Source organism: Lissotriton vulgaris, chromosome 4_1 (genome assembly GCF_964263255.1).
Source record: "Lissotriton vulgaris chromosome 4_1, aLisVul1.2, whole genome shotgun sequence".
Taxonomy (NCBI): domain Eukaryota; kingdom Metazoa; phylum Chordata; class Amphibia; order Caudata; family Salamandridae; genus Lissotriton; species Lissotriton vulgaris.
In genome coordinates this window covers 2,033,661,854-2,034,238,569 of record NC_141691.1, presented here as the reverse complement: position 1 = coordinate 2,034,238,569, position 576,716 = coordinate 2,033,661,854, and the positions used below count along the sequence as shown (strand labels likewise).

The window sequence follows — 576,716 nt, the reverse complement described above, 5'->3', positions numbered from 1 at the left end:
TAAGAGGATTACTTTCCGACTGCTTACCCACGCACACAAATCACTCTACGACATCGGACCAGATTGCCTCAACTCTCGACTGTCCTTCTACACCCCCTCCCGCCAACTTCGCTCCTCCAGCCAAGCATTCGCCACTGTCCCTCGCATCAACAAAACCACCATGGGAGGCAGATCCTTCTCATACCTGGCTGCCAAAACATGGAACTCACTCCCCGCTTACCTTCGCCTCACCCAGAATCACCTAGCGTTCAGAAAGCAACTTAAAACGTGGATATTTGACAAATAATCCTCCTCCCCTCCCTAAGCGCCTTGAAACCCTCTGGGTATGTAGTGCGCTATATAAATTTTATGACTTGACTTGACTTGACTAGGAAATGACCGGTTGGTACTTGAAGAATCACAGCCGGCTCCTCCAGAGGGAACGCCGAATAGGGACATGTATGTGAAGTTTGGATCCTGAGTTGCGATGGCCTATGTATGGATCGTTTGATTTGAGGAAGATTGAGTATGTGGAACAGTGTCTATGTAAGCGGAGAGGGCGACCAGATATGTTCGAGTGTATATGTATGTGGGTGAAAGAAGTGCGAGAGCGTGAGAAGCGTGAGCAAGCATTGATCGAGAAAGAGCAACGAAAGAGTGAGCGTGAGAAGGCGCATGAAACGAAACAGCGTAAAGCTAAGGAGTTAGAGGAGAAGCAGGAGAAAGATCGGAGACTGCAAATATCTGGCCAATATCCTGTTCGTCAGCCACTCTATCCTGTCCTTAATAAATCGGTTGATGATTTTTCGTCATTAGATCGTTCACCCCCGCCGTACGCTGGCCCGTCCGCCCCGCATGGAGGAGACTCAGATTCCAGACCGCCCGATCAGAAGAGGGATACGCGGTCTATGTTATCGACCGATCGTATGACTGAACTTCGTAAGATTGCTTAACGGGTCATCAAGGATACTGTGTCTCTGACTGATGTGTTAACTGATCTTGAAAAATTGGAGGATAGAGAAAGATTGTATTTTGTTCGTTTTCTTTCCGATGAAGTGGGCTCCGCATTTCGGAAATGCACCAATGTTTTTGAACCAGAGGATGTAGTAGCTGATGCTAAAGAATTACGTAAAGGTCTTTTTCCTTCTTCCCAGGTGCCTGATGCTGTTCAACGACTTTTTGCGTTACGGGACGAAACTTTACGACTCCGGGAAGAGGCACGGAAACGGAAGGCCGGCGACGAGTCTTCGGGCCTGCCCAGCGACGGGAAGCAGTCACCCATCTTTTATTCAGATAAGATCGACACTGTGCATGCTAAGCCAATGCGGGAGGCAGCGCCGTTGTACGTTCCCCCTAAGGGAGCGGGAACTAGTTCAGACAAGGGGTCGCCTGATGCGCAAGGGTACTTTATTTATAACTGGGTATATACTCCTTGGAATAGAGCGGATGTCATGGCATTAAAGGCAGCGTTACCCGATCCCCGAAAGAATCCTGCAGCTTTTTATGAGGAAGTTGCAGGGGCTTTGAATTCTTGTACTATGACTTTAGCTGATATTGATTTGTTTTTTTGGGCTTATTTTGCCACCTTACGATTTTTAAAGCTAGATGGGGCCACCTTGAGGATGAAGATAGGGAGAGAAAACATGCGCAGAAACCGCCCCAGGCGATTCTAGATCTTTCCGCTACTATAGTAACTAAACTGAAAACGCTTATTCTCCCTAAAAAGACTGATTGGACTATGTTGGCGTCCTGTAAACAGAAAACAGATGAGTCCGTGTCGGATTTCTTTACGCGGTTTGAAGAAACGTTTCATGACTTTAGCGGTCAGTCGCTTACAGACGACACGGGCCGCCATCTCTTTGTCGATAAATATGTTTCAAACTTATTACCAAGTATCGCAGCTCGATTAAAAGCGAGTGAACGTTCTTGGACCACCTCGACGCCAGCACCCCTCCTGACGATAGCCCAGTATTGCGAGCGTCAGGAATTAGAAGCGAAAGGGAGTGAGGATAAGAAAACTAAAGATTTAAAAACGAAAGTTATGTTAGCGCAAGTCTATGGGCAGCAGCGTAGAGGAAGTGACCGGGGTGGTAGGAATTTTTCTACTCCTTCACAGGGTCGTACTGATGTAGCCCGGGATCAATGTGCGTATTGTAAAATGAAGGGACATTGGGCATGTGATTGCCCGGTGCTGCGCACTCATCGGGGGCAAGGGTTTGCAAGGGGTAGAGGAAACTTTCCAGGACCTCGGTCCAACACGAATGACAGGGCTAGATTTGATTCGAATGTGCGGTCCCGGGAGGGATCCAATGTTTTTGATCGACGAAATCAGTATCAAATGTCTGACTATACACCTCCTGAACAACATGATTCCCAGTTTGCATAGGATTGCGTAGGATGGGCTAAGGAACCAGTTGAAGTGCCAGTAGATCAGAGGGGTCCTTATGTTACAGCACACGTTTTGGGCTCTACTGATAAGTTCCTGGTTGATACCGGAGCTACTCGTAGCGCTTTGTCTAGAAAATTGGTTCCGAGGGCTCCCCTGTCTGGCTCATCAATTATGTCAATAGGGTTCGATGGAACTCCTTCTGTTAGCCCACTATCACAACCTCTTGCACTTTATGTTGATCAGTTTGCTGCACCATGTCCATTTCTGCTTTCTCCAAAAACCCCTGACAATATCGTTGGCTTGGATATGCTCAAATATTTGCGAGCCACGATACGGTGCTCCCCTGAAGGAGTGCGTGTTATTTTGAATGACAATTATCCATCCACGGAGAGGGTGTATTTGATTTCGGTAGAAGCTGCATTGGCCTCTCTGCCTGAATCCTTGTGGGCCACGTCTGATACTGATGTAGGACAAATGATCATCCCTCCGGTACACATCAGTGTGAAGGAGGGAACTGTATTGCCACGCCTGCCTCAGTATCGGATTTTGCAGGAGGGGGAGGAGGCGCTCATTCAAATAGTTCAGGATTTGATTAAAGTTGGAGTGGTGAAAGAAGTTCCTTACAATGTGTGTAACAGCCCTATCCTACCGATTTTGAAAAAGGACACTGATTTATTATCGATTTAGGGAGGTTAATAAGATTGTGATACCTCAATACCCTGTGGTCTCAGATATTACGACACTTCTCACTTTGGTTCCACTAACTGCAACGACGTTCTCTGTTATAGACTTGAAGAATACTTTCTTTTTGATCCCTATTCATCCTGACAGCCGATACCTTTTTGGCTTCACTTTGAATAATAGGTCGTATAGATTGTGTAGAGTTCCCCAGGGCTATACTGAAAGTCCAAGTATCTGTAGTCAGGCATTGAAACGACAACTAGATTCCTTTGTTTTATCTGATGGCGTGGCACTCATACAATATGTCGATGACATTTTGCTAGCCGCTGACACCCCAGAGCAATGTGAAACATGCACTTTGTCCTTACTTACATTTTTTGCATCTCACAATCACAAAGTATCGAAGAAAAAATTACAATTTAGTAGACCAAAGGTAACCTACTTAGGTCACCTTTTGTCTAAGGAGGGACGTGCGCTCACACCAGATCGTATTCAAGCCATTTTAGATACACCAGTCCCCTCCACACAGAAAGAAGTTTGAGCCTTTTTGGGTCTTACCTCCTTTTGTAGGCAATGGATATTAGGATTTTCACACATAGTCAAACCACTGTTAGCCCTCTTGACAAAAGATACCCCTGTTCCCCTTCCATGGACAGATGAATGTGAGAATGCTTTTCACCAATTACGTCAAGCCCTTTGTTCGGCACCAGTATTAGGCACCCCTGATTACATGAAGCCCTTCACATTGTATGTGCATGAGAGAGATGGATGCGCGTTGTCAGTGTTAGTGCAGATGCTCGGCGATAAGCAGCACCCTTGTGCATACTTCTCGGCGGTACTTGATCCTGTTGCCCGAGCATTACCTGGATGTTTTCGTTCAGTTGCGGCGACAGGTGTGTCAATACGCCAGAGTGAAGCGATTGTCTTATCACATAAGCTGTTAGTGTTGGTCCCCCATGCTGTGGATGCTCTTTTGAATCAGACAAAGACGCAGCATCTGACTAGTGCTCGTCTCACAGGATATGAGTTAACATTACTCGCCCCCCATATAACTTTGAAACGATGCGCAACATTAAACCCAGCCACATTGTTGCCCTTTCCAACGACCTGGCCTGAAGCAGAAGAGACGCATGACTGTGTCTTTGTGACTGAGGAACAGACAAAGGGTCGCATTTACTTACAAGACACACCCTTCGCAGATGTGGATGGAGAGCTGTGGGTGGATGGGTCTTGTTTAAAGTTACCAGATGGAACCACTTCTGCGGCCTATGCAATTACCACATTACACACGATAGTGGAGAAAGCCCGCATACCACAAAATCAGCACAGGCAGCTGAACTAATAGCATTGATACATGCTTGTGAGCTTAGCACAGGATTATGTGTGAATGTCTACACTGATAGCCGCTATGCCTTCGGAGTGGCGCACGATTTCGGCCTGCTCTGGAGGAAAAGGGGCTTTTGACATCACATGGAACTCAGATCATGTATGGAGAGCTAGTACACCAGCTTCTGACTACACTGACACTCCCTAGAAGAATAGCCATAGTAAAATGCAGTGCGCACAAGAAAGTGACAGACAAGGTGGGACAAGGAAATGCCTTTGTAGATCGAGTGGCACGAGAAACTGCGATGCAGCCTGGTTCCACTTCTATGTATGTTGTCAAGTCACAAGCTGAACGGTGGCATGATGCAAGGGAGAAGGTGTTAGAGATACAAAAGACTGCTACTGATAAGAAACGAGAGCAGTGGTCCAAAGATGGAGAATTGGACGATGAAGGCTGCTGGAGGAATAAGCAGATGGATAGGTGGAAGTTGCCTACAGCCTTCGTGCAACCTATGGTTCAGATGGCACATGGACTAGCACATGTTGGAGCTGCAGCGATTGTGAAATTGCTTGCACAGGTCTGGGTTCATCCAGAGATTGCTAGCACGGCTAGGAGAGTAGTACAGACTTGCATGATTTGCCTAAAGTACAATCCAGGGAAAGGGACGCAAACTCCGGCAGGAGGATTTGCAACACCCACTGCGCCTTTTGAAGTATTGCAAATGGATTACATTCAGCTGGAACGCTGTAATAATCTGAAGTACGTTCTGGTTGTGTTTTGTGCATTCAGTAAATGGATTGAAGCATACCCTACCAAGGACAATACCGCAATGACTACTGCTAAGGTGCTTTTGAAGGAATTCTTTCCTCGATTCGGTGTTTGCAGACTATTGTGGAGTGATAACGGACCCCATTTTGTGGCGGACGTTATTAAGTATGTCCTGAAGGGATTAGGCATTGTGCAAAAGTTCCATGCAGTATTCCACCCGCAATCAGCAGGATTGGTGGAGAAGTACAATGGAACTTTGAAATTAAAAATTGCAAAAATACAGGCATCTACTTCTTTGACTTGGCCAGATGCTCTGCCTTTGGCGTTGTTGTCTATCAGATCGGTACCACACTCTTGGACAGGCTTGACACCTTATGAAATTGTTTTCGGGCGCCCCATGAATATATGGGGGGTGCCCAAACCGAGTTCAGTGTATGATGTACCTTGTGTTTTAACCACATGGCTGCTGGGCGTTTTCCCGCTGTGTGCTGGAAATTGCTGTTTTACTTTATTTATGACGAGCTCAGCTCGTCATCAGCACAGCTCAACTGTGCATCATGACGAGCTGAGCTCATCATCAGCATCGAAAGGGTTAATGAATGACTATTTGGCACAATTAACTGATAGTTTGGTTTCTATTCACCAACAGGTTCGAGAAGCACTCCCTGATCGGGCCACAGGAGAGAGTCATAACCTCCGGCCTGGTGACTTTGTTATTGTGAAATCCTTCGAGAGGTCGAATAGTCTGGAGCCAAGATGGTGTGGTCCTGAACAAGTTCTTCTGGCCACAAGAACAGCAGTGCGAGTGACGAATCGAAAGAATTGGATTCATTCAGTTCATTGTCGGAAGGTACAACCTGACCTGGTGGAGCCTGCTGTGCTGACAGACCATCGAGACATCCTGACTACGGACAAATGGCGTGCTGTGGGACCTGACGATTCTGAGGAGTTCTTCCCGGACCAAACAACGCCTGCATCGAGGAGATACGACCTGCGACCAAGAAAAGAATCTGCGGTTGTGTGAGAAGTTGTCGGAACGGTCCCTAGGTTTGTGAAACGGAGAGCTGATGAGGCAAGGGGGGTGATCAGCCATGCATTAGAGTAGTGACACCCGTCTTGGCCCGATGGTGAAGAAAACAACGGCTACCTAGGGGTAAGAGTTCCGACAACACTTTAGAAACAGGAAGATACTGTGACTTTCGGTTGAAATGGATAAGAGGAAGATTTTTGGTTCTGTAGGGTTCATTCTTGTCATAGCAGTCATTGCTACAGTCATGTGGTTTGTTGAGGAGAAAGCTCCTGCCCGTGAACTGTATGTTGTCTCTACTCCAGTTCCTGATGAGCATTTCTTTTATACACTCCCTTATCAAGAATTGAAGCATCAACAGTCTTATCTGAATAACACTTTTATACAGAAGTTGCATCATACCCACGTTGCTACAAATGCCACAGACTGCTGGATATGTGGGATGATGCCAGCGCACCAAAAGAAGGGGGGGGGGGCACTGTTCATACCACTCCCCTTTTCACACAATGGTTCTTCTAGAGCATGGTACACTTTGCTTTTTGCTACGAGAAAAACTACTGTGGGACGATTGATCTTTAAACTGAACAAAGAATGCCACCAAGATAAAGATGGCTATCCCCAAGCCAATGGAACTATATGGGAATGGGAAGAGTACAAGCCGGACAACGCATCAACTCCATATATCTTCACGAACACCACGGATACTGTTGGACAGGAGAAATTTGTAATTTCTGTGGCCCAAGCACAGGCTGATTTGTGTGTACAAAGTGTAGGCCATATTCCTGTGGGTCTTAGTGATTGTATTGTCGTGTTAAACATTGATGGTTTGAACAACAGTACTTTTCTTGCTTCACATAACACTCATTTTGTGTGTGGAAATAAGGGTTACTATTGATTACCTGCTGGATGGTCTGGAGTATGTTATGTATCATTCCTATTGCAACCTGTATTCTTAGCACCAGCATCTTATCACAAGGATTTGAAATTGTTGAACAATGTAACTGTAAATAGGTTCAAACGAACTTTATCTGTGGATGAAGTAGACCAGACAGACACTAGTCTACAACAGTATATAGATTTTAACTTAGCATTGTTCTTCTTTGTGGGACCAGCCCTGAATAGCAGAAAGATACGACGATTAACGCGAGTAGTGGAGGCTGTTACAAATCAAACTGCAGTAGCTCTAGGGAACCTTACTGAGGAGCTACAGATTACTAGGGTCGTTGCGTTACAGAACAGGATGGTCCTTGATGTTATGTTAGCGGACCGAGGTGGAGCTTGTAGAATTATCGGAAGTCGTTGTTGTGTTTTTATACCTGATCACACTCCTTCTGTATACAAAGCTATCAATAATTTGCACAAAATTGCAGCAGATATATATCAAGAAAATGGGTCTTGGACATTCTCTGGGTGGTTTTGGGCCCTGATCTCCACATGGGGTTGGAAGGTCCTCACTGGACTATGTATAATTGCTGGCATATTATTCACCTGTTGTGTGTGTATCCAATGTAGTCCCATGATATGTTTGTTATGCGTTTCATTTTGTGTGCCTAATAAACAGACTGTTGAATTGATGCTGCCCGTAAGAAAACTATAACTAGAGAGATAGCGGACATGATGAGCATCGATATAAACGATGAGTATCTAGACTATCCAAGGAAACCGAATGTCTTCAGCAAATGCTGAAAGGGTCATCTGTTGTAAATAAAACAGCGATAAATGTTAAGCATCCGCTGAAGACATATTATAATGTCTTCAAGGTAGTTTTCTTATGTTTCACTGTTTTTCGGCCAGACTCCATTTTGTTTTCTGGCCTCCATCTTGCAGGCTACATCGTGCCCTGTGCTCGCCACGAGGCAAGTCCTACCTCACTGACAATCACCCCTGGAGTTTGCCCAGCAACAAGCTATAAATAGTTCCAGCCTATCTAGCGCATGCTCAGTACATGCAACATCTGTTTTCTGTTTAGAAGGGATTGGAATGTGCATTTAGGGGGCTTCACGAGACCATTCGCTCCACCCATGTATTATGTTCAAGAAATGTCCTTATATGGTCGTAAACCATGTTCTTCTGCTGTAACTGCCCACTTATGAACCCCTTCTTTTGTGTATAAAACGGGACCACGTGTCCATGTTCTGTGTGCTACCTTGCACAATACTGAAGGGTGTTGTGTGGGCTGTAGTACCACCTTTAAAGGTTTATTAAACTTTGTCTTTGTATTTCTAGTTTCCGTGCCAAATTCTTACATAGTCTGAGGGCTACTTGTGTACAGAAGAGCGAACATTTCGCATCTGCGGGCCCGGCTGAGGCCTAAACTCATCAACAAGCTGAGCGCGCTCTTACCTGCTTGATGATGTTCGAGTGACGTTTCAGCAATTCCTCAAGCATCATGCTGTATTCACACATTGTCTAACATGAACTCGACTGGAGCCAACTGGCGTGGTGTCACTGTGCGTGCCCCCATTTTGAATTTGTAGTTACACTCCATGAAGATCCTCCATCTGGCACTTTTGCCAACCACTTTGTGTTTTACATAAAGTTCAACGTACGCTGCCAGGATAGTTCTTTTATCCACAAGCAGATATTTACAGGCACTTCTTTCGTCACACAGATTCACGATGGAACTGATGTTTTCTGGAGACATTTCTGATAAAAGATACTTTTCCATTCACACAAATTTAAGATGGAACGGATGTTTTCTGGAGACATACATACACCCCTGTACCACTAATGGATAATTCAGGTGTCTGCATGTGAAGAAAATTCAGTTTTAGAGCACATTTTAGAGAACTTGTTCTAGAAGCGTTCAGTTGTGGTGCATTTAGTTAAAGCTGTAGTGTTAATTCTTTTTGGGGTGTTTTTTGCATATTTGCTCGGGTGAGAGATTGCTCACCAGCGTGGGTCACAGTTTAATAATGCACTACAATTTGAAATGTTTTTGCACACTTACAAATTATGTTTTCGTGTGTCGTGATACCACAGATAACGTTTGTTTACAAATGGGTGGCCCATGTGTTTTGTGGGTGGATGGCTTTGGGTAACAGACCATGTTGTTTTTCACAGTCTGTGACCCCTACATGGCGGAGGGTTTATGGATGAGATACTGTACCCTTACATGAGGGTTATCTTACAGGGTTTTGTTGTTGCAAGGAGAAACTTTCCTTGCATGCGTAAGACACCTTGTGCTGCACAATCAATTTTGATGCATGGTTGGGTTCCATGCATGCATAAGACACCTTGTGCCGCACTTTATTTGTTTGCTGCAGGGGTAGCCCCTGTGTGTCTACTCACATGGAGAGCACAATTGTTTTCACAGGTTTCACAGGTTGTCCCTTGCTAATGGTGAGGGCAGGAGACTGGGTTTAGTCCCTTTAGTCCACATGACTTCTCTCCTTATATGTAGAGCACAATATGTAACATTGTTGTCCCCTATTTTAGTTGGAGGCAGGATATTGAGTTTTAGTCCCTTTGGTCCACATGACTAGTCTCCTTTAATGGAGAATTTACATCTTGACATTTAATTTTGCTTATTACAGGAGGGGGATGGGCATTCTGTATCCATCTTTCCTTCTTGTCTTTAGTTTGTTACCCTTGTGTGATGCTGTTTTTTCGTCATCCCTGGGTCTGGGCTTTAGCATCTGATTTAAATAGTTAATTTCCACTTTATGATGCAGGCGATGTTCCCTTCATCCCTGGGTTGTGGACTATTTACTATTGCTGTATTTTATGTTTATAGGTTAATACATTGATTGTGTTATTCTTCTGTTCGATAGGGAAGAGTCAATGTAGTATTCTGATGTTATGGTTTTTCTTCTATGTTATTCTGTCCCTAGCTGCTCAGCCTTTGTGAGTGTTCTGAGAGGAATGTTGGAGTGTGGGCTGTGTGGATTGCCTGTGTGACTGGATAAGTGATGCCAGTTGGTGAGAGGGGCTGAGCAGCTGACAGGCTGCTCCTGGTGGGGCTGTTGATGAAGACCAACTGGCTGCCTTACAATACCCGATGAGACTTTATGCTACCTGTTTGCTCACCTGAATAAACCTACTTGAATTACAACTTACCAGCGTGTCCTTATTACTACACATTGCACAATACTGATAATTAAAGTTGTATTGATTGTATTAGAATTACCTGTGAGTTATTGCATGCACTATTACACATAAGTTAAAGGTTGTACCACCCCGACATTATTTTAACATTAATTGTATTGTATTTTGATCTTACAGTTCTGTTTTTAATATTACGGTGACTGTGAGGAATGTGTTCATTCCATTCAATCCTCCTGGATTTGTTCAAATGGGGACGTCCTTGTGTGCATACCTTGGGTGTGATTGAGTCTCACTACTAGAGTATCAGACACGTTTAGAATGGATTGGGAGTGCTTATCACCAATCCACTAAGATCCACTTCTGAAGAACTAAGATAAGAGGCTCCAGGCTTGTTGCATGTGTACACACATGTATTGACCTAGGAAGGATGTAAGGCTGAGTGACCACACCAAGATTCAAATATTTGACCATGAGATCTAACACAGATTTCTGGAGTGAGTAAATTAATGAATGAAATAACTGTTATTGTTTATAAATAAAACAGTAACAATAATGGGACAGTAAGAAATGATAGAGCAGATCAAAAGAAGGATTAAAAAATAGCCATGGCTCAGCTGGGGTTAAAACAGCAACATCTTAAAATCTGAACCAGATTAATTTATCTGGTTAAACCTAAAGCCAAACATTTGTTGAACTTGGATACTAAGGCATCAGTGTGTAGGGCAAAACAGGTTCTTATGGCCTCATCAGTTACTCAGACATTAGCAGAAGTATAGATGACATATTTTCCGGCAGAGACAAATTATATGCTCTAGTGTTTTTCCTTATACCTACAGAATCTACAATGCTGATGTTCAATGAGGGAAATGTCGTCTGACTCAAACCAGAACAAAACACAAGGGGCAGATTTACAAACCCTTGCGCCACTTTTGCATCACTTTATCACGGGAAAAGTGACACAAAGTGGCGCAATGGGCTTGTAAATCTGCCCCTAGGGATATTTTGATCTCGAGACATACTGCAATAAAAAAAGCATAGCCAAATTTGTAAAAACAGCTCCACTGTGGCAGGCAACACCTGAAGAACTGCTAAATGGCAGAGCCATGTTGCAAAGGTCCCTAAATCAAATATGACAAGTGGGTCAGTGGCACATTCCCATGGCTCAAGACGCTGGACTGGAGTCCCCCAAGACCACTAAAAACGGTTGCTTTCGGCTTCTGAGGCAAGGCTAGCCACAGCATCCAATAAAGATGTAAGGCACACACTGTGCAGAGCATCCCCTTGGGAATGAGTGACTATATGTTATACGGCCGACAGTCAGAGACTGATTGAAGACATTCAGCTAGCCATTTCATTTATGGTACTCGTGCTACAGATCAATTCCTGGCAATAAACTATAGCTGCAAATATAAATAAAAACTAGCATCGTCTTTATCACATGACCAACGACCAGGGGCACTAGTGAAGCAGGTGTGGATGCACCGGGGCCATGAACCACCAGCAGCACGTTGCACCCTGTAATTGGGCATTTTCTTTTCAAGTCACCAATAAAAGGAGCCATTTTCCTTGACTCAAGGCCTCCTTTTTAAGTTAGTGTCAACAACTTCTCCTCACATTTTTAACAAAACACATTCTTAACGTATCACATTAATCATAATTTAATTTTCACCATCAATTTACTGCATCATCAAAGTAACTATGCAAAAAAGTTACAAAAAACACATCAAAGCACTAGACCTCATCATCTATTACGCATGGAAACAATGGAATATTAGCTACCCTACTTGCCTCCAATTCACAAAGTGTCCGTAATAAAAAAAATATATATACATTTATAAGAAACTGTGTTTATTTAAAGTATGTGTCCATCTAAATCTGCAAATTTTCAGGGAAAGTTGCACGACTTCCCAGCTGGCACGGACCTACTCAGGAGAATGCCATAACTGCAAAAACACGGAAGGGCTGTCAGAACTCTCTTGTGGGAAAGTCGCAGCGTTGCGCGTTTGGCTTTCTGTATCCTCTTTGACTTGCATCTTTACATAAGGCGGTTACTTCACAGCGGCTCTCACTTTGCCGCTTGGGCGCAGCCATATTTTTTTAGGAGTTGAAAAAAAACCAAGCATTTACAATGCAATAGGACTCGCATTTATGTGAGACCTATTGCATTGAAAACGGGATTGCAGGCATTTGAGAAAGCATGAACGGGAGTGCGGTGAGGGGCAGAGAATGGGGCAAGAGATCATGGACTGTGGGGTTGGGCCATGATTAGAAAATAGTGCTCGAAGTAAAGGGGCCATGGAAGGATACTAATCAGGACATGACCTTCATGAGGAGGGAATAACCGGCCTAAAACAAATCAAAAGGCAGCATTTAGGACCTAAACCAATGTGAAGGATGGGCGGAGAGTGGGCAGAGCTTCCATAAAGCTTCCACACCATAGCGAATACTGCATGCCTGGCAAAGCAAGCAGCGCATTTGCGCTGCCTCTATAGGCTCGACCTAAAAAGGGGAGAGGGGAACTTTTTTTTAAAAGCACATGCTCTGAGTACGGATGTTTTAGTGCTTGATCACATAAAAAGGAAAAAGGCAGCAGTTAACATTAAAAAGCTCTGAATAGTATTAGAGGAATGTTCTACATGCAATAATGTTAAGTAGGTATTTCTAACGTGCGCTTGACATTATCTGACCGGGCCCACCAGGGTGTCTGTAACCATACAACAGATGTGATGAAAAGCACAATTGGTTTTAAAATTATTCAGGACAACAAAAGATATTTCATGCTATATGATTATTTTGCATTCTGTAAAATAATGCTTTAAAGTCTTATTTACAGTGTGATGCAATACTTATTTGTTGTCTTCTGGGTTATCACTTTGCTAGTAAAAGGAACAACTAGATCATCCAGAAAATGGAAATTGAAAAGTTAATATTAGATCCGGAGATACCAAGCAATTATATTTTGTTCCACATATTTTGTTATTTTCCCAGCTATTCCCAGCCTACTCTAGGATGGCGTATCGACCCCTACAGAAAAGAACAGATGGCTTTAAACTGCTTAATAAGTAGATCAGAACTGATAATACTGCAATGAACAATCCTAGTGCTACAATTAAATGAATGTGGCATGGTTCATTGAGGTACTGACACTAAGTTTTTTCCAAAAGAAACCCCATGTTCTGGTGTGAACATGGGCTTATATTGGAATTCTCCAAGGCAGATTATCAAGTTCATTATCGCCGCTCTAGCAGCAGTTTTCTGCCGCTAAAACTGCAATAATTTTAACGCCCTGCTTGATAATATGCCCCTCAGTATTCCCCTTACTGCTGGTCCTTTTTTCTGATATACTAAATGTCAAATCTATACCATAAAAAGAATTCTAACATACTGTTAGAAAACACCTCTTTTATAGTGGTAACCCCTATTTTTGCAGACTGGTATTTCAGGATTTTTAACTCTGCGCACTGGGGAAGTGCTGACTGGACCACAGGTTATGGTGCAGGAAATACACTAGTGACATGGAAGTTAAATGTCAAAGGAGAAGTGAAACGCATATGTTGCTATTCACTAGGTAGGCAAGTTAAACTCAGAAATATTAATTCACCATAAGCGTGACTTGTTAATTACATGTTAGGGCACCTAGAGTTCAAAAGATGTAAGAATTTAAGTTTGGATGATACTACTGTGACTAGCCCCTAAATGCCAGTTCCATGATTTAGGATTGCAGTGATTTCTATGAGAAAGAAACTACAATATTAAACAACATTTTTGGTAACTTTGATTTGGAATAAGGTACAGCGTTCATTCAACCACAGTTTTTGATAGTCAGTAAATATCCATTGAATTGATGAAGTTAAATGTTTCAAAAACACACAGGAATTCTACCTTTTCAAAACGTACACTTTGCATGCTTGAAAATCTAGTGAGCTAATTAGCATTATCCTATCCAGTCGCTGCCCTCTCTATTAGTGTTTTCCTATCGCTTAGATGTGCAACTGCTCTCAGAACAGAAATAATGGCTTGTGTTATTTTGGCAACAATCCCAATATGAGATTTGCAAATCATCCTCTCTCTGGAAGGGCAGCTGGAGAGTGCTGAGAAACATATGTAACTTAATTTTACCAGAGTGAAGTCTTCAAATACATAGTTAATTGTAAATTTGGGTATGAGGAAGTATAGTACTTGAAGCCCAGGACTAATTGTAGCCTGCTTCCACTTCAGTCAGAGGAGGAGATGCTCCTGGAACCAGTTTGGATTTAGGCTTAGATGGCTGACCTCTTGTATTTCTAGGAAACATCAAAAGCTGCAAGAGACCTACTCCTCGAGTGACCAGCTGACCACTTTGCACAAAACATCAGAATAATGAAGCAGAAATTTGATAGGTGAAGTGGTCAGATGAAATCGCATGCTCCCCTTGCCAGAAATCTGGACACATTCACCACTGGCCACACTGTCCAAGCAAGGTTGAGACCGACATGCTGTAACCATTTGACCATTATATTATGACTCCAAGGGACAGATTTACAATAACTGATGCATCTCTGCATATTAGCAGAGCTGCAGCACTTATTTTGCGTCACAGAAAAATAGCCTTGCGCCACCATGGAAGTGCCGCATTTACAATGCAGCACAAAATGCCCAAGGATGGATATATGCATGATCCATCTTCTGACATATAGGAAGTGCATCTCAAGCACGACACAACTCCAGGAATCGTTAGGAATGCCTATTCCTAACTGTTAGACCTGGCATCAATGGCGTGAGTCTCCCTTCCATTTTTATGGATTGCCTCCTCTGTCCTTATAATCCTAACTGACTCAGGGAACATAGTAGAAATTCGAATTTAATGTGCCTGAACTCAGAATAATAAAATACCCCTATTAGTAAAGTTGGTTTTAATATTCTGTGTTTGAAAATACCACTTTTGGAAAAGGGGTATTTTTCTGCCTAACTTTCCAGACCTGCCTCTGCTAGGTTGTGTGTTCCTTGTCTGGGTTTGTGAGTGACAGGGCTGGGGGATTCCAGGAGACATGCGGGGGAAGCCTGGTGGTGCATAGAGAGATCTGCTTCTAGATGGAAGGGATGAGTTGCACCTCGGACCGATTAGGGCTGGGCCTTCCATCTACAAAACTGGCTCCACGTCCTGTGGCTTGTCTGATGTATCTGCCCTGCACTGTGAAAGGAGAGGAGAAATCATGTCAACTGAGTGCTCCAGAGCTGTATCTTCCCTCCTCTGTGCTGGCTCCACCTCCTGTTGGGCAGCTGATGTCTCTGCCCTGCACAGTGAAAGGAAGAAGAGAGTTGTGTAAACAAAGTGCTCAGGAACTGGTTTGGACTAGGCAGAGGCCTCTCGGCCTTCAGAGAAGAAAGATTTTGGGCTATAAATATTGGTACCCTGATCCCAAGAAATTAGATCACTTCTGGACAAGAAACCTGTCTGCCAAGGAGAAGAACCAAGGAAGCTGCAGGAGTTGTACTGCCCCTCTGCCAGTGTGCTGTTTGCTGGGTTGGCCTGCAGTGGCTGCTTCATTGCCAAGAGAAAGGAGAAGGAACTTTGTAAGGAATTTCATCTACAGAATATTCTCCAAGGGCTTGAACTGTGCTTGCCTCCTGCTGAAGTCTCAGGGACAAAAGACTTCACCTTCAGCTCTCAACTGAATTTCCTTGCTGGGAATTCTGAATCCAGACACTTGCATTCTGCTGGGAGCTGGAAGCGTGATGCATCGAGAAGAAGCGTGTCGCCGCCACAGCTGAAATTGTTGCATCCCTGGAAGCGTGTGTTCATCGAAGCTGCCTGTTGTCGCATCACTGGAGAAGCATGACGCCATTGTGAGAGTCGCCATCGCATCACCAGAGAAGCGTGGTGCAGGACCTGTCACGGCTCCGAAGTACAGAGTCGTCTCAAAGCTGGCAGGGCATCATCGTCATCACAGCATCAAGGGTGCCATCTTCTCGCATCGCAACCGGATCATCGCATCGCATCAAGGCGTCATCTTGCACATCGCAACGGGCCTGCAGGCCAAGAATCTACGCATCACCTCCGCACTGGTAAGGATCACAACGCATCCCCTACTACGCGCAAGCATTGAGGCACGACGCATCATCTCCCCGGGTTCACAGAACCAACGCATCTCCCCTTTTGCGAGCCTTTTGTTTATTTTGCGTTACGCATCAAGGTACTTTGTTGAGAACTTTTTCCCATTTATCATCAACTGGAACAAAGCAACGTTTTATCATCTTTAAGCAATCTTAAGTGTAGAATTGTGGATTTTTGTCGTTTGTGATCTTGTGTTTAAGTCTATATAAAGAATACTTTTTTTATAAAAACCTTTGTCCATCTGTAGTGTTTTCACTGTATTACTCTGTATATTCACAAATGCTTAACACACTGCCTCTGAGATAAGCCTGTCTGCTCATGCCAAGCTACCAAGGGGGTGAGCAGGAGTTATTAAGGGGTGTAATCCCTTTATCCTGACTTAGAAGTAAGGGTCCCTATTAGGACACATGTGAATACCATTGCCAACTAGAGACCCCTAGATCTAACACTAACAGGCTGCAACACTCCTTACGCCTGCTTTGACTCCGTCAAATCTTGTAGATTTCACTGCGAGGCTTTCCTATGTCCGAATGCCCACCCTGCATACATTATACCTGATGTAGGTATAATGTAGCCCAAGGCTTTACAACGTGACTCATCTCTATAGGTGCCTCACTTTGTAAATATGTTGCATAGTGGCGCATTGTTTACAATGCTGATGCATCACAGAAGTGACACAACAGTGTTGTAAAGTTGTTGTAATGGGATTGTAAATCTGCCCCTAAGGCTGTAACAAACATTCCACACTATATATGGGATGCCGTAAACTTTTCTTACTTACTGTAATACTGCATATAAGATGCACGTAAACCCGATGTAAATGTAAAAATCCTCAAAGGCTCATGCCTGGAACTATTCTTTGGGCTGAACAGTTTAAACAATCAAACCATTCCTGTTTTGACAAAAGTGAATACGCTGTGCTGCACACATGTGCACGGCAAAAACTAGATCTACCCCCAGGGATAAAATAGCAAAAGACAAGACTTTTGTTTATACATTTTGCACCCTGTTAGCAGACTGGACTAAGGAGAGTGGCCCATCTGACAAGTTTTGGCCTAGAGGAGGATTGTCTTAGCCTGCGGTCATGGCAGTAACTGAGGGTTGCATAGGCCATGAAGGCGGAAATCCCAACGGGAGCTTTCACTACTTGGAGCAATGCCTCGCAAGGGGGGGATGCTTTGTTGAGGATAAACCCATAGCATCATCCAGGTTAAGAATGTGCCCACTGCAGCAGAATAATTTAGCTGGGTTATGTATGTGTCATGATCCCAGAAGGACAAAGAAAAACTAAGAACTAAGCTACTGTCTTTGCTGGATGGAGCATAGAAATGGATTACATGCTTTGAGAAGAACACTGCAGGTATTTACCTAGCTATGGGTGACCTTAAGATTATGTTAAACATTGCAGTGCAGTGTCCAATTCACAGGATGCAACCCTTGGAGGTGGGGGTGTACCCTGAGTTGTGCCTCATACCAACTTATGTGGCTCTGCTGAACTTGCACATATTTGTGCCTGACCAGACTGGTGTGGTGCAATCTGTATCAACTTGCACTGGACATTGTGCCTCATATTCAAAGAGGTTCGGATTTGCAATTTTTAGCTGAGTGTGATCAGAATTGCCTGGTGCAACCCGATTTGGCATGCACTCTTTATAGTGACTCCTTACCTGGGAGGTGACAATTTACAACGCAGAAGTGTGGCTCAGGGGTTAGAGGCGGCAGACCCGGAAGCTGAGATCGGCCCTGGACCAAGGTTCAATTCCCCGCCTTGGCGGGTCTTGGGCTAAAAATTCCACGGACTCGATAATTCTCGCTCCGGTGCCTTCTCTACTCACGGGTTCACACTCTGCGACTCTGGGCAATAGCTTGCTTAATCTCCACAACGGCCCCTCGCGGCGGGATGCCTGGCTTTCACCTTGTGGATACCCTGCCGGGGTTATCTCAGAGGGGAGTACCAGGACGGGTTCCCTAAGCAAGCGCCGGGAAACCCACTGCGGGTAGCTGTGCGCTATATAAGCTCAAATACATACATTTACATTCACACAAAAGGCGCACCAGTCGCTGTGCCAGAGTGCCTGGGTATGACCGGGATCATCATATACCGATCGTGGTGCCTACTCCTACCTATGGGGAGTAATGTATTACTTCATATTCATCAGTTGTTCCCTTTTTGACACTCATCGTGATAGACCAACCTGCCTCTTCACACCTGGCCCCTACTGAAGACATCATGGTACTGGTAGAAGAAAGACATATTGACTGGGATGAAGAAATGCTTCTGAGACAGTTAGGAAGTGGGTCAAGAGACTGCATGAATCCTTTGTCTTTGAGACCTGTGGGTGAACTTGTTCTGCTGCTAACTTCTCCTTTGTTTAAGTCTACATCCTAATTAAAGCTGTTAAATATTTCCACCTGCTTCCTGAGAGACCCAGACTAAGTTTAACTTTGGCCACATACAGCCCAGTGTCAGGTAGGCAGGACTAGTTATCTCCCATCCGTAGGTATAGGAAAATAGGGGTGAGGGTGAAGGTGGAGACAGGCTTGGGCCACATGGTCTACATAAGGTGATCCATATACCTGATAGGTACCAGTGGCACCGCATTAGGGTGCTGAGTGAGTATGTGTTTGTAAGAGAGTGTCATACAGACTGGAAGATACCTGTCATACCACATAGTGGTGCGGATTGAGTGTATCTGAGTGGGAGTGAGCGTGGTTGGGTCAAATGTGATTCACGATACTGGCCTGTGGTGCAGTCTTACACCTTGTTAAGTACCAAAAGCACAATACCTTTAGACATTGGGTTTCACCCACTTGACTTCGGCTAACAGTACTGCTAAAAAGTGTTCTTTTATTTGTGAATGTACATAATCTTGATATTGTGCACCGCGTAAGGATGCTCTCTCTCGATTAGAAGGAAGTTAGATTAAGATGTGTCCATAGTGTGCATACTAGTGAAAAAATAACCATATGAGTGGGCTTAGTACCGATAGCAAGATTCACAATTGTGTTTTATTCTTAAACGTTTATGGTGGTCATGTTATAAGCATTGCATATGTGTGTTGAACATAAACATTTTCACTCCTGAAGTCTCCTTTGTGACGCTCAGATCATTTATCGTGAGTGGCTGCTTTTGCCATTGTTTTACACATTGCCTCTGTAGTGAGCCTCACTCCTCACCAAGAAGCTACGAAAGGTTGAGCACAATGGTAGTTCTGCCTATCTGGGAGCATCCATTCAGCTGCCCAGACACTACCGGTTCAAACAGCAGGCCACTTCACACCTTGTTAAGACAGCTGAGGCTGAGCAATCAGAGAAGGGCAGCTGGAAGGCTGATTTTTGGTCCATCAGAAAACAAGTTTAATAACTTCTTTTCTGTGATATTTATAGGAATTCTAACAGTGACACGTTTTTAGATTTAGTCTAACCAGCATTGTGATACTTTGAAGTATATATTGAGCTTATTTCTATCTATAGTTGTACTTTATTTAAGTATTTTGATGTTAGGCCAAAGGCTCTATTGTGCTACCATAGGAATCAGCTTTTTTCCCTTACAGGGGCATATAAAACATATATTATAATGTCCCTGCTTATAGTTACAAGTGCACTGATGCATCTAGGGGAGAACTTAGGTGTGAAGTATATGTAACAATAAGGTAGTTAGAGACTTTGGAAGTACCTTTAATTCAAAATTCGAATTTATTAATAGTTGCATGATTACACAGCATCACACTTGTCAGAGCATAAACCAAACTTTTATTTGAATTGCTCTATGTAACTTGCATTCAACCAACGTCCAAACACACTTAGAAAATAAAATCACAACCTATCCACTGAAGAGCCAAGGAGGTCGGAAAAGTTTTGAATAATGATAAATGATGGCAAGATGCTTCAAACTACAGCAACACCAGGCAAGGGCTGCTGTGCTTTTTAAATCCTGGTTGAATTGATCGATTGATTAACCCCAGGAGTATAACTTCTTATAAAAGCATCCAAATAATCTTTGGCACCAGAGTGCTGTGTGCATGAGAAAAGTGTGTACTTTGGGGGTCATCTACTATAAATACCAATGAGAGAAAGGTAATAATGTGCTGCACTGTGTCCTATGAGAAACCAAACAATGTCACGCAAATAGAGAGTCAGGCATTCATAGCTGATTAAGCTAGGCACCTAGCAGAACTCCCCTGAGTCAATTCAAGAAAGGGCTGTTTGGGGGACCAACATGAAGCTAGACAGGCCAGTTAAAAATATTGAATGTAGTAGAATAAACACCCAACCTGGAATTAAAATGGCTGAGATAATGACCCTTTGTCCCATGGTTTGTTTAAATGAATTGCTACGTGATGTTTCCTTAAATGTCACTCTAGTACAGCCTAATGCTGGATGAGAGTTTGAAAATAGACACTGGAGAGCAAACTGGGTTTTGGAATCGAAAAGATAAGGCAGTCAGTGATTTTAGGGAGTGAGACACAGAAAGAACAAGGGGTCAACAGTCTCAAGAGAGGCACAGAGATAAAGACCATGAAACGTAGAAAGTCCAAGAGATAATACATTGATTGAGGCGGGCAGGGGAATGCAAATACAGAGGAAGCAAATGCTGTTTTGAAACAGGGACAAAGGTTCCAAAAGGCTAAATAAATTCAATCAACAGAGCGGGAGGCAGCACTGGCCCAACTGGTATTAAGACGAGGTGAGAGGTAGAAATGTAATATTTAGATGTAAGCAGCTATGGTGCCACAGCAGAACAGAGGCAAACAGCAGCAGACCAGGAAATCATGACAAAAAAATCCCCTTAAAGTACAGATAAATAACCATAGCGGAATGAGACAGTACTAAGTCTCAGCTGTGTGAGAGAGACGGAAGAGAAAGGGGAGGGACAAAGAGGCAGGACTGACTACTAGCAAGCAATTATTTTGAAAGGACCAGAGTTGTGGCCATTCACGATGTAACACTTTTACACGTACTTACAGATGTATTTCATGATGAATGAAAGTAGTCCACAACACCACCCTAGAGTACAGATGATCTGGTTTGCCTCTTGGAGTCTGTGACTACAACTGTTCTTGCTGAAGTTCCTCTCGTGGGTTCAAAGTGTCCGCAACACCAGTACCAATGTTCTAGAAGTTCTGAGATGGTCCTTGGGATGTTGGGACTACAAAAATTACAATTCACCGAGCCAAATCCTTAAATGTCAACTTAACGCAGACCAAGATGTGGCGTTCTTGGTGGAGAAGATTCAAGTGGGCTCTGTTAACATGTAAATTTCAGGTAGTTCGCTCCTTAATTTGTCCAAATACAGGAACAGTCCTTAATGTTTTAGTATCAGATTGTGCAGCAGGTACAGTCCTTCCTTGTTTGATCCCTTCGGTGCAGGTCAGGTTTCCCACACAGCAGTCCATCTTCTCCTTGTTCTTTACAGGTAGCAGCTCTAAGTTTCTGGGCAACACTCCCATATTTTTTTGTTGATCCTGGGCATCAAGCAGTTGGCAACCCTGACCAATGGGATTCAGAGTTCCAGCGAGGTGTATGAACACTTCCTCCAAAGTGTGGTATATTTGTGACTTTCAAAATGCAAAATGGAGAAACTTTCTCCTGTAGGGTTAGATCTGGCTAAGCCAATACACTAGGGTGGCTAGGTTTACCGTGCACTCCCTTACAGCCCTCTCACTAATCTAATTACTGGGACTCCTGTTTGTCTGGGGGTGCAGGATTTGGGGTGAGACTGTGTCATGTCCAAACTGTCTTTGAAGGCCAGTTTGACTCCTCCATTGCCTTCCTGCTTTGTGTACTGCAGCTTGCAGGTCTCCTCCCACAGGAAGTTCTTTGACTCAAGGCAGGCCACATCACAACTCATTAAGGGGCATATTATCAAGAACGGCGTTAAAATTATTGCTGGTTTAGCGGTGGAAAACTGCAGCTAAAGTAGCGATAATGTGCTTGATAATATGCCCTTAAGAATTCCAAAAGAAGTCCATGTTCTGGTGTGATCAATGGCGTCTATTGGAATTCTCTAGGGCATATCATCAAGCCCATTATCACCTCTTTAGCGGCAGTTTTCTGCTGCTAAACCGGTGATCATTTTACTGCCATTCTAGATAATATGTCCCTAAGACAGTTTTGCTCACCCTGGCAGAGGCTGGAAAATCAGGGGAGAGCAGCTGGAAGGCTAGGCTTTGATTACAGAAAAGATAGTTCTGAACTTAATTTCTATGGCAGTTAGAATACATCTAACAGTGGTGAGTTGTTGTATTTATTCTATTATTTTGATACTTTGAGGTATTTTTTTATCTCCTTACTATTAATAGTTATATTTTAATAAAGCATTCCCATGTTAGCAGACATACCTTTACATCCAAAGTCGAATTTGCATATAATTTCAGTTTAAAAGCAACCTGAAAGGCTGGGCTGGCTTTTAAAATGATAACAAGCACCACAACAGTGTGTACATACGTTCATTACATTGACTGGGACGCTAGAACTACATGTCCTATCAAAGACTAGAGACTTACACTAGGATTTCAGTATCAATTGTAATTATACCTAATTACCATGTATTTTGAATCCGAGCACAGGATCTTGGTCTGGTTATCAGAGCCCAGGGCACAATCAGAGTCCAAAAAACATCATAAAGTAGGCAAAATGGGGGTACAAAGTGGAGGGATACTGCAAACAGGTGCGGGTTTCTCACACAACCAGGCCCAGCCAATAGCCCTAGAGCCTCAACCAACCCTGGGAGTATATCGCTGGTCTGTCAGGGGAGAAAGAAAGTGAAGACACCAGGGTGTATATTTGCCTGCCCTAATCTGCCTTACATCCTCCTGCCAAGGTACTTGCTCTTTAAAACAGACCCACCCATACAGTAAAAGGACCTCTTTAGAGTGAATCCTCATAACCGCTGTTTTATGATCTTTCTCCCTTTTTAGTATGGGTAGTGAGGTGCCCACCTCCTCTATAATTAAAGTGTCTTGGGCAACACCTTACTCACAGAAGTTACCTAGCACTTGAGCAACCCCACCATGACTAACAGGGTTAGGAAGCCAATCTTACTTTTAGTCATGAGGTCTGCCTCCCATGCCACCAACAATGTTTCCATGAACACCAAAACCCTGCAGAGGCTACTGACAGCTTTCGGAATCCAGAACTACACCCTAAGCTCTCTACTGGTGGCTGAGCTGCGCTAGGGGCATCAGATGGCTCCTGGAACCTCTTTTATTGTTTAGAGTAGGTGGCTACCACATGCAGTGGCTGACACTCTTCTTCCACTCTCCCTTGGGTTAGAGCAGGAGTGAGACCCTGCTGCTAGACAGCTGCCTGCCTGCTCAAGACTCTCTTTTGGTTACGTGAAGCTTCACCAGTGCCAGCTGTGAGTTTCTCCCTTACTGGGACAGAAGACCCTTGGCTCCCTGGAACTCTCTTTAAGACTTACATTTTTTCTTCTTTTTTTTCTTCTTTTTTTCTTTCTTTTGGCACCCCAGTTTCCTATCTGTAGGGGCAAGCTCCCCAGTACCTTTGGGTTGGGGGCACCCTTCAAATCAGATCAACCTCTGTTAGGTCATTGCCCAGGAGATAACCTGAAGGGAGGACTGCATTATCACCTTATACCAGCCAAGGTTACATCCCACTGTATAGGCACTATGCCTACAGGTTAGTTTGTGACCTCACCTGGGGTTACCCTTCTGGCCTCTCCTGGCAGATACATGTCTGAGAACACTAACCCATCACTCGCTATATTTTAACAAGCACATGTGTCTCACAGGCAAATGGCAGCGATCCCATTCACCTGAATAGAGTAGAAGTGACTACTTCCACTCTAAGTAAACACCAGCTTACCATATGGACATGTGTCCAAGCAAAATGCTAAGAGGACGTCCTCAACTCAGGAATTCTGCTCTATGGCTACACTCAACAGCTCAGTGCTAACCACATTTTTAGTATAGTCGTCATCATTCCTGAAGTGGACTGACTCATGACAATCAACGAACACCTTTCGGTCTAAGTATTTCTTCTTCCCTGGATATTCTGCCTCTGTTTATCTGAGTTAGGGTGGGATCTCCCTCCTCCTTTTTGTGATGGGATTACAGCAGACCTCCTGTGGCTTTTGTAGACCTAACCCCTACCTATTTGGAGTCTCCTCCCTGATGCTGGTTAGAAACTTGGGTTCTCATCCACTCATCAATAAAATAATCAGGGAATTTTAATCCAGCCCTGTAGAGCTTTCACTGAGATGTGCACAAAGTCCACCTTGGATTGTGTTTACTTTCTGGGTGTCCCTGAACTTCACGCTGTACTGCTCTGGGGTCAGATCAAATTTTGTGACTAGTTATTTCCTCAAAAGTGGGTAGGATTCTGCTTCAACCCTTCCGGGGTCTGGAGCATATCCAACCTAGCTACTAGAATACATTTCCACAGGAGGGCACCTCAATACGTAGAGTGGACCCTTCTCATCTCAAGAGCCATTTCAAATGCAGTCAGTACTTTGTCAATGTCCTCCCCCAATACCTACATCGGGACTATTACCTTGGGGAAGCCTGCAATCAAAACCACAACTCCTGGGCATCTTTGCATCTTGTTCATTGTTGCTGCCACCATTTCTTCTCTCTTCAGCCCTAGCCCACTTCTCAGCTTGGGCCAACTTTCCTCCCTTCTATGGAAGCTAACTAAGTCTTTAGCTCTTTATTCTCAAATTACATCCCTGCTTCTGGTGCGAGAATGCTCCTCTCCCTTCTATGGCTGGAAGTATGAATATAATACTGAGAGTAATGGCAATAATGACATCCTCCCCCTGCAGCTTGTTGGAGGGGCCATCATGCCCATCACCATAATTTCCAAGAGATATCTCTGCCCAGGCCTTAAGGGACTCCATCAGCTCTTCCTTCTAATATGATCAGCAACTGGCAGCACTCTATCCCTACACTGTAACCTAAGCTTAGCAGCTGTGAGTTTGGACAGTTTAGTAAGATAGTGTCATTTAAAGATAGGTACGTACAAGTATCCTCACTGCTGAACTCCAAATGAGGGATAGTGGTTTATTAGTAGGGATAAGTAGGGACAACCATTAATATTAAGGCCATAAATACAATAAAGGGTTTAGTCATGGTCTCAATAAATTATTCCTTAGCACAATCAAACCTTGGTAGCTGGCTGCGAGTTCAGTCCGAATAGGCCACATTCACATGCATTTACAAATCATACCATTTCAACAACCGCCTTGTTACATTGTATACCATTACAATGCAAGTCATTACTGCGACTTGCTGTAGGGGGGACTGCATTTTCAAATAGTATAATTTACTATTCCAACTCCAATCTGTACAACAGTAGGGAAGGTGTTGGATTATAAATCCAGCACCTTTTGCCCACTTCAGCAAGTCTTTGTAATGATTTGCATTGTAATAGCCTGCAGTGTATCGCTTGCTTGGCAATCAATGTTTACAGTTCACAGTTTCACACTTACTTCTATAAGTGTTTCCTGATGAAGAAAAGTGGTCCATAGCACCAGCCAAGGGTTCAGGTACTATGGTTTGCTTCTTCGGGCCTAGGACTACAACTCCAGCGTATCACCTGGTGAATTTAAGGAGCTTTATACTAAAGTTGCTCCAAACTTCTAAAACATCTTCCTGCATTTCCTCCTTTGGGTTCAAAGTGTCAAATGGATGCACTCCATAGTGGAGACCTCTTGGTGGAGACAATGCAGGAGGGCTCTGTTAACCTATTGCTTTCAGAGAGCCCACTCTTTAATCCTTGTGAAGCTAGGCAAGGTATTGATAGCTGTAGTACCAGATTGTGTAGCAGGTACAGCCCTTCAGAGTGCAGTCCTTTTGGTACAGATCAGGGTTCTAGCAGGGCTATCCTTTTTCTCATTGCTGTTTCAGGCAGAAGATTTGAGTGGCTGGACAACCCTCCCGTATGTCCTCATAGCTCTGGGGTATAAAGCAATGTCGCACACCTCCCAATGGTATGCAGGGTACCACTTAGGTGTATGCCCACTTCCTCTAAAGTATGGCATATTCCTGACTGAGAAATCAATATTCTGCCGGTATACACAATGGAGAAACTCTCTCTGGATGGTTAGATCTGGCTAAGCCAACCCAATGGTGTGACTAAAATTCCCTAACACTCCCCTTCCAGCCCCCTCAATAATTGATTTAGTGGGGCTACTATTTGGTTAGTGGTGCAGGATTTAGGGGTGAAGCTGTCATTCCTTTTCTGAAGACTGTTTGGCCCCTTCACCACCTTCCTGCCTTGTGCTCTGCAGCATGCAGTTCTCCTCCCACAGGACATTCTTTGTCTCAAGGCAGGCCACTTCACAGCTCATTAAGACAGTTTTGCTCAGACTGGCAAAGCAGGAGAGAGCCTCTGGAAGGCTGGATTTTGACTTACAGAAAAGAAATGTCTATACGTTCTTTCTGTGATAGTTAGAATACATTTTGATATTTTGAAGCATCATTATAGCTGCTCTTTTTTCAATATTTCCACTTTAATAACATATTGCCATGTTAGCGGACAGAGTTGTTGTGGGTCAATTGTGAATAAACAAAATTGGCAACATTTCCTTTACCAGGGCATATAAATGATATTTTATAATATCACTCCTTATAGTTACAAGGCACTCTACCACTGGGGCACCTAGGGGAGATTTTAAGCATGAATTATATGTAAAACAAAGGTATTTTGAATCTTTTTAGTATCTTTAATTCCATAGTCAAATTTGCATGTAATTTAAGTTTGAAAGCAGCCTCCAAAATTGTGACAGGCACCACTGTAGTGCACACTTAAGTACATTCAATCGACTGGGCCTCTTGTCCCACATTCCCTACCACGTGCTAGGGTCTTACAGAGAGATTGTCAGTAACAATTTTATTCATACTTAATTACCATGCACTTTTAATCAGAGCACAGACTCTGTGTCTGGTTAGCAGAGTCCATGGTACGCTAAGAGTCAAAAAATCGGCATCTAATAGTGAGAAAAGGAGCCAAAAGCTACCAGGTACCTGTTTCTCACAATCCCTAACTTTACACAGGTTGCAGTTTTTCCGAGTCATCATATTAGATTTTTGGCATATGTAGCGTGTCAATGTCTATGAGAGACTTTACATGCTTTTCTCTAAGCATGGGCGAATTTTGCGAATTTACGATCCGTGAATTTGCGGATTTGCGAATTTGCGATCCGCAAAATTCGCGAATTTGCAGATTTTTTTATTTTCACATTTTGGCGGGGCGATTGGCGTGTTCACGGGGAGCTTTGCGTGTTTGGGGGTTATTTTTTGTGCGAGACCGCGATGCGCCCTCTGGTTCATCACTGCCACCCTCTCGTTTTTTGTGCCCTTCTGCCCTCTGCCCCACTCGTTTTTGTGCCATTCTGCCCCCTGCCCCACTCGTTGTTGTGCCCTTCTGCCCTCTGCCCCACTCGTTGTTGTGTCCTTCTGCCCTCTGCCCCACGCGTTGCTTTGCCCTTCTGCCCTCTGCCCCACTCTGTGACCTTCTGCCCTCTGCCCCACTCCTGTTTTATTTTATAATGGTGCCAGCAAGCTGCCAGCGCCATTCTAAAATAGTTACTAAGTTAGCTTCATCAGGAAGCACTAATACATAAAATAAAGCAGGTGCTCGAGCACGTGCATTTTATCTATTAGTGCTTCCTGTTGAAGCTAACTTAGTACCTATTTTAGAATGGTGCTAGCAGCTTGCCGGCGCCGTTCTAAAATAGTTACAAGCTTTAAGCTTGAACTTTTGCCCCCCGGATCCGTTCCGCTCGCGGATTCGTGGATTTTTGGCAAATTCGCAGGAATTTGCGGATCGCGAATTTGCCGAAAATCTGCAAAACCTGCGAGCGGAACGGATTTTGCGCCCATGCTTACTTGTCTCTTAGAAGTGAGTTCTCAAAAAACTATATGCACTTCACAACTGCGCTGCTTGTCAGAGTAAAGTTCTGTCAGCCTGTAATAGTATATGTATCTAGTCCTTCCATTTTTCTTTGTGATAATGAAACATACAAAGGGTAAGGAGGGAACTTTTTTCAAAAAGCACAAGCTCATAGTAGGAATGTTTTGGTGGTTGATCACAAAAAAAAGCACAATGCAGCAGTTGACAATTAAAACTCTGAATAGTATTAGAGGAATGATCTCAATGCAATAATGTTAAGTAGGTATTTTTAATGTGCTCTTAACTTCATATGTCTAGGCCTACCAGGGTATCTGCTACAATACAACAGAGGTAATGAAACGCACAATTGTGAAAGGATTGTTTTTTATAATTCTTCAGGACAATCAGACACATTTTGTGCTATAAGATTCATTTGCATTCTGTAAAATGATGCTTTCAAGACTTATTTACACAGTGATGCAGTACTTACTTGGTTTGTTCAGGGTTAACACTTTGCTAGTAGTAGGAACAACTAGATCACCCGGAAAGAAGAAATCCAAAAGTTAATATTAGATTTGGAGATTCCAACTAATTCAATTTGGATGTAAAAATGTCATTATTTTCCCAGCAATTCTCAGCTTACTCTAGGATGGAGTTTTGGCCCCTATTGAAAAGAACAGAGGGCTCTAAAACTGCTTGATATGTAGATCAAATCCAATGATACTGCAATAAACACTGCTAGGGCTACCATAAAAGGAATGTGGCATGGTTTATTGAGGAAAAGACTATGTAAGATGTTTCCAAATTCTTGGACAATCTTTGGTCTATGTTTGCTTTGATCTTTACAAAGCATATATCATATGCAATTTGATATACTCATAGATGGAGGGTGTAATTACTGAAATATGTATACATATTTAAGGACATACATTTACATATATATTTATAGCACCCAGTATTTATCCCACAGAAAGAAGTATAGCCGCACACATTACAGTGGTATTCAGCGTTTAATTTCAAAAGTACAGCGTTTCCCTTCCTGATGCATTTTGGCCACCTCAGCCTTTCTCAAAAGGAAGGCATCTGACGATTTCAAAACTGGCACTCAGACCAGTGGATTGCTTCATTATCCAATTTTTTTGCCCCCTGTTGGGTGCGCCAATAGGCCAGATTATACCAAGCATGCTATGTGCTATGTGGTTACTTCATTATTTTCCTCTGGTGGACCATGCTTTTTTGATTTTAGAAACTCGCTGAGTTTCACTGTAATCCCTTGCTTGCCAATTTTGAGGTGTGCTAGGGTCCAAACCAAAGTCCAATCCCTGGCAGCTGCCGCTGCCCTTAAAGGTTTTCACCGTCATAACAAAGGGTCCGAGTCGGGAAGTTGTGGAGCTCTTTTCTTGGTAGTGCGTTGCTCACGGCAGGAACACATCGTGTATTATCTCACCCAGTCTTTCTCCCGCAGAAAAAGTTGAGCCACACACATTATAGTGGAATTTAACGTTTAATTTCAAAAGTACAACAATCCCCTTCCAGATGCATTTCGGCCACCTCACCTTTCTTAAAGGGAAGGAACAAAGACATTTGCCAATTTCAAATCCAGCACACAGACCAGCGGATTGCTTCTTCATCCAATTTTTTGCACACTGTTGGGTGCTGCGATAGGCTAGGTTTTACCAAGCAAGCTGGTATTTGTATTGTGAAATGTGGTTACTTCATTATTTTCCTCTGGTGGACGATGCTTACTTGATTTTAGAAACTCGCTGAGTTTCGCTTTAATCCCTTGCACGCAAATCTTGAGGATTGCTATGGTCCAAACCAAGGTCCAATCTGTGGAGGCTGCCGCTGCCCTTAAACGTTTTCACGGTCACAACAAAGGGTCGGAGTTGAGCAGTTGTGGAGCTCTTTTCTTGGTGGTGGGTTGCTCACGGCAGCACCAAGCAGTGTATTATCTCAGCCAGTCTTTCTCCTGCAGAAAGAAGTTGAGACGCACACATTACAGTGGAATTTAACATTTAATTATAAAAGTACAGCGTTCCCCTTCCTGCTGCATTTCGGCCACCTTGGCCTTTGTCAAAGGGAAGGAACAAAGGCCTATAAATATTTATAGGTATATAACTAAATTAGAAATAGAGCCTTTATCTTTCTGCATTAAGGTGACATCAATGCTCCTTAAGAAAACAAATGCTTTAAAATTCATTAACGTAACCTCTGATGACTAATTTTTACAAGAGATCAGCTCAATTGAATACTAAACCGCCACTATGAAACCAAGAAATGGCTAGAAATATTTCCAGGGTGAAAGGAAACGATTCAAGTAGGATGCCCAACATGGTGGCTGGTGAATTTATTATGTGATATTTCATGGATATATTCTGGAAAAAAAGAACGAGGGCAGAGTGAGAATGCATCAGAATTATTATGCATGCAGTTCTGCCTGCTACAAAATGCCTACTCATAATTTTGGATTAGAGATATGTTATGAGTGAACATGATGGATATTGCCTTGAGTGCTGTGGTTTAAAGTTGTGATCTTGCACTTGGTGACATCATTGATTATTGAACAGATTTTGAGGATAGCAAACAGCATAATATGAAAAAACCACAGTAGTGACCTGACCTGACCCTGGTCGGTGACGGTCACTCCACCCGCCGCGCGGCTCTCTCTGAGTGTGCCTGGTCTCCCTGCATGTTTCTACCCGCTCGCCGCTGACCCGAGTCTCCTTGCCTGCCTGCCTCTACCTGCTAGCCGCTGACCCCGTGTCTCAGGCTTCCTCTTCTCCTCGCCGCTGCTTGTTTTCGTTTCTTGCAGTTTTTATGTGCCCCGACCTCCGTGGTCATCGCTCTTCCCCTCAGGACCGCTTTCCCGGCTCAGACCCCTTCCCACTCCTTGCCGCTGCTCCGCTGCAGCCCGCCCCTTTTTGTCTTCTCTACCCCAATTCCCTTCCCCGCGCCACTCCGCTCCCGCCTCCCAGCTGATCCACCCTCCCTCCGGATACTTAGGGTCTGCCAGCGCGACGGGGAGCTGTGACCTGACCTGACCCTGGTCGGTGACGGTCGCTCCACCCGCCGCGCGGCTCTCCCTGAGTGTGCCCGGTCTCCCTGCCTGCCTCTACCCGCTCGCCGCTGATACCGGTCTCCCTGCCTGCCTGCCTCTACCGGCTCGCCGCTGACCCCGTGTCTCAGGCTTCCTCTTTTCCTCGCCACTGCTACCAGTGCTTGTTTTTGTTTCTTGCCATTTTTCTGTGCCCCAACCTCCGTGGTCGTCGCTCTTCCCCTTGAGACCGCTTTTCTGCCTCAGACCCCTCCCTGCTCCCTGCCACTGCTCCCCTGCAGCTCGCCCCCCTTTTGTCTTCTGTATCCCAATCCCCTTCCCCGCGCCACTCCGCTCCCACCTCCCAGCTGCTCCTCCCTCCCTCCGAAAACTTAGGGTATGCCAGCGTGACGGGGAGCTGTGACCTGACCTTACCCTGGTCGGTGACGGTCGCTCCCCCCGCCGCGCGGCTCTCCCTGAGTATGCCCGGTCTCCCTGCCTGCCTCTACCCGCTCGCCGCTGACCCCTGTCTCCCTGCCTGCCTGCCTCTACCTGCTCGCCGCTGACCCTGTGTCTCAGGCTTCATCTCCTCCTCGCCGCTGCTACCAGTGCTTGTTTTCGTTTCTTGCTGTTTTTCTGTGCCCCGACCTCTGTGGTCGTCGCTCTTCCCCTCAGGACCGCTTTCCCGCCTCAGACTCCTCCCCGCTCTGTGCTCCCCTGCGGCCCACCCCCCTTTTGTCTTCTGTACCCCGATCCCCTTCCCCGCGCCACCCCGCTCCAACCCTCCCAGCTGCTCCTCCCTCCCTCTGAAAACTTAGGGTATGCCAGCGTGACAGGGAGCTGTGACCTGACCTGACCCTGGTTGGTGATGGTCACTCCACCCGCCGTGCTTCTCTCGCTGAGTATGCTCAGTCTCCCTGCCTGCCTCTACCCGCTAGCCACTGACCCCAGTCTCCCTGCCTGCCTGCCTATACCTGCTCGCCGCTGACCCCGTGTCTCAGGCTTCCTCTTCTCCTCGCCGCTGGTACCAGTGCTTGTTTTCGTTTCTTGTCGTTTTTCTGTGCCCTGACCTCAGTGGTCGTCGCTCTTCCCCTCGGGACCACTTTCCTGCCTCAGACCCCTCCCCGCTCCCTGCCGCTGCTCCCCTGCAGCCCCGCCTCCCTTTTGTCTTCTGTACCCAAATCCCCTTCCATGCTCCACCCCGCTTCCGGCTCCCAGCTGCTCCTCCCTCCCTCTGCGCCATTTATGGCTGAGTCCGCACGTATGCGCAGCGTGCACGCGCAGCGGGCGCGCCGATTGTGCGCCGAAGGCGCACCAAAGACAAGCCAGTCAGTCAGTCAGTCAGTCAAAGCATTTTATTTCGATTATTAAAAATCATAAAAAGACAATGATGAACATATATACATATATACATATATATACACATAGTTAATTACAAAAACAGACAAAATTTTTAAGTACAATGTGCTTGAAAATGTACAAAATCACAATACATTCAGATGTCTAGTTACATAAAACAGTATTTCATTAAAATTCAGGCTAAAATTATAAATTACACTAGAGATAGTTCATAAGGACATAATACACATTTCATCATTTAATACGTCTGGGAGGCCTGATCTCGTCATATGCATCCTAAGTGCAAAGTACCGCGTAAACAAAGTGCAGGTGCCAGGTAAACAAGGGAAGTCACATCAATAAAAGAATTTTATCCCCTACATAGCATTTATCAGTCTATCTAATGTATTCTTTTTCCGAACAGCAGCCACCAGAAAGCTCGCAACACAGAACATGACCCGAGGACAACTTAACATTTGTAAATATAAGAGAGCTGGTCTAACTTGTATGAAGCCGGCCTCTTTCAACAACGGTAGCAGATATTTACCTCTCATTTCTTGATAAAAGTCACAAAACATGACGAAATGCAACGTGTCCTGGTGTGAAAAATTATCGCATTTACAAGGGTTACAATTTTCCGGCTTGCCCCAGGTTGGGAAATCACCCAAAGTTAAATGTATCATATTGAAGCGAAACCTCGTTAAAAGCTGTCTGTGGAAGGGTCGATTGACAATGATTAGATACGGTTCAGTTAGAGGGGATGTTAATGATAAAAAGTTTGCCCTCACAGAGACTTTCTTAAGCTCCTGCTCCTCTCGCTCCATACTGAGCATGTTCAGAAAATGTACCTTTATCCACCCAACATCCTCTTTAGTAATGCAATTGGGGGTGGTGTAAATCTCAGGGCGTCCCAATTGCGTAAACATGGATTTAAGATACAACAGCCAAGGGATTGCATTCGCCCTGTCTAGTGCAATACAATCCGTCAGGATTTGGTGGTTTAGCGATATTTGCTGGTTAAGCCAGGTCTTAGCCCAGCAAATGAGAGGTGCTAGTTTGAGCTGGTCCGTCACATATCCTACTCCTAGCTCAGTATGCACTGAGAAGGTGGGTGAGGAATGTGGAAGACCCAGCAGTGTTCTTAGGAACTTGTTTTCAGATGATTGAAATTTTTTTTGGGAAGTATATCCCCAGATACAGGAACCATATGACGCTATTGCAAGGCATTTGGATTTATAGATGTTAAGAAGAGCCTTTATTGGTTTAGCTCCTAGTTTTTTTGCAAATGCCAAAACAGCAGAGGATGACCTAATCAGGGCATTACTTTTTTGGAGCTGCTGAGGTCCCCATGTCCCCCTTTGGTCAAATAAAACCCCTAGGTATGTAAACATCGGGACCCTAGAAATAGCTATGTTATTACAAAGAAAAGTTTTTTTTGTTCGGGATCCACAATGTTTACCCACCACCATGACATGTGACTTTTTGATGTTAACTTTTAGATCCAGGGACTCCATGTACTCTCCAAAAGAGTCCAGTAGTCTCTGGAGACCATTTCCAGTCCTTGCAAGAAGGACCGCGTCGTCCTCATAAAGGAGAACCGGTATCAAAGAGTCCCCTATATGCGGCACGTCCTTGGTCACTTGTTTAAGGTACTCCCCCAAGGCATTAATATACAGGGTGAATAATAGGGGGGCCAAGATGCAGCCCTGTCTCACGCCCCTCCTAGAGTTAAAATGACTTGTAACCCTTCCTTCCTGATTTACTCTCACTGTTGCAGATAAGTCGGAATGAAGGACCGCTAAAAAATTTACTAATGCAGGGTCAACACCAATTTCTGCTAAGATGGTCCACAGTTTTGACCGATTGACTAAGTCGAATGCCGAGGAGAGGTCCATAAATCCCAAAAATAAGGACCCCTCCTTGGCAACTGTGTACTTGCCTATCAAGAGCTGGAGATTTAGGCACTGATCCAGAGTACTTCTGTTATTCCTGAAACCATATTGGAAGTCAGACAAGACCCCCCTGCCGTCTAACCACTCCCTAAGTCTCCCTAACACGACCCTCCCCAGAATCTTAACGGATAAGTCTATCAGGGAGATGGGGCGGTAACAGGTGGGGTCCCCTCTATCCCCCTTTTTGAACACCCGCACAATGACTGATGTCAGCCAGGAAACAGGAACCCTGCTAACAGTTATAGCATTAAATACATTGCAAAGGATTCCAGCCCAAAAATGAGGGAAGTGGCCATAAAAGTCAGCTGGCACCCCATCAGGGCCCGGTGCTTTATTTTTAGACATGTCCCGTATGGCCTTTTCAACCTCAGTTTTTTCAAAAATAATAGATGTTCCTGCAAGGTTAGGATTATGTTCTTGTCCCAGCGAGCAAGAGTCCAGCTCGTAGATCCCCCTGAAGTGTGTTAACCATTTTTCATCAGGGATGACACAGTCAAGCACTGAGTTACTGTCCTCCGAGAAAGAAGGATGATTGACGGTAGACCAAAATTTGCTACTGTCGCGCAGCACCTCAACAGAGAGGAGTTTTTCCCAGGCCTCTTCCTTAATTTCTTTTTTCCGAGCCTCAGTTACCCTTTTATACTCTTTCCTCGAGGCCCTGACTGCTTCTTTATTTCTAGGTATGCGCTTTAGCTCCTTAAGTAGAGAGCTATGGGCTTGTGAGCAGTTTTTATCAAACCACCTTACCACCTTAGATGATGGTTTCTCTTTTTTTACCCTCAGGTCTTCTGCAACCTGCTGACAGATGGCAGTGTAGGCCTCAATTATTGCAGTGGTATTGGCGGACGAATCAAGGCAGGTGGCCAGATGATCGTTAGTCCTCCTAAAAAAGTCGTCATAAAATTCTTCAGGAACCACCTTGACCACCTCAGCCTCCTACCCTGATCCTTTACTCTCAAGGGCCCCAGTTCCAGCGTCAATTGGTCTTGTGGGCCCCTTCCTCCACCCAAATCTAGCTGCACTTCCAAAGTAACGGGATTGTGGTCACTAAAAGCAGATGGTATAGCTTTATATGACACAGTCGATCACTGTTCCCAACTCTGAACCCTTAACAGTTATAGTCCTGACACCATCTTCGTTTACCTCCGGCTCACTGAGGTTCATGGAGGCTAAAAGTTCTTCTAAAGCATTACCATGTATACTATGCCAAAAATAGGGCCAAAATCATCTTCTGTCTGACAGTGTAGGTCACATAGATGTGTATTAAAGTCCCCCATTAAAATAATTTCTAAAATTGAATTATGTTTAGCTTTGTAATCTGACAAAAAGTTATCTAAAGTAGAGATGTGCTCATTCAAGAGCGCACCCTATTTAGCGTTATAAAAATTAATTAACAATGTTCTTTTCTGGTTTTGCAGCACCCACTCAATAATCAAGAAATTTTTTGAGTTCGACTCCACAATTGTAAAAGAGCCGTTCAACCTAAGTGAAATGAGAAGAACTATCCCTCCCTTAGCTCTACCCGCTCTCCCCGTGGTAGCAGGGACAACAAAGCTAGAATACCCATTCAAGTGACAATTGACTGAGGGATCCCAGGTTTCTTGCAAGGCGATGATATCAAAACCAATTATATAATCCAGCCAGATAGGATCATTCCATTTAGCCCTCAAACCTGCTATATTCCAAATCACCAGACGGCATATTGTCTTACTGTCAGCATGTGGTAAAGTATCTGAGGGTTCTAGTGGTAGTTGACTGCCCTCCCTTAGTCAATCAACCTCCTCCAGATCCGACAGTGGGGCAAATTGATTGTACAATTGTATGTCTGACATCTCTGTGACTCTAGTGAAATGTTTAAATGGAATTGGGTCAGATGTGTTGTTAAAAGGAGAGGTGGTAACTTCTCCTGTCTTGGGATTAGGATTAATGATTAAACCATTTGGGAGTACAGTCGGTGTCAGTAGATCACTGTGATCTATTAAAGTAGATGCTGATGGGACAGGGGTTTTGCTATGTCTGTTTATGGGGGGATAGAAGAAACCCAGAGGTAGTGGTCTGATACCAGGGGAGCCGAGCTCAGAGGCATCCCAAAAGAATCTGTGGGCTATGTTAGGTCTATCAAAATTCACTCCCACTCAGTCTCCGGTGATGTTTTTAGAGACATGGCCCACCCATCTCACTCTTCTAGCCATGATTACATTTGTTGCTATATCAGGGCCCCCACTACTGTAGCACGCACACAGTTTTTTTGCAAGTAATAATAGTTCCTGTGGTGTTTCAAACCTGCTTCCAGTAAATGCTGGGACTCCTGTAAATACGGCTACTAAGGGAGCAGCATGAGGGGGTAAGTCCAGTTTTTTCCTTGCATATGAACCGTATTTCAGTTTTAAATCCTCAGGTCTTCTCCCTGTAGTTTCCCCACCAATCAGTGATCCCTACCGACATACTAGGCAGGGGGTCATTCACTCCTAAAGTGAGGGGCACAGTATTGTTAGTGGTGGGACCATCATTACATATCATTAGAGAGTCACCTAGGGATTCCTGGCCTTCAGGCATAGGCACATTTGCACCCACTTTCTTGCACCTACCCACTTTTCTGGGCTCAGAGGCGGTCTGCAGGCTCTTATATTCAGTCATAAAATTACCAATTTGGTCACATTTCTTCCGCAAGCCATCTACACAAGTGTTCAATGTGTCTACAATGTCTTTAGCTATGCCCACTAATATTGGCTCCAGCCGTGTTGTAAACATTTTCTCCACCAAAGCTTCAAGATTAAGCAAAAGTTGTGGATCACTCCTTTCGCAGCTAGGTATGGGTTTTAGAGCTTTAGCACCTTTCCTCAAGGTCTTTGTTTTTCTCTTCTTCTGTGAGACAGGAGACCCTAGGAGATCACCTTCTCCCCCCAACGGATCTGACACAGTCTCACTCTCCGTTGGTCCCCGTACCACATCGGGCCCTCTCACTGAATTGTAAATTATGATAGTCGGATCCAGGGGTACAATGGACACCGGAGGGATAATGCTACTACTGCTCATATGTGCGTGGTCATTTGCGGGTGGTGTCAGGCCCAGTTCTATTTCAGCATGAGCAATTTCTTTGGATAGTGCCCCAACAGCAGAAGTTAAGTAAGTTAGTATACTTTCAGAATGTCTGGGCACTTTAGATTTTGTGCCTTCTGACTCGCCATTACTAGGTTGTTTTTGCTTACCCATTTTGTAGACCTGCTTAGGGGGGGGGCCCGACCCGACCCCTATTGTCCCCGGACGGCCACAGACGGCCCCACCCTTGTCCCGGGCTTCTCCCGGGCAGCTCCCGCGCGCGACTCGCGGGGCGAGAGGGGGGTCAGCCTTTTAGTGGCGTCTCTGGGCGCTCTCGGCGCGTCACGGGCACGCTGCCGCCCCAGAGGCTGCTGGGGAGTGTAGTCTGGCTCTCCCGGTCTGCCTCCCGGCGTCGTGACCTGCCGCCGTTCCCCTCACGGCTCGCTGGCAAGAGTGCAGGTAAGCCCCTCACGGCTCTGGTGTTCCCCGCTGGGCTCCCGGGGGGTCAGCTTTTTAGTGGCACCTCTGGGCGCTCTTGGCGCGTCACGGGCGCGCTGCCGCCCCAGAGGCTGCTGGGGAGTGTAGTCTGGCTCTCCCGGTCTGCCTCCCGGCATCGTGACCTGCCGCCGTTCCCCTCACGGCTCGCTGGCAAGAGTGCAGGTAAGCCCCTCACGGCTCTGGTGTTCCCCATCTGTGCCCGTCCGGGCCTGGACCGCGCCCAGCACCAGGAACCCTGGATCTCACCGATGCCAACGTACCCGACGAACACACGATGCCACCAGCCTCCGCGCACTCAACACTGGCCGGAACCCTGCCTGCTACCGGGCAAACCCCGAAACGCACCCTCGGACCCTTCACCTGCCAAGAGTGCAAATTCACCTGCAACCGTCCCGGGCCAGCACCCACCAAGCCTACCAGCAACAAGAATCACCTCAAGTGCATCCTGCTCAACACCCGCTACGTCCACAGGCACGCAGTTGAACTATGGAATCTCCTAGACACAACAGCTCCGGACGTCGCCTTCCTCACGGAAACCTGGATGAAAGCCTCATCAGCCCCCGACATCGCCATAGCCATCCCAGACGGCTACAAGATCACCCGGAACAACCGCACCAACCAGACCGGAGGAGGCATCACCATAGTCCACAGAAACACCATCCGCATCATGACCAACTCGGAAGACACCCTCACAGCCGCGGAACACCTGCACTTCTAGATACACACCGACCCCAGGACCACCTTCAGAGGCACCCTTATCTACAGACCCCTGGGACCACGCACCCAATTCAGTGAAGCCATCGCCTACTTCGTAAGCCCCCACGCCCTCACCTTCCCAGACTACATCCTCCTAGGAGACCTCAACTTCCACCTAGAGAACAACAATGACAGCAACACCACCACCCTACTGGACAACCTCGCCAATCTCGGGCTCAAGCAACTAGTGAACACCCCACCCACTACGCCGGCCACACGCTCGATCCCGTCTTCTCCTCCAGCAAGCACGTTTCCTTGAGCCACTCCACCGGACTCCACTGGACAGACCACAGCTGCGTTCACTTGTCCTTCAAGAAAACCACAACCCACCACCACCCGCAACAGGCCCCCCGCAGAAGCTGGAGCAAGATCACCGCCGACCAGCTCACCACATCCCTCAGCCAGAATCCTCCCACCATCACGACGGACCCCAACAAAGCAGCCCACAACCTCGCACAGTGGCTCACCGACTGCGCCGATGAACTCGCTCCACTGAAGAAACCACCCAGCAGACCACACAGCAAGAATGCCTCGTGGTTCACGGACGACCTCATAAACTCAAAGAAAACCTGCCGCTCCCTGGAGAAATCCTGGGGCCAGGACCAGACAACAGAGAACATGACAGCCCTCAAGAACGCCACCCGCAAGCACCACCAACTGATCCGTACCACCAAGAGAACTACCAACAAACAGCGCCTGGACAACAACACCCACAACAGCAAGGAACTCTTCAGCATCCAACCCCAGCGCTTGCACCAACAACATCACACCCTCGCAAGACCTCTGCGACGCACTCGTTTCACTCCCCCTCTGATTAAATCTTCCCCTCTCACTCTCCTTCTGTGTCTTTCCCGCACTTTTCTTGCACCTTTCACTGCCTCATTTTACTCTTTCCTCTCTTTTGCCTCTCCTGTTTTTCTCTGCTGCTGCTATCCCCCTGTCCCTTACCCCCCAGCTTGAGCAAAGAAACCAGCCCAATCCAGCTCCCCTCCCTGCTCCCGCCTCCCAGCTGTCCATCCCTTCCAGACCCCTACTTAATGGCGGCCGCAGCGGGGACAGGCGAGCCAGACCACTGACTCATTGTCAGTGAAATCGTTATCCCCCTTGCAGTTCCACCATCAAGTGGGGCTTTCCCCAAAGTCCCTGCACTCCTTAGTGCTGTTGTTCGAGGACCTCATTCACCCGCATGCTTTACCTGCGCCAAATCCCTGTCTCCTTTCTCTCGCTCTGGTCTTTCTCTCCGTTTTCACTTGTTTTTTATGGATTTCAATCGTCTCCTTTTACTCTACATCTGTGTCTTTCCTCCATTATTTCTAGTTTTTACTGATTTCAATCTCACCCTTCACTCCCCTCTGTTTCTTTCCTCCGTTTTCACTCATTTTTTACTGATTTCCATTTCCCTCTTTCACTCCCACTCTTTCCTCCATTTTCACTTGTTTTTTACTGATTTAATCTTTCCCTCCCACTCTCCTTCTGTTTTTTCCCCACTTGTCGTGTACCTTTCACTATCACATTTCCACTCCTTCCTCTGATTTGCCTATTCTGTCTGTTTTTCCCAGCCGCTGCTGCCCCGTGGCCCCTCCCACCCAGCATGGCCAACTCAACCAGCCTAATCCAGATCCCTTCCCCTCTACCGCCTCCGCGCTGTCCGACCCCTACTTAATGGCAGCCACTGGCGCGCCGAAGGCATGCCAAAGGCAAGCCCATCTGCGCCCATCTGCGACATGACCCCGACCAGCGTGAGGAACCCTGGACCTCCTCAATGCCAATGCTACGACCCAGTGGCATCCACGCTCTCAACCCAGGACGCAAACAACAACTGCAAGCTAGCATCACCAGTTGACACCCACGGAAGCTTCAGCTGTCACTGCTACCAGCACACCTTCAGCACTGCAGAGACCATGGACCGCGCAACCCGCCTGCAAGACCACAACCCAACTGAAGACCCTGCAATGCATCCTCCTCAATGTCCGATCCCTCCACAAACATGCCACCAAAACTGGGACCTCCTCTACATCACCACCCTGGATGTAGCGTTCTTCACGAAACATGGCCCAGCACCACCTCGGGACTGGACATCGCCATCCCCATTCCCCAAGGATACAAGATCTCCAGGAAGGACCGCCCCATCCCCACCGAGAAGAAGAATCACCATTATCCACAAATACAACCTCCTTCTGAGAACACTCCCTGACGAGCCCACAGACCTGATCGAACACTTTCACTTTAAGATACTGGCCATCCCTACTACAATCCTCTGAGGAACGCTAATCTACTGACCCCCTGGACGCTGCAGACTTTTCGCTAACTCCATCACTGACATCATCTCCCCGCATGCCATCGCGTCCACCAGCTACACTCAACTTCCACCTCGACAACCGTCTGGACCCCAGCACCACATCCCTCCTGGACAACCTCCACAACATTGGACTCCACCAGACTGTGACCGAACCCATGCACTCAGCAGGACACACCTTTGACCCCCATCTTCACAACAGGTAACTCCATCACCTTCAGCCACACAACTGAACTCCCATGAACTGACCATTGATGTGTTCACTTCACCCTCAGAACACGCACCATCCACAGACACCTGCACCTGCTCCCATGAAGAAACTGGACCAGAATCACCAACGACCAGCTAACTTCATCACTCAGCAACTTCACCCCAAACATCACCGAAAATGACAACCCCAACACCGCATCCCGAACCCTGCACAGATTGATCTCTGACAGTGCCAACATCATAGCCCCCCTCAAGAAGAACAACAACACCCACACCAAGAAAGCCGGATGGATTACCACCAAATTTCGAGACTCCAGACGCACTTGCCACTGCCTCGAAAATGCCTGGAGGAACACCAAATCTACAGAAGCCTACAACAACTTCCGAGCCACCACCAATGCCCACCACTAACTAACTCATCAGAAAAACGAGGAAAAAAGCGATTGAAGACAGAATCTCCACTCACTTGACGAAGGCAACCAACACACTGACGCCTCACTAACCGCCCCTGACACCCTGAAGCCAGCGATCGACAACTGGACAGCCCTCACCACCGAAGACACACTGAAGACGATGAAGTCAATCTACTCCGGGGTCCCCACTTACCCCTGCCCCCACCATATTTTCAACAGAGACGCCAACACCATTGCACCCATGCTCTGCCACACCATCAACCGCTCCTTGGCGACTGCCACATTCCCCGATGACTGGAAACACGCTGAGGTTAACCCCCTCTTGAAGAAACCCTTGGCGGACCCCACCAACCTCAGAAACTGCAGACCCATTTCCCTGCTCCCTTTCTCAGCAAAATTAATCGAGAAAGCCATCAACAGCCAGCTCGCCACATTCATCAAAGAGCAGAGCATCCTCCCTATCAGCTTCTCAAAAAAACACAGTACGGAAACCGCCCTCTCGCTGCAACAGCCCACCTACGCACCCTACTGGACAAAGGAGAAATAGCAGCCCTCATCCTCCTCAATCTCTGAGCGGCATTCGACACAGTTTCACAGTACAATAATAGGCAGACTCCACAACGCAGGTATCCAAGACAAGGCCCTCAACTGGATCTGTTCCTTTCTCTCCGGCAGAACGCGGCGAGTCAGGCTCCCCCCTTTCCTCTCCGACTCTACACCTACCACCTGCAAAGCCCCCCAGGAATCCTCCGTCAGTCCTACACTCTTCAAAGTCTACAAGGCTCCACTCGTCCGCATCATCAGAACCTACAGACTCAACATTGTGTCATACACCCAACTCATCCTCTCCCTATCCAACGAACCCAATACCGCCAGACACAATTTTCAAGAAGGCATGGAAGCCGTCACCAAATGGATGAAAAAAAGGTACTTACAACTAAACACCAACAAAACAGAAGTACTCATCATGGGCCCAAACCCCGACACATGGAACAACACCTGGTGGCCCCCCACCCTCGGAAATCTGCTGACACCCACAGACCAAGCACGCTGGCAATCATCCTGCACTCTGAGCTCAAAATGGACTGCCAGATCTACTCTGCCTCGTCCTCCTGCGTCCACACCCTCTGCCTCCTACGTAAGACCTTCAAATGGATCCCCGTCTAACACAGAAAGACAGTCACTCATGTCCTGGTCACCAGCAGACTCGACTACAGCAACGCACTCTATGTTGGAATAAACCAAAACCTCACCTGCAAGCTACAGAACATCCAGAATGCTACCGCAAGACTGGTCCTCAACCTGCCAAGACACTGCCACATCTCCCAGCACCTGCTCACAATCCACTGGCTCGTCATCAAAGCTAGAATCACCTTCCAGATGCTCACCCATGACCACAAGGCCCTCCACAACACCGGACCAGCATACCTGAACAGCCGACTCAAATTCCATGCACCCCAGAGGGTCCCATGATCTGCCCAGCTCTCCTACGCTGTGGTCCCCTGCACCAGAAAGTGCAGATTGGGAGGCCTCTCCTTCTCCTTCCTCACGACCCGAGCCTCTGCCACTCCACCTCAGACAAACAACATCACTCCCCATTGAAGAAACCAAAAAAGCTGGCTCTTCGACAGACCCCACCCTTGATGGACTGGAGCATGCTAAGCCCCCCTCCCCAAGCGCCTTGAGACGCTTACGGGTGAGTAGTCACATTTAACAAATGCCTGATTGCTTGATTGAAGGGTGACGCCTGCAAATATATAGTTATTTTTCAATTTGGGCATGAGGATGATTAGTACTTAAAACCCAGGGAGAATTAAAGACAGCCAACATCCATTTTAGTCATAGGAGGAGCTGCTTACAGAACATGTTTCTTTGTTTGAGTAAAAGGCATCTGTTCAGTTCCTCACTGGGTATCCATCCTCCGACTTACACATTGGTCAGGTAGTGTTTAGAAGATCAGAACTCATTCATTCTGGACCACTGTATGAGTGCTGTAGTACCAGAATGTGCAGTAGGTACAGTCCTAAAGAGTGCAAACATTTGGGTACAGATCAGGATTCCATTTGGGCAGTCCTAGTTTTTTTCTTCGTTGTTTCAGGCATCAGACGTGAGTTGCTAGACAAAGCTCCCATATTTATTCACATTTCTGGGGTAAAAAGCTGGGTGGCACACATACCAATGGGATGCATGGTACAACGAGAGTGAGTATGGCTACTTACTCTAAAGTGTGGCATATACTTGATTCACAAATCTCTATTCTTCTAATATACAATATAAAGAAACTCCTGGGCAGTTAGATCTGGCTTGGCCAACCCACTGGAGTGACTAAGGTTTCCTTACATTCCAATTCCACCACCTTCTGTAATCTATATAGTGGGGCTCCTATTTAGCTGGTGGTGCAGGATTTAGGGGTGAGGCTTACATTCAATTTTTAAGACTATTTTGTCCCCTCCATCGCCTTCCTTGTGCTCTGTAGCTTGAAGTTCTCCTACCACAGAACATTCTTTGTCTAAAGGCAGGCCTCTTCACACCTCGTTAAGACAGCTTGGCACATCCTGGCAAACCAGGAGAGAGCTCCTGGAAGGATGGATTTTGGCTTACTGAAAAGAAAGTTCCATAACTTATTTTCTGTGATAGTTAGAATCAGTGTTGATACTTTGAAGCATCGTTATAGCTTATTTCTTGCAATAGTTACACTTTATTAACATATTCCCATGGTAGCCTATAGAATCATGACTTATACGTGTGACTTATACGTAAGGCTGAGGTATTTTGAAACTTTGTTAATACCTTTAATTCCATAGTCAAATGAGCATATGTAAATTAAATCGACTGTCCTCTAGACCTACATGGCCTATCATATACAAGGGACTTACAGAGAGAATGTCAGTAACAATTGTAGTTGTAAATAATTTCCAATGCTTTTTTAATCAGAGCACAGTCCCTGGATATGGTTAGCAGAACCCAGGGTACACTCAGAGACAGAAAACCAGCATCTGTTAGAGAGTATGGGAGCAAAAAGCGAACATGTCTTTGTTTCGCACAATCCCTAACTCATACAGGTTGGAGTTTTTTCCGATTCATCATATTAAATTCATGGAAAATATAAGGGCAGGTTTACAAGTCCCTTGTGCCACATGTGCATCACTTATAACATGGAAAAAAGTGACGCACTGACGGATCAAGAGGCTTGTAAATAAGTACTATACTGTGTCAAAATCTATTAAGGACAATGCAGGCGTGTCTCTTTGAATGGAGCTATCAAAACGTATCTGCCCCTTTACACCTGCACAGCATGTCCGTTTGAAGTCCTGTCAGTCTGTTTTAGTAGAGGTATCTACTTCTTTCATTCTTTTGATGATAACAAAACGTATAAAAGGCAGAGAGGTCATTTTTTTTAATGCACACACTCTAAGTAGCTATGTTTTGGTGCTTGATCACAAAGAAAGAAACAAAACAGCAGTTGGATCTTGACACCATCCATTAATTACTGTTAAAACCTTAGCTGCGGAGCATATTACCCTCCTGTGCTGAAAATGCTTTTATTCCATTGTTCATGACAAGGTCAGCTCGTCATAAGCACAGCTCAACTTTGCTCATGATGAGCTGAGCTCGTCATGAGCATGGAAAGGGTTAAATTTTCCGCCCGCTAAAACTTTTGAATATCCAGCAAGGTGATTCCCCCAGTATATTGGTTGTGCTAGAGAGTCTGCAAAGCCACTCTGGAGTGGCCCCTGTCCCACAGAAATGTACGTTTTTGTAATTGTTTTAAAAATATTTGCAGGATGTTATGGTATGTGTTTTGGAATATATACAATAATTTGGGGAGCGTGATCATTTTGTACATGGTCGCTCTCCCAAGCAACGTCAGGGGGAGACGTCATGTATCCCATGATTTTCATTTTATGCACAGGTGGGTCTGTCTGATGTCCTCTTTCTCTCTGTTCTTGTCTGTGGACCTTAAATCTCCTGCCACTGGCTGTATTAGAAACGTACTAAATGATTACACTATAAAACTTTTTACACCAAACCCTAACGCCTCCACCCCACTCTCTTCCACTACTTACTCCTATTCCCTGAACTGTCAACATGACAACTTGGCGTAACCACCCCTAACCTCCAACCTACTAAATTCTAACCACAACACAGAAGGAGATAGGCTTCAATAAAGTATTCCGCTCAGAAAGCACTGAGCAAAATTCTGTAGAAGTTCTGCAGTTTGTCTGCCTTTGGCCTGCCCATGTTTCAGCCTTTCTCAACACTCTTTGCCTGCTGTTGGAGCGTGCTCTCCAAGGTTTGTGCCTTTCCATCTTGATTTTCCACGGGAGTGATATTCTTGAGGAGGGGGTGGTCACCGTTCGTGTCCGCCAGGAATTTCTTATCCGATTGTTTGGTGTGGGAGTTTTTCCCCTGATTGCAGTGTCTTCCCCTGGCTTGAGTTTGGGACAAGTCTCCATACAAATCTCCTGTACAGGCCTGTGTCCCGGGCCTGTACAGTGTTCCTTTCAGTAGGATCCAAACAGGATCCAAACAGTGCGTGGTGTCATTATTTAAGTAGGCATCTCCTTCTTATTCTCCGGGGTCTGTGCTCCCATTGTGGGGTTGGGTCTTTGGATTGTGACAAGCTGGTCCTCGTTTTCGGTCATAGAATGGGACGCTTCATCCAGGCCCATGCTTTTTCCAGGGTTTGAAAAAATAGTGAGGTGCCTTGGAAGATAACTTTGAGCTTCGCTGGAAAAAGAAGCATGTATTGGATCTGCATGGCTCTCAGATTGAATTTCACTAAGTCTGTACTTCTCTAGAGTAGTTGGGAAAAATCATGATCTTTGTGTTAGCGGGTTGAGTTCCACTCTGTCACAAAAACCGTTTAATTTGATCAGAAGTAAATTGAACACCACTGTCAGTAACTGAAGTGTTAGTAGATCCTTCCATGGAAAATATATCTTCAATAGGCTCGTACATGCCTTTGGGTGATATCATCTTGTTGCACCTGTGTATGTGGTTATCAATGATGAACAATTCATCCTTTACAAGCCAGAAAGTTCTAAGGTCCTCAGGACCTTCCTTGAGATTCTAAGGCCACCCCTTACTAATGATGGCCTTAAGGGACGATATGGTGTTGTCGTCCTGTTCACATTTCTCTCATTCAGCTTTACTGATTGCTGGAATGTCTATGGAGAGAATTGCATAATCAGAGGACTTAGTGTAGGAATCTTCAACATCAATAGGAAGTCTAGACAGACATTCTGCAACCTGGTTCCTGTCACCTGGTATGTATTTCATGTTATAGATAAAAGCTTGTAGACCCTACACCTACTTAGTGATGTAGAGGGTGGCCTTCCTGATGCATTTAGTGCAGAACATGGGCAGTAGATGTTTATGATCAATTCTTATGGTAAATGGGACTCTCCATAGAATACATTTAAAATGATTTCCTTCTCTATAGTGGAGTAGTTACGCTCAGGATCCTAAAGTGTTCTTGATGCAAAAGCTGTTACTTTTTCTTTCCCTTCATCAGCTTGTGTGAGTGAGAAACCTAATCTCTTCATGCTAGCATCTGTGATTAAGGAGGTCTTAGCATTGAGATTAAACATAATCAAAAGAGCTGTTTCCTAGATGGCTTGCTTGATATGTGAGAACTCATTTTGACATTCTGCTCTCCATTAAAAAGGGATACCCTTCTTTAACAATGTCCTAAGTGAATGTACATGGTCAGCAACATTCTTGGCCTATTAAGACATATATTCCACCAGGCCAAGGAAGGACTTGAACTATTCCTTATTGGAAGGTGCTGGTGCTAATTTGTCTGAATCCACAAGACTAGTTTTAGGACTTATTCCTTCACATGTAATAGTGTGACCAAGACACACAACTGATTCCACCCCAATTTTGCATTTGTCTTTCTGTGTGGTAAAGCTAGCTTTGCTCAGTTGTCTCGGAACATCTTCAAGGACTTTGTTATGCTCCTCTATTGACTCACCATAGATTAGGATGTCGTTCTGAAAGCATAATACCTTGTCACTGCCCTACAATATGTTTTGTATAACATGCTGGAACACTGCTGCAGCAGATGCCAATCCGAATTCTATGAAATTGATAGGCATCAAATGGGGTTATGAAAGAAGTGGGAGCTTTGGAAACGGCAAACGGCTACCTGGTGGTGAGCCAATGAAAGATCCAGGAAACTAAAGTACTTCAATCCCTGTATGACGCTGAGCATTTCATTGATATTAGAGAGGGGGTGCCTCTCCACCCAAATATTAGCGTTTAGATCGACACACAACCCGATACTCCTATCCCCTTCCTTGGTTGTTATAACCATGGGGGCAAGCCATTCCGAGTTCTCAATCTTCTGATGATTCAATTGGCCTCCAACTTGTTCTACTCCTTTTCCAGAGGGTCCCTTAAAAGCAGTGGAACAAACATGGCTTTATCTACTACAGGCATGTGCTGTTCCTGCAGTTTAATCTAATGGCTGTAAACTTTAAATAAGCCTTATTTGTCTGAGAAAAACGTCAGGGAACTTCTCACATAAGTCCCTACCCATCACTGATTTGTCTACAAGATAACAGGTTCAAGGGCATTGGGATCCAGCGTGATCCCTACATTTTTTTGGTGTTTCCACCCTAGCAGATTGGAACCATATTTTTTTAGGTACTCTTTCCTAAAGGTAGATCTACTCTTGAAACTAATCTGCATAACTAGCATTACAACCAATGATATGGGATTATTATTGTAACCCCAGGGATTGATGTCTGGAGGCAGAAGAGTGTAGCTCTTGTTCTTTGAGTTTTCTATAAAGTAGGATTAATTAATCAGAGCATAAGGGAAGCTTGAATCTACAAACACATAAAAGGAAGTTCATGTAAAATTATATTACATGTAGGATAATTGTTGTTGGAGATTCCAACTTAATCTGCAATTTGAAACATGATATCCTCACCCTGAATCCCCTCAGAACTGACCATGTGTATGACATTACTTTTTATGTTTCTGCATACTTTTGCAAAGTGTTCATGCTTGTTGCACTTCTGCATACTATTCCCCTGCTGGACATTTGATATAGTTCGTCAAATGGCATGTGTTACCACACCTGAAACATTTGAATTTGTTTTTATCCTCACTCCCTGATATCTTATACAGAATTTTTTCAATAACTTCTTTGATATCTACAGTATCTCTCATTTTACTCATGCAAAAAGCGTTATGGTCAATGCTATTTGCAATGTCTACAGCTTGTTTAAGATCAGGAGCATCATCCAATAACTTTTCTTGAATCTAATTATCATTGGTACACCTCACCAGCTGATCACTGAATAAGGATTCAGTCAAACTGCCAAGATTGCATGTTGCAGCTAAACTACTCAAAACTGCAATTTGGTTACTCACTTTCTCGTTTTTTCCTGTGATCTAGAAAATAATTCATGGCGTCCCAATACAATACTTAATTTTCCCCAAAATGAATTTCCAATTTCTTAAGGGGGTTGTGATAAAAATCAAGTTGAACAGGTTTTAAGGATGGAAACAGCATAATGTGAGCAACCACAGCAGAGTGTGGTGTCCATAATAACCTTGGATACATACTTGCACAAAACATTAGTGCTGCATGGATGACCTAGTTACAATATCAAAGGCTACTTAGAAGAGGCAATTATGAGTCAACACATTTCAACCTCTTGATGTCTTCCTCACAGCGTTATTCAACTCAGTGTTCCTCTTCCTGCTGGTCCTTATTTCTGACATACTAAATGACAATTCTATTGAATACAAAGAATTGTAACACACTGTTAGAAAATACCTCTTTTTGAGTGGTAACACCTATTTTTGCTGACTGGTATTTCAGGTTTTTTGTCTCTGTGCACTGGGGCATTCATGACTGGATCTCAGTGCTTGGACTTCCTAAAACATAGTTACATCGGCTATTCCCAAATTTTAATATTTTTACCTTACCAGTAAAATCAGTACAGGAAAGACACCAGTGACATGGAAGTTAAGTATCTCAGGAGGAGTGAAACACATATGTTGCTATTCACTAGGGTGAGAAGTAAAACTTGGTGTCAGGCCTGCATGTGCATCCTGACTGCAGCTAGCTTTAAACCTCCATGTGAATCGATCAAAAAACACCTCACTGACAGGTAGAAACTCTACTTTGAAATAGTAATTGACCCTCAGTGTGCCTTTTTAACTACATGTTAGAGCCAATAGAATTATAAAGAGGAAGGTATAAGAATTTAAGGGTGGCATGATCCTACAGTGACTAGCCCCTAAACACATGTTCCATGGTATAGGACTGCAGTGATTTCTATGAGAAAATAAACAACAAAGTTTAATACCATTTTTGGTAACTTTGATTTGCAATGCGGTACGGAGTCCATTCAACCACTATTTTTGATATTCAGTAAATATCCATTGAATTGGTGAATTTGGATTTTACAAAACCACACAAGAAAGGTACCATGTCAAAATGAACACCTTACATGCTTGAATCTCCAGTGAGCTAATTCGCATCAGCCTATCCAGTCTCTGTTATCCCCATCAGGCTTTTGTCCCAATGAGATCTGAAACTGCTCTCAAAAAAGAAATCATGACTTGGGCCTTTTTGGAAGGAGTCCTGCTATAAGGTATGCAAATCATCCTTTCTCAGGAAGGGCATTTGGAGAGGGCTGAGGATCTTCTGTAACTTAATTTTACCAGGGTGAAGCTTCCAAATGTATAGTTATTTTTAAATTTTGGCATGAGGATTTATAGCCCATGAAACTATGGCTACTTGTAGCCAACCTGCCTCCACTTCAGTAACATGAGGAGCTTCTTCCAGAACCAGTATGTTTTAGTTGAGTAAGAGGCATTTGCCCAGGGCCCTAGGCACATTCCCAACTGGGTATCCAACTTCCACCTTTCACATTGGTCAGTGCATATTTAGAAGTCACCCAACCCACTGGCCGTTGGTTACAATAAAGGTATTACCTCACCCACTACTAATCAGAGCTCATCTGGACCTATGGATGAGTTCTGTAGTACCAGAATGTGCAGCATGCGCAGTCCTTCAGAATGCAGTCCTTTCGTTACAGATCAGGATCGAAGCAGAGCGGTCCTTTTTGTTTTGTTTCAGGCAGCAGATTTGAGTTCTTGGAAAATACTACCATATTTATTCACACTTCTGGGGGGTTCGGGAAACAGGGTACACCTACCAATAGCATGCAGGGTACCACAATGTGACGTATGACCACTTCTCTAAAGTTTGGCATATTATTGACCCAGAAATCAGGATTCTACTAATATATAAAATAGTGAATCTCTCTTATGAACAGTTAGATCTGGCTTCGCCAACCCACTGGTGTTACTAATAACACTCCTCTTACAGCCCCCTCATTAATCTATTCAGTGGGGCTCCTATTTGTCTGGGGTTATGGCATCTAAGGGTGAGTCTGTCATTTCATTTTTGAAGACTAATTTGGCCCCTCCACCCCTTCATGCCTTGTGCTCTCCTGCTTGCAGTTCTCCTCCCAAAGGAAATTCTTTGACTCAAAGCAGGCCGCTTCAACCCTCATTAAGACAGCTTGGCTCAGCTTGGCAAACCAGGTGAGAGCCCGTAAAAGGTTGGATGCTGGCCTATTGCAAAATAAAGTCCATAACTTATTTTCTGTGAAAGCTAGAATACATTTCGATACTTTGAAGCATCATTATAGCTCCTTTCTTTCAATAGTTACACTTCAATAACACTTTTCTATGTTAGCCTATGGAGTCATTGTGACTCGTTGGGAACAATTACATTGTCAATTATTCCCTTACCAGGGCACATCCAAATTATTTTATCATATATTTCCTTATAGTTACAAGGCACTCTACCACTGGTGGACCTAGGGGAGATCTTCTGTGTGACTTATATATAAAACCAAGGTATTTTGAACCTTGGTTCGTACCTTTAATTGAATAGTCAAATTTGCATATAATTTAGGATTAAAAGCAGCCTCAAAAATGACATCAGGCACAACAGTGATGCACACCTAAGTACATTAAGTCGACTAGGCCTCTAGAACTACATGCCCTACATGATCCTGGGTACTTACAGGGAGGATGTCAGTAAGAATTGTAGTTATACCTAATTACCATCCACTTTTGATTGGAGCACATTCTTTAGTCCTTGTCAGCAGAGCTATAAGTAACGCACTAGGTGTGTCTTCCTTAGAGTCCCCCTGTTGCACTCCTCTGGTTTGAAACAACCTGTATGCTGGTACAAATGAATTCCACAAATCTTCAATTTCGTTTTATCCAAAGGAATTTTTTCTTTTTTTATTAATTGCTTAAAGATCACTATAATGGTTTTCGTATGTGAAACTACATCATATACTAATAAACTGCTTCATGCTGTGCTGTCAAAGATAATCGTTCATTACATTTCAATATCCCAATGCATTTTGGGCAGGAGGACCCTTTGTCAGGGGAATATTGTCCTGAAAACAAAGAGTCATATATCAAGGACTTGGGGCCTTCCATAGTATTTTAATAAACGTCAATACAAGTGACTAATTAGTGAAAGGTTTCGTTGAACAGCAAATTAGTGGGGGTGATTAGAATTGTGAAGGTTGTGCTAAAAAATGGCACCAGCTCAAGGGAAACTTGTGTACCGCACAATAAACAAGCAAATATTGTGATCACAGAAAACATCAAAAGTGCAATGTCTCATAGGGTTAAAAAAGTGTACGTTATTAATTGGCAGGTTGATAAGGAAAAAGATGTGCAACTCGGATTTTAGCAAGGCATATATTGTGTGGAATAGTGAGGTTGGTGTATTAGCATTGTCGAAAATATTATGGGTAACATGTCATTGAAATTTATATCACGCGCTGGTGTTTAGGGTGCATAAGTGACCAATCATACACCTACCTAAGTGATGACACAACAATATAAAGGAGTTAACTGTCACCGCAGCTTCGAAATGCAAAGGTCTGTGGAAAGATACCAAGCGTTCATTGGCATGTGCTGGTTAGATGTCATAAAGCACCGAAACCGCTGCGGGTCAAGCATATCGCGTACCTGGTTTGTAAATGGTGTGACGCTCGGTACACAAATTCTGTGTTCCATCACTGCTAGGTTTGGATTTGTCAGTACTCGGACTCCACGCTGGGAACTCTTTTATGTACGCGCGTTCAATGACAAGTGAAAATAGAAATGTGACTGTGAATAGAAAAAGATGGTTGCCACTTTCGATGGGGTGAATGGAATATAAATGACAACAGGGGCCATCTTTGAGAAGTAAACATATACAAACTTATAGTTACAAGGCACTCTACTACTCGGGGACCTAGGAGAGACCTTACGTGTGACTTATATACAAAACCAAGGTTTTTTGAAACTTTGTTAGTACCTATGAATAAATAGTCACATTTACCTATAATTTAAGATTAAAAGCAACCTCAAAAATGACAGCAGGCACAACAGTAATGCACACCTAAGTGCATTAAATTGACTAGGCCTCTAGAACTACATGCCCTACCACATCCTGGGGAGTTACAGAGAGGATGTCAGTAAGAATTGTATACCTAATTACCATGTACTTTTAATCTGAGCACAGTTCCTGGGCCTGGTCAGCAGAGGCCAGTGTTCAATGCAGAGTCAGAAAACCAGCATCTAGTAGTCAAAATGGGAGCAAAAATCTAACAGGTCATTTTTTCTCACAATCCCTAAATTCACACAGGTTGCAGTTTTATCCGAGTCATCATATTAGATTTATGGCATACGTAGTGTGTCAAAATCTATGAATGACATTGCATGCAAGTTCTCAAAAAGTAGCTGGACTTTTCACCTGCACAGCATGTCAGTTTAAAGTTCTGTCATGATGGTATGGTAGAGGTACCTGCCCCTTTCATTCTTTTTGTGGCAATGAAATAAACAAAAAGCAGAGAGGGAAGATGTATTTTTTAAAGCACATGCTCTGAGTAAGGATGTTTTGGTGCTGTATCACAAAAAAAGGTACAAAGCAGCAGTTGACGATAAAAACTCTGAAAAGTATTAGAGGAATGCTCTACATGCAATAATTTTATATAGGAATTTCTAATGTACTCTTAACATCATCTGACTGCGGGGCCACCGGGGTATCTGTAACCATACAAGAGAGGTGATGAAAAGCACAATTGTGAAAGGATTGTTTTTAAAATACCTTAGGATAATCAGAGACATTGTGTGCTATAATCTTCTTTTGCATTCTGTATCATAATGCTTTCAAGTCTTATTTACACAGTGATGCAGTACTTACTTGGTTTCTTCAGTGTTATCACTTTGCGAGTAGTAGGAACTAGATGACACAGTAAAGAGGAAATCCAAAAGTTATTATTAGATCTGGAAATTCCAAGCAATTACTTTTTTATGCAAATATTACATTATTTTCCCAGATATTCTGAGCAAAATCTAGAATGAAGTTTTGGCCTCCATAGAAAAGAAGAGATGGCTATAAACTGCTTAATGTGAAGATCAGAACCGATGATACTGCAATGAACAATGCTGCTACTAACATGAAAATAATGTGGCTTTGTGGAATGAGTAAAAGGCACTGTAAGATTGTTCCAAGTTCTCGGACAATCGTTGGTCTGTTGTTCATTTTGCCTGACAAAAACAGAGATCTTTACAAAGCATATATCATATGCAATGTGATATATTCATTCATGGAGGGTGGTAATTGCTTAAATATGTATACATAGTTAAAGACATACATTTACATTTATATTTCTATGTATATATATATATATATATATATATATACATATTTATAGGTTCCAACACACTGGTAGCTCAGTAAGCCGCACTCAAGACAACGTTCAAGGTTACCAGCCTTTTTTAATAAATATAGATGTGCTCCGTAGGCCAGTACAATAAGCAGCTTTCCCCTTTTCGCCTGATGCATTTCAGGTTCCGAATGTGGAGCAGCATTCTTAGAATGAGCACTCTAATGGAAGCTAGGCCTCATGTTGGGCTATATCTATGGCAGTCATAAGTGCGCCATATACTGGCAAGAATGTTGGAGCACTGCATCTTCCATGAAGCAATTTTACTGCAAATAAGGGGTGTGACATTTAAAAGGGAGTGGTTAGACACCACAGCGCGATGTTTGCCCATCAGCTTTTGAGAAAAGGAATTACCTGAAATGCGTCAGGCAAATAGGGGAAAGCTGCTTATTGCACTGGCCAATGGTGAATGTCCATATTTATTATTAAAGGCTGGTAACCTTGAAAGTTGTCTCGAATGCGGCTTACTGAGCTACCACTGTGCTGGGATATAAATGGCGGAGGTTCAAACCGCCGAGCAGGCACCACCCCAGAATGAAAACAGGGTCACGGAATGGATACACTGTTCAGAATGTGGAGCAGCGTTCTAAGAATGAGAATTTGATCGGAGGCTGGGACTCATGTTGGTCTATATCTATGGCAGTCATAAGCTCGCCATATACTGGAGTTAATGTTGGAGCACTATATCTCCCATAAAGCAATTTTACTGCAAATAAGGGGTGTGACATTTAAAAGGGAGTGGTTGGTCACCACAGCCGGATCTTTTCCCATAAGCCTTGGAGAAAGGAAATTACCTCAAATGCGTTAGGCGATGATGGGAAAGCTGCTTTTTGTACTGGCCAATGGAGCGTGTCCATATTTATTATTAAATGTTGTTTCGAGTGCGGCTTACTGAACTACCAGTGTGTTGGAATACATATGAAGATATGTAAATACATTAAAAATAGAGCCTCTATCTCTCTGCAGCACAGGGTGACAGTGCTTAATATCGTATTTTTGCCACAGTGATTATGCAGAGCGGCCAACAAAGATCCATTGAGGCATTATGAGTAGGCATGTCAAACCGGCGGGGAGGGGTACCGATGTGACCCTCGCAGGCAGGGGAGGTGCAGGCTCGGTGGCTAAGTTTGGATCCTAAGCTGTGAAGGAAAACATGGAGCAAAGCAAGATGACTTTGAGCTAACAAGTCTGTCATCTGGCACAAGAAAGTGCTGAAAACATTGTTATTCAGGAATTTGAATAAAGATCAGCATGGCCTCTTTACTAGAAGCAAAGAGGAAGGAGGTTTCAAATTGGCTATTTTTCACCCAGGCAACATATGAATTTGTCAAAGTGGGTCAATCAAGTCAGGAACATATATTCATCAATAATGAAGTATAAATACAGATGCTATATGATGAATTGGAGAAACTGCACAAAAAAGAACTGTCAAAGAGCTGGGAGGCAGAGCAATTACAAAAATATATAGATGTTGCCCAGGTTTCAAGGGGACTCCGCATTTACACCATTTCAACTTATGAAAACCCGGACCCAGAGATGTTAGAGGAATGGTCTGGGATTTCTAAAGAATGCTCAATTGTGATGATGAGGATGCTGAACAAGTATGCCCTGAAAGATCGTATACAGATTTTTGCCAAAATTCAGAAAACAACTGAGTAATTATTAAAACTGATCTCTGATATAACCTTGGAGGAGTTCAATACCATGATACAAGTGAAGCTAGCAAAGCTGGAAGAGGAAATCACCTATAAAAAACAGAGGAAAATAATTTGAGATTTTAAATCTCATCATTCGGGAAGAACACAAACATTCCATAGAAAATACGATCATCTGTTTGATGAAAAAGAAGTACAGAATAGCGCTGATGATAACATCAAAACAAGGGGGGAACCAACAGAGGAAAGTGATATATCATACAGTAATGTATCTGAAGTGACAGCTGAAACTGTAGCACAGAATGTCCCAATGAGTAATGTGTGGAAAAGGAACTTCCTGAAACAATTCCAGATGATGACGAAAGCAGAGCAAAATCAACAACCAAGAGAGCAGGATTTTCGGCATGGCAGAGGATGTGGCTCAAGAGACAAAACAAGAGGGACAGGAGGAACCAGAGGAACAAACAAACACGGTCAAGACGAAAGAGGAGAAAACAGCAAACCAGTTGGAATGTCAACAAGAGCCAAGAGGGGAACAAGATGACAGTGGTCAATTTGTCAGAACTAAGGTTGACTCCTACAGATATTAAATTGTTATCCCCAGGCCTATCTTTCTGTCCTTCCAGACAATGTAAAGACTAGAATTGACATTTTCTGTCTTTTGAGAAAACGTCAATTGAAAAAGTGATTCCTCGTGCATGCTCCGTCCAATAGTAAGTGAAGGCCTAATCAGTTATCAGAAGCATTATGCATTTCCGATATAGAGGTATTACATACAATGGCAGAACTGAATGAGAGCATAGTACTTCATGACGATCCATTAATACAATTGGATACATTACAAATACCTGTGGGTACATTGAGTATCAGTAACTTTAAACCCAAATCTACATTTATACCAAACATACATAGTGCATTAGAAGTGTTTGAAAAAAGTGTGGTTTCGGATCTGAAAACATGAGATATAAAACAAATGGAAGCGCAAGGAAAAATGTAATGGATGAATATTTAAGAGCAATGGAAAGTTTGAAAAATGATCCTTCTATAGTTACTAGATGTTCAGACAAAGGTGGAAATGCTGTGATTTGGGTGAAAGTGCACTACTTGAGTGAAGGACATCGCCAATTAAATGATTGTTCCTCTATGTTATAGGCTAAGTAGTTAATCAGAGGTACAATCATCTTATTCAAGGTACAATGAAATGTTGGTTAACTGGAAAGATCAAGGTTTATTTGTGTGGGAGGAATGTTGTCGTTTATATTGTAAAACACACAAGATTCTCAGCGGTCTGGTCACCCCCTACATTGCACCAAGGGCTCTACGGTCTGAGAACGAGCACCTGGCCAACATCCCTAAATTCAAGAGAGCTCGTACTGGAGGCCGACGTTTCTCTGTCAAAGCGTCCGCTGGTTGGAACTCTCTCCCACGCTCTCTCAGACTGGAGCCCAACCACCTGACATTCAGAAAAAAACTTAAAACCCTTTTGTTCCCTAAATAAACCCTTCACCTCTCTCCCCCTCATTAGGACTCAATGTTAACAGCGCGGGGATGCCCTCGGGTCACCAGGCGCTATACAAATTGCTAAATAAATAAATAAATAAATAAGATGATGGACGGAATGTTGCACCTTGGCAAAACATTCACCCTCAGTCACAGATCTGGGTTTAATCCATCATTATTTTGCTCACCATGCAATTCTATCAGCCCACTGATATTTTTGGATTAGAGATGAATTATGATGCACTTAGTGACATCTATGATTATTGAACAGGTTTTGAGGATAGCAAACAGCATAATGTGAGCAACCACAGCAGAGTGTGGTATGTATCTTAGCAATGGATAAAGACTTGGACAAAAAAATGATGCAGAGTGGATGACCTAATGACAATATCAAGGGCTACTTAGAAGCAGCAATTAGGAGGCAACACATTTTAACTCTTAAGGTCTTCCTCACAGCCTTGTACAAATTCACTGTGCCTCTTCCTACTGTGTGATAACCCCTATTTTTGCTGACTGTTATTTCCTTTACTCTGCGCACTGGGGCACTGCTGAATGGATCCCAGTTCATGCAGTTTGACTCCCTAAGACATAGTCGCATCAGCTATTCCCAAATTTTAATATTGTTAGCTTCTCAGAAAGAGCACAGTATATGGTGCAGGAACCACCAGTGACACTGAAGTTAAATATCACAGGAATAGTGAGACAAGTATATTGCTAATCACTAGGCTGACAAGTAAAACATGGCTTCAGGTCTCCATGTGTAGCCTGATTGCAGCTGGCTTTAAACATCCATGTGAATGTATCAAAATAAATCTCATTTAGAGGTAGGAATTCTGCTTTCAAACATTAATTCACTCTAAGTGTGCCTTGTTAACTACATATTAGGGCGAATAGAATTAAAAGAAGGAAGATATAAGAATTTAGCGGTGGTATGATCGTACAGTGACTATCTCCTAAATGCGAGTTCCATGGTTTAGGACTGCATTGATTTCTATGAGAAGTAAAAACTACAGAATGAAATGCAATTTTTGGTAACTTTCATTTGCAATAAGGTACAGAGAATGTTCAACCACTGTTTTCAATAATCAGGTTCCTTATCTGCCGCTCCTGCTTGCCTTTGCCCTCTGCTAAATCCCGGAGGACCACATCTTTCAGCCCACCTCATGCTCGAGGTTCGGGGCACACAGCTGACAGAAATCCCACCTGTGCCGGGAGGCGCTACAAAAACCTCAGCAGACTCCTGCAGTGCGGGTTCCACTTCTTCCATCCTGCTTACCTTTGCTTTCAGCCTGGTCCCAGAGGACTATGTCATACAGCCTGCCTCACACTCAAGGCTCGGGGTACACAGCTGACCCAAATCCCAACTGTGCCGGGAGGCGCTACAAAAACCTCAGCAGACTCCCGCAGTGCGGGTTCCACTTCTTCCATCCTGCTTGCCTTTGCTTTCAGCCTGGTCCCAGAGGACTACATCTTACAGCCTGCATCACACTCAAGGCTCGGGGTACACAGCTGACCCAAATCCCAACTGAGCCTGGAGGCGCTACAAAAACTACCACAGAATCCTGCAGTGTGGGACGAACGTGTGGAAGGCGCCTGGACAAAGCCCGGAGGTCACGTCTGAGCACGTCCAATACTAATCGAGGCTGGGCTGTGCCATATCATCAACATCCCTGAGACTGGCATTATATAGGTAAAGTGCTATAAATAAATAGTCTGTAGGATCAGGACATTATGAGTAAGCTTTGGTCAGGAAAAGGGCAGGGGGTTGTGGGGATACTAGATTCATTTTTACTAAGGGCCGAGTCGGTACTTATGCACCAAATAGAACTAACTGAGCGGAGACTTTTCCAAGAACCTGTGATAAATATTCATAATAGAACCAACCCTGTGGCCACATCGCCCGTTGCCCCCACCTCATATTCAACCCTGGAAGACCCTGCATCCCAAAACAACAGACTACCCATAACAAATAAATATTCTGAAATTATAGAAGTTCATACAACACAGAATAACACTCATACTCCTAGATCATCGATCAAGCCAAATGTGGTCACTTGGGGTCAAAAGCCAAATCTAAAACCAATCATGTGAACAGTTTTGCACCACCCACAAAGAAAAGAAAGGGCCAAGCTGTGGCAAACAACATCTACCATCACCCAAGCTTTGCAGAAACAGATCGACTGATAAAGAGCTCACCCATGAGACAAATTTATCCAACGTTGAGACTGTTCCAGGGGGGTCAAATACTGTAGAGGTTGACTTTTGGAAAAAGCTTGAAACTACGGTAGCAGATCTTCTAGATCCACTGATTCAAAGGTTGTCAACTGTTGAAATTAGATTGTTGGACTTTGAAAGATTTATGACAACTAGCAATCATAATAGGACTAAATGGAACTTGGGGAGAGTATTGTTATGAATGGGAATATGGATAAAACTTAACCTGCTAATGCAACTGACAACCAGATTAGTCTGTTATATAAAGGGGGGAGGGGCTGTTAACACATAGAGTGGGCGTTCATTTCACATGTAAAGGACCTAGGCCTCACTCATGCCCGGGCAGCAAACATTCCAAGTGTTAACCATTCAGGGAAAGAAAGAAATCACATCCCAAGTTTATTAGGAAGTAAGCGAAAAATTATTGCGTGTGTATACTGAAACCTCCATTTACCTCCTGAACCTACCCCCTATACTGTAATATTAATCAATGTTTTTTATCAGCCACCAAGAGATCTGGGGCCTGATATAGAAAGGGGGAGAACAGGACAAACGAATTACCTTATGTACCCTCCATGGTATCATCCAAACCAATGTGAGCCATTGAGTGGTCTTGAATATATATTCTGACTGGCACCAAACATGAGTACTCTAGAGAAATTGGAAATCACAAATAGTAATCCAAAGATAGTTCCCGATCCCTTTAATGGTAGGGAGGCTTGTTCATACAATTGACCCAGTAGATAGTTTAGACTATCCATCACAATCGACCCTGGAAGTTGGGGAGAGGGCCAATGGGTAATCAAGTATTTTGTTAGAAATACAGACCAATGTGGATGCTGGAGGAGGAGAGGTACATGTACTTACTCAAAATGCCCATGTATTAAGAATGGTCTCTTGGAAAATCGTGGGTATTAGATCAATAATCTTAGATGAAGCCTGGCTATCATGTGTTTGACATTATCTGCCTACAAGAAACTTGGAGCAGAGATGAGGTTGTTATTGATGGTTTCTGTTCCTTTCATGTTCAGGCAATTCCATCTGCTATAGGGAGGGAAAAGGGGGGGCTTAGTGACCTTGATCTCTGTAACATATGGAGCGATAAAGATGGAGAATATTTTGGATTGTCAATTGGTATTATAACATCTTTGATCAAAATGATTGTGGGGTCATTAGTAGTCTAAAAGAGGGGATTAATAAGGCGTGGTTAAATACTTTCCTGTTTGTATATTTAGGCTGGGGGACTTTAATTGTACCTTATGTCAGTATAGTACGCACTTGGTTTGTGAGGATTTTTACACTGAAAATCAATCACTCCTATTTTAATCACACTGTACAGGGTGATGCACTAAACAATATTATCGTAATTACCGACCAATGTGTTGCCGATACTTTGCTTCGCACTCCACTTAAACAGTATCCAACATTCCAGGGAGGGGGTAGGGTAAATAGTATAGATTTCATATTAATTTCAAGGAAATTGTCCCACTTGGTAGATAACTTTATGGTGGAACACAACCCCACCAGTGATCACAACCCTCTAGTTGCCAGCTTGCAAATAAAGGCATTAAAGGGTAGCAGCGATGATTACACCTTTGAATTATAAGTCTAACCAGGGGGTAAGATTAAAATGGAATAAAATAAATCTCATTCAATTCAAAGAGAACAGTGTGCATTCTAATATCGACAAGGTTATGACAAGCTTAACTAACGCTCCTAATCTGGAGGTGGCCATACAGAGCTTTGAAGACATTTGTAAAGACGTGGCTACCAATCGGACTAGTTCTGTGAAGAAAAAAGAATCAACGAATATAAATTGGGGTAATGCTGTGTGTTCCAAGGCCCAACAAGACCTAAAAAAGGATTTGCATATGGACCCCCGTGGCTGGGCTAGACAAACCTATAAACATGTAATCAGGCAGAGAAAGGACAAGTTAAGCAGACTCACATGGGCAGAACTCGATAGAGCCAGTACCCTCAAGAACTCTAGAAGCTTCTGGGAAGTTATACATCAACCCTTTTTTACAAATGAAGCTAGGAACATGGAATCGTTAATAACAGGGGATGCCTGGATAGCTCATTTTTCAAAGATATTCAATACTAAAGGTGTATCATTGCAAGACCAAAAAGAAGACATAGTTGTAAATTTCATACCTGCAACCTAATCCATTTCTATTTGTGAGGTTGAAGATGCACTGTCGAAGGGCATTTCTACAAGAGCCGCAGGGCCAGATGGTGTCCCTTTGGATATGTTTAAATGTAACCCACTATTATGGGTGCCGTTGCTGGCAAATGTTTTTTAATCAATAATAGTGGGCTGTATTACAGTCTTGTGGTGGTCCCGATACACTAGAAGGGTAGCAGAAATGATCCTGTTTGTTACAGGCCTATCTCCTTAATTGATGCAACGTCTTGAGCCGTGGGCTAATTACTCTGGCCTGATATCCCATTCACAATACGGCTTTAGGAAGGGAATGGGTACGAATGAACAATGTCTCAATCTGTCCTTAGTCATGGGTAAGTACATGAAGGCCAAGAGAGGATCAATTCACTTGTCCTTCATGGACTAATCCAGTGCATTTGACACAGTTAAAAGGGGAAAGCTGTGGCTTCCTTTGAATAGATGGGCTTTGAGTAAGCACTTATTAACCTTCAACGTAGGATGCATTTATCTACCTCTGTTTCTATACGTCATGGATCAGGAGGAGAGAAAACTAGGCCTATTGAGTCCACAGAGGGTGTACGACAGGGATGTATTTTGAACCCCTTTTTATTTCTTTTATACGCAAATGGGGTGGAGAAATTCCTCATAGACCGGCACCTGAACTATCCGATTATAGGAGGCAAGTCTGTTCCCTTGTTGTCATATGTTGATGACACTGTACAGATGACTTTAACAGCTAACAGCCTTCAAAAAGCCTTGTTTGCTTATACTGATTTTATGACAGCATTGGATCTTAAAGTGAATTTTATTAAGTCCTTCATCATGGTCTGTGGCCCAAAAAACTAACTGAACTGGGATTGGATTATGTTGAAGATAGAGTTAAAATTGCCCCCTTAATCTTGTGGGGAAATGTGTGGTCTTCGGTGGAATTATCATTCACCAGAGCGATTATATGGGACTGTGTAGGCTTGGAAAATGTATTGTCTATTCCTTTGCTTTACTATGTTAAAAATGCTTTTAATAAGACCGGCCTGAGAAATTATGAAAACCCTGATGGTATACAATCCAATATAAAATTATTAAAAATGCCTATTATAACGAGCTAACAACAACTAATATGGATTATGAAACTTCAACCCCTGGATTGTTAAACCTCTAACAATTCTATCTTTCTTTTAGTACTCATACACAATCACGCTTTCTTCTGACCAGATTTCGTCTCTGCACACTGCACTTTCTTGTGTCTTTTCCCAATTCGGTGAGTTGGTGTGAGAGACTGACTCCCTGCAATAATTTAGCTGAACAAAGCACAATGTACTTGTTTATGTGTTGCACTTTATATAAAGACATAAGGGTGCATTATATTAGGCCTATCTTGAGAGAAATCTCCCGTTGCTCCTACCAGGATGATTTTAATCATTTACGATCTTTGTCCAATTCCATCATTTTTTTGTGCTATGTTTTATTAGATCTGCTTTTTAGGTTTAAAGTATTTTATTAAGGTACAAAAAAACATGGGGAAGGGAATAGGAGGTCAAGCGAACATACAGTACAAGAAGCGGAACGTTGCAGCGGTTCAGAAGGAAAGTAGGGAGGCAGGAAGCCCCAGAGGGTAACAAGGCATAAGTCATAAGGCAATAAGACATTGTGAATGACCCCCCAGTAGACCCCCACTCCCTGAGCAAGGCCGAGCTGGAATAGCGTCCCGCAACACAGTAAAAAAAGAGCACACCATCCCTCCAACCCCCCGTCCCCGGAAAAAGAGAAGAAAGAGAAGCAAAGGAGGAAAAGGAAGAAAACAATACCCCAACATCCCCGTCTGAAGGTCAGCATTAGAAGCATATAACCCCGCCTCCCACCCCCATCCCCAGACCCCCGATCCCGCACATTCACTCCGCTGGAGCCGCCGGCGGCGTCAGTCTAAGGAGTCGCAGGTACCGTGGACATGTGAGCTCGCGAAATTCCGTGGACAGCAGTGCCAAAAAGGGGTGCCAGGGCTCTTCAAACTGGTCAACATTCCCAGCCACTGTTAGCGACATCTTCTCCATGCCCAGTACCTGCCAGAGCCTGTGTAGCCAACCAGTGATAGAGGGGGCAGTGGGGGTATGCCAGAGTACAAGGATGTTTTGAACCGCGGAGCCTAGCGCAATCGCAATCTGCCTACCCCTGCGGGACTTCAGCGGGTACATCAGGTCATTGGGGAGGCCTAGCAAGACATACGCAGGGAAGCGCGGGAGCTCGATCTCAAAATGCCTATCCACCTCGTCCAAGACCTCCTTCCAGTAGGCCGATAGCACCGGGCACTCCCAGAGAATGTGCGTGAGGGTGCCCTCCTGTCCGCAGCCGCGCCAGCAACCCTTATCGCCGATTTTGTGCATCTCGTAAAGCCTCTCCGGGGTGTATTACCAATAGGTGGACACCTTAGTAAAGGTCTCCGTCAGCCCAGTGTGGTACGCAGAGTGCCTCGCCCGATACGCAATCCTGTCCCACTCCTTGTGGCTCAAGGTCCTGCCCAATTCCCTGTGCCAGCGCTCCCTCCCTGGGTTATGGTAATGAAACGGCGGGGGTTGGAGAAACTTGTACGAGTCGGTGATAAGCTTGGCATCCGAGGTCCGGGTTACCAGCCATCGCTCATAGGGCGTAATCGAACGGGCAGCGACGTCGCGCACTGGGGGTTGAAGAGCCCAGTGGCGGACTTGCATATAACGCAGTCTGTCCCCCTCCGTCAGGCCAAACTCCTGTCGGAGCTGCTGGAAGGGGAGCTCACCCTCCGGCCCGTAAATCTGGAAAACCGCCCTGCAACCCGCGCTCACCCAGTGGGAAAAGGCTCCCGGTTCCAGACCCGGAGTGAAGTCTGGATTGCCAGCAATGGGAGTGAACGGCGATGGAAAAGTGGTGAGCTCACGAAGCTCACACACCGTGTCCCACACTCTCAGCGGAACCCGGGTGATAAAAGAGGCGTAGAGATTAGGCGGGCGGTGAGTGCGCCGCAGGAACGGGACTTCCTGGAGGGTACGGCCCGCAACTGCCTGGTCTTGAAAGAGCCAGTGCTTGTCCGATTCCCACCGGCTCCACTCCACCAAATACCGAAGTTGCGCCGCCTGAAAGTACTTCCGGAGGTCCGGGACCCCGAGACCCCCCGCCTCCGGGGCAAGCATGGAGAGGACCCGCTTCATCCGAGGCTTACGGCCCTGCCACACAAAGCGGGAGATGTCTGCCTGCGCCTGCCGAATCCAACCCACAGGGGGCTGGAGAGGTAGAGCGCGAAAAAGATACAGGATCTGAGGCAGTATCGTCATCTTCACCGCTGCGATACGGCCCAGCCACGAGAGCAGGCCTTTGTTCCATCGGCCGAATTCCTCTTTGATCTTTTTGCCCAGAGAGGAATAGTTAGCTGCGACCATTGCAGGCAGGGAGGGTGCAAGCAAAATTCCCAGGTAAGGCACCGTGGAGGAGGACCATTGCAGAGGAAAAAGACGCTGGAGGTCCCGCCTGGTGTCGACAGAGAGTGACACGTCCAGGGCAGCCGACTTAGTCATATTCATTTTAAAGCCCGCCACGCGGGCAAAGGAGTTCAGTTCCTGGACGCAGGCAGGGAGCGACCGCTTGGGGTCATCCAGGGTCAGCAAGACATCGTCTGCATATAAGCTAACAGTATGCGTGTATTGCCCCATCTTCACCCGAATAGCGTCCGGGTTATCGCGAATCCTCTGGGCAAACGGCTCCATATAGAGGGCAAACAGGAGCGGCGAGAGGGGGCAACCCTGTCTTGTGCCGCGCTCAATGGCAAAGCTGCTGGAGCTGTGTCCATTGACACGCACTGATGCTGACGGTCTCCTATAACAATTAAAGACCATAGTGCGGAACTTCTCGCCAATCCCCAGTTTCCCAAGAACCAGCTCGAGGTACGGCCAATGAACCCTATCAAAGGCCTTCTCCGCGTCAACCGATAGCAGCATCCGCTCCCCCGGGACGCGTGAGGCCTTTTCTAGCACGTGCGTCACCCTCTTGGTGTTGTCGACCGTCTGCCTACCGGGTACAAAACCGGCCTGGTCCGCCTCCACCAAACCCGGTAGGTGTAGACCCAGTCTGGCCGCCAAGATCCCCGTGTAAAGCTTGAGGTCCACATTTAGAAGCGAGATGGGCCGATACGAGCCGCACAGAGTCCGGTCCTTTCCCGGTTTCGGGATAACCGACACAGTCGCCGAGAGAAGGTCCGGTGGGATGGCTCCCGGTTCGGAGAAGGAATTGAATAAGCGAGCCAGGAGAGGCACGACAGTGGGACAGAAGGTCTTGTAAAACAAGGCCGTATAGCCATCCGGGCCCGGGGCCTTGCCGTGCTTTAGCCGTGCAATAGCTGAGATGACTTCCTCCACGTGAATATCCCTCTCCAGGTGGTCCGCCTGAGCGGGATCCAAGGCCGGGAGGGTCACGGATTCCAAATAGGCCTCAGCCTCTCCCGGTGTGGAGGGCTCTGCAGCGTACAGCGTCTCGTAAAAGGTACGAAAGGAATCCGCCACCTCCGCGTCACCGGAAACCGGGACCCCATCCACTCCCACTAGCTCCTTTACTACGTTGCGTTGCTGCGCAGCCCTGAGCCGATGGGCCAGGAGCTTACCGCATCTATCTCCGCCGGTGTAAAAGGCATGCTTCAGGCGCAACGCCGCATACTCCGCCCGGTCCAGGTCCAACGCAGAGAGGAGTTTCCGCGCCGCCTTCAGCTGCCTCCAAACACGAGGAGCCCCCGTTCGGCGGTGAACCTGTTCAAGTTCCCTCACCTGCGCCGTTAGTTCCTCCCTCTTGCGTTGACGCTCCTTGTTCTCCGCCGAAGAAATGGAGATAAACTCCCCTCTGACGACCGCTTTCAAAGCCGCCCACTGCGTTGCCAGGGACGTGTCGGAGTTGTTATTGTGGGTCAGGTACTCCTGGATGACCTCCTCCACTCGCTTCACCACCGATTTCTTATGGAGAAGCGTGTCCCGAAGCCGCCACATCCCTCTGGAGGGGGGGGCCGCCGGCCAAGCAAAAACTCCGGAAACCGGCGCATGGTCGGACAGGGACAAGACCCCGATGTCTGCCGCCGTGGCGGCCGAGCGAAGCGGTCCGCTCACCAAGAGGTAATCCAACCGCGAATAAGTGCGGTGTGCGTGGGAGAAATATGAGTAGTCCCTATCGGCGGGGTGCATGGTGCGCCAGAGGTCATGCAGATCCATCTCTGCAATCTGGTCCTGTACCGCCCTAGAAAGCTCCCCCGTCTGCGGAAAGCGCTGGGCAGACCTATCCAGGGTGGAGTCGAAGACCATGTTCAGGTCTCCCCCCAAGATGATATGGCGATCGGGCGAGGCAGTAACGTCTACCAACACAGATTCCAGGAAGCGATCCTGGTGGTCATTTGGGCTGTATACGGAACCAACCGTAAAGGCAACACCTCCCAGACGCATGCGATACACTAGAAGCCTCCCCTTCTGCTCGGCATGTTTATACAACACCTCACCCCTGAAGGAGCTGGCTAGAAGAATGGCTACCCCTGCAGTCTTAGTCGCAGCCGAGGAAAAGAGTTGCGTGGGGAACTTGGCAGAGCGCAACCTATGGCAATCTTTAGAGAGTAAATGGGTTTCCTGCAGGAGGCAGATATCCGCCTGCGACCCCTCTAGCAGGGAAAGGATCGCCCTACGCTTCACAGGGTTATTCAGACCCTTAACGTTAAGGGTCACTACTTTCAGGGGCGGCATCACTCCCAGGGAAGCAAAGCGCTATGCAGCAAGCGAGGGATCAGTGGAAGGGGCGCGCGGGGCAGGGGCGCAGGGAAGGCCGGAGTCGGCTTCGCATGTGTTCGGACAGTATCGGACGGGACCCCCCCAACACCAAACCAGCTCTTAAACCCCCCCAAAACCAACCCATGGCAACCAGCCAAAACCAAAAACAAGAAAAAACACCCCATTGTCTCAGTCTAGCCCAAGTGGGCGAGTCTGCAGAAAACAGTCAAGTGGACGTCAAGCCACACACCTCCAACCTCTCCCCCCCAACCCTCAGCCCCAACCCAGCATCGTAGAAGCTAAGAGTCTCTCCCCCCGGAGTAAAGTTAGGCCGTCTGGGCCACGCCATTAGATTCAGGCAAGTTCCTGGCCGCAGTCCTCAGGGCCTCCGGTATATCCGCCCTGATGGTAGGGGAGTCAGGGCGACTCGCTGTCGCCGACGATTGGCGCCTCCTCGATCTCCGTCGGCCCCGCCGCTCGGGGCGCCTCCATGCGGGTGTAGCCCCTTCTTCCTCTGTAGCTGTGAGTCCCAGCACCCCACAGACATCTTGTAAGGAGCGCAGCTGATGTAGCACCCCATTCCATTGAAAGATAAGACGGAAGGGGTGACCCCAGGAATAGGCCGTCTCATGCTCTCGCAGAAAGTCTGTAGCGATGCGGAAAGACCTGCGCTTCTGCAGCGTGATGGCGGACAGGTCTTGATAGAGCGCCACGGGTCGTTCTCGAAAGGACAGCGGCTGCTTCCTGCGGGCCTCCGTCATAATGCGCTCTTTTAGGGGGAAATCCGGCAGGAATGCCAGGATATCAGGCGGGGGTGCCGATGACTGGCGCTGGCGGCCCACCCTGTGTGCTCTGTCGATGCGGATCGGGAAGTCCGCTCCTTCCCCCAAGATGTCGCGGAAAAGGTCCTGCAGATAGGCCACTAGGTCCGCACCCTCATCCGCGGACGGAACGCCTCGCACCCGGATGTTATTCCGCCTGGACCTGTTCTCGAGGTCCTCCGAGTGGGCCTGGAGCTCGACACACTGCTCCCGTAGGTGGAGGACGTCCTGCTGGAGGTGAACTATCTCTTCGTCGCGACGCTGGGCCGCCGTTTCCACAGTGTCGACCCGCTCGCCCAGGCCTTCGATTTCTCTACGCACTTCACGGACCTCTCCGGCCACCTCGGTCTTGAGAGTCTGGAATTCCTCCTTGAGGGAGCTGAATAAGTCCTCCATGAAGGACCTCGTGACTGGTGGTTCGCCTCCGGTGGCGTCCGTTGAGGCCCGGGAGGACCCCGGGGACGGCTGCGCCCTGTCGCGTAGTTGCTGGGCCCTGCCGAGCATGTCCGGCAAAGTGCGATCTCCCCGTGCCGCGCCTCGTCTCCCAGTCATCTTGGCCTCTGCGGTGGATGAAGCCTAGAGTCAGCCGCTGTAGATGTGCCCAGCTGCTCGTGGGCACCAGATGTGAAGTCCTCACCGAGGACAAGGGTAGTGCGTCACAGGCGACAAAATGGCGGCCCGGGTCAGGGCGAGACGACCATCGGGCCAGTCAGGGCGGTCAGCAATGTTCAAAATGGAGGCTTTCAGCCGTGTGCTCCCAGGGAGGACAGCAGATGTGTAGGCACCAGGATGAACCAAGGCGCCCGTATGACAAAGGCGCGGGCGAGGGTCACCAGTATCAGTTCCACAAAGACAAGATGGCGGGAGGGCGGAACCCAGGAGGGCAGCCTAGGCCAGCAAGTCTATGGGCGACCCTCAAACAGCAATGGGTCGGGAAAGTGCGAAACCAATGTCTCCCATTATCACCGGCCAGAACGCCCGGCTCGGGCACCGCTCAAACTCCGCCGTCCTTCACTTCCAGGCTCGGGGTCCGCAAGGCGTCACACACCGACACCCATGGCAGGGGGATAGATCGCCGTCGCAGGGCTGGGGTCTGTCGTCCAGCGATGGTTCTTGCCACAAGGGCGCCGGCCAGGAAGCCTCCACACTCCGCGGAGTCCGTCTAGTCCGCTCCCTCGGGATCTCCAGCTTTCAGCACTCGGCCCAGCCGAGGCGCGCGGACAGCGCCGCAATATGCTCCGCCTCCAGGCTCTTCTCCTCGGGGCGACCCAGGCTCCACTCCTCGGAGCGATCTTGAGCAAACTTTTCGGGGACTTCCCCCGGGGCAACAGAAGTCAAAGTGGTATCAAAATGTGCCCCAAGAACTCCGGCACAGTTCTCTCGCCCGCAGTACAGCCGCGGGGGGAGAGAAGCGCAGGAATCGGGGCTCGAGCTGAGCTGGGCCGGAGGAGCTACGGGAGGAAGCGTCCGCTCACCCCGCCATCTTGGCCACGCCCCCTAGATCTGCTCTTTAATCAGGAAAAGATATGAATTGTGATAGGGATATCGGGAAAACAGGGTCCAAGTAAATATTGGTTATACATTTATCCTGATATCCTTGGACTGATATAGAAAATGGTGGATTTTGTAGAATAATATGTTTTGAAATTCCATATGCTGTATAGATATATTTTATGTCTAAAATGCTGTATGGAGTGCGGCTTAGTTTTATCATTTAATTTATGTTATTTTATGATTCGCTTGAATCAAATACAGTTTTTCAAACAAAACGATTTCTATGAGAAGAAAAAAATCACAACACTAAATACCATTTTTGGTAACTTTGATTTGCAATCAGGTACAGAGTATATTCAACTACTGTTTTTGATAATCAGTAAATATCTATTTAACTGGTGAAGTTGTATTTTACAAAAAGACACAGGAAAGGGACTGTATCAAAACGTACACTTCACCTGCTTGAAACTCCAGTGAGCTAATTCGCATTAGCCTATCCAGTTGCTGTCATCCCCATCATGCTTTCCTCTCGATGATATGTGAAATGGCTCTCAGAAAATAAATAATGGCTTGGGCCTTTTGGCAAGAAGTCCAGGTATAAGGTATGCAAATCATCCTCTCAAATGAAGGGCAGTTGGAGAGGGCTGAGGAACCTCTGAAAACCAATTTTTTTCCAGAGTGCAGCCTGCAAATCTATAGCTAATTTTTCAATTTGGGCATGAAGCATAGTACTTGAAACCAGGGCTAATCGTAGCCAACCTGCCTCCATTTCAGTCATAGAAGGAGCTGCTTACAGAATGTGATTGCTTTAGTTGAGTAAGAAGCATCCATGGGAATATATCAACATATACCTCATTGACATGTAGGAACTCTGCTTGAAAAATGAATTCATCTAAGTGTGCCTTGTTAACTACATGTTAGGGCAAATATAATTAAAAAGAGGAAGATATAAGAATTTAACGGTGGTATTATCCTACAGTGACTACCCCCAAAACGCTAGTTCCATGATTTAGGACTGCAGTGATTTCTATGAGAAGAAAAAACACAAAATGAAATACCATTTTTGGTAATGTTGATCTGCAATAAGGTACAGAGTATATTTAACCTCAGTTTTTGATATTCAGTAAATATCCATTGAATTGGTGGAATTGGATTTTACATAAAAACACAGGAAAGGTACTGGGTCAAAACTTCACCTGCTTGAAACTCCAGTGAGCTACTCAGCATTAGCCTATCCAGTTGCTGCCCACCCCATCAGACTTTCCTCTAGATGAGATTTGAAACAACTCCCAGAAAAGAAATAATGGCTTGGACATTTCAGCAAAAAGTCCAGGTGTAAGGTGTGCAACCATCCTCTCATATGAAAGACATGTAGAGAGGGCTGAGGAACTTCTGAAACTCAATTTTACAAGGGTGAAGCCTGCAAATCTATAGTTGAGTTTTCTGTGTAGGGTTGTCAGTATGCATGAAAATTGGCACACATAACAGGTAGCAGTAAAAGTAGGAATATGTACTAAATGAGGACGGTGCTACTAGGTCAGTGGGACACCAAAACCCCTGCAAAAGAGTGGGCCAAGACCCACCCTGTTACATGCAAACACAAAGTCCTGTGCACACATCAAGATAATTACTTCAAAACCACATATATCACAGTTATTTCGTTTTTAGAAGTAAACAATATGGAGAAAGGGTCAACAAACAGTAGTTGATTTTTTCAGTTTTATGTATCAGTGGTCCTCCTTCAAGAGGAAACACCAAGAAGAAACCAGCCGACATGCGTTTAGTCAATCGGGTAGTTATCCTTGACTCTTCAGGGCTGTTTGAATTCCAAAATCAACAGGATCGGGGAACCGGTGATAATTCCAACCCATTCTACAATCAGGTGAAATATGCAGGAAACGGCCAGTAGTGACATTACATGTAGTAAGCAAGACTCCCATAAACTGGGAGCAGTGACGGACGGACGGGCACAGCCGCCTGAACAGGAAAAACTACAAGTGCAGTACAGCGGAAAAACCCAACGTGCTCTATCCAGATGTGGAACATTTCTTCTTGGTGTTTCCTCTTGCAGGAGGATCAATCCGAGGCATTTTGTGCAATATTATTCTTTCAAGTATTATTAACACAGTGATGCAGTACTTACTTGGTTTATTCAGGGTTATCACTTTGCTAGTAGTAGGAACTAGATCACAAAGTAATGAAGAATTCCAAAAGTTATTAGTAGTTTGGGAGATTCCACGCAATTACATTTTGATGCAAATATTTCATTATTTTCCCAGATATTCTGAGCACAATCTAGGATGAAGTTTTTGCCTCTATTAAAAAGAACAGATGGCTATAAACTTCTTAATGTTAAGATCAGCAGTGTTGCTACTACAATGAACAATGCTTCTGCTACCGTGAAAATAATGTGGCATTGTTCATTGAGTAACAGGCACTATAAAATGTGTCCAAGTTCTTGGACAATCTTTGGTCTGTGTTGGCTTTTTGCCAGACAAAAAAGAGATCTTTACAAAGCATGTATCATATGCAATTTGATATTCTCTGAAATGGAGGGTGGAAATTGCTGAAATAGGTATACATTGTTAAAGACTAGGATTAACAAACATGTATAGACAGATAGATAGATAGATAGATAGATAGATAGATAGATAGATAGATAGATAGATAGATAGATAGATAGATAGATAGATAGATAGATAGATAGATAGACAGATAGATAGATCGATAGATAGGTGTTAAACTAAATTAGAAATAGAGCATTTATCTCTCTGAATTAAGGTGAAATCAATGCTCCTTAAGAAAACATATGCTTCCAAATTAATTAGCTTTAACCTCTTATGACTAATTTGCACAACAAATCAGTGCAATTGTATACTAAACTGCAAAATTCAGAAAATCTCTAGAAATGTTTTGCGGGTTTAAGGGGAAAATTCAATTAGGATGCGAGGCATGGTGGCTGGAATGTTTCTTTTGTGATATTTTACGGATATATTCTGGCAAAAAACAATGAGTGCTGAGTGAAAATTCATCACATTTAATGTGCATGCAATTCTATCAGCTACAAAATGCCTACTGATATTTTTGGATTAGAGATCAGTTATGAGTGAACATGATGGATATTGCCTGCAGTGCTGTGGTTTGAAGTTGCGATCTTCCACTTGGTGATGGTGTGCATCTTAAAATGTATACAGACTTGGACAAAACAATAGTGCTGCTTGGAAGACCTAATGACAATATCAAGGGCCACTTAGAAGCAGCAATTAGGAGGCAACACATTTCAACCTCTCAAGGTCTTCCACACCGCCTTGTATAAACTCAATGTGCATCTTCCAACTGGTCCTTTTTTCTAACCTACTAAATGTTAATTCTAAGCAATACAAAGAATTGTTAGAAAATAACCCCTATTTTTGCAAAAAATTTTCTACTCTGCACACTGGGGCACTGCTGATTGGATCTCAGTTCATGCAGTTTGACTCCATAAAACATAGTTACATCTTCTATTCTCAAATGTGAATATTGTTAACTTCCAGGTAAAATCACATGGTGCAGGAAACACACCAGTGACATGGAAGTTATATATCACAGGAGGAGTGAAAAACATATGTTGCTAATCACTAGGCTAACAAGTAAAACATGGCTTCAGGCCTACATGTGTAGCCTGACTGCAGCTCGCTTTAACCATCCATGGGAATACATCCAAAATATACCTCATTGATAGGTAGGAACTCAGCTTTGAAACATTATTTAACTCTAAGTGTGCCATGTTGACCACATGTTAGGGTGGATATAATGAAAAACAGGAAAATATAAGAATTTAACTGTGGTATTGTCCAGTAACTATTCCTAAAACAATAGTTCCATGGTTTAGGACTGCAGTGATTTCTATGAGAAGAAATAAACACAAAATGAAATACCAATTTTTGGTTTTGTTGATTTGCAATAAGGTACAGAGTATATTCAACCACTGTTTTTGATAGTTAGTAAATATCCATTGAATTTGTGAATTTGGATTTTACAAAAAAACACAGGAAAGATACTGGCTCAAAACTTCCACTTTACATGCTTGAAACTCCAGTGAACTAATTAGCATTAGCATATCCAGTCGCTGCCATCCCCATCAGGCTTTCCTCTCAGTGATATGTGAAAAGACTCTCAGAAAAATAATAAAGGCTTGGGCCTTTTGCCAATAAGTCCAGGTATAAGGTATGCAAATCATCCTTCCATATGAAGGGCAGGTAGAGAGGGCTGAGGAACTTCTGTAACTCAATTTTACAAGGGGAAAGCCTGCAAATCTATAGTTATTTTCAATTTGATCATGATGAGATATAGTACTTGAAACCAGGGCGATTAGTAGCCAAACTGCATCCATTTCAGTCATAGAAGGAGATGCTTACAAAACGTACTTGTTTTAGTTGAGTAATAGGTATCTGTTCAGTTTAATAGGCACATTCCCAACTGGTTATCCAGCATCGGCCTAACACATTGGTCAGCGCGTATTCTGAAGTCACTCAACCCTATGGCTGGTGGTTACATAAAGGTGTCACCTCACCTACTATTATTAAAAACTCATCTGGATCTATGGATGAATGAGTGCTGCAGTACCAGACTGTGCAGCAGGTGCAGGTCTTCAGAATGCAATCGGTTGGGTACAGATCAGGTTCCAAGCAAGCAAGTCATTTTTCTCTTTTTTGTTTTAGGCAGCAGATTTGAGTTGCTGGACAACACTCCTATATTTAATCACAGTTCTGGGTTTAAAAGCAGCGGGGCACACCTACAAATGTGATGCAGGGTACCACGATGTGGAATAGGATCACTTCCTCTAAAGTGTGGCATATTCTTGACCCAGAAATCACCATACTTCTAAGAAACAAAATAGAGAAACTTTCTCCAGAACAGTTGGATCTGGCTAAGCCAACCCACTGTTGAGACTATGACTTCCTAATTCTCCCCTTCCAGCCCCCTCACTAATCAATTTTGTGGGGCGCCTATTTGACTGGGGTGAATGATTTAGGGGTGAGGCTGCCATTTTTGTTCTTGAAGATTAGTTTTTTTTTTCTAAACCCTTCCTGCCTACTGCTCTGCAGCTTGAAGTTCGACTCTCACAGGAAATTCTTTGTCTCAATGCAGGCCACTACATAACTCATTAAGACAGCTTTGCTCAACCTGGCAAACCAGGAGAGAGACCCTGGAAGGCTGGATTTTGGCTTACTGAAAAGGAAAATCCCATAACGTATTTTCTGTGAAAGTTACAATACATTTCAATACTTTGAAGCATCATTATAGCTCCTTTCTTTCAATAGTTACACGTTTTCCCATGTTAGCCTATGAAGTCATTGCAACTCATTGGCAAAAATGAAATTGGCATTTTTTTCCCTTCCCAGGGCACAAACAACTTCTTTTATCATATCTTTCCTCATAGTTACAAGGCACTTTAACACTGGGGGACCTAGGGAGGACCTTGCGTGTGACTTATTTATACAACCAAGGTATTTTGAAGCTGGTTTAGTACCTTTATTTAAATAGTCATGTTTGCATATAATTTAAGATTAAAAGTAGCCTTGAAAATTACAGCATGCACAACAGTACTGCATACCTAAGTACATTAAATCAACTAGGCCTCTAGACCTACAAGCCCCACCACTTCTTGGGGACTTACAGAGAGGATGTCAGTAAGATTTATAGTTATACCTAATTACCATGCTCTTTTAATCGGAGCTCACTCCCTAGGCCTGGTCAGCAGAGCCCAGTGTACAATCAGAGTCAGAAAACCAGCATCTAGTAGTCAAAATGGGAGTAAAAATCGAATAGGTCCTTGTGTCTCAAAATCCCTAACTTTGCACACGTTGCAGTTTTATCCGCGTCATCCTATTAGATTTGTGGCATATCTAGTGTGTCAAAATCTATGAAAGACATTGCATGCTTAGAAGGAGGATCTCAAAAGTATATCCACCTCACACCTGCACAGCATGTCAGTTTAATATTTTGTGGGAATGTTATGGTAGAGGTATCTGTCCCTTTCTTTATTTTTCTGGTAAAGAAAAAAAGGAGGGCAGAGAAGGAAGACATACTGTTTTTTACAGCACATGCTCTGAGTAAGGATGTTTTGGTGCTTTATCAAAAAAAAAGGTACAAAGCAGCAGTTGACGATAAAAACTTTGAAAACTATTGGAGTAATGCTCTACATGCAATAATTTTAAGTAGGAATTTCTAATGTACTCTTAACCTCATCTGAATGGGTCCACCTAGGTTATGAAAAGCACAATTGTGAAAGGATTGTTTTAAAAATACTTCAGAACAATCAGAGACATGTTGTTCTATATTATTCTTTTGCATTCTGTATCATAATGCTTTGAAGTCTTATTAACATGGTGATGCAGTACTTACTTGGTTTTTTCAGGGTTATCACTTTGCTTGTAGTAGGAACTAGATCACACAGTAACGAAGAAATCCAAAAGTTATTATTAGATCGGGAGATTCCAACCAATTACATTTCAATATACTCTTTTGTAATGTTCCGGTTTTCTGCTAGAGAGTGTATTTCTTTGGAACCTCCAATGGGGTAAAGACTCAACTTCCACCAGTTGATATTATTTCCTACAGTGTTGCTATATCATTTGACCAGGTGTAGTATCAGGGGGAGCATCGTATTTGGGTTAGTCATGTAGAGCAGAATGTAATCCGCAAATAGAGAAATTAGTCCATCAACAAGTTAGCCTCCGATATCCCAGAAACCCGTTAATTCTGGTTGGGTCCTGACCCGGAATGCCAGAGGCTTCAAGACCAATGAAAAGAGCATGGGTGACAAGGGGCAGCCCTGTCAGGTTTGCCTCAGAATGGGGAAGCCAGCTGAGCTTACTACATTGACCTTTATTCTTGCCCTGGGGTTAGTATGCAATAGTTAAACCCAAACCATGAATCCTTGACCAAATCCACATTTTACTAGGACTTATCTCATAAGTTGCCAATGAATAGTGTCAAAGGCCTTTTTCGTGTCTAAAGACAGAAGGGTATGCAGGATAGGTCTGTCCTTCACTGTGTCTAGCCAGTTGGCAAGTCGGCGGAGATTGAGGCACGTAGCATGTGCACGTATACAGCCCGATTGGTCGCGGTATACCAATGATGTGATAATGGTCAAGATTTGTGTCACTAAAATGGAGGTCAAAATCTTGGTTTCAGTGTTTGATAATGATATGGGGAGGTAGGAGCCTCAGCGCTCTGGGTGTTTACCTGGGTTTCGTATAACCAACACTGAGGCTTGACGTAGAACCATTGGCAACTTCCCCTCTTCCTATGCCGCCTGAACATATTAAGTAAGTGAGTGGCTACCAGGCTAGCATTTTGCTTACAAAATTCCAATCGAACCTGGAGTTTTCCCCGATTTTTGTTTGTTTATAGCATCTTGCACTTTAGGGTAATATCTGCCTCTAAAGCTTCCTTATCTTCCAGCCGCAGGGGAGGCATATCTATATTGCTAAGATAATCTATTATTTGCATGTCGCCTGTCAGTTGTCACGCCTCTAACAGCTCCTTGTAGTAGTGTGCAAAAGCACCCACTATGGAGTGTGTGGACGTGCGTCGTTCATCTGTTTCGTGTATCTGGGTCACCCAGCTCATCTCTCTTTTCGTTCTGCACAACCAGGCTAGGAGTTTCCCTGCTCTATCTCCTGTCTTGTGGAGTCTATGTTGTGCATTATGAATTTGGGTCCACACCTCTCGTTTGGTTAGGGCACGGATCTCCCTAAGTGTGACTACTGGCTGGTTTAAAAGGGCGGCCTCCTTATCTGGGGTAATGTTTCTCTCTAATATCAAGAGTTTATTTTCTAGGGTTTCTATTTGGTGGGTTTCTTCCCTGCACTCATGCGCTATGACATCATGCACTCCACACCTAAGCACCGTCTTGAAGGCCTCCCAGAGGGTGACATGTGATGCCACTGAGCCCTTATTCTCTTGTAAGAATAGCTCAATTTCTGTTCTAATGCCTCCCATTACTGTTTTGTCGTGAAGCTCCCAGGCATTCATTCTCCAGTCTGATCGCTGCCTGTTCCCTCCACCCCCTACAGTCAGCCACAATGGCGAGTGGGCTGAAATGCCCCTTGCTAGGTATTTCATCTTGCCCACCATTTGTATTTCTCCTAGAAAAGACTATGTTCGCTCAGGAAAAATAGGAATAAGTGCTGTCTAGTAGGTGTTGTTGTCTCCTGAGGTCAGTCAGTCTTAGCAGCCTCACAAACTCCACCAGCAGGGTGGGGACACGAGTTCCTGCGGCAATGTGTGTGCATTCAAGGCTAGGGTCAACTACATCTGAAATCACCTACAGTGTTGTGTGTGGATGAGCCTGAGTCTAGTAGTATTTTAGCAATTGTATCAAGGGATTGGGATTGCAGTTGTAGCGGGGTGTAAACACAAATTAATGTGAGTTCATGTCGTCCGAAGTACTCCTGAACAGCAACAAAGGTCCCAGTGGTGTCTGTCCAGATTTTAGTTGTGTTTTAGGGGGAGATTTCTTAATTAGTATGGTGACAACTTGCACTCCTGGGTAAAACACTGGGTGGGCTTTCGCTGCCATCCCCGTCAGGCTTTCCTCTCAATGAGATGTGAAACAGCTCTCAGAAAAGAAATATTGGTTTGGCCTCTTGGCAAGAAGTCCAGGTGTAAGGTATATAAATCATCCTCTCTCATGAAAGTTAGTTGGAGAGGGCTGAGGAACTTCTGTAGCTCAATTTTACTAGGATGAAGCCCGCAAATCTATAGTTATTTCTCAATTTGGGCATGAGGAAGTAAAGTACTTGAAAGCAGGGGTAATGTTAGCCAAACTGCCACCATTTCAGTCATAGGAGGAGCTGCTTATAGAACATGTTTGTTTTAGTTGAGTAAGAGGCATCAATGGGAATATATCAAAATATACCTCGTTGACAGGTAGGAACACTGCTTGAAACTAGGCCTGGGTGGTAAACTCCGTTTCGTTCAAGGAATTTGCGGAATTTGGGTAATTTCGCATTCCGCTGAGAACGCAAAATTGCCCAAAATTCTGCGTTACGCAACTCCGTGAAATGTTTTGCTTGTTCGGGTTCTCAAATGAGTTTTCGTGGGATATTTCCCCCCCGAGCACGCAAGCAGCGATTGCGAACAGTAAAAAATTATCGCGAACAAGCAATCCCGCGTGTTCACAGAATTTCTGTATTTCGTGGAGATTTTTTACAGTTTCGCGGAGATTTGCGTAACAGGATTACCCAAATTCCGCCCACCCCTACTTGAAACATTAATTCATTCTAAGTGTGCCTTGTTAACTACATGTTAGGGTTATTATATTCGAAAAGAGGAAGATATAAGAATTTAACGGTGGTATTATCCTACAGTGAGTATACCCAAAACGATAATTCCATTGTTTTGGACTGCTGTGATTTCTATGAGAAGAAAAAAACACAAAATGAAATACCATTTTTGGTAACGTTGATTTGCAATAAGGTACAGAGTATATTTCACCACCGTTTTTGATATTCAGAAAATATCCATTGAATTGGTGAAATTGGATTTTACAAAAAAACACAGGAAAGGTACAGGGTCAAAACTTACACTTTACCTGCTTGAAACTCCAGTGAACTAATCAGCATTAGCCTATCCAGTAGCTGCCAACCCCATCAGGCTTTCCTCTCGGTGAGATGATAATAAATAATGACTTGGGCCTTTTGGCAAAAAGTTAAGATAGGTGAGCAAATCATCCTCTCATAGGAAGGGCAGGTAGAGAGGGCTGAGGGAACTTCTGAAACTCAATTGTACTAGGGTGAAGTCTGCAAATCTATAGTTATTTTAATTTTGGGCATGAGGAAGTATAGTACTTTAAACCAGGGCTAATAGTAGCCAAACTGCCTCCATTTCAGTCATAGGAGTAGCTGCTTACCGAAAGTGTTTCTAGTAGTTGAGTAAGAGGTATCTATTCCGTTTCCTAGGCACATTCCGCACTGAGTATCCAGCCTCCGCCTTCCACATTAGTCAGCCCATATTCAGAAGTCACCGAAACCCCTGGATGGTGGTTACAACAAAGGTGTCACCTCACCTACTAATATTAAAAACTCATCTGGTTGAATAAGTGCTGCAGTACCAGAATGTGCAGCAGGTGAAGTTCTTCAGAATGCAATCCTTTGGGTACAGATGAGGATCCAAGCAGGCCAGTCCTTTTTTCTCTTTTTTGTTTACGGCAGCAGATTAGAGTAGATGTACAACACTCCCATATTTATTCTCAGTTCTGGGTTGAAAAGCAGCAGGGCACACCTACCAATGTGATGCAGGGTACCACAAAGTGGAATATGATCACTTCCTCTAAAGTGTGGCATATTCTTGGCCCAGAAATCGCTATTCTTCTAAAATACAAAATGGAGAAACTCTCTCCAGAACAGTTGGATCTAGCCAAGCCAACCCACTGGTGAGACTATGGTTTCCTAACACTCCACTTCCAGCCCCTCACTAATCAATTTTGTGGAGTTTCTATTTGACTGGGGGTGTAGGATTTTGGGTGAGGCTGTCATTTTTATTTAGGTTAGTTTTGCCCCAACACCCCCTTCCTGCATTATGCTCTGCAGCTTGCAGTCCTCCTCTCACAGGAAATTCTTTGTCTCAATGCAGGTCACTACACAACTCGTTATGACAGCTTGGCTCAGCCTGGGAAACCAGGAAAAAGCCAGTGGAAGGCTGGATTTTAGATTACTGAAAAGGAAAAACCCTTAACGTATTTTCTGTGAAAGTTAGAATACATTTCAATACTATGAAGCATCATTATAGCTCAATAGTTACACTTTATTAACATTTTACTATGTTAGCCTATGGAGTAATTGTGACTCACTTTATTTCCATTACGAGGGCACATACAACTTTGTTTATCATATCTTTCCTTATATTTACAAGGCACTCTACCACTGGGGGACCTAGGGGGAACCTTACATGTGACTTATATATACAACCAAGGTATTTTGAAACTTTGTTAGTACTTTTATTTAAATAGTCATATTTGCATATAATTTAAGATTAAAAGCAGCCTTGAAAATTACAGCATGTACAACAGTAATGCATACCTAAGTACATTAAATCGACTATGTCTCTGGACCTAAATGCCCTACCACTTCCTGGGGACTTAGAGAGAGGATGTCAGTAAGAATTGTAGTTATACCTAATTACCATGCTCTTTTAATCGGAGCTCACTCCTTGGGCCTTGACAGCAGAGCCCAGTGTACAATCAGAGTCAGAAAAACAGCATCTAATAGTCCAAATGGGAGTAAAAATCTAAATGGTACTTGTTTCTCGCAATCCCTAACTTCACACACGTTGCAGATTTATCCAAGTCGTCATATTAGATTTATGGCAAATGTATTGTATCAAAATCTATGAAAGACATTGCATGCTTTTCTCTTGTAAAGGAAGTCCTCAAAAAGTATCTGCACCACACACCTGCACAGCATGTCAGTTTAAAGTTCTGTCAGGGTGTTATGGTAGAGGTATCTGCCCCTTTCATTATTTTTGTGGTAATGAAACAAACAAAGGGCAGAGAAGGGTGATGTACTTTTTTAATTCACATGCTCTGAGTAAGGAAGTTTTGATGCTTTATAACAAAAAAAGCTACAAAACAGCAGTTGACGATAAAAACTCTGAAAAGAATTGGAGTAATACTTTACATGTAATCATTTTAAGTAGGAATTTCTAATGTACTCTTAACATCATCTGACTGGGCCAACCTGGGTAACTGTAACCATACAAGAGAGGTTATGAAAAGCACAATTGTGAAGGGATTGTTTTTAAAATATTTCGGGACAATCAGAGACATCTTGTGCTATATTATTCTTTTGCATTCTGTATCATAATGCTTTTAAGTCTTATTAACACGGTGATGCAGTACTTACTTGGTTTCTTCAGGGTTATCACTTTTCTAGTAGTAGGCACTAGATCACACAGTAAAGAAGAATTCCAAAAGTTATTAATAGATCGGGAGATTCCATGCAATTACATTTTGATGCAAATATTTCATTATTTTCCAAGATATTCTGAGCACAATCTAGGATGAAATGTTGGCCTCTATAAAAAAGAACAGATGGCTATGAACTGCATAATGTGAAGAACAGCACAGTTGATACTGCAATAAACAATGCTAGAGCTACCTTGAAAAGATCGCTGCATTGTTAATTGATTAGCGGGCACTATAAGATTTTTCTTTGTTGTTGGACAATCTTTGGTCTGTGTTTACAAAGCATACATCATATGCAATTTGATATACTAAGATATGGAGGGTGGTAAATGCTATATATGTATATATATATATATATATATATATATATATATATATATATATATATATATATATATATATATATATATATTCAATGAAAAAACCATTGGTTTTAGGCCATATATAGTTAGGGATTTGCATTTACAAAACCTTATTTTACTCGCATAAAACCATTGAAATTCCATATATAGTTAGATGCGCTAACTATATATCGCGCACCCGCAATCCACTGCTGATGATGTCACATATTACATCATTCATGACATGGTCAGTGACATCACTGATGACATCACTGATGACAACTCAAATGACATCACTGATGACAACATCCAGTGACTGTATGTTTCTGTAAAGTTAAAATATGTCTTACATATTGAAGAATGAGTGGATGTATAAATGTCTGGATGAAGGATTTAGTAGGTGCATGACTGATTGTATGAGGGAGTGATTAAATGTGTCTCACTGAGTGCATGGATTAGTGATTAAACTGTATTAATTTGTGCATCATTATATCTGTTGTTCTGTAAACTGCTGCATGTGTTGATCAGTAGCTATATGAATAACTATATGGGTTATTGATTGGTTGCTCAAGTATTTGTATGGGAGACTGAGTATGTGTGTGGGTGGCTGGGAGGTGTGTGACTCTGTGCATAGATGTGTAAGCAGTTGATTCACTAGGTGTATGAGTTCAAGAGTGCATGTGGAAACAGCTATATGGGCGGTTGACTGTGTGCATGAGTGTATTGGTGAGTGAATGGATATCTCAGTGCTACATGTCAAAGTAAGTACATATGTAAAACACAGTACATGTGAGAGTTAACATATATAAATAACTGTGCATAAGAGCCAGTGAATGTGTGAGTGGCTGTATGGATCATTGTGAACATGTATCAAGGATTGTATAAGAGAGTAAATATGTGTTAGAATATGTTTCAATAAGTAAGGTGTGTATAACTGTATAGTTGAGGAATTGGAGGTGTGTTTGATTCTTTGCATGACTGTCTAGGTGTATGAGTAACTCCATGGATGAGTGACAGTCTGTGAGTGTCTGTTTTCACTGAGTGTATCTAAGGATATATTAGAGTCTGTAGAGGTTCATCGTATTAACACATGAATGATGTCATCTGTGATGTTGTCAGGGATGTCATTTGAGTTGTCATCAGTGATGTCATCAGTGATGTCATTTGAGATGTCATCAGTGATGTCATTTGAGTTGTCATCAGTGATGTCATCAGTGATGTCACTGACCATGTCATGAATGGTGTAATATGTGACATCATCAGCAGTGGATTGCGGGTGCGCGATATATAGTTAGCGCATCTAACTATATATGGAATTTCAATGGTTTTATGCGAGTAAAATAAGGTTTTGTAAATGCAAATCCCTAACTATATATGGCCTAAAACCAATGGTTTTTTCATTGAATTTTCAAGGTTTTGTAAATGCAAATTCCTAACTATATATCCACTATAACCTATGGTTTTTTCAGTGAATTTCAATGGTTTTTTAATAGCAAATATGAAAAGCTTTAAAATGTCAAGTACGTGATAGATAAAAACATTTTCGTATTTATGCACGCTGATGTGCTTTGAACGCTGCACCCCCCCTCCCCTCTTTTCTCTTAGTAGTACTCTCTCTTTGCAGATAGTGAACTGTAGTTAACGCAGACCTTTACCCCCGTTGTAATCCGTCGTGCCTGCTTGTCTCTCCATTTGATTGATTGTTATCCAAGCATTTACTGTTTTAGAATTGGTTCTCTTTGGATCATTCTCTATTTACAAACAAGCACAAAGTCACAGTACTCTGTTTAGTCTTTGCAGATAGTGAAACATCGTGTAAAAAAATAAAAGTAATCGAGCAAAATCAGTAGGCCACTAATTGGATCTCTTTTTGACCTCACTAAAATAGAAATATTAGGAACAACCCTTCATGACAAATACGAAAATAGTGAGATGAACTGAGCTCCACACCATGAGGGCTGCAAGACAGCTCGACTCCGTCACCCACCCCGCCCAAAATAACGACAAACCCTATGCAAATATTAAAAATATAGACAACACACTAGCAAAGAAACAGGGTAAAACATTTTATTAAATAACTATTTACATAACTATTTTATACTTTTTATTGCCCGATCCGGCTAGCTCAATCGATCGAGCATGAAACTCATGCACTCTGATAGCAAGCGTTGCTACTGATGCTATGCAGACCAAAACTGGTTTTCAGTTTGTACATTTTTCTAGATTTTTCCATCCAAGGTTGGTTGACTTTGTAGAACGATGGCTTCAGATTTTCAACATACGGTGTGGTGGCGCGGACTGGGAGGGGGCGCTTCGCTCCTGCCCCCTCCCCAAGTAAGATTTTCATACGTGAAAGTACGTTAATGGTTTTGGTCCCTGAGTTGCTTCAATGTCACTGCCATTCTCAAATGGCATAAGTTCTGGATGTTGGGTGCCATAGTTCAGAGTTCTGAGCAGTGCTTGTAACACTGTCTGAAGCTTATTTCCACCTACTGCAGCTTCACTATTCTCAAAGTAAGTGAGTGTCGTTTGTGGACCTGACTGCATTTGAAAACAATGTGATATGTTACCTTCCTAAACAGCTTGACGGAAGCCCCTGAGGGGCGGTGTGATGGCCATGGACTCGGAGAAGACGCTTGGCTCCGACACCCTCCCCAAGTCTTATAGCACTGGTGTAGCCTGAGATCGCCCCCGACATAGGCGGCCGGCTCCCGGGGTCCGGCGGAACTTTTTGGCTTTTGATGACTCTTCAATTCTGGACCTTGTCCCACAATCCGTTTGACCTGAAGACACGCTGTAGTGGGGCGCCCCTTTACCGTTTCAGTTGCCATTCCGCCCGCTTTTGCTACACTGTGCCTCTTCCGCCATTCAGCTGTTTACCGCCCGCTCTTGCGACTACAGCATCTCGCTCATCATGTAGTTGAGTTGCTCCCGCTCTTGCGGTGCAGCGATAGGCGGCTGCCACAGGACTCTCAAAATGGCGGCCGGCTCTTCGGTTTTGGGCCTGGTCCACTAAAATGGCCCTGGGACACCTTTGAACTCGGACGCTTCCCTGATAGGGCTTGGGTCCCATTCTCGAAAGCGTCCCCTCAGCCGTGAAGATTCTACAAAAGTCTTGGGGGCCTCCGACTCCCGCAGGCTTCTGGTGGGGAGCGGCTGCCATGTCTGCTCGTGGAATGGCCACGACGGAGCTACGAGATGGTAGTGCTCTCATGCTGACGCCAGCTTTAGTCTGAAACATCCAGAAACACTGTAGACTACCAATTCGATCAGTTCCGGTAGCGCCCCAACATGACCCGGAAGAGAAGAACTTGCCCTCCCCTCTTTGACTGATGGTTCTTGTTGCCTGTCCCCTCTGTTGTCATTTAACAGAACTTTTTGGACTGCTGAAAGGGGTTGTGTTCCGAACGCTGGTTGGTGGAGACATTTTGACTATATTCTTGACCTACGTTGTCACGTAATGCGTTATATGACACGCCGCGTTAGCGCACCCGGAAGTGATCCGAGGCGCGGCGCGCAGCGAGTAACGTAAGCATAACAGGTCATGTGACTTGTTAATAAAACTTTTCATTGGTTCATTTTACTTTTGTTATTTTAATGATGAAAAGCTTGGTCATATGACCTAAAAATTACGCTTTTTATTGTTTTCGAACATTATTTTTTTTAAAACATATGTTATAATATTCCAGGCTAATGTACTTTCCCGGAAAATGTACAACTGTCCTGCAAGTAAAATATATTCCTTTTTCGAGAAAAAGGGCGTTTCTTCGTTCCATGACGGAGCCGTTGAGTAAAAGAGACTCGGCCTGCTGTCTTAGTCGCCGATACGCCTGATTATCAGATTCTTATCGATCACTTTATGTTGCAGGAGTGGAAAACACAACTGCCCTTGACCATTTATCTTTACTGCGTTCCTACATATTATACCTTTTATCCGTCATGTAATTGGACTGCTTTATTTCACTTGCCTTTTACTGATTCGAAAACAGTGACTAAAAGTAAAAACTTTACCAATGTAAATACTACTACCGTGTTTTGTTTTAAAAACCTTTATTGTGAAAATGTCAGTATACAAATACGGGCCTATAACCACGTGGGCCGGCCACGGAGCAAACTGAAATCGTATATGATGAGGAGACATTTACACTGTAGAGGAACGTAACGAGCGGGCCATTAGGTTGCAAGAACTAAGGTGTCTAACAGTTGCGGAATCGGTGGACGTACATTTTGTAATTAAAATAAGACAGGGCCACTTACAATAAAATTTTCTAGATATACATTTGCGGGCAAGGAGTTACGAGTCCCATTTATACCAGCGCCATTTTGGGCGACGCCGGGCAGGTCCAAGATATAGTCAAAATGTCTCCACCAACCATCGGCCAGACCAGAACCCCTTTCGGCCCTTTATGCTACAAGATGGTGTCTTCCATTCAGAAAATATTGTTGGCAGCATTTTAAAAGGAAAGATAAACAGCCGTTCTCCTAGTGAGTCTCACATTGTTACATTTAGGAAGAATGTTGAAGAGTAATATGTGGAAAATCTGAAGCCATTTTTCTACAAACTCTCAATCAGCCTTGGATGGAAAAAAAAATCCTGAAGAATGTACAAACTGAAAACCAATTTTTGTCTGTATAGCATCAACAGCAACGCTTGAGTCAGCTTTATGTCAAGCCGCCATTTTCATTCAATCAATAGCGTCCCCCTGCACACATTCAGGAACCTGGTCGTGTCTTCAGGTGAAACGGATTGTGGGACAAGAAGCAGAAATGAAAAGGAAAAAAGTTCCGCCGGACCTCGGGAGCCGGCTGCCTATGTCATGGGCGATCTTTGGCCACACCAGGGCAATAGTGAAGCTGCAGCAGGTGCAAAAGAGCTTCAGACAGTCTTACAAGCACTGCTTTTCTAAACATTTTTTTGTATTGTTGCACAGTTTTATATATTTTTTTTGTTTTTGTTGGAGGGGAAACAACAAAAAACAGGCTTTGAAAAAAGCTCAACAGGGCAGGGCGCCTTGTGCTGGTTCCGACCTATTCACACATCGATCCACTACTGACATCACCTCATAAGCCAACGGGGCACCCCACGCCGACTTTCGGCGCAGCATTGTAGGATGGCCACACCAGTGCGGCAACTTGCTGGACACCACCTCGGTGCCATCCGGATCTCGGAGCGTTCGAGTCACTGTACCGAAAGAGTGACCGGAACTCAGCTGGACACGCCGTCTTTCGGCGCAGCATTGTAGGATGGCCACACCAGTGCGGCAACTTGCTGGACACAACCTCGGTGCCATCCGGATCTCGGCGCGTTCGAGTCACTGTACCGCAAGAGTGACCGCAACTCAGCTGGACACGCCGTCTTTCGGCGCAGCATTGTAGGATGGCCACACCAGTGCGGCAATTTGCTGGACACCACCTCGGTGCCATCCGGATCTCGGCGCGTTGTGCTGCCTTCGGCCTATTCGCACATCGGTCCGCTACTGACGCCGCCTCACGTGCCAACGGATTTTCTACGCTTTTTGTAGCCCTATGCCGCATAACAGGTCATGTGACTTGTTTATAAAACTTTTCATTGGTTCATTTTACTTTTGGTTTCCTAAAGATGGAAGGCTTGGTCATATGACCTAAAAATAACACTTTTCATTGGTTTAGAACATTTATTTTTCCCAAACGATGAAAGCCCCACCTTGTTTCTGGATCATTCAGACTGAAGCTGGCGTCAGCATGAGAGCACCACCATCTCGTGGCTCCGTCGTGGTCATTCCGCGAGCAATCATGGCAGCCGCTCCCCACCGGAAGCCTGCAGGAGTCGAGGGCCCCCAAGACTTTTGTAGAATCTTCACGGCTGAGGGGACGCTTTTCGAGAATGGAGCCCAAGCCCTAGCAGGCAAGCGTCCGAGTACCAAGGTGTCCTAGGGCCATTTTAGTGGACCAGGCCCAAAACCGAAGAGCCGTCCGCCATTTTAAGAGTCATGTGGCAGCGGCCTATCGCTGCACTGCAAGAGTGGGAGCAACTCAACAACATGGTGAGCGAGACGCTGTAGCCGCAAGAGCGGGCGCAACTCAGCTGGATGGCCGCCACCTGGGGAGGCCCGTTCACGCCGCCTCCCCCACGCCCCCCCCCCGGGCCGCCCCACGCCAATTTTCGGAGCAGCATTGTAGGATACCAAAACCAGTGCGGCAGTTTACTGGACATCACCTGGGTGCCATCAACATCTCAGCGCGTTCTGCTGCCTTGGGACTATTCGCACAACAGACCGCTACTGACGAGGCCTCCCCCCGCACCACCCGGGACGCCCCACGCCAATTTTCGGAGCAGCATTGTAGGATCCCATAACCAGTGCGGCACCCAGGCGACATCACCTGGGTGCCGTCCAGAACTCTGCACGTTGTGCTGCCTTGGGACTATTCACACAAAAGACAGCTTCGGACCATTGTTGCTTTTTTGGGTGAAAAATGTTTAAATGTTTTTACAGTTTTTGTTCCGTTCATTATATTTAAAAGTTAATAAAGTTTTATAATCTTACTTTGTTGGAGTGTTATATATTTTTTTTAAAACGGGTGAATGGGGCCTTGAATCGGGTTATTGTCATGTGTGGGCTTTGGAAGTGTGCTGCTGCAGGATCAGACATTTCAAACTCAAATGCACGTTCTTTTTCTTACCTTTCCGAAGCATGGAGCGCAATAGCAGGCAGAGAAAGGGTGATGCACGTGTTGAACACTACCTGACCTGGCAAGTAGCTGGCAGTGCCCCCCCGCCCGCTCCTGAAAGAGGGCACACACACACCGCCGCCCCGAGTACTTCACAAATCTTTAAAAGACCATGCGCTTGTTCATGAGGCTTAAATGGTTTCTCACCTCTTCTAGAACCCCTGCATCGACCCTCTGACGTTTCCTGGAAAAATTACCACGTAACACAATACCAAGCCCTGTCAGCTGAAACCCCCAAGGAATCGTGGGGCATATTATCAAGGGGGTTTATCTCCGCTTTTTTGGCTTTAAAAGCCATGAAAGCGGAGATAAAATTATCTCCCTATTACCAAGCTGTCGCTAACACCAGTTAGTGACAGCTAAAAGGAGATAGCGACCATCTTGGGCCCCGCTTTGCATGTCAGTGATACTTATCACTAATGACATGCAAAGTGGGCGTGCCTAGATGTTAGCGACTGGAAACAGTCCCTAACATCGCTATCTCCTATTACCAACTTTTGGAGATATTCGCGCTAAGCGCGAATATCTCCAAAAGCTAACACCTGCCCTGAGCAGTTCTTAGCCATGTTATCCAATGGGAAGTGGATAACATGGCTAAGAGCATTTGCTCGATAATACATGAATATCGCTGACTTTTCTGCGATAATAGCAAGGTTTATCTGCGATAAAAATCGCCGATGTGCGGCGATAATGTTTGTCTCTAAACAAGTTAGAGACAAAAATTATCGCTAGTTGTTCGTAATATGCCCCCGGGTTTTTACTTGCAGAAATCGGGAGGCGGGAGACTAGCACTGAAATCAGTAGTCTCACGCCTGAATCGGGAGGGTTGGCATGTCTGAATTCTCTACAGCTGGGGCCATAAACTACATCCGCAGGGGTAGGTGATAGCCTGGGACCAGCCTGGCATCTAAAATGGCTGCCGTGCACGACAAAATTGTGGCATTGGAAAAAAGGCAAGATGGCGCAGCCGCTGGAAGAGATGTATCAACATATATGAGCCTCCTCAGCCACCCTCAGGAAACATAGGGGATAAGGATACGTCTCCCGCACCCCCTTATACCTAGTAATTTAATTAACGAAGCACAAAATGGCGAATTCCCGTTTCGCTACCAGTTTGCGGCCCAGTTCGCGGCCCGTGAAGCGCTTCTACCGTGAAAAATCATTTTTTTTTTATTTTCCCCACGGGACCCTTTAATAACCCCAACAACATTCCTAGGGGGTCAAGAGGGGTATACCTTGCCCCCTTTCATTAAATTCCCCCTTCGTTTTTCACCTCTTCTTCTCTCTCGATCCTACCGAGAGATAAGATGGCGGCCGCTCCGGACTGTCACGCAGCAAAAAAAAAAAAGCTCACGCACAGCCGCTGGAAGAGATGTATCAACATATATGAGCCTCCTCAGCCACCCTCAGGAAACATAGGGGATTAGGATACGTCTCCCGCCTCCCCTTATACCTAGTAATTTAATTAACGAAGCACAAAATGGCGAATTCCCGTTTCGCTACCAGTTTGCGGCCCAGTTCGCGGCCCGTGAAGCGCTTCTACCGTGAAAAATCATTTTTTTTTTATTTTCCCCACGGGACCCTTTAACAACCCCAACAACATTCCTAGGGGGTCAAGAGGGGTATACCTTGCCCCCTTTCATTAAATTCCCCCTTAGTTTTTCACCTCTTCTTCTCTCTCGATCCTACCGAGAGACAAGATGGCGGCCGCTCCGGACTGTTTAGAATGTTGACAGACACCGGACAGCCAATCAGCTTTCTGCACGCAAAGTTCCGTTTCGCGAAAAGTAAGCGAACCAGAGCGCAGCCTGGAGCGCTGTTACAGATATATATCTTGTTTTGAACGTTAATTTCTCAAAAACTACTGGAGCACATATATTGAGACCTAGCAAAGGCACATCGGGCTAACAGTCCCTACAATTTTGCCAAGTTTCGTGCAAATCCATTCAGCCGTTCGAGCTAAAAGTGAGGCCAAAGGCCCTATGGAAATTAACATGGGAAAAACGCGTTTTGGGACCCCCCTTTTTTCTCGGCCCCCCCTTGATGAAACCCCTCCAAATTTCAGGGGCTGCTCAGAAACAAAATGTGCCATTTTCCTGAAAATTTCAGCCGATTCCGTCCACAAACGCCAAAGTTATTAGACATAGAATTTTCAAAAGTTCCATAGACAAAAAATCCTAACTATATATACCTACTGGCGACACGCCAGTAGGTAATATATATATATATATATATATATATATATATATATATATATATATATATCGCCACACACTCCCAAACTGTTGTGTCCGGAAAAAACGGCAAGCACTCCGATTTCGAGATCCTTAGATGAATTTATTTCCAAACCCCCAACACCCCCGACAGACGCGCTTCGCTCAAGGCTTCGTCAGTGTCTAAAAAAAAAAAAAATATATATATATATATATATATATATATATATATATATATATATATATATATACATATATACACAGGTGTATAACCAAATTAGAAATAGAGCATTTATCTCTCTGAATTAAGGTGAAATCAATGCTCCTTAAGAAAACATATTTTTCCAAAATCATTAGCTTTACCTCTTATGACTAAATTGCACAATAAATCAGCGAAATTGTATACTAAACTGCAAAAAAACAGGAAATCTCTAGAAATGTTTCCAGGGTGAAGGGGAAGATTCAATTAGGATGCGAGACATGGTGGCTGGTGGGTTTATTTTGTTACATTTTATGGGTATATTCTAGCAAAAAAGAATGAGTTTTTAATATGCATTCAATTCTATCTGCCACAAAATGCCTACTGATATTTTTGGATTAAAGATCAGTTATGAGTGAACATGATGGATATTGCCTGCAGTGCTGTGGATTGAAGTTGCGATCTTTCACTTGGTGATATTAATCAATATTAAATAGGTTTTGAGGATAGCAAACAGCAGAATGTGAGCAACCGCAGCAGAGTGTGGTGTGCATCTTACAATGGATACAGAGTAGGACAAAACAATAGTGCTGCGTGGATGACCTAATAACAATATCAAGGGCTACTTAGAAGCAGCAATTAGGAGGCAACACATTTCAACCTCTTAAGGTCTTCCACACGGCCAGGTACTGTGCCTCTTCATACTGTTCCTTTTATCTCAGCTACTAAATGTCAATTCTAAGGTATACAAAGAATTGTAACGTACTGTTAGAAAATACCTCAATTTTGAGTGGTAACCCCTATTTTTGCTGAAGTTGTTATTTTTATTTTACTCTGCGCACTGGGGCACTGCTGATTGGATCTCAGTTCATGCAGTTTGACTCCCAAAAACATAGTTACATCATTTATTCCCAAATGTGAATATTGTTAACTTCCCAGAAATATCAAATGATGCAGGAAACACACCAGTGACATGGAAGTTATATATCACAGGAGGATTGAAACACATATGTTGCTAATCACTAGGCCAACAAGTAAAGCATGGCTTCAGACCTACATGTATAGGCTGACTGCAGCTGGTTTTAAACATCCATGGGAATACCTCATTGACAGGTAGGAACTCTGCTTTGAAACATTAATTCACTCTAAGTGTGCCTTGTTAACTACATGTTAGGGCAAATATAATTAAAAAGAGGAAGATATAATAATTTAACAGTGGTATTATCCTACAGTGAATATCCCCAAAATGCTAGTTACAAGATTTAGGACTGCAGCGATTTTTATGAGAAGAAAAAAATACAAAAGGAAATTCCATTTTTGGTGACATTGATTTTCTATAAGGTACATAGTATATTCAACCACTGTTGTTGATATTCAGTAAATATCCATTGAATTGGAGAAGTTGGATTTTCAAAAAAAACACAGGAACGGTACTGGGTCAAAACTTCTACTTTACATGCTTGAAACTTCAATGAGCTAATTCTTATCAGCCTATCAAGTTGCTGCCATCCCCATCAGGCTTTCCTCTCGATGAGATGTGAAACGACTCTCAGAAAAATAATAATGGTTTGGGCCTTTTGACAAAAAGTCCTGGTATGAGGTATGCAAATCATCCACTCATATGAAGGGCAGGTAGAGAGGGCTGCGGAACTTCTGCAACTCGATTTTACAAGGGTAAAGCCTGCAAATCTATAGTTATTTTCAATGTGATCATGATAAAGAATAGTACTTTAAACCAGGGCTAATAGTAGGAGCTGCTTACAGAACGTGTTTGTTTTAGTTGAGTATGAGGTATCTGTTCAGTTCCCTAGGCACATTCCCGACTGGGTACTCAGCATCCGCCTTACACATTGGTCTGCGCGTATTCAGAAGTTACCCAACCACCTGGCTGCTGGTTACAACAAATGTGTCACCTCACCTACTATTATTAAGAACTCATCTGGATCTATGAATAAACGAGTGCTGCAGTACCAGAATGTTCAGCAGGTGTAGTTCTTCAGAATGCAATCCTTTGGGTACAGATCAGGGTCCAAGCAAGACAGTCCTTTTTTTCTTTTTGGTTTTAGGCAGCAGACTTAAGTTTTCTGGACAACACTCCCATATTTATTCACAGTTCTGGGATTAAAAGCAGCGGGGCACACTTATCAATGTGATGCAGGGTACCACAACGTGGAATATGATCACTTCCTCTAAAGTGTGGCATAATCCTGACCCAGAAATCACTATTCTTCTAATATACAAAATGGAGAAACTTTCTCCAGAACAGTTGTATCTGGCTAATCCAACCTACCGGTGAGACTATAGTTTCCTAACACTCCCCATCCAGCCCCCTCACTAATCAAATTTGTGGGACTCCTATATGACTGTGGGTGCAGGATTTGGGGATGAGGCTGTCATTTTTATTTTTGAAGATTAGTTTTGCCTGTACAACCCTTCCTGCCTAATGCTCTGCAGCTTGCAGTTGTCGTCTTACAGGAAATTCTTTGTCTCAATGCAAGCCTCTACATAACTCATTAAGACAGTTTGGGTCAGCCTGCCAAACAAGGAAAGAGTCCCTGGAAGGCTAGATTTTGCCTTACTGAAAATAAATATTCCATAACGTATTTTCTGTGAACGTTAGAATACATTTCAATACTTTGAAGCTTCATTATAGCTCCTTTCTTTCAATAGTTACACTTTAATTACATTTTCCTACGTTAACCTATGGGTCATTGCGACTCATTGGCAAAAAATGAAATTGGCATTTTTTTCCCCTCCCATGGCACATACAACTTATTTTATCATATCTTTCCTCATAGTTACATGGCACTATACCACTGGGGGACCTAGAGGGGACCTTACATGTGACTTATATATACAACCAAGGTATTTTGAAAATTAGTTATTTCCTTTAATTGAATAGTCATATTTGCATATAATTTTAGATTAAAAGCAGCCTAAAAAATGTCAACATGCACAACAGTAATGCATACCTAAGTACATTAAATCAACTAGGCCTCTAGACCTACATGCCTTACCACTTCCTTGGGCATTAATGAGAGGATGTCAGTAAGAATTGTACTAATACCTAATTACCATGCAATTTGAATCGGAGCACACTCCCTGGGCCTGGTCAGCAGAGCCCAATGTACAATCAGAGTCAGGAAAACCAGCACCTAGTAGTCAAAATTTGAGTACAAATCGAACAGATCCTTGTTTCTCAAAATCCCTAACTTCACACACGTTGCAGTTTTTTCCGAGTCATCAAATTAGATTTGTGGCATATCTAGTGTGTAAAAATCTATGAAAGACATTGCCTGCTTCTCTTAGAAGGAAGTTCTCAAAAAGTATATCCACCTCACACCTGCACAGCATGTCAGTTTAATATTCTGTCAGGATGTTTTGGGAGAGGTATCTGCCCCTTTGATATTTTTTCTAGTAATGAAAAAACTAAGGGCAGAGAAGGAAGATGTATTGTTTTTTAAAGCACATGCTCTGAGTAAGGATGTTTTGGTGCTTTATCACAAAAAAAGGGTGCAAAGCTGCAGTTCACAATAAAAACTCTGGAGTAATGCTTTACATGCAATCCTTTTAAGTAGGAATTTCTAATGTACTCTAACGTCATCTGACTGGGCCCACTGGGGTATCTGTAACCATACAAGTGAGGTTATGAAAAGCAAAATCCTGAAAGGATTATTTTTAAAATACTTTAGACAATCAGAGACATTTTGTGCTAGATTATTATTTTGCATTCTGTATCATAATGCTTTCAAGTCTTAATAACAGGATGAGGCAGTACTTACTTGGTTTTTTCATGGTTATCACTTTGCTAGTAATAGGAACTAGATCACACAGTAAACAAGAAATCCAAACGTTATTATTAGATTGGGAGATTCCAACCAATTCCATTTTGATGCAAATGAACTATTTCGTAATGTTCAGTTGCTCTGGTAGAGAGTGTATTTCTTTGGAACCTCCCATGGGGTAAAGACTCAACGTCCCCCAGTTGATAGTATATCCTACATGGTTGCTATATTATTTGACCAGGTGTAGTCTCAGGGGGAGCGTCGTATCTGGGTTAGTCATGTAGAGCAGAATCTCATCTGCATATAGAGAAATCCATCCATCAACAAGTTAGTCTCCGATATCCCGGACACCCCTTAATTCTGGGTGGGTCCTGACCCACCATGCCAGCAGCTTCAAGACCATTGAATAGAACAGGGGTGACAAGGGGCAGCCTTGTAACGTTCCCCTCAGAATGCGGAAGCCAGCTGACTTTACTACATTGACCTTTATCCTTGCCCTCGGGTTAGTATACAATAGTTCAACCCAAGCCATGAATCCTTGACCAAATCCAAATTTTATTAGAACTTGTCTCATGAACAGCCAATGAACACTGTCAAAGGCCTTTTTCGCATCTATAGACAGAAGGATATACAGGATAGGTCTGTCCTTCACTGTGTCCAGCCAGTTGGCAAGTCAGCGGAGATTGAGGCACGTGGCATGTGCAGGCATAAAGCCCGATTGGTCACTGTATACCAATGATGTGATAACGGTCAAGAGTCGTGACGCTAAACTGGAGGCCAAAATCTTGGTTTCAGTGTTTGGTAATGATATTGGGAGGTAGGAGCCACAGTGCTGTGGGGGTTTACCTGGCTTTGGTATACACAACGCTGAGGCAACTCCCCCACTTCCAATGCCGCCTGGGACATATTAAGTAAGTGAGAGGCTACCAGGCTAACATTTTGCTTAAAAAATCCCACTGGCACACTGTTTGGCACCGGAGTGTTCCCCGATTTTTGTTCATTTATAGCGTCTTGCACTTTAGGGTAAAATCTTCCTCTAAGGATTCCTTATCTTCCTGGCGCAGGGGAGACATGTGTTCTAGCCTCTAACAGCTCTGTGTAGTAGTGTGCAAAAGCACCCACTATGGAGTGTGCAAACGTGCGTCGTTCATCTGTTTCGTTTATCTGGGTCACCCAGCTCATCTCTCTGGTCCTTCTGCCCAACCAGGCTAGGAGTCTCCCTGCTCTGACTCCTGCCTTGTAGAGCCTATGTTGTGTATTCTGAATTTGGGTCTGCACCTCTCAATCGGTTAGAGCACGGATCTCTCTAAGTGTGACTACTGGCTGTTTTAACAGGTCAGCCTATGTATCTGGGGTAAAGTTTCTCTCTAATTCCAAGAGTTTATAGTCCAGGGTTTCTATCTGATTGCTGCCTATTCCCCCCACCCCCTACTGTCAACCACAATGGCGAGTGGTCTGAAATGCCACTTGCTAGGTATTCCATCTTACCCACCGTTCGTATTTCACCTACCGGGCAAAGGAGTAGTCAAGTCTAGAAAAGACTATGTGGCTCAGGAAAAATAGGAATAAGTGGTGTCTAGTAGGTGTTGTTGTCTCCAGAGGTCAGTCAGTCTTAGCAGCCTCACAAACTCCGCCAGCGGGTGGGGACAGTGATGTGTGTAGCATTTTATCAATTGTATCAAGGGATTAGGAATGCAGTTTATGCAGGATGTAAACACAAATTAATGTGAGTACACATCGTCCCCAGGACTCCTGGACAGCAACAAAGGTCCCATTGGGGTCTGTGCAGATTTTAGTTGTGAAGGGGGGGTTAATTAGTGTGGTGGCACTTTGCACCACTGCAGAAAACTCTCTGTGGGCCAGGGTGGTGTAAGTCCCTCTTCCAATGAAGTCATAGTGTGTACCCAACAAGTGGGTTTCCTGTAAAAAGACAATGTCAGGTTTAAGTCTCTTGATGTACCTGGTAACTAACCCCCTCTTGATCTTTCTACAGAGTTCAATAACATTCTATGACAATGCTGAGTATGTGTTGTCACTCATTGTGTGTATCCCATGATTTTCATTATATGCATGGGATACAAGAGGACATCAGACAGACAACTGTATGATGTCCTCTTTACCTCTGTTCCTGTCTGTGGACCTTAAATCTCCTGCCACTGGCTGTATTAGAAACGTACTAAATGATTAAACTATAAAGCTGTTTACCCCTAAACCTAGCCCCTCCACCCCACTCTCTGCCACTACATACACCTATTCCCTGAACTGTCAACATGACAACTTGGCATAAGTTCAGTTTGAGAGGTCTGTAGTCCTACCCCTGCTCTCCAACCCGTTAATTTCTAACCAAAATAATGAAGGATATAGGCTTCAAAAAAAGTATTCCACTCAGAGCGCACTTAGTAAAATCAAGTCTGGGGGATTCTCTAGCAGTTCTGCAGTTTGTCTGTTTTTGGCCTGCCCATGTTTCAGCCTTTCTTGCCACTCTTAGCCTGCTGTTGGAGCGTACTCTCCACGTTTTGTGTCTACGCATCTTGATCTTCCATGCAAGTGATATTCTTGAAGAGTGGGTGGTCACAGTTCGTGTCCGCCAGGGATTTTTTATCCGATTGTTCGTTGTGGGTGTTTTTCCCCTGATTGCATTGTGTTCCCCTGGCTTGAGTTTGGGACAAGTCTGCATCCAGAGCTATGCGTATCTCGGCCCTGTACCGGGTTTCTTTCAGTAGGATCTCAACAGCATCTTGTGTCCTTGTTTAAGTGGGCATCTCCTTATTCTCTGTGTTCGGGGCTCCCATTGTGGGGTTGCGTCTTTGGATTGTGACAAGCTGGTCCTAGTTTGCCGTCATACCATGGGGCGGTCCTCTTTCCAGGCGCATGCTTCTACCAGGGTTTGAAAAAATTGTGAGGTGCCTTGGAAGATAACCTTGAGCTTAACTGGGAATAGAAACATATATAGGATCTGCATAGATCTCAGCTTGAATTTCAGTAAGTTGAATGTGTACCTCTTCTTCTGTACTTCTCTAGATTAGTCGTAAAAATCCCTCTGTACCATGCCTCTCTAAGTATTGAGTCTTGTTGTTGGTGGGTTAAGAATGTCACAATTAGTGGTCACTGAGGGGCACCAGGCGGCAGTCTTGCATTAGGCATCCTATTTGCCTGTATGATGATAAAATAGGATGAAAACTTCACCGCCGGGAGGGAGGCACATAACCATGACATCACAAACACCTCTGGGTCAGAGCCCTCCTGTCCGTCTTGGAATCCGATGACGAGGAGGTTGTTTCTGCAGGCTCAATTCTCTGCATCCTCCGCTTTCCATGCTATCTCTCTCACAATGGCCTTCAAGTCTTCGACATTGGAATTCAGTTTGTGTGTTTAGTCTTCTACTTCTAAGATGCAGGTTTCCATCTTGGTCAATCCTTTCACTTTATTGCGCATATCTTGACGCAGAAGGGAGACCTCCAGTCTTATTTCTGTAATGTTGTTCTCTATGGTATCTCTAGAGGCATGAATTGCTTTGGGGAGGTTGGTGTGATATTTGGCGCTCCTCGCGCGTTCCATAGGGTTACATTCTTTGCCCTCCCCGATTTTTGCCACGCTACTGTGGAAAGACGGTGGAGGCTAAGACAGCTAATTGCTCCTCTTCAGACCCTCAGACATGAGGCTTACTTATTGTACCCAGCACGGCTCAAGATATTTGTTAAAGGGCACGTTAGAATGTTTTCATTCTGAGATTAAGGCTCAACAGAGGATAAGGAGGATTTATTTCTCTTCTCGGGAGGTATGCCGTACGTAAAGGGATCTCCCCTAGGAATATCTGGAAAAAGGACATAGAGGGTGGAAGCTCGAGGAGGGAAGGAGTTGTGACGCTGCAGTTTAAGCTGTGGGAGGTATTGGGGGTGGTTTTAACTGGGGGGTGGCGGAGCCGCAGGGGGCAGGGTGGTGGTTCACATGGCACAGCACAGCACAACGTCTGAGATGGGTGGGCAGTCACTGAAGGTGTGTTAGTAAAAGAATTAAAACATTTTCAGAAGGTACAAGGAAAACATGAAGTGATGGGTTGGTTAATTGGTGGGGGCAGGTATTTGCTGTATTTAAATGAATGTAAGGGTTGCATCTATCAACGTATGCAGTCTGAATGACCATCTGAAAAAGCAGCATGTCGTGGCTACCCTGAGATCAATGCGGCTTGGTCTTGTTTGTCTCCAAGAGACACATGTAGAAGGGATAAGGGGTTATTTAATGGAATAGCTGGGATTTTTTTTGCTTGCTCATTCAAACAGGGGATTAAGACCTGAGGGGTGGCCGTATGGTCCAAAAGAAAGGATGTCAAAGTTAAAAGATCAATGGGGTAGTTGGGTCCTTAAGGGGTGTATAATTAATGATGATATAGTTCCCATAGGATCAGTATATGGATCAACAGAGGATGACCCGGGTATCTTAGAATTTTTAGATTTTTAGTTGGCTTCTTGACCCACGCCGGTTACACTGTGGGGCGATTTTAACATAAATGGGGTTTGGGGCCTAGGTACAGACCATGGGCAACGCTATCAAGCCTGAAAGAAAAAAACATGTCACGCAATAGTTAGTCTGGCACGCCATAATTCTTTAGTAGATGTGTGGGCACGTTTGAACCCACTTTATAATGGCACCAATTACTATTCTGCTCCGCATAAGGTCTGTGTCAGGCTGGATTATTTTTTCATATCAAACTCTCTACTTGTAAGAAGTCAGATTGAGAAACTTCCTTGGGTTGTCTCTGACCATAACCCGCTGGTTTTAACATTAGAAAATTACAGGTGGGAGCGGGTATGGACTTTTGAAAGAGGGTTAATTAAGGATAGAGGGCTGTCTTAAGCATATGAATGACTGGATAGCAGCTTTCTGTGAGATCAGTCGAGGTAATACTTCTTCAGGAATAAGCTGGGATGCTTTCAAGGCTGGCATTCATGGGGGACACTAAGCTAAAGTATTCATTAACAAAAACAAGAGGGGACTAGAGTAAAACATTTGGTTAAAGCAGTCTTGGATGCAGAGGAAGAATTAAATTTGGCAATCCTCTCCGGGGTCTCTCTGGATAAGATACTCCTAAAAGTTGTATGTGCCACAGCAGAGGTGAATGAAAGTATCACTATCAAGGCAGCTGCGACTTATTTAACAAAAAGGGAACAATGCCACGAATTAAGCGAGCACGTGGAACATATACTTGCAGTCTGTACGAGACAGAGATCAGCCTCTGGAGAACTTAAAGAAATATTGAATAGTAAGGGAGGAATTGCCCTGGACTCTGAGGGGGTCAGGGAAGTTTTTAGACAGTTTTTTGCCAGACTATATAGCGAGGGGCACCCAGGGGACCTCTTAGATATTCAACAGTATCTCAGGGATGTCTCTGGCCCTTTTCTTTCCGAAGGAGACAGGGAGGCACTAGACGTCCCCTTGACTCCTGAGGAAATTTTTGCAGCACCTAATAGTGTTCCTTCGGGTAAAGCTGCTGGACCCGACCAGGTCCCAATCGAATTTTATAAAACATTTCAAGCGGCAATTAGCTGGTCGATACAATCCTGCCGGCCCAACTAGGAAAGCCTGTCCCAAAGTTGTGGGCAGGCGCTGATATCATGATGATACCAAAAAAAGGCAAACCCCCTTTGGAACCTGGGTCTTATAGGCCTATAACCCTTATTAATTTGTACGCCAAGATTTACCTCAAGGCAATGGCTCTCAGGCTATATAAGATTATAGGACAGTTGGTCTATTCTACCCAACATGGTTTCATCCCAGGGAGAGGTACTACAGAGCACTTCCGTAAGGTTATCACTCTCTTTGATGCCATGGAAGTCTCAGGGGATCCCATGGCGGTTATGTTTCTGGATGCAGAAAAAGCATTAGATCGGGTCTCCAGGGACTTTCTTTGGATGGCCCTGACTCAGTGTGGTATTGGGGAGGGGTTTATTAAGGCAATCCAGTAACTATATATATCTCCCATGGCCCGACTCAGAATTAATGGAGGGTATACCTCGGAGGTACAGATTAAATGTGGCACTCGCCAATGGTGCCCCAGTTCGCCCCTGTTATTTGCTGTGTATATCGACCCGCTGATCTGCAAATTGGAAGCAAATGATAAGATCTTACCTATTAGGATTCAGGGCTAAAGCTTTAAAACACTGGCCTATGCGGAGGCCGTGGCGATAGTGACTCCTTCCCTTACTAGCGCTATACTGGAAGTGGAAAGAAAGGCAGCGCTATTTGGCTGGATTTCAGGCTATGCATTAAACGGCCCTAAGAAACAGAATATTATGAATAGTCAGGTAGTATGTGACGATACGGGTAGTCAACTCTGCTGTGTATTTGGGGATTAGCATATCAGCTGACTTAGATAAGATCATAAATAGAAATATTGAACCAGTAATTGATAAAGTTAAGAAGGATCTTGATAGAATGAATAATCTCCAACTTTACTTGGTAGGGCGCGCCAGAATCATGAAAAGGATAATTTTACCCAAGTTCCTTTATCTATTTAGTATAATCCCATTGATTTTTGAGGGCAAATGGTTTGTTGCATTAGAACACTTAATTATTCGGTTTATCTGGGCGCAAGGAAAGACCAGGAGTACCCTTTGTTTCTTGACTCTCTCCAGGGACCGGGGAGGATGGGCGATTCCTGATTTCAGGATGTATTATTGGGCAGCAGCCCTCCAGTACATGCGTTGGCTGCTGGGGGCTGATGCCCCAGATCCACAGGTAAACTAGGTACAACTGATATATATGCAATACTTATAGGTGAGAATGCAGAGAAGTATTTTCTTAAATATACAGATCCCATCTATTTTAAAAGAACTAGATTTAAGACATGAATGGCAGCTTATAAAATATGGGCGTCATTTTGTAAAAAACTGGGAATGGGCAGATTTAATGTTTATACTCGGATTGAAAGGAATATCTCTCTTCCGGGAGAAATATTTCCAGACCCTGTAATGGCTGAATAGGGACGACATGGGATTCGGAAATTTGGTGATCGGATGGGAGTTGATGGAGTACTTCAGTTCTCTAATATCCAGAAGATGTATGGTATCGACAACAATAATTTTTTCAAGTATCTGCAGGTCCGGAGATGTAAATGTAAATGTGGGTGTACTTGTAAAGCGCACTGCGACTCCATGGAGTATCCTGGCGCTGAAGACCGCTGGGGAACCCGTCCTGGTTTTCCCCGTGAGATGGTCCCTTTCTGGGTATCTCCAAGGTGAAACCAGGCATCCCCGGCGTCTGTGGGGGGCCGTTGTAGAGATGAGGCAAGCTTAATGCCCATAGTTGCCGAGTTTGTTCCCTGGTTAGAGTAGGCACCGAGGCGAGAATTATCGAGGCTGTTTTGACCCTGGTCCACGACCCTGCCGCGTCGGGTATTGAACCCTGGTCCCGGGCCGTTCTCTGCTTACGGGTCTGCTGCCTCTAACCAGTGAGCCACACCCCTCCAGTAAACAATCATAGAGGCTCTGCCGGGTTTTGTAAGAAAAGGATTTGGGATGTTATTGAGGTTGGGGCGGAGTGTTCTATTAGAAGATTTTATTCAGAGCTGTCTGCCTTAAAAATAAACAGAAAAATATGGGAAGAAGTGGGGAGACAAGCTCGGGGTGGACCAGGATAGCTTTCAAGATTGTCTCGCACTGGGGCGGACTACACTTTGCTCGGCAGGGTTGCAGGCCCAACATTACAAACAATGTATTCCCTGTATCATACACCTGCTAGGATAGCTCAGTGTGGGGGTACTACAGGTACTATGTGACCCTGGTGTAATAGCTTTGATGCTGATAGAATCCACATCTTTGCATCCTGTCCGCAACTCTAGTCACTACATAGGGCTATTGAATCCTTTTTGGACAAAATTTTAGGAAATAGCGTTACTCTTACACCAGCTAGGATTGTCCTTGGGGTAAGCGGGGACGACGACCAAGATACATTATATTACTTTTTATTTATAGCCAAGTTGGTTCTACGAATGTGAGTGGCAATGACATGGTTGGATATGGCAGCCCCAACTTTTCACCAGTGGTTGTCTCGGTTAATTTCTGTGTATAATTAGGAAGGGGAAGAAAGGTAGAATTCTTAGGAAACGTATTTGGGAACCTATTATTAGGTAGAAGGAGAATGTGTTAAAACCTGAAATTTTGAATTCTGTATTTATGTTAATCCCTTCATACTAAAAACATTCTGCAATTTACTTTGTGCATTTTAGACGAGTGTCTGTGCTATATGTAAAATTGTTTGATTTATTATTGTGCGGAAATAAATATTTTTTTTTAAAAAGGAAAATGTATCGTCAATAGGCTCATACATGCCTTTCGGGTGATATGATCTTGTTGCACCTGTGTATGTAGTTATCAATGATAAAAAAATTCATCCTTTACAATCCAGAAAGTTCTATGGTCCTCAGGAACTTCCTTGAGATTCTAGGGCCACCCTCACTAATGATGACCTTAAGGGACGATAGGGTGTTGTAGTCTTGTGCACATTTCTCCCATTCAGTTTTACTGATAGCTGGAATGTCCATGGAGAGAATTGCGGAATCAGAGGAATTAGTGACAGAATCTTCAACATCATCCTGCAACCTGGTTCCTGTCTCCTGGGACATATATCATGTTATAGATAAAACCTTGTAGACCCAACACCGACTTAGAGATGTAGGGGTAGATTTATTGATGCATTTAGCGCAGAACATGGGCAATAGAGTTTTATGACCAGTTCTTATGGTAAACGGGACTCTCCATAGAATTAATTTAAAATGATTTCCTTCTCTATAGTGGAGTAGTTGTGCTTCTTGATGCAAAAGCTGTTACTTTGTATTACATACAAAGAATTGTATCATACTGTTAGAAAATAGCACTTTTTGAGTGGTAACCCCAATTTTTTCTGACCGGTAACTCCTGTCTTTTTTTTTACTCGGTGCACTGGGTCACTGCTGACTGGATCTCAATGCATGCACTTTGACTCCCTAGAACATAGTTCCATGGTTTAGGACTGCAGTGATTTCTATGAGAAAAAAACTACAAAGTTAAATACCATTTTTGGTAACTTTGATTTGCAATACGGTACAGAGTCCATTCAACCACTGTTTTTGATATTTAGTAAATATCCATTGAATTGGTGAAGTTGGATTTTACAAAAACACACAGGAAAGGTACCATGTAAAAACTAACACTTTACCTTGTTGTATTTCTATCTAGGACCCTAATTTGATATTCCCGATTCATGCCCTTATGTGGATATAACCATTAGTATCCTTATAAAGGCATAAGAATCATGTCTATATTTAGTAATAGCCCATGCAGTCCAAAACACAGCAAGGCCACTCCCATAGACTCCTAGAAAGCACAACGCGTTCTTTAAACAAATCAAGCCTCCAGCAGCCCGGGAATTCCCCCTGCTTTTGTTTTGATTTGCACAAGAACTCCTGGAGTCCAGAAAGAACTGTTAGTTCTTAGTGACGTCTTATGTCCAACCTTATGTCAAACCCGGCACCTTTCAGGTATAAATATACCAACCTTGCCTTAAGCCAACACATGGTGGTGTGGAGCAGAGCGGCTATCTACTTATCCGAAGCCCAGCTGATGCGAGAGCCGAAGGAAGCCGCCCCCCCGCTTTGACACGCTGGAGAAGCTGCCTTTTCTCACGCAGAGAAATACAGCTCCAGTGTTCCCAATTCACCCTCAAGGGTTGCTGGGAGATAGAGTCCTGAGAAGCGAGATACAAGACCTCCTTCATTCTATAAACAAACTAGCAGCCCGTCCCGACGTTGTCCGGGTATGAATTGCTGCCAGCCAGTAGTATTTTGTTTTGTAGGATTTCGTTTTGATAGCATTTCTTATCTGTGACAGGCCTGTGAAACGCTCCGATTCACAGTGCACTGCTGATGCACTTAAGAGTGCGCGTTCAGTAGTGTGTGAACGCGAGTTTCCCTACTTTATTTTTCCTTGCAATAATATATAGCGCGAACTCGACAACATGGCATGAGCACAATTTACATTACAGAAGAACACATTAATTTGTGGTAGGCACGGGAAGACAAAGCGATTTGCCTGGAATCACAGGATGTTGAGCTGATGCCGAGATTCAAACATAGCTCCCCAGCTCTAAAGTTCGCAATTCTAGAACTTGTGGCAGGAGGTGTGTCTAAAAGTGTATGTCGGTGCTGGCCATCACTGAGAGAGACCTGTGCATTTTTCAAATCAGGTGGTGAAAAAATATGTTGCTGGAGATGTGGACCGCTGTGCTACCAATGTACTTACCGGGGGAGGGTAAACACCCATTATTCCGCAACTTTCTTTCCGCATACCATCACTCCGCATACTTTTATTATGAAAGTACCATGACTCTGCAATGCCATTATAACGCATGGCATTACATTGTATATGCTTTTACCACGCATATATTTACAACGAAACTCGTTGTAAATGCATGAATGGTAAAAGCATGTTTTTTTTTAATGTTTGGATAAGGTAAGTATGGGTATAAGGGTATATGTTTTGGGGTACTGAGGTATATGTTTTGGGTGTTTGGGTATTTTAAGTGTTTAGATATAGTTTTGGGTTATGGGGTACAGGGGTAGTTTTAGGGTTTAGGGATAGGTAGGGGTTTTGGGGTACAGGGGTATTTTTAGGGTTCAGGGCTAGGTTTGGGTTTTGGGGTTTAGGGGTGTTTTTAGGGTTCAGGGGTAGGTTTCGGTTTTGGGGTTCAGGGGTATTTTTAGGGTTCAGGGGAAGGTTTGGGTTTTGAGGTACAGGGGTACTTACAGGGTTCAGGGCTAGGTTTAGGTTTCGGGGTACAAGAGTATTTTTAGGGTTTAGGGATAGGTTTGGGTTTTGGGATACAGGGTATATTTATAGGGTTAAGATGGGTTAGTGTTTAAGAGTGTTGGGGTATTTTAAGGAGTAAGGGTGGGTTATGATTATGGGGTGCAGGGGTATTTAAAGGGAGCAGGGTGGACACCCGGAGCTGGAATGTACAGAACATGGGAAGAAAAAACAATGAAATATTGGGCACAACGCTCGCTTTTTTTTAAGTAATCCCGCGCCCCGCACACGCCCACGCCCCCAGCACACGATATGAGACATGGCATGAAGGGCGGAATGTACCACACGCCCCCAGCGTTTGTCACGCCCCCAGCACACGCCCACAGCACAACGCAGACACGCCTTCAAGGGACTACTTTTCTGGCACAGTTCTTTTACCTTTTAAATGTATATGGTGGGTGTCTGCATAGCCTATGTCCTTCTGCTGCAACTGCCCTTTCCAACGCTGTATTGGGTGTTGTGATTGGTGCTGTGGTTCCTGAGATTACCCGCCTCAAAGGTTTGGGCTCTCTCTTTATTATATTAGTATAGATATAGATATAGATATCCAACAAGTCCGGTCGATCTGACCTGATGCCTCTTTCGATGGCGGGCCGCGGCGGGGTTCGCCAACCCCTATTATTCCACAAAGAACAGTGGTCTTCTCGCGAGTATATATATATTTATTTATTTTCTGGTAGAAAAGTATAAAAACAATGCAACCCATGTTTGCCTTCTAGCTACTATAGCAATTTGTCAGGAGCAGGTTTGTTCCACTTCAATCCATATGAACTTCATCTCCATTTATTTATTCCTTAAAAAGGTATTTGTTAAATATTTTTTCTACTTTTGTTTCGAACATCTGAAACACCATATTACATTTCATGACAGGTGCAAAATATTAAGCCTGGCTTTGATCCCGACGTGATTTGAACACGCAACCTTCTGATCTGGAGTCAGACGCGCTACCGTTGCGCCACGAGATCAGCTGTCCAAAGAGTTGAAAAAATATGTACAAGTGAGTAGTGGCGTCTGTGTGGGAATGCTATTGGCACATTAATATGTTGCTGTTCCAACGTGCTTGGAGAAATAAGGGGTTGAGATGAATGACGTTATTCTGTTAGCGTGAACCTCAGTCAAGTGTTTTTACCGTAGAAATGTACAAATTAGTGAATAATCTGGCTGCACAGGACGACTCCTTCCGGCTAGAAGGCTAATTCAAGCTCCTGCGTTGTATGCACCCCGACATTTCCTGTCACCCCTAAACTTACTTTTCTCCTGGCGCTCCTGCTTTATGGTCCAGTCAAGTGTGACCTAGACTGTGAAAAAGAAGCATTTCTTCCATCATCACAAGATCAAACTGTGTCACGCAGAGCAGCCAAGATCGCTTGAACTCAGCGGAAGACCTTTCAGCTCCGCCTCTCCGACCATCATTGGGAGCAGCTGTGTTTTGGGGATCACCCGCTTACCCCAATTAGTTAGAGTGTCGCGCATGAGTTCAAGCGGAGAGATGGTGCTGGAGTGAACTGAGTCAGCTGGCATTACTCAGCCGTCCCACTGAGAGCCCTGAAACTGTGGCCGGCAATGCTGCCCCCCCTCCCCCCCTCAAACCCCTGTGCACAGGGTTACCTCGTGGAATCGGTACTCGCCCTATGCAAATGTCCTGAACTTTTCAATTCCGTACAACTCTTTTCTATTCCAGGATATGGCTCCAGGAGCATCAGAAAGGTATCTATCAACAGTGCAGCAGATACAGTGGCACCGGGATCGTTGGGGTTTAAGGGCCCACCACACCCCAACTACTGTTCCATTTACCAGTTGGCTAGAGGCATAGGTGCATTCCCTTGATTCTGTGAGGGCCCCTGGCACCCTCACTGCACCAGTGGCCAAGATCTCCATTGTGAGGGATTGTGCTAATGTGTAAATCAAGGGAGGAAGAGGTGCAAGGACCTGGATTTTCACAATTCATAAAAAGAACGAATACAAATAATGTAGGTGGATGTGATTGGTGCTTACCAAAAGCGAAGCACGAATTTCACCCATGACAAATAAATCACTGGCAGATTGAACTTGCATTTTATTCAACTATTGTTATATTTTTCTACTTGTTTTGTGGGGTTTGCGCCATGAATCACCAACCATCAACAAAAATTGGAAACATTTAATCAAAATAGAGAAAACAAAACAGAATGGCACACTTTTCTCAAAAAACAAAGACAAATCCCCCAGGCTTGGTAAAAATACAAAGAAATAAAGAAAGCAGACAATGCGAATATAGTAAGGAGCATGCTGTTCGATGTTCGAGGGGCATCCAGCGGCATCGTGCACTCTGGATGTAAGGCGGACAGGCAGCTTTCGATACCCCTAGCATAGCTTTGCTCAGATGCCAGCCTCGAAGAACACGCCAGGGGTCTTCGAATGACCAACAACCAGCTGTGGACACGAGCACCAACAACCAGCGATTTGGCACACACGCTCCCCTCATAAGTCATAACCCTATGAGAGAGGGAGTCATCGGCTGTCATTCATATAGTGGGATGTTGTACCATCAGCATATACATTAAGATGATAAATGAATACTCGAAGAGGTGCTTAGCTCGGTCATCAGAAACGAAAGTAATTGGATTAATTGTATTTAGAGTCATTCGCTAAGAAAGCATTCAATTCGCAAGTGCTGTCCCATTAAATTTACTTCCAGTACCTGTACGAAAACAAATGTTCAGAGTGTTCTGGTTTTAGCCAGTAGATGGCTGTCTAGTTCCACATAACTATCAGAAGCAGACAGGGTTTGCCTGTTAATTCAGCTCTTTTAGTAAACTCAGAGAAAGGGCAGCAATTGTCACTGTTAGTCTACACGTGCAAGAACCTTAGACAAGGCAATAAGATAGGACGAAATCAGGAAAGAGGCCAGAAGATGAGTGACGCTGCATTATGGTACATGTGTTGGTAACAGTGTTCTCGGTGTGTACAATCAAGACTCTAGTCTAACAGAGCTTTGTGTGCTCCTGTGCACACAGAATGAATGCATCGTCCCTGTGCGCCTCAATCCCTGTTCCCTATGTAACACAGGAAAAAAGGCTGAAAGGCCGATTCACTCATCCAGCGCCCGCTCTCTCCCCTCCGCCCGCCCTGGAAAGCAGAGACGAAACCAAAGTCGGGCGAACAGCAGGCCGTGAAGTGCTTGGCTTGCCTGGGACCGGGAACGGAGCGCAAACCTGTCAACAGTCTTTGGACATTTCCCGTTTTAAAACCTGTAACGCAAGATGAACTTACTACGACATGAAGCCCTAATCAATAACCATGTCCGCCCAGTCCGCTGCTCATCACCGGCCGCTCGCCACCGCTCCTCCCCCACGCCATGTCCTGACGTCAGCACGCAGGTCACGGCCGGCGCTTCTTCTCAGGGACTACTTTTTTTTAATGTAATTTTTTTTAAATATACCATATTGTTTTACTTTATATAGCCTATGTCCATCTGCACACCCTGAGGATTACAAAAATGTATCGGGTGTGTGGATTGGCGCTGTGGTTCCTGAGTTTACCTGGCCAAAAGGTGCAAGTTTTCTCTTTATAATAGTAGTATAGATAAACAAGGTACAGAGCTGATTAAAACCTTAGAGAGAATTCTTGATTCCAATACTTGGCAAAAACCTAACTTAACCTACAACTGCAACTTACTTACTCCTTCCCACGTATTAGACTTAGGTCAGGAACACCGGGGTAGGGGTATCTTAGAAGCACCAGTTGAGTTTGTTAGTCAATGTTTTTATGTATGTATATACGGAGTCCCTCTCTTTGGTTTAATACTATTGTATATATTTTAACCATTTTAAAGTATCATATGACTAAGAAACCATATCAATGCTTTTACAGTATTATTTCATAATACTACTTTTACTGTACGCACTTTACTGTATGATAAGTATTGCAATAGTGGCAATTCATTTCTCTTGCATGAGAAAGAAGACTGCTCAATAAAATAACACCTTTTATTGAAAACGCCCGTCTCTCTATTTCTCTGCACTGTGGTGAAATTAAGCATGCACGATTGACTGAGTGAAATAGCTGTCTATTGTTTTCACACTCTAGAGATACACTCTTTATTCTGAGGGAGCAAAGTTGTCATATTTATGCGGTTGTCAGAAACTAATCCTTTCTTGTCTAAATCAGGACGGTTAACCCTTTCCTGAACATTCGAGAAGGTTTCTAGTGACCTCTGAGCTAGCTGGCAAAACTAATTAAGTCTAACATAGTCAGTAGAGACCTAGATTACCTCAGTCCTACGTCTACACTGCTGTTTATGTTATTCCAATGCGCAGAGCCTATTGGGAATATAGGAACTACACTACATGGTGCCAACGCTTGAAACTCCAGTGAGCTAATTTGCATTAGCCTATCCCGTCGCTGTTATACCCATCAGACTTTCGTCTCAATGAGATATGAAACTGCTCTCAGAAAAGAAATAATGGCTTGGGCTTTTTGGCAAGAAGTCCTGGTATAAGGTATGCAAATCATCCTTAATCAGGAAGGGCAGTTGGAGAGGGCTGAGGAACTTCTGTAACTTAATTTTACCAGGCTGAACCCTGCAAATGTATAGGTACTTTCCAATTTGGGCCTGAGAAATTATAGTACTTGAAACCAGGGCTAATTGTAGCCAACCTGCCTCCATTCCAGTCATAGGTGGATCTGCTTCCAGACAAGTTTGTTTTAGTTGAGTAACAGGCATTTGTTCCGTGCCCTGGGCACATTCCCAACTGGGTATCCAGACTCCGCCTTGCACATTGGTGCGCGCATATTTAGAAGTACCCCAACCCACTGTCTGGTGGTTACAATAAAGGTGTTGCCTCACCCACTACTAATCAGAACTCGCCAGGACCTATGGATGAGTGTTGTAGTACCAGAATTTGCAGCAGGTGCAGTCCCTCAGAGTGCAATCCTTTCCTTACAGATCAGAATCTAAGCAGAGGAGTCCCTTTTCTCTTTTTTTGATTCAGGCAGCATATTTGAGTTGTTGGATTATCCTACCATATTTATTCACACTTCGGGGGGGGGGGGGGACAGGGCACACCTACCAATGGCATGCAGGGTACCACGAGGTGGAGTATGACCTCTTCCTCTAAAGTGTGGTATATTATTTACCCAGAAATCAGGATACTACTAATATACAAAATAGCGAAACTCTCTCATGAACAGTTAGATCTGGCTAAGCCAACACACTGGTATGACTAAGGTTTCCTAACTCTCTCCTTCCAGCCCCCTCATTAATCCATTTAGTGGGGCTCATATTTGACTGGCGGTCTGGCATTTAGGGGTGAGGCTATCATTCAATTTTTGAAGACTAGTTTTGCCCCTCCACCCAGTCATGGCTTGTGCTCTTCAGCTTGCAGTTATCCCAAGGAAAATTCTTCATCTCAAGGCAGGCCACTTCACACCTTATTAAGACAGCTTGGCTCAACCTGACAAACCATGAGAGAGCACCTGAAAGGCTGGATTTTGGCTTACTGAAAAGGCAAGTCCATAACTTATTTTCTGTGAAAGTTAGAATACATTTCGTACTTTGAAGCATCATTATAGATCCTTTTTTTCGATAGTTACACTTTATTAACACTTCTCTATGTTAGCCTACGGAGTCATTTTGACTCATTGGGAAAAAATGAAATTGCCATTTTCTTCCCCTTTCAGGGCAACTACAACTTCTTTTATCATATCTTTCCTTACAGTTACAAGGCACTCTATAACTGGGGGACCTAGGGTAGATCCTACATATAAAACCAAGGTACCTTTGATTGAACAGTCACATTTGCATATTATTTAAGATTAAAAGCAGCCTAATAAATGTCAGCAGGCATAAGAATAATCCACACCTAAGTACATTAAATTGACTAGGCCTCTAGAACTACATAACCAACCTCATCCTGGGGCTTTACAGAGAGAATGCCAGTAATAATTGTAGTTATACCTAATTACCATGCACTTCTTTTCGGAGCACAATCCAGGCCCTGGTCACCAGATCCCAGGGTACAATGAGAGTCAGAAAACTGTTTCTCACAACCCCTACACAGGTTGCAGTTTTATCCGAGTCATCATATTTGATGTGTGGCATATGTAGTGTGTCAAAATCCATGAAGGGCATGCTTTTCTTTTAGATGGATGTTCAGAAAAAGTAGCTGCACCTCACACCTGCACAGCATGTCAGTTTAAAGTTCCGTCAGGATGTATTGTTAGAGGTATCTGCACGTTTCAAAGGGCAGAGAGTGAAAATGTTTTCTTTTTTAAAGCAAAGCAAAATCAACAAACAAGAGAGCAGGATTTTCGGCAGGGCAGAGGATGTGGCAAAAGAAGTAAACCAAGAGGGACAGGAGGAACCAGAGAAATAAGCAAACAAGGTCAAGACGAAAGAGGAGACAGCAGCAAACCAGTTGCAATGTCAACAAGAGCCAAGACGGTAACAAGATAACGGTGGTCAATTTGTCAGAACATAAGTTGTCACCTAGAGATATTAAATTGTTATCCCATGGCCTATCTTTTTGTCCTTCTAGACAAATTGACACTGTAAAGACTAGAATTGACATTTTCAGTTTTTTGAGAAAATTTCAATTGAAAAAGTGGTTCCTCCTGCATGCTCCATCCAAGAGTGAGCGAAGGCCTAATTAGTTTTCAGAGGCATTTCCGACATAGAGTTGTTACATACAATGGCAGAACTGGATGAGAGCATAGTACTTCATGAGGATCCATTTATACATTTGGATACATTACAAATACCTGTGGATGCATTAGGTTTGAGTAACTTTAAACCCAAATCTACATTTATACCAAACATACATGGTGATGCATTGGAAGTGTTTTAGAAAAGTGTGGTTTCGGATCTGAAAAAAATGAGATATAAAACAAATGAAAGAGCAGGGAGAAATTTAACAGGCGAACATTTAAGAGCAATGGAAAGTTTGAAAAATGATCCCTTTATAGTTATTAGATGTTCAGACAAAGGTGGAAAGGTTGTGGTTTTGGTTAAAGTGGACTACTTGATTGAAGGACATCGCCAATTAAATGATCGATCCTCTATGTTATATGCTAAGAAGTAAATCAAAGGTACAATCATCTTATTCAATGTACAATGAAAGTTTGGTTAAATGGAAAGATCAAGATTTACTTGAGTGGGAGGAATATTGTACTTTATATTGGAAACATCCATGTCTGCCCATTATGTATCTGCTTCCCAATTTATACAAAGATGCAGAAAGGCCACCGGGCAAGTCCATTGTTTCCTTAATGGGATCACAATAAGAAATGACTTCAAAATGTATTGATTACTTTCTATGTCCTTTTGTTTTTATGTTACCTGCTCATCTAAAAGATACAACACACTTCCAAACACTGATTGAGGGCATCAACTGGGAAAAACATGTATTGCTGGTTACACTGGGTGTAACCAGTCACTATACCTGCATTAAGCATGACCTGAGGATCCAAGCTGTGAGACATTTTTTAGGAGCAAGATCGGTTTCTTCATTATTATATGCTGAAATGTTATTAGAAATGGTGATGTACTGTTTAACTTTTTTCTCTTTGACTAAAATATTTATCGGGGAAAGACACAAAGGACAGTAATGGGCACCTACTTCGCCCCAGCTATGTTAAGGAGGAGGAGCAGGTGTCCGGTAGCTGGGAACTGTTCTGAGAAAATATTGTCATGTGGTTTAATTTGAAGAGGAGATAAACTGTCTGCTGACCAATTTGTGACATTTCTTAATGATAATGCAGGGTGGCGCCTGAGAGCAGAACCAGAGAGACGGACCGCCGGCCAGAGTGGAGCGGAGAGGAGAGTAGCGGAGCAGGAGCGGAGCAGGAGGCTCGTCTTCAATACCACGACCGAAAGAACCCCCGCCTGCCCGCTGGCCCACCGGGCCCCCGCAGCGCAGCAGGCAGCCCAAGCAGTGGTACCAACCCGCAACCTGCAGCGACTACCAAACCGAGACCAAACAATCGGGTCTCTATAGCGCAGAGCGGAGAGGAGAGGAGCGGAGCAGGAGGCTCGAAGGCAACTCCGCGACCGAGAGCAACCCCGCCTGTTCGCCTGCCTGTTGGGCCCCCACAGCGCGATCCGGAGCGCAGCAGGCAGCCAAAGTGGCGGTAACAACCCGCAATCTGCCGACGACAATCAAAAACAGACCAAGCACTCGGGTCTCCATAGCGTGAAACGCAGTGCGGCGGGCAGCCCCAGAGGCGGACACAGCCTGTACAGCTGAAGGCCTGCCATCGACTGGCAGAGCAGAGGAAATTGAGGAACGGATCGAAGCGGACCGGAGTAAGAGGAGAAGACCTGAAACAACACTTCAATGTGCCAGCGAAAAGCCAGCACTAAAGTGGCTTGAAGTACCAGTGTAAAGCCCCAAGAACTGGTGTACTCTGAGGCAGGAGACGGCCAACTTGAACGGAAACCTCCAGCAGTAGGACGGTGAGAGGGGCACCTGGGACTCGGGGAAAGGGGTGGTGGTGATTTGAGCGGTCAGTACTACCACTCCCCGCCCCAGAGACCCCCCCAAAGCGCCCTACGCCTCCAAAGAGAATCCACTTAACCATTTATTTCACGCCTAGAGGGATTTTAACACCTCCATACAGCCCATTATCCTCCTGATAACACGTTGGGTAGCCCGAAATAACCACCCCCCGGGAAGGCGGAATAACTACCGCCTCAGGATAATGAAATGGCTTTCAAGAAATTGAGGTCGCGAATCATTTTCATGAAACAAATGGGAACTGAAGAGGCAATCAGAAAGTCCTCCAATAAAGCGGTGAAAAGTGGACGAATAACAAGGACTCCAGCAATAACCAATTATTTTTCCACACCTATCACCAATGGTCAAATAGAAAGTCAACCGCAAAAAGAAGGAATAAAACCTGAGTTAAAGGAGGGAGGAGAAGACAAATTGGGAGCTTCACAGGACGAATCAGGTGGACAAAACCTAACAAACCCTGAATTCGAACCTGAACAAAATATCAGTCCATCAATTATAGAGGAATCCCCCCTGGAATCAGACTTATCTGGCCTAATTACTCCGAGTCTATTAAATATCCAACGCAGTACTGACTATAACAACCTATGTCCAGAAACAATTGTTAAGGAGGACGATAAGAAGCTCGAACCGCATATAAGGCCAGACGAGATACTCACCAGTACATTACAAAATCCCCGGATCGAGAAGTTGATCTCGATTATTCACCAGACCTCTACATGTTCAAATCTACCAGCTTAAATAATCACAACACTCCCGTGTCTAAGTCACTTTTTACCTTGCAAGAAATTTTAGAGTCTGTCCTCTCACTCCATATTCTAGAGAATTCAGACCAAACTCTTGATGTCAAAATAGGAATACTAAAATTCCTAGTAGAAGAAAAAAAGGAAAAAAGACCACACCGAGTAAACAAAAATACAAGAAACGCCAGTAAACATTCAAGAGGCAATAAGTAACAACAATATCATCAACACGCTGCAAGTCCAGGGAAAAAGCGAAATCGGTACTCAAACGAGAGGAACATCATATAAGGGAACTCGGAATAACCACCAGGAATCAACTATATATTCTCTAAAGAAGCTCTTCAGAGAAGATCCAATTAACGCCCATAACCAATATCCTATTTTCACTAACACCAAAAATAAACCAGCAACGTCCAATTCGGTGACTGATCAAGGAAAGAAGGCTAACATCATCCTCGATGGCGAACAAGCGAGGAATACACAAAAAATCAAGAAGAACCAAGAAGGAGCTGGGAAAAAAAGAGGAAAGCCGCAACAAAGAATCAAAAAGAAGAAAGCGCGTAGGCTCAAATTCCAGAAAGCAATAATCCCTCCTGCATCTCAGCATTAGCAAGAAGAAAGTACAAAAACACCGACTCCCATAAAGGGAATAAATCGAAATGTGGCAGAAAACGCAGACAATAAAACTTCTCATCAAAACACTACTTTAAACCCAAGATCCGAAGAATTTCACCTCATTCCAACAACCACAGGGTTAAGGGAGCGCTTCAAAGGGCCAAAAGACCATGACAAAAAAGCCCCACCTGGGGAAGAAACATCGTCAAAACACTTAGAAATAACAGAGCTTTTTCCCAAAGATAATGTCCCACTAAATCGAGGTAAAATTGTTAACCTCTTCCAACGTATTATTCCGTTACAAACCTTAACAAGAAAAGAAATCGATTGAGTAATATTCCCAGATAATGAAAATACCAAAATAGCGGTGGTAGTATTTTGGTCACCGGTGTTACCAGGGATCATCTTAAGAGAGCAGGACACCTTACATAAATGTGGCTACGATTTGATCCCAACACAGGAAACCACAGTCAACAATCCAAAAAAATGGTTCAAAGGACCCTTATGGAAAAACCCCCATATTCAAAATAAAACTACCTACAGCACAGAAGACTCAGCAACAAATTCAAATCAAAATCTAAAGATCTCAGTAAAGATCGGAGAAAGAGAAGTTTGGAGCCAGGACGCAGAAGCAAAGGAAGCGGCAAAAACGCTCCAGTCATGGTCATGGATATCTGAGTCACTGAACGGAAGGAAAAATGCAAAGTATATGACTCATACCGTTTAGCAACGGCCTTTCGATAACATCTTGGAACATGGCAGGGAAAACTACAGATAAAATGACGGAAGCCACAAAAAATCGACCGGACATATTGGCATTACAGGAAACCTGGTCAACAAAACCTTCTAACCAGGACGGATATTTTGTTTATGATACCCCCGCGCAGAAAGCCAAACGGGGACACGCTAAGGGAGGGATAGCTATCCTATTAAGGGAAGAGTATCTCTGGGCTCAAGAGATTGTTGACACCAAATCTAAGCAATTCCAGTGTATAAAGATCAGGTTGGAGACTCACCCCTCAGACCCACAAAAAGGTCTATTACTCTTCAATGTATATGTTCCTCCGGATCAAAGAATGATGTCCGATTTGAGGAAACCTTTGACGCCATTCAGCAAATAATCGAAGCTCAATCTTATTTGCCATACCTGATTATGGGTGATTTCAACAATAAAATATCAAACACCGAAATCTTCAACTGGGCGAACTGGTACAAAGACGAAGCTCTAGAAATTCCGGTGCCAACATTCCCGATCAGAAGCAGGGTTGACAAAAGGGGGAAAATGTTATTAGCGTCACTTCCAATACTAAAGGGAATCATCTTGAACGGGAACGTGGAAGGTGACATCCCTGCATCCCACACAAGACAGGGAAATAGTACTCTTTCAATCCTAGATTATATGATTTGCAGTTTGGAGTCGTTTGAGTCCGCCTCACATTTTCGCACCTATTTTACTGAAGAGAGTGACCACGCAATCCTGTTATTACACACGCAATGGAAAATAAGAACCTGCTCATCTAGTCATATCATGTTTAATCATAGCACAATAGAGGCAAAAATAAACCAAAGGCGGATCTATTGGAACTCAACCATGTTAGATAAAATAACCACCTTAATTGACACAAACCATCTTTTATCCATAGAATATTCCGCTGATCCAATAACAAACTTTGAATCCACCATCAAGAAACTAAACCAAACTTTTCAAAACAAACTGCAACAAGCCGCACAAGTAAAGAACATAAACAAAAATAAAACCTCAAATTTATCAATTGCAAAAAGACTAACTAAACTTATTAGAGCTCAATACGTAGACCGTTCAATCTCAAGACAGGCAGAAATGTATAAACTGAAAAATCAACTCAAGCAAGAAAAGCGTCGTTTAAAAAGAATAATGCAGGACAAAAACTGGGTCGACCTACAAATTACGGCAAAGCAGCGCAACCAACGATCTTACTGGTCATTAATCGCAAAGGAAACCGGTACAAAAAAGGTCCTGCATGCCATCCCAGTTCCACCTCAAGAATGGGAAATCTACCTGACAGATTTGTATAGAGCAAACACGAGTAATGAAGAGGCTGATAACACCGGGAATGGTAACGAAGGAAACAACGTTCCGATTGGAACCGCCTCCCTGTTTTCAATAGAAATGCATATCCGAAAGGCAAGATCTACAGGAGCCTCCGGCCCAGACCAAATTCCAATCAAGGTCCTACAGGCAGACCCCAAGGGTTGGAGTAAGATGCTCTCTCCCCTTTTTAATTTCATCTTCAAAACAGGATTAGTGCCAAAATCCTGGAAGGGGAGTATCATAATACCGATTTTTAAAAAAGGATCAAGACATCAGGCTGGTAACTATCGCCAAATAGCATTACTAGATGCCACTGGGAAAATCTTCGCCGCTGAAGTATTGGACCAACTCAAAAAATGTTCATTTTCTCAGGACCTTATCCCCCTATATCAGGCCAGCTTCAGACCAAAGCATTCGGTTATTGATAATATTGCGATATTACAAACAATCCTCGACAAATACGTTGTAGAAAAATCCCAGCCGGTATACGCAGCATTCATCGATTTTTCAACTGCATTCGACCGAGTAGACAGACAGTCTCTCTGGAAAAAACTGAGGAAGCTAAGAATACCAGAACAATTATTACAAATCATAATCACACTACATTCACACACGTGGTGTCAAGTGCTAATGGGGTGTGAAAAGGGCCTGACTAACATAATTCCAACAGCAAATGGACTCAAGCAGGGGTGTCTCCTAGCCCCCTTGTTATTCTCACTATATCTTAGTGATTTGCCTCAGCACCTGCAACAAGTGCCAAGTCTGCCGTCAAAGATCGCAGCCCAAAATGTTCACGCCCTTTTATAAGCAGACGACATCGTAGTGCTAGATCTCACGCCCTTTGGTCTGCAAAGACTTCTAGACACTCTGAACAAATATATTCAGGAAAACTTCTTAATCCCGAATCTCACTAAGACAAAAATAGTTTCCTTCTCAGGAAGAAAAAAAAGCACCAAATTTTGTTGGAGACTCGGTGGTGGGAAAATAGAAGAGACTGAGGAATACACCTACTTGGGCAGGATTTTCACTAAGACCTTAAAAAACAATTCACAGGTTAATAACGTGACCAGGAAATCCGAGGTGCACGCCGGAGCCCTTCAAAGACTATATGCGGCTTCAGGTAACCGACATTTTTCATCCCTTCTCAAAGTATATAGCACAAAGATACCTCCAGTTTTATAATTCGCTTTGGAATATATTCCAATAAAACAGTGGTCATTCCTTGACCAAGAAGAAGGGAAGATACTGAGGAAAATGCTGAAGGTATCACAATCCACTCCGGTGCAAGCTCTTCGCCTTGAATTCTCAATCACGAGTTCCTATTCAAGAGCCATCGCAAATGTCATCAGGTGGGCATATAACCTGCTGCACGCAAAGGATGGAACTCTCCGTTCTCTACTTAAAGTCGAGATCTTTGACTGTGATGCTTCGAAACAAGTATTCCTCAGTAACATGTCCACTGCATTTAAACTGGCTGTGATCAATGCTAACTTGTTGCTTACGTGGACCCCATCACAACTGAAACTCTTTTTTAAATCTTTTACTCCCAGACTCAGTTATGATCTTGATTTTTCACACTGCGCCAAACTGACCTTGTATAAAAGCTTCGCTGAAACAATTGCACCTAAGCAAGTGCAACAATACATAGACTTTAATCTCTCGCATGGCGCTAAGAGATCAATCATCCTGTTACGGCTCGGCATTTTACCAGTGTTAACCATAACATCAAGATGCCACCCAAATGGAACTTCATTATGTAACCTCTGCTACGGAGGGGAGCAGGATGTAGAACATCTTTTATTCACATGCCCTAATCCAAAAGTAGTGGCAGCCAGGACAAAACATCTGTATCCTATATACATTAATTGCCTTATCACTACCGTAAAGGACTTGATCACTGTATGTAAATTTCCTCCCAACGAATTAGTTTGTTATAACTTTTATACATTTTTAAAACCTTTTTTTAGCTTTGTATTAATATGAAATACTCTAAAAGTATTCGTAATTGAATATTACCGTATAATATTTGTGGTCCTCAGTAGAGTACCAAAACAAATAAAATAAAACTTGAAACTTAATGATAATGAGATTAACTTACATTTCACTTCAAACAAAATCAAAGAGAAAATTATATTCCTACATGTTGGAATAGAGAATCAGGGAAATGTGTTAGCTATGAAGTTACATAGAAAGCTCACTGCCGGCAATAGTCTATTAAATTAAATTAGTGCATATCCTTCAAGCCTAAACCATAGTATTCCATATGGGGAGCTGATCAGGGCCAAATGGAATTGTACCACACAGTATGAGTACGACAAAGTAAAATTGGTAATGAGTAAAAGATTCGAGGAACGGGGCTACAGCAGTAAAACAATAAAACAAGCTATAGCTAAAGTGGATGCTTTGCAAAGATCAGAGTTATGGCACACAACCCTGCAGTGGTAGAAGCATCAGGTCAGGTGAGATTTATAACAACATTTTCAAATACAGCATTCAAAATCAGAAAAATGTTCAACGAAAATTGGCACATTTTAAGAACAGATGCAATTTTGCAAAAATATGTTCATGTAACACCCCAGATCACCTTTAGGAGGTGCAGATCGCTCAAAGATGAGCTAAGCCACAATGCAGTATCCACTAAAGATCATGATGCCCACAGAGATGTGGGACATGGATTTAGATGTTGTAGAAGGCATGTTCAAACAGCACTGATTGTACTGAATTGGAAATCCCAAACACTAGAAGAGAATATTTGATTAAAGGGAATTTCACCTGTGAAACTGACTGTTGTGTTTAATGCCTAATGTGCCCCAGTGGCAATTTCTTTATAGGCAGAACTATTCCTTGTGCAAACAAATGGGTACTAGACCACCTAGGTGCAATCAGAAAAAAAGATGCTCTGTATCCTGTTGCACATCATTTTTACACTGTGCATAGGCAAAATGAGAAACTGCTATCATATGCAGTTTCATGCTTGATTACATTACAAGAGAGAGGGGCTGATAGAGAATGTCAATTAAGAAGAATGGAGTCAATGTTTATTATTGACTTTGATATACCATCCCCAGTAGGTCTAAACTCAAGAGAAGAGATGTCAGTGCACTTGTCAAAAGTAAATGCCAGGAACCAATGAATAAAGAAGCTTAATCCTTCCAGTATTTGTAATTTTTGTTTTTATTTAAATATAATTAATTGTAATAGAGTAGTTTTAAGATGAGTAATTGAGATTGTGTTGTCTTTTTTGCACACATAAGAAGATCATAGAGAATATTGAGGCAGGAATGTTTAGGAGCATCGTAAAGGGAAACATCATCAAGTCGGCCCTGTTGAATATAAGTATGAGATATCAGACAAACTATGACTACTTGGGCAAGACTGTATTGGATCTGACATAATGATGTAGTGAAGATTACGAATTGAACAGATTGGCCCACTTGAGCAGGACTGCAGTTTCAATATTGTAATTTTAATGATTAATGAGACATCACCCTTATCTTTTTGATATTAGACATGAACTCATGTATAATATATATGTTAATTTAAGATTGGTAGGTGTTTGTCAATAATTGGCTATTTTTGTAGATAATGAATGTACTTATTTTGCTGTTTTGCAATATCAGAGGGCAGTTGATTACAACACCAAGTATATTTCTAAAATAATTTTCTGAATGGATAACACAATATTAGTAGATGACATTTACTGTAAATGCCATTTCTAATTGTTCTGTTATACGAAAAGCAGAGATTTGAGAAATATTGTGGCATATATACTGTGACAAATAATCAACAACAGTACATTCCAATATGGCACTGATATAGACCCGTAATATAGTGTTGTTTCAATGTCCTTTCTTAGTTTCACTGATCTGGTGGGTAAATACAGCAATATGGAGGTCTGTACCACACCGTGATAAAGCTGAAAAGTGAAACGCGTTGGTGAGGCATTATATTGCCAGAATAAACTTTTGAAGCATCCCTGGGTGTCCCAGAAATTCTTTTTTCTTAACCGGAGAGAGTTGTTTTTGATACATGGTTTACCGTAACCCCTCCTGGACCGCTGTGTATGAAGCACTAGGCTTCTGGATTTGTGTATGTTTCTAGGTATATAACTAAGTTGGAAATAGGGCCTGTACCTCTCTGAATTAAGATGAAATCAATGCTACTTAAGAAAACAAATGTTTCCAAGTTCACCAACGTTAACCTCTGATGACTAATTTGCACAAGAAATCAGCAAAATTGTATAATAAACTTCCACTTTGAAACCAGGAAATCTTTAGAAATGTTTCCAGGGTGGAAGGGGAAGGTTTAAATAGGATGCTGGACAAGGTGGCTGGTGGGTTTATTTTGTGATGTTTCATGGATATATTCTCGCAAAAAAGAATTTGTGCTGAGTGAAAATTCATCACATTTAATATTCATTCAATTCTATCTGCCTGCTAATATTTTTGGATTAGAGATCAGTTATGGGTAAAAATTATGGATATTGTCTGGAGGGCTTTGGTTTAAAGTTGCGATCTTGCACTTGGTGATATCAATGATTATTGAACAGGTTTTGAGGATAGCAAACAGCATAATGTGAGCAACCACAGCAGAGTGTGGTGTGCATCTTAACAATGGATAAAGACTTGGAAAAAACAATAATTCTGCCATTATGAAAATAATGATAATATCAAGGGGTACTTAGAAGCGTCAATTAGGAGGCAACACATGTCAACCTCTCAAGGTCTTCCTCACGGCCTTGTACAAACTCACTGTGCCTCTTCCTACTGGTCCTTTTTTTCTCAAATACCCAGAGCCATATGTAGGTAGCTTAATACCAGTCGGTAACAGCAGAAATTTGGTATATTTGTAGGTCATTCCGAAAATACAGAATTTCATGAAATTCGGTATTTAAGAGTCAGTAATTACCATGGATTGAAAGCAGGTGGTAACCAGGTGCAGGCCATAAAACAGGCCCCAAAATGCAACAGTGTGATCAGAATGGCGGCTTTCTATGTGATAGCAAGGCGGCTACGGCTACAGGGAGCAGGAGAGAGGATCTGGAGATGGAAGGAGCATGTCTACAGACAGCAGATCACACTCTTCCAACTTACTGAAGCAGAGATCCATGAAAGGTACAGGCTACACCCTCACACCATCCTGGACTTTATAAGGGACCTGCACCAACTCCTGGAGCACCCAACAGCAAGGGTGCACCCCATACCACCCTATGTACAGGTGCTCTGTAGCCTACATCTGCTTGCATCTGGCAATTACCAGGGGGTGATAGCTGCGTTAGAAGGGGTGTCCCAGAGCTGTCTGTACCGTTTCTTCAGGAAGTTCCTAGAGGCCATAATGCAGAGAATGCATCATTACATCAGCTTCCCTGACGCACATGCGGAACTGCTGAAGACCAAGACTGACTTTTACCAAATAGCACAGTTTCAACATGTCATCGGCTGTATTGATGGCACACACATCCCAATCTCCCCGCCTGCAGCCACTGAGTACATCTACAGGAACTGAAAATCCACCCACTCCATAAATGTGCAGGTAATCTGTGATGTTGTCAACATAATCACAGACATCGTGGCCAAATTCCCAGGAAGCACCCAGGACTCCTACATCTTCCAGAACAGTGGAATCAACACACGCCTGGCAGTGGGGGAATTCAGACAAGGATACCTGCTAGGTAAAACACTGTGACACACCCTGATAGATATTGCAGATGTAGGTGTTGTTGTGCACATGAGTAATGGCTCTCTCTTTTCCACAAAGGCGACAGCGCATATGCCGTCCGCTCATTCATCCTCACTCATCTACCTGAACCCATCAACCCTGAGTGAGAGACATTAAAACGTGGCACTCAAATCTACACGCCATGTCGCGGAGCGCACCTTTGGGCAGGTTCCGCTGCCTCCACAAAAGCGGAGGCGCACGTCAGTACTCACCCCTCATCTGCTGTAAAATCATTGCAACTTGTGCAATGGTGCAAAACCTTGCCACTAGGAAAGGAACAGCAGTAGAATTAACAGATATTGAGGATAATGATGGTGAATTTGCACAGCCTTAGCCCAACACAGCAGGAGTGGCGCCAGCAACAGATGGGAGACAGAGACGGGCAGAGATCACACACAACTATTTTTAAGTAAGTAAGGAGACACAGCCAGGCGTTGCATGTACATGACATAGTTTAATAACTGGCCACTATAGGTGTGGCAGGGTATACTCAGACATGAGTCCCTTTCTCACTGCACCATCAGGATTCAAGCAAGCCGGGCAGACGACGGCTGAAATGCCAGAGACCGGTCCCCGGTAGCTTGTCTCCTTTCTGGTGAAGAATTGGCTTGGTAGTTTAGTCTGCCCTGTTCCCATGTTGCACTGGGCCAGGGACAGAATGATTTGCATATAGCCAGGCTCTGAACTGGGATGGTGCAGTGAGATAAATAACGGTGATGGATCAAGCCCTGATCTTTCGACTGGGTAAGAGTGGTCTGCTTAATTCAGACACTCTGTTCATCACCACCCCCTTTTCTGAATCGTTTTTGGCCACTTTAGGTGTGGCAGGGTATACTCAGACATGAGTCCCTTTCTCACTGCACCATCAGGATTCAAGCAAGCCGGGCCGACGACGGCTGAAATGCAAGAAACCGGTCCCCGGTAGCTTGTCTCCTTTCTGGTGAAGAATTGGCTTGGTAGTTTAGTCGGCCCTGTTCCCATGTTGCACTGGGCCAGGGACAGACTGATTTGCATATAGCCAGGTTCTGAACTGGGATGGTGCAGTGAGATAAATAACGATGATGGATCAAGCCCTGATCTTTGGACTGGTTAAGAGTGGTCTGCTTAATTCAGACACTCTGTTCATCACCACCCCCTTTTCTGAATCGTTTTTGGCCACTATAGATGTGGCAGGGTATACTCAGACATGAGTCCCTTTCTCACTACACCATCAGGATTCAAGCAAGCCGGGCCGACGACGGCTGAAATGCCAGAAACCGGTCCCCGGTAGCTTGTCTCCTTTCTGGTGAAGAATTGGCTTGGTAGTTTAGTCTGCCCTGTTCCCATGTTGCACTGGGCCAGGGACAGACTGATTTGCATATAGCCAGGTTCTGAACTGGGATGGTGCAGTGAGATAAATAACAGTGATGGATCAAGCCCTGATCTTTGGACTGGGTAAGAGTGGTCTGCTTAATTCAGACACTCTGTTCATCACCACCCCCTTTTCTGAATCGTTTTTGGCCACTATAGGTGTGGCAGGGTATACTCAGACATGAGTCCCTTTCTCACTGCACCATCAGGATTCAAGCAAGCCGGGCAGACGACGGCTGAAATGCCAGAGACCGGTCCCCGGTAGCTTGTCTCCTTTCTGGTGAAGAATTGGCTTGGTAGTTTAGTCTGCCCTGTTCCCATGTTGCACTGGGCCAGGGACAGAATGATTTGCATATAGCCAGGCTCTGAACTGGGATGGTGCAGTGAGATAAATAACGGTGATGGATCAAGCCCTGATCTTTCGACTGGGTAAGAGTGGTCTGCTTAATTCAGACACTCTGTTCATCACCACCCCCTTTTCTGAATCGTTTTTGGCCACTTTAGGTGTGGCAGGGTATACTCAGACATGAGTCCCTTTCTCACTGCACCATCAGGATTCAAGCAAGCCGGGCCGACGACGGCTGAAATGCAAGAAACCGGTCCCCGGTAGCTTGTCTCCTTTCTGGTGAAGAATTGGCTTGGTAGTTTAGTCGGCCCTGTTCCCATGTTGCACTGGGCCAGGGACAGACTGATTTGCATATAGCCAGGTTCTGAACTGGGATGGTGCAGTGAGATAAATAAAGATGATGGATCAAGCCCTGATCTTTGGACTGGTTAAGAGTGGTCTGCTTAATTCAGACACTCTGTTCATCACCACCCCCTTTTCTGAATCGTTTTTGGCCACTATAGATGTGGCAGGGTATACTCAGACATGAGTCCCTTTCTCACTACACCATCAGGATTCAAGCAAGCCGGGCCGACGACGGCTGAAATGCCAGAAACCGGTCCCCGGTAGCTTGTCTCCTTTCTGGTGAAGAATTGGCTTGGTAGTTTAGTCTGCCCTGTTCCCATGTTGCACTGGGCCAGGGACAGACTGATTTGCATATAGCCAGGTTCTGAACTGGGATGGTGCAGTGAGATACATAACAGTGATGGATCAAGCCCTGATCTTTGGACTGGGTAAGAGTGGTCTGCTTAATTCAGACACTCTGTTCATCACCACCCCCTTTTCTGAATCGTTTTTGGCCACTATAGGTGTGGCAGGGTATACTCAGACATGAGTCCCTTTCTCACTGCACCATCAGGATTCAAGCAAGCCGGGCCGACGACGGCTGAAATGCAGAAACCGGTCCCCGGTAGCTTGTCTCCTTTCTGGTGAAGAATTGGCTTGGTAGTTTAGTCTTCCCTGTTCCCATGTTGCACTGGGCCAGGGGCAGACTGATTTGCATATAGCCAGGTTCTGAATTGGGATGGTGCAGTGAGATAAATAACGGTGATGGATCAAGCCCTGATCTTTGGACTGGGTAAGAGTGGTCTGCTTAATTCAGACACTCTGTTCATCACCACCCCCTTTTCTGAATCGTTTTTGGCCACTATAGGTTGGGCAGGGTATACTCAGACATGAGTCCCTTTCTCACTGCACCATCAGGATTCAAGCAAGCCGGGCCGATGACGGCTGAAATGCAGAAACCGGTCCCCGGTAGCTTGTTTCCTTTCTGGTGAAGAATTGGCTTGGTAGTTTAGTCTGCCCTGTTCCCATGTTGCACTGGGCCAGGGGCAGACTGATTTGCATATAGCCAGGTTCTGAACTGGGATGGTGCAGTGAGATAAATAACGGTGATGGATCAAGCCCTGATCTTTGGACTGGGTAAGAGTGGTCTGCTTAATTCAGACACTCTGTTCATCACCACCCCCTTTTCTGAATCATAGTTTAATAACTGGGCACTACGCCAATGAACAAATGGCACACCATGCCATTCCAAATGATGACAACCTTTATAGGTAGTCATGGGTTACTTCACCCTAAATATGTTCATAAATGTGTGGGCAGTATTAACACCTGCCCCCACACACAACAGTGCTGGATGCCTGCAGCTGGCTATCCTCACTATCTGCTGAGCCAGGGCCCGCAGCATGCCGCCTGCTACTCTTCCGGGTGTCTGGTATAGGGGGGGTAATGCTCCTCCTGCTGATGATCTCATGACTCTGCCCCACACCTAGTGCACCAGCGTTGGCTGACTGGGTGGACAGCAGCACTTCCACTATCCCCCTGGAGACATCAGTGCAGCAGTGCACAAGCCCCTCCTGCTGTGTCACGGTGCGCCTGCAGAGCAGGGAAGTGGCAGATGCCAGGCGGTTCACTGCCCCGGTGTGCTGCTCCATATACTGACTCTCCTTGCGCCTTGTTGCCCTGTTCTTGTCCAGTTTGTCACACAGCACCAACACAGACTGGGACATGTTCTACATGCCCACAACCATCTACTTGATGCCTTCCACCATAGAGCTGATGCCCCTGTCAATGTTAACCATGAACTGGGTAAGGTGCCGCATTTATCTCTGTACTGAACAAATCTCCTTCCCCTGCACGCGCTGCACCTTCACCATACTGGCCTCCAGCCCGCCGTAGACCCCATCACCCTGCCGAGTTGTGCTGTGCTCCCAGGTCCTGCGGTGTCTCGCACCTGTGTGCGCACCCTCGGAGGTGGTGTGTCACCCCCTTTTGTGTCCTCAGAGGACAACTCCATGACATGGAGAGTGGCAACAGCATGCCTCCTGGGCCTTACTGCTACAGGTGATGTTGCTGCTGCTGAGGCTGAGAGTTGTTGTGAGGCTTGCTGTGGTGGTGAGTCAATCAGCAGTGTCGATGCTGGCTCTGGTGTTGCGGCTGGCTCTGTTGGTGCAGCTGCTTGTGGTGTTGATGCCGGTGGTGGTAGAGTGTTGTGACCTGCACTTGTGCTGGCATCCTCTGTTCTTCCCCTACGGGTTGACCTTCCCTCCTTCTCCTGCGCTGTACTGAGCGATGACTCTTCAGTGGACAGATATGGACATTAGTTCAGTGGTCCTGCAGCCCTGCATTTCAATATTAAAATACATTCCTGTCACACTATCTCAATGTCCTCTGCTGTTTCTGACTGATGTGTGTGGCATGCCTTGTTTAGTGTGATGACTGTCATGATGGGTGTTTCACTGACTACATCTCCCATAATGCATTGCTGGTGTATACTAAAACCTGTACTGGAGTGTGAGTCACACTGAACCTCATTTTCCTTTCCCTGTCTGCTCCTTCCCTCTCAGATTCATTGGATGCCATCCTGCATTTCTCCTCAGCAACGTTTAGCCAGTGGCTCAGTTGCTCTCCTCTGCACTCCCAGCTCTCCAGAAGGGTCTGATTGTTCGCACCTGCATGGGTGTGGCCACTTCATGGTTGTGGGGTGGGGTGGATGCACAGGATTGTTTGATTCCTCATGCTTGTTTTTTGAATCTCTGATTCGGTATTTACCGATTCGGTATATACCGATTCGGTAAATACTGATTCGGTAAATATCGATTCTGTGCACATTTTCCAAATTTTTCCTAATCAGTAACTATTACTGATTTTTTACCAACATCTCATTTACCGTATCCTAAATACCGAATAGGTAAAATTCGGTATTTAGGAATCGGTAAATATAATTTATCTAAATATGGCTCACAATGATAATTCTAAGCTATACAAAGAATTGTAACATACTGATAAAAAATACCTCTTTTTTGAGTGGTAACCCCTATTTTTGCTGACTGTTATATCATATTTTTTACTCTGCGCACTGGGGCACTGCTGATTAGATCTCAGTTCATGCAGTTTGACTCCTTAAAACATAGGTACATCAGCTATTCCCAAATTTTTATATTTTTAGCTTCTCAAAAAGAGCACAGTATATGGTGCAGGAAACACACTATTGACATGGAAGATAAATATCACAGGAGGAGTCAAACACATATGTTGTTAATCACTAGGCTAACAAGTAAAACATGGCTTTAGGCCTACATGTGTAGCCTGACTGGAGCTGGCTTTAAACATCCATGTGAATGTATCAAAATAAATCTCATTTAGAGGTAGGAATTCTGCTTTCAAACATTAATTCACTCTAAGTGTGCCTTGTTAACTACATATTAGGGCAAATAGAATTAAAAGGAGGAAGATATAAGAATTTAGCGATGGTATGATCGTACAGTGACTATCTCCTAAATGCGAGTTCCATGGTTTAGGACTGCAGTGTTTTCTATGAGAAGAAAAAACTATGAAGGTCAAGGTTTGGCTCCTCACTTCCTGGAGAAATGCGCACTGCGGCGCGCTCCCTCAACACTGAATAAACTATACATTTTACTGAGATTTTTAAATTTCAGGCATACTTACATTCCCGATTATGCCCAGCGTATCTAGCCTCTATGTTTTGGTACAAGCGATTTTCTCCAATTCTTGCTTCGCACCCTTACCCTTGCCGCTGTCTCCTCTACCGGTGGATGAGACTGATGAATCCTACTAAGAGCGAGGAGAACGTTGATCAGGAACCTGAAAACGCTCAGGTGACTTAAATGTAGTGCAGTTTTGCAATTCATAAGTGCGCTCAGTAGACACATGTATCAGCGAGGCGGAACAGGACACCTGTTCCTGTTGCTTTTCCCCCTGTTTTTTATTTTTAGTCCAAGCCTGTTTCTGACTTGAGGGGCGATCATCGTTGTTAGGCTTCGCCACCTGTGTTTGCTTTATACGCTGTCTTGGCAAAAAGCTTAACAGCTAAACTATTACAGCAAAGGTCTTATAAGCAGCCGTGATAATTCTCGGTAACCAATGGGGTTTCTCTGCATTGGGGACATCGCGCAAAGCATTAGACACCTGAAAGCTCACTGCATCGCCCTTAACGTTAGCAAGGGCAAGATCGGAAACTACGTCAAACACTACAATGAGTCTCATTCCCAATTCAACAGCTGCCTCCGGCCCGTGCTCATCCTGAACACGCTTAAAGACAGAGGGTAGGACAGACATTGATGGGGTGCCGAAGCATCTCGTATAGACTGCGGCAAAAACCATACCCTATGTGGTACAGTCAGTTACTTTGGGCACTAAGTCTTTCTGCAAACTAATTGTAAGAATCCTTTGTTTCTCCACAGGAGTCGTGTTAGGAAATACGGCCTCCAGTTGGTCAAATTTCTCGGCAAGCCAAAAAGGCATTTCATCCTTATCTGGGGGACGCTTGCCCATAACCGCATTAACCATAACATGACTAACCTTCAACCCTTTCAGCCTAACTGGATGCACCGCAACACTAGAGGTATAAAGGGGCCTCAATTCAAGTAAGGGGTATTCCCCTGCACGTGGGTACATGGTAAAGCCAGCTATAACAGGCCAAGAAGTGCCTTGAATGGACAAAGGACCGAATCTAATTGCAGTGAGAGGGTGGGGAAGGGCACCATCAAACCAAATCTTGCTGGCTGCCAACTCATTCAACCATCTTGCAAACTTTGCAAACTTTGCAGGCTGATCTTCTAGAATCTAGGTTCTTACTGTCTCGTGATAACCACAGCAACCTGGTAATAAGAATTGTAACTGGCACGGTGGGACTTTTAAAGAGGGTGACACATTTCCTATGGCTTACAAGTCACACTTGTATACTCCGGCTGAGTTGCGGTTTTCCACTGTGAAAAAAGATTTGACAGCAGTGCAGATGGAGATTCTTAAGGAACGTGCACTGTCGCAGTAAAAGCACTTTTTGGTTGTTACTCCGTATTCTGGCTTGGAGGCAGTGACAAAAGGCAGTGTACCAAATTCGAAGGCTTTGCACCCACTGTAGATACAATGGGCCATGTCCTTGCTCTTTGCAGGCTCAGGAGTTTTTGCAGTATACATTTGTTTATCCTGCTCCTCTGACTATGCGGCCATTGGAGGATTTCCATTGTATTATTTACACTGATGGTTCTGTGCAACCGGTCTTCGGTTTCTAGACACGCCTATGTTTCTTCCTAAGCAATTGTGGTTGGTACGATGGTGGATGGTAAATTCAAGTCCGACGTTGTGCATAGACAGATATTGGGGGACTGTACCACCCAATTGGCAGAGTTTTGTGCTCTGATGCTTGCATTAGAGTATGCAGATCCTAGTGTGACTACTCTTGTCGTAAGTGACTCTTACTACTGTGTTCATTCATACAAAGACAATTTATACTTTTGGACTCAAAATGACTTTTGTGACTCCAAAGGTCGCACAATAAAATAGAAAACAATCTGACTGATACAACATGACTAAATGCCTGTACGTGCAGCCTGGCATTGGCTGCCTGTAAATCTTCATGTGAATCGGTCAAAATAAATCTCATGATAGATAGCAACTGTACTTTGAAATATATATTCAACCTATGTGTGCCTTGTTAGGGTGCCTAGAATTTATAAGATGAAATGAAGATGAAAATGTAAGAATGTAAAGGTGGCATGTTCCTTCATGGATGAGTCCCTAAAATCCATTAATCAATCAATCAATCAAAGCATTTATATAGCGCACTACTCAACCAGAGGGTCTCATGGCGCTGGGGGAGGGGCCGCTACTGCTCGAACAGCCAGGTCTTGAGTTGCTTCCTGAAGGCGAGGTGGTCCTGGGTCAGGCGGAGGTGAGTCGGGAGGGAGTTCCATGTCTTGGCGGCGAGGTAGGAGAAGGACCGTCCCCCTGTGGTGGGTCTTTGGTTGCGGGGGACGGCGGCGAGTGCGTGGCCGGTCGATCGAAGCTGGCGTTTGGGAGCGTAGAAGTTGAGGCGGCTGTTGAGGTATCCTGGGCCTTGGTTGTGTAGGGCTTTGTGTGCGTGGGTGAGGAGTCGGAAGGTGATTCTCTTGTTGACCGGGAGCCAGGGAAGGTCTCTCAGGTGTCCGGAGATGTGGCTGCGACGGGGGATGTCCAGGATGAATCGTGCTGAGGCGTTCTAGATCCGCTGGAGTCTCTTCTGGAGTTTAGCGGTGGTTTCGGCGTAGAGGGAGTTGCCGTAGTCCAGACGGCTGGTGACGAGGGCCTGGGTGACCGTCTTCCTGGTCTCGATGGGGATCCACCGGAAGATCTTGCGTAGCATGCGCAGGATGTTGAAGCACGATGAGGAGACGGCGTTGATTTGTCTGGTCATGGAGAGGGAGGAGTCCAGGATGAAGCCCAGGTTTGCTTGCGTGGTCTGTTGGTTTGGGTGCGCTGCCTAGGGCGGGGGGCCACAAGGAGTCGTCCCAGGCGGAGGGTGAGGATCCCAGGATGAGGACTTCCGTCTTGTCCGAGTTCAGTTTCAGGTGGCTGTTCTTCATCCATTCGGCTACCTCTTTCATCCCTTCGTGAAGGTTGGCTTTGGCAGTGGCGGGGTCGTTGGTGAGGGAGAGAATCAGCTGGGTGTCGTCGGCGTAGGAGATGATGTTGAAGTTGTGCTGGCGTGCGATTGCTGCGAGGGGGCTCATGTAGACGTTGAAGAGGGTTGGACTGAGCGAGGAGCCTTTAGGAACGCCGCAGATGACTTTGGTGGCTTCAGATCTGAACGGGGGGAGGCGGACTCTCTGTGTCCTTCCTGCGAGGAAGGAGATGATCCACTCCAGTGCCTTCTCCTGGATTCCGACGTTGCTGAGTCGCTGCAATAGTGTACGGTGGCAGACAGTGTCGAAGGCCGCAGAGAGGTCTAGGAGGATGAGGGCTGCTGTTACTCCATTGTCAAGCAGTGCTCGGATGTCATCGGTGGCTGCGATCAGGGCGGTCTCGGTGCTGTGGTTGGCCCGGAAGCCAGACTGCGAGAGATCGAGGGATCCGGTGCTTGTTGACGGTCTTCTCGATGACTTTTGCAGGAAACGGGAGCAGCGAGATGGGGCGGTAGTTCTTGAGGTCGGTGGAGTCGGCTGATGGCTTCTTTAGTAGAGCGCTGAATTCGGCGTGCTTCCAGCTCTCCGGGAAGGTAGCGGTGTCGAAGGAGGTGTTGATGATGTCCCGCAGGTGGGGTGCGATGACAGCGTCGGCCTTGTTGAAGACATGGTGAGGGCAGGGGTCGGTGGGAGGTCCGGAGTGGATGGAGTTCATCGTGCGGACGGTGTCTTTGGTGCTGGTTGGGGTCCAGGCGCGGAGGGTGGTGGTGGTGGGGGGCGGTGGTTCGGTCGTGGCGTGCATCGGTTGAGTGCAGAAGCTGTTGTGTATGTCCGCGATCTTGTTGTGGAAGTAGGAGGCGAGGGAGTTGCAGAGGTCTTGCGAAGGGGTGATGTAGTTGTTTCCGGTGTTGGGGTTGGAGAGCTCTTTAACGATGTTGAAGACTTCCTTGCTGTTGTGTGCGTTGTTGTCCAGTCGTTCCTTGAATGCGGTTTTCTTGGTGGCGTGGATGAGTTGGTGGTGTTTTCGGGTGGCGAGCTTGAGGGCAGTCATGTTGTCCGGTGTTGGGTCTCTGCGCCATGTTCTCTCGAGGGCTCGGCAGTTCTTCTTGGAGCTCTTGAGTTCGTCGGTGAACCATGGGGCTTTCTTGCTACCGGGTCTGCTAGGCGGGGTATTCAGAGGGGCGAGGTCCTTCTGCGCAGTTGCTGATCCACTTCGCGAGGTTGGTGGCCGCCTGGCTTGGGTTCGTTGCGCTGGTGGGAGGGTTCATGCTCAGGGAGGTCGTAAGCTGGTAGGCTGTGATCTTGTTCCAGCTTCTGCGTGCAACCTGTTGCTGGTGGTGGGGGATCATGGTCCTTCTGAAGCTGAAGTGGATGCAGCTGTGGTCCGTCCAGTGGAGTCTGGTGGCGTGGCTGAAGGCAATGTCCTTGCTGGACTGTTTAGGCATGCAAACATGTCAGCTAAAAGCATGTACACAAATTAATACTATTTATGGAAACTTTGATTTGGATTCCATTCAACCACTGTTTTTGACCTTCAGTAAACATCCAATGATTTGGTGTATTTAATTTTTCAAAGTCACACAGGAACTGTGCAATTTCAAAGCAATAATATTATTACATTGCAATCAGTAATGTAATGTATTCAACGCTTTATTCACACTGAAATGCAGTGCTCGCTGTTTTCAGGGTTACAACGTTGTTAGTAGTTGAAACAACTAGATCACACGGAAATAGGAAACCAAAAACCTAATATTAGATAGGAGATTCCAAGGAAATATATTTAGGTTGCAAGAATTTAAGTTTGCCTTAATCCTACACTGAAAATCCCCTAAAAGCTATTTCCACTCTTTAGTCCTGCAAGGATTTCCTTGAGAAAAAAACTGCAAAGTGAAATGCTTTTTTGGTAACTTTGATTTGGAATAAAGTTCAGAGTCCATTGAACAACTGTTTTTGACCTTCAGTAAATACTCAAGGATTTGGTGAAGGCTGAATGTTCATGAACATAAAGGAATTGTACAAATTCATAACTATAATGAGATTATATTGCATTCCATACTGAAAAACTTTAACTGTTTCTTCAAACTGAGATTCTGTACTCACTTGTTGTATTCATTACCACTTTGCTGGTAGTTGTAAGAACTAGATCACCCGGAAAAAGGAAACCAAAATGTTAATATTCGATCTGGAGATCACAAGCAATACATTTTGTTTCAAATATTTCACTGTTTTGCCATTTATTTCTACCCCTTCTAGCAAGGAAATGTGGCCCACCAACGGGTGTATTGCTTAATCAATCAATCAGTCAATCATGGAATTTTAAGCATCTCATGGCACTTGAGGGGAGAGGGGGAAAGCAGCACTGTTCAGTTGAAGAGCCAGGACTTGAGTGTCTTCCTGAAGATATTCCGGGAGGGTGCGCATCTGATGTTGATCTGGAGCTCGTTCTAGGTCTTGCCCATGATGTAGATGCACCTGTTCTGGCTTTGGGATGCGCACGGCAAGATAAGCCAATCTGAGATTTATCTTGGGTTTGTGGAAGGATTTTCTGTTGTTGAGGTATTGGGGTTTGATGTTGTGGAGGCATTTGTAGGCGTGGGTGAGTGTCTTGAATGTAACTCTCTTCTCAAAGGGAGCCAGTAAAGGTGTTAGGTAGTGTGTGTGTGTTTGGGATGCTGAGGATGAGTCTGGCTGCAGTTTTCTGTATGGTCTAGAGTTTGTGGAGCAGAGTCTTCTTGATTCTGGTGTAGAGGGTATTTCCGTAGTCCAGTCTGCTAGTTATGAGAGTGTATGTGAAGGTCTTGCTTGATTTGCGGACATCCATTTGAAGGTCCTTCGGAGTATGAGGAGGGTATTAAAGAACCTGGAGGCTATGTGTCCTGTTGGATCATGGAGAGGGAGGAGAGTACGATGCCAAGGTTTTGGGTGTGGTCTTAGTGATGGGGTGCTGCCGAGAGCAGTGGGTCACCAGGTATTGTCGCATGCAGATTTTGAGGAACTCTTTCTTCTCCAAGTTGAGCTTCATACAGCTGCTGCTCATCCAGGATGCAACGTTCTTCATTCCTTCCCGGAAGTTGAGTCTGGTGGTGATGGGATCTTGGTAAGGGAGACAATGAGCCGGTGTCATTGTTGCAGTATACTATGCTGAGTCTTTGCTATCCTAGGATGGTGGCGAGGGGGGGTGAGCGACAGTCCTTTGGTCACTCTGCAGTTGATTTCTGGGGGTTCAGAGTAGAAATGTGGCAGTCTGATTCTTTGGGGTCTGCGGTGAGTAAGGAGTGGATCCAGTTGAGGGCGGTACACTGTATACCGGCATTGTGAAGTCTGTCAGTGAGTGTACGGTGGGAGACTTTGCTGAACGCTGCAGAGAGGTTGAGTAGGATCAGGGCTACGGTGTGTCCTTGGGCGAGGAGGGTGCGGACGTTATTTGTGACAGTGAGTAAACCGGTGCTGGTGCAGTGGTTGCTGCAAATAGGGAGGGGTCAAGGATGGAGTTTTCTTTTATGAATTTTGTTAGTTGGGCATTGAGGGTCTTCTCTGTGAATTTGACAGCGAAGGGGAGGAGGGAGATGGGTCAGTTGTTCTTGAGGTCCGTGGGATCTGCTGAGGGCTTTTTCAGAAAAGGTCTGACTTCTGTGCATTTCCAGTCATCGGCAAAGATGCCGGTTTTGAAGGTGGTGTTGATTGTGCATCGTAGTTCTGTAGCGATGGTGGAGGCAGCTCTGTTTAAGATGTGTAGTAGGCAGGGGTCTATGGGGGCTCCTGAGTGGTCACATTTCATGGTTGAAGTGGTGTCTTCGGTGGTGACTAGGGTCCAAGAGGAGATGATTCGCTGGCTTGCATTGCTGGAGTAGGACGTGGTCTCGGAGTCAGGCGTCTGGTCATTGAAGTTGTCGTAGAGGCCCTTGATTTACAAATAGAATTAGGATCCAAGCTTGTTGCCGAGGTTCTGGAAGAGGTGATGTCTGTGGTTTTGCTGTGGTAATTTCCTGGATGACACTAAAGATTTCCTTGGAGGTGTTGGAGTTAGCGAGCCTCTTGTTTTGGATGAAGGTCCTTTTGGTGGCTAATATGCGTTGGTGGTATTCCGTTGTGGCATTCTTGTAGGTGTTGTGGTCCTCTGAGGATTTGTTGTTTCTCCAGTTTTTCTCAAGGCATCTGCATGTGAATTTGGATTCTTGGAGGTCAGTCGCGAAGCAGGAGGCCTTCCTGAGGTGCTGTCTATTGGGGTTACGTAGGGGTGCAAGCTGGTCTGCACAGTTGGAGATCAATCTGTGGAGTTCTTTGACTGTGAGGCTAGCATAGGTCAAGGTGGTGGAGCATTGCAGTTGAAGGTGGAGTTGAGCTGTTTCTCAGTGAATTTTCTCCAGTTCCTTTGTGGAGGGTGCAGTACAGGTTCAGGCAGTGTGGGTTTGTAGATGTGGAAGTGTATACAGTGGTAGTCCACTCATACCATAAGCTTATTCATCAAGCCGGGGCCAAGTTTGTGGCGGATAAAATTCTGTCCTGCTCCAATGCGGCTAAAACCATCTTCGCTGTTTTAAAGAAGATGAAACGTGGAGGAGCCTCGGAAACCTCCATGATCTCGTCAAACAAACAGTGCACCGAGCTGGCCGCTTACTGTGTGTATAAAGTTGACAATATCTATCAGGGGCTACCCACCCCCAATCCACCTCAGGGGGGGCCTGAAGTGCGGACTTCGGAATTAAGGGAAATTACCTTGGCCTCTTTCCTGTCTCTGACCGAGCCCGAGTTCGAGGCACTGTGTGCAAAAATCAAATCCGGCTCACCAGCTGACCCCCTGACGCCCATGCACTTTCACCAATTCCACTCGTGCCTTGCTCCGTTGAATTTGAACTTGGTCAATATTTCTTTGACCTCAGCGTCCGTCCCTAGGGCTTGGAAACACGCCTAGGTTATTCCTTTGCTAAAAAAGTCCACGCTGGACCCCACTAAGCCAGCCAATTTCCGCCCAATTTCCCAACTGCCTTTTCTGGCCAAGGTTACGGATTTGCATGTGAATGCCATACTCTCCAGGTTCGTGGAGCAGAATGATATCTTTGACTCATCCAAACATGGCTTCAGGGCCCGGCACAGTACGGAGTCGGCGCTACTGACGGTCACGGAGACCATTCGGGTGACCTTGGATGTAGGAGACTCAGCGGCCTTGGTCCTGTTGGACCTAAGCGCCGCCTTCGATATGGTCTCTCATGCAATTCTCCTGCAACGCCTTTTTGATATTGGCATTAGAGATCTGGCCTTAGAGTGGCTCTGGTCATTTTTGGCAGAAAGGTCTTTCCAAGTACATGTTCCGCCTTTTCATTCACAGGAGTTTGCTTTACGCCAAGGTGTACCACAAGGATCAGTGCTACGTCCTCTATTGTTCAACATCTACGTTTAGCATCTGCCTGCCCAGATACCATTGCTCGCGGAGTCGCAGCGGATCTCCTTCTTGTTGTCTGGGGGTTCGCCCCTTTGATTTGGAGCGGAGACGGCCATTTTCTCGTCTTTGGGAGTGGCGGGGCGCGCTGGCCTGCTCGTGCCCCCACGGTTCGGGTTTCTTTTTGGCCGTACCCTTTGTCCGACCTACATCCTGACTCCTATTTGCTTTGGTCCCCCACTGCATTACTAGCACACCATTATAGGGAAGCCAGACACTAAACAATCCAAGCTATCCTTTGACTCTGGAGGAGCTAGGCGGGGGACGCGTTTGCTCCAGGAAGCTGGGACTTCGCGGTCCCCCCCCCGACTGTCGCTGATAGTGTCCCGCAACCACCACCGCCGGACTTTACCCAGATGATGCAGGAGATGAGGCAGGGGTTTGCCACGATAGTGGACAAGGTGGACAAAATATCGTCGCGCATGGATGCGGTCGTCCAGAAGTTGGACGTGCATGAGGAGCGCTTGACGGCGGCGGAACAGCGCATTTCGGACCACGACGACACGGCGGCCACCCATACCACCCAACTGGCGAGAATGGACAATATCTTGCGTGTCATTGCCGCTAAGAATGAGGAGTTGGAGGCGAGGAGTAGGCGCAACAACGTTCGCATTGTAGGTGTGCCGGAGTCCACGAATGTGGGCAAAATGGAGACTTATGTGGAGAGGCTACTGGTGGGCGCCATTGGGGCGGAAGCGTTCTCATCCCAGTTCATCGTTGAGAGAGCGCATCGGTCACTGGGACCCCGACCGGCCTCTGGGGCCGCACCGCGCCCCATCATCGCGCGCCTTTTAAACTATCGGGACCGGGACGCTGCCCTCCAGGCTGCCCGCACTAATAGGGCCCTCTCCTTCGATGGGGTGTCTTTCACCATGTACCCCGACTTCACGCCGATGGTGCAGGACCAGCGTCGTAAGTTCCTGGGGTGAAAAAGAAACTTCGGGATTTACAAGTGGACTACGCCTTGCTGTACCCTGCCAAACTTAGAGTGACGCATCAGGCTAAACAACATTTTTTCACCAACCCACAGCATGCGGAAGATTTTGCGAAGCGCCTCCAGCGCGAGCGAGCGGCTGCAGATCGGGGAGGCGATCGAGACCCTGAAGATGAACATTCGGAGGCTGAGGAGGAGGTCGCCTGATTGTGGTGACTTTGGTCTTTGTCTCTCTTTTTACTGGTTTTGGAATATACTAGACGTTTGCCTTTTATGCTGACTTCTACTGCCTTCCTTCTCCGCACTTGCGGCCTAACTGTTGTCCGCTTGTACTTTTGTTGGTGCGGGGGTCATGTCTTTATTGAAATGAGTGTGTACGTATTGTTTCTTGGGGTCGGTGTGGAACCGCAGGATGGTGCTGTCTGGTGTCGCGCTCTGGGCACCCACCCCCCCCGCGCTGCGCCTGGGGCCGTTTGACACTCGTTGGCTCGGACACTGGCGTGGTGTGAGGGAGTGGTATCGTGCACCTCTAGAGGGTTCCCCGGAGGGTGTGCCCCATGTGTACCTTTGGTTTTGATTCTAGTCCTTTGTTGGTTGACTGGATGTGTGTTGGGGAACGGGGGGGATGGGGGTGCACATGGCCTGATAGTTGGGGTGGTATCAGGTGGGTGGATGGGGCGGGAATGAAGCTGGCCATGCTTGCTTGCTCAGGACTCATGGATCGATATGTGAGGTGCTGCTGTTGTCTGTGTGCACAGGTGCGGTTTCGTGCCCGCTGCCTCGGCTGGTCCATTTCTCTATTTGGTGGAATTGATCCTGGGGCCTGTGCTCCCGTCCGTCATGGGCCCGGTTGCAACGGCCGCCATCTTAGGCAGCCACGTGGCGGAGAGCGCTTTGCACGAGAAACACGTGTGCGAGTTGTGGGCCGTATAAGCTGGATTGGCAGCGTGTGGCACGCAGTATGTACTGAGTGCTTGTTGCATGGATGGTTTAGCTGGGGGGGGTTGTTGTGGTTTTGGTTGCTTGGTTTGGAGATGACTGGGGAGTGCGTGGAGTGTATGTGGGGGGACGACTGCGCCCTAGGGTGGGGACCTGTCGCTGGCTGTTACTGGTAGTTGGATGCTCTGTATTTGCTTATTGGGTCCTGTGGGGCCCGGAAAGTGGGTAATGTCGAGTGCTGTTATAGATCAGATATCGATTCTGTCCTGGAATGTACAGGGACTTAATGATGCCAGGAAGTGTCGTAGCGTGATCCAGTATCTGGACAGGCATGCTATTCATGTTGCTCTCCTCCAGGAGACGCATCTGCGTCCCGCTCCTTCCCCTAACTTTGGTGGGCGGTGGGCTGCGGCCAGGAGGTTTGCTTCCTATTCTTCTTATGCTCGAGGGGTTGTCATCCTTGTTAAAAGATCGCTCGCATTTCAGGAACTGGGATTTGTGGGGGACCCTGAGGGGCGCTATGTGCTACTGTGGGGGCGGCTTGGGCAGAACACTGTATTGTTTGTTAATTGCTATGCTCCTAATGTCGATTCGCCAATCTTTTTTGTCACTTTGTGGGGTCATGTTCTTGCTGTGGATGCCACTTACATTGTGTGGGGGGGGGGATTTCAATTTTGCATTTCATGCCCAGTCGGACAGATCGGAGGGGAGTCCTCAGTATAATGTGCAGGCTAGAGAAGTGTTGCGTGGGATTGTGGAGGAGGCTGGGTTGGTCGACAGATGGAGGTACGCCCACCCTGCCACCAAGGAGGGTACTCATTACACCACACATGCTCGTTCATGGGTGAGACTGGACTATGTGTTTCTCTCTAGAGGGTTGGTAGCTGGCCTACGGGAGGCTACACATCTGGCTCGGACGTATTCTGATCACTGTCCGGTGAAGGTTGTTCTATCCGTCCCCGGGCTGCATAGGCCGCGCCCACCTTGGCGCCTTTTTCCGTCTGCTTTGCTTGACCCGGTGTTCAAGGAGGAGCTTGGTGTGGAGGTAGAGGCGTTCTTCCCTAGAAACAAGGGCTCTGTGGACAGCGTCGAGGTTATATGGGAGGCGTTCAAGGTTACGATCCGGGGTGTCACTATTTCTAAAAGTTGCGGGGTACTGAGACTGATTGTTCGGACCCTCGAGAGCTTGGAAGCTGACCTGCGAGACTTAGAACGCAGGATGCAGGTTGACTCTGCTCCCGATCTTCTGGCGCAGTTCCGTACTACACTCTCCGAATACGAGGAAGAGGCTGCTAGAGAGGCTAAGCATAGGGGGAAATACTGGACGGCGAGGCGATACTGTGAAGGGGAGCGGCCCGGTAAGGTCCTCGCTGCCCTTACTAGACATCCAAGGCATGGGGCGGACGTGTTGGAATTGGTGTCGCCGGATGGCACTCGCTGTCGGGACACTTCGGAGATTCAGCGTACTTTTATTGACCATTATGCACACCTTTACACGACACAGCAGACTGGTGAGACCCGGTATGGAGGATTTCTTGATGAGCTGGCACTCTGTTGGTTATCGGATGATCATCGAGCGTTCTTAGGCAGGCCCCTAGATGTGGAGGAGGTCAGGAATGCCATCATGTCTTTGTCTAATGGGAAGGCCGCCGGTCTGGATGGCCTTCCTGCTGAGTTTTATAAGTGTTACGTGGACACCATGGCCCCTGTACTCCGTGAGGTTTTTGAGGAGTCCCTGGAGGAGGGGCGTCTGCCGAGCTCCATGCGGGAGGTTGCCATTACGTCACTGCTCAAGCCGGGTAAGGATCCGCTGGATGTGGGCTCCTATAGGCCCCTCTCATTGCTCAACTGCGATGTCAAAATTCTCGCGAAGGTCTTGGCAGTAAGACTAGCCGAGCTCATGCCCGTTATTGTATTACCTGACCAGTCGGGATTTGTGCCCGGCCGTGCTACCTCCCACAATCTTCGCACCTTGTTTTCGCTTGTGTCGACCATTGCTCCTACTATCCCGGTTGCCGCTATCTTCCTTGATGCCACTAAGGCGTTTGACTCCGTTGAGTGGGACTATCTTATTGATGTTCTTTGTCGGATGGGCTTCCCCAGGATCTTCATCTCATGGGTTAAGCTCTTATATACTGATCCAATGGCGAGGGTGGTGGTGAATGGGGTGTTATCCCCCTCGTTCCCTCTTACGAGAGGGACCCGACAGGGATGCCCCCTCTCGCCCCTCTTGTTCGCTATTGCCATTGAGCCGCTGGCCTGCAGGATTCGTCAGTTTCACCAGCAGAGCGCCTTTAATTGTCTTCAGCGGCAGGTCGGTATTTCTTTATACGCCGACGATGTTACACTCTATGTTAAGGACCCTGAGAACAACCTTAATTCGCTCTTACGGGAGCTGGTCGCTTTTGGGGGTGTCTCCGGTGTCCATATCAACTGGCGGAAGTCTCAACTTTTCCCCCTCACTGCTGCTGTAGCTAGGTTTCCCCTTGATTACCCTCTGGAGTGGTGTGATTCGGAGTTGCGGTATCTTGGCATTGTCGTGTCCTTGGATAGAGAAGAATCGGTTCGGCTTAATTATGGGGTAGCTATTACTAAACTTGCAGATGATGTTACTAGGTGGATGTCCTTGCCTCTCTCCATGGCCGGTAGGGCGTCCCTTATCAAGATGGTAGTTTTGCCCCGCTTTCTTTACCTCTTTCAAAACCTTCCGTATTATCCTGGTGCCTATTTTTTTCGCAGACTTCGATCCGAGCTCTTACGATTGTTCTGGGGGGGCAAGCAGCCGCGGTTGCTTGGGCTACCCTTACGTTGCCCTATGCTGATGGCGGATTCGACGTTCCTGACTTTGAGCTTTATTATCTTAGCGCTCAGGCGCATTACGCTTATCACTGGATGCGCCCTACGCCGTTTATGCCCCAAATTGCTGCTGAGCATTGGGTTGCCCACCCGCTCCCACTGGAGGGGATGGTCTTGGGCAAGGTGTCAGATGTGGAAACGCCTCGCACGACGGTGACGTGCACGGTGGATGCTTGGAAACGGGTGGCTCAATTGCTGGGCGTTTCCTTTCTTTACTCGCCGGCCTTGCCTCTGTCTTATCATCCTGATTTGTCTCTGTTGTTGGAAACGGGGTTTCAACGAATGTGTAAGCGGCTCGGTATCCTCATGTGGGGTGACTTGTTTCATGAAGGTGCCTTCCGCACGCAGGCTCATTTCTTCGGAGCGGCTGCTTGCTCCCCTTTGGAGCTGTTTTACTTTATCCGCTTGCGGCAGGGCATGCGTGCTCTGCTACCTGATTTCCCTTCGGAGCCTGGGGTTACCCTCCCCCTCCACGTGTTGTTGGTATCAGATGGGCGACACCTGGTGTCGAAATTATACGGGGCTATTCGCAGACAGCGTTCGGTCCCGGCCAATCGGGTGCGCGAGCAGTGGGTTGCTGAGTTAGGAGCCCCTATTACCGACGAGCAATGGAAGTACTGCTGTGGGCTCACGGCCAATGTTTCCTCTAGTTGTCGTCTTAAAATTATCCACTACAGGTTTGTTCAGAGGTACTATTATACCCCGGCGAGGAAACTTCGGTTTCATTTAGCGGAGGATGACAGGTGTCGTGTGGAAGGCGCTGACTTCCTGCACTTAGCTTGGAGTTGTGCGGGGGTTATGGAATATTGGACTCAGGTTCATGAAGCCCTGCAGATTATGGCGGAGGATGGGGTGGCATTTGACCCCTTAGTGATGTTGCTGGGCTACTCTAAGGACCTGCCTGCCTCTCACCGCAGATTTGTTGACGTGGCCCTGCTGCTGGCTAAGCGTAGGGTTGCTTGTTGCTGGGGTCGTGGCAGGGTACCGCGCTTCCAGGATTGGGTGACTGACCTTATATACTGTCAGGATCAATACAATATCTACTCTGACTTGATGCCTGTCAGATGCAGACCGAAGGACTTTTGGAGTCCGCTCCAGGTGTACCTCCTAACCAGAGCTGTGCAGGACTCTGATTCTGAACTTGGGGACCGGGTAGGGGTTGGTTGACGGCAACATGATGGGCTAGGATTTTATGTTACCCCTGCCGATCCTCCAGTATCGGGGGAGAGGCTGGGCTGTCTCCTCAACACGGAGCTTTCGTGGGCTGTAGTTCCCCTTATGACAAGTGGATGGCTAGGAATTGAGATCTTCTCCCTGTAAGGTCCCTTTATTTTTCTGTGTCCCTTCTGTCTGAGTCTCCTTTGTTTTATTTGCTATGTGCTACCAGAGTGTGCCCATACTGTATTGTCTTATTAGCTTGCTTGACCATGCTGGATCATTGATCTCTTATTTGCATTGAACATTTCGACATGGCTCCATGTATTGACTGATATGCTGCCCTGTACTTGCTTTTATCTCATTTTTTGGTTCTGACGTACCATTGTAATGGCCATATGTGACTGTATGTATTGTGTATGCACTTCCCTTGTCCCTGCTTGTCTCCAAATAAAGGTTTATAAAAAAAAAGGTAATTAGCTGTTTCAGTTTGATGTTGGCCAGGTTGTCCAGGATGGTGGTAGTGTTGGGGTCCCAGGAGTTGTTGAGGTGGAAGTTCAGGTCTCCTATGAGTATGTAGTCCATGGAATCGATGATGTGGGGAGCGATGAGGTCACTGATAGTATTGTGGAACAAAGTTCAAGGTCTGGGGGCTCTGTAGGTGAGGGTGTTGTAAAGTGTGGGTATAGGGCTGGTCTGGACCTGGAAGTGAAGGTGTTTGGTGGTTAAACAAATAGTCACTTGTGGTAGAAGTGGAGAGACTGCTGCGCACAGGTCCACAGCGGCCAACATTAAACATTGGAGGGGGAGGGTGGGAAGCACAGGTGGTGGGCAGGAGCAGGAAGACCAATGGGTAGGGGCCCTGGGGACAGCAGCAGCAAGCAGGAACTGGGCATGAACACACAGTTGGATACAGCTCAAAGCAGCAAGCAGGGAGAGGCACAATCACAAAAATAAAAGGCATAATATCATCAAAAACACAAAATTAAAGGGCACAATACCAGCACACGGGCAAGCCTGGCACGAAAGGGTACACTCCGCGATGCACTCAGAGGTCTCGAACTTCCACAGGCAAAGCTCACGTGGGGCCTCTGATGATACTGCAATGAACAATGAAAGTGTTACCTTTAAAACTTTGTGGTGAGGATCATTGTGAACAGTACAGATTTTACCAAGTTCTTGGACAGTCTTTTATCTTTGTTTACTTTTTAACTGACAAAAACTGTGATATTTTCAATGCATACATTATATGCAATAAAATATACTCATAAAAAGAGGGTGTCAAGTACTGCAATATGTATGCTTTAGTTATGGACCTACATATACTTATGTATCCATAAATACATATCGTAAGAGCGATCACACCATATTAGAAGTAGACCATTAACTTTCTGTACTAAGGGAGAAAGAATTCTCATCAGTAAAATTAATAATTCCGCATTTAGGTACTTTAATTTTTGTTTACTGATTTGAACAAAATATTTAAAAACTCTAACATTCAGTAATGTAAAGAATTCAACTCTACACTGGGATTCTGTACGTACTTGGTATATTTACGGTTATCACTTTGCTGGTAGTTGGAATACCTGAGTCACCCAGAAATAGGAAACCAAAAATTTTATATTAGATCTGGAGATCGCAAGCAAACATTTAGATGGAAAAACTTCATTATTTTTCTGGCTATTCCCAGCACTTTCTTGGAAGAAAAGGTGGTCCTTATAGAAATGCACTGATGGCTATAAATTGCTTGATGTGTAAATGAAAACTGATAATGCTGCAATGTACAATGATAGTGTTACCATGAAAGAAATGTGACAAAGGTCATTGTGAACCGGACACTCTGATATTTTACCAAGTACTTGGGCAGTCTTTGATCTCTGTATACTTTTAAACTGACAAAAAGTTTGATGTCCTCAATGCATATATCTAATGCAATTTAATCTACTCATACAAGGAGGATGTAACATCTTGAAATATGTATATAAGGTAATGGGCATACATTTACTAAATGTATTTCTAAATACATAAAATAAGAGCCATATTAGAAATAGAGGGGAAGATTTTCAAGAAAGTGACGCATCTGCAGAGATGTGTCACTTTTCCTGCGCCAACATGCAAATTCCTTGCATCACCATGGATGCGCTGTATTTACAATACAGCACCATGGCACAATTATTGACAGATGCATCAGAAATTCTGACTCATCTGTTGTCGGAAAAGTCACGCGTTGCTGGAGTTGTGTCGCAAGTGTGACGCTGCTTCAGCAATGCTCAGGGGCTCCCTTTGCCTAACATGCTGCGTCACTCCTTACGCCTGCTTCTAGCAGAGGGATTTGCTGCAGCATGGACATAAAAGTGACTAAGTGAAATCATGCAGAATTCACTGCGTCACTTTTACAAGGCGTTCCTGCGCCGGATCGCCCACATGAAAACTAACGCAGGTTTCATGTGGCGCAGGGCTTTACAATGTGACGCATCTCCTGAGATGCGTCACGTTGTAAATGATCCCTATCTCCATTTTACTATGGGAGCATGCATTAGATGGTTTATGGCTGGAATGCATGCTTGCATAGTAAAATGTAGGAATATGACTGAACAGTGTTCTTTTGCATCCTAAAGAGACAGTCAGGAACTCGGACGGGGTGTAATGACCTTCTCTGACATTTTTTAGTCCCAAAATCTCTTTACGTGGGTTACTATGGGAAAAAGTATTAGTGGTTTCAAAAGATAAGTACAAAATGTATGAGGGTGAGTTGGTCATTAGGACCGAGATTCTCCAAGGTCTAGAGGGGCACGCGAGTTGCACCACCAGCAACACTGGGGTAGCTGGGTGCAGAATGCAGGGGTTCGATGTTAGTCAATGGTGGTAAGGGGTACTTCTGTTAGAGACTGCTGTTCAGCAGGCCACTTAGTTATGGGTGCAAAGCTACTGGGATTAAGGTCAGCACTTCAAGGAGCAACAAAAACCACAGGATGCTGCACCACCAGCAGCGACCAGGCACCTGGGTGCAGGGTTTAAAGTGGACACTGGGACCCTGTACTTTCCAATTGAGACCTTCAGTTTCGAAAAGATGCAGCAGGCTTGGACAGAGAGGCTTCCTGAAGCTGACCACTGGCTGGAGCAGTAAGGTGGGATCCAGGGATCCTGTTGGTTGGGCCACCAAAAGCTCTGGGGCATTAGGTGCATTGGTGACTTCTGGCGTCGGGGTTTCTTACCAGCTCCGGTCACGGTCAGGGGGATGGAGCAAGGTGGAAAACAGAATTGTGTGTACCCCTTGTGAAATTAACACCCCATAACACTGACAAGTACTAAAATGTGTGGTTTTGAAAATTAACCAATGCATACACCAATACACATGGGATATTAATTTGCATGAATTGCATAAGCAAATAAACAACTAATTTGGCAAGTATTGTTTAACAAAATGTACGCATATGTTATGGACTAAAAGAAAACCTGCATGAACGTGCTTTTGTCTCTTTACTTGTGGCATAAAACATGAAGATTGGTAAGTCGAATTATGCATAATTGTTGCTTAGAGCCATATAAATACTAACTGGGTTATCATTAGTAGGGAGGAGGTAAACAAAAAGGGTTTTCTTTCGCAAACGTACATCTATTTGTGTTTGTTTTCGTGATAGTTCCTAAATTGAGGCCTAAATGGGTATACGAAATAAAAGAAAATGGAGTCTATCTGAAAATCCGAGATGGCGACAGAAGTGCACATGCACCTGAGTCGGAGATGCAGACTGCCTGTTATGTTATGTTATGTAATGTTATGTTATGTTATGTTATGTTAATAAAGATTTGTAAAGCGCACTGTAACCATAAGTTTCCTGGCGCTAGGATTGTATGAGGATGAAGCGGTAGAGCTAGTTTGCAGATTTGTGTTAATAGCCAGGTCTTTAAGGCCTTTCTAAAGCTCAGTAGGTTGTTACTGGTCTTACCAACAAGGGGGAGAGAGGGGAGAGAGTTCCAGAACCTGGGTACCAGGTATGAGAACCTACAGCCACCATGCTTTTTCAGTCTGATAGAAGGAATGGCAAGTAAGTGAAGGTGCGCTGAGCGGAGATTCGGAGCCGGGATATGATTTACGATCAGATTGTTCAGAATTCAGGGGTATTACAGTGGAGTGATTTAAAGATTAGGCAACCTGTCTTAAAAACAGCTCTTTGTGCTATGGGCAGCCAGTGTAGATTTTGCAGCGTGGGCCTAGCAGTTTGCCATCTAGGGGTTTTATAGATTAGCCTTGCGCCTGATTTTGGATGATTTGAAGGTGGTTGAGCAGGGACTGGGGTAGCCCTATATAGAGGGAGTTGGAGAAGTCAAGGCGTGATAGCACCAAGGCGATCACTACCTGCACCAGAGCAGCATAAGATAACAGGTGAGAGATCTTCCTAATTTTCCGCAGTTGGAGCAGAATGGCAGATATCACTGCCCCCACGTGTCCCTTCAGTGAGAGGTCAGAGATAATGACCACCCCTAGTCTCTTCACTGAACGGGACGGCCTGTGACTGAACAGCGTGGGTCAAGGATAGCGTGGCCATTTTATGGGGCCTAAGGCAAAGATGACAGCGAGGCGATAATCTTACCCGTGAGAATGAAAAGTCAACTAACAATTTAAAGTACACTTCGGAGGAAGTAATTCTTTACACAAAGTAACCCCAGTTACAGCAAGTGAGGATGACATTGGAGGAAATTTGAATAAGGAATCATGAGGTTATGCTCATCCTACTCCAAATTGACCGATCACAGACATTACAAAATTTAAGAGTTACAAATTTAGATAGATAAGTTAGTGAAAAAGGATATAAAAAAGGACGGTTCGGACATTGAAAAAAGCTTGCTTTCCAATCTGATTTTTGCTGTCGGTCTGCGCACTTTTTGCTTTGAGGCACAGAGACTTAGAACATTTTTCTTTTTGATTTAACTTTTGAATGGGTGCAACATCCTGAGAGAGAGACAGGGAGGATTTACATTTGGGATTATTGCAAACTGTACTGATGTCTTCGTCTCTCCGTTGATGTCTTCGTCTCTCCATTTGGGTAATATTTTCGTTGCATATTTCCTTTTGCTGTCATTTGCTAATAAATGAATGCTATTGAAATTTCAACCTTTTCCTTTCAGGGTTTTATTGCAAATTGAGTTATTCTTTTAGCCTTTTTAAAACATAGAGATTATGCTAGAAAACTTGAATTTTAGAGAAAAATTAAAATTTATTAAATGAAGAATTAAACTGGTTTGATACTTCCCACAGTCAACTTTTACTAGCAGTTCAGAATTTAAATAGTGGGATAATATTGTTTTCTTTATTTTAAATAAAAACCAGGGTACTTAGAAATTAAACTGCAGTTGTAAATAATGTATCAGCTATAGTTTAGGCATTCCACTATAGCACCGCGACTCCCTTTTTGAACCCATACTGAAACCTCGGAACGGATTAAATGTGTGTATGAATGATTAGAGTGATGGGCCCAAATTTATAGGTTGTTGTAAGAGGTTCCGTGGGTTTATTTGTGGTGATTTATGAAGAATTTTTGGAGCCGCGCTGCACCAGTAATACTTGGTAGCAGAGCATTGGTTGCTACAGGTTGACTAGGACATGTGATGTGTAGAGTACAATATATAGGATTATGATGTACAGAATTTTTGGGCTAACATCTTTTGAGTTCGTATTTTCTTTATGTGTAGTCTAAAAGAGGCTTCTGGATAGTGAGGGAAGCTGGTATCTCTGTCTGCAGGCACAGGAATTGTGACAATTGAAGTCATACATCGCATAGTCTGTTTCAAAAAGTAGTGGTATCGTCGTATATCACGGTGGTGTCATCATACATCACAAGTTTAGGGACCCTACGTGTAAAAGTGGTGAATGTATAGCGAGGGCAACCTGTGAAATCTTGGGCCTGAGAATAGGGATCATTGCGTATTCTGGCTAAAACTCCACCCCGGAAAAAGTAATCTATCTTATCGGCGAAAAGTAACATTCTGTGGAATAGAAGAGGTAAGTGCTGTCCACCAGAAAAACTGAATTCCTGTGTGATTGAAAAACTATCCTTTTGGTTTTAGTGAAACAGACAAATGGAGTTGTTTAATGTGGTTACTAACTGATTCAGTATTATAAAAGTGTAAATACGGCTTCTCGATATTTTTTGTAAAGGAGGGGTCAGTCCAAGCTGCAAAAGCCGGAGCAGGGCTGACGTCAAACGTGTCGCGCATGGATTGGTCAGTGTGACCAAGACAGAGTAAGGGCTGATTGGTGCATCAGAAGAAGGAGCAAAGCAATTGGTTGAGCACTATTGAAACGTATCTTGTTCTAATTGGTGCGTTAGTGTGAACCGCGCTGCGATAGGCTGGTGTTACGAAGAAGTTTACGGAAGTGTACACAGACTTTGGAAAACCAGGAGATTAATAACATAAATTGAATTTTATTATGGAATGGAGAAAGAGAAACCTACATGGTTTCAGAAACTTAAAAACACTTTCAAAAAAGACAAAGCAATTGAAACCAGAACGGGAAAAGTAATTCCACCGCCAATAACGCCAGCATCATATATGATGACAAAATATGGCTACCATACATTTATATGTTTAGAGAATTGGGCGAGGTACACTAAAAATGATGGTGCATTAGCTTTTCCTGAAGAAAGATCTTTTAGTCTTGGGGTGTTGAGGAATCTGAGAGACACAAAGATGAAGCTTGAACCAAGACCTAGACCAACACTGTTTGAGGCTTTGGATTAGTGGGAAGATGAAATGCATGAATTAAAATATGACAGGTTTGGAGACTATTTAGGACCAGTGAATAGAGGTCGTAGATTCTGGAAAGGGAAACATGAGACAAGAATGCAATGATGGAGACATGCAAACATGTGTGATGGAATGTAACTGGTGAGATTGGTAGATGAAGATAGAGGGCTAAAATGTACAGAAAAGAAAAATAATATAGAAGGAAGGAAAAGAGCGGAAGCCATCCTGCATTTAGAGACTATCTTGTCCTTTTTGTGGAATCCATTTTGTATTTTTGTCAGCCATTTTGTTTGCCATGTGCTACCATGTGCTCGCCAAGTGCTCGGTCCTACCTTTCTGTTAACTGCTCTTGAAATCTGCCTAGAGACGAACTATATTTAGCATCTTCCACCTTCACACATGCTCAGTTGAGCTTGCAGCTGTCCATGCAGCTGCTATTAGTCTGTAAGTGTCAGGATGTGTCCACCAAAATTAGCAACTGTTAGCTCCTCCCATTTTCTGTATGACCTTATATGTACCTAAAGCCAGCATTGTATTCTTGTACTTCTTTCATTTGAGCCCCTGTGTGGGTATAAAAGGACTCAGCTCCTTCCATTCAGTGTGCTACTTCATACATTACCGAAGGGTGCTGTGGGAATGTAGTTCCACCTCGTGAGGTATATAAAATCTTGTATTTTCTATTCCAGTTTCTGTGCCAACTTCTTCAAATTGGTCTGAGGACTCTGTTCAGAGAAGGGCGAATCCCTTGCACTGGTCGGCCTTGCTGTGGCTCACCACCAGAAATTGGCGCTTCCAACGTGGGCTCATCGCCAACTCGGATGCCCGTAGGAGTGGTCGAGACGAAGGATTGGAATCTCTCTTTGGACATGATCGCTGCCTGAGGAGACCTGAGTCTTGGCAACCAAGGCGTTTTTCCTTTCTTTCTGATCTGACCATCCAGGTGGTGCCGGTCATCGACTTAGATCTCTTCTGTTGATTTGCCATGCAGTGACCATTTGGTCAATTTCAGAACTTGGCAGTTGGAACCTGGACACCATTTGATTGGTAAGAGTCGTTCTGCGGCATTCGCTGTTGGTTTTTGATGCCATGGATTGGTAAGGAAGTTTAGTAACACTTACTGCAGCTTTTGATTTGAAGGATTGGCCAATAGTAGTATTTGTTTGTAAGGTATATATGAATTGCAATTTATATAGGCAGGTAATGAGGAGATTTTTCTCTATTTGAATTTGTTTGAACGGCGCAAAGTACGAAGAGTACCTTAAGCGCTACTTTGATTATAATACTGCATATTCTGGACAATTTTTGGCATGCCTGTTTCCAGCACACTTCATAGGATGTGTTGCTTTTGTAGAGGTACCAGTTTGAGACTCGATGAAGCTCAACCGGCCGCCCCCGGAGGGGACGCCTAATAGGGACATGCATATTAAATATGGTATTTCTTCTATAATGTACAGCACGTTATGGAATAAATATACTTATAAAGATCCTAAGTTGCGTTGACCTATGCATGGGTAATTTGATTTGAGAATGATTCAGTATGTGGAACAATAAATGTTTAAGTGAAAGGCTAGGCAAGATAAGTTTGACTGTGTGTGAATGTGGGAGAAAGAAGTGCGTGAGCGAATGAAGCGTGAGCAAGCCTTGATTGAAAAAGAACAATGAAGAGCATTCATGCAAAAGCATTGGAAATGAAAAATAGGGAAATTAAAGAAATTAAAGAGAGGGAAGATAGATAGCGTCATTTACAGGTAAATGGCCAATACCCTGTTCGATGAGCTCTTTATCCTATTCTTAATAAACCCCAAGATGATTCTCTCTTATTAGATCATTGTCCTCCTCCGTATACTCTTCCTTCTGCTCCTTATGAGTCGGATGAGGACTCTCCTACAGACCAGGACAAAGCTCGAGAAACTCGTTCAATGTTATCTGCTGGGCGTGCGTCTGACATTAGATTTCCTGCGCGCTGCGCGTAAATCCGTTCGTAGTACTGCCTCTGTTTCTGAACTTTTTGATAGTATCAAAAATTGGCAGGAAAGGGAGCAAATATATTTTACCGACACATTTGCTGCAAAAGTTATTGAGCGGTACAGAAAATATTCGGTAGAAATGGAGCCCGATGACGTAGCAAATGATTGTAAACAACTACTAGAAGGTCTTTTTGTCTTCTCTCAGGTGGCGGACACAACCAGACGCTTGGTTAAACTGCGTGTTGAAGCAGACCGTTTGCGACAGGAGAAAAAGGCAGCAGACGCAGCTGCATCAACATCCCAGATCAGCATGGCACGAACCTCTACTCCTGAAACAGATAAGAATGTTGTAATTAATGTGAAAACTATGCGGGAAGCCGCGCCTTTATATGTTCCTTCTAAAGGAACAGGTACAACTGATGATAAGACTTCTACAGATGCAAAGAAATATTTTATTTATTATTAGGTTTATACTCCTTGGAATAGAGCAGATGTCATGGCTCTTAAAACTGCATTACCTGATCTGCGAAATAATCCAGCAGCCTTTTATGAGGAAGTTGAGGGTGCTATTAGCTCTTATACTATGGCTTTGCCTGATATTGATCTGTTTTTTGGACTAATATTACCGCCTGATATGTTGGGAACAGTGCGTAAAGTTGATGATCGTGCAACATTTGGAGCATTATGGAAAGATTTAGAGCAGTTAGATGAAGATAGAGAGCCTGCACAAGAAACCGTGTCAGTTAATTTTACATTTTCCGGCATCTATATTTGTTAAGTTAAAGACGATTATTCCCCCTAAAAAGATAGACTGGACAGTGTTAGCGTCTTGCAAGCAAAATGCAGATGAATCAGTTTCTGACTTCTTCACACGCTTTGAAGAAGCATTCCATGATTTTAGTGGCCAGTCATTGACAGATGACACGGGTAGACATCTGTTCATTGATAAATGTGTTGCAAACCTTTTTGCCAGGAATAGCTAGTCGCCTAAAGGCCAGTGAAAGGTCATGGACTACCTCTTCTCTGGTTTCTCTCCTAACTATGGCTCAGTATTATGAATGCCAGGAAATAGAAGCGAAGAGTAATGAGGATAAAAAGACTAAAGAGTTGATAACAAAGGTTATGTTGGCTCAGGCGGATCGTCCACCTGCTAGAGGTAATGATAGAGGAGGGCATGGCTCCTATGATTCGTCCTTTCGATCCTATACTCGTTCAAATTTGTCTGTTGACCAGTGTGCGTTCTGCTAGAAATTTGGGCATTGGCTTTCTGAAGTCCAGTACTGCGTGCTCAGCAGTGTTTACGTGGTCGGGGACACATGAGAAATCGTCCAGGATAATTATGGCCTAGAGGAAGCACGAATTATTGTGCTAGGTCTGATGCTAATACACTTGAACAGGATGGGGTTAACACTTTTGAAAGAAGGAACCAATATCAAATGTCTGACTATGTGCCGTCTGATTTTCAAGATTCTGATTATGCTTAGGATTGCCTAGGATGGGGTAAGGAATCAGTTAAAGTTCCAGTAGATCAGAGGGGTCCCTATGTTACAGCACATGTTTTGGGTTCTACTGATCTGTTTCTGGTTGATACAGGAGCTACTTGTAGCGCCTTGTCTAAATACTTGATTCCTAGGGCTCCCCTGTCTGCCTTAACTATTACATCGATAGGATTCGAGGGAACACCTTCCCTTAGCCCACTGTCACAACAACTTGCATTCCATTTTGATAATTTGCGAATGGTTCAGTATGTGGAACAACGAATGTTTAAGCGAAAGGCTAGGCAAGATAAGTTTGACTGTGTGCGAATGTGGGAGAAAGAAGTGCGTGAGCAATTAAGCGTGAACAAGCCTTGATTGAAAAAGAACAACGTAAGAGCATTCATGCAAAAGCATTGGAAATGAAAAATAGGGAAATTAAAGAAATAAAAGGGAGAGAAGATAGAGAGCGTCATTTACAGGTAAATGGCCAATACCCTGTTCGATGAGCTCTTTATCTTATTCTTAATGAACCCCAAGATGATTCTCTCTTATTAGATCGTTGTCCACCTCCGTATACTCTTCCTTCTGCTCCTTATGTCCCTTTTTGCTCTCTCCAAACACACCAGATAATATTGTGGTCTTCATATGCTCAAATATTTCAGGGCTAAGATACGATGTTCCCCGGAAGGAGTACAGGTTATTTTGAATGACAACTACCCTGTGATTTAGAGATCCTGTGTTGTTAAAGAGGACATTGCATTAGCTTCACTCCCTAGTACTTTGGTGGGCTACTTCCGGCACGGATGTAGGCCAAATGGTTATTCTGCCAGTGCATATTAGCATCAAGGAGGGTGCTTCATTGCCAAGACTGCCTCGGTATAACATTTCTCGAGAAGGAGAAGAAGCACTCACACGCATTGTACATGATTTGATTAAAGTGGGGGCTATGGAAGAAGTTCCTTACAATGTTTGCAATAGTTTGATTCTTCTTTTGAAAAAAGGTACTGACACTAAGATTTACAGATTCATCATTGATTTGAGAGAAGATACCAAGATTGTAGTACCACAATACCCTGTGGTTTCTGACATAACGATATTGCTTACCCTCATCCCTCGAACAGCAACTACATTTTCTGTAATTGATTTGAAGAATGCTTTCTTCTCGATTCCTATTCGTACTGATAGCCGATATTTGTTCAGTTTCACTTTGAATAATCAATCATACAGATTTTGTAGAGTTCCTCAAGGGTACACTGAGAGTCCGAGTATTTATAGTCAAGCCTTAAAACGACAATTTGATTCCTTTAATTTGTCTGAAGGAGTGGCTCTCACAATATGTCAACGACAACTTGTTGGCAGCCGATACGCCTGAGCAGTGTGAAAAATGTACTTTGTCTTTACTTTCTTTTCTTGCTACACACAATCATAAAGTATCACAAAAGAAATTGCAATATTGTAGACCGAAGGTAACCTACTTAGGCCACCTTCTGCCTAAGGAGGGCCGTGCACTGACACCGGAACGCATTCAATCAATTTTCGACACACCAGTACCTTCCACACAGAAAGATGTCCGTGCATTCATTGGTTTGACTTCGTTTTGTAGACAATGGATATTGGGTTTTTCACACATTGTTAAACCCCTGCTATCGCTTTTAACTAAAAACACTCCAATCACCCTTCCATGTACAGATGAATGCCAAAATGTTTTTCGTCAGTTAAGACAACCGCTATGCTCTGCATCAGTGTTAGGCACGCCTGATAACATGAATTATTTTACACTCTATGTACACTAGAAAGATGGGTGTGCATCGTCAGTTTAAGTACAGACACAGGGTGATAAGCAGCGCCCCTTTGCATATTTTTCTACAGTTCATGATTCTGTTGCTCGTGCATTACCTGGGTGCTTTCGAGGTATGCAACACTCATTCCACTTACTTTGTTGCCATATCCTGTGACTGAATCTAAATCAAAGGGCCTCATTATTGTATAGTCCTTACTGAGGAATAGACAAAGGGTCGCGTCGATTTGCAAGATACGCCCCTTTCAGATGTAGATGGGGAACTGTGGGTTGATGGGTCCTGTTTGAAGTTATCAGATGGCACGACCTCAGCTGCATATGCAATCTTGACACTTAGGACTGGGAAACAGCTTGGATACCACAGAAGTCGGCTCAAGCAGCTGAACTTATAGCTTTGACACGAGCGTGTGCACTTAGCTTTGACTTGTGTGTTAACATCTACACGGATAACCGCTAAGCTTTTGGAGTGGTTCATAATTTTGGCCTACTCTGGAAAGAAAGAGGCTCTCTTACTACCCACGGGATGCAGATAATGCACGGAGAATTAGTGCATAATCACTTGAATGCACTTACATACCCAAAAAGGGTAGCTATTATGAAGTGTAGCGCGCACAAGAAAATCATTGAAAAAATAGGACAGGGCAATGCCCTTGCAGACCGTGGAGCCCATAAGACTGCGATTCAGCGAAGCACAACATCCATCTACGTAGTGAAATCACTTCATTTTGTTTTGTAGGGCCGTGCACTGACATCGGATCGCATTCAATCCATTTTAGACACACCAGTACCTTCCACACAGAAAGATGTTCGTGCATTCATTGGTTTAACTTAGTTTTGTAGACAATGGATATTGGGCTTTTCACACATTGTTAAACCCCTGCTAGCGCTTTTGACTTAAAACACTCCGGTCCCCCTTCCATGGACAGATGAATGCCAAAATGCTTTTCTTCAGTTTAGACAAGCTCTATGCTCTGCACCAGTGTTGGGCACACCTGATTACATGAATGCTTTTACACTCTTTGTACACTAGAAAGATGGTTGTACAGACACATGGTGATAAGCAGCTCCCCTGTGCATATTTTTCTGCAGTTCTTGATCCTGTTGCTCGTGCATTGCCTGGGTGCATTTGAGTTGTATGACACTCATTCCACTTACTTTGTTGCCATATCCTGTGACTAAATCTCAATCAAAGGGCCTCATTGACAAAATAGGACAAGGCAATACCCTTGCAGACCGTGTAGCCCATGAGACTGCGATGCAGCGAAGCACTACATCAATGTATGTAGTGAAATCACAAGCTGAGCGTTGGCAGGATGCTAGAGAGAAAGTATTGGATATACAGAGATCGGCCTCTGTGAAAGAACCTGAGAAATGGTCTAAAGAAGGAATATTGGACGATGAGGGTTGTTGGCGCAACAAAGACATGGATAAATGGAAATTGCCTACAGCCTATTTACAACCCATGGTTCAAATGGCACATGGGCTGGCACATGGTGGAGCTCTAGCAATAACTAAATTACTTATGCAAGTTTGTGAGCATTCTGAAATTGCCAGCACAGCTAAGAGAGTAGTGCATTCCTGTTTGATCTGTTGGCAGTATAATCCTGGTAAAGGGACACGGACTCCTACAGGAGGGTTTGCTACACCATTCACACCTTTTGAATTTTTGCAGATGGATTACATCCAACTTGAAACCTGCAATAATCTGAAATACGTCCTAGTGGTGGTATGTGCCTTCAGTAAATGGATAGAGGCTTAACCTACAAAGGATAATACTGCTTTCACCACAGCGAAGGTGCTTCTAAAGTAGTTTTTCCCTAGATATGGTGTTTGTAAGCTTTTAGTGAGTGACAACGGACCTCATTTTATTGGGAAAGTTGTTGAGCATGTCTTACAAGGATTAGGGATCAAGCAGAAATTCCATGCAGTCTTCCACCCGCAATCAGCAGGATTAGGGGAAAGGTACCACGCTACTTTGAAATTGAAGTTAGAAAAAATACTGGCTTCCACGTCTTTGAAGTGGCCAGATGCATTACCTTTGGCATTGCTATCCATAAGATCAGTGCCAAAATTCACAGTATGGCCTTACCCCATATGAAATTGTATTTGGAAGGCCAATGAACATTTGGGGAGTTCCTAAGCCATGCCCCATACATGATGTTCCTTGTGTTCTGATAAATGATTATTTGGCACAGTTAACCGACAGTTTGATCTCTATTCATCAATAGGTTCGAGAAGCGCTTCCTGACAGATCTACAGGTGAGGCCCATGAACTCCGTCCTGGCGACCATGTGGTGGTCAAGGTCTTCGACAGATTGAACAGCTTGGAGCCGAGGTGGCGAGGACCGGAGCAGGTGCTCCTGGCAACAAGGACAACAGTTCGAGTGACAAACAAGAAGAACTGGGTCCATAGCACACACAGCAAACGTGTGTCGCCTGCCTTGGTGGAACCTGCTGTATTGACCGACCATCGAGAGATTCTGGAGACGGAGAAAGGTCAGGCTATATCACCTGACAAATCTGCGGAAGTCTTTCTGGACCACATGATTCCTGGAGCATTGCGATACCACTTGATACCGAGGAAAGAATCAGCAGTGCTAAAAAAGACTGGTTGAGCTACTGCCTTGGGTTAGTGAAACAGAAAGCCGATGTGGCAAGAGGGGGGATCAGTCCTGCGTGGAGTAGTGACACCCATCTTGGCCCGTGGTGAAGAAATCAAAGGCTCCCTAGGGATAAGAACTCTTAATTGTTTCAATGAATTTTTAGAAAGATCAATTATCACTGTTGCTAAAATGCATAACAAAAGGATCATTTGTGCTGTAGGGTTTGTTGTTGCTCCGGTGGTTATGGCAATAATCACCTGGTTTGTTGAGAAAGTGGCTCCTGTTTGACAGCTTTTTATTGTCACTACTCCTGTACCAGTGGAACATCACTACTTCACGCTTCCCTACCATGAGTATCGACAATCCTACCTAAATAATACATTCATCCAGATAATGCATCATACACATAATGCCACGAATACTAACAACTGTTGGGTGTGTGGGATAATACCTGCTCACCAAAAGAAAGGAGGAACACCTTTTATTCCTCTACCGTTTTCCGCTAATGGTTTGTGTCACGCTTGGTATGCACATTTGTTTGGAACCGGAAAGCTTTCAGAAGGTGGGATTCACTTCGTTCTGGATAAAATATGCTATCAAGATAAAGATGGTTATCCTCAAGCTAAAGGGACTAAATGGGAATGGGAAGAGTATGAACCTGATAATATTTCGACACCATATGTCTTCACGAATATGAGAAACGTTAAAAACATTGGACCTTTTTTAATTTCTGTGACTAGAGCTACAGCAGATATATGTATTAGTAGTGTTGGGAGAATCACAGTAATTCTAACCATTGAAGGTGCTAATAATAGCAGTTTTACGTCTTCACATAATACCTATTTGTGTGTGCGGTAATAAAGGATACTATCAATTACCTGTTGGGTGGTCTGGGGTATGTTACATATCTTTTTTGTTACCACCTGTGTTCTTAGCCCCTCAGATGCAAACTAACAATAAGTACAGTTGAGGTTGATCTGACTGATACCACTTTGCAACAATATGTCGATTTCAATATGGGTTTGTTCTTCTTTGTTGGGTGCTGCATTGAATAGCAGAAAGATCAGGCGATTGACTCGTGTTGTGGAAGCTGTCACCAATCAAACAGCTATGGCACTTGGGAACATTACCGAGGAGCTGCAAGTTGCGAGGATTGTAGCACTCCAGAATCGCATGGTATTAGATGTGATTTTGGCTAATCGAGGTGGTGCATGCCGCATCATTGGCAGCAGCTGTTGTGTCTTTATTCTGAATCACTCGCCTTCAGTATATGATGCAATCTCTAAACTGCATAAGATTGCTGCAGAAATTCACCCAGAGACTGGTACATGGACATTTCCGAACTGGGTATGGACACTCTTTATTACTTGGGGCTGGAAGCTTCTGACTATTCTATGTATACTACTGGTGATACTATTTACATGCTATACTTGTATACAATGTGGTCCTATGCTTTGCTCCATGTGCATCACTGCTTGTACACCTGCCAAAAGAAATATTACAGAAATGAAAACACAATAAATGGTAAATAAAGAGATCACTGAGATTATGAGCATCAATGTACAGGATGCATATCTAGATTACCCCAGATAAACAAATGTCTTCAGCTAATGCTAAAATGGTTATCTGTTTGGCAGCAATTAGGTTAGCATTAGTGGAAGCCATCCTGCATTTAGAGACTATCTTGTCCGTTTTGTGGAATCCATTTTTATTTCGGTCAGCCTTTTTGTTTGCCATCTGCTACCATGTGCTCGCCATGTGCTCTGTCCTACCTTTCTGTTAACTGTTCTTGAATTCTGCCTAGAGACAAACTATATTTATCATCTGTCACCTTCGCACATGCTCAGTTGAGCTTGCAGCTTTCCATGCAGCTGCTGTTAGTCTGTAAGTGTCAGGATGTGTTCACCAGAATTAGCAACTGTTAGCTCCTCCCACTTGTTGACTGTGCATTTTCTGTATGACTTTATATGTACCTAAAACCAGCATTTCGTACCCCTGTGTGGGTATTAAAGGACTCAGCTCCTTCCATTCAGTGTGCTACTTCATACATTACCGAAGGGTGTTGTGTGAATGTAGTTCCACCTCATGAGGATTAATAAATCTTGTATTTTCTTTTCCAGTTTCTGTGCCAACTTCTTCATATTGGTCCGAGGACTCTGTGCAGAGAAGTGCGAATCCCTTGCACTGGTAGGCCTGGCTGAGGCTCACCACCACACAAGTGCACCACAGTTAGAGGATAGATTGTCAGAAACCCCAAAACGATTTTCAAATTTTAGAGACCTTCCAGAAAGAGTATATTCATTTCATTTCCAATCTTTATTTCGACCATTCGGTCATAAAAGATACACAGTACAAATAAAAATCACATGTGACTCTGTCATAAACAGATAAAACATTAAGTACATATGTTAAAAGGGATCTGATACAGACTTAAAACATCTTAAAAAAGAGAAGAATTTCTAGGTACTACCCAGCATTTTTAAAAAGCGATTACGCGTATACCAGACATTAGTAAAGAATTTGGAAAGTGCAAAAACAGTTGGGCCGGAGACATCGGATTTTAAAATCCTGTACATTGGTGCATATTCCCTGCCACCCAAATTCCTTATCAGAGGGAGGAGCCAATATTTTCTAGCTGCCTTGTAGGCTGGGCAAAAGAAGGCCACGTGCAAGTCGTTCTCCTCCTTGTCAGCACAGACAGGACAATACTTTGTGGAGGAAGCCGATGACCAGGAGCTTGTAAAGGACCGAAAAGGCAATGTGCCGTATCTCCATTGGAGAAACAGCTTCCTAGCAAGTATGGGATAGATAGGGTCCAATGCTTTCTCAAATCTATCAAGATCCTTGCTTTGCAGGAACACAGATGATAGGGACCCATCTGGCTGTGTAGCTTGGGCCCTTGCCCATTTGTGTTCGTGGTACAAATTCGCCAGGGACCTCTTGGAGATGTTTGATGCTACAATCGCCGGCTCAGTCCACAAATCAGGAAGCCCCAATTCCACACAGGTAACTTGAATATTTTTGACCCAGGGAATATGAAGCGCCTTGGGATGATTCAGTATTTCGACCAGTTACGCCCTATTGTCGGCGAGATCGTTGCTGCTCCACAGCCTACGCCAGAAGGCTATGGGTCTCAGACTTATCTCGTCAGCTAATGGTCGTAGCCCTAGATTAAGCCTCAAGGGGAGGAGCGGGGTACTAGGGGGGAGTGCGGCTATCTGTCTTATGAACTTATTTTCTGTTAGTGACAGGTTCCGGCAGGGCATATGGCCCCACAATTCAGCCCCGTACATAATCGCCCCCCTAGCCTGGGCCTTATATATCTGGATTAAAGCCCCCAATGGGCGGTATGACGAGCCGGTCATCATCCGTGAGATGCCCCCAGTAGTTTGTATTAATTTAAGGTTTGCCCTACTCTGGTGGGATCCCCAGGTCATGGATTCGTTGAGGGTCACACCAAGATATTCAAAGGTGGCTACTCTCTCAAGCCGCTCAGCTCCTAGTTGTGGATTCGGGCGCTGTTTCTGGCTCGGGTTCAAAACCATGAATTTGGTTTTTGTAGCATTAATTTCTAACCCTCTATCAAGGCAAAAAGCCACAAAGGAATCAAGTATCCTTTGTATACCCATGGGGGTTTTAGATAGCAACAGTGTATCGTCCGCAAACATAATTGCGGGCACCCTGCTGCCATTTAGTATGGGGGCGTCAGTATAGTCGGTGGCATTGAGATGGGCGATTACCCCGTTGACAAAGAGGCAAAACAGGGTCGGCGCCAGCACGCAGCCCTGTCTTACCCCTCGGCCAACGGGGAATCTGTCGGTCAGTTCCCCCGACCTCCCACACCTCACGCGGGCGTAATTATTGTGGTGCAGCCTCTGCAAGATCACTAGGATATCTGGGGGGACACCCATCTCTGCCAGGACGCTCCAAAGTTTCCCCCTGGGCACCAAGTCGAAGGCAGCCCGTAGATCCACAAAGATTGTGTACAAACTGCCGCCCTCGAACTTTGCTGTCCTCCAATAGATTAGATTCAATCTAAAAACCTGGTCCACTGTGGATACCCCCTTCCTAAATCCCGCCTGGTAGGGACTAAGGGCGCCCACCTCCTCCATCCAATCCTGAAGCCTGTTCAACAAAACCCTACCGAACAGCTTCTGTGCTACATCTATCAGACTAATCGGTCTGTAGTTGGCTGGGAGGAGGGGCGAGCCCTTTTTAAAGATGCATCGTTTTTGGCCACTATAGGTGTGGCAGGGTATACTCAGACATGAGTCCCTTTCTCACTGCTCCATCAGGATTCAAGCAAGCCGGGCCGAAGAGGCTGAAATGCCAGAAACCGGTCCCCGGTAGCTTGTCTCCTTTCTGGTGAAGAATTGGCTTGGTAGTTTGGTCTGCCCTGTTCCCATGATGCACTGGGCCAGGGACAGACTAATTTGCATATAGCCAGGTTCTGAGCTGGGATGGGGCAGTGAGATAAATAACGGTGATGGATCAAGCCCTGATCTTTGGACTGGGTAAGAGTGGTCTGCTTAATTCAGACACTCTGTTCATCACCACCCCCTTTCTGTATCATTTTTGGCCACTATAGGTGTGGCAGGGTATACTCAGACATGAGTCCCTTTCTCACTGCTCCATCAGGATTCAAGCAAGCCGGGCCGAAGAGGCTGAAATGCCAGAAACCGGTCCCCGGTAGCTTGTCTCCTTTCTGGTGAAGAATTGGCTTGGTAGTTTGGTCTGCCCTGTTCCCATGATGCACTGGGCCAGGGACAGACTAATTTGCATATAGCCAGGTTCTGAGCTGGGATGGGGCAGTGAGATAAATAACGGTGAAGGATCAAGCCCTGATCTTTGGACTGGGTAAGAGTGGTCTGCTTAATTCAGACACTCTGTTCATCACCACCCCCTTTCTGTATCCTTTTTAAAGATGGGGACCACCTCTGCCCCCAGCCAAGTACTAGGTATTTCCATCCCACCGAGAACACTGTTGAAAAGGGCAACAAGGTAAGGCGCCCAGACAGTGGGCTCCTGTTTAAACAAGTCCCCTGGTAAGCCGTCCAGTCCCGGCGCCTTCCCCGAAGCCAGACCTGAGATAGCAGCAGTAACCTCAACTAGTGTTATTGGATCCCCTTGGCAGCCCGGCCAATCCACCTCAATAGGAGCAGGGAGTTCTCCCGGCTCAGAGCTGTATAGGGACTGGAAATGGGCCTGCCACACCCCAGGTGCTATATTAGGCTCTAGTGCCGAATGTAAACTCCCTGATCCCCCATTCACGGTCCTCCAGAACAAGCGTTGATCTTGGATCGCTAGGGCCTTACTGAGTTCTTCCCACTGGTTTTCCTCCCATTCTGCTTTAGCCTGGGCAAGACGCTTCTTGTAGGCTCGCCTGCTTTGTTTAAGGCGTTCCCCTCCTATACCCTCCTTAATTACTCCAAGAAGTTCTGTTTTGGCCCGTCTACATGCTGTATTATACCACTGTGTTTTGCGTTGGCGCCTCTCCCTTGGCTTTCGTGAACTACAAGTGAAATGAGGTGCCGCAGCATTTATAAATTCCTCATGGGCTTTATACAGTTTGATCTGTAAGTTTCTATTGTTTGCCTCGGTGTCAAGGCTCCCCACGATTTCCAAGATGGGAGTAATCTCCGCATAAAGCAGAGGGAGTTTATCCTTGCTTGTAACCAGGTGCTCCCACCTGATTCTTTTCCTGCTGTTATCCAGGAGAAGCGCGGGGTTGTTCCCTTCCACTTTAGACACAGAAGCTTGGGGGCCTGGATGAACAAGGTCAAGCTCAAGGGCGTTGTGGTCGCTATCGGTTCTTTCCATCACCCTAAAATCCTGGATTGTTGACCACCTCACTAGTTGGGCCAAGACATAGTCCAAATGGGACTCTCTCCCCAGACTATTGTAAGTATTTTTACTGGGTATGTCGGATTTCGTTCGCCCGTTACAGGCTCTGAGTCCAAACCTTAGAGTGAGGGCAGTAATTTGCAGTGCTAGTGGGGTCCACGCTTTCGGGGGTGGAGCTTCCACCAAGGGTACTGCCCACCTAGCCTCTTCTTCCGATGTGAACCCTTCCAGGAGGCCGGGGAGTGGCTCAAAATGAGAATTAAAATCCCCACCCACCACATAGTATGAATCATTCGGGAGTTCAGATAAAAAATTCGAAAGTTCATCAATGGTTGGTGATTCCTTTGCCATTCCCATCGGCCTGGAATAGATGTTAACCAGCACAAGTTTAACTTTGTTTGGCCATAATAGTGAGACCACCAGGATATCATCAGAATTAAACGGCCACCGTGTGGCCACGCAGCCCAAATGAGATGCAACCCACGTCGTAAGCCCCCCTGATGGACGACCTTTGCCTTCCCACCTTGCTGGGATGGAGAATGATGTATAGCCTTGCTGCCCGTACTCCTCTCTGGCCCAGGTTTCATGGAACATACATACGTCGCCAGTCTCGATGTAGTTTGCCCAGTCCGGCTCACCCAGTTTGTTGGCCAATCCCGCGATGTTCCAGCAAATTAGCTTCAGATGTTCAGGGGTGTCGGTTGCCATGCCATAGGGGTTAGGGGAGATAGTTCCGGGCACCACTTCTGTCGCAAGGCCTGGGGCAAGGGCAGCAGTGGGTGCAAATGGCTCAGAGAGTCTAAGCGAACCATTGTCCGCAGGCAAAAGGTCATTGGCTATCCCCTCATCTGTGGCCACATTGGATGGATGGGGAGATCCACTGATTCCATAATCATGAGTCACTGAAACGTTCGATGGGCCAGAGGTTATGCCAGTAGCCAGGGTGGTAGGTTCAGAAAGTCCGGAGCAGCCATTATCCCAGGTCACTGACTTATGTACAGTGAGTCAGTCAACCCCGTCCAAGCCGTTCAAGCAGTTGAAATGATTAAAATGGAAATAGGGTGTATCCGGTGGTTGGAAATGCGGGCATTGTGCATAGTCCTTGTGTCTGCGTCTGCGTTCCACCCTTGTCCATTCATCATGCGATGGAGCCTGGTGCATGCGAATGGGGGGGAAGAAGAAGGATACTGGGAGGGTCTGAATGGTGGAATCCAGTGATCTATTTACTCCTTCACAGATGTGCAGAACAGTGCCCGGATCTTTAAAAGTTACCAGAATACAGTCCCCTATTATAGTTTTTCTGGTCTTCCCTAACCAAGGGACCCTTCTCACCATAATAATCTCGTTGTTAAAATGGGATGGTAGGGGTCGGTTCCAATTAAGCCATTTGATGACCTTTTTATACAAGTAGCCTGAAGAGACTTAAAGATTCCTTCTACACCATGTTGCGAAGAAGCTACTACATGGAAGAGACGATAGGCACATGCAACAGGAACAAGATGCTGCAAAAAGGAGTCACAAGAGGTCACACAATACAATCTCTTTAATGACATTTTGCTATAAAAGGGACAAATAAAACAGGTACAACGACAGCATGCAGAAAAGCCCCACTGGTGTCCATTACATTGGACAGCCCCCACACATGCGTGCTGCACCCCATCTCATGCTGACTCAATGACAAGAATTAAGCTTTCATGTAAGGTATGCCACCACTCTCATTTAATGGACGCTATGCTGAGTGTCATCCTCCATGCCAACTTGCTTTTCCATAAGATGTGTGCTTTGGATGGGACAGGCATGTGCAGTATGTACTTGCTTCATTTTGGTATGTGGTGGTGTTGGTTTGACACGTCTGGCTTCAACCAATGGACCTCCAAGAGATATAACTATCATCATTTGTGACATGTGTATTTGGCATTTCTAACATGAATGCTACGCACTTCAAGATTTTTATGGATATGGTGATTGTCATCTATATGTGTGCACAAGGAAGTATATGCCTATGCTATTTGTATTCATATTCCTTCGAACTTGTTTCTTGATAGATTTGTAAAGAAGCTATTTACTGTACTCAAGCTGTAAATGTTACAAAATATGTTTTCACAGGTTGGCCCATCATCCTTTAGGGAGTGTTTGGCTTTTTATAAAATTCTGCTCAAAAATAGGCACATGGAGTGGGATATTGAGGTGATATTGCTATCGTCTTTTATTATTAGGGTCCCTGAGTCTTCATTCCATTTTTGACAGTTTGACCGCTTTTTGCAAGTTTGAAAAAACAGGGGTGCTTGTCACAAGCTGAGCACGCTCTTACCTGCTTGATGATGTTCGAGTGACGTTTCAGCAATTCCTCAAGCATTATGCTGTATTCACACATTGTCTAACATGAACTCGACTGGAGCCAACTGGCGTGGTGTCACTGTGCGTGCCTCCATTTTGAATTTGTAGTTACACTCCATGAAGATCCTCCATCTGGCACTTTTGCCAACCACTTTGTGTTTTACATAAAGTTCAACGTACGCTGACAGGATAGTTCTTTTATCCACAAGCAGATATTTACAGGTACTTCTTTCGTCACATAGTTTCACGATGGAACTGATGTTTTCTGGAGACATTTCTGATAAAAGATACCTTTCCATTCACACAAATTTAAGATGGAACGGATGTTTTCTGGAGACATACATACACACTGTACCACTAATGGATGTTTCAGGTGTCTACATGTGAAGAAAATTCAGTTTTAGAGCACATTTTAGAGAACTTGTTCTAGCAGCGTTCAGTTGTGGTGCATTTAGTTAAAGCTGTAGTGTTAATTCTTTTTGGGGTGTTTTTTGCATATTTGCTCGGGTGAGAGATTGCTCACCAGCGTGGGTCACAGTTTAATAATGCACTACAATTTGAAATGTTTTTGCATACTTACAAATTATGTTTTCGTGTGTCGTGATACCACCGTTAAGGTTTGTTTACAAATGGGTGGCCCATGTGTTTTGTGGGTGGATGGCTTTGGGTAACAGACCATGTTGTTTTTCACAGTCTGTGACCCCTACATGGCGGAGGGTTTATGGATGAGATACTGTACCCTTTCATGAGGGTTATCTTACAGGGTTTTGTTGTTGCAAGGAGAAACTTTCCTTGCGTGCTTAAGACACCTTGTGCCGCACAATCAATTTTGATGCATGGTTGGGTTCCATGCATGCATAAGACACCTTGTGCCGCACTTTATTTGTTTGCTGCAGGGGTAGCCCCTGGGTGCCTACTCACATGGAGAGCACATACGTTTTCACAGGTTTCACAGGTTGTCCCTTGCTAATGGTGAGGGCAGGACACTGGGTTTAGTCCCTTTAGTCCACATGACTTCTCTCCTTATATGTAGAGCACAATATGTAACATTGTTGTCCCTTATTTTAGTTGGAGGCAGGATATTGAGTTTTAGTCCCTTTGGTCCACATGACTAGTCTCCTTTAATGGAGAATTTACATCTTGACATTTAATTTTGCTTATTACAGGAGGGGGATGAGCATTCTGTATCCATCTTTCCTTCTTGTCTTTAGTTTGTTACCCTTGTGTGATGCTGTTTTTTCGTCATACCTGGGTCTGGGCTTTAGCATCTGATTTAAATAGTTCATTTCCACTTTATGATGCAGGCGATGTCCCCTTCATCCCTGGGTTGTGGACTATTTACTATTGCTGTAATTTTATGTTTATAGTTTAATACATTGATTGTGTTATTCTTCTGTTCGATAGGGAAGAGTCAATGTAGTATTCTGATGTTATGTTTTTTCTCCTATGTTATTCTGTCCCTAGCTGCTCAGCCTTTGTGAGTGTTCTGAGAGGAATGTTGGAGTGTGGGCTGTGTGCATTGCCTGTGTGACTGGATAAGTGATGCCAGTTGGTGAGAGGGGCTGAGCAGCTGACAGGCTGCTCCTGTTGGGGCTGTTGATGAAGACCAACAGGCTGCCTTACAATACCCACGTGAGACTTTATGCTACCTGTTTGCTCACTTGAATAAACCTACTTGAATTACAACTTACCAGCATGTCCTTATTACTACACATTGCACAACACTGATAATTAAAGTTGTATTGATTGTATTAGAATTACCTGTGAGTTATTGCATGCACTATTACACATAAGTTAAAGGTTGTACCACCCCGACATTATTTTAACATTAATTGTATTGTATTTTGATCTTATAGTTCTGTTTTTATTATTTCGGTGACTGTGAGGAATGTGTTCATTCCATTCAATCCTCCTGGATTTGTTCCTATTTGGAGTCCTTGTGTGCATACCTTGGGTGTGATTGAGTCTCACTACTAGAGTATCAGACACTTTTACAATGGATTGGGAGTGCCACTAAGATCCACTTCTGAAGAACTAAGATAAGAGGCTCCAGGCTTGTTGCATGTGTACACACATGTATTGACCTAGGAAGGATGTAAGGGTGAGGGACCACACCAAGATTCAAATATTTGACCATGAGATCTAACCCAGATTTCTGGAGTGACTAAATTAATGAATGAAATAACTGTTATTGTTTATAAATAAAACAGTAACAATAATGGGACAGTAAGAAATGATAGAGCAGATCAAAAGAAGGATTAAAAAATAGCCAAGGCTCAGCTGGGGTTAAAACAGCAACATCTTAAAATCAGAACCAGATAAATTTATCTGGTTAAACCTAAAGCCAAACATTTGATGAACTTGGATACTAAGGCATCAGTGTGTAGGGCAAAACAGGTTCTTATGGCCTCATCAGTCACTCAGACATTAGCAGAAGTAAAAGAGTCACATAAATACTTCTTGTATAGATGAAATATTTTTCGGCAGAGACTAATTATATGCTCTAGTGTTTTTCCTTATACCCACAGAATCTACAATGCTGATGTTCAATGAGGGAAATGTTGTCTGACTCAAACCAGAACAAAACACAAGGGGCAGATTTACAAACCCTTGCGCCACTTTTGCATCACGTTATCATGGGAAAAGTGACACAAAGTGGCGCAATGGGCTTGTAAATCTGCCCCTAGGGATATTTTGATCTCGAGACATACTGCAATAAAAAAAAGCATAGCCAAATGTGTAAAAACAGCTCCACTGTGGCAGGCAACACCTGAAGAACTGCTAAATGGCAGAGCCATGTTGCAAAGGTCCCTAAATCAAATATGACAAGTGGGTCAGTGGTCCTTTCCCATGGCTCAAGACGCTGGACTGGAGTCCCCCATCACCACCAAAAACTGTTGCTTTCGGCTTCTGAGGCAAGGCTAGCCACAGCATCCAATAAAGATGTAAGGCACACACTGTGCACAGCATCCCCTTGGGAATGAGTGACTATATGTTATACGGCCGACAGTCAGAGACTGATTGAAGACATTCGGCTAGCCATTTTATTTATGGTACTTGTGCTACAGCTCAATTCCTGGCAATAAACTCTAGCTGCAAATATAAATAAATACTAGCATTGTCTTTATCACATGACCAACGACCAGGGGCACTAGTGAAGCAGGTGTGGATGCACCAGGGCCATGAACCACCAGCAACACATTGCACCCTGTAATTGGGCATTTTCTTTTCAAGTCACCAATAAACAGAGCCATTTTCCTTGATTCAAGGCCTCCTTTTTAAGTTAGTGCCAACAACTTCTCCTCACATTTTTAACAAAACACATTCTTATCGTATCACATTAATCATAATTTAATTTTCACCTTCAATTTACAGCATCATCAAAGTAACCATGCAAAAAGTTACAAAAAACACATCAAAGCACTAGACCTCATCATCTATTACGCATGAAAACAGTGGAATATTAGCTACCCTACTTGCCTCTAATTCACAAAGTGTACGTAATAAAAAAATATACATACATTTATAAGAAACTGTGTTTATGTAAAGTATGTGTCCATCTAAATCTGCACATTTTCAGGGAAAGTTGCACGACTTCCCAGCTAGCACGGACCTACTCAGGAGAATGCCATAACTGCAAAGGGACGGAAGGGCTGTCAGAACTCTCTTGTGGGAAAGTCGCAGTGCTGCGTGTTTGGCTTTCTGTATCCTCTTTGACTTGCATCTTTACATAAGGCGGTTACTTCACAGCGGCTCTCACTTTGCCGCTTGGGCGCAGCCATATTTTTTTAGCAGTTGAAAAAAAAACAAGCATTTACAATGCAATAGGACTCGCATTTACGTGAGACCTATTGCATTGAAAACGGGATTGCAGGCATTTGAGAAAGCATGAACGGGAGTGCGGTGAGGGGCAGAGAATGGGGCGAGAGATCATGGACTGTGGGGTTGGGCCATGATTAGAAAATCGTGCTCGAAGTAAAGGGGCCAGTTGCCATGGACGGATACTAATGAGGACATGACCTTCATGAGGAGGGAATAACAGGCCTAAAACAAATCAAAAGACAGCATTTAGGACCTAAACCAATGTGAAAAATGGGCGGAGAGTGGGCAGAGCTTCCATAAAGCTTCCACATCATAGCAAACACTGCATGCCTGGCAAAGCAAGCAGCGCATTTGCGCTGCCTCTATAGGCTCGACCTAAAAAGGGGAGAGGGGAACTTTTTTTTAAAAAGCACATGCTCTGAGTACGGATGTTTTAGTGCTTGATCACATAAAATGGAAAAAGGCAGCAGTTGACGATAAAAACTCTGACTAGTATTAGAGGAATGTTCTACATGCAATAATGTTAAGTAGGTATTTCTAACGTGCTCTTGACATTATCTGACCAGGCCCACCAGGGTGTCTGTAACCATACAACAGATGTGATGAAAAGCACAATTGGTTTTAAAATTATTCAGGACAACAAAAGATATTTCATGCTATATGATTATTTTGCATTCTGTAAAATAATGCTTTAAAGTCTTATTTACAGTGTGATGCAGTACTTATTTGTTGTCTTCTGGGTTATCACTTTGCTAGTAGTAGGAACAACTAGATAATCCAGAAAATGGAAATTGAAAAGTTAATATTAGATCCGGAGATACCAAGCAATTATATTTTGTTCCACATATTTTGTTATTTTCCTAGCTATTCCCAGCCTACTCTAGGATGGCGTATCGACCCCTACAGAAAAGAACAGATGGCTTTAAACTGCTTAATAAGTAGATCAGAACTGATAATACTGCAATGAACAATCCTAGTGCTACAATTAAATGAATGTGTCATGGTTCATTGAGGTACTGACACTAAGTTTTTTCCAAAAGAAACCCATGTTCTGGTGTGAACATGGGCTTATATTGGAATTCTCCAAGGCAGATTATCAAGTCCATTATCGCCGCTCTAGCAGCAGTTTTCTGCCGCTAAAACTGCGATCATTTTAACACCCTGCTTGATAATATGCCCCTCCGTATTCCCCTTACGGCTGGTCCTTTTTTCTGATATACTAAATGTCAAATCTATACCATAAAAAGAATTCTAACATACTGTTAGAAAACACCTCTTTTATAGTGGTAACCCCTATTTTTGTAGACTGGTATTTCAGGATTTTTAACTCTGCGCACTGGGGAAGTGCTGACTGGACCACAGGTTATGGTGCAGGAAATACACCAGTGACATGGAAGTTAAATGTCAAAGGAGAAGTGAAACACATATGTTGCTATTCACTAGGTAGGCAAGTAAAACTCAGAAATATTAATTCACCATAAGCGTGACTTGTTAATTACATGTTAGGGCACCTAGAGTTCAAAAGATGTAAGAATTTAAATTTGCATGATACTACTGTGACTAGCCCCTAAATGCCAGTTCCATGATTTAGGATTGCAGTGATTTCTATGAGAAAGAAACTACAATATTAAACAACATTTTTTGGTAACTTTGATTTGGAATAAGGTACAGCGTTCATTCAACCACAGTTTTTGATAGTCAGTAAATATCCATTGAATTGATGAAGTTAAATGTTTCAAAAACACACAGGAATTCTACCTTTTCAAAACGTACACTTTGCCTGTTTGAAAATCTAGTGACCTAATTAGCATTATCCTATCCAGTCGCTGCACTCTCTATTAGTGTTTTCCTATCGCTTAGATGTGCAACTGCTCACAGAACAGAAATAATGGCTTGTGTATTTTGGCAACAATCCCAATATGAGATTTGCAAATCATCCTCTCTCTGGAAGGGCAGCTGGAGAGTGCTGAGAAACATATGTAACTTAATTTTACCAGAGTGAAGCCTTCAAATACATAGTTAATTGTACATTTGGGTATGAGGAAGTATAGTACTTGAAACCCAGGGCTAATTGTAGCCTGCTTCCACTTCAGTCAGCGGAGGAGATGCTCCTGGAACCAGTTTGGATTTAGGCTCAGATGGCTGACCTCTTGTATTTCTAGGGGGCATCAAAAGCTGCAAGAGACCTACTCCTCGAGTGACCAGCTGACCACTTTGCACAAAACATCAGAATAATGAAGCAGAAATTTGAAAGGTGAAGTGGTCAGATGAAATCGCATGCTCCCCTTGCCAGAAATCTGGACACATTCCCCACTGGCCACACTGTCCAAGCAAGGTTGAGACCCACATGCTGTAACCATTTGACCATTATATTATGACTCCAAGGGACAGATTTACAATAACTGATGCATCTCTGCATATTAGCAGAGCTGCAGCAGTTATATTGTGTCACAGAAAAATAGCCTTGCTCCACCATGGAAGTGCCGCATTTACAATGCAGCACAAAATGCCCAAGGATGGATATATGCATGATCCATCTTCTGACATATAGGAAGTGCATCTCAAGCACGACACAATTCCAGGAATCGTTAGGAATGCCTATTCCTAACTGTTAGACCTGGCATCAATGGCGTGAGTCTCCCTTCCATTTTTATGGATTGCCTCCTCTGTCCTTATAATCCTAACTGACTCAGGGAACATGGTAGAAATTCGAATTTAATGTGCCTGAACTCAGAATAATAAAATACCCCTATTAGTAAAGTTGATTTTAATATTCTGTGTTTGAAAATACCCCTTTTGGAAAAGGGGTATTTTCCTGCCTAACTTTCCAGACCAGCCTCTGCTAGGTTGTGTGTTCCTTGTCTGGGTTTGTGAGTGACAGGGATGGGGGATTCCAGGAGACATGCGGGGGCAGTCTGGTGGTGAATGGAGAGATCTGCTTCTAGATGGAAGGGAGGAGTTGCACCTCGGGCCGATTAGGGCTGGGCCTTCCATCTACAATACTGGCTCCATGTCCTGTGGCTTGTCTGATGTATCTGCCCTGCACTGTGAAAGTAGAGGAGAAATCATGTCAACAGAGTGCTCCAGAGCTGTATCTTTCCTCCTCTGTGCTGGCTCCACCTCCTGTTGGGCAGCTGATGTCTCTGCCCTGCACAGTGAAAGGAAGAAGAGAGTCATGTAAACAAAGTGCTCAGGAACTGGTTTGGACTAGGCAGAGGCCTCTCTGCCTTCAGAGAGGCCTCTGCCTTCAAGGATTTTGGGCTATAAATATTGGTACACTGATCCCAAGAAATTAGATCACTTCTGGACAAGAAACCTGTCTGCCAAGGAGAAGAACCAAGGAAGCTGCAGGAGTTGTACTTCCCCTCTGCCAGTGTGCTGTTCGCTGGGTTGGCCTGCAGTGGTTGCTTCATTGCCAAGAGAAAGGAGAAGGAACTTTGTAAGGAATTTCATCTACAGAATATTCTCCAAGGGCTTGAACTGTGCTTGCCTCCTGCTGAAGTCTCAAGGACAAAAGACTTCACCTTCAGCTCCCAACTGAATGTCCTTGCTGGGAATTCTGAATCCAGACACTTGCATTCTGCTGAGAGCTGGAAGCGCGATGCACCGAAAAGAAGCGTGTCGCCGCCGCAGCTGAAATTGTTGCGTTGCCGGAGAAGCCAGCTTTCGCCGCATCTCCCTGGAAGTGTGTGTTCATGGAAGCTGCCTTTTGTCGCATCACTGGAGAAGCATGACGCCATTGTGAGAGTCGCCATCACATCACCAGAGAAGCGTGGTGCAGGACCTGTCACAGCTCCGAAGTACAGAGTCGTCTCAAAGCTGGCAGGGCATCATCGTCATCGCAGCATCAAGGGTGCCATCTTCTCGCATCGCAACCGGATCATCGCATCGCATCAAGGTGTCATCTTGCACACCGCAACGGGCCTGCAGGCCAAGAATTTACGCATCACCTCCGCACTGGTAAGGATCACGACGCATCCCATACTCTGCGCAAGCATTGAGGCACGACGCATCATCTCCCCGGGATCACGGAACCAACGCATCTCCCCTTTTGCGAGCCTTTTGTTTATTTTGCGTTACGCATCCAGGTACTTTGTTGAGAACTTTGTCCCATTTATCATCAACTGGAACAAAGCAACGTTTTATCATCTTTAAGCAATCTTAAGTGTAGAATTGTGGATTTTTGTCGTTTGTGATCTTGTGTTTAAGTCTATATAAAGAATACTTTTTTTAATAAAAACCTTTGTCCATCTGTAGTGTTTTCACTGTATTACTCTGTATATTCACAAATGCTTAACACACTGCCTCTGAGATAAGCCTGTCTGCTCGTGCCAAGCTACCAAGGGGGTGAGCAGGAGTTATTAAGGGGTGTAATCCCCTTATCCTGACTTAGAAGTAAGGGTCCCTATTAGGACACATGTGAATACCATTGCCAACTAGAGACCCCCAGATCTAACACTAACAGGCTGCAAAACTCATCACTCCTGCTTCAAGCAGGTGTAAGGTTTTGATGCAGTGGCGTCATAAAAGTGACTCCGTCAAATCTTGTAGATTTCACTGCGAGGGTTTCCTATCTCCGAATGCCCCCCCTGCATACATTATACCTGATGTAGGTATAATGTAGCCCAAGGCTTTACAACGTGACCCATCTCTATAGGTGCCTCACTTTGTAAATATGTTGCATAGTGCCGCATTGTTTACAATGCTGATGCATCACAGAAGTGACACAACAGTGTTGTAAAGTTGTTGTAATGGGATTGTAAATCTGCCCCTAAGGCTGTAACGAACATTCCACACTATATATGGGATGCCGTAAACTTTTCTTACTTACTGTAATACTGCATATAAGATGCACGTAAACCCGATGTAAATGTAAAAATCCTCAAAGGCTCATGCCTGGAACTATTCTTTGGGCTGAACAGTTTAAACAATCAAACCATTCCTGTTTTGACAAAAGTGGATACGCTGTGCTGCACACATGTGCACGGCAAAAACTAGATCTACCCCCAGGGATAAAATAGCAGAAGACAAGACTTTTGTTTATACATTTTGCACCCTGTTAGCAGACTGGACTAAGGAGAGTGACAGGTTTTGGCCTAGAGGAGGATTGTCTTAGCCTGCGGTCATGGCAGTAACTGAGGGTTGCATAGGCCATGTAGGCGGAAATCCCAACGGGAGCTTTCCCTACTTGGAGCAATGCCTCGCAAGGGGGGGATGCTTTGTTGAGGATAAACCCATAGCGCCATCCAGGTTAAGAATGTGCCCACTGCAGCAGAAAAATGTTGCTGGGTTATGTATGTGTCATGATCCCAGAAGGACAAAGAAAAACTAAGAACAAAGCTACTGTCTTTGCTGGATGGAGCATAGAAATGGATTACATGCTTTGAGAAGAACACTGCAGGTATTTACCTAGCTATGGGTGACCTTAAGAGTATGTTAAACATTGCAGTGCAGTGTCCAATTCACAGGATGCAACCCTTGGAGGTGGGGGTGTACCCAGAGTTGTGCCTCATACCAACTTATGTGGCTCTGCTGAACTTGCACATATTTGTGCCTGACCAGACTGGTGTGGTGCAATCTGTATCATCTGTATCAACTTGCACTGGACATTGTGCCTCATATTCAAAGAGGTTCAGATTTGCAAATATTAGCTGAGTGTGATCAGAATTGCCTGGTGCACCCCAATTTGGCATGCACTCTTTATTGTGACTCCTTACCTGGGAGGTGACAATTTACAACGCATCCCTTCACGCAAAAGGCTCACCAGTCGCTGTGGCCAGAGTGCCTGGGTATGACCGGGATCATCATATACCGATCGGGGTGCCTACTCCTACCTATGGGGAGTAATGTATTACTTCCTATTCATCAGTTGTTCCCTTTTTGACACTCATCGTGATAGACCTACCTGCCTCTCCACACCTGGCCCCTACTGAAGGCATCATGGTACTGGTAGTAGAAAGACATATTGACTGGGATGAAGAAATGCTTCTGAGACAGTTAGGAAGTGGGTCAAGAGACTGCATGAATCCTTTGTGTTTGAGACCTGTGGGTGAACTTGTTCTGCTGCTAACTTCTCCTTTGTTTAAGTCTACATCCTAATTAAAGCTGTTAAATATTTCCACCTGCTTCCTGAGAGACCCAGACTAAGTTTAACTTTAGCCACATACAGCCCAGTGTCAGGTATGCAGGACTAGTCATCTCCCATCCGTAGGTATAGGAAAATAGGGGTGAGGGTGAAGGTGGAGAGAGGCTTGGGCCACATGGTCTACAGAAGGTGATCCATATACCTGCTAGGTACCAGTGGCACCGCATTAGGGTGCTGAGTGAGTATGTGTTTGTAAGAGAGTGTCATACAGACTGAAAGATACCTGTCATACCACATAGTGGTGCGGATTGATTGTGTCTGAGTGGGAGTGAGCGTGGTTGGATCAAATGTGATTCACGATACTGGCCTGTGGTGCAGTCTTACACCTTGTTAAGTACCAAAAGCACAATACCTTTAGACATTGGGTTTCACCCACTTGACTTCGGCTAAGAGTGCTGCTAAAAAGTGTTCTTTTATTTGTGAATGTACATAATCTTGATATTGTGCACCGCGTAAGGATGCTCTCTCTCGATTAGAAGGAAGTTAGATTAAGATGTGTCCATAGTGTGCATACTAGTGAAAAAATAACCATATGAGTGGGCCTAGTACCAATAGCAAGATTCACAATTGTGTTTTATTCTTAAAGGTTTATGGTGGTCAAGTTATAAGCATTGCATATGTGTGTTGAACATACACATTTTAACTCCTGAAGTCTCCTTTGTGACGCTCAGATCATTTATCGTGAGTGGCTGCTTTTGCCATTGTTTTACACATTGCCTCTGTAGTGAGCCTCACTCCTCACCAAGAAGCTACGAAAGGATGAGCACAATGGTAGTTCTGCCTATCTGGGAGCATCCATTCAGCTGCCCAGACACTACCAGTTCAAACAGCAGGCCACATCACACCTTGTTAAGACAGCTGAGGCTGAGCAATCAGAGAAGGGCAGCTGGAAGGCTGATTTTTGGTCCATCAGAAAACAAGTTTAATAACTTCTTTTCTGTGATATTTATAGGAATTCTAACAGTGACAAGTTTTTAGATTTAGTCTAACCAGCATTGTGATACTTTGAAGTATATATTTAGCTTATTTCTATCTATAGTTGTACTTTATTTAAGTATTTTGATGTTAGGCCAAAGGCTCTATTGTGCTACCATAGGAATCAGCTTTTTTCCCTTACAGGGGCATATAAAACATATGTTATAATGTCCCTGCTTATAGTTACAAGTGCACTGATGCATCTAGGGGAGACCTTAGGTGTGAGGTATATGTAACAATAAGGTAGTTAGAGACTTTGGAAGTACCTTTAATTAAGATGAGTCAATCTACTTTGGTTTATTATATTGTTTTTGGCGATTTTAACACACACCTCTGTCAACTCAACTGTTATGTCGGCAGTTCCTATGATGATGACTATTTGACCCATCTGCACTTCGAACACTCTGCAAAAGGGGGCGCCTTAGAAGAACTGTTGATTGATATGGATATGTCTGAACCCGCCTTTGTGAACCCGAAAGACAGAGTGGTAACTTATTGTGCAAGAGGGAGCAATACCATCATTGATTATATTTTTGGGTCACCTAGTGTTCTCACAAATGTCATCTCATACAATGCCATTATAACGGCATTTAGCGACCATAATCCGGTCGTTATGGAACTGACTAATTTAAATCCAACCATAATAAATCATGTCCAACAGTTAACCTACCCCAGTGTCATCCGGGCCCACGACCAAGGTAGACGGGTCAAATGGTCTAGGATTAACGTTGAGGAATTTTTTTACTAATTTGTGAGATAAAGTAAGTGTGGAACTAAATATATGCAGGGACCCTTTGACCACAGGAGGAAATGTCATAAAAGCCTTTGAAACCATATGTAAAAATGTTGCTAAGGCCCTTACAAGCAAACCGGCTGATAAGCCACGAAGGGCTCAGGGATGGTTTGATGCAGATTGCTCAAAGGCACATAAAAAACTCTTAGAAGCCCTAAAATGTAAGCCACGTAACCTAATTGAAGTGTCCCAACTAAGGAAAGAATATAGGAGTACGACCGAGGCTCGTAAAAGAGAAATAAAACACACAGCCTGGGAAGCACTCTATGACAATCTTACTTTAAGGGATAGTGCAACATTTTGGTCTATAGTGAACTCTCCTTTGTTTAGCGGCAAAGAGAATGAGCCATTAGAAGTTAATATCACCGAGAAGCAATGGCTAGATCACTTCGAAAACATCTACGGAAGTAAGACCATTACCACCCCTTTTGCTCCTATAGATCCCTTACCTACAGACACTCCACTAAGGGTAACGGTTAAAGAAGTATTAAACGCAATTGAAAATACTGCTGGCGGGAAAGCCCCAGGCCCGGATGGGGTCCCCGCTGATATGTATAAAGCACATCCCTACATATGGTCTATAGTACTTGCGAATGTTTTTAATTTAGCATGTATGAATCTGTCTGACATTCCGACCACTTGGTCACATTCGGTTATCATTCCAATTTTTAAGAAGGGGCAAAGGGGTGATCCCAGGTGTTATAGACCAATATCGCTACTTGATTCCTCATTTAAAATTCTAGGTAAAGTCATTTTAAACAAAATTAATTTGTGGGAAAAGGAACATGCAATTTTATGCAACACTCAATATTGATTCAGAACAGGGAGGGGGACTGAGGAGCAGTGTCTTAATTTATACATGACTGTTTGTAAATACACTGTCGCATCCAGCGGGTCTATCCACCTAGCTTTTATGGACCTGTCCACAGCGTTCGACCTAGTAAATAGGTCGAAGCTGTGGACGATTCTTGCGGAGCTGGGTCTGGACCTTGCTCTGATTAACTTTTTAGCTTTCTTGCACAGCGACCTGACTGCATCAGTACGGATGACTACAGAAGGCAAGTGTACCACTGGGTTTAGATCAGTAAGAGGGGTTAGACAGGGGTGCATTTTGGCCCCCATGTTATTTTCCTTGTATAGTAACTCTCTGTATTCTGTTCTTAAAACAGCTACCCCAGATATACCCAATATGGGAGGGTCACTGTTGCCGGTACTGATGTACGCCGATGACACGGTCCTCATTGCCAGAACCCCCAATGGTCTACAGTTGCTTCTTGACTCGTTTGGGGCCTTTATGGAAAATCTAGACTTGGTTGTAAATATGGAAAAATCGCACGTTATGTCCATTGGGAAAGGTAAAAACACCACAAAAACCCTACGATGCAATGGAGTGATTTTATCCAAAGTCAAAACATTTACATACCTCGGAGTCATCTTCGATGACATGGGCACCTGGACCCCGCAGGTTGCAAATAAAGCAATGGCTATACGGCGGTCATTTGCAGCGATACTGAGTTTTGCTAAGAGACTGGGGGGTAAACCAACTGAAGCCATCCTCAAATTGTATAGAGCCAAAACCCTGGCTCTGGCTAGATATGGGGCAGGGATTTGGGGATTCAGGGACTTGGCACTGATTCAGAAGGAAGAGAATAGGTCCCTGCGCTCACTATTAGGCTTACCACAGTCTACACCCATCTTCTCTGTCTTAACTGAATTAGGGCAAGGTTACATTGAGGATGCCCTTAACCTGGCCCCACTACTTCTTTGGGTGAAAATGTGGCTGAACCCGAACCTGATGCTAAACCGTCAAATTATTACTGACTGCATGGGGAGAGACAGAGTTAAAGATATAAAATGGCTAAGCTATATTAAGTCTGTTGCTACTCATTTGGGTCGTCCTGATTTGTATAGTAATCCTGAGAGGCTATGTAAAGAGGATGTCACATGGATTAAAACACATTTTATAGAGTCTAGGAACATGCTTCGTGAAGCCCAAGAAATAGAGAAAACAACTGTTAGGGCTCACTACACTGTTGTCTCAACCATGACCATCCAGCCTTATTTGAGGGTAGTGAATAGGCCATACCACCGGTGGCTTCTCACAAAATGTCGTTTCAATCAGATGCACCTCCTTCTGGGTGACTATCCAAAATGGAACAAGCCAAGGGATCATGCCCCATGCAAATGCGATTCTTTCTCTGACCAAGACCAGATCCATTTTGTATTTTTTTGCCCTTTTTTTGCGGAGGGGAGAGAAAAATATTTACTACCGATTTTGAGAAACAGGGGATTTATGCAAGTGAAACCCGCATTGCTGTTTTTACAAATTATGGAGACACCTATTGTAATGTTTGGGGTTGCTAGTTTTTTGGTTGCAGCCATGAGAGCAAAACGACTTAGATCACTGAATACCTCAACAGCTGAATGAACCATGTAAATATTGAGATGTAGCATATTATAAAACATATTTTCTTATGATTTGCATAAATAATTTTGCTCCGTATAGTTTTAATTTGTTCTGAATATGGCAATGAACTACCTTTAGAATATAAAAGTGATGTCTTAATCAAGGGGTCTGATCTACTCACAAAGTTAAAGTAACACCTGAATTCGATTCATCCTGCATATATGTTCTTTTTAATGTCCTTTTTAACATCCTTTTAAATGTATACTACATAATGTACTGTCTTGGTGAAAAATGAATGAAATGTACGCCTACTTTTTTGTTATATGTGTTTCTGTGTTTGTAGTATACTTTTATGATTTTAATTAATCGAATAAAGTACTTTTGACTTGACTTGACTTGACTACCTTTAATTCAAAAGTCAAATTTATTAATAGTTGCATGATTACACAGCATCACACTTGTCAGAGCATAAACCAAACTTTTATTTGAATTGCTCTATGTAACTTGCATCCAACCAACGGCCAAACGTACTTAGAAAATAAAATCACAACCTATCCACTGAAGAGCCAAGGAGGTCAGAAAAGTCTTGAATAATGAGAAATGATGGCAAGATGCTTCAAACTACAGCAACACCAGGCAAGGGCTGTTGTGCTTTTTAAATCATGATTGATTTGATCGATTGATTAACCCCAGGAGTATAACTTCTTATAAAAGCATTCAAATAATCTATGGCACCAGAGTGCTGTGTGCATGAGAAAAGTGTGTATTTTGGGGGTCATCTACTATAAATACCAATGAGAGAAAGGTAATAATGTGCTGCACTGTGTCCTATGAGAAACCAAACAATGTCACGCAAATAGAGAGTCAGGCCTTCATAGCTGATTAAGCTAGGCGCCTAGCAGAACTCCCCTGAGTCAATTCAAGAAAGGGCTGTTTGGGGGACCAACATGAAGCTAGACAGGCCAGTTAAAAATATTGAATGTAGTAGAATAAACACCCAACCTGGAATTAAAATGGCTGAGATAATGACCCTTTGTCCCATGGATTGTTTAAATGAATTGCTATGTGATGTTTCCTAAAATGTCACTCTAGTGCAGCCTAATGCTGGATGAGAGTTTGAAAATAGATCCTGGAGAGCAAACTAGGTTTTGGCATAGAAAAGATAAGGCAGTCAGTGACTTTAGTGAGTAAGACACAGATAGAACAAGGGGTCAACAGTCTCAAGAGAGGCATAGAGATAAAGACCATGAAACGTAGAAAGTCAAAGAGATAATAAATTGATTGAGGCGGACGGGGGAAGCAAATGCAGTTTTGAAACAGGGAGAAAGGTTCCAAAATGCTAAATAAATTCAATCAACAGAGCGGGAGGCAGCACTAGCCCAACTGGTATTAAGAGGAGGTGAGAGGTAGGAATGTAATATTTAGATGTAAGCAGCTATGGTGCCACAGCTGAACAGAGGCAAACAGCAGCAGACCAGGAAATCATGACAATAAAAATCCCCTTAAAGTACAGATAAATAACCATAGCAGAATGAGACATTACTAAGTCCAGCTGTGTCGGAGAGACGGAAGAGAAAGGGGAGGGACAAAGATGCAGGACTGACTACTAGCAAGCAATTATTTTTAAAGGACCAGAGTTGTGGCTATCCATGATGTAACACTTTTACACGTACTTACAGATGTATTTCATGATGTATGAAATTAGTCCACAACACCACCCTAGAGTACAGCTGTTCTGGTTTGCCTCTTGGAGTCTGTGACTACAACTCCCACAATACACCTGGTCACCTTATAGTACTTTAAAATATGTTACTCTAAACTTAACCAAACAACAAGTGTTCTTGCTGAAGTTCCTCTTGTGGGTTCAAAGTGTCCACAACACCAGTACCAATGTTCTAAAAGTACTGAGATGGTCCTTGGGCTGTTGGGACTACAAAAATTACAATTCACTGACCCAAATCCTTAAATGTCCACTTGACGCAGACCAAGATGTGGCGTTCTTGGTCGAGAAGATTCAAGTGGGCTCTCTTAACATGTAAATTTCAGGTAGTTCACTCCTTAATTTGTCCAAATCCAGGAACAGTCCTTAAGGTTTTAGTATCAGATTGTGCAGCAGGTACAGTCCTTCCTTGTTTGATCCCTTGGGTGCAGGTCAGGTTTCCCACACAGCAGTCCATCTTCTCCTTGTTGTTTACAGGTAGCAGCTCTAAGTTTCTGGGCAACACTCCCATATTTATTTGTTGATCCTGGGCATCAAGCAGTTGGCAACCCTGACCAATGGGATTCAGAGTTCCAGCGAGGTCTATGAACACTTCCTCCAAAGTGTGGTATATTTGTTACTTTCAAAATGCAAAATGGAGAAACTTTCTCCGGGAGGGTTAGATCTGGCTAAGCCAATACACTAGTGTGGCTAGGTTTCCCGTGCACTCCCTTACAGCCTTCTCACTAATCTAATTACTGGGACTCCTGTTTGTCTGGGGGTGCAGGATTTGGGGGTGAGACTGTGTCATGTCCAAACTGTCTTTGAAGGCCAGTTTGACTCCTCCACTGCCTTCCTGCTTTGTGCACTGCAGCTTGCAGGTCTCCTCCCACAGGAAGTTCTTTGACTCAAGGCAGGCCACATCACAACTCATTAAGGGGCATATTATCAAGAACGGCGTTAAAATTATTGCTGGTTTAGCTGTGGAAAACTGCAGCTAAAGCAGTGATAATGTGCTTAATAATATGCCCATGAGAATTCCAAAAGAAGTCCATGTTCTGGTGTGAACAATGGCTTCTATTGGAATTCTCTAGGGCATATCATCAAGCCCATTATCACCACTTAAGCGGCAGTTTTCTGCTGCTAAACCGGTGATCATTTTACTGCCATTCTAGATAATATGTCCCTGAGACAGTTTTGCTCACCCTGGCAGAGGCTGGAAAATCAGGAAGAGCAGTTGGAAGGCTAGGCTTTGATTACAGAAAAGATAGTTCTGAACTTAATTTCTATGGCAGTTAGAATACATCTAACAGTGGTAAGTTGTTGTATTTATTCTAATATTTTGATACTTTGAGGTATATTTTTATCTCCTTACTATTAAGAGTTATATTTTAATAAAGCATTCCCATGTTAGCAGACATACCTTTACATCCAAAGTCGAATTTGAATATAATTTCAGTTAAAAAGCATCCTGAAAGGCAGGGCTGGCTTTAAAAATGATAACAAGCACCACAACCGTGTGTACATACGTTCATTACATTGACTGGGACTCTAGAACTACATGTCCTATCAAAGACTTGAGACTTACACTAGGTTTTCAGTATCAATTGTAATTATACCTAATTACCATGTACTTTTAATCTGAGCACAGGATCTTGGTCTGGTTATCAGAGCCCAGGGCACAATCAGAGTCCAAAAACATCATAAAGTAGGCAAAATGGGGGTAAAAAGTGGAGGGATACTGCAAACAGGTGCTGGTTTCTCACACAACCAGCCCCAGCCAATAGCCCTGGAGCCTCAACCAAACCTGAGAGTATATAGCTGGTCTGTCAGGGGAGAAAGAAAGTGAAGACACCAGGCTGTATAATTGCCTGTCCTATTCTGCCTTACATCCTCCTGCCAAGGTACTTGCTCTCTAAAACAGACCCACCCATACAGTAAAAGGACCCCCTTAAAGTGAATCCTCTTAACCACTGTTTTATTATCTTTCTCCCTTTTTAGTTTGGGTAGTGAGGTGACCACCTCCTCTATAATTAAAGTGTCTTGAGCAACACCTTACTCACAGAAGTTACCCAGCAATTGAGCAACCCCACCATCACCAACAGGGTCAGGAAGCCAATCTTACTTTTGGCCATTAGGTCTGCCTCCCATGCCACCAACAATGTTTCCATGAACACCAAAACCCTGCAGAGGCTACTGACAGCTTTCAGAATCCAGAACTACACCCTAAGCTCTCTACTGGTGGCGGAGGTGTGCTAGGGGCATCAGATGGCCCCTGAAACCTCTTTTATTGTTTAGAGTAGGTGGCTACCACATGCAGTGGCTGACACTCTTCTTCCACTCTCCCTTGGGTCAGAGCAGGAGTGAGACCCTGCAGCTAGACAGCTGCCTGCCTGCTCAAGACTCTCTGTTGGTTATGTGAAGCTTCACCAGTGCCAGCTGTGAGTTTCTCCCTTACTGAGACAGAAGACCCTTGGCTCCCTTGAACTCTCTTTAAGACTTATCTTTTTTCTTCTTTTTTTCTTCTTTTCTTCTTTCTTTTGGGACCCCAGTTTCCTATCTCTAGGGGCCAGCTCCCCAGGACCTTTGGGTCGGGGCACCCTTCAAATCAGAACAACCTCTGTTAGGTCATTGCCCAGGAGATAACCTGAAGGGAGGACTGCATTATCACCTTATACCAGCCAAGGTTACATCCCACTGTATAGGCACTATGCCTACAGGTTAGTTTGTGACCTCATCTGGGGTTACCCTTCTGGCCTCTCATGGCAGATACATGTCTGAGAACACTAACCCATCACTCACTATATTTTAACAAGCACATGTGTCTCACAGGCAAATGGCAGCGATCCCATTCACCTGAATAGAGTGGAAGTGACTACTTCCACTCTAAGGGAACACCAGCTTACCACATGGACATATGTCCAAACAAAATGCTAAGAGGATGTCCTCAACTCAGGAATTCAGCTCTATGGCTACACTCAACAGCTCAGTGCTAACCACATTTGTAGTATAGGCGTCATCATTCCTGAAGTGAACTGACTACTGACAATCAACGAACACCTTTCGGTCTAAGTATTTCTTCGTCCCTCGATACTCTGCCTCTGTTTATCTGAGTTAGGGTGGGATCTCCCTCCTCCTTTTTAGGGTTCTTGGGTACTGTGGGAGTCTTTGTGATGGGATTACAGCCGACCTCCTGTGGCTTTTGTAGACCTAACCCCCACCTATTTGGAGTCTCCTCCCTGATGCTGATTAGAAACTTGGGTTCTCATCCACTCATCAATAAAATAATCAGGGAATTTTGAACCGCGCTACTCATCCGTGAGGGTCTCAAGGCAATTCGGGTGGGGGGAGCAGCTCCATTTTAGCTGTCTGTCCTAGTTCCCTGGGACTAGACAGCTTAGAGTCTACTAGGTACTTGCATAACTTTTCTTGTACACAATGAGTCACAAAGTGGTCCTTAAGAATTAAGGTATAAATGCCCTAAATAGGTTACCTTTAATCCAGCCCTGTAGAGCTTTCACTGAGATGTGCACAAAGTCCACCTTGGACTGTGTTTACTTTCTGGGTGTCCCTGAACTTCACTCTGTACTGCTCTGGGGTCAGATCAAATTTTGTGACTACTTATTTCCTCAAGTGTGGGTAGGATTCTGCCTCAACCTGTGCAGGGTCTGGAACATATCCAAACTAGCTACTAGAAAACATTTCCACAGGAGAGCACCTCAATACTGAGAGTGGACCCTTCTCACCTCAAGAGCCATTTCAAATGCAGTCAGCACTTTGTCAATGTCCTCCCCCAATACCTACATCGGGACTATTACCTTGGGGAAGCCTGCAATCAAAACCACAACTCCTGGGCATCTTTGCATCTTGTTCATTGTTGCTGCCAGCATTTCTTCTCTCTTCATCCCTAGCCCACTTCTCAGCTTGGGCCAACTTTCCTCCCTTCTATGGAAGCTAACTAAGCCTTTAGCTCTTTATTCTCAAATTACATCCCTGCTTCTGGTGGGAGAATGCTCCTCTCCCTTCCTTGGCTGGAAGTATGAATATAATAATGAGAGTAATGGCCGTGTTGACATCCTCCACCTGCAACTTGTTGGAGGGGCCATCGTGCCCATCACCATAATTTCCAAGAGATATCTCTGTCCTGGCCTTAAGGGACTCTATCAGCTCCTATATGATTAGCAACTGGCAGCACCCTATCCCTACACTGTAACCTAAGCTTAGCAGCTGTGAGTTTGGACAGGTTGGTAAGATAGTGTAATTTAAAGATAGGTATGTACAAGTATCCTCACTGCTGAACTCCAAATGCGGGATAGTGGTTTATTAGTAGTGATAAGTAGGAAAAACCGTTAACATTAAGGCCAAAAACGCAATAAAGGGTTCAGTCATGGTCTTAATAAAGTATTCCATAGTACAATCAAACCTTGGTAGCTGGCTGCGAGTTCAGACCGAATAGGCCACGTTATCACATGCATTTACAAATCATACCATTTCAACAACCACTTTGTTACATTGTATACCATTACAATGCAAGTCAATGCTGTAGGGGGGACTGGATTTTCGAATAGAATCATTTACTATTCCAACTCCAGTCTGTCCAACAGTAAGGAAGGTGTTGGATTATAAATACAGCACCTTTTGCCCACTTCAGCAAGTCTTTGTAATGACTTGCGTTGTAATGGACTGCAGTGTATCGCTTGCTTGACAATCAATGTTTACAGTTCACACTTTCACACTTACTTCTAAAAGTGTTTCTTGATGAAGGAAAGTGGTCCATAACACCAGCCAAGGGTTCAGGTACTATGGTTTGCTTCTTGGGGTCTGGGACTACAACTCCAGCATATCACCTGGTGAATTTATGGACCTTTATACTAAAGTTGTTCCAAACTTCTAAAACATCTTCCTGCATTTCCTCCTTTGGGTTCAAAGTGTCAAATGGATGCACTCCATAGTGGGGACTTCTTGGTGGAGACAATGCAGGAGGGCTCTGTTAACCTATTGCTTTCAGAGAGTCCACTCTTTAATTCTTGTGAAGCTAGGCAAGGTATTGAGAGGTATTGAGAGCTGTAGTACCAGATTGTGTAGCAGGTACATGTTAATTTTAATGTTAAAAAGATTTTATATAGCGCACGGCTACTCCGGGGAGTGTCCCGGCGCTTTGATAAAAACTAGGAGACAGACAAGGGGGTAGAAAGGGATCAGACCTTCGGGCCTACTGGACAAAAAGCCAAGACTTTAGCTCTCTCCTAAAACCTAAGACACTTGCGTTAAGTCTCATGGACACTGGCAGAGAGTTCCAGAGCTTGGGCGCAGATAGCGGAAAGAGCGTCCACCAATTCTGGCCCATCTGATTGATGGAACTTGAGCCAGAGCCAGGGAAGCTGACCTTAGCGTCCTCGTAGGCAGATAGAATGCCAAATGATTCCTAATGTAGTTAGCTCCTGTGCCATTAAGCGCCTTAAAAGTCAGTGAGAGAGCCTTGAAAATCACTCGTTTTTTAATAAGGAGCCAGTGGAGATTTTTTAATAAAATAGTGACACTGGCTCTGCGATGAAGCCCATAAATGGCTCTGGCGGCAGCATTCTGCACGACCTGTGGGCGAGAAATAAGAAACTCCGGCAGGCCCAAGTAAAGAACATTGGAGTAGTCCAAACGAGAGCCAATGAGCGCCTGGAAAGTAACCTTCCGGTGGCAGAGAGCCAACAGAGGAAGAAATGTTCTCAGCATCTTAATAATGCTGAAGCATTTGCTAACAAGACCCAACACCTGAGGCTTCAAGGTAAGACCGTTGTCTATCTGGACCCCCAGATTCTTGGCCCTGGAGGATACAGCTGCAGGAGGAAACACAGCCGGCAGCCACAAGGTCAGCCATCTGGGGTCGGCGGGACAGCCTAAAAACAGCACCTCCGACTTGTCGGAGTTACATTTCAGGCTGTGCCCTTCGAACCAATCAAAAATGGCTCCCAAACAGCCTCTGATCTGCCCCCCATTGAAATCGGACCCCTTCTTACTGGTAAAAAGAAGCTGGGTGTCATCAGCGTAGGACACGATCTGGGCACCAAAGGACTCCGCCAGAGCTGCCAGGGGTACCATATAGATGTTAAATAGCGTAGGGCTCAAAACAGAGTCCTGCGGCACCCCTACCTCGAGAGGTGGCATCTTGGCGGAGAAAGGAGGTGCCCATACCGTTTGCCGACGGCCGGCAAGGAAGGACTTAAACCAGTTAAACACCGCTCCCCGCAGCCCTATCTCCCTGAGTCTTAAAAGGAGACTACCGTGGGGAACAGTGTCAAAAGCCGCTGACAAGTCCAGCATAATCAGCATGGCCTTACCTCCCGCATCTAGCACCCCTCTGATGGAATCCGTCACCTCGCTTGCGTGAGGGGAAAGATGGCGGTGGTGTGAGAGGCCGCTGAGCTGTGCGTCCCTGACCGGAGTTTTCATAGAGCAAAACGCCGGGGAGAGACTTTTCCAGAGATATGCTAATCACAGCGTTATACTGCTCTGCCCTACCCTCTTCTATCTAATGAAGAAACTCCAATGGATAAGCTATAACAGATGGGAAATATAAGGATGCTTGGTGCATTGGTGACTCTGAAGTTTGTCGTCGTTCAAGAGCAATTAGTAATCCTTACCTCGCTTTTTGGGATTGCCGTCTCACGATTGCTTTGTGGGCTGAGACGGAGAGATTCGGCTTTCCAGTCCGCTGCACGGCGTGGCCCTCTCGGAGACCTAGGCAGCAGCACGGACTCAGCAGAGGGGAGAGCGGAGAGTGTTTGTCTGGCTCCGCTTGAAGAGCGCTTCCGTTATGGCCCCGAAGAATGCAGCGGTTCTGGCAGCTGCTGCCGCCAAGACTAGAGCAGCGAAGCAAGCTCAGCGGGATCATGAGCTTGCCTCGAAGCGAGGAGATGTCAGTGCTGTGGCCGCGAAGAGTACCGAGACCCCGACTCACAGGACACCTAGGGCGCCGAAACCGGGAGGCACCGCCGCAAAAGAGAATGCCGGCCCCTCTGTGGTCGAGTTGCTCCGTAGAGCTCCAAGTGTCCCAAAACTGCTTCCGGGTGATAAGGGGGAGAGTAAGCAGCTTAAGCAACGTGAGCAGGAAAAACAAACCCAGAGTCAAACCCTGCCTGAAGTGGAGTATTGTCTGAGCGTCGATGGTAGCTCTGGTAGTAGCACCAAGACTCCCCAGGGCACAGAGCTAACCCTCCCTCTGGCGTTAGAGGAGAATGATGACCTGGCGCTCAGCAGCTGCACTGTGGCTAAAACTAATGACTGTCTAGCCATAATCTTGGTGGAACAACAAAATGAAGGTATGAAAACACAAAATACAGCTGCACTGAATAATTTAGAATTGCCTGTCTCACTATCTGCAGAATCAGGCAATATAGTGAATACTCCCCAGCTGATAGATGGTGACAACCTCAAAAAGGTGGAATCTGCCTCACTACCTTCAAAACCAGGCAATATAGCAAACACTCTCGAACTGGTAAATAGTGATAGGGTGGAATTAGCCTTACAGGGGCAGAGTAACTTTGTACTCCCCCAAGTAACACATGTTGACAATCCAGAGAGAGCTGAGAAAATTATTGACCCGTCTATCTTAGATGCTATGGGAGCTGAGATGGGGGTTATGGGAGTCATATCTGAGCTGGACAAAGACAAGGACCCAAGTGATTTCTACTCTTTTTCAGATGAGGGAGAATTGTCAGATGAAACTGGGGGTGGGACGTGTGATGGGACTGATCTTTCTACAGAAAGTGTGAGCGACAATGCGGCAAAATACACACCTAGTGATGCTCGGAAAACTGTCTGTAGGAAGAAAAAGAGGCATTATGGGGCAGTAGAATTATCTTGGGATTACTCACCCTCTATGCTCTTAGTAAATCCGTCGAACCCTGCGACCATAGTAAATGCTGGGACTGTTCCATCAGCTGAAAACTCTTTTCAGCCTCCCCACACACCTCATCCCTCTCAAGCTGGCCACTCAGATGTACCTACAACCACACTGGATTCTGTAATGGCTACAGTGCTGCAGGCAATTGCTTTTCACCGAGAAGAGACGTCCCATGATGGTCGCAAGGCACAGGCGGCCATACGTAAGGTACAGGGGGTGGTACGGAAATTGACTAGAACTGTCGGTACCTTCAATGATCGAATAACAGAGATGGAAACTCGTATAGTTTCCAATGAAGCCGAGGCTGCAGTGACCCAAGATCGAGTTGAGTCACATGAAGCAGAGCTGGCCCATGTCAGATGGAAGTTGGAGGATTGCGAAAATCGCCTACGCAGAAATAACTTGCGCATATTAGATGTCCCGGAGGCAGCGGAGGGGGACGATGTACGTTCTTATATGGTCCAGCTTTTCAAGGATACCCTACCTGAACTAGCCTAGTGGAACTGGGACATGGAAATCCAACGGGCACACCGTGTTCCATTGACTTTGAAACCTGCAGCAACATCAGGAGACTACCCCCGTGCCATACTGGTCTACTTTGGTAATTTTCTTTTGAGGCAGGCAATCTTTGAGAAGGCCTGACCAGAAGCACGTCGCACCAGAGACTTGATCTCCTATTTTGTCCGCTCGGACTTCTGTCATGTGACAGTTGAGAGGAGATGGCGCCTCCGCCAAATGATTAAACCATTTCAGGGAAAAAAAGGCACAGGCATATCTTAACAATCCTGCTAAACTTAAGATAATCTATGGTGGCCAAACTAGATTTTTCTACTCTGAGATCAAGGCAAACGAATATCTAGATATTTGAAATAGATATGATGAGGATAGATGAGAAATGATATCATTACTACCTCCTCTCTATTTTCTCTATCTCTTCTTTAGGCTTTTCTTTGCTCTTTTCCGTCTCTGCTAGCTGTCGAGGGAGAGAAGCGGGATCCGGAAGGCAATGGGAAATGGGGTGAGTGGTTAGAGTTGAAATAAAGTGCTGGAGCAGCTGGATATACTTATATTTTTACCTTAGAGTGGGAAAAAAAAGTAGTTCTCTTAGTTAGTCCCTTCGGGGAAAATAATAATAATAATAATAATAATAATATGTGAAGAAAAATGTGTCTTGATTGAAGTGAACTCCGGTCAGGCTGCATGATTCCATCACTATAGACTCTGATGGAGTCTATTAGCCCTTTTTTGGGAGTGAGGGGGGAGGTTCAGGCTGGGAGGGGGGTCGAGGGGAGGGGGGTGGTGGGGGGGAAAAAATAGGGGAAAAAAGAGCAATTTCAGATATATGAGTTGTGTAACAAGAAAAGCAGTAAGCAAGGGAATACGAATTGGTGTGAGGAAATACATTAATGTAAAAATTCAGATGTTAGGGTCAGATGTTGAATGTAAAAAGGATAATAAAAGGAGCTGGCTCAACATTTTTGGTAGTTGGCTTGATAAAAGGAGAAAACATTTACAATGGGGAAGCTAAAATTATGCTCATGGAATATTGCTGGGCTGAATGATAGAGGGAAAAGCACTCGCTTCTTTGAAATAGTTCGTCAGAACTCTTATGATGTCCTCTGTATCCAGGAGACTCAACTTCCCGTAGCTGAGAAAAATCTTTTAAACATTCCTGGATATAACGTGCTTGCAGTAACAACCCAAACATCCAAAATACGTGGAGTGGCAGTTCTACCAAAAACTTTTTTGGGGCAGGCTAAACAAACGTTAGCCGATCAGCTAGGTAGATGGGTTATAGTGGAACTAGAGGCAGGTATCACAATCTGCTCAGTATATGGTTCGATTCAGGACGATCCTCGGATCTTTCAAGACCTGGAATTAGAATTAGCCTCCTAGGGTAGTCTGCTAATTGTTTGTGGAGATTTTAATGTATCTTTGGGTTTGATGGCCGGTAATCAAATTCAGCGGACTTACGTGGGTCGCAAGCCAAAAGTTTTTAGGGCAGTAAAACAACTTTTGGGTAGTCATAATTTGATTGATGTTTGGGACCTTAAATATCGAAATAACCCAGGATACACATACTATTCATATCCCCATAGCAAATATGTTCGCATTGATTATGTAATGGCATCAAAGGAATACTCCAGAGCTATGGAGATAAGTAAGTCTCCGAAAACAATATCAGACCATAATTCGATGGTACTTATATTTAGTCTCCCTTCGTATAACAGGCCCTACTCTCAATGGTCATTTGACAGAAAACTACTGGCCAATAGAGAATATATAGAGCATATAACTCGTTGGGCTCAGGAATTTTTTGACCATAATCAATATAGTGCACCAAGAATGATAGTATGGGACTGTTTTAAAGGGGCACTAAGGGGGGAAACTATTGCGTTTGTGGCCAAGCATAAAAAATCTCAGGAAAGACTCCATAATCAATATACCAATGAGCTAGCTAAGTTAGAAGAACATCATGTCACCCAGATATCCCGAGGGGAGGATGGGAGGAATACCCTGCGTAAGATAATAACTCTTAAAACTGAGCTTAATAACAATCTTACTCAAAGGGCAGCGGAAACTTTTCAAACACACCAATCTAAAATATATGAGAATGGGGAGAGGGTAGGGAAGCAGCTGGCACTTCGTACTAGGCAGAAAGCCTCATATAATCTGATAGATTCCATTGAGCTTGAAGGGTTCCATGATGGAATATCGTTAACATAAATATCGTCTGAAAAAAATATCGTCACTAAAACATCGGTTACATAAATATCGTCATCCTATACTTAAACTAGGATTCACACAAATATCGATATTTTTTTATCGACAACCCTAATATCGTTCACACTAATATCGACAACATAAATATCGACTACTACATTATCGACTTTATTTTAAATAACATTACCTTTGACATATATATCGACTACACTAACATCGACGACCTATCTGCTCTAGAAAAATACAAAAAATATCGTCTTTTTATTAACAACTCGATATGCACTATTCTTTGAATTTACTCACTTTTTTTTACTATTTTATTTACAAAACTATTAACACATATTATTTTTTGGTTTTCCTATTACTTATTTGTAAAATAAAATATTTATATGGGTAAAAATTTTTTACATTTACTGATACTATCATACACTCCGATGGCCTAAATGTGAAAAACATTTCATTATTTTCGAAATATAAACTATTTAAATATAACACAAAAAATAACATATAAAACTTTTTACTATGTACTTTTACAAACAAATAGTGATGCAACATAGTCTTACGAAAATAACGGTTTTCTCATGCCAAATAACGTTCTCAACCAATGATTTTGAATTTTCACTAATTGAACCAATCAAAAGCTACCATTAATTAACTCACTAATATAAATACAATTACACACTTAACGTAATTTACCATTTTTGGCCCAAACTTGGAGAAAAACGGTTACCTTGCTGAAAGAAGAGAATACAAACCTACGACTACAACTACAATACATCACACTACACTTCAAGTAAGTTAAATACCATTTTTCATTCGAAGTTACTAAAAGTAGATAAACTCCCTAATTTAAAAACTGTTGTTCTTTAGAGTGAAAACTAAACATGTTCAACTTATCAACAACGACCAGACAGTTAGATGTAAAAACATTTATAAACTACCTTATCCATGTCTACTTAGATAGCTGATAAAAATTATTTAAACTTGCTAAGTAAATGTACAATGTAATTCATATATTAACAACTACTATCATCCAAATACTACAAGTAACACAATGATAATTTTTTCAACAGACTCTACAAAATTATTTGCCTATCTACAACTACACTACCAACATCTTCTACTACATCAAGTAAGTATAGTCACTGTATGTATAACAATTCAGAAAGTAAAATGAAACACCTATTACACTAAAGGATGTCTTTCTATTATTCTTTAACACTACTACAGAACTTAAAAAGGAGACAATTCTGAAAAAGAAATAAGAATAAAAGGTTTACCAGTGAAGCCACATAGTAAGTATATGTTCACGCTTTTGCCTAGTCTTATACACACCTCTATAAATGGTGTTCAATGTTCTTAAAAATACATATATATATTTCCACAGATCTACCTTAGACATGGCAACTGGAGCTACTTTCATTACTTCGCAAAAAGGGAAACTAATGCTGAGCTACATGGGTTACACCTACACCCAAGAAAGAGTGAAAGCGAATAAGACCCATTGGAAATGTAGTAAATATTACTCAAATGCATGCTATGGTAGAGCAACAACTGTTGATAACAATGTGGTAAATGTACGTGAGCATAACCACCCACCAAATGTAACTGAAGTGGAAGTTAGAGAAGCACTAGAAACATTGAAAGATGCTAGTACAGGATCACAAGAAACAAGCACTAGCATTTTGAAAAATGTTTTAAGCAAAGTGCCTGAACATGTGACAGGACAGCTACCTTCTATTCCCAACTTAAAGAGATTAATTGCAAAAACTAAACGTGCTTCTGATCCAACTCCACCAACACCAGAAAGTTTTCAGGATATAAAAATATATCCAGAATATACCATTACACATAATGAGGATAAATTCTTAATGTATGACAACAACAGTCATGACAAACAAATTTTACTTTTTGCTACTAATAGTAATTTGCAAAAGCTTAAATCATGTGAAACATGGATGATGGACGGGACTTTTAAAGTTTGTCCCAAACCTTTCTATCAACTTTACACCATTCATGGGGAATACCAAGATACAAATATCCCTCTAATTTATACTCTGCTGCCAAACAAAACAAATACTACCTACGTTGAACTTTTAACAACGATCAAAGAATTAACTGATAATTACTATCCTCAAAGAATTATAATTGACTTTGAAATGGCCATGATTCAAGCTATCCTTAAAATATATCCCCATACCTCCATACAAGGTTGTTATTATCACTACAACCAAAGCATATGGAGGCACTTACAAAAATCTACTTTAAGCATTGAATATTCTACAAACAGTAACTTTGCTTATCAAATAAAAAAGTTGATTGCATTAGCATATGTACCAACAACAGAAGTAGCTAACTACTACAATTTATTAATTGACAGCCCTTTCTACCGCACCAATGAAAAAAAACTAACTCCCTTCTTAGACTACTTTGAAGATACCTGGGTTGGAAGATTACATCGTTCAGGCCACCGTAGACAACCTAAATTTCATATTCCATGGTGGAATGTGTATGCTAGTACAATAGCACAGAAAGCTAAAACTAATAACGCAGTTGAAGGATGGCATAATGCCTTCCAAGCCACTTTAGGAAGAAGTCAACCAACACTTCACAAACTGATCCAAAGCATTAAAAAAGAGCAAAGCTACCAAGAACTCAGAATAGAACAATCCCTTTCAAAAATTGGCCCTAAACTAAGTAAACAAACATTAAACATGTACGAATATCTCCAGCAAAAAACTAGAATGTACCCAAGTATAGAAGGTCTAGCATACTTAGACCTAATAGCCAAATCCATCCTTTAAATATAAATACCAAAAAAGTGAGCAAAGCATAATAAAAGATACTATGTAGTTAAATTTAGTAACATTATGTCATGTAAAATTATCAATAATATATTATTACAAGACATAATAACATTACATTTAACTAAATAGTACACTATACCACAATACAACCCAAAAGTAAATATCACTTTTACTTACGGTTCTGCTGCTGTAGAATATGTTCCATGGTGATGATTTCCACAGGAATAATACCAAAAGCTATCCATATACAATTTCGAAAAATCCCAACAAAATGCCAAAAATACAACTGTTTGATAATACTCCCGTTGCAATCCTCTCGAAATTGAAACCATAAAAAAGGTGATAAATCTTCACAAATAAAAAAAGTAGAGAACCCGAAAAAGCAGGAAATTAAAAAAAGTATGTACCTGCTTGAAAAAAAAAACGTCACAGTCCATCTGCTCACCAAAACGAAGACCTGTAAATTATCGAAATAAAAAACAACCTCAAAACATAGGAAATACGCATAGCCTACACATAGCATATAAAACATAAAAACAATCTGAATTCATCCATTAATACAACAGTAAACGTTACTTGTGTTCGAACTACCTCACAAAGTACGTTCTCCATAACGACGCTAAATAACACGTAATTCGCACATAATAAGTAAAGTACTACACATATCGACACGTACACACTACAACTATCACTAAACTTAAATTAAATATCTTTAAAAGTAATGTGAAACAAACTTACCTTCACCAACAAGAAACAGCTCCCAACCGCGAGATTCCCTTTTCTAAAATGACCCAAACAACGATGTTGATAGAGTAAAAAGTGAAGTTCCAAAAACAAAATGGCTGCATAATAAAAACTAAAATAGGACAAAATACCCTTTAAATCAAAAATAAATAGTATTAAATAGCATAATATATTCCATATGTAGTAATAAATTACTTTTTATTGTTAAAAAACATATGAATATTGTAAAATATACATTAATATGTTCAAAAGAATTATGTATTAATTGTTTATTATTTAAAAAAATGTATTTCATTGTTAAATATTTTTCTCAGATGTTACAAAATGTAAATTTATGTTATGTACATATCTTGATAAAAACAATGACATAATAAATATGTAATATATTAAATTTTAATAAAAATTATTAAAATTTAATATAATAATTTATGTATAATAGAAACTGTATTTATGTAAAAAACTGCTATATAATTTGTTACCAAAAATTATGTAAAATGTTTTATAAAAAAGTGGAAAATCTTTGCAGTACCAAAGTAAACTCTCAATAAAAATAAAATTGTAAAAAATATTGTTTCTTAATTTAGAAACTTGTCATATGTATGTAAAAATGTTATAAAAATGTTTTTATTGTATATTTATGAAATGAATATTACTACATAACATATATGATTCTTATTAAAAATAGTAAATAGATACTGCTGGATAATAAACAATAATAATTAAGTATTCTAACTCCAATCCAACATAAGTCAGGGAAAATGCTGGATAGTAAACATAAAAAATTTACTATTCTAACTCCAAACATAACATAAGTCAGGGAAAGTGCTGGATAGTAAACAATAATAATTTACTATTCTAACTCCAAACATAACATAACTCAGGGAAAGTGCTGGATAGTAAACAATAATAAATAACTATTCTAACTCCAAACATAACATAACTCAGGGAAAATGCTGGATAGTAAACAATAATAAATTACTATTCTAACTCCAATCCAACATAAGTCAAGGAAAGTGCTGGATAGTAAACCATAATAAATTACTATTCTAACTCCAAACATAACATAACTCAGGGAAAGTGCTGGATAGTAAACCATAATAAATTACTATTCTAACTCCAATCCAACATAAGTCAGGGAAAGTGCTGGATAGTAAACCATAATAAATTACTATTCTAACTCCAAACATAACTTAACTCAGGGAATGTGCTGGATAGTAAACCATAATAAATTACTATTCTAACTCCAATCCAACATAAGTCAGGGAAAGTGCTGGATAGTAAACCATAATAAATTACTATTCTAACTCCAAACATAACTTAACTCAGGGAATGTGCTGGATAGTAAACCATAATAAATTACTATTCTAACTCCAATCCAACATAAGTCAGGGAAAGTGCTGGATAGTAAACCATAATAAATTACTATTCTAACTCCAAACATAACATAACTCAGGGAAAGTGCTGGATAGTAAACCATAATAAATTACTATTCTAACTCCAATCCAACATCAGTCAGGGAAAGTGCTGGATAGTAAACCATAATAAATTACTATTCTAACTCCAAACATAACATAACTCAGGGAAAGTGCTGGATAGTAAACCATAATAAATTACTATTCTAACTCCAAACATAACTTAACTCAGGGAATGTTCTGGATAGTAAAGTATAATAAATTACAATTCTAAATCCAATCCAACATAATTCAGGGAAAGTGCTGGATAGTAAACCATAATAAATTATTATTCTAACTCCAAGCCAACATAAATCAGGGAAAGTGCTGGATAGTAAACCTTAAAAAATTACTATTCTAACTCCAATCCAACATAAGTCAGGGAATGTGCAGGATAGTAAACCATATACATTTTGCTATCTACATTATTTTTAATACCCTATTCCCCTCTAATACCAAAAAAACGCTTCTTCAATATATTTTTTTTTTATTAATAATAAAAAATATTTGTCATGTAAAATTTTACATTTCGAAGTAAAAACAAATTTTCATGATATTTTTCAATTTTATTATTATTCTTTTTTTTTACTCTACATCTTTAAATTACACCCCACCCTAATCCCCTATAATGCCAAAAACTCGCTACAAAATTTTTTATTTGAAATTTATAATTAGTATTACAAATTAAATTTCGTGAAAATTTCTAAATTTAAATTTAAAATTTCGATTTCTGATTTAATTTCTAGTTTGTTCTTATTTTACAATTTTTTTTATAAATAAATTTTAAATTACTACCCACCCTTATCCCCTATAATACCAATAACCCGCTACTAAAATGTTAATATGAAATTTTAAATTATGATTACAAATTAAATTTCGTGAAAAATTCTAAATTTTAATTTAAAATTTCGATTTCTGAATTATTTTCTAATTTGTTCTTATTTTACAATTTTTTTTATAAATAATTTTTAAATTACTACCCACCCTTATCCCCTATAATACCAATAACCCGCTACTAAAATTTTAATATTAAATTTTAATTTATGATTACAAATTAAATTTCGTGAAAAATTCTAAATTTAAATTTAAAATTTCGATTTCTGAATTAATTTCTAATTTGTTCATATTTTATACATTTTTTAAAAAATAAATTTTAAATTACTACCCACCCTTATCCCCTATAATACCAATAACCCGCTACTAGAATTTTAACAAATCTTTTGTAAAAAATATATTTTTAAACTTATTATTACTAGTAGGAATACATAATACTTATTTTTTTTTATTTTTTGTAACACCTTATATTTTTTTGTCGATATTATATACAACGACATTTTAGTCAACGATATTCTATTCATCGATATTTTTGTTTGACGATATTTATGTCATTCTAACAAAACAATATTTTTTTCAACGATATTTACTAAGGCGATATTTTTTACATTCGATATTCTTACCACGATATTAATGCTAGTCGATATTTTCCCGTCGATATTCTATCTTTATACCAGCTTGAAGGTCAAAAACATACCACACCTCTAGGTATCTCAGAAGTGTTTCGACAATACTATCAAAAATTATATAAAAACGAAGATCAAGTCGATGCAAATGAGATCAAAGAATTCTTAGCTGAATGGCTAAATGAAACTGGTCCAGTTCGGATTCTTGATGAAACAACTAGAGAAGACTTAGAACGAGAAATCTCGATTACCGAAGTGCAAATTGCGCTATCAGAGCTGGCCAACGGGAAGGCTGCTGAGCCAGATAAAATTCCATTGGACTTCTACAAAGTACTTGAAAAACAAAAACCGCCGTATTTGTTAGATTTATTTTTGGGGGTACAATGGAATGGCACTTCGCCAGAATCTTGGCAGCAAACAAACATAGCTATTTTTCCTAAAAAAAGGAAAACCCCCGCAATATCCATCTTCATACCGCCCAATTTCGCTGATAAACTCCGACTCCAAACTCTATTCTAAGATTCTCGCCAACAGGCTCAGCAGGGTCGTCGAGCATCTGGTCTCCCCGTGGCAACACGACTTTATACCTGGAAAAGGCACCACGGATCATACCCGTAGGGCCATCTCTCTTTTTGACATCATGGGAGTAGCGGGGGGCCGGATGTCGATGATCCTGCTTGATGCCGAGAAGGCATTCGATTGAGTGTCTTGGAGTTTTTTATGGGGTATCCTGGAATTAAACAACTTCGGTCCAGAGTTTACCAAAGCCATTAAGGCATTATATGTTACCCCCAGAGCCAGACTTTCTGTACGGGGGTGGAGTCGGAGTTTATCAGCATTCAAAGGGGCACAAGACAGGGCTGTCCATGCTCGCCAATTCTAATTGCCTTATATATCAATCCACTAATTCTAAAACTGCCTGCATCAAATCTAATAGAACCAGTTAGGGTAGATACATATCAAACTAAAATATTCGCATATGCCGATGATGTGGCGGTATTAACACCAAATCCTGCTGAGGCGATTCAGGAGATTGAGCAAGTGACTAATACCTTTGGCCTGTATTCAGGCTACTCACTGAATAGAGATAAAACAATGGTTCTGTGTACAAATAACATCTCGTACGAAAGTCCATATAAGGTTGTCAACGCCATCTACCTTGGAGTTTGTATATCTCCTAAGGTTGAGATAATTAATCAACTTAATTATGAGCCCTTTATCAGAACTATCAAAAAAGATCTCTTAAGGGTAAACAATCTCCACCTCTCTATTATCGGCAGGGGGAACTTTATCAAAATAAACATCTTTCCAAAGATATTATATCTATTTCGTGCAATACCGTTGATGGCAGATGATAATATCATTAAAACTATAGACTCCTCTCTACCTAAATTTCTTTGGAGCTACGGGAAAATTAGGAGGTCTCCTGCATACTTGTCTTTGCCCCTGGATAAGGGAGGACTAGCTGTCCCGAATATTATGTTATATCCGTGGGCAGCCCTTCTTCAGCAAATGACACCTTTATTTATCCCTAAAGCACTAATAGGAACTATATCAGCACAGGATATACCATCAATTTATGAATTGGCAATTGGTAATAAAGCCAGAGGACTATTACTAAGGCAGTTAGAACCATCTTATTTAAAAAAAACTAAATTTAAGATAATACAGTGCATGGAATATTTGGAAAAGAGTTTCTAAACATCTATCAATTTCTAAATATACTAAATATACCCCCCTGTGGCGGAGCTCAATCTTACCACACCAACTTAATGATGGGCTTGCTAGAAAATGGGAGAGCTTGGGGATTAATACAGTTGGGGATTTTCTTTGCCATGATCCTAACATGGGGTTTCAAAATCTACAATTAAAATTTGCTGTTCCTAGAAATGATTTCTTTAGATATATTCAAATATCTACTGCTCTTAGCCAAAAATCCCCAAAAATTACGTTGGATAACGTTTCTCTGTTGGATATCATAGGGAAACGATCTACCAGGATAGGTACTATCTATGAATTGTTGATACAAAACCAAAGAGATGATCTAGAGCATATCGAAAGAGGCTGGTCTAGTAAATTAGGAAATCCCAATGTTGATATTGATTTGTCCCTGGCACTCTCGTCTGGATTATATTTAGCATCTAATCTTAAATCCCAACTTTATAAAACCATATATAACTTATATTTTACACCAGAAAATGATATGCTTGGGGCAAAAGAACAAATAGCAATTGCCCAAGATGTGGGCAGGCTCCTGCTGACCTAGTACACATGTTTGCAGAATGTCCGAAATTAGATTTATGCAAAAAAATGATCTCCGACTATTGGGAAGAGGTCTTTGGACATAAAGTCAAAGATTCATCAACACTCTATCTACTGGGCCATGATAGCACTCTTGGGCATAGTAAAGAGGAAGAATGATCTTTATTTTTGGGGACAGCGGTATTTCGGATTATTTTGGCAGCTAGGTGGAAAGATGTTGATCCTCCAACCTTCCACATGTGGCTAACGCGCTTTCTAGGAATATATAAGCAAGAGATAGCTATTTATGAAGCCAGGGGTAAAAAATCTAGATTACAAGGTGCCCAAATTTGGTCTCCAATTACCACCTGGTATCATGATACAAGAAATGTATAAAATAGGTAATGCTGTATTTCATACCTTATTATTTGGAACTGTGGCTTTTAAAAGATACTTTTGTGTGTTATCACTATGAAATATGTAATTTTGTATATTCTGATTTTTGCTCGAAATAAAAAAGGAATCCGTCACCTCCAGTAGGGCAGTCTCCATACTCATGTGGGCCCGAAAGCCCGACTGAGTATCATGGAGGATGTTATTGCTCTCCAGGAAGTTCGTAAGAGAGGAGTGAACGTGCTTCTCCACGACTTTAGCCAAAGCCGGGAGGAGGGAGATATGCCTATAGTTGGCGTGCAACAGAGGGTCAAGATTGGGCTTCTTCAGAAGCGGCAATATCAGGGCATGTTTCCAGGCCTGAGGAGCAACTCCCCGATTTAGCGAACCGTTGAGCACAGGATTTATAAGCTCATTCAAGGTACAGTCCTTCAGAGTGCAGTCCTTTTGGTACAGACCAGGGTTCCAGCAGGGCTATCCTTTTTCTCATTGCTGTTTCAGGCAGCAGAGTTGAGTGGCTGGACAACACTCCCATATGTATTCATAGCTCTGGGGTACAAAGCAATGCTGCACACCTCCCAATGGAATGCAGGGTACCACTCAAGTGTATGCCCACTTCCTCTAAAGTGTGGCATATTCCTGACTGAGAAATCAATATTCTGCTGGTATACACAATGGAGAAACTCTCTCCGGATGGTTAGATCTGGCTAAGCCAACCCAATGGTGTGACTAAAATTCCCTAACACTCTCCTTCCAGCCCACTCAATAATCGGTTTAGTGGGGCTACTATTTGGTTAGTGGTACAGGATTTAGGGGTGAAGCTGTCATTCCTTTTTTGAAGACTGTTTGGCCCCTTCACCACCTTCCTGCCTTGTGCTCTGCAGCATGCAGTTCTCCTCCCACAGGGCATTCTTTGTCTCAAGGCAGGCCACTTCACAGCTCATTAAGACAGTTTTGCTCAGACTGGCAAAGCAGGAGAGAGCCTCTGGAAGGCTGGATTTTGACTTACAGAAAAGAAATGTCTATACGTTACTTTCTGTGATAGTTAGAATACATTTTGATATTTTAAAGCATCATTATAGCTGCTCCTTTTTTTCAATATTTCCACTTTAATAACATATCACCATGTTAGCGGACAGAGTTGTTGTGAGTCAATTGTGAAAAAATAAAATTGGCAACATTTCCCTTACCAGGCCATATAAATGATAATTTATAATATCACTCCTTATAGTTACAAGGCACTGTACCACTGGGGCACCTAGGGGAGATCTCAAGCATGACTTATATGTAAATCAAAGGTATTTTGAATCTTTTTTAGTATCTTCAATTCCATAGTCAAATTTGCATGTAATTTAAGTTTTAAAACAGCCTCCAAAATTGTGACAGGCACCACAGTAGTGCACACTTAAGTACATTAAATCGACTGAGCCTCTAGTCCCACATGCCCTACCACATGCTAGGGTCTTACAGAGAGATTGTCAGTAACAATTTTAGTTATACTTAATTACCATGCACTTTTAATCAGAGCACAGACTCTGTGTCTGGTTAGCAGAGCCCATGGTACGTTCTGAGTCAGAAAATCAGCATCTAGTAGTGAGAATAGGAGCCAAAAGCTAACAGGTACTTGTTTCTCACAATCCCTAACTTAACACAGGTTGCAGTTTTTCCGAGTCATCATATTAGATTTTTGGCATATGTAGCGTGCCAATGTCTATGAGAGACTTTACATGCTTGTCTCTAAGCATGGGCGAATTTTGCGACTTTGCGATTCGTGAATTTGCGGATTTGCGAATTCGCGATCTGCAAAATTCGCGAATTTGTGTGAATTTCCAGATTTTTTTATTTTCGTGTGTTTGCGGGGCGCTTGGCGTGTTCACGGGGTGCTTTGCGTGTTCGCGAGGCTTTTTTTTTGTGTGAGACCGCGATGCGCCCTCTGGTTCATCACTGCCACCCTCTCGTTTTTTGTGCCCTTCTGCCCTCTGCCCCACTCGTTTTTGTGCCATTCTGCCCCCTGCCCTACTCGTTGTTGTGCCCTTCTGCCTTCTGCCCCACTCGTTGTTGTCTCCTTCTGCCCTCTGCCCCACTCGTTGCTGTGCTCTTCTGCCCTCTGCCCCACTCTGTGACCTTCTGCCCTCTGCCCCACTCCTGTTTTATTTTATAATGGCGCCAGCAAGCTGCCAGCGCCATTCTAAAATAGTTACTAAGTTAGCTTCATCAGGAAGCACTAATAGATAAAATAAAGCAGGTGCTCGAGCACCTGCATTTTATCTATTAGTGCTTCCTGTTGAAGCTAACTTAGTAACTATTTTAGAATGGTGCTGGCAGCTTGCCGGCGCCGTTCTAAAATAGTTACAAACATGAAGCTTGAACTTTTGCCCCCCGGATCCGTTCCACTCGCGGATTCGCAGATTTTTGGCAAATTCGCGGGAATTTGCGGATCGCGAATTTGCTGAAAATCCGCAAAATCCGCGAGCGGAACGAATTTTGCGCCCATGCTTACTTGTCTCTTAGAAGTGAGTTCTCAAAAAACTATATGCACTTCACAACTGAGCTGCATGTCAGAGTAAAGTTCTGTCAGCCTGTAATAGTATATGTATCCAGTCCTTTCATTTTTTTGGTGATAATGAAACATACAAAGGGTAAGGAGTGAACTATTTTCAAAAAGCACTAGCTCATAGTAGGAATGTTTTGGTGGTTGATCACAAAAAAAAGTACAATGCAGCAGTTGACAATTAAAACTCTGAATAGTATTAGAGGAATGATCTCAATGCAATAATGTTAAGAAGGTATTTTTAATGTGCTCTTAACTTCAACTGTCTAGGCCCACCAGGGTATCTGCTACAATATAACACAGGTAATGAAAAGCACAATTGTGAAAGGATTGTTTATATAATTCTTCAGGACAATCAGACACATTTTGTGCTGTAAGATTCATTTCATTCTGTAAAATGATGCTTTCAAGACTTATTTACACGGTGATGCAGTACTTACTTGGTTTGTTCAGGGTTAACACTTTGCTAGTAGTAGGAACAACTAGATCACCCGGAAAGAAGAAATCCAAAAGTTAATATTAGATTTGGAGATTCCAACAAATTCAATTTGGATGTAAATATTTCATTATTTTCCTAGCAATTCTCAGCTTACTCTAGGATGGAGTTTTGGCCCCTATTGAAATGAACAGATGGCTATAAAACTGCTTGATGTGTAAATCAAAACCAATGATACTGCAATGAACACTGCTAGGGCTACCATAAAAGGAATGTGGCATGGTTTATTGAGGAAAAGACTATGTAAGATGTTTCCAAATTCTTGGACAGTCTTTGGTCTATGATTGCTTTTGGAGTGACAAAAACAGTGATCTTTACAAAGCATATATCATATGCAATTTGATATACTCATAGATGGAGGGTGTAATTACTGAAATATGTATACAAAGTTAAGGACATACATTTACATATATATTTATAGAACCCAGTATTTATCCCACAGAAAGAAGTATAGCCGCACACATTACAGTGGTATTCAGTGTTTAATTTCAAAAGTACGGCGTTTCCATTCCTGATGCATTTCGGCCACCTTAGCCTTTCTCAAAAGGAAGGCATCTGACGATTTCAAAACCGGCACACAGACCAGTGGATTGCATCTTCATCCAATTTTTTTGCCCCCTGTTGGGTGCTGCGATAGGCCAGATTATATCAAGCATGCTGGTCTTTGTAGTGTGCTATGTGGTTACTTCATTATTTTCCTCTGGTGGACCATGCTTTTTTGATTTTAGAAACTCGCTGAGTTTCACTGTAATCCCTTGCATGCCAATTTTGAGGTGTGCTAGGGTCCAAACCAAAGTCCAATCCCTGGCATCTGCCGCTGCCCTTAAAGGTTTTCACTGTCACAACAAAGGGTCTGAGTCGGGCAGTTGTGGAGCTCTTTTCTTGTTAGTGCATTGCTCACGGCAGGAACACTCTGTGTATTATCTCACCCAGTCTTTCTCCCGCAGAAAGAAGTTGAGCCACAGACATTATAGTGGAATTTAACGTTTAATTTCAAAAGTACAACGATCCCATTCCAGATGCATTTCGGCCACCTCGCCTTTCTTAAAGGGAAGGAACAAAGGCATTTGACGATTTCAAATCCAGCACACAGACCAGCGGATTGCTTCTTCATCCAATTTTTTGCCCACTGTTGGGCGCTGCGATAGGCCAGATTTTACCAAGCATGCTGGTATTTGTAGTGTGAAATGTGGTTACTTCATTATTTTCCTCTGGTGGACGATGCTTTTTTGATTTTAGAAACTCGCAGTTTTTTCGCAAATCTTGAGGATTGCTATGGTCCAAACCAAGGTCCAATCCCTGGAGGCTGCCGCTGCCCTTAAACGTTTTCACGGTCACAACAAAGGGTCAGAGTTGAGCAGTTGTGGAGCTCTTTCCTTGGTGGTGGGTTGCTCACGGCAGGACCAAGCAGTGTATTAACTCAGCCAGTCTTTCTCCCGCAGAAAGAAGTTGAGCCGCACACATTACAGTGGAATTTAGCATTTAATTTCAAAAGTACAGCGTTCCCCTTCCTGATGCATTTCGGCCACCTTGGCCTTTCTCAAAGGGAAGGAACAAAGGCCTATAAATATTTATAGGTATATAACTAAATTAGAAATAGAGCCTTTATCTTTCTGCATTAAGGTGACATCAATGCTCCTTAAGAAAACTAATGCTTTAAAATTCATTAACGTAACCTCTGAAGACTAATTTGCACAAGAGATCAGCTCAATTCAATACTAAACCGCCACTATGAAACCAAGAAATGGCTACAAACATTTCCAGGGTGAAAGGAAATGGTTCAAGTAGGATGTCAAACATGGTGGCTGGTGAGTTTATTATGTGATATTTCATGGATATATTCTGGAAAAAAAGAACGAGTGCAGAGTGAAAATGCATCAGAATTATTATGCATGCAGTTCTGTCTGCTACAAAATGTCTACTCATAATTTTGGATTAGAGATAAGTTATGAGTGAACATGATGGATATTGCCTGGAGTGCTGTGGTTTAAAGTTTTTATCTTGCACTTGGTGACATCATTGATTATTGAACAGATTTTGAGGATAGCAAACAGCTTAATATGAAAAAACCACAGTAGTGACCTGACCTGACCCTGGTCGGTGACGGTCGCTCCACCCGCCGCGCGGCTCTCCCTGAGTGTGCCCGGTCTCCCTGCCTGCCTCTACCCGCTCGCCGCTGACCCCGGTCTCCGTGCCTGCCTGCCTCTACCTGCTCACCGCTGACCCCGTGTCTCAGGATTCCTCTTCTCCTCGCCGCTGCTACCAGTGCTTGTTTTCGTTTCTTGCAGTTTTTCTGTGCCCCGAACTCCGTAGTCGTCGCCCTTCCCCTCGGGACCGCTTTCCCGGCTCAGACCCCTTCCCACTCCCTGCCGCTGCTCCCCTGCGGCCCGCCCCCTTTTGTCTTCTGTACCCCAATCCCCTTCCCCACGCCACTCTGCTCCCGCCTCCCAGCTGCTCCACCCTCCCGACGAACATACGACGCCACCAGCCTCCGCGCACACAAAATGGGCTTGAACCCTGCCTGCTACTAGGCCCCCCCGAAACGCACCCACGGACCCTTCACCTGCCAAGAGTGCAAATTCACCTGCATCCGTCCCGGGCCAGCCCCCAACAAGCCTACCAGCAACAAGAATCACCTCAAGTGCATCCTGCTCAACACCCGCTCAGTCCACAGGCACGCAGTTGAACTATGGAACCTCCTAGACACAACAGCTCCGGACGTCGCCTTCCTCACGGAAACCTGGATAAACGCCTCATCAGCCCCCGACATCGCCAAAGCCATCCCGGATGGCTACAAGATCACCCGGAATGACCGCACCAACCAGACCGGAGGAGGCATCACCATAGTCCACAGAAACACCATCCGCATCATGACCAACTCGGAAGACATCCTCTCAGCCGCCGAACACCTGCATTTCCAGATACACACCGACCCCGGGACCACCTTCAGAGGCACCCTTATCTACAGACCCCTGGGACCACCCACCCAATTCAGCGAACCCATCGCCTACTTCGTAAGCCCGCACGCCCTCACCTCCCCAGACTACATTCTCCTAGGAGACCTCAACTTCCACCTAGAGAACAACAATGACAGCAACACCACCACCCTACTGGACAACCTCGACAACCTCGGGCTCAAGCAACTAGTGAACACACCCACCCACTACGCCGGCCACACACTCGATCCAGCAAGCATGTTTTCTTCAGCCACTCCACCGTACTCCACTGGACAGAGCACAGCTGCGTTCACTTGTCCTTCAAGAAAACCACGGCCCACCACCACCCGCAACAGGCCCCCGCAGAAGCCGGAGCAAAATCACCGCCGACCAGCTCACCACGTCCCTCAGCCAGAATCCTTCCACCATCACGACAGACCCCAACAAAGCAACCCACAACCTCGCACAGTGGCTCACCGACTGTGCCGATGAACTCGCACCACTGAAGAAACCACCCAGCAGACCGCACAGCAAGAAAGCCTTGTGTTTCACGGACGACCTCATAAACTCAAAGAAAACCTGCCGCTCCCTGGAGAAAACCTGGCGCCAGGACCAGACAACAGAGAACATAACAGCCCTCAAGAACGCCACCCGCAAGCACCACCAACTGATCCGTACCACCAAGAGAACAACCTACAAACAGCGCCTGGACAACAACAGCCACAACAGCAAGGGACTCTTCAGCATCGTTAAACAGCTCTCCAACCCCAGCGCCTGCACCAACAACATCACACCCTCGCAAGACCTCTGCGACGCACTCGCCTCGTTCTTTCACCTCAAGATCGCCGACATACACGACAGCTTCGGCACACAGACCAACCACCCAACCACCGAACCAGCGCACTCAACGGCACCCTCTGCACCTGGAACCCGATCAACACCAAAGACACCGCCCGCACGATGAGCCCCATCCACTCCGACTCCCCCACTGACCCATGGCCACACCACATCTTTAACAAAGCTGACTCCATCTCGGCACCCCAACTCTGCAACGTCATCAACAGCTCCTTCGCTTCTGCCACCTTCCCGGAGAGCTGGAAACATGCCGAACTCAGTGACCTCCTGAAAAAACCCACCGCGGATCCCACGGACCTCAAGAACTTTCGACCCATCTCACTCCTCCAGTTCCCTGCCAAAGTCATCGAGAAGATGGTCAACAAACAACTCTCTGCCTTCCTCAAGACAAACGGATCCATCGACCCGTCACAGTCCGGTTTCCGAGCAAACCACAGCCCCAAGACCACCCTCATTGCAGCTACCGACGACATCAGGCCGATGCTTGACAACGGGTAAACAACCGCACTCATCCTCCTGGATCTCTCAGCAGCCTTCGACACGGTATTCCACCGCACCCTAATACAACGTCTCAGCGACACCGGAATCCAAGACGCAGCCATGGAATGGATCATTTCGTTCCTCACCGGTAGAACCCAGAGAGTCCGCCTCCCCCCGTTCTGGTCCGTGGCCACCGAAGTCAACTGCGGCATCCCACAAGGATCCTCGCTCAGCCCCACCCTCTTCAAAGTCTACATGAGCCCCCTCGCGGCCATCGCACGCAAACACAACCTCAACATCATCTCCTACGCTGACGACACACAGCTGATCCTCTCCCTCACCAATGACCCGGACACCGCCAGAGCCAGCCTACAGGAAGGAATGAAGGACGTCGCGGAATGGATGAAGCTCAGCCGTCGGAAACTGAACTCAGACAAGACGGAAATCCTCATCCTGGGGCCGTCCCCCTCAGCCTGGAACGAATCCTGGTGGCCACCTGCCCTGGGCATCGCCCCCAAACTCACCGACTACGCACGCAACCTGGGCTTCATCCTGGACTCCTCCCTCATGATGACCAAGCAAGTCAACACCGTCTCAGCATCCTGTTGCAACACCTTGCGCATGCTCTGAAAAATCTTCCGATGGATCCCCACCACAACCAGGAAGACGGTCACCCAGGCCCTCGTCACCAGCCACCTGGACTACGGAAAAACCCTCTACTCCAGAGCCACTGTCAAGACTCATCCTGGACATCCCCCGCCACAGCCACATCTCCGCCCATCTGAAGAATCTGCACTGGCTCACCGTTAGCAAGATAATCACATTCCGACTCCTCACCCACGTACACAAGGCCCTTCACAACGCGGGCCGCAAGTACCTCTACAACCACCTCGCATTCTACACACCAACCCGCCAGCTCCGCTTCCCCAGCCTCGCCCTTGCCACCATCCCACGTTTTCGCAAAGCCACCGCCGGAGGAAGATCCTTTTCCTACCTGGCAGCAAGACATGGAACTCCATCCCCACCCACCTCCGGCTGACACAGGACCATCTCGCCTTCAGGAAGCAACTCAAGACCTGGCTGTTCGAGCAGTAGCAACCACCCCCCAGCGTCTTGAGACCCTAACGGGTGAGTAACGCGCGCTACAAATTCCCTGATTGATTGATTGATTGAAAGAGTGTTGTATGTATCTTAAAATTGGATACAGACTTGCACAAAAAATAGTGCTGTGTGGATGACCTAATAACAATATCAAGAGCACTAAGAAGCGGCAATAAGGAGGCAACACATTTCAACCTCAGAAGGTCTTCCTCACGGCCTTGTACAAACTCACTGTGCCTCTTCCTGCTGGTCCGTTTTTCTGACATACTAAATATCAATTCTATACTATAAAAAGAATTGTAACATACTGTCAGAAAATTCCTCATTTTGAGTGGTAACCCCTATTTTTGCTGGATGGTATTTCATGTGTTTTGTCTCTGCTCACTGGGGCACTGCTGACTGGATCTCAGTGCATGTGCTTTGACTCCCTAAAACACAGTGACTTCGGCAATTCCCAAATATGAATATCTTTAGCTTCCCAGTATGATCACGGTATATGGTGCAGGAAATACCCCAGTGACATGAAATTTAAATATCACAGGAGGAGTGAAACACATATGTGGCTATTCACAAAGGCACACAAGTAAAACTTGGTTTCAGGTCTGCATGCATAGCCTGACTGCTGCTGGCTTCAAACCTGCATGTGAATCTATCAAAATAAACTTCATTGACAGCTAGGAACTCTACTTTGAAATATTAATTCACTAAAGGTGTGCCCTGATAACTACATGTTAGTGCGCAAATCATTTTTGAAAAGGAAGGTGTAAGAATATAAAGGTGGCATGATCCTACAGTGACTTGTCCCTAAAAGGTAGTTCCATGATTTAAGACTGCAGTGATTTCTAGATAATTAAAATACAACATTAAATACCATTTTTGGTAGCTTTGATTTGGAATAAGGTACAGAGTCAATTCAACCACTGTTTTTGATATTCAGTAAATATCCATTGAATTGGTGAAGTTGGATTTTACAGAAACACAAAGGAAAGGTACCATTTCAAAACTTACATTTTGACTCCAGTGAGCTAATTATAAGTAGCCCATACAGTTCATGCCATCCCCATCAGGCTTTCCTCTTAATGAGAACTTAAACAGAAATAATGGGCCTTTTGGCATGAAGTTCAGGTATAAGGTATGCAAATCGTGCTTTCTCAGGAAGGGCAGTTAGAGAGGGCTGAGGAACTTCTGTAACTTAATTTTACAAGGAAGCAAGACCACTGATTCATTGTCAGTGAAATTGCTCTCCCACCCTTGCAGCTCCACCAGCAAGCGAGGCCTTCCCCCGAGCCCTTGCACTCTCGAGTGCTGGTGTTTGAGGCCCTCCTCTACCAGCAGGTTTTACCTGCGCCTCATAATAGAAAAGCAGCCCCTCACACTTAAAAGTATCAAATGTGTAAAATACACAATAAAGTAGGTTTAAGACAAAACTGTTTTCCCAAAAAAAGTCTATGTGATTATGTAATATTGCACTTCAGCCTTTATGAATTTTTCTTTTAAAAGCATGTTAGGAACTGGTGGTTGCAAAAAACACTTGTTAACGAAAAATTAATTTTACACATTTGATACTAATAAGTGTGCTGGGCGGTTTTTCTGTTGTATGGTATTGGAGAGACCAGATAGGTTCATTCTAGTTTCTCACTATTGGGACCTAGGGGATTGTGTCTCAAATCCTTTTGCACCTTACTTTCTGTTTAAAATATAGGGATGTCAAGACTGGTGCGGGTATATATGCTTTGATCCCCAATTCTGTGTGATATATTTACCTGCGCCTTATACCTGGTGGTCCAATGGACCTCTGTCTCCTTTCTCTCGCTCTGCTCTTTCTCTCCGTTTCCACTTGTTTTTCACTGATTTTAAACTCCCCCTTTTACTCTCCTTCTGTGTCTTTCCTCTGTTATCTCTTGTTTTTTTACTGATTTGAATCTTTCCTCTCCCCCTCTGTGTCTCTCCTCTGTTTTCATTTGTTTTTCTACTGATTTCATTCTCCCCCTTCACTCTCCCTCTGTTTTTTTCCTCCCTTTTCTCTCGTTTTTTTACTGATTTCAATCTCCCCCTTTCATCCCCCTCTGTCTTTCTTCCATTTTTCACTAATTTTTCACTGATTAAATCTTCCCCTCTCACTCTCCTTCTGTGTCTTTCCCGCACTTTTCTTGCACCTTTCACTGCCTCATTTTCACTCTTTCCTCTCTTTTGCCTCTCCTGTTTTGCTCTGCTGCTGCTATCCCCCTGTCCCTTCCCCCCCAACTTGACCAAAGAAACCAGCCCAATCCAGCTTCCCTCCCTGCTCCCGCCTCCCAGCTGTCAATCCCTTCCCGACCCCTACTTAATGGCGGCCGCAGCGGGAACAGGCGAGCAAGACCACTGACTCATTGTCAGTGACATTTTTATCCCCCTTGCAGTTCCACCATCAAGGGGGGCCTTCCCCCAAGTCGCTGCACTCTTTAGTGCTGTTTTTCGAGGACCTCATCCACCCGCATGCTTTACCTGCGCCTAATACCTGGTTGTCCATTGGACCTCTGTCTCCTTTCTCTCGCTCTGGTCTTTCTCTCCATTTTCACTTGTTTTTCATGGATTTCAATCGCCTCCTTTTACTCTACCTCTGTGTCTTTCCTCCATTATCTCTTCTTTTTACTGATTTCAATCTCCCCCTTCACTCCCCTCTGTTTCTTTCCTCTGTTTTCACTCATTTTTTACTGATTTCCATTTCCCTCTTTCACTCCCACTCTGTCTTTCCTCCATTTTCACTCGTTTTTCACTGATTTAATCTTCCCCCCTACTCTCCTTCTGTTTCTTTCCCCATTTGTCTTGTACCTTTCACTATCTCATTTCCACTCTTTCCTCTATTTTGCCTTTTTTGTCTGTTTTTCCCAGCCGCTGCTGCCCCGTGGCCCCTCCCACCCAGCATGGCCAACTCGACCAGCCTAATACAGCTCCTCTCCTCTCTACCGCCTCCCCGCTGTCCGACGCCTACTTAATGCGAGCCGCTGGCACGCCGAAGGCATGCCCAAGGCAAGCCCATCTGCGCCCATCTGCGACATGACCCCGACCAGCGTGAGGAACCCTGGACCTCCTCAACGCCAATGCTACGACCCAGTGGCATCCACGCTCCCAACCCAGGACACAAACAACAACTACAAGCTAGCATCACCAGTCGACACCCACAGAAGCTTCAGCTGTCACTGCTACCAGCACACCTTTAGCACTGCTGAGACCATGGACCGCGCAACCCGCCTGCAAGACCACAACCCAACTGAAGACCCTGCAATGCATCCTCCTCAACGTCCGATTCCTCCACAAACATGCCACCAAAACTGGGACCTCCTCGACATCACCACCCTGGATGTAGCGTTCTTCACAAAACATGGCCCAGCACCACCTCGGGACTGGACATTACCATCGCCATTCCCCAAGGATACAAGATCTCCAGGAAGGACCGCCCCATCCGCACCGAGAGGAAGAATCACCATTATCCACAAATCCAACCTCCTTCTGAGAACACTCCCTGACGATCCCAGAGACCTGATAGAACACTTTCACTTTAAGATACTGGCCATCCCTACCACCACCCTCTGAGGGACCCTCATCTACTGACCCCCTGGACGCTGCAGACTTTTCGCTAACTCCATCATGGACATCATCTCCCCGCATGCCATCGCGTCCACCAACTACACTCAACTTCTACCTCGACAACCATCTGGACCCCAGCACCACATCCCTCCTGGACAACCTCCACAACATTGGACTCCACCAGATCGTGACTGAACCCATGCACTCAGCAGGACACACCTTTGACCCCCTTCTTCACAACAGGTAACTCCATCACCTTCAGCCACACAACTGAACTCCCATGAACTGACCATTGATGTGTTCACTTCACCCTCAGAACACGCACCATCCACAGACACCTGCACCTGCTCCCACGAAGAAACTGGACCAGAATCACCAACGACCAGCTAACTTCATCACTCAGCAACTCCACTCTAACCATCACTGAAAATGACAACCCCAACACCGCATCCCGAACCCTGCACAGATGGATCTCTGACAGAACAACAACACCCACACCAAGAAACCCGGATGGTTTACGACCAAATTTCGAGACTCCAGATTGCCACTGCATCGAAGATGCCTGGAGGAACATCAAATCTATAGAAGCCTACAACAACTTCCGAGCCGCCACCAACGCCCACCACTAACTCATCAGAAAAAGTAGGAAAAAAGCGATTGAAGACAGAATCTCCACTCACGCACACAACAGCAAAGAACTCTTCAACATCATCAAGGAGTTCACCCAACCCAACAGAGAAATTGAAATTGAAATTGTGTGTGTCTTATAAAGTGCACTTCTACCCGCACCGCAGGCCTCGTAGCGCTATAGACCGCTGGGGAACCCGTCCTGGCTTTCCCTGTGAGATAGTCCCTCCTGGGAGTCTCCAAGGTGAAACCAGGCATCCCCGGCGTTTGTGAGGGGCCGTTGTGGAGATGAGGCAAGCTAATGCCCAGAGTTGCCGAGTGTGATCTCTGGTTGGAGTAGGCACCGATGCGAGAATTATCGAGTCCGCTGATCCTGGTCCGAGACCCTGCCGCGTCGGGAATCGAACCCTGGTCCCGGGCCGTTCTCTGCTCTCGGGTCTGCCGCCTCTAACCAGTGAGCCACACCACACCACCCCTGACATCCCTCCCTCACAAGACCTCTGCGACAAACTCACCACCTTTTTCCACCACAAAATCAAGAGCATCTATGACAACTTTGACGAAGGCAAACAAGACACTGAAGCCTCACCAATCGCCCCTGATACCCTGAAGCCAGCGATCGACAACTGGACAGCCCTCACCACCGAAGACACACTGAAGACGATGAAGTCAATCTACTCCGAGGTCCCCACTGACCCCTGCCCCCACCATATTTTCAACAGAGACGCTAACACCATCGCACCCATGCTCTGCCACACCATCAACCACTCCTTAGCGACTGCCACATTCCCCGATGACTGGAAACACGCTAAGGTTAACCCCCTCTTGAAGAAACCCGTGGCGGACCCCACCAGCCTCAGAAACTGCAGACCCATTTCCCTGCTCCCTTTCTCAGCAAAATTCATCGAGAAAGCCATCAACAGCCAGCTCGCCACATTCATCGAAGAGCACAGTATCCTCCTGATTGGCTTCTCGAAAAAAAACACAGTACGGAAACCGCCCTCTCGCTGCAACAGCCCACCTACGCACCCTACTGGTCAAAGGAGAAATAACAGCTCTCATCCTCCTCAATCTCTGAGCGGCATTCGACACCGTACAATAATAGGCAGACTCCACAACGCAGGTATCCAGGACAAGGCCTCAACTGGATCTGTTCCTTTCTCTCCGGCAGAACGCAGCGAGTCAGGCTCCCCCCTTTCCTCTCCGACTCTACACCTACCACCTGCAGAGCCCCCCAGGGATCCTCCCTCAGTTCTACACTCTTCAAAGTCTACAAGGCTCCAATCGTCCCCATCATCTGAACCTACAGACTCAACATTGTGTCATACTCAGACGACACCCAACTCATCCTCTCCCTATCCAACGAACCCAATACCGCCAGACACAAATTTCAAAAAGGGGTGGAAGCCGTCACCAAATGGATGAAAAACAGCTAATTACAACTAAACACCAACAAAACAGAAGTACTCATCATGGGCCCAAACCCCGACACATGGAACAACACCTGGTGGCCCCCCACCCTCGGAAACATGCCGACACCCACAGACCAAGCACGCTGGGAATCATCCTGGACTCCGAGCTCGAAATGGACTGCCAGATCTACTCTGCCTCGTCCTCCTGCTTCCACACCCTCTGCCTCCTAGTAAGACCTTCAAATGGTTCTCCGTCTAACACAGAAAGACAGTCACTCATGTCCTGGTCACCAACAGACTCGACTACGACAACGAACTCTATGCTGGAATAAACCAAAACCTCACCTGCAAGCTACAGAACATCCAGAATGCTACCGCAAGACTGGTCCTCAACCTGCCAAGACACTGCCACATCTCCCAGCACCTGCTCACAATCCACTGGCTCGTCATCAAAGCTAGAATCACCTTCCAGATGCTCACCCACGACCACAAGGCCCTCCACAACACCGGACCAGCATACCTGAACAGGCGACTCAAATTCCATGCACCCCAGAGGGTCCCACGATCTGCCCAGCTCTCCTACGCTGTGGTCCCCTGCACCAGAAAATGCAGATCGGGAGGCCTCTCCTTCTCCTTCCTCACGACCCGAGCCTCTGCCACTCCACCTCAGACAAACAACATCACTCCCCATCTTTGCAAGAAACCAAAAAAGCTGGCTCTTCGACAGACCCCACCTTTGATGGACTGGAGCATGCTAAGCCCCCCTCCCCAAGCGCCTTGAGATGCTTACGGGTGAGCAGTCACACTTAACAAATGCCCGATTGCTTGATTGAAGGGTGAAGCATGCAAATATATAGTTATTTTTCAATTTGGGCATGAGGATGATTAGTCCAGGGTTTTAAAAAATAGTGAGGTGCCTTGGAAGATGACCTTGAGCTTCGCTGGAAAAAGAAGCATGTATTGGATCTGCATGGCTCTCGGCTTGAATTTCACTAAGTTGAATTTTTACCTCATCTTCTGAACTTCTCTAGAGTAGTTTGGGAAAAATCATGATCTTTGTGTTAGCAGGGTTGAGTTCCACTCTATCTCAAAAACTGTTTAATTTCATCAGAAGTAAATTGAACCCCACTGTCAGTAACTGAAGTGTTAGGAGTTCCTTCCATGGAAAATATATCTTCAATAGGCTCGTACATGCCTTTCGGTGATATCATCTTGTTGCACCTGTGTATGTGGTTATCAATGATGAACAATTAATCCTTTACAATCCAGAAAATTCTAAGGTCCTCAGGACCTTCCTTGAGATTCTAAGGTCACCCCTTACTAATGATGACCTTAAGGGGCGATAGGGTGTTGTCGTCCTGTGCACATTTCTCCCATTCAGCTTTACTGATTGCTGGAATGTCTAAGGAGAGAATTGCATAATCAGAGGACTTAGTGTAGGAATCTTCAAAATCAAACAGGAAGTCTAGACAGACATTCTGCAACCTGGTTCCTGTCACCTGGTATGCATATCATGTTATAGATAAAACCTTGTAGACCCTACACCAACTTAGTGATGTAGGGGGTGGCCTTCCTGATGCATTTAGTGCAGAACATGGGCAGCGGACGTTTATGATCACTTCTTATGGTGAATGGGACTCTCCATAGAATACATTTAAAATGATTTCCTTCCATATAGTGGAGTAGTTACGCTCAGGATCCTAAAGTGTTCTTGATACAAAAGCTGTTACTTTTTCTTTCCCTTCATCAGCTTGTGTGAGTGAGAAACCTAATCTCTTCATGTTAGCATCTGTGATTAAGGAGGTCTGAGCATTGGGATTAAACATAATCAAAAGAGCTGTTTCCTAGATGGCTTGCTTGATATGTGAGAACTCATTTTGACATTCTGCTCTCCATGAAAAATGTATACCCTTCTTTAACAATCTCCCAAGTGAATGTACATGGTCAGCAACATTCTTGGCATATTAAGACATGTATTCCACCAGGCCTAGGAAGGACTTGAACTCTTCCTTATTGGAAGGTGCTGGTGCTAATTTGTCTGAATCCACAAGACTAGTTTTGGGACTTATTCCTTCACCTGTAATAGTGTGACCAAGATACACAACTGATTCCACCCCAATTTTGCATTTGTCTTTCTGTGTGGTAAAGCTAGCTTTGCTCAGTTGTCTCGGAACATCTTCAAGGATTTTGTTATGCTCCTCTATTGACTCGCCATAGATTAGGATGTCATTCTGAAAGCATAATACCTTGTCACTGCCCTACAATATGTGTTGTATAACATGCTGGAACACTGCAGCAGAAGATGCCAATCCGAATTCCATGAAATTGATAGGCACCAAATGGGGTTATGAAAGAAGTGGGAGCTTTGGAAACGGCATTAAGAGCTACCTGGTTGTTAGCCAATGAGAGATCCAGGAAACTAAAGTACTTCAATCCCTGTATGACGCTGAGCATTTCATTGATATTAGAGAGGGGGTGCCTCTCCACCCAAATATTAGCATTTAGATCGACACACAACCCAATAATCCTATCCCCTTCCTTGGTTGTTATAACCATGGGGGCAAGCCATTCAGAGTTCTCAATCTTCTGATGATTCAATTGGTCTCCAACTTGTTTTACTCCTTTTCCAGAGGGTCCCTTAAAAGTAGTGGAACAGACATGGCTTTATCTACTACAGGCACGTACTGTTCTTGCAGTTTATTCCTGTGGAGATAAACTTTAAGTAAGCCTTATTTGTCTAAGAAAAACTTCAGGGAACTTCTCACATAAGTCACTACCCATCACTGATTTGTCTACAAGATAGACATGTTCAAGGGCATTAGGATCCAGCTTGATCCCTAAATTTCTTTGGTGTTTCCACCCTAGCAGATTGGAACCATATTTTTTTTAGGTACTCTTTCCTAAAGGTAGATCTACTCTTGAAACTAATCTGCATAACTAGCATTCCAACCAATGGTATGGGATTATTATTGTAACCCCAGGGATTGATGTCTGGAGGCGGAAGAGTGTAGCTCTTGTTCTTTGAGTTTTCTATAAAGTAGGATTAATTAATCAGAGCATAAGGGGAGCTTGAATCTACAAACACATAAAAGGGAAAATCATGTAAAATTATATTGCATGTAGAATAATTGTTGTTGGAGATTCCAACTTAATCTGCAATTTGAAACATGATATCCTCACCATAAATCCCCTCAGAACTGATCATGTGTGTGACATTATTTTTTATGTTTCTGCATACTTTTGCAAAGTGTTTATGCTTGTTGCACTTCCTGCATACTAGTCCCCTGCAGGACATTTGATATAGTTTGTCAAATGGCATGAGTTACCACACCTGAAACATTTGAATTTGTTTTTATCCTTACTCCTCGATATCTTATACACACTTTTTTCACTAACTTGTTTGATATCTACAGTATCTCTCATTTTACTCATACAAAAAGCGTTATGTCCAATGCTCTTTGCAATGTCTACAGCTTGTTTAAGATCAGGAGCATCATCCAAAAACGTTTCTTGAATCTAATTATCATTGGTACACCTCACCAGCTGATCACTGATTAAGGATTCAAACTGCCAAAATCGCATGTTGCAGCTAAACTTATCAAAACTGCAATTGGTTTACTCACTTTCTCGTTTTTTCCTGTGATCTAGAAAATAATGTATGGTGTTCCAATACAATACTTAAATTTCACCAAAATGAATTTCCAATTTTTTAAGGGGGTTGTGATAAACATCAAGTTGAACAGGTTTTGAGGATGGAAAACAGCATAATGTGAGCAACCACAGCAGAGTGTGGTGTCCATAATAACCTTGGATACATACTTGCACAAAACATTAGTGCTGCATGGATGACCTAATTACAATATCAAAGGCTACTTAGAAGAGGCAATTAGGAGTCAACACATTTCAACCTCTTGATGTCTTCCTCACAGCGTTGTTCAACTCAGTGTTCCTCTTCCTGCTGGTCCTTATTTCTGACATACTAAATGACAATTCTATTGAATATAAAGAATTGTAACACACTGTTAGAAAATACCTCTTTTTGAGTGGTAACACATATTTTTGCTGACTGGTATTTCAGGTTTTTTGTCTCTGTGCACTGGGGCATTCATGACTGAATCTCAGTGCATGAGCTTGGACTTCCTAAAACATAGTCACATCGGCTATTCCCAAATTTGAATATTTTTAACTTACCAGTAAAATCAGTACAGGAAAGACACCAGTGACATGAAAGTTAAGTATCTCAGGAGGAGTGAAACACATATGTTGCTATTCACTAGGGTGAGAAGTAAAACTTGGTGTCAGGCCTGCATATGCATCCTGACTGCAGCTAGCTTTAAACCTCCATGTGTATCGATCAAAAACACCTCATTGACAGGTAGAAACTCTACTTTGAAATAGTAATTCACCCTCAGTGAGCCTTGTTAACTACATGTTAGAGCCAATAGAATTATAAAGAGGAAGGTATAAGAATTTAAGGGTGGCATGATCCTACAGTGACCAGCCCCTAAACATGTGTTCCATGGGATAGGACTGCAGTGATTTCTATGAGAAAATAAACTACCAAGTTTAATACCATTTGTGGTAACTTTGATTTGCAATGCGGTACAGAGTCCATTCAACCACTTTTTTTGATATTCAGTAAATATCCATTGAATTGGTGAATTTGGATTTTACAAAACAACACAAAGAAAGGTACAATGTCAAAATTAACACTTTACATGCTTGAAACTCCAGTGAGCTAATTCGCATTAGTCGCTGTTATCTCCATCAGGGTTTCGTCTCAATGAGATGTGAAACTGCTCTCAAAAAAGAAATCATGACTTGGGCCTTTTTGGAAGGAGTCCTGCTATAAGGTATGCAAATCATCCTTTCTCAGGAAGGGCAGTTGGAGAGGGCTGAGGATCTTCTGTAACTTAATTTTACCAGGGTGAAGCTTCCAAGTGTATAGTTATTTTTAAATTTGGGCATGAGGAATTATAGCCCATGAAACTATGGCTAATTGTAGCCAACCTGCCTCCACTTCAGTAACATGAGGAGCTTCTTCCAGAACCAGTTTGTTTTAGTTGAGTAAGAGGCATTTGCCCAAGGCCCTAGGCACATTTCCAACTGGGTATCCAACTTCCACCTTTCACATTGGTCAGCGCATATTTAGAACTCACCCAACCCACTGGCTGGTGGTTACAATAAAGGAATTACCTCACCCACTACTAATCATAGCTCATCTGGACCTATGGATGAGTTCTGTAGTACCAGAATGTGCAGCATGCGCAGTCCTTCAGAACACAGTCCTTTCGTTACAGATCAGGATCGAAGCAAAGCAGTCCTTTATTTTGTTTCAGGCAGCAGATTTGAGTTGCTGGAAAATACTACCATATTTATTCACACTTCTGGGGGGTTCGGGAAACAGGGTACACCTACCAATAGCATGCAGGGTACCACAATGTGACGTATGACCACTTCCTCTAAAGTGTGGCATATTATTGACCCAGAAATCAGGATTCTACTAATATATAAAATAGTGAAACTCTCTCATGAACAGTTAGATCTGGCTAAGCCAACCCACTGGTGTGACTAATAACACTCGTCTTACAGCCCCCCCATTAATCAATTTAGCGGGGCTCCTATTTGTCTTGGGTATGGCATTTATGGGTGAGTCTGTCATTCCATTTTGAAGACTAATTTGGCCCCTCCACCCCTTCATGCCTTTCTTCGACTCAAAGCAGGCCGCTTTACACCTCATTATGACCGCTTGGCTCAGCCTGGCAAACCAGGTGAGAGCCCGTGAAAGGCTGGATGTTGGCCTATTGCAAAATAAAGTCCATCTGTGAAAGCTAGAATACATTTCGATACTTTGAAGCATCATTATAGCTCCTTTCTTTCAATAGTTACACTTCAATAACACTTTTCTATGTTATCCTATGGAGTCATTGTGAAATTGTCAAATATTCCCTTACCAGGGCACATCCAAATTATTTTATCATATATTTCCTTATAGTTACAAGGCACTCTACCACTGGTGGACCTAGGGGAGATCTTCTGTGTGACTTATATATAAAACCAAGGTATTTTGAACCTTTGTTCTTACCTTTAATTGAATAGTCAAATTTGCAAATAATTTAGGATTAAAAGCAGCCTCAAAAATGACATCAGGCACAACAGTGATGCACACCTAAGTACATTATATCGACTAGGCCTCTAGAACTACATGCCCTTCATCATCCTTGGTACTTACAGGGAGGATGTCAGTAAGAATTGTAGTTATACCTAATTACCATCCACTTTTGATTGGAGCACATTCTTTAGTCCTTGTCAGAGGAGCTATAAGTAACGCACTAGGTGTGTCTTCCTTAGTGTCCCCCTGTTGCACTCCTCTGGTTTGAAACAACCTGTATGCTGGTACAAATGAATTCCACAAATCTTCAATTTCATTTTATCCAAAGGATTTTTTTCTTTTCTTATTAATTGCTTAAAGATCACTATGGTGGTTTTGGTATGTGAAAGTACATCATATACTACTTATAAACTGCCACATGCTGTGCTGTCAAAGATAATCGTTCATCACATTTCAATCATCCCAATGCATTTTGGGTCGAGGACCCTTTGTCAGGGGAATATTGTCCTGAAAACAAAGAGTCGTATATCAAGGACTTGGGGCCTTCCGTGGTATTTCAATAAAGTGACTTATTAGTGAAAGGTTTCAGTGAACAGCAAATCAGTGCGGGTGATTAGAATTGTGAAGGTTGTGCTAAAAAATGGTGCCAGCTCAAGGGAAACTTGTGTACCGCACAATAAACAAGCAAATATTATGATCACAGAAAACATCAAAAGTGCAATGTCTCATAGGGTTAAAAAAGTGTACGTTATTAATTGGCAGGGTGATAAGGAAAAAGATGTGCAACTCGAATTTTAGCAAGGTATATATTGTGTGGAATAGTAAGGTTGGTGTATTAGCGTTGCCGAAATTATTATGGGTAACATGTCATTGATATTTATATCACGCGCTGGTGTTTAGGGTGCATAAGTGACTAATCATACACCTACCTAAGTGATGCCACAACAATATAAAGGAGTTAACTATAACTGCAGCTTCAAAATGCAAAGGTCTGTGGAAAGATAACAAGCGTTCATTGGCATGTGCTGGTTAGATGTCATAAAGCAGCAAAACCGCTGCGGGTCAAGCATATCGCGTACCTGGTTTGTAAATGGTGTGACGCTCGGTATACAAATTCTGTGTTCCATCACTGCTAGGTTTGGATTTCTCAGTACTCGGACTCCACGCTGAGAACTCTAATATGTACGTGCGTTCAATGACAAGTGAAAATAGAAATGTGACTGTGAATAGAAAAAGATGGTCGCCACTTTCGATGGGGTGAATGGAATATAAATGACAACAGGGGCCATCTTTGAGAAGTAAACATATACAAACTTATAGTTAGAAGGCACTCTACTACTGGGGGATCTAGGAGAGACCTAACGTGTGACTTATATACAAAACCAAGGTATTTTGAAACTTTTTTAGTACCTATGAATAAATAGTCACATTTACCTATAATTTAAGATTAAAAGCAACCTCAAAAATGACAGCAGGCACAACAGTAATGCACACCTAAGTGCATTAAATTGACTAGGCCTCTAGAACTACATGCCCTACCACATCCTGGGGAGTTACAGAGAGGATGTCAGTAAGAATTGTATACCTAATTACCATGTACTTTTAATCTGAGCACATTTCCTGGGCCTGGTCAGAAGAGGCCAGTGTTCAATGCAGAGTCAGAAAACCAGCATCTAGCAGTCAAAATGGGAGCAAAAATCTAACAGGTCATTTTTTCTCACAATCCCTAAATTCACACAGGTTGCAGTTTTATCCGAGTCATCATATTAGATTTGTGGCATACGTAGTGTGTCAAAATCTATGAATGACATAGCATGCAAGTTCTCAAAAGGTAGCTGGACTTTTCACCTGCACAGCATGTCAGTTTAAAGTTCTGTCAGGATGTTATGGTAGGGGTATCTGCCCCTTTCATTCTTTTTGTGGCAATGAAACAAACAAAAAGCAGATAGGGAAGATGTATTTTTTAAAGCACATGCTCTGAGTAAGGATGTTTTGGTGCTGTATCACAAAAAAGGTACAAAGCAGCAGTTGACAATAAAAACTCTGAAAAGTATTAGAGGAATGCTCTACATGCAATAATTTTAAATAGGAATTTGTAATGTACTCTTAACATCATCTGACTGCGGGCCCACCGGGGTATCTGTAACCATACAAGAGAGGTGATGAAAAGCACAATTGTGAAAGGATTGTTTTTAAAATACCTTAGGATAATCAGAGACATTGTGTGCTATAATCTTCTTTTGCATTCTGTATCATAATGCTTTCAAGTCTTATTTACAAAGTGATGCAGTACTTACTTGGTTTCTTCAGTGTTATCACTTGGCGAGTAGTAGGAACTAGATGCCACAGTAAAGAGGAAATCCAAAAGTTATTATTAGATCTGGAAATTTCAAGCAATTACTTTTTGATGCAAATATTACATTATTTTCCCAGATATTCTGAGCAAAATCTAGATTGAAGTTTTGGCCTCCATAGAAAAGAACAGATGGCTATAAACTGCTTAATGTGAAGATCAGAACCGATGATACTGCAATGAACAATGCTACTACTAACATGAAAATAATGTGGCATTGTGGATGGAGTAAAAGCCACTGTAAGATTGTTCCACGTTCTTGGACAATCTTTGGTCTGTGTTTCATTTTGCCTGAAAAAAACAGAGATCTTTACAAAGCATATATCATATGCAATTGATATATTCATTAATGGAGGGTGGTAATTGCTAAAATATGTATACATAGTTGAAGACATACATTTACATTCATATTTGTATGTATATATATATATATATTTATAGGTTCCAACACACTGGTAGCTCAGTAAGCCGCACTCAAGACAGCGTTCAAGGTTACCAGCCTTTTTAAATAAATATCGATATGCTCCGTTGGCCAGTAAAATAAGCAGCTTTCCCCTTTTCGCCTGAGGCGTTTCAGGTTCCGAATGTGGAGCAGCATTCTTAGAATGAGCACGTTAATCAAAGCTAGGGCTCATGTTGGGCTATATCTACGGCAGTCATAGGTGCGCCATATACTGGCAAGAATGTTGGAGCACTACATCTTCCATAAAGCAATTTTACTGCAAATAAGGGGTGTGACATTTAAAAAGGAGTGGTTGGTCACCACAGTGCGATCTTTGCCCATCAGCTTTTGAGAAAAGGAATTACCTGAAATGCGTCAGGCAAATAGGGGAAAGCTGCTTGTTGCACTGGCCAATGGTGAATGTCCATATTAATTATTAAAGGCTGGTATCCTTGAACGTTGTCTCGAATGCGGCTTACTGAGCTACCACTGTGCTGGAATGTAAATGGCGGAGGTTCAAACCGCCGAGCAGGCACCACCCCAGAATGAAAAGAGGGCCACGGAATGGATACACTGTTCAGAATGTGGAGCAGCATTCTAAGAATGAGGATTTGATCGGGAGGCTGGGGCTCATGTTGGTCTATATCTACGGCAGTCATAAGCTCGCCATATACTGGAGTGAATGTTGGAGCACTATATCTCCCATAAAGCAATTTTACTGCAAATAAGGGGTGTGACATTGAAAAGGGAGTAGTTGGTCACCACTGCGCAATGTTTTCCCATAAGCCTTGGAGAAAGGGAATTACCTGAAATGCGTTAGGCGATGATGGGAAAGCTACTTTTTGAACTGGCCAATGGAGCATGTCCATATTTAATATTAAATGTTGTCTTGAGTGCGGCTTACTGAGCTACCAGTGTGTTGGAATACATATGAAGGTATGTAACTAAATTAATATCGTATTTTTGCCACAGTGATTATGCAGAGAGGCCAACAAAGATCCATTGAGGCATTATGAGTAGGAATGTCAAACCGGCGGGGGGGGTACCGATGTGACCCTCGCAGGCAGGGGAGGTGCAGGCTCGGCGGCTAAGTTTGGATCCCAAGCTGTGAAGGAAAACATGGAGCAAAGCAAGATGACTTTGAGCTAACAAGTCTGTCATCTTGCACAAGAAAGTGCTGAAAACATTGTTATTCAGGAATTTGAATAAAGATCAGCATGGCCTCTTTACTAGAAGCAAAGAGGAAGGAGGTTTCAAATTGGCTATTTTTCACCCAGGCAACATATGAATTTGTCAAAGTGGGTCAATCGAGTCAGGAACATGTATTCATCAATAATGAAGTACAAATACATATGCTATATGATAAATTGGAGAAACTACACAAAAAAGAACTGTCAAAGAGCTGGGAGGCAGAGTAATCACAAAAATATATAGATGTTGCCCAAGTTCCAAGGGGACTCCGCATTTACACCATTTCAACTTATGAAAACCCGGACCCAGAGATGTTAGAGGAACGGTCTGGGATTTCTAAAGAATGCTCAATTGTGATGATGAAGAAGTTGATCAAGTATGCGCTGAAAGATCGTATACAGATTTTTGCCAAAATTCAGAAAACAACTGAGTAATTATTAAAACTGATCTCTGATATAACCTTGGAGGAGTGCAATACCATGATAAAAGTAAAGCTAGCAAAGTTGGCTGGGCAGATCAACCGGAGTTTCCGTACCAGACACTCCTGGAAGAATGGCAGGGACAGTCGACCGGGGTCGACTGGGTGGCACGGTCGGAGCTCCCAAGCCAGTGCTAGAAGCAGTTGGCTGGGGTCAACTGAGCGAGCCAACCGGAGCTCCCGAGCCGAAAGCAGTAGGTAAAGGGTGCGTTAGGCCCTCTAGGATCTTAGCAGTCTTCTCCTCGAAAGCAATCGCCAGCGAGTCACAAAGTACCTGGGATGCACGGACCGTGTTAGCCGCACAAACAGGGTGGGACAGGTCCCTGACAATTTTGAACAGGGCTTGGGATTTATTGGACGCCTGAGTCAAGGAAGCTTCTAAGAAGGCCGCCTTGGCCCTCTTAATCTGTACCTTGTAACCTTGCAGTGCAAGCCTGTACGAGATTTTTGCCGAGGCGGAGTACTGCTTCCTCCACGCCGTCTCAGCACATTTGCAGCTCAGCTTCAATTGTCGTAACTCTTCCGTGTACCAGGGAGAAGCCCTGTTCACTCTCCCTCTAGATTTACGGAGGGGCACCACCTTGTCAAGCGTATCAGTAATCGACCGACACAAAGAGGAATAACTTTCCTCCACCGAATTACTCAAGCGGAAGTTAGCAGGTATTAGGGAGGGCATAGGAGATGAGCTGAGCAATCGGGACCAAGGTCTGCCCAATTTCGAAAGTCCTACCCCGGCGCCTTCAGAGGAATAATCCCCCAAACATAGAGAAAACGCAACAAGCGCATGATCAGTCCAGCATTGGGCTAGGATGTCGTTAATCACTGCCGATTGACCGTCAGCGAAAATCAAGTCCAAGACATGACCACCCCTATGTGTCACGGAGCGGACCAGTTGCTGCAGTTGGATGTCAGCAAGAGCTTGGCAAAGAGACGTGAACGCTCCGTCTGCTGGACCCCCCTGCCATAGGTTGAAGTCGCCCAGGACTAACAGCTTCAAGTGGGTGTTAGATAAATCATACACTAGGTCGAGGAACTCTGATAGAGAGGAAGCCGAGCCCGGCGGCCGATAACACAGCACACCCGAAATCAGTGCTTTCTCCATATCTTTAATGGAGAACCCCATCAATTCAAAGCCCGATACCTCGCTGATTTTAAGCTGGAAAAGACCCAGCCATTCACGATAAATAATACCAATCCCACCACCATGGTTCTTCGGCCGAGGGATGTGGATGATTTTAAAACCTGGGGGACAAGCCAAACCCAGTTCAACTAAACAGTCCTCCCGATTCCAAGTTTCGGTTAGGAACAACACGTCCAACTCTGAGGAGTCGATCAGAAAGGCAATCTCAGTGTGGTGCTTGCAGAGCGACCGAGCATTGAGCAGCCCACAAGACAAGGATTGAGACGGAGATAGAACGGAGGCCCTCTGTGACACGGGAGCCTGAGACGGTCTTAGTTCCAGCAGATCCGTCCGAGAGTAGACCAAGCAATTAGAGTGCGGATAGCCAGAGGTGTCGGCCCTAGGCGCGCCCGTAGCGCGAACCGGCGCAAATGGGCTTACCTCTGGCGCACCTCCGGCGCGCCTACGTCGCGCCCGCTGCGCGTGACCGCTGCGCGCCTGATCTTCCATCTTTATGAGATATTCTACCGAGAGGAAGTCCGCCTCCAGCGTCCCTTGCCTTCAGCAAGATGGCGCCCGGAGTGCTCCTCGCCTTCCCCCCAACCCAAGATGGCGGTCGGACCCGCTAGACTAACTGTATCCCGCCAAGTGCGGGTGAAAATACCATTTATATGCAAGTAAGCCTGAGCTGATTCCCCGGCCTAAGAATCCGGCCCTAAACGGTAAGAGATAGCAACGCAATTAATTGAGCCCTTTAGTAGCTCTATAGCATAATGTCAGCGGCGCAAGTAAAATTTAAAACCAACACAGTAAAAAAGCCACAGCAGTTTCAAGCGCGCTGGTGCAAGATCTAACCTGTGCAGCAGTCTGGCAGCTCTTATAAGCTGGCACAGTCAACTCGCCGCCTTCCTCGAATCCAACAAATCCCTCAACCCTTCACAATCCGGCTTCCGAGCCAAACACAGCACCGAGACCGCCCTCATCGCAGCAACAGACGACATTCGAACTCTACTGGACAACAGAGAAACTGCTGTCATAACACCCTCATACAACGCCTCAGCAACGGCGGAATACAAGGAAAAGCATTGGACTGGATAATCTCGTTCCTCCCTGGAAGAACCCAGAGAGTCCGCCTCCCCCCTTTTAGATCAGAGGCCACCGAAATCATCTGCGGCGTACCCCAAGGATCTTCACTCAGTCCCACCCTCTTCAACGTATACATGAGCCCCCTCGCATCCATTGCGCGCCTACATAACCTCAACATTATCTTCTACGCAGACGACACTCAGCAGATCCTATCCCTCACCAAAGACCAAAACCCGCCAAAACCAACCTACACGAAGGGATGAAAGAAGTACCCGAGTGGATGAAGAACAGCCGTTTAAAACTAAACTCAGACAAAACGGAAGTGCTCATTTTAGGATCATCCTCCTCCACCTGGGATGACTCATGGTGGCCACCGGCCCTGGGAACCCCACCCATACCAACTGACCACGCACGTAACCTAGGCTTCATCCTGGACTCCTCCCTCTCGATGACCAGACAAGTCAACGCCGTTTCATCATCATGCTTCAACATCCTACGTATGCTCAACAAAATATTCCGTTGGATCCCCACCGAAACAAGAAAAATGGTCACCCATGCACTGGTCACAAGCCGACTAGACTACGAAAACACCCTCTACGCCGGATCTACAGCCAAACTACAGAAAAAACTCCAACGCATCCAAAACGCCTCAGCCAGACTCATCCTAGACATCCCCCGCCAAGCTCACATTTCCGGTCACCTGAAAGACCTCCACTGGCTCCCCGTCAACAAGAGAATAACATTCCGCCTCCTCACCCACGCACACAAAGCCCTCTATGACCTAGGACCCGAATACCTCAACACGCGCCTGTCCTTTTACACCCCCACCCGCCAACTTAGATCGTCCAATCAAGCCCTCGCCGCAATTCCACGCATCCAAAGAGCCACCATGGGAGGAAGATCCTTCTCCTACTTAGCCGCAAAGACCTGGAATTCCCTCCCCACCCACCTCCGCCTTACACAGAACCACTTCTCCTTCAGAAAACAACTAAAAACTTGGATATTTGATAAGTAAAGCTCCCCCCCTCCCTCAAGCGGCTTGAGACTCTCTGGGTGAGTAGTGCGCTATACAAATTTAACTTGACTTGACTTGACTTGACTTGGTGGCCATACAGAGCTTTGAAGACATTTGTAAAGACGTGGCTACCAATCGGACTAGTTCTGTGAAGAAAAAAGAATCAAAGAATATAAATTGGAGTAATGCTGTGTGTTCCAAGGCCCAACAAGACCTAAAAAAGGATTTGCATATGGACCCCCGTGGCTGGGCTAGACAAACCTATAAACATGTAAGCAGGCAGAGAAAGGACAAGTTAAGCAGACTCACATGGGCAGATCTCGATAGAGCCAGTACCCTCAAGAACTCTAGAAGCTTCTGGGAAGTTATACATCAACCCCTTTTTACAAATGAGGCTAGGAACATGGAATCATTAATAACAGGGGATGCCTGGATAGCTCATTTTTCAAAGATATTCAATACTAAAGGTGTATCATTGCAAGACCAAAAAGAAGACATAGTTGTAAATTTTGTAACTGCAGCCTAATCCATTTCTATTTGTGAGGTTGAAGATGCACTGTCGAAGGGCATTTCTACAAGAGCCCCAGGGCCAGATGGCGTCCCTTTGGATATGTTTAAATGTAACCCACTATTATGGGCGCAGTTGCTGGCAAATGTTTTTCAATCAATAATAGTGGGCTGTATTACAGTCTTGTGGTGGTCCCGATACACAAGAAGGGTAGCAGAAATGATCCTGTTTGTTACAGGCCTATCTCCTTAATTGATGCAACGTCTTGAGCCGTGGGCTAATTACTCTGGCCTGATATCCCATTCACAATACGGCTTTAGGAAGGGAATGGATACGAATGAACAATGTCTCAATCTGTCCTTAGTCATGGGTAAGTACCTGAAGGCCAAGAGAGGATCAATTCACTTGGCCTTCATGGACTAATCCAGTGCATTTGACACAGTTAAAATGGGAAAGCTGTGGTTTCCTTTGAATAGATGGGCTTTGAGGAAACACTTATTAATCTTCAACGTAGGATGCATTTATCTTCCTCTGTTTCTATACGTCATGGATCAGGAGGAGAGAAAACTAGGCCTATTGAGTCCACAGAGGGTGTACGACAGGGATGTATTTTGAACCCCTTTTTATTTCTTTTATACGCAAATGGGGTGGAGAAATTCCTTATAGATCGGCACCTGAACTATCCGATTATAGGAGGCAAGTTGGTTCCCTTGTTGTCATATGTTGATGACACTGTACTGATGACTTTAACAGCTAACAGCCTTCAAAAAGCCTTGTTTGCTTATACTGATTTTATGACAGCATTGGATCTTAAAGTGAATTTTAGTAAGTCCTTCATCAAGGCCTGTGGCCCAAAACACTAAAAAATGCAAACATTTGTGGTAAATGAAGAACCTTTGAAAAGGTGCCCTCTTTTACATATATAGGGAATGTTTTTAACAATAAATTGAATTGGGACTACTTGATTGCAAATAGTGCACAACAGACCAGTAGAATAATAGAGGGCTTGTTTCGTTTGCCTCTAAATTGGGACACAATCTGGTGGCAGAAATTCTCATACTATATAAATCAACATGCCGGTCAGTCATAACCTATGAGGCACGACTATAGGGAAGTCCAAAAACCAGCCTGTTACAAATTTTGGAAACTAAATTTATAAAAAGATTGTTGATGGTCCACATCAGTTCTCGCACAAAATGTTGTCACTCTGAACTGGGATTGGATTATGTTGAAGATAGTTAAAATTGCCTCCTTATTCTTGTGGGGAAATGTGTGTTCTTCGGTGGAATTATCAATTACCTGAGCGAATATATGGGACTGTGTAGGCTTGGAAAATGTATTGTCTATTCCCTTGCTTTACTATGTTAAAAATGCTTTTAATAAGACCGGCCTGAGAAATTATGAAAACCCTGATGGTATACAATCCAATATAAAATTATTAAAAATGCCTATTAAAAGGACCTAACAACATCTGATATGGATTATGAAACTTCAACCCCTGGATTGTTAAACCTCCAACAATTCTATCTTTCTTTTAGTACTCATACACAATCACGCTTTCATCTGACCAGATTTCGTCTCTGCACACTGCACTTTCTTGTGGCTTTTCCCAATTAGGTGAGTTGGTGTGAGAGACTGACTCCCTGCCCATGTAATAATTTAGCTGAACAAAGCACTATGTACTTGTTTATGTGTTGCACTTTATGTAAAGCAAATGAAGTGTGATCAATAAGAAATTGATGACATCCCTTAGGGCACTCAATCTGGTGTACTCCTCCTGAGTTATTCACAAATAAACATCAATGTGTTTCATAATTTATTGGCAATTTTATGGATATTGTTCAGTTCATAGGATCAAATCCAACTCCACAGATATAAATTACTATATCCAGTTCCAATGCATTTCGGGCAACCGCCCTTCATCGGGGAGCATCTACAACAAAACGACATGAGTTGTAACCATCGAATAAATAAGTGTTTATGAAATACATTTAAAAAATACCTTAACCCAGTGATGACAAAAAGTCTGAAAAGCGAAGTGAATTAATAAAGTCAATGTGATTTGCCGGGAGAAAAGAATAGTGACTGAGAGTAAACATTTTCTGAGAATGCCAAATCATACTGATACCTCGTGAAATGAACGATTGCTGTGAAAATAGGACACAGTAAGGATAACTTGAAGTTAAACCGACAGAAAAATGTGAAGTTAAACCAGCGTGATAATAGTGATAAGCCAAAAGATACGTTCACAAGTTGATCAGTGCGGTATATGCTGACGCGTTAAACAGTCGACAGTGGCAGCATGTAAGGTTGCAGTGCACAAGTATTATCGGTACTTACGATGTGATACGGGGGTCAGAGAATGTTAAACGCTGTAGACGAAGATCGGTGACTCGCGGTTAAGTGGACGAAAGCTCAACACCGTCACATGACTAACACACCTTCCGGCTTCGTCTAAATGAAGCCGGTGTTCAGCTTTCGTCCACTTAACTGCGAGTCACCGATCTTCGTCTACAGCATTTAACATTCTCTGACCCCCGTATCACATCGTAAGTACCGATAATACTTGTGCACTGCAACCTTACGTGCTGCCGCTGCCGCTGTCGCCCGTTTAACGCGTCAGCATATACCGCACTGAACAACTTGTGAACGTATCTTTTGGCTTATCACTATTATCACGCTGGTTTAACTTCACATTTTTCTGTCGGTTTAACTTCACGTTATCCTTACCGTGTCCTATTTTCACAGCAATTGTTCATTTCACGAGGTATCAGTATGATTTGGCATTCTCAGAAAATGTTTACTCTCAGTCACTATTCTTTTCTCCCGGCAAATCACATTGACTTTATTAATTCAATTCGCTTTTCAGACTTTTTGTCATCACTGGGTTAAGGTATTTTTTAAATGTATTTCATAAACACTTATTTATTCGATGGTTACAACTCATGTCGTTTCGTTGTAGATGCTCCCCGATGAAGGGCGGTTGCCCGAAATGCATTGGAGCTGGATGTAGTAATTTATATCTGTGGAGTTGGATTTGATTCCTTTGAAACAAAAACTTTCTTGATAATGGATTTGAAGTGAACAATATCCATAAAATTGCCAATAAATTACGAAACACATTGATGTTTACTCGTGAATAACTCAGGAGGAGTACACCAGATTGAGTGCCTTAAGGGATGTCATCAATTTCTTATTGATCACACTTCATTTGCTTGTTATACTATTCACCCTTGGGTGATGGGCGATACCTAAAGATCACCTACAAAGTTGAACACTTCGGAAAATACCTCTAAATTGGTCTGTGCACGGGCCCGTCACACATTGAGCACTTTATATAAAGACATAAGGGTGCATTATATTAGGCCTATCTTGAGAGAAATCTCCCCTTGCTCATACCAGGATGATTTTAATCATTTACGATCTTTGTCCAGTTCCTTCATTTTTTTGTGCTATGTTTTATTAGATCTGCTTTTTAATCAGGAAAAGATATGAATTGTGAAAGGGATATGGGGAAAACGGGCTCCAAGTAAATATAGGTTATACATTTTTCCTGATATCCTTGGATTGATATAGAAAATGGTGGATCTTGTAGAATATTATGTTTTGAAATTCCATATGCTGTATAGATATATTTTATGTCTAAAATGCTGTATGGAGTGCGGCTTAGTTTTATCATTTAAACTATGTTATTTTATGATTCGCTTGAATCAAATACAGTTTTTCAAACAATACGATTTCTATGAGAAAAAATAAATCACAACACTAAATACCATTTTTGGTAACTTTGGCTTGCAATCAGGTACAGAGTATATTCAACTACTGTTTTTGATAATCAGTAAATATCTATTTAACTGGTGAAGTTGTATTTTACAAAAAGACACAGAAAAGGTACTGTATCAAAACATACACTTCACCTGCTTGAAACTCCAGTGAGCTAATTCGCATTAGCCTATCCACTCCCTGTCATCCCCATCATGCTTTCCTCTCGATTATATGTGAAATGGCTCTCAGAAAAGAAATAATGGCTTGGGCCTTTTGGCAAGAAGTCCAGGTATAAGGTATGTAAATCATCCTCTCAAATGAAGGGCAGTTGGAGAGGGCTGGGGAACCTCTGAAAACCAATTTTTGTGCAGCCTGCAAATCTATAGCTATTTTTCAATTTGGGCATGAAGTATAGTACTTGAAACCAGGGCTAATCGTAGCCAACCTGCCTCCATTTCAGTCATAGGAGGAGCTGCTTACAGAATGTGATTGTTTTAGTTGAGTAAGAAGCATCCATGGGAATATATCAACATATACCTCATTTACATGTAGGAACTCTGCTTGAAAAATTGAATTCACTCTAAGTGTGCCTTGTTAACTACATGTTAGGGCGAATATATTTAAAAAGAGGAAGATATAGGAATTTAACGGTGGTATTATCCTACAGTGACTATCCCCAAAACGCTAGTTCCATGATTTAGGACTGCAGTGATTTCTATGAGAAGAAAAAACACAAAATGAAATACCATTTTTGGTAACGTTGATTTGCAATAAGGTACAGAGTATATTTTACCTCAGTTTTTGATATTCAGTAAATATCCATTGAATTGGTGGAATTGGATTTTACATGAAAACACAGGAAAAGGTACTGGGTCAAAACTTTACCTGCTTGAAACTCCAGTGAGCTACTCAGCATTAGGCTATCGAGTTGCTGCCAACCCCATCAGGCTTTCCTCTAGATGAGATTTGAAACAACTCCCAGAAAAGAAATAATGGCCTGGACCTTTTAGCAAAAAGTCCAGGTGTAAGGTGTGCATATCATCCTCTCATATGAAGGACATGTAGAGAGGGCTGAGGAACTTCTGAAACTCAATTTTACAAGGGTGAAGCCTGTAAATTTATAGTTGAGTTTTCTGTGTAGGGTTGTCAGTATGCAGGAAAATTGGCACACATAACAGGTAGCAGTAAAAGTAGGAATATGTACTAAATGAGGACGGTGCTACTAGGTCAGTGGGAAACCAAAACCCCTGCAAAAGAGTGGGCCAAGACCCACCCTGTTACATGCAAACACAAAGTCCTGTGCACACATCAAGTTAATTACTTCAAAACCACATACATCACAGTTATTTCGTTTTTAGAAGTAAATAATCGGGAGACAGGGTCAACAAACAGTAGTTGATTTTTTCAGTTTTATGTATCAGTGGTCCTCCTTCAAGAGGAAACACCAAGAAGAAATCAGCCGACATGTGTTTCGTCAATCGGGTAGTTACCCGTGACTCTTAGGGGCTGTTTAAATTCCAAAATCATCATGATCGGGGAACCAGTGATAATTCCAACCCCGTTCTACAATCGGGTGAAATATGCAGGAAACGGCCAGTAGTGACGGTACATGTAGTAAGCAAGACTCCCATAAACTTGGAGCAGTGACGGACGGACGGGCACAGCCGCCTGTACTGGAAAAACTGCAAGTGCAGTACGGGGGAAAAACCCAACATGCTCTATCCAGATGTGGAACGTTTCTTCTTGGTGTTTCCTCTTGCAGGAGGATCAATCTGAGGCATTTTGTGCAATATTATTCTTTTGCATTCTGTATCATAATGCTTTCAAGTCGTATTAACACGGTGATAAAGTACTTACTTGGTTTCTTCAGGGTTATCACTTTGCTAGTAGTAGGAACTAGATCACACAGTAATGAAGAATTCCAAAAGTTATTAGTAGTTTGGGAGATTCCACGCAATGACATTTTGAAGCAAAAATTTCATTATTTTCCCAGATATTCTGAGCACAATCTAGGATGACGTTTTTGCCTATATTAAAAAGAACAGATGGCTATAAACTTCTTAATGTGAAGATCAGAATTGTTGATACTACAATGAACAATGCTTGTGCTACCATGAAAAGAATGTGGCATTGTTCATTGAGTAACAGGCACTATAAAATGTGTCCAAGTTCTTGGACAATCTTTGGTCTGTGTTGGCTTTTTGCCTGACAAAAAAGTTTTTAAAGTCTAGGATTAACAAACATATCTAAAGACAGATAGATAGATAGATCGTTAGATAGATCGATAGATAGATAGGTGTTAAACTAAATTAGAAAGAGAGCATTTATCTCTCTGAATTAAGGTGAAATCAATGCTCCTTAAGAAAACATATGCTTCCAAATGAATTAGCTTTAACCTCTTATGACTAATTTGCACAGCAAATCAGTGCAATTGTATACTAAACTGCAAAAAACAGGAACTCTTTAGAAATGTTTCCTGGGTTTAAGGGGAAAATTCAATTAGGATGCGAGGCATGGTGGCTGGAATGTTTCTTTTGTGATATTTTATGGATATATTCTGGCAAAAAACAATGAGTGCTGAGTGAAAATTCATCACATTTAATGTGCATGCAATTCTATCAGCTACAAAATGCCTACTGATATTTTTGGATTAGAGATCAGTTATGAGTGAACATGATGGATATGTCCTGCAGTGCTGTGGTTTGAAGTTGCAATCTTCCACTTGGTGATGGTGTGCATCTTAAAATGGATACAGACTTGGACAAAACAATAGTGCTGCTTGGAAGACCTAATGACAATATCAAGGGCCACTTAGAAGCAGCAATTAGGAGGCAACACATTTCAACCTCTCAAGGTCTTCCACACCACCTTGTACAAACTCAATGTGCATCTTCCTACTGGTCCTTTTTTCTAACCTACTAAATGTTAATTCTAAGCTATACAAAGAATTGTAACATACTGTTAGAAAATAACCCCTATTTTTGCTTTTTTTTTTCTACTCTGCACACTGGGGCACTGCTGATTGGATCTCAGTTCATGCAGTTTGACTCCATAAAACATAGTTACATCTTCTATTCCCAAATGTGAATATTATTAACTTCCCAGTAAAATCACATGGTGCAGGAAACACACCAGTGACATGGAAGTTATATATCCCAGGAGGAGTGAAACATATATGTTGCTAATCACTAGGCTAACAAGTAAAACATGGCTTCAGGCCTACATGTGTAGCCTGACTGCAGCTCGCTTTAAAAATCCATGGGAATACATCAAAATATACATCATTGATAGGTAGGAACTCAGCTTTGAAACATTAATTAACTCTAAGTGTGCCATATTAACCACCTGTTAGGGCGGATATAATTAAAAACAGGAAGATATAAGAATTTAACAGTGGTTTTATCCAGTAACTATCCCCAAAACTCTAGTTCCATGGTTTAGGACTGCAGTTATTTCTATGAGAAGAAAAAAACACAAAATGAAATACCAATTTTTGGTTTTGTTGATTTGCAATAAGGCACAGAGTATATTCAACCACTGTTTTTGATAGTCAGTAAATATCCATTAAATTTGTGAAGTTGGATTTTACAAAAAAACACAGGAAAGGTACTGCGTCAAAACTTCCACTTTACATGCTTGAAACTCCAGTGAACTAATTAGCATTAGCATATCCAGTCGCTGCCATCCCCATCAGGCTTTCCTCTCGATGAGATGTGAAAAGACTCTCAGAAAAATAATAAAGGCTTGGGCCTTTTGGCAATAAGTCCAGGTATAAGGTATGCACATCCTCCTTCCATATGAAGGGCAGGTAGAGAGGGTTGAGGAACTTCTGAAACTCAATTTTACAAGGGGAAAGCTTGCAAATCTACAGTTTTTTTCAATTTGATCATGATGAGATATAGTACTTGAAGCCAGGGCAATTAGTAGCCAAACTGCATTCATTTCAGCCATAGAAGGAGATGCTTACAAAACGTACTTGTTTTAGTTGAGTAATAGGTATCTGTTCAGTTCAATAGGCACATTCCCAACTGGTTATCCAGCATCCGCCTTACACATTGGTCAGCGTGTATTCAGAAGTCACCCAACCCTATGGCTGGTGGTTACAACAAAGGTGTCACCTCACCTACTATTATTAAAAACTCATCTGGATCTATGAATGAACGAGTGCTGCAGTACCAGACTGTGCAGCAGGTGCCAGTCTTCAGAATGCAATCGTTTGGGTACAGATCAGAGTCCAAGCAAGCCAGTCCGTTTTCTCTTTTTTGTTTTAGGCAGCAGATTTGAGTTGCTGGACAACACTCCTATATTTATTCACAGTTCTGGGTTTAAAAGCAGCGGTGCACACCTACAAATGTGATGCAGGGTACCACGATGTGGAATAGGATCACTTCCTCTAAAGTGTGGCATATTCTTGATCCAGAAATCACTATACTTCTAAGAAACAAAATAGAGAAACTCTCTCCAGAACAGTTGGATCTGGCTAAGCCAACCCACTGTTGAGACTATGACTTCCTAATTCTCCCCTTCCAGCCCCCTCACTAATCAATTTTGTGGGGCGCCTATTTGACTGGGGTGAATGATTGAATGATTTAGGGGTGAGGCTGTCATTTTTGTTTTTGAAGATTAGTTTTTTTCCCCTAAACCCTTCCTGCCTACTGCTCTGCAGCTTGAAGTTCGACTCTCACAGGAAATTCTTTGTCTCAATGCAGGCCACTACATAACTCATTAAGACAGCTTTGCTCAACCTGGCAAAGCAGGAGAAAGCCCATGGAAGGCTGGATTTTGGCTTACTGAAAAGGAAAATCCCATAACGTATTTTCTGTGAAAGTTACAATACATTTCAATACTTTGAAGCGTCATTATAGATCCTTTCTTTCAATAGTTACACGTTTTCCCATGTTAACCTAAGAAGTCATTGCAACTCATTGGCAAAAATGAAATTGCTATTTTTTCCCTTCCCAGGGTACAAACAACTTCTTTTATCATATCTTTCCTCATAGTTACAAGGCACTTTAACACTGGGGGACCTAGGGAGGACCTTGCGTGTGACTTATATATACAACCAAGGTATTTTGAAACTGGTTTAGTACCTTTATTTAAATTGTCATTTTTGCATATCATTTAAGATTAAAAGCAGCCTTGAAAACTACAGCATGCACAACAGTACTGCATACCTAAGTACATTAAATCAACTAGGCCTCTAGACCTACAAGCTCCACTACTTCTTGGGGACTTACAGAGAGGATGTCAGTAAGATTTGTAGTTATACCTAATTAGCATATACTTTTAATCAGAGCACACTCCCTGGGCCAGCACACTCCCTGGGCCTGGTCAGCAGAGCCCAGTGTACAATCATAGTCAGAAAACCAGCATCTAGTAGTCAAAATGGGAGTAAAAATCAAACAGGTCCTTGTTTCTCAAAATCCCTAACTTCGCACACGTTGCAGTTTTATCCGCGTCATCCTATTAGATTTGTGGCATATCTAGTGTGTTAAAATCTATGAAAGACATTGCATGCTTAGAAGGAAGTTCTCAAAAAGTATATCCACCTCACACCTGCACAGCATGTCAGTTTAATATTTTGTCGGAATGTTATGGTAGGTATCTGTCCCTTTCATTATTTTTCTGGTAAAGAAAAAAGGGAAGGGCAGAGAAGGAAGACGAGCTGTTTTTTAAAGCACATGCTCTGAGTAAGGATGTTTTGGTGCTTTATCACAAAAAAGGTACAAAGCAGCAGTTGACGATAAAAACTTTGAAAACTATTGGAGTAATGCTCTACATGCAATAATTTTAAGTAGGAATTTCTAATGTACTCTTAACCTCATCTGAATGGGTCCACCCAGGTTTTGAAAAGCACAATTGTGAAAGGATTGTTTTAAAAATACTTCAGGACAATCAGAGACATGTTGTTCTATATTATTCTTTTGCATTCTGTATCATAATGCTTTGAAGTCTTATTAACATGGTGATGCAGTACTTACTTGGTTTTTTCAGGGTTATCACTTTGCTAGTAGTAGGAACTAGATCACACAGTAAAGAAGAAATCCAAAAGTTATTATTAGATCGGGAGATTCCAACCAATTACATTTCAATATTCTCTTTCGTAATAATCAGATTTTCTGCAACCTCCCATGGGGTAAAGACTCAACTTCCACCAGTTGATATTATTTCCTACAGTGTTGCTATATCATTTTACCAGGTGTAGTATCAGGGGGAGCGTCGTATTTGGGTTAGTCATGTAGAGCAGAATGTCATCCGCAAATAAAGAAATTAGTCCATCAACAAGTTAGCCTCCGATATCCCAGAAACCCGTTAATTCTGGTTGGGTCCTGACCCGGAATGCCAGAGGCTTCAAGACCAACGAAAAGAGCAGGGGTGACAAGGGGCAGCCCTGTCAGGTTCGCCTCAGAATGGGGAAGCCAGCTGAGCTTACTACATTGACCTTTATTCTTGCCCTGGGGTTTGTATGCAATAGTTCAACCCAAGCCATGAATCCTTGACCAAATCCAAATTTTACTAGGACTTATCTCATAAACTGCCAATGAATAGTGTCAAAGGCCTTTTTCCTGTCTATAGACAGAAGGGTATGCAGGATAGGTCTGTCCTTCACTGTGTCTAGCCAGTTGGCAAGTCGGCGGAGATTGAGGCACGTGGCATGTGCACGTATACAGCCCGATTGGTCGCGGTATACCAATGATGTGATAACGGTCAAGATTTGTGTCACTAAAATGGAGGGAAAAATCTTGGTTTTAGTGTTTTATAATGATATGGGGAGGTAAGAGCCGCAGCGCTCTGGGCGTTTACATGTGTTTCGTATAACCAACACTAAGGCTTGACGTAGAACCATTGGCAACTCCCCCTCTTCCTTTGCCGCCTAAACATATTAAGTAAGTGAGTGGCTACCAGTCTAGCATTTTGCTTACAAAATTCCAATCGCACCTGGAGTTTTCCCCGATTTTTTTTTGTTTATAGCATCTTGCACTTTAGGGTAATATCTGCCTCTAAAGCTTCCTTATCTTCTAGCCGCAGCGGAGGCATATCTATATTGCTAAGATAATCTATTATTTGCATGCCGTCTGTCAGTTGTCACGCCTCTAACAGCTCCTTGTAATAGTGTGCAAAAGCACCTACTATGGAGTGTGTGGACGTGCGTCGTTCATCTGTTTCGTGTATCTGGGTCACCCAGCTCATCTCTCTTTTCGTTCTGCACAACCAGGCTAGGAGTTTCCCTGCTCTATCTCCTGTCTTGTAGAGTCTATGTTGTGCATTCTGAATTTGGGTCCGCACCACTCGTTTGGTTAGGGCACGGATCTCCCTAAGTGTGACTACTGGCTGGTTTAACAGGGCGGCCTCTTTATCAGGGGTAATGTTTCTCTCTAATATCAAGAGTTTATTTTCTAGGGTTTCTATTTGGTGGGTTTCTTCCCTGCGCTCATGCGCTATGACATCATGCACTCAACACCTAAGCACCGTCTTGAAGGCCTCCCAGAGGGTGACATGTGATGCCACTGAGCCCTTATTCTCTTGTAAGAATAGCTCAATTTCTGTTCTAATGCCTCCAATTACTGTTTTGTCGTGAAGCTCCCAGGCATTCATTCTCCAGTCTGATCGCTGCTTGTTCCCTCCACCCCCTACTGTCAGCCACAATGGCGAGTGGGCTGAAATGCCCCTTGCTAGGTATTTCATCTTGTCCACCGTTTGTATTTCTCCTAGAAAAGACTATGTTCGCTCAGGAAAAATAGGAATAAGTGTAGTCTAGTAGGTGTTGTTGTCTCCTGAGGTCCATCAGTCTTAGCAGCCTCACAAACTCTGCCAGCGGAGTGGGGACACGAGTTCCTGCGGCAATGTGTGTGCATTCAAGACTAGGGTCAACTACATCTGAAATCACCTCCAGTGATGTGTGTGGATGAGCCTGAGTCTAGTAGTATTTTAGCAATTGTATCAAGGGATTGGGATTGCAGTTGTAGCGGGTTGTAAACACAAGTTAATGTGAGTTCATGTCGTCCGAAGTACTCCTGAACAGCAACAAAGGTCCCAGTGGTGTCTGTCCAGATTTTAGTTGTGTTTTAGGGGGACATTTCTTAATTAGTATGGTGACAACTTGCACCCCTGGGTAAAACACTGGGTGAGCTTTAGCTGCCATCCCTGTCAGGCTTTCCTCTCAATGAGATGTGAAACAGCTCTCAGAAAAGAAATAATGGCTTGGCCTCTTGACAAGAAGTCCAGGTGTAAGGTATATAAATCACCCTCTCTCATGAAAGTCAGTTGGAGAGGGCTGAGGAACTTCTGTAGCTCAATTTTACCAGGATGAAGCCTGCAAATCTATAGTTATTTCTCAATTTGGGCATCAGAAAGTATAGTACTTGAAAGCAGGGGTAATGTTAGCCAAACTGCCACCATTTCAGTCATAGGAGGAGCTGCTTACAGAAGATGTTTGTTTTAGTTGAGTAAGAGGTATCAATGGGAATATATCAAAATATACCTCGTTGACAGGTAGGAACACTGCTTGAAACTAGGCCTGGGTGGTAAATTCCGTTCCGTTCAAGGAATTTGCGGAATTTGGGTAATTTCACATTCCGCGAAGAAAGCCAAATTGCCCAAAATTCTGCGTTACGCAACTTTGCGAAATGTTTTGCTTGTTCGCGTTCTCAAATGAGTTTTCGCGAGATATTTCCCCCCCGAGCACGCAAGCAGCGATTGCGAACAATAAAAAATCATCGCGAACAAGCAATCCCGCGTGTTCACAGAATTTCTGTATTTCGTGGAGATTTTTTACCGTTTCGCGGAGATTTGCGTAACACGATTACCCAAATTCCGCTCACCCCTACTCGAAACATTAATTCACTCTAAGTGTGCCTTGTTAACTACATGTTAGGGTGATTATATTCGAAAAGAGGAAGGTACAAGAATTTAGCGGTGGTATTATCCTACAGTGAGTATCCCCAAAACGCTAATTCCATTGTTTTGGACTGCTGTGATTTCTATGAGAAGAAAAAAACACAAAATGAAATACCATTTTTGGTAACGTTGATTTGCAATAAGGTACAGAGTATATTTCACCACAGTTTTTGATATTCAGAAAATATCCATTGAATTGGTAAAATTGGATTTTACAAAAAAACACAGGAAAGGTACTGGGTCAAAACTTACACTTTACCTGCTTGAAACTCCAGTGAACTAATCAGCATTAGCCTATCCAGTCGCTGCCAACCCCATCAGGCTTACCTCTCGATGAGATGTGAAACATCTCCCAGAAAATAAATAATGACTTGGGCCTTTTGGCAAAAAGTTAAGATAGGTGAGCAAATCATCCTCTCATATGAAGGGCAGGCAGAGAGGGCTGAGGGAACTTCTGAAACTCAATTGTACAAGGGTGAAGTCTGCAAATCTATAGTTATTTTAATTTTGGGCATGCGGAAGTATAGTACTTTAAACCAGGGCTAATAGTAGCCAAACTGCCTCCATTTCAGTCATAGGAGTAGGTGCTTACAGAAAGTGTTTCTTTTAGTTGAGTAAGAGGTATCTATTCCGTTTCCTAGGCACATTCCGGACTGAGTATCCAGCCTCCGCCTTACACATTGGTCAGCCCATATTCAGAAGTCACCCAAACCCCTGGATGGTGGTTACAACAAAGGTGTCACCTCACCTACTAATATTAAGAACTCATCTGGTTGAATAAGTGCTGCAGTACCAGAATGTGCAGCAGGTGAAGTTCTTCAGAATGCAATCCTAGACCTCTCCACGGCATTCGACACTGTCTGCCACTGCACCCTAATGCAGTGCCTCAGCAACGTCGGAATCCAGGAGAAGGCACTGGCATGGATCATCTCCTTCCTCGACGGAAGAACACAGAGAGTCCGTCTACCACCGTACACGTCAGAGGCCACCGAAGTCATCTGCGGCGTCCCTCAAGGATCCTCGCTGAGCCCCACCCTCTTCAACGTCTACATGAGCCCCCTCGCGGCCATCGCACGCCAACACAACCTCAACATCATCTCCTACGCTGACGACACCCAGCTGATTCTCTCCCTCACCAACGACCCCGCCACCGCCAGAGCCAACCTTCACGAAGGGATGAAAGACGTAGCCGAGTGGATGACAACCAGCCGCCTGAAACTGAACTCAGACAAGACGGAAGTCCTCATCCTGGGCTACTCGCCCTCCGCCTGGGACGACTCCTGGTGGCCCCCCGCCCTGGGCACCGCACCCAAACCGACAGACCACGCACGCAACCTGGGATTCATCCTGGACTCCTCCCTCTCCATGACCAGACGAGTCAACGCCGTCTCCGCGTCCTGTTTTAACATCCTGCGCATGCTACGGAAGATCTTCCGGTGGATCCCCACTTAGACCACGAAGACGGTCACCCAGGCCCTCGTCACCAGCCGACTGGACTACGGCAACGCCCTCTACGCCGGAACCACCGCCAAGCTCCAGAAGAGACTCCAGCGAATCCAGAATGCCTCAGCCAGACTCATCCTCGACATCCCTCGACGCAGCCACATCTCCGGACATCTAAGAGACCTGCACTGGCTCCCCGTCAACAAGAGAATCACCTTCCGTCTCCTCACCCAAGCACACAAAGCCCTGCACGACCAAGGCCCGAGCTACCTCAACAACCGCCTCAACTTCTACGCTCCCAAACGCCACCTCTGATCGACCAACCACGCCCTCGCCGCCGTCCCCCGCATCCGAAGAGCGACAACAGTCCTTCTCCTACCTGGCCGCCAAGACCTGGAACTCCCTCCCGTCCGACCTGCGCCTGACCCAAGACCACCTCTCCTTCAGGAAGAAACTCAAGACCTGGCTGTTCGAGCAGTAGCAGCACCCCTCCCCCCCCCCCAAGCGCCTTGAGACCCTCCGGGTAAGTAGTGCGCTCTATAAATGTCTTTGATTGATTGATTGAATCCTTTGGGTACAGATGAGGATCCAAGCAGGCCAGTCCTTTTTTTTCTTTTTTGTTTTAGGCAGCAGATTTGAGTTGATGTACAACACTCCCATATTTATTCTCAGTTCTGGATTGAAAAGCAGCAGGGCACACCTACCAATGTGATGCAGGGTACCACAAAGTGGAATATGATCACTTCCTCTAAAGTGTGGCATATTGTTGGCCCAGAAATCGCTATTCTTCTAAAATACAAACTGGAGAAACTCTCTCCAGAACAGTTGGATCTAGCCAAGCCAACCCACTGGTGAGACTATGGTTTCCTAACACTCCACTTCCAGCCCCTCACTAATCAATTTTGTGGGGTTTCTATTTGACTGGGGGTGTAGGATTTTGGGGTGAGGCTGTCATTTTTATTTTGTTGAGTTTATTGAAGAAATAAAGAAGGGGAAGGGATACAATCAATATGATAATCACGTATAAAGAATAAGCAATGCAATAGAAACTCTCATAAAATGCAAATTATAACAAGCATGTAAGTTGCATGAACATAACCTATGAATATGAGTGAAAGGTACAATATAATCTAGTAAAACAAGAAATCATAACAAATAAAGGCATAAGGGAATAAGAAATTCATGGTGGCTTGCGCACTTCAACTGTACTGGGATCTGGAGAGGCATGTACTGGGGCAAAGGAGGAGAGATATGTTACCAAAGGGAGCCAAATCAAGTCGTGTTTAATTGCTAGTGAAATTGGGGATACATAATTGGTGTCAAGGCGATGATGGAAGCAAACTGCATTCCACCAAGATTGATAGGAGGCATTTGCAGCTTGTTTCCAGCTAGAAGTAATGGTATGAAAAGCCACAGCTACTAAAAGATCAAGTAATAGGAAGTGAGAAGGGGAGTGTGGAAGTGTTGGTGAGAGGGAACCTAGAAAAACTGGTGAAGGGGAGAAAGGAACTCGGAACTGGAATGTCTTTTGTCATTTTTATTTTTAAAGGTTAGTTTTGCCCCAACACCCCCTTCCTGCATTATGCTCTGCAGCTTGCAGTCCTCCTCTCACAGGAAATTCTTTGTCTCAATGCAGGTCACTACACAACTCGTTATGACAGCTTGGCTCAGCCTGGGAAACCAGGAAAAAGCCCGTGGAAGGCTGGATTTTAGCTTACTGAAAAGGAAAAACCCATAACGTATTTTCTGTGAAAGTTAGAATACATTTCAATACTATGAAGCATCATTATAGCTCAATAGTTACACTTTATTAACATTTTACTATGTTAGCCTATGGAGTAATTGTGACTCACTTTTTTTCCCTTACCAGGACACTTACAACTTTGTTTATCATATCTTTCCTTATATTTACAAGGCACTCTACCACTGGGGGACCTAGGGGGAACCTTAAATGTGACTTATATATACAACCAAGGTATTTTGAAACTTTGTTAGTACTTTTAATTAAACGGTCATATTTACATATAATTTAAGATTAAAAGCAGTCTTGAAAATTGCAGCATGTACAACAGTAATGCATACCTAAGTACATTAAATCGACTAGGTCTCTGGACCTAAATTCCCTACCACTTCCTGGGGACTTACAGAGAGGATGTCAGTAAGAATTGTAGTTATACCTAATTACCATGCTCTTTTAATCGGAGCTCACTCCCTGGGCCTCGACAGCAGAGCCCAGTGTACAATCAGAGTCATAAAAACAGCATCTAATAGTCCAAATGGGAGTAACAATCTAACTGGTACTTGTTTCTCGCAATCCCCTAACTTCACACACGTTGCAGTTTTATCCAAGCCATCATATTAGATTTATGGCATATGTATTGTATCAAAATCTATGAAAGACATTGCATGCTTTTCTCTTGTAAAGGAGGTTCTCAAAAAGTATCTGCACCACACACCTGCACAGCATGTCAGTTTAAAGTTCTGTCAGGGTGTTATGGTAGAGGTATCTGCCCCTTTCATTATTTTTGTGGTAATGAAACAAACAAAAGGCAGAGAAGGATGATGTACTTTTTTAATTCACATACTCTGAGTAAGGATGTTTTGGTGCTTTATCACAAAAAAAGCTACAAAACAGCAGTTGACGATAAAAACTCTGAAAAGAATTGGAGTAATACTTTACATGTAATCATTTTAAGTAGGAATTTCTAATGTACCCTTAACATCATCTTACTGGGCCAACCTGGGTAACTGTAACCATACAAGAGAGGTTATGAAAAGCACAATTGTGAAGGGATTGTTTTTAAAGTATTTCGGGACAATCAGAGACATCTTGTGCTATATTATTCTTTTGCATTCTGTATCATAATGCTTTTAAGTCTTATTAACACGGTGATGCAGTACTTACTTGGTTTCTTCAGGGTTATCACTTTTCTAGTAGTATGAACTAGATCACACAGTAAAGAAGAATTCCAAAAGTTATTAATAGATCGGGAGATTCCAAGCAATTACATTTTGATGCAAATATTTCATTATTTTCCAAGATATTCTGAGCACAATCTAGGATGAAATGTTGGCCTCTATAAAAAAGAACAGATGGCTATGAACTGCTTAATGTGAAGAACAGCACAGTTGATACTGCAATAAACAATGCTAGAGCTACCTTGAAAATTGTTAATTGAGTAGCGGGCACTATAAGATTTTTCTCTGTTGTTGGACAATCTTTGGTCTGTGTTTACAAAGCATATATCATATGCAATTTGATATACTCAGATATGGAGGGTGGTAATTGCTATATACATATATATATATATATATATATATATATATATATATATATATATATATTACCTACTGGCGGTCGCCAGTAGGTAGTTATAGTTAGGATTTTTTTCAATGTTAAATCTCAAAATTCTATTTGGAATAACTTTGGCACCGGTTGACGAATCTGCCTGAAAATCTCCTGAAAATGGCCTTGCGGCGCCCCGGTCCTTCCCTGAAAGTTTGGGGGGGATTCGTCAAGCGGGGGCCAAGATAAAAGGGGGGTCCCAAAACGCGTTTTCCCCATGTTAATTTCCATAGGGCGGTCGATTTCACTTTTAGCCCGAACGGCTGAATGGATTTGCACCAAACTTGGCAAAATTGTAGGGACTGGTAGCCCGATGTGCCTTTGCTATGTCTCAAGATATGTGCTGCAGTGGATTTTGAGTAATTTAGGTTCAAAAAAATATATATATCTATAGGCGCTCTCCGGTGCGCGCACCGGAGAGCGCTCCAGGCGCGCCACGCGACTTGCGCGCAGAAAGCTGATTGGCTCTCAGTTGTCTGTAAACATTCTAAACAGTCCGGAGCGGCCACCATCTTGTGTCTCGGTAGGATCGAGACACGAGAGGTGGGCAAAACAAAGAGGGAAATGACCATAAGGGAGCAGGGTAGACCCCCCCTTGACCCCCTAGGTTTGATGTGGGGGCTATAAAAGGGCCCCGCGGGGCATTTAAAATATTTTTTTTTTTTCGTTTTGCGCGGGGGAAGCGCCCGGTGCGCGCACCGGGGAGCGGCCCTGGGAGCGTACTATGAGGAAAAAAGGTGACAGAGTTTTTAAAAAATGAAGTTTTGATTTAGAAATTGGAGGTAGTTCTAAAAAGAACTTTTTTTTTTCTTCTTTTTGTTGTTTTATATTTTTTTGTGTTTTTTGAACTTTTTGAACTTTTTTTGGCTTTTCAAAACAGTTTTATATTTTTTTTGTATTTTTTTAGGGGGAGAAACAAAAAAAGGGAATTGAAACTGGCTCAACTGGAGCAAAAAAACAAAAAACCCAAAAAATTACTTCTTTTTGGGGCACTTGTGATTATCACCTGCAAGGACGATGAGCTTAACGCTTTTTTCGCCATAGGCGATAAGCTTGCCACATGCAGAACAAGTGATTTTAAAATCAGCAAATCTCGGCTGAATGCAAGGCATCACCTCGGATGTTTCTGGTTCTGATGAAGTGGGTTGGTTTCTTTGGGAGGGGGTCCTTGATGACTGGGGGAGGTTACTGGCCAGTTCCCTGAACTCTGCACGAGAGTAGTTGTTTGGGTGCTTTCTGGTCATGTGCCGAATCATGGTATAGTTACCAAAAGAATATTTCTTGTTTGGGTTGCCCCGTGAAAGTTCATCATTGCAGATAAGGCAAGTCACCTTGGGCGCATTCACCTTTTTTTCCCCCTCTGGGATTGAAAAAAACTGCCATACAATGTGTGGTTTGGGTTTGTAAGGTGTATTTTCTTCTGGCAGCCATCTTCTTCTCCCCTCCTCCTCTTCCTCTTCCTCCACCTCCTGTTCTTGACCACCAATATAATTTGGAGCTGGTCCTCTTGGTGGTGGTGGTGGTGGTGGTGGGGCAGATGCACCAGCTGATGCTACTACTGAAGCCATTATTTGGAGCAAAAAAGTAGAGAGAGCAAAAAACAGGTCTTCCTCAGTCAAAGGACAAAGTCAGAATAAGGAAAAAAGGTGGGGTCTTTCATCATTTAGAAAAAAAAACTGTCCTGAACCAATGAGAAGTGTTATTTTCAGGTCACAAGACCAGGGGCTTCATCATTATGAAACTAAAACTGTTATGAACCAATGAAAAGTGTTATTTTCTGCTCACATGACCCGACGCGCTTACGCTACGCGCCCGGGGCGCGCCCGGGGGCGCGCCCCGGGTCGCGCAGCGTAAGCGCGCTGGAAGTTTACGTTGTGCGATCGTATTCGCTCGAGTACTTCCGGGTGCGCTTACGCCGTGTGTATCACGCGGTCGCGGCTACGCGATACGTCACAATCATGTTTTCGTTTGCGATATTGGCGCTCACGGGACGCTCCCCGGAGCGCGCCCCGGGGCGCTTTTCAGAAATACGCTTTTCGGGGCGCTCCCCGGGGCGCGCTCCGGGAGCGCTCCCCAAAAAAATAAAAAAATAAAAAATGGGATAATTGTAGGGACAGGTAGCCCTATTCTGAAGTGGTTTGTAAAAAAATTAACTTTAGAAAAATATGTATTGTGCTACATTGGGCTTAATATATGTTAGAGCCAAAATGTAGCCCAAATGTAGCCCAAAGTAGCCCAATGTAGCCCAAAGATGGCCACCAGAGACCAAAAATTGTAAATGTAGCCCAAAATTCAAATAGATGTAGCACAACTGTAGCCCAATGACAGAATGTACCAGAGTGTTAAAAAGAACAACTAGAGTGCTAACAGTCTTATTTATAAAGTGAAACTTATAGTTAGGAATTAGCATTTAAAAAACCTATGAAATTCACTGAAAAAACCATAGGTTTCACACCAGTTATAGTTAGGAATTAGCATTTAAAAAACCTATGAAATTCACTGAAAAAACCATAGGTTTCACACCGGTTATAGTTAGGAATTAGCATTTAAAAAACCTATTAAATTCACTGAAAAAACCATAGGTTTCACACCAGTTATAGTTAGCTGGAAATTTTACTGACATAAAACCATTGAAATTCCCACGTTATAGTTAGTCGGACTCACTATAACTTGCGCGTGCAATGCACTGCTGATGACATCACATATTACATCACTCATGACATGGTCAGTGACATCACTCATGACATCACTGATGACACCATCCTTGTGACACAGTGACAGACCTCCTCTCAGTGTAAAGTAACCCTTCAGACACATATTCAAAAATAGAAACTGAAATGTTAAAAAAATGGAGATACCTATATCAGTTACAACAAGCAATTCTGTACTTCCACTATCTATATACACATCCACTCATTCACCAACAGTTCTATATAGTCACTCATACATATACTCACTCATCATATGAAGAGATACACCTATACATCCTGTTACACACCGACATTCATCCAAAAGTTACTCACACACATATTCACACGTGCAAATAAACTATTGAACAACCATTTATTTGAATATAGAGTTATACACACACTTCCACCTTACTTCTATTGAAAATTACACATATTTATTCTCTTAAACAATCACTTATAGAAACACATACTTATTTAAACAGGAAATCTTACAATCTCTTACTCTCACATATACTCACTTATATACATCAATATTCATATATACTAGATTAAAACATATGTAGTTACTGATAAAGACACTAGTGAGACAGTCATTCACTCACTAACAAACACATATAGACACTCATCCACCCATACAGTCCTGTACATATGCTGTCTTCAAAACACATACAAACAAAGAGTCAGTCACTCATGCATCTATGTGCTAAGTAATACCCCCACCAAACCATATAGACACTCATACTGATACTAATAAAAATATCAAATAACCCATATACATACGCATGTAGCTACTTATCAACACATGTAGCCACTTATACACAAAGTGAAACACTAATATATGTATTTAAATATTTAAACATAACTCACTAATATTTATTTTTCAGAAAGACACATATTCACTGGATGGTGTCATCAGTGATGTCATGAGTGATGTCACTGACCATGTCATGAGTGATGTAATATGTGATGTCATCAGCAGTGCATTGCACGCGCAAGTTATAGTGAGTCCGACTAACTATAACGTGGGAATTTCAATGGTTTTATGTCAGTAAAATTTCCAGCTAACTATAACTGGTGTGAAACCTATGGTTTTTTCAGTGAATTTAATAGGTTTTTTAAATGCTAATTCCTAACTATAACCGGTGTGAAACCTATGGTTTTTTCAGTGAATTTCATAGGTTTTTTAAATGCTAATTCCTAACTATAACTGGTGTGAAACCTATGGTTTTTTCAGTGAATATATATATATATATATATATATATATATATATATATATATATATACAGGTGTATAACCAAATTAGAAATAGAGCATGTATCTCTCTGAATTAAGGTGAAATCAATGCTCCTTAAGAAAACATATGCTTCCAAAATCATTAGCTTTACCTCTTATGACTAAATTGCACAATAAATCAGCGCAATTGTATACTAAACTGCAAAAAAACAGGAATTCTCTAGAAATGTTTCCAGGGTGAAGGGGAAGATTCAATTAGGATGCGAGACATGGTGGTTGGTGGGTTTATTTTGTGACATTTTCTGGGTATATTCTGGCAAAAAAGAATGAGTGAAAATTCATTACATTTAATATGCATGCAATTCTATCTGCCACAAAATGCCTACTGATATTTTTGGATTAAAGATCAGTTATGAGTGAACATGATGGATATTGCCTGCAGTGCTGTGGTTTGAAGTTGCAATCTTTTACTTGGTGATATCAATCAATATTAAATAGGTTTTGAGGATAGCAAACAGCAGAATGTGAGCAACCACAGCAGAGTGTGGTGTGCATCTTAAAATGGATACAGAGTTGGACAAAACAATAGTGCTGCGTGGATGACCTAATAAAAATATCAAGGGCTACTTAGAAGCAGCAATTAGGAGGCAACACATTTCAACCTCTTAAGGTCTTCCACATGGCCTTGTACAAACTCACTGTGCCTCTTCCTACTGTTCCTTTTATCTCAGCTACTAAATGTCAATTCTAAGGTATACAAAAAATTGTAACGTACTGTTAGAAAATACCTCAATTTTGAGTGGTAACTCCTATTTTTGCTGAAGTTGTTATTTTTATTTTACTCTGCGCACTGGGGGACTGCTGATTGGGCCTCAGTTCATGCAGTTTGACTCCCAAAAACATAGTTACATAATTTATTCCCAAATGTGAATATTGTTAACTTCCCAGAAAGATCAAATGATGCAGGAAACACACCAGTGACATGGAAGTTATATATCACAGGAGGATTGAAACACATATGTTGCTAATCACTAGGCCAACAAGTAAAGCATGGCTTCAGGCCTACATGTATAGGCTGACTGCAGCTGGTTTTAAACATCCATGGGAATACCTCATTGACAGGTAGGAACTCTGCTTTGAAACACTAATTCACTCTAAGTGTGCCTTGTTAACTACATGTTAGGGCAAATATAATTAAAAAGAGGAAGATATAACAATTTAACAGTGGTATTATCCAACAGTGACTATCCCCAAAATGCTAGTTACAAGGTTTAGGACTGCAGTGATTTTTATGAGAAGAAAAAAACACAAAAGGAAATTCCATTTTTGGTGACATTGATTTTCTATAAGGTACATAGTATATTCAACCACTGTTGTTGATATTCAGTAAATATCCATTGAATTGGAGAAGTTGGATTTTCCCAAAAAACACAGGAACGGTACTGAGTCAAAACTTCTACTTTACATGCTTCAAACTTCAATGAGCTAATTCTTATCAGCCTATCAAGTTGCTGCCATCCCTATCAGGTTTTCCTCTCGATGAGATGTGAAACGACTCTCAGAAAAATAATAATGGTTTGGGCCTTTTGACAAAAAGTCCTGGTATAAGGTATGCAAATCATCCACTCATATGAAGGGCAGGTAGAGAGGGCTGCGGAACTTCTGCAACTCGTTTTTACAAGGGTAAAGCCTGCAAATCTATAGTTATTTTCAATGTGATCATGATGAAGAATAGTACTTTAAACCAGGGCTAATAGTAGCTAAATTCCCTTCATTTCAGTCATAGGAGGAGCTGCTTACAGAACGTGTTTGTTTTAGTTGAGTATGAGGTATCTGTTCAGTTCCCTAGGCCCATTCCCGACTGGGTACTCAGCATCCGCCTTACACATTGGTCTGCGCGTATTCAGAAGTTACCCAACCACCTGGCTGCTGGTTACAACAAATGTGTCACCTCACCTACTATTATTAAGGACTCATCTGGATCTATGAATGAACGAGTGCTGCAGTACCAGAATGTTCAGCAGGTGTAGTTCTTCAGAATGCAATCCTTTGGGTACAGATCAGGATCCAAGCAAGCCAGTCCTTTTTTTCTTTTTGGTTTTAGGCAGCAGACTTGAGTTTTCTGGACAACACTCCCATATTTATTCACAGGGATTGAAAGCAGCGGGGCACACTTACCAATGTGATGCAGGTTACTACGAGATGGAATATGATCACTTCCTCTAAAGTGTGGCATAATCCTGACCCAGAAATCACTATTCTTCTAATATACAAAATGGAGAAACTTTCTCCAGAACAGTTGTATTTGGCTAATCCAACCCACTGGTGAGACTATGGTTTCCTAACGCTCCCCTTCCAGCCCCCTCACTAATCAAATTTGTGGGGCTCCTATATGACTGGGGGTGCAGGATTTGGGGGTGAGGCTGTCATTTTTATTTTTGAAGATTTGTTTTGCCTGTACAACCCTTCCTGCCTAATGCTCTGCAGCTTGCAGTTGTCGTCTTACAGGAAATTCTTTGTCTCAATGCAGGCCTCTACGCAACTCATTAAGACAGTTTGGGTCAGCCTGCCAAACAAGGAAAGAGCCCCTGGAAGGCTAGATTTTGCCTTACGGAAAATAAATATTCCATAACGTATTTTCAGTGAAAGTTAGAATACATTTCAATACTTTGAAGCTTCATTATAGCTCCTTTCTTTCAATAGTTACACTTTAATTACATTTTCCTACTTTAACCTATGGGTCATTGCGACTCATTGGCAAAAAATGAAATTGGCATTTTTTTCCCTTCCCAGGGCACATACAACTTATTTTATCATATCTTTCCTCATAGTTACATGGCACTATACCACTGGGGGACCTAGAGGGGACCTTACTTGTGACTTATATATACAACCAAGGTATTTTGAAAATTGGTTATTTCCTTTAATTGAATAGTCATATTTGCATATAATTTTAGATTAAAAGCAGCCTAAAAAATGTCAACATGCACAACAGTAATGCATATCTAAGTACATTAAATCAACTAGGCCTCTAGACCTACATGCCTTACCACTTCCTTGGTCATTAATGAGAGGATGTCAGTAAGAATTGTACTTATACCTAATTACAATGCAATTTGAATCGGAGCACACTCCCTGGGCCTGGTCAGAAGAGCCCAATGTACAATCAGAGTCAGGAAAACCAGCACCTAGCAGTCAAAATGTGAGTACAAATCGAACAGATCCTTGTTTCTCAAAATCCCTAACTTCACACACGTTGCAGTTTTTTCCGAGTCATCAAATTAGATTTGTGGCATATCTAGTGTGTAAAAATCCATGAAAGACATTGCATGCTTTTCTCTTAGAAGGAAGTTCTCAAAAAGTATATCCACCTCACACCTGCATAGCATGTCAGTTTAATATTCTGTCAGGATGTTTTGGTAGAGGTATCTGCCCCTTTGATATTTTTCCTGGTAATGAAAAAAAATAAGGGCAGAGAAGGAAGATGTATTGTTTTTCAAAGCACATGCTCTGAGTAAGGATGTTTTGGTGCTTTATCACAAAAAAAGGGTGCAAAGCTGCAATTGACGATAAAAACTCTGGAGTAATGCTTTACATGCAATCATTTTAAGTAGGAATTTCTAATGTACTCTAACATCATCTGACTGGGCCCACTGGGGTATCTGTAACCATACAAGAGAGGTTATGAAAAGCAAAATCGTGAAAGGATTGTTTTTAAAATACTTTAGACAATCAGAGACATTTTGTGCTAGATTATTATTTTGCATTCTGTATCATAATGCTTTCAAGTCTTAATAACAGGATGAGGCAGTACTTACTTGGTTTCTTCATGGTTATCACTTTGCTAGTAATAGGAACTAGATCACACAGTAAACAAGAAATCCAAACGTTATTATTAGATTGGGAGATTCCAACCAATTCCATTTTGATGCAAATGAACTCTTTCGTAATGTTCAGTTGCTCTGATAGAGAGTGTATTTCTCTGGAACCTCCCATGGGGTAAAGACTCAACGTCCCCCAGTTGATAGTATATCCTACATGGTTGCTATATTATTTGACCAGGTGTAGTCTCAGGGGGAGCTTCGTATCTGGGTTAGTCATGTAGAGCAGAATCTCATCTGCATATAGAGAAATCGATCCATCAACAAGTTAGTCTCCGATATCCCGGACACCCCTTAATTCTGGGTGGGTCCTGACCCGCCATGCCAGCGGCTTCAAGACCATTGAAAAGAACAGGGGTGACAAGGGGCAGCCTTGTCATGTTCCCCTCAGAATGCGGAAGCCAGCTGACTTTACTACATTGACCTTTATCCTTGCCCTCGTGTTAGTATACAATAGTTCAACCCAAGCCATGAATCCTTGACCAAATCCAAATTTTATTAGAACTTGTCTCATGAACAGCCAATGAACACTGTCAAAGGTCTTTTTCGCATCTATAGACAGAAGGATACACAGGATAGGTCTGTACTTCAGTGTGTCTAGCCAGTTGGCTAGTCGGTGGAGATTGAGGCACGTGGCATGTGCAGGCTTGTCTCATGAACAGCCAATGAACACTGTCAAAGGCCATTTTCGCATCTATAGACAGAAGGATATACAGGATAGGTCTGTCCTTCACTGTGTCTAGCCAGTTGGCAAGTCGGCGGAGATTGAGGCACGTGGCATGTCAGGCATAAAGCCCGAATGGTCACTGTATACCAATGATGTGATAACGGTCAAGAGTCGTGACGCTAAAATGGAGGCCAAAATCTTGGTTTCAGTGTTTGGTAATGATATTGGGAGGTAGGAGACACAGCGCTGTGGGGGTTTACCTGGCTTTGGTATACACAACGCTAAGGCAACTCCCCCACTTCCAATGCCGCCTGGGACATATTAAGTAAGTGAGTGGCTGCCAGGCTAACATTTTGCTTAAAAAATCCCACTGGCACACTGTTTGGCCACCGGAGTGTACCCCGATTTTTGTTTATTTATAGCGTCTTGCACTTTAGGGTAATATCTTCCTCTAAGGATTCCTTATCTTCCTGCCGCAGGGGAGGCATGTCTATATTGCTAAGATAATCTATTATTTGCATGTTGTCTGCCAGTGTTCTAGCCTCTAACAGCTCCGTGTAGTAGTGTGCAAAAGCACCCACTATGGAGTGTGCAAACGTGCGTCGTTCATCTGTTTCGTGTATCTGGGTCACCCAGCTCATCTCTCTTGTCCTTCTGCCCAACCAGGCTAGGAGTCTCCCTGCTCTGTCTCCTGCCTTGTAGAGCCTATGTTGTGTATTCTGAATTTGGGTCTGCACCTCTCAATCGGTTAGGGCACGGATCTCTCTAAGTGTGACTACTGGCTGTTTTAACAGGTCAGCCTATGTATCTGGGGTAAAGTTTCTATCTAAAGAGTTTATAGAATGAATGAATGAATAACTTTATTGTGTGGTTACTTAAAACCATTACATTAAGACCAAAGTATAAAATTACAAAAGTTAAAACCGAAAATGTTTCTGCAAGCAAGCGTTTATGATAAGTTCCCAGAGTTCAAAAGGGCACACGCAGTCGGAGACCTGGAAGGGCCACCCAGTGTCCCGCAGCAAAGTCTCTATTCCTGTGCGCCCTTGGATGCCATCAGCTCGGACCGGGTCTGTTGTATAAACTTTCCGAACGAGGCCATCTGTTTTACTGTGCTCAAGGAGTATAATTGATGGATTGCCTCCTTAACTGTTCGTGACCCCGCGTCCCTAAGAATGGGCCTGAGGTAAAGGGTGCGGGGTGCACGTAGGGCAGGGCAGCAGAATAGTAAGTGGGCCAATGACTCACGTTTGTAATTACAGAGTCTGCATTCCCGAACTCCCGTGCCAGCATTTCCCGGATGGTATAGTTCTTTGAGCGGGAGGGGGTGCAGTCTGTAGGCTAGAATCTTACGGAGGGCTGGGAGGCCCACGGCCTGCGTGAGATGGTTTTGAGGGTTATACGCGGTGTGCGGCAAGCATAGAGACTCATGAAAGCCTCTTTTCACAAGAGACTCAAGGTCCAAGTCCCTAGAGCAGGCACGCACTTGCTTTTTGATCGCGTGTTTGATTCTCGCGTAGTTGACAAGGTCTGGATTCCACGACTCAATAGCAAGGTCAAGTTGGGTCATTGCTGATTCAATGGTAGCTGACCAGGGGTTCCCGGGTTCCATGAAGATATGTTTCAAGACGGCCTTCAGTGTGTTGTCGCGTGCCGCTGTTGTAAGATAGTAATATTTACTTAGGGCTGCCATCTCTTCCAGATTTTGTTGGTTTAGTGAGAATTCCAGGCGAAATAGATTGTTTCTTATACATTTTGGTAACTGGTACAGTCTCTTGTATGCCCCACAGTGATTTTTTTCCAACTCCTTGTTCAGTTTGCCTGGGTACGCCTGTTGTGCGTAAATGAGGGCCGGCATTAACTTAGCCTTGAGGACTCTTTGGATGGCAGTTGATGATGGACTATATAAAGAGGCTTGGAGTTTACATAGGGCGAAGGTGATGGTCTTCCCTTTACCCTGAATTTTCTTTAGGTGGGTGCCACACAACCCCGATTCGTGGAAGGAGACCCCCAGGTACGTGTATTTCTGTGTGCTGTCCAAGGTCAAGTGTCCGAGGCTCCATTTTGCTCCTTTTTTTTGGGGTAGTGCCCAAAGATGACTATTTTTGACTTGGTCGGATTTGCTACCAGCCTGTTTTTGTTGTTGTATGTTGCCAGGGCGGTAAGTGCCTTTTGAAGCCCTATTTTTGTGTGATCCAGGATTACGAGGTCATCCACGTATTGCATACAATGAATTTTGGTTTCCCCGATCTTCGGCGTTGCTAAGGCGGCACCCAACAGGGCTATCTCCATGTCTGCTATGTATAAATTAAACAGCAGGGGTGCCAGAACGCACCCTTGTTTTAAGCCACGGTTCGAGTCGATCTTGTCGGATGCAGACTCACTTGAAAGTTTAAGTCTTAACCCAGGTGTTTTGGTACAGAGATTGTATAGCTCTTAGCAAAGAGGGGTAGATGTTCCAATTGACCAGCTTTCTCCATAGGATGGTACGATCTACTCCATCGAACGCAGCTGAGAAATCGATGAAGCAGGCGAATAATGGGAGACTTTTGCGCAGCCGCGCTCGATTGGCTAGGTAAGAAAGTGCAGTGATATTGTCTACAGTCGAGGAACCTGGTCTGAAGCCAGTTTGACAGAATGGCAGGAGGTTTTCTTCGCTTGTCCAGTCTGTGAGGTCCTTCAGGATGGCGCTGGCGTAGGCTTTGCCCTCGATGTCCAAGAGGGCGATCATGCGGTAGTTCGTTGGATCCGATTTGGTCCCTTTCTTGTGGATTGGGTGCAAGAGCGAGCCTCGCCATGAGTCAGGCACATCCCCCGTTAGCCAGCAGTCAGTGTATAGGTAGGTCAAATTTTCGGACCAGAAGTCAAAGTTTGATTTGAACAGGTGGACTGGTAGGCTGTTGGGGCCTGGTGCGCCGTTTGGTCTGATTTTTTAAAATATTTTGGGGACTAGAGATTTTCCGGGAGGTGGCGTGGTATTGATGATTAAAGCCGGATTCTATCTTAATGAGGGCATTTCATGTGACCGAGTGATTGGTCGTTCTTCGTTGTAGAGCGCTTTTACGTGAGAGACCCAGACTGATGCCTCAAGAGAGTTTTCTCTGTGGTTTGTACCTCGACCAAGGTGACTTATGTAACTCCAGAACTCTTGTGATTTCCCGGGGCTCAACAAATCGAAGACTTTTCAGCCACTGAGCCTCACAGTGGTTACGCTTTGCAGCCCATACTTTTTTGGAGTGGCTCTTTGCGGCCTCCTGCAGTTGTATTTTGTTTGTGATTGTGCGGTTTTTACTGAGGGCTTTTCGATTTTTGTTTGAGTCCTTTGCACTTGTTTTAATTTCTGCATTAAATCCAAAGGCCGTTGGAGGATGCCAGTGCGTTGTCCTTTGTTTGTCCCCGCGTCCCCGGAGTATTGCCGCTAAAGTCACGGTGATTCAGTCCCATATAGCTATTGCGTGCTGGCTGTGTTTACTCAGAGGCCAACCTGCCCACGAGTTTGCCCAGTTGTTAAAAGTTGCGGTGGCTACCTGTCCCCATTTAATTCTTCTAGGTAGCTTTATTAATTCTTGGCCGGCCGTTGCCCCGATGTATACGGGCCTATATCGTGATTTCACTGATAAGTTCATAGTGATTGTTAGGGCTGCATGGTCGCTCTCATTGCGTTGGTGAACAATGAAGTTTGTCATTTGGGCTTGCATTTTATCGCTTAGGATGATATAGTCGATCGTCGTTTGATTGTTTTGCGTGGGACCGACCAAGGCTCCCGGGGTGTTCTTTAAGAGCACTGTGTGCGCCGTCGCCAGTTTGTAGGATTTTAAAAGTTCATTCAGTACTTTGGCGGCCCTGCGCTGTTGATTTTGCTCAGTAGAGTCCCCTATGATGTGAGTGTTGAAGTCACCGAGGATAATGCAGTCTAATGATGGATGGCTTAGCAGTAAGGTTTCTAGTTGGTTTGCAAGTGTGAGCGAGTTAGCTGTGTTCTCCTGCAAGTTATGGTAGATGTTGATTAGTAGTATTGGAGCAATGCCGTTGGTGGTATGGGGGAATTTCTGAATGCCCGCCTGTAGAGTGTCTGGTTGGTTATAAAATTCCATGAATTCTATGTTCAACGAGTGTTTTATGTCGACACAAGTCCCCCCTGAGGGTCTTCCAAATATGTTGTTCTTTTTTGCTGCTTTGCCATATTCTGCATATCCTCTTAGCGACAGCGGTTGAGTCAGCCAAGTTTCCTGTATGCATATAATATCTGCTTCCTCCAAGAATTTCACTGCGACTTGGTTTAGTAGCAACTTGAGTTCCACGTTAATATTTTTAAGCTTCGGTGATTCTCTTTTTATTTAAAGTATTTACTTGCTCAATGCGAGTGTGTTTATAAGATCGGGCTAAATTTGCAGGGCAGAGTGTATTAGGAGCTGGAATTTAGTGCTGATGACAGCCAGGACCAGTCTTTGCTTGCGTGACCCCTGGTTGTGCTCAATCGATTTCCTTGGCTGGGGTTAGTTGTGATCTTGATTGGGGTTCCATTGATTGAACTGGTGTTTATACTGCCTTTACACCCCTGGAGGACGGACACAACTTTTGGCCGATTGATGGAAGAAGCATTTATGCGTGTGATTCCAGCCACGCCCTCTTCCTGTTTGTCCAGCTTAGAGTGTGACATCAAGGTTTTTTAAAATTGAGGGATATTTTTGTGCCGGCTTTGCCTTTATCTTTATGCCCCAGCTTTACAATAGAGAATGTTGGCTCCTCAGTGCCTCCGCCAGGTCTGGGCTGATGAAAGTTAATTCTGTTGTTTCATTTTTTTCCTCCGCATCCGGGGGCAGGAAAGAGATGGTTTTGATGTCTGTGGTTTTTATGCCTTCCAGTCCCGGGATGTTTGCGCAGAGTGTTAAAAGATTGCTGCGGTTGAGGATGTCCCATTTTCCTTGCGAGGTATATTCTGGATGTAACAGTATTTTCCGATCCTTCGCGCTTGCTTGATTTGCAGAGCTTGCGCTGGCCTCATTGAGCCAAATTTTTCCCTGAGTCCCGATTGGAGGTAGCGATGCCGGACCGGGCTGGTAAGAGTTTGTCTGCTGTTTTGGCCCTGTTGTGGGTTGAGGCGCCTCAGTGAGCATTAAGCTGGGTGGGCTGTTCTTCCATAGCGTGTTCACGGCGTGCTCCAGTTTGAGGCTTGTTAACCCGAGGGGGGCGCTCTGTAAATCTCCAATGATGTCATTGGGAGTTTTTGAGTTATCAGCGTCTAATGCTCCGCTCGATGTAAACTTAGTATGCGCCGAATGCTCAGAGCTTGTTTGGCGGGACTCCCGCTCATGTGGCGTGCTTTATTTGCTTCATCGTGGCTATGTACCTGCGATTCATGTGCGTGTTTTTGTATTACCAAAGCTGTAGCGGGTTGTGGAGCCGCGAGGAGAGCTGGCAAGCTTGGGTCCAGTGCAGAAGTGACTGTGTGTGGATTTCCAGTAGCTGGTTCGATTACTTCTGCAGTGTGCGTGGTGGCTGCCAGGTTGGGTGTTTCTTCTATTATGGTGTTACCGAAAGGCTGCTTGTTGGGCCGTAGCCAATTATGAATAGCACTGGTGGCATATGCATTGTTTTTCTTCTCCTTGTTGAGTTTTCTTAGTTTTTTCTTGTTTTTCCTTGACAGATTTTGTGACTCTGGGCTGGGCGGTTTAAGGGTTTGTTGAGAAACTTGGTTTTTAGCCTTGATCCGGGTAATTCTTGTTCCACAAACGGTGGGCGTTGTAGACGAGGCCATGGAAGCAGGCTTTTCCGTGATGCTTGGGCAGAGGTTGCTGGGCCATTATCCATAGAGTGTGCCTGGGCGGAACCCTGTGTGATTAAAGGCATGCTTTTCTGACAGTTTTTTTTTATCGCTTCACCCTTGAGGTCCTTTATTAATGTGGTCATGATGTTTGGAAGTTTTTCTAAGCTGTGCAGGATCGGACTGCAACTACATGACTCTGGCTTGAATTGTGGCTTGAATTGCGTGCTGTCCTGTGCTCTGCGTATCAGAGCGTTCAGGTTGTCCAATTTTGAGTCTATCCCAGAGATTAAGTCTGCCACTATTTGCAGTATATTGATCTGGACATCAAGCTTGTCCGCGTGCATTATCGCTGCTTCTGTCATTGTGAAAAGGGCTTCGCTAATCAGTGATAGATGATTTGTGTTTGCAAAGCCGCTATCAGGGAGCGGGGGCAGGGCCGTTTTTTCGTGTTCCGGGGGGCCCGGTCTTGACGAATTCAATAGATGATTTAGGATCCTGATGAGTGGTTGTCGGGTTGCTCCTTCCTTTGTGGTGGGGGTGCCGTTGGCCAGACCTGTGTGCGTCGCTATGATGGGGGAAGTTGTTCCTTTCTTATCAATGCAAGTGCTGTCTGAGGTGTCGAGCGTGTTTGCTTTGATTGAAGGAGGGGTGCTCCGCTGACAGTCCTCTGGTGGGGGAGAGTCGTGGTGTTTGATTGGAAGGGCCCGAGCGCCACCCTATCTGATGTAGTGAGTTTGCAGGGTATTCCGCTCTGGAGGGTAAGTATTGTTGGTGAGAGGGGAATCCTGTTGGCCCGGGGGCTTGTGAGTGTTGGACTTGGCCCTTCCTCCCTTGCTTTAGTAGTAGGTAAACTATCCAAAGTCCTGTCCGAAGTCCTAGGACAGGCGGGGGGGGGGAGGTTGTTTTGTGGCTCAAAAAGCTTCTTATGTCTCTGTTTCCAGCGGAGCAGGTTGAACGTTCTATGGTGCTAGGCCTGGGCTTGTACGCGTTTAACTTCAGAGGGCTATAAGGCTTCCCCGTGGTGTCAACCGGGGGGGTGAGCTATGGGGAAGTGAGCCGGCTGTTCCACGGTAAAATCGATGTGAGGTCCCGGAAAGGTTGGAGTTGCTCCAGTCACTCCCGCTTATCCTGAGTGTTCCCCATCCCAGGGCCCTGGGCCTTGGTAAGTCCCCCCTAGTTCTAATACTGGAGGGTAAAATAGCTTCGCCTTCCGTCTCTTGGCAGAGCTATGGGCCGGGGCCTCTCATGGGATTGGATTAGGGTAGAGTTTCTGGTCCTCATTTTGGGGTTGATTGAGTGACTTGCCGGCTCCTAGGCGGCTGCTACTTGGTTGGTGGAACCCGCGTAGAGTCTGTGGGATCTCCTGGAACCTCCTGCTGGGTTGAAAGGTGCCCTGGCCTCCCTGCTGCTGCAAACCCAGTGCTTGTAGTGGTAAGCTGAGCAGGTTACCCGGGGGAAGGGCCGAGCTGTGTGCCAAAAACTGTGGCACACAGTTAGGTTAGGGCACGGATCTCTCTAAGTGTGACTACTGGCTGTTTTAACAGGTCAGCCTATGTATCTGGGGTAAAGTTTCTCTCTAATTCCAAGAGTTTATAGTCTAGGGTTTCTATCTGATTGCTGCCTATCCACCCCACCCCCCTACTGTCAACCACAATGGCGGGTGGTCTGAAATGCCACTTGCTAGGTATTCCATCTTATCCACCGTTCGTATTTCACCTACCGGGCAAAGGAGTAGTCAAGTCTAGAAAAGACTATGTGGCTCAGGAAAAATAGGAATAAGTGGTTTCTAGGTTGTGTTGTTGTCTCCAGAGGTCAGTTAATCTCACAAACTCCGCCAGCGGGTGGGGACAGTGATGTGTAGGGATGGGCCTGAGTCTATTAGTATTTTATCAATTGTATCAAGGGATTAGGAATGCAGTTTTTGCGGGATGCAAACACAAATTAATGTGAGTACACATCGTCCCCAGGACTCCTGGACAGCAACAAAGGTCCCATTGGGGTCTGTGCAGATTTTAGTTGTGAGGAGGGGGGGGGGGGTTAATTAGTGTGGTGACACTTTGCACCCCTGCAGAAAACTCTCTGTGGGCCAGGGTGGACAACTGTCTGATGTCCTCTTTACCTCTGTTCCTGTCTGTGGACCTTAAATCTCCTGCCACTGGCTGTATTAGAAACGTACTAAATGATTAAACTATAAAGCTGTTTACCCCTAAACCTAACCCCTCCACCCCACTCTCTGCCACTACCTACACCTATTCCCTGAACTGTCAACATGACAACTTGGCATAAGTTCAGTTTGAGAGGTCTGTAGTCCTACCCCTGCTCTCCAACCCACTAATTTCTAATCAAAATAATGAAGGATATAGGCTTCAAAAAAAGAATTCCACTCAGAGCGCACTTAGCAAAATCAAGTCTGGGGGATTCTCTAGCAGTTCTGCAGTTTGTCTGCTTTTGGCCTGCCCATGTTTCAGCCTTTCTTGCCACTCTTATCCTTCTGTTGGCGCGTACTCTCCACGTTTTGTGTCTACGCATCTTGATCTTCCATGCAAGTGATATTCTTGAAGAGTGGGTGGTCACAGTTCGTGTCCGCCAGGGATTTCTTATCAAATTGTTTGTTGTGGGTGTTTTCCCCCTGATTGCATTGTGTTCCACTGGCTTGAGTTTGGGACAAGTCTGCATCCAAAGCCATGCGTATCTCGGCCCTGTACCGAGTTTCTTTCAGTAGGATCTCAACAGCGTCTTGTGTCCTTGTTTAAGTAGGCATCTCCTTATTCTCTGTGGTCGGGGCCCTCATTGTGGGGTTGCGTCTTTGGATTGTGACAAGCTGGTCCTAGTTTACCGTCATACCATGGGGCGGTCCTCTTTCCAGGCGCATGCTTCTTCCAGGGTTTGAAAAAATTGTGAGGTGCCTTGGAAGATAACCTTGAGCTTCACTGGGAAAAGAAACATATATTGGATCTGCATAGATCTCAGCTTGAATTTCAGTAAGTTGAATGTGTACCTCATCTTCTGTGCTTCCCTAGATTAGTCGTAAAAATCCCTCTGTACCATGCCTCTCTAAGTATTGAGTCTTGTTGTTGGTGGGTTAAGAATTTCACAATTAGTGGTCACTGAGGGGCACCAGGCGGCAGTCTTGCATTAGGCATCCTATTTGCCTTTATGATGATAAAATAGGATGCAAACTTCACCCCTGGGAGGGAGGCACATAACCATGATATCACAAACACCACTGGGTCAGAGCCCTCCTGTCCGTCTTGGAATCCGATGACGAGGAGGTTGTTTCTGCAGGCTCAATTTTCTGCATCCTCCGCTTTCCATGCTACCTCTCTCACAATGGCCTTCAAGTCTTTGACATTGGAATTCAGTTTGTGTGTTGAGTCTTCTACTTCTAAGATGCAGGTTTCCGTCTTGGTCAATCCTTTCACTTTATTGCGCATATCTTTGACGCAGAAGGGAGACCTCCAGTCTTATTTCTGTAATGTTGTTCTCTATGGTATCTCTAGAGGCATGAATTGCTTTGGGGAGGTTGGTGTGATATTTGGCGCTCCTCACGCGTTCGATAGGGTTACATTCTTTGCCCTCCCCAATTTTTGCCACGCTACTTTGGAAAGACGGTGGAGGCTGAGACAGCTAATTGCTCCTCTTCAGACCCTCGGACATGAGGCTTACTTATTGTACCCAGCACGGCTCAAGATCATTGTTAAAGGGCACGTTAGAATGTTTATATTCTGAGATTAAGGCTCAACAGAGGATAAGGAGGATTTATTTGTCTTCTCTGGAGGTATGCCGTACGTAAAGGGATCTCCCCTAGCAATATCTGGAATTAAGGACATAGAGGGTGGAAGCTCGAGGAGGGAAGGAGTTGTGACGCTGCAGTTTAAGCTGTGGGGGGTTTTGGGGGGTGGTTTTAACTGGGGGGTAGCGGAGCGGCAGGGTGGTGGTTCACATGGCACAGCACAGCACGACGTCTGAGCTGGGTGGGCAGTCACTGAAGGTGTGTTAGTAAAAGAATTAAAACATTTTCAGAAGCGACAAGGAAAACATGAAGTGATGGGTTGGATTAATTGGTGGGGACAGGTATTTGCAGTATTTTAATGAATGTAAGGGTTGCATCTATCAACGTATGCGGTCTGAATGACCATCTGAAAAAGCAGCGTGTCGTGGCTACCCTGAGATCAATGCGGCTTGGTCTTGTTTGTCTCCAAGAGAAAGGGGGTATTTAATGGAATAGATGGGATTTTTTTGCTTGCTCATTCAAACAGGGGATTAAGACCTGAGGGGTGGCCATATTGTCCAAAAGAAAGGATGTCAAAGTTAAAAGAAAAAGGGAAGATCAATGGGGTAGATGGGTCCTTAAGGAGTGTATAATTAATGATGATATAGTTCCCATAGGATCAGTATATGGATCAACAGAGGATGACCCGGGTATCTTAGAATTTTTAGATTTTGAGTTGGCTTCTTGACCCGCGCCGGTTACACTGTGGGGCGATTTTAACATAAATGGGGTTTGGGGCCTAGGTACAGACCATGGGCAATGTTATCAAGCCTGAAAGAAAAAAACATGTCACGCAATAGTTAGTCTGGCACGCCATAATTCTTTAGTAGATGTGTGGGCATGTTTGAACCCACTTGATAATGGCACCACTTACTATTCTGCTCCGCATAAGGTCTGGCTGGATTATTTTTTCATATCAAACTCTCTACTTGTAAAAAGTCAGATTGAGAAACTTCCTTGGGTTGTCTCTGACCATAATCCGCTGGCTTTAACAATAGAAAATTACAGGTGGGAGCGGGTATGGACTTTTGAAAGAGGGTTAATTGAGGATGAGGGCTGTCTTAAGCATATGAATGTAGCTTTCTGTGAGATTAGTCGAGGTAATACTTCTTCAGGAATAAGCTGGGATGCTTTCAAGGCTGGCATTCATGGGGGTCACTAAGCTAAAGTATTCATTAACAAAAAACAAGAGGGGACTAGAGTAAAAAATGTGGTTAAAGCAGTCTCGGATGCAGAGGAAGAATTAAATTTGGCAATCCTCTCCGGGGTCTCTCTGTATCAGATACTTCTAAAAGTTGTATGTGCCACAGCAGAGGTGAATGAAAGTATCGCTATCTAGGCAGCTGCGACTTATTTAACAAAAAGGGAACAATGTCACAAATTAAGCGAGCACGTGGAACATATACTTGGAGTCTGTACGAGACAGAGATCAGCCTCGGGAGAACCTAAAGAAATATTGAATAGTAAGGGAGGAATTGCCCTGGACTCCTAGGGGGTCAGGGAAGTTTTTAGACAGTTTTTTGCCAGACTATATAGCAAGGGGCACCCAGGGGACCTCTTAGATATTCAACAGTATCTCAGGGATGTCTCTGCCCCTTTTCTTTCCGAAGGAGACAGGGAGGCACTAGACGTCCCCTTGACTCCTGAGGAAATTTTTGCAGCACATAATAGTGTTCCTTCGGGTAAAGCTGCTGGACCCGACCAGGTCCCAATCGAATTTTATAAAACATTTCAAGCGGCAATTCGCTGGTCGATACAATTCTGCCGGCCCAACTAGGAAAGCCTGTCCCAAAGTTGTGGTCAGGCGCTGATATCATGATGATACCAAAAAAAGGCACACCCCCTTTAGAACCTGGGTCTTATAGACCTATAACCCTTATGAATTTGGACGCCAAGATTTATCTCAAGGCAATGGCTCTCAGGCTATATAAGATTATAGGACAGTTGGTCAATTCTACCCAACATGGTTTCATACCAGGGAGAGGTACTACAGAGCACTTCCGTAAGGTTATCACTCTCTTTGATGCCATGGAAGTCTCAGGGGATCCCATGGCGTTTATGTTTCTGGATGCAGAAAAAGCATTAGATCGGGTCTCCTGGGACTTTCTTTGGACGGCCCTGACTCAGTGTGGTATTGGGGAGGGGTTTATTAAGGCAATCCAGGAACTATATATATCTCCCATGGCCCGACTCAGAATTAATATTAATGGAGGGTATACCTCGGAGGTGCAGATTAAATGTGGCACTCGCCAAGGGTGCCCATGTTCGCCCCTGTTATTTTCAGTGTATATCGACCCGCTGATCTGCAAATTAGAAGCAAATGATAAGATCTTACCTATTAGGATTCAGGGCTAAAGCTTTAAAACACTGGCCTATGCGAATGCCGTGGCGATAGTGACTCCTTCCCTTACTAGCGCTATACTGGAAGTGGAAAGAAAGGCAGCACTATTTGGCTGGATTTCAGGCTATGCATTAAACGGCCCTAAAAAACAGAATATTATGAATAGTCAGGTAGTATGTGACGATACGGGTGGTCAACTCTGCTGTGTATTTGGGGATTAGCATATCAGCTGACTTAGATAAGATCGTAAATAGAAATATTGAACCAGTAATTGATAAAGCTAAGAAGGATCTTGATAGAATGAATAATCTCCAACTTTACTTGGTAGGGCGCGCCTGTGTCGTGAAAATTATAATTTTACCCAAGTTCCTTTATCTATTTAGTAGAATCCCATTGATATTTGAGGGCAAATGGTTTGTTGCATTAGAACACTTAATCATTCGGTTTATCTGGGCGCAAAGAAAGACCAGGAGTACCCTTTTTTTCTTGACTCTCTCCTGGGACAGGGGAGGATGGGCGATTCCTGATTTCAGTATGTATTATTGGGCAGCAGCCCTCCAGTACATGCGTGGGCTGCTGGGGGGTGATGCCTCAGATCCACAGGTAAACTAGGTACAACTGATATACATGCAATACTTATAGGTGAGAATGCAGAGAAGTGCTTTCTTAAATATACAGATCCCATCTATTTTAAAAGAACTAGATTTAAGACATTAATGGCAGCTTATAAAATATGGGCGTCATTTTGTAAAAAACTGGGAATGGGCAGATTTAATGTTTATACTTGGATCGAAAGGAATATCTCTCTACCGGGAGAAATATTTCCAGACTCTGTAATGGCTGAGTAGGGACGACGTGGGATTCGGAAATTTGGTGATCGGATGGGAGTTGATGGAGTACTTCAGTTCTCTAATATCCAGAAGATGTATGGTATCTACAACAATAATTTTTTCAAGTATCTGCAGGTCCGGAGATGTAAATGTAAATGTGGGTGTACTTGTAAAGCGCACTGCGACTCCATGGAGTATCCTGGCGCTGAAGACTGCTGGGGAACCCGTCCTGGTTTTCCCCGTGAGATGGTCCCTTTCTGGGTATCTCCAAGGTGAAACCAGGCATCCCCGGCGTCTGTGGGGGGCCATTGTAGAGATGAGTCAAGCTTAATGCCCAGAGTTGCCGAGTGTGTTCCCTGGTTAGAGTAGGCACTGAGGCGAGAATTATTGAGTCCGTTTTGACCCTGGTCCACGACCCTGCCGCGTCGGGTATTGAACCCTGGTCCCGGGCCGTTCTCCGCTTATGGGTCTGCCGCCTCTAACCAGTGAGCCACACCCCTCCAGTAGACAATCATAGAGGCTCTGCTGGGTTTTGTAATAAAAGGATTTGGGATGTTATTGAGGTTGGGGCGGAGTGTTCTATTAGAAGATTTTATTCAGAGCTGTCTGCCTTAAAAATAAACAGAAAAATATGGGAAGAAGTGGGCAGACAAGCTCGGGGTGGACCAGGATAGCTTTCAAGATTGTCTCGCACTGGGCGGACTACACTTTGTTCGGCAGGGTAGCAGGCCCAACATTACAAAACAATGTATTCCCAGTATCATACACCTGCTAGGATAGCTCAGTGTACTACAGGTACTATGTGACCCCGGTGTAACAGCTTTGATGCTGATAGAATCCACATCTTTGCATCCTGTCCGCAACTCTAGTCACTACAAAGGGCTATTGAATCCTTTTTGGACAAAATTTTAGGAAATAGCGTTACTCTTACACCAGCTAGGATTGTCCTGAAGGTAAGCGGGGGCGACGACCAAGGTACATTATATTACTTTTTATTTATGGCCATGTCGGTTCTACGAATGTGAGTGGCAATGACATGGTTGGATGTGGCAGCCCCAACTTTTCACCAGTGGTTGGCTCGGTTAATTTGTGTGTATAATTTGGAAAAAGGGATATATGATAGGAAGGGGAAGAAAGGTAGAATTCTTGGGAAACGTAATTGGGAACCTATTATTAGGTAGAAGGAGAATGTGTTAAAACCTGAAATTTTGAATTCTGTATTTATGTTAATCCCTTCATACTGAAAACATTCTGCAATTTACTTTGTGCATTTTAGACGAGTGTCTATGCTATTTGTAAAATTGTTTGATTTATAGGAGGATCTGCTTCCAAACAAGTTTGTTTTAGTTGAGTAAGCGGCATTTGTTCCGTGCCCTAGGCACATTCCCAACTGGGTATCCAGACTCCGCCTTGCACATTGGTCAGCGCATATTTAGAAGTACCCCAACCCAATGTCTGGTGGTTACAATAAAGGTGTTGCCTCACCCACTACTAATCAGAACTCACCAGGACCTATGGATGAGTATTGTAGTACCAGAATTTTCAGCAGGTGCAGTCCCTCAGAGTGCAATCCTTTCCTTACAGATCAGGATCTAAGCAGAGGAGTCCCTTTTCTCTTTTTTCGTTTCAGGCAGCATATTTGAGTTGTTGGATTATCCTACCATATTTCTTCACACTTCTGGGGGGGAACAGGGCACACCTACCAATGGCATGCAGGGTACCACGACGTGGAGTATGACCTCTTCCTCTAAAGTGTGGTATATTATTTACCCAGAAATCAAGATACTAATAATATACAAAATAGCGAAACTCTCTCATGAACAGTTAGATCTGGCTAAGCCAACACACTGGTATGACTAAGGTTTCCTAACTCTCTCCTTCCAGCCCCCTCATTAATCTATTTAGTGGGGCTCATATTTGACTGGCGGTGTGGTATTTAGGGGTGAGGCTATCATTCAATTTTTGAAGACTAGTTTGGCCCCTCCACCCAGTCATGGCTTGTGCTCTTCAGCTTGCAGTTCTCCCAAGGAAAATTCTTTGTCTCAAGGCAGGCACCTTCACACCTCATTAAGACAGCTTGGCTCAACCTGGCAAACCACGAGAGAGCACCTGAAAGGCTGGATTTTGGCTTACTGAAAAGAAAAGTCCATAACTTATTTTCTGTGAAAGTTGAAATACATTTTGTACTTTGAAGCATAATTATAGATCCTTTCTTTCAATAGTTACACTTTAATAATACTTCTCTATGTTAGCCTACGGAGTCATTGTGACTCATTGGGAAAAAATGAATTTGGCATTTTTTTCCCCTTTCAGGGCAACTACAACTTATTTTATCATATCTTTCTTTACAGTTTTTTTTTATGTGCATTTGTAGAGCACGAATTGCTGCCCGGAGGCGTCCAAGCGCTGGGAATACCATGAATCCGCACAGTGGCCCAGGAGGGGAAAGAATTGGGGTTAATTAGACTGGATGGAATAAAAAGGTTTTCAGCTGTTTTCGGAAGGCCGTGAGGATGGGGTTGGATCTGAGATGCAACGGAAGGGCGTTCCAGGCCTTGGCAGCATTATAAGAAAATGTCCTACCTCCGGATCTGGATCTTTTAATTCTGGGAGCCATTGCAAGGAAGGTCTGACTCGAGCGTAGGCTTCTGTTAGGCGTGTAGTGGGTGATTAGGTCCCGCGTAATCCTGGGGCCAGTGTTCCAGAAGGCCTGGTGTGCTATGCACATAGCTTTAAACATAACTCTCTGGCGCACCAGTAGCCAGTGAAGGGATACCAGTCCCGCCCTTACTGACTGTCTGCGAGGCAGGTCGAGTAAAATACGTGCAGCGCAGTTCTGGACTGTCTGAAGCCTTCTCAGAGTGGATTCAGGAGCACCAAGGTAGAGTGCATTATTAAAATCAAGGCGTGACTGAATTAGACCTTGTACGGCTGCTTGTTTGGCTTCCAGGGGGAGGAGAGGGAGAATATTCTTAAGCATCCTCATGATGCCAAAGCATGTGGCTGAGAGTTTTGTAGTTTGTACATTAAAGGACAGAGATCTGTCCAACCAGACTCCGAGACTCTTGATACTGTTTGTGGGAGTTGGGGGGGGAACACAAACTAGGCGGCCACAGGGAAGCGGGGAGGCTGAGATCCGGGGGGCGTAGGAGCATAAGCTCAGTTTTGTCCCCATTCAATTTTAAGGACTATAGGGACATCCAGGTCTTCACTTCCTCCAGGCACTCTCTAAGCCCGCCCCGAGCAGGTGGATTGGCTTCCTGCATCAGGGAGACCACCAGCTGTGTGTCGTCCGCATAGGAGATGATCTTAATCCCGTATGGACGGACGACATCAGCCAGTGGTCTCATGTACAGGTTAAAAAGTGCAGGGCTCAGAGAGAAGCCCTGGGGGACTCCGCAATTCAAAGGTCTGCTGGTGGACACAGACTCGCCTTCGAACACACGGAAGGATCTGTCCTCTAAGAAGGACTGGAACCAAGACCAGGCTTTATCCTTAATCCCGGCCTGGGACATGCGGTACAGCAGAGTGTCATGGCTGACCGTGTCGAAGGCCGCGCTGAGATCAAGGAGGATCACTGCCACTGATCCTCCTTGATCCAGGATTTTTCTGGCTTCCTCAGTAACCATGAGGAGGGCGGTCTCGGTCCCATGTTTTGGTCTAAAGCCCGTCTGGGTGGGGTCCAGTAGGTGGTGATCTTCCAGGAAGTTTATTAGTTGTTGGTTTATATATTTCTCCAGGATCTTGCTTGTCGATTGGAGCAGGGATATGGGGCGGTAGTTGCTCAGGTTGGTAGAGCCCAAATTAGGCTTTTTCAATAAGGCTCTGACCATAGCCTGTTTCCATACGGTAGGAACCATGCCAGAAGAGATGGAGGCATTTAAAACCTCCCTAATAATAGGCAGGGTGGTCTGCGAGGCTGCCTGTTATGTCTGGTGGAAATTGAAAAAAACACAGTTGATGGACAGAATGTAGAACAATGTCATACATTCACCCCAGTACAATGATCTGGGCCTAAATCCATCGTTTTTTTGCACTCCACACCACCCTGGGTTAGACACTGGCTATATGCAAATCAGCTCTGACCCTGTGCCCCATGGGAACAGTCCAGTCCGAACTACCAAGCCATGTCTTTCCCAGACCGGAATCAAGCATCCAAGGACCGGTTTCAGGCTATCAGCCTTCATTCAGCCTGGATAGCTTGACTCCAGTGATGTGGAGACCCTGGGACTCACGTCTGAGTATACCCAGCACACTCGGGGTGAAAATTGCAAAAAACACAGTTGATGGAGAGAATGTAGAACAATGTCATACATTCACCCCAGTACAATGATCTGGGCCTAAATCCATCTTTTTTTTTTTTTGCACTCCACACCACCCTGGGTTAGACACTGGCTATATGCAAATCAGCTCTGACCCTGTGCCCCATGGGAACAGTCCAGTCCGAACTACCAAGCCATGTCTTTCCCAGACCAGAATCAAGCATCCAAGGACCGGTTTCTGGCTATCAGCCTTTATTCAGCCTGGATAGCTTGACTCCAGTGGTGTGGAGAGCCTGGGACTCACATCTGAGTATACCCAGCACACTCGGGGTGAAAATTGCAAAAAACACAGTTGATGGACAGAATGTAGAACAATGTCATCGTGCAAAAAAACGATGGATTTAGGCCCAGATCCTTGTACTGGGGTGAATGTATGACATTGTTCTACATTCTGTCCATCAACAGTGTTTTTTGCAATTTTCACCCCGAGTGTGCTGGGTATACTCAGACGTGAGTCCCAGGCTCTCCACACCACTGGAGTCAAGCTATCCAGGCTGAAGAAGGCTGATAGCCAGAAACCGGTCCTTGGATGCTTGATTCCAGTCTGGGAAAGACATGGCTTGGTAGTTCGGACTGGACTGTCCCCATGAGGCACAGAGTCAGAGCTGATTTGCATATAGCCAGTGTCTAAACCAGGGTGGTGTGGAGTGCAAAAAAACGATGGATTTAGGGCCAGATCCTTGTACTGGGGTGAATGTATGACATTGCTCTACATTCTGTCCATCAACAGTGTTTTTTGCAATTTTCACCCCGAGTGTGCTGGGTATACTCAGACGTGAGTCCCAGGCTCTCCACACCACTGGAGTCAAGCTTTCCAGGCTGAAGAAGGCTGATAGCCAGAAACCGGTCCTTGGATGCTTGATTCCGGTCTGGGAAAGACATGGCTTGGTAGTTCGGACTGGACTGTTCCCATGAGGCACAGAGTCAGAGCTGATTTGCATATAGCCAGTGTCTAAACCAGGGTCGTGTGGAGTGCAAAAAAACGATGGATTTAGGCCCAGATCCTTGTACTGGGGTGATTGTATGACATTGTTCTACATTCTGTCCATCAACAGTGTTTTTTGCAATTTTCACCCCGAGTGTGCTGGGTATACTCAGACGTGAGTCCCAGGCTCTCCACACCACTGGAGTCAAGCTATCCAGGCTGAAGAAGGCTGATAGCCAGAAACCGGTCCTTGGATGCTTGATTCCGGTCTGGGAAAGACATGGCTTGGTAGTTCGGACTGGACTGTTCCCATGAGGCACAGAGTCAGAGCTGATTTGCATATAGCCAGTGTCTAAACCAGGGTGGTGAGGAGTGCAAAAAAACGATGGATTTAGGCCCAGATCCTTATACTGGGGTGAATGTATGACATTTTTCTACATTCTGTCCATCAACAGTGTTTTTTGCAATTTTCACCCCGAGTGTGCTGGGTATACTCAGACGTGAGTCCCAGGCTCTCCACACCACTGGAGTCAAGCTATCCAGGCTGAAGAAGGCTGATAGCCAGAAACCAGTCCTTGGATGCTTGATTCCGGTCTGGGAAATACATGGCTTGGTAATTCGGACTGGACTGTTCCCATGAGGCACAGAGTCAGAGCTGATTTTCATATAGCCAGTGTCTAACCCAGGGTGGTGTGGAGTGCAAAAAAAGGATGGATTTAGGCCCAGATCCTTGTACTGGGGTGAATGTATGATATTGTTCTACATTCTGTCCATCAACAGTGTTTTTTGCAATTTTCACCCCGAGTGTGCTGGGTATACTCAGACGTGAGTCCCAGGCTCTCCACACCACTGGAGTCAAGCTATCCAGGCTGAAGAAGGCTGATAGCCAGAAACCGGTCCTTGGATGCTTGATTCCGGTCTGGGAAAGACATGGCTTGGTAGTTCTGACTGGACTGTTCCCATGAGGGACAGAGTCAGAGCTGATTTGCATATAGCCATTGTCTAACCCAGGGTGGTGTGGAGTGCAAAAAAAACGATGGATTTAGGCCCAGATTCTTGTACTGGGGTGAATGTATGACATTGTTCTACATTCTGTCCATCAACAGTGTTTTTTGCAATTTTCACCCCGAGTGTGCTGGGTATACTCAGACGTGAGTCCCAGGCTCTCCACACCACTGGAGTCAAGCTATCCAGGCTGAAGAAGGCTGATAGCTAGAAACCGGTCCTTGGATGCTTGATTCCGGTCTGGGAAAGACTTGGCTTGGTAGTTCGGACTGGACTGTTCCCATGAGGCACAGAGTCAGAGCTGATTTGCATATAGCCAGTGTCTAACCCAGGGTGGTGTGGAGTGCAAAAAAACGATGGATTTAGGCCCAGATCCTTGTACTGGGGTGAATGTATGACATTGTTCTACATTCTGTCCATCAACAGTGTTTTTAGCAGTTTTCACCCCGAGTGTGCTGGGTATACTCAGACGTGAGTCCCAGGCTCTCCAAACCACTGGAGTCAAGCTATCCAGGCTGAAGAAGGCTGATAGCCAGAAACCGGTCCTTGGATGCTTGATTCCAGTCTGGGAAAGACATGGCTTGGTAGTTCGGACTGGACTGTTCCCATGAGGCACAGAGTCAGAGCTGATTTGCATATAGCCAGTGTCTAACCCAGGGTGGTGTGGAGTGCAAAAAAACGATGGATTTAGGCCAAGATCCTTGTACTGGGGTGAATGTATGACATTGTTCTACATTCTGTCCATCAACAGTGTTTTTTGCTATTATGTCTGGTGGGGCAGGGTCATCAGGGGATCCGGATTTTACTTTCCGTGCTAAGGGTTCAAGAGTAGCGAGATCCAAAGGGAGGAAGTAGGTCAGCGTGGGTAGATGTTGACTGGAAGGGGGGGCCGCGGGATGGAGAGGAGGGGCTGAGGGAGTTGGGTTTTTTGGGGGAAAGGCAGAGTAGATAGAGCTTATTTTCTGATGAAAAAATTCGGCGACATTATTGCAGTGGGTGGTGGACTTGTCCGCCTGCAGGCTAGGGGGTTGTTTAGTTCGTTTTTTAATAATTTCGAAAATTTCCTTGGGTTTGGATTTAGCAAGCAAAAAAGAGAAGTATGAGGCCTGAGCCGCTTTTATCAGCGTTTTATATTCAGTGATGGCTTCTCGATAAAGGGTTTTATTGTCTGTAGAGTAATCAGATCGCCAACGTCTTTCCGATTTCCTGCAGAGTCGTTTCTTGTCTCTAAGAGTCTCCGTATACCAAGGGGCAGTTTTGTGGGAGCGTTTGAGCTTGATTTTCTTTTTGGGAAGAACAACGTCAAGAGATTGAGTGATCCAGTTGACATATGCCTGGTTAGCTAGGCCAGGATTGTCATTAATCATGGGTGGATTCTCAGCAAGTTTGCTAGTCCAATTATCAACTTCTAGGTGGGACCAGGCTCTCATGAGTCTCGTGGTAGGTGTTGGTTCAGGGGTTTTAAACGCAGTCCAGTTGATGGGGATCAAGAAATGATCTGTCCAGGGCAGGGGAATAGGTGGACTGGTTAGGAGGCCAGGGCAGTTGCTGAAAACCGGGTCCAGCAAATGGCCCTTCACGTGGGTGGGTGAAGTAACCAGTTGGGAAAGTTGCAGAGCTGCTAGATCATCTGCTAAGGTCACGGCTATGTGATCTGAAGATGACTCGAAATGAAAATTAAAGTCACCTAGCAGGATGAAGTTGGATGTGGTATTGAGGCTTTCAGCCACGCTTGAAGGTAGACTGACATGGAACTGCTTCGGGGGGCCGGGGGGGCGATAGATAAGGGTGCCAGAAAGGCATCTGTTAGGTGAGAATTCAATGTTGAAAGTAAGGCTTTCACAGTCCGTGATGGTTTCGGAAACCAATCGGCAGTGAAGTTGTTCTTTATGAATTATCGCCAAGCCTCCTCCTCTCCCTTTCGGCCGGTCTTGGCAGGAGATTTGGAAACCTATTGGGAGGGCTTCTATGACCGCTGGATCGGCGTCAGGGGATAACCAGGTTTCTGTTAGGAACAGTATGTCTGGTGTGTGTTCCTCTATTAAAAGTGCGATTTCAACCGTATGTTTGGGGAGAGAGCGGCAGTTCAGTAAGAACATGCGGAAGTCGTGTAGCGGTTCAATAATTATTTTGGGTTTGAGGGAGCTATTGCATTTGGGAAAGGTAGGCGGCAGAGTGTCAGTGTGATAGGTGTTTTGACTGCATTTGATGGTGGGTGCCCTGAGACTAAGGAGGGTTTCAGCATTGTAGTTACAAGGCACTCTACAACTGGGGGACCTAGGGTAGATCTTACATATAAATCCAAGGTACCTTTGATTGAACAGTCAAATTTTCATATCTTTTAAGATTAAAAGCAGCCTAATAAATTTCAGCAGGCATAAGAATAATGCACACCTAAGTACATTAAATTGACTAGGCCTCTAGAACTACATGACCAACCTCATCCTGGGGCGTTACAGAGAGAATGTCAGTAATAATTGTAGTTATAGCTAATTACCATGCACTTCTTTTCGGAGCACCATCCAGGCCCTGGTCACCAGATCCCAGGGTACAATGAGAGTCAGTAAACCGTTTCTCACAATCTCTAACTTCACACAGATTGCAGTTTTATCAGAGTCATCATATTTGATGTGTGGCATATGTAGTGTGTCAAAATCTATGAAGGGCATGCTTTTCTCTTAGATGGACGTTCTCAAAAAGTAGCTGCACCTCACACCTGCACAGCATGTCAGTTTAAAGTTCCGTCAGTATGTATTGTTAGAGGTATCTGCACGTTTCAAAGGGCAGAGAGTGAAAATGTTTTATTTTTTAAAGCTAAGCAAAATCAACAAACAAGAGAGCAGGATTTTCGGCAGGGCAGAGGATGTGGCTAAAGAGGCAAACCAAGAGGGACAGGAGGAACCAGAGAAATAAACAAACAAGGTCAAGATGAAAGAGGAGACAGCAGCAAACCAGTTTCAATGTCAACAAGAGCCAAGACGGTAACAAGATAACGGTGGTCAATTTGTCAGAACATAAGTTGTCACCTAGAGATATTAAATTGTTATCCCTTGGCCTATCTTTTTGTCCTTCCAGACAAATTGACACTGCAAAGACTAGAATTGACATTTTCAGTTTTTTGAGAAAATTTCAATTGAAAAAGTGGTTCCTCCTGCATGCTCCATCCAAGAGTGAGCGAAGGCCTAATTAGTTTTCAGAGGCATTTCCGACATAGAATTGTTACTAAGTATGGGCGAATTTTGCGAATCTCGCGTTCGCGAATTTTGCGGATTTGCGAACTCGCAATCCGCAAAATCTGCGAATTCTCGCGAATTTGCGGATTTTTTTGTGTGTGTTCGCAAGCATTTCTGCCAGTTCGCGAGGGTTTCGTACCATTTCGCAATTGCGAACTTACATTTGGGCTCGTAACGGTCGCGATTATGTTGTTTCTACGTCTGGTTCATCATCACAGGTTCCCAGCACCCTCTGTTTCACCACTGCAATCCTCTGTTACATCAATGCCACCCTCTAGTTCATCATCACTGTAGATTATGGGGGGGAAAAGCAAGCACACCTGCCCTGCTTCAACTGACATAAATTAATTTGGGGTTAGTTTATTAATGTGTCACTGTTTTAAAATTCCAGTCTGGCATCTGCTTCCTTATCTGTAATTTGCTTTCTGTTGCAGTGCTTTTTTTTTCCAGGACCTTTGTGGCCTACTTGTAGCTATTCTATGAGCCTGCTGTGAGGGTCAGAGCAGGGTCATACAATTGTTGCAACTAGCAACTGAATTCTGGAGGGGCCCCAGTCAGGAAGCACTACAGGGAATTGTTACTAATGATGAGTTTGAACTCTTGCACCTGCCGAGTGCTTTCAGTTTAGCAAAACACGTTTTACTGCAATTTCGCCGGATTTGCGGGGCGCGAACAATCGCGAGATCGGATTCGGAAGCCGCGAATTCGTGCGAATATGCAATTTGTTTTTTTGAGGCGTGTTAGTTCACAAGGTTTTGTGCGTTATTGCGAGCAGCTCGTAGCGCAAGGCGCAAAGTTACCCTCGCGGTCGTTCAAGGGCGCGGCCATCTTGTTTGCCTGACGTATTTCCGTTTCCGGGCGCGAAGTGTAATCTCGCAAAGTGTGTGGCTCGCTAGTACAGTTTCGCGAGTGTTCGCAAGGAAAATCTCGCGCGAACTTACCCGCGCGGTCGTGAACGGCCGCGGCCATCTTGTTTCTCATTCATTGCTATGGTTCTGGGCATGGTCTTTGTATCCTCTGTCAATCTCTGCCATCCTTTGCTTGTTTGAAGTTTTTTTTATCTATTTTACTTATTATCTATCCCTCTATTTTTCTAGCCCTATATTTTTGTGTTTACTGCTAATTTTGGTTAATTTTAAGCTACTTTTTAAACTCTTTTCTTTTCTTCTCTTCCCTATTCTATTTTCTTTATTCCTTTCCGCCCAGACCATGGTGAAGGGAGCCGTGAAGCATCCTGAGAAGGGGAAGGGTCCCGCACCCCGTGTCCGGCTCCCTTGCGGGCGTTTGAGGGGGGAGGAGGTCGTACCCAGGGAGATCTTTACACCGGAGGAGGTGGGCCAACTAATTTTTTATGTTCAGCGCCGCCTCCCCAGGACCATCATGGGAGGCAGCAAGATCAGTGCCGGGTACGGGGTCCGGGAGCGCCGGAAGCGGTGGGAGAAGGTGTGCCAGGCCATTTACCACCACTCTCGGGTCTGGCGCACCTACAACCAGGCCACCCACCGCTGGACGGATGTCTTGACCCGTGAGCGAGATCTGCTCGACCTCCTTGGCCTTGAGATCCCCGGGCTTGGTGAGTAGTAGTAGCTATTTCTTTACTACTATGTTTTCTCCTGCTGTGTTATTATATTGCAAATTTTTGTTTTTTACCAAGAGCAATAATGCTGCTCATTACATTGTAGGTAAATTATATTTCAAAATCTTCTGTGCATTTCAGGTACACTGCTCTCCTTCTTCTCAGTAGTGTTGCTACTATGCTTATTTGTTTTAGATTTTGTGTTCATTTCATTGGCCTGTGAAATTATGTATGTAGTTTAAAGAACTGCGTAATGCTACACACTAAGGTTCAGATTTTTAATTACCGGCGCATCCCTGCAAAGGAGCAGGGATGCGCCAGTAATTGTGTGTCACGCCACCATCACCCATGGTGCGCCGTATTTACAATGCAGCGCACCATGGGCCCAAAACGTCACCAAAGCGTTACGCATCTGTGCCGTAAAGGCGGCGCATTGCTGGAGTTGCGTTGCAACGATGGTGCAGCTCCATCAATGCTCTGGGGTGCCCTATCTCCCCAATGCTGCGTCAAGCCGTACGTCTGCTTCAAGTAGGCGCAGGGTTTGAGTCACGCATCATTGTCCTCAAAGTGACTGATTGAAATCTTGTAGATTTCCCTCAGCCACTTTTAGGATGCGTTCCTGCGCAGGAACGCCCTCCCTTGCGCGGGAACCCCCCCCTATTGGCGCAGGGCTTTACAACGTGATGCATCTCCCATATGCGTCACGTTGTTAATATACGCCGCACCATTGCGCCTCTTTTTTGCTGCCGCTGCGTCACAAAAGTCACGCAACAATGGAGCAAAAGAGCCGCAAGGGGCTTCTAAATCAGCCCCTACAGACTCAAGTCCAGTCCTTCCTTTGTACACATGGCGATAAGAAGAAATAGTGGTGGTGGATTGATAGTTTGAGTATTTTAATGACTGGTTAATGTAGTAGGAAACTTTAGTGTTGTCGCTGATCTTCAATCACGATGGACTTTGGCTGTCACTTCGCGTGCTGTGGACTGCTGCCGGCCAATCCTAGGCAAACCTTTTTAGTACTTTGTTTAGTGAGTTACATAAGGTAATTTCCAATTTGACGGTCCGCAAATCAAGCAATACTAAAGTAATAACGTAGTCGACCACATGAGATTGGTCAATATTATATCCCGTGGAGTAGTTGTCTATTTGCTATTTCGCAAAAATATTTTGTTAGTTCTTTTGAAATATTTGATTTGGTTGACAAATATCATCCATGTTTTCTGTTTTTCTTTCTTTCATGTTGTACATCAGCTTCCCCCAGGGGCAAGAGGAGGACACAGGAGGAGGAGGAGGGTGATGTTGACGATGCAGGCCAGGACCGGGCAGGCGAGGGCTCCTTTGCTGGCCCCAGTAAGTTTTAATTTTAATATAGAGTACTTATTTTTTTCTAGCGTTCCTCATTCGATTTTTTCTAAATCGTCTTTGATCTTCTTGTAGACAGGATCTAAATTCTTATCCTGCCTCGACTATGACTCTGTGTGGTATTACTAGATTATTCTTATTAGTCTGTCTGTGTAGCTAACTAAGATTGCACATTTGGCATTTCCATTGGACTCCCATTCTAGTCAGCAAGTATTCTAAATGTTTATTGCCAACAATAAAAAGGTGAATGACCACCAAGAAAGAATATGATACTACTTTACTTTTGGTTTGGATAGGAGGACAATCCATTCTACTACTGTTGCAGGGACAAATCTGCACAAACAGAACTATGGACACTAAATAATGCATTGCTTAGCTTATCAATTATAATAGGTGCTGTTAGACTTTCCACATACCTCAGTGATAACAGACTTTGTAGTTGAACCCCCAATCTCCTTACTGAATAGATAGTGTGGCAGAGTCATTTAGCTCCCAAAGTCACCGATGGCAGAGGCACGGACTTATGCTTGCAAAAATTCCAAAACCTTTAGCTCATCCACTCTAGTCTGGAGGACCAAAAACCACAGAGTCTATTTTAGTTTAAAATCTTTATTAAAAGTAAACACATTTATTGAAATCAAGTTTGTCATAAAAGTAAACGTTTAACTGGAAATGGAAAAGTGCTTAGTGCTGACGATTAATTAGACACATTTCTTGTGGTCGAGCCGAGCTCTCACCTGGTTTGAACTTGATCCTGCTCGTGTTCTTAGAAGTCAAGCTTCTGTCTGTTAGGAGAAAAAGTGGTGCGTGTTAAAAATAAAAAGCAAGCATTCATCAGTAGTGCCAAAAAGTGCAGCAAGACAACAGCCTTCCCTGGAAAAAGGGACATTTTTACTTTACAGTAGACACTCACAAATTATTAAATTGTATAGTGTTTTTTTTCACATTTCTTTATTCCTCCTAGACCAAATATTATATAGTAGTGAGTGGTGTATTCTAACATTATTAAATGTACTTTGTAGGTGGAACATCTGGAGGCTGGGCCAGCGTCGAGGTGGTGGTGGCATTGGACGAGGACAACTCTGGGGAGGAGGCGGTGGAAGTGCCGGACAAATCTGTGGGGGATGACATGGTGGTGGCGGGCAGAGGTAAGCTATACATTCCTTACTCATTTGAGATTGAAGACTGCAGAGTGTGCTTTCTGCACGGGTGTATTATAAATAAACCAGGTAGTAGCCTCCTCTAAATGTACTTCGACTTAGCTGTGAAGTTTTTGGTGAGAAGAATCCCAATCAGATCTGAGGTGAACTTGATGGAAGGGATGAACGAAAAGCAAAAGAAGGGTGTAAGTAAGTGTGGAAGGACGAGAAATGTAAGGATGACTGGCAAAGAAGAATGATATGTGTTTGCTTGGTCCCCGAGGTGACTGGGAAGGAAAGAATATGGTATGGTGCATGGCTGGGTGAATGATGAAGCAAGGATGGGTGTAAGGAGAACAGCCTGGGTGGGTGAAACAGAAACTGTATGTGTGCATATACTTTGAATGGATGGATGCCTGGATCATTCATGGTACTATCTGACTCTTGGATAGCATATGTGTATCTAGAGAGAGTAGACGGTCACTGGATGAACTAAGTGTTACTTTGAAGAGCATGTAACACCGCACCCGTACGTCCGTCCCAGTGTAGGAAAGGCAAGGAAAAGAAGATATAATTTTGTCCAAATACTACCATGAATAGTAGCAGTAGTTTGTATTGCAACTGCAAGCACAGCATATATCCGGTTATTACGGTGGACACTCCCTACCTCTCTTAATAACTTTAGTTTAGTAGTAGTACGTCATTCATGTGTGGGGGTATCACTGTTCACTCCATAATAAGCAAAGCACCTAAAGTCATCCCATATGTCATCAAATACATCCCATGTGAAGTGATAGATAATCAGATTATTTAGCTTCTTTATTTTCCTTTTCTAATACTCATTTGCACTGTAGGGTGAAAGCTAAATTAATTAAGCAGTAGCCCTTTTAACAGAGTATTCTCAGTGCCACCCGTAATAGAAAAGTAAGAGCTTCACCACCTGCATGTACTGGACCGGTACAGTAACGCAAGTCTGTCTCACTCACCATGGTGTGCGTCTGTTTTTCTCGGGTGCAAGTTCACTGCGCTGGCATTATGCCGGCTTGCATAAGATAACGTATCAATTTTCCTAAACAAGAGAGAAGAAGAAGAATAAGACTGGTGTACTGTCATAGTCGACTGTAATGGAAGTCCATAGTGCTTGTAGAATTTGTTCCTTAAACTCCCACTAATGTTAGAGCAAGGATGAAGAAGTCGGAGGTTACATAGATACTGTCCTCAATAGTTATGTACTGTGCTTTCAATTTGCTACTTGTACTGTGACAACTTTCTGCTCAATCATTTTGTGTTAATCTTAAGGAGCATTGGTTACAGACTATGTCTTTCTTTCTTCATGTAGTTGCTCCTTCCAAATCCAAGACACCATCAAGGAGGAAGGAGCTGGCTCGAATGGCCCGGCAACGGAGGCTGGATGCCACTGTCGCTGAATATCGGCGGCTGGTGGCCCTGGAGGAGGAGGAGTCGCAGTCTGGTACAACAACAACGTCCACGGGGACAGCTGCATCCTCCTCCGTGCGGACTGCCAGCCAGCGCAGTGCTCCAGCGGTACGGAGCCGGGCTACCAAAGCCCAACGCCAACGCCGAGCAGCAAAGACAGCAGCTGCCCCCCACAGGATTTGCAAGGCACACCGGCGCCGCTTATCCCTCAGACTGTCCTACCTGGAGCAGGAGGTCCTGAACTATAAGAACTTGGCGAAGGGCCTCCGCTTCGAACTTGCCACCCTCCGCAAGGAGCATGATGCCCTGGCTGCTAAAGCCAACAGCACCCTGCCATAGTGTCCCTTGCCCCTTTTTTAGAGACTTTTGGGGGGTGGGAATTGGGAGTTGGGTTTTATGGGGACTTTTGAAGGACAATCGTTGGGGTTAGGGAGGGTCTTGCGGGAGATTATTTTGTTAGGGCTATAAAAATATAATTTTTGAAACTTTATCTGACCATACCTGTTTTTTACTGCTTTTGAGTCTGGTGTGTGGGGGTTTAACAGTAAGGTTGTTTTCCTGAATAGTCCTAGGACTTTAGTAGTACTACCGTCAATCTCTCGTCTCTCCTAATACTCCATTATACTACCTCCAACCAAACGCCTATCTTACCTGTAATTTCTGTTTGCAAGTAGGGCTAGGCCCAGGGCTGGCTCCACGGGAAACAGCGAATAAGGTTGGCAATCCTGGGCGGATACAATTTCCTCATAGCGGTGGTACTAGTGGTGTGACACAGTGGCAGTTGCATGCCTATGAAAAAAAAGAAAATGAAATCTGGTTTGTCCTCCTGAGCAATACAACGGTACAATAGAGAATATAGCAGGTAACAGTACACTAGAACAGTGCCACATTGTAGCCTAACAAATGGTAAAGTATAACTACTAATTCGGTTGAAGTTCTTTGACATTAGCCATGGGTCTTTGTCAAGCAGAGTAAGAATATATCCTCGGATTTCTTCACCAGCCTGTTGGTATCACCTTATCCTACCCAGCAAGTGTGTGGATTTATTGCTGTAATTTAGTCACACATCAATCAAAACCACACAGCCCGGGGGAAGAGGGTTAGGGTTTGAAAAATGGATGGGTACGGGGGTTTTTGGGAAAGGTTTTGTGAGACAAGAAAAAATAGCACAGCATGGACAAACAATTGTGAACATAAACAAATCTTTGGGTACAAACCTATCCATCAATCTTTGAAAGTGCATGCACGAGTGCATGCATGTCAGTGAAAAGTAAGTAGTACTTTCGACAACTGTGGAAGAAAGAATGCGACAGTACAGGGCGTGTGTGGAATTATTGATAACTATATTCAACATAAGGTCTCTGTTGCCAGATACCTGAGAGCCTTGCTGGTCACTATAAATCCATTCACAACACTCAATGGGGTTGGTCTGGAAGGTGTAGTAGATAGAAAAGGAGAAATTGCTCTTTTTCTAGGTGTCCCCTCATTCACCAGGGTTGCCCCTTAGTGACATGCTTCCTCATTGGGGCCATCCCAGTCCTCTATGGGCTGGGGCGTGCTGCGACTTGCGAATTACGTAGGAGCACTTACAAATGACTATGTGTGGTGCAGATGTGATAGTGGAGTGGACTAAGTGATGTGTTAAAGGATCAATTTAGAAGCAGAGATCCAAGAAATGCAGTCACAGTCTTAGAAAAACACAATGGATACTGTATCTGTATGTTGTTGTAGTTGTCCTGTTGAATTTGGTAAGTAAGTTGCACGCAGAAAAAAATTCCTCTTATTAGCGGCACTCCTCCATTGCAGCTGACGCTTCGTCCATCGATGTTGGTCACCACCAGAAGACACCCTGTAAAAAAAGCACAGCATGGACTAACAATTGAACATAAACAAATCTTTGGGTACAAACCTATCCATCAATCTTTGAAAGTGCATGCACTAGTGCATGCATGTCAGTGAAAAGTAAGTAGTACTTTCGACAACTGTGGAAGAAAGAATGCGACAGTACAGGGCGTGTGTGGAATTATTGATAACTATATTCAACATAAGGTCTCTGTTGCAGATACCTGAGAGCCTTGCTGGTCACTATAAATCCATTCACAACACTCAATGGGGTTGGTCTGGAAGGTGTAGTAGATAGAAAAGGAGAAATTGCTCTTTTTCTAGGTGTCCCCTCACTCACCAGGGTTGCCCCTTGGTGACATGCTTCATCATTGGGGCCATCCCAGTCCTCTACGGGCTGGGGCGTGCTGCGACTTGCGAATTATTAGGAGCACTTACAAATGACTATGTGTGGTGCAGATGCGATAGTGGAGTGGACTAAGTGATGTGTTAAGGGATCAATTTAGAAGCAGAGAGAGATCCAAGAAATGCAGTCACAGTCATAGAAAAACACAATGGATACTGTATCTGTATGTTGTTGTAGTTGTCCTGTTGAATTTGGTAAGTAAGTTGCATGCAGAAAAAAAATCCTCTTATTAGCGGCACTCCTCCATTCCATCTGACGCTTCGTCCATCAATGTTGGTGACCAGAAGACACCCTGTCCACTGCCTGCCTGGTGGATGCTGAATTGCGGCTCGCTAATGTGAAGCCTAACTCCATCCTTTTTTTCCCCATTGCACAGACTGAAACCCGGCCTGTAATTATTCAACGAAAAACAGGAAGTGATATAATATTACAACACCACTGATAAATAAATATAAGGTATGTAGGCTGTGGAGTGCAAAAACTCACACTTTGATTTTCCTAGTAGACAGTACAATATTTTTGACAGTGCGTACTCTGTCTGAGTCACCTTTTGAAGGATAAATAAGTATGGGCAAATTAATGTAGCGGATCTTTCCCCTCAAGCTAGGTGTACTGTAAACTGTGTTTTAGAACAAAATTAGATCTTCCCAGCAGTGCTCCCACCCAGACCCTTACTAAAGCCAGTCGCAAAAATGTAGAAGATCCCCAATCAAATCGCAAAAAACGAGGCCTAGCAGAAAACTGGTGACAAAACGTACTTTAAAAGTTAAAGTAGGCCCAAATACCCCCTTACCCACCGTGGATTGCATTCAAACCACTTGCAAGCAACCAAGCAAAAGTATCCATAGCCAGCATCGCTCCAAGACTCTAAAACCCCCCCACCCAAACACATGCAATAGAAATACTGCTAACCCTAACGAACCCTAAGTTAAGAATAGTGGCAAAGGCTTTCTTTAACTATGCCAAATCCCCCCTTTCACACTATGGATTTTCTTCAAATGACTTGCAACCAAAATTACACATTCTCATGAGTGCTCTAAGACCCCAGAACTCAGTTGCAAAAATCTAGAACACCCTGAAACACATGCAATCCTGCTGCTAGGGCTAACCCTAACGAACCCTAAGTTACAAAAAGTGCCAAAAGGCTTTTCGGCGTGGATTTTGTCCCAACCACTTCTACCCGGTATTAGACCTTCCCAGGAATGGCCCAAGACCCGCCAACCCACCCGCCAAAATGCATAACACCCCCAAACAGGCCAAAAACAACATCTCCTACTTACAATATTTCTCGGCCTTCGGTCCAAACGCGCTGCGTAGCTAGGCCATAAGTCCAGTTTGCCACCACGGATTTCCTGAAAAGCAAATGCAATCAAGATTAGAGTGTCCCAGCAGTGCTCACAGACCCCGAAACTCACCCACAAACAGACGGAACCCCCCCTAAGAGCACCTCAAAGGCAAGCAAGTCAGCAAAAACACAAAAAAATTTCCGCCTCTGATTTGGTCCAAACCACTTTTATCCGGTATTAGAGCTTCCCAGCAATGGCTCCAGAGCTGTCAACCCAGGAGAAAACGAGTAGAAGACCCCCAAACAGCCAAAGACCAAAAGTACAAAAATGGGGACTTAGTCATTTTTTCCCAAATTTCCCAAATCATCCGCGCGCGCTCTGCAGCTAGGCCCTAACTCCCCTCTGCCACCATGGATTTGCTTCAAACCTCTTGCAAAGTAAAGTATCCATAGCCAGCAGTGGTCCCAGACCCCGAAACCCACCCACAAACACCAGGAAGCCCCCCAAACAGGCCCCCAAAAACGCTACATTGAGCAAAATGTCAGAAATAGCACAAAAAAAATCGGCCTGGATTTTGTCACAACCACTTCTACCCGGTATTAGACCTTCCCAGGAATGGCCCAAGACCCGCCAACCCACCCGCCAAAAAGCATAACACCCCCAAACAGGCCAAAAGCAACATCTCCTACTTACAATATTTCTCGGCCTTCGCTCCAAAGGCGCTGCGTAGCTAGGCCATAAGTCCGGTTTGCCACCACGGATTTCCTGAAAAGCAAATGCAGTCAAGATTAGAGTGTCCCAGCAGTGTTCACAGACCCCAAAACTCACCCACAAACAGACGGAACCCCCCCTAAGAGCACCTCAAATGCAAGCAAGTCAGCAAAAACACAAACAAATTTCCGCCTCGGATTTGGTCCAAACCACTTTTATCCGATATTAGAGCTTCCCAGCAATGGCCCCAGAGCCGTCAACCCAGGAGAAAACGAGTAGAAGACCCCCAAACAGCCAAAGAGCAAAAGTACTATATTGGGGACGTAGTCATTTTTTCCCAAATTTCCCAAATCACTCCGCGTGTGCTCTGCAGCTAGGCCCTAACTCCCCTCTGCCACCATGGATTTGCTTCAAACCTCTTGCAAAGTAAAGTATCCATAGCCAGCAGTGCTCCCAGACCCCGAAACCCACCCACAAACACCAGGAACCCCCCCAAACAGGCCCCCGAAAACGCTACATTGAGCAAAATGTCAGAAATAGCAACAAACAAAAAACGGCCTGGATTTTGTCCCAACCACTTCTACCCGGTATTAGACATTCCCAGGAATGGCCCAAGACCCGCCAACCCACCTGCCAAAAAGCATAACACCCCCAAACAGGCCAAAAGCAACATCTCCTTCTTACAATATTTCTCGGCCTTCGGTCCAAACGCGCTGCTTAGCTAGGCCATAAGTCCGGTTTGCCACCACCGATTTCCTGAAAAGCAAATGCAATCAAGATTAGAGTGTCCCAGCAGTGCTCACAGACCCCGAAACACACCCACAAACAGACAGAACCCCCCCTAAGAGCACCTCAAATGCAAGCAAGTCAGCAAAAACACAAAAAAATTTCCGCCTCGAATTTGGTCCAAACCACTTTTATCCGGTATTAGAGCTTCCAAGCAATGGCCCCAGAGCCGTCAACCCAGGAGAAAACGAGTAGAAGACCCCCAAACAGCCAAAGAGCAAAAGTACAATAATGGAGACTTAGTCATTTTTTCCCAAATTTCCCAAATCACTCCGCGCGCGCTCTGCAGCTAGGCCCTAACTTCCTTCTGCCACCATGGAATTGCTTCAAACCTCTTGCAAAGTAAAGTATCTATAGCCAGCAGTGCTCCCAGACCCCGAAACCCACCCACAAACACTAGGAAGCCCCCCAAACAGGCCCCCGAAAACGCTACATTGAGCAAAATGTCAGAAATAGCAACAAAAAAAAACGGCCTGGATTTTGTCCCAACCACTTCTACCCGGTATTAGACATTCCCAGGAATGGCCCAAGACCCGCCAACCCACCTGCCAAAAAGCATAACACCCCCAAACAGGCCAAAAGCAACATCTCCTACTTACAATATTTCTCGGCCTTCGGTCCAAACGCGCTGCGTAGCTAGGCCATAAGTCCGGTTTGCCACCACGGATTTCCTGAAAAGCAAATGCAATCAAGATTAGAGTGTGCCAGCAGTGCTCACAGACCCCGAAACTCACCCACAAACAGACAGAACCCCCCCTAAGAGCACCTCAAAGGCAAGCAAGTCAGCAAAAACACAAAAAAAATTCCGCCTCGGATTTGGTCCAAACCACTTTTATCCGGTATTAGAGCTTCCCAGCAATGGCCCCAGAGCCGTCAACTCACCTGCAAAGAGGTAGAACAACACCCCCACAAGTGCTGAGTCTTTCTTCATTGGGCGTAAACCAGCCCTCTGCTTTGATGGAAATAGGAGTCTGGAGGAGGAGGATAGAGGAGCATGTTCTTCTGAACTTGTGAACCTGAGGAATGCAGACTGCGGCACCTTCAAATCAATTAGCAAACAAGTGAAGACAGTTCTGCTGATGGGCTTGTTTTTGTGATTATTTGATTAAAGTTTGAATTATATTAACTGTGCACAACAAAGAAAGACAGACACACAGGAATAAAAGTGAATAAGGACGAAAAAGAAAGGTATTGATTCGTTGTCTCATTTTCAGGGCTCGGTATCACGGTCCATGAATGAGAATAATGCTTCGTCATCATACTCTGCGAATTCAGGCAGGGTGAGCTCAGTGTCACCTGACAGAGAAGAAATTCCCTCATCTATGTTGCTGGCCACCTCGTCTTCATCCGGCGCGCTTTCTCGTACTCTGAAATCTGGTGGTATGAGGTGCTGATTCATCTTGATCATTGTTAACCTCTATACATTTTTGGGCGAGAGGCGGCTCCGTTTGGAAGTTACAATGCCACCAGCAGCACTGAAAACACGTTCAGAAGACACGCTTGCGAGTGGGCAAGACAAGTAGTTTAAAGCCAGGTTGGTGAGCTGTGGCCACAATTCTTTTTTCCCATGCCAATACGCCAATGGGTCAGCATTAACATAGACCTCTGTTGAGTCATTCAGATAGTCCTTGACCATCGAATCAAGGTTCTCCTCCAAGGTTCCTCGACTTTGCTTAGCTGTTACTGTGACCTTTTGAGAACCAAACCCAAGCCGAGCTAGCCAATCCTCTTCAGCCTCCAATGTTACTGTTGTGTCTGGTGGTGCAGATGATCCGGTTGCCGGTCTCTTTAACAGCTGAGAGGTCACTTGGGCCGCAGCCACAGGTGCAGAAGTGGATTGTTTTGACTGGGGATGGCCTGCTGATGCTGATATACTGCCTTTTCCTTCAATTTGCTAACGTTCTCTTTCAAACCTCTTGGCTGAGGAGGCTATCCACTGTTTGTACTTTGTAACATCTTCATCAGCAAAAGGAAAGAATGCTTGGCCTGCCAGCGTCTTTTTGTAGCGTGGATCCAGAATAGTAGCACAAATGTAATGCTGGTTTGAGTGGATCATTTTAAGACGTTCATCACCTTGTAGGTGCTCTAATAATTTCTCAGCCAGAACAAAAGGGTCTTGGTTTTTTTCATCTTTTTCAAACACAGAACACACCTCCTTCAGTTGGTGCTCCAGCATGTACAACAATGGGATAGCTTTCCCCAAATTACAGTCCTCCTTGCTGACTGCACGCGTGAAGAACTCAAAAGGATGAAGCATGTGTATCAGGATTTTAACTATGTTCCATTGCGCCGCACCCATTCTCAGGTCCTCCTTCTGAGCTGTACCCTGTGTTAAGAAATAGTGATCGAGTACCGTATACTGCTCATACAGACGCTCAAGCATGTAGAAGGTTGAGTTCCAATGTGTTACCACCTCCTGGATGAGTGCTTTCACTGGCATTTGATGTTCATATAGCAGGCTCCTCAGATGCTTCCGGGCCTTAAAAGAATGGCTGAAATGGTTGCACATTTTTCAGCAGGTCTCCACTCATCTGTACGCTGCACTGTCTTTATCAGCCAAGAATTTTTTTGACAACCAGGTTTATACAGTGCGCCAAACACGGCACTCTGAAATAGTCACCCAGCTGCATGGCCTTAACTATATTGGAGCCATTGTCCGTGGAAACATAACCAACCTGGCGTTTTTTTGGGGACAGCCAGTCAAGGACCTTTGTGTTGAAGACATCCAAAATGTTTTCTGCTGTGTGACGTTTCTCCAAACCAAACATGGCTAGTGTTGCATGTTTCCGAGCAGCTTTAAAAACAATGTCCGAGTCAACACCTGCGTTTAGCTTTGCTTTAGCCCCTGAAAAAGAGACCCAGTGTGCAGTGATGCACATGTAATCAGCGCCTGCGCCACTGGTCCACATGTCTGTTATCAGATGTATAGTGTGAACAGCACTCTTCTGCAAAGCTGCCCCAATCACCTCTAGAACATCTTCATGTAGTGCTGGAACCGCAACTCGGGAAAAATAGAACCGGCTAGGAACCTTCCATTTAGGGCAGAGCGCTGCCACTAATTCTAGAAAACCAACCCCTTCTACAAAAGAAAAAGGGAGAAGGTCCAGAGCTAGCATTTTAGCCAGCTTAGTGTTATACAGACGCGTCAGTGGGTGGTTGCGTTCATATTGCGCTTCTGTAAACAACATCTTTTTAATGTTGCCCTGGACCAAGGATTTACGGGATGATGATGATATATTCGACCCAATTACGCTCGCTGATGAACTTTTTCGCATTGATGTCTCACTCTCTCCCACACTCTTAGTGTGGCTCACATGGGGTGTGCTGCTGACAGGGGTACTGGGTGTAAGTGAAGTGTTTGAATCATCTTCTTCCTCCTCGTCATCATCAGATGAAAAATCAACGTTTTCATTACGTGCAATTTGGGCTTCCTTGACCGCCTCTAGGTGCGCATACCATTGGACAGCGTGCGTTCTCCTAAGATGACCTCTCTGGCCTCCGGTACCATAGTTGGTACCAAACTTACCACGACTAACTCGAAACTTACAAATGCTACAAATGGCTACGTTTTCCTTTTTTGGGCAAACACTAAAGAAGTCCCAAACTGGAGACTTGAAATGTCTTTGGGGGCCGGAGGCGGCAGCGATACTTGTGGTGGTGGTCCTGCTGCTAATGCCAGATGAAGTGGAGGATGTGGATTGCCGAACTTCAGTACGTTTTGCACTTTCACCACCACGAATTGAGGTCGAGGTAGATGGAGGTCCCTTCTTGCGAGAAAGAAATATGGAAGCAGTAGGTGTTGGTGTACTAGTTAACTCCAAATCTAATGATTGTTGTGTTTCCATTTCCATTGCCTCCTCGTCGACATCATCATCACGCTCAGCAGCTTCTCGGGATAGGGTCAAAATGTCTCTTTGCTGCATGCCCGCTGGGGCTGCAGTGACCTTTATGATGGCTGGCTCGTCGTCATCGTGAGAGGCTTCACCAGCAGCAGTATCCGTCACTTCTTGTTGAGCCTCATCACACTCCATAGCTATGAGTTTTTCGACGACCTTCCTTTTACGCTTAGGTACCTTTGTCAGATCATGGTGTGCCTCACTCTCAGACTGCCGTGATGATGGTTCCCAATCTTCATCCAGAATGGGATCATCAGAAGGAGGTGGGCTTGAAGAAGATGTAGACACCAACCTTGATCTTTTCCTTGCTAGGGATGTGGAAGACAATGAATGATCATAAGGAGGAGTGGCTTCCTCAAATGATACCTCGCCTTGATTGTCGATTTCCTGATGTGCCCCTACTTCGGGAGGAACAACTATTGTGGGCACTTGTGACCCTCCATGCACCTCTGCTTGCGCATCTCCTTGCGCTGCCTCTCCTTTCACATGTACTTGGGCTTGTACTTGCACATGGTGTTGTTGTTGCGGCTGTGGTTGTTCAACACTTGTCAGATGAGTTACAACAACTTGTGTTGATTCAGGGACATTGCTGCTACTTTCTTGCGATGAGCCAACATCACTGGTCGATGGTGATTGGAGAAATACACTGACTGCCTCTGAAGCACTCAAGGGCTTTGACTTAAGTTGGCGTGGTGGTGGAGGCACTGAACCCAATGGAGCGGGGGTGCTGCTCCCAGCTTGGTCCCCAGCAGATCCTGCTGCAGGCGTACTTTTTTTTTTGCTCCCAAAAAACGTGGCGGCCGGCACACCAGCCTCCTCGGTAACTTGCTTCTTATGCTCCTTACTAGCAACTTTCTTGCTAGAGGAGCTACGGAGACCTTTTTTGGGGCCATCTTCTTCAGAGCAGGTCAGACAGCAGGCCGCAGTTGCACGAATTGTAGAGTTGTCTGAGGCCAGACGTGACGTCGCGTGACGTTATGCTGCACACACACACCGGTGCAGGACTTCTTCCTGGCACTGGTGGTTCTCTTGAGTCTTTGCACCTAAAAGCAATGGAAGACAGAGGAACATCAGTTCAGTTATACACCCCAAAAAAATCGAAGAAAACAGAAAAATCAGCACAATCCCATGCCCTCCATGAAGCTTAAATTCAAGACACCCCACAGAAATACTAGGCACATGCAACACTCACTAGTCACTACCCCTGGTGAAAAGGCCACAACAACAGGCCCAAAAAACGAAAATCACAGAAAAATCAGCACAATCCCATGCCATGATGTTTAAATTCAAGACAACCCACAGAAAGACTAGGCACATGCACCACTCACTACCCCTGGGCCCTGGGCATAATGGATGAAAGCTAGGCAAAATGGGTGCAGGCCTGAGAACACTCCCTAAATTCAAAATGGCCCCCTCCATCACAGCACATGGCCAGGGCCTGTATCAGCACTCAAAATGGCCCCCAACCACATGGCCTGTCCATCCACAACAGGCCCAAAAAACGAAAACCACAGAAAAATCAACACAATCCCATGCCATGATGTTTACATTCAAGACAACCCACAGAAAGTCTAGGCACATGCACCACTCACTACCCCAGGGCCCTCGGCTTAATGGATGAAAGCTAGGCAAAATGGTTGCAGGCCTGAGAACACACTCTACATTCAAAATGGCCCCCTCCATCATAGCACATGGCCAGGGCCTGTAGCAGCACTCAAAATGGCCCCCAACCACATGGCCTGTCCATCCACAACAGGCCCAAAAAACGAAAATCACAGAAAAATCACCACAATCCCATGCCATGATGTTTAAATTCAAGACAACCCACAGAAAGACTAGGCACATGCACTAATCACTACCCCTGGGCCCTGGGCATAATGGATGAAAGCTAGGCAAAATGGGTGCAGGCCTGAGAACACTCCCACATTCAAAATGGCCCCCTCCATCACAGCACATGGCCAGGGCCTGTAGCAGCACTCAAAATGGCCCCCAACCACATGGCCTATCCATCCACTACAGGCCCAAAAAACGAAAATCATAGAAAAATCACCACAATCCCATGCCATGATGTTTACATTCAAGACAACCCACAGAAGGACTAGGCACATACACCACTCACTACCCCTGGGCCCTGGGCCCTGGGCATAATGGATGAAAGCTAGGCAAAATGGGTGCAGGCCTGAGAACACTCCCTACATTCAAAATGGCCCCCTCCATCACAGCACATGGCCAGGGCCTGTAGCAGCACTCAAAATGGCCCCCAACCACATGGCCTGTCCATCCACAACGGGCCCAAAAAACGAAAATCACAGAAAAATCAGCACAATCCCATGCCATGATCCAGCCCCTCCATGATGTTTAAATTCAAGACAACCCACAGAAAGAATAGGCACATGCACCACTAACTACCCCGGGTGAAAAGGCCACAACAGGCCAAAAAAACGAAAATCACAGAAAAATCAGCACAATCCCAAGACACCCAGCCCCTCCATGATGTTTAAATTCAAAACACCCCACAGAAAGACTCAGTGCACCCACCACTGAGTACCCCTGGGCAAAAGGCCCCAAAACAGCCCAAAAATCGAAAATTCCAAAATTGTACTTGCAGCAACTGTAACTTACTTGTGAAATTTCTAATCCAAAAGTGATCCAAAGAAAGTCAAAAAGGCCTCAAATCCAAATATCCAGCAGCATCCACAAAAAGTAATCCTTCCAGCTCCAGATCCAAATGAAAAGTGACCAGGAGATGGACAAAGCACTGGGAGGAGCCTGCTGGACAGGAACAGGAAGTTGAAGACTGTGGGGCACTTCCTTCCTCCCACCCCCCCTCCCCAAAATGGACTCCTCGCAAAAAAAGTGCAGGCAAATGTCAACCTAATGAGTTATTCAGATAAAAATCATCATTTCAAGAAGGTTTATGCTGCTTGCTGGTGGATTTCTTGTGCAGAATTGCAAATTTTATATTTTCGCGTGTGCGAGATTGTTGCTGTTCGCCGCATCTCAAAGCTCGCAATTGCGAAGTACCGCGATACGTGATCATGGCGTACTCGCGTTGACAAACGCTCGCTGTAAAAGTTGGCAAGCCGCGATTACGTAATCGCGCTTGCCAAATTCCCGCGGGATCCCGCAGCAAGATCCAAAATGGCGCAGCTTTTGCAAAATATCAAGAAAAATAACTCGGCAAACGATGATAAATGCCGCGCGCCGCAAAATTGTATCACCACGGAAAAAAAAATCCGCTGCGTGCGAAATTGCGGATTTTGCGGGAAATTCGCAAATCTCCCGGATTGCGAATTTACCGAAAATCCGCAAAATCCGCGAGCGTAACGGATTTTCCGCCCACACTTAATTGTTACATACAATAGCAGAACCGGATGAGAGCATAGTACTTCATGAGGATCCATTTATACATTTGGATACATTAAAAATACCTGTGGATGATTAGGTTTGAGTAACTTTAAACCCAAATCTATATTTATATCAAACATACATAGTGATGCATTGGAAGTGTTTTAGAAAAGTGTGGTTTCGGATCTGAAAAAAATGAGATATAAAACAAATGGAAGAGCAGGGAGAAATTTAACAGGTGAACATTTAAGAGCAATGGAAAGTTTGAAAAATTATCCCTTTATAGTTATTAGATATTCAGACAAAGGTGGAAAGGTTGTGTTTTCGGTTAAAGTGGACTATTTGATTGAAGGACATCGCCAATTAAATGATCGATCCTCTATGTTATATGCTAAGTAGTAAATCAAAGGTACAATCATCTTATTCAATGTACAATGAAAGGTTGGTTAAATGGAAAGACCAAGATTTACTTGAGTCGGAGGTATATTGTACTTTATATTGGAAACATCCATGTCTGCCCATTATGTATCTGCTTCCCAAATTATACAAAGATGCAGAAAGGCCACCGGGCAGGCCCATTGTTTCCTCAATGGGATCACAATGAGAAATGACTTCAAAATGTATTGATTACTTTCTATGTCCTTTTGTTTTTATGTTACCTGCTCATCTAAAAGATACAACACACTTCCAAACACTGATTGAGGGCATCAACTGGGAAAAACATGTATTTCTGGTTACACTGGGTGTAACCAGTCAGCATACCTGCATTAAGCATGACCTGAGGATCCAAGCTGTGAGACATTTTTAAGAGCAAGATCAGTGTCTTCATTATTATATACTGAAATGTTATTAGAAATGGTGATGTACTGTTTAACTTTTTTCTCTTTGACTAAAATATTTATCGACAGACGCAAAGAACAGTAATGGGCACCTACTTCGCCCCAGCTATGTTAATTTATTTATGGGCTGGTGGGAGGAGCAGGTGTCCGGTAGCTGGGAACTGTTCTGAGAAAATATTGTCATGTGGTTTAATTTGAAGAGGAGATAAACTGTCTGCTGACCAATTTGTGACATTTCTTAATGATAATGAGATTAACTTACATTTCACTTAAAACACAATCAAAGAGAAAATTGTATTCCTACATGTTGGAATAGAGAATCAGGGAAATGTGTTAGCTATGAAGTTACATAGAAATCTTACTGCGGGCAATAGTCTACTAAATGCAAATAGTGCATATCCTTCATGCCTAAACCATAGTATTCCCTATGGGGAGCTGATCAGGGCCAAATGGAATTGTACCACACCTTATGAGTACGACAAAGAAAAATTTGTAATGAGTAAAAGATTCGAGGAACGGGGCTACAGCAGTAAAACAATAAAACAAGCTATAGCTATAGCTAAAGTGGATGCTTTGCAAAGATCCGAGTTATGGCACACAACCCTGCAGTGGTAGAAGCATCAGGTCAGGTGAGATTTATAACAACATTTTCAAATACAGCATTCAAAGTCAGAAAAATGTTCAACGAAAATTGGCACATTTTAAGAACAGATGCAATTTTGCAAAAATATGTTCATGTGACACCCCAGATCACCTTTTGGAGGTGCAGATCGCTCAAAGAAGAGCTAAGCCGCAATGCAGTATCCACTAAAGATCATGATGCCCACAGAGATGTGGGACATGGATTTAGATGTTGTAGAAGGCATGTTCAAACAGCACTGATTGTACTGAATTGGAAATCCCAAACACTAGAAGAGAATATTTGATTAAAGGGAATTTCACCTGTGAAACTGACTGTTGTGTTTATTGCCTGATGTGCCCTAGTGGCAATTTTTTTTATAGGCAGTACTATTCCTTGTGCAAACAAGTGGGTACTAGACCACCTAGGTGCAATCAGAAAAAAAATAGCTCTGTATCCTGTTGCACATCATTTTTACACTGTGCATAGGCAAAATGAGAAACTGCTATCATATGTAGTTTCATGCTTGATTACATTACAAGAGAGAGGGGTTGATAGACAATGTCAATTAAGAAGAATGGAGTCGAGGTTTATTATTGACTTTGATATACTAACCCCAGTAGGTCTAAACTCAAGAGAAGAGATGACAGTACAATTAATTGTAATGGAGTAGTTTTAAGATGAGTAATTGAGATTGTGTTGTCTTTTTTGCTCACGTAAGAAGATCATAGAGAATATCGAGGCAGGAATGTTTAGGAGCATCGTAAAGGGAAACATCATCAAGTCGGCCCTGTGGAATACAAGTATGAGATATATGACAAATTATGACTACTTGGGAAAGACTGTATTGGATCTGACATAATGATGTAATGAAGATTACAAATTGAATAGAATGGCCCACTTGAGCAGGACTGCAGTTTCAATATTGTAATTTTAATGAATAATGAGACATTGCCCTTATCTTTTTGATATTAGACATAAACTCATGTATAATATATATGTTAATTTAAGATTGGTAGGTGTTTGTCAATAATTGGCAATTTTTGTAGATAATGAATGTACTTATTTTGCTGTTTTGCAATATCAGAGGGCAGTTGATTACAACACCAAGTATGTTTCTAAAATAATTTACTGAATGGATAACATAATATTAGTAGATGAAATTTACTGTAAATGCCATTTCTAATTGTTCTGTTATACGAAAAGCAGAGATTTGAGAAATATTGTGGCATATATACTGTGACAAATAATCAACAACAGTACATTCCAATATGGCGCTGATATAGACCCGTAATATAGTGTTGTTACAATGTCCTTTCTTAGTTTCACTGATCTGGTGGGTAAATACAGCAATATGGAGGTCTGTACCACACCGTGATAAAGCTGAAAAGTGAAACGCGTTGGTGAGGCATTATATTGCCAGAATAAATTTTTGAAGCATCCCTGGGTGTCCCAGAAATTCTTGATTTCTTAACCGGAGAGAGTTGTTTTTGATACATGGTTTACCGTAACCCCTCCTGGACCGCTGTGTATGAAGCACTAGGCTTCTGGATTTGTGTATGTTTCTAGGTATATAACTAAGTTGGAAATAGAGCCTGTACCTCTCTTAATTAAGATGAAATCAATGCTACTTAAGAAAACAAATGCTTCCAAGTTCACCAACGTTAACCTCTGATGACTAATTTGCACAAGAAATCAGCACAATTGTATAATAAACTTCCACTTTGAAACCAGGAAATCTTTAGAAATGTTTCCAGGGTGGAAGGGGAAGGTTTAAATAGGATGCTGGACTAGGTGGCTGGTGGGTTTATTTTGTGATGTTTCATGGATATATTCTCGCAAAAAAGAATTTGTGCTGAGTGAAAATTCATCACATTTAATATTCATTCAATTCTATCTGCCTACTAATATTTTTGGATTAGAGATCAGTTATAGGTAAAAATTATGGATATTGCCTGGAGGGCTGTGGTTTAAAGTTGCGATCTTGCACTTGGTGATATCAATGATTATTGAACAGGTTTTGAGGATAGCAAACAGCATAATGTGAGCAACCACAGCAGAGTGTGGTGTGCATCTTAACAATGGATAAAGACTTGGACAAAACAATAATGCTGCCTTTATGAAAATAATGATAATATCAAGGGGTACTTAGAAGCGTCAATTAGGAGGCAACACATGTCAACCTCTCAAGGTCTTCCTCACGGCCTTGTACAAACTCACTGTGCCTCTTTCTACTGGTCCTTTTTTTCTCAAATACCCAGAGCCATATGTAGGTAGCTTAATACCAGTCGGTAACGGCCGAAATTTGGTATATTTGCTGTTACTGACCGGTATTTAGGCATTTGAGATGTAGGAGGCCAAAAGTAAGGATTCTGTAATTACGAATCGGTAAATACCGATTTATAATTACCAAATTCCAAATGACCGAATCTGATTTACCGATTCCTTATTTACCGAATCGGTAAATAAGAAATGGTAAAAATGAGAATGAATATGTAGGTCATTCCGAAAATACTGAATTTCATGAAATTCGGTATTTAAGAGTCGGTAATTACCATGGATTGAAAGCAGGTGGTAACCAGGTGCAGGCCATAAAACAGGCCCCAAAATGCAACAGTGTGATCAGAATGGCGGCTTTCTATGTGATAGCAAGGCGGCTACGGCTACAGGCAGCAGGAGAGAGGATCTGGAGATGGAAGGAGCATGTCTACAGACAGCAGATCACACTCTTCCATCTTAATGGGGCAGACATCCATGAAAGGTACAGGCTACACCCTCACACCATCCTGGACTTGATAAAGGACATGCACCCACTCCTGGAGCACCCAATAGCAAGGGCGCACCCCATACCACCCTATGTACAGGTGCTCTGTAGCCTACACCTGCTTGCATCTGGCAATTACCAGGGGGTGATAGCTGCGTTAGATGGGGTGTCCCAGAGCTGTCTGTACCGTTTCTTCAGGAAGTTCCTGGAGGCCATAATGCAGAGAATGCATCATTACATCAGCTTCCCTGACGCGCATGCGGAACTGCTGAAGACCAAGACTGACTTTTACCAAATAGCACAGTTTCCACATGTCATCAGCTGTATTGATGGCACACACAACACAATCTCCCCGCCTGCAGCCACTGAGTACATCTACAGGAACAGAAAGTCCACCCACTCCATTAATGTGCAGGTAATCTGTGATGCTGTCAACATAATCACAGACATTGTGGCCAAATTCCCAGGAAGCACCCAGGACTCCTACATCTTCCAGAACAGTGGGATCAACACACACCTGGCAGTGGGGGAATTCAGAGAAGTATACCTGCTAGGTAAAACACTGTGACACACCCTGATAGATATTGCAGATGTAGGTGTTGTTGTGCACGTGAGTAATGGCTCTCTCTTTTCCACAAAGGCGACAGCGCATATGCCGTCCGCTCATTCATCCTCACTCATCTACCTGAACCCATCAACCCTGAGGGAGAGACATTACAACGTGATACGCAAATCTACACGCAACGTCGTGGAGCGCACTTTTGGGCAGGTTCCGCTGCCTCCACAAAAGCGGAGGCGCACGTCAGTACTCACCCCTCATCTGCTGTAAAATCATTGCAACTTGTGCAATGTTGCTCAACATTGCCACTAGGAAAAGAACAGCAGTAGAATTAACAGATATTGAGGATAATGATGGTGAATTTGCACATCCTTAGCCCAACACAGCAGGAGTGGCGCCAGCAACAGATGGGAGACAGAGATGGGCAGAGATCACACGCAACTATTTTTAAGTAAGTAAGTAGACACAGCCAGGCGTGGCATGTACATGACATAGTTTAATACCTGGGCACTACGACAATGAATAGATGGCACACCTAAATATGTTCATAAATGTGTGGGCAGTATTAACACCTGCCTCCACACACAACAGTGCTGGATGCCTGCAGCTGGCTATCCTCACTGTCTGCTGAGCCAGGGCCCGCAGCATGCCGCCTGCTACTCTTCCGAGTGTCTGGTATAGGGGGGTAATGCTGCTCCTGCTGATGATCTCATCACTCTGCCCCACACCTAGCGCACCAGCGTTGGCTGACTGGGTGGACAACAGCACTTCCACTGTGATGTCACCTTCCCTATCCCCCTGGAAACATCAGTGCAGCAGTGCACAAGCCCATCCTGCTTTGTCACGGTGAGCCTGCAGAGCAGGGAAGTGGCAGATGCCAGGCGGTTCACTGCCCTGGTGTGCTGCTCCATATACTGACTCTTCCTGCGCCTTGTTGCCCTGTCCTTGTCCAGTTTGTCACACAGCACCAACACAGACTGGGACATGTCCTACATGCCCTCAGTCCTCTACTTGATGCCTTCCACCATAGAGCTGATGCTCCTGTCAATGTTAACCATGTACTGGGTTAGGTGCCGCATTTATCTCTGTACTGAACAAATCTCCTTCCCCTGCACGCGCTGTACCTTCACCATACTGGCCTTCAGCCCACCGTAGACCCCATCACCCTGCCGAGTTGTGCTGTGCTCCCAGGTCCTGCGGCATCTCGCACCTGTGTGCGCACCCTCGGAGGTGGACTGCAGCCGAGCATTTGTTTCCTCCAGTGGACAAGTTGGTGTGTCACCCCCTTTTGTGTCCTCAGAGGACGACTCCATGACATGGAGAGTGGCAACAACATGCCTCCTGGGCCTTACCGCTACAGGTGATGTTGCTGCTGCTGAGGCTGAGAGTTGTTGTGAGGCTTGCTGTGGTGGTGAGTCAATCAGCAATGTCGATGCTGGCTCTGGTGTTGCGGCTGGCTCTGTTGGTGCAGCTGCCTGTGGTGTTGATGCCGGTGGTGGTAGAGTGTTGTGACCTGCACTTGTGCTTGCATCCCCTGTTCTTCCCCTACGGGTTGCTCTTCCCTCCTTCTCCTGCACAGTACTGAGCGATGACTCTCCAGTGGACAGATATGGACATTAGCTCAGTGGTCCTGCAGCCCTGCATTTCAATATTAAAATACATTCCTGTCACACTATCTCAATGTCCTCTGCTGTTTCTGACTGAAGTGTGTGGCATGCCTTGTTGTTTAGTGTGATGACTGTCATGATGGGTGTTTCACTGACTACATATCCCATAATGCATTGCTGGTGTATACTAAAACCTGTACTGGAGTGTGAGTCACACTGAACCTCATTTTCCTTTTCCTGTCTGCTCCTTCCCTCTCAGATTGTTTTTTGAATCTCCGATTCGGTATTTACCGATTCGGTATATACCGATTCGGTAAATATCGATTCTGTACACATTTTCCAAATTTTTCCTAATCGGTACATATTACTGATTTTTTACCTACATCTCATTTACCGTATCCTAAATACCGAATAGGTAACATTCGGTATTTAGGAATCGGTAAATATAATTTACCTAAATATGGCTCACAATGATAATTCTAAGCTATACAAAGAATTGTAACATACTGATAAAAAATACCTCTTTTTTGAGTGGTAACCGCTATTTTTGCTGACTGTTATATCGTATTTTTTACTCTGCGCACTGGGGCACTGCTGATTAGATCCCAGTTCATGCAGTTTGACTCCTTAAAACATAGGCACATCAGCTATTCCCAAATTTTAATATTTTTAGCTTCTCAAAAAGAGCACAGTATATGGTGCAGGAAACACACTAGTGACATGGAAGATAAATATCACAGGAGGAGTCAAATACATATGTTGTTAATCACTAGGCTAACAAGTAAAACATGGTTTCAGGCCTACATGTGTAGCCTGACTGGAGCTGGCTTTAAACATCCATGTGAATATATCAAAATAAATCTCATTTACGGGTAGGATCTCTGCTTTGAAACAATAACTCACTCTAACTGTGCCTTGTTAACTACATGTTAGGGCGAATAGAAGTAAAAAGAGAAAGATATAAGAATTTAACAGTGGTACGATTGTACAGTCACTATCCCCAAAACGCGAGTTCCATGGTTTAGGACTGCAGTGTTTTCTATGAGAAGAAAAAACTATGAAGGTCAATGTTTGGCTCCTCACTTCCTGGAGAAATGCGCACTGTGGCGCGCTCCCTCAACACTGAATAAACTATACATTTTACTGAGATTTTTAAATTTCAGGCATACTTACATTCCCCATTATGCCCACCGTATCTAACCTCTATGTTTTGGTACAAGCTACTTTCTCCAATTCTTGCTTCGCACCCCTCCCCTTGCCGCTGTCTCCTCTACCGGTGGATGAGACTGATGAATCCTACTAAGAGCGAGGAGAACGTTGATCAGGAACCTGAAAAAGATTAGGTGACTTTAATGTAGCGCAGTTTTGCAATTCATAAGTGCGCTCAGTAGACACATGTATCAGCGAGGCGGAACAGGACACCTGTTCATGTTGCTTTTCCCCCTGTTTTTTATTTTTAGTCCAAGCCTATTTCTGACTTGAGGGGCGATCATCGTTGTCAGACTTCGCCACCTGCGTTTGCTTTATACGCTGTCTTGGCAAAAAGCTTAACAGCTAAACTATTACGGCCAAAGGTCTTATAAGCAGCCGTGATAATTCTTGGTAACCAATGGGGTTTCTCTGCATTGGGGACATCGCGCAAAGCATTAGACACCTGAAAGCTCACTGCATCACCCTTAACGTTAGCAAGGGCAAGATCGGAAACTACGTCAAACACTACAATGAGTCTCATTCCCAATTCAACAGCTGCCTCCGGCCCGTGCTCATCCTGAACACGCTTAAAGACAGAGGATAGGATAGACATTGATGGAGTGCCGAAGCATCTCGTATAGACTGCCTCAAAAACCATACCCTATGTGGTACAGTCAGTTACTTTGGGCACTAAGTCTTTCTGCAAACTAATTGTAAGAATTCTTTGTTTCTCCACAGGAGTCGTGTTAGGAAATACGGCCTCCAGTTGGTCAAATTTCTCGGCAAGCCAAAAAGGCATTTCATCCTTATCTGGGGGACGCTTGCCCATAACCGCATTAACCATAACATAACTAACCTTCAACCCTTTCAGCCTAACTGGATGCGCCGCAACACCAGAGGTATAAAGGGGCCTCAATTCAAGTAAGGGATATTCCCCTGCACGTGGGTACGTGGTAAAGCCAGCTATAACAGGCCAAGAAGTGCCTTGAATGGACAAAGGACCGAATATAATTGCAGTGAGAGGGTGGGGAAGGGCACCATCAAACCTAATCTTGCTGGCTGCCAACTCATTCAAACATCTTGCAATCTTTGCAGGCTGATCTTCCAGAATCTAGGATCTTACTGTCTCGTGATAACCACAGCAACCTGGTAATAAGAATTGTAACTGGCACGGTGGGTTTCACGCACCTGACTTTTAAAGAGGGTGACACAGTTCCTATGGATTACAAGTCACACTTGTATACTTCGGCTGAGTTGCGGTTTTCCACTGTGAAAAAAGATTTGACAGCAGTTCAGATGGCGATTCTTAAGGAACGTGCACTGTCGCAGTAAAAGAACTTTTTGGTTGTTACTCCGTATTCTGGCTTGGAGGCAGTGACAAAAGGCAGTGTACCAAATTCAAAGGCTTTGCACCCACTGTAGATACAATGGGCCATGTCCTTGACATCTCCAGATGTGACGTTTGTTTTTGATTCCTCTTTGCAGGCTCAGGAGTTTTTGCAGTATACATTTGTTTATCCTGCTCCACTGACTATGCGGCCATTGGAGGATTTCCATTCTATTATTTACACTGACGGTTCTGTGCAACCGGTCTTCGGTTTCTAGACACGCCTATGTTTCTACCTAAGCAATTGTGGTTGGTACGATGGTGGATGGTAAATGCAAGTCCGACGTTGTGCATAGACAGACATTGGGGGACTGTACCACCCAATTGGCAGAGTTTTGTGCTCTGATGCTTACATTAGAGTACGCAGATCCTAGTGTGACTACTCTTGTCGTAAGTGACTCTTACTACTGTGTTCATTCATACAAGGACAATTTATACTTTTGGACTCAAAATGACTTTTGTGACTCCAAAGGTCGCACAATAAAACATAAAACGATCTAACTGATACAACATGACTAAATGCCTGTACGTGCAGCCTGGCATTGGCTGCCTGTAAATCTTCATGTGAATCGGTCAAAATAAATCTCATGATAGATAGCAACTGTACTTTGAAATATATAGTCAACCTATGTCTGCCTTGTTAGGGTGCCTAGAATTTATAAGATGAAAGGAAGATGAAAATGTAAGAATGTAAAGGTGGCATGTTCCTTCATGGATGAGTCCCTAAAATCCATTACCACTGTTTAGGCATGCAAACATGTCAGTTAAAAGCATGTACACAAATGAATACTATTTATGGAAACTTTGGAATATGGTACAGATTCCATGCAACCGCTGTTTTTGACATTCAGTAAACATCCAATGATTTGGTGTATTTGATTTTTCAAAGTCACACAGGAACTGTGCAATTTCAAAGCAATAATATTATTACATTGCAATCAGTAATGTAATGTATTCAACTATTTATTCACACTGAAATGCAGTGCTCGCTGTTTTCAGGGTTACAACGTTGTTAGTAGTTGAAACAACTAGATCACACGGAAATAGGAAACCAAAAACCTAATATTAGATAGGAGATTCCAAGGAAATATATTTAGGTTGCAAGAATTTAAGGTTGGCTTAATCCTACACTGAAAATCCCCTAAAAGCTATATCCACTCTTTAGTCCTGTAAAGATTTCCTTGAGAAAAAAACTACAAAGTGAAATTCTTTTTTGGTAACTTTTATTTGGAATAAAGTTCAGAGTCCATTGAACAACTGTTTTTGACCTTCAGTAAATACTCAAGGATTTGGTGAAGGTCGAATGTTCATGAACATAAAGGAATTGTACAAATTCATAACTATAATGAGATTATATTGCATTCCGTACTGAAAAACTTTAACTGTTTCTTCAAACTGAGATTCTGTACTCACTTGTTGTATTCATTACCACTTTGCTGGTAGTTGTAAGAACTAGAACACCCGGAAAAAGGAAACCAAAATGTTAATATTCGATCTGGAGATCACAAGCAATACATTTTGTTTCAAATATTTCACTGTATTGCCATTTATTTCTACCCCTTCTAGCAAGGAAATGTGGCCCACCAATGGCTGTGTATCGCTTAATCAATCAATCAGTCAATCATGGAATTTTAAGCATGCTACTCACCCGTGAGGGTCTCATGGCACTTGGGGGGAGAGGGGGAAAGCAGCACTGTTCAGCTGAAGAGCCAGGTCTTGAGTGTCTTCCTGAAGGTGTTCCGGGAGGGTGTGCATCTGATGTTGATCTAGAGCTCGTTCTAGGTCTTGCCCATGATGTAGATGCCCCTGTTCTGGCTTTGGGATGCGCAGGGCAAGATAAGCCAATCTGAGATTTATTTTGGGTGTGTGGAAGGATTTTCTGTTGTTGAGGTATTGGGGTTTGGTGTTGTGGAGGCATTTGTAGGCGTGGGTGAGTGTCTTGAATGTAACTCTCTTCTCAAAGGGAGCCAGTGAAGGTGTTAGGTAGTGTATTCGTGTCGGGGGATGCTGAGGATGAGTCTGGCAGCGACAGTCCTTTGGTCACTCTGCAGTTGATTTCTGAGGGTTCAGAGTAGAAATGTGGCAGTCTGATTCTTTGGGGCCTGCGGTGAGTAAGGAGTGGATCCAGTTGAGGGCGGTTCACTGTATACCGGCATTGTGAAGTCTGGCAGTGAGTGTACGGTGGGAGACTTTGTTGAACGCTGCAGAGAGGTTGAGTAGGATCAGGGCTGCGGTGTGTCCTTGGGCGAGGAGGGTGCGGACGTTATTTGTGGCAGTGAGTAAACCGGTGCTGGTGCAGTGGTTGCTGCAAATAGGGAGGGGACGAGGATGGAGTTTTCTTTTACGAATTTTGTTAGTTGGGCATTGAGGGTCTTCTCTGTGAATTTGACCGCGAAGGGGAGGAGGGAGATGGGTCAGTTGTTCTTGAGGTCCGTGGGATCTGCTGAGGGCTTTTTCAGAAAAGGTCTGACTTCTGTGTATTTCCAGTCATCGGCAAAGATGCCGGTTTTGAAGATGGCGTTGATTGTGCATCGTAGTTCTGTAGCAATGGTGGAGGCAGCTCTGTTTAAGATGTGCAGTAGGCAGGGGTCTGTGGGGGCTCCTGAGTGGTCACATTTCATGGTTGAAGTGGTGTCTTCGGTGGTGACTAGGGTCCAAGAGGAGATGATTCGCTGGCTTGCATTGCTGGAGTAGGACGTGGTCTCGGAGTCAGGTGTCTGGTCATTGAAGTTGTCGTAGAGGCCCTTGATTTTCAAATAGAATTAGGATCCAAGCTTGTTGCCGAGGTTCTGGAAGAGGTGATGTCTGTGGTTTTGCTGTGGTAATTTCCTGGATGACACTAAAGAGTTCCTTGGAGGTGTTGGAGTTAGCGAGCATCTTGTTTTGGATGAAGGTCCTTTTGGTGGCTAATATGCGTTGGTGGTATTCCGTTATGGCATTCTTGTAGGTGTTGTGGTCTTCTGAGGATTTGTTGTTTCTCCAGTTCTTCTCAAGGCATCTGCATGTGAATTTGGATTCTTGGAGGTCAGTGGTGAAGCAGGAGGCCTTCCTGAGGTGCTGTCTATTGGGGTTACATAGGGGTGCAAGCTGATCTGCACAGCTGGAGATCAATCTGTGGAGTTCTTTGACTGTGAGGCTAGCATAGGTGAAGGTGGTGTAGCATTGCAGTTGAAGGTGGAGTTGAGCTGTTTCTCAGTGAATTTTCTCCAGTTCCTTTGTGGAGGGCGCAGAACAGGATCAGGCAGTGTGGGTTTGTATATGTGGAAGTGTATACAGTGGTAGTCCGCTCATACCATAAGCTTATTCATCAAGCCCGGGCCAAGTTCGTGGCGGATAAAATTCTGTCCAGCTCCAATCCGGCTAAAACCATCTTCGCTGTTTTAAAGAAGATGAAACGCGGAGGAGCCTCGGAAGCCTCCATGATCTCGTCAAACAAACAGTGCACCGAGCTGGCCGCTTACTTTGTGTATAAAGTTGACAATATCTATCAGGGGCTACCCACCCCCAATCCACCTCAGGGGGGGCCTGAAGTGCGGACTTCAGAATTAAGGGGAATTACTTTGGCCTCTTTCCCGTCTCTGACCGAGGCCGAGTTCGAGGCACTGTGTGCAAAAATCAAATCCGGCTCACCAGCTGACCCCCTGACGCCTATGCACTTTCACCAATTCCACTCGTGCCTTGCTCCGTTGAATTTTAACTTGGTCAATCTTTCTTTGACCTCAGCGTCCATCCCTAGGGCTTGGAAACACGCCTAGGTTATTCCTTTGCTAAAAAAGTCCACGCTGGACCCCACTGAGCCAGCCAATTTCCGCCCAATTTCCCAACTGACTTTTCTGGCCAGGGTTATGGAATTGCATGTGAATGCCATACTCTCCAGGTTAGTGGAGCAGAATTATATCTTTGACTCATCCCAACATGGCTTCAGGGCCCGGCACAGTACGGAGTCAGCGCTACTGGCGGTCACGGAGACCATTCGGGCGACCTTAGATGTGGGAGACTCAGCGGCCTTGGTCCTGTTGGACCTAAGCGCCGCCTTCGATATGGTCTCTCATGCAATTCTCCTGCGACGCCTTTTTGATATTGGCTTTAGAGATCTGGCCTTAGAGTGGCTCTGGTCATTTTTGGCAGAAAGGTCTTTCCAAGTACATGTTCCGCCTTTTCATTCACAGGAGTCTGCTTTACGCCAAGGTGTACCACAAGGATCAGTGCTAAGTCCTCTATTGTTCAACATCTACGTTTAGCCTCTGGCTGCATTGGCAAGGGATAGGGGCTTGGCACTGGTTTCGTACGCGGACGACACCCAGTTGGTGAATGCTTTCTCCCAAAAAAAGTCACAAAGCTAGTGAAGTTCAAGGATGATCTCACCACTATAGCGGACTGGATGGCAGCAAACTGCCTGCAGTTGAATTCAGGCACGTCCGCAATCTTGCTGTTCGGAAGAGACCGAGGGATGTGGTCCGAGAGGTATTGGCCAACCAGCTGAATCCTGCTGCGGCTCCTAAGGAGGCCGTGAAAAATCTTGGTATTTGGTTCGATAGCGAACTAACTTTCGACGCCCAATCGATAGCTGTTGCCGGATCTTGCTTTGGCGTGTTTAGGAGCTTGAAACCACTACTGGGCTTTTTCCCCCCAAAAGTCTGCCAACTTATCCTACAGGCGACCATTCTGTCGCGATTAGACTACAGGAACTGCCTATATCTAGGTGCAAACAAATCCAGCGTTAAGTGCCTGCAGAGGGCACAGAGCGCTGCTGCTTGCATGTTGTTCGCTCTCCACTATTCCTGCCCAGTTTCCCATGTCTTGCAGAGGCTTCACTGGTTGACTATAGCAAAGCACACTCAATTTAAGACTCTTTGCTTAGCGCAAAAGATCTTATCACCACAGGCTCCGGTCGGCTTGAGGGGACTGCTGCAGTCCTACGCTCCCCACCGCCCTCTCTGATCTGCCACCGCAGCACTAGTATGCACTCTGCGTGTCCAGAGAGCCAGAGTGGGTGGTCGTTCCTTCCGCTGTCTGGCTGCGCAACTTTGGAACTCACTCCCCGAGTCAACTAGAATAATTCAAAACCATCTCGTCTTCCGGAACGCCATTAAGACATGGCTTTTCCCGGCTTAAGGCTGGTTGCTGCGGCTAATGTCCAGGAGTTGTTGGTCTGCGCTGGGACGCCCCGTCGCTGGGGCAGCCATGCGGGCATTCTAAACCGTACAAATAAATGAAATAAATAAATGGGGGTTAGGTAGTATGGCTGAAGTAAATGTTGTTACGTCCTGGGAACATCGGGTCAAGTGTGTGTCCTGCCTTGTAGGTAGGCATGGTAATTAGCTGTTTCAGTTTGATGTTGGCCAGGTTGTCCAGGATGGTGGTAGTGTTGGGGTCCCAGGAGTTTTTGAGGTGGAAGTTCAGGTCTCCTATGAGTATGTAGTCCATGGAATCGATGATGTGGGGAGCGATGAGGTCACTGATATTATTGGGGAACAAAGTTCAAGGTCTGGGGGCTCTGTAGGTGAGGGTGTTGTGAAGTGTGGTTATAGGGCTGATCTGGACCTGGAAGTGAAGGTGTTTGGTGGTAAAACAAATAGTCACTTGTGGTAGAAGTGGAGAGCCTGCTGCGCACAGGTCCACAGCGGCCAACATTAAACATTGGAGGGGGAGGGTGGGAAGCACAGGTGGTGGGCAGGAGCAGGAAGACCAGTGGGTAGGGGCCCTGGGGACAGCAGCAGCAAGCAGGAACTGGGCATGAACACACAGTTGGAAACAGCTCAAAGCAGCAAGCAGGGAGAGGAACAATCACAAAAATAGAAGGCATAATATCATCAACAACACAAAATTAAAGGGCACAATACCAGCACACGGGCAAGCCTGGCACGAAAGGGTACACTCCGCGATGCACTCAGAGGTCTCGAACGTCCACAGGCAAAGCTCACGCGGGGCCTCTGATGATACTGCAATGAACAATGAAAGTGTTACCTTGAAAAAATTGTGGTGAGGATCATTGTGAACAGTACAGATTTTACCAAGTTCTTGGACAGTCTTTTATCTTTGTTTACTTTTTAACTGACAAAAACTGTGGTATTTTCAATGCATACATTATATGCAATAAAATATACTCATAAAAAGAGGGTGTCAAGTACTGCAATATGTATGTTTTAGTTATGGACCTACATATACTTATGTATCCATAAATACATATCGTAAGAGCGATCACACCATATTAGAAGTAGACCATTAACTTTCTGTACTAAGGAAGAAAGAATTCTCATCAGTAAAATTAATAATTCCGCATTTAGGTACTTTAATTTTGGTTTACTGATTTGAACAAAATATTTAAAAACTCTAACATTCAGTAATGTAAAGAATTCAACTCTACACTGGGATTCTGTACGTACTTGGTATATTTACGGTTATCACTTTGCTGGTAGTTGAAATACCTGAGTCACCCAGAAATCGGAAACCAAAAATGTTATATTAGATCTGGAGATCGCAAGCAAACATTTAGATGGAAATACTTCATTATTTTCCTGGCTATTCCCACCACTTTCTTGGAAGAAAAGGTGGTTCTTATAGAAATGCACTGATGGCTATAAATTGGTTGATGTGTAAATGAAACTGATAATACTGCAATGTACAATGATAGTGTTACCATGAAAGAAATGTGACAATGGTCATTGTGAACCGGACACTCTGATATTTTACCAAGTACTTGGACAGTCTTTGATCTCTGTTTACTTTTAAACTGACAAAAAGTTTGACGTCCTCAATGCATATATCTAATGCAATTCAATCTATTCATACAAGGAGGATGTAACATCTTGAAATATGTATATAAAGTAATGGGCATACATTTACTAAATGTATTTCTAAAAACATAAAATAAGAGCCATATTAGAAATAGAGGGGCAAATTTTCAAGAAAGTGATGCATCTGCAGAGATGTGTCACTTTTCCTGCGCCACCATGCAAATCCCTTGCATCACCATGGATGCGCTGTATTTACAATACGGCACCATGGCGCAATTATTGACAGATGCATCAGAAATTCTGACTCATCTGTTGACGGAAAAGTCACGTGTTGCTGGAGTTGTGTCGCAAGTGTGACGCTGCTTCAGCAATGCTCAGGGGCGCCCTTTGCCTAACATGCTGCGTCACTCCTTACGCCTGCTTCTAGCAGTCAGAGGGATTTGCTGCAGCATGGACATAAAAGTGACTAAGTGAAATCATGCAGAATTCACTGCGTCACTTTTACAAGGCGTTCCTGCGCCGGATCGCCCACATGAAAACTAGCGCAGGTTTCATGTGGCTCAGGGCTTTACAATGTGACGCATCTCCCCAGATGCGTCACATTGTAAATGATCCCTATCTCCATTTTACTATGGGAGCATGCATTAGATGGTTTATGGCTGGAATGCATGCTTGTATAGTAAAATGTAGGAATGTGACTGAACAGTGTTCTTTTGCATGCTAAAGAGACAGTCAGGAACGCGGACGGGGTGTAATGACCTTCTCTGACATTTTTTAGTCCCAAAATCTCTTTACGTGGATTACTATGGGAAAAAGTGTTAGTGGTTTCAAAAGGTAAGTACAAAATGTATGAGGGTGAGTTGGTCATTAGGACCGAGATTCTCCAAGGTCTAGAGAGGCACACGAGTTGCACCACCAGCAGCACTGGGGTAGCTGGGTGCAGAATGCAGGGGTTCGATGTTAGTCAATGGTGGTAAGGGGTACTTCTGTTAGAGACTGCTGTTCAGCAGGCCACTCAGTTATGGGTACAAAGCTACTGGGATTAAGGTCAGCACTTCAGGGAGCAACAAAAATCCCAGGATGCTGCACCACCAGCAGCGACAAGGCACCTGGGTGCAGGGTGTAAAATGGACACTGGGACCCTGTGCTTTCCAATTGAGACCTTCAGTTTCGAAAAGAAGCAGCAGGCTTGGACAGAGAGGCTTCCTGAAGCTGACCGCTGGCGGGAGCAGTAAGGTGGGATCCAGGGATCCTGTTGGTTGGGCCACCAAAAGCTCTGGGGCATTAGGTGCATTGAGAATAGGGATCATTGCGTATTCTGGCTAAAACTCTACCCGGAAAAAGTAATAATGTTAAACCCAAGCTTGGAAGAAGGGTAAGGTAGAGGGAAGAGCTATCTTATCGGCGAAAAGTAACATTCTGTGAAATAGAAGAGGTAAGTGCTGTCCACCAGAAAAACTGAATTCCTGTGTGATTGAAAAACTATCATTTTGGTTTTAGTGAAACAGACAAATGGAGTTGTTTTCTGTGGTTACTAACCGATTCAATATTATAAAAAAGTGTAAATAAGGCTTTCCGATATTTTTTGTAAAGGAGGGGTCAGTCCACGCTGTAAAAGCCGGAGCAGGGCTGACGTCAAAAGTGTCGCGCATGGATTGGTCAGTGTGACCTAGACAGAGTAAGGGCTGATTGGTGCATCAGAAGAAGGAGCAAAGCAATTGGTTGAGCACTATTGAAACGTATCTTGTTCTAATTGGTGCGTTAGTGTGAACTGCGCTGCGATATGCTGGTGTTACGAAGAAGTTTACAGAAGTGTACACAGACTTTTGAAAACCAGGAGATTAATAACAAAAATTGAATTTTATTATGGAATGGAGAAAGAGAAACCTACATGGTTTCAGAAACTGAAAAACACTTTCAAAAAAGACAATGCAATTGAAACCAGAGCGGCAAAAGCAATTCCACCGCCGAAAACGCCAGCGTCATATATGATGACAAAATATGGCTACCATACATTTATATGGTTAGAGAATTGGGCGTGGTACACTAAAAATGATGGTGCATTAGCTTTTCCTGAAGAAGGATCTTTTAGTCTTGAGGTGTTGAGGAATCTGAGAGAAACAAAGATGAAGCTTGAACCAAGACCTAGACCAACACTGTTTGAGGCTTTGGCTGAGTGGGAAGATGAAATGCATGAATTAGAATATGACAGGTTTGAAGACTATTTAGGACCAGTGAATAGAGGTCGTAGATTCTGGAAAGGGACACATGAGACAAGAATGCAAAGATGGAGACATGCAAACATGTGTGATGGAATGTATCTGGTGAGATTGGTAGTTGAAGATAGAGGGCTAAAATGTACAGAAAAGAAAAATAATATAGAAGGAAGGAAAAGAGCGGAAGCCATCCTGCATTTAGAGACTATCTTGTCCTTTTGTGGAATCCATTTTGTATTTTTGTCAGCCATTTTGTTTGCCATGTGCTACCATGTGCTCGCCAAGTGCTCGGTCCTACCTTTCTGTTAACTGCTCTTGAAATCTGCCTAGAGACGAACTATATTTAGCATCTTCCACCTTCACACATGCTCAGTTGAGCTTGCAGCTGTCCATGCAGCTGCTATTAGTCTGTAAGTGTCAGGATGTGTCCACCAGAATTAGCAACTGTTAGCTCCTCCCATTTTCTGTATGACCTTATATGTACCTAAAGCCAACATTTTGTTCTTGTACTTCCTTCATTTGAGCCCCTGTGTGGGTATAAAAGGACTCAGCTCCTTCCATTCAGTGTGCTACTTCATACATTACCGAAGGGTGTTGTGGGAATGTAGTTCCACCTCATGAGGTATATTAAATCTTGTATTTTCTATTCCAGTTTCTGTGCCAACTTCTTCAAATTGGTCTGAGGACTCTGTTCATAGAAGGACGAATCCCTTGCACTGGTAGGCCTTGCTGAGGCTCACCACCACAAAGTGGCGCTTCCAACGTGAGCTCATCGTCGACTCGGATGCCCGTAGGAGTGGTCGAGACGAAGGATTGGAATCTCTCTTTGGACATGATCGCTGCCTGAGGAGACCCGAGTCTTGGCAACCAAGGCGTTTTTCCTTTCTTTCTGATCTGACCACCCAGGTGGTGCCGGTCATCGACTGAGATCTCTTCTGTTGATTTGCCATGCAGTGACCATTTGGTCAATTTCAGAACTTGGCACTTGGAACCTGGACACCATTTGATTGGTAAGAGTCGTTCTGCGGCATTTGCTGTTGGTTTTCGATGCTTTGGATTGGTAAGGTAGTTTAGTAACACTTACTGCAGCTTTTGATTTGAAGGATTGGCCAATATTAGTATTTGTTTGTAAGGTATATATGAATTGCAATTTATCTAGGCAGGTAATGAGGAGATTTTTCTCTATTTGAATTTGTTTGAACGGCGCAAAGTACGAAGAGTACCTTAAGCGCTACTTTGATTATAATACTGCATATTATGGACTATTTTTGGCATGCCTGTTTCCAGCACACTTCATAGGATGTGTTGCTTTTGTAGAGGTACCAGTTTGAGACTCGATGAAGCACAACCGGCCGCCCCCGGAGGGGACGCCTAATAGGGACATGCATATTAAATATGGTATTTCTTCTATAATGTACAGCACGTTATGGAATAAATATGCTTGTAAAGATCCTAAGTTGCGTTGGCCTATGCATGGGTCATTTGATTTGAGAATGATTCAGTATGTGGAACAACAAATGTTTAAGCGAAAGGCTAGGCAAGATAAGTTTGACTGTGTGCGAATGTGGGAGAGAGAAGTGCGTGAGCGAATGAAGCGTGAGCAAGCCTTGATTGAAAAAGAACAACGAAGAGCATTCATGCAAAAGCATTGGAAATGAAAAATATGGAAATTAAAGAAATTAAAGAGAGGGAAGATAGAGAGCGTCATTTACAGGTAAATGGCCAATACCCTGTTCGATGAGCTCTTTATCCTATTCTTAATAAACCCCAAGATGATTCTCTCTTATTAGATCGTTGTCCACCTCCGTATACTCTTCCTTCTGCTCCTTATGAGTCGGATGAGGACTCTCCTACAGACCAGGACAAAGCTCGAGAAACTCGTTCAATGTTATCTGCTGGGCGTGTGTCTGACATTAGATTTCCTGGGCGTAAATCCGTTCGTAGTACTGCCTCTGTTTCTGAACTTTTTGATAGTATCAAAATTTGGCAGGAAAGGGAGCAAATATATTTTACCGACACATTTGCTGCAGAAGATATTGAGCGGTTCAGAAAATATTCGGTAGAAATGGAGCCCGATGATGTAGCAAATGATTGTAAACAACTACTAGAAGGTCTTTTTGTCTTCTCCCAGGTGGCTGACACAACAAGATGCTTGGTTAAACTGCGTGTTGAAGCAGACCGTTTGCGAGAGGAGAAAAAGGCAGCAGACGCAGCTGCATTAACACCCCAGATCAGCATGGCACGAACTTCTACTCCTAAAACAGATAAGAATGTTGTAATTAATGTGAAAACCATGCGGGAAGCCGCACCTTTATATGTTCCTTCTGAAGGAACAGGTACAAATGATGATAAGACTTCTACAGATGCAAAGAAATATTTTATTTATAATTAGGTTTATACTCCTTGGAATAGAGCAGATGTCATGGCTCTTAAAACTGCATTACCTGATCTGCGAAATAATCCAGCAGCCTTTTATGAGGAAGGTGAGGGTGCTATTAGCTCTTATACTATGGCTTTGCCTGATATTGATCTGTTTTTTGGACTAATATTACCGCCTGATATGTGGAGTACAGTGCGTAAAGTTGATGATCGTGTGACATTTGGAGCATTATGGAAAGATTTAGAGCAGTTAGATGAAGATAGAGAGCCTGCACAGAAACCGTGTCAGTTACTTTTACATTTTCCGGCAGCTATATTTGTTAAGTTAAAGACGAATATTCCCCCTAAAAAGATAGACTGGACAGTGTTAGCGTCTTGCAAGCAAAATGCAGATGAATCAGTTTCTGACTTCTTCACACGCTTGAAGAAGCATTCCATGATTTTAGTGGCCAGTCATTGACAGATGACACGGGTAGACATCTGTTCATTGATAAATGTGTTGCAAACCTTTTTGCCAGGAATAGCTAGTCGCCTAAAGGACAGTGAAAGTTCATGGACTACCTCTTCTCTGGTTTCTCTCCTAACTATGGCTCAGTATTATGAATGCCAGGAATTAGAAGCGAAGAGTAATGAGGATAAAAAGACTAAAAAGTTGAAAACAAAGGTTATGTTGGCTCAGGCGGATCTTCCACCTTCTTGAGGTAATGATAGAGGTGGACGTGGCTCCTATGGTTCGTCCTTTCCATCCTATACTGGCTCAAATTTGTCTGTTGACCAGTGTGCGTTCTGCTAGAAATTTGGGCATTGGCTTTCTGAAGTCCAGTACTGCGTGCTCAGCAGTGTTTACGTGGTCGGGTACACATGAGAAATCGTCCAGGATAATTATGGCCTAGAGGAAGCATGAATGATTGTGCTAGGTCTGATGCTAATACACTTGAACAGGATGGGGTTAACACTTTTGAAAGAAGGAACCGATATCAAATGTCCGACTATGTGCCGTCTGATTTTCAAGATTCTGCTTATGCTTAGGATTGCCTAGGATGGGGTAAGGAATCAGTTGAAGTTCCAGATGGTCAGAGGGGTCCCTATGTTACAGCACATGTTTTGGGTTCTACTGATCTGTTTTTGGTTGATACAGGAGCTACTCGTAGCGCCTTGTCTAAATACTGATTCCTAGGGCTCCCCCGTCTGGCTTAACTATTACATCGATAGGATTCCAGGGAACACCTTCCCTTAGCCCACTGTCACAACCACTTGCATTCCATGTTGATAATTTGCGAATGATTCAGTATGTGGAACAACGAATGTTTAAGCAAAAAGCCAGGCAAGAGAAGTTTGACTGTGTGCGAATGTGGGAGAAAAAAGAGAGCATTCATGCAAAAGCATTGGAAATTAAAAATAGGGAAATTAAAGAAATAAAAGAGAGAGACGATAGAGAGCGTCATTTACAGGTAAATGGCCAATACCCTGTTCGATTAGCTCTTTATCCTATTCTTAATAAACCCCAAGATGATTATCTCCTATTAGATCGTTGTCCACCTCCGTATACTCTTCCTTCTGCTCCTTATGTCCGTTTTTGCTCTCTCCAAACACACCAGATAATATTGTGGGTATTGATATGCTCAAATATTTCAGGGCTAAGATACGATGATCTCCGGAAGAAGTACAGGTTATTTTGAATGACAACTACCCTGTGATTGAGAGATCCTGTGTTGTTAAAGAGGACATTGCATTAGCTTCACTCCCTAGTCTTTGTGGGCTACTTCAGACACTGATGTAGGCCAAATGGTTATTCCGCCAGTGCATATTAGCATCAAGGAGGGTACTTCATTGCCAAGACTGCCTCAGTATAACATTTCTCGAGAAGGAGAAGAAGCACTCACACGCATTGTACATGATTTGATTAAAGTGGGGGTTATGGAAGAAGTTCCTTACAATGTTTGCAATAGTCTGATTCTTCCCATTTTGAAAAAAGGTACTGACACTAAGATTTAAGGATTCATCATTGATTTGAGAGAAGTTACCAAGATTGTAGTATCACAATACCCTGTGGTTCCTGACATAACGATATTGCTTACCCTCATCCCTCGAACAGCAACTACATTTTCTGTAATTGATTTGAAGAATGCTTTCTTCTCGATTCCTTTTCGTACTGATAGCCGATATTTGTTCAGTTTCACTTTGAATAATCGATCATACAGATTTTGTGGAGTTCCTCAAGGGTACACTGAGAGTCTGAGTATTTATAGTCAAGCCTTAAGACAACAATTTGATTCATTTACTTTGTCTGAAGGAGTGGCTCTCATACAATATGTCAACGACAACTTGTTGGCAGCCGATACGCCTGAGCAGTGTGAAAAATGTACTTTGTCTTTACTTTCTTTTCTTGCTACACACAACCATAAAGTATCACAAAAGAAATTGCAATATTGTAGACCGAAGGTAACCTACTTAGGTCACCTTCTATCTATGGAGGGCCGCTCACTGACACCGGAACGGATTCAGTCAGTTTTAGACACACCAGTACCTTCCACACAGAAAGATGTCCGTGCATTCATTGGTTTGACTTTGTTTTGTAGACAATGAATATTGGGTTTTACACACATTGTTAAACCCCTGCTATCGCTTTTACCTAAAAACACTCCGATCCCCCTTCCATGTACAGATGAATGCCAAAATGCTTTTCGTCAGTTAAGACAACCGCTATGCTCTGCACCAGTGTTAGTCACGCCTGATTACATGAATGCTTTTACACTCTATGTACACTAGAAAGATGGGTGTGCATCGTCAGTTTAAGTACAGACACAGGGTGATAAGCAGCGCCCCTGTGCATAGTTTTCTACAGTTCTGATCCTGTTGCTTGTGCATTACCTGGGTGCTTTCGAGGTATGCAACACTCATTCCACTTTCTTTGTTGCCATATCCTGTGACTGAATCTAAATCAAAGGGCCTCATGATTGTATAGTCCTTACTGAGGAATAGACAAAAGGTTGCGTCGATTTGCAAGATACGCCCCTTTCAGATGTAGATGGGGAACTGTGGGTTGATGGGTCCTGTTTGAAGTTATCAGATGGCACGACCTCAGCTGCATATGCAATCTTGACACTTAGGACTGTAGTGGAAACAGCTCGGATACCACAGAAGTCGGCTCAAACAGCTGAACTAATAGATTTGACACGAGCGTGTGAACTTAGCACTGACTTGTGTGTTAACATCTACACGGATAACCGCTAAGCTATTGGAGTGGTTCATGATTTTGGCCTACTCTGGAAGGAAAGAGGCTCTCTTACGTCCCACGGGATGCAGATAATGCACGGAGAATTAGTGCATAATCACTTGAATGCACTTACATACCCAAAGAGGGTTGCTATTATGAAGTGTAGCGCACACAAGAAAATCATTGAAAAAATAGGACAAGGCAATGCCCTTGCAGACCGCGTAGCCCATAAGACTGCGATGCAGCGAAGCACGACATCCATGTACGTAGTGAAATCACAAGCTGAGCGTTAGCAGGATGCTAGAGAGGAAGTATTGGATATAGAGAGATCTGCCTCTGTGAAAGAACTTGAGCAATGGTCTAAAGAAGGAATATTGGACGATGAGGGTTGTTGGCGCAACAAAAACATGGATAAATGGAAATTGCCTACAGCCTATTTACAACCCATGGTTCAAATGGCACATGGGCTGGCACATTTTGGAGCTCTAGCAATAACTAAATTGCTTATGCAAGTTTAGGAGCATTCTGAAATTGCCAGCACAGCTAAGAGAGAAATGCAATCCTGTTTGATCTGTTGGCAGTATAATCCTGGTAAAGGGACACGGACTCCTACAGGAGGGTTTGCTACACCATTCGCACCTTTTGAATTTTTGCAGATGGATTACATCCAACTTGACTTTACAGATTCATCATTGATTTGAGAGAAGTTTACAAGATCGTAGTACCACAATACCCTGTGGTTTCTGACATAACGACATTGCTTACCCTCATCCCTCGAACAGCAACTACATTTTCTGTAATTGATTTGAAGAATGCTTTCTTCTTCATTCCTATTCATCCTGATAGCCGATATTTGTTCGGTTTCACTTTGAATAATCGATTATGCAGATTTTGTAGAGTTCCTCAAGGGTACACTGAGAGTCCGAGTATTTATAGTCAAGCCTTAAAATAACAATTTGATTCCTTTACTTTGTCTGAAGGAGGGGCTCTCATACAATATGTCGACAAAATCTTGTCGGCAGCCGATACACCTGAGCAGTGTGAAAAATGTACGTTGTCTTTACTTTCTTTTCTTGCTTCACACAACCATAAAGTATCACAAAAGAAATTGCAATATTGTAGACCGAAGGTAACCTACTTAGGTTACCTTCTGTCTAAGGAGGGCCGTGCACTGACACCGGATCGCATTCAATCCATTTTAGACACACCAGTACCTTCCACACAGAAAGATATCAGTGCATTCATTGGTTTGACTTAGTTTTGTAGGCAATGGATATTGGGTTTTTCACACATTGGTAAACCCCTGCTAGCGCTGTTGACTAAAAACACTCCGATCCCCCTTCCATGGACAGATGAATGCCAAAATGCTTTTCGTCAGTTAAGACAAGCTCTATGCTCTGCACCAGTGTTGGGCACACCTGATTACATGAATGCTTTTACACTCTATGTACACTAGAAAGATGGGTGTACAGACACATGGTGATAAGCAGCGCCCCTGTGCATATTTTTCTGCAGTTCTTGATCCTGTTGCTCGTGCATTGCCTGGGTGCTTTTGAGTTGTGCGACACTCATTCCACTTACTTTGTTGCCATATCCTGTGACTGAATCTCAATCAAAGGGCCTCATGATTGTATAGTCCTTACTGAGGAACAGACAAAGGGTCGCGTCTATTTGCAAGATACGCCCCTTTCAGATGTACATGGGGAACTGTGGGTTGATGGGTCCTGTTTGAAGTTATCAGATGGAATGACCTCAGCTGCATATGCAATCACAACACTTAGGACAGTAGTGTAAACAGCTCGGATACCACAGAAGTAGGCTCAAGCAGCTGAACTAATAGCTATGACACGAGCGTGTGAACTTAGCACTGACTTGTGTGTTAACATCTACATGGATAGCCGCTAAGCTTTTGGAGTGGTTTATGATTTTGGCCTACTCTGGAAGGAAAGAGGCTCTCTTACATTCCACGGGATGCAGATAACGCATGGAAAATTAGTGCATAATCCCTTGAATGCACTTACATACCCAAAGAGAGTTGCTATTATGAAGTGTAGCGCGCACAAGAAAATCATTGACAAAATAGGACAAGGCAATACCCTTGCAGACCGCGTAGCCCATGAGACTGCGATTCAGCGAAGCACTACATCAATGCATGTGGTGAAATCACAAGCTGAGCGTTGGCAGGATGCTAGAGAGAAAGTATTGGATATACAGAGATCTGCCTCTGTGAAAGAACTTGAGAAATGGTCTAAAGAAGGATTTTTGGACGATGAGGGTTGTTGGCGCAACAAAGACATGGATAAATGGAAATTGCCTACAGCCTATTTACAACCCATGGTTCAAATGGCACATGGGCTGGCACATGGTGGAGCTCTAGCAATAACTAAATTGCTTATGCAAGTTTGGGAGCATTCTGAAATTGCCGGCACAGCTAAGAGAGTAGTGCATTCCTGTTTGATCTGTTGGCAGTATAATCCTGGTAAAGGGACACAGACTCCTACAGGAGGGTTTGCTACACCATTCACACCTTTTGAATTTTTGCAGATGGATTACATCCAACTTGAAAGCTGCATCTGAAATACATCCTAGTGGTGGTATGTGCCTTCAGTAAAAGGATAGAGGCTTAACCTACAAAGGATAATACTGCTTTCACCACAGCGAAGGTGCTTCTAAAGTAGTTTTTCCCTAGATATGGTGTTTGTAAGCTTTTATTGAGTGACAACGGACCTCATTTTATTGGGAAAGTTTTTGAGCATGTCTTAAAAGGATTAGGGATCAAGCAGAAATTCCATGCAATCTTCCACCCACAATCAGCAGGATTAGGGGAAAGGGACCACGCTACTTTGAAATTGAAGTTGGCAAAAATACTGGCTTCCACGTCTTTGAAGTGGCCAGATGCATTACCCTTGGCATTGCTATCTATAAGATCAGTGCCAAAATTCACGGTATGGCCTTACCCCATATGAAATTGTATTTGGAAGGCCAATGAACATTTGGGGAGCTCCTAAGCCACGCCCCTTACATGATGTTTCTTGTGTTCTGATGAATGATTATTTGGCACAGTTAACCAACAGTTTGATCTCTATTCATCAATAGTTTCGAGAAGTGCTTCCAGACAGATCTACAGGTGAGGCCCATGAACTCCGTCCTGGTGACCACGTGGTGGTCAAGGTCTTCGACAGATTGAACAGCTTGGAGCCGAGGTGGCGAGGACCGGAGCAGGTGCTCCTGGCAACAAGGACAACAGTTCAAGTGACAAACAAGAAGAACTGGGTCCATAGCACACACTGCAAACGTGTGTTGCCTGCCTTGGTGGAACCTGCTGTATTGACTGACCATCAAGAGATTCTGGAGACGGAGAAAGGTCAGGCTATCTCACCTGACGAATCTGCGGAAGTCTTCCTGGACCACATGATTCCTGGAGCATCGCGATACCACTTGAGACCGAGGAAAGAATCAGCAGTGCTGAAAAAGACTGGTTGAGCTACTGCCCTGGATTAGTGAAACAGAAAGAAAATGTGGCAAGAGGGGGGATCAGTCCTGCGTGGAGTAGTGTCACCCATCTTGGCCCGTGGTGAAGAAATCAAAGGCTCCCTAGGGATTAGAACTCCAACGATTGTTTCAAAGAGTTTTTAGAAAGATCAAATATCACTGTTGCTAAAATGCATAACAAAAGAATCATTTGTGCTGTAGGGTTTGTTGTTGCTCCGGTGGCTATGGCTATAATCACCTGGTTTGTTGAGAAAGTGGCTCCTGTTCGACAGCTTTTTATTGTCACTACTCCTGTACCAGTGGAACATCCCTACTTCACGCTTCCCTACCATGAGTATCGACAATCCTACCTAAATAATACATTCATCCAGATAATGCATCATACACATAATGCCACGAATACTAACAACTGTTGGGTGTGTGGGATAATACCTGCTCACCAAAAGAAAGGGGAAACACCTTTTATTCCTCTACCGTTTTCCGATAATGGTTTGTGTCATGCTTGTTATGCACATTTGTTTGATTCCGGAAAGCTTTCAGAAGGTGGGATTCACTTCGGTCTGAATAAAGTATGCTATCAAGATAAAGATGGGTATCCTCAAGCTAAAGGGACTAAATGGGAATGGGAAGAGTATTAACCTGATAATATTTCAACACCATATGTCTTCACGAATATGAGAAACGTTAAAAACATTGGACCTTTTTTAATTTCTGTGACAAGAGCCACAGCAGATCTATGTATTAGTAGTGTTGGGAGAATCACAGTAATTCCAACCATTGAAGGTGCTAATAATAGCAGTTTTACGTCTTCACATAATACCTATTTGTGTGTGCAGTAATAAAGTATACTATCAATTACCTGTTGGGTGGTCTGGGGTATGTTACATGTCTTTTTCGTTACCACCTATGTTCTTAGCCCCTCCATCATTTCACCGGGATTCAAAATTGTACAATGACATTTCCAAGAACAGATACAAACGAACAATAAGTACAGTTGAGGTTGATCTGACTGATACCACTTTGCAACAATATGTCGATTTCAATATGGGTTTGTTCTTCTTTTTTGGGTGCTGCATTGAATAGCAGAAAGATCAGGCTATTGACTCGTGTTGTGGAAGCTGTCACCAATCAAACAGCTATGGCACTTGGGAACATTACCGAGGAGCTGCAAGTTGCGAGGATTGTAGCACTCAAGAATCGCATGGTATTAGATGTGATTTTGGCTAATCGAGGTGGTGCATGCCGCATCATTGGCAGCAGCTGTTGTGCCTTTATTCTGAATCACTCACCTTCAGTATATGATGCAATCTCTAAATTGCATAAGATTGCTGCAGAAATTCACCCAGAGACTGGTACATGGACATTTCCGAACTGGATATGGACACTCTTTATTATTTGGGGCTGGAAGCTACTGACTATTCTATGTATACTACTGGTGATACTATTTACATGCTGTACTTGTATACAATGTGGTCCTATGCTTTGCTCCATGTGCATCACTGCTTGTACACCTGCCAAAAGAAATATTACAGAAATGAAAACACAATAAAGGGTAAATAAAGAGAATACTGAGATTATGAGCATCAATGTACAGGATGCATATCTAGATTACCCCAGATAAACAAATGTCTTCAGTTAATGCTAAAATGGTCATCTGTTTGGCAGCAATTAGGTTAGCATTAGCGGAAGCCATCCTGCATTTAGAGACTATCTTGTCCGTTTTGTGGAATCCATTTTTATTTCTGTCAGCCATTTTGTTTGCCATCTGCTACCATGCGCTCGCCATGTGCTCTGTCCTACCTTTCTGTTAACTGTTCTTGAATTCTGCCGAGAGACGAACTATATTTAGCATCTGTCACCTTCGCACATGCTCAGTTGAGCTTGCAGCTTTCCATGCAGCTGCTGTTAGTCTGTAAGTGTCAGGATGTGTTCACCAGAATTAGCAACTGTTAGCTCCTCCAACTTGTTGACTGTGCATTTTCTGTATGACCTTATATGTACCTAAAACCAGCATTTTGTACCCCTGTGTGGGTATTAAAGGACTCAGCTCCTTCCATTCAGTGTGCTACTTCATACATTACTGAAGGGTGTTGTGTGAATGTAGTTCCACCTCATGAGGATTAATAAATCTTGCATTTTCTTTTCCAGTTTCTGTGCCAACTTCTTCATATTGGTCCGAGGACTCTGTGCAGAGAAGTGCGAATCCCTTGCACTTGTAGGCCTGGCTGAGGCTCACCAACACACAAGTGCACCACAGTTAGAGGATAGATTGTCAAATACCCCAAAACGATTTTCAAATTTTAGTGACCTTCCAGAAAGAGTAGAAATGAGATATGAACAAAATGTTCCAATAACAGGAACAAGATGTACGGGGACACCTAAACAGGTAAATGAAGTGGAGAATAATAAAAATAGAGTAGAACAACAAGTTGAAGCTCAACAGAGTACTGCTGAGTATATACGTTCAAAACATGAATTGGCAGAAAAGATACAGGAGCTTACTAAAAATATAGAGGCTGTAACTTTTCTGGTAACAATAGGTCGAGTGATTCCAGTATTTGAAAATCCAAAAATAAAAAAGCCATCGTTAACTATTCCTTTAAATCAGAGTTTGCACAAAGTAAGAGAAAAGGTTTAATCAAATTTGTCAGGGATTGCATGCACTAACCAAATGACATCACCAGATTTGACATTTAATCAGAGTCTTCTGTATAAATTCCCAACAGGAGCAGAATCAGATTCTGTAACCCCTAAGAAGAGTGTAGAAAGATTGACTTAACCCAAACACCAATAGGGCCAACTGAGCAAGAGTTAAGTGACTGGATAAAAACCTTAAAACTAAAAGAGACTGAGCCAAAACTGTTAGACATTGCAAGATTAAAGGTTGATATGGAAAAATTAATAATTGGAACAATTGGTACAGAGAAACTGAAAAATTACCAGGATGATGAAGTCACTTTTATTTGTAAAAGTATTATGTGGAAAACAAAAAGTATGCACAAAAGATTTGAAAACTTAGCAAGTGAAATGGATGTAGATTTTACTAAATACCAAACCTTGCAGCAACCATATAGAGTGGATTTTACTGACAAAGATATAGACAATATGAATACGACAGGGAGAATTACTCAAATAAAAGAGTTAATTGTCCTACTGAGAAAATGGGGAAGTAGAATGGTATAGACAAGTAGATTGATTTGTAAAAGTCATAAAAAGTTCTATGGGAAGATTTAGATGTGCTATTTGACATAGTAGTACCAGCAGATTCATGGTCAGAATGTAAAATAACAGTTGATTGACCAAAGCAAGAATATCCATGAGATAAGGTGACAGGTGCTCCTGGCTGCTCCTATAGTGATGCGGAAATATGATCAAGTCATTGTGTTTTTGAAAAATAAAACACCACCGAAAGAGACAGACTGGGTAAAAATAGACAGAACAATACAAGAGGCTAATTAGTCAGTTCATGCATTTTATGAAAGGCTACTATTAGTATTTAAACAGTACAGTTGATATGAGGAATTGAATGAAAAGGATATGTGTCATTTTGTATATCGGTTTGTGTTTTGACTGCGACCAGAAATAGGAGATATGATTAAGCATAATTTGATGGGATGGCAGTTGTGTTCAGTGGATGAGGTTCTGAGACATGCAAAGTATTGTAGTGATGAAATTGAAGTTAAACAAAGAAAGCTCAAAGAAAAAAATGATGTGGGCACAAGTGAAAGTTGCTGAACATCAAGCTGCTCAGTTAGAAAATAAAAGCACATGAGGACATCAGTCTAAAGTAAAGGGAAATCCTGTAAAACCAAAGTTGGTAGGAAACATAGAAGAATTGAAAAAGAAATTTCCATGTCATAATTGCAGCAGGTTGGGGCATTAGAAGAAAGAGTGTAAGTATCCACCAAGAGTTAATTCGGATAATACATTATTGAATCCTAAGGTGCAGAGTGAGATAATTCAGCAACAGTTGCCACAACAGCAGGTAGTTAATCCACAGAGTCCGGTGCCACAACCTCCACTTCCTCACAATGTAAACCTACAAAGATACAGTACAGAGACCGGATTCTGCGCAGGAGATCAGGTAACGAGAAATAATAGAGTGCATGTGAGTTCGCAATATTAGCTGAAAGAGGACGGGAGAGAATTGGATGATAGTTTCTGATGGTGCCAGAGAGAGGAAGAAGAGTGAGTGTTTGGCGCTACTCTGGAGGTATATCAGTCTGGTCCATATGTGAATGGGAAAGTGAATGATGTAGATGTAACTTTTCTAGTGGCCAGAGGTGATCACATCCAAGTGGTAGGTGTAGCAAATCAGCAGATAAAAACGTCCTTAACAAAACCAATTGAGATTGAAATTGGCAACTTTAAAGACATGCATAGATTTGTTCTATGTGACAGTAGTCCTGTAAATCTTCTTGGGAGAGACATATTGTGCAAAATGAACGTTGCCATTATTGCTCACCCGATGGTATAGAGCTCCAAACTCCGGAGGAGTATAGTCTGTTTAACCCCTTCGCTCGTCATGAGGCACAGTGGAGCTGTGCTTATGACGAGCTGAGCTTGTCATGAACAATGGGAAATTGGAACATCCAGCACCGGGGGAAAATACCTTTAGCATTGAAGGTGATAAAATGACAATGACACTAATAGAAGCAGGATTTTTCCCAGGATTAGGAGTCTTAAAATTAGGAGTCCTTTGCTACTACTAAATTGAGAAAAATCCTAGTTTTATGACTTTCGGTATTCACAAAAGGCATTTAGGAGTCCTAAAGTTAGTAGTCCTAACTATACTACTACTAAACTGAGAAAAATCCTAATTTTAAGACTTTCGGTATTCACAGAAGTTGGGGAGAACTCCATGCGGTGATGGGCTACTCATAGTCAGGCAGTAGGCCTCGTGGTGCACAATCACAGGGTTGACGGAATTGGGATTCTGGAGTTGAGTCTTTGTTTGAGCAAATCTAGTGCTCATGGGAGACAAAGTATGTAGGTAGGTTGCAGAACAGGTGCTCTGTGCTATTGGGGTTGTCTACTGCTAGACTTGTCGGAATTCCTGCTGTAGGCAGGTCGTGGATGAAACAGTTCAGCAGGGCTGAGCCAAGAAGGATGGTATCCTCTTCTCCTTCATGGGTCAGTATGGATCTTCGATCTTTCTTCTTTCTTCCTCGAATCTGAGAAGGCAATGTTCAGGGTCAACCCTAAATGATAGATTTTAGGGCATTAAAGGGGTATGCTGGTCTGGACAATGGTTAGCAAGGTTGACTCAAAGACTAGAGTTAGATACTAGACTCATAGCTCTAGAAAAATAAAGAGCAGAGATGGGCCTAGGACCCATCAATTGTTGCAGCAATTTAACCAACAATGATACAGAAAGATCTTATGATCCTAAAATCCCCAAAGGATTGTCCCTAAATGTGAGGATGGTGATGATGTCACCAAATGGTTCACAGCTGTTGAGAGGGCTTGTGTAGCTAGGAAAGTGAGAAAGACCCACTGAGAGGCACTTATTTTAGGAACTATTCACTGGAAAGTGCCACGACAAACTCCTGACCCTTACTGGGGCAGATGCTGAGTCTTATAAACTCATGAAGTGCGCCCTGATTGGGAGAATTTGACTCACAACTGAGGAGTCCAGAATTAAATACAGAGGGGTTCAGAAAACTCAGAGTCAGTCCTGGGTGGAATATTAAGTAACTGCTTTAAAGAAAAGTTGCATCAGCATTTGTAGACCTAGGACCAATTTCTCCCCAAAAATGGCTAAGAAGGCGAACTACTGGGTCAAGACAAGGTATGGCTCTGATTCATGTTAGCTACTTTGACTTACTTAATGATTACATGGTTATTGTGCAATGTCCCACAAAGTCTTTTTTCCCATGAGCCCTGACTGTATGGGCGAATTTTGCGGATCTGCGTTCCGCAAATTCACAAAAAAAGTCTGCGAATTCGCAGATTTTCCAGCAAAATCGCAGATTTTTTACCGATTTCCATCCATTGAACTGGAGTACATTCTACTGGCTAATCAGTAAGTGCTACCTCGTTGGGCAAATATATAGTGCTTTTCCTACACTGAAGCTACATAAAGGGCCAGAAGATTTGTCTCCACTGACCATGTGTTCCTGTAACTTGGCACCGCGCTAAAATGCGCAGAGGTCCCTTGAGTGAGCGATCCATCATAGTTGGGATTGGGAAAGGGCGGGAAGGCGTTTGATACCGCTAGTGTGTGGTGCGGGGCTTCTATGCTTGTTCACATGCCTCTTGTATATAAAGGGTCAGGGAGGGAGCAGGGCAGCAGGTGAGGAGAAAGCAGCCTCCTGGTCACAGGAACGGGGATTGCGCTCGAGAAACTCTGGGATGCAAAGACCTCCCTTGGGTCTTACAGCTAATTTTCGACGGCAGATATGGGGTTAAAGCACACTGCCAAGCCTCGACCGTGCTCACTAATGTTTTGGGCTGATTAAAACGTTACTGAATTTAAGCTTCAACTCGGGCACCTGCTTTATTTATATTTGTTAGTGCTTCTTGTTGAGGTTTAATTTTTGTGACAGGACCTTGTGCCAGAATGAATCCTGCCCTGCATAGTTATCTACGAAGATGCCACCGTTTTGTGCAATACTTCTACTCAACTGGAGTACTACTGGCTAATCCAGTAAGTGCTACCTCGTTGGGTAAATGATAGTGCTTTTCCTACACTGCAACTTCGTAGGGCCAGAAGATTTGTCTCCACTGACCATGTGTGCCTGTAACTTTGCAACAGTGCCAAGAGGCGCTGAGGTCCCTTGAGTGAGCTGTCCATCATAGTTGGGAAAGGACGGGAAGACGTTTGATACCGCTGTGTGTGATGTGGGGCTTCTACGTGTTCACATGTCTCTTGTGTATAAAGGGTCAGAGAGCGAGCAGGGCAGCAGGTGAGGAGAAAGCAGCCGCCTGGTCAAAGGAACAGGGATTGTGCTCGAGAAACTCAGAGATGCAAAGACCTCCCTCGGGTATTATAGCTAATTTTCGACGTCAGATATGGGGTTGAAGCACACTTGCCCAGCCTCGACCGTGCTCACTAAGGTTTTGGGCTGATTAAAACGTTACTGAATATGAAGTCCAACTCGGGCAGCTGCTTTATTTATATCTGTAAGTGCTTCCTGTTGAGGTTTAATTTTTGGCCCACAGGAAGCACTTACAGAGTTAAAGCAGGTGCCTGAGTTGAAGCTAACTTTGTAACCATTTTAGAATGGCGCCAGCAAGCACTCTGGCAGCTTGCTGGAGCCATTCTAAAATGGTTACAATGTTAGCTTCAACTCGAGCGCCTTAACTGTGCTTCCTGGGGCCCAAAAAAATATCCGCCCGGTCGCGTATTCGCTAATTTTTTGGCAATTTCGCAAGATTCTTGGTTCGCGAAATTGCCAAAAATCCGCACATTTCACGAGCAGAGCGGATTTTGCGCTCATACTTACTGCATACAATGAGGAGTTAGAAAGTATAAGGTTTTTCTTTTGTATGGTTCCACTGATGACTAAGCAAGTTACACTTTGTGCACCAGTTCCCGGGAGGTGGTTCAAATTCACAATCTTCCTTACAATGTCAACATAAATGATATGAGAAACGTCTATTAGGCAGACAGGACAGATATGTTAATTGAATTGGTTAACAGAGACAAAATGGAGGATAGTGCTGTCTGCCGAAGTGGTCAAGGCCTGTTTTTGGATTGTATAGCTTCAGCTGATCTCACCTCTTACATATCTGAGACAAGTACAGTGTATATAAGTTATCCTTCTATTGGTAGGATATTTTGGGGAGGAAGACATGTGTAATTACTGCCTCCCCATTCACATTCCAAATGCAGATCAGAGTTGTGATGGCATCCCAGTTTCAGTGTCCCTTTTAGCAAAAGGGCTGTCCTATGCAGGCACAATGTAGAAAGGCCACATCTCCCAAATGACTAGGTAGGCATCTGAGTAGTGATCACTCCTATTTGACCACGAACAGTACTATCTCTTATTTAAACACTAGCAAGCCCTTACCATGTCAATTTAGTGAGTATGTTTTGTGTCATGTACCATGCTGTGCCCTACGTACCATGTGCTGCAGTGCAATGGTCCTGGCTGTAAGGGTGTTGTGACTATCAGACACAGTGGGTATTATTTACAAGACCCTTGCACAGCTGGCGCATCACTTTTAATATGGGAAAAAGGGACTTAACGGCGGTGCAAGGGGCTTGTAAATCCGCCCCAGTGAGTATTTCCTAAAGGATGTTTGAACAGTGTACTGTCTGTCATGGTCTATCAATTTACGTACCACCAAGCATGTCCTCGGTCAACCTGATCTAAGTGGGCAGTGGCAGAATGTGTATGTAATGACCAGGTTGTATATTCATCCTCACAGACATTGTCATTGGAATTTCTAAATTCTAGTTGAGCATAGAATTTGACATGGTCGGTATGGCGATGCGGTCCATGGATCCATGTGTGTGAGAGGTGTCAAGTTGCTTCATAACTTGCACACAAGGGTCTACTACATATCTGTGACAATCTGTTTTGACATGGCTTCCATGCCTACATCTCAAAGTCCATCAGTGAATGGTTAGCGCCTAGAAGGTGTGGCGCCTGGGATTCTTAAACCAGTAAAGACCACACTGCCACAAGAGGTGGAAGGACATCTGCCCCCTCAGCATGAATGTTGCTGAGATGCAGGTGGGGTTGGCCCCCTGAAGTGGTGAAAGTTTGGCATGCCCAATCTTGACAACAGCTAATTGGGCATGTGTTTTTTGCTGAGTATGACGTTGTGCAATAATGACTACCTTTATCACATCCATTATCAACCCAGGAAGCTTTGAGATGACTCCTGGGTGATACAATGTGCAGAAAGTTGATTGTGTAGGAATTGCAGGAGGTGCCTTGTTTATACAACTGTCTCCATATTATGTAGCATAAAAATAGGCAGCGGCTCCCAAACAAATCCTTTCTTAGTTGCGGATCCCTTTTGGAAAATAATGTCTGAACTGACCCAGGATACTTGTCTTCCCTGTGTATGCGGTGTGGCTCCCAGACTACTGTGACTCATGTGATGGTGTGGCAGTGGCTTGCGGCATGGCCAATTAAGCACTCAGAGTGCAAGAAGTTGGCTGAGTATTCCCTTGTCCTATGTATTTGTATGGCAAAATGATACAGATAACAGCCCCACAGTTTAATCTTGAGTTGCCTACCTGCACATCGCACTACAATAGATGTTTTCCTGGCACAATCACAGCAGCTGCACACTTGGATTGAGGCTCAATGGTTAGAGCGGCAGCCCCTGATGCAGAGGTCTAGCCCGGGACCAGGGTTCAATTCCCCGCCTCGGCAGGGTCTTGGGCTCAAAATTCCACAGACCTGATAATTCTCGCCTCAGTGCCTATTCAAATTATGGAGTCCCACTCTGCAACTCTATGCAACGGCAACCGCAATGCTAAGGATGCCTGGCCTTCACCCTGGGGGTGCCCAGGAGTGGACGCCTTACAGGGAAATCCAAGACGGGTTCCACTGCGGTATTCGTACAAGCGCCTTGAGACCCTTGCGGGTGAGTATTGTGCACTATACAAGTATCAATTTACATTTATTTTGCATTTAGGGTGTAGATGGTAGAATATCTGTATGCATTAGGTGATGTATTTTTGTAGATTGTGTACATAGCAATACGTCTTTGTGAAGGGCAGACAGTGATGAAATGGAGCAGTGTGTCTGGATTGGGTGAATGTGTACACCCCTAAAGTGTGACAAGGTTGGATGGGATCAAAGCAAGTTAAAATGTGGTATGTTTGAGAATGTGGTACGGTACTTTACCGCCCTTTTACCTATCCCAAAAAACACTTCAGCACACCATCAGGGGTAGCAAGCGCTATATAAATGCAAACCTTTTCTTTCTTCTATCCCTCCTCTGTCCTTCTCAATCCAAACAGCTTACTAACATATCCATCACTCAAATCACATTTTTCACAGACCTAATTCACCTTTAATCTCTTAGAGTTCTGTAGTGTGCTTATCCCAGCAAAAGCAAGTTCACGCCTCACCAGGGGTAGCTATATAAATGCAATTACAATATAATGCATTGCAATAGAGTCAGCCAATGTTAATCTGAGTGCCAGAGCTTACTCTGTATGCTTTGAGGTGGGGTAGACATGTGCATCAGTGCACAGTGAAGCTGTGGCTGCTGACATGCATCAGGGAAAGATATCTTGAACCATTGATGTACCCAGTGTGTCAGCAGTCAGCACCACATGGGGATGCAAAACACCAGACAATGGTTTGGACCGCACATTACAAGACCTTGTGGAGTCCACGTTCATCTTCACGGATGTGCTCATTCCAAGGACTTCTGTCCTTCAAGGGTTGTCCTGACATTGACAAATGTTGTGTGGATGAGGTCTGCTTACATGCAACATCCTTGACTAAGATTGCCATTTACACAATTACAAGGTGATTTGTACATGTTTATTCACACTACCTGTGACACATACTAAGTTCTCTCATTTGTATCTGTCAATTGCATCATCTGGCAGTGGACAGAAGTGAGCCTGCTGAGTGAAGCTGAGTGTGGTGTACACTTCCATTTCAATCATGCCTTCTGAGTGTAATGCCACAGTGTAGTTGCTCTACACTACAAAGTTATATTAGTGTATGCATGTAAGATTACATATTTGCATGTCTATCGGCCTTTCATCGTAATGTGGGAGCAACATTACACCATTGGATATGGGCCTCATTTGAGAGGATGTACGTAGGTCTTGCTAAACATAATAGGATGTGAGATGTGTATGTTGGCACAGGCAAGAGTTGGCATTATCAAAAGCATCATGTAGCTGGATTTTACTCGTCACATGTCAATACAACCTGTTCTCATGGCAAAGGTTGTGGTGATGCAGCCAATCTGTCTACAAGTAATTGACTTTACTGATGTTGAACGAGTTGAATATAGATTTGCTTTCAGATGTGTTGCAAGACAATTGTATTGTACCTATGTCTCCTTCTGTTACAGTATCAACCGAGGGCAGGGAAGGAGAGGGGCCTTCTACTGTTGGGAAAGCAGCTGTCAAGAGGGTTCACCAAGTATTGACTGCCACAGAGGGGATCAGTGCCTCGTACGGGATGGGAGTGCCCTGGTGGAGACAGATCATACATCTACCTCCACAATGTCACACTCCAGCAGCGCCTCCATGGTGGTGAATAGACCAAGGAAGAAAAACATCAACATCTCGGTTTCCCAAACAATGTTCTGTCCCCACCCTCCATGCTGCTCTCCAAACTGTTATCTTGGCCCACTCCCCTAAGATAGCAGAGTCTCCTTCTCCCAAGGCATCGCAGCCCCAGCCCCTTTATTCCCTGCTGCCCTCAGTGTGGAGGCCATAGACATCCTGCATCAGATCTCTGTGGATCAAAATGCAGTCCTGAATGCCCTCCGGGATCATGGCAACAAGTTGTTCTAAGTTGTTGCATTGCTGGAGGGCAGTCATTCAGATATGGCAGGCCTGCAGAGATTTGTCCAGTCTCTGGCCTTGACACTTACAGCAGCCATCCATACCTACCAGCCTCCTATCCCTGCTCCAGTCCCTTCCCCATCTACCCCCCCAATTCCCCCACCTGACCAGATAAATACGGAAAGCTGAGTACACAGGCACCCAGACATCCAAATGCAGCACACATCAACACCACTCCAAGAAAAGCAAACACCCTATACCCACCACACCCTGCAAAACACCCACTTCCAGCACACAAGACACACCACTCACAACACCATGCCAGGACACTCAGAAGCATACCCACAGAACACATGCATCCACATCTCAGACCTCAGTTTCCTCTATCTCCAAAACCCCAACCATCACAAGACCTCTTCCCTCATTTTTGAAAACCCCTACCCGGTGTGACCCGGACCTCCGGCCTACCCTCCTCCAGAGTTTAGAGGGCTGGGTTAACACCAATCCCTTTCACTTCCACTTACAGCCACCCCCCTAAGAAGGTTGGCACCATCAGACCTGCTGAAAACGTCCCTTCCCAACAGGAGAGGAAGGGTGAGAAAGCCACCCATCTCGATCCCATACCAAAATCATCAAAGAGAGCCAAAAAGACATCCCCATCATTCTGAAAAAGGGGGCTAACAAAGCCACCTCTATGTCCATCCCACAGTCACCTTCAGGGTTATAAGTGTAGCCCTCACTATACAAAGACCAGCCCACTGTCTACCCAAGCCAGCCCTCTCCCTCCTAGGTCCAGCCCTCCCACTACCCAAGCCAGCCCCATCCCCTCCCAGGTCTAGCCCTCCCACTACCCAAGCCAACCCTCCCCATCCCAGGTCCAACCATCCCACTACCCAAATCAGCCCTTCTAATCTAAAGCCCAGCCATACCAAGGATTGAACAGCATTCCCCTGCCCACCCATATACCCCCAAGCGGTGGCTAGAGTGTCCATGTGATGCCCCTATCCTTCTTGGGAGTTTTCCCTGGCAGTGAACTGTGTGGCAAGTTTTTTGGCATAACAGAGGTATGTGTATATGATGACATGTTACAGTATAGTAGTACCAGTGTCACTATGGCATATCATCTATTTGCAGTTGCAGGTGTACCCAGACCTTTGGCAGGTAATGGGTTTGTAGAATCAGAGGGTCATTGGGGAGATGATGCCTGTCTCTGATGGGTTACTATTAGGCTATACATTGCCTCGGACTAGCAATCCATCCGGGCTCCATGCCGTCAAGCTTCTTCCAGCTCAGCAAGCATCTCCAGAATTACTGGTGAGTCGAATCAACGTGCTAGTGAACCAATTCATTCGACGTGCCGGAGTTTGTATCCCCTTAGCACCAGACACCAAAACACCATGCACGAGCTGAGTTTGCTGCAGAAAGGGGGGCATAGCCCATACCTTGGCATTAATTAGCGTATTTGTACAGCAGATGAGATGAGTCAATTATGTAATTTAAGGCTTATATCCTTGCAGATCTTCTGTATAGCGCTTACCTCGAATTGTGAAAATATGCCAAATGGCCTAAGGAGAGAAAGCTGAGATCAATCATCACCTCTGAATCACTACCCCACAACTCAGAAGCCAGGATGCTGCTTACTTGTGAGTCCGGGATTGAGGTTTTGTCAGTAGGTGGACCTGCTGAACTGTTTCGCAGACTAAAGTATGAGAAGAGGCAATAAAAAAGATGAGAACCTGTTCCCTCTCAAGCCAGAGCTGAATGTGTTCCAGTTCCTTCTTTGAACAAAGGGGTTAATGTTTTCTCAGCCCCCCCTCCGTAAATACAGGTTGTGAGGTGTAGTTATTTACACATTAGTAGTGCCACATGACAAACCTTTGGCATTATACGGCAGCAGGGTGATTGTAAAATCGTTCTTCAGAGTATGGGGGTGATCACATAGGTTTTTTTAAAAAGGGGGATCATAATGGCTTTCTTAAAATTTTCTGGAATTTCACCTTATAAAAGAGGTATTAAGGATTGAGAGTAGAGGTTCCATTGGACTGGGGATCCAGTGCTTAATTTGTAAAATAATAAGTGCTGGGGCTCTCGTAATAAAGCCACTGCAGCTTGCCCTTGCCATGCTGCTAATGGTAGTAAAAACACAACTACTAACCATCACACTACTACAACCGTCGCAGGCTGGTTTGTGTGTTTATTGTTCTTTCCGTGCATATACACCTGCTTCAATGTGCTGGCAGCTCAGAATGATGTGCTGTCCACCACCATATATAGTTTCTGAAAGCCGTAAAACACCCTAACTTATAATCATCATGGTTATAGGAGCAGCAACGCAAGAATAGGCCAAACGCTTTCTGGAAGGCTCTTTTGTTGAAAAACTGTGAGACAGTCAAGAAGTAGTTACTACTAAATGTATGTGACCTTTAGTCCCTGCTGCTAATTTTTTTGATGAATATTGTTCTCTCTGATAAGACTCGTTGAATCAAAAGTAGTCTACAATTTTTGAGGCACCTTTTGAAGATCAACTGCATCCTTTGTACAAGTGTACTGCGCGGCATTGACCGGCGGTCGCTTCCAGGCCCGGCAGGCAGTGCATTATCATCATCAAATCTTGTGAACCTGGAGCTACCACCACGGTGATGATCGTCATGGCACCACAATCCCAAAAACAGCAGCATTCGTTTGGCAATGGGCATGGCATATTGGCACGTCTGCGCGCCAACTACTACTTAGTACTAGCTTACCATCCATTACTGCCTGCCTTTATTTACTGATGATTAGACCTGGGCCTGGTGCTGCTACTACCTGCCCTCAACCACGTCGTCGGGTTGACATGAATGACTCGAGGGATCGGGGTGTGCTAGGGCGTGGCAATCTTTAGAAAACTGCACACGTTGCCACCCACACCCTACGCCCTCAGAAGTAAAACTCAGCCCAATCAGTGTGCTGGCAACACTGAACAAGGGCCGCCAAAAACATAGCAAATGCTCAGTACTGCATCTGAATCTCCTCTTGGCTCAGGCTCAGACTCATAGCTAGATGAAAAAGAGAATCATATTAAGAGCCCCCTCCACCTATTGCTAACAATGATAAGATCTGGTTGATGAGGGGCCGGCTGGACCATGCCCTGCAGCTGCTCACCTATCCTAACCTCCAAGCCCTGCAGCTGCTCACCTGTCCCCACCTCCGAGCCCTGCAGCTGCTCACCTGTCCCCACCTCCTAGCCCTGCAGCTGCTCACCTGTCCCCACCTCCGAGCCCTGCAGCTGCTCACCTGTCCCCACCTCCAAGCCCTACAGCTGCTCACCTGTCCCCACCTCCGAGCCCTGCAGCTGCTCACCTGTCCCCACCTCCGAGCCCTGCAGCTGCTCCCCAGTCCCCACCTCCGAGCCCTGCAGCTGCTCACCTGTCCCCACCTCCGAGCCCTGCAGCTGCTCACCTGTCCCCACCTCCAAGCCCTGCAGCTGCTCACCTGTCCCCACCTCCGAGCCCTGCAGCTGCTCACCTGTCCCCACCTCCGAGCCCTGCAGCTGCTCACCGGTCCCCACCTCCAAGCCCTGCAGCTGCTCACCTGTCCCCACCTCCAAGCCCTGCAGCTGCTCACCGGTCCCCACCTCCGAGCCCTGCAGCTGCTCACCTGTCCCCCCATCCGAGCCCTGCAGCTGCTCACCTGTCCCCACCTCCGAGCCCTACAGCTGCTCACCTGTCCCCACCTCCGAGCCCTGCAGCTGCTCACCTGTCCCCACCTCCAAGCCCTGCAGCTGCTCACTGGTCCCCACCTCCAAGCCCTGCAGCTGCTCACCTGTCCCCACCTCCAAGCCCTGCAGCTGCTCACCTGTCCCCACCTACGAGCCCTGCAGCTGCTCACCTGTCCCCACCTCCGAGCCCTGCAGCTGCTCACCTGTCCCCACCTCCGAGCCCTGCAGCTGCTCACCTGTCCGCACCTCCGAGCCCTGCAGCTGCTCACCTGTCCCCACCTCCAAGCCCTGCAGCTTCTCACCTGTCCCCACCTCCAAGCCCTGCAGCTGCTCACCAGTCCCCCCCTCCCTACTCTCCTCTTGCAGGTAGATATGGTTGCAGAAGAGCAAAGCCAAACAGGATTTCAAGCTTGCACAACTGTGATACTGTTTTTGAGAGACGTCGCCCTTGGGTGTAACGAAAGGGTGAGGACGAAATGTATATCTGTGAAAAACAGAACTTAGGGGCTAGAGCGTCCGACTTTGAAGCTAAGGAACCTGGTTCGAGTCTCGGTGGCAGGCTCAAACAATCTGTGATTCTGGGTGATGTACCTAATTTCCCTCTGTCTAATAATAAACATTTCGATCTGCGATGCAACTGGTACATATGTTAAGTGCTCTGATACCTTCGGGTCGAGTTCACGCTACATAAACTGCAACAATAAACAAATACTGCAGGAGGGCATTATTTCGCTTAATGTCACAGGTCAGCCTTCAGTTCACTCGACACAGCCTCTCTTAAACAGTTACTGGTGTTGCAGTGTTGGAAACACTGGAGCCAAGTAGTGCATCCCTCGGAGTGAAAACCCACAACACATCTTTTAAGAGAAACATTCAACGGGCAGGCAGTCCAATAAGTACATTGTGGGCCACTCTCCACTCTTAACACAAAGAAGATACTCATTTTGAATACACTGTCTGGCTAGAAAAGCAAGTGGAATTCCGTGCATTACCTCAGTTACGGGAGCATTGTTTCTATGAAAACGCGAGTCTCCTGCCAGCTGAAAAATCCAAGACTGAATGACGTTAGCTACTCGGCTTGCACCTACAATAGCGGGCTTCACCAGTCAGCAGTGTGTTATCTACTCACACAGCAGCTGAAACACTTTACTGGGACTCATTCCGGAGACAAGAAGAACACTCACTGACTCAGCACCGCCTCTGAGTCCAGTAGTGAGGTAAATATGCCAATCTCATCAAGGCAATATGTGACGTGCTCAGATTAGTGTAGACCCGGCCCTGATAATTAAGTGCTGGTGCTAAGCACCGCAAAGCACCGGCACATATTCTTTCCATAACTTCCAGAGGGCAAGGGTCAAGTAGAGACCCCGAATTCACCGTTCTCGTTATCTTTAAAAGAACTCATAACCAGCTGCCCAAAATCCTAACTTGATTCATTCCATTCCTAATGGAGTTGGTTACAGTATTAAGCTCTTTTTCAAGACTTTCATCAATTAAACTTATCTTTTAAATAAAAAATAAATTACATTACACAGTTCCTGCACATGTTTTTTATTTTGAGGGACTCTACCTCCAAAATATAATTTGCGGTTCATTTTTATAAATCACTTTTTGAGTACTGTAGGCTTCATAGACCTTATTGGAATAATATGTGGTTTTCATTTTAAAAGATGATTTTCAAAATCTGACACAACTTGTTTTAACTTAGTTATTTATTTTATGTATTATTTATTAGTCTTATCAAGCGCACTATCACCTTGCAGGCATCCTGGCGCTGGAAGCTCAAAAGAGGGGCAGGACAAAAGTTAGACGGAGCAGGACAGTTGGATTACATCACTCGGGAAAAAGCCAAGTTGTAACCTTTTTCCTAAAGGGGAAGCTCCTCAGTTTGCCTACTCTCACACGGGAGCAGATTCCATAATTTGGCAGCAGCCACCTCAAAAGATCTACCCCCTGATCTAACCTTCTGAAACCTAGGCACTCTCACCAGCCTAGCCGCTGAAGAGCGCAGCCGCCTGGCTGGGGTATACCAGGCAAATTTAGCTTATAGGGGTAGAGGACCTATTCCATGAAGTGCTTTAAAAACTAGGCATAGGGCCTTAAATTGTACCCTCTGTTTCACCGGGAGCCAATGAAGTTTCGCCAGGGCTACCGGCGCATGTGCTCTCCTAGGAAGCCCCAGGACCAGCCTAGCAGCCGCTAGGCTGTTTAGGCTGTTTGTTTAACTACAAACTTTATAATACTGCTGCCATCGGCTCTCAGGGTGTTTAATTTCAGTTTGGCATTAAGAACTTCTTGAGTGAACCATGAGGCCCAAGCAGGATAATCTGCCTCTCTTCTTGGGGGAATGTTGATTACCTGCTTCCTTAATCCAGGACTGTTAACTCTTTCTCAACCTTACTTGAAGACATGGTCAGTCTCAGTTTGGTGTATTCTAATGTTGCTAATTAGCTTTTTGAGTTGACCTTCCACCATTTGAAAGTGATTTAGAATTCAATATGACTGTTTTGAAATGGCTCCAATTTAGCAAGATCAAATGTAATAAAAAATTATCATAACCCACAGATAGCAAAACAACATCACTGATTCTCATATTGTTTCAAAGCCTGCCGTAGCGGGCTCTACTGGCCACTAAAGGCCTGCTTCAGCATTAAATGTCCGGGCCAAAGGCGAGGGCTTTCAACTTGGGAGTGGGCCTTTAATTGAAGGAAGACTCCACTAGGAGGGCTCTAAGGCTATTAGAACATTCTGTCTCTAGAGGGCAGACTGTTCTAATTTTTAAAACTAAAGCCTCAGGGAACCCGAGGGAATTGAAATCCCCTTGGGCTCCATCAGGCCAATTTGTTCATAGCAACAGCTGTGAGGAAACATTGGGCTGTTGGAGCACTGGGCTTCTACCGGCCGTCAGAAGCCCAGGAAATGCAATTGTTTTCACTGGAGCACACAACAGTCCAATGTTCAAATTAGATTTGAATGGTTAATCAAGAATGAGCAGACCACTTCTTAAAATTGTAATGGAAAATCACACATATAATATTGTAAGTGAGCCTTTAACTACGTGAACATTTTAAGAAAGCATAGCTGCATCTGCGATACGGTTAATTAATAAGGTGGCAACATGTAAACCAAACTTGATAATGATAGCTACTGTGTTTGCTAGTCAATTAAGGTTGATTACACAATATTTCTCTGCAACTGCAGTTATTAAATGCAGAGTAGATTTATTGGGTAACTTGTTCTATGTTAACAACTCCAGGTCGAGTTCAGCTGAGCACAATAAATCGAATATTTCAACACTGTGTTTTACCAAGGATCTCATGTTCAACAAGGCCCTTTTAAGTTATATATGCATCTATACCTTGTTTTGACTGAAGTAAGACAATGTTTTAACCCATCCATTGCTTACAGGTATTGTGTTACATAGGAGCATGTTTAATCTCAGTGGCTACAGAGGTACTTAATGGTTTTGGTGCTAGAAGTTCATTGGAGAAACACCATCAGAATTTGGTACATTAATATTACTTAGCCTTGCTGTTAGATGGTGGAGTTCAACATAGATATAGCAAATAGCATAGGAATGTGTGTTGAAATATAGTTCAGTCCTACTTGACCTTTGACTAATTTTTTAGAATTATTGGTGAAGTGTTTGTGATACTTGCAATCGCAGGTTAATGCACATGATTTATAGACGACTACTGTATACAAAATAATCCTATAGTAAAATACCATAACATTATGAGTGTGTATACCTATTTGGGGGTCTGTAGCAGGCCTCTGTGCATATATTACCTGTACATTACATACTCTATGGCAGATTTGCCTGATTCCTAACTCTCCCCTCCCCTAGGATATTAATCATTATAGAATGAGGAAAATGCTCCTGCTAGTTATCCTTTTCTCTGAAAAGTTTGTTTTGACCTTTTTGGACATTTTTGGAGTTAATACATTAAGATACAAAGCACATTTGATAGGTCCCCTTATATTGTGTTTCCATATCCCAATGAGTATGAAATGAAGGAGATTTCTTATAATAAGAAGGCTATTTTCGAAAAATAAATCATTCTAAAAAGCTAACCATATATTGTGAATTCTAGAATCTTAAATTGTTCCTAGTCTCCGACAACAGTACACTACTCATAAGCCATTCTATATCCTTTGTGAATGCTAGCTACACTTGTAAACTTATGCATCTAATTGTTTTTTCTCCAGTTTTCTCCACAAGTCCCAAGCCACCCATACTGGAACCCCATAGATGTAAGTATATAAAACATATGACATCCACAGATTACATTCAATCAATTCAATTTCAATTCCATTTGTTTTTTCTCAAGGTTCTTAGCCACAAATTGACACTTTCAGTAATTGAGAGGTATCCACCAGTGCCTGCATATTAAAATATGTTCTTTCATCTTCTGTTGCACAACTGGGGTAGGAGGCACTAGGTTGATTACTCATGATCATGTCTGCAAGCCTTTGCAGCTGTCTTCAGTTTCAGTGAGTAAGACAGCTATCTAACTCTAAAGACCTGATTACGACCCAAGCGGTCTGGGAACTGCCATTGCTTTTTGGTGGCCACCCGCACTCATACCTAGAGGTCCTACTGCCAGATTTTGATGCGGGTGATGACACCTCCTCGAGACTACAGCTTTCGTCATTATTCCTGCTCTTGGAGTGGGAGAGGCAGAGATGGCTAATGGAGGCATCCCTGTTTCTGCACTGCCATCCTCATATGACCTTCCTTACAGCCAAACTTTTCATGGCGGTGACACCACCATGAAAAGGTCAGCAGAAAGGAAGGTAATGGGCCCATAACACAAGGCTATATGACGAAAACACCCTTATGTGACATGGCTGGTGCTAAGCTGGTGGCCTCTGACGTCATGTTGGTTCCTGCAGTGTTTTCCTTGCACAACATGGCGCAGGGCAACAGTGCGCCCGATTGACTATAGCCACCACAGTATGGCCGGCATGCTGCAGGTTCTTTCCTAGAGCCACAGCTTGGTGCCAAATGGACTGCACCTCCCGCAGGAATGTCATAATGCTGCAGTCTGGATTATGCCAGCTTGGCAGCGTTCTCTATACTACGCTGTGGGCTGGCGGTGTGCCGGCCAAAGTCGAAATCAGCCCTTGAGCCTAGTATCTGCAAATAAGAACCCTGTTAAAGAAGGGGCCTTTAATTAATTGCGTATAGCCTGAGCAGGGTTTATAATTTAATCGGGGAGTTGAAAAGAAATGTCACCATTTATTATTTACTACTGTCAGTCTGTAGTGCTTTACTGTATGTTTGTAGAATTTTACTGTATACAAGCTGTAGGTGAAAACTGACTAATATAAAAATTGCACATATGCTGAATTTACTGAATATTGAATGTCTCTTTCTGAAAGTAAACAGCAGGCTTGAGTGTAAATATATAATTAATTTTGCCATAATTCAAACTCATGCCTGTACTTTTGGTTTTTGTCATATTTCACGGAGTCAGCTCCTAATTAGATAAAAGCCTTTAAGCACCCTGTTGAGTCGAGTAAAATAATCTGCTGGTTAACGGGTAGATCAAAACCAATCCCACCAAAAAGGTCAGTCTGGAGTGGAATAACTCTGTTTTTTGGAGAGGAAGGGAGCAGAAGTAGACCCAGAATAGTTTAATTGCATTCACACTACCTGAGAAAAATGAGCATGCACTACCTCCAAAACCAATAGGGGAGAATTCAGAAGTAAGCTTCTACTTTCTACAGGGATTTCCCTTGGTTAGGAATCCATTTTTATTGCCATTTGGAGCCGACGAGGCAGCAATAGAAGTTACTGTATTGACTCAAGTCCTAAAATGCTTCGTATCAGGGATGAGAGAGTGGTGGTGGATCAGATTTGGATTGGGCAATGGTGCCAATTTTCTGGAAGTTTCCTACTCCACTTGAATGCCCACACTCAAAGAAGACATTTTGAGAGGCGCTAGAATCTCAAGGTGCCAAGGACAGACATACTCATCATAGATGATCCCATGTTGGAGTAGTGGACACTCAACACTGGCTCTATGCATCTATGTTTCGTGGGTCAGTAGCCCTGTTTTATGTGGTTACTTTGCAGGACAGTAAAGGGGTGGACATGCTGTGTATCTTAAAATGGAGAGGATCTCTGAAAAATCTGGGTACTGGTCATTGGGGAAGACCCCTAACTCTGGCTACTGCTGGGCACACAGGTGCCCTACAAGTGGGAGGAAGCATTGCAGCCTGGGGAGAACAGGCTGCTACTGAGGAAGACTTCAGGCTAACGAGAAGTTCTGAGAGCCCTTGCAGAGAAGCAAGAGACCTCACCAGTGGATGAGAGGAGCAATGGGGCAGGAGGGCAGGCCACAAGCTAGCCTTCAATGGAGGAAGACCAGTTAAAAATCAACTACTGTGAAATCTGTAAACAATTGCAGACAGCTGGAGCTTTGCGTGCTGGGGATCCTGCAGAGACCACTGGGGCTGATAGGGATCTCTCGTGATCCTCAGCAATGGTGCTTTGGTTTCTCCAATTGAGCCCGGGATCCATGAATTACAAAGTAAGCATGCTGGAGCACTTTGGAAAAGGCTATGACGATGAAACCGCGGCCTACATCCACATCATAGAGCATTGCTACAGGCCAGGAATCACCTAGAGGTTTGCATCATTAGCCATTACAGTGAGCTACAAATTTGCATATTTTAGACTATGGGGCGCCAGGAACACAGGGACACTTTTGCATTTGCTGCTGCTAGGAAAGCGACTGGCTCTCACAAAAAAGCACTGCAGAATGTTGTTAATTTGGCACTCTAAGTATCCACAGTCAAAAAAAGAGTGGGGGATTTTCGTTTTCTTTAATTGCAAGTGTTCCTTGAGCTAGAAACCCAGGGACCTTTGTTGTTAGGTTTTGAGGCTGCATGCAACAGTTGTAAATGTTGAAGCAAGACACATACATGTTGTAGTATTCTGATGTTATGGTTTTTCTCCTATTTTATCTCCTATGTTATCCGGTCCCTAGCTGCTCATCCTGTATGAGTGTTCTGAGTGGAATGTTGGTGTGTAGCAATGTGTGGAATGCCTGTGTGACTGGGTGAGTGATGACAGTTGGTTAGAGGGCCTGGTGAGGTTGTTGATGATGACCAACAGGCTGCCCTACAACACTTGATGAGACTTTATCCTACCTGTTTGCTTACCTGAAGAAACCTACTTGAATTACTACTTACCAGCGTGTCCTCATTACTACAATAATTTTGGCGACGAGTTGGAGACCAGCCCACGCTCTACTATTTATACAAGTAGCCTGAAGAGACTTAAAGATTCCTTCTACACCATGTTGCGAAGAAGCTACTACATAGAAGAGACGATAGGCACATGCAACAGGAACAAGATGCTGCAAAAAGGAGTCACAAGAGGTCACACAATACAATCTCTTTAACAACATTTTGCTATGAAAGGGACACATAAAACAGGTACAACGACAGCATGCAGAAAAGCCCCACTGGTGTCCATCACATTTGACAGCCCCCACACAAGCGTGCTGCACCCCATCTCATGCTGACTCAATGACAAGAATTAAGCTTTCATGTAAGGTATGCCACCACTCTCATTTAATGGACGCTATGCTGAGTGTCATCCCCCATGCCAACCTCCTTTTCCATAAGATGTGTGCTTTGGATGGGACAGGCATGTGCAGTATGTACTTGCTACATTTTAGTATGTGGTGGTGTTGGTTTGACACGTCTGGCTTCAACCAATGGACCTCCAAGAGATATAACTATCATCATTTGTGACATGTGTATTTGGCATTTCTAACATGAATGCTACGCACTTCAAGATTTTTATGGACATTGTGATTGTCATCCATATGTGTGCACAAGGAAGTATATTCCTATGCTATTTGTATTCATATTCCTTCGAACTTGTTTCATGATAGATTTGTAAAGAAGCTATTTACTGCACTCAAGCTGTAAATGTTACAAAATGTGTTTTCACAGCTTGGCCTATCATCCTGTAGGGAGTGTTTGGCTTTTTATAAAATTCTGCTCAGAAATTGGCACATAGAGTGGGATATTGAGGTGATATTGTTATCGTCTTTTATTATTAGGGTCCCTGAGTCTTCATTCCATTTTTGACAGTTTGACCGCGTTTTGCAAGTTTGAAAAACCACGGGTGCTTGTCACAAGCTGAGCGCGCTCTTACCTGCTTGATGATGTTCGAGTGAAGTTTTGAGCAATTCCTCAAGCATCATGCTGTATTCACACATTGTCTAACATGAACTCGACTGGAGCCAACTGGTGTGGTGTCACTGTGCGTGCCCCCATTTTGAATTTGTAGTTACACTCCATGAAGATCCTCCATCTGGCACTTTTGCCAACCACTTTGTGTTTTACACAAAGTTCAACGTACGCTGCCAGGATAGTTCTTTTATCCACAAGCAGATATTTACAGGTATTTCTTTCTTCACACAGATTCACGATGGAACTGATGTTTTCTGGAGACATTTCTGATAAAAGATACTTTTCCATTCACACAAATTTAAGATGGAACGGTTTTTTTCTGGAGACATACATACACCCCAGTACCACTAATGAATGGTGTCTACATGTGAAGAAAATTCAGTTTTAGAGCACATTTTAGAGAACTTGTTCTAGCAGCGTTCCGTTGTGGTGCATTTAGTTAAAGCTGTAGTGTTAATTCTTTTTGGTGTGTTTTTTGCATATTTGCTCGGGTGAGAGATTGCTCACCAGCCTGGGTCACAGTTTAATAATGCACTACAATTTGAAATGTTTTTGCATACTTACAAATTATGTTTTCGTGTGTCGTGATACAACAGTTAACATTTGTTTACAAATGGGTGGCCCATGTGTTTTGTGGGTGGATGGCTTTGGGTAACAGACCATGTTGTTTTTCACAGTCTGTGACCCCTACATGGTGGAGGGTTTATGGATGAGATGCTGTACCCTTACATGAGGGTTATCTTACAGGGTTTTGTTGTTGCAAGGAGAAACTTTCCTTTCGTGCGTAAGACACTTTTGTGCCGCACAATCAATTTTGATGCATGGTTGGGTTCCATGCATGCATAAGACTGAATAAACCTACTTGAATTACAACTTACCAGCGTGTCCTTATTACTAGACATTGCACAATACTGATAATTAAAGTTGTATTGATTGTATTAGAATTACCTGTGAGTTATTGCATGCACTATTACACATAAGTTAAAGGTTGTACCACCCTGACATTATTTTAACATTAATTGTATTGTATTTTGATCTTATAGTTCTGTTTTTAATATTACGGTGACTGTGAGGAATGTGTTCATTCTATTCAATCCTCCTGGATTTGTTCCTATTTGGACGTCCTTGTGTGCATACCTTGGGTGTGATTGAGTCTCACTACTAGAGTATTAGACACTTTTAGAATGGATTGGGAGTGCTTATCACCAATCCACTAAGATCCACTTCTGAAGAACTAAGATAAGAGGCTCCAGGCTTGTTGCATGTGTACACACATGTATTGACTTAGGAAGGATGTAAGGCTGAATGACCACACCAAGATTCAAATATTTGACCATGAGATCTAACACAGATTTCTGGAGTGAGTAAAGTAATGAATGAAATAACTGTTATTGTTTATAAATAAAACAGTAACAATAATGGGACAATAAGAAATGATAGAGCAGATCAAAAGAAGGATTAAAAAATAGCCAAGGCTCAGCTGGGGTTAAAACAGCAACATCTTAAAATCTGAACCAGATTAATTTATCTGGTTAAACCTAAAGCCAAACATTTGATGAACTTGGATACTAAGGCATCAGTGTGTAGGGCAAAACAGGTTCTTATGGCCTCATCAGTCACTCAGACATTAGCAGAAGTAAAAGAGTCACATAAATACTTCTTGTATAGATGAAATCTTTTTCGGCAGAGACTAATTATATGCTCTAGTGTTATACCCACAGAATCTACAATGCTGATGTTCAATGAGGGAAATGTCGTCTGACTCAATCCAGAACAAAACACAAGGGGCAGATTTACAAACCCATGCGCCACTTTTGCATCACTTTATCATGGGAAAAGTGACACAAAGTGGCGCAATGGGCTTGTAAATCTGCCCCTAGGGATATTTTGATCTCGAGACATACTGCAATAAAAAAAGCATAGCCAAATGTGTAAAAACAGCTCCACTGTGGCAGGCAACACCTGAAGAACTGCTAAATGGCAGAGCCATGTTGCAAAGGTCCCTAAATCAAATATGACAAGTGGGTCAGTGGCCCATTCCCATGGCTCAAGACGCTGGACTGGAGTCCCCCAACAACACTAAAAACTGTTGCTTTTGGCTTCTGAGGCAAGGCTAGCCACAGCATCCAATAAAGATCTAAGGCACACACTGTGCAGAGCATCCCCTTGGGAATGAGTGACTATATGTTATAGGGCCGCCAGTCAGAGACTGATTGAAGACATTCAGCTAGCCATTTTATTTACGGTACTCGTGCTACAGCTCAATTCCTGGCAATAAACTATAGCTGCAAATATAAATAAATACTAGCATCGTCTTTATCACATGACCAACGACCAAGGGCACTAGTGAAGCAGGTGTGGATGCAGCGGGGCCATGAACCACCAGCAACACATTGCACCCTGTAATTGGGCATTTTCTTTTCAAGTCACCAATAAAAGGAGCGATTTTTCTTGATTCAAGGCCTCCTTTTTAAATTAGTGCCAACAACTTCTCCTCACATTTTTAACAAAACACATTCTTAACGTATCACATTAATCATGATTTAATTTTCACCTTCAATTTACAGCTTCATCAAAGTAACCATGCAAAAAGTTACAAAAACATATCAAAGCACTAGACCTCATCATCTATTACGCATGGAAACAATGGAATATTAGCTACCCTACTTGCCTCCAATTCACAAAGTGTCCGTAATAAAAAAAATATATTTACATTTATAGGAAACTGTGGGGCATATTATCAATGGGGTTTATCTCCGCTTTTTTGGCTTTAAAAGCCAAGAAAGCGGAGATAAAATGATCTCCCTATTACCTAGCTGTCAGTAACACCAGTTAGCGACAGCTAGTAGGAGATAGCGACCATCTTGGGCCCCAATTTGCATGTCAGTGATATTTATCACTAATGATATGTAAAGTGGGCGTGCCAAGATGTTAGCAACTGAAAACAGTCGCTAACATCGCTATCTCCTATTACCAACTTTTGGAGATATTCGCGCTAAGTGCGAATATCTTCAAAAGCTAACACCTGCCCTGAGCAGTTCTTAGCCATGTTATCCAATTGGAGGTGGATAACATGGCTAAGAGCATTAGCTCGGTAATGCATGAATATCGCTAACTTTTCAGCGGTATTCATGCATTGCGGCGATTTTTATCGCATTTGCGATAAACCTTGGTAATGCCAAGGTTTATTTGTGGTAAAAATCGCCGCAGCTCAGCGGTAAAGTTTTGTCTCTAACCAAGCAATAGCGATAATTATCACTATTGCTTGGTAATATGCCCCTGTGTTTATTTAAAGTATGTGTCCATCTAAATCTGCAAATTTTCAGGGAAAGTTGCACGACTTCCCAGCTGGCACGGACCTACTCAGGAGAATGCGATAACTGCAAAAACACGGAAGGGCTGTCAGAACTCTCTTGTGGGAAAGTCGCAGCGCTGCGTGTTTGGCTTTCTGTATCCTCTTTGACTTGCATCTTTACATAAGGGGGTTACTTCACAGCGGCTCTCACTTTGCCGCTTGGGCGCAGCCATATTTTTTTAGCAGTTGAAAAAAAAACAAGCATTTACAATGCAATAGGACTCGCATTTACGTGAGACCTATTGCATTGAAAACGGGATTGCAGGCATTTGAGAAAGCATGAACGGGAGTGCGGTGAGGGGCAGAGAATGGGGCGAGAGGTCACGGACTATGGGGTTGGGCCATGATTAGAAAATAATGCTCGAAGTAAAGGGGCCAGTTGCCATGGAAGGATACTAATGAGGACATGACCTTCATGAGGAGGGAATAACAGGCCTAAAACAAATCAAAAGGCAGCATTTAGGACCTAAACCAATGTGAAAGATGGGCGGAGAGTGGGCAGAGCTTCCATAAAGCTTCCACACCATAGCGAATACTGCATGCCTGGCAAAGCAAGCAGCGCATTCGAGCTGCCTCTATAGGCTCGACCTAAAAAAGGGAGAGGGGAACTTTTTTTAAAAAGCACATGCTCTGAGTACGGATGTTTTAGTGCTCGATCACATAAAAAGGAAAAAGGCAGCAGTTGATGATAAAAACTCTGAATAGTATTAGAGGAATGTTCTACATGCAATAATGTTAAGTAGGTATCTTTAACATGATCTTGACATTATCTGACCGGGCCCACCATGGTGTCTGTAACCATACAACAGATGTGATGAAAAGCACAATTGGTTTTAAAATTCTTCAGGACAACAAAAGATATTTCATGCTATATGATTATTTTGCATTCTGTAAAATAATGCTTTAAAGTCTTATTTACAGTGTGATGCAATACTTATTTGTTGTCTTCTGGGTTATCACTTTGCTAGTAGTAGGAACAACTAGATCATCCAGAAAATGGAAATTGAAAAGTTAATATTAGATCCGAAGATACCAAGCAATTATATTTTGTTCCACATATTTTGTTATTTTCCCAGCTATTCCCAGCCTACTCTAGGATTGTGTATCGACCCCTACAGAAAAGAACAGATGGCTTTAAACTGCTTAATAAGTAGATCAGAACTGATAATACTGCAATGAACAATCCTAGTGCTACAATTAAATGAATGTGGCATGGTTCATTGAGGTACTGACACTAAGTTTTTTCCAAAAGAAACCCATGTTCTGGTGTGAACATGGGCTTATATTGGAATTCTCCAAGGCAGATTATAAAGTCCATTATCGCCGCTCTAGCAGCAGTTTTCTGCCGCTGAAACTGCGATAATTTTAACGCCCTGCTTGATAATATGCCCCTCTGTATTCCCCTTACTGCTGGTCCTTTTTTCTGATATACTAAACGTCAAATCTATACCATAAAAAGAATTCTAACATACTGTTAGAAAACACCTCTTTTTAAGTGGTAACCCCTATTTTTGCAGACTGGTATTTCAGGATTTTTAACTCTGCGCACTGGGGAAGTGTTGACTGGACCACAGGTTATGGTGCAGGAAATACACCAGTGACATGGAAGTTAAATATCAAAGGAGAAGTGAAACACATATGTTGCTATTCACTAGGTAGGCAAGTAAAACTCAGAAAAATGAATTCACCATAAGCGTGACTTGTTAATTACATGTTAGTGCACATAGAGTTCAAAGGATGTAAGAATTTAAATTTGCATGTTACTACTGTGACTAGCCCCTAAAAGCCAGTTCCATGATTTAGGATTGCAGTGATTTCTATGAGAAAGAAAGTACAATATTAAATAACATTTTTGGTAACTTTGATGTAGAATAAGGTACAGCGTTCATTCAACCACAGTTTTTGATAGTCAGTAAATATCCATTGAATTGATGAAGTTAAATGTTTCAAAAACACACAGGAAATCTACCTTTTCGAAATGTACACTTTGCCTGTTGGAAAATCTTGTGAGCTAATTAGCATTATCCTATCCAGTCGCTGCCCTCTCTATTAGTGTTTTCCTATTGCTTAGATGTGCAACTGCTCTCAGAACAGAAATAACGTCTTGTGTCTTTTGGCAACAATCCCAATATGAGATTTGCAATCATCCTCTCTCTGGAAGGGCGGCTGGAGAGTGCTGAGAAACATATGTAACTTAATTTTACCAGAGTGAAGCCTTCAAATACATAGTTAATTGAAAATTTGGGTATGAGGAAGTATAGTACTTGAAACCCAGGGCTAATTGTAGCCTGCTTCCACTTCAGTCAGAGGAGGAGATGCTCCTGGAGCCAGTTTGGATTTAGCCTTAGATGGCAGACTTCTTGTATTTCTAGGGGGCATCAAAAGCTGCAAGAGACCTACTCCTCGAGTGACCAGCTGACCACTTTGCACAAAATATCAGAATAATGAAGCAGAAATTTGAAAGGTGAAGTGGTCAGATGAAATCGCATGCTCCCCTTGTCAGAAATCTGGACACATTCACCACTGGCCACACTGTCCAAGCAAGGTTGAGACCCACATGCTTTAACCATTTGACCATTATATTATGACTCCAAGGGACAGATTTACAATAACTGATGTTAGCAGACTGCAGCAGTTATTTTGCGTAACAGAAAAATAGCCTTGCGCCACCATGGAAGTGCCGCATTTACAATGCAGCACAAAATGCCCAAGGATGGATATATGCATGATGCATCTTCGGACATATAGGAAGCGCATTGCAAGCACGACACAACTCCAGGAATGGTTAGGAATGCCTATTCCTAACTGTTAGACCTGGCATCAATGGCGTGAGTCTCCCTTCCATTTTTATGGATTGCCTCCTCTGTTCTTATAATCCTAACTGACTCAGGGAACATGGTAGTAATTCGAATTTAATGTGCCTGAACTCAGAATAATAAAATACCCATTTTAGTAAAGTTGGTTTTAATATTCTGTGTTTGAAAATACCACTTTTGGAAAAGGGGTATTTTCCTGCCTAACTTTTCAGACCTGCCTCTGCTAGGTTGTGTGTTCCTTGTCTGGGTTTGTGAGTGACAGGGCTGGGGGATTCCAGGAGACATGCGGGGGCAGCCTAGTGGTGAATAGAGAGATCTGCTTCTAGATGGGAGGGAGGAGTTGCACCTCGGGCCGACTAGGGCTGGGCCTTCCGTCTACAATACTGGCTCCACGTCCTGTAGCTTGTCTGATGTATCTGCCCTGCACTGTGAAAGGAGAGGAGAAATCATGTCAACAGAGTGCTCCAGAGCTGTATCTTCCCTCCTCTGTGCTGGCTCCACCTCCTGTTGGGCAGCTGATGTCCCTGCACAGTGAAAGGAAGAAGAGAGTCATGTAAACAAAGTGCTCAGGAACTGGTTTGGACTAGGCAGAGGCCTCTCTGCCTTCAGAGAAGAAAGGATTTGGGGCTATAAATATTGGGACCCTGATCCCAAGAAATTAGATCACTTCTGGACAAGAAACCTGTCTGCCAAGGAGAAGAACCAAGGAAGCTGCAGGAGTTGTACTGCCCCTCTGCCAGTGTGCTGTTTGCTGGGTTGGCCTGCAGTGGTTGCTTCATTGCCAAGAGAAAGGACAAGGAACTTTGTAAGGAATTTCATCTACAGAATATTCTCCAAGGGCTTGAACTGAGCTTGCCTCCTGCTGAAGTCTCAGGGACAAAAGACTTCACCTCCAGCTCCCAACTGAATTTCCTTGCTGGGAATTCTGAATCCAGACACTTGCATTCTGCTGGGAGCTATAAGCTCGATGCATCGAGAAGAAGCGTGTTGCCGCCGCAGCTGAAATTGTTGCATCGCCGGAGAAGCCAGTTTTCGCCGCATCTCCCTGGAAGCGTGTTTTCATCAAAGCTGCCTGTTGTCGCATCACTGGAGAAGCATGACGCCATTGTGAGAGTCGCCATTGCATCACCAGAGAAGCGTGGTGCAGGACCTGTCACTGCTCCGAAGTACAGAGTCGTCTCAGAGCTGGTAGGGCATCATTGCAGCATCATGGGTGCCATCTTCTCGCATCGCAACCGGATCATCGCATCGCATCAAGGCGTCATCTTGCGCACCGCAACGGGCCTGCAGGCCAAGAATCTACGCATCACCTCCACACTGGTAAGGATCACGACGCATCCCCTACTCTGCGCAAGCATTGAGGCACGACGCATCATCTCCCCCGGATCACGGAACCAACGCATCTCCCCTTTTGCGAGCCTTTTGATTATTTTGCGTTACGCATCCAGGTACTTTGTTGAGAACTTTGTCCCATTTATCATCAACTGGAACAAAGCAACGTTTTATCATCTTTAAGCAATCTTGTAGAATTGTGGATTTTTGCCGTTTGTGATCTTGTGTTTAAGTCTATTTAAAGAATACTTTTTTTTATAAAAACCTTTGCCATCTGTAGTGTTTTCACTGTATTACTCTGTATATTCGCAAATGCTTAACACACTGCCTCTGAGATAAGCCTGTCTGCTCGTGCCAAGCTACCAAGGGGGTGAGCAGGAGTTATTAAGGGGTGTAATCCCCTTATCCTGACTTAGAAGTAAGGGTCCCTATTGGGACACAGGTGAATACCATTGCCAACTAGAGACCCCCAGATCTAACATTAACAGGCTGCAACACTCCTTACGCCTGCTTCAAGCAGGTATAAGGTTTTGATGCAATGGCGTCATAAAAGTGACTCCGTCAAATCTTGTAGATTTCACTGCGAGGCTTTCCTATGTCCGAATGCCCACCCTGCATACATTATACCTGATGTAGGTATAATGTAATGCAAGGCTTTACAACGTGACCCATCTCTATAGGTGCCTCACTTTGTAAATATGTTGCATAGTGGCACATTGTTTACAATGCTGATGCATCACAGAAGTGACACAACAGTGTTGTAAAGATGTTGTAATGGGATTGTAAATCTGCCCCTAAGGCTGTAACGAACATTCCACACTATATATGGGATGCCGGAAACTTTTATTACTTACTGTAATACTGCATATAAGATGCACGTAAACCCGATGTAAATGTAATAATCCTCAAAGGCTCATGCCTGGAACTATTCTTTGGGCTGAACAGTTTAAACAATCAAACCATTCCTGTTTTGACAAAAGTGGATACGCTGTGCTGCACACCTGTGCACGGCAAAAACTAGATCTACCCCCGGGGATAAAATAGCAAAATACAAGAGTTTTGTTTATACATTTTGCAGCCTTTTAGCAGACTAGACTAAGGAGAGTGGCCCATGTGACAGGTTTTGGCCTAGGGGAGGATTGTCTTAGCCTGCGGTCATGGCAGTAATTGAGGGTTGCATCGGCCATGAAGGCGGAAATCCCAACAGGAGCTTTCCCTACTTGGAGCAATACCTCGCAAGGGGGGGATGCTTTGTTGAGGATAAACCCATAGCACCATCCAGGTTAAGAATGTGCCCACTGCAACAGAATAATTTGGCTGGGTTATGTATGTGTCATGATCCCAGAAGGACAAAGAAAAACTAAGAACAAAGCTACTGTCTTTGCTGGATGGAGCATAGAAATGGATTACATGCTTTGAGAAGAACACTGCAGGTATTTACCTAGCTATGGGTGACCTTAAGAGTATGTTAAACATTGCAGTGCAGTGTCCAATTCACAGGATGCAACCCTTGGAGGTGGGGGTGTACCCAGAGTTGTGCCTCATACCAACTTATGTGGCTCTGCTGAACTTGCACATATTTGTGCCTGACCAGACTGGTGTGGTGCAATCTGTATCAACTTGCACTGGACATTGTGCCTCATATTCAAAGATGTTCAGATTTGCAATTCTTAGCTGAGTGTGATCAGAATTGCCTGGTGCAACCCAATTTGGCATGCACTCTTTATTGTGACTCCTGACCTGGGAGGTGACAATTTACAACGCATCCCTTCACTCCAAAGGCGCACCAGTCGCTGTGGCCAGAGTGCCTGGGTATGACCGGGATCATCATATACCGATCGTGGTGCCTACTCCTACCTATGGGGAGTAATGTATTCCTTCTTATTCATTGGTTGTTCCCTTTTTGACACTCATCGGGATAGACCAACCTGCCTCTCCACACCTGGCCCCTACTGAATACATCATGGTACTGGAAGTAGAAAGACATATTGACTGGGATGAAGAAATGCTTCTGAGACAGTTAGGAAGTGGGTCAAGAGACTGCATGAATCCTTTGTGTTTGAGACCTGTGGGTGAACTTGTTCTGCTGCTAACTTCTCCTTTGTTTAAGTCTACATCCTAATTAAAGCTGTTAAATATTTCCACCTGCTTCCTAGGAGACCCAGACTAAGTTTAACTTTGGCCACATGCAGCCCAGTATCAGGTAGGCAAGACTAGTTATCTCCCATACGTAGGTATAGGAAAATAGGGGTGAGGGTGAAGGTGGAGAGAGGCTTGGGCCACATGGTCTACAGAATGTGATCCATATACCTGCTAGGTACCAGTGGCACCACATTAGGGTGCTGAGTGAGTATGTGTTTGTAAGAGTGTGTCATACAGACTGGCTGATACCTGCCATACCACATAGTGGTGCGGAATGAGTGTGTCTGAGTGGGAGTGAGCGTGGTTCGATCAAATGTGATTCACGATACTGGCCTGTGGTGCAGTCTTACACCTTGTTTAGTACCAAAAGCACAATACCTTTAGACATTGGGTTTCACCCACTTCACTTCGGCTAACAGTGCTGCTAAAAAGTGTTCTTTTATTTGTGAATGTACATAATCTTTATATTGTGCACCGCATAAGGATGCTCTCTCTCGATTAGAAGGGAGTTAGATTAAGATGTGTCCATAGTGTGCATACTAGTGAAAAAATAACCATATGAGTGGGCCTAGTACCAATAGCTAGATTCACAATTGTGTTTTATTCTTAAAAGTTTATGGTGGTCATGTTATAAGCATTGCATATGTGTGTTGGACATAAACATTTTCACTCCTGAAGTCTCTTTTGTGACGCTCAGGGTATTTATCGTGAGTGGCTGCTTTTGCCTTTGTTTTACTTATTGCCTCTGTAGGGAGCCTCACTCCTCACCAAGAAGCTACGAAAGGTTGAGCACAATGGTAGTTCTGCCTATCTGGGAGCATCCATTCAGCTGCCCAGACACTACCGGTTCAAACAGCAGGCCACTTCACACCTTGTTAAGACAGCTGAGGCTGAGTAATCAGAGAAGGGCAGCTGGAAAGCTGATTTTTGGTCCATCAGGAAACAAGTTTAATAACTTCTTTTCTGTGATATTTATAGGAATTCTAACAGTGACAAGTTTTTAGATTTATTCTAACCAGCATTGTGATATTTCGAAGTATATATTTAGCTTATTTCTATCTATAGTTGTACTTTATTTAAGTATTTCCATGTTAGGCCAAAGGCTCTATTGTGCTACCATAGGAATCAGCTTTTTTCCCTTACAGGGGCATATAAAACATATGTTATAATGTCCCTGCTTGTAGTTACAAGTGCACTGATGCATCTAGGGGAGACCTTAGGTGTGAGGTATATGTAACAATAAGGTAGTTAGAGACTTTGGAAGTACCTTTAATTCAAAAGTCAAATTTATTAATAGTTGCATGATTACACAGCATCACACTTGTCAGAGCATAAACCAAACTTTTATTTGAATTGCTCTATGTAACTCGCATCCAAGCAACGGCAAAGCAAACTTAGAATCTAAAATTACAACCTATCCACTGAAGAGCCAAGGAGGTCGGAAAAGTTTTGAATAATGATAAATGATGGCAAGATGCTTCAAACTACAGCAACACCAGGCAAGGGCTGTTGTGCTTTTTAAATCATGATTGATGTGATTGATTGATTAACCCCAGGAGTATAACTTCTTATAAAAGCATCCAAATAATCTATGGCACCAGAGTGCTGTGTGCATGAGAAAAGTGTGTATTTTGGGGGTCATCTACTATAAATACCAATGAGAGAAAGGTAATAATGTGCTGCACTGTGTCCTATGAGAAACCAAACAGTGTCACGCAAATAGAGAGTCAGGCCTTCATAGCTGATTAAGCTGGCCGCCTAGCAGAACTCCCCTGAGACAATTCAAGAAAGGGCTGTTTGGGGGACCAACATGAAGCTAGACAGGCCAGTTAAAAATATTGAATGTAGTAGAATAAACACCCAACCTGGAATTAAAATGGCTGAGATAATGACCCTTTGTCCCATGGATTGTTTAAATGAATTGCTACTTGATGTTTCCTGAAATGTCACTCTAGTACAGCCTAATGCTGGATGAGAGTTTGGAAATAGATACTGGAGAGCAAACTGGGGTTTGGCATAGAAAAGATAAGGCAGTCAGTGACTTTAGTGAGTGAGACACAGAAAGAACAATGAGTCAACAGTCTCAAGAGAGGCACAGAGATAAAGACCATGAAACGTAGAAAGTCAAAGAGATAATAAATTGATTGAGGCGGACAGGGAAGCAAATGCAGTTTTGAAACAGGGAGAAAGGTTCCAAAAGGCTAAATAAATTCAATCAACAGAGTGGGAGGCAGCACTAGCCCAACTGGTATTAAGAGGAGGTGAGAGGTAGGAATGTAATATTTAGATGTAAGCAGATATGGTGCCACAGCTGAACAGAGGCAAACAGCAGCAGACCAGGAAATCATGACAAAACAAATCCCCTTAATATACAGATAAATAACCATAGCAGAATGAGACAGTACTAAGTCTCAGCTGTGTCTGAGGGACGGAAGAGAAAGGGGAGGGACAAAGATGCAGGACTGACTACTAGCAAGCAATTATTTTTAAAGGACCAGAGTTGTGGCCATCCATGATGTAACACTTTTACAGATGTATTTCATGATGTATGAAAGTAGTCCACAACACCACCCTAGAGTACAGATGATCTGGTTTGCCTCTTGGAGTCTGTGACTACAACTCCCACAATACACCTGGTCACCTTATAGTACTTTTAACAAATGTTACTCTAAACTTGACCAAACAACAAGTGTTCTTGCTGAAGTTCCTCTTGTGAGTTCAAAGTGTCCACAACACCAGTACCAATGTTCTAGAAGTTCTGAGATGGTCCTTGGGATGTTGGGACTACAAAAATTACAATTCACTGACCCAAATCCTTAAATGTCCACTTGACGCAGACCAAGATGTGGCGTTCTTGGTCGAGAAGATTCAAGTGGGCTCTGTTAACATGTAAATTTCAGGTAGTTCACTCCTTAATTTGTCCAAATCCAGGAACAGTCCTTAAGGTTTTGGTATCAGATTGTGCAGCAGGTACAGTCCTTCCTTGTTTGATCCCTTGGGTGCAGGTCAGGTTTCCCACACAGCAGTCCATCTTCTCCTTGTTGTTTACAGGTAGCAGCTCTAAGTTCCTGGGCAACACTCCCATATGTATTTGTTGATCCTGGGCATCAAGCAGTTGGCAACCCTGACCAATGGGATTCAGAGTTCCAGCGAGGTGTATGAACACTTCCTCCAAAGTGTGGTATATTTGTTACTTTCAAAATGCAAAATGGAGAAACTTTCTCCTGGAGGGTTAGATCTGGCTAAGCCAATACACTAGTGTGGCTAGGTTTCCCTGCACTCCCTTACAGCCCTCTCACTAATCTAATTACTGGGACTCCTGTTTGTCTGGGGGTGCAGGATTTGGGGGTAAGACTGTGTCATGTCCAAACTGTCTTTGAAGGCCAGTTTGACTCCTCCACTGCTTTCCTGCTTTGTGCACTGCAGCTTGCAGGTCTCCTCTCACAGGAAGTTCTTTGACTCAAGGCAGGCCACATCACAACTCATTAAGGGGCATATTATCAAGAACGGCGTTAAAATTATTGCTGGTTTAGCGGCGGAACACTGCAGCTAAAGCAGTGATAATGTGCTTAATAATATGCCCTTGAGAATTCCAAAAGAAGTCCATGGTCTGATGTGAACAATGGCGTCTATTGGAATTCTCCAGGGCATATCATCAAGCCCATTATCACCACTTTAGCTGCAGTTTTCTGCTGCTAAACCGGTGATCATTTTACTGCCATTCTAGATAATATGTCCCTAAGACAGTTTTGCTCACCCTGGCAGAGGCTGGAAAATCAGGGGAGAGCAGTTGGAAGGCTAGGCTTTGATTACAGAAAAGAAAGTTCTGAACTTAATTTCTATGGCAGTTAGAATACATCTAACAGTGGTTAGTTGTTGTATTTATTCTATTATTTTGAGGTATATTTTTATCTCCTTACTATTAAGAGTTATATTTTAATAAAGCATTCCCATGTTAGCAGACATACCTTTACATCCAAAGTCGAATTTGCATATAATTTCAGTCAAAACGCATCCTGAAAGGCAGGGCTGGCTTTTAAAATGATAACAAGCACCACAACAGTGTGTACATACGTTCATTACATTGACTGGGACTCTAGAACTACATGTCCTATCAAAGACTAGAGACTTACACTAGGTTTTCAGTATCAATTGTAATTATACCTAATTGCCAAGTACTTTTAATCTGAGCACAGGATCTTGGTCTGGTTATCAGAGCCCAGGGCACAATCAGAGTCCAAAAACATCATAAAGTAGGCAAAATGGGGGTAAAAAGTAGAGGGATACTGCAAACAGGTGCTGGTTTCTCACACAACCAGCCCCAGCCAATAGCCCTGGAGCCTCAACCAACCCTGGGAGTATATAGCTGGTCTGTCAGGGGAGAAAGAAAGTGAAGACACCAGGCTGTATATTTGCCTGCCCTAATCTGCCTTACATCCTCCTGCCAAGGTACTTGCTCTCTAAAACAGACCCACCCATACAGTAAAAGGACCCCTTTAAAGTGAATCCTCATAACCGCTGTTTTATTATCTTTCTCCCTTTTTAGTTTGGGTAGTGAGGTGCCCACCTCCTCTATAATTAAAGTGTCTTGGGCAACACCTTACTCACAGAAGTTACCTAGCACTTGAGCAACCCCACCATGACCAACAGGGTCAGGAAGCCAATCTTACTTTTGGCCATGAGGTCTGCCTCCCATGCCACCAACAATGTTTCCATGAACACCAAAACCCTGCAGAGGCTACTGACAGCTTTCAGAATCCAGAACTACACCCTAAGCTCTCTACTGGTGGCTGAGCTGCGCTAAGGGCATCAGAGGGCTCCTGAAACCTTTTTTATTGTTTAGAGTAGGTGGCTACCACATGCAGTGGCTGACACTCTTCCTCCACTCTCCCTTGGGTTAGAGCAGGAGTGAGACCCTGCTGCTAGACAGCTGCCTGCCTGCTCAAGACTCTCTTTTGGTTATGTGAAGCTTCACCAGTGCCAGCTGTGGGTTTCTCCCTTACTGAGACAGAAGACCCTTGGCTCCCTTGCACTCTCTTTAAGACTTACCTTTTTTCTTCTTTTTTCTTCTTTCTTTTGGAACCCCAGTTTCCTATCTGTAGGAGCTAGCTCCCCAGGACCTTTGGGTTGGGGGCACTCTTCAAATTGGATCAACCTCTGTTAGGTCATTGCTCAGGAGATAACCTGAAGGGAGGACTGCATTATCACCTTATACCAGCCAAGGTTACATCCCACTATATAGACACTATGCCTACAGGTTAGTTTGTGACCTCACCTGGGGTTACCCTTCTGGCCTCTCATGGCAGATTTATGTCTGAGAACACTAACCCATCACTCACTATATTTTAACAAGCACATGTGTCTCACGGGCAAATGGCAGCGATCCCATTCACCTGAATAGAGTAGAAGTGACTACTTCCACTCTAAGGGAACACCAGCTTACCACATGGACATGTGTCCAAACAAAATGCTAAGAGGACGTCCTCAACTCAGGAATTCTTCTCTATGGCTACACTCAACAGCTCAGTGCTAACCACATTTTTAGTATAGGCGTCATCATTCCTGAAGTGAACTGACTACTGACAATCAACGAACACCTTTCGGTCTAAGTATTTCTTCGTCCCTGGATACTCTGCCTCTGTTTATCTGAGTTAGGGTGGGATCTCCCTCCTCCTTTTTAGGGTTCTTGGGTACTGTGGGAGTCTTTGTGATGGGATTACAGCCGACCTCCTGTGGCTTTTGTAGACCTAACCCCCACCTATTTGGAGTCTCCTCCCTGATGCTGATTAGAAACTTGGGTTCTCATCCACTCATCAATAAAATAATCAGGGAATTTTGAAGCGTGCTACTCATCCGTGAGGGTCTCAAGGCAATTCGGGTGGGGGGAGCAGCTCCATTTTAGCTGTCTGTCCTAGTTCCCTGGGACTAGACAGCTTAGAGTCTACTAGGTACTTGCATAACTTTTCTTGTACACAATGAGTCACAAAGTGGTCCTTAAGAATTAAGGTATAAATGCCCTAAATAGGTTACCTTTAATCCAGCCCTGTAGAGCTTTCACTGAGATGTGTACAAAGTCCACCTTGGACTGTGTTTACTTTCTGGGTGTCCCTGAACTTCACTCTGTACTGCTCTGGGGTCAGATACAATTTTGTGACTAGTTATTTCCTCAAGTGTGGGTAGGATTCTGCCTCAACCCTTGCAAGGTCTGGAGCATATCCAACCTAGCTACTAGAATACATTTCCACAGCAGAGCACCTCAATACTGAGAGTGGACCCTTCTCAACTCAAGAGCCATTTCAAATGCAGTCAGCACTTTGTCAATGTCCTCCCCCAATACCTACATCGGGACTATTACCTTGGGTAAGCCTGCAATCAAAACCACAACTCCTGGGCATCTCTGCATCTTGTTCATTGTTGCTGCCAGCATTTCTTCTCTCTTCATCCCTAGCCCACTTCTAGCTTGGGCCAACTTCCTCCCTTCTATGGAAGCTAACTAAGCCTTTAGCTCTTTATTCTCAAATTACATCCCCGCTTCTGGTGATAGAATGCTCCTCTCCCTTCCTTGGCTGGAAGTATGAATATAATAATGAGAGTAATGGCAATGTTGACATCCTCCACCTGCAACTTGTTGGAGGGGCCATCCTGCCCATCACCATAATTTCCAGGAGATATCTCTGCCCAGGCCTTAAGGGACTCTATCAGCTCTTATATGATTAGCAACTGGCAGCACCCTATCCCTACACTGTAACCTAAGATTAGCAGCTGTGAGTTTGGACAGGTTGGTAAGATAGTGTAATTTAAAGATAGGTATGTACAAGTATCCTCACTGCTGAACTCCAAATGCAGGATAGTGGTTTATTAGTAGTGATAAGTAGGAAAAACCGTTAACATTAAGGCCAAAAACGCAATAAAGGGTTCAGTCATGGTCTCAATAAAGTATTCCATAGTACAATCAAACCTTGGTAGCTGGCTGCGAGTTCAGACCGAATAGGCCACGTTATCACATGCATTTACAAATCATACCATTTCAACAACCACTTTGTTACATCGTATACCATTACAATGCAAGTAAATGCTGTAGGGGGGACTGAATTTTCGAATAGAATAATTTACTATTCCAACTCCAGTCTGTACAACAGTAGGGAAGGTGTTGGATTATAAATCCAGCACCTTTTGCCCACTTCAGCAAGTCTTTGTAATGACTTGCGTTGTAATGGCCTGCAGTGTATCGCTTGCTTGGCAATCAATGTTTACAGTTCGCACTTTCACACTTACTTCTATAAGTGTTTCTTGATGAAGGAAAGTGGTCCATAACAGCAGCCAAGGGTTCAGGTACTATGGTTTGCTTCTTGGGGTCTGGGACTACAACTCCAGCATATCACCTGGTGAGTTTATGGACCTTTATACTAAAGTTGCTCCAAACTTCTAAAACCTCTTCCTGCATTTCCTCCTTTGGGTTCAAAGTGTCAAATGGATGCACTCCATAGTGGGGACTTCTTGGTGGAGACAATGCAGGAGGGCTCTGTTAACCTATTGCTTTCAGAGAGTTCACTCTTTCATCCTTGTGAAGCCAGGCAAGGTATTGAGAGGTATTGAGAGCTGAAGTACCAGATTGTGTAGCAGGTACATGTTAATATTAATGTTAAAAAGATTTTATATAGCAAACGGCTACTCCGGGGAGTGTTCTTGGGCTTTGATAAAAACTAGGAGACAGACAACGGGGCAGAAAGGGATCAGACATACGGGCCTACTGGACAAAAAGCCAAGACTTAAGCTCCCTCCTAAAACCTAAGAGACTTACGTTAAGTCTCATGGAGACTGGCAGAGAGTTCCAGAGCTTGGGCGCAGATAGCGGAAAGAGCGTCCACCAATTCTGGCCCGTCTGATTGATGGAACTTGAGCCAGAGCCAGGGAAGCTGACCTTAGCGTCCTCGTAGGCAGATAGAATGCCAAATGATTCCTAATGTATTTAGCTCCTGTGCCATGAAGCGCCTGAAAAGTCAGTGAGAGAGCCTTGAAAATCACTTGTTTTTTAATGGGGAGCCTATGGAGATTTTTTAATAAAATAGTGGCACTGGCTCTGCAATGAAGCCCATAAATGGCTCTGGCGGCAGCATTCTGCACGACCTGTAGGCGAGAAAGAAGAAACTCCGGCAGGCCCAAGTAAAGAACATTGGAGTAGTCCAAACGAGAGCCAATGAGCGCCTGGACAGTAACCTTCCGGTGGCAGAGAGCCAACAGAGAAGAAATATTCTCAGCATCTTAATAATGCCGAAGCATTTGCCAACAAGACCCAACACCTGAGGCTTCAAGGTAAGACTGTTATCTATCTGGACCCCCAGATTCTTGGCCCTGGAGGATACAGCTGCAGGGGGAAACACAGCCGGCGGCCACCAGGTCAGCCATCTGGGGTCGGTGGGACAGCCAAAAAACAACAACTCCAAATTGTCGGAGTTACATTTCAGGCTGTGCCCTTCGAACCAATCTAAAATGGCTTCCAAACAGCCTCTGATCTGCCCCCCATTGAAATCGGACCCCTTCTTACTGGTAAAAAGAAGCTGGGTGTCATCAGCGTAGGACACGATCTGGGCACCAAAGGACTCCGCCAGAGCTGCCAGGGGTACCATATAGATGTTAAATAGCGTAGGGCTCAAAACAGAGCCCTGCGGCACCCCTACCTCGAGAAGTGGCATCTCGGTGGAGAAAGGAGGGGCCCAGACCGTTTGCCGACGGCCGGCAAGGAAGGACTTAAACCAGTTAAACACCGCTCCCCGCAGCCCTATCTCCCTGAGTCTTAAAAGGAGACTACCGTGGGGAACGATGTCAAAAGCCTTACCTCCCGCATCTAGCACCTCTCTCATGGAATCCGTCACCTCGCTTGCGCGAGGGGAAAGATGGCGGTGGTGTGAGAGGCCGCTGAGCTGTGCGTCCCTGACTGGAGTTTTCATAGAGCAAAACGGCGGGGAGAGACTGTTCCAGAGATATGCTAATCACAGCCTTATACCGCTCTGCCCTACCCTCTTCTATCTAATGAAGAAAATCCAATGGATAAGCTATAACAGTTGGGAAATATAAGGATGCCTGGTGCATTGGTGACTCTGAAGTTTGTCGTCGTTCAAGAGCAATTAGTAATCCTTACCTCGCTTTTCGGGATTGCCGTCTCACGATTGCTTTGTGGGCTGAGACGGAGAGATTCGGCTTTCCAGTCCGCTGCACGGCGTGGCCCTCTCGGAGACCTAGGCAGCAGCACGGACTCAGCAGAGGGGAGAGCGGAGAGTGTTTGTCTGGCTCCGCTTAAAGAGCGCTGCGTTATGGCCCCGAAGAATGCAGCGGTTCTGGCAGCTGCTGCCGCCAAGACTAGAGCAGCGAAGCAGGCTCAGCGGGATCATGAGCTTGCCTCGAAGCGAGGAGATGTCAGTGCTGTACCGAGACCCCGACTCACAGGATACCTAGGGCGCCGAAACCGGGAGGCACCGCCACAAAAGAGAATGCCGGCCCCTCTGTGGTCGAGTTGCTCCGTAGAGCTCCAAGTGTCCCAAAACTGCTTCCGGGTGATAAGGGGGAGAGTAAGCAGCTTAAGCAACGTGAGCAGGAAAAACAAACCCAGAGTCAAACCCTGCCTGAAGTGGAGTATTGTCCGAGCGTCGATGGTAGCTCTGGTAGTAGCACCAAGACTCCCCAGGGCACAGAGCTAACCCTCCCTCTGGCGTTAGAGGAGAATGATGACCTGGTGCTCAGCAGCTGCACTATGGTTAAAATTAATGACTGTCTAGCCATAACCTTGGTGGAACAACAAAATGAAGGTATGAAAACACAAAATACAGCCGCACTGAATAATTTAGAATTGCCTGTCTCACTATCTGCAGAATAAGGCAATATAGTGAATACTCCCCAGCTGATAGATGGTGACAACCTTGAAAAGGTGGAATCTGCCTCACTACCTGCAGAACCAGGCAATGTAGAAAACACTCTCGAACTGGTAAATAGTGATAGGGTGGAATTAGCCTTACAGGGGCAGAGTAACTTTGTACCCCCCCAAGTAACACATGTTGACAATCCAGAGAGAGCTGAGAAAATTATTGACCCGTCTATCTTAGATGCTATGGGAGCTGAGATGGGGGTTATGGGAGTCATATCTGAGCTGGACAAAGACAAGGACCCAAGTGATCTCTACTCTTTTTCAGATGAGGGAGAATTGTCAGATGAAACTGGGGGTGGGACGTGTGATGGGACTGATCTTTCTACAGAAAGTGTGAGCGACGATGCGGCAAAATACACACCTAGTGATGCTCGGAAAACTGTCTATAGGAAGAAAAAGAGGCATCATGGGGCAGTAGAATTATCTTGGGATTACTCACCCTCTATGCTCTTAGTAAATCAGTCGAACCCAGCGACCATTGTAAATGCTGGGACTGTTCCATCAGCTGAAAACTCTTTTCAGCCTCCCCACAAACCTCATCCCTCTCAAGCTGGCCACTCAGATGTACCTACAACCACATTGGATTCTGTCATGGCTACAGTGCTGCAGGCAATTGCATCGCACCGAGAAGAGACGTCCCATGATGGTCGCAAGGCACAGGCGGCCATACGTAAGGTACAGGGGGTGGTACGGAAATTGACTAGAACTGTCGGTACCTTCAATGATCGAATAACGGAGATGGAAACTCGTGTAGTTTCCAATGAAGCCGAGGCTGCAGTGACCCAAGATCGAGTTGCTTCACATGAAGCAGAGCTGGCCGATGTCAGATGGAAGTTGGAGGATTGCAAAAATCGCCTACGCAGAAATAACTTGCGCATATTAGGTGTCCCGGAGGCAGCGGAGGGGGACGATGTACGTTCTTATATGGTCCAGCTTTTCAAGGATACCCTACCTGAACTAGCCAAGTGGAACTGGGACATGGAAATCCAACGGGCACACCGTGTTCCATTGACTTTGAAACCTGCAGCAAGATCAGTAGACTACTCCCGTGCCATACTGGTCTACTTTGGTAATTTTCTTTTGAGGCAGGCAATCTTTGAGAAGGCCAGACTAGAAGCACGTCGCACCAGAGACTCAATCTCCTATTTTGTCCGCCCGGACTTCTGTCATGTGACAGTTGAGAGGAGATGGCGCCTCCGCCAAATGATTAAACCATTTCAGGGAAAAAAAGGCACAGGCATATCTTAACAATCCTGCTAAACTTAAGATAATCTATGGTGGCAAAACTAGATTTTTCTACTCTGAGATCAAGGCAAAAGAATATCTAGATAGTTTGAAATAGATATGATGAGGATAGATGAGAAATGATATCATTACTACCTCCTCTCTATTTTCTCTCTCTCTTCTTTAGGCTTTTCTTTGCTCTTTTCCGTCTCTGCTAGCTGTCAAGGGAGAGAAGCGGGATCCGGAAGGCAATGGGAAATGGGGTGAGTGGTTAGAGTTGAAATAAAGTGTTGGAGCAGCTGGATATACTTATAATTTTACCTTAGAATGGGAAAAAAAGTAGTTCTCTTAGTTAGTCCCTTCGGGGGAAAAAATAAATTATAATAATAATAATAATAATATGTGAAGAAAAATGTGTCTTGATTGAAATGAACTCCGGTCAGGCTGCATGATTCCATCACTATAGACTCTGATGGACTCTATTAGCCCTTTTTTGGGAGTGAGGGGGGAGGTTCAGACTGGGAGGGGGGTCGAGGGGAGGGGGGTGGTGGGGGGAAAAAATAGGGGAAAAAAGAGCAATTTCAGATATATGAGTTGTATAACAAGATTAGCAATAAGCAAGGGAATAAGAATTGGTGTGAGGAAATACATTAATGTCAAAATTCAGATGTTAGGGTCAGATGTTGAATGTAAAAAGGATAATAAAAGGAGCTGGCTCAACATTTTTGGTAGTTGGCTGGATAAATGAAGAAAACATTTACAATGGGGAAGCTAAAATTATGCTCATGGAATATTGTTGGGCTGAATGATAGAGGGAAAAGAACTCGCTTCTTTGAAATAGTTCGTCAGAACTCTTATGATGTCCTCTGTATCCAGGAGACTCATCTTCCCGTAGCTGAGAAAAATCTTTTAAACATTCCTGGATATAACGTGCTTGCAGTAACAACTCAAACCTCCAAAATAAGTGGAGTGGCAGTTCTAGGGGGCAGGCTAAACGAACGTTAGCCGATCAGCTAGGTAGATGGATTATAGTGGAACTCGAGGCAGGTATCACAATCTGCTCAGTATATGGTTCGATTCAGGACGATCCTCATAACTTTCAAGACCTGGAATTAGAATTAGCTTTTTGGGGTAGTCCGCTAATTGTTTGTGGAGATTTTAATGTATCTTTGGGTTCGATGGCCGGTAATCAAATTCAGCGGACTTACGTGGGTCGCAAGCCAAAAGTTTTTAGGGCAGTAAAACAACTTTTGGGTAGTCATAATTTGATTGATGTTTGGGACCTTAAATATCGCAATAACTCAGGATACACATACTATTCATATCCCCATAGCAAATATGTTTGCATTGATTATGTAATGGCATCAAAGGAATACTCCAGAGCTATGGAGATAAGTAAGTCTCCGAAAACAATATCAGACCATAATTCAATGGTACTTATATTTAGTCTCCCTTCGTATAACAGGCCCCACTCTCAATGGTCATTTGACTGAAAACTACTGGCCAATAGAGAATATGTAGAGCATATAACTCTTTGGGCTCAGGAATTTTTTGACCATAATCAATATAGTGCACCAAGAATGATAGTATGGGACTGTTTTAAAGCGGCACTAAGGGGGGAAACTATTGCGTTTGTGGCCAAGCATAAAAAAGCTCAGGAAAGACTCAATAATCAATATATCAATGAGCTAGCAAAGTTAGAAGAACATCATGTCACCCAGATATCCCGAGGGGAGGATGGGAGAAATACCCTGCGTAAGATAATAACTCTTAAAACTGAGCTTAATAACAATCTTACTCAAAGGGCAGCGGAAACTTTTCAAACACACCAATCTAAAATATATGAGAATGGGGAGAGGGTAGGGAAGCAGCTGGCACTTCGTACTAGGCAGAGCGCCTCATATATTCTGATAGATTCCATTGAGCTTGAAGGTCAAAAACATACCACACCTCTAGGTATCTCAGAAGTGTTTCGACAATACTATCAAAAATTATATAAAAATGAAGATCAAGTCGATGCAAATGAGATCAAAGAATTCTTAGCTGAATGGCTAAATGAAACTGGTCCGGTTCGGATTCTTGATGAAACAACTAGAGAAGACTTAGAACGAGAAATCTCGATTACCGAAGTGCAAATTGCTCTATCAGAGCTGGCCAACGGGAAGGCTGCTGGGCCAGATAAAATTCAATTGGACTTCTACAAAGTACTTGAAAAACAAATAACGCAGTATTTGTTAGATTTATTTTTGGGGGTACAATGGAATGGCACTTCGCCAGAATCTTGGCAGCAAACAAACATAGCTATTTTTCCTAAAAAAGGAAAACCCCCGCAATATCCATCTTCATACCGCCCAATTTTGCTGATAAACTCCGACTCCAAACTCTATTCTAAGATTCTCGCCAACAGGCTCAGCAGGGTCGTCGAACATCTGGTCTCCCCGTGGCAACACGGCTTTATACCTGGAAAAGGCACCACGGATCATACCCGTAGGGCCATCTCTCTTTTTGACATCATGGGGGTAGCGGGGGGCCGGATGTCGATGATCCTGCTTGATGCCGAGAAGGCATTAGATCGAGTGTCTTGGAGTTTTTTATGGGGTATCCTGGAATTAAACAACTTCGGTCCAGAGTTTACCAAAGCCATTAAGGTATTATATGTTACCCCAAGAGCCAGACTTTCTGTACGGGGGGTGGAGTCGGAGTTTATCAGCATTCAAAGGGGCACAAGACAGGGCTGCCCATGCTCGCCAATTCTATTTGCCTTATATATCAATCCATTAATTATAAAACTGCTTGCATCAAATCTAATAGAACCAGTTAGGGTAGATACATATCAAACTAAAATATTAGCATATGCCGATGATGTGGCGGTATTAACACCAAATCCTGCTGAGGCGATTCAGGAGATTGAGCAAGTGACTAATACTTTTGGCCTGTATTCAGGCTACTCACTGAATAGAGATAAAACAATGGTTCTGTGTACAAATAACATCTCGTACGAAAGTCCATATAAGGTTGACAATGCAATCTACCTTGGAGTTTGTATATCTCCTAAGGTTGAGATAATTAATCAACTTAATTATGAGCCCCTTATCAGAACTATCAAAAAAGATCTCTCAAGGGTAAACAATCTCCACCTCTCTATTATCGGCAGGGGGAACTTTATCAAAATGAACATCTTTCCAAAGATATTATATCTATTTCGTGCAATACCGTTGATGGCGGATGATAATATCATTAAAACTATAGACTCCTCTCTATCTAAATTTCTTTGGAGCTACGGGAAAATTAGGAGGGCTCTTGCATACTTGTCTTTGCCCCTGGATAAGGGAGGACTAGCTGTCCCGAATATTATGTTATATCTGTGGGCAGCCCTTCTTCAGCAAATGACACCTTTATTTATCCCTAAAGCACTAATAGGAACTATATCAGCGCAGGATATACCATCAATTTATGAATTGGCAATTGGTAATAAAGCCAGAGGACTATTACTAAGGCAGTTAGAACCATCTTATTTAAAAAAAACTAAATTTAAGATTATACATAGTGCATGGAATATTTGGAAAAGAGTTTCTAAACATCTATCAATTTCGAAATGTACTAAATATACCCCCTGTGGCGGAGCTCAATCTTACCACACCAACTTAATGATGGGCTTGCTAGAAAATGGGAGCGCTTGGGGATTAATACAGTTGGGGATTTTCTTTGCCATGATCCTAACATGGGGTTTCAAAATCTACAATTAAAATTTGCTGTTCCTAGAAATGATTTCTTTAGATATATTCAAATATCTACTGCTCTTAGCCAAAAATCCCCAAAAATTACGTTGGATAATGTTTCTCTGTTGGATATCATAGGGAAACGATCTATCAGGATAGGTACTATCTATGATTTGTTGATACAAAACCAAAGAGATGATCTAGAGCATATCGAAAGAGGCTGGTCTAGTAAATTAAGAAATCCCAATGTTGATATTGATTTGTCCCTGGCACTCTCGTCTGGATTATTTTTAGCATCTAATCTTAAAGCCCAACTTTATAAAACCATATATAACCTATATTTTACACCAGCAAAATTATATGCTTGGGGCAAAAGAACAAATAGCAATTGCCCAATATGTGGGCAGGCTCCTGCTGACCCAGTAAACATGTTTGCAGAATGTCCGAAATTAGATTTATGCAAAAAAATAATCTCCGACTATTGGGAAGAGGTCTTTGGACATAAAGTCAAAGATTCATCAACACTTTATCTACTAGGCCATGATAGAATTCTTGGGCATAGTAAAGAGGAAGAATCATCTTTATTTTTGGGGACAGCGGTTTTTCGGATTATTTTGGCAGCTGGGTGGAAAGATGTTGATCCTCCAACCTTCCAAGTGTGGCTAACTCCCTTTATAGGAATATATAAGCAAGAGACAGCTATTTATGAAGCTAGGGGTAAAAAATCTAGATTACGAGGTGCCCAAATTTGGTCTCCAATTACCACCTGGTATCATGATACAAGAAATGTATAAAATAGGTAATGCTGTAGTTCTTACTTTATTATTTGGAACTGTGGCTTTTAAAAGATACTTTTGTATGTTATCACTATGAAATATGTCATTTTGTATTATCTGATTTTTGCTGGAAATAAAAAAAAAGGATTCCGTCACCTCTAGTAGGGCAGTCTCCATACTCATGTGGGCCCAAAAGCCCGACTGAGTATCATGGAGGATGTTATTGCTCTCCAGGAAGTTCGTAAGAGAGGAGTGAACGTGCTTCTCCACGACTTTAGCCAAAGCCGGAAGGAGGGAGATAAGCCTATAATTGGCGTGCAACAGAGGGTCAAGATTGGGCTTCTTCAGAAGCGGCAGTATCAGGGCATGTTTCCAGGCCTGAGGAACAACTCCCCGATTCAGCGAACCGTTGAGCACAGGATTTATAAGCTAATTCAAGGTACAGTCCTTCAGAGTGCAGTCCTTTTGGTACAGACCAGGGTTCCAGCAGGGCTATCCTTTTTCTCATTGCTGTTTCAGGCAGCAGATTTGAGTGGCTGGACAACACTCCCATATGTATTCATAGCTCTGGGGTATAAAGCAATGTTGCACACCTCCCAATGGAATGCAGGGTACCACTCAGGTGTATGCCCACTTCCTCTAAAGTGTGGCATATTCCTGACTGAGAAATCAATATTCTGCCGGTATACACAATGGAGAAACTCTCTCCGGATGGTTAGATCTGGCTAAGCCAACCCAATGGTGTGACTAAAATTCCCTAACACTCCCCTTCCAGCCCACTCAATAATCGATTTAGTGGGGCTACTATTTGGTTAGTGATACAGGATTTAGGGGTGATGCTGTCATTCCTTTTTTGAAGACTGTTTGGCCCCTTCACCACCTTCCTGCCTTGTGCTCTGCAGCATGCAGTTCTCCTCCCACAGGACATTCTTTGTCTCAAGGCAGGCAACTTCACAGCTCATTAAGACAGTTTTGCTCAGACTGGCAAAGCAGGAGAGAGCCTCTGGAAGGCTGGATTTTGACTTACAGAAAAGAAATGTCTATACATTACTTTCTGTGATAGTTAGAATACATTTTGATATTTTGAAGCATCATTATAGCTGCTCCTTTTTTTCAATATTTCCACTTTAATAACATATCACCATGTTAGCTGACAGAGTTGTTGTGAGTCAATTGTGAAAAAATAAAATTGGCAACATTTCCCTTACCAGGCCATATAAATGATAATTTATAATATCACTCCTTATAGTTAGAAGGCACTGTACCACTGGGGCACCTAGGGGAGATCTCAAGCATGACTTATATGTAAATCAAAGGTATTTTGAATCTTTTTTAGTATCTTCAATTCCATAGTCAAATTTGCATGTAATTTAAGTTTGAAAGCAGCCTCCAAAATTGTGACAGGCACCACAGTAGTGCAAACTTAAGTACATTCAATCGATTGAGCCTCTAGTCCCACATGCCCTACCACATGCTAGGGTCTTACAGAGAGAGTCAGTAACAATTTTAGTTATACTTAATTACCATGCACTTTTAATCAGAGCACAGACTCTGTGTCTGGTTAGCAGAGCCCATGGTACGTTCAGAGTCAGAAAATCAGCATCTAGTAGTGAGAATAGGAGCCAAAAGCTAACAGGTACTTGTTTCTCACAATCCCTAACTTAACACAGGTTGCAGTTTTTCCGAGTCATCATATTAGATTTTTGGCATATGTAGCGTGTCAATGTCTATGAGACTTTACATGCTTGTATCTAAGCATGGGTGAATTTTGCGACTTTGCGATTCGCGGATTTGCAGATACGCGAATTCGCGATCCGCAAAATTCACGAATTTGTGCGAATTTGCAGATTATTTTATTTTCGTGTGTTCGCGGGGTGCTTGGCGTGTTCACGGGGCGCTTTGCGTGTTCGCGGGGCTTTTTTTGTGCGAGACCGCGATGCGCCCTCTGGTTCATCACTGCCACCCTCTCGTTTTTTTGTGCCCTTCTGCCCTCTGCCCCACTCGTTTTTGTGCCATTCTGCCCCCTGACCCACTTGTTGTTGTGCCCTTCTGCCCTCTGCCCCACTCGTTGTTGTGTCCTTCTGCCCTCTGCCCCACTCGTTGCTGTGCTCTTCTGCCCTCTGCCCCACTCTGTGACCTTCTGCCCCACTCCTGTTTTATTTTATAATGGCGCCAGCAAGCTGCCAGCACCATTCTAAAATAGTTACTAAGTTAGCTTCATCAGGAAGCACTAATAGATAAAATAAAGCAGGTGCTCGAGCTAACTTAGTAACTATTTTAGAATGGTGCTGGCAGCTTGCCGGCGCCGTTCTAAAATAGTTACAAGCATGAAGCTTGAGCTTTTGCCCCCCGGATCCGTTCCGCTCGCGGATTCGTGGATTTTTGGCAAATTCGCGGGAATTCGCGGATCGCAAATTTACCGAAAATCCGCAAAATCCGCAAGCGGAACGGATTTTGCGCCCATGCTTACTTGTCTCTTAGAAGTGAGTTCTCAAAAAACTATATGCACTTCACAACTGAGCTGCATGTCAGAGTAAAGTTCTGTCAGCCTGTAATAGTATATGTATCTAGTCCTTTCATTTTTTTGTGATAATGAAACATACAAAGGGTAAGGAGGGAACTTATACAAAGGGTAAGGAGGAAACTTTTTTCAAAAAGCAACAAGCTCATAGTAGGAATGTTTTGGTGGTTGATCACAAAAAAAGCACAATGCAGCAGTTGACAATTAAAACACTGAATAGTATTAGAGGAATGATTTCAATGCAATAATGTTAAGTAGGTATTTTTAATGTGCTCTTAACTTCATCTGTCTAGGCCCACCAGGGTATCTGCTACAATATAACACAGGTGATGAAAAGCACAATTGTGAAAGGATTGTTTTTATAATTCTTTAGGACAATCAGACACATGTTGTGCTTTAAGATTCATTTCATTCTGTAAAATGATGCTTTCAAGACTTATTTACACGGTGATGCAGTACTTACTTGGTTTGTTCAGGGTTAACACTTTGCTAGTAGTAGGGACAACTAGATCACCCGGAAAGAAGAAATCCAAAAGTTAATATTAGATTCGGAGATTCCACAATATTCAATTTGGATGTAAATATTTCATTATTTTCCCAGCAATTCTCAGCTTACTCTAGGATGGAGTTTTGGCCCCTATTGAAAAGAACAGATGGCTATAAAACTGCTTGATATGTAAATCAAAACCAAGGATACTGCAATTAACACTGCTAGTGCTACCATAAAAGGAATGTGGCATGGTTTATTGAGGAAAAGACTATGTAAGATGTTTCCAAATTCTTGGACAGTCTTTGGTCTATGTTTGCTTTTGGAATGACAAAAAGAGTGATCTTTACAAGGCATATATCATATGCAATTTGATATACTCATAGATGGAGGGTGTAATTACTGAAATATGTATACAAAGTTTAGGACACACATTTACATATATATTTTTAGCTCCCAGTATTTATCCCACAGAAAGAAGTATGGCAGCACACATTACAGTGGTATTCAGCGTTTATTTTCAAAAGTACAGCGTTTCCATTCCTGATGCATTTCGGCCACCTTAGCCTTTCTCAAAAGGAAGGCATCTGACGATTTCAAAACCGGCACACACACCAGTGGATTGCTTCTTCATCCAATTTTGTTGCCCCCTGTTGGGTGCTGCGATAGGCCAGATTATACCAAGCATGCTGGTCTTTGTAGTGTGCTATGTGGTTACTTCATTATTTTCCTCTGGTGGACCATGCTTTTTTGATTTTAGAAACTCGCTGAGTTTCACTGTAATCCCTTGCATGCCAATTTTGAGGTGTGCTAGGGTCCAAACCAAAGTCCAATCCCTGGCAGCTGCCGCTGCCCTTAAAGGTTTTCACCGTCACAACAAAGGGTCTGAGTCGGGCAGTTGAGGAGCTCTTTTCTTGGTAGTGCATTGCTCACGGCAGGAACACACCGTGTATTATCTCACCCAGTCTTTCTCCCGCAGAAAGAAGTTGAGCCACAGACATTATAGTGGAATTTAACGTTTAATTTCAAAAGTACAACAATCCCATTCCAGATGCATTTCGGCCACCTCGCCTTTCTTAAAGGGAAGGAACAAAGGCATTTGACGATTTCAAATCCAGCACACAGACCAGCGGGTTGCTTCTTAATCCAATTTTTTGCCCACTGTTGGGCGCTGCAATAGGCCAGATTTTACCAAGCATGCTGGTATTTGTAGTGTGAAATGTGGTTACTTAATTATTTTCCTCTGGTGGACGATGCTTTTTTGATTTTAGAAATTCGCTGAGTTTCGCTTTAATCACTTGCACGCAAATCTTGAGGATTGCTATGGTCCAAACCAAGGTCCAATCCTTGGAGGCTGCCGCTGCCCTTAAACGTTTTCACGGTCACAACAAAGGGTCTGAGTTGACCAGTTGTGGAGCTCTTTTCTTGGTGGTGGGTTGCTCACGGCAGGACCAAGCAGTGTATTATCTTAGCCAGTCTTTCTCCCGCAGAAAGAAGTTGAGCCGCACACATTACAGTGGAATTTAGCATTTAATTTCAAAAGTACAGCGTTCCCCTTCCTGATGCATTTCGGCCACCTTGGCCTTTCTCAAAGGGAAGGAACAAAGGCCTATAAATATTTATAGGTATATAATTAAATTAGAAATAGAGCCTTTATCTTTCTGCATTAAGGTGACATCAATGCTCCTTAAGAAAACAAATGCTTTAAAATTCATTAACGTAACTTCTGAAGACTAATTTGCACAAGAGATCAGCTCAATTGAATACTAAACCGCCACTATGAAACCAAGAAATGGCTACAAACATTTCCAGGGTGAAAGGAAATGGTTCAAGTAGGATGTCAAACATGGTGGCTGGTGAGTTTATTATGTGATATTTCATGGATATATTCTGGAAAAAAATAACGAGTGCAGAGTGAAAATGCATCAGAATTATTATGCATGCAGTTCCATCTGCTACAAAATGTCTACTCTTAATTTTGGATTAGAGATAAGTTATGAGTCAACATGATGGATATTGCCTGTAGTGCTGTGGTTTAAAGTTGTGATCTTGCACTTGGTGACATCATTGATTATTGAACAGATTTTGAGGATAGCAAACAGCTTAATATGAAAAAACCACAGTAGTGACCTGACCTGACCCTGGTCGGTGACGGTCGCTCCACCCGCCACGCGGCTCTCCCTGAGTGTGCCCGGTCTCCCTGCCTGCCTCTACCCGCTCGCCGCTGACCCCCGTCTCCGTGCCTGCCTGCCTCTACCTGCTCACCGCTGACCCCATGTCTCAGGCTTCCTCTTCTCCTCGCAGCTGCTACCAGTGCTTGTTTTCGTTTCTTGCAGTTTTTCTGTGCCCCGACCTCCGTAGTCGTCGCTTTTCCCCTCGGGACCGCTTTCCCGGCTCAGACCCCTTCCCGCTCCCTGCTGCTGCTCCCCTGCGGCCCGCCCCCTTTTGTCTTCTGTACCCCAATCCCCTTCCCCACGCCACTCTGCTCCCGCCTCCCAGCTGCTCCACCCTCCCTCTGGATACTAAGAGTCTGCCAGCGCGACGGGGAGCTGTGACTTGACCTGACCCTGGTCGGTGACAGTCGCTCCACTCGCCGCGCGGCTCCCCCTGAGTGTGCCCGGGGTCCCTGCCTGGCTCTACCCGCTCACCTCTGACCCCGGTCTCCCTGCCTGCCTACCTCTACCTGCTCGCCGCTGACCCCGTGTATCAGGCTTCCTCTTCTCCTCGCCACTGCTACCAGTGCTTGTTTTCGTTTCTTGCTGTTTTTCAGTACCCCGACCTCTGTTGTCGTCGCTCTTCCCCTCGGGACCGCTTTCCAGCCTCAGACCCCTCCCCGCTCCGTGCTCCCCTGCGGCCCACCCCCTTTTGTCTTCTGTACCCCGATCCCCTTCCCCGCGCCACCCCGCTCCCACCTCCCAGCTGCTCCTCCCTTCCTCCGGATACTTAGAGTATGCCAGCGCGACAGGGAGCTGTGACCTGACCTGACCCTGGTCGGTGACGTCGCTTCACCCGCCGCGCGGCTCTCCCTGAGTATGCCCGGTCTCCCTGCCTGCCTCTACCCGCTCGCCGCTGACCCCAGTCTCGCTGCCTGCCTGCCTCTACCTGCTCACCGCTGACCCCGTGTCTCAGGCTTCCTCTTCTCCTCGCCGCTGCTACCAGTGCTTGTTTTCGTTTCTTGCCGTTTTTCTGTGCCCCGACCTCAGTGGTCGTCGCTCTTCCCCTCGGAACCGCTTTCCTGCCTCAGACCCCTCCCCACTCCCTGCCGCTGCTCCCCTTCGGCCCCGCCCCACTTTTGTCTTCTGTACCCCAATCCCCTTCCCCACGCCACCCAGCTCCTGCCTCCCAGCTGCTCCTCCCTCCCTCTGCGCCATTTATGGCGGAGTCCGCACGTACGCGCAGCATGCTCGTGTAGCGGGCGCACCGAAGGGGCGCCAAAGACAAGCCCATCTGTGCCCGTCCGCGCCTGGACCGTGCCCAACACCAGGAACGCTGGATCTCACTGATGCCAACGTACCCGACAAACATACAACGCCACCAGCCTCCGCGCACACAACATCGGCTGGAACCTCGCCTGCTACCGGGCCACCCCGAAACGCACCCACGGACCCTTCACCAGCCAAGAGTGCAAATTCACCTGCATTCATCCCGGGCCAGCCCCCAACAAGCCTACAAGCAACAAGAATCACCTCAAGTGCATCCTGCTCAACACCCGCTCCGTCCACAGGCACGCAGTTGAACTATGGAACCTCCTAGACACAACAGCTCCGGACGTCGCCTTCCTCACGGAAACCTGGATAAACGCCTCAGCAGCCCCCGACATCGCCATAGCCATCCCGGACGGCTACAAGATCACCCGGAAGGACCGCACCAACCAGACCGGAGGAGGCATCACCATAGTCCACAGAAACACCATCCGCATCATGACCAACTCGGAAGACACCCTCTCACCTGCCGAACACCTGCACTTCCAGATACACACCGACCCCGGGACCACCTTCAGAGGCACCCTTATCTACAGACCCCTGGGACCACGCACCCAATTCAGCGAACCCATCGCCTACTTCGTAAGCCTGCACGCCCTCCCCTCCCCAGACTACATCCTCCTAGGAGACCTTAACTTCCACCTAGAGAACAACAATGACAGCAACACCACCACCCAACTGGACAACCTCGCCAACCTCAGGCTCAAGCAACTAGTGAAAGCCCCCACCCACTACTCCAGCCACACACTCGATCCAGCAAGCATGTTTTCTTCAGCCACTCCACCGGACTCCACTGGACAGACCACAGCTGCGTTCACTTGTCCTTCAAGAAAACCACGGACCACCACCACCCGCAACAGGCCCCCGCAGAAGCTGGAGCAAGATCACCGCCGACCAGCTCACCACGTCCCTCAGCCAGAATCCTCCCACCATCACGACGGACCCCAACAAAGCAGCCCACAACCTCGCACAGTGGCTCACCGACTGCGCCGATGAACTTGCACCACTGAAGAAACCACCAAGCAGACTGCACAGCAAGAAAGCCTCGTGGTTCACGGACGACCTCATAAACTCAAAGAAAACCTGCCACTCCCTGGAGAAAACCTGGCGCCAGGACCAGACAACAGAGAGCATGACAGCCCTCAGATACGCCACCCGCAAGAAGCACCAACTGATCCGTACCACCAAGAGAACAACCTACAAACAGCGCCTGGACAACAACACCCACAACAGCAAGGAACTCTTCAGCATTGTTAAACAGCTCTCCAACCCCAGCGCCTGCACCAACAACATCACACCCTCGCAAGACCTCTGCGACGCACTCGCCTCGTTCTTTCACCTCCAGATCGCCGACATACACTACAGCTTCGGCGCACAGACTAACCACCCAACCACCGAACCAGCGCACTCAACGGCACCCTCTGCACCTGGAACCCGATCAACACCAAAGACACCGCCCGCACGATGAGCCCCATCCACTCCGGCTCCCCCACTGACCCATGGCCACACCACGTCTTTAACAAAGCTGACTCCATCTCGGCACCCCAACTCTGCAACGTCATCAACAGCTCCTTCGCTTCTGCCACCTTCCCGGAGAGCTGGAAGCATGCCGAACTCAGTGACCTCCTGAAAAAACCCACCGCGGATCCCACAGACCTCAAGAACTTTCGACCCATCTCACTCCTCCCGTTCCCTGCCGAATTCATCGAGAAGACGGTCAAAAAACAACTCTCTGCCTTCCTCAAGACAAACGGATCCATCGCCCCGTCACAGTCCGGTTTCCGAGCAAACCACAGCACCAGGACCGCCCTCATCGCAGCTACCGACGACATCAGGCCGATGCTCGACAACGGGTAAACCACCGCACTCATCCTCCTGGATCTCTCAGCAGCCTTCGACACGGGATTCCACCGCACCCTAATACAACGTCTCAGCGACACCGGAATCCAAGACGCGGCCCTGGAATGGATCATTTCATTCCTCACCGGTAGAACCTAGAGAGTCTGCCTCCCCCCGTTCTGGTCCGTGGCCACCGAAGTCAACTGCGGCATCCCACAAGGATCCTCGCTCAGGCCCACCCTCTTCAAAGTCTACATGAGCCCCCTCGCGGCCATCGCACGCAAACCCAACCTCAACATCATCTCCTATGCTGACGACACACAGCTGATCCTCTCCCTCATCAACGACCCAGACACCGCCAGAGCCAGCCTCCAGGAAGGAATGAAGGACGTCGCGGAATGGATGAAGCTCAGCCGTCTGAAACTGAACTCAGACAAGATGGAAATCCTCATCCTGGGACCGTCCCCCTCAGCCTGGAACGACTCCTGGTGGCCACCTGCCCTGGGCACCGCCCCCAAACTCACCGACCACGCACGCAACCTGGGCTTCATCCTGGACTCCTCCCTCACAATGACCAAGCAAGTCAACACCGTCTCAGCATCCTGTTGCAACACCTTGCGCATGCTCCGAAAAATCTTCTGATGGATCCCCACCGCAACCAGGAAGACGGTCACCCAGGCCCTCGTCACCAGCCACCTGGACTACGGAAAAACCCTCTACTCCAGAGCCACTGTCAAGACTCATCCTGGACATCCCCCGCCACAGCCACATCTCCGCCCATCTGAAGAATCTGCCCTGGCTCACCGTTAGCAAGAGAATCACATTCCGACTCCTCACGCACGCACACAAGGCCCTTCACAACGCGGGCCCCAAGTACCTCTAAAACCACCTCGCATTCTACACACCAACCCGCCAGCTCCGCTCCCCCAGCCATGCCCTTGCCACCATCCCACGTTTTCGCAAAGCCACCGCCGGAGGAAGATCCTTCTCCTACCTGGCAGCAAGACATGGAACTCCATCCCCACCCACCTCCGGCTGACACAGGACCATCTCGCCTTCAGGAAGCAACTCAAGACCTGCTGTTTGAGCAGTAGCAACCACCCCCCAGCGCCTTGAGACCCTAACGGGTGAGTAGCGCGCGCTACAAATTCCGTGATTGATTGATTGATTGAAAGAGTGTTGTATGTATCTTAAAATTGGATACAGACTTGCACAAAAAATAGTGCTGTGTGGATGACCTAATAACAATATAAAGAGCACTTCGTAGCGGCAATTAGGAGGCAACACATTTCAACCTCAGAAGGTCTTCCTCACGGCCTTGTACAAACTCACTGTGCCTCTTCCTGCTGGTCCTTTTTTCTGACATACTAAATATCAATTCTATACTATAAAAGAATTGTAACATACTGTCAGAAAATTCCTCATTTTGAGTGGTAACCCCTATTTTTGCTGAATGGTATTTCAGGTGTTTTGTCTCTGCTCACTGGGGCACTGCTGACTGGATCGCAGTGCATGTGCTTTGACTGCCTAAAACACAGTGACTTCGGCAATTCCCAAATATGAATATCTTTAGCTTCCCAGTAAGATCATGGTATATGGTGCAGGAAATACCCCAGTGACATGGAATTTAAATATCACAGAAGGAGTGAAACACATATGTGGCTATTCACAAAGGCAAACAAGTAAAACTTGGTTTCAGGTCTGCATGCATAGCCTGACTGCTGCTGGCTTCAAACCTGCATGTGAATCTATCAAAATAAACTTCATTGACAGCTAGGAACTCTACTTTGAAATATTAATTCACTAAACGTGTGCCCTGATAACTACATGTTAGGGCGCAAATCATTTTTAAAAAGGAAGGTGTAAGAATTTAAAGGTGGCATGATCCTACAGTGACTTGTCCCTAAAAGGTAGTTCCATGATTTAAGACTGCAGTGATTTCTAGATAATTAAAATACAACATTAAATACCATTTTTGGTAGCTTTGATTTGGAATAAGGTACAGAGTCAATTCAACCACTGTTTTTGATATTCAGTAAATATCCATTGAATTGGTGAAGTTGGATTTTACAGAAACACAAAGGAAAGGTACCAATTCAAAACTTACATTTTGCCTGCTTTCAACTCCAGTGAGCTAATTCTAATTAGACCATACCGTTGATGCCATCCCCATCAGGCTTTCCTCTTAATGAGAACTTAAACAGAAATGATGGGCCTTTTGGCATAAAGTTCAGATATAAGGTATGCAAATCGTGCTTTCTCAGGAAGGGCAGTTAGAGAGGGCTGAGGAACTTCTGTAACTTAATTTTACAAGGAAGCAAGACCACTGATTCATTGTCAGTGAAATTACTCTCCCACCCTTGCAGCTCCACCAGCAAGCGAGGCCTTCCCCCGAGCCCTTGCACTCTCGAGTGCTGGTGTTTGAGGCCCTCCTCTACCAGCAGGTTTTACCTGCGCCTCATAATAGAAAAGCAGCCCCTCACACTTAAAAGTATCAAATGTGTAAAATACACAATAAAGTAGGTTTAAGACAAAACTGTTTTCCCAAAAAAAGTCGATGTGATTATGTAATATTGCACTTCAGCCTTTATGAAGACTTTTCGCTAACTCCATCATGGACATCATCTCCCCGCATGCCATCGCGTCCACCAACTACACTCAACTTCCACCTCGACAACCATCTGGACCCCAGCACCACATCCCTCCTGGACAACCTCCACAACATTGGACTCCACCAGATCGTGACTGAACCCATGCACTCAGCAGGACACACCTTTGACCCCCTTCTTCACAACAGGTAACTCCATCACCTTCAGCCACACAACTGAACTCCCATGAACTGACCATTGATGTGTTCACTTCACCCTCAGAACACGCACCATCCACAGACACCTGCACCTGATCCCACGAAGAAACTGGACCAGAATCACCAACGACCAGCTAACTTCATCACTCAGCAACTCCACTCTAACCATCACTGAAAATGACAACCCCAACACCGCATCCCGAACCCTGCACAGATGAATCTCTGACAGTGCCAACATCATAGCCCCCCTCAAGAAGAACAACAACTCCCACACCAAGAAACCCGGATGGTTTACGACCAAATTTCGAGACTCCAGATGCACTTGCCACTGCATCGAAGATGCCTGGAGGAACATCAAATCTATAGAAGCCTACAACAACTTCCGAGCCGGCACCAACGCCTACCACTAACTCATCAGAAAAATGAGGAAAAAAGCGATTGAAGACAGAATCTCCACTCACGCACACAACAGCAAAGAACTCTGCAACATCATCAAGGAGTGCACCCAACCCAACAGAGAAATTGAAATTGAAATTGTGTGTGTCTTATAAAGCGCACTTCTACCAGCACCGCAGGCCCCGTAGCGCTATAGACCGCTGGGGAACCCGTCCTGGCTTTCCCTGTGAGATAGTCCCTCCTGGGAGTCTCCAAGGTGAAAGCAGGCATCCCCGGCGTTTGTGAGGGGCCGTTGTGGAGATGAGGCAAGCTAATGCCCAGAGTTGCCGAGTGTGATCTCTGGTTGGAGTGGGTACCGATGCGAGAATTATCGAGTCCGCTGATCCTGGTCCGAGACCCTGCCGCGTCGGGAATCGAACCTTGGTCCCGGGCCGTTCTCTGCTCTAAGGTCTGCCGCCTCTAACCAGTGAGCCACACCACACCACCCATGACATCCCTCCCTCACAAGACCTCTGCGACAAACTCACCACCTTTTTCCACCACAAAATCAAGAGCATCTATGACAACTTTGACGAAGGCAAACAAGACACTGAAGCCACACCAATCGCCCCTGATACCCTGAAGCCAGCGATCGACAACTGGACAGCCCTCACCACCGAAGACACACTGAAGACGATGACGTCAATCTACTCCGAGGTCCCCACTGACCCCTGCCCCCACCATATTTTCAACAGAGACGCTAACACCATCGCACCCATGCTCTGCCACACCATCAACCGCTCCTTAGCGACTGCCACATTCCCCGATGACTGGAAACACGCTAAGGTTAACCCCCTCTGAAGAAACCCGTGGCAGACCCCACCAGCCTCAAAAACTGCAGACCCATTTCCCTGCTCCCTTTCTCAGCAAAATTCATCGAGAAAGCCATCAACAGCCAGCTCGCCACATTCATCGAAGAGCACAGCATCCTCCCGATTGGCTTCTCAAAAAAACACAGTACGGAAACCGCCATCTCGCTGCAACAGCCCACCTACGCACCCTACTGGTCAAAGGAGAAATAACAGCTCTCATCCTCCTCAATCTCTGAGCGGCATACAATAAAAGGCAGACTCCACAACGCAGGTATCCAGGACAAGGCCTCAACTGGATCTGTTCCTTTCTCTCTGGCAGAACACAGCGAGTCAGGCTCCCCCCTTTCCTCTCAGACTCTACACCTACCACCTGCAGAGCCCCCCAGGGATCCTCCCTCAGTTCTACACTCTTCAAAGTCTACAAGGCTCCAATCGTCCCCATCATCTGAACCTACAGACTCAACATTGTGTCATACTCAGACGACACCCAACTCATCCTCTCCCTATCCAACGAACCCAATACCGCCAGACACAATTTTCAAAAAGGCGTGGAAGCCGTCACCAAATGGATGAAAAACAGCTAATTACAACGAAACACCAACAAAACAGAAGTACTCATCATGGGCCCAAAGCCCGACACATGGAACAAAACCTGGTGGCCCCCCACCCTCGGAAGCCTGCCGACACCCACAGACCAAGCACGCTGGGAATCATCCTGGACTCCGAGCTCGAAATGGACTGCCAGATCTACTCTGCCTCATCCTCCTGCTTCCACACCCTCTGCCTCCTACGTAAGACCTTCAAATGGTTCTCCGTCTAACACAGAAAGACAGTCACTCATGTCCTGGTCACCAGCAGACTCGACTACGACAACGAACTCTATGCTGGAATAAACCAAAACCTCACCTGCAAGCTACAGAACATCCAGAATGCTACCGCAAGACTGGTCCTCAACCTGCCAAGACCCTGCCACATCTCCCAGCACCTGCTCACAATCCACTGGCTCGTCATCAAAGCTAGAATCACCTTCCAGATGCTCACCCACGACCACAAGGCCCTCCACAACACCGGACCAGCATACCTGAACAGGCGACTCAAATTTCATGCACCCCAGAGGGTCCCACGATCTGCCCAGCTCTCCTACACTGTGGTCCCCTGCACCAGAAAATGCAGATTGGGAGGCCTCTCCTTCTCCTTCCTCACGACCCGAGCCTCTGCCACTCCACCTCAGACAAACAACATCACTTCCCATCTTTGCAAGAAACCAAAAAAGCTGGCTCTTCGACAGACACAGACCCCACCTTTGATGGACTGGAGCATGCTAAGCCCCCCCCCCCCCCCTCCCCAAGCGCCTTGAGATGCTTACGGGTGAGCAGTCACACTTAACAAATGCCCGATTGCTTGATTGAAGGGTGAAGCATGCAAATATATAGTTATTTTTCAATTTGGGCATGAGGATGATTAGTACTTAAAACCCAGGGAGAATTAAAGACAGCCAACATCCATTTTAGTCATAGGAGGAGCTGCTTCCAGAACAAGTTTCTTTGTTTGAGTAAAAGGCATCTGTTCAGTTCCTGACTGGGTATCCATCCTCCGACTTACACATTGGTCAGGTAGTGTTTAGAAGATCAGAACTTATCCATTCTGGACATCTATATGAGTGCTGTAGTACCAGAATGTGCAGTAGGTACAGTCCTACAGAGTGCAAACATTTGGGTACAGATCAGGATTCCATTTGGGCAGTACTAGTTTTTTTCTTTGTTGTTTCAGGCATCAGATGTGAGTTGCTAGACAAAGCTCCCATATTTATTCACAGTTCTGGGGTAAAAAGCAGTGTGGCACACATATCAATGGGCTGCATGGTACAACGAGAGTGAGTATGGCTACTTACGCTAAAGTGTGGCATATACTTGATTCAAAAATCTCTATTCTTCTAATATACAATATAAAGAAACTCCTGAGCAGTTAGATCTGGCTTGGCCAACCCACTGGAGTGAGTAAGGTTTCCTTACATTCCCCTTCCACCACCTTTGGTAATCTATATAGTGGGGCTCCTATTTGGCTGGTGGTGCAGGATTTAGGGGTGAGGCTTACAGTTAATTTTTAAGACTATTTTGTCCCCTCCATCCCCTTCCTTGTGCTCTGCAGCTTGAAGTTCTCCTACCACAGAACATTCTTTGTCTAAAGGCAGGACTCTTCACACCTCGTTAAGACAGCTTGGCACATCCTGGCAAACCAGGAGAGAGCTCCTGGAAGGCTGGATTTTGGCTTACTGAAAAGAAAGTGTTGATACTTTGAAGCATCATTATAGCTCATTTCTTGCAATAGTTCCACTTTATTAACATATTCCCATGGTAGCCTATAGAGTTATGACTTATACGTGTTACTTATACGTAAGGCTGAGGTATTTTGAAACTTTGTTAATACCTTTAATTCCATAGTCAAATGAGCATATTTAAATTAAATCGACTGGCCTCTAGACCTACATGGCCTATCATATACGAGGGACTTACAGAGAGAATGTCAGTAACAATTGTAGTTATAAATAATTTCCAATGCTTTTTTAATCAGAGCACGGTCCCTGGATATGGTTAGCAGAACCCAGGGTACACTCAGTGAAAGAAAACCAGCATCTGTTAGTGAGTATGGGAGCAAAAAGCTAACATGTCTTTGTTTCGCACAATCCCTAACTCATACAGGTTGGAGTTTTTTCCGTTTCATCATATTAAATTCATGGAAAATATAAGGGCAGATTTACAAGTTCCCGTGCCACATGTGCATCACTTATAACATGGAAAAAAGTGACGCACTGGCGGCTCAAGAGGCTTGTAAATAAGCACTATACTGTGTCAAAATCTATTAAGGACAATGCAGGATTGTCTCTTTTAATGGAGCTATCAAAACGTATCTGCCCCTTTACACCTGCACAGCATGTCCGTTTGAAGTTCTGTCAGTCTGTTTTATTAGAGGTATCTACTTCTTTCATTCTTTTGATGATAACAAAACATATAAAAAGCAGAGAGGTCATTTTTTTTCAATGCACACACTATAAGTAGCTATGTTTTGGTGCTTGATCACAAAAAAAGGTACAAACAGCAGTCGGATCTTGACACCATCCATTAATAACTGTTAAATGTGCCGCCTGCTAATACTTTTGAATATCCAGCAAGGTGATTCCCCTAGTTTGGTTGTGCTAGAGAGTCTGCAAAGCCACTCTGGAGTGGCCCCTGTCCCACAGACATGTACATTTTTGTAATTGTTTTAAAAATATTTGCAGGATGTTATGGTATGTGTTTTGAAATATATACAATCATTTGGGGAGCGTGATCATTTTGTACATGGTCGCTCTCCCAAGCAACGTCAGAGGGAGACGTCGTGTATCCCATGATTTTAATTTTATGCACGGGTGGGTCTGTCTGATGTCCTCTTTCCCTCTGTTCTTGTCCGTGGACCTTAAATCTCCTGCCACTGGCTGTATTAGAAACACACTAAATGATTAAACTATAAAACTTTTTACCCCAAACCCTAATGCCTCCACCCCACTCTCTTCCACTACTTACTCCTATTCCCTGAACTGTCAACATGACAACTTGGTGTAACCACCCCTAACCTTCAACCTACTAAATTCTAACCAAAACACAGAAGGAGATAGTCTTCAATAAAGTATTCCACTCAGAAAGCACTGAGCAAAATCGTGTTAGGGGGATTCTGTAGCAGTTCTGCAGTTTGTCTGCCTTCGGCCTGCCCATGTTTCAGCCTTTCTCGCCACTCTTTGCCTGCTGTCGGAGCGTGCTCTCCAAGGTTTGTGCCTTTGCATCTTGATCTTCCACGAGAGTGATATTCTTGAGGAGGGGGTGGTCACAGTTCGTGTCCGCCAGGGATTTCTTATCCGATTGTTCGGTGTGGGTGTTTTCCCCCTGATTGCAGTGTCTTCCCCTGACTTGAGTTTGGGACAAGTCTCCATACAGAGCCATGCGTGCCCTTGTCCCGGGCATGTACAGGGTTCCTTTCAGTAGGATCCAAACAGTGCGTTGTGTCATCATTTAAGTAGGCATCTCCTTCTTATTCTCCGGGGTCTGGGCTCCTATTGTGGGGTTGCGTCTTTGGATTGTGACAAGCAGGTCCTCGTTTTCAGTCATAGAATGGGGCACTCCATCCAGGCCCATGCTTCTTCCAGGGTTTTAAAAAATAGTGAGGTGCCTTGGAAGATGACCTTGAGCTTCGCTGGAAAAAGAAGCATGTATTGGATCTGCACGGCTCTCGGCTTGAATTTCACTAAGTTGAGTTTTTACCTCATCTTCTGAACTTCTCTAGAGTAGTTTGGGAAAAATCATGATCTTTGTGTTAGCAGGGTTGAGTTCCACTCTATCCCAAAAACTGTTTCATTTCATCAGAAGTAAATTGAACCCCACTGTCAGTAACTGAAGTGTTAGGAGTTCCTTCCATGGAAAATATATCTTCAATAGGCTCGTACATGCCTTTGGGTGATATCATCTTGTTGCACCTGTGTTTGTGGTTATCAATGATGAACAATTCATCCTTTACAATCCAGAAAATTCTAAGGTCCTCAGGACCTTCCTTGAGATTCTAAGGTCACCCCTTACTAATGATGACCTTAAGGGGCGATAGGGTGTTGTCGTCCTGTGCACATTTCTCCCATTCAGCTTTACTGATTGCTGGAATGTCTATGGAGAGAATTGCATAATCAGAGGACTTAGTGTAGGAATCTTCAAAATCAAACAGGAAGTCTAGACAGACATTCTGCAACCTGGTTCCTGTCACCTGGTATGCATATCATGTTATAGATAAAAACTTGTAGACCCTACACCAACTTAGTGATGTAGGGGGTGGCCTTGCTGATGCATTTAGTGCAGAACATGGGCAGCAGACGTTTATGATCAGTTCTTATGGTGAATGGGACTGTCCATAGAATACTATTAAAATGATTTCCTTCCATATAGTGGAGTAGTTACGCTCAGGATCCTAAAGTGTTCTTGATGCAAAAGCTGTTACTTTTTCTTTCCCTTCATCAGCTTGTGTGAGTGAGAAACCTAATCTCTTCATGCTAGCATCTGTGATTAAGGAGGTCTTAGCATTGGGATTAAACATAATCAAAAGAGCTGTTTCCTAGATGGCTTGCTTGATATGTGAGAACTCATTTTGACATTCTGCTCTCCATTAAAAATGTATACCCTTCTTTAACAATGTCCTAAGTGAATGTGCATGGTCAGCAACATTCTTGGCATATTAAGACATGTATTCCACCAGGCCTAGGAAGGACTTGAACTCTTCCTTATTGGAAGGTGCTGGTGCTAATTTGTCTGAATCCACAAGACTAGTTTTGGGACTTATTCCTTCACCTGTAATAGTGTGACCAAGATACACAACTGATTCCACCCCAATTTTGCATTTGTCTTTCTCTGTGGTAAAGCTAGCTTTGCTCAGTTGTCTCGGAACATCTTCAAGGATTTTGTTATGCTCCTCTACTGACTCGCCATAGATTAGGATGTCGTTCTGAAAGCATAATACCTTGTCACTGCCATACAATATGTGTTGTATAACATGCTGGAACACTGCCGCAGAAGATGCCAATCCGAATTCCATGAAATTGATAGGCACCAAATGGGGTTATGAAAGAAGTGGGAGCTTTGGAAACGGCATTAAGAGCTACCTGGTGGTGAGCCAATGAGAGATCCAGGAAACTAAAGTACTTCAATCCCCGTATGACGCTGAGCATTTCATTGATATTAGAGAGGGGGTGCCTCTCCACCCAAATATTAGCGTTTAGATCGACACACAACCCAATAATCCTATCCCCTTCCTTGGTTGTTATAACCATGGGGGCAAGCCATTCAGAGTTCTCAATCTTCTGATGATTCAATTGGTCTCCAACTTGTTTTACTCCTTTTCCAGAGGGTCCCTTAAAAGCAGTGGAACAGACATGGCTTTATCTACTACAGGCACGTACTGTTCTTGCAGTTTAATCCTGTGGAGATAAACTTTAAGTAAGCCTTATTTGTCTGAGAAAAACTTCAGGGAACTTCTCACATAAGTCACTACCCATCACTGATTTGTCTACAAGATAGACATGTTCAAGGGCATTAGGATCCAGCTTGATCCCTATTTTTCTTTGGTGTTTCCACCCTAGCAGATTGGAACCATATTTTTTTAGGTACTCTTTCCCAAAGGTAGATCTACTCTTGAAACTAATCTGCATAACTAGCATTCCATCCAATGGTATGGGATTAATATTGTAACCCCAGGGATTGATGTCTGGAGGCGGAAGAGTATAGCTCTTGTTCTTTGAGTTTTCTATAAAGTAGGATTAATGAATCAGAGCATAAGGGGAGCTTGAATCTACAAACACATAAAAAGGAAAATCATGTAAAATTATATTGCATGTAGGATAATTGTTGTTGGAGATTCCAACTTAATCTGCAATTTGAAACATGATATCCTCACCCTAAATCCCCTCAGAACTGATCATGTGTGTGACATTATTTTTTATGTTTCTGCATACTTTTGCAAAGTGTTTATGCTTGTTGCACTTCCTGCATACTATTCCCCTGCAGGACATTTGATATAGTTCGTCAAATGGCATGAGTTACCACACCTGAAACATTTGAATTTGTTTTTATCCTTACTCCTCGATATCTTATACACCCTTTTTTCACTAACTTGTTTGATATCTACAGTATCTCTCATTTTACTCATACAAAAAGCGTTATGTCCAATGCTCTTTGCAATGTCTACAGCTTGTTTAAGATCAGGAGCATCATCCAAAAACGTTTCTTGAATCTAATTATCATTGGTACACCTCACCAGCTGATCACTGAGTAAGGATTCAGTCAAACTGCCAACATCGCATGTTGCAGCTAAACGTATCAAAACTGCAATTTGTTTACTCACTTTCTCGTTTTTTCCTGTGATCAAGAAAATAATGTATGGTGTTCCAATACAATACTTAAATTTCACCAAAATGAATTTCCAATTTTTTAAGGGGGTTGTGATAAACATCAAGTTGAACAGGTTTTGAGGATGGAAAACAGCATAATGTGAGCAACCACAGCAGAGTGTGGTGTCCATAATAACCTTGGATACATACTTGCACAAAACATTAGTTCTGCATGGATGACCTAATTACAATATCAAAGGCTACTTAGAAGAGGCAATTAGGAGTCAACACATTTCAACCTCTTTATGTCTTCCTCACAGTGTTGTTCAACTCAGTGTTTCTCTTCCTGCTGGTCCTTATTTCTGACATACTAAATGACAATTCTATTGAATATAAAGAATTGTAACACACTGTTAGAAAATACCTCTTTTTTGAGTGGTAACACCTACTTTTGCTGACTGGTATTTCAGGTTTTTTGTCTCTGTGCACTGGGGCATTCATGACTGAATCTCAGTGCATGAGCTTGGACTTCCTAAAACATAGTTACATCGGTTATTCCCAAATTTTAATATTTTTAACTTACCAGTAAAATCAGTACAGGAAAGACACCAGTGACATGAAAGTTAAGTATCTCAGGAGGAGTGAAACACATATGTTGCTTTTCACTAGGGTGAGAAGTAAAACTTGGCGTCAGGCCTGCATATGCATCCTGCCTGCAGCTAGCTTTAAACCTCCATGTGTATCGATCAAAAAACACCTCATTGACAGGTAGAAACTCTACTTTGAAATAGTAATTCACCCTCAGTGAGCCTTGTTAACTACATGTTAGAGCCAATAGAATTATAAAGAGGAAGGTATAAGAATTTAAGGGTGGCATGATCCTACAGTGACCAGCCCCTAAACATGTGTTCCATGGTATAGGACTGCAGTGATTTCTATGAGAAAATAAACTACCAAGTTTAATACCATTTTTGGTAACTTTGATTTGCAATGCGGTACGGAGTCCATTCAACCACTTTTTTTGATATTCAGTAAATATCCATTGAATTGGTGAATTTGGATTTTACAAAACCACACAAGAAAGGTACCATGTCAAAATTAACACTTTACATGCTTGAAACTCTAGTGAGCTAATTCGCATTAGCCTATCCAGTCGCTGTTATCTCCATCGGGGTTTCGTCTCAATGAGATGTGAAACTGCTCTCAAAAAAGAAATCATGACTTGGGCCTTTTTGGAAGGAGTCCTGCTATAAGGTATGCAAATCATCCTTTCTTAGGAAGGGCAGTTGGAGAGGGCTGAGGATCTTCTGTAACTTAATTTTACCAGGGTGAAGCTTCCAAGTGTATAGTTATTTTTAAATTTGGGCATGAGGAATTATAGCCCATGAAACTATGGCTAATTGTAGCCAACCTGCCTCCACTTCAGTAACATGAGGAGCTTCTTTCACAACCAGTTTGTTTTACTTGAGTAAGAGGCATTTGCACAAGGCCCTAGGCACATTTCCAACTGGGTATCCAACTTCCACCTTTCACATTGGTCAGCGCATATTTAGAAGTCACCCAACCCACTGGCTGGTGGTTACAATAAAGGAATTACCTCACCCACTACTAATCATAGCTCATCTGGACCTATGGATGAGTTCTGTAGTACCAGAATGTGCAGCATGCACAGTCCTTCAGAATACAGTCCTTTCGTTACAGATCAGGATCGAAGCAAAGCAGTCCTTTATTTTGTTTCAGGCAGCAGATTTGAGTTGCTGGAAAATAATACCATATTTATTCACACTTCTGGGGGGTTCGGGAAACAGGGTACACCCACCAATAGCATGCAGGGTACCACAATGTGACGTATGACCACTTCCTCTAAAGTGTGGCATATTATTGACCCATAAATCAGGATTCTCCTAATATATAAAATAGTGAAACTCTCTCATGAACAGTTAGATCTGGCGAAACCAACCCACTGGTGTGACTAATAACACTCGTCTTACAGCCCCCTCATTAATCAATTTAGTGGGGCTCCTATTTGTCTTGGGGTATGGCATTTATGGGTGAGTCTGTCATTCCATTTTTGAAGATTAATTTGGCCCCTCCACCCCTTTATGCCTTTCTTCGACTCAAAGCAGGCCGCTTCACACCTCATTAAGACCGCTTGGCTCAGCCTGGCAAACAAGGTGACAGCCCGTGAAAGGCTGGATGTTGGCCTATTGCAATATAAAGTCCATAACTTATTTTCTGTGAAAGCTGGAATACATTTCGATACTTTGAAGCATCATTATAGCTCCTTTCTTTCAATAGTTACACTTTAATAACACTTTTCTATGTTAGCCTATGGAGTCATTGTGACTCATTGGGAACAATTAAATTGTCAAATATTTCCTTACTAGGGCACATCCAAATTATTTTATCATATATTTCCTTATAGTTACAAGGCACTCTACCACTGGTGGAACTAGGGAAGATCTTCTGTGTGACTTATATATAAAACCAAGGTATTTTGAACCTTTGTTCGTACCTTTAATTGAATAGTCAAATTTGCATATAATTTAGGATTAAAAGCAGCCTCAAAAACAACAGTGATGCACACCTAAGTACATTAAATCGACTAGGCCTCTAGAACTACATGCCCTTCATCATCCTTCGTACTTACAGGGAGGATGTCAGTAAGAATTGTAGTTATACCTAATTACCATCCACTTTTGATTGGAGCACATTCTTTAGTCCTTGTCAGCAGAGCTATAAGTAACGAACTAGGTGTGTCTTCCTTAGAGTCCCCCTGTTGCACTCCTCTGGTTTGAAACAACCTGTATGCTGGTACAAATGAATTCCACAAATCTTCAATTTCGTTTTATCCAAAGGATTTTTTTCTTTTCTTATTAATTGCTTAAAGATCACTATGGTGGTTTTCGTATGTGAAAGTACATCATATACTACTTATAAACTGCCACATGCTCTGCTGTCAAAGATAATCGTTCATCACATTTCAATCATCCCAATGCATTTTGGGTCGAGGACCCTTTGTCAGGGGAATATTGTCCTGAAAACAAAGAGTCATATATCAAGGACTTGGGGCCTTCCGTGGTATTACAATAAAGTGACTTATTACTGAAAGGTTTCAGTGAACAGCAAATCAGTGCGGGTGATTAGAATTGTGAAAGTTGTGCTAAAAAATGGCTCCAGCTCAAGGGAAACTTGTGTACCGCACAATAAACAAGCAAATATTGGGAACACAGAAAACATCAAAAGTGCAATGTCTCATAGGGTTAAAAAAGTGTATTTATTAATTGGCAGGGTGATAAGGAAAAGGATGTGCAACTCAAATTTTAGCAAGGTATATATTGTGTGGAATAGTAAGGTTGGTGTATTAGCGTTGCCGAAATTATTATGGGTGACATGTCATTGATATTTATATCACGCGCTGGTGTTTAGGGTGCATAAGTGACTAATGGAAAGGGGCGACCACTCGGTCCCCCCGAACGTATGGTGGAGTACCCCGATCCCCCCGGGAAGCCATCTTGGGCGGGAGGCGAGTCTCGGCTGGTATGCCCGAAGCGGCGTAGCCGGGGCGCGCTTTTTCCCGCCCTGGAGTGGGTTATCCTAGACACGGAAGCCGCCAACCACGCCCCCGGAGGCGGGCGGAGGTGGGTTTACGCCCGCCCGAAGAAGGATAAAAGGAGCAACAAGCCAAAGAAGCATCCTCTTGTTCCTGTGCTCTGAAGCTGCACCTCCCCGCTGCACGTGAGCTTGAGACGGAACGAAGAGCCATTTTTGAGCGTTGTAATTTTGTTCTTGTTCTTTCAGATATCTTCATTGGAGAATGCCGGTCAAGAAGGTCGGAAAGTGGGTCGGTACCGATCAGATGCTCCGCATGCTCGTAAAGGACATGGCCGAGATGAAGAAGCAGATGGCGGCAATGAACGGGGTAGGAGGCCCGAAGCGAGTCGGCGGACCAGCATTGCCGGGAGTAGTTCCCAGCGGGAGAGGCAAGAGGTCCAAGAGAGGGGCATCTGGGGGAGAGGCCCCGGTTCCCGATACACCGATCGAGGAGCCAATCCCGGTTCCGAAGGAGGGGCAACTGATCCCCGTTGTAGTCACCCCTGTGAACGGGGAGGATATGCCTCCCGAGTTGGCTGCACAACTGGCAGCGTGGTTGGGGAAAGATAGTGAGGGCACCACGGCGGACGACGCCAGGGCAGTAATGAGGCAATTGCGTGAATCTAGAGAGGTTGCGAAGGCACCATCTTCTGTTCCCCCACAGGTTCCGGTGGGTGAAACCGCAGCGGGCACGAGTTCGGCAGCAACTACAGCTCCTAATTCAGGTAAGCGGCTACTGCCGATTGCGGGGGAGGGGTCTGTACCCTCACGAAGGGAGAAAGTGGCCCAGCATATTCCAATTGAAGTCAAGGAAAAGATTTGGGCTGATAAGTATGTGAACATGTTTTCTTTGCTAACCGATAACTACGAGATCGAGCATGTGAAGGGTCAAAAAGAGTTTCTGCATCCGAGTGTTTGGCGCGCCAAGATGGCCGCCTTTAAGGTCGATGAGAACATAGGTAACTGGGGCAGAGCGTTTGGCATATTCACGTCAATTATGGGGGAACGAAGGCCTGAGTTGTTGGCCGAGTTGCCTATATATCAGACACGTATTATGGAGTAATCTCAATCATATGAGGGCAATCAGTGGTTTTGTTATGATAGTATTTTTCAAAAGGCCAAGGAGCACGACTCAGCTTTGACCTGGGATTGTTACGACTCCATTTCTTGGCAAAAAATGGAGAATTCAGGCATGTTGAAAGCACCATTGTCGGGGGGTAATGGGGGTGAGTATTCCCGCCATTCATCTGGGACGCCCTTTCGGACGGGTGCAGGTAACGAGCATCACTCGAAGTCGGGTGGCAACGCAGGTAAAAAGGGAATCTGTTGGAATTTTAATAGGGGAAAATGTACAAGGCCCCAGGGGTCATGCAAGTTTAGGCACGACTGTGGGGGGTGTGGACAGTCCTCGCATCCTGAGACCATGTGCAGAGCCAAAACGGGTGATAACGGAGGTAAGGGAAGCGCCAAGCAGGTCTGAGATAGTCCGAGGGGCGCCTTTACCTACCCCGGTTGATACCATGGCAATGATTCCTTGGCTCAATGAATACCCGGATTATATCTCTGCTGGGGTGTTGCAGGACGGTTTTTCGTATGGTTTCCGCATCCCAGTGGGGAATTTTCAGGGTAAAACGCACTGTAGGAACCAACTGTCGGTCCTGCAGAATACGGCGGTGGTACAGGTAAAGATTGGGAAAGAGGTGACTCGGGGGCGGGTTGCCGGACCATTCGATATACCACCAGTTGCTAACTTTGTTTGTTCCCCTTTGGGGGTGGTCCCCAAGAAGGATCCGGGTGAGTTTAGATTAATACATAATCTGTCAGCCCCACGAGGTCTTTCGGTGGATGATGCGATAGACCCGGAAGTGTGTTCGGTGCGGTACGCATCTTTCGATGAGGCCGTCGCCATGTTGAATCGCCTGGGGCCCGGAGCGCTGATGGCCAAATCAGACATCGAGTCAGCGTTCCGGTTGCTCCTGGTACACCCAGACGATCAGCGCCTCCTTGGTTTTATGTTTCAGGGTCGCTATTACATGGATAAATGTATGCCGATGGGATGCTCCATATCTTGTGCTTATTTTGAAAAATTCAGTTGTTTTCTGCAATGGGTTTACACGAGAAAGACGGGGTTTCAGCATGTTATGCATTATCTCGATGACTTCCTGTTTCTGGGGGCAGCCGGGGATCCAGAATGTGCACAGGCTTTAAAAGAATTTTGTGATCTGATGAGTCATTTTGGTGTGCCATTGGCACCAGGTAAGACTGTGGGGCCATCAACTTTGCTCGAGTTTCTTGGAATAGAGCTCGATTCAGAGGAAGGTTGCTTCCGGTTACCCAAAGAAAAGGTGGTAAAATTCAGGGCCTCCCTTGAAACGTGTATCCAGGAGACTAAGGTGAACTTGCATCAATTGCAGCAAACTGTGGGTCAGTTGAATTTTGCCCTTAGAGTAATGCCAATGGCCCGCCCCTTTTCCCGCTCGATTGCACAAGCCATGGTCGGTCTTAAAGAGGGACACCACCGCACGAGGCTCTCGGCAGAGATTCGCCAGGACATGCGCATTTGGTTGGCATTCCTGGCGGATTTCAATGGTCGGATTGTCTGGAACAAGCCGGCGGTGTCCTCCGAAGAGCTGGGGCTGTGGACAGATTCGGCGGGGAGTATAGGTTTTGGCGCCATATTCGGTAATCAATGGTCGGCTCAAAGGTGGCCGTCATGGTGGCACGAAGGAGGATTGATGAGTAACATTGCCTTTCTCGAACTTTTTCCTATTCTGGTGGCCCTAAAAACATGGCCTGAGGGGTTTCGTGATCACTCTGTGGTGTTCTGGTCCGATAACATGACCGTGGTTGAGTGTATCAATAGTCAGGCAGCACGATGCAAATGGATTCTGAGACTGCTCAAGGAAATTGTATTATTGTGTATGCAATTGAATGTGCTCTTTAGGGCAAAACATGTGCCGGGGGTACTGAATCAGGCGGCTGATGCACTTTCTCGTTTCCGTATGCAGGCCTTCTGGGGTTTTCTGCCCACAGCGGACCCGGTGGCGGCTTCCTTTCCCGAAGCTCTCTGGTCTCTCGGTGCCCCGAACTACAAAACCTCGTGGGAGAGAGTTTAGCACCCAGGACAAGGAAGGCATATGAAGGGGCGTTCCGTTCCTATTGGTCCTTTTTGGGTTCTGCTAGGGGGGAGCTTTGGGGCCAGGAAGAATTTGTTGTAAAATTTTTGCTGTCTTTACATCAGGCAGGCAAATCGGTAGCTTCGGCCCAGAGGCATCGGGCCGCCATTTCCTTTATGGCAAGGGCCCATGGGATCCAGGACCCGACAGCGTCTTTCATTGTGCAGAAAGTGCTACGTGGGTGGCAACGCCTTGAGGGTCGCAGAGTAGATGAAAGGCACCCGATAGGTCTGGAAAGGTTGGCCCTGTTGTTGTCCGTACTCCCTGCGACATGCTCAACCCAGTATGAAACTGTGTTATTCCGGGCCGCTTTTGCATTAGCATTCCATGGGGCAATGCGGGTAAGCGAACTAGTGGCGAGGAACAAGCAGGATACGGTGGGGGGACTGTGCCGAGAGCACATTCAGGTTAAGGGGGAGACAATGATTGTCTCGTTTGCCAGGTCCAAGACCGATCAGGGTGCGAGCGGGGACTGCGTAGTCGTACATCAGATTCCCGGATCTCCCATGTGCCCTGTTGTTTGCGTAGAGGAATATTTAGCGCAGAAGGCGGCATCATGGGGGGGGACCTTGTTGAGACACGCTGATGCCACCCCACTGACGAGGTTTCAGTTCCAGCGGGTGCTTGCAATGGCAATTTCGGCCGTGGGCTTGAACCCCGGCGAGTTTGGGACCCATTCCTTTCGGATAAGGGCTGCTACAGAGGCTACAGCCAGGGGTCTGAGTGTTAAAAAGTGAAGCAATTGGGGCGTTGGTCCTCGAATTGTTACAAAAGGTATGTGCGATTGCACATGTTGTGAAGCTGATATCATGTACTCACGCTTCTTGTTTTTGTTTGGTTTACAGTTTCGCAAGCTTACGAGGCGGGGCGGACTGTGCAGTCGACCCGACACCTGGGAACCAGCGGTCACTGATCACCGGCTGCGGAAAAAGTGGTGTGGGTCGTGGGCCACTCATACGTGAGGCGTGCCGCGGACCTATTCAAAGCAGGTGACATGATTCACATAGCTGGGGAATACGGGTACAGGGTGACCTTCTACGGAAGGGGCGGGCTCTGTATTGACCAGTTTCAATCCTTTTTCGAGGGTTTGTTAGGGCGGACAAGGTCACCGCCATCTATAATCATAGTGCATCTTGGGGGCAATGATTTGGTGACCACTGGTAGACGACTTCTTCTCGAGGCAATACTTTCCACAGTAAGTTGGTTGGCGAGGAGGGTTCCAGGGTGCACAATTGCATGGTCCCATATGATTCCACGTAAAGTGTGGCGGGGGGCGAATTCGGTGTCTGCTATAAATCACTCGGTGAAGAAAATGAACAACAAATTGGGTAGACTATTCCGTTCAAATGCATTGCATTCTATTCCTCATGGTTGTATCAAGGGGGACAGTATGTATTTAGAGGATGGGGTCCATTTGTCCCGGGTGGGGAATGCATTACTCATAGGAGACTTTGTAGCCTGGCTAAAGTGTTTACAGCATGACCTTTAGGTAGGAGTCTGTTGTGGGGGGTCCGGATAGCCGGTCAACTATCCGGCCTGTGGCTGTAAGGTCATGATCGGTGAGCAGTAATTGGAAGATCCCTATGGGGGGGCGTCACCCATTACGGATGGGAGCGCCCGGGGGTGAGGTGGCCATTGGCCCCTCAACGGGGAGGCGGACCCTTCTAAGGATGGGACGCCAAAAGGAAAGGGAAGGCGGTCAAGGCCCCTCCCTGGATAGGAGGGGATACGGGCCCCTCCTGGGAATTTCCCGGGGCCAGGACATCTGCGACGGCAGATGTGGTAAGTTGTGTGGGGTGGGGAGGGGGGTCTACGCTACCTTCTAGACACCTCACATGAGTCCTCGGACAACCATAAAATGGCGTCGAGTTAATTGGGGCCCCCGTCAAGACAAGGGAAATTGGTATGTGCACATGAGGTACAGCCCTCTGTGCGGTCGCCCCTCACAAGTGAGGGTGTATTTCTGGTTAGGGATCTGACACCGGTTACGACCTTGCCGTTGGCCCTTAACGTCAGGATGTACAATTTCAAGTTAAAATGTATTGGTAGGATGTTAGTTTCGGCTAGGAAAACCTTTGTATTAGAAATATGTTAAGGTTAGCCAAAACATCGTAATGTGGAAATGAAATTGTACATGATATGAAACTGTTATTTTAATGTTTTAATTTTGTTTCATATTTTAATAAATACGGCCGGGAGGGTAACTCCCTCCCGCCTTCCAAAAAGTTCAGAACTGTTTCCGGTTTACCATCCTTGGGGATTGTGTTGAGAGGGGGTGGCGGGTATCTCAGCCATATGGAAAGGGGCGACCACTCGGTCCCCCCGAACGTATGGTGGAGTACCCCGATCCCCCCCGGGAAGCCATCTTGGGCGGGAGGCGAGTCTCGGCTGGTATGCCCGAAGCGGCGTAGCCGGGGCGCGCTTTTTCCCGCCCTGGAGTGGGTTGTCCTAGACACGGAAGCCGCCAACCATGCCCCCGGAGGCGGGCGGAGGCGGGGTTACGCCCGCCCGAAGAAGGATAAAAGGAGCAACAAGCCAAAGAAGCATCCTCTTGTTCCTGTGCTCTGAAGCTGCACCTCCCCGCTGCACGTGAGATCGAGACGGAACGAAGAGCCATTTTTGACCCACCCACCAACCCCTGGAGACAGCAATCGGTTTTTGCAATAAAGTTGATGTGGTAACTCTAACTTTCTTACAGGTTGTTGTGATTAAAGTTTTGATTCAGTATGCAATAAAGTGGATGATCACTTGCAGTATATTTTCATCGAATAAAGTATTTTGCACAGTGTTGATAGGTGATGTTTTAAGAGTTATACTTTGAACATCTATTGTTTTTTATTTTTAGGATTGCTAGTTAATGTTGTATTTATTTTTCGGTCGGGCGGTAAGGTCATGATTGGTGAGCAGTAATTGGAAGATCCCTATGGGGGGGCGTCACCCATTACGGATGGGAGCGCCCGGGGGTGAGGTGGCCATTGGCCCCTCAACGGGGAGGCGGACCCTTCTAAGGATGGGACGCCGAAAGGAAAGGGAAGGCGGTCAAGGCCCCTCCCTGATAGGAGGGGATACGGGCCCCTCCTGGGAATTTCCCGGGGCCAGGACATCTGCGACGGCAGATGTGGTAAGTTGTGTGGGGTGGGGAGGGGGGTCTACGCTACCTTCTAGACACCTCACACGAGTCCTCGGACGACCATAAAATGGCGTCGAGTTAATTGGGGCCCCCGTCAAGACAAGGGAAATTGGTATGTGCACATGAGGTACAGCCCTCTGTGCGGTCGCCCCTCACAAGTGAGGGTGTATTTCTGGTTAGGGATCTGACACCGGTTACGACCTTGCCGTTGGCCCTTAACGTCAGGATGTACAATTTCAAGTTAAAATGTATTGGTAGGATGTTAGTTTCGGCTAGGAAAACCTTTGTATTAGAAATATGTTAAGGTTAGCCAAAACATCGTAATGTGGAAATGAAATTGTACATGATATGAAACTGTTATTTTAATGTTTTAATTTTGTTTCATATTTTAATAAATACGGCCGGGAGGGTAACTCCCTCCCGCCTTCCAAAAAGTTCAGAACTGTTTCTGGTTTACCATCCTTGGGGATTATGTTGAGAGGGGGTGGCGGGTATCTCAGCCATATCATACACCTACCTAAGTGATGCCACAACAATATAAAGGAGTTAACTGGCACCGCAGCTTCAAAATGCAAAGGTCTGTGGAAAGATAACAAGCGTTCATTGGCATGTGCTGGTTAGATGTCATAAAGCAGCAAAACCGCTGCGGGTCAAGCATATCGCGTACCTTGTTTGTAAATGGTGTGACGCTCGGTATACCAATTCTGTATTCCATCACTGCTAGGTTTGGATTTCTCAGTACTCGGACTCCACGCTGAGAACTCTAATATGTACGTGCGTTCAATGGCAAGTGAAAATAGAAATGTGACTGTGAATAGAAAAAGATGGTCGCCACTTTCGATGGGGTGAATGGAATATAAATGACAACAGGGGCCATCTTTGAGAAGTAATCATATACAAACTTATAGTTAGAAGGCGCTCTACTACTGGGGGACCTAGGAGAGACCTAACGTGTGACTTATATACAAAACCAAGGTATTTTGAAACTTTTTTAGTACCTATGAATAAATAGTCACATTTACCTATAATTTAAGATTAAAAGCAACCTCAAAAATGACAGCAGGCACAACAGTAATGCACACCTAAGTACATTAAATTGACTAGGCCTCTAGAACTACATGCCCTACCACATCCTGGGGAGTTACAGAGAGGATGTCAGTAAGAATTGTATACCTAATTACCATGTACTTTTAATCTGAGCACATTTCCTGGGCCTGGTCAGAAGAGGCCAGTGTTCAATGCAGAGTCAGAAAACCAGCATGCTAGCAGCCAAAATGGGAGCAAAAATCTAACAGGTCATTTTTTCTCACAATCCCTAAATTCACACAGGTTGCAGTTTTATCCGAGTCATCATATTAGATTTGTGGCATACGTAGTGTGTCAAAATCTATGAATGACATAGCGTGCAAGTTCTCAAAAAGTAGCTGGACTTTTCACCTGCACAGCATGTCAGTTTAAAGTTCTGTCAGGATGTTATTGTAGGGGTATCTGCCCCTTTCATTCTTGTTGTGGTGATGAAACAAACAAAAAGCAGATAGGGAAGATGTATTTTTTAAAGCACATGCTCTGAGTAAGGATGCTTTGGTGCTGTATCACAAAAAAAGGTACAAAGCAGCAGTTGACAATAAAAACTCAGAAAAGTATTAGAGGAATGCTCTACATGCAATAATTTTAAATAGGAATTTCTAATGTACTCTTAACATCATCTGACTGCGGGCCCACCGGGGTATCTGTAACCATACAAGAGAGGTGATGAAAAGCACAATTGTGAAAGGATTGTTTTTAAAATACCTTAGGACAATCAGAGACATTGTGTGCTATAATCTTCTTTTGCATTCTGTATCATAATGCTTTCAAGTCTTATTTACAAAGTGATGCAGTACTTACTTGGTTTCTTCAGTGTTATCACTTTGCGAGTAGTAGGAACTAGATGACACAGTAAAGAGGAAATCCAAAAGTTATTATTAGATCTGGAAATTTCAAGCAATTACTTTTTGATGCAAATATTACATTATTTTCCCAGATATTCTGAGCAAAATCTAGAATGAAGTTTTGGCCTCCATAGAAAAGAACAGATGGCTATAAACTGCTTAATGTGAAGATCAGAACCGATGATACTGCAATGAACAATGCTACTACTAAAATGAAAATAATGTGGCATTGTGGATGGAGTAAAAGCCACTGTAAGATTGTTCCACGTTCTTGGACAATCTTTGATCTGTGTTTCATTTTGCCTGAAAAAACAGAGATCTTTACAAAGCATATATCATATGCAATTGATATATTCATTACTGGAGGGTGGTAATTGCTAAAATATGTATACATAGTTGAAGACATACATTTACATTCAAATTTATATGTATATATATATATTTATAGGTTCCAACACACTGGTAGCTCAGTAAGCCGCACTCAAGACAGCGTTCAAGGTTACCAGCCTTTTTAAATAAATATAGATATGCTCCATTGGCCAGTAAAATAAGCAGCTTTCCCCTTTTCGCCTGACGCGTTTCAGGTTCCGAATGTGGAGCAGCATTCTTAGAATGAGCACGTTAATCGAAGCTAGGGCTCATGTTGGGCTATATCTACAGCAGTCATAGGTGCGCCATATACTGGCAAGAATGTTGGAGCACTACATCCTCCATAAAGCAATTTTACTGCAAATAAGGGGTGTGACATTTAAAAAGGAGTGGTTAGTCACCACAGCGCGATCTTTGCCCATCAGATTTTGAGAAAAGGAATTACCTGAAATGCGTCAGGCAAATAGGGGAAAGCTGCTTATTGCACTGGCCAATGGTGAATGTCCATATTTATTATTAAAGGCTGGTAACCTTGAACGTTGTCTCGAATGCGGCTTACTGAGCTACCACTGTGCTGGAATGTAAATGGCGGAGGTTCAAACCGCCGAGCAGGCACCACCCCAGAACGAAAAGAGGGCCACGGAATGGATACACTGTTCAGAATGTGGAGCAGCGTTCTAAGAATGAGGATTTGATCGGGAGGCTGGGGCTCATGTTGGTCTATATCTATGGCAGTCATAAGCTCGCCATATACTGGAGTGAATGTTGGAGCACTATATCCCCCATAAAGCAATTTTACTGCAAATAAGGGGTGTGACATTGAAAAGGGAGTGGTTGGTCACCACTGCGCGATGTTCTCCCATAAGCCTTGGAGAAAGGGAATTACCTGAAATGCGTTAGGCGATGATGGGAAAGCGACTTTTTGAACTTGCCAATGGAGCATGTCCATATTTAATATTAAATGTTGTCTTGAGTGCGGCTTACTGTGCTACCAGTGTGTTGGAATACATATGAAGGTATGTAACTAAATTAAAAATAGAGCCTCTATCTCTCTGCAATTATTAAGGAAGTGAGCAACCCGGAATACCCTTGAGGGCTTGGGTAAGTAAATATAGAAAGGTAAAGATGCCTTCAAGGGACTTTGTTCAATCTAAGTTTTGTTATTTAAAATTAATATGAGAAGAACCAATTTATCGTCCTTACAATGAGTGAATCAAAACTGATCAAATTGTGTTGTCAACATGAAACATATAAACAAAGACACAGGGTGTATACGAAAAAAGTGTTTTTATCAAATAATTCATTAAGAAAAATCAGCTTCATATACAGACAAATAAGCGAATAAGGTTTTAGGACTGTGGGTACACATAAAAATAAATTGCTAAGTGACTCAACAGAACCTAAAAGACACCTATCCCAAAACACATTGAGTAAAACAAAGCAAGGGATGAAGTGCAAAGTCGACGTTTCGGTTTCTTAGCAGTTATTTGATGAAACCATCCTCAGGACTGTAATCAGTTCAGATCTGTATAGAAATATTGTAGTCTGTTTGCGGATTATCGTCATCCGCGAGAAGATCTTGGAAGGATCACAGTATCCTAGGGACCTGACTATCGAATGCGGAGATCGCTCATCCAAGTTGGATGTAGCGTCTGAACTTCACTCACATAGGGTTCACGTATTCATACACAGTAGAATTCATCCAGTGTATGTTAGGTGAATTATTATCAAATTTCTGAGACAAATCAGGGGTCGATGCACATAATTTGCGCTTAAACGAGCCTGTGAGCAGTCAGAGATCCTGCAGTGTCTTAAGATGCAGCGAGGTGAAGTCAATAACGCGTGTCATCAGAGTGAAGCCAGAGTGGCATCAGAGTGGCTTCACTCTGATGACACGCGTTATTGACTTCACCTCGCTGCATCTTAAGACACTGCAGGATCTCTGACTGCTCACAGGCTCGTTTAAGCGCAAATTATGTGCATCAACCCCTAATTTGTCTCAGAAATTTGATAATAATTCACCTAACATACACTGGATGAATTCTACTGTGTATGAATACGTGAACCCTATGTGAGTGAAGTTCAGACGCTACATCCAACTTGGATGAGCGATCTCCGCATTCGATAGTCAGGTCCCTAGGATACTGTGATCCTTCCAAGATCTTCTCGCGGATGACGATAATCCGCAAACAGACTACAATATTTCTATACAGATCTGAACTGATTACAGTCCTGAGGATGGTTTCATCAAATAACTGCTAAGAAACCGAAACGTCGACTTTGCACTTCATCCCTTGCTTTGTTTTACTCAATGTGTTTTGGGATAGGTGTCTTTTAGGTTCTGTTGAGTCACTTAGCAATTTATTTTTATGTGTACCCACAGTCCTAAAACCTTATTCACTTATTTGTCTGTATATGAAGCAGATTTTTCTTAATGAATTATTTGATAAAAACCCTTTTTTCGTATACACCCTGTGTCTTTGTTTATATGTTTCATGTTGACAACACAATTTGATCAGTTTTGATTCACTCATTGTAAGGACGATAAATTGGTCCTTCTCATATTAATTTTAAATAACAAAACTTAGATTGAACAAAGTCCCTTGAAGGCATCTTTACCTTTCTCTATCTCTCTGCAGCACAGGGTGACAGTATTTAATATCGTATTTTTGCCACAGTGATTATGCAGAGAGGCCAACAAAGATCCATTGAGGCATTATGAGTAGGCATGTCAAACCAGCGGGGGGTGGTACCGATGTGACCCTCGCAGGCAAGGGAGGTGCAGGCTCGGTGGCTAAGTTTGGATCCCAAGCTGTGAAAGAAAACATGGAGCAAAGCAAGATGACTTTGAGCTAACAAGTCTGTCATCTGGCAAAAGAAAGTGCTGAAAACATTGTTATTCAGGAATTTGAATAAAGATCAGCATGGCCTCTTTACCAGAAGCAAAGAGGAAGGAGCTTTCAAATTGGCTATTTTTCACCCAGGCAACATATGAATTTGTCAAAGTGGGTCAATCAAGTCAGGCTGATAGGTTTGTTGGGCAGATGCACAGCAAGTTTTGAAAGTTTCGAATAAATCTTTGGTAAGTTTTTAGGTGCCACACAAGTAACGTCAAGTGTCCCACGACGTTAGTATCTAAAAATCAAGTCAGGAACATGTATTCATCAATAATGAAGTAACAATACATATGCTATATGATAAATTGGAGAAACTACACAAAAAAGAACTGTCAAAGAGCTGGGAGGCAGAGTAATCACAAAAATATATAGATGTTGCCCAAGTTCCAAGGGGACTCCGCATTTACACCATTTCAACTTATGAAAACCCAGACCCAGAGATGTTAGAGGAACGGTCTGGGATTTCTAAAGAATGCTCAATTGTGATGATGAGGAAGCTGATCAAGTATGCGCTGAAAGATCGTATACAGATTGTTGCCAAAATTCAGAAAACAACTGAGTAATTATTAAAACTGATCTCCGATATAACCTTGGAGGAGTTCAATACCATGATAAAAGTAAAGCTAGCAAAGCTGGAAGAGGAAATCACCAATAAAAAACAGAGGAAAATAATTAGAGATTTTAAATATCATCAATCGGGAAGAACACAAACATTCCATAGAAAATACGATCATCTGTTTGATGAAAAAGAAGTACAGAATAGCGCTGATGATAAGATCAAAACAAGGGGGGAACCAACAGAGGAAAGTGATATATCATACAGTAATGTATCTGAAGTGACAGCTGAAACTTTTGCACAGAATGTCCCAATGAGTAATGTGTGGAAAAGAAACTTCCTGAAACAATTCCAGATGATGACGAAAGCTGAGCAAAATCAACAACCAAGAGAGCAGGATTTTCGGCATGGCAGAGGATGTGGCTCAAGAGACAAAACAAGAGGGACAGGAGGAATAAGAGGAACAAACAAGGTCAAGACGAAAGAGGAGAAAACAGCAAACCAGTTGGAATGTCAACAAGAGCCAAGAGGGGAACAAGATGACAGTGGTCAATTTGTCAGAACTTAAGTTGACTCCTACAGATATTACATTGTTATCCCCAGGCCTATCTTTCTGTCCTTCCAGACAATGTAAAAACTAGAATTGACATTTTCTGTCTTTTGAGAAAACGTCAATTGAAAAAGTGATTCCTTGTGCATGCTCTCTCCAAGAGTAAGTGAAGGCCTAATCAATTATCAGAGGTATTATGCATTTCCGATATAGAGGTATTACATACAATGGCAGAACTGAATGAGAGCATAGTACTTCATGAGGATCCATTAATACATTTGGATACATCACAAATACCTGTGGATACATTGGGTTTCAGTAACTTTAAACCCAAATCTACATTTATACCAAACATACATAGTGCATTGGAAGTGTTTGAGAAAAGTGTGGTTTCGGATCTGAAAAAATGAGATATAAAACAAAGGGAAGAGCAAGGAAAAAGGTAATGGACGTACATTTAAGAGCAATGGAAAGTTTGAAAATGATCCTTCTATAGCTACTAAATGTTCAGACAAAGGTGGAAATGTTGTGATTTGGGTGAAGGTGCACTACTTGAGTGAAGGAAATCGCCAATTAAATGATCGTTCCTCTATGTTATATGCTAAGTAGTAAATCAGAGGTACAATCATATTATTCAAGGTACAATTAAATGTTGGTTAACTGGAAAGATCAAGGTTTATTTGTGTTGGAGGAATGTTGTAGTTTATATTGTAAAACACATAAGATGATGGACGGAATGTTGCACATTCACAAAACATTCAACCTCAGTCACAGATCTGGGATTAATCCATTGTTGATTTTGCTAACCACGCCACTCCAGTTAAGACATGGCCATAGGCAAATCAGCCTTTACCCTGTGCCTCATGGGAACAGTGTTCCCTGGACCGGAATCAAGCATACTAGGACCAGTTTCTGGCTATCAGCCATCATCATCCAGGATATCTTGACTCCAGTGGCATAGTGAGCCCGGGACCCACGTCTGGGCATACCCTTCCCACATAGGGCGAACAGCAAAACACACAAGATGATGGACGGAATGTTGCACATTGGCAAAACATTCAACCCCCAGTCACAGATCTGGGTTTAATCCATCATTATTTTGCTCACCATGCAATTCTATCAGCCCACTGATATTTTTGGATTAGAGATAAATTATGATGCACTTAGTGATATCTATGATTATTGAACAGGTTTTGAGGATAGCAAACAGCATAATGTGAGCAACCACAGCAGAGTGTGGTGTGCATCTTAGCAATGGATAAAGACTTGGACAAAAAAATTATGCAGAGTGGATGACCTAATGACAATTTCAAGGGCTACTTAGAAGCGGCAATTAGGAGGCAACACATTTTAACTCTTAAGGTCTTCCTCACAGCCTTGTACAAACTCACTGTGCCTCCTCCTACTGTGTGGTAACCCCTATTTTTGCTGACTGTTGTTTCCTATACTATGCACACTAGGGCACTGCTGAATGGATGCCAGTTCATGCAGTTTGACTCCCTAAGACATAGTCACATCAGCTATTCCCAAATTTTAATATTGTTAGCTTCTCAGAAAGAGCACAGTATATGGTGCAGGAACGACCAGTGACACTGAAGTTAAATATCACAGGAATAGTGAGACACGTATATTGCTAATCACTAGGCTGACAAGAAAAACATGGCTTCAGGTCTCCATGTGTAGCCTGATTGCAGCTGGCTTTAAACATCCATGTGAATGTATCCAAATAAATCTCATTTAGAGGTAGGAATTCTCCTTTCAAACATTAATTCACTCGAAGTGTGCCTTGTTAACTACATATTAGGGCGAATAGAATTAAAAGGAGGAAGATATATGATCGTACAGTGACTATCTCCTAAATGCGAGTTTCATGGTTTAGGACTGCAGTGATATCTATGAGAAGAAAAAACTACAGAATGAAATGCAAGTTTTTTTAACTTTCCTTTGCAATAAGGTACAGAGAATGTTCAACCACTGTTTTCGATAATCAGGTTCCTTATCTGCCGCTCCTGCTTGCCTTTGCCCTCTACTAAATCCATGAAGTAGTGTGGCTCACTGGTTAGAGGCGGCAGACCCGAGAGCAGAGGACGGCCCGGGACCAGGGTTCGATTCCCGGCGCTGCAGGTTTCTGGACCAGGGTCAGCGGACTCGATAATTATCTCGCCTCGGTGCCCACTCTGATCAGCGATCACACTCGGCAACTCTGGGCATTAGCTTGCCTCATCTTCACTAACGGCCCCACCAGACCGCCGGGGATGCCTGGTTTCACCCTGGAGATACCCATTAAGGGACCATCTCTCAGGGAAGCCAGGAAGGGTTTCGCAGCGGTCGAAGCGCCTTGGGACCCTACGGGTAAGTAGTGCGCTATATAAATGCCAATACATTTACATTTACATAGGACCACATCTTTCATCCCACCTCATGCTCGAGGCTCGGGGCACACAGCTGACCGAAATCCAACCTGTGCCGGGAGGCGCTACAAAAACCACAGCAGACTCCCGCAGTGCGGGTTCCACTACTTCCGCTTCTCCTTGCCTTTGCTTTCAGCCTGGTCCCAGAGGACTACATCTTACAGCCTGCCTCACACTCGAGGCTCGGGGTACACAGCTGACCCAAATCCCAACTGAGCCTGGAGGCGCTACAAAAACTACCACAGAATCCTGCAGTGCGGGACGAACGTGTGGAAGGCACCTGGACAAAGTCCGGAGGTCACGTATGAGCACGCCCAATACTGATCGAGGCTGGGCTGTGCCATATCATCAACATCCCTGAGACTGGCATTATATAGGTAAAGTGCTATAAATAAATAGTCTGTAGGGTCAGGACATTATGAGTAAGCTTAGGTCAGGAAAAGGGCAGGGGTTGTGGGGATACTAGATTAATTTTTACTAAGGGCCGAGTCGGTACTTATGCACCAAATAGAACTAACTGAGCGGAGACTTTCCCTTGAACCTGTGATAAATATTCATAATAGAACCAACCCTGTGGCCACAGCTCCCGTTGCCCCCACCTCATATTTAACCCTGGAAGACCCTGCATCCCAAAACAACAGACTACCCATAACAAATGAATATTCTGAAATTATAGAAGTTCATACAACACGGAATAACACTGATACTCCTAGATCATTGATCAAGCCAAATGTGGTCACTTGGGTTCAAAAAGCCAAATCTAAAACCAATCATGTGAACAGTTTTGCACCACCCACAAAGAAAAGAAAGGGCCAAGCCATGGCAAACAACATCTACCATCACCCAAGCTTTGCAGAAACAGATCGAGTGATAAAGAGCTCACCCACGAGACAAATTTATCCAACGTTGAGACTGTTCCGGGGGGGTCAAATACTGTAGAGGTTGACTTTTGGAAAAAGCGTGAAACTACGGTAGCAGATCTTCTAGATCCACTGATTCAAAGGTTGTCAACTGTTGAAATTAGATTGTTGGACTTTGAAAGATTTATGACAACTAGCAATCATAATAGGGCTAAATGTAAGGAGAGTATTTTTATGAATGGGAATATGGATAAAATGTAAGCTGCTAATGCTACTGACAACCAGATTAGTCTGTTATGTAAAGGGGGGAGGGGCTGTCCACACATAGAGTGGGCGTTCATTGACATGTAAAGGACCTAGGCCTCACTCATGCCCGGGCAGCAAACATTCCAAGTGTTAACCATTCAGGGAAAGAAAGACATCACATCCCAAGTTTATTAGGAAGTAAGCAAAATATTCTTGAGTGTGTATACTGAAACCTCGATTCACCTCCTGAACCTACCCCCTATACTGTAATATTAATCAATGTTTTTTATCAGCCACCAAGAGATCTGGGGCCTAATATAGAAAGGGGGAGACCAGGACAAACGAATCACCTTATGTACCCTCCATGGTATCATCCAAACCAATGTGAGCCATTGAGTGGTCTTGGAGATATAGACTGATTGGCACCAAACATGAGTGGTCTAGAGAAATTGGAAATCACAAATAGTAATCCAAAGATAGTTCCCGATCCCTTTAATGGTAGGGCGGCTTGTTCATATAATTGACCAAGTAGATAGTTTAGATTATCCATCACAATCGGCCCTGGAAGTTGGGGAGAGGGCCAATGGGTAATCAAGTATTTTGTTAGAAATACAGCCGAATGTGCACGCTGGAGGTGGAGAGGTAGATGTACTTACTCAAAATGCCCATGTATTAAGAATGGTCTCGTGGAACATCGTGGGTATTAGATCAAGAATCTTAGATGAGGCCTGGCTATCATGTGTTTAACATTATCTGCCTACAAGAAACATGGAGCAGAGATGAGGTTGTTATTGATGGTTTCTGTTCCTTTCATGTTCAGGCAATTCCATCTGCTAGAGGGGGGGCAAAGGGGGGGCTTAGTGACCTTGATCTCTGTAACATATGGATCGATAAAGATGGAGAAAATTAGGATTGTCAATTGGTATTATAACATCTTTGATCAAAATGATTGTGGGGTCATTAGTAGTCTAAAAGAGGGGATTAATAAGGCATGGTTAAATGCTTTCCTGTTTGTATAATTAGGCTGGGGGACTTTAATTGTACCTTATGTCAGTATAGTACGCACTTGGTTTGTGGGGATTTTGACACTGAAAATCAATCACTCCTATTTTAATCACACTGTACAGGGTGATGCACTAAACGATATTATCGTAATTAACGACCTATGTTTTGCCAATACTTTGCTTCACACTCCACTTAAACAGTATCCAACATTACAGGGAGGGGGTAGGGTAAATACTATAGATTTCATATTAATTTAAAGGAAATTGTTCCACTTGGTAGATAACTTTATGGTGGAACACAACCCCACGAGTGATCACAACCCTCTAGTTGCCAGCTTGCGAATAAAGGCATTAAAGGGTAGCAGCGATGATTACCCCTTTGAATTATAAGTCTAACAAGGGGGTGAGATTGAAATGGAATAAAATAAATCTCATTCAATTCAAAGAGAACAGTGTGCATTCTAATATCGACAAGGTTATGATGAGCTTAACTAACGCTTCACATCGCTTCACCAAAACCCTCCTACAAAATCATCGGACCCAAACCAAGCAGACACCAACCTCACACAATGGATCACCCACAGCGCTGACAAATTAGCACCCTTGAAAAACCATCAAACCAAGCAAAGCAGCAAAAAAGCCCCCTGGTTTAATGATGACCTTAAGAAATCCAAGAAGATCTGTCGCACCCTCGAGAAAGCCTGGCGAAAAAACCCAACCACTGACAATCTGACCACCTTCAAAAACGCCACCCGCAAACACCACCAACTGATCCGATCCACCAAGGAATCAGCATTCAAGGATTGACTCGACAACAACGCTCACAATAGCAAAGAACCATTCAACATCGTCAAAGAATTTACCAACCCCACCGCCGGCACCAACGACATCATTCCATCCCAAGACCTCTGCGACTCTCTAGCCTCGTTCTTCCACAACAAAATCGCTGACATACATAACAGCTTTGGAGACCAGCCAACCCCTCCTATCTCCGAACTAAAACCCCCTCCAACAACCTTTACGCCTGGAACCCAATCACCACTGAAGACACCATTCACCTGATGAACACCATTCATTCAGGATCGCCAACCGACCCATGCCCCCTCCAAATTTTCAACAAAGCAGACTCCATTATCGCACCCCATCTCCGAGACGTCATCAACTGTTCCCTCAACTCCGCCACCTTCCCGGAAAGCTGGAAACACGCCGAACTCAGCGCCCTCTTGAAGAAACCCACATCAGACCCCACTGAACTTAAGAACTACTGCCCCATTTCGCTCCTCCCATTCCCTGCCAAAGTCATTGAGAAAGCCGTCAACAGTCAATTTATTTATTTATTTAATTATTTAGTGTATTTGTGAGAGCAAAACCTGTCACCCAAAGGGCATCCTGGCGCTTTGATCAAGAAACCATACACTTTAACAGCTCAGGCCATTTATGGAAACAAGTGGGTTTTTAACGCTTTTCTAAATGGAAAGTAGTCCTTGTGACTTCTCAAAGAGAGTGGCAGGGAGTTCCAAAGTTTGGCCGCTGCAACACTAAAGGAGCGGCCACCCATCCTCACTCTGTGAAACCTCGGAACTACAAGAAGATGCGCCGAAGAAGAGCGGAGGGGCCGCGAAGCGGAATACCATGTGAACATCTTTTGCAAAGGAATAGGGCCCTGTTCGTGAACATCTTTAAACACCAGACACGCAGCTTCATACTGTACCCGCAAATGTACCGGGAGCCAGTGTAGGTCTCTTAATGCAAGAGTGGAGGAGCTAGACCTAGGGCGGGAGAGAGCCAGCTTGCCGGCCATGTTCTGCACCCGCCGTAGCTTCCCGGTCAGGTTTTTTGGGGCCTCCAAAAGAAGCCCATTGCAGTAGTCGAGGTGACTTAATATGGTCCCACGAACTACTTCCGGCCTAGCTTGAGTGGGGAGAAGAGGCAGAGCCTTGCGCAACATTCGCAGCAGCATCATACACGTGGAAGTGGTTTTATTGACGTGTATGTCAAGCTGTAGGTTAGGGCCAAAAATCACCCCCAAGTTACGGGCTGATTCCGCCGCCAATACTGGCTCGAGGAAGGTACTAGGCCAAAAGTTCTCTGGGAGTGCCCGCGGAATCCGGTCGATGGAACAGTGGAGCACCTCCGTCTTGGAGCTATTAAATTGTAGGGAGTTAGCTCATAACCAGTCCGCTGTGGCTGCCATGCAGCGATGGAAAGTATCCAGCGAAACCGCATTATTCCCTTCCAGAGAAAAGACCAGCTGGGTGTCATCGGCATAATTAAATGCCGAGACACCAAAAGATTTTATTAGCTGGACTAGAGGGCGGAGGTACAGGTTAAAAAGTATAGGGCTGATGGCCGAGCCCTGTGGAACCCCCTGTCCTACACTCCTTGGCTTAGAGCTAAATGGTACAAGCGAAACCAACTGTTGCCTGCTACCAAGATAGGATGTCAGCCACTCTCTTGCCCCCTCAGTGACCCCGCACTCCTCCAGTCTCCTGACAAGGGTCCGATGGCAAACCGTGTCGAACGCGGCCGACATGTCGAGCAGCACTAAAAAGGCTGCCCGGCCACTGTCGACACGCGAACAAAGATTGTCCAACACGGTCACCAGCGCGGACTCCGTCCCGTTTCCAGGGCGGAAGCCAAACTGGTCCTTATCGAACCAACCGATGTTCTCCAGGAAACCTGAGAGTGAGCGAGTCACCCATTTTTCCAGAATCTTAATCCGAAAAGGGAGCAAGGAGATAGGCCTATAGTTGGAAAGACAGGCCGGGTCCAAAGTTGGCTTTTTAAGCAGAGGTGACACTACTGCTAATTTCCAGCAATCTGGCACCGATGACAACTCCAAAGATTGGAGACAGATCGAAAACAAAGGCAAGAAAAGATCTGCGTGGAAAGCCTTCCAAAATTTGGGGGGCAATGGGTCAAGCGGGGCCCCCGAGGACACCGTATGTGCCACATTAGAGAATTCCTCGAAGGAAGGGGAAGGAAAAAACCTTAGTTGGGGTCGACTGGAGGGGGTGACCGGAGCTCCCAAACCGAGGTCAGGGGTGTTCAGCTGGGGTCAACTGGATGAGCTGCCCGGAGCTCCCAGACCCAGGTCAGCGCCACCCGTCTGGGGTCGACTGGGAAGACCCACCGGAGCTCCCGCGCCCAGGGCTCCCAATATGCAAGCAGAGCCGGTCGGCTGGGGTCGACTGGGTGAGCTGCCCGGAGCTCCCAGACTCGGGCCAGAGGCATCGGTCCGGGGTCGGCTGGGCAGATCAACCGGAGTTCCCGTACCAGACACTCCTGGAAGAAGGGCAGGGACTGTCGACCGGGGTCGACTGGGTGGCACGGTCGGAGCTCCCAAGCCAGTGCTAGAAGCAGTTTGCTGGGGTCGACTGAGCGAGCCAACCGGAGCTCCCGAGCCGAAAGCAGTAGGTAAAGGGTGCGTTAGGCCCTCTAGGATCTTAGCAGTCTTCTCCTCGAAAGCAATCACCAGCGAGTCACAAAGTACCTGCGACGCACGGACCGTGTTAGCCGCACAAACAGGGTGGGACAGGTCCCTGACAATTTTGAATAGGGCTTGGGATTTATTGGACGCCTGAGTCAAGGAAGCTTCTAAGAAGGCCGCCTTGGCCCTCTTAATCTGTACCTTGTAACCTTGCAGTGCGAGCCTGTACGAGATTTTTGCCGAGGCGGAGTACTGCTTCCTCCACGCCGTCTCAGCACGTTTGCCCTGTTCACTCTCCCTCTAGATTTATGGAGGGGCACCACCTTGTCAAGCGTATCAGTAATCGACCGACACAAAGAGGAATAACTTTCCTCCACCAAATTACTCAAGCGGAAGTTAGCAGGTATTAGGGAGGGCATAGGAGATGAGCTGAGCAATCGGGACCAATGTCTGCCCAATTTGGAAAGTCCTACCCCGCCGCCTTCAGAGGAATAATCCCCCAAACATAGAGAAAACACCACAAGCGCATGATCAGTCCAGCATTGGGCTAGGATGTCGTTAATCACTGCCGATTGACCGTCAGCGAAAATCAAGTCCAAGACATGACCACCCCTAAGTGTCGCCGAGCGGACCAGTTGCTGCAGTTAGATGTCAGCAAGAGCTTGGCAAAGAGACGTGAACGCTCCGTCTGCTGGACCCCCCTGCCATAGGTTGAAGTCGCCCAGGACTAACAACTTCGAGTGGGTGTTAGATAAATCATACACTAGGTCGAGGAACTCTGATAGAGAGGAAGCCGAGCCCGGCGGCCGATAACACAGCACACCCGAAATCAGTGCTTTCTCCATATCTTTAATGGAGAACCCCATCAATTCAAAGCCCGAAACCTCGCTGATTTTAAGCTGGAAAAGACCCAGCCATTCATGATAAATAATACCAATCCCACCACCACGGTTCTTCGGCCGAGGGATGTGGATGATTTTAAAACCTGGGGGACAAGCCAAACCCAGTTCAACTAAACAGTCCTCCTGATTCCAAGTTTCGGTTAGGAACAACACGTCCAACCCTGAGGAGTCGATCAGAAAGGCAATCTCAGTGTGGTGCTTGCAGAGCGACCGAGCATTGAGCAGCCCACAAGACAAGGATTGAGACGGAGATAGAACGGAGGCCCTCTGTGACACGGGAGCCTGAGACGGTCTTAGTTCCAGCAGATCCGTCCAAGAGTAGACCAAGCGAGGAGAGTGCGGATAGCCAGAGGTGTCGGCCCTAGGCACGCCCCTAGCGCGAACGGGCGCAAATGGGCTTACCTCTGGCGCACCTCCAGCGCGCCTACGTCGCGCCCGCTGCGCGTGACCGCTGCGCGCCTGATCTTCCATCTTTATGAGATATTCTACCGAGCGGAATTCCGCCTCCAGCGTCCCTTGCCTTCAGCAAGATGGCGCCCGGAGTGCTCCTCGCCTTCGCCCCAACCCAAGATGGCGGTCGGACCCGCTAGACTAACTGTATCCCGCCAAGTGCGGGTGAAAATACCATTTATATGCAAGTAAGCCTGAGCTGATTCCCCGGCCTAAGAATCCGGCCCTAAACGGTAAGAGATAGCAGCGCAATTAATTGAGCCCTTTAGTAGCTCTATAGCATAATGCCAGTGGCGCAAGTAAAATTTAAAACCAACACAGTAAAAAAGCCACAGCAGTTTCAAGCGCGCTGGTGCAAGATCTAACCTGTGCAGCAGTCTGGCAGCTCTTATAAGCTTGCACAGTCAACTCGCCGCCTTCCTCGAATCCAACAAATCCCTCGACCCTTCACAATCCAGCTTCTGAGCCAAACACAGCACCGAGACCGCCCTCATCGCAGCAACAGACGACATTTGAACTCTACTGGACAACAGAGAAACTGCTGCCCTCATCCTACTCGACCTCTCCGCAACCTTCGACACGGTCTGTCATAACACCCTCATACAACGCCTCAGCAACGTCGGAATACAAGGAAAAGCATTGGACTGTATAATCTCGTAAGTACCGATAATACTTGTGCACTGCAACCTTACGTGCTGCCGCTGTCGCCCGTTTAACGCGTCAGCATATACCGCACTGAACAACTTGTGAACGTATCTTTTGGCTTATCACTGTTATCACGCTGGTTTAACTTCACATTTTTCTGTCGGTTTAACTTCACGTTATCCTTACCGTGTCCTATTTTCACAGCAATTGTTCATTTCACGAGGTATCAGTATGATTTGGCATTCTCAGAAAATGTTTACTCTCAGTCACTATTCTTTTCTCCCGGCAAATCACATTGACTTTATTAATTCACTTCGCTTTTCAGACTTTTTGTCATCACTGGGTTAAGGTATTTTTTAAATGTATTTCATAAACACTTATTTATTCGATGGTTACAACTCATGTCGTTTCGTTGTAGATGCTCCCCGATGAAGGGCGGTTGCCCGAAATGCATTGGAGCTGGATGTAGTAATTTATATCTGTGGAGTTGGATTTGATTCCTTTGAAACAATAACTTTCTTGATAATGGATTTGAAGTGAACAATATCCATAAAATTGCCAATAAATTACGAAACACATTGATGTTTACTCGTGAATAACTCAGGAGGAGTACACCAGATTGAGTGCCTTAAGGGATGTCATCAATTTCTTATTGATCACACTTCATTTGCTTGTTATACTATTCGCCCTTGGGTGATGGGCGATACCTAAAGAGCACCTACAAAGTTGAACACTTCGGAAAATACCTCTAAATTGGTCTGTGCACGGGCCCGTCACACATTGAGCACTTTATATAAAGACATAAGGGTGCATTATATTAGCCCTATCTTGAGAGAAATCTCCCCTTGCTCATACCAGGATGATTTTAATCATTTACGATCTTTGTCCAATTCCTTCATTTTTTTGTGCTATGTTTTATTAGATCTGCTTTTTAATCAGGAAAAGTAATGAATTGTGATAGGGATATGGGGAAAACGGGCTCCAAGTAAATATAGGTTATACATTTATCCTGATATCCTTGGATTGATATAGAAAATGGTGGATCTTGTAGAATATTATGTTTTGAAATTCCATATGCTGTATAGATATATCTTATGTCTAAAATGCTGTATGGAGTGCGGCTTAGTTTTATCATTTAATTTATGTTATTTTATGATTCGCTTGAATCAAATACAGTTTTTCAAACAAAACAATTTCTATGAGAAGAAAAAAATCACAACACTAAATACCATTTTTGGTAACTTTGGTTTGCAATCAGGTACAGAGTATATTCAACTACTGTTTTTGATAATCAGTAAATATCTATTTAACTGGTGAAGTTGTATTTTACAAAAAGACACAGAAAAGGTACTGTATCAAAACGTACACTTCACCTGCTTGAAAGTCCAGTGAGCTAATTCGCATTAGCCTATCCACTCCCTGTCATCCCCATCATGCTTTCCTCTCGATGATATGTGAAATGGCTCTCAGAAAAGAAATAATGGCTTGGGCCTTTTGGCAAGAATTCCAGGTATAAGGTATGTAAATCATCCTCTCAAATGAAGGGCAGTTGGAGAGGGCTGAGGAACCTCTGAAAACCAATTTTTGTGCAGCCTGCAAATCTATAGCTATTTTTCAATTTGGGCATGAAGTATAGTACTTGAAACCAGGGCTAATCGTAGCCAACCTGCCTCCATTTCAGTCATAGGAGGAGCTGCTTACAGAATGTGATTGTTTTAGTTGAGTAAGAAGCATCCATGGGAATATATCAACATATACCTCATTTACATGTAGGAACTCTGCTTGAAAAATTGAATTCACTCTAAGTGTGCCTTGTTAACTACATGTTAGGGTGAATATATTTAAAAAGAGGAAGATATAGGAATTTAACGGTGGTATTATCCTACAGTGACTATCCCCAAAACGCTAGTTCCATGATTTAGGACTGCAGTGATTTCTATGAGAAGAAAAAACACAAAATGAAATACCATTTTTGGTAACGTTGATTTGCAATAAGGTACAGAGTATATTTTACCTCACTTTTTGATATTCAGTAAATATCCATTGAATTGGTGGAATTGGATTTTACATGAAGACACAGGAAAAGGTACTGGGTCAAAACTTTACCTGCTTGAAACTCCAGTGAGCTACTCAGCATTAGGCTATCGAGTTGCTGCCAACCCCATCAGGCTTTCCTCTAGATGAGATTTGAAACAACTCCCAGAATAGAAATAATGGCTTGGACCTTTTAGCAAAAAGTCCAGGTGTAAGGTGTGCATATCATCCTCTCATATGAAGGACATGTAGAGAGGGTTGAGGAACTTCTGAAACTCAATTTTACAAGGGTGAAGCCTGTAAATTTATAGTTGAGTTTTCTGTGTAGGGTTGTCAGTATGCAGGAAAATTGGCACACATAACAGGTAGCAGTAAAAGTAGGAATATGTACTAAATGAGGACGGTGCTACTAGGTCAGTGGGAAACCAAAACCCCTGCAAAAGAGTGGGCCAAGACCCACCCTGTTACATGCAAACACAAAGTCCTGTGCACACATCAAGTTAATTACTTCAAAACCACATACATCACAGTTATTTCTTTTTTAGAAGTAAACAATCGGGAGACAGGGTCAACAAACAGTAGTTGATTTTTTCAGTTTTATGTATCAGTGGTCCTCCTTCAAGAGGAAACACCAAGAAGAAATCAGCCAACATGTGTTTCGTCAATCGGGTAGTTACCCGTGACTCTTAGAGGCTTTTAAATTCCAAAATCATCATGATCGGGGAACCGGAGATAATTCCAACCCCGTTCTACAATCGGGTGAAATATGCAGGAAACGGCCAGTAGTGACGGTACATGTAGTAAGCAAGACTCCCATAAACTTGGAGCAGTGACAGACGGACGGGCACAGCCGCCTGTACTGGAAAAACTGCAAGTGCAGTACGGGGGAAAAACCCAACATGCTCTATCCAGATGTGGAACGTTTCTTCTTGGTGTTTCCTCTTGCAGGAGGATCAATCTGAGGCATTTTGTGCAATATTATTCTTTTGCATTCTGTATCATAATGCTTTCAAGTCGTATTAACACGGTGATAAAGTACTTACTTGGTTTCATCAGGGTTATCACTCTGCTAGTAGTAGGAACTAGATCACACAGTAATGAAGAATTCCAAAAGTTATTAGTAGTTTGGGAGATTCCACGCAATGACATTTTGAAGCAAAAATTTCATTATTTTCCCAGATATTCTGAGCACAATCTAGGATGACGTTTTTGCCTCTATTAAAAAGAACAGATGGCTATAAACTTCTTAATGTGAAGATCAGAATTGTTGATACTACAATGAACAATGCTTGTGCTACCATGAAAAGAATGTGGCATTGTTTATTGAGTAACAGGCACTATAAAATGTGTCCAAGGTATGCACATCCTCCTTCCATATGAAGGGCAGGTAGAGAGGGTTGAGGAACTTCTGAAACTCAATTTTACAAGGGGAAAGCCTGCAAATCTACAGTTATTTTCAATTTGCTCATGATGAGATATAGTACTTGAAGCCAGGGCAATTAGTAGCCAAACTGCATTCATTTCAGTCAAAGAAGTAGATGCTTACAAAACGTACTTGTTTTAGTTGAGTAATAGGTATCTGTTCAGTTCAATAGGCACATTCCCAACTGGTTATCCTGCATCCGCCTTACACATTGGTCAGCGTGTATTCAGAAGTCACCCAACCCTATGGCTGGTGGTTACAACAAAGGTGTCACCTCACCTACGATTATTAAAAACTTATCTGGATCTATGGATGAATGAGTGCTGCAGTACCAGACTGTGTAGCAGGTGCCAGTCTTCAGAATGCAATCGTTTGGGTACAGGTCAGGGTCCAAGCAAGCCAGTCCGTTTTCTCTTTTTTGTTTTAGGCAGCAGATTTGAGTTGCTAGACAACACTCCTATATTTATTCACAGTTCTGGGTTTAAAAGCAGCGGGGCACACCTACAAATGTGATGCAGGGTACCACGATGTGGAATAGGATCACTTCCTCTAAAGTGTGGCATATTCTTGACCCAGAAATCAGTATACTTCTAAGAAACAAAATAGAGAAACTCTCTCCAGAACAGTTGGATCTGGCTAAGCCAACCCACTGTTGAGACTATGACTTCCTAATTCTCCCCTTCCAGCCCCCTCACTAATCAATTTTGTGGGGCGCCTATTTGACTGGGGTGAATGTTTGAATGATTTAGGGGTGAGGCTGTTATTTTTGTTTTTGAAGATTAGTTCTTTTTCCCTAAACCCTTCCTGCCTACTGCTCTGCAGCTTGAAGTTCGACTCTCACAGGAAATTCTTTGTCTCAATGCAGGCCACTACATAACTCATTAAGACAGCTTTGCTCAACCTGGCAAACCAGGAGAGAGCCCCTGGAAGGCTGGATTTTGGCTTACTGAAAAGGAAAATCCCATAACGTATTTTCTGTGAAAGTTACAATACATTTCAATACTTTGAAGCGTCATTATAAATCCTTTCTTTCAATAGTTACACGTTTTCCCATGTTAACCTATGAAGTCATTGCAACTCATTGGCAAAAATGAAATTGCCATTTTTTTCCCTTCCCAGGGCACAAACAACTTATTTTATCATATCTTTCCTCATAGTTACAAGGCACTTTAACACTGGGGGACCTAGGGAGGACCTTGCGTGTGACTTATATATACAACCAAGGTATTTTGAAACTGGTTTAGTACCTTTATTTAAATTGTCATTTTTGCATATAATTTAAGATTAAAAGCAGCCTTGAAAATTACAGCATGCACAACAGTACTGCATATCTAAGTACATTAAATCAACTAGGCCTCTAGACCTACAAGCCCCACCACTTCTTGGGGACTTACAGAGAGGATGTCAGTAAGATTTGTAGTTATACCTAATTAGCATACACTTTTAATCAGAGCACACTCCCTGGGCCTGGTCAGCAGAGCCCAGTGTACAATCATAGTCAGAAAACCAGCATCTAGTAGTCAAAATGGGAGTAAAAATCGAACAGGTCCTTGTTTCTCAAAATCCCTAACTTTGCACACGTTGCAGTTTTATCCGCGTCATCCTATTAGATTTGTGGCATATCTAGTGTGTTAAAATCTATGAAAGACATTGCATGCTTAGAAGGAAGTTCTCAAAAAGTATATCCACCTCACACCTGCACAGCATGTCAGTTTAATATTTTGTCGGAATGTTATGGTAGAGGTATCTGTCCCTTTCATTATTTTTTTGGTAAAGAAAAAAGGGAAGGGCAGAGAAGGAAGACGTGCTGTTTTTTAAAGCACATGCTCTGAGTAAGGATGTTTTGGTGCTTTATCACAAAAAGGTACAAAGCAGCAGTTGACGATGAAAACTTTGAAAACTATTGGAGTAATGCTCTACATGCAATAATTTTAAGTAGGAATTTCTAATGTACTCTTAACCTCATCTGAATGGGTCCACCCAGGTTTTGAAAAGCACAATTGTGAAAGGATTGTTTTAAAAATAAGAGACATGTTGTTCTATATTATTTTTTTGCATTCTGTATCATAATGCTTTGAAGTCTTATTAACATGGTGATGCAGTACTTACTTGGTTTTTTCAGGGTTATCACTTTGCTAGTAGTAGGAACTAGATCACACAGTAAAGAAGAAATCCAAAAGTTATTATTAGATAGGGAGATTCCAACCAATTACATTTCATGATACTCTTTCGTAATGTTCAGGTTTTCTGCAAGAGAGTGTATTTCTTTGTAACCTCCCATGGGGTAAAGACTCAACTTCCACCAGTTGATATTATTTCCTACAGTGTTGCTATATCATTTGACCAGGTGTAGTATCAGGGGGAGCATCGTATTTGGGTTAGTCATGTAGAGCAGAATGTCATCCGCAAATAGAGAAATTAGTCCATCAACAAGTTAGCCTCCGATATCCCAGAAACCCGTTAATTCTGGTTGGGTCCTGACCCGGCATGCCAGAGGCTTCAAGACCAATGAAAAGAGCAGGGGTGACAAGGGGCAGCCCTGTCAGGTTCGCCTCAGAATGGGGAAGCCAGCTGAGCTTACTACATTGACCTTTATTCTTGCCCTGGGGTTAGTATGCAATAGTTCAACCCAAGCCATGAATCCTTGACCAAATCCAAATTTTACTAGGACTTATCTCATAAACTGCCAATGAATAGTGTCAAAGGCCTTTTTCCTGTCTATAGACAGAAGGGTATGCAGGATAGGTCTGTCCTTCACTGTGTCTAGCCAGTTTGCAAGTCGGCGGAGATTGAGGCACGTGGCATGTGCACGTATACAGCCCGATTGGTCGCGGTATACCAATGATGTGATAACGGTCAAGGTTTGTGTCACTAAAATGGAGGGCAAAATCTTGGTTTCAGTGTTTGATAATGATATGGGGAGGTAGGAGCCTCAGCGCTCTGGGAGTTTACATGGGTTTTGTATAACCAACACTAAGGCTTGACGTAGAACCATTGGCAACTCCCCCTCTTCCTTTGCCGCCTAAACATATTAAGTAAGTGAGCACCTGGAGTTTTCCCCGATTTTTGTTTGTTTATAGCATCTTGCACTTTAGGGTAATATCTGCCTCTAAAGCTTCCTTATCTTCTAGCCGCAGGGGAGGCATATCTATATTGCTAAGATAATCTATTATTTGCATGCCGTCTGTCAGTTGTCACGCCTCTAACAGCTCCTTGTAGTAGTGTGCAAAAGCACCCACTATGGAGTGTGTGGACGTGCGTTGTTCATCTGTTTCTTGTATCTGGGTCACCCAGCTCATCTCTCTTTTCGTTCTGCACAACCAGGCTAGGAGTTTCCCTGCTCTATCTCCTGTCTTATAGAGTCTATGTTGTGCATTCTGAATTTGGGTCCCCACCTCTCGTTTGGTTAGGGCACGGATCTCCCTAAGTGTGACTACTGGCTGGTTTAACAGGGCGGCCTCTTTATCTGGGGTAATCTTTCTCTCTAATATCAAGAGTTTATTTTCTAGGGTTTCTATTTGGTGGGTTTCTTCCCTACGCTCATGCGCTATGACATCATGCACTCCACACCTAAGCACCGTCTTGAAGGCCTCCCAGAGGGTGACACGTGATGCCACTGAGCCCTTATTCTCTTGTAAGAATAGCTCAATTTCTGTTCTAATGCCTCCAATTACTGTTTTGTCATGAAGCTCCCAGGCATTCATTCTCCAGTCTGATCGCTGCTTGTTCCCTCCACCCCCTACTGTCAGCCACAATGGCGAGTGGGCTGAAATGCCCCTTGCTAGGTATTTCACCTTTTCCACCGTTTGTATTTCTCCTAGAAAAGACTATGTTCGCTCAGGAAAAATAGGAATAAGTGTAGTCTGGTAGGTGTTGTTGTCTCCTGAGGTCAGTCAGTCTTAGCAGCCTCACAAACTCCGCCAGCGGGGTGGGGACACGAGTTCCTGCGGCAATGTGTGTACATTCAAGGCTAGGGTCAACTACATCTGAAATCACCTCCACTGATGTGTGTGGATGAGCCTGAGTCTAGTAGTATTTTAGCAATTGTATCAAGGGATTGGGATTGCAGTTGTAGCGGGGTGTAAACACAAGTTAATGTGAGTTCATGTCGTCCGAAGTACTCCTAAACAGCAACAAAGGTCCCAGTGGTGTCTGTCCAGATTTTAGTTGTGTTTTAGGGGGACATTTATTAATTAGTGTGGTGACAACTTGCACCCCTGGGTAAAACACTGGGTGAGCTTTCGCTGCCATCCCCGTCAGGCTTTCCTCTCAATGAGATGTGAAACAGCTCTCAGAAAAGAAATAATGGCTTGGCCTCTTGGCAAGAAGTCCAGGTGTAAGGTATATAAATCATCCTCTCTCATGAAAGTCAGTTGGAGAGGGCTGAGGAATGAAGCCTGCAAATCTATAGTTATTTCTCAATTTGGGCATCAGGAAGTATAGTACTTGAAAGCAGGGGTAATGTTAGCCAAACTGCCACCATTTCAGTCATAGGAGGAGCTGCTTACAAAAGATGTTTGTTTTAGTTGAGTAAGAGGTATCAATGGGAATATATCAAAATATACCTTGTTGACAGGTAGGAACACTGCTTGAAACTAGGCCTGGGTGGTAAATTCCGCTCCGTTCAAGGAATTTGCTGAATTTGGGTAATTTCACATTCCGCGAAGAAAGCAAAATTGCCCAAAATTCTGCGTTACGCAGCTTTGCGAAATGTTTTGCTTGTTCGTGTTCTCAAATGAGTTTTCGCGAGATATTTCCCCCCCGAGCACGCAAGCAGCAATTGCGAACAATAAAAAATCATCGCGAACAAGCAATCCCGCGTGTTCACAGAATTTCTGTATTTCGTGGAGATTTTTTACCGTTTCGCGGACATTTGCGTAACACGATTACCCAAATTCCGCCCACCCCTACTCGAAACATTAATTCACTCTAAGTGTGCCTTGTTAACTACATGTTAGGGTGATTATATTCCAAAAGAGGAAGATACAAGAATTTAGCGGTGGTATTATCCTACAGTGAGTATCCCCAAAACGCTAATTCCATTGTTTTGGACTGCTGTGATTTCTATGAGAAGAAAAAAACACAAAATGAAATACCATTTTTGGTAGCGTTGATTTGCAATAAGGTACAGAGTATATTTCACCACAGTTTTTGATATTCAGACAATATCCATTGAATTGGTAAAATTGGATTTTACAAAAAAACACAGGAAAGGTACTGGGTCAAAACTTACACTTTACCTTCTTGAAACTCCAGTGAACTAATCAGCATTAGCCTATCCAGTAGCTGCCAACCCCATCAGGCTTACCTCTCGATGAGATGTGAAACATCTCCCAGAAAATAAATAATGACTTGGGCCTTTTGGCAAAAAGTTAAGATAGGTGAGCAAATCATCCTCTCATATGAAGGGCAGGTAGAGAGGGCTGAGGGAACTTCTGAAACTCAATTGTACAAGGGTGAAGTCTGCAAATCTATAGTTATTTTAATTTTGGGCATGCGGAAGTATAGTACTTTAAACCAGGGCTAATAGTAGCCAAACTGCCTCCATTTCAGTCATAGGAGTAGCTGCTTACAGAAAGTGTTTCTTTTAGTTGAGTAAGAGGTATCTATTCCGTTTCCGAGGCACATTCAGGACTGAGTATCCAGCCTCCGCCTTACACATTGGTCAGCCCATATTCAGAAGTCACCCAAACCCCTGGATGGTGGTTACAACAAAGGTGTCACCTCACCTACTAATATTAAGAACTCATCTGGTTGAATAAGTGCTGCAGTACCAGAATGTGCAGCAGGTGAAGTTCTTCAGAATGCAATCCTAGACCTCTCCGCGGCATTCAACACTGTCTGCCACCGCACCCTAATGCAGTGCCTCAGCAACGTCGGAATCCAGGAGAAGGCACTGGAATGGATCATCTCCTTCCTCGACGGAAGAACACAGAGAGTCCGTCTACCACCGTACAAGTCAGAGGCCACTGAAGTCATCTGCGGCGTCCCTCAAGGATCCTCGCTGAGCCCCACCCTCTTCAACGTCTACATGAGCCCCCTCGCGGCCATCGCACACCAACACAACCTCAACATCATCTCCTACGCTGACGACACCCAGCTGATTCTCTCCCTCACCAACAACCCCGCCACCGCCAGAGCCAACCTTCACGAAGGGATGAAAGACGTAGCCGAGTGGATGACAACCAGCCGCCTGAAACTGAACTCAGACAAGACGGAAGTCCTCATCCTGGGCTCCTCGCCCTCCGCCTGGGACGACTCCTGGTGGCCTCCCGCCCTGGGCACCGCACCCAAACCGACAGACCACGCACGCAACCTGGGCTTCATCCTGGACTCCTCCCTCTCCATGACCAGACAAGTCAACGCCGTCTCCGCGTCCTGTTTTAACATCCTGCGCATGCTACGGAAGATCTTCCGGTGGATCCCCACTGAGACCAGGAAGACGGTCACCCAGGCCCTCGTCACCAGCCGACTGGACTACGGCAACGCCCTCTACGCCGGAACCACCGCCAAGCTCCAGAAGAGACTCCAGCGAATCCAGAACGCCTCAGCCAGACTCATCCTCAACATCCCCCGACGCAGCCACATCTCCGGACATCTAAGAGACCTGCACTGGATCCCCGTCAACAAGATAATCACCTTCCGTCTCCTCACCCACGCACACAAAGCCCTGCATGACCAAGGCCCGAGCTACCTCAACAACCGCCTCAACTTCTACGCTCCCAAACGCCACCTCCGATCGACCAACCACGCCCTCGCCGCCATCCCCCGCATCTGAAGAGCGACAACAGGAGGAAAGTCCTTCTCCTACCTGGCCGCCAAGACCTGGAACTCCCTCCCGTCTGACCTGCGCCTGACCCAAGACCACCTCTCCTTCAGGAAGAAACTCAAGACCTGGCTGTTCGAGCAGTAGCAGCACCCCCTCCCCCGCCCCAAGCGCCTTGAGACCCTCCGGGTAAGTAGTGCGCTCTATAAATGTCTTTGATTGATTGATTGAATCCTTTGGGTACAGATGAGGATCCAGGCAGCCCAGTCCTTTTTTTTCTTTTTTGTTTTAGGCAGCAGATTTGAGTTGATGTACAACACTCCCATATTTATTCTCAATTCTGGATTGAAAAGCAGCAGGGCACACCTACCAATGTGATGCAGGGTACCACAAAGTGGAATATGATCTCTTCCTCTAAAGTGTGGCATATTCTTGGCCCAGAGATCGCTATTCTTCTAAAATACAAACTGGAGAAACTCTCTCCAGAACAGTTGGATCTAGCCAAGCCAACCCACTGGTGAGACTATGGTTTCCTAACACTCCACATCCAGCCCCTCACTAATCAATTTTGTGGGGTTTCTATTTGACTGGGGGTGTAGGATTTTGGGGTGAGGCTGTCATTTTTATTTTTTTGAGTTTATTGAAGAAGTAAAGAAGGGGAGGAAAGGGGAAAGGGGAAGGGATACAATCAATATGATAATCACGTATAAAGAATAAGCAATGCAATAGAAACTCTCATAAAATTCAAATTATAATAAGCATGTAAGTTGCATGAACATAACCTATGAATATGAGTGAAAGTTACAATATAATCTAGTAAAACAAGAAATCATAACAAATAAAGGCATAAGGGAATAAGAAATTCATGGTGGCTTGCGCACTTCAACTGTACTGGGATCTGGAGAGGCATGTCCTGGGGCAAAGGAGGAGAGATATGTTACCAAAGGGAGCCAAATCAAGTCGTGTTTAATTGCTAGTGAAATGGGGGATACATAATCGGTGTCAAGGCGATGATGGAAGCAAACTGCATTCCACCAAGATTGATAGGAGACATTTGCAGCTTGTTTCCAGCTAGAAGTAATGGTATGAAAAGCCACAGCTACTAAAAGATCAAGTAATAGGAAGTGAGAAGGGGAGTGTGGAAGTGTTGGTGAGAGGGAACCTAGAAAAACTTGTGAAGGGGAGAAAGGAACTTGGAACTGGAATATCTTTTGTCATTTTTATTTTTAAAGGTTAGTTTTGCCCCAACACCCCCTTCCTGCATTATGCTCTGCAGCTTGCAGTCCTCCTCTCACAGGAAATTCTTTGTCTCAATGCAGGTCACTACACAACTCGTTATGACAGCTTGGCTCAGCCTGGGAAACCAGGAAAAAGCCCGTGGAAGGCTGGATTTTAGCTTACTAAAAAGGAAAAACCCATAACGTATTTTCTGTGAAAGTTAGAATACATTTCAATACTATGAAGCATCATTATAGCTCAATAGTTACACTTTATTAACATTTTACTATGTTAGCCTATGGAGTAATTGTGACTCACTTTTTTTCCCTTACCAGGGCACTTACAACTTTGTTTATCATATCTTTCCTTATATTTACAAGGCACTCTACCACTGGGGGACCTAAGGGGAACCTTAAATGTGACTTATATATACAACCAAGGTATTTTGAAACTTTGTTAGTACTTTTAATTAAACAGTCATATTCGCATATAATTTAAGATTAAAAGCAGCCTTGAAAATTACAGCAAGTACAACAGTAATGCATATCTAAGTACCTTAAATCGACTAGGTCTCTGGACCTAAATTCCCTACCACTTCCTGGGGACTTACAGAGAGGATGTCAGTAAGAATTGTAGTTATACCTAATTACCATGCTCTTTTAATCGGAGCTCACTCCCTGGGCCTCGACAGCAGAGCCCAGTGTACAATCAGAGTCAGAAAAACAGCATCTAATAGTCCAAATGGGAGTAACAATCTAACTGGTACTTGTTTCTCGCAATCCCCTAACTTCACACACGTTGCAGTTTTATCCAAGTCATCACATTAGATTTATGGCATATGTATTGTATCAAAATCTATGAAAGACATTGCATGCTTTTCTCTTGTAAAGGAAGTTCTCAAAAAGTATCTGCACCACACACCTGCACAGCATGTCAGTTTAAAGTTCTGTCAGGGTGTTATGGTAGAGGTATCTGCCCCTTTCATTCTTTTTGTGGTAATGAAACAAACAAAGGGCAGAGAAGGATGATCTCCTATTTTAATTCACATACTCTTAGTAAGGATGTTTTGGTGCTTTATCACAAAAAAAGCTACAAAACAGCAGTTGACGATAAAAACTCTGAAAATAATTGGAGTAATACTTTACATGTAATCATTTTAAGTAGGAATTTCTAATGTACTCTTAACATCATCTGACTGGGCCAACCTGGGTAACTGTAACCATAAAAGAGAGGTTATGAAAAGCACAATTGTGAAGGGTTTGTTTTTAAAATATTTCGGGACAATCAGAGACATCTTGTTCCATATTATTCTTTTGCATTCTGTATCATAATGCTTTTAAGTCTTATTAACACGGTGATGCAGTACTTACTTGGTTTCTTCAGGGTTATCACTTTTCTAGTAGTATGAACTAGATCACACAGTAAAGAAGAATTCCAAAAGTTATTAATAGATCGGGAGATTCCAAGCAATTACATTTTGATGCAAATATTTCATTATTTTCCAAGATATTCTGAGCACAATCTAGGATGAAATGTTGGCCTCTATAAAAAAGAACAGATGGCTATGTACTGCTTCATGTGAAGAACAGCACAGTTGATACTGCAATAAACAATGCTAGAGCTACCTTGAAAATTGTTAATTGAGTAGCGGGCACTATAAGATTTTTCTTTGTTGTTGGACAATCTTTGGTCTGTGTTTACAAAGCATATATCATATGCAATTTGATATACTCAGATATGGAGGGTGGTAATTGCTATATATATATATATATATATATATATACAGGTGTATAACCAAATTAGAAATAGAGCATGTATCTCTCTGAATTAAGGTGAAATCAATGCTCCTTAAGAAAACATATGCTTCCAAAATCATTAGCTTTACCTCTTATGACTAAATTGCACAATAAATCAGCGCAATTGTATACTAAACTGCAAAAAAACAGGAATTCTCTAGAAATGTTTCCAGGGTGAAGGGGAAGATTCAATTAGGATGCGAGACATGGTGGTTGGTGGGTTTATTTTGTGACATTTTCTGGGTATATTCTGGCAAAAAAGAATGAGTGAAAATACATTACATGTAATATGCATGCAATTCTATCTGCCACAAAATGCCTACTGATATTTTTGGATTAAAGATCAGTTATGAGTGAACATGATGGATATTGCCTGCAGTGCTGTGGTTTGAAGTTGCGATTTTTTACTTGGTGATATCAATCAATATTAAATAGGTTTTGAGGATAGCAAACAGCAGAATGTGAGCAACCACAGCAGAGTGTGGTGTGCATCTTACAATGGATACAGAGTAGGACAAAACAATAGTGCTGCGTGGATGACCTAATAACAATATCAAGGGCTACTTAGAAGCAGCAATTAGGAGGCAACACATTTCAACCTCTTAAGGTCTTCCACATGGCCTTGTACAAACTCACTGTGCCTCTTCCTACTGTTCCTTTTATCTCAGCTACTAAATGTCAATTTTAAGGTATACAAAGAATTGTAACGTACTGTTAGAAAATACCTCAATTTTGAGTGGTAACTCCTATTTTTGCTGAAGTTGTTATTTTTATTTTACTCTGCGCACTGGGGGACTGCTGATTGGACCTCATTTCATGCAGTTTGACTCCCAAAAACATAGTTACATAATTTATTCCCAAATGTGAATATTGTTAACTTCCCAGAAAGATCAAATGATGCAGGAAACACACCAGTGACATGGAAGTTATATATCACAGGAGGATTGAAACACATATGTTGCTAATCACTAGGTCAACAAGTAAAGCATGGCTTCAGGCCTACATGTATAGGCTGACTGCAGCTGGTTTTAAACATCCATGGGAATACCTCATTGACAGGTAGGAACTCTGCTTTGAAACATTAATTCACTCTAAGTGTGCCTTGTTAACTACATGTTAGGGCAAATATAATTAAAAAGAGGAAGATATAACAATTTAACAGTGGTATTATCCAACAGTGACTATCCCCAAAATGCTAGTTACAAGGTTTAGGACTGCAGTGATTTTTATGAGAAGAAAAAAACACAAAAGGAAATTCCATTTTTGGTGACATTGATTTTCTATAAGGTACATAGTATATTCAACCACTGTTGTTGATATTCAGTAAATATCCATTGAATTGGAGAAGTTGGATTTTCAAAAAAAACACAGGAACGGTACTGGGTCAAAACTTCTACTTTACATGCTTCAAACTTCAATGAGCTAATTCTTATCAGCCTATCAAGTTGCTGCCATCCCTACCAGGTTTTCCTCTCGATGAGATGTGAAACGACTCTCAGAAAAAAAATAATGGTTTGGGCCTTTTGACAAAAAGTCCTGGTATAAGGTATGCAAATCATCCACTCATATGAAGGGCAGGTAGAGAGGGCTGCGGAACTTCTGCAACTCGATTTTACAAGGGTAAAGCCTGCAAATCTATAGTTATTTTCAATGTGATCATGATGAAGAATAGTACTTTAAACCAGGGCTAATAGTAGCTACATTCCCTTCATTTCAGTTATAGGAGGAGCTGCTTACAGAACGTGTTTGTTTTAGTTGAGTATGAGGTATCTGTTCAGTTCACTAGGCACATTCCCGACTGGGTATTCAGCATCTGCCTTATACATTGGTCTGCGTAATGAAAAAAAATAAGGGCAGAGAAGGAAGATGTATTGTTTTTCAAAGCACATGCTCTGAGTAAGGATGTTTTGGTGCTTTATCACAAAAAAAGGGTGCAAAGCTGCAATTGACGATAAAAACTCTGGAGTAATGCTTTACATGCAATCATTTTAAGTAGGAATTTCTAATGTACTCTAACAACATCTGACTGGGCCCACTGGGGTATCTGTAACCATACAAGAGAGGTTATGAAAAGCAAAATCGTGAAAGGATTGTTTTTAAAATACTTTAGACAATCAGAGACATTTTGTGCTAGATTATTATTGTGCATTCTGTATCATAATGCTTTCAAGTCTTAATAACAGGATGAGGCAGTACTTACTTGGTTTCTTCATGGTTATCACTTTGCTAGTAATAGGAACTAGATCACACAGTAAACAAGAAATCCAAACGTTATTATTAGATTGGGAGATTCCAACCAATTCCATTTTGATGCAAATGAACTCTTTCGTAATGTAGTTGCTCTGGTAGAGAGTGTATTTCTCTGGAACCTCCCATGGGGTAAAGACTCAACGTCCCCCAGTTGATAGTATATCCTACATGGTTGCTATATTATTTGACCAGGTGTAGTCTCAGGGGAGCGTTGTATCTGGGTTAGTCATGTAGAGCAGAATCTCATCTGCATATAGAGAAATCGATCCATCAACAAGTTAGTCTCCGATATCCCGGACACCCCTTAATTCTGGGTGGGTCCTGACCCGCCATGCCAGCGGCTTCAAGACCATTGAAAAGAACAGGGGTGACAAGGGGCAGCCTTGTCAGGTTCCCCTCAGAATGCGGAAGCCAGCTGACTTTACTACATTGACCTTTATCCTTGCCCTCGTGTTAGTATACAATAGTTCAACCCAAGCCATGAATCCTTGACCAAATCCAAATTTTATTAGAACTTCGTCTCATGAACAGCCAATGAACACTGTCAAAGGCCTTTTTCGCATCTATAGACAGAAGGATACACAGGATAGGTCTGTACTTCAGTGTGTCTAGCCAGTTGGCTAGTCGGTGGAGATTGAGACACGTGGCATGTGCAGGCTTGTCTCATGAACAGCCAATGAACACTGTCAAAGGCCATTTTCGCATCTATAGACAGAAGGATGTACAGGATAGGTCTGTCCTTAACTGTGTCTAGCCAGTTGGCAAGTCGGCGGAGATTGAGGCACGTGGCATGTCAGGCATAAAGCCCGATTGGTCACTGTATACCAATGATGTGATAACGGTAAAGAGTCGTAAAATGGAGGCCAAAATCTTGGTTTCAGTGTTTGGTAATGATATTGGGAGGTAGGAGACACAGCGCTGTGGGGGTTTACCTTACTTTGGTATACACAACGCTAAGGCAACTCCCCCACTTCCAATGCCGCCTGGGACATATTAAGTAAGTGAGTGGCTACCAGGCTAACATTTTGCTTAAAAAATCCCACTGGCACACTGTTTGGCCACCGGAGTGTACCCTGATTTTTGTTTATTTATAGCGTCTTGCACTTTAGGGTAATATCTTCCTCTAAGGATTCCTTATCTTCCTGCCGCAGGGGAGGCATGTCTATATTGCTAAGATAATCTATTATTTGCATGTTGTCTGCCAGTGTTATAGCCTCTAACAGCTCCGTGTAGTAGTGTGCAAAAGCACCCACTATGGAGTGTGCAAACGTGCGTCGTTCATCTGTTTCGTGTATCTGGGTCACCCAGCTCATTTCTCTTGTCCTTCTGCCCAACCAGGCTAGGAGTCTCCCTGCTCTGTCTCCTGCCTTGTAGAGCCTATGTTGTGTATTCTGAATTTGGGTCTGCACCTCTCAATCGGTTAGGGCACGGATCTCTCTAAGTGTGACTACTGGCTGTTTTAACAGGTCAGCCTATGTATCTGGGGTAAAGTTTCTATCTAATTCCAAGAGTTTATAGAATGAATGAATGAATAACTTTATTGTGTGGTTACTTAAAACCATTACATTAAGACCAAAGTATAAAATTACAAAAGTTAAAACCGAAAATGTTTCTGCAAGCAAGCGCTTCTGATAAGTTCCCAGAGTTCAAAAGGGCACACGCAGTCGGAGACCTGGAAGTCAAGTCAAGTCAAGTCAGAGAATTTATATAGCGCACTACATACCCAGAGGGTCCCAAGGCGCTTAAAGAGGAGGGGCCACCCAGTGTCCCGCAGCAAAGTCTCTATTCCTGTGCGCCCTTGGATGCCATCAGCTCGGACCGGGTCTGTTGTATAAACTTTCCGAACGAGGCCATCTGTTTTACTGTGCTCAAGGAGTATAATTGATGGATTGCCTCCTTAACTGTTTGTGACCCCGCCTCCCTAAGAATGGGCCTGAGGTAAAGGGTGCGGGGTGCACGTAGGGCAGGGCAGCAGAATAGTAAGTGGGCCAATGACTCACGTTTGTAATTACAGAGTCTGCATTCCCGAACTCCCGTGCCAGCATTTCCCGGATGGTATAGTTTTTTGAGCGGGAGGGGGTGCAGTCTGTAGGCTAGAATCTTATGGAGGGCTGGGAGACCCACGGCCTGCGTGAGATGGTTTCGAGGGTTATACGCGGTGTGCGGCAAGCATAGAGACTCAATAAAGCCTCTTTTCACAAGAGACTCAAGGTCCAAGTCCCGAGAGCAGGCACGCACTTGCTTTTTGATCGCGTGTTTGATTGTTGTGTAGTTGACAAGGTCTTGATTACACAGCTCAGTAGCAAGGTCAAGTTGGGTCATTGCTGATTCAATGGTAGCTGACCAGGGGTTCCCGGGTTCCATGAAGATATGTTTCAAGACGGCCTTCAGTGTGTTGTCGCGTGCCGCTGTTGTAAGATAGTAATATTTACTTAGGGCTGCCATCTCTTCCAGATTTTGTTGGTTTAGTGAGAATTCCAGGCAAATTAGAGTGCTTCCTATACATTTTGGTAACTGGTACAGCCTCTTGTATGCCCCACAGTGAATTTTTTCCAACTCCTTGTTCAGTTTGCCTGGGTACGCCTGTTGTGCGTAATTGAGGGCCGGCATTAACTTAGCCTTGAGGACTCTTTGGATGGCAGTTGATGATGGACTATATAAAGAGGCTTGGAGTTTACATAGGGCGAAGGTGATGGTCTTCCCTTTACCCTGAATTTTCTTTAGGTGGGTGCCACACAACCCCGATTCGTGGAAGGACACCCCCAGGTACGTGTATTTCTGTGTGCTGTCCAAGGTCAAGTGTCCGAGGCTCCATTTTGCTCTTTTTTTTTTGGGGTAGTGCCCAAAGATGACTATTTTTGACTTGGCCGGGTTTGCTACCAGCCTGTTTTTGTTGTTGTATGTTGCCAGGGCGCTAAGTGCCTTTTGACGCCCTATTTTTGTGTGATCCAGGATTACGAGGTCATCCGCGTATTGCATAAAATGAATTTTGGTTTCCCCGATCTTCGGCGTTGCTAAGGCGGCCCCCGACAGGGCTATCTCCATGTCTGCTGTGTATAAATTAAACAGCAGGGGTGCCAGAACGCACCCTTGTTTTAAGCCACGGTTCGAGTCGATCTTGTCGGATGCAGAGTCACTTGAAAGTTTAAGTCTTACCCAGCTGTTTTGGTACAGAGATTGTATCGCTCTTAGCAAAGAGGGGTCGATGATCCAATTGACCAGCTTTCTCCATAGGATGGTACGATCTACTCCATCGAACGCAGCTGAGAAATCGATGAAGCAGGCGAATGATGGGAGACTTTTGCGCAGCCGCGCTCGATTGGCTAGGTAAGTAAGTGCAGTGATATTGTCCACAGTCGAGGAACCTGGTCTGAAGCCAGTTTGACAGAATGGCAGGAGGTTTTCTTCGCTTGTCCAGTATGTGAGGTCCTTCAGGATGGCGCTGGCATAGGCTTTGCCCTCGATGTCCAAGAGGGCGATCATGCGGTAGTTCGTTGGATCCGATTTGGTCCCTTTCTTGTGGATTGGGTGCAAGAGCGAGCCTCGCCATGAGTCAGGCACATCCCCTGTTAGCAGGCAGTCAGTGTATAGGTAGGTCAAATTTTCGGACCAGAAGTCAATGTTTGATTTGAACAGGTGGCCTGGTAGACCGTTGGGGCCTGGTGCGCCGTTTGGTCTGATTTTTTTAAATATTTTGGACACTGGAGATTTTCCGGGAGGTGGCGTGGTATTGATGATTAAAGCTGGGTTCTCTCTTAATGAGGGCATTTCATGTGGCCGAGTGATTGGTCGTTCTTCGTTGTAGAGCGCTTTTACGTGAGAGACCCAGACTGATGCCTGAAGGGAGTTTTCTCTGTGGTTTGTACCTCAGCCAAGGTGACTTATGTAACTCCAGAACTCTTGTGATATTCCGGGGCTCAACAAATCGAAGATTTTCAGCCACTGAGCCTCACAGTGGTTACGCTTTGCAGCCCATACTTTTTTGGAGTGGCTCTTTGCGGCTTCCTGCAGTTGTATTTTGTTTGTGATTGTGCGTTTTTTACTGAGGGCTTTTCGTTTTTTGTTTGAGTCCTTTGCACTTATTTTAATTTCTGCATTAAATCCAAAGGCCGTTGGAGGATGGCAGTGGGTTGTCCTTTGTTTGTCCCCGCGTCCCCGGAGTATTGCTGCTAAAGTCACGGTGATTCCGTCCCATATTGCTATTGCGTCCTGGCTGTGTTTACTCAGAGGCCAACCTGCCCACGAGTTTGCCCAGTTGTTAAAAGTTGCGGTGGCTACCTGTCCCCATTTAATTCTTCTAGGTAGCTTTATTAATTCTTGGCCGTCCGTTGCCCCAATGTATACGGGCCTATATCGTGATTGCACTGATAAGTTCATAGTGATTGTTAGGGCTGCATGGTCGCTGTCATTGCGTTGGTGAACAATGAAGTTTGTCATTTGGGCTTGCATTTTATCGCTTTTCAATGATATAGTCGATCGTCGTTTGATTGTTGTGCGTGGGACCGACCAAGGCTCCCGGGGTGTTCTTTAAGAGCACTGTGTGCGCCGTCGCCAGTTTGTAGGATTTTAAAAGTTCATTCAGTACTTTGGCGGCCCTGCGCTGTTGATTTTGCTCAGTAGAGTCCCCTATGTTGTGAGTGTTGAAGTCACCGAGGATAATGCAGTCTTATGATGGATGGCTTAGCAGTAAGGTTTCTAGTTGGTTTGCAAGTGTGAGCGAGTTAGCTGTGTTCTCCTGCAAGTTATGGTAGATGTTGATTAGTAGTATTGGAGCGATGCCGTTGGTGGAATGGGGGAATTTCTGAATGCCCGCCTGTAGAGTGTCTGGATGGTTATAAAATTCCATGAATTCTATGTTCAACTAGTGTTTTATGTTGACACAAGTCCCCCCTGAGGGTCTTCCAAATATGTTGTTCTTTTTTGCTGCTTTGCCATATTCTGCATATCCTCTTAGCGACAGCGGTTGAGTCAGCCAGGTTTCCTGTTTGCATATAATATCTGCTTCCTCCAAGAATTTCACCGCGACTTGGTTTAGTAGCAACTTGAGTTCCACGTTAATATTTTTAAGCTCTCGGTGATTCTCTTTTTATTTAAAGTATTTACTTGCTCAATGCGAGTGTGTTTATAAGATCGGGCTAAATTTGCAGGGCAGAGTGTATTAGGAGCTGGAATTTAGTGCTGATGACAGCCAGGACCAGTCTTTGCTTGCGTGACTGACCCCTGGTTGTGCTCAATCGATTTCCTTGGCTGGGGTTAGTTGGGATCTTGATTGGGGTTCCATTGATTGAACTGGTGTTTATGCTGCCTTTACACCCCTGGAGGACGGACACAACTTTTGGCCGATTGATGGAAGAAGCATTTATGCGTGTGATCCCAGCCACGCCCTCTTCCTGTTTGTCCAGCTTAGAGTGTGACATCAAGGTTTTTAAAATTGAGGGATATTTTTGTGCCGGCTTTGCCTTTATCTTTATGCCCCAGCTTTCCAATAGAGAATGTTGGCTCCTCAGTGCCTCCGCCAGGTCTGGGCTGATGAAAGTTAATTCCGTTGTTTCATTTTTTTCCTCCGCATCCGGGGGCAGGAAAAAGATGGTTTCGATGTCTGTGGTTTTTATGCCTTCCAGTCCCGGGATGTTTGCGCAGAGTGTTAAAAGATTGCTGCGGTTGAGGATGTCCCATTTTCCATGCGAGGTATATTCTGGATGTAACAGTATTTTCCGATCCTACGCGCTTGCTTGATTTGCAGAGCTTGCGCTGGCCTCATTGAGCCAAATTGGAGGTAGCGATGCTGGACCGGGCTGGTAAGAGTTTGTCTGATGTTTTGGCCCTGTTGTGGGTTGAGGCGCCTCATGGGAGCATTAAGCTGGGTGGGCTGTTCTTCCATAGCGTGTTCACGGCGTGCTCCAGTTTGAGGCTTGTTAACCCGAGGGGGGCGCTCTGTAAATCTCCAATGATGTCATTGGGAGTTTTTGAGTTATCAGCGTCTAATGCTCCGCTCGATGTAAACTTAGTATGCGCCAAATGCTCAGAGCTTGTTTGGCGGGACCCCCGCTCATGTGGCGTGGCTTTATTTGCTTCATCGTGGCTCTGTACCTGCGATTCATGTGCGTGTTTTTGTATTACCAAAGCTGTAGTGGGTTGTGGAGCCGCGAGGAGAGCTGGCAAGCTTGGGTCCGGTGCAGAAGTGACTGTGTGTGGATTTCCAGTAGCTGGTTCGATTACTTCTGCAGTGTGCGTGGTGGCTGCCAGGTTGGGTGTTTCTTCTATTATGGTGTTACCGAAAGGCTGCTTGTTGGGCCGTAGCCAATTATGAATAGCACTGGTGGCATATGCATTGTTTTTCTTCTCCTTGTTGAGTTTTCTTAGTTTTTTCTTGTTTTTCCTTGACAGATTTTGTGACTCTGGGCTGGGCGGTTTAAGGGTTTGTTGAGAAACTTGGTTTTCAGCCTTGATCCGGGTAATTCTTGTTCCACAAACGGTGGGCGTTGTAGACGAGGCCATGGAAGCAGGCTTTTCCGTGATGCTTGGGCAGAGGATTGCTGGGCCGTTATCCATAGAGTGTGCCTGGGCGGAACCCTGTGTGATTAAAGGCATGCTCTTCTGACAGTTTTTTTTAATCGCTTCACCCTTGAGGTCCTTTATTAATGTGGTCATGATGTTTGGAAGTTTTTCTAAGCTGTGCAGGATCGGACTGCAACTACATGACTCTGGCTTGAATTGTGGCTTGAATTGCGTGCTGTCCTGGGCTCTGCGTATCAGAGCGTTCAGGTTGTCCAATTTTGAGTCTATCCCAGAGATTAAGTCTGCCACTATTTGCAGTATATTGATCTGGACATCAAGCTTGTCCGCGTGCATTATCGCTGCTCCTGTCATTGTGAAAAGGGCTTCGCTAATCAGTGATAGATGATTTGTGTTTGCAAAGCCGCTATCAGGGAGCGGGGGCAGGGCCGTTTTATCGTGTTTTGATCTTGATGAATTCAATAGATGATTTAGGATCCTGATGAGTGGTTGTCGGGTTGCTCCTTCCTTTGTGGTGGGGGTGCCGTTGGCCAGACCTGTGTGCGTCGCTACGATGGGGGAAGTTGTTCCTTTCTTATCAATGCAAGTGCTGTCTGAGGTGTCGAGCGTGTTCGCTTTGATTGAAGGAGGGGTGCTCCGCTGACAGTCCTCTGGTGGGGGAGAGTCGTGGTGTTTGATTGGAAGGGCCCGAGCTCCACCCTATCTGATGTAGTGAGTTTGCAGGGTATTCCACTCTGGAGGGTAAGTATTGTTGGTGAGAGGGGAATCCTGTTGGCCCGGGGACTTGCGAGTGTTGGACTTGGCCCTTCCTCCCTTGCTTTAGTAGTAGGTAAACTATCCGAAGTCCTGTCCGAAGTCCTAGGACAGGCGGGGGGGGAGGTTGTTTTGTGGCTCAAAAAGCTTCTGATGTCTCTGTTTCCAGCGGAGCAGGTTGAACGTTCTATGGTGCTAGGCCTGGGCTTGTACGCGTTTAACTTCAGAGGGCTATAAGGCTTCCCCGTGCTGTCAACCGGGGGGTGAGCTATGGGGAAGTGAGCCGGCTGTTCCACGGTAAAATCGATGTGAGGTCCCGGAAAGGTTGGAGTTGCTCCAGTCGCTCCCGCTGATCCTGAGTGTTCCCCATCCCAGGGCCCTGGGCCTTGGTAAGTCCCCCCTAGTTCTAATACTGGAGGGTAAAATAGTTTCTGGTCCTCATTTTGGGGTTGATTGAGTGACTTGCCGGCTCCTAGGCGGCTGCTACTTGGTTGGTGGAGCCCACGTAGAGTCTGTGGGATCTCCTGGAACCTCCTGCTGGGTTGAAAGGTGCCCTGGCCTCCCTGCTGCTGCAAATCCAGTGCTTGTAGTGGTAAGCTGCGCAGGTTAACCGGGGGAAGGGCAGAGCTGTGTGACAAAAACTGTGGCACACAGTTAGGTTAGGGCACGGATCTCTCTAAGTGTGACTACTGGCTGTTTTAACAGGCCAGCCTATGTATCTGGGGTAAAGTTTCTCTCTAATTCCAAGAGGTTATAGTCTAGGGTTTCTATCTGATTGCTGCCTATCCACCCCCACCCCCTACTGTCAACCACAATGGCGAGTGGTCTGAAATGCCACTTGCTAGGTATTCCATCTTATCCACCGTTCGTATTTCACCTACCGGGCAAAGGAGTAGTCAAGTCTAGAAAAGACTATGTGGCTCAGGAAAAATAGGAATACGTGGTTTCTAGTAGGTGTTGTTGTCTCCAGAGGTCAGTCAGTCTTAGCAGCCTCACAAACTCCGCCAGCAGGTGGGGACAGTGATGTGTGTGGATGGGCCTGAGTCTATTAGTATTTTATCAATTGTATCAAGGGATTAGGAATGCAATTTTTGCGGGATGTAAACACAAATTAATCTGAGTACACATCGTCCCCAGGACTCCTGGACAGCAACAAAGGTCCCATTGGGGTCTGTGCAGATTTTAGTTGTGAAGGGGGTGGGGGTTAATTAGTGTGGTGACACTTTGCACCCCTGCAGAAAACTCTCTGTGGGCGAGGGTGGGCAACTGTCTGATGTCCTCTTTACCTCTGTTCCTGTCTGTGGACCTTAAATCTGCTGCCACTGGCTGTATTAGAAACGTACTAAATGATAAAACTATAAAGCTGTTTACCCCTAAACCTAACTCCTCCACCCCACTCTCTGCCACTACCTACACCTATTCCCTGAACTGTCAACATGACAACTTAGCATAAGTTCAGTTTGAGAGGTCTGTAGTCCTACCCCTGCTCTTCAACCCACTAATTTCTAACCAACATAATGAAGGATATAGGCTTCAAAACAAGAATTCCACTCAGCGCGCACTTAGCAAAATCAAGTCTGGGGGATTCTCTAGCAGTTCTGCAGTTTGTCTGCTTTTGGCCTGCCTTCCCTTACTAGCGCTATACTGGAAGTGGAAAGAAAGGCAGCGCTATTTGGCTGGATTTCAGGCTATGCATTAAACGGCCCTAAGAAACAGAATATTATGAATAGTCAGGTAGTATGTGACGATACGGGTGGTCAACTCTGCTGTGTATTTGGGGATTAGCATAACAGCTGACTTAGATAAGATCGTAAATAGAAATATTGAACTAGTAATTGATAAAGCTAAGAAGGATCTTGATAGAATGAATAATCTCCAACTTCACTTGGTAGGGCGCGCCTGTGTCGTGAAAATGATAATTTTACCCAAGTTCCTTTATCTATTTAGTACAATCCCATTGATATTTGAGGGCAAATGGTTTGTTGCATTAGAACACTTAATTATTCGGTTTATCTGGGCGCAAAGAAAGACCAGGAGTACCCTTTTTTTCTTGACTCTCTCCTGGGACAGGGGAGGATGGGCGATTCCTGATTTCAGTATGTATTATTGGGAAGCAGCCCTCCAGCACATGCGTGGGCTGCTGGGGGGTGATGCCTCAGATCCAGAGGTAAACTAGGTACAACTGATATATATGCAATACTTATAGATGAGAATGCAGAGAAGTGTTTTCTTAAATATACAGATCCCATCTATTTTAAAAGAACTAGATTTAAGACATTAATGGCAGCTTATAAAATATGGGCGTCATTTTGTAAAAAACTGGGAATGGGCAGATTTAATGTTTATACTTGGATCGAAAGGAATATCTCTCTACCAGGAGAAATATTTCCAGACTCTGTAATGGCTGAATAGGGACGACGTGGGATTCGGAAATTTGGTGATCGGATGGGAGTTGATGGAGTACTTCAGTTCTCTAATATCCAGAAGATGTATGGTATCTACAACAATAATTTTTTCAAGTATCTGCAGGTCCGGAGATGTAAATGTAAATGTGGGTGTACTTGTAAAGCGCACTGCGACTCCATGGAGTATCCTGGCGCTGAATACTGCTGGGGAACCCGTCCTGGTTTTCCCCGTGAGATGGTCCCTTTCTGGGTAAAGGTGAAACCAGGCATCCCCGGCGTCTGTGGGGGGCCGTTGTTGAGATGAGGCAAGCTTAATGCCCAGAGTTGCCGAGTGTGTTCCCTGGTTAGAGTAGGCACCGAGGCGAGAATTATCGAGTCAGTTTTGACCCTGGTCCACGACCCTGCCGCGTCGGGTATTGAACCCTGGTCCCGGGCCGTTCTCCGCTTATGGGTCTGCCGCCTCTAACCAGTGAGCCACACCCCTCCAGTAAACAATCATAGAGGCTCTGCTGGGTTTTGTAAGAAAAGGATTTGGGATTTTATTGAGGTTGGGGCAGAGTGTTCTATTAGAAGATTTTATTCAGAGCTGTCTGCCTTAAAAATAAACAGGAAAATATGGGAAGAAGTGGGCAGACAAGCTCGGGGTGGACCAGGATAGCTTTCAAGATTGTCTCGCACTGGGCGGACTACACTTTGTCCGGCAGGATAGCAGGCCCAACATTATAAAACAATGTATTCCAAGTATCATACACCTGCTAGGATAGCTCAGTGTGGGGGTACTACAGGTACTATGTGACCCCGGTGTAACAGCTTTGATGCTGATAGAATCCACATCTTTGCATCCTGTCCGCAACTCTAGTCACTACATAGGGCTATTGAATCCTTTTTGGACAACATTTTAGGAAATAGCGTTACTCTTACACCAGCTAGGATTGTCCTTAAGGTAAGCGGGGGCGACGACCAAGGTACATTATATGACTTTTTATTTATGGCCATGTCGGTTCTACGAATGTGAGTGGCAATGACATGGTTGGCTCGGTTACTTTGTGTGTATAATTTGGAAAAAGGGATATATGATAGGAAGGGGAAGAAAGGTAGAATTCTTGGGAAACGTATTTGGGAACCTATTATTAGGTAGAAGGAGAATGTGTTAAAACCTGAAATTTTGAATTCTGTATTTATGTTAATCCCTTCATACTGAAAACATTCTGCAATTTACTTTGTGCATTTTAGACGAGTGTCTATGCTATATGTAAAATTGTTTGATTTATAGGAGGATCTGCTTCCAAACAAGTTTGTTTTAGTTGAGTAAGCGGCATTTGTTCCGTGCCCTAGGCACATTCCCAACTGGGTATCCAGACTCCGCCTTGCACATTGGTCAGCGCATATTTAGAAGTACCCCAACCCACTGTCTGGTGGTTACAATAAAGGTGTTGCCTCACCCACTACTAATCAGAACTCACCAGGACTTATGGATGAGTGTTGCAGTACCAGAATTTGCAGCAGGTGCAGTCCCTCAGAGTGCAATCCTTTCCTTACAGATCAGGATCTAAGCAGAGGAGTCCCTTTTCTCTTTTTTTGTTTCAGGCAGCATATTTGAGTTGTTGGATTATCCTGCCATATTTATTCACACTTCTGGGGGGGAACAGGGCACACCTACCAATGGCTGCAGGGTACCACGAGGTGGAGTATGACCTCTTCCTCTAAAGTGTGGTATATTATTTACCCAGAAATCAAGATACTACTAATATACAAAATAGCGAAACTCTCTCATGAACAGTTAGATCTGGCAAAGCCAACACACTAGTATGACTAAGGTTTCCCAACTCTCTCCTTCCAGCCCCCTCATTAATCCATTTAGGGGGGCTCATATTTGACTTGCGGTGTGGTATTTAGGGGTGAGGCTATCATTCAATTTTTGAAGACTAGTTTGGCCCCTCCACCCAGTCATGGCTTGTGCTCTTCAGCTTGCAGTTCTCCCAAGGAAAATTCTTTGTCTCAAGGCAGGCCACTTCACACCTCATTAAGACAGCTTGGCTCAACCTGGCAAACCAGGAGAGAGCACCTGGAAGGCTGGATTTGGCTTACTGAAAAGGAAAGTTCATAACTTATTTTCTGTGAAAGTTGAAATACATTTCGTACTTTGAAGCATCATTATAGATCCTTTCGTTCAATAGTTACACTTTAATAATACTTCTCTATGTTAGCCTACGGAGTCATTGTGACTCATTGGGAAAAAATGAACTTGGCATTTTTTTCCCCTTTCAGGGCAACTACAACTTATTTTATCATATCTTTCTTTACAGTTTTTTTTGTTATGTGCATTTGTAGAGCGCGAATTGCTGCCCGGAGGCGTCCAAGTGCTGGGAATACCATGAATCCGCACAGTGGCCCAGGAGGGGAGAGAATGGGGGTTAATTAGACTGGATGGAATAAAAAGGTTATCAGCTGTTTTCGGAAGGCCGTGAGGTTGGGGTTGGATCTGAGATGCAACGGAAGGGCGTTCCAGGCCTTGGCAGCATTATAAGAAAATGTCCTACCTCCAGATCTGGATCTTTTAATTCTGGGAGCCATTGCAAGGAAGGTCTGACTCGAGCGTAGGCTTCTGTTAGGCGTGTAGTGGGTGATTAGGTCCCGCGTAATCCTGGGGCCAGTGTTCCAGAAGGCCTGGTGTGCTATGCACATAGCTTTAAACATAACTCTCTGGCGCACCGGTAGCCAGTGAAGGGATACCAGTCCCGCCCTTACTGACTGTCTGTGGGGCAGGTCGAGTAAAATACGTGCAGCGCAGTTCTGGACTGTCTGAAGCCTTCTCAGAGTGGATTCAGGAGCACCAAGGTAGAGTGCATTATTAAAATCAAGGCGTGACTGAATTAGACCTTGTACGGCTGCTTGTTTGCCTTCCAGGGGGAGGAGAGGGAGAATTTTCTTAAGCATCCTCATGATGCTAAAGCATGTGGCTGAGAGTTTTGTAGCTTGTACATTAAAGGAAAACCCTAGTCCAGGCACTAGTGATCAGTAGACTGGACTACTGTAATGGCCGTCTATTGTCAACTAATGAAGGCCAACTAAACAAATTACAAGTAGTCCAAAATACGGCGGCAAGGTTAGTTCTCAATGCTCCATCTAGAACTCCCTCCCGTCCTCTACTAGCCAAACTCCATTGGTTGCCAGTGCGGCAACGCACGAAGTTCAAAATTCTCTGTACCATTCATAGATGCCTGACAGGAAAGGGCCCCAAATATTTGACCAAAGCTTTTCAACCCTATGTACCAGGCCGATCACTTCGATCGAGTAACCTCTATTTACTTCAGGTCCCCAAAATAAAAAAATCTCGTCAAGGAAGTCGTGTTCTGGCACATAGAGGTCCCGCTCTCTGGAACTCCCTTCCCCTTAAACTTAAACTCATCACCAACCACCTATCCTTTCGCAAAACACTCAAGACCCACCTTTTCACTACTAATGAATTCAGTTTATGATTTATCACATCTGTAATGATCAGGCACAGGTCTAATCCCTCCATCCAGCATGAGCGCGGAGATACCCCTTCGGGGATTTATTCAGGCTCTATAGAAGCACATAAATAAATAAATAAATAAATAAATAAATAAATAAATAAATAAATAAAGGACAGAGATCTGTCCAACCAGACTCCGAGACTCTTGATACTGTTTGTGGGAGTTGGGGGGGAACACAAACTAGGCGGCCACAGGGAAGCGGGGAGGCTGATATCCGGGGGCGTAGGAGCATAAGCTCAGTTTTGTCCCCATTCAATTTTGAGGACTATAGGGACATCCAGGTCTTCACTTCCTCCAGGCACTCTTTAAGCCCGCCCGAGCAGGTGGATTGGCTTCCTGCGTCAGGGAGACCACCAGCTGTGTGTCGTTCGCATAGGAGATGATCTTAATCCTGTATGGGCGGACGACATCAGCCAGTGGTCTCATGTACAGGTTAAAAAGTGCAGGGCTCAGAGAAGAACCCTGGGGGACTCCGCAATTCAAAGGTCTGCTGGTGGACACAGAATCGCCTTCGAACACACGGAAGGATCTGTCCTCTAAGAAGGACTGGAACCAAGACCAGGCTTTATCCTTAATCCTGGCCTGGGACATGCGGTACAGCAGAGTGTCATGGCTGACCGTGTCGAAGGCCGCGCTGAGATCAAGGAGGATCACTGCCACTGATCCTCCTTGATCCAGGATTTTTCTGGCTTCCTCAGTAACCATGAGGAGGGCGGTCTCGGTCCCATGTTTTGGTCTAAAGCCCGTCTGGGTGGGGTCCAGTAGGTGGTGATCTTCCAGGAAGTTTATTAGTTGTTGGTTTATATATTTCTCCAGGATCTTGCTTGTCCATGGAAGCAGGGACATGGGGCGGTAGTTGCTCAGGTTGGTAGAGTCCAAATTAGGCTTTTTCAATAAGGCTCTGACCATAGCCTGTTTCCATACGGTTGGAACCGTGCCAGAAGAGATGGAGGCATTTAAAACCTCCCTAATAATAGGCAGGGTGGTATGCGAGGCTACCTATTATGTCTGGTGGAAATTGCAAAAAACACAGTTGTTTTTTGCAATTTTCACCCCGAGTGTGCTGGGTATACTCAGACGTGAGTCCCAGGCTCTCCACACCACTGGAGTCAAGCTATCCAGGCTGAAGAAGGCTGATAGCCAGAAACCGGTCCTTGGATGCTTGATTCCAGTCTGGGAAAGACATGGCTTGGTAGTTCGGACTGGACTGTTCCCATGAGGCACAGAGTCAGAGCTGATTTGCATATAGCCAGTGTCTAACCCAGGGTGGTGTGGAGTGCAAAAAAACAATGGATTTAGTCCCAGATCCTTGTACTGGGGTGAATGTATGACATTGTTCTACATTCTGTCCATCAACAGTGTTTTTTGCAATTTTCACCCCGAGTGTGCTGGGTATACTCAGACGTGAGTCCCAGGCTCTCCACACCTCTGGAGTCAAGCTATCCAGGCTGAAGAAGGCTGATAGCCAGAAACCGGTCCTTGGATGCTTGATTCCGGTCTGGGAAAGACATGGCTTGGTAGTTCGGACTGGACTGTTCCCATGAGGCACAGAGTCAGAGCTGATTTGCATATAGCCAGTGTCTAACCCAGGGTGGTGTGGAGTGCAAAAAAAACGATGGATTTAGGCCCAGATCCTTGTACTGGGGTGAATGTATGACATTGTTCTACATTCTGTCCATCAACAGTGTTTTTTGCAATTTTCACCCCGAGTGTGCTGGGTATACTCAGACGTGAGTCCCAGGCTCTCCACACCACTGGAGTCAAGCTATCCAGGCTGAAGAAGGCTGATAGCCAGAAATCGGTCCTTGGATGCTTGATTCCAGTCTGGGAAAGACATGGCTTGGTAGTTCGGACTGGACTGTTCCCATGAGGCACAGAGTCAGAGCTGATTTGCAAATAGCCAATGTCTAACCCAGGGTGGTGTGGAGTGCAAAGAAACAATGGATTTAGGCCCAGATCCTTGTACTAGGGTGAATGGATGACATTGTTCTACATTCTGTCCATCAACAGTGGTTTTTGCAATTTTCACCCCGAGTGTGCTCGGTATACTCAGACGTGAGTCCCAGGCTCTCCACACCACTGGAGTCAAGCTATCCAGGCTGAAGAAGGCTGATAGCCAGAAACCGGTCCTTGGATGCTTGATTCCGGTCTGGGAAAGACATGGCTTGGTAGTTCGGACTGGACTGTTCCCATGAGGCACAGAGTCAGAGCTGATTTGCATATAACCAGTGTCTAACCCAGGGTGGTGTGGAGTGCAAAAAAACAATGGATTTAGGCTCAGATCCTTGTACTGGGGTGAATGTATGACATTGTTCTACATTCTGTCCATCAACAGTGTTTTTTGCTATTATGGTGTGGCAGGGTCATCAGGGAATCCGGATTTTACTTTCCATGCTAAGGGTTCAAGAGTAGCGAGATCCAAAGAGAGGAAGTAGGTCAGCGTGGGTAGATGTTGACTGGAAGGGGGGGCCGCGGGATGGAGTGGAGGGGCTGAGGGAGTTGGGTTTTTTGGGGGAAAGGCAGAGTAGATAGAGCTTATTTTCTGATGAAAAAATTCAGCGACATTATTGCAGTGGGTGGTGGACTTGTCCGCCTGCAGGCTAGGGGGTTGTTTAGTTCGTTTTTTAATAATTTGGAAAATTTCCTTGGGTTTGGATTTAGCAAGCAACATTTTCTCCGAGAAGTATGAGGCCTGAGCCGCTTTTATCAGCGTTTTATATTCAGTGATGGCTTCTCGATAAAGGGTTTTATTGTCTGTAGAGTAATCAGATCGCCAACGTCTTTCTGATTTCCTGCAGAGTCGTTTCTTGTCTCTAAGAGTCTCCGTATACCACGGGGCAGTTTTGTGGGAGCGTTTGAGCTTGATTTTCTTTTTGGGAAGAACAACGTCAAGAGATTGAGTGATCCAGTTGACATATGCCTGGTTAGCTAGGCCAGGATTGTCATTAACCATGGGTGGATTCTCAGCAAGTTTGCTAGTCCAATTATCAACTTCTAGGTGGGACCAGGCTTTCGTGAGTCTCGTGGTAGGTCTTGGTTCAGGGGTTTTAAACGCAGTCCAGTTGATGGGGATCAAGAAATGATCTGTCCAGGGCAGGGGAATAGGTGGACTGGTTAGGAGGCCAGGGCAGTTGCTGAAAACCGGGTCCAGCAAATGGCCCTTCACGTGGGTGGGTGAAGTAACCCGTTGGGAAAGTTGCAGAGCTGCTAAATCATCTGCTAAGGTCACGGCTATGTGATCTGAAGATGACTCGAAATGAAAATTAAAGTCACCTAGCAGGATGAAGTTGGATGTGGTATTGAGGCGTTCAGCCACGCTTGAAGGTAGACTGACATGGAACTGCTTCGGGGGGCCGGGGGGGCGATAGATAAGGGTGCCAGAAAGGCATCTGTTAGGTGAGAATTCAATGTTGAAAGTAAGGCTTTCACAGTCCGTGATGGTTTCGGAAACCAATCGGCAGTGAAGTTGTTCTTTATGAATTATCGCCAAGCCTCCTCCTCTCCCTTTCGGCCGGTCTTGGCAGGAGATTTGGAAACCTGGTGGGAGGGCTTCTATGACCGCTGGATCGGCGTCAGGGGATAACCAGGTTTCTGTTAGGAACAGTATGTCTGGTGTGTGTTCCTCTATTAAAAGCACGATTTCAACTGTATGTTTGGGGAGAGAGCGGCAGTTCAGTAAGAACATGCGGAAGTCGTGTAGCGGTTCAATAATTATTTTGGGTTTGAGGGAGCTATGGCATTTGGGACAGGTAGGCGGCAGAGTGTCAGTGTGATAGCTGTTTTGACTGCATTTGCTGGTGGGTGCCCTGAGACTAAGGAGGGTTTCAGCATTGTAGTTACAAGGCACTCTACAACTGGGGGATCTAGGGTAGATCTTACATATAAAACCAAGGTACCTTTGATTGAACAGTCAAATTTGCATATCTTTTAAGATTAAAAGCAGCCTAATAAATTTCAGCAGGCATGAGAATAATGCACACCTAAGTACATTAAATTGACTAGGCCTCTAGAACTACATGACCAACCTCATCCTGGGGCGTTACAGAGAGAATGTCAGTAATAACTGTAGTTATAGCTAATTACCATGCACTTCTTTTCGGAACACCATCCAGGCCCTGGTCACCAGATCCCAGGGTACAATGAGAGTCAGAAAACCGTTTCTCACAATCTCTAACTTCACACAGGTTGCAGTTTTATCCGAGTCATCATATTTGATGTGTGGCATATGTAGTGTGTCAAAATCTATGAAGGGCATGCTTTTCTCTTAGATGGACGTTCTCAAAAAGTAGCTGCACTTCACACCTGCACAGCATGTCAGTTTAAAGTTCCGTCAGGATGTATTATTAGAGGTATCTGCACGTTTCAAAGGGCAGAGAGTGAAAATGTTTTATTTTTAAAAGCTAAGCAAAATCAACAAACAAGAGAGCAGGATTTTCGGCATGGCAGAGGATGTGGCAAAAGAGGCAAACCAAGAGGGACAGGAGGAACCAGAGAAATAAACAAACAAGGTCAAGAATAAAGAGGAGACAGCAGCAAACCAGTTGCAATGTCAACAAGAGCCAAGACGGTAACAAGATAACGGTGGTCAATTTGTCAGAACATAAGTTGTCACCTAGAGATATTAAATTGTTATCCCTTGGCCTATCTTTTTGTCCTTCCAGACAAATTGACACTGCAAAGACTAGAATTGACATTTTCAGTTTTTTGAGAAAATTTCAATTGAAAAAGTGGTTCCTCCTGCATGCTCCATCCAAGAGTGAGCGAAGGCCTAATTAGTTTTCAGAGGCATTTCCGACATAGAATTGTTACTAAGTATGGGCAAATTTTGCGGATTTGCAAACTCGCAATCCGCAAAATCCGAGAATTCTCGCGAATTTGCGGATTTTTTTTTGTGTGTTCACAAGCATTTCTGCCAGTTCGCGAGGGTTTCGTACCATTTCGCAATCGCGAACTTACATTTGGGCTCGCAACGGTCGCAATTATGTTGTTTCTACGTCTGGTTCATCATCACAGGTTCCCAGCACCCTCTGTTTCACCACTGCAACCCTCTGTTACATCAATGCCACCCTCTGGTTCATCATCACTGTAGATTATGGGGGGGAAAAGCAAGCACACCTGCCCTGCTTCAACTGACATGAATTAATTTGGGGTTAGTTTATTAATGTGTCACTGTTTTAAAATTCCTGTCTGGCACCTGCTTCCTTATCTGTAATTTGCTTTATGTTGCAGTGCTTTTTTTTTTCCAGGACCTTTGTGGCCTACTTGTAGCTATTCTATGAGCCTGCTGTGAGGGTCAGAGCAGGGTCATACAATTGTTGCAACTAGCAACTGAATTCTGGAGGGGCCCCAGTCAGGAAGCACTACAGGGAATTGTTACTAATGATGAGTTTGAACTCTTACACCTGCCGAGTGCTTTCAGTTTAGCAAAACACGTTTTACTGCAATTTCGCGGGATTTGCGGGGCGCGGACACTCGCGAGATCGGATTCGGAAGCCGCGAATTCATGCGAATATGCAATTTGTTTTTTTGAGGCTTGTTAGTTCGCAAGGTTTTATGTGTTTTTGCGAGCAGCTCGTAGCGCAAGGCGCAAAGTTACCCTCGCGGTCGTTAAAGGGCGCGGCCATCTTGTTTGCCTGACGTATTTCCGTTTCCGGGCGCGAAGTGTAATCTTGCAAAGTGTGTGGCTCACTAGTACAGTTTCGCGAGTGTTCGCAAGGAAAATCTCGCGCGAACTTACCCGCGCGGTTGTGAACGGCCGCGGCCATCTTGTTTCACATTCATTGCTATGGTTCTGGGCATGGTCTTTGTATCCTCTGTCAATCTCTGCCATCCTTTGCTTGTTTGAAGTTTTTTTTGATCTATTTTACCTATTATCTATCCCTCTATTTTTCTAGCCCTATATTTTTGTGTTTACTGCTACTTTTGGTTAATTTTAAGCTACTTTTTTAAAACTCTTTTCTTTTCTTCTCTTCCCTATTCTATTTTCTTTATTCCTTTCCGCCCAGACCATGGTGAAGGGAGCCGGGAAGCATCCTGAGAAGGGGAAGGGTCCCGCACCCCGTGTCCGGCTCCCGTGAAGGTGTTTGAGGGGGGAGGAGGTCGTACCCAGGGAGATCTTTACCCCGGAGGAGGTGGGCCAACTCATTTTTTATGTTCAGCGCCGCCTCCCCAGGACCATCATGGGAGGCGGCAAGATCAGTGCTGGGTACGGGGTCCGGGAGCGCCGGAAGCGGTGGGAGAAGGTGTGCCAGGCCATTTGCCACCACTCTTGGGTCTGGCGCACCTACAACCAGGCCACCCACCGCTGGACGGATGTCTTGACCCGTGAGCGAGATCTGCTCGACCTCCTTGGCCTTGAGATCCCCGGGCTTGGTGAGTAGTAGTAGCTATTTCTTTACTACTATGTTTTCTCCTGCTGTGTTATTATATTGCAAATTTTTGTTTTTTACCAAGAGCAATAATGCTGCTCATTACATTGTAGGTAAATTATATTTCAAAATCTTCTGTGCATTTCAGGTACACTGCTCTCCTTCTTCTCAGTAGTGTTGCTACTATGCTTATTTGTTTTAGATTTTGTGTTCATTTCATTGGCCTGTGAAATTATGTATGTAGTTTAAAGAACTGCGTGATGCTACACACTAAGGTTTAGATTTTTAATTACCGGCGCATCCCTGCAAAGTAGCAGGGATGCGCCAGTAATTGTGCGTCACGCCACCATCACCCATGGTGTGCCGTATTTACAATGCGGTGCACCATGGGCCCAAAACGTGACCAAAGCGTTACGCATCTGTGCCGTAAAGGCGGCGCATTGCTGGAGTTGCGTCGCAACGATGGTGCAGCTCCATCAATGCTCTGTGGTGCCCTATCTCCCCAATGCTGCGTCAAGCCGTACGTCTGCTTCAAGCAGGTGCAGGGTTTGAGTCACGCATCATTGTCCTCAAAGTGACTGATTGAAATCTTGTAGATTTCCGTCACCCACTTTTAGGATGCGTTCCTGCGCAGGAACCCCCTTCCTTGCGCCGGAACCCCCCCCTATTGGCGCAGGGCTTTACAACGTGATGTATCTCCCATATGCGTCACGTTGTTAATATACGCCGCACCATTGCGCCTCTTTTTTGCTGCCGCTGCATCACAAAAGTCACGCAACAATGGAGCAAAAGAGCCCCAAGGGGCTTCTAAATCAGCCCCTACAGACTCAAGTCCAGTCCTTCCTTTGTACACATGGCGATAAGAAGAAATAGTGGTGGTGGATTGATAGTTTGAGTATTTTAATGACTGGTTAATACAGTAGGAAACTTTAGTGTTGTCGCTGATCTTCAATCATGATGGACTTTGGCTGTCACTTCTCGTGCTGCGGACTGCTGCCGGCCAATCCTAGGCAAACCTTTTTAGTACTTTGTTTAGTGAGTTACATAAGGTAATTTCCAATTTGACCTTCCGCAAATCAAGCAATACTAAAGTAATAACGTAGTCGACTACATGAGATTGGTCAATAATATATCCCGTGGAGTAGTTGTCTATTTGCTATTTCGCAAAAATATTTTGTTAGTTCTTTTGAAATATTTGATTTGGTTGACAAATATCATCCATGTTTTCTATTTTTCTTTCTTTCATGTTGTACATCAGCTTCCCCCTCGGGCAAGAGGAGGACACATGAGGAGGAGGAGGGTGCTGTTGACGATGCAGGCCAGGACCGGGCAGGCAAGGGCTCCTTTGCTGGCCCCAGTAAGTTTTAATTTTAATATAGTGTACTTATTTTTTCCTAGCGTTCCTCATTCGATTTTTTCTAAATCGTCTTTGATCTTCTTGTAGACAGGATCTAAATTCTTATCCTGCCTCGACTATGACTCTGTGTGGTATTACTAGATTATTCTTATTAGTATGTCTGTGTAGCTAACTAAGATTGCACATTTGGCATTTCCATTGGACTCCCATTCTAGTCAGCAAGTATTCTAAATGTTTATGCTTTGACAATTGCCAACAATAAAAAGTTGAATGACCACCAAGAAAGAATAAGATACTACTTTACTTTTGGTTTGGATAGGAGGACAATCCATTCTACTACTGTTGCAGGGACAAATCTGCACAAACAGAACTATGGACACTAAATAATGCATTGCTTAGCTTATCAATTATAATAGGTGCTGTTAGACTTTCCACATACCTCAGTGATAACAGACTTTGTAGTTGAACCCCCAATCTCCTTACTGACTAGATAGTGTGGCAGAGTCATTTAGCTCCCAAAGCCCTTTAACAGAGTATTCTCAGTGCCACCCGTAATAGAAAAGTAAGAGCTTCACCACCTACATGTACTGGACCAGTACAGTAACGCAAGTCTGTCTCACTCACCATGGTGTGCGTCTGTTTTTCTCGGGTGCAAGTTCACTACGCTGGCATTATGCCGGCTTGCATAAGATAACGTACCAATTTTCCTAAACAAGGGAGAAGAAGAAGACTGGTGTACTGTCATAGTCGACTGTAATGGAAGTCCATAGTGCTTGTTGAATTTGTTCCTTAAACTCCCACTAATGTTAGAGCAAGGATGAAGAAGTCGGAGGTTACATAGATACTGTCCTCAATAGTTATGTACTGTGCTTTCAATTTGCTACTTGTACTGTGACAACTTTCTGCTCAATCATTTTGTGTTAATCTTAAGGAGCATTGGTTACAGACTATGTCTTTCTTTCTTCATGTAGTTGCTCCTTCCAAATCCAAGACACCATCAAGGAGGAAGGAGCTGGCTCGAATGGCCCGGCAACGGAGGCCTGATGCCACTGTCGCTGAATATCGGTGGCTGGTGGCCCTGGAGGAGGAGGAGACGCAGTCTGGTACAACAACAACGTCCACGGGGACAGCTGCATCCTCCTCCGTGCGGGCTGCCAGCCAGCGCAGTGCTCCAGTGGTACGGAGCCGGGCTACCAAAGCCCAACGCCAACACCGAGCAGCAAAGACAGCAGCTGTCCCCCACAGGATTTGCAAGGCACACCGGTGCCGCTTATCCCTCAGACTGTCCTACCTGGAGCAGGAGGTCCTGAACTATAAGAACTTGGTGGAGGGCCTCCACTTCGAACTTGCCACCCTCCGCAAGGAGCATGATGCCCTGGCTGCTAAAGCCAACAGCACCCTGCCATAGTGTCCCTTGGCCCTTTTTTAGAGACTTTTGGGGGGTGGGAATTGGGAGTTGGGTTTTTTGGGGACTTTTGAAGGACAATCGTTGGGGTTAGGGAGGGTCTTGCGGGAGATTATTTTGTTAGGGCTATAAAAATATAATTTTTGAAACTTTATCTGACCATACCTGTTTTTTACTGCTTTTGAGTCTGGTGGGTGGGGGTTTAACAGTAAGTTTGTTTTCCTGAATAGTCCTAGGACTTTAGTAGTACTACCGTTAATCTCTCGTCTCTCCTAATACTCCATTATACTACCTCCAACCAAACGCCTATCTTACCTGTAATTTCTGTTTGCAAGTAGGGCTAGGCCCAGGGCTGGCTCCACGGGAAACAGCGAATAAGGTTGGCAATCCTGGGCGGATAAAATTTCCTCATAGCGGTGGTACTAGTGGTGTGACACAGTGGCAGTTGCATGCCTATGAAAAAAAAGAAAATGAAATCTGGGTTGTCCTCCTGAGCAATACAACGGTACAATAGAGAATATAGCAGGTGACAGTACACTAGAACAGTGCCACATTGTAGCCTTACAAATGGTAAAGTATAACTACTAATTCGGTTGAAGTTCTTTGACATTAGCCATGGGTCCTTGTCAAGCAGAGTAAGAATATGTCCTGGGATTTCTTCACCAGCCTGTTGGTATCACCTTATCCTCCCCAGCAAGTGTGTGGATTTATTGCTGTAATTTAGTCACACATCAATCAAAACCACACAGCCCAGGGGAAGAGGGTTAGGGTTTGAAAAATGGATGGGTACGGGGGTTTTTGGGAAAGGTTTTGTGAGACAAGAAAAAATAGCACAGCATGGACAAACAATTGTGAACATAAACAAATCTTTGGGTACAAACCTATCCATCAATCTTTGAAAGTGCATGCACGAGTGCATGCATGTCAGTGAAAAGTAAGTAGTACTTTCGACAACTGTGGAAGAAAGAATGCGACAGTACAGGGCGTGTGTGGAATTATTGATAACTATATTCAACATAAGGTCTCTGTTGCCAGATACCTGAGAGCCTTGCTGGTCACTATAAATCCATTCACAACACTCAATGGGGTTGGTCTGGAAGGTGTAGTAGATAGAAAAGGAGAAATTGCTCTTTTTCTAGGTGTCCCCTCACTCACCAGGGTTGCCCCTTAGTGACATGCTTCATCATTGGGGCCATCCCAGTCCTCTACGGGCTGGGGCGTGCTGCGACTTGCGAATTACGTAGGAGCACTTACAAATGACTATGTGTGGTGCAGATGTGATAGTGGAGTGGACTAAGTGATGTGTTAAAGGATCAATTTAGAAGCAGAGAGAGATCCAAAAAATGCAGTCACAGTCCTAGAAAAACACAATGGATACTGTATCTGAATGTTGTTGTAGTTGTCCTGTTGAATTTGGTAAGTAAGTTGCACGCAGAAAAAAATTCCTCTTATTAGCGGCACTCCTCCATTGCAGCTGACGCTTCGTCCATCGATGTTGGTCACCACCAGAAGACACCCTGTAAAAAAAGCACAGCATGGACAAACAATTGAACATAAACAAATCTTTGGGTACAAACCTATCCATCAATCTTTGAAAGTGCATGCACTAGTGCATGCATGTCAGTGAAAAGTAAGTAGTACTTTCGACAACTGTGGAAAAAAGAATGCAACAGTACAGGGCGTGTGTGGAATTATTGATAACTATATTCAACATAAGGTCTCTGTTGCAGATACCTGAGAGCCTTGCTGGTCACTATAAATCGATTCACAACACTCAATGGGGTTGGTCTGGAAGGTGTTGTAGATAGAAAAGGAGAAATTGCTCTTTTTCTAGGTGTCCCCTCACTCACCAGGGTTGCCCCTTGGTGACATGCTTCATCATTGGGGCCATCCCAGTCCTCTACGGGCTGGGGCGTGCTGCGACTTGCGAATTACGTGGGAGCACTTACAAATGACTATGTGTGGTGCAGATGTGATAGTGGAGTGGACTAAGTGATGTGTTAAGGGATCAATTTAGAAACAGAGAGAGATCCAAGAAATGCAGTCACAGTCATAGAAAAACACAATGGATACTGTATCTGTATGTTGTTGTAGTTGTCCTGTTGAATTTGGTAAGTAAGTTGCATGCAGAAAAAAAATCCTCTTATTAGCGGCACTCCTCCATTCCATCTGACGCTTCGTCCATCAATGTTGGTGACCAGAAGACACCCTGTCCACTGCCTTCCTGGCGGATGCTGAATTGCGGCTCGCTAATGTGAAGCCTAACTCCATCCTTTTTTTCCCCATTGCACAGACTGAAACCCGGCCTGTAATTATTCAACGAAAAACAGGAAGTGATATAATATTGCAACACCACTGATAAATAAATATAAGGTATGTAGGCTGTGGAGTGCAAAAACTCACACTTTGATTTTCCTAGTAGACAGTACAATATTTTTGACAGTGCGTACTCTGTCTGAGTCACCTTTTGAAGGATAAATAAGTATGGGCAAATTAATGTAGCGGATCTTTCCCCTCAAGCTAGGTGTACTGTAAACTGTGTTTTAGAATAAAATTTGATTTTCCCAGCAGTGCTCCCACCCAGACCCTTACTAAAGCCAGTCGCAAAAATGTAAAAAACCCCCAATCAAATCGCAAAAAATGAGGCCTAGCAGAAAACTGGTGACAAAACGTACTTTAAAAGTAAAAGTAGGCCCAAATACCCCCTACCCACCGTGGATTGCTTTCAAACCACTTGCAAGCAACCAAGCAAAAGTATCCATAGCCAGCATCACTCCAAGACTCGAAAACCCCCCCATCCAAACACATGCAATAGAAATACTGCTAACCCTAATGAACCCTAAGTTAATAATAGTGGCAAAGGCTTTCTTTAACTATGCCAAATCCCCCCTTTCCCACCATGGATTTTCTTCAAATGACTTGCAACCAAAATTACACATTCTCACGAGTGCTCTAAGACCCCAGAACTCAGTTGCAAAAATCTAGAACACCCGAAACACATGCAATCCTGCTGCTAGGGCTAACCCTAACAAACCCTAAGTTACAAAAAGTGCCAAAAGGCTTTTCGGCGTGGATTTTGTCCCAACCACTTCTACCCGGTATTAGACCTTCCCAGAAATGGCACAAGACCCGCCAACCCACCCGCCAAAATGCATACTACCCCCAAACAGGTCAAAAGCAACATCTCCTACTTACAATATTTCTCGGCCTTCGGTCCAAACGCGCTGCGTAGCTAGGCCATAAGTCCAGTTTGCCACCACGGATTTCCTGAAAAGCAAATGCAATCAAGATTAGAGTGTCCCAGCAGTGCTCACAGACCCCGAAACTCACCCACAAACAGAAGGAACCTCAAAGGCAAGCAAGTCAGCAAAACCCCAAAAAAATGTCCACCTCTGATTTGGTCCAAACCACTTTTATCCGGTATTAGAGCTTCCCAGCAAAGGCCCCAGAGCTGTCAACCCAGGAGAAAACGAGTAGAAGACCCCCAAACAGCCAAAGACCAAAAGTACAAAAATGGGGACATAGTCATTTTTTCCCAAATTTCCCAAATCACTCCGCGCGCGCTCTGCTGCTAGGCCCTAACTCCCCTCTGCCACCATGGATTTGCTTCAAACCTCTTGCAAAGTGAATTATCTATAGCCAGCAGTGGTCCCAGACCCCGAAACCCACCCACAAACACCAGGAAGCCCCCCAAACAGGCCCCCAAAAATGCTACATTGAGCAAAATGTCAGAAATAGCAAAAAAAAAATCGGCCTGGATTTTGTCACAACCACTTCTACCCGGTATTAGACCTTCCCAGGAATGGCCCAAGACCCGCCAACCCACCCGACAAAAAGCATAACACCCCCAAACAGGCCAAAAGCAACATCTCCTACTTACAATATTTCTCGGCCTTCGGTCCAAACGCGCTGCGAAGCTAGGCCATAAGTCCGGTTTGCCACCACGGATTTCCTGAAAAGCAAATGCAATCAAGATTAGAGTGTCCCAGCAGTGCTCACAGACCCCAAAACTCACCCACAAACAGACGGAACCCCCCCTAAGAGCACCTCAAATGCAAGCAAGTCAGCAAAAACACAAAAAAAATTCTGCCTCGGATTTGGTCCAAACCACTTTTATCCGGTATTAGAGCTTCCCAGCAATGGCCCCAGAGCCGTCAACTCACCTGCAAAGAGGTAGAACAACACCCCCACAAGTGCTGAGTCTTTCTTCATTGGGCGTAAACCAGCCCTCTGCATTGATGGAAATAGGAGTCTGGAGGAGGAGGATAGAGGAGCATGTTCTTCTGAACTTGTGAACCTGAGGAATGCAGACTGCGGCACCTTCAAATCAATTAGCAAACAAGTGAAGACAGTTCTGCTGATGGGCTTGTTTTTGTGATTATGTGATTAAAGTTTGAATTATATTAACTGTGCACAACAAAGAAAGACAGACACACAGGAATAAAAGTGAAAAAGGACGAAAAAGAAAGTTATTGATTCGTTGTCTCATTTTCAGGGCTCGGTATCACGGTCCATGAATGAGAATAAGGCTTCGTCATCATACTCTGCGAATTCAGGCAGGGTGATCTCAGTGTCACCTGACAGAGAAGAAATTCCCTCATCTATGTTGCTGGCCACCTCGTCTTCATCCGCGCGCTTTCTCGTACTCTGAAATCTGGTGGTATGAGGTGCTGATTCATCTTGATCATTGTTAACCTCTCCACATTTTTGGGCGAGAGGCGGCTCCGTTTGGAAGTTACAATGCCACCAGCAGCACTGAAAACATGTTCAGAAGACACGCTTGCGAGTGGGCAAGACAAGTAGTTTAAAGCCAGGTTGGTGAGATGTGGCCACAATTCTTTTTTCCCATGCCAATACGCCAACGGGTCAGCATTAACATAGACCTCTGTTGAGTCATTCAGATAGTCCTTGACCATCGAATCAAGGTTCTCCTCCAAGGTTCCTCCACTTTGCTTAGCTGTTACTGTGACCTTTTGAGAACCAAACCCAAGCCGAGCTAGCCAATCCTCTTCAGCCTCCAATGTTACTGTTGTGTCTGGTGGTGCAGATGATCCGGTTGCCGGTCTCTTTAACGGCTCAGAGGTCACTTGTGCCGCAGCCACAGGTGCAGGAGTGGATTGTTTTGACTTGGGATGGCCTGCTGATGCTGATGTACTGCCTTTTCCTTCAATTTGCTGCCGTTCTCTTTCAAACCTCTTGGCTGAGGAGGCTATCCACTGTTTGTACTTTTATAACATCTTCATCAGCAAAAGGAAAGAATGCTTGACCTGCCAGCGCCTTTTTGTAGCGTGGATCCAGAATAGTAGCACAAATGTAATGCTGGTTTGAGTGGATCATTTAAAGACGTTCATCACCTTGTAGGTGCTCTAATAATTTCTCAGCCAGAACAAAAGGGTCTTGTTTTTTTCATCTTTTTCAAACACAGAACACACCTCCTTCAGTTGGTGCTCCAGCATGTACAAGAATGGGATAGCTTTCCCCAAATTACAGTCCTCCTTGCTGACTGCACCCGTGAAGAACTCAAAAGGACGAAGCATGTGTATCAGGATTTTAACTATGTTCCATTGCGCCGCACCCATCCTCAGGTCCTCCTTCTGAGCTGTACCCTGTGTTAAGAAATAGTGATCGAGTACCGTATGCTGCTCATACAGACGCTCAAGCATGTAGAAGGTTGAGTTCCAACGTGTTACCACCTCCTGGATGAGTGCTTTCACTGGCATTTGATGTTCATATAGCAGGCTCCTCAGATGCTTCCGGGCCTTAAAAGAATGGCTGAAATGGTTGCACATTTTTCAGCAGGTCTCCACTACTCTGTACGCTGCACTGTCTTTATCACCCAAGAATTTTTTTGACAACCAGGTTTATACAGTGCGCCAAACACGGCACTCTGAAATAGTCACCCAGCTGCATGGCCTTAACTATATTGGAGCCATTGTCTGTGGAAACATAACCAACCTGGCGTTTTTTTGGGGACAGCCAGTCAAGGACGTTTGTGTTGAAGACATCCAAAATGTTTTCTGCTGTGTGACGTTTCTCCAAACCAAACATGGCTAGTGTTGCATGTTTCCGAGCAGCTTTAAAAACAATGTCCGAGTCAACACCTGCGTTTAGCTTTGCTTTAGCCCCTGAAAAAGAGACCCAGTGTGCAGTGATGCATATGTAATCAGCGCCTGCGCCACTGGTCCACATGTCTGTTGTCAGATGTATAGTGTGAACAGCACTCTTCTGCAAAGCTGCCCCAATCCCCTCTAGAACATCTTCATGTAGTGCTGGAACCGCAACTCAGGAAAAATAGAACCGGCTAGGAACCTTTCATTTAGGGCAGAGCGCTGCCACTAATTCTAGAAAACCAACCCCTTCTACAAAAGAAAAAGGGAGAAGGTCCAGAGCTAGCATTTTAGCCAGCTTAGTGTTATACAGACGCGTCAGTGGGTGGTTGCGTTCATATTGCGCTTCTGTAAACAACATCTTTTTAATGTTGCCCTGGACCAAGGATTTACGGGATGATGATGATATCTTCGACCCAGTTACGCTCGCTGATGAACTTTTTCGCATTGATGTCTCACTCTCTCCCACACTCTTAGTGTGGCTCACATGGGGTGTGCTGCTGACAGGGGTACTGGGTGTAAGTGAAGTGTTTGAATCGTCTTCTTCCTCCTCGTCATCATCAGATGAAAAATCAACATTTTCATTACGTGCAATTCGGGCTTCCTTGACCGCCTCTAGGTGCGCATACCATTGGACAGCGTGCGTTCTCCTAAGATGACCTCTCTGGCCTCCGGTACCATAGTTGGTACCAAACTTACCACGACTAACTCGAAGCTTACAAATGCTACAAATGGCTACGTTTTCCTTTTTTGGGCAAACACTAAAGAAGTCCCAAACTGGAGACTTGAAATGTCTTTGGGGGCCGGAGGAGGCGGCGATACTGGTGGTGGTGGTCCTGCTGCTAATGCCAGATGAAGTGGAGGATGTGGATTGCCGAACTTCAGTACGTTTTGCACTTTCACCACCACGAATTGAGGTCGAGGTGGATGGAGGTCCCTTCTTGCGAGAAAGAAATATGGAAGCGGTAGGTGTTGGTGTACTAGTTAACTCCAAATCTAATGATTGTTGTGTTTCCATTTCCATTGCCTCCTCGTCGACATCATCATCACGCTCAGCAGCTTCTCGGGATAGGGTCAAAATGTCTCTTTGCTGCATGCCCACTGGGGCTGCAGTGACCTTTATGATGACTGGCTCGTCGTCATCGTGAGAGGCTTCACCAGCAGTAGTATCTGTCACTTCTTGTTGAGCCTCATCACACTCCATAGATATGAGTTTTTCGACGACCTTCCTTTTACGCTTAGGTACCTTTGTCAGATCATGGTGTGCCTCACTCTCAGACTGCCGTGATGATGGTTCCCAATCTTCATCCAGAATGGGATCATCAGAAGGAGGTGGGCTTGAAGAAGATGTAGACACCAACCTTGATCTTTTCCTTGCTAGGGATGTGGAAGACAATGAATGATCATCAGGAGGAGTGGCTTCCTCAAATGATACCTCGCCTTGATTGTCGATTTCCTGATGTGCCCCTACTTCGGGAGGAACAACTATTGTGGGCACTTGTGACCCTCCATGCACCTCTGCTTGCGCATCTCCTTGCGCTGCCTCTCCTTTCACATGTACTTGGGCTTGTACTTGCACATGATGTTGTTGTTGCAGCTGTGGTTGTTCAACACTTGTAAGATGAGTTACAACAACTTGTGTTGATTCAGGGACATTGCTGCTACTTTCTTGCGATGAGCCAACATCACTGGTCGATGGTGATTGGAGAAGTACACTGACTGCCTCTGAAGCACTCAAGGGCTTTGACTTAAGTTGGCGTGGTGGTGGAGGCACTGAACCCAATGGAGCGGGGGTGCTGCTCCCAGCTTGGTCCCCAGCAGATCCTGCTGCAGGCGTACTTTTTTTTTTTGCTCCCAAAAAACGTGGCGGCCGGCACACCAGCCTCCTTGGTAACTTGCTTCTTCTGCTCCTTACTAGCATCTTTCTTGCTAGAGGAGCTACGGAGACTTTTTTTTGGGGCCATCTTCTTCAGAGCAGGTCAGACAGCAGGCCGCAGTTGCACGAATTGTAGAGTTGTCTGAGGCCAGACGTGACGTCGCGCACACACACACCGCTGCAGGACTTCTTCCTGGCACTGGTGGTTCTCTTGAGTCTTGTGCACCTTAAAGCAATGGAAGACAGAGGAACATCAGTTCAGTTATACACCCCAAAAAAATCGAAAAAAAACAGAAAAATCAGCACAATCCCATGCCCTCCATGATGCTTAAATTCAAGACACCCCACAGAGAGACTAGGCACATGCAACACTCACTAGTCACTACCCCTGGTGAAAAGGCCACAACAACAGGCCCAAAAAACGAAAATCACAGAAAAATCAGCACAATCCCATGCCATGATGTTTAAATTCAATACAACCCACAGAAAGACTAGGCACATGCACCACTCACTACCCCTGGGCCCTGGGCATAATTGATGAAAGCTAGGCAAAATGGGTGCAGACCTGAGAACACTGCCTGCATTCAAAATGGCCCCCTCCATCACAGCACATGGCCAGGGCCTGTAGCAGCACTCAAAATGGCCCCCAACCACATGGCCTGTCCATCCACAACAGGCCCAAAAAACGAAAATCACAGAAAAATCACCACAATCCCATGCCATGATGTTTAAATTCAAGACAACCCACAGAAAGACTAGGCACATGCACCACTCACTACCCCTGGGCCCTGGGCATAATGGATGAAAGCTAGGCAAAATGGGTGCAGGCCTGAGAACACTCCCTAAATTCAAAATGGCCCCCTCCATCACAGCACATGGCCAAGGCCTGTAGCAGCACTCAAAATGGCCCCCAACCACATGGCCGGTCCATCCACAACAGGCCCAAAAAACGAAAATCACAGAAAAATCACCACAATCCCATGCCATGATGTTTACATTCAAGACAACCCACAGAAAGACTAGACACATGCACCACTCACTACCCCTGGGCCCTGGGCATAATGGATCAAAGCTAGGCAAAATGGTTGCAGGCCTGAGAACACTCCCTACATTCAAAATGGCCCCCTCCATCACAGCACATGGCCAGGGCCTGTAGCAGCACTCAAAATGGCCCCCAACCACATGGCCTGTCCATCCACAACAGGCCCAAAAAACGAAAATCACAGAAAAATCACCACAATCCCATGCCATGATGTTTACATTCAAGACAACCCACAGAAAGACTAGGCACATGCACCACTCACTACCCCTGGGCCCTGGGCATAATGGATGAAAGCTAGGCAAAATGGGTGCAGGCCTGAGAACACTCCCTACATTCAAAATGGCCCCCTCCATCACAGCACATGGCCAGGGCCTGTAGCAGCACTCAAAATGGCCCCAACCACATGGCCTGTCCATCCACAACAGGCCCAAAAAACGAAAATCACAGAAAAATCAGCACAATCCCATGCCATGATCCAGCCCCTCCATGATGTTTAAATTCAAGACAACCCACAGCAAGACTAGGCACATGAACCACTCACTACCCCGGGGGAAAAGGCCACAACAGGCCAAAAAAACGAAAATCACAGAAAAATCAGCACAATCCCAAGCCACCCAGCCCCTCCATGATGTTTAAATTCAAAACACCCCACAGAAAGACTCAGTGCACCCACCACTGAGTACCCCTGGGCAAAAGGCCCCAAAACAGCCCAAAAATCGAAAATTCCAAAATTGTACTTGCAGCAACTGTAACTTACTTGTGAAATTTCTAATCCAAAAGTGATCCAAAGAAAGTCAAAAAGGCCTAAAATCCAAATATCCAGCAGCATCCACAAAAAGTAATCAATCCAGCTCCAGATCCAAATGAAAAGTGACCAGGAGATGGACAAAGCACTGGGAGGAGCCTGCTGGACAGGAACAGGAAGTTGAAGACTGTGGGGCACTTCCTTCCTCCCACCGCCCCCCCTCCCCAAAATGGACTCCTCGCAAAAAAAGTGCAGGCAAATGTCAACCTAAGGAGTTATTCAGATAAAAATCATCATTTCAAGAAGGTTTATGCTGCTTGCTGGTGGATTTCTTGTGCAGAATTGCAAATTTTATATTTTCGCGTGTGCGAGATTGTTGCTGCTCGCCGCATCTCAAAGCTCGCAATTGCGAAGTACTGCGATACGTAATCACGGCGTACTCGCGTTGACAAACGCTCGCTGTAAAAGTTGGCAAGCCGCGATTACGTAATCGTGCTTGCCAAATTCCCGCGGGATCCCGCAGCAAGATCCAAAATGGCGCAGCACTCGCAAAATATCAAGAAAAATAACTCGGCAAACGATGATAAACGCCACGCGCCGCAAAATTGTATCACCGCGAAAAAAAAATCCGCTGCGTGCGAATTTGCGGATTTTGCGGGAAATTCGCAAATCTCCCGGATTGCGAATTTACCAACAATCCGTAAAATCCGCGAGCGTAACGGATTTTCCGCCCATACTTAATTGTTACATACAATAGCAGAACCGGATGAGAGCATAGTACTTCATGAGGATCCATTTATACATTTGGATACATTATAAATACCTGTGGATGCATTAGGTTTGAGTAACTTTAAACCCAAATCTATATTTATATCAAACATACATAGTGATGCATTGGAAGTGTTTTAGAAAAGTGTGGTTTCGGATCTGAAAAAAATGAGATATAAAACAAATGGAAGAGCAGGGAGAAATTTAACAGTTGAACATTTAAGAGCAATGGAAAGTTTGAAAAATGATCCCTTTATAGTTATTAGATGTTCGGACAAAGGTGGAAAGGTTGTGTTTTCGGTTAAAGTGGACTATTTGATTGAAGGACATCGCCAATTAAATGATCGATCCTCTATGTTATATGCTAAGTAGTAAATCAGAGGTACAATCATCTTATTCAATGTACAATGAAAGGTTGGTTAAATGGAAAGATCAAGATTTACTTGAGTGGGAGGTATATTGTACTTTATATTGGAAACATCCATGTCTGCCCATTATGTATCTGCTTCCCAAATTATACAAAGATGCAGAAAGGCCACCGGGCAGGCCCATTGTTTCCTTAATGGGATCACAATGAGAAATGACTTCAAAATGTATTGATTACTTTCTATGTCCTTTTGTTTTTATGTTACCTGCTCATCTAAAAGATACAACACACTTCCAAACACTGATTGAGGGCATCAACTGGGAAAAACATGTATTGCTGGTTACACTGGGTGTAACCAGTCACCATACCTGCATTAAGCATGACCTGAGGATCCAAGCTGTGAGACATTTTTAAGAGCAAGACCAGTTTCTTTATTATTATATACTGAAATGTTATTAGAAATGGTGACGTACTGTTTAACTTTTTTCTCTTTGACTAAAATACTTATCGACAGACGCAAAGAACACTAATGGGCACCTACTTCGCCCCAGCTATGTTAATTTATTTATGGGCTGGTGGGAGGAGCAGGTGTCCTGTAGCTGGGAATTGTTCTGAGAAAATATTGTCATGTGGTTTAATTTGAAGAGGAGATAAACTGTCTGCTGACCAATTTGTGACATTTCTTAATGATAATGAGATTAACTTACATTTCACTTAAAACACAATCAAAGAGAAAATTGTATTCCTACATGTTGGAATAGAGAATCAGGGAAATGTGTTAGCTATGAAGTTACATAGAAATCTTACTGCGGGCAATAGTCTACTAAATGCAAAAAGTGCATATCCTTCATGCCTAAACCATAGTATTCCCTATGGGGAGCTGATCAGGGCCAAATGGAATTGTACCACACCTTATGAGTACGACTAGGAAAAATTGGTAATGAGTAAAAGATTTGATGAACGGGGCTACAGCAGTAAAACAATAAAACAAGCTATAGCTAAAGTGGATGCTTTGCAAAGATCCGAGTTATGGCACACAACCCTGCAGTGGTAGAAGCATCAGGTCAGGTGAGATTTATAACAACATTTTCAAATACAGCATTCAAAATCAGAAAAATGTTCAACGAAAATTGCCACATTTTAAGAACAGATGCAATTTTGCAAATATATGTTTATGTAACACCCCAGATCACCTTTAGGAGGTGCAGATCGCTCAAAGATGAGCTAAGCCGCAATGCAGTATCCACTAAAGATCATGATGCCCACAGAGATGTGGGACATGGATTTAGATGTTGTAGAAGGCATGTTCAAACAGCACTGATTGTACTTAATTGGAAATCCCAAACACTAGAAGAGAATATTTGATTAAAGGGAATTTCACCTGTGAAACTGACTGTTGTGTTTAATGCCTGATGCGCCCTAGTGGCAATTTTTTTTATAGGCAGTACTATTCCTTGTGCAAACAAGTGGGTACTAGACCACCTAGGTGCAATCAGAAAAAAAATAGCTCTGTATCCTGTTGCACATCATTTTTACACTGTGCATAGGCAAAATGAGAAACTGCTATCATATGTAGTTTCATGCTTGATTGCATTACAAGAGAGAGGGGTTGATAGAGAATGTCAATTAAGAAGAATGGAGTCAGGGTTTATTATTGACTTTGATATACTAACCCCAGTAGGTCAGTACAATTAATTGTAACAGAGTAGTTTTAAGATGAGTAATTGAGATTGTGTTGTCTTTTTTGCTCACGTAAGAAGATCATAGAGAATATCGAGGCAGGAATGTTTAGGAACATCGTAAAGGGAAACATCATCAAGTCGGCCCTGTGGAATACAAGTATGAGATATATGACAAATTATGACTACTTGGGCAAGACTGTATTGGATCTGACATAATGATGTAATGAAGATTACGAATTGAATAGAATGGCCCACTTGAGCAGGACTGCAGTTTCAATATTGTAATTTTAATGATTAATGAGACATCGCCCTTATCTTTTTGATATTAGACATGAACTCATGTATAATATATATGTTAATTTAGGATTGGTAGGTGTTTGTCAATAATTGGCAATTTTTGTAGATAATGAATGTACTTATTTTGCTGTTTTGCAATATCAGAGGGCAGTTGATTACAACACCAAGTATGTTTCTAAAATAATTTACTGAATACTAGTAGATGAAATTTACTGTAAATGCCATTTCTAATTGTTCTGTTATACGAAAAGCAGAGATATTGTGGCATATATACTGTGAAAAATAATCAACAACAGTACATTCCAATATGGCGCTGATATAGACCCGTAATATAGTGTTGTTACAATGTCCTTTCTTAGTTTCACTGATCTGGTGGGTAAATACAGCAATATGGAGGTCTGTACCACACTGTGATAAAGCTGAAAAGTGAAACGCGTTGGTGAGGCATTATATTGCCAGAATACATTTTTGAAGCATCCCTGGGTGTCCCAGAAATTCTTTTTTCTTAACCGGAGAGAGTTGTTTTTGATACATGGTTTACCGTAACCCCTCCTGGACCGCTGTGTATGAAGCACTAGGCTTCTGGATTTGTGTATGTTTCTAGGTATATAACTAAGTTGGAAATAGAGCCTGTGCCTCTCTTAATTAAGATGAAATCAATGCTACTTAAGAAAACAAATGCTTCCAAGTTCACCAACGTTAACCTCTGATGACTAATTTGCACAAGAAATCAGCACAATTGTATAATAAACTTCCACTTTGAAACCAGGAAATCTTTAGAAATGTTTCCAGGGTGGAAGGGGAAGGTTTAAATAGGATGCTGGACAAGGTGGCTGGTGGGTTTATTTTGTGATGTTTCATGGATATATTCTCGCAAAAAAGAATTTGTGCTGAGTGAAAATTCATCACATTTAATATTCATTCAATTCTATCTGCCTACTAATATTTTTGGATTAGAGATCAGTTATAGGTAAAAATTATGGATATTGCCTGGAGGGCTGTGGTTTAAAGTTGCGATCTTGCACTTGGTGATATCAATGATTATTGAACAGGTTTTGAGGATAGCAAACAGCATAATGTGAGCAACCACAGCAGAGTGTGGTGTGCATCTTAACAATGGATAAAGACTTGGACAAAACAATAATGCTGCCTTTATGAAAATAATGATAATATCAAGGGGTACTTAGAAGCGTCAATTAGGAGGCAACACATGTCAACCTCTCAAGGTCTTCCTCACGGCCTTGTACAAACTCACTGTGCCTCTTTCTACTGGTCCTTTTTTTCTCAAATACCCAGAGCCATATGTAGGTAGCTTAATACCAGTCGGTAACGGCCGAAATTTGGTATATTTGCTGTTACCGACCGGTATTTAGGCATTTGAGATGTAGGAGGCCAAAAGTAAGGATTCTGTAATTACGAATCGGTAAATACCGATTTATCATTACCAAATTCCAAATGACCGAATCTGATTTACCGATTCCTTATTTACCGAATCGGTAAATAAGAAATGGTAAAAATGAGAATGAATATGTAGGTCATTCCGAAAATACTGAATTTCATGAAATTCGGTATTTAAGAGTCGGTAATTACCATGGATTGAAAGCAGGTGGTAACCAGGTGCAGGCCATAAAACAGGCCCCAAAATGCAACAGTGTGATCAGAATGGCGGCTTTCTATGTGTAGCAAGGCGGCTACGGCTACAGGCAGCAGGAGAGAGGATCTGGAGATGGAAGGAGCATGTCTACAGACAGCAGATCACACTCTTCCAACTTAATGAGGCAGAGATCCATGAAAGGTACAGGCTACACCCTCACACCATCCTGGACTTGATAAAGGACATGTACCCACTCCTGGAGCACCCAACAGCAAGGGCGCACCCCATACCACCCTATGTACAGGTGCTCTGTAGCCTACACCTGCTTGCATCTGGCAATTATCAGGGGGTGATAGCTGTGTTAGATGGGGTGTCCCAGAGCTGTCTGTACCGTTTCTTCAGGAAGTTCCTGGAGGCCATAATGCAGAGAATGCATCATTACATCAGCTTCCCTGACGCACATGCGGAACTGCTGAAGACCAAGACTGACTTTTACCAAATAGCACAGTTTCCACATGTCATCAGCTGTATTGATGGCACACACATCACAATCTCCCCGCCTGCAGCCACTGAGTACATCTACAGGACCAGAAAGTCCACCCACTCCATAAATGTGCAGGTAATCTGTGATGCTGTCAACATAATCACAGACATTGTGGCCAAATTCCCAGGAAGCACCCAGGACTCCTACATCTTCCAGAACAGTGGGATCAACACACACCTGGCAGTGGGGGAATTCAGAGAAGTATACCTGCTAGGTAAAACACTGTGACACACCCTGATAGATATTGCAGATGTAGGTGTTGTTGTGCACGTGAGTAATGGCTCTCTCTTTTGCACAAAGGCGACAGCGCATATGCCGTCCGCTCATTCATCCTCACTCATCTACCTGAACCCATCAACCCTGAGGGAGAGACATTACAACGTGATACACAAATCTACACGCAACGTCGTGGAGCGCACTTTTTGGGCAGGTTCCGCTGCCTCCACAAAAGCGGAGGCGCACGTCAGTACTCACCCCTCATCTGCTGTAAAATCATTGCAACTTGTGCAATGTTGCTCAACATTGCCACTAGGAAAAGAACAGCAGTAGAATTAACAGATATTGAGCATAATGATGGTGAATTTGCACAGCCTTAGCCCAACACAGCAGGAGTGGCGCCAGCAACACATGGGAGACAGAGACGGGCAGAGATCACACGCTACAATTTTTAAGTAAGTAAGTAGACACAGCCAGGCGTTGCATGTACATGACATAGTTTAATACCTGGGCACTACGACAATGAACAGATGGCACACCATGCCATTCCAAATGATGACAACCTTTATAGGTAGTCATGGGTTACTTCACCCTAAATATGTTCATAAATGTGTGGGCAGTATTAACACCTGCCCCCACACACAACAGTGCTGGATGCCTGCAGCTGGCTATCCTCACTGTCTGCTGAGCCAGGGCCCGCAGAATGCCGCCTGCTACTCTTCCGAGTGTCTGGTATAGGGGGGTTTATGCTGCTCCTGCTGATGATCTCATCACTCGGCCCCACTCCTAGCGCACCAGCGTTGGCTGACTGGGTGGACAGCAGCACTTCCAGTGCGATGTCACCTTCCCTATCCCCCTGGAGACATCAGTGCAGCAGTGCACAAGCCCCTCCAGCTTTGTCACGGTGAGCCTGCAGAGCAGGGAAGTGGCAGATGCCAGGCAGTTCACTGCCCTGGTGTGCTGCTCCATATACTGACTCTTCCTGCGCCTTGTTGCCCTGTCCTTGTCCAGTTTGTCACACAGCACCAACACAGACTGGGACATGTCCTACATGCCCTCAGTCCTCTACTTGATGCCTTCCACCATAGAGCTGATGCCCCTGTCAATGTTAACCATATACTGGGTTAGGTGCCGCATTTATCTCTGTACTGAACAAATCTCCTTCCCCTGCACGTGCTGTACCTTCACCATACTGGCATCCAGCCCGCCGTAGACCCCATCAACCTGCCGAGTTGTGCTTTGCTCCCAGGTCCTGCGGCATCTCGCACCTGTGTGCGCACCCTCGGAGGTGGACTGCAGCCGAGCATTTGTTTCCTCCAGTGGACAAGTTGGTGTGTCACCCCCTTTTGTGTCCTCAGAGGACGACTCCATGACATGGAGAGTGGCAACAGCATGCCTCCTGGGCCTTACCGCTACAGGTGATGTTGCTGCTGCTGAGGCTGAGAGTTGTTGTGAGGCTTGCTGTGGTGGTGAGTCAATCAGCAGTGTTGATGCTGGCTCTGGTGTAGCGGCTGGCTCTGTTGGTGCAGCTGCCTGTGGTATTGATGCCGGTGGTGGTAGAGTGTTGTGACCTGCACTTGTGCTTGCATCCTCTGTTCTTCCCCTACGGGTTGCTCTTCCCTCCTTCTCCTGCACAGTACTGAGCGATGACTCTCCAGTGGACAGATATGCACATTAGCTCAGTGGTCCTGCAGCCCTGCATTTCAATATTAAAATACATTCCTGTCACACTATCTCAATGTCCTCTGCTGTTTCTGACTGAAGTGTGTGGCATGCCTTGTTGTTTAGTGTGATGACTGTCATGATGGGTGTTTCACTGACTACATCTCCCATAATGCATTGCTGGTGTATACTAAAACCTGTACTGGAGTGTGAGTCACACTGAACCTCATTTTCCTTTTCCTGTCTGCTCCTTCCCTCTCAGATTGTTTTTTGAATCTCCGATTCGGTATTTACCGATTCAGTATATACCGATTCGGTAAATACTGATTCGGTAAATATCGATTCTGTACACATTTTCCAAATTTTTCCTAATCGGTACATATTACTGATATTTTACTTACATCTCATTTACCGTATCCTAAATACCGAATAGGTAAAATTCGGTATTTAGGAATCTGTAAATATAATTTACCTAAATATGGCTCACAATGATAATTCTAAGCTATACAAAGAATTGTAACATACTGATAAAAAATACCTCTTTTTTGAGTGGTAACCCCTATTTTTGCTGACTGTTATATCGTATTTTTTACTCTGCGCACTGGGGCACTGCTGATTAGATCTCAGTTCATGCAGTTTGACTCCTTAAAACATAGGTACATCAGCTATTCCCAAATTTTAATATTTTTAGCTTCTCAAAAAGAGCACAGTATATGGTGCAGGAAACACACTAGTGACATGGAAGATAAATATCACAGGAGGAGTCAAACACATATGTTGTTAATCACTAGGCTAACAAGTAAAACATAGTTTCAGGCCTACATGTGTAGCCTGACTGGAGCTGGCTTTAAACATCCATGTGAATATATCAAAATAAATCTCATTTACGGGTAGGAACTCTGCTTTGAAACATTAACTCACTCTAACTGTGCCTTGTTAACTACATGTTAGGGCGAATAGAAGTAAAAAGAGAAAGATATAAGAACTTAACAATGGTACGATTGTACAGTCACTATCCCCAAAACGCGAGTTCCATGGTTTAGGACTGCAGTGTTTTCTATGAGAAGAAAAAACTATGAAGGTCAATGTTTGGCTCCTCACTTCCTGGAGAACTGCGCACTGTGGCGCGCTCCCTCAACACTGAATAAACTATACATTTTACTGAGATTTTTAAATTTCAGGCATACTTACATTCCCGATTATGCCCAGCGTATCTAACCTCTATGTTTTGGTACAAGCTACTTTCTCCAATTCTTGCTTCGCACCCCTCCCCTTGCAGCTGTCTCCTCTACCGGTGGATGAGACTGATGAATCCTACTAAGAGCGAGGAGAACGTTGATCAGGAACCTGAAAAAGATTAGGTGACTTAAATGTAGCGCAGTTTTGCAATTCATAAGTGCGCTCAGTAGACACATGTATCAGCGAGGCGGAACAGGACACCTGCTCCTGTTGCTTTTCCCCCTGTTTTTTATTTTTAGTCCAAGCCTATTTCTGACTTGAGGGGCGATCATCGTTGTCAGACTTCGCCACCTGTGTTTGCTTTATACGCTGTCTTGGCAAAAAGCTTAACAGCTAAACTATTACGGCCAAAGGTCTTATAAGCAGCCGTGATAATTCTTGGTAACCAATGGGGTTTCTCTGCATTGGGGACATCGCGCAAAGCATTAGACACCTGGAAGCTCACTGCATCACCCTTAACGTTAGCAAGGGCAAGATCGGAAACTACGTCAAACACTACAATGAGTCTCATTCCCAATTCAACAGCTGCCTCCGGCCAGTGCTCATCCTTAACACGCTTAAAGACAGAGGATAGGACAGACATTGATGGGGTGCCGAAGCATCTCGTATAGACTGCCTCAAAAACCATACCCTATGTGGTACAGTCAGTTACTTTGGGCACTAAGTCTTTCTGCAAACTAATTGTAAGAATTCTTTGTTTCTCCACACGAGTCATGTTAGGAAATACGGCCTCCAGTTGGTCAAATTTCTCGGCAAGCCAAAAAGGCATTTCATCCTTATCTGGGGGACGCTTGCCCATAACCGCATTAATCATAACATGACTAACCTTCATCCCTTTCAGCCTAACTGAATGCGCCGCAACACCAGAGGTATAAAGGGGCCTCAATTCAAGTAAGGGATATTCCCCTGCACGTGGGTACGTGGTAAAGCCAGCTATAACAGGCCAAGAAGTGCCTTGAATGGACAAAGGACCGAATATAATTGCAGTGAGAGGGTGGGGAAGGGCACCATCAAACCAAATCTTGCTGGCTGCCAACTCATTCAACCATCTTGCAATCTTTGCAGGCTGATCTTCTAGAATCTAGGATCTTACTGTCTCGTGATAACCACAGCAACCTGGTAATAAGAATTGTAACTGGCACAGTGGGTTTCACGCACCTGACTTTTAAAGAGGGTGACACAGTTCCTATGGATTACAAGTCACACTTGTATACTTCGGCTGAGTTGCGGTTTTCCACTGTGAAAAAAGATTTGACAGCAGTTCAGATGGCGATTCTTAAGGAACGTGCACTGTCGCAGTAAAAAAACTTTTTGGTTGTTACTCCGTATTCTGGCTTGGAGGCAGTGACAAAAGGCAGTGTACCAAATTCAAAGGCTTTGCACCCACTGTAGATACAATGGGCCATGTCCTTGACATCTCCAGATGTGACGTTTGTTTTTGATTCCTCTTTGCAGGCTCAGGAGTTTTTGCAGTATACATTTGTTTATCCTGCTCCACTGACTATGCGGCCATTGGAGGATTTCCATTGTATTATTTACACTGACGGTTCTGTGCAACCGGTCTTCGGTTTCTAGACACGCCTATGTTTCTACCTAAGCAATTGTGGTTGGTACGATGGTGGATGGTAAATTCAAGTCCGACGTTGTGTATAGACAGACATTGGGGAACTGTACCACCCAATTGGCAGAGTTTTGTGCTCTGATGCTTGCATTAGAGTACGCAGATCCTAGTGTGACTACTCTTGTCGTAAGTGACTCTTACTACTGTGTTTATTCATACAAGGACAATTTATACTTTTGGACTCAAAATGACTTTTGTGACTCCAAAGGTCGCACAATAAAACATAAAATGATCTGACTGATACAACATGACTAAATGCCTGTACGTGCAGCCTGGCATTGGCTGCCTGTAAATCTTCATGTGAATCGGTCAAAATAAATCTCATGATAGATAGCAACTGTACTTTGAAATATATAGTCAACCTATGTGTGCCTTGTTAGGGTGCCTAGAATTTATAAGATGAAATGAAGATGAAAATGTAAGAATGTAAAGGTGGCATGTTCCTTCATGGATGAGTCCCTAAAATCCATTACCACTGTTTAGGCATGCAAACATGTCAGTTAAAAGCATGTACACAAATTAATACTATTTATGGAAACTTTGATTTGGATTCCATGCAACCACTCTTTTTGACATTCAGTAAACATACAATGATTTGGTGTATTTAATTTTTCAAAGTCACACAGGAACTGTGCAATTTCAAAGCAATATTATTTTACATTGCAATCAGAAATGTAATGTATTCAACTCTTTATTCACACTAAAATGCAGTGCTCGCTGTTTTCAGGGTTACAACGTTGTTAGTATTTGAAACAACTAGATCACACGGAAATAGGAAACCAAAAACCTAATATTAGATAGGAGATTCCAAGGAAATATATTTAGGTTGCAAGAATTTAAGTTTGCCTTAATCCTACACTGAAAATCCCCTAAAAGCTATTTCCACTCTTTAGTCCTGCAAAGATTTCCTTGAGAAAAAAACTACAAAGTGAAATGCTTTTTTGGTAACTTTGATTTGGAATAAAGTCCATTGAACAACTATTTTTGACATTCAGTAAATACTCAAGGATTTGGTGAAGGTGGAATGTTCATGAACATAAAGGAATTGTACAAATTCATAACTATAATGAGATTATATTGCATTCCATACTGAAAAACGTTAACTGTTTCTTCACACTGAGATGCTGTACTCACTTGTTGTATTCATCACCACTTTGCTGGTAGTTGTAAGAACTAGATCAATTGGAAAAAGGAAACCAAAATGTTAATATTCGATCTGGAGGTCACAAGCAATACATTTTGTTTCAAATATTTCACTATTTTGCCATTTATTTCTACCCCTTCTAGGAAGGAAATGTGGCCCACCAATGGCTGTGTATTGCTTAATCAATCAATCAGTCAATCATGGAATTTTAAGCATGCTACTCACCCGTGAGGGTCTCATGGCACTTGGGGGGAGAGGGGGAAAGCAGCACTGTTCAGTTGAAGAGCCAGGTCTTGAGTGTCTTCCTGAAGATGTTCTGGGAGGGTGCGCATCTGATGTTGATCTGGAGCTCGTTCTAGGTCTTGCCCATGATGTAGATGCACCTGTTCTGGCTTTGGGATGCGCAGGGCAAGATAAGCCAATCTGAGATTTATATTGGGTGTGTGGAAGGATTTTCTGTTGTTGAGGTATTGGGGTTTGGTGTTGTGGAGGCATTTGTAGGCGTGGGTGAGTGTCTTGAATGTAACTCTCTTCTCAAAGGGAGCCAGTGAAGGTGTTAGGTAGTGTATTCGTGTTGGGGGATGCTGAGGATGAGTCTGGCTGCAGTGTTCTGTATGGTCTAGAGTTTGTGGAGCAGAGTCTTCTTGATTCTGGTGTAGAGGGTATTTCCGTAGTCCAGTCTGCTAGTTATGAGAGTGTATGTGAAGGTCTTGCTTGATTTGCGGACATTCATTTGAAGGTCTTTCGGAGTATGAGGAGGGTATTAAAGAACCTGGAGGCTATGTGTCCTGTTGGATCATGGAGAGGGAGGAGAGTACAATGCCAACGTTTTGGGTGTGGTCTTAGTGATGGGGTGCTGCAGAGAGCAGTGGGTCACCAGGTATTATCCCATGCAGATTTTGAGGAACACTTTCTTCTCCAAGTTGAGCTTCATACAGCTGCTGCTCATCCAGGATGCAACGTTCTTCATTCCTTCCCGGAAGTTGCGTCTGGTGGTGATGGGATCCTTGGTAAGGGAGACAATGAGCTGGGTGTCATTGGTGCAGTATACTATGCTGAGTCTTTGCTATCCTAGGATGGTGGTGAGGGGGGTTGAGCGACAGTCCTTTGGTCACTCTGCAGTTGATTTCTGAGGGTTCAGAGTAGAAATATGGCAGTCTGATTCTTTCGGGTCTGCGGTGAGTAAGGAGTGGATCCAGTTGAGGGCGGTTCACTGTATACCGGCATTGTGAAGTCTGGCAGTGAGTGTATGGTGGGAGACTTTGTTGAACGCTGCAGAGAGGTTGAGTAGGATCAGGGCTGCGGTGTGTCCTTGGGCGAGGAGGGTGCAGACGTTATTTGTGGCAGTGAGTAAACCGGTGCTGGTGCAGTGGTTGCTGCAAATAGGGAGGGGTCGAGGATGGAGTTTTCTTTTATGAATTTTGTTAGTTGGGCATTGAGGGTCTTCTCTGTGAATTTGACTGCGAAGGGGAGGGGGAGATGGGTCAGTTGTTCTTGAGGTCCGTGGGATCTGCTGAGAGCTTTTTCAGAAAAGGTCTGACTTCTGTGCATTTCCAGTCATCTGCAAAGATGCCGGTTTTGAAGGTGGCGTTGATTGTGCATCATAGTTCTGTAGCGATGGTGGAGGCAGCACTGTTTAAGATGTACAGTAGACAGGGGTCTTTGGGGGCTCCTGAGTGGTCACATTTCATGGTTGAAGTGGTGTCTTCGGTGGTGACTAGGGTCCAAGAGGAGATGATTCGCTGGCTTGCATTTCTGGAGTAGGACGTGGTCTCGGAGTCAGGCGTCTGGTCATTGAAGTTGTCGTAGAGGCCCTTGATTTTCAAATAGAATTAGGATCCAAGCTTGTTGCAGAGGTTCTGGAAGAGGTGATGTCTGTGGTTTTGCTGTGGTAATTTCCCGGATGACACTAAAGAGTTCCTTGGAGGTGTTGGAGTTAGCGAGCATCTTGTTTTGGATGAAGGTCCTTTTGGTGGCTAATATGCGTTGGTGGTATTCCGTTATGGCATTCTTGTAGATGTTGTGGTCTTCTGAGGATTTGTTGTTTCTCCAGTTCTTCTCAAGGCATCTGCATGTGAATTTGGATTCTTGGAGGTCAGTGGTGAAGCAGGAGGCCTTCCTGAGGTGCTGTCTATTGGGGTTACGTAGGGGTGCAAGCTGGTCTGCACAGTTGGAGATCAATCTGTTGAGTTCTTTGACTGTGAGGCTAGCATAGGTCAAGGTGGTGGAGCATTGCAGTTGAAGGTGGAGTTGAGCTGTTTCTCAGTAAATTTTCTCCAGTTCCTTTGTGGAGGGCGCAGTACAGGTTCAGGCAGTGTGGGTTTGTAGATGTGGAAGTGTATACAGTGATAGTCCACTCATACCATAAGCCTATTCATCAAGCCCGGGCCAAGTTTGTGGCGGATAAATTCTGTCCAGCTCCAATCCGGCTAAAACCATCTTCGCTGTTTTAAAGAAGATGAAACGCGGAGGAGCTTCGGAAACCTCCATGATCTCGTCAAACAAACAGTGCACCGAGCTGGCCGCTTACTTTGTGTATAAAGTTGACAATATCTATCAGGGGCTACCCACCCCCAATCCACCTCAGGAGGGGCCTGAAGTGCGGACTTCGGAATTAAGGGGAATTACCTTGGCCTCTTTCCAGGCTCTGACCGAGCCCGAGTTCAAGGCACTGTGTGCAAAAATCAAATCCTGCTCACCAGCTGACCCCCTGACGCCTATGCACTTTCACCAATTCCACTTGTGCCTTGCTCAGTTGAATTTTAACTGGGTCAATCTTTCTTTGACCTCAGCGCCCATCCCTAGGGCTTGGAAACACGCATAGGTTATTCCTTTGCTGAAAAAGTCCACCCTGGACCCCACTGAGCCATCCAATTTCCGCCCAATTTCCCAACTGCCTTTTCTGGCCAAAGTTACGGAATTGCATGTGAATGCCATACTCTCCAGGTTCGTGGAGCAGAATGATATCTTTGACTCATCCCAACATGGCTTCAGGGCCCGGCACAGTACGGAGTCGGCGCTACTGACGGTCACGGAGACCATTCGGGCGACCTTGGATGTGGGAGACTCAGCGGCCTTGGTCCTGTTGGACCTAAGCACCGCCTTCGATATGGTCTCTCATGCAATACTCCTGCGACGCCTTTTTGATATTGGCATTAGAGATCTGGCCTTAGAGTGGCTCTGGTCATTTTTGGCAGAAAGGTCTTTCCAAGTACATGTTCCGCCTTTTCATTCACAGGAGTCTGCTTTACGCCAAGGTGTACCACAAGGATCAGTGCTAAGTCCTCTATTGTTCAACATCTACGTTTAGCCTCTGGCTGCATTGGCAAGGGATAGGGGCTTGGCACTGGTTTCGTACGCGGACGACACCCAGTTGGTGAATGCTTTCTCCCAAAAAAAGTCACAAAGCTGGTGAAGTTCAAGGATGATCTCACCACTATAGCGGAATGGATGGCAGCAAACTGCCTGCAGTTGAATGCAGGCAAGTCCGAAATCTTGCTGTTCGGAAGAGACCGAGGGATGTGGTCCGAGAGGTATTGGCCAGACCAGCTGAATCCTGCTGCGGCTCCTAAGGAGGCCGTGAAATATCTTGGTATTTGGTTCGATAGCGAACTAACTTTCGACGCCCAAGCGATAGCTGTGGCCGGATCTTGCTTTGGCGTGTTGAGGGGCTTGAAACCACTACTGGGCTTTTTCCCCCTGAAAGTCCGCCAACTCATCCTACAGGCGACCATTCTGTTGCGATTAGACTACAGGAACTGCCTATATCTAGGCGCAAACAAAGCCAGCGTAAAGCGCCTGCAGAGGGCACAGAGCGCTGCTGCTTGCATGCTGTTGGCTCTCCCCTATTCCTGCCCGGTTTCCCATGTCTTGCAGAGGCTTCACTGGTTGCCTATAGCAAAGCACATTCAATTTAAGACTCTTTGCTTAGCGCAAAAGATCTTATCACCACAGGCTCCGGTCGGCTTGAGGGGACTGCTGCAGTCCTACGCTCCCCATCGCCCTCTAAGATCTGCCACCGAAGCACTAGTATGCACTTTGCGTGTCCAGAGAGCCAGAGTGGGTGGTCGTTCCTTCCGCTGTCTGGCTGCGCAACTTTGGAACTCACTCCCCGGGTCAACTAGAATAATTCAAAACTATCTCGTCTTCCGGAAAGCCATTAAGACATGGCTTTTCCCGGCTTAAGGCTGGTTGCTGCGGCTAATGTCCAGGAGTTGTTGGTCTGCGCTGGGACGCCCCGTCGCTGGGGCAGCCATGCGGGCGTTCTAAACTGTACAAATAAATAAAATAAATAAATGGGGGTTAGGTAGTATGGCTGAAGTAAATGTTGTTACGTCCTGGGAACATGGGGTCAAGTGTGTGTCCTGCCTTGTAGGTAGGCATGGTAATTAGCTGTTTCAGTTTGATGTTGGCCAGGTTGTCCAGGATGGTGGTAGTGTTGGGGTTTCAGGAGTTGTTGAGGTGGAAGTTCAGGTCTTCTATGAGTATGTAGTCCATGGAATCGATGATGTGGGGAGCGATGAGGTCACTGATAGTATTGGGGAACAAAGTTCAACGTCTGGGGGCTCTGTAGGTGAGGGTGTTGTGAAGTGTGGTTATAGGGCTCGTCTGGACCTGGAAGTGAAGGTGTTTGGTGGTAAAACAAATAGTCACTTGTGGTAGAAGTGGAGAGCCTGCTGCGCACAGGTCCACAGTGGCCAACATTAAACATTGGAGGGGGAGGGTGGGAAGCACAGGTGGTGGGCAGGAGCAGGAAGACCAGTGGGTAGGGGCCCTGGGGACAGCAGCAGCAAGCAGGAACTGGGCATGAATACACAGTTGGATACAACTCAAAGCAGCAAGCAGGGAGAGGCACAATCACAAAAATAGAAGGCATAATATCATCAAAAACACAAAATTAAAGGGCACAATACCAGCACACGGGCAAGCCTGGCACGAAAGGGTACACTCCGCGATGCACTCAGAGGTCTCGAACGTCCACAGGCAAAGCTCACGTGGGGCCTCTGATGATACTGCAATGAACAATGAAAGTGTTACCTTGAAAACTTTGTGGTGAGGATCATTGTGAACAGTACAGATTTTACCAAGTTCTTGGACAGTCTTTTATCTTTGTTTACTTTTTAACTGACAAAAACTGTGATATTTTCATTGCATACATTATATGCAATAAAATATACTCATAAAAAGAGGGTGTCAAGTACTGCAATATGTATTTTTTAGTTATGGACCTACATATACTTATGTATCCATAAATACATATCGTAAGAGCGATCACACCATATTAGAAGTAGACCATTAACTTTCTGTACTAAGGGAGAAAGAATTCTCATCAGTAAAATTAATAATTCCGCATTTAGGTACTTTAATTTTGGTTTACTGATTTGAACAAAATATTTAAAAACTCTAACATTCAGTAATGTAAAGAATTCAACTCTACACTGGGATTCTGTACGTACTTGGTATATTTACGGTTAGTTGGAATACCTGAGTCACCCAGAAATAGGAAACCAAAAATGTTATATTAGATCTGGAGATCGCAAGCAAACATTTAGATGGAAATACTTCATTATTTTCCTGGCTATTCCCACCACTTTCTTGAAAGAAAAGGTAGTCCTTATAGAAATGCACTGATGGCTATGAATTGCTTGATGCATAAATGAAAACTGATAATACTGCAATGTACAATGATAGTGTTACCATGAAAGAAATGTGACAATGGTCATTGTGAACCGGAAACTCTGATATTTTACCAAGTACTTGGACAGTCTTTGATCTCTGTTTACTTTTAAACTGACAAAAAGTTTGACGTCCTCAATGCATATATCTAATGCAATTTAATCTACTCATACAAGGAGGATGTAACATCTTGAAATATGTATATAAAGTAATGGGCATACATTTACTAAATGTAGTTCTAAAAACATAAAATAAGTGCCCTATTAGAAATAGAGGGGCAGATTTTCAAGAAAGTGATGCATCTGCAGAGATGTGTCACTTTTCCTGCGCCACCATGCAAATCCCTTGCATCACCCTGGATGCGCTGTATTTACAATACAGCACCATGGCGCAATTATTGACAGATGCATCAGAAATTCTGATTCATCTGTTGACGGAAAAGTCACGCGTTGCTAGAGTTGTGTCACAAGTGTGACGCTGCTTCAGCAATGCTCAGGGGCGCCCTTTGCCTAACATGCTGCGTCACTTTTTACGCCTGCTTCTAGCAGACAGAGGGATTTGCTGCAGCATGGACATAAAAGTGACTAAGTGAAATCATGCAGAATTGGAGCAAGGTGGAAAACAGAATTGTGTGTACCCCTTGTGAAATTAACACTCCATAACACTGACAAGTACTAAAATGTGTGGTTTTGAAAATTCACCAACCTAGAGTAAAATGCATACACCAATACACATGGGATACTAATTTGCATGTATTGCAAAAGCAAATAAACAACTAATTTGGCAAGTATCGTGTAACAAAATGTACGCATATGTTATGGACTAAAAGAAAACCTGCCTGAACGTGCTTTTGTCTCTTTAATGTGGCATAAAACATGAAGATTGGTAAGTCGATTTAAGGATAAATGTTGCTTAGAGCCAGATAAATACTAACTGGGTTATCATTAGTAGGGGGGAGGTAAACAAAAAGGGTTTTATTTCGCAAACGTACCTCTATTTGTGTTTGTTTTCGTGATAGTTCCTAAATTGAGGCCTAAATGGGTATACGAAATAAAAGAAAATGGAGTCTATCTGAAAATCTGAGATGGCGACAGAAGAGCGCATGCACCTGAGTCGGAGATGCAGACTGACTGTTATGTTATGTTATGTTATGTTATGTTACGTTATGTTATGTTATGTTATGTTATGTTATGTTAATAGAGATTTGTAAAGTGTACTGTAACCATAAATTTCCTGGCGCTAGGATTTGTATGAGGATGAAGCGGTAGAGCTAGTTCGCAGATTTGTTTAAGGCCTTTCTAAAGCTCAGTATGTTGTTACTGGTCTTAACAGCAAGGGGGAGAGAGGGGAGAGAGTTCCAGAACCTGGGTACCAGGTATGAGAACCTACAGCCACCCTGATTTTTCAGTCTGATAGAAGGAATGGCAAGTAAGTGAAGGTGCACTGAGCGGGGATTCGGAGCCGGGATATGCTTTACGATCAGATTGTTCAGAAATTCAGGGGTATTACAGTTTAAAGATTAGGCAACCTTTCTTAAAAACAGCAGTTGTAGATGTGTAGATTTTGCAGCGTGGGCCTAGCTGATTGCCATCTAGGGGACTTTATAGATTAGCCTTGCGCCTGATTTTGGATGATTTGAAGGTGGTTGAGCAGGGTCTGGGGTAGCCCTAAGTAGAGGGAGTTGGAGAAGTCAAGGCGTGATAGCACCAAGGCGATCACTACCTGCACCAGAGCAGCATGAGATAACAGGTGGGAGATCTTCCTAATTTTCCGCAGTTGGAGCAGGCTGGCAGATATCACTGCCCCCACGTGTCCCTTAAGTGAGAGGTCAGAGATAATGACCACCCCTAGTCTCTTCACTGAACGGGACGGCCTGTGACTGAACAGCCTGGGTCAAGGATAGCGTGGCCATTTTATGGGGCCTAAGGCAAAGATGACAGCGAGGCGATAATCTTACCCGTGGGAAAAAAAAGTCAACTAACAATTTAAAGTACACTTCGGAGGAAGTAATTCTTTACACAAAGTAACCCCAGTTACAGCAAGTGAGGATGACATTGCAGGAAATTTGAATAAGGAATGATGAGGTTATGCTCATCCGACTCCAAATTGACCGATCACAGACATTACACAATTTAAGAGTTACAAATTTAGATAGATAAGTTAATGAAAAGGATATAAAAAAGGACGGTTCGTACATTGAAAAAAGCCTGCTTTCCAATCTGATTTTTGCTGTCGGTCTGCACACTTTTTGTTTTGAGGCACAGAGACTTAGAACATTTTTCTTTTTGATTTAACTTTTGAATGGGTGCAACATCCTGAGAGAGAGACAGGGAGGATTTACATTTGGGATTATTGCAACCTGTACTGATGTCTTCGTCCCTCCATTTGGGTAATATTTTCGTTACATATTTCCTTTCGCTGTCATTTGCTAATAAATGAATGTTATTGAAATTGCAACCTTTTCCTTTCAGGGTTTTATTGCAAATTGAGTTATTCTGTTAGCCTTTTTAAAACATAGAGATTATGCTAGAAAACTTGAAATTTAGAGAAAAATTAAAATGTATTAAATGAAGAATTAAACTGGTTTGATACTTCCTACAGTCAATTTTTACTAGCAGCTCCGAATTTAAATAGTGGGATGAAATTGTTTTCTTTATTTTAAATAAAAACCAGGGTTCTTAGAAATTAAACTGCAGTTGTAAATAATGTATCAGCTATAGTTTAGGCATTCCACTATAGCACCGCGACTCCCTTTTTGAACCCATACTGAAACCTCGGAACGGATTAAATGTATGTATGAATGATTAGAGTGATGGGCCCAAATTTATAGGTTGTTGTAAGAGGTTCCGTGGGTTTATTTGTGGTGATTCATGAAGAATTTTTGGAGCCGCGCTGCACCAGTAATACTTGGTAGCAGAGCATTGGTTGCTATAGGTTGACTAGGATATGTGATGTGTAGAGTAGAATATATAGGATTATGATGTACAGAATTTTTGGGATAACATCTTTTGAGTTCGTATTTTCTTTATGTGTAGTCTAAAAGAGGTTTCTGGATAGTAAGGGAAGCTGTTATCTCTGTCTGCAGGCACAGGAATTGTGACAATTGAAGTCACACATCGCATAGTCTGTTTCAAAAAGTAGTGGTATCGTCATATATCACGGTGGTGTCGTCGTACATCACAAGTTTAGGGACCTTACGTGTAAAAGTGGTGAATGTATAGCGAAGGCAACCGGTGAAATCTTGGGTCTGAGAATAGGGATCATTGCGTATTCTGGCTAAAACTCTACCCGGAAAAAGTAATAATGTTTAACCCAAGCTTGGAAGAAGGGTAAGGTAGAGGGAAGAGCTATCTTATCGGCGAAAAGTAACATTCTGTGGAATAGAAGAGGTAAGTGCTGTCCACCAGAAAAACTGAATTCCTGTGTGATTGAAAAACTATCCTTTTGGTTTTAGTGAAAGAGACAAATGGAGTTGTTTTATGTGGTTACTAACCGATTCAGTATTATAAAAGTGTAAATACGGCTTCTCGATATTTTTTGTAAAGGAGGGGTCAGTCCAAGCTGCAAAAGCCGGAGCAGGGCTGACGTCAAAAGTGTCGCGCATGGATTGGTCAGTGTGACCAAGACAGAGTAAGGGCTGATTGGTGCATCAGAAGAAGGAGCAAAGCAATTGGTTGAGCACTATTGAAACGTATCTTGTTCTAATTGGTGCGTTAGTGTGGACTGCGCTGCGATAGGCTGGTGTTACGAAGAAGTTTACGGAAGTGTACACAGACTTTTGAAAACCAGGAGATTAATAACAAAAATTGAATTTTATTATGGAATAGAGAATGAGAAACCTACATGGTTTCAGAAACTGAAAAACACCTTCAAAAAAGACAAAGCAATTGAAACCAGAGCGGGAAAAGTAATTCCACCGCCGAAAATGCCAGCATCATATATGATGACAAAATATGGCTACCATACATTTATGTGGTTAGAGAATTGGGCGAGGTACACTAAAAATGATGGTGCATTAGCTTTTCCTGAAGAAGGATCTTTTAGTCTTGAGGTGTTGACGAATCTGAGAGAAACAAAGATGAAGCTTGAACCAAGACCTAGACCAACACTGTTTGAGGCTTTGGCTGAGAGGGAAGATGAAATGCATGAATTAGAATATGACAGGTTTGGAGACTATTTAGGACCAGTGAATAGAGGTCGTGGAAAGGGACACATGAGACAAGAATGCAAAGATGGAGACATGCAAACATGTGTTGTGGAATGTATCTGGTGAGATTGGTAGATGAAAATAGAGGGCTAAAATGTACAGAAAAGAAAAAGAATATAGAAGGAAGGAAAAGAGCGGAAGCCATCCTGCATTTAGAGACTATCGTGTCCTTTTTGTGGAATCCATTTTGGATTTTTTGTCAGCCATTTTGTTTGCCATGTGCTGCCATCTGCTCGCCAAGTGCTCGGTCCTACCTTTCTGTTAACTGCTCTTGAAATCTGCCTGAAGACGAACTATATTTAGCATCTTCCACCTTCACACATGCTCAGTTGAGCTTGCAGCTGTCCATGCAGCTGCTATTAGTCTGTACGTGTCAGGATGTGTCCACCAGAATTAGCAACTGTTAGCTCCTCCCATTTTCTGTATGACCATATATGTACCTAAAGCCAGCATTTTATTCTTGTACCTCCTTCATTTGAGCCTCTGTGTGGGTATAAAAGGACTAAGCTCCTTCCATTCAGTGTGCTACTTCATACATTACCGAAGGGTGTTGTGGGAATGTAGTTCCACCTCATGAGGTATATTAAATCTTGTATTTTCAATTCCAGTTTCTGTGCCAACTTCTTCAAATTGGTCTGAGGACTCTGTTCAGAGAAGGGCAAATCCCTTGCACTGGTAGGCCTTGCTGAGGCTCACCACCACAAATTGGCGCTTCCAACGTGGGCTCATCATCGACTCGGATGCCTGTAGGAGTGGTCGAGACGAAGGATTGGAATCTCTCTTTGGACTTGATCGCTGCCTGAGGAGACCCGAGTCTTGGCAACCAAGGCGTTTTTCCTTTCTTTCTGATCTGAACATCCAGGTGGTGCCGGTCATCGACTGAGATCTCTTCTGTTGATTTGCCATGCAGTGACCATTTGGTCAATTTCAGAACTTGGCAGTTGGAACCTGGACACCATTTCATTGGTAGGAGTTGTTTGCAGCATTTGCTGTTCGTTTTTGATGCCTTGGATTGGTAAGGTAGTTTAGTAACACTTACTGCAGCTTTTGATTTGAAGGATTGGCCAATATTAGTATTTGTTTGTAAGGTATATATGAATTGCAATTTATATAGGCAGGTAATGAGGAGATTTTTCTCTATTTGAATTTTTTTGAACGGCGCAAAGTACGAAGAGTACATTAAGCGCTACTTTGATTATAATACTGCATATTCTGGACTATTTTTGGCATGCTTGTTTCCAGCACACTTCATAGGATGTGTTCCTTTTGTAGAGGTACCAGTTTGAGACTCGATGAAGCACAATCGGCCGCCCCCGGAGGGAACGCCTAATAGGGACATGCATAATAAATATGGTATTTCTTCTATAATGTACAGCACGTTATGGAATAAATATGCTTGTAAAGATACTAAGTTGCGTTGGCCTATGCATGGGTCATTTGATTTGAGTATGATTCAGTATGTGGAACAAGGAATGTTTAAGCGAAAGGCTAGGCAAGATAAGTTTGACTGTGTGCGAATGTGGGAGAAAGAAGTGCGTGAGCGAATGAAGCGTGAACAAGCCTTGATTGAAAGAGAACAACGTAAGAGCATTCATGCAAAGGCATTGGAAATGAAAAATAGGGAAATTATAGAAATAAAAGAGAGAGAAGATAGAGAGCGTCATTTACAGGTAAATGGCCAATACCCTGTTCGATGAGCTCTTTATCCTATTCTTAATAAACCCCAAGATGATTCTCTCTTATTAGATCGTTGTCCACCTCCGTATACTCTTCCTTCTGCTCCTTATGTCCGTTTTTGCTCTCTCCAAACACGCCAGATAATATTGTGGGTCTTGATATGCTCAAATATTTCAGGGCTAAGATACGATGTTCTCCGGAAGGAGTACAGGTTATTTTGAATGACAACTAACCTGTGATTGAGAGATCCTTTGTTGTTGAAGAGGACATTGCATTAACTTCACTCCCTAGTACTTTGTGGGCTACTTCAGACACTGATGTAGGCCAAATGGTTATTCCGCCAGTGCATATTAGCATCAACGAGGGTGCTTCATTGCCAAGACTGCCTCAGTATAAAATTTCTCGAGAAGGAGAAGAAGCACTCACACGCATTGTGCATGATTTGATTAAAGTGGGGGTTATGGAAGAAGTTCCTTTCAATGTTTGCAATAGTCTGATTCTTCCCATTTTGAAAAAAGGTACTGACACTAAGATTTACAGATTCATCATTGATTTGAGAGAAGTTACCAAGATTGTAGTACCACAATACCCTGTGGTTTCTGACATAACGATATTGCTTACCCTTATCCCTCGAACAGCAACTACATTTTCTGTAATTGATTTGAAGAATGCTTTCTTCTCGATTCCTATTTGTACTGATAGCCGATATTTGTTCAGTTTCACTTTGAATAATCGATCATGCAGATTTTTTAGAGTTCCTCAAGGGTACACTGAGAGTCCGAGTATTTATAGTCCAGACTTAAAACGACAATTTGATTCCTTTACTTTGTCTGAAGGAGTGGCTCTCATACAATATGTCAACGACAACTTGATTGCAGCCGATACGCCTGAGCAGTGTGAAAATGTACTTTGTCTTTACTTTCTTTTCTAGCTACACACAACCATAAAGTATCACAAAAGAAATTGCAATATTGTAGACCGAAGGTAACCTACTTAGGTCACCTTCTGTCTAAGGAGGGCCGTGCACTGACACCGGAACGCATTCAATCAATTTTAGACACACTAGTACCTTCCACACAGAAAGATGTCCGTGCATTCATTGGTTTGACTTCGTTTTGCAGACAATGGATATTGGGTTTTTCACACATTGTTAAACCCCTGCTATCACTTTTAACTAAAAACACTCTGATCCCCCTTACATGGACAGGTGAATGCCAAAATGCTTTTCGTCAGTTAAGACAACCGCTATGCTCTGCACCAGTGTTAGGCACGCCTGATTACATGAATGCTTTTACACTCTATGTACACTAGAAAGATGGGTGTGCATCGTCAGTTTAAGTACAGACACAGGGTGATAAGCAGCGCCCCTGTGCATATTTTTCTACAGTTTTTGATCCTGTTGCTCGTGCATTACCTGGGTGCTTTCAAGGTATGCAACACTCATTCCACTTACTTTGTTGCCATATCCTGTGACTGAATCTAAATCAAAGGGCTTCATGATTGTATAGTCCTTACTGAGGAATAGACAAAGGGTCGCGTCGATTTGCAAGATACGCCCCTTTCAGATTGAGATGGGAACTGTGGGTTGATGGGTCCTGTTTGAAGTTATCAGATGGCACGACCTCAGCTGCATATGCAATCTTGACACTTAGGACTGTAGTGGAAACAGCTTGGATACCACAGAAGTCGGCTCAAGCAGCTGAACTAATAGCTTTGACACGGGCGTGTGAACTTAGCACTGACCTGTGTGTTAACATCTACAAGGATAACCGCTAAGCTTTTGGAGTGGTTCATGATTTTGGCCTACTCTGGAAGGAAAGAGGCTCTCGTACGTGTCAAGGGATGCAGATAATGCACGGAGAATTAGTGCATAATCACTTGAATGCACTTACATACCCAAAGATGGTCTAAAGAAGGAATATTGGACGATGAGGGTTGTTGGCGCAACAAAAATATGGATAAATGGAAATTGCCTACAGCCTATTTACAACCCATGGTTCAAATGGCACATGAGCTGGCACATTTTGGAGCTCTAGCAATAACTAAATTGCTTACGCAAGTTTGGGAGCATTCTGAAATTGCCAGCACAGCTAAGAGAGAAATGCAATCCGGTTTGATCTGTTGGCAGTATAATCCTGGTAAAGGGACACTGACTCCTACAGTAGGGTTTGCTACACCATTCGCACCTTTTGAATTTTTGAAGATGGATTACATCCAACTTGACTTTAGAGATTCATCATTGATTTGAGAGAAGTTTACAAGATCGTAGTACCACAATACCCTGTGGTTTCTGACATAACGACATTGCTTACCCTCATCCCATAAACAGCAACTACATTTTCTGTAATTGATTTGAAGAATGCTTTCTTCTTGATTCCTATTCATCCTGATAGCCGATATTTGTTCGGTTTCACTTTGAATAATCGATTATACAGATTCCTCAAGGGTACACTGAGAGTCTGAGTATTTATAGTCAAGCCTTAAAATCACAATTTGATTCCTTTACTTTGTCTGAAGGAGGGGCTCTCATACAATATGTCAACAAAATCTTGTTGGCAGCCGATACACCTGAGCAGTGTGAAAAATGTACGTTGTCTTTACTTTCTTTTCTTGCTTCACACAACCATAAAGTATCATGAAAGAAATTGCAATATTGTAGACCGAAGGTAACCTACTTAGGTTACCTTCTGTCTAAGGAGGGCCGTGCACTGACACCGGATCGCATTCAATCCATTTTAGACACACCAGTACCTTCCACACAGAAAGATGTCCATGCATTCATTGGTTTGACTTAGTTTTGTAGGCAATGGATATTGGGTTTTTCACACATTGTTAAACCCCTGCTAGCGCTTTTGACTGAAAACACTCTGATCCCCCTTACATGGACAGGTGAATGCCAAAATGCTTTTCATCAGTTAAGACAAGCTCTATGCTCTGCACCAGTGTTGGGCACACCTGATTACATGAATGCTTTTACACTCTATGTACACTAGAAAGATGGGTGTACAGACACATGGTGATAAGCAGCGCCCCTGTGCATATTTTTCTGCAGTTCTTGATCCTGTTGCTTGTGCATTAGCTGGGTGCTTTTGAGTTGTGCGACACTCATTCCACTTACTTTGCTGCCATATCCTGTGACTGAATCTCAATCAAAGGGCCTCATGATTGTATAGTCCTTACTGAGGAACAGACAAAGGGTCGCGTCTATTTGCAAGATACGCCCCTTTCAGATGTACATGGGGAACTGTGGGTTGATTGGTCCTGTTTGAAGTTATCAAATGGCATGACCTCAGCTGCATATGCAATCACAACACTTAGGACAGTAGTGGAAACAGCTCGGACACCACAGAAGTCGGCTCAAGCAGCTGAACTAATAGCTATGACACGAGCGTGTGAACTTAGCACTGACTTGTGTGTTAACATCTACATGGATAGCCGCTATTCTTTTGGAGTGGTTCATGATTTTGGCCTACTCTGGAAGGAAAGAGGCTCTCTTACATTCCACTGGTTGGAGAATTAGTGCATAATCCCTTGAATGCACTTACATACCCAAAGAGAGTTGCTATTATGAAGTGTAGTGCGCACAAGAAAATCATTGAAAAAATAGGACAAGGCAATGCCCTTGCAGACCGCGTAGCCCATAAGACTGCGATTCAGCGAAGCACGACATCCATGTACGTAGTGAAATCATGAGCTGAGCGTTAGCAGGATGCTAGAGAGGAAGTATTGGATGTAGAGAGATCTGCCTCTGTGAAAGAACTTGAGCAATGGTCTAAAGAAGGAATATTGGACGATGAGGGTTGTTGGCGCAACAAAAACATGGATAAATGGAAATTGCCTACAGCCTATTTACAACCCATGGCTCAAATGGCACATGGGCTGGCACATTTTGGAGCTCTAGCAATAACTAAATTGCTTATGCAAGTTTGGGAGCATTCTGAAATTGCCAGCACAGCTAAGAGAGTAGTGCATTCCTGTTTGATCTGTTGGCAGTATAATCCTGGTAAAGGGACACGGACTCCTACACGAGGGTTTGATACACCATTCACACCTTTTGAATTTTTGCAGATGGATTACATCCAACTTGAAAGCTGCAATAATCTGAAATGCGTCCTAGTGGTGGTATGTGCCTTCAATAAATGGATAGAGGCTTAACCTACAAAGGATAATACTGCTTTCACCACAGCGAAGGTGCTTCTAAAGTAGTTTTTCCCTAGATATGGTGTTTGTAAGCTTTTATTGAGTGACAACGGACCTCATTTTATTGGGAAAGTTGTTGAGTATGTCTTAAAAGGATTAGGGATCAAGCAGAAATTCCATGCAGTCTTCCACCCGCAATCAGCAGGATTAGGGGAAAGGTACCACGTTACTTTGAAATTGAAGTTGGCAAAAATACTGGCTTCCACGTCTTTGAAGTGGCCAGATGCATTACCCTTGGCATTGCTATCCATAAGATCAGTGCCAAAATTCACGGTATGGCTTACCCCATATGAAATTGTATTTGAAAGGCCAATGAACATTTGGGGAGTTCCTAAGCCACGCCCCATGCATGATGTTCCTTGTGTTCTGATGAATGATTATTTGGCACAGTTAACCGACAGTTTGATCTCTATTCATCAATAGTTTCGAGAAGCGCTTCCTGACAGATCTACAGGTGAGGCCCATGAACTCCGTCCTGGCAACCACGTGGTGGTCAAGGTCTTCGACAGATTGAATAGCTTGGAGACGAGGTGGCGAGGACCGGAGCAGGTGCTCCTGGCAACAAGGACAACAGTCCGAGTGACAAACAAGAAGAACTGGGTCCATAGCACACACTGCACACGTGTGTCGCCTGCCTTGGTGGAACCTGCTGTATTGACCGACCATCAAGAGATTCTGGAGACGGAGAAAAGTCAGGCTATCTCACCTGACGAATCTGCGGAAGTCTTCCTGGACCACATGATTCCTGGAGCATCGCGATACCACTTGAGACCGAGGAAAGAATCAGCAGTGCTGATAAAGACTGGTTGAGCTACTGCCCTGGGTTAGTGAAACAGAAAGCCTATGTGGCAAGAGGGGGGATCAGTCCTGCGTGGAGTAGTGACACCCATCTTGGCCCGTGGTGAAGAAATCAAAGGCTCCCTAGGGATAAGAACTCTAACAATTGTTTTCATGAGTTTTTAGAAAGATCAATTATCACTGTTGCTAAAATGCATAACAAAAGAATCATTTGTGCTGTAGGGTTTGTTGTTGCTCCGGTGGTTATGGCAATAATCACCTGGTTTGTTGAGAAATTGGCTCCTGTTCGACAGCTTTTTATTGTCACTACTCCTATACCAGTGGAACATTACTACTTCACGCTTCCCTACCATGAGTATCGACAATCCTACCTAAATAATACATTCATCCAGATAATGCATCATACATTTAATGCCACGAATACTAACAACTGTTGGGTGTGTGGGATAATACCTGCTCACCAAAAGAAAGGAGGAACACCTTTTATTCCTCTACCGTTTTCCGATAATGGTTTGTGTCACGCTTGGTATGCACATTTGTTTGATTCCGGAAAGCTTTCAGAAGGTTGGATTCACTTCGGTCTGAATAAAGTATGCTATCAAGATAAAGATGGTTATCCTCAAGCTAAAGGGACTAAATGGGAATGGGAAGAGTATCAACCTGATAATATTTCGACACCATATGTCTTCACGAATATGAGAAATGTTAAAAACATTGGACCTTTTTTAATTTCCTTGACAAGAGCTACAGCAGATATATTTATTAGTAGTGTTGGGAGAATCACTGTAATTCTAACCATTGAAGGTGCTAATAATAGCAGTGTTACGTCTTCACATAATACCTATTTGTGTGTGCGGTAATAAAGGATACTATCAATTACCTGTTGGGTGGTCTGGGGTATGTTACATATCTTTTTTGTTACCACCTGTGTTCTTAGCCCCTCCATCATATCACCGGGATTCAACATTGTACAACGACATTTCCAAGAACAGATACAAACGAACAATAAGTACAGTTAAGGTTGATCTGACTGATAACACTTTGCAACAATATGTCGATTTCAATATGGGTTTGTTCTTCTTTGTTGGGTGCTGCATTGAATAGCAGAAAGATCAGGCGATTGACTCGTGTTGTGGAAGCTGTCATCAATCAAACAGCTATGGCACTTGGGAACATTACTGAGGAGTTGCAAGTTGCGAGGATTGTAGCACTCGCATGGTATTAGATGTCATTTTGGCTAATCAATGTGGTGCATGCCGCATCATTGGCAGCAGCTGTTGTGTCTTTATTCCGAACCACTCGCCTTCAGTATATGATGCAATCTCTAAACTGCATAAGATTGCTGCAGAAATTCACCCAGAGACTGGTACATGGACATTTCCGAACTGGATATGGACACTCTTTATTACTTGGGGCTGGAAGCTACTGACTATTCTATGTATACTACTGGTGATACTATTTACATGCTGTACTTGTATACAATGTGGTCCTATGCTTTGCTCCATGTGCATCACTACTTGTACACCTGCCAAAAGAAATATTACAGAAATGAAAACACAATAAATGGTAAATAAAGAGATCACTGAGATTATGAGCATCAATGTACAGGATGCATATCTAGATTACCCCAGATGAACAAATGTCTTCAGCTAATGCTAAAATGGTCATCTGTTTGGCAGCAATTAGGTTAGCATTAGCGGAAGCCATCCTGCATTTAGAGACTATCTTGTCCTTTTTGTGGAATCCATTTATTATTTCTGTCAGCCATTTTGTTTGCCATCTGCTACCATGTGCTCGCCATGTGCTCTGTCCTACCTTTCTGTTAACTGTTCTTGAATTCTGCCTTGAGACGAACTATATTTAGCATCTGTCACCTTCGCACATGTTCAGTTGAGCTTGCAGCTTTCCATGCAGCTGCTGTTAGTCTGTAAGTGTCAGGATGTGTTCACCAGAATTAGCAACTGTTAGCTCCTCCCACTTGTTGACTGTGCATTTTCTGTATGACCTTATATGTACCTAAAACCAGCATTTTGTACCCCTGTGTGGGTATTAAAGGACTCAGCTCCTTCCATTCAGTGTGCTACTTCATACATTACCAAAGGGTGTTGTGTGAATGTAGTTCCACCTCATGAGGATTAATAAATCTTGTATTTTCTTTTCCAGTTTCTGTGCCAACTTCTTCACATTGGTCCGAGGACTCTGTGCAGAGAAGTGTGAATCCCTTGCACTGGTTGGCCTGGCTGAGGCTCACCACCACACAAGTGCACCACAGTTAGAGGATAGATTGTCAGAAACCCCAAAACGATTTTCAAATTTTAGCAACCTTCCAGAAAGAGTAGAAATGAGATAAGAACCAAATGTTCCAATAACAGGGAAATGAAGTGGAGAATGATAAAAATAGAGTAGAACAACAAGTTGAAGCTCAACAGAGTACTGCTGAGTATATACGTTCAAAACATAAATTGGGAGAAAAGATACAGGAGCTTACTAAAAATATAGAGGCTGTAACTTTTCCGGTAACAATAGGTCGAGTGATTCCAATATTTGAAAATCCAAAAATAAAAGAGCCATCGTTAACTATTCCTTTAAATCAGAGTTTGCACAAAATAAGAGAAAAGGTTTAATCAAATTTGTCAGGGATTGCATGCACTAACCAAATGACATCACCAGATTTGACATTTAATCAGAGTCTTCTGTATAAATTCCCAACAGGAGCAGAATCAGATTCTGTAACCCCTAAGAAGAGTGTAGAAAGATTGACTTAACCGAAACACCAATAGGGCCAACTGAGCAAGAGTTAAGTGACTGGATAAAAACCTTAAAACTAAAAGAGACTGAGCCAAAACTGTTAGACATTGCAAGATTAAAGGTTGCTATGGAAGAATTATTAGTTGGAACAATTGGTACAGATAAACTGAAAAATTACCAGGATGATGAAGTCACTTTTATATGTAAAAGTATTATGTGGAAAACAAAAAGTATGCACAAAGGATTTGAAAACTTAGCAAGTGAAATGGATGTAGATTTTACTAAATACCAAACCTTGCAGAAACCATATAGAGTGGATTTTACTGACAAAGATATAGACAATATGAATACGACAGGGAGACTTATTCAAATAAAAGGGTTAATTGTGCTACTGAGAAAATGGGGAGGTAGAATGGTATAGACAAGTAGATCGATTTGTAAAAGTCATAAAAAGTTCTATGGGAAGATTTAGATGTGCTATTTGACAAGGTAGTACCAGCAGATTTATGGTCAGAATGTAAAATCACAGTTGATTGGCCAAAGCAAGAATATCCATGAGATAAGGTGACAGGTGCTCCTGGACCTATAGTGACGCGGAAATATTATCAAGTCATTGTGTTTTTGAAAAATAAAACACCACCGAAAGAGACAGACTGGGTAAAAATAGACAGAACAATACAAGAGGCTAATTAGTCAGTTCATACATTTTATGAAAGGCTACTATTAGTATTTAACACCTTGGCTGCTAGGTGTTTTCCCCTCCTGTGCTGACTTTTGATTCTTTCCATACTTTCATGACAAGCTCAGCTCGTCATCAGCACAGCTCAACCGTGCATCATGACGAGCTGAGCTCGGCATGAGCATGGAAAGGGTTAAACAGCACAGTGGATATGAGGAACTGAATGAAAAGGATATGAGTCATTTTGTATATCGGTTTGTGTTTTGACTGAGACCAGAAATAGGAGATATGATTAAGCATAATTTGATGGGATGGCAGTTGCGTTCAGTGGAAGAGGTTCTGAGACATGCAAAGTATTGTAGTGATGAAATTGAAGTTAAACAAAAAAAAGCTCAAATAAAAAAGTGATGTGGGCACAAGTGAAAGTTGCTGAACATCAAGCTGCTCAGTTAGAAAATAAAAGCACAGGAGGACATCAGTCTAAAGTAAAGGGAAATCCTGGAAAACCAAAGTATGTAGGAAACATAGAAGAATTGAAAAAGAAATTTCCATGTCATAATTTCAGTAGGTTGGAGCATTAGAAGAAAGAGTGTAAGTATCCACCAAGAGTTAATTCGGATAATACATTATTGAATCCTAAGGTGCAGAGTGAGATAATTCAGCAACAGTTGCCACAACAGCAGGTAGTTAATCCACAGAGTCCGGTGCCACAACCTCCACTTCCTCACAATGTAAACCTACAAAGATACAGTACAGAGACCGGATTCTGCGCAGGAGATCAGGTAACGAGAAATAATAGAGTGCATGTGAGTACGCAATATTGGCTGAAAAAGGACGGGAGAGAATCAGATGATAGTTTCTGATGGTGGCAGAGAGAGGAAGAAGAGTGAGTGCTTGGCGCTACTCTGGAGGTAGATCATTCTGGTCCATATGTGAATGGAAAAGTGAGTGATGTAGATGTAACTTTTCTAGTGGACAGAGGTGATACCCGTTCTACTGTCAGATCAGTGGAAATCCAAAATCTTCCTCTCTCGGGTGATCACATCCAAGTGGTAGGTGTAGCAAATCAGCAGATAAAAACGTCCTTAACAAAACCAATTGAGATTGAAATTGGAAACTTTAAAGACATGCATAGATTTGTTCTATGTGACAGTAGTCCTGTAAATCTTCTTGGGAGAGACATATTGTGCAAAATGAACGGTGCCATTTATTTCTCACCCGATGGTATAGAGCTCCAAACTCCGGATGAGTATAGTCTGTTTAACCCCTTCGCTGCTCATGGCTAGCTCAGTTTGTCATGAGGCACAGTGGCGCTGTGCTTATGACGAACTGAGCTCGTCATGAACAATGGGAAATAGGAACATCCAGCACCGGGGGAAAATACCTTTAGCATTGAAGGTGATAAAATGACATTGACACTAATAGAAGCAGGATTTTTCCCAGGATTAGGAGTCTTAAAATTAGGAGTCCTTTGCTACTACTAAATTGAGAAAAATCCTAGTTTTAAGACTTTCGGTATTCACAAAAGGCATTTAGGAGTCCTAAAGTTAGTAGTCCTAACTATACTACTACTAAACTGAGAAAAATCCTAATTTTAAGACTTTCGGTATTCACAGAAGTTGGGGAGAACTCCATGCGGTGAGGGGCTACTCATAGTCAGGCAGTAGGCCTTGTGGTGCACAATCACAGGGTTGACGGAATTGGGATTCTGGAGTTGAGTCTTTGTTTGAGCAAATCTAGTGCTCATGGGAGACAAAGTATGTAGGTAGGTTGCAGAACAGGTGCTCTGTGCTATTGGGATTGTCTACTGCTAGACCTGTCGGAATTCCTGCTGTAGGCAGGTCGTGGATGAGACAGGTTAGCAGGGCTGAGCCAAGGAGGATGGCATCCTCTTCTCCTTCAGGGGTCAGTATGGATCTTAGATCTTTCTTCTTTCTTCCTAAAATCTGAGAAGGCAATGTTCAGGGTCACCCCTTAATGATAGATTTTAGGGCATTAAAGGGGTATGCTGGTCTGGACAATGGTTAGCAAGGTTGACTCAAAGACTAGAGTTAGATACTAGACTCCTAGCTCTAGAAAAATAAAGAGCAGAGATGGGCTGGGACCCATCAATGGTTGCAGCTATTTAACCAACAATGATACAGAAAGATCTTATGATCCTAAAATCCCCAAAGGATTGTCCCTAAATGTGAGGATGGTGATGATATCACCAAATGGTTCACAGCTGTTGAGAGGGCTTGTGTAGCTAGGAAAGTGAGACAGACCCACTGGGAGGCACTTACTTTAGGAACTATTCACTGGAAGGTGCCACGACAAACTCCTGACCCATACTGGGGCAGATGCTGAGTCTTATAAACTCATGAAGGGTGCCCTGATTTGGAGAATTTGACTCACAACTGAGGAGTCCAGAATTAAATACAGAGGGGTTCAGAAAACCCAGAGTCAGTCCTGGGTGGAATATTAAGTAACTGCTTTAATGAAAAGTTGCATCGACATCTGTAGACCTAGGACCAATTTCTCCCCAAAAATGGCTAAGAAGGTGAACTACTGGGTCAAGACAAGGTATGGCTCTGATTCATGTTAGCTACTTTGACTTACTTAATGACTACATGGTTACTGTGCAATGGCTCACAAAGCCTTCTTTCCCATGAGCCCTGACTGCATACTAAGTATGGGCGAATTTTACGGATCTGCGTTCCGCAAATTCACAAAAAAAGTCTGCAAATTCGCAGATTTTCCAGCAAAATCGCAGATTTTTTTCCGATTTCCATCCACTCAACTGGAGTACTTTCTACTGGCTAATCAGTAAGTGCTACCTCGTTGGGTAAATATATAGTGCTTTTCCTACACTGAAGCTACATAAAGGGCCACAAGATTTGTCTCCACTGACCATGTGTTCCTGTAACTTGGCACCCCGCTAAAATGCGCCGAGGTCCCTTGACTGAGCTATCCATCATAGTTGGGATTGGGAAATGGCGGGAAGACGTTTGATACCGCTAGTGTGTGGTGCGGGGCTTCTATGCTTGTTCACATGCCTCTTGTGTATAAAGGAACAGAGAGGGAGCAGGGCAGCAGGTGAGGAGAAAGCAGCCTCCTGGCCACAGGAACGGGGATTGCACTCGAGAAACTCAGGGATGCAAAGACCTCCCTCGGGTCTTACAGCTAATTTTCGACGGCAGATCTGGGGTTAAAGCACACTTGCCCTGCCTCGACCGTGCTCACTAATGTTTTGGGCTGATTAAAACGTTACTGAATTTGAGCTTCAACTCGGGCACCTGATTTATTTATATCTGTAAGTTCTTCCTGTTGAGGTTTAATTTTTGTGACAGGACCTTGTGCCAGAATGAATCCTGCCCTGCATAGTTATCCACCAAGATGCCACCGTTTTGTGCAATACTTCTACTCAACTGGAGTACTACTGGCTAATCCAGTAAGTGCTACCTCGTTGGGTAAATGATAGTGCTTTTCCTACAGTGCAACTGCGTAGGGTCAGAAGATTTGTCTCCACTGACCATGTGTGCCTGTAACTTTGCAACAGTGCCAAGAGGCGCTGAGGTCCCTTGAGTGAGCTGTCCATCATAGTTGAGAAAGGATGGGAAGACGTTTGATACCTCTGTGTGTGATGGGGGGCTTCTATGCGTGTTCACATGTCTCTTGTGTATAAAGGGTCAGAGAGCGAGAAGGGCAGCAGGTGAGGAGAAAGCATCCTCCTGGTCAAAGGAACAGGGATTGTGCTCGAGAAACTCAGGGATGCAAAGACCTCCCTCTGGTATTATAGCAAATTTTCGACGTCAGATATGGGGTTAAAGCACACTTGCCCAGCCTCGACCGTGCTCACTAAGGTTTTGGGCTGATTAAAACGTTACTGAATATGAGCTTCAACTCAGGCAGCTGCTTTATTTATGTCTGTAAGTGCTTCCTGTTGAGGTTTAATTTCTGGCCCACAGGAAGCACTTACAGAGTTAAAGCAGGTGCCTGAGTTGAAGCTAACTTTGTAACCATTTTAGAATGGCACCAGCAGGCACTCTGGCAGCTTGCTGGAGCCATTCTAAAATGGTTACAAAGTTAGCATCAACTCGAGCGCCTTAACTGTGCTTCCTGGGGCCCAAAAAAAAAATCCGCCCGCTTGCGAATTCGCTACTTTTGGCAATTTCGCGAGATTCGCGGTTCGCGAAATTGCCGGAAATTTGCACATTTCGCGAGCAGAGCGGATTTTGCACTCATACTTACTGCATACAATGAGGAGTTAGAAAGAATACGTTTTTTCTTTTGTATGGTTCCACTGATGACTGAGCAATTTACACTTTGTGCACCAGTTCCCGGGAGGTGGTTCAAATTCACAATCTTCCTTACAATGTCAACATAACTGATATGAGAAACGTCTATTAGGCAGACAGGACAGATATGTTAATTGAATTGGTTAACAGAGACAAAATGGAGGATAGTGCTGTCTGCCGAAGTGGTCAAGGCCTGTTTTTGGATTGTATAGCTTCATCTGATCTCACCTCTTACATATCTGGAACATGTACAGTGTATATAAGTTATCCTTCTATTGGTAGGATATTTTGGGGAGGTAGACATGTGCAATTACTGCCTCCCCATTCACATTCCAAATGCAGATCAGAGTTGTGATGGCATCCAAGTTTCAGTGTCCCTTTTGGCAAAAGGGCTGTCCTATGCAGGCACAATGTAGAAAGGCCACATCTCCCAAATGACTAGGTAGGCATCTGAGTAGTGATCACTCCTATTTGACCACGAACAGTACTATCTCTTATTTAAACACTAGTATGTTTTGTGTCAAGTACCATGCTGTGCCCTATGTACCATGTGCTGCAGTGCAATGGACCTTGCTGTAAGGGTGTTGCGACTATCAGACACAGTGGGTCTTATTTACAAGACCCTTGCACAGCTGGAGCATCACTTTTAATATGGGAAAAAGTGACTTAACGGCGGTGCAAGGGGCTTGTAAATCCGCCCCAGTGAGTATTTCCTAAAGGATTTTTGAACAGTGTACTGTCTGTCATGGTCTATCACATTACGTACCACCAAGGATGTCCTCGGTCAACCTGATATAAGTGGGCAGTGTCAGTATGTGCATGTAATGACCAGGTTGTATATTCATCCTCACAGACATTGTCATTGGAATTTCTAAATTCTAGTTGAGCATAGAATGTGACATGGTCGGTATGGCGATGCGGTCCATGGATCCATGTGTGTGAGAGGTGTCAAGTTGCTTCATAACTTGCACACAAGGGTCAACTACATATCTGTGACAATCTGTTTTGACATTGCTTCCATGCCTACATCTCAAAGTCCATCAGTGAATGGTTAGCGCCCAGAAGGTGTGGACCCTGGGATTCTTAAACCAGCAAAGTCCACACTGCCACAAGAGGTGGAAGGACATATGCCCCCTCAGCATGAATGTTGCTGAGATGCAGGTGGGGTTGGCCCCCTGAAGTGGTGAAAGGTTGGCATGCCCGATCTTGACAACAGCTAATTGGGCATGAGTTTTTTGCTGAGTATGACGTTGTGCAATAATGACTACCTTTATCACATCCATTATCAACCCAGGAAGCTTTGAGATAACTCCTGGGTGATACAATGTGCAGAAAGTTGATTGTGTAGGAATTGCAGGAGGTGCCTTATTTATACAACTGTCTCCATATTATGTAGCATAAAAACATGCAGTGGCTCCCCAAACAAATCCTTTCTTTGTTGCGGATCCCATTTGGAAGATAATGTCTGAACTAACCCAGGATACTTGTCTTCCCTGTGTATGCGGTGTGGCTCCCAGACTACTGTGACTCATGTGATGGTGTGGCAGTGGCTTGCAGCATGGCCAATTAAGCACTCAGAGTGCAAGAAGTTGGCTGAGTGTTCCCTTGTCCTATGTATTTGTATGGCAAAATTATACAGATAACAGCCCCACAGTTCAATATTGAGTTGCCTACCTGGATATCGCACTACAATAGATGTTTTCCTGGCACAATCACAGCAGCTGCACACTTGGATTGAGGGTGTAGATGGTAGAACATCTGTATGCATTAGGTGATGTATTTTTGTAGATTGTGTACATAGCAATACGTCTTTGTGATAGGCAGACAGTGATGGAGCAGTGTGTCTGGATTGGGTGAATGTGTACACCCCTGAAGTGTGACAAGGTTGGATGGGATCAGAGCAAGTTAAAATGTGGTATGTTTGAGAATGTGGTACGGTACTTTACCGCCCTTTTACCTATCCCAAAAAACACTTCAGCACACCATCAGGGGTAGCAGGAGCTATATCAATGCAAACCTTTTCTTTCTTCTATCCCTCCTCTGTCCTTCTCAATCCAAACAACGTACTAACATATCCATCACTCAAATCACATTTTTCACAGAACTAATTCACCTTTAATCTCTTAAGGGTTCTGTAGTGTGCTTATCCCAGAAAAAGCAAGTTCACGCCTCACCAGGGGTAGATATATAAATGCAATTACAATACAATACATTGTAATAGAGTCAGCCAATGTTAATCTGAGTGCCAGAGCTTACTCTGTATGCTTTGAGGTGGGGTAGTCAGGTGCATCAGTGCACAGTGAAGCTGTGGCTGCTGACATGCATCAGGGAAAGATATCTTGAACCATTGATGTACCCAGTGTGTCAGCAGTCAGCACCACATGGGGATGCAAAACACCAGACAAGGGTTTGGACCGTACATTACAAGACCTTGTGGAGGCCACGTTCATCTTCACGGATGTGCTCATTCCAAGGACTTCTGTCCTTTAACCCCTTCAGCGCTGATGACAAGGCCAGCTCGTCATGGGTGTTACCTGCCCTGCGCTTATGACGAGCTGACCTTGTCATGAACAATGGGAAATGAGAGTAATCAGCGCCCAGCGGGAAAACCCTTAGCAGCCAAGGTGTTAAGGGTTGTCCTGACATTGACAAATGTTGTGTGGATGAGGTCTGCTTACATGCAACATCCTTGACTAAGATTGCCATTGCCTATGCCTTGTTCTTTGTTTACACAATTACAAGGTGATTTGTACATGTTTATCCACACTACCGGTGACACATACTAAGTTCTCTTATTTGTATCTGTCAATTGCATCATCTGGCAGTGGACAGAAGTGAGCCTGGTGAGTGGGGGGGTAAGCTGAGTGTGGTGTACACTTCCATTTCAATCATGCCTTCTGAGTGTAATTGCACATATCCCGAGTAGATGCTCTATACTACAAAGTTATATTAGTGTATGCATGCAAGATTACATATTTGCATGTCTCTCGGCCTTTCATCGTAATGTTGGAGCAACATTACACCATTGGATATGGGCCTCATTTGAGAGGATGTATGTAGGTCTTGCTACACATAATAGGATATAAGATGTATATGTTGGCACAGGCAAGAGTTGGCATTATCAAAATCATCATGTAGCTGGACTTTACACGTCACATGTCCATACAACCTGTTCTCATGGCAAAGGTTGTGGTGATGCAGCCAATCTGTCTACAAGTAATTGACTTTACTGATGTTGAACAAGTTGAATATAGATTTTCTTTCAGATGTGTTGCAAGACAATAGTATTGTACCTATGTCTCCTTCTGTTACAGTATCAACTGAGGGCAGGGAAGGAGAGGGGCCTGCCACTGTTGGGAAAGCAGCTGTCAAGAGGGTTCACCAAGTATTGACTGTCACAGAGGGGATGAGTTCCTAGCACGGGATGGGAGTGCCCTGGTGGAGACAGATCATACATCTACCTCCACAATGTCACACTCCAACAGCGACTCCATGGTGGTGAATAGACCAAGGAGGAAAAACATTAACATCTCGATTTCCCAAACAACATTCTGTCCCCACCCTCCATGCTGCTCTCCAAACTGTTATCTTGGCCCACTCCCCTAAGATAGCAGAGCCTCCTTTGTGCAAGGCATCGCAGCCCTAGCCCCTTTATTCCCTGCTGCCCTCAGTGTGGAGGCCATAGACATCCTGCATCAGATCTCTGTGGATCAAAATGCAGTACTGAATGCCCTCTGGGATCATGGCAACAAGTTGTTCTAAGTTGTTGCATTGCTGTAGGGCAATCATTCAGACATGGCAGGCCTGCAGAGATCTGTCCAGTCTCTGGCCTTGACACTTACAGCAACCATCCATACCTACTAGCCTCCCATCCCTGCCCCAGTCCCTTCCCCATCTACCCCCCCCAATTTCCCCATCTGACCAGATAAATACAGAAAGCTGAGTACATAGGTACCCAGAAATCCAAATGCAGCACACATCAACACCACTCCAAGAAAAGCAAACACACTATACCCACCACACCCTGCAAAAGACCCACTTCCAGCACACAAGACACACCACTCACAACACCATGCCAGGACACTCAGAGACATACCCACAGAACACATGCATCCACATCTCAGACCTCAGTTTCCTCTATCTCCAAAACCCCAACCATCAAAACACCTCCTCCCTCATTTTTGAAAAACCCTACCCTGTGTGACCTGGACCTCTGGCCTGCCACTGCTACCCTCCTCCAGAGTTTAGAGGGCTGGGTTAACACCAATCCCTTTCACTTCCACTTACAGCCACCCCCTAAGAAGGTTGGCACCATCAGACCTGCTGAAAACGTCCCTTCCCAACAGGAGAGGAAGGGTGAGAAAGCCACCCATCTCGATCCCATACCAAAATCATCAAAGAGAGCCAAAAAGACATCCCCATCATTCTGAAAAAGGGGGCTAACAAAGCCACCTCTATGTCCATCCCACAGTCACCTTCAGGGTTATAAGTGTAGCCCTCACTATACAAAGACCAGCCCACTCTCTACCCGAGCCAGCCCTCTCCCTCCTAGGTCCAGCCCTCCCACTACCCAAGCCAGCCCCATCCCCACCCAGGTCTAGCCCTCCCACTACCCAAGCCAACCCTCCCCATCCCAAGTCCAACCATCCCAGTACCCAAATAAGCCCTCCTAATCTTAAGCCCAGCCATACCAAGGATTGAACAGCATTCCCCTGTCCACCCATATCCCCCTGAGCGGTGGCTGGAGTGTCCATGGCATGCCCCTATCCTCCTTGGGAGTTTTCCCTGGCAGTGAACTGTGTGGCAAGTTTTTTGGCACAACAGAGGTTTCTGCTATTTGAACTGGCCATTGGCCTTATTGCTTGGTACATTTTTACAACATCATTGCATTCATTAACACTATATTTTCATGTGGACCTTCGTTGTGGCCTTGCTAATGATGCAGAACAAGATATGTGTATATGATGACATGTTACAGTATAGTAGTACCAGTGTCACTACGGTGTATCATGTATTTGCAGTTGCAGGTGTACCCAGACCTTTGGCAGGTAATGGGTTTGTAGAATCAGAGGGTCAATGGGGAGATGATGCCTATCTCTAATGGGTTACTATTAGGCTATACATTGCCTTGGACCAGCAGTCCATCCGGGCTCCATGGCGTCAAGCTTCTACCAGCTCAGGAAGCATCTCCAGAATTACTGGGGAGTCGAATGAACGTGCGAGTGAACCAATTCATTCGACGTGCCTGAGTTTGTATCCATTTAGCACCAGACACTAAAACACCATGCACAAGCAGACTTTGCTGCAGAAAGGGGGGCATAGCCCATACCTTGGCATTAATTATCATATTTGTACAGCAGATGAGATGAGTCAATTATTTTATTTAAGGCTTATATCCTTGCAGACCTTCTGTATAGCGCTTACCTCGAGTTGTGAAAATATGCCAAATGGCTTAAACAGAGAGAGCTGAGATCAATCATCACCTCTGATACACTACCCCACAACTCAGAAGCCATGATGCTGCTTACTTGTGAGTCCGGCATCGAGGTTTTGACAGTAGGTGGACCTGCTGAACTGTTTCGCAGACTAATGTATGAGAAGAGGCAATCAAAAACATGAGAATCTCTTCCCTCTCAAGCCAGAGCTGAATGTGTTCCAGTTCCTTCTTTGACCAAGTGGAGCAATGTTTTCTTAGCCCTCCCCCCCTCCATAAATACAGGCTGAGAGGATGGAGAGGGGACAATGTGGCACAGTAGCACATATAAATCATTGAAACATGGGTCGGAGGCTGGTGCATAGTGCCCAGTGCCCACCAAATTGTAACCTTTTGCTTTCAATCTAGGCAAAGACCTGATGGAGAAGCACAAGGGCAGTCATTGGGCCAAGTATCATAGGCTGGAAGGAAAGTAATGTTTAAGCTTGCGATCCTATTCATCGAGGAGATCTCATGTTAGCTCCAGCAATACATCTCTTTAAAGAGTGTCTGGAGCAGTGCAGGGATGACAATGAATCCCTGAATGTTTCTCTGTTTCTTTTTTTACCCTACCTCTTTAAGATGCTCTGGCTTTCAACTGCAGTGACTGCCAATCCCTTTCTCCTGCAGCAGGCAGTACTCAATGGGCCTGTGTGGTTACACTGCGCAAAGGACAAGTGGCAACCCTGCAGAAGCGAGACCTGGGAGCTGGGCTACTTCGACCTTTGAACCCACCTGATGCGCATCCTACGGTTCTTAGCAGTCGACTGCCAAATTTAAATGACAAGGCTGCATTGCATTTCATGCCTCTTTCTCCTCCTTAACTAGTTCAACTTCCCTTCCAGTTGCCACAGTATAGGTGAATGTGATTAATGTAAATGGCAGTGCCACTACAGTATTAGAAATGCTTCCAAGATCCGTGTTATCCTCATTGAAACAACACCCGGCATGGCAACTAAATAAGGGCACTGTTAAACTCTGCCATGTGTCGGATGATGAGTTTTTTTATGAACTACGTACTCAAAGCGGAGTGCCAAAATCTCAGTGACCTCCGCCGGTGGAGCAGATTTCACAGCCCACACTTAATTATAGTTCCTTTCTTTCAATATTTACACTTTAATAACTTATTCCCATGTTAGCCTATGGAGTCATTATGAGTCAAATGTGAGTCACATGCCCTACCACATATAAGGGACTTACATAGAGGTTGTCAGTAACATTTGTAGTTATACCTAATTACCATGCACTTTTAAAACGAGCGCAGACCCTGGTTCTGGTTAGCAGAACCCAGGGTACAATCAGAGTCAGAAAACCAGCATCTAGTAGTCAGAATGGGAGCAAAAGTAATCGCATTATTTTTGAAGGCAGATGTAGTGTCTCTTAGAAGGTACTTCTCAAAAAGTATCTGCACCTCACACCTGCACAGCATGTCAGCTGAAAGTTCTGTTGGCCTATAATAGTAGAGGTGTCTAGTCCTTTTGTGATATTGAAACATGACAAGCATGTGCAATGCAATTAGTCTCGCCTTTAGGACCTTATATATATTTAGCTATGCAGCACATTACTCTGGCTGTGCTTGGAGGGAAAGTAAGCACCAAACTGCTTGACGTGCCAGGAATGGGAACACTTGGAGAGATATTGCCTTTCAGCAGGAAATTGTGTAGTCTAAAGCTTTGTTTTTAATATATAATCAGGGCCTTCCAAAGTCATATCACTAAAAATACAAGTTTTGAAAAAAATAATAATGTCTACGGGTGCTCATGGAAGACAATTTCTATGGACTGCAAACTACAGAATGCTAAAGGGATTCTGGGATTTTACTGACATCTGATGGTCGCTTTCTATTAAGAAAGCTAAATAGAGTCACTTGCCAGAAAATTAAAAGAAAAGAAATTGCATCAGGAGAAAGCAATTCTGATATTTTACTGACCTCTTCTGGTAGTTATCTATCAAGACAGTTAAATAGAGGCAGTTGAACAGAACAAAAAATCCCTAAGTGGAAGCAGACAAGTCGTAGGGCTGATCTCCACAGCCCAAGAATTACATACACATATACGTATATACTAAAGTATATACAAGAGGTCACAAATGTTCGACCTAAAAAGGGAGGAAAGTAACAGTAGGTTTCTGTGCACACTTTTGTGAACAAGAAGCATTCTTCAAATGTCCAGTGTAATGATAAAGGAACATGTTGCTGGAAGACATGCTGAATCATGAAGTTCTAATCTCATGTCTGAAGTCACAGTGAGGTACATAGGAAGGCATTGCATGACTTGGGTTATGTTGTGTTATATTATCAGTTCCTAATAAAGCGCATGTGTACCAATGGTTTCTTGGCTCTTAAGAAAAGGGAGGGTGTGATGAGCAGAGTTGGAAAGGCATTTGCCAAGATGCAGAACAAGGAGTCAGCAAAGATAGGATCATGTAAACAGGCATGTTTTATATCCTTACTAATTGAATAGTTTAGGCATGCAGGTAGACAGGGAGGGAATTCCATTTGGCTGCTGTTAGGACCAAGAAACTCCAACCTCTGAGCCTATGTTTAGAAATTCTAGGCACAGTTAAATAGTTTGTGAAGAAGAACATTGAATAGTACATATCATGCCATGTAAGGCTTTAAATACCAACCACAGGTTTTGAATTGGACCCTGTGTTTTCCTGGCAGCCAATAATTTCAAGATAGGATTGACACTTATTATCTTACCGACTGAAACATGTACCCTTCCTGCTGCTATCATACTTGGGAAATCCTAGGTTGGTCTTATTCGCATAGTGAAGTCTGGAACCAATATTGGCCGCCATTATTCTTTTCAGTGCCTCTACAGAAACGTAGGAGTGAAACTCTCTAGATGTTCGCTAAAGAAAGATGGCACTTAGCAACCTTAGAATCTATTTGTGGTTTCACTTAAAGATTGTTGTCCACTATTACCGCCGGATTTTGCTGATATCTGAGCATTTGGGAGGAAGAGTAACACGGGTTCACAGATCTGTATTTTTGCTTATAATTACTGCTTTTTTTTATTTGTTTTAATTTTTAAGCAACTATTTGTCACCCATCTGCAGTAAAAAATGCATGGTATCTTGGAAATGTTGTTGGAAGGTAGTGTTTCCATCTAAATGGAGCAAGATGCGCAAGCTTTCAGTGATATTCTATAAAGGACACCGTCTCTCAGCCGGCTCTCAAATTAAGGGTATAACATGGATTTTAAGCAAGTGAGAGAATTACATACAAGCTTGCGGCATCGATATTTGACTGGCACACTTTCTGTTAGGAAAGAGGACAGTTGAACTGCTTGTATCCGATACTTTAGGCAGGATTTCATCATTGTTTTTGTAGTGTTGGCTGAGCGGAAACCGGCTTGTAAGGATGTAAATAGTAAGTTCCTTGTAGAACTTTACGCATTAGTTGTGCCACATGCCAAAACTTTGGCACTATACGGCAGCAGGGTGATTGTAAAATCGTTCTTCAGAGTATGGGGGTGATCACATACGTTTTTTAAAAAGGGCGTTCGTAATGGCTTTCGTAGAATTTTCTGGAATGTCACCCTATAAAAGAGGCATTAAGGTTTGAGAGCAGAGGTTCCATTGTGACTGGGGACCCAGTGCTTAATTTGTAAAATAATAAGTGCTGGGGCTCTCGTAATAAGGCCACTGCAGCTTGCCCTTGCCATGCTGCTAATGATAGTAAAACCACAACTACTAACCAACACACTCCTACAACTGTTCCTTGGCTGGTTTATGTGTTTTATTTATTTATTTTTCTTTCCGTTCATATACAACTGCAGAATGATGTGCTGTTCACCACCATACATACATAGTTTGTGAAAGCCATACAACTTCCTAATTTATAATCATCATGGTTATAGGAGCAGCGACGCAAGAATTGGCCAAACGCGTTCTTGAAGGCTCTTTTGTTGAAAAACTGTGAGACGGTCAAGAGGTAGTTACTACTAAATATATCTGACCTTTAGTCCCTGATGCTAATTTGTTTGATGAATATTGTTCTCTCCGATAAGACTTGTTGAATCAAAAGTAGTCTACAATCTTTGAAGCAACTTTTGAAGATGAACTGCATCCTTTGTACAAGTGTACTGCGCGGCATTGACCGGCGGTCGCTTCCAGGCCCGGCAGGCAGTGCATTATCATCATCAAATCTTGTGGAGCTGGTGCTACCACCACAGTGATGACCGTCATGGCACCACAATCCCGAAAACGGCAGAATTCGTTTGGCAATGGGCATGGCATATTGGCAAGTCTGCGCGCCTACTACTACTTAGTACTTGCTTACCGTCCATTACTGCCTGCCTTTATTTACTGATGATTAGGCCTGGGCCTGGTGCTGCTACTGCCTGCCCTCAACCACGTCGTCGGGTTGACATGAATGACTCGAGGGATCGGGGCGTGCTGGGGCGTGGCAATCTTAAGAAAACTGCACACGTTGCCGCCCACGCCCTACGCCCTCAGAAGCAATATTCAGCCCAATCAGTGTGCTGGCAACACTGAACTAAGGGGCGCCAAAAACATAGCAAATGCACAGTACTGCATATGAATCTCCTCTTGGCTCAGGCTCAGACTCATAGCTAGATGAAAAAGAGAATCATACTAAGAGCCCCCTCCACTTATCGCTAAGAATGATAAGATGTGGTTGATGAGGGGCCGGCGGGACCGTGCCCTGCAGCTGCTCACCAGTCCCCACCTCCGAGCCCTGCAGCTGCTCACCTGTCCCCACCTCCGAGCTCTGCAGCTGCTCACCTGTCCCCACCTCTGAGCCCTGCAGCTGCTCACCTGTCCCCACCTCCAAGCCCTGCAGCTGCTCACCTGTCCCCACCTCCAAGCCCTGCAGCTGCTCACCTGTCCCCACCTCCGAGCCCTGCAGCTGCTCACCTGTCCCCACCTCCGTGCCCTGCAGCTGCTCACCTGTCCCCACCTCCGAGCCCTGCAGCTGCTCACCTGTCCCCACCTCCGAGCCCTGCAGCTGCTCACCAGTCCCCACCTCCGAGCCCTGCAGCTGCTCACCTGTCCCCCCTCCATACTCTCCTCTTGCAGGTAGATATGGTTGCAGAAGAGCAAAGCCAAACAGGATTTCAAGCTTGCACAACTGTGATACAGTTTTTGAGGGACGCCACCCTCGGGTGTAACGAAAGGATGAGGAGGAAATGTATATCTGTGAAATACAGAACTTAGGGGCTAGAGCGTCCGACTTTGACGCTAAGGAACCTTGGGGCATATTACCAACAACTAGCAATAATTTTTGTCTCTAACTTGTTTAGAGACAAAACTTATCGCCGCACATCGCCGATTTTTATCGCAGATAAACCTTGCTATTAGCAAGGTTTATCGCAAATGCGATAAAAAACGGCCGCAATGCATGAATATCGCTGAAAAGTCAGCGATATTCATGCATTATCGAGCAAATGCTCTTAGCCATGTTATCCACCTCCTATTGGATAACATGGCTAAGAACTGCTCAGGGCAGGTGTTAGCTTTTGGAGATATTCGCGCTTAGTGCGAATATCTCCAAAAGTTGGTAATAGGAGATAGCGATGTTAGGGACTGTTTCCAGTCGCTAACATCTTGGCACGCCCACTTTGCATCTCATTAGTGATAAATATCACTGACATGCAAAGTGGGGCCCAAGATGGTCGCTATCTCCTATTAGCTGTCACTTACTGGTATTAGCGACAGCTTGGTAATAGGGAGATAATTTTATCTCCGCTTTCTTGGCTTTTAAAGCCAAAAAAGCGGAGATAAACCCCCTTGATAATATGCCCCCTGGTTCGAGTCTCGGTGGCAGACTCAAACAATCTGTGATTCTGGGTAATATACTTAATTTCCCTCTGTCTAATATTAAACATTTCCATCAGCGATGCAACTGGTACAAATGTTAAGTACTTCGAAACCTTTTGGATCGAGTTCATGCTACATAAACTGCAACAATAAACAAATACTGCAGGGGGGCATTAATTCGCTTAATGTCACAGGTCAGCCTTCAGTTCACTCGACACAACCTCTCTTAAATGGTTACTGTTGTTACAGTGCTGGAAACACTGGAGCCAAGTAGTGCATCCCTCGGAGTGAAAATCTGCAACATATCTTTTAGGAGTTACTTTCAACTGGCAGGCAGTCCAATAAGTACATTGTGGGCCACTCTCCACTCTTAACACAAAGAATACACAGTATGAACACACTGTCTGGCTAGAAAAGCAAGTGGAATTCCGAGCAGTACCTCAGTTACAGGAGCATTGTTTCTATGGAAACGCTTGTCTCCTGCCAGCTGAAAAATCCAAGACTGAATGACGTTAGCTACTCGGCTTGCACCTACAATAGCGGGCTTCACCAGTCAGCAGTGTGTTATCTACTCACACAGCAGCTGCAACACTTCACTGGGACTCACTCCGGAGATACGAAGAACACTCACTGACTCAGCACCGCCTCTGAGTCTAGTAGTGAGGTAAATATGCCAATCTCATCAAGGCAAAATGTGACGTACAGCAGATTAGTGTAGACTCGGCCCTGATAAGAAATCACCAGCACATATTCTTTCCATAACTACCAGAGGGCAAGGGTCAAGTAGAGACCCCGAATTCACCGTTCTCATTATCTTTAAAAGAACTCATAACCAGCTGCCCAAAATCCTAACTTGATTCATTCCATTCCTAATGGAGTTGTTTACAGTATTACGCTCTTTTTCAAGACTTTCTTCAATTAAACTTATCTTTTAAATAAAAAATAAATTACATTACACAGTTCCTGCCAGTGTTTTTTGGTCTGAGGGACTCTACCTCCAAAATATAATTCGCGGTTCATTTTTATAAATCACTTTTTGGGTACTGTAGGCTTCACAGACCTTATTGGAATAATATGTGGTTTTCATTTTAAAAGATGATTTTTAAAATCTGGCACAACTTGTTTTAACTTAGGGGCATATTATCAAGGGGGTTTATCTCAGCTTTTTTGGCTTTAAAAGCCAAGAAAGCGGAGATAAAATTATCTCCCTATTACCTAGCTGTCGCTAACACCAGTTAGCGACAGCTAGTAGGAGATAGCGACCATCTTGGGCCCCACTTTGCATGTCAGTGATATTTATCACTAATGACATGCAAAGTGGGCGTGCCAACATGTTAGCGACTGGAAACAGTAGCTAACATCGCTATCTCCTATTACCAACTTTTGGAGATATTTGCGCTAAGCTCGAATATCTCCAAAAGCTAACACCTGCCCTGAGCAGTTCTTAGCCATGTTACCCAATGGGAGGTGGATAACATGGCTAAGAGCATTAGCTCGGTAATGCATGAATATCACTGACTTTTCAGCGATATTCATGCATTGCGGCCGATTTTTATTGCATTTGCGATAAACCTTGGTAATACCAAGGTTTATTTGCTATAAAAATCGCCGCAGCTTGGCGGTAAATTTTTGTCTCTAACCAAGCAATAGCGATAATTATCGCTATTGCTTGGTAATATGCCCCTTAGTTATTTATTTTATGTATTATTTATTAGTCTTATCAAGCGCACTATCACCTTGCAGGCATCCTGGCGCTGGAAGCTCAAAAGAGGGGCTGGACAAAAGTTAGACGGAGCAGGACAGTTGGATTACATCACTCGGGAAAAAGCCAAGTTGTAACCTTTTTCCTAAAGGGGAAGCTCCTCAGTTTGCCTACTCCCACACGGGAGCAGATTCCATAATTTGGCAGCAGCCACCTCAAAAGATCTACCCCCTGATCTAACCTTCTGAAACCTAGGCACTCTCACCAGCCTAGCCGCTGAAGAGCGCAGCCGCCTGGCTGGGGTATACCAGGCAAATTTAGCTTGCAGGGGTAGAGGACCTATTCCATGAAGTGCTTGAAAAACTAGACATAGGGCCTTAAATTGTACCCTCTGTCTCACCGGGAGCCAATGAAGTTTCGCCAGGGCTACCGGCGCATGTGCTCTCCTAGGAAGCCCCAGGACCAGCCTAGCAGCCGCTAGGCTGTTTAGGCTGTTTGTTTAACTACAAACTTTATAATACTGCTGCCATCAGCTCTTAGGGTGTTTAATTTCAGTTTGGCATTAAGAACTTCTTGAGTGAACCATGAGGCCCAAGCAGGTTAATCTGCATCTCTTCTTGGGGGAATGTTGATTACCTGCTTCCTTAATCCAGGACCATTAACTCTTTCTCAACATTACCTGAAGACATGGTCAGTCCCAGTTTGGTGTATTCTAATGTTGCTAATTAGCTTTTTGAGTTGACCTTCCACCATTTGCAAGTGATTTAGAACTCAATATGACTGTTTTGAAATGGCTCCAATTTAGCAAGATCAAATGTAATAAAAAATTATCATAACCCACAGATAGCAAAATAACATCACTGATTCTCATTTAGTTTTAAAGCCTGCTGTAGCGGGCTCTACTGGCCACTAAAGGCCTGCTTCAGCAATAAATGTCTGAGCCAAAGGCGAGGGCTTTCAACTTGGGAGTGGGCCTTTAATTGAAGGAAGAGCCCACTAGGAGGGCACTAAGGCTATTAGAACATTCTGTCTCTAGAGGGCAGACTGTTCCAATTTGTAAAACTAAAGCCGCAGGGTACCCGAGGGAATTGAAATCCCCTTGGGCTCCATGAGGCCAATTTGTTCACAGCAACAGCTGTGAGGAAACATTGGGCTGTTGGAGCACTGGGCTTCTACCGGCCGTTAGAAGCCCAGGAAATGCTATTGTTTTCAATGGAGCACACAACAGTGCAATGCTCACATTAGATTTGAATGGTTAATCAAGAATGAGCAGACCACTTCTTAAAATTGTAATGGAAAATCACACATATGATATTGTAAGTGAGCTTTTAACTACGTGAACATTTTAAGAAAGCATAGCTGCATCTGCGATAGGGTTAATTAATAAGGTGGCAACATGTAAACCAAACTTGATAATGATAGCTACTGTGTTTGCTAGTCAATTAAGGTTGATTACACAATATTTCTCTGCAACTGCAGTTAGTAAATGCAGAGTAGATTTATTGGGCAACTTGTTCTATGTTAACAACTCCAGGTCAGGAGCAGAAATCAAAGAAACTGACCTGACCCTGTGTCGTGTGGGTGCTGCGGAGGTCCAGGGAGCGAGTATATTGCCAGGAGACGAGTCCCCCCCGCCGCCGCTTGCATCCATCGGAGTGGCCGCAGAGCGGGGGGACTTCAACCCCCAGGAGCCTTTGCGGGGGCGCGTAGACTGACGCTGCAACAGGCGCCCAGAGGCGTACAAAACAGCTGCGCTCCTGGAGCGCTGTGGGAGCAGAAATCAAAGAAACTGACCTGACCCTGTGTCGTGTGGGTGCTGCGGAGGTCCAGGGAGCGAGTATATTGCCAGGAGACGAGTCCCCCCGCCACCGCTTGCATCCATCGGAGCGGCTGCAGAGCGGGGGGACTTCAACCCCCAGGAGCCTTTACCGAGGCGCGTAAACTGACGCTGCAACAGGCGCCCGGAGGCGCACAAAACACCCACCCCCCTCCGCATAGCGGGACGCGTGCGGGGCGAAGCGCAGGGAGAAGCCCGGGACAAGGGCGGGACAGTCTTAGACAGTCCTGGACTGGCCGGGACTGGACTGGGCCCGCCACTCTGTCCGTTTAACCACCAAAGTTAGCCGGCTGAAGTAAGACTATACCATTTATTATATCTAAGTAGTTCCCCTGTGACCGTACTTAGGGTACACTTAACCTGTTATCACTTGTTTGTGTTGAATAGCAGTGTGTACTACCATCTGAGAATATGCCTAAGAAAAACGTCCCTGGAGCTTCAGATACGCTTAATACCCTAGATAACTATCTGGTTCAGGTGGTAAATAAAATAAACAATGAAAGAAGGCAATCGTTAGGCTTGAGTCAATCCCCTGTCCTTCACTTAGTAAGCCCGACCACTAGTGCGCAAATGACTGACACACCATCACAAGACCCCAGTACGAACATCCCTGATACCAACCTTCTTGACACTGGAAGCCTTGATCAAAGCACAGAACTGTTGGTCGCCTCAGAGACAAGCGCAGAGTCTGACCCCGAGTCTCAGGTGGAACTCATAGCAGAGGAATCCTCACCCTCTGTGACTAGGGCGGTGAGAACCTGCAGAAAAATTCAGCTCAAACACGGGGGGTCATGGACAGGGAGGAAAAGGGCCACTTCACCACCAAAGTCTAAGGCAAAAAAACCGGAGCACGAGGAAGATAACCTTAGACAAATTATAGATGATGATCTATTCAACAGGATAGCGGATATGATAGATGTAAAGATAAAGACTATCATTAAGCCACTGATTGGGAAAATTGATAAGCTTACAGCAGAGGTGAAAAGGATGGGAGGGCTGCAATGTAAGTTAGCAGAAGAAATAGAGAATGTAGTAACCATTGTCACTAAACCAGTAGATACTGTGAAGGGAAATAATGGGGGTGATATAGTAGCAGATGAAGGCTCGCTAGAAACCATCCCGCCTGGTCAGGCACCATCAGCTGTATTTAGCCAGGAAGCAGCGAGAGAAGCCCCTATACCCCCATCTACTGCACCAACACCGCCACCCCTATGGGATGACCCTTCTCAATTTATAATGGAAGCCTAACCATTGGTACTGGTACTAGCTAACTTACCCATCTTACCCCCTGGCCCAACAGAATCTATTTCATCCCTGACAAGCAAGGCGTTACACTGGCTGTCAAGCAACATGCAGATGGCACATTATGGGAAAGAGCAGCTGGCAGGGGAAATTGTAATGGCGAGGAGGATGACATGGATAGGGAACAAGCAAAAATAGTTCAAGGGGGACTGCGTAGTGTTGAATTTTTCTAACAGAGACGTGCTCCCAAATGTCTTGTCAAATATATTTCCCCCCCAACGAAGAAGTGGAACCATAATCCCTCTTACCCTAAAATATTTCTATAGCGAGCAGCAAAACGCGATCCATCCAAATATCCCAAGAACAGGGTGGACTACAAGAAGCAACAGATGGGGAGGGGGTCTTAGACCTACACATTATGACCATGGTATTGGCCCAGTAAATAGATTTGGTATAGGGCCAGGTGATCATCAGAATGCGTTATCTTTTAAGAACCCCTAGATCAAACTGGAACACAATGAATAGGTGGGGGGTGGGTGTCCCTTTAAATGACCGAGGGAACCATGGAAATGGGTTTGGAGCCCGGTTGGATGATGAGCAGTTTCCGATGTGTCCCAATACCCCACTGCCCAGATGGAATGTCGCAACAAATGGATGGGGAATGGGGGCCCCACCCTATGATTGGGGGTTTGGCACAGTGAATAGGTATGGGGTTTTGGCAAACTTAAATGATTGCGAGTGACGTATGGGGGGTTCAAATATGTCAAAAAATGGATTAAGGGTCTCATGTATAACAAGCAACCCCAAAGATAGGGGCAGAGGACTTATAAATGGTACAAACATGCTTGAGACAACCAGCTTGGAAGGCAGCAAAGCGCAAGTTGCCCCAGAAAGGGAAATCGCTCCAGAAAGGGAAATTGCTCCCGACCATATTTTGGTTGAGATTGTTGGTGGCTCCCTTAATGAGAATGCTAATGATAATGATATTTCTCATGATCAGTTAAATGCAGCAAAGTTAGTGGGTAACTTATCGGCCAATGGAAGCCCCCATCTACGAGCAGAAGATGGGGTCTCCTTGACCGATTTTGTGTCGAAGAGAACTATAGAAACCTGCAAGATATTAAGTTGGAATGTAGCGGGACTCAATTCCAAACGCAATAATAAGGAGTGGTCAAGCTTTATTGTAAGACATAATATTATTGCCCTCCAGGAAACCTGGGATACAACTGCTAACTTTTGGTGGGATGGGTTCACCAGCTTTGCCAAGGCAGCTATTCCTAGCCGCACTGGCAGAGCTAAGGGAGGTCTGTTAATGTTATTCTCCTTAGAACTGAAGGGCCCCCTAAAATAGATTAGTACTGACTCACATAACATCCTCATTGTAGAGAGAGAGATTAACTCTACTAGTAGGTCCTTATATGTAAATTTTTACAACTCAGGGAAAAGGGACAATAGTGGTAGTAATATCGCTACTTTAGACGCTATATTAAGGTCAGGCAGTCAGAATACTCAGCTTGATACAGAGTATATTTTACTGGGGGATTTTAATATTCATCCCTGCATGTTAGCATGCAATTTAAGTAATAAGGAATGGGGTGAAGGTCTCGAGGGTCCTCACTTTGAACATACCATAGAAGGAGAGGAGCTAGAAGATCTCCTGGCAAATTTCAACTTGCATGAACCAGAGGGTGGCCCAAGAATAGCTACCTTCACTGGGACCAATCCCGGAACCATAATTGACTATATCTTACCACACAAGGTATCCTAAACTGGGTGATTTCCTACCGCACTATGCCATCTCACCACAGTGACCACAACCCTGTCTTACTTGAAGTGGCTTGGGGAGATTATATGGGCCCAAATCCGGGGAAAGTGAGGTCGGACAACACTTTGCATACCTCTGATCAAGGTAGGAGAGTTAAGTGGGCTAAGGTGGTACCAGAAAACTTCTATGCGGAGGTTTTCCCGAAAATTAAGGATCAGGTTGAGGTGTGCCAGAACCCTTGTGCTCCGGGTCGTGAAATTATAGGGGCCTTTGAGGCGATCTGCGGGCAAGTGTCGCAGGATCTCCTGGCTAGGCCAAAGAAAGGAGCACCGAATAAGAAGCGCTGGTTCGACACCGCATGTTCAAATGCACACAGGTCTCTGATGGTAGCTTTGAAAAAAATATCGAGGGTAAGGGGCGAGATTGTTAGATTGAGAAAAATCTATAAGTCAGCTATAAAAATCAGACAAGAAAGTATTAAACGGGAAGCTTGAGAAAATCTCCTATCCGTGGCTGTCCTGAAGGACAGTCGGAAATTCTGGGAAATAATCAAACAACCATTTTTTTCCGACCAAAATAACGAGGCCATGGACTGTGTCATCCCAGATGACAAGTGGTTGACTCATTTTAAAAATGTGTATGGGGATAATGATCAGGCAACCCAAGATGTGTCGCTGGCCACTTTAGACGCCACTCCAATACATTTTCATAGCACAGAAGTGGAGAAAGCTATTTTGGCCAGAACCAAGCATAAGGCCCCGGGCCCCGATGGGGTGCCAGCCGATTTTTTCATACACTCCCCAAAGCTGTGGGCAGAGGTATTGGCCAATGTTTTTACTGCTGTCAATAGCAACCGTACACCATCCTCCTGGGACATTTCCACCATCGTCCCCATTTTTAAAAAGGGCCAGCGGGACGACCCCGGGTGTTATAGGCCCATATCCCTCTTGGACTCGTCGGTGAAGATCTTAGGCAGAGTCCTTTTGTCCAGGTTGAGGGAAAATGGGTATACAACGTTTAGCATGCATTTGTTACAACGCACTACCATTACAACACAGGCATTACCACGCATACTATTACAACGCATTGCGCTGGGGGGCGCTCTAGGATAGGGAATAAGTTTAATTTTATATCCAACACCTTCCCTAGTGTCCACGGGTACTGGAGTTGGAATATAAAATTATACTTACCACTATCCAGCACCTCAAAGCGCTATGCATGGTAATAGTATGCGTGCTAACGTCATACATCCGGGAAAATGTTCACAGCTGTGGAGGGTTGTCAGAGATCCAGTATGGGTTCAGAGAAAGGAAAGGCACAATCGAACAATGCTCTAACCTACACCTGCTCATATCAAAGTACACGGTGGCCAAGGAGGGATCCCTGTTTCTAACATTCATGGACCTCTCCTTGGCCTTCGATTTGGTGAACAGGGCTAAGCTATGGATGACCTTGTTGAAGATGGGGATTGACGAGGCATTGGTAAGATTCATGGCTTCCCTACATCAGGAGCTCTTTGCGGCCGTACGGGTCACAAATGAGGGTAGGTGCACGTCCCTTTTCAAATCTCTGAAGGCAGGGCTGCATATTGGCCGCCCTGCTCTTCTCCATCTATATTAACGGTTTGGGTGCACATTTGGAGGAGAAGGAAGTCGACGTACCGCGTGCAGGAGCAGTTAAGATCCCAGCGCTCCTGTACGCGGACGACGCTGTGCTAATTGCGCGCACGGGTGTCTGCCTTCAACGCCTCTTAAATGCTTTTGGAACATTCATGGAACAGCTTGATCTAAAAATAAATGCTAGTAAGTCGCATACCATGGTGGTGGGCCGAGAAAGCAGTAAGAGGAGAACAAAAACCTTCACGTGTAGAGGGGATATGGTTTCTAGAGTTTCCACCTTTCCCTACTTGGGGGTCCTTTTTGACCAGAGAGGAACCTGGGGTCCTCAAGTGAGGGTGAAGAGGTTGGCGGTTACTAGATCATCATCTGCCATTATCGGCTTTGCGGGGAGGTTAGGTGCCAGGCCCATGGAAGCATTGTTAAAAATCTACAAGAGTAAACCCGTTGCTCTGGCGTCATATGGTTCACCACTCTGGGGCTATGTAAATGTGGAACCAATCCAGAGAGCGGAGAATAGATTTATACGGACACTCCTTTCTGTGCCACAGTCAACACCAACTTACTCTATACACATGGAGGTGGGCTTAGATTTCCTGACTGATGGTTTGAACATGGCTCCCCTGATCTTTTGGTTAAATGAAGATCTTCCACTGAACCATAAGATCATGTCCGACGTCCTGTCCCTAGACCATTTTAAAAAGATCCCTTGGCTTGCCTATTTGTTGAAGGTATTCTCAGATTTGGGTCGACCAAAACTCTTTACTTCCCCCCAAGATATTACGGTTCAAGACATTGATCTTGTCAAAAAGCACTTTATGGGGAGGGCAAGAGTACTCCGTGAGGAAAGGGAATTAGCGAAACCATCAGTAAGGGGTCATTACTTACTTGTCAATTCATTTTCTTTAGCACCTTATCTTGGTTTTGTTACAATCCCATTCCATAGGTTTCTTTTAACCAAGTTTAGGTTTAATTTGTTACATTTTTATTTAGGCACTTTTAAAACATGGGAAAAACCGGAATTAGCTTTACCCTGCAGCTGCGATCATTTCTCACCCCAAGATACTATGCATTTTGTTATGTTTTGTGGGTTTTATTTAGAGCAAGGGAAAAATATCTGTTACCAGTTTTGAAGGAGGCTGGTTTCACACAAGTGAGACCGGCCCTGCTCTTTTTACAATCATTGACCAACATACGTACTACCTTTTGTATAGCTAATTTCTTGGTAGCTGCAGCTAGGATGAAAAAATATACCCATTAGATTCATTGTTATTCCTTTTTAATCTTTGTATGCATAGATCTGTTTTGATGTAATTGATTTTATTGTCATATTTTACCATGTATGAAATGCTCCTAACTCTTTGTATGAAATATTTTTTAACCTCTTTGTATGACTTTTAATTGAGTCGAATAAAGATATTTTGACTGACTGACTAACAACTCCAGGTCTAGTTCAGCTGAGCACAATAAATCGAATATTTCAACACTGTGTTTTACCATGGATCTCATGTTCAACTAGGCCCTTTTAAGTTATATATGCATATATACCTTGTTTTGACTGAAGTAAGACCATTTTTTCAACCATCTATTGCTTACAGGTATTGTGTTACATAGGAGCATGTTTAATCTCAATGGCTACAGAGGTACTTAATGGATTTGGTGCTAGAAGTTCACTGAAAAAATACCATCAGAACTTGGTACATTAATATTACCTAGCCTTGCTGTTAGATGGTGATGTTTAACATAGATATAACAAATAGCATAAGAATGTGTGATGAAATATAGTTCAGTCCTATTTGACCTTTGACTAATTATTTAGAATTATTGGTGAAGTGTTTGTGATACTTGCAATCGCAGGCTAATGCACATGATTTATAGACAACTACTGTATACAAAATAATCTTATAGTAAAATGCCATAACATTATGAGTGTGTATACCTATTTGGGGGTCTGTAGCAGGCCTCTGTGCATATATTACCTGTACATTACATACTCTATGGCAGATTTGCCTGATTCCTAACTCTTCCCTCCCCTAGGATATTAATCATTATAGAATGAGGAAAATGCTCCCGCTAGTTATCCTTTTCTCTGAAAAGTTTGTTTTGACCTTTTTGAACATTTTTGGAGTTAATACATTAAGATACAAAGCACATTTGATAGGTCCCCTTATATTGTGATTTCCATATCTTAATGAGTATGAAATGAAGGAGATTTCTTATAATAAGAAGGCTATTTTCGAAAAATAAATCATTCTAAAAATTATAGAATCTTAAATTGTTCCGAGTCTCCAACAACAGTACACTACTCATAAGCCATTCTATATCCTTTGTGAATGCTAGCTACACTTGTAAACGTATGCATCTAAGTGTTTTTTCTCCAGTTTTCTCCACAAGTCCGAAGCCACCCATACTGGAACCCCATAGATGTAAGTATATAAAACATATGACATCCACAGATTACATTCAATCAATTCAATTTCAATTCCATTTGTTGTTTCTCAAGGTTCTTAGCCACAAATTGACACTTTCAGTAATTGAGAGGTATCCACCAGTGCCTGCATATTCAAATATGTTCTTTCATCTTCTGTTGCACAACTGGGGTAGGAGGCACTAGGTTGATTACTCATGAACATGTCTGCAAGCCTTTGCAGCTGTCTTCAGTTTCAGTGAGTAAGACAGCTATCTAACTCTAAAGACCTGATTACGACCCAAGCGATCTGGGAACTGCCATTGCTTTTTGGTGGCCACCCGCACTCATACCTAGAGGTCCTACTGCCAGATTTTGATGCGGGTGATGACACCTCCTCGAGACTACAGCTTCCGTCATTATTCCTGCTCTTGGAGTGGGAGAGGCAGAGATGGCTAATGGAGGCATCCCTGTTTCTGCACTGCCATCCTCATATGACCTTCCTTACAGCCAAACTTTTCATGGCGGTGACACCACCATGAAAAGGTCAGCAGAAAGGAAGGTAATGGGCCCATAACACAAGGCTATATGACGAAAACACCCTTATGTGACATGGCTGGTGCTAAGCTGGTGGCCTCTGACGTCATGTTGGTTCCTGCAGTGTTTTCCTTGCACAACATGGCGCAGGGCAACAGTGCGCCCGATTGACTATAGCCACCACAGTATGGCCGGCATGCTGCAGGTTCTTTCCTAGAGCCACAGCTTGGTGCCAAATGGACTGCACCTCCCGCAGGAATGTCATAATGCTGCAGTCTGGATTATGCCAGCTTGGCAGCGTTCTCTATACTACGCTGTGGGCTGGCGGTGTGCCGGCCAAAGTCGAAATCAGCCCTTGAGCCTAGTATCTGCAAATAAGAACCCTGTTAAAGAAGGGGCCTTTAATTAATTGCGTATAGCCTGAGCAGGGTTTATAATTTAATCGGGGAGTTGAAAAGAAATGTCACCATTTATTATTTACTACTGTCAGTCTGTAGTGCTTTACTGTATGTTTGTAGAATTTTACTGTATACAAGCTGTAGGTGAAATCTGACTAATATAAAAATTGCACATATGCTGAATTTACTGAATAATGAATGTCTCTTTCTGAAAGTAAACAGCAGGCTTGAGTGTAAATATATAATTAATTTTGCCATAATTCAAACTCATGCCTGTACTTTTGGTTTTTGTCATATTTCACGGAGTCAGCTCCTAATTAGATAAAAGCCTTTAAGCACCCTGTTGAGTCGAGTAAAATAATCTGCTGGTTAACGGGTAGATCAAAACCTATCCCACCAAAAAGGTCAGTCTGGAGTGGAATAACTCTGTTTTTGGGAGAGGAAGGGAGCAGAAGTAGACCCAGAATAGTTTAATTGCATTCACACTACCTGAGAAAAATGAGCATGCACTACCTCCAAAACCAATAGGGGAGAATTCAGAAGTAAGCTTCTACTTTCTACAGGGATTTCCCTTGGTTAGGAATCCATTTTTATTGCCATTTGGAGCCGACGAGGCAGCAATAGAAGTTACTGTATTGACTCAAGTCCTAAAATGCTTCGTATCAGGGATGAGAGAGTGGTGGTGGATCAGATTTTGATTGGGCAATGGTGCCAATTTTCTGGAAGTTTCCTACTCCACTTGAATGCCCACACTCAAAGAAGACATTTTGGGAGGCGCTAGAATCTCAAGGTGCCAAGGACAGACATACTCATCATAGATGATCCCATGGTGGAGTAGTGGACACTCAACACTGGCTCTATGCATCTATGTTTCGTGGGTCAGTAGCCCTGTTTTATGTGGTTACTTTGCAGGACAGTAAAGGGGTGGACATGCTGTGTATCTTAAAATGGAGAGGATCTCTGAAAAATCTGGGTACTGGTCATTGGGGAAGACCCCTAACTCTGGCTACTGCTGGGCACACAGGTGCCCTACAAGTGGGAGGAAGCATTGCAGCCTGGGGAGAACAGGCTGCTACTGAGGAAGACTTCAGGCTAACGAGAAGTTCTGAGAGCCCTTGCAGAGAAGCAAGAGACCTCACCAGTGGATGAGAGGAGCAATGGGGCAGGAGGGCAGGCCACAAGCTAGCCTTCAATGGAGGAAGACCAGTTAAAAATCAACTACTGTGAAATCTGTAAACAATTGCAGACAGCTGGAGCTTTGCGTGCTGGGGATCCTGCAGAGACCACTGGGGCTGATAGGGATCTCTCGTGATCCTCAGCAATGGTGCTTTGGTTTCTCCAATTGAGCCCGGGATCCATGAATTAGAAAGTAAGCATGCTGGAGCACTTTGGAAAAGGCTCTGACGATGAAACCGCGGCCTACATCCACATCATAGAGCATTGCTACAGGCCAGGAATCACCTAGAGGTTTGCATCATTAGCCATTACAGTGAGCTACAAATTTGCATATTTTAGACTATGGGGCGCCAGGAACACAGGGACACTTTTGCATTTGCTGCTGCTAGGAAAGCGACTGGCTCTCACAAAAAAGCACTGCAGAATGTTGTTAATTTGGCACTCTAAGTATCCACAGTCAAAAAAAGAGTGGGGGATTTTCGTTTTCTTTAATTGCAAGTGTTCCTTGAGCTAGAAACCCAGGGACCTTTGTTGTTAGGTTTTGAGGCTGCATGCAACAGTTGTAAATGTTGAAGCAAGACACATACATGTTGTAGTATTCTGATGTTATGGTTTTTCTCCTATTTTATCTCCTATGTTATCCGGTCCCTAGCTGCTCATCCTGTATGAGTGTTCTGAGTGGAATGTTGGTGTGTAGCAATGTGTGGAATGCCTGTGTGACTGGGTGAGTGATGACAGTTGGTTAGAGGGCCTGGTGAGGTTGTTGATGATGACCAACAGGCTGCCCTACAACACTTGATGAGACTTTATCCTACCTGTTTGCTTACCTGAAGAAACCTACTTGAATTACTACTTACCAGCGTGTCCTCATTACTACAATAATTTTGGCGACGAGTTGGAGACCAGCCCACGCTCTACTATTTATACAAGTAGCCTGAAGAGACTTAAAGATTCCTTCTACACCATGTTGCGAAGAAGCTACTACATAGAAGAGACGATAGGCACATGCAACAGGAACAAGATGCTGCAAAAAGGAGTCACAAGAGGTCACACAATACAATCTCTTTAACAACATTTTGCTATGAAAGGGACACATAAAACAGGTACAACGACAGCATGCAGAAAAGCCCCACTGGTGTCCATCACATTTGACAGCCCCCACACAAGCGTGCTGCACCCCATCTCATGCTGACTCAATGACAAGAATTAAGCTTTCATGTAAGGTATGCCACCACTCTCATTTAATGGACGCTATGCTGAGTGTCATCCCCCATGCCAACCTCCTTTTCCATAAGATGTGTGCTTTGGATGGGACAGGCATGTGCAGTGTGTACTTGCTACATTTTAGTATGTGGTGGTGTTGGTTTGACACGTCTGGCTTCAACCAATGGACCTCCAAGAGATATAACTATCATCATTTGTGACATGTGTATTTGGCATTTCTAACATGAATGCTACGCACTTCAAGATTTTTATGGACATTGTGATTGTCATCCATATGTGTGCACAAGGAAGTATATTCCTATGCTATTTGTATTCATATTCCTTCGAACTTGTTTCATGATAGATTTGTAAAGAAGCTATTTACTGCACTCAAGCTGTAAATGTTACAAAATGTGTTTTCACAGCTTGGCCTATCATCCTGTAGGGAGTGTTTGGCTTTTTATAAAATTCTGCTCAGAAATTGGCACATAGAGTGGGATATTGAGGTGATATTGTTATCGTCTTTTATTATTAGGGTCCCTGAGTCTTCATTCCATTTTTGACAGTTTGACCGCGTTTTGCAAGTTTGAAAAACCACGGGTGCTTGTCACAAGCTGAGCGCGCTCTTACCTGCTTGATGATGTTCGAGTGACGTTTCAGCAATTCCTCAAGCATCATGCTGTATTCACACATTGTCTAACATGAACTCGACTGGAGCCAACTGGTGTGGTGTCACTGTGCGTGCCCCCATTTTGAATTTGTAGTTACACTCCATGAAGATCCTCCATCTGGCACTTTTGCCAACCACTTTGTGTTTTACACAAAGTTCAACGTACGCTGCCAGGATAGTTCTTTTATCCACAAGCAGATATTTACAGGTATTTCTTTCTTCACACAGATTCACGATGGAACTGATGTTTTCTGGAGACATTTCTGATAAAAGATACTTTTCCATTCACACAAATTTAAGATGGAACGGTTTTTTTCTGGAGACATACATACACCCCAGTACCACTAATGAATGGTGTCTACATGTGAAGAAAATTCAGTTTTAGAGCACATTTTAGAGAACTTGTTCTAGCAGCGTTCCGTTGTGGTGCATTTAGTTAAAGCTGTAGTGTTAATTCTTTTTGGTGTGTTTTTTGCATATTTGCTCGGGTGAGAGATTGCTCACCAGCCTGGGTCACAGTTTAATAATGCACTACAATTTGAAATGTTTTTGCATACTTACAAATTATGTTTTCGTGTGTCGTGATACAACAGTTAACATTTGTTTACAAATGGGTGGCCCATGTGTTTTGTGGGTGGATGGCTTTGGGTAACAGACCATGTTGTTTTTCACAGTCTGTGACCCCTACATGGTGGAGGGTTTATGGATGAGATGCTGTACCCTTACATGAGGGTTATCTTACAGGGTTTTGTTGTTGCAAGGAGAAACTTTCCTTTCGTGCGTAAGACACTTTTGTGCCGCACAATCAATTTTGATGCATGGTTGGGTTCCATGCATGCATAAGACTGAATAAACCTACTTGAATTACAACTTACCAGCGTGTCCTTATTACTAGACATTGCACAATACTGATAATTAAAGTTGTATTGATTGTATTAGAATTACCTGTGAGTTATTGCATGCACTATTACACATAAGTTAAAGGTTGTACCACCCTGACATTATTTTAACATTAATTGTATTGTATTTTGATCTTATAGTTCTGTTTTTAATATTACGGTGACTGTGAGGAATGTGTTCATTCTATTCAATCCTCCTGGATTTGTTCCTATTTGGACGTCCTTGTGTGCATACCTTGGGTGTGATTGAGTCTCACTACTAGAGTATTAGACACTTTTAGAATGGATTGGGAGTGCTTATCACCAATCCACTAAGATCCACTTCTGAAGAACTAAGATAAGAGGCTCCAGGCTTGTTGCATGTGTACACACATGTATTGACCTAGGAAGGATGTAAGGCTGAATGACCACACCAAGATTCAAATATTTGACCATGAGATCTAACACAGATTTCTGGAGTGAGTAAAGTAATGAATGAAATAACTGTTATTGTTTATAAATAAAACAGTAACAATAATGGGACAATAAGAAATGATAGAGCAGATCAAAAGAAGGATTAAAAAATAGCCAAGGCTCAGCTGGGGTTAAAACAGCAACATCTTAAAATCTGAACCAGATTAATTTATCTGGTTAAACCTAAAGCCAAACATTTGATGAACTTGGATACTAAGGCATCAGTGTGTAGGGCAAAACAGGTTCTTATGGCCTCATCAGTCACTCAGACATTAGCAGAAGTAAAAGAGTCACATAAATACTTCTTGTATAGATGAAATCTTTTTCGGCAGAGACTAATTATATGCTCTAGTGTTATACCCACAGAATCTACAATGCTGATGTTCAATGAGGGAAATGTCGTCTGACTCAATCCAGAACAAAACACAAGGGGCAGATTTACAAACCCATGCGCCACTTTTGCATCACTTTATCATCGGAAAAGTGACACAAAGTGGCGCAATGGGCTTGTAAATCTGCCCCTAGGGATATTTTGATCTCGAGACATACTGCAATAAAAAAAGCATAGCCAAATGTGTAAAAACAGCTCCACTGTGGCAGGCAACACCTGAAGAACTGCTAAATGGCAGAGCCATGTTGCAAAGGTCCCTAAATCAAATATGACAAGTGGGTCAGTGGCCCATTCCCATGGCTCAAGACGCTGGACTGGAGTCCCCCAACAACACTAAAAACTGTTGCTTTTGGCTTCTGAGGCAAGGCTAGCCACAGCATCCAATAAAGATCTAAGGCACACACTGTGCAGAGCATCCCCTTGGGAATGAGTGACTATATGTTATAGGGCCGCCAGTCAGAGACTGATTGAAGACATTCAGCTAGCCATTTTATTTACGGTACTCGTGCTACAGCTCAATTCCTGGCAATAAACTATAGCTGCAAATATAAATAAATACTAGCATCGTCTTTATCACATGACCAACGACCAAGGGCACTAGTGAAGCAGGTGTGGATGCAGCGGGGCCATGAACCACCAGCAACACATTGCACCCTGTAATTGGGCATTTTCTTTTCAAGTCACCAATAAAAGGAGCGATTTTTCTTGATTCAAGGCCTCCTTTTTAAATTAGTGCCAACAACTTCTCCTCACATTTTTAACAAAACACATTCTTAACGTATCACATTAATCATGATTTAATTTTCACCTTCAATTTACAGCTTCATCAAAGTAACCATGCAAAAAGTTACAAAAACATATCAAAGCACTAGACCTCATCATCTATTACGCATGGAAACAATGGAATATTAGCTACCCTACTTGCCTCCAATTCACAAAGTGTCCGTAATAAAAAAAATATATTTACATTTATAGGAAACTGTGGGGCATATTATCAATGGGGTTTATCTCCGCTTTTTTGGCTTTAAAAGCCAAGAAAGCGGAGATAAAATGATCTCCCTATTACCTAGCTGTCAGTAACACCAGTTAGCGACAGCTAGTAGGAGATAGCGACCATCTTGGGCCCCAATTTGCATGTCAGTGATATTTATCACTAATGATATGTAAAGTGGGCGTGCCAAGATGTTAGCAACTGAAAACAGTCGCTAACATCGCTATCTCCTATTACCAACTTTTGGAGATATTCGCGCTAAGTGCGAATATCTCCAAAAGCTAACACCTGCCCTGAGCAGTTCTTAGCCATGTTATCCAATTGGAGGTGGATAACATGGCTAAGAGCATTAGCTCGGTAATGCATGAATATCGCTAACTTTTCAGCGGTATTCATGCATTGCGGCGATTTTTATCGCATTTGCGATAAACCTTGGTAATGCCAAGGTTTATTTGTGGTAAAAATCGCCGCAGCTCAGCGGTAAAGTTTTGTCTCTAACCAAGCAATAGCGATAATTATCACTATTGCTTGGTAATATGCCCCTGTGTTTATTTAAAGTATGTGTCCATCTAAATCTGCAAATTTTCAGGGAAAGTTGCACGACTTCCCAGCTGGCACGGACCTACTCAGAAGAATGCGATAACTGCAAAAACACGGAAGGGCTGTCAGAACTCTCTTGTGGGAAAGTCGCAGCGCTGCATGTTTGGCTTTCTGTATCCTCTTTGACTTGCATCTTTACATAAGGGGGTTACTTCACAGCGGCTCTCACTTTGCCGCTTGGGCGCAGCCATATTTTTTTAGCAGTTGAAAAAAAAACAAGCATTTACAATGCAATAGGACTCGCATTTACGTGAGACCTATTGCATTGAAAACGGGATTGCAGGCATTTGAGAAAGCATGAACGGGAGTGCGGTGAGGGGCAGAGAATGGGGCGAGAGGTCACGGACTATGGGGTTGGGCCATGATTAGAAAATAATGCTCGAAGTAAAGGGGCCAGTTGCCATGGAAGGATACTAATGAGGACATGACCTTCATGAGGAGGGAATAACAGGCCTAAAACAAATCAAAAGGCAGCATTTAGGACCTAAACCAATGTGAAAGATGGGCGGAGAGTGGGCAGAGCTTCCATAAAGCTTCCACACCATAGCGAATACTGCATGCCTGGCAAAGCAAGCAGCGCATTCGAGCTGCCTCTATAGGCTCGACCTAAAAAAGGGAGAGGGGAACTTTTTTTAAAAAGCACATGCTCTGAGTACGGATGTTTTAGTGCTCGATCACATAAAAAGGAAAAAGGCAGCAGTTGATGATAAAAACTCTGAATAGTATTAGAGGAATGTTCTACATGCAATAATTTTAAGTAGGTATCTTTAACATGATCTTGACATTATCTGACCGGGCCCACCATGGTGTCTGTAACCATACAACAGATGTGATGAAAAGCACAATTGGTTTTAAAATTCTTCAGGACAACAAAAGATATTTCATGCTATATGATTATTTTGCATTCTGTAAAATAATGCTTTAAAGTCTTATTTACAGTGTGATGCAATACTTATTTGTTGTCTTCTGGATTATCACCTTGCTAGTAGTAGGAACAACTAGATCATCCAGAAAATGGAAATTGAAAAGTTAATATTAGATCCGGAGATACCAAGCAATTATATTTTGTTCCACATATTTTGTTATTTTCCCAGCTATTCCCAGGCTACTCTAGGATTGTGTATCGACCCCTACAGAAAAGAACAGATGGCTTTAAACTGCTTAATAAGTAGATCAGAACTGATAATACTGCAATGAACAATCCTAGTGCTACAATTAAATGAATGTGGCATGGTTCATTGAGGTACTGACACTAAGTTTTTTCCAAAAGAAACCCATGTTCTGGTGTGAACATGGGCTTATATTGGAATTCTCCAAGGCAGATTATAAAGTCCATTATCGCCGCTCTAGCAGCAGTTTTCTGCCGCTGAAACTGCGATAATTTTAACGCCCTGCTTGATAATATGCCCCTCTGTATTCCCCTTACTGCTGATCCTTTTTTCTGATATACTAAACGTCAAATCAATACCATAAAAAGAATTCTAACATACTGTTAGAAAACACCTCTTTTTAAGTGGTAACCCCTATTTTTGCAGACTGGTATTTCAGGATTTTTAACTCTGCGCACTGGGGAAGTGCTGACTGGACCACAGGTTATGGTGCAGGAAATACACCAGTGACATGGAAGTTAAATATCAAAGGAGAAGTGAAACACATATGTTGCTATTCACTAGGTAGGCAAGTAAAACTCAGAAAAATGAATTCACCATAAGCGTGACTTGTTAAATACATGTTAGTGCACATAGAGTTCAAAGGATGTAAGAATTTAAATTTGCATGTTACTACTGTGACTAGCCCCTAAAAGCCAGTTCCATGATTTAGGATTGCAGTGATTTCTATGAGAAAGAAAGTACAATATTAAATAACATTTTTGGTAACTTTGATGTAGAATAAGGTACAGCGTTCATTCAACCACAGTTTTTGATAGTCAGTAAATATCCATTGAATTGATGAAGTTAAATGTTTCAAAAACACACAGGAAATCTACCTTTTCGAAATGTACACTTTGCCTGTTGGAAAATCTTGTGAGCTAATTAGCATTATCCTATCCAGTCGCTGCCCTCTCTATTAGTGTTTTCCTATTGCTTAGATGTGCAACTGCTCTCAGAACAGAAATAACGTCTTGTGTCTTTTGGCAACAATCCCAATATGAGATTTGCAATCATCCTCTCTCTGGAAGGGCGGCTGGAGAGTGCTGAGAAACATATGTAACTTAATTTTACCAGAGTGAAGCCTTCAAATACATAGTTAATTGTAAATTTGGGTATGAGGAAGTATAGTACTTGAAACCCAGGGCTAATTGTAGCCTGCTTCCACTTCAGTCAGAGGAGGAGATGCTCCTGGAGCCAGTTTGGATTTAGCCTTAGATGGCAGACTTCTTGTATTTCTAGGGGGCATCAAAAGCTGCAAGAGACCTACTCCTCGAGTGACCAGCTGACCACTTTGCACAAAATATCAGAATAATGAAGCAGAAATTTGAAAGGTGAAGTGGTCAGATGAAATCGCATGCTCCCCTTGTCAGAAATCTGGACACATTCACCACTGGCCACACTGTCCAAGCAAGGTTGAGACCCACATGCTTTAACCATTTGACCATTATATTATGACTCCAAGGGACAGATTTACAATAACTGATGTTAGCAGACTGCAGCAGTTATTTTGCGTAACAGAAAAATAGCCTTGCGCCACCATGGAAGTGCCGCATTTACAATGCAGCACAAAATGCCCAAGGATGGATATATGCATGATGCATCTTCGGACATATAGGAAGCGCATTGCAAGCACGACACAACTCCAGGAATGGTTAGGAATGCCTATTCCTAACTGTTAGACCTGGCATCAATGGCGTGAGTCTCCCTTCCATTTTTATGGATTGCCTCCTCTGTTCTTATAATCCTAACTGACTCAGGGAACATGGTAGTAATTCGAATTTAATGTGCCTGAACTCAGAATAATAAAATACCCATTTTAGTAAAGTTGGTTTTAATATTCTGTGTTTGAAAATACCACTTTTGGAAAAGGGGTATTTTCCTGCCTAACTTTTCAGACCTGCCTCTGCTAGGTTGTGTGTTCCTTGTCTGGGTTTGTGAGTGACAGGGCTGGGGGATTCCAGGAGACATGCGGGGGCAGCCTAGTGGTGAATAGAGAGATCTGCTTCTAGATGGGAGGGAGGAGTTGCACCTCGGGCCGACTAGGGCTGGGCCTTCCGTCTACAATACTGGCTCCACGTCCTGTAGCTTGTCTGATGTATCTGCCCTGCACTGTGAAAGGAGAGGAGAAATCATGTCAACAGAGTGCTCCAGAGCTGTATCTTCCCTCCTCTGTGCTGGCTCCACCTCCTGTTGGGCAGCTGATGTCCCTGCACAGTGAAAGGAAGAAGAGAGTCATGTAAACAAAGTGCTCAGGAACTGGTTTGGACTAGGCAGAGGCCTCTCTGCCTTCAGAGAAGAAAGGATTTGGGGCTATAAATATTGGGACCCTGATCCCAAGAAATTAGATCACTTCTGGACAAGAAACCTGTCTGCCAAGGAGAAGAACCAAGGAAGCTGCAGGAGTTGTACTGCCCCTCTGCCAGTGTGCTGTTTGCTGGGTTGGCCTGCAGTGGTTGCTTCATTGCCAAGAGAAAGGAGAAGGAACTTTGTAAGGAATTTCATCTACAGAATATTCTCCAAGGGCTTGAACTGAGCTTGCCTCCTGCTGAAGTCTCAGGGACAAAAGACTTCACCTCCAGCTCCCAACTGAATTTCCTTGCTGGGAATTCTGAATCCAGACACTTGCATTCTGCTGGGAGCTATAAGCTCGATGCATCGAGAAGAAGCGTGTTGCCGCCGCAGCTGAAATTGTTGCATCGCCGGAGAAGCCAGCTTTCGCCGCATCTCCCTGGAAGCGTGTTTTCATCAAAGCTGCCTGTTGTCGCATCACTGGAGAAGCATGACGCCATTGTGAGAGTCGCCATTGCATCACCAGAGAAGCGTGGTGCAGGACCTGTCACGGCTCCGAAGTACAGAGTCGTCTCAGAGCTGGTAGGGCATCATTGCAGCATCATGGGTGCCATCTTCTCGCATCGCAACCGGATCATCGCATCGCATCAAGGCGTCATCTTGCGCACCGCAACGGGCCTGCAGGCCAAGAATCTACGCATCACCTCCACACTGGTAAGGATCACGACGCATCCCCTACTCTGCGCAAGCATTGAGGCACGACGCATCATCTCCCCCGGATCACGGAACCAACGCATCTCCCCTTTTGCGAGCCTTTTGATTATTTTGCGTTACGCATCCAGGTACTTTGTTGAGAACTTTGTCCCATTTATCATCAACTGGAACAAAGCAACGTTTTATCATCTTTAAGCAATCTTGTAGAATTGTGGATTTTTGCCGTTTGTGATCTTGTGTTTAAGTCTATTTAAAGAATACTTTTTTTTATAAAAACCTTTGCCATCTGTAGTGTTTTCACTGTATTACTCTGTATATTCGCAAATGCTTAACACACTGCCTCTGAGATAAGCCTGTCTGCTCGTGCCAAGCTACCAAGGGGGTGAGCAGGAGTTATTAAGGGGTGTAATCCCCTTATCCTGACTTAGAAGTAAGGGTCCCTATTGGGACACAGGTGAATACCATTGCCAACTAGAGACCCCCAGATCTAACATTAACAGGCTGCAACACTCCTTACGCCTGCTTCAAGCAGGTATAAGGTTTTGATGCAATGGCGTCATAAAAGTGACTCCGTCAAATCTTGTAGATTTCACTGCGAGGCTTTCCTATGTCCGAATGCCCACCCTGCATACATTATACCTGATGTAGGTATAATGTAATGCAAGGCTTTACAACGTGACCCATCTCTATAGGTGCCTCACTTTGTAAATATGTTGCATAGTGGCACATTGTTTACAATGCTGATGCATCACAGAAGTGACACAACAGTGTTGTAAAGATGTTGTAATGGGATTGTAAATCTGCCCCTAAGGCTGTAACGAACATTCCACACTATATATGGGATGCCGGAAACTTTTATTACTTACTGTAATACTGCATATAAGATGCACGTAAACCCAATGTAAATGTAATAATCCTCAAAGGCTCATGCCTGGAACTATTCTTTGGGCTGAACAGTTTAAACAATCAAACCATTCCTGTTTTGACAAAAGTGGATACGCTGTGCTGCACACCTGTGCACGGCAAAAACTAGATCTACCCCCGGGGATAAAATAGCAAAATACAAGAGTTTTGTTTATACATTTTGCAGCCTTTTAGCAGACTAGACTAAGGAGAGTGGCCTATGTGACAGGTTTTGGCCTAGGGGAGGATTGTCTTAGCCTGCGGTCATGGCAGTAATTGAGGGTTGCATCGGCCATGAAGGCGGAAATCCCAACGGGAGCTTTCCCTACTTGGAGCAATACCTCGCAAGGGGGGGATGCTTTGTTGAGGATAAACCCATAGCACCATCCAGGTTAAGAATGTGCCCACTGCAACAGAATAATTTGGCTGGGTTATGTATGTGTCATGATCCCAGAAGGACAAAGAAAAACTAAGAACAAAGCTACTGTCTTTGCTGGATGGAGCATAGAAATGGATTACATGCTTTGAGAAGAACACTGCAGGTATTTACCTAGCTATGGGTGACCTTAAGAGTATGTTAAACATTGCAGTGCAGTGTCCAATTCACAGGATGCAATCCTTGGAGGTGGGGGTGTACCCAGAGTTGTGCCTCATACCAACTTATGTGGCTCTGCTGAACTTGCACATATTTGTGCCTGACCAGACTGGTGTGGTGCAATCTGTATTAACTTGCACTGGACATTGTGCCTCATATTCAAAGATGTTCAGATTTGCAATTCTTAGCTGAGTGTGATCAGAATTGCCTGGTGCAACCCAATTTGGCATGCACTCTTTATTGTGACTCCTGACCTGGGAGGTGACAATTTACAACGCATCCCTTCACTCCAAAGGCGCACCAGTCGCTGTGGCCAGAGTGCCTGGGTATGACCGGGATCATCATATACCGATTGTGGTGCCTACTCCTACCTATGGGGAGTAATGTATTCCTTCTTATTCATTGGTTGTTCCCTTTTTGACACTCATCGGGATAGACCAACCTGCCTCTCCACACCTGGCCCCTACTAAATACATCATGGTACTGGAAGTAGAAAGACATATTGACTGGGATGAAGAAATGCTTCTGAGACAGTTAGGAAGTGGGTCAAGAGACTGCATGAATCCTTTGTGTTTGAGACCTGTGGGTGAACTTGTTCTGCTGCTAACTTCTCCTTTGTTTAAGTGTACATCCTAATTAAAGCTGTTAAATATTTCCACCTGCTTCCTAGGAGACCCAGACTAAGTTTAACTTTGGCCACATGCAGCCCAGTATCAGGTAGGCAAGACTAGTTATCTCCCATACGTAGGTATAGGAAAATAGGGGTGAGGGTGAAGGTGGAGAGAGGCTTGGGCCACATGGTCTACAGAATGTGATCCATATACCTGCTAGGTACCAGTGGCACCACATTAGGGTGCTGAGTGAGTATGTGTTTGTAAGAGTGTGTCATACAGACTGGCTGATACCTGCCATACCACATAGTGGTGCGGAATGAGTGTGTCTGAGTGGGAGTGAGCGTGGTTCGATCAAATGTGATTCACGATACTGGCCTGTGGTGCAGTCTTACACCTTGTTTAGTACCAAAAGCACAATACCTTTAGACATTGGGTTTCACCCACTTGACTTCGGCTAACAGTGCTGCTAAAAAGTGTTCTTTTATTTGTGAATGTACATAATCTTTATATTGTGCACCGCATAAGGATGCTCTCTCTCGATTAGAAGGGAGTTAGATTAAGATGTGTCCATAGTGTGCATACTAGTGAAAAAATAACCATATGAGTGGGCCTAGTACCAATAGCTAGATTCACAATTGTGTTTTATTCTTAAAAGTTTATGGTGGTCATGTTATAAGCATTGCATATGTGTGTTGGACATAAACATTTTCACTCCTGAAGTCTCTTTTGTGACGCTCAGGGTATTTATCGTGAGTGGCTGCTTTTGCCTTTGTTTTACTTATTGCCTCTGTAGGGAGCCTCACTCCTCACCAAGAAGCTACGAAAGGTTGAGCACAATGGTAGTTCTGCCTATCTGGGAGCATCCATTCAGCTGCCCAGACACTACCGGTTCAAACAGCAGGCCACTTCACACCTTGTTAAGACAGCTGAGGCTGAGTAATCAGAGAAGGGCAGCTGGAAAGCTGATTTTTGGTCCATCAGGAAACAAGTTTAATAACTTCTTTTCTGTGATATTTATAGGAATTCTAACAGTGACAAGTTTTTAGATTTATTCTAACCAGCATTGTGATATTTCGAAGTATATATTTAGCTTATTTCTATCTATAGTTGTACTTTATTTAAGTATTTCCATGTTAGGCCAAATGCTCTATTGTGCTACCATAGGAATCAGCTTTTTTCCCTTACAGGGGCATATAAAACATATGTTATAATGTCCCTGCTTGTAGTTACAAGTGCACTGATGCATCTAGGGGAGACCTTAGGTGTGAGGTATATGTAACAATAAGGTAGTTAGAGACTTTGGAAGTACCTTTAATTCAAAAGTCAAATTTATTAATAGTTGCATGATTACACAGCATCACACTTGTCAGAGCATAAACCAAACTTTTATTTGAATTGCTCTATGTAACTCGCATCCAAGCAACGGCAAAGCAAACTTAGAATCTAAAATTACAACCTATCCACTGAAGAGCCAAGGAGGTCGGAAAAGTTTTGAATAATGATAAATGATGGCAAGATGCTTCAAACTACAGCAACACCAGGCAAGGGCTGTTGTGCTTTTTAAATCATGATTGATGTGATTGATTGATTAACCCCAGGAGTATAACTTCTTATAAAAGCATCCAAATAATCTATGGCACCAGAGTGCTGTGTGCATGAGAAAAGTGTGTATTTTGGGGGTCATCTACTATAAATACCAATGAGAGAAAGGTAATAATGTGCTGCACTGTGTCCTATGAGAAACCAAACAGTGTCACGCAAATAGAGAGTCAGGCCTTCATAGCTGATTAAGCTGGCCGCCTAGCAGAACTCCCCTGAGACAATTCAAGAAAGGGCTGTTTGGGGGACCAACATGAAGCTAGACAGGCCAGTTAAAAATATTGAATGTAGTAGAATAAACACCCAACCTGGAATTAAAATGGCTGAGATAATGACCCTTTGTCCCATGGATTGTTTAAATGAATTGCTACTTGATGTTTCCTGAAATGTCACTCTAGTACAGCCTAATGCTGGATGAGAGTTTGAAAATAGATACTGGAGAGCAAACTGGGGTTTGGCATAGAAAAGATAAGGCAGTCAGTGACTTTAGTGAGTGAGACACAGAAAGAACAATGAGTCAACAGTCTCAAGAGAGGCACAGAGATAAAGACCATGAAACGTAGAAAGTCAAAGAGATAATAAATTGATTGAGGCGGACAGGGAAGCAAATGCAGTTTTGAAACAGGGAGAAAGGTTCCAAAAGGCTAAATAAATTCAATCAACAGAGTGGGAGGCAGCACTAGCCCAACTGGTATTAAGAGGAGGTGAGAGGTAGGAATGTAATATTTAGATGTAAGCAGATATGGTGCCACAGCTGAACAGAGGCAAACAGCAGCAGACCAGGAAATCATGACAAAACAAATCCCCTTAATATACAGATAAATAACCATAGCAGAATGAGACAGTACTAAGTCTCAGCTGTGTCTGAGGGACGGAAGAGAAAGGGGAGGGACAAAGATGCAGGACTGACTACTAGCAAGCAATTATTTTTAAAGGACCAGAGTTGTGGCCATCCATGATGTAACACTTTTACAGATGTATTTCATGATGTATGAAAGTAGTCCACAACACCACCCTAGAGTACAGATGATCTGGTTTGCCTCTTGGAGTCTGTGACTACAACTCCCACAATACACCTGGTCACCTTATAGTACTTTTAACAAATGTTACTCTAAACTTGACCAAACAACAAGTGTTCTTGCTGAAGTTCCTCTTGTGAGTTCAAAGTGTCCACAACACCAGTACCAATGTTCTAGAAGTTCTGAGATGGTCCTTGGGATGTTGGGACTACAAAAATTACAATTCACTGACCCAAATCCTTAAATGTCCACTTGACGCAGACCAAGATGTGGCGTTCTTGGTCGAGAAGATTCAAGTGGGCTCTGTTAACATGTAAATTTCAGGTAGTTCACTCCTTAATTTGTCCAAATCCAGGAACAGTCCTTAAGGTTTTAGTATCAGATTGTGCAGCAGGTACAGTCCTTCCTTGTTTGATCCCTTGGGTGCAGGTCAGGTTTCCCACACAGCAGTCCATCTTCTCCTTGTTGTTTACAGGTAGCAGCTCTAAGTTCCTGGGCAACACTCCCATATGTATTTGTTGATCCTGGGCATCAAGCAGTTGGCAACCCTGACCAATGGGATTCAGAGTTCCAGCGAGGTGTATGAACACTTCCTCCAAAGTGTGGTATATTTGTTACTTTCAAAATGCAAAATGGAGAAACTTTCTCCTGGAGGGTTAGATCTGGCTAAGCCAATACACTAGTGTGGCTAGGTTTCCCTGCACTCCCTTACAGCCCTCTCACTAATCTAATTACTGGGACTCCTGTTTGTCTGGGGGTGCAGGATTTGGGGGTAAGACTGTGTCATGTCCAAACTGTCTTTGAAGGCCAGTTTGACTCCTCCACTGCTTTCCTGCTTTGTGCACTGCAGCTTGCAGGTCTCCTCCCACAGGAAGTTCTTTGACTCAAGGCAGGCCACATCACAACTCATTAAGGGGCATATTATCAAGAACGGCGTTAAAATTATTGCTGGTTTAGCGGCGGAACACTGCAGCTAAAGCAGTGATAATGTGCTTAATAATATGCCCTTGAGAATTCCAAAAGAAGTCCATGGTCTGATGTGAACAATGGCGTCTATTGGAATTCTCCAGGGCATATCATCAAGCCCATTATCACCACTTTAGCTGCAGTTTTCTGCTGCTAAACCGGTGATCATTTTACTGCCATTCTAGATAATATGTCCCTAAGACAGTTTTGCTCACCCTGGCAGAGGCTGGAAAATCAGGGGAGAGCAGTTGGAAGGCTAGGCTTTGATTACAGAAAAGAAAGTTCTGAACTTAATTTCTATGGCAGTTAGAATACATCTAACAGTGGTTAGTTGTTGTATTTATTCTATTATTTTGAGGTATATTTTTATCTCCTTACTATTAAGAGTTATATTTTAATAAAGCATTCCCATGTTAGCAGACATACCTTTACATCCAAAGTCGAATTTGCATATAATTTCAGTCAAAACGCATCCTGAAAGGCAGGGCTGGCTTTTAAAATGATAACAAGCACCACAACAGTGTGTACATACGTTCATTACATTGACTGGGACTCTAGAACTACATGTCCTATCAAAGACTAGAGACTTACACTAGGTTTTCAGTATCAATTGTAATTATACCTAATTGCCAAGTACTTTTAATCTGAGCACAGGATCTTGGTCTGGTTATCAGAGCCCAGGGCACAATCAGAGTCCAAAAACATCATAAAGTAGGCAAAATGGGGGTAAAAAGTAGAGGGATACTGCAAACAGGTGCTGGTTTCTCACACAACCAGCCCCAGCCAATAGCCCTGGAGCCTCAACCAACCCTGGGAGTATATAGCTGGTCTGTCAGGGGAGAAAGAAAGTGAAGACACCAGGCTGTATATTTGCCTGCCCTAATCTGCCTTACATCCTCCTGCCAAGGTACTTGCTCTCTAAAACAGACCCACCCATACAGTAAAAGGACCCCTTTAAAGTGAATCCTCATAACCGCTGTTTTATTATCTTTCTCCCTTTTTAGTTTGGGTAGTGAGGTGCCCACCTCCTCTATAATTAAAGTGTCTTGGGCAACACCTTACTCACAGAAGTTACCAAGCACTTGAGCAACCCCACCATGACCAACAGGGTCAGGAAGCCAATATTACTTTTGGCCATGAGGTCTGCCTCCCATGCCACCAACAATGTTTCCATGAACACCAAAACCCTGCAGAGGCTACTGACAGCTTTCAGAATCCAGAACTACACCCTAAGCTCTCTACTGGTGGCTGAGCTGCGCTAAGGGCATCAGAGGGCTCCTGAAACCTTTTTTATTGTTTAGAGTAGGTGGCTACCACATGCAGTGGCTGACACTCTTCCTCCACTCTCCCTTGGGTTAGAGCAGGAGTGAGACCCTGCTGCTAGACAGCTGCCTGCCTGCTCAAGACTCTCTGTTGGTTATGTGAAGCTTCACCAGTGCCAGCTGTGGGTTTCTCCCTTACTGAGACAGAAGACCCTTGGCTCCCTTGCACTCTCTTTAAGACTTACCTTTTTTCTTCTTTTTTTCTTCTTTCTTTTGGAACCCCAGTTTCCTATCTGTAGGAGCTAGCTCCCCAGGACCTTTGGGTTGGGGGCACCCTTCAAATTGGATCAACCTCTGTTAGGTCATTGCTCAGGAGATAACCTGAAGGGAGGACTGCATTATCACCTTATACCAGCCAAGGTTACATCCCACTATATAGACACTATGCCTACAGGTTAGTTTGTGACCTCACCTGGGGTTACCCTTCTGGCCTCTCATGGCAGATTTATGTCTGAGAACACTAACCCATCACTCACTATATTTTAACAAGCACATGTGTCTCACGGGCAAATGGCAGCGATCCCATTCACCTGAATAGAGTAGAAGTGACTACTTCCACTCTAAGGGAACACCAGCTTACCACATGGACATGTGTCCAAACAAAATGCTAAGAGGACGTCCTCAACTCAGGAATTCTTCTCTATGGCTACACTCAACAGCTCAGTGCTAACCACTTTTTTAGTACAGGCGTCATCATTCCTGAAGTGAACTGACTACTGACAATCAACGAACACCTTTCGGTCTAAGTATTTCTTCGTCCCTGGATACTCTGCCTCTGTTTATCTGAGTTAGGGTGGGATCTCCCTCCTCCTTTTTAGGGTTCTTGGGTACTGTGGGAGTCTTTGTGATGGGATTACAGCCGACCTCCTGTGGCTTTTGTAGACCTAACCCCCACCTATTTGGAGTCTCCTCCCTGATGCTGATTAGAAACTTGGGTTCTCATCCACTCATCAATAAAATAATCAGGGAATTTTGAAGCGTGCTACTCATCCGTGAGGGTCTCAAGGCAATTCGGGTGGGGGGAGCAGCTCCATTTTAGCTGTCTGTCCTAGTTCCCTGGGACTAGACAGCTTAGAGTCTACTAGGTACTTGCATAACTTTTCTTGTACACAATGAGTCACAAAGTGGTCCTTAAGAATTAAGGTATAAATGCCCTAAATAGGTTACCTTTAATCCAGCCCTGTAGAGCTTTCACTGAGATGTGTACAAAGTCCACCTTGGACTGTGTTTACTTTCTGGGTGTCCCTGAACTTCACTCTGTACTGCTCTGGGGTCAGATACAATTTTGTGACTAGTTATTTCCTCAAGTGTGGGTAGGATTCTGCCTCAACCCTTGCAAGGTCTGGAGCATATCCAACCTAGCTACTAGAATACATTTCCACAGCAGAGCACCTCAATACTGAGAGTGGACCCTTCTCAACTCAAGAGCCATTTCAAATGCAGTCAGCACTTTGTCAATGTCCTCCCCCAATACCTACATCGGGACTATTACCTTGGGTAAGCCTGCAATCAAAACCACAACTCCTGGGCATCTCTGCATCTTGTTCATTGTTGCTGCCAGCATTTCTTCTCTCTTCATCCCTAGCCCACTTCTAGCTTGGGCCAACTTCCTCCCTTCTATGGAAGCTAACTAAGCCTTTAGCTCTTTATTCTCAAATTACATCCCCGCTTCTGGTGATAGAATGCTCCTCTCCCTTCCTTGGCTGGAAGTATGAATATAATAATGAGAGTAATGGCAATGTTGACATCCTCCACCTGCAACTTGTTGGAGGGGCCATCCTGCCCATCACCATAATTTCCAGGAGATATCTCTGCCCAGGCCTTAAGGGACTCTATCAGCTCTTATATGATTAGCAACTGGCAGCACCCTATCCCTACACTGTAACCTAAGATTAGCAGCTGTGAGTTTGGACAGGTTGGTAAGATAGTGTAATTTAAAGATAGGTATGTACAAGTATCCTCACTGCTGAACTCCAAATGCAGGATAGTGGTTTATTAGTAGTGATAAGTAGGAAAAACCGTTAACATTAAGGCCAAAAACGCAATAAAGGGTTCAGTCATGGTCTCAATAAAGTATTCCATAGTACAATCAAACCTTGGTAGCTGGCTGCGAGTTCAGACCGAATAGGCCACATTATCACATGCATTTACAAATCATACCATTTCAACAACCACTTTGTTACATCGTATACCATTACAATGCAAGTAAATGCTGTAGGGGGGACTGAATTTTCGAATAGAATAATTTACTATTCCAACTCCAGTCTGTACAACAGTAGGGAAGGTGTTGGATTATAAATCCAGCACCTTTTGCCCACTTCAGCAAGTCTTTGTAATGACTTGCGTTGTAATGGCCTGCAGTGTATCGCTTGCTTGGCAATCAATGTTTACAGTTCGCACTTTCACACTTACTTCTATAAGTGTTTCTTGATGAAGGAAAGTGGTCCATAACAGCAGCCAAGGGTTCAGGTACTATGGTTTGCTTCTTGGGGTCTAGGACTACAACTCCAGCATATCACCTGGTGAGTTTATGGACCTTTATACTAAAGTTGCTCCAAACTTCTAAAACCTCTTCCTGCATTTCCTCCTTTGGGTTCAAAGTGTCAAATGGATGCACTCCATAGTGGGGACTTCTTGGTGGAGACAATGCAGGAGGGCTCTGTTAACCTATTGCTTTCAGAGAGTTCACTCTTTCATCCTTGTGAAGCCAGGCAAGGTATTGAGAGGTATTGAGAGCTGAAGTACCAGATTGTGTAGCAGGTACATGTTAATATTAATGTTAAAAAGATTTTATATAGCAAACGGCTACTCCGGGGAGTGTTCTTGGGCTTTGATAAAAACTAGGAGACAGACAACGGGGCAGAAAGGGATCAGACATACGGGCCTACTGGACAAAAAGCCAAGACTTAAGCTCCCTCCTAAAACCTAAGAGACTTACGTTAAGTCTCATGGAGACTGGCAGAGAGTTCCAGAGCTTGGGCGCAGATAGCGGAAAGAGCGTCCACCAATTCTGGCCCGTCTGATTGATGGAACTTGAGCCAGAGCCAGGGAAGCTGACCTTAGCGTCCTCGTAGGCAGATAGAATGCCAAATGATTCCTAATGTATTTAGCTCCTGTGCCATGAAGCGCCTTAAAAGTCAGTGAGAGAGCCTTGAAAATCACGTGTTTTTTAATGGGGAGCCTGTGGAGATTTTTTAATAAAATAGTGGCACTGGCTCTGCAATGAAGCCCATAAATGGCTCTGGCGGCAGCATTCTGCACGACCTGTAGGCGAGAAAGAAGAAACTCCGGCAGGCCCAAGTAAAGAACATTGGAGTAGTCCAAACGAGAGCCAATGAGCGCCTGGACAGTAACCTTCCGGTGGCAGAGAGCCAACAGAGAAGAAATATTCTCAGCATCTTAATAATGCCGAAGCATTTGCCAACAAGACCCAACACCTGAGGCTTCAAGGTAAGACTGTTATCTATCTGGACCCCCAGATTCTTGGCCCTGGAGGATACAGCTGCAGGGGGAAACACAGCCGGCGGCCACCAGGTCAGCCATCTGGGGTCGGTGGGACAGCCAAAAAACAACAACTCCGAATTGTCGGAGTTACATTTCAGGCTGTGCCCTTCGAACCAATCTAAAATGGCTTCCAAACAGCCTCTGATCTGCCCCCCATTGAAATCGGACCCCTTCTTACTGGTAAAAAGAAGCTGGGTGTCATCAGCGTAGGACACGATCTGGGCACCAAAGGACTCCGCCAGAGCTGCCAGGGGTACCATATAGATGTTAAATAGCGTAGGGCTCAAAACAGAGCCCTGCGGCACCCCTACCTCGAGAAGTGGCATCTCGGTGGAGAAAGGAGGGGCCCAGACCGTTTGCCGACGGCCGGCAAGGAAGGACTTAAACCAGTTAAACACCGCTCCCCGCAGCCCTATCTCCCTGAGTCTTAAAAGGAGACTACCGTGGGGAACGATGTCAAAAGCCTTACCTCCCGCATCTAGCACCTCTCTCATGGAATCCGTCACCTCGCTTGCGCGAGGGGAAAGATGGCGGTGGTGTGAGAGGCCGCTGAGCTGTGCGTCCCTGACTGGAGTTTTCATAGAGCAAAACGGCGGGGAGAGACTGTTCCAGAGATATGCTAATCACAGCCTTATACCGCTCTGCCCTACCCTCTTCTATCTAATGAAGAAAATCCAATGGATAAGCTATAACAGTTGGGAAATATAAGGATGCCTGGTGCATTGGTGACTCTGAAGTTTGTCGTCGTTCAAGAGCAATTAGTAATCCTTACCTCGCTTTTCGGGATTGCCGTCTCACGATTGCTTTGTGGGCTGAGACGGAGAGATTCGGCTTTCCAGTCCGCTGCACGGCGTGGCCCTCTCGGAGACCTAGGCAGCAGCACGGACTCAGCAGAGGGGAGAGCGGAGAGTGTTTGTCTGGCTCCGCTTAAAGAGCGCTGCGTTATGGCCCCGAAGAATGCAGCGGTTCTGGCAGCTGCTGCCGCCAAGACTAGAGCAGCGAAGCAGGCTCAGCGGGATCATGAGCTTGCCTCGAAGCGAGGAGATGTCAGTGCTGTACCGAGACCCCGACTCACAGGATACCTAGGGCGCCGAAACCGGGAGGCACCGCCACAAAAGAGAATGCCGGCCCCTCTGTGGTCGAGTTGCTCCGTAGAGCTCCAAGTGTCCCAAAACTGCTTCCGGGTGATAAGGGAGAGAGTAAGCAGCTTAAGCAACGTGAGCAGGAAAAACAAACCCAGAGTCAAACCCTGCCTGAAGTGGAGTATTGTCCGAGCGTCGATGGTAGCTCTGGTAGTAGCACCAAGACTCCCCAGGGCACAGAGCTAACCCTCCCTCTGGCGTTAGAGGAGAATGATGACCTGGTGCTCAGCAGCTGCACTGTGGTTAAAACTAATGACTGTCTAGCCATAACCTTGGTGGAACAACAAAATGAAGGTATGAAAACACAAAATACAGCCGCACTGAATAATTTAGAATTGCCTGTCTCACTATCTGCAGAATAAGGCAATATAGTGAATACTCCCCAGCTGATAGATGGTGACAACCTTGAAAAGGTGGAATCTGCCTCACTACCTGCAGAACCAGGCAATGTAGAAAACACTCTCGAACTGGTAAATAGTGATAGGGTGGAATTAGCCTTACAGGGGCAGAGTAACTTTGTACCCCCCCAAGTAACACATGTTGACAATCCAGAGAGAGCTGAGAAAATTATTGACCCGTCTATCTTAGATGCTATGGGAGCTGAGATGGGGGTTATGGGAGTCATATCTGAGCTGGACAAAGACAAGGACCCAAGTGATCTCTACTCTTTTTCAGATGAGGGAGAATTGTCAGATGAAACTGGGGGTGGGACGTGTGATGGGACTGATCTTTCTACAGAAAGTGTGAGCGACGATGCGGCAAAATACACACCTAGTGATGCTCGGAAAACTGTCTATAGGAAGAAAAAGAGGCATCATGGGGCAGTAGAATTATCTTGGGATTACTCACCCTCTATGCTCTTAGTAAATCAGTCGAACCCAGCGACCATTGTAAATGCTGGGACTGTTCCATCAGCTGAAAACTCTTTTCAGCCTCCCCACAAACCTCATCCCTCTCAAGCTGGCCACTCAGATGTACCTACAACCACATTGGATTCTGTCATGGCTACAGTGCTGCAGGCAATTGCATCGCACCGAGAAGAGACGTCCCATGATGGTCGCAAGGCACAGGCGGCCATACGTAAGGTACAGGGGGTGGTACGGAAATTGACTAGAACTGTCGGTACCTTCAATGATCGAATAACGGAGATGGAAACTCGTGTAGTTTCCAATGAAGCCGAGGCTGCAGTGACCCAAGATCGAGTTGAGTCACATGAAGCAGAGCTGGCCGATGTCAGATGGAAGTTGGAGGATTGCGAAAATCGCCTACGCAGAAATAACTTGCGCATATTAGGTGTCCCGGAGGCAGCGGAGGGGGACGATGTACGTTCTTATATGGTCCAGCTTTTCAAGGATACCCTACCTGAACTAGCCAAGTGGAACTGGGACATGGAAATCCAACGGGCACACCGTGTTCCATTGACTTTGAAACCTGCAGCAAGATCAGTAGACTACTCCCGTGCCATACTGGTCTACTTTGGTAATTTTCTTTTGAGGCAGGCAATCTTTGAGAAGGCCAGACTAGAAGCACGTCACACCAGAGACTCAATCTCCTATTTTGTCCGCCCGGACTTCTGTCATGTGACAGTTGAGAGGAGATGGCGCCTCCGCCAAATGATTAAACCATTTCAGGGAAAAAAAGGCACAGGCATATCTTAACAATCCTGCTAAACTTAAGATAATCTATGGTGGCAAAACTAGATTTTTCTACTCTGAGATCAAGGCAAAAGAATATCTAGATAGTTTGAAATAGATATGATGAGGATAGATGAGAAATGATATCATTACTACCTCCTCTCTATTTTCTCTCTCTCTTCTTTAGGCTTTTCTTTGCTCTTTTCCGTCTCTGCTAGCTGTCAAGGGAGAGAAGCGGGATCCGGAAGGCAATGGGAAATGGGGTGAGTGGTTAGAGTTGAAATAAAGTGTTGGAGCAGCTGGATATACTTATAATTTTACCTTAGAATGGGAAAAAAAAGTAGTTCTCTTAGTTAGTCCCTTCGGGGGAAAAAATAAATTATAATAATAATAATAATAATATGTGAAGAAAAATGTGTCTTGATTGAAGTGAACTCCGGTCAGGCTGCATGATTCCATCACTATAGACTCTGATGGACTCTATTAGCCCTTTTTTGGGAGTGAGGGGGGAGGTTCAGACTGGGAGGGGGGTCGAGGGGAGGGGGGTGGTGGGGGGAAAAAATAGGGGAAAAAAGAGCAATTTCAGATATATGAGTTGTATAACAAGATTAGCAATAAGCAAGGGAATAAGAATTGGTGTGAGGAAATACATTAATGTCAAAATTCAGATGTTAGGGTCAGATGTTGAATGTAAAAAGGATAATAAAAGGAGCTGGCTCAACATTTTTGGTAGTTGGCTGGATAAATGAAGAAAACATTTACAATGGGGAAGCTAAAATTATGCTCATGGAATATTGTTGGGCTGAATGATAGAGGGAAAAGAACTCGCTTCTTTGAAATAGTTCGTCAGAACTCTTATGATGTCCTCTGTATCCAGGAGACTCATCTTCCCGTAGCAGAGAAAAATCTTTTAAACATTCCTGGATATAACGTGCTTGCAGTAACAACTCAAACCTCCAAAATAAGTGGAGTGGCAGTTCTAGGGGGCAGGCTAAACGAACGCAGGTATCACAATCTGCTCAGTATATGGTTCGAATCAGGACGATCCTCATAACTTTCAAGACCTGGAATTAGAATTAGCTTTTTGGGGTAGTCCGCTAATTGTTTGTGGAGATTTTAATGTATCTTTGGGTTCGATGGCCGGTAATCAAATTCAGCGGACTTACGTGGGTCGCAAGCCAAAAGTTTTTAGGGCAGTAAAACAACTTTTGGGTAGTCATAATTTGATTGATGTTTGGGACCTTAAATATCGCAATAACTCAGGATACACATACTATTCATATCCCCATAGCAAATATGTTTGCATTGATTATGTAATGGCATCAAAGGAATACTCCAGAGCTATGGAGATAAGTAAGTCTCCGAAAACAATATCAGACCATAATTCAATGGTACTTATATTTAGTCTCCCTTCGTATAACAGGCCCCACTCTCAATGGTCATTTGACTGAAAACTACTGGCCAATAGAGAATATGTAGAGCATATAACTCTTTGGGCTCAGGAATTTTTTGACCATAATCAATATAGTGCACCAAGAATGATAGTATGGGACTGTTTTAAAGCGGCACTAAGGGGGGAAACTATTGCGTTTGTGGCCAAGCATAAAAAAGCTCAGGAAAGACTCAATAATCAATATATCAATGAGCTAGCAAAGTTAGAAGAACATCATGTCACCCAGATATCCCGAGGGGAGGATGGGAGAAATACCCTGCGTAAGATAATAACTCTTAAAACTGAGCTTAATAACAATCTTACTCAAAGGGCAGCGGAAACTTTTCAAACACACCAATCTAAAATATATGAGAATGGGGAGAGGGTAGGGAAGCAGCTGGCACTTCGTACTAGGCAGAACGCCTCATATATTCTGATAGATTCCATTGAGCTTGAAGGTCAAAAACATACCACACCTCTAGGTATCTCAGAAGTGTTTCGACAATACTATCAAAAATTATATAAAAATGAAGATCAAGTCGATGCAAATGAGATCAAAGAATTCTTAGCTGAATGGCTAAATGAAACTGGTCCGGTTCGGATTCTTGATGAAACAACTAGAGAAGACTTAGAACGAGAAATCTCGATTACCGAAGTGCAAATTGCTCTATCAGAGCTGGCCAACGGGAAGGCTGCTGGGCCAGATAAAATTCAATTGGACTTCTACAAAGTACTTGAAAAACAAATAACGCAGTATTTGTTAGATTTATTTTTGGGGGTACAATGGAATGGCACTTCGCCAGAATCTTGGCAGCAAACAAACATAGCTATTTTTCCTAAAAAAGGAAAACCCCCGCAATATCCATCTTCATACCGCCCAATTTTGCTGATAAACTCCGACTCCAAACTCTATTCTAAGATTCTCGCCAACAGGCTCAGCAGGGTCGTCAAACATCTGGTCTCCCCGTGGCAACACGGCTTTATACCTGGAAAAGGCACCACGGATCATACCCGTAGGGCCATCTCTCTTTTTGACATCATGGGGGTAGCGGGGGGCCGGATGTCGATGATCCTGCTTGATGCCGAGAAGGCATTAGATCGAGTGTCTTGGAGTTTTTTATGGGGTATCCTGGAATTAAACAACTTTGGTCCAGAGTTTACCAAAGCCATTAAGGTATTATATGTTACCCCAAGAGCCAGACTTTCTGTACGGGGGGTGGAGTCGGAGTTTATCAGCATTCAAAGGGGCACAAGACAGGGCTGCCCATGCTCGCCAATTCTATTTGCCTTATATATCAATCCATTAATTATAAAACTGCTTGCATCAAATCTAATAGAACCAGTTAGGGTAGATACATATCAAACTAAAATATTAGCATATGCCGATGATGTGGCGGTATTAACACCAAATCCTGCTGAGGCGATTCAGGAGATTGAGCAAGTGACTAATACTTTTGGCCTGTATTCAGGCTACTCACTGAATAGAGATAAAACAATGGTTCTGTGTACAAATAACATCTCGTACGAAAGTCCATATAAGGTTGACAATGCAATCTACCTTGGAGTTTGTATATCTCCTAAGGTTGAGATAATTAATCAACTTAATTATGAGCCCCTTATCAGAACTATCAAAAAAGATCTCTCAAGGGTAAACAATCTCCACCTCTCTATTATCGGCAAGGGGAACTTTATCAAAATGAACATCTTTCCAAAGATATTATATCTATTTCGTGCAATACCGTTGATGGCGGATGATAATATCATTAAAACTATAGACTCCTCTCTATCTAAATTTCTTTGGAGCTACGGGAAAATTAGGAGGGCTCTTGCATACTTGTCTTTGCCCCTGGATAAGGGAGGACTAGCTGTCCCGAATATTATGTTATATCTGTGGGCAGCCCTTCTTCAGCAAATGACACCTTTATTTATCCCTAAAGCACTAATAGGAACTATATCAGCGCAGGATATACCATCAATTTATGAATTGGCAATTGGTAATAAAGCCAGAGGACTATTACTAAGGCAGTTAGAACCATCTTATTTAAAAAAAACTAAATTTAAGATTATACATAGTGCATGGAATATTTGGAAAAGAGTTTCTAAACATCTATCAATTTCGAAATGTACTAAATATACCCCCTGTGGCGGAGCTCAATCTTACCACACCAACTTAATGATGGGCTTGCTAGAAAATGGGAGCGCTTGGGGATTAATACAGTTGGGGATTTTCTTTGCCATGATCCTAACATGGGGTTTCAAAATCTACAATTAAAATTTGCTGTTCCTAGAAATGATTTCTTTAGATATATTCAAATATCTACTGCTCTTAGCCAAAAATCCCCAAAAATTACGTTGGATAATGTTTCTCTGTTGGATATCATAGGGAAACGATCTATCAGGATAGGTACTATCTATGAATTGTTGATACAAAACCAAAGAGATGATCTAGAGCATATCGAAAGAGGCTGGTCTAGTAAATTAAGAAATCCCAATGTTGATATTGATTTGTCCCTGGCACTCTCGTCTGGATTATTTTTAGCATCTAATCTTAAAGCCCAACTTTATAAAACCATATATAACCTATATTTTACACCAGCAAAATTATATGCTTGGGGCAAAAGAACAAATAGCAATTGCCCAATATGTGGGCAGGCTCCTGCTGACCCAGTAAACATGTTTGCAGAATGTCCGAAATTAGATTTATGCAAAAAAATAATCTCCGACTATTGGGAAGAGGTCTTTGGACATAAAGTCAAAGATTCATCAACACTTTATCTACTAGGCCATGATAGAATTCTTGGGCATAGTAAAGAGGAAGAATCATCTTTATTTTTGGGGACAGCGGTTTTTCGGATTATTTTGGCAGCTGGGTGGAAAGATGTTTATCCTCCAACCTTCCAAGTGTGGCTAACTCCCTTTATAGGAATATATAAGCAAGAGACAGCTATTTATGAAGCTAGGGGTAAAAAATCTAGATTACGAGGTGCCCAAATTTGGTCTCCAATTACCACCTGGTATCATGATACAAGAAATGTATAAAATAGGTAATGCTGTAGTTCTTACTTTATTATTTGGAACTGTGGCTTTTAAAAGATACTTTTGTATGTTATCACTATGAAATATGTCATTTTGTATTATCTGATTTTTGCTGGAAATAAAAAAAAAGGATTCCGTCACCTCTAGTAGGGCAGTCTCCATACTCATGTGGGCCCAAAAGCCCGACTGAGTATCATGGAGGATGTTATTGCTCTCCAGGAAGTTCGTAAGAGAGGAGTGAACGTGCTTCTCCACGACTTTAGCCAAAGCCGGAAGGAGGGAGATAAGCCTATAATTGGCGTGCAACAGAGGGTCAAGATTGGGCTTCTTCAGAAGCGGCAGTATCAGGGCATGTTTCCAGGCCTGAGGAACAACTCCCCGATTCAGCGAACCGTTGAGCACAGGATTTATAAGCTAATTCAAGGTACAGTCCTTCAGAGTGCAGTCCTTTTGGTACAGACCAGGGTTCCAGCAGGGCTATCCTTTTTCTCATTGCTGTTTCAGGCAGCAGATTTGAGTGGCTGGACAACACTCCCATATGTATTCATAGCTCTGGGGTATAAAGCAATCTTGCACACCTCCCAATGGAATGCAGGGTACCACTCAGGTGTATGCCCACTTCCTCTAAAGTGTGGCATATTCCTGACTGAGAAATCAATATTCTGCCGGTATACACAATGGAGAAACTCTCTCCGGATGGTTAGATCTGGCTAAGCCAACCCAATGGTGTGACTAAAATTCCCTAACACTCCCCTTCCAGCCCACTCAATAATCGATTTAGTGGGGCTACTATTTGGTTAGTGATACAGGATTTAGGGGTGATGCTGTCATTCCTTTTTTGAAGACTGTTTGGCCCCTTCACCACCTTCCTGCCTTGTGCTCTGCAGCATGCAGTTCTCCTCCCACAGGACATTCTTTGTCTCAAGGCAGGCAACTTCACAGCTCATTAAGACAGTTTTGCTCAGACTGGCAAAGCAGGAGAGAGCCTCTGGAAGGCTGGATTTTGACTTACAGAAAAGAAATGTCTATACATTACTTTCTGTGATAGTTAGAATACATTTTGATATTTTGAAGCATCATTATAGCTGCTCCTTTTTTTCAATATTTCCACTTTAATAACATATCACCATGTTAGCTGACAGAGTTGTTGTGAGTCAATTGTGAAAAAATAAAATTGGCAACATTTCCCTTACCAGGCCATATAAATGATAATTTATAATATCACTCCTTATAGTTAGAAGGCACTGTACCACTGGGGCACCTAGGGGAGATCTCAAGCATGACTTATATGTAAATCAAAGGTATTTTGAATCTTTTTTAGTATCTTCAATTCCATAGTCAAATTTGCATGTAATTTAAGTTTGAAAGCAGCCTCCAAAATTGTGACAGGCACCACAGTAGTGCAAACTTAAGTACATTCAATCGATTGAGCCTCTAGTCCCACATGCCCTACCACATGCTAGGGTCTTACAGAGAGAGTCAGTAACAATTTTAGTTATACTTAATTACCATGCACTTTTAATCAGAGCACAGACTCTGTGTCTGGTTAGCAGAGCCCATGGTACGTTCAGAGTCAGAAAATCAGCATCTAGTAGTGAGAATAGGAGCCAAAAGCTAACAGGTACTTGTTTCTCACAATCCCTAACTTAACACAGGTTGCAGTTTTTCCGAGTCATCATATTAGATTTTTGGCATATGTAGCGTGTCAATGTCTATGAGACTTTACATGCTTGTATCTAAGCATGGGTGAATTTTGCGACTTTGCGATTCGCGGATTTGCAGATACGCGAATTCGCGATCCGCAAAATTCACGAATTTGTGCGAATTTGCAGATTATTTTATTTTCGTGTGTTCGCGGGGCGCTTGGCGTGTTCACGGGGCGCTTTGCGTGTTCGCGGGGCTTTTTTTGTGCGAGACCGCGATGCGCCCTCTGGTTCATCACTGCCACCCTCTCGTTTTTTTGTGCCCTTCTGCCCTCTGCCCCACTCGTTTTTGTGCCATTCTGCCCCCTGACCCACTTGTTGTTGTGCCCTTCTGCCCTCTGCCCCACTCGTTGTTGTGTCCTTCTGCCCTCTGCCCCACTCGTTGCTGTGCTCTTCTGCCCTCTGCCCCACTCTGTGACCTTCTGCCCTCTGCCCCACTCCTGTTTTATTTTATAATGGCGCCAGCAAGCTGCCAGCACCATTCTAAAATAGTTACTAAGTTAGCTTCATCAGGAAGCACTAATAGATAAAATAAAGCAGGTGCTCGAGCTAACTTAGTAACTATTTTAGAATGGTGCTGGCAGCTTGCCGGCGCCGTTCTAAAATAGTTACAAGCATGAAGCTTGAGCTTTTGCCCCCCGGATCCGTTCCGCTCGCGGATTCGTGGATTTTTGGCAAATTCGCGGGAATTCGCGGATCGCAAATTTACCGAAAATCCGCAAAATCCGCAAGCGGAACGGATTTTGCGCCCATGCTTACTTGTCTCTTAGAAGTGAGTTCTCAAAAAACTATATGCACTTCACAACTGAGCTGCATGTCAGAGTAAAGTTCTGTCAGCCTGTAATAGTATATGTATCTAGTCCTTTCATTTTTTTGTGATAATGAAACATACAAAGGGTAAGGAGGGAATTTATACAAAGGGTAAGGAGGAAACTTTTTTCAAAAAGCAACAAGCTCATAGTAGGAATGTTTTGGTGGTTGATCACAAAAAAAGCACAATGCAGCAGTTGACAATTAAAACACTGAATAGTATTAGAGGAATGATTTCAATGCAATAATGTTAAGTAGGTATTTTTAATGTGCTCTTAACTTCATCTGTCTAGGCCCACCAGGGTATCTGCTACAATATAACACAGGTGATGAAAAGCACAATTGTGAAAGGATTGTTTTTATAATTCTTTAGGACAATCAGACACATGTTGTGCTTTAAGATTCATTTCATTCTGTAAAATGATGCTTTCAAGACTTATTTACACGGTGATGCAGTACTTACTTGGTTTGTTCAGGGTTAACACTTTGCTAGTAGTAGGGACAACTAGATCACCCGGAAAGAAGAAATCCAAAAGTTAATATTAGATTCGGAGATTCCACAATATTCAATTTGGATGTAAATATTTCATTATTTTCCCAGCAATTCTCAGCTTACTCTAGGATGGAGTTTTGGCCCCTATTGAAAAGAACAGATGGCTATAAAACTGCTTGATATGTAAATCAAAACCAATGATACTGCAATGAACACTGCTAGGGCTACCATAAAAGGAATGTGGCATGGTTTATTGAGGAAAATACTATGTAAGATGTTTCCAAATTCTTGGACAGTCTTTGGTCTATGTTTGCTTTTGGAATGACAAAAAGAGTGATCTTTACAAGGCATATATCATATGCAATTTGATATACTCATAGATGGAGGATGTAATTACTGAAATATGTATACAAAGTTTAGGACACACATTTACATATATATTTTTAGCTCCCAGTATTTATCCCACAGAAAGAAGTATGGCAGCACACATTACAGTGGTATTCAGCGTTTATTTTCAAAAGTACAGCGTTTCCATTCCTGATGCATTTCGGCCACCTTAGCCTTTCTCAAAAGGAAGGCATCTGACGATTTCAAAACCGGCACACAGACCAGTGGATTGCTTCTTCATCCAATTTTGTTGCCCCCTGTTGGGTGCTGCGATAGGCCAGATTATACCAAGCATGCTGGTCTTTGTAGTGTGCTATGTGGTTACTTCATTATTTTCCTCTGGTGGACCATGCTTTTTTGATTTTAGAAACTCGCTGAGTTTCACTGTAATCCCTTGCATGCCAATTTTGAGGTGTGCTAGGGTCCAAACCAAAGTCCAATCCCTGGCAGCTGCCGCTGCCCTTAAAGGTTTTCACCGTCACAACAAAGGGTCTGAGTCGGGCAGTTGAGGAGCTCTTTTCTTGGTAGTGCATTGCTCACGGCAGGAACACACCGTGTATTATCTCACCCAGTCTTTCTCCCGCAGAAAGAAGTTGAGCCACAGACATTATAGTGGAATTTAACGTTTAATTTCAAAAGTACAACAATCCCATTCCAGATGCATTTCGGCCACCTCGCCTTTCTTAAAGGGAAGGAACAAAGGCATTTGACGATTTCAAATCCAGCACACAGACCAGCGGGTTGCTTCTTAATCCAATTTTTTGCCCACTGTTGGGCGCTGCAATAGGCCAGATTTTACCAAGCATGCTGGTATTTGTAGTGTGAAATGTGGTTACTTAATTATTTTCCTCTGGTGGACGATGCTTTTTTGATTTTAGAAATTCGCTGAGTTTCGCTTTAATCACTTGCACGCAAATCTTGAGGATTGCTATGGTCCAAACCAAGGTCCAATCCTTGGAGGCTGCCGCTGCCCTTAAACGTTTTCACGGTCACAACAAAGGGTCTGAGTTGACCAGTTGTGGAGCTCTTTTCTTGGTGGTGGGTTGCTCACGGCAGGACCAAGCAGTGTATTATCTTAGCCAGTCTTTCTCCCGCAGAAAGAAGTTGAGCCGCACACATTACAGTGGAATTTAGCATTTAATTTCAAAAGTACAGCGTTCCCCTTCCTGATGCATTTCGGCCACCTTGGCCTTTCTCAAAGGGAAGGAACAAAGGCCTATAAATATTTATAGGTATATAATTAAATTAGAAATAGAGCCTTTATCTTTCTGCATTAAGGTGACATCAATGCTCCTTAAGAAAACAAATGCTTTAAAATTCATTAACGTAACTTCTGAAGACTAATTTGCACAAGAGATCAGCTCAATTGAATACTAAACCGCCACTATGAAACCAAGAAATGGCTACAAACATTTCCAGGGTGAAAGGAAATGGTTCAAGTAGGATGTCAAACATGGTGGCTGGTGAGTTTATTATGTGATATTTCATGGATATATTCTGGAAAAAAATAACGAGTGCAGAGTGAAAATGCATCAGAATTATTATGCATGCAGTTCCATCTGCTACAAAATGTCTACTCTTAATTTTGGATTAGAGATAAGTTATGAGTCAACATGATGGATATTGCCTGTAGTGCTGTGGTTTAAAGTTGTGATCTTGCACTTGGTGACATCATTGATTATTGAACAGATTTTGAGGATAGCAAACAGCTTAATATGAAAAAACCACAGTAGTGACCTGACCTGACCCTGGTCGGTGACGGTCGCTCCACCCGCCACGCGGCTCTCCCTGAGTGTGCCCGGTCTCCCTGCCTGCCTCTACCCGCTCGCCGCTGACCCCCGTCTCCGTGCCTGCCTGCCTCTACCTGCTCACCGCTGACCCCATGTCTCAGGCTTCCTCTTCTCCTCGCAGCTGCTACCAGTGCTTGTTTTCGTTTCTTGCAGTTTTTCTGTGCCCCGACCTCCGTAGTCGTCGCTTTTCCCCTCGGGACCGCTTTCCCGGCTCAGACCCCTTCCCGCTCCCTGCTGCTGCTCCCCTGCGGCCCGCCCCCTTTTGTCTTCTGTACCCCAATCCCCTTCCCCACGCCACTCTGCTCCCGCCTCCCAGCTGCTCCACCCTCCCTCTGGATACTAAGAGTCTGCCAGCGCGACGGGGAGCTGTGACTTGACCTGACCCTGGTCGGTGACAGTCGCTCCACTCGCCGCGCGGCTCCCCCTGAGTGTGCCCGGGGTCCCTGCCTGGCTCTACCCGCTCGCCTCTGACCCCGGTCTCCCTGCCTGCCTACCTCTACCTGCTCGCCGCTGACCCCGTGTATCAGGCTTCCTCTTCTCCTCGCCACTGCTACCAGTGCTTGTTTTCGTTTCTTGCTGTTTTTCAGTACCCCGACCTCTGTTGTCGTCGCTCTTCCCCTCGGGACCGCTTTCCAGCCTCAGACCCCTCCCCGCTCCGTGCTCCCCTGCGGCCCACCCCCTTTTGTCTTCTGTACCCCGATCCCCTTCCCCGCGCCACCCCGCTCCCACCTCCCAGCTGCTCCTCCCTTCCTCCGGATACTTAGAGTATGCCAGCGCGACAGGGAGCTGTGACCTGACCTGACCCTGGTCGGTGACGTCGCTTCACCCGCCGCGCGGCTCTCCCTGAGTATGCCCGGTCTCCCTGCCTGCCTCCACCCGCTCGCCGCTGACCCCAGTCTCGCTGCCTGCCTGCCTCTACCTGCTCACCGCTGACCCCGTGTCTCAGGCTTCCTCTTCTCCTCGCCGCTGCTACCAGTGCTTGTTTTCGTTTCTTGCCGTTTTTCTGTGCCCCGACCTCAGTGGTCGTCGCTCTTCCCCTCGGAACCGCTTTCCTGCCTCAGACCCCTCCCCACTCCCTGCCGCTGCTCCCCTTCGGCCCGCCCCACTTTTGTCTTCTGTACCCCAATCCCCTTCCCCACGCCACCCAGCTCCTGCCTCCCAGCTGCTCCTCCCTCCCTCTGCGCGATTTATGGCGGAGTCCGCACGTACGCGCAGCATGCTCGTGTAGCGGGCGCACCGAAGGCGCGCCAAAGACAAGCCCATCTGTGCCCGTCCGCGCCTGGACCGTGCCCAACACCAGGAACGCTGGATCTCACTGATGCCAACGTACCCGACAAACATACAACGCCACCAGCCTCCGCGCACACAACATCGGCTGGAACCTCGCCTGCTACCGGGCCACCCCGAAACGCACCCACGGACCCTTCACCAGCCAAGAGTGCAAATTCACCTGCATTCGTCCCGGGCCAGCCCCCAACAAGCCTACAAGCAACAAGAATCACCTCAAGTGCATCCTGCTCAACACCCGCTCCGTCCACAGGCACGCAGTTGAACTATGGAACCTCCTAGACACAACAGCTCCGGACGTCGCCTTCCTCACGGAAACCTGGATAAACGCCTCAGCAGCCCCCGACATCGCCATAGCCATCCCGGACGGCTACAAGATCACCCGGAAGGACCGCACCAACCAGACCGGAGGAGGCATCACCATAGTCCACAGAAACACCATCCGCATCATGACCAACTCGGAAGACACCCTCTCAGCCGCCGAACACCTGCACTTCCAGATACACACCGACCCCGGGACCACCTTCAGAGGCACCCTTATCTACAGACCCCTGGGACCACGCACCCAATTCAGCGAACCCATCGCCTACTTCGTAAGCCTGCACGCCCTCACCTCCCCAGACTACATCCTCCTAGGAGACCTCAACTTCCACCTAGAGAACAACAATGACAGCAACACCACCACCCAACTGGACAACCTCGCCAACCTCAGGCTCAAGCAACTAGTGAAAGCCCCCACCCACTACTCCAGCCACACACTCGATCCAGCAAGCATGTTTTCTTCAGCCACTCCACCGGACTCCACTGGACAGACCACAGCTGCGTTCACTTGTCCTTCAAGAAAACCACGGACCACCACCACCCGCAATAGGCCCCCGCAGAAGCTGGAGCAAGATCACCGCCGACCAGCTCACCACGTCCCTCAGCCAGAATCCTCCCACCATCACGACGGACCCCAACAAAGCAGCCCACAACCTCGCACAGTGGCTCACCGACTGCGCCGATGAACTCGCACCACTGAAGAAACCACCAAGCAGACTGCACAGCAAGAAAGCCTCGTGGTTCACGGACGACCTCATAAACTCAAAGAAAACCTGCCACTCCCTGGAGAAAACCTGGCGCCAGGACCAGACAACAGAGAGCATGACAGCCCTCAGATACGCCACCCGCAAGAAGCACCAACTGATCCGTACCACCAAGAGAACAACCTACAAACAGCGCCTGGACAACAACACCCACAACAGCAAGGAACTCTTCAGCATTGTTAAACAGCTCTCCAACCCCAGCGCCTGCACCAACAACATCACACCCTCGCAAGACCTCTGCGACGCACTCGCCTCGTTCTTTCACCTCCAGATCGCCGACATACACTACAGCTTCGGCGCACAGACTAACCACCCAACCACCGAACCAGCGCACTCAACGGCACCCTCTGCACCTGGAACCCGATCAACACCAAAGACACCGCCCGCACGATGAGCCCCATCCACTCCGGCTCCCCCACTGACCCATGGCCACACCACGTCTTTAACAAAGCTGACTCCATCTCGGCACCCCAACTCTGCAACGTCATCAACAGCTCCTTCGCTTCTGCCACCTTCCCGGAGAGCTGGAAGCATGCCGAACTCAGTGACCTCCTGAAAAAACCCACCGCGGATCCCACAGACCTCAAGAACTTTCGACCCATCTCACTCCTCCCGTTCCCTGCCAAATTCATCGAGAAGACGGTCAAAAAACAACTCTCTGCCTTCCTCAAGACAAACGGATCCATCGCCCCGTCACAGTCCGGTTTCCGAGCAAACCACAGCACCAGGACCGCCCTCATCGCAGCTACCGACGACATCAGGCCGATGCTCGACAACGGGTAAACCACCGCACTCATCCTCCTGGATCTCTCAGCAGCCTTCGACACGGGATTCCACCGCACCCTAATACAACGTCTCAGCGACACCGGAATCCAAGACGCGGCCCTGGAATGGATCATTTCATTCCTCACCGGTAGAACCTAGAGAGTCTGCCTCCCCCCGTTCTGGTCCGTGGCCACCGAAGTCAACTGCGGCATCCCACAAGGATCCTCGCTCAGGCCCACCCTCTTCAAAGTCTACATGAGCCCCCTCGCGGCCATCGCACGCAAACCCAACCTCAACATCATCTCCTATGCTGACGACACACAGCTGATCCTCTCCCTCATCAACGACCCAGACACCGCCAGAGCCAGCCTCCAGGAAGGAATGAAGGACGTCGCGGAATGGATGAAGCTCAGCCGTCTGAAACTGAACTCAGACAAGATGGAAATCCTCATCCTGGGACCGTCCCCCTCAGCCTGGAACGACTCCTGGTGGCCACCTGCCCTGGGCACCGCCCCCAAACTCACCGACCACGCACGCAACCTGGGCTTCATCCTGGACTCCTCCCTCACAATGACCAAGCAAGTCAACACCGTCTCAGCATCCTGTTGCAACACCTTGCGCATGCTCCGAAAAATCTTCTGATGGATCCCCACCGCAACCAGGAAGACGGTCACCCAGGCCCTCGTCACCAGCCACCTGGACTACGGAAAAACCCTCTATTCCAGAGCCACTGTCAAGACTCATCCTGGACATCCCCCGCCACAGCCACATCTCCGCCCATCTGAAGAATCTGCCCTGGCTCACCGTTAGCAAGAGAATCACCTTCCGACTCCTCACGCACGCACACAAGGCCCTTCACAACGCGGGCCCCAAGTACCTCTAAAACCACCTCGCATTCTACACACCAACCCGCCAGCTCCGCTCCCCCAGCCATGCCCTTGCCACCATCCCACGTTTTCGCAAAGCCACCGCCGGAGGAAGATCCTTCTCCTACCTGGCAGCAAGACATGGAACTCCATCCCCACCCACCTCCGGCTGACACAGGACCATCTCGCCTTCAGGAAGCAACTCAAGACCTGCTGTTTGAGCAGTAGCAACCACCCCCCAGCGCCTTGAGACCCTAACGGGTGAGTAGCGCGCGCTACAAATTCCGTGATTGATTGATTGATTGAAAGAGTGTTGTATGTATCTTAAAATTGGATACAGACTTGCACAAAAAATAGTGCTGTGTGGATGACCTAATAACAATATCAAGAGCACTTCGTAGCGGCAATTAGGAGGCAACACATTTCAACCTCAGAAGGTCTTCCTCACGGCCTTGTACAAACTCACTGTGCCTCTTCCTGCTGGTCCTTTTTTCTGACATACTAAATATCAATTCTATACTATAAAAGAATTGTAACATACTGTCAGAAAATTCCTCATTTTGAGTGGTAACCCCTATTTTTGCTGAATGGTATTTCAGGTGTTTTGTCTCTGCTCACTGGGGCACTGCTGACTGGATCGCAGTGCATGTGCTTTGACTGCCTAAAACACAGTGACTTCGGCAATTCCCAAATATGAATATCTTTAGCTTCCCAGTAAGATCATGGTATATGGTGCAGGAAATACCCCAGTGACATGGAATTTAAATATCACAGAAGGAGTGAAACACATATGTGGCTATTCACAAAGGCAAACAAGTAAAACTTGGTTTCAGGTCTGCATGCATAGCCTGACTGCTGCTGGCTTCAAACCTGCATGTGAATCTATCAAAATAAACTTCATTGACAGCTAGGAACTCTACTTTGAAATATTAATTCACTAAACGTGTGCCCTGATAACTACATGTTAGGGCGCAAATCATTTTTAAAAAGGAAGGTGTAAGAATTTAAAGGTGGCATGATCCTACAGTGACTTGTCCCTAAAAGGTAGTTCCATGATTTAAGACTGCAGTGATTTCTAGATAATTAAAATACAACATTAAATACCATTTTTGGTAGCTTTGATTTGGAATAAGGTACAGAGTCAATTCAACCACTGTTTTTGATATTCAGTAAATATCCATTGAATTGGTGAAGTTGGATTTTACAGAAACACAAAGGCAAGGTACCAATTCAAAACTTACATTTTGCCTGCTTTCAACTCCAGTGAGCTAATTCTAATTAGACCATACCGTTGATGCCATCCCCATCAGGCTTTCCTCTTAATGAGAACTTAAACAGAAATGATGGGCCTTTTGGCATGAAGTTCAGATATAAGGTATGCAAATCGTGCATTCTCAGGAAGGGCAGTTAGAGAGGGCTGAGGAACTTCTGTAACTTAATTTTACAAGGAAGCAAGACCACTGATTCATTGTCAGTGAAATTGCTCTCCCACCCTTGCAGCTCCACCAGCAAGCGAGGCCTTCCCCCGAGCCCTTGCACTCTCGAGTGCTGGTGTTTGAGGCCCTCCTCTACCAGCAGGTTTTACCTGCGCCTCATAATAGAAAAGCAGCCCCTCACACTTAAAAGTATCAAATGTGTAAAATACACAATAAAGTAGGTTTAAGACAAAACTGTTTTCCCAAAAAAAGTCGATGTGATTATGTAATATTGCACTTCAGCCTTTATGAAGACTTTTCGCTAACTCCATCATGGATATCATCTCCCCGCATGCCATCGCGTCCACCAACTACACTCAACTTCCACCTCGACAACCATCTGGACCCCAGCACCACATCCCTCCTGGACAACCTCCACAACATTGGACTCCACCAGATCGTGACTGAACCCATGCACTCAGCAGGACACACCTTTGACCCCCTTCTTCACAACAGGTAACTCCATCACCTTCAGCCACACAACTGAACTCCCATGAACTGACCATTGATGTGTTCACTTCACCCTCAGAACACGCACCATCCACAGACACCTGCACCTGATCCCACGAAGAAACTGGACCAGAATCACCAACGACCAGCTAACTTCATCACTCAGCAACTCCACTCTAACCATCACTGAAAATGACAACCCCAACACCGCATCCCGAACCCTGCACAGATGAATCTCTGACAGTGCCAACATCATAGCCCCCCTCAAGAAGAACAACAACTCCCACACCAAGAAACCCGGATGGTTTACGACCAAATTTCGAGACTCCAGATGCACTTGCCACTGCATCGAAGATGCCTGGAGGAACATCAAATCTATAGAAGCCTACAACAACTTCCGAGCCGCCACCAACGCCTACCACTAACTCATCAGAAAAATGAGGAAAAAAGCGATTGAAGACAGAATCTCCACTCACGCACACAACAGCAAAGAACTCTGCAACATCATCAAGGAGTGCACCCAACCCAACAGAGAAATTGAAATTGAAATTGTGTGTGTCTTATAAAGCGCACTTCTACCCGCACCGCAGGCCCCGTAGCGCTATAGACCGCTGGGGAACCCGTCCTGGCTTTCCCTGTGAGATAGTCCCTCCTGGGAGTCTCCAAGGTGAAAGCAGGCATCCCCGGCGTTTGTGAGGGGCCGTTGTGGAGATGAGGCAAGCTAATGCCCAGAGTTGCCGAGTGTGATCTCTGGTTGGAGTGGGTACCGATGCGAGAATTATCGAGTCCGCTGATCCTGGTCCGAGACCCTGCCGCGTCGGGAATCGAACCTTGGTCCCGGGCCGTTCTCTGCTCTCAGGTCTGCCGCCTCTAACCAGTGAGCCACACCACACCACCCATGACATCCCTCCCTCACAAGACCTCTGCGACAAACTCACCACCTTTTTCCACCACAAAATCAAGAGCATCTATGACAACTTTGACGAAGGCAAACAAGACACTGAAGCCTCACCAATCGCCCCTGATACCCTGAAGCCAGCGATCGACAACTGGACAGCCCTCACCACCGAAGACACACTATAGACGATGACGTCAATCTACTCCGAGGTCCCCACTGACCCCTGCCCCCACCATATTTTCAACAGAGACGCTAACACCATCGCACCCATGCTCTGCCACACCATCAACCGCTCCTTAGCGACTGCCACATTCCCCGATGACTGGAAACACGCTAAGGTTAACCCCCTCTGAAGAAACCCGTGGCGGACCCCACCAGCCTCAAAAACTGCAGACCCATTTCCCTGCTCCCTTTCTCAGCAAAATTCATCGAGAAAGCCATCAACAGCCAGCTCGCCACATTCATCGAAGAGCACAGCATCCTCCCGATTGGCTTCTCAAAAAAACACAGTACGGAAACCGCCCTCTCGCTGCAACAGCCCACCTACGCACCCTACTGGTCAAAGGAGAAATAACAGCTCTCATCCTCCTCAATCTCTGAGCGGCATACAATAAAAGGCAGACTCCACAACGCAGGTATCCAGGACAAGGCCTCAACTGGATCTGTTCCTTTCTCTCTGGCAGAACACAGCGAGTCAGGCTCCCCCCTTTCCTCTCAGACTCTACACCTACCACCTGCAGAGCCCCCCAGGGATCCTCCCTCAGTTCTACACTCTTCAAAGTCTACAAGGCTCCAATCGTCCCCATCATCTGAACCTACAGACTCAACATTGTGTCATACTCAGACGACACCCAACTCATCCTCTCCCTATCCAACGAACCCAATACCGCCAGACACAATTTTCAAAAAGGCGTGGAAGCCGTCACCAAATGGATGAAAAACAGCTAATTACAACGAAACACCAACAAAACAGAAGTACTCATCATGGGCCCAAAGCCCGACACATGGAACAAAACCTGGTGGCCCCCCACCCTCGGAAGCCTGCCGACACCCACAGACCAAGCACGCTGGGAATCATCCTGGACTCCGAGCTCGAAATGGACTGCCAGATCTACTCTGCCTCGTCCTCCTGCTTCCACACCCTCTGCCTCCTACGTAAGATCTTCAAATGGTTCTCCGTCTAACACAGAAAGACAGTCACTCATGTCCTGGTCACCAGCAGACTCGACTACGACAACGAACTCTATGCTGGAATAAACCAAAACCTCACCTGCAAGCTACAGAACATCCAGAATGCTACCGCAAGACTGGTCCTCAACCTGCCAAGACCCTGCCACATCTCCCAGCACCTGCTCACAATCCACTGGCTCGTCATCAAAGCTAGAATCACCTTCCAGATGCTCACCCACGACCACAAGGCCCTCCACAACACCGGACCAGCATACCTGAACAGGCGACTCAAATTTCATGCACCCCAGAGGGTCCCACGATCTGCCCAGCTCTCCTACACTGTGGTCCCCTGCACCAGAAAATGCAGATTGGGAGGCCTCTCCTTCTCCTTCCTCACGACCCGAGCCTCTGCCACTCCACCTCAGACAAACAACATCACTTCCCATCTTTGCAAGAAACCAAAAAAGCTGGCTCTTCGACAGACACAGACCCCACCTTTGATGGACTGGAGCATGCTAAGCCCCCCCCCCCCCCCCCTCCCCAAGCGCCTTGAGATGCTTACGGGTGAGCAGTCACACTTAACAAATGCCCGATTGCTTGATTGAAGGGTGAAGCATGCAAATATATAGTTATTTTTCAATTTGGGCATGAGGATGATTAGTACTTAAAACTCAGGGAGAATTAAAGACAGCCAACATCCATTTTAGTCATAGGAGGAGCTGCTTCCAGAACAAGTTTCTTTGTTTGAGTAAAAGGCATCTGTTCAGTTCCTGACTGGGTATCCATCCTCCGACTTACACATTGGTCAGGTAGTGTTTAGAAGATCAGAACTTATCCATTCTGGACATCTATATGAGTGCTGTAGTACCAGAATGTGCAGTAGGGACAGTCCTACAGAGTGCAAACATTTGGGTACAGATCAGGATTCCATTTGGGCAGTACTAGTTTTTTTCTTTGTTGTTTCAGGCATCAGATGTGAGTTGCTAGACAAAGCTCCCATATTTATTCACAGTTCTGGGGTAAAAAGCAGTGTGGCACACATATCAATGGGCTGCATGGTACAACGAGAGTGAGTATGGCTACTTACGCTAAAGTGTGGCATATACTTGATTCAAAAATCTCTATTCTTCTAATATACAATATAAAGAAACTCCTGAGCAGTTAGATCTGGCTTGGCCAACCCACTGGAGTGAGTAAGGTTTCCTTACATTCCCCTTCCACCACCTTTGGTAATCTATATAGTGGGGCTCCTATTTGGCTGGTGGTGCAGGATTTAGGGGTGAGGCTTACAGTTAATTTTTAAGACTATTTTGTCCCCTCCATCCCCTTCCTTGTGCTCTGCAGCTTGAAGTTCTCCTACCACAGAACATTCTTTGTCTAAAGGCAGGACTCTTCACACCTCGTTAAGACAGCTTGGCACATCCTGGCAAACCAGGAGAGAGCTCCTGGAAGGCTGGATTTTGGCTTACTGAAAAGAAAGTGTTGATACTTTGAAGCATCATTATAGCTCATTTATTGCAATAGTTCCACTTTATTAACATATTCCCATGGTAGCCTATAGAGTTATGACTTATACGTGTTACTTATACGTAAGGCTGAGGTATTTTGAAACTTTGTTAATACCTTTAATTCCATAGTCAAATGAGCATATTTAAATTAAATCGACTGGCCTCTAGACCTACATGGCCTATCATATACGAGGGACTTACAGAGAGAATGTCAGTAACAATTGTAGTTATAAATAATTTCCAATGCTTTTTTAATCAGAGCACGGTCCCTGGATATGGTTAGCAGAACCCAGGGTACACTCAGTGAAAGAAAACCAGCATCTGTTAGTGAGTATGGGAGCAAAAAGCTAACATGTCTTTGTTTCGCACAATCCCTAACTCATACAGGTTGGAGTTTTTTCCGTTTCATCATATTAAATTCATGGAAAATATAAGGGCAGATTTACAAGTTCCCGTGCCACATGTGCATCACTTATAACATGGAAAAAAGTGACGCACTGGCGGCTCAAGAGGCTTGTAAATAAGCACTATACTGTGTCAAAATCTATTAAGGACAATGCAGGATTGTCTCTTTTAATGGAGCTATCAAAACGTATCTGCCCCATTACACCTGCACAGCATGTCCGTTTGAAGTTCTGTCAGTCTGTTTTATTAGAGGTATCTACTTCTTTCATTCTTTTGATGATAACAAAACATATAAAAAGCAGAGAGGTCATTTTTTTTCAATGCACACACTATAAGTAGCTATGTTTTGGTGCTTGATCACAAAAAAAGGTACAAACAGCAGTCGGATCTTGACACCATCCATTAATTACTGTTAAATGTGCCGCCCGCTAATACTTTTGAATATCCAGCAAGGTGATTCCCCTAGTTTGGTTGTGCTAGAGAGTCTGCAAAGCCACTCTGGAGTGGCCCCTGTCCCACAGACATGTACATTTTTGTAATTGTTTTAAAAATATTTGCAGGATGTTATGGTATGTGTTTTGAAATATATACAATCATTTGGGGAGCGTGATCATTTTGTACATGGTCGCTCTCCCAAGCAACGTCAGAGGGAGACGTCGTGTATCCCATGATTTTAATTTTATGCACGGGTGGGTCTGTCTGATGTCCTCTTTCCCTCTGTTCTTGTCCGTGGACCTTAAATCTCCTGCCACTGGCTGTATTAGAAACACACTAAATGATTAAACTATAAAACTTTTTACCCCAAACCCTAACGCCTCCACCCCACTCTCTTCCACTACTTACTCCTATTCCCTGAACTGTCAACATGACAACTTGGTGTAACCACCCCTAACCTTCAACCTACTAAATTCTAACCAAAACACAGAAGGAGATAGTCTTCAATAAAGTATTCCACTCAGAAAGCACTGAGCAAAATCGTGTTAGGGGGATTCTGTAGCAGTTCTGCAGTTTGTCTGCCTTCGGCCTGCCCATGTTTCAGCCTTTCTCGCCACTCTTTGCCTGCTGTCGGAGCGTGCTCTCCAAGGTTTGTGCCTTTGCATCTTGATCTTCCACGAGAGTGATATTCTTGAGGAGGGGGTGGTCACAGTTCGTGTCCGCCAGGGATTTCTTATCCGATTGTTCGGTGTGGGTGTTTTCCCCCTGATTGCAGTGTCTTCCCCTGGCTTGAGTTTGGGACAAGTCTCCATACAGAGCCATGCGTGCCCTTGTCCCGGGCATGTACAGGGTTCCTTTCAGTAGGATCCAAACAGTGCGTTGTGTCATCATTTAAGTAGGCATCTCCTTCTTATTCTCCGGGGTCTGGGCTCCTATTGTGGGGTTGCGTCTTTGGATTGTGACAAGCAGGTCCTCGTTTTCAGTCATAGAATGGGGCACTCCATCCAGGCCCATGCTTCTTCCAGGGTTTTAAAAAATAGTGAGGTGCCTTGGAAGATGACCTTGAGCTTCGCTGGAAAAAGAAGCATGTATTGGATCTGCACGGCTCTCGGCTTGAATTTCACTAAGTTGAGTTTTTACCTCATCTTCTGAACTTCTCTAGAGTAGTTTGGGAAAAATCATGATCTTTGTGTTAGCAGGGTTGAGTTCCACTCTATCCCAAAAACTGTTTCATTTCATCAGAAGTAAATTGAACCCCACTGTCAGTAACTGAAGTGTTAGGAGTTCCTTCCATGGAAAATATATCTTCAATAGGCTCGTACATGCCTTTGGGTGATATCATCTTGTTGCACCTGTGTTTGTGGTTATCAATGATGAACAATTCATCCTTTACAATCCAGAAAATTCTAAGGTCCTCAGGACCTTCCTTGAGATTCTAAGGTCACCCCTTACTAATGATGACCTTAAGGGGCGATAGGGTGTTGTCGTCCTGTGCACATTTCTCCCATTCAGCTTTACTGATTGCTGGAATGTCTATGGAGAGAATTGCATAATCAGAGGACTTAGTGTAGGAATCTTCAAAATCAAACAGGAAGTCTAGACAGACATTCTGCAACCTGGTTCCTGTCACCTGGTATGCATATCATGTTATAGATAAAAACTTGTGGACCCTACACCAACTTAGTGATGTAGGGGGTGGCCTTGCTGATGCATTTAGTGCAGAACATGGGCAGCAGACGTTTATGATCAGTTCTTATGGTGAATGGGACTGTCCATAGAATACTATTAAAATGATTTCCTTCCATATAGTGGAGTAGTTACGCTCAGGATCCTAAAGTGTTCTTGATGCAAAAGCTGTTACTTTTTCTTTCCCTTCATCAGCTTGTGTGAGTGAGAAACCTAATCTCTTCATGCTAGCATCTGTGATTAAGGAGGTCTTAGCATTGGGATTAAACATAATCAAAAGAGCTGTTTCCTAGATGGCTTGCTTGATATGTGAGAACTCATTTTGACATTCTGCTCTCCATTAAAAATGTATACCCTTCTTTAACAATGTCCTAAGTGAATGTGCATGGTCAGCAACATTCTTGGCATATTAAGACATGTATTCCACCAGGCCTAGGAAGGACTTGAACTCTTCCTTATTGGAAGGTGCTGGTGCTAATTTGTCTGAATCCACAAGACTAGTTTTGGGACTTATTCCTTCACCTGTAATAGTGTGACCAAGATACACAACTGATTCCACCCCAATTTTGCATTTGTCTTTCTGTGTGGTAAAGCTAGCTTTGCTCAGTTGTCTCGGAACATCTTCAAGGATTTTGTTATGCTCCTCTATTGACTCGCCATAGATTAGGATGTCGTTCTGAAAGCATAATACCTTGTCACTGCCATACAATATGTGTTGTATAACATGCTGGAACACTGCCGCAGAAGATGCCAATCCGAATTCCATGAAATTGATAGGCACCAAATGGGGTTATGAAAGAAGTGGGAGCTTTGGAAACGGCATTAAGAGCTACCTGGTGGTGAGCCAATGAGAGATCCAGGAAACTAAAGTACTTCAATCCCCGTATGACGCTGAGCATTTCATTGATATTAGAGAGGGGGTGCCTCTCCACCCAAATATTAGCGTTTAGATCGACACACAACCCAATAATCCTATCCCCTTCCTTGGTTGTTATAACCATGGGGGCAAGCCATTCAGAGTTCTCAATCTTCTGATGATTCAATTGGTCTCCAACTTGTTTTACTCCTTTTCCAGAGGGTCCCTTAAAAGCAGTGGAACAGACATGGCTTTATCTACTACAGGCACGTACTGTTCTTGCAGTTTAATCCTGTGGAGATAAACTTTAAGTAAGCCTTATTTGTCTGAGAAAAACTTCAGGGAACTTCTCACATAAGTCACTACCCATCACTGATTTGTCTACAAGATAGACATGTTCAAGGGCATTAGGATCCAGCTTGATCCCTATTTTTCTTTGGTGTTTCCACCCTAGCAGATTGGAACCATATTTTTTTAGGTACTCTTTCCCAAAGGTAGATCTACTCTTGAAACTAATCTGCATAACTAGCATTCCATCCAATGGTATGGGATTAATATTGTAACCCCAGGGATTGATGTCTGGAGGCGGAAGAGTATAGCTCTTGTTCTTTGAGTTTTCTATAAAGTAGGATTAATGAATCAGAGCATAAGGGGAGCTTGAATCTACAAACACATAAAAAGGAAAATCATGTAAAATTATATTGCATGTAGGATAATTGTTGTTGGAGATTCCAACTTAATCTGCAATTTGAAACATGATATCCTCACCCTAAATCCCCTCAGAACTGATCATGTGTGTGACATTATTTTTTATGTTTCTGCATACTTTTGCAAAGTGTTTATGCTTGTTGCACTTCCTGCATACTATTCCCCTGCAGGACATTTGATATAGTTCGTCAAATGGCATGAGTTACCACACCTGAAACATTTGAATTTGTTTTTATCCTTACTCCTCGATATCTTATACACCCTTTTTTCACTAACTTGTTTGATATCTACAGTATCTCTCATTTTACTCATACAAAAAGCGTTATGTCCAATGCTCTTTGCAATGTCTACAGCTTGTTTAAGATCAGGAGCATCATCCAAAAACGTTTCTTGAATCTAATTATCATTGGTACACCTCACCAGCTGATCACTGAGTAAGGATTCAGTCAAACTGCCAACATCGCATGTTGCAGCTAAACTTATCAAAACTGCAATTTGTTTACTCACTTTCTCGTTTTTTCCTGTGATCAAGAAAATAATGTATGGTGTTCCAATACAATACTTAAATTTCACCAAAATGAATTTCCAATTTTTTAAGGGGGTTGTGATAAACATCAAGTTGAACAGGTTTTGAGGATGGAAAACAGCATAATGTGAGCAACCACAGCAGAGTGTGGTGTCCATAATAACCTTGGATACATACTTGCACAAAACATTAGTTCTGCATGGATGACCTAATTACAATATCAAAGGCTACTTAGAAGAGGCAATTAGGAGTCAACACATTTCAACCTCTTTATGTCTTCCTCACAGTGTTGTTCAACTCAGTGTTCCTCTTCCTGCTGGTCCTTATTTCTGACATACTAAATGACAATTCTATTGAATATAAAGAATTGTAACACACTGTTAGAAAATACCTCTTTTTTGAGTGGTAACACCTACTTTTGCTGACTGGTATTTCAGGTTTTTTGTCTCTGTGCACTGGGGCATTCATGACTGAATCTCAGTGCATGAGCTTGGACTTCCTAAAACATAGTTACATCGGTTATTCCCAAATTTTAATATTTTTAACTTACCAGTAAAATCAGTACAGGAAAGACACCAGTGACATGAAAGTTAAGTATCTCAGGAGGAGTGAAACACATATGTTGCTTTTCACTAGGGTGAGAAGTAAAACTTGGCGTCAGACCTGCATATGCATCCTGCCTGCAGCTAGCTTTAAACCTCCATGTGTATCGATCAAAAAACACCTCATTGACAGGTAGAAACTCTACTTTGAAATAGTAATTCACCCTCAGTGAGCCTTGTTAACTACATGTTAGAGCCAATAGAATTATAAAGAGGAAGGTATAAGAATTTAAGGGTGGCATGATCCTACAGTGACCAGCCCCTAAACATGTGTTCCATGGTATAGGACTGCAGTGATTTCTATGAGAAAATAAACTACCAAGTTTAATACCATTTTTGGTAACTTTGATTTGCAATGCGGTACGGAGTCCATTCAACCACTTTTTTTGATATTCAGTAAATATCCATTGAATTGGTGAATTTGGATTTTACAAAACCACACAAGAAAGGTACCATGTCAAAATTAACACTTTACATGCTTGAAACTCTAGTGAGCTAATTCGCATTAGCCTATCCAGTCGCTGTTATCTCCATCGGGGTTTCGTCTCAATGAGATGTGAAACTGCTCTCAAAAAAGAAATCATGACTTGGGCCTTTTTGGAAGGAGTCCTGCTATAAGGTATGCAAATCATCCTTTCTCAGGAAGGGCAGTTGGAGAGGGCTGAGGATCTTCTGTAACTTAATTTTACCAGGGTGAAGCTTCCAAGTGTATAGTTATTTTTAAATTTGGGCATGAGGAATTATAGCCCATGAAACTATGGCTAATTGTAGCCAACCTGCCTCCACTTCAGTAACATGAGGAGCTTCTTTCACAACCAGTTTGTTTTACTTGAGTAAGAGGCATTTGCACAAGGCCCTAGGCACATTTCCAACTGGGTATCCAACTTCCACCTTTCACATTGGTCAGCGCATATTTAGAAGTCACCCAACCCACTGGCTGGTGGTTACAATAAAGGAATTACCTCACCCACTACTAATCATAGCTCATCTGGACCTATGGATGAGTTCTGTAGTACCAGAATGTGCAGCATGCGCAGTCCTTCAGAATACAGTCCTTTCCTTACAGATCAGGATCGAAGCAAAGCAGTCCTTTATTTTGTTTCAGGCAGCAGATTTGAGTTGCTGGAAAATAATACCATATTTATTCACACTTCTGGGGGGTTCGGGAAACAGGGTACACCCACCAATAGCATGCAGGGTACCACAATGTGACGTATGACCACTTCCTCTAAAGTGTGGCATATTATTGACCCATAAATCAGGATTCTACTAATATATAAAATAGTGAAACTCTCTCATGAACAGTTAGATCTGGCGAAACCAACCCACTGGTGTGACTAATAACACTCGTCTTACAGCCCCCTCATTAATCAATTTAGTGGGGCTCCTATTTGTCTTGGGGTATGGCATTTATGGGTGAGTCTGTCATTCCATTTTTGAAGATTAATTTGGCCCCTCCACCCCTTTATGCCTTTCTTCGACTCAAAGCAGGCCGCTTCACACCTCATTAAGACCGCTTGGCTCAGCCTGGCAAACAAGGTGACAGCCCGTGAAAGGCTGGATGTTGGCCTATTGCAATATAAAGTCCATAACTTATTTTCTGTGAAAGCTGGAATACATTTCGATACTTTGAAGCATCATTATAGCTCCTTTCTTTCAATAGTTACACTTCAATAACACTTTTCTATGTTAGCCTATGGAGTCATTGTGACTCATTGGGAACAATTAAATTGTCAAATATTTCCTTACCAGGGCACATCCAAATTATTTTATCATATATTTCCTTATAGTTACAAGGCACTCTACCACTGGTGGACCTAGGGAAGATCTTCTGTGTGACTTATATATAAAACCAAGGTATTTTGAACCTTTGTTCGTACCTTTAATTGAATAGTCAAATTTGCATATAATTTAGGATTAAAAGCAGCCTCAAAAACAACAGTGATGCACACCTAAGTACATTAAATCGACTAGGCCTCTAGAACTACATGCCCTTCATCATCCTTCGTACTTACAGGGAGGATGTCAGTAAGAATTGTAGTTATACCTAATTACCATCCACTTTTGATTGGAGCACATTCTTTAGTCCTTGTCAGCAGAGCTATAAGTAACGAACTAGGTGTGTCTTCCTTAGAGTCCCCCTGTTGCACTCCTCTGGTTTGAAACAACCTGTATGCTGGTACAAATGAATTCCACAAATCTTCAATTTCGTTTTATCCAAAGGATTTTTTTCTTTTCTTATTAATTGCTTAAAGATCACTATGGTGGTTTTCGTATGTGAAAGTACATCATATACTACTTATAAACTGCCACATGCTCTGCTGTCAAAGATAATCGTTCATCACATTTCAATCATCCCAATGCATTTTGGGTCGAGGACCCTTTGTCAGGGGAATATTGTCCTGAAAACAAAGAGTCATATATCAAGGACTTGGGGCCTTCCGTGGTATTACAATAAAGTGACTTATTACTGAAAGGTTTCAGTGAACAGCAAATCAGTGCGGGTGATTAGAATTGTGAAAGTTGTGCTAAAAAATGGCTCCAGCTCAAGGGAAACTTGTGTACCGCACAATAAACAAGCAAATATTGGGAACACAGAAAACATCAAAAGTGCAATGTCTCATAGGGTTAAAAAAGTGTATTTATTAATTGGCAGGGTGATAAGGAAAAGGATGTGCAACTCAAATTTTAGCAAGGTATATATTGTGTGGAATAGTAAGGTTGGTGTATTAGCGTTGCCGAAATTATTATGGGTGACATGTCATTGATATTTATATCACGCGCTGGTGTTTAGGGTGCATAAGTGACTAATGGAAAGGGGCAACCACTCAGTCCGCCCGAACGTATGGTGGAGTACCCCGATCCCCCCGGGAAGCCATCTTGGGCGGGAGGCGAGTCTCGGCTGGTATGCCCGAAGCGGCGTAGCCGGGGCGCGCTTTTTCCCGCCCTGGAGTGGGTTATCCTAGACACGGAAGCCGCCAACCACGCCCCCGGAGGCGGGCGGAGGCGGGTTTACGCCCGCCCGAAGAAGGATAAAAGGAGCAACAAGCCAAAGAAGCATCCTCTTGTTCCTGTGCTCTGAAGCTGCACCTCCCCGCTGCACGTGAGCTTGAGACGGAACGAAGAGCCATTTTTGAGCGTTGTAATTTTGTTCTTGTTCTTTCAGATATCTTCATTGGAGAATGCCGGTCAAGAAGGTCGGAAAGCGGGTCGGTACCGATCAGATGCTCCGCATGCTCGTAAAGGACATGGCCGAGATGAAGAAGCAGATGGCGGCAATGAACGGGGTAGGAGGCCCGAAGCGAGTCGGCGGACCAGCATTGCCGGGAGTAGTTCCCAGCGGGAGAGGCAAGAGGTCCAAGAGAGGGGCATCTGGGGGAGAGGCCCCAGTTCCCGATACACCGATCGAGGAGCCAATCCCGGTTCCGAAGGAGGGGCAACCGATCCCCGTTATAGTCACCCCTGTGAACGGGGAGGATATGCCTCCCGAGTTGGCTGCACAACTGGCAGCGTGGTTGGGGAAAGATAGTGAGGGCACCACGGCGGACGACGCCAGGGCAGTAATGAGGCAATTGCGTGAATCTAGAGAGGTTGCGAAGGCACCATCTTCTGTTCCCCCACAGGTTCCGGTGGGTGAAACCGCAGCGGGCACGAGTTCGGCAGCAACTACAGCTCCTAATTCAGGTAAGCGGCTACTGCCGATTGCGGGGGAGGGGTCTGTACCCTCACGAAGGGAGAAAGTGGCCCAGCATATTCCAATTGAAGTCAAGGAAAAGATTTGGGCTGATAAGTATGTGAACATGTTTTCTTTGCTAACCGATAACTACGAGATCGAGCATGTGAAGGGTCAAAAAGAGTTTCTGCATCCGAGTGTTTGGCGCGCCAAGATGGCCGCCTTTAAGGTCGATGAGAACATAGGTAACTGGGGCAGAGCGTTTGGCATATTCACGTCAATTATGGGGGAACGAAGGCCTGAGTTGTTGGCCGAGTTGCCTATATATCAGACACGTATTATGGAGTAATCTCAATCATATGAGGGCAATCAGTGGTTTTGTTATGATAGTATTTTTCAAAAGGCCAAGGAGCACGACTCAGCTTTGACCTGGGATTGTTACGACTCCATTTCTTGGCAAAAAATGGAGAATTCAGGCATGTTGAAGGCACCATTGTCGGGGGGTAATGGGGGTGAGTTTTCCCGCCATTCATCTGGGACGCCCTTTCGGACGGGTGCAGGTAACGAGCATCACTCGAAGTCGGGTGGCAACGCAGGTAAAAAGGGAATCTGTTGGAATTTTAATAGGGGAAAATGTACAAGGCCCCAGGGGTCATGCAAGTTTAGGCACGACTGTGGGGGGTGTGGACAGTCCTCGCATCCTGAGACCATGTGCAGAGCCAAAACGGGTGATAACGGAGGTAAGGGAAGCGCCAAGCAGGTCTGAGATAGTCCGAGGGGCGCCTTTACCTACCCCGGTTGATACCATGGCAATGATTCCTTGGCTCAATGAATACCCGGATTATATCTCTGCTGGGGTGTTGCAGGACGGTTTTTCGTATGGTTTCCGCATCCCAGTGGGGAATTTTCAGGGTAAAACGCACTGTAGGAACCAACTGTCGGTCCTGCAGAATACGGCGGTGGTACAGGTAAAGATTGGGAAAGAGGTGACTCGGGGACGGGTTGCCGGACCATTCGACATACCACCAGTTGCTAACTTTGTTTGTTCCCCTTTGGGGGTGGTCCCCAAGAAGGATCCGGGTGAGTTTAGCTTAATACATAATCTGTCAGCCCCACGAGGTCTTTCGGTGGATGATGCGATAGACCCGGAAGTGTGTTCGGTGGTTACGCATCTTTCGATGAGGCCGTCGCCATGTTGAATCGCCTGGGGCCCGGAGCGCTGATGGCCAAATCAGACATCGAGTCAGCGTTCCGATTGCTCCTGGTACACCCAGACGATCAGCGCCTCCTTGGTTTTATGTTTCAGGGTCGCTATTACATGGATAAATGTATGCCGATGGGATGCTCCATATCTTGTGCTTATTTTGAAAAATTCAGTTGTTTTCTGCAATGGGTTTACACGAGAAAGACGGGGTTTCAGCATGTTATGCATTATCTCGATGACTTCCTGTTTCTGGGGGCAGCCGGGGATCCAGAATGTGCACAGGCTTTAAAAGAATTTTGTGATCTGATGAGTCATTTTGGTGTGCCATTGGCACCAGGTAAGACTGTGGGGCCATCAACTTTGCTCGAGTTTCTTGGAATAGAGCTCGATTCAGAGGAAGGTTGCTTCCGGTTACCCAAAGAAAAGGTGGTAAAATTCAGGGCCTCCCTTGAAACGTGTATCCAGGAGACTAAGGTGAACTTGCATCAATTGCAGCAAACTGTGGGTCAGTTGAATTTTGCCC

The 576,716-nt window shown here is 44.2% G+C and overlaps 1 non-coding gene across 1 annotated transcript; it reads right to left on the bottom strand.

The window, feature by feature from the left end:
- Nucleotides 1-107,017: 107,017 nt before the first annotated feature.
- On the bottom strand, nt 107,018-107,089 carry TRNAW-CCA (transfer RNA tryptophan (anticodon CCA)). The gene has a single exon. It is a non-coding gene; the product is annotated as a tRNA-Trp (tRNA).
- Nucleotides 107,090-576,716: the final 469,627 nt, after the last annotated feature.